The sequence below is a fragment of the Ranitomeya imitator genome, chromosome 1 (genome assembly GCF_032444005.1).
Source record: "Ranitomeya imitator isolate aRanImi1 chromosome 1, aRanImi1.pri, whole genome shotgun sequence".
Classification (NCBI taxonomy): Eukaryota; Metazoa; Chordata; class Amphibia; order Anura; family Dendrobatidae; genus Ranitomeya; species Ranitomeya imitator.
Window position 1 is genome coordinate 54,059,034 of NC_091282.1, and position 576,716 is coordinate 54,635,749.

Sequence of the window (576,716 nt, forward strand, 5' to 3'; positions counted from 1 at the left end):
GAATACCCGATGCGTTACAATCGGGCCACCATCTAGTAGTAGTTATATTCTTGTACATACAGTAGGAGTAGTATTATAGTCATATTCTTGTATATTGGGGCAGTATTATATTACTTAGATTCTTGTACATGAGGATGGAATTATAATAATTATATTTTTGCACATAGGGGGCAGTATTATAGTAGTTATGTTCTTGTACATAGGGGCAGTATTATAGTAGTTATATTCTTGTACATAGGAGTAGTATTATAGTCATATTTTGTATATTGGGGCAGTATTATATTACTTATATTTTTGTACATGAGGATGGAATTAGAATAATTATATTTTTGCACATAGGGTGATAATATTATAGTAGCTATAAGATAGAAGTGTCAAAAACAGTGTACAGTAAGTATAGTCATGATGGGGTCTATCATAAAGAGCGGGAACAATCTTACCATGGCTGAATAATGCAGAATATAGAGAAGTGACCAGTTCATACATTAAGTTAGCAGAGACTTGCTGCTGCAGTATGGGCCCTTCAGGTTAGAAGTGACCGTTTACAGCTTCTCCCTTACACTGAAGTACACGCTGGTGTCGTATTCATTCATAAATAATAAGCATTCCTGTGCTGAGAATTCCCATGCTATATGTGTTTGGGTATTTAGGGGGGTTCATTATATTATTGCAATTCTTAATATTACTTTAAATGGGAAAGTAATTGTTTCCTTAGTGGTTATTATGAAATATTCTCGTCAGGTGCTTTATACTAAGGTGAGATGAGCAAACCAGGAGTCCTTGAAATAATGTATCAGACATTGCAATCACTGTGCAAAGAAGGGCTTTCCCTTTTTTAATATTTTCCTCCATTGCACAGGGAACTGCACACTCCAAGAGAAAACTTACTGAAACGCCCTCTTGGACCAAAAACATACTTAGCAGCGCCAAAATAGAAAGATGGTCAAGTCTCTGCAAAGGAGGGACAAAATGAGAAACTGAACCTGGGGGCAGATATGGGGCATCACGTGTCGGGTGGGAGAGTGGACAACCCCTGTAATTACCTGTTTGTTGTTTTTTTATTCTGCAGCTGCTCATTCACAGGACTCAAACTCAGTACTTCTAGCATGGAAGGCAGAAACTCTAACAGTGAGCCAAAAGCTGAACTGTCATGTAATGTAGAATTTTTTTCTTCTAAATAGCTACAACTTTTTCTTCTTCTGTTTGGCTATACACATAAAACAAATCTCTATATACCAGTTTAATATGGATAAAGAAAAAAGAAAGATGAATATTTTTCCCATACAATTATAAATGATTCACGGTTATTGCTAGAAATGTTGGGAGATGAAAAAAAAAAAACTTCTTTCATCATAAGTGCATCACCAAACTTCCCATTAGTAAAAAGATGAAATGACAAACTGCGGTATACAGCTGCCTCTCCTTTGTCAGGAGGTTTTGGTGTTTTTTTTGGTTTTTAATGTGTAATGAATATTCGTGTATGCTTGTTCATATGTATACTCCGGTGGGGCATGATGGAGGAGTGCTGACACAAGTCCTACAAGAGGACATTGGGAACTAATACATGGATGGCATTATGGAGACTAATATAAAAATGGTACTGTGGGAATTAATATGAGGCTGGTACTATATAGATTAATCCATCTGAGAGTAGAACTACCGGGAATGTGGTAAAGACATCGTGGGAAAACTGTAAGAAGAGCTACAGAATATGGAGAAGTCATCGGCTCGTACAATGAGTCAGCGGGGATTTTCTGCTGTTATATGGGCCTTGTTTTACAGATAGAGAAGTGATAGGCTACAACTTCTCCGATAGAGCGGATTACACGGCACTATGATTGGTAGTGAAATATTAATTCATAAATAAGGGGGTTGAATAAACAGTTGGAGTAGGGTTTGTAAAAGAATTGTGTTCCTTGACCTGGTGGAAGTCGGGGTGACTCCTTTATAAAAACTGTTGTGGCGGTACCCAATTTAATAGCGTGGATACAATAGCCCTTGGTGGTAGAGCGGATCCGCTCTTAGTTATGGCAGTTTCGTCTGTCACTGGGAGGCAGCGAACTTAATGGTTTCAACAGTCTTTCGTTAGGCAACAGGTTATGTTCAACCGAGATTCATAGTTGCTATAAAAGGCATCAGTGGATGCTTCAATTTTGCTTGTGGCTTTCTGCAAGAGACCTGTGGTTCTCTTCTCTGCGGCTCCCCCTCTGCCCCGGAGCAGACTCTGTAGCACCAGCACCTCTGTACTCAGTGACAGTCTCTGTGCATTGAACAATGCAGCACAGCACACCTCCTCCGTGCCACTCAGGGCCCTCCTTACAGTTACCTTTCTCAGTGGCCGGGCGCTGCAATGCATTTTATATTAAAATTCTGCATACCAGTTTCTGACTGTCCTTGTGTCATGGGGTCCTTCTCCGATATCACACAATCAACAGAGCAAGTAAATAGTGAACAATCCCAAGACCTTTATTTAGGCAAAAATATGAAAGGTCCATGTACAATCCACCACACAAAGTATAAGATAGTCCAGAAGCCAAATGCAGTTCAGTAACAGGATAAAAGCCCTGGGAAATGAGAGTCCAACAATCCAGCAGACAGAGGATAACATAGTCCATATACTCTCTTTCTCTCTGAGGTGCTGTTTTCACATCATCTTTACACACAGGTACTGATTTTGTGTCTTTCCTCCCTGATATTTTAAAAGTCCCCCTCCTCATTCACAGGTTTTTGGGGTGGGGGGGTGGGGGGTGGAGTAGAGGAGGTCTCAGGGGCTCATTGTTTCAACAAGCTAGGTCAGTATGTCATTAGCATATTAGCAAACATTACAGCACTGTGGGGGCTGATATCAGATGGCAACAACAGCCATTCATCAATCAGCAAATAAGTCATCCTACAAGAGAACACCATGATCATCAGTAAAAGATTAATACCAACAAAATGATCCCCACTTACCATATCCCACCATCACAACCTCTCCCCCTGCTAATAAGTGAGGACGCCATGAGGTCTACACAGACCTCTGGCCTGCTCCCGTTAGTCCACTTTGCTTCACTGTTTATAGTTCCTTGTAAAATGGCAGGGGTTGCAATAATCATGAGCACTTGTTGTCCTTCCATAAATCCCCGGGTCCTGGCTTTACGGTCATACCAGGTTTTTTGACTGGACGGGGCTATTCGCCAATGTTCATTAGCCAAGGCAGCTAGCTGGGCGAGACAGTCTCTGAACTCTAGAACGTAGGGAATGGTGGGTGTTCCGATGTACCATCAGTACAAGAATACGTCACCAGAACCACTATCCATATAGAAATATGGCATCAGAATCACCATCAGTTTTGTGGCAAACTGTATTAGTTGCATGACGGATATAAAAACCATCATACGTATCCCTTTATTATTATGCATTGCTTATATAGTGCGATCATATTCCTCAGGGCTTTACATACATCATCGTCACTGTCCCCGATGGGGCTCACAATCTAAATTCCCTATCAGTATGTCTTTGGAGTGTGGGACTGGAGAACCTGGAGGAAACCCACGCAAACATGGGGAGAACATACAAACTCTAAAGTACAATACTTTTTACTTTTTTTGGTATTTCTTGGTGAAACAGGTAACAATTCTAGTAGAAGTGGCCGTCAGAGCTTGTTATCTGACCCATCAGAAGGGGAGTGGGGTGCATTAGAAGTCCGGTTACATTTGGCTCTGATCTATTTCTTTATATGGGGGTTGAGGGTTCATGTGGAGGGGCTTCATCTGCCTAAGGGCTTTAAAATACCTTGTCCCGGCCCTGGAAATAAGAGGATTAATGAGGATCGTACTATGAGGAGTCATTTGGGCATTGTACTATGAGGACGGTACGATGAGGACTAATATGATAATGGTACTATGAGGTCTAATATGGGGCTGGTACTATGAGGACTAATATGGGGATGGTACTATGAGGAATTATATGAAAATTGTACTATGAGGACTAATATAGGGATGGTACTATGAGGACTAATATGGGGATGGTACCATGAGGACTAATAAGAGAATGGTACTATGAGGACTAATAAAGGGATGGTACCATGAGGACTAGTGATGAGCGAGTATACTCGTTGCTTGGGTTTTCCAGAGCTCGCTCGGGTGGTCCCCGAGTATCTGTAACTGCTCGGAGATTTAGTTTTTTATTGCGGCAGGTGAATGATTTACAGCTACTAGCCAGCTTGAACACATGTGGGGATTCCCTAGCAACCAGGCAACCCCCACATGTACTTAGGCTGGCTAGTAGCTGTAAATCATTCAGCTGTGGTGATGAAAATTAAATCTCCGAGCACTAATAAATACCCGGAGACCATCCGAGCCTGCTCTGGAAAACCCGAGCAACGAGTATATTCGCTCATCACTAATGATGACTAATAAGAGAATGGTACTATGAGGACTAATGAAGGGACGGTACTATGAGGACTAATAAAGGGACGGTACTATGAGGACTAATAAAGGGACAGTACTATGAGGAATTATATGAGAATTGTACTATGAGGACTAATATAGGGATGGTAATATGAAGACTAATATGAGGAACTATAGGAACTAATATAGGTATTGTACTAAGAGGATTAATATGGAGATAGTACTATGAGGACTAATATGGGGATGGTACTATGAGGACTAATATGGGGATGGTACTATGAGGACTAATATGGGGATAGTGCTATAAGGACTAATATGGGGATGGTTCTATGAGGACTAATATGGGGATGGTACTATGAGGACTAATATGGGGATGGTACTATGAGGATTAATATGGGGATGGTATTATGAGGACTAATATGGGGATGGTATTATGAGGACTAATATGGGGATGGTACTATGAGGATTAATATGGGGATGGTACTATGAGGATTAATATGAGGATGGTACTATGAGGACTAATATGGGGATGGTACTATAAGGACTAATATGGGGATGGTACTATGAGGACTAATATGGGGATGGTACTATGAGGATTAATATGGGGATGGTACTATGAGGATTAATATGGGGATGGTACTATGAGGACTAATATGGGGATGGTACTATGAGGACTAATATGGGGATGGTACTATGAGGATTAATATGGGGATGGTACTATGAGGATTAATATGGTGATGGTACTATGAGGATTAATATGGGGATGGTACTACAAGGACTAACATGAGGGGTACTACGAGGACTAATATGAGAATGAAACTATGAATATTAATATATTTGTGGCTCTATGCAAACCAATTTGAGCTTGGTACTGTGAAGACTAATATGGTGGTACTATGGAAAACAGTATGAGAAAAGTAGAGTAATATGTGGATGGTACTACAGGGACTATTACAAAAAATGTCGCTTTGGGGACTAATGGAAGAATAATACTATAACTAGTAATAGGAGGATGGTACAATGTACAGTAATGTAGTGGGGGCTCTGTGTAAATTAATATCGGGGTGGTCATATATAGACAAATATACTGATGGTACTATAGGGACCAATACAAGGATGGTACTGTAGGAACCAATATGAAGGTGCCATTACATTGACTGATTTCGACATAGAAATATGGCGGCTGATATGGGTATGGTATTATACATTGACAAATTAAAAGGTGTGCTCACTTTTACAATTATTTTCTTTTAGTTCCAATACATCTAACAAAAAAAAAACAAGCAACTAAATCTGTAAGGAGTCCTTAGTAAGAAACTCCTACCGTTTTGTGTATACAGCTCCTATGTATATATGTGGTGCCCCAGGGTCCTGGTCGTCACAGTAACGTCGCTTTCCTCACGGGGAGAGCGATGCTACATTTGGAGGCAAGAAAGGATAACTGTAACCAGGTATCACAAACATGCAACACATTCACACTCCAGGCCACCAGGGGGAGCTTTTGATCCTATTCACTACGCGACTCCACATATATATATATATATATAACTGGTAGTCTGTAGGGAAAGTTAGTCAGTTCCAGACATCAGTCTGAGGAGGACAGAGGGTTTACGGAGCTGTGCATGCCACAGAGCTGCAGCTTCTGGAAAGAGACATTTAGAAAGCAGAATTGATTGCAGTGAGCATGGTGGTTTTCCAATGGGACAATCCGAGAGCAGAACCAATCGGGTCCCCTGGGGAGGCCCAATCAGATGGGTCCCATATTGAAGCCCTCACCTGGGAGGAATATAACCAACGTCTGGTGCTAAAATGGAAGGAGGAAAAAGGGAGTGAGGCCCAATGCAAAGCGCAGGCCCATAAAACCAAATGATGTAACAAAAGCCCAGCAAAACGGGTTGTGGTAGTGGCCTTCCACCCAAAAAGGGGCTGGGGTTTCATTAACCTGCTGGCGGAGGTCTATGTCACCCACTGTGACATGGAATCTCATCTCCGGGAGGGACATCCTGACCAGGTTTACACTTAAAGGGGTCCCACGTTAAAGGGATCCTATGTTTTACATTAAAGAACTGTGAATCCTGAACTGTGCATGATCAAAAAAACTTTCCGTTGTAAATAGTTTGCACCTTCTTAAAGGTGCTTCCTACTGGTTTTACAAAGACGCTTGTAAAAAGACTGCATCTAATATTGCTTTGAAAGTTGTTTTGTTTTCCAGAGACCTGAAGAAAAACCCGTGGCAGGATTCCAGGTCTGGATACACGCCTTGTAGCCCGCTCAAGACCAACGTTGGGGGTTAATGACGGGTCCATAGCTTCGTTGCTGCTGTTCTAAAGTTTTGATTGACTTGAATATTCATTGCACTACCTCAGTATTAAAAAGAAAAAGGACTTGAATACTGTTTGCACCCTTAAAGGGAATGTTTATTTGTTTTCTATTCTTATCAAAATGGGCCCATAATGTAAATATGTTTTGCAACAATCAACTGTCCTTACCTCCCATAAAGGGAAGCATGAGTTTGTATTAACTTGTTTATTTATTTTATAGCATTTTAAAAATTGTACGTCTTCTTGCATTAACATGTATTGTTGTTCTTCTTTTCCCAGTCTGGGAGTACTGGACTTAACAGGAGGGAGTGTGGTGCCCCAGGGTCCTGGTCATCACAGTAATGTCGCTTTCCTCATGGGGAGAGTGATGCTATGTTTGTAGGCAAGAAAGGATAACTGTAACCAGGTACCACAAACATGCAACACATTCACACTCCAGGCCACGAGGGGGAGCTTTTGATCCTATTTACTACGTGACTCTCCATATATATATAACTGGTAGTCTGTAGGGAAAATTAGTCAGTTCCAGACATCCGTCTGAGGAGGACAGAGGGTTTACGGAGCTGTGCATGCCACAGAGCTGCAGCTCCCGGAAATAGACATTTAGAAAGCAGAATTGATTGCAGTGAGCGTGCAGGAGAGAAAGCACAGGAGAGGATACCAGAAGGGGACCAGACCCCGAGCAGGCTGCGTCCTTCTGAGGCGCAGAAATCCGGTAGCCGAAACACCGAGGTTGTAAGGACCTCCACACCTTACATCAGAGACCGGCAGGACAGCTGAACTTCAATTTCCATGTCTGCCCCAACACCCGGGAGGCACAGTGACACCCCACAAAGCCGGATCATCTAAGACACCCTATAAACAAGCTCAAGTCACCAGTCATGCAGGTTTTGTCCTATCCTATCCGGGGGGACAGAGAGAAAGAAATAACATCTGCAAGGACCTTAGAGTTGTGGCCAAAAGTATTGACACCCCTGCATTTCTGTCAGATAATACTCAGTTTCTTCCTGAAAATGATTGCAGACACAAATTATTTGTTATTATTATCTTCATTTCATTTGTCTTAACCCCTTAATGACCGCCAATACGTCTTTTAACTGACCTGAGATATAAGAGAATAGCCTCCCCATACAGGTGACAATCCAGCAGCTGTCGGCTGTACACTATAGCTGACAACTTGCTGTATCAGCCACGATCAGTGTTTGCACCGTACATATCTGTTTAACCCCTTAGATGCTGCTGTCAATAGTAACTACATCATTATAAATGGTTAACAGAGTGTGGGGGCTTCCTCTTTATCCCAATTGGTGCCCTCAGATCATGATTGTGTGGTCCTGATGTTTGCCATGGCAATTCATGACCAAATAGCGGCCTTAGAGTCTGACGGCTGTTGTAACCTGTTCAGAAGTTACTGGCATTTAGGTGGTAAAAATACACATTTTCATTTCTGTCATACCACTTTACATTAAATCCTGTAGAGCACCTGAAGGGTTAATAAACTACCTGACTGCAGTTTTCAATATGTCAGGGGGTGCTGTTTTTAAAATGGTATTACGTTTGGGAGTTTCCCAATATATGAGACCCCTAAAGTCACTTCAAACATGGATAGTTCCCTAAAAAAAAAAATGTAAATTTCCTTGAAAAAAATGAAAAATTGCTGCTACATTATTAAACCTCCTAAAATGCTAACAAAATAACAGAACATTTTACAAATGGTGCTGATGTAAAGCAGTCATGTGGGAAATGTTATTTATTAATGGTTTGCTGTGGTATGACCATATGTATTAAAGGGATAATCAAACTTTGAAAATTGCTAATTTTTTTTACATTTTTCTCAAATTTTTGATATTTTCTATAAATAAACACAAAACATATTGACCTAAATTTACCATTATCATAAAGTATAATGTGTCACTAAAAAACAGAGCAGAGTTATTACCACATAAAGTGGCACTGGTCAGATTTCAAAAATTTGGCTCCGTCACTAAGGAGTTAAATGAAAAAAACACAAAAAGAATTGTCCTAAAGCCAAATTGGATATAATTCCACACCAAAAATCATGTGATGCTTCTCTAATTTGTGTAATTAACAGCACCTGTAACTTACCTGTGGCACCTAACAGGTGTTGGCAATAACTAAATCACACTTGCAGCCAGTTGACATGGATTAAAGTTGACCCAACCTCTGTCCTGTGTCCTTGTGTGTACCACATTGAGCATGGAGAAAAGAAAGAAGACCAAAGAACTGTCTGAGGACTTGAGAAACCAAATTGTGAGGAAGCATGAGCAATCTCAAGGCTCACTCCCGACTCCAAGACTTCTCCCGTGCTGCACCAATCCTCTGGAATGCTCTACCCCAAGATATTAGGACCATCCACAATTTGCATAGTTTTAGGCGCTCGCTCAAAACACATTTGTTCAGAGTGGCCTACCACGGTCACTAATCAAACTCATTTTATGTTTGTGTGTGTGTGTAGCCCATTCACTATCCCCATCTATCCCCCACCCTCTGAAGATGGCTGGACCATCATTGTAAATACATCATTTTAAATACATTATTGTAAATACACACCTGTGCTTTGTATCTCCCCCACCTCATTGTAGATTGTAAGCTCTCACGAGCAGGGTCGTTTTATTTTGCTTTAATTATTGTATTGTTAACGTTGTTACTTATGTCTGTTGTGTTTGATACTGTTAAACTGTAAAGTGCTGCGGAATATGTTGGCGCTATATAAATAAAGATTATTAAGGCTACAAGTCCATCTCCGAAGACCTGAATGTTCCTGTGTCTACTGTGCGCAGTGTCATCAAGAAGTGTAAAGCCCATGGCACTGTGGCTAACCTCCCTAGATGTGGACGGAAAAGAAAAATTGACAAGAGATTTCAACGCAAGATTGTGCGGATGTTGGATAAAGAACCTTGACTAACATCCAAACAAGTTCAAGCTGCCCTGCAGTCCGAGGGTACAACAGTGTCAACCCGTACTATCCGTCGGCGTCTGAATGAAAAGGGACTGTATGGTAGGAGACCCAAGAAGACCCCACTTCTTACCCCGAGACATAAAAAAGCCAGGCTGGAGTTTGCCAAAACTTACCTGAAAAAGCCTAAAATGTTTTGGAAGAATGTTCTCTGGTCAGATGAGACAAAAGTAGAGCTTTTTGGGCAAAGGCATCAACATAGAGTTTATAGGAGAAAAAAAGAGGCATTCAAAGAAAATAACACGGTCCCTACAGTCAAACATGGCGGAGGTTCCCTGATTTGGGGTTGCTTTGCTGCCTCTGGCACTGGACTGCTTGACCGTGTACATGGCATTATGAAGTCTGAAGACTACCAACAAATTTTGCAGCATAATGTAGGGCCCAGAGTGAGAAAGCTGGGTGTCCCTCAGAGGTCATGGGTCTTCCAGCAGGACAAAGACCCAAAACACACTTCAAAAAGCACTAGAAAATGGTTTGAGAGAAAGCACTGGAGACTTCTAAGGTGGCCAGCAATGAGTCCAGACCTGAATCCCATAGAACACCTGTGGAGAGATCGAAGAATGACAGTTTGGAGAAGGCACCGTTCAAATATCAGGGACCTGGAGCAGTTTGCCAAAGAAGAATGGTCTAAAATTCCAGCAGAGCATTGTAAGAAACTCATTGATGGTTACCGGAAGCGGTTGGTCGCAGTTATTTTGGCTAAAGGTTGTGCAACCAAGTATTAGGCTGAGGGTGCCAATACTTTTGTCTGGCTCATTTTTGGAGTTTCGTGTGAAATGATGAATGTTTTGCTTTTTGCTTCATTCTCTTTTGTGTTTTTTCATTTAAGACAAATTAAATGAAGATAATAATACCAAAGAATTTGTGTTTGCAATCATTTTCAGGAAGAAACTGAGTATTATCTGACAGAATTGCAGGGGTGTCAATACTTTTGGCCACAACTGTATGTGAAGCTTCTAGCAGTGAGGGACTACACCACTACAGTGCAAAGGAAGGCTTTTATTCTCCACCTGGATAAGGGGACTCTGGACTTGCCCCCAAACCGGCCGGACCCTGCCTGCCCTGTGATCCGGTGCCCTGGACTGTGGCTGCTGAAGTCTTCAGTAAATGAGGTAGAGTCTGCAAACCTGTGTCCTCGTTCCTTACTGCGCCTCTCACCATTCTCCAATCTACACACTGGGAAGCCGTGGGGATACACTTCACCTGTGGGAAGGTATACCATCTAGCTGCCATAACATCACCCCAGCGGACCCCTTAAAGCAGCGTCGGTCACCCTGACCGAATACCACAGGTGGCGTCACGAACATAAACTTTATTCTCTTTAAAGACCTTTCCCTTTTGCATGGGCGCCCAGGGCCACGGACTGGGTCGCAGCCACCGTGACATCCCCCTGTGAACATCGGACCCGGTACCGAGTACCTCACGGCCCTGGCGGGCGACTCATATACATGTGTCCCCATGGTTCCGGACTAAAAGCAAAAGCCACCAGTCATGTTTTACTCCATTGCTTCTTCTGGATAATTTTTAGACAGTAGAAATGGGGGTAGATAAAAAAGAGCAACATGTGACAGCAGGATCTGACTACACATCAGCTATGATTGTAGTCTGTAACCATGGAGACCTGCAAATCTGCAGAGGGGCTGTATACAAAACCATACTAGATTTCTAGTGAAGGCTTTTTGGAAAATTTCTTCATTTTCTTTTTTTTTTGTAAGTTGCCAAAAAAAAGTTGAAAAAGTTTACATACCTAACAAAGATAACAATAAATTAATGTCAGAGCATTTTTTTCTGGTTTGGGCTAAATTCTTGTGTCTGTGGCCGCTATCAGGAGTGATAATGATGGAAGAGGAGGATTCACAAGTAAGAAAAGCTCTCAGTCTTTGCACGGTGCCAGATTCACATTGCCTCCTGCTTTTTTCCTCTTAGCATTAATACAGCGATGTATTTTGGCAGATCTTCTCTGTTTGGCCCGGGATCGGGCAGCCTCTGCTCCAGCCAGCTTCCATTAATTCATGATATAGTTCCTGATCAATAGACACAAAGTATTTATTAAATCCAATAACATTTGTCAGTATTGATCTGACTGTCTGACGCCAAACAAGAAGCTCAGATTCTATTTTATATATTATCTCTGCAGACCTGGAGCAGCTGATAAAATGTGGATAATATTAGACTTGTATCAAGGAACAGCCGCCACTCAGCCGCTTCATTGTGAACATATATTATTCTAGACTGACTCCTGAATAATGACTCTAGGCTTAACTCTTCATGTGAGCCGACATGAGGCCACTAACCAGATACAACCAAGAACTGCTTTATATGCATTTGTATGCAAAGGAGCAGTATTATAGTAGTTACATAGGGGCAGTATTATAGTAGTTATATTCTTGTACATAGGGGCAGTATTATAGTAGTTATATTCTTGTACATAGGGGGCAGTATTATAGTAGTTATATTATTGTACATAGGGGGCAGTATTATAGTAGTTATGTTCTTGTACATAGGAGCAGTATTATAGTAGTTATATTCTTGTACATAGGAGCAGTATTATAGTAGTTATATTCTTGTACATAGGGGCAGTATTATAGTAGTTATATTCTTGTACATAGGGGCAGTATTATAGTAGTTATATTCTTGTACATAGGGCCAGTATTATAGTAGTTATATTCTTGTACATAGGGGCAGTATTATAGTAGTTATATTCTTGTACATATGAGCAGTATTATAGTAGTTATATTCTTGTACATAGGGGCAGTATTATAGTAGTTATATTCTTGTACATAGGAGCAGTATTATAGTAGTTATATTCTTGTACATAGGAGCAGTATTATAGTAGTTATATTCTTGTACATAGGGGCAGTATTATAGTAGTTATATTCTTGTACATAGGGGCAGTATTATAGTAGTTATATTCTTGTACATAGGGGGCAGTATTATAGTAGTTATATTCTTGTACATAGGGGGCAGTATTATAGTAGTTATATTCTTGCACATAGGGGCAGTATTATATTAGTTATATTCTTGCACATAGGGGCAGTATTATAGTAGTTATATTCTTGTACATAGGGGCAGTATTATAGTAGTTATATTCTTGTACATAGGGGGCAGTATTATAGTAGTTATATTCTTGCACATAGGGGCAGTATTATAGTAGTTATATTCTTGCACATAGGGGCAGTATTATAGTAGTTATATTCTTGCACATAGGGGCAGTAGTATAGTAGCTATATTCTTGCACATAGGGGCAGTATTATAGTAGTTATATTCTTGCACATAGGGGCAGTATTATAGTAGTTATATTCTTGTACATAGGGGCAGTATTATAGTAGTTATATTTTTGTACATAGGGAGCAGTATTATAGCAGCTATATTCTTGTACATAGGGGGCAGTATTATAGTATTTATATTCTTGTACATAAGAGCAGTATTATAGTAGTTATATTCTTGTACATAAGGGCAGTATTATAGTAGTTATATTCTTGTACATAGGGAGCAGTATTATAGCAGCTATATTCTTGTACATAGGGGCAGCATTATAGTAGTTATATTCTTGTACATAGAGGCAGTATTATGGTAGTTATATTCTTGTACATAGGAGCAGTATTATAGTAGTTATATTCTTGTACATAGGGGCAGTATTATAGTAGTTATATTCTTGTACATAGAAGCGGTATTATAGTAGTTATATTCTTGTACATAGGAGCAGTATTATAGTAGTTATATTCTTGTACATAGGGGGAGTATTATAGCAGCTATATTCTTGTACATAGGGGCAGTATTATAGTAGTTATATTCTTGTACATAGAAGCGGTATTATAGTAGTTATATTCTTGTACATAGGAGCAGTATTATAGTAGTTATATTCTTGTACATAGGGGCAGTATTATAGTAGTTATATTCTTGTACATAGGGGCAGTATTAAGTAGTTATATTCTTGTACATAGGGGCAGTATTATAGTAGTTATATTCTTGTACATGGGGCAGTATTGTAGTAGTTATATTCTTGTACATAGGAGCAGTATTATAGTAGTTATATTCTTGTACATAGGAGCAGTATTATAGTAGTTATATTCTTGTACATAGGAGCAGTATTATAGTAGTTATATTCTTGTACATAGGGGCGGTATTATAGTAGTTATATTCTTGTACATAGGGGGCAGTATTATAGTAGTTATATTCTTGCACATAGGGGCAGTATTATAGTAGTTATATTCTTGCACATAGGGGCAGTATTATAGTAGTTATATTCTTGCACATAGGGGCAGTATTATAGTAGTTATATTCTTGCACATAGGGGCAGTATTATAGTAGTTATATTCTTGCACATAGGGGCAGTATTATAGTAGTTATATTCTTGTACATAGGGGCAGTATTATAGTAGTTATATTTTTGTACATAGGGAGCAGTATTATAGCAGCTATATTCTTGTACATAGGGGGCAGTATTATAGTATTTATATTCTTGTACATAAGAGCAGTATTATAGTAGTTATATTCTTGTACATAAGGGCAGTATTATAGTAGTTATATTCTTGTACATAGGGAGCAGTATTATAGCAGCTATATTCTTGTACATATGGGCAGTATTATAGTAGTTATATTCTTGTACATAGAGGCAGTATTATGGTAGTTATATTCTTGTACATAGGAGCAGTATTATAGTAGTTATATTCTTGTACATAGGGGCAGTATTATAGTAGTTATATTCTTGTACATAGAAGCGGTATTATAGTAGTTATATTCTTGTACATAGGAGCAGTATTATAGTAGTTATATTCTTGTTCATAGGGGCAGTATTATAGCAGCTATATTCTTGTACATAGGGGCAGTATTATAGTAGTTATATTCTTGTACATAGAAGCGGTATTATAGTAGTTATATTTTTGTACATGGGAGCAGTATTATAGTAGTTATATTCTTGTACATAGGGGCAGTATTATAGTAGTTATATTCTTGTACATAGGGGCAGTATTATAGTAGTTATATTCTTGTACATAGGGGCAGTATTATAGTAGTTATATTCTTGTACATAGGGGCAGTATTATAGTAGTTATATTCTTGTACATAGGAGCAGTATTATAGTAGTTATATTCTTGTACATAGGGGCAGTATTATAGTAGTTATATTCTTGTACATAGGGGCAGTATTATAGTAGTTATATTCTTGTACATAGAGGCAGTATTATGATAGTTATGTTCTTGTACATAGGGGCAGTATTATAGTAGCTATATTCTTGTACATAGAGGCAGTATTATAATAGTTATATTCTTGTACATAGGGGCAGTATTATAGTAGTTATATTCTTGTACATAGGAGCAGTATTATAGTAGTTATATTCTTGTACATAGGGGCAGTATTATAGTAGTCATATTCTTGTACATAGAGGCAGTATTATAGTGGATATATTCTTGCAAATAGGGGCAGCAATATTGTAATTTTATTACTTCAGATAGGGGGCAGTATATGAGTAGCAATGTCTGTATGGGTCAGTATTAGTCAGGATATTCTTCTTTTATTCTAGCGTTTCATTAGACTTCTGCATTCTGGACACCTGTAATCTTAGATGATAATTTTGCTACGTGCCACATGTCAGGCAGATAAACCTTCATGCATCCTTTCTCAATAAGCACATTCTGTCCCAAAAATGCAGAAGTTGTTTTCCAGGGGTGGATCCAAAACTACTGAAGAAACAGATCTCCTAGCGTTCCCATCTTGCAAAACTATTTTTCTTGAACATTCAGGTTTGAACACTGCCAAGCTTTGCATCATAAAAAGAGTCTTGGCCCAAATAAAACGTGTCAAAATAGACAGCGTTCCAGCAATGGGAGACATCCTGCAAGGAGCAGGAATTTCCTATGGCCAGGGTAAGTGTGGTTGTGCCAAGTTGAGCTCACGGCTATGCGGATTACAAAGCAATAGCAGAACGGCATCCAGGCAACGGTCCTCGCGATACATCAACAAGGCCAGCAATATTCTTATTTATAAGGAGTCGGTATTTTTATCATCATTTCCTGTTCCAATCCTTGCGTTAATAGAACAATTTCTCCATCTTATATTTTCCCCTATATAGCCGAGCTATAGCATTTTGCAAATACCTGACGTCATGTGTCTCTGCCCATTGGCATCGGCAGCGTTATTTATGTGCCAGTTATTTATTTATTTTATTTATTTTTTTTGTTTTTTATTTGAGTTGAGACCCGGCCATTTCCTCTTTCACAAGAGAAACAAATTAGGACATTGCAATTATAGGCCTCAATTAATTACTATTAAAAAAAAAAAGTCTATTCCTCTGCAAATCAGAAAATTCAGATGTTATAGCAGGAAACTCCACCCAGGTCAGAAGCACCAGGTCCAAGAAGAAGAGATATGTGAGGCTGTTTGATGGAATCCACTTTAGAATAGCACTTGATTGTGATATAGAAGGAAGAGGAAGGAAGCGGAAGAAAGAGGAAGGAAGGATGACGAAGGAAGAGGAAGGAAAAAGAATGAAGAGGAAGGAAGAAAAAGGAAGAGGAAAGAAGGAAGAGAAAGGAAGAAGAAGGAAGAGGAAAGAAGAAGGAAGAGAAAGGAAGAAGAAAGAAGAGGAAGGAAGAACAACAAAGAGGAAGGAAGAAGAACGAAGAGGAAGGAAGAAGAAGGTCACCAGAGATGTGATACAAGGCAATGAAGGTCCAAGGAGTCATTCTTTGAGGTCCCAATCCATAGACCTAGATCAAGACCTTCCTTTACTTGGCCTTGTATCTACCTACCCTGGAAAAGCCAATGAGGCTTCTTGGCGAATGCCCCAGTAGCCCCCCAGCCACAGTTATGGCATTATCTACACATCAGAATGGAGAATTGGGAATAGTAGCGCTCGCTACTCAAGGAATGAAAAATATCTACTGTTTAAATCAGGTTTTATGTTAAATAAAAAAAAATTGCAATTTGCCTTTGAAATAAAAATAGAAATCTTGTAAATATCTCACTAGACTCCCCCTTCTTGTTCTTTATAGAAGACTCATTATCATCACAGGCAGGATTGCACTAACTGGCAACACCTGTTGATCCCCCATTCACTATAGGTGATGTCACAGCTCACCTCCATCCCCTTCTCTCACAGCGACCTTTGCATACGCTCATTAGATGCTTCCAGACAGAAGATAATGAGTTGAGTCTACTGATGCTAAAGGTATATGTGGATACCCTGAAAGATCAGGAAGTTAGATTATAGAATAACTCCAGGAGCCAGTCTGAAAACTGGAAGATTTCTATTTGTTTTAATTTGTTTTTTTTTTGTTTTTTAATAAATCTTGATATATACAGTTCTGGCAAAAATTAAGAGACCACTGCACAGTTTTATACAAATCACCATCTCTACATGTCTGACAGCCATTCCATTCCAGTGTCAGATGAATTCCAACCAGAGGACACCTCATTCTACTTAATGTGCTTCTGATTAGGTGATCACCTGAACCAAATCTTAGTTAACTGGGGAAAGTATAAAAAACCCTGCTGTGGTCTTTACAATGCTCTTGCAATAGGACAGGCTGGATGGTAAAACAAGTGCTAGTAATATCCCAAAAGTAATAGGAATGAAAAAATAACTTTTATCGATGCCAAAGGAGTTGAAAAGAAAAGTCTTGAGTGAGGAAAAGAAGGGCTCAATTCTGGCTTTACTAGCAGAGGAACACAGTGAGCGTCATGTTGCCTCCAGCCTTAAAATTTCTAATACGGCAGTTCATTACAACAAGGTCAAGCAGCAGACATTGAGGACAACAAAGTTACAGACTGGCAGAGGGTGAAAACAACTTTCCACTGACCGGGATGACTGTCATCTTATTCGAACGTCACTCAGCAACCGCAGGATGACATCAAGTGACCTACAAAAGGAATGGCAAATGGCAGCTGGGGTGAAGTGCGCAGCAAGAACAGTTCGTAACAGGCTCCTAGAGGCAGGGCTCAAGTCATGTAAAGCTAGAAAAAAGCCTTTCATCAATGAATCAATGAGAAGCAAAGGAGAGCCAGGCTGAAGCTTGCCAAAGACCATAAGGATTGGACCATAGAGGACTGGAGTAAGGTAATCTTCTCTGAACAGTCTAATTTTCAGCTTTGTCCAACACCTGGTCATCTAATGGTTAGACGGAGACCTGGAGAGGCGTGCAAGCCACGGTGTCCTCTGCACCCACTGTGAAATTTGGTGGAGGATCGGTGATGATCTGGGGATGCTTCAGCAAGGCTGGAATTGGGCAGGTTTTTCTTTGCGAAGGACGTATGAATCAAGCCGCATACAAGGTTATCCTGGAAAAAACAGTTGATTCCTTCTGCTCAGGCAATGTTCCCCAACTATGAGGACTGTTTTTTCCAGCAAGACAACGTGCCATGCCACACACCAAGGTCAATCAATGTGTGGATGAAGGACCACCACATCATATTCTGTCATGGGCAGCCCAATCTCCAGACCTGAACCCCATTGAAAACCTCTGGAATGTAATCAAGAGAAACACGGATAGTCACAAGCCGTCAAACAAAGAAGAACTGCTTAAATGTTTGTACCAGGAGTGGCATAAGTTTGCCCAAAAGCACTGTAAAAGACTGGTGGAAAGCATGCCAAAACGCATGAAAGCTGTGATTAAAAATCATGGTTATTCCACAAAATATTGATTTCTGAACTCTTCCTGAGTTAAAACATTAGTAGTGTTGTTTCTAAAGGTAAAGGATTATGAACTTGTTTTCTTTGCATTATTTAAGGTCTGCAAGCAATGCTCTTTTTTTGCTATTTTGTCCATTTCTCATTTTCAGAAAAAAAAAAATGTATTACTTGATATTTCGGAGACGTTGTCAGTAGGGTTGAGCGAAACGGGTCGAAATTGTTCAAAAGTCGCCGACTTTTGGCAAGGTCGGGTTTCATGAAACCCGACCCGACCCCAGTGGGGGGTCGGCCATGAAGTCGGCGATCTTTTGAATCTGGAATCGGAATTCCGATCCCGATTCCCGATATGTTTAAGATATCGGGAATTGGTATCGGAATTCAGATTAAAGTGTAAAATATAGAATTAAAATAAAAAATATTGCAATACTTACCCTCTGACGCGCCCTGGTACTAACCGGCAGCCTTCCTCCTTCGAATCCGCGCTTCTAGGACCTTGCCGTGACGTCGCGGTGACGTCGCGGCTTGTGATTGGCCGCTCGGCCGCCCATGTGACCGCTCGCGCGGCCAATCACAAGAGAAAAATCAGACAAACTGAACATTTTGCAGTGGTCTCTTAATTTTTGCCAGAGCGGTATATATATATATATATATATATATATATATATATATATACATACAATGCATACAAGTAGTATTCAACCCCCTGCAGATTTAGCAGGTTTAATAAGATGCAAATAAGTTAGAGACTTCAAACAAGAGCAGGATTTATTAACAGATGCATAAATCTTACAAACCAAAAAGTTTTGTTGCTCAGTTAAATTTTTATAAATTTTAAACATAAAAGTGTGGGTCAATTATTATTCAACCCCTAGGTTTAATATTTTGTGGAATAACCTTTGTTTGCAATTACAGCTAATAATCGTCTTTTATAATTCCTGATCAGGCCGGCACAGGTCTCTGGAGTTATCTTGGCCCACTCCTCCATGCAGATCTTCTCCAAGTTATCTAGGTTCTTTGGGTGTCTCATGTGGACTTTAATCTTGAGCTCCTTCCACAAGTTTTCAATTGGGTTAAGGTCAGGAGACTGACTAGGCCACTGCAACACCTTGATTTTTTGCCTCTTGAACCAGGCCTTGGTTTTCTTGGCTGTGTGCTTTGGGTTGTTGTCTTGTTGGAAGATGAAATGACGACCCATCTTAAGATCCTTGATGGAGGAGCGGAGGTTCTTGGCCAAAATCTCCAGGTAGGCCGTGCTATCCATCTTCCCATGGATGCGGACCAGATGGCCAGGCCCCTTGGCTGAGAAACAGCCCCACAGCATGATGCTGCCACCACCATGCTTGACTGTAGGGATGGTATTCTTGGGGTCGTATGCAGTGCCATCCAGTCTCCAAACGTCACGTGTGTGGTTGGCACCAAAGATCTTGATTTTGGTCTCATCAGACCAGAGAACCTTGAACCAGTCAGTCTCAGAGTCCTCCAAGTGATCATGGGCAAACTGTAGACGAGCCTTGACATGACGTTTTGAAAGTAAAGGAACCTTACGGGCTCGTCTGGAACGGAGACCATTGCGGTGGAGTACGTTATTTATGGTATTGACTGAAACCAATGTCCCCACTGCCATGAGATCTTCCCGGAGCTCCTTCCTTGTTGTCCTTGGGTTAGCCTTGACTCTTCGGACAAGCCTGGCCTCGGCACGGGAGGAAACTTTCAAAGGCTGTCCAGGCCGTGGAAGGCTAACAGTAGTTCCAAAAGCCTTCCACTTCCGGATGATGCTCCCAACAGTGGAGACAGGTAGGCCCAACTCCTTGGAAAGGGTTTTGTACCCCTTGCCAGCCTTGTGACCCTCCACGATCTTGTCTCTGATGGCCTTGGAATGCTCCTTTGTCTTTCCCATGCTGACCATGTATGAGTGCTGTTCGCAAGTTTGGGGAGGGTCTTAAATAGTCAGAAAAGGCTGGAAAAAGAGATAATTAATCCAAACATGTGAAGCTCATTGTTCTTTGTGCCCGAACTACTTCTTAATACTTTAGGGGAACCAAACAGAATTCTGGTGGGTTGAGGGGTTGAATAATAAATGACCCTCTGAAAAGACTTTTCACAATTTAAAAAAAAAAATAAACAAAGAAATAACATTCTTTTTTGCTGCAGTGCATTTCACACTTCCAGGCTGATCTACAGTACAAATGTCACAATGCCAAGTTAATTCCAAATGTGTAAACCTGCTAAATCTGCAGGGGGTTGAATACTACTTGTAGGCACTGTACATACACATATACAGTGGGGCAAAAAAGTATTTAGTCAGTCAGCAATAGTGCAAGTTCCACCACTTAAAAAGATGAGAGGCGTCTGTAATTTACATCATAGGTAGACCTCAACTATGGGAGACAAACTGAAAAAAAAAAAATCCAGAAAATCACATTGTCTGTTTTTTTAACATTTTATTTGCATATTATGGTGGAAAATAAGTATTTGGTCAGAAACAAAATTTCATCTCAATACTTTGTAATATATCCTTTGTTGGCAATGACAGAGGTCAAACGTTTTCTGTAAGTCTTCACAAGGTTGCCACACACTGTTGTTGGTATGTTGGCTCAATCCTCCATGCAGAGCTCCTCTAGAGCAGTGATGTTTTTGGCTTTTCGCTTGGCAACACGGACTTTCAACTCCCTCCAAAGGTTTTCTATAGGGTTGAGATCTGGAGACTGGCTAGGCCACTCCAGGACCTTGAAATGCTTCTTACGAAGCCACTCCTTCGTTGCCCTGGCGGTGTGCTTTGGATCATTGTCATGTTGAAAGACCCAGCCACGTTTCATCTTCAATGCCCTTGCTGATGGAAGGAGGTTTGCACTCAAAATCTCAAGATACATGGCCCCATTCATTCTTTCATGTACCCGGATCAGTCGTCCTGGCCCCTTTGCAGAGAAACAGCCCCAAAGCATGATGTTTCCACCACCATGCTTTACAGTAGATATGGTGTTTGATGGATGCAATTCAGTATTCTTTTTCCTCCAAACACGACAAGTTGTGTTTCTACCAAACAATTCCAGTTTGGTTTCATCAGACCATAGAACATTCTCCCAAAACTCCTCTGGATCATCCAAATGCTCTCTAGCAAACTTCAGACGGGCCCGGACATGTACTGGCTTAAGCAGTGGGACACGTCTGGCACTGCAGGATCCGAGTCCATGGTGGCGTAGTGTGTTTCTTATGGTAGGCCTTGTTACATTGGTCCCAGCTCTCTGCAGTTCATTCACTAGGTCCCCCCGCGTGGTTCTGGGATTTTTGCTCACCGTTCTTGTGATCATTCTGACCCCACGGGGTGGGATTTTGCGTGGAGCCCCAGATCGAGGGAGATTATCAGTGGTCTTGTATGTCTTCCATTTTCTAATTATTGCTCCCACTGTTGATTTCTTCACTCCAAGCTGGTTGGCTATTGCAGATTCAGTCTTCCCAGCCTGGTGCAGGGCTACAATTTTGTTTCTGGTGTCCTTTGACAGCTCTTTGGTCTTCACCATAGTGGAGTTTGGAGTCAGACTGTTTGAGGGTGTGCACAGGTGTCTTTTTATACTGATAACAAGTTTAAACAGGTGCCATTACTACAGGTAATGAGTGGAGGAAAGAGGAGACTCTTAAAGAAGATGTTACAGGTCTGTGAGAGCCAGAAATCTTGATTGTTTGTTTCTGACCAAATACTTATTTTCCACCATAATATGCAAATAAATTGTTAAATAAACAGACAATGTGATTTTCTGGATTTTTATTTCTCAGTTTGTCTCCCATAGTTGAGGTCTACCTATGATGTAAATTACAGACGCCTCTCATCTTTTTAAGTGGTGGAACTTGCACTATTGCTGACTGACTAAATACTTTTTTTGCCCCACTGTATATAGTGATCAAAAATGTTAAAAAAAAGAGTAAATGTAACATAAATGATTATATAAACAGTAGGTCGTTTTCACATGGCATTATCCCTCTAATAGAAATGCTCTAATGTAATACTACTTGTCACCTGTATTGGCTGCTGCAGGGAAATATGTGCAATGGTTCTTGAAGCCAGACCCTCATCGATCAGCTGATCACCGAAGCATCAATCATTAGAAAAGAAATCAGGAAGAGACAACCCCCTTAAATAGACCTTTTCTTAGTAAAAAAAAAAAAAAAACAACAACCAAACAAACAGACAACTTTAATAAAGTGTGAATTTCCTTGCTAGCAGTGAAGGCTGCCGTAGAAGTAATTCCAATGTCTTTTTCTATTAACGTTTTTGTTGTAGATCCCAAATCGAGAGTGCAGATCCCGTCACACCTAATAGTCAGGGGGCTCCAGAAGGATCAGAAGCAGGTCACCAGGCTGGTGGAGATACCCAGTCATTTTATCAAAGAGGGCAGTAAATATGGAGGAAAACTCAGGCTGTAGAAAGCGCTTGAACCTTTATGGACTCTAGATAGGGAAATCAATCCAGGAATGAAGCTGTGCTGGTACATGAGAGCTAGTCAAGACCGCATATCATAGACACACACCTCACATCCAGCTGTATTACATAGAGGGAGACCATCATAAGTCTGAAATTAGGAGCAGGATGATAATTCATACCAGGTGGTCCGTAATTCAACTTAGGTTATAGACTAAATTTCACTGCAACTTTTTCTCACTCAAGAAAACCATGTTAAAGGTGTCCATCGTCTTGAAGGATGAGCATGCTTGTCCTTACAGATTTTTTTCAATTACCATAGGTGGAATTGCCTATTTCATACTGACTGTGTCCCCTCCAATTAGCACACTGTGTCCTATTAGGGCATATAGAGGGTGACAGACAGCGCCTTTACTAAAGAAGACCCACAAAACATACAGTTGTCTTTCGTGCTTTGTCCATAATCCAGCCATGGATCATCGAGAAGAGGATCATCATTGAAGCGTAAGCGTCATATTGTTTTATTTCTTCAATATATCAATAGTACACATGAAAATAAGAAACTCCGTAAGGGTAGCCCTTTACGTCAAGGGCAAAGTCTATTGTCCCCCATCAGTCCGTAAAACAGGGACACAGTCCTTTCACTCCACATCCGTCTATGAGACAGGAACACACATAGTCCCCATTGGACCTTTTTCTATGCACTCTGGTATTACATTAAGAGGGCTCCAAAGTTACCCCTTCCTCATCTATAAAAATATCATCGTAAATCACGACTAGTAAAGAACAAGCATAAACATTGGGGCCCCAGGCCGGTGTAATAAAGATGACTATCTCGGGCCAATTTTATATTCTTTTCTTAGGGCTTACAATATCAAATGCTTCCATATCACAAGCAGGAACAAGGACTAATATTATCCCTGGACCCCCTCCAAATACATGTTACTGGGTGATATATGCTACTGGCCATAGTTCAAGAGCAAGTCATAAATAATAAGAATTAACCCAAGTTCTTTGATGATCAGAGACAACATTGTGTTTTCTCATTTTCAAGATCAATCCGGCGGCTTGGTGAGACATTTTGTTTCCTGGAAAAACGAGCGCAGTTTATATTTGTGGTGTCAGATAGTGTCACCATATTGAGGAATTTACTTGATGCCGGGATGATGAAACAGGACTTTTCAGCCCCGGAGATGTCACAGTGCCAAAAACCATCCATAAAGTAAGGATAGAAAGAACATGCTCTGATCCCAGCCACTGTTATCTGGTCCTAATGCTGTACAATGTTTAGGTGTTGGGGTGCACCCATCATGGTCACCCATCTATTCGGATCCACTAGCCGGGTCACTGTCCACACCAGAAACAATTGGTCTGACCTGTAAATCTGTCTTTAGAAGGTACTAGATGGTACTATTCATAGCAGCACTGTTTATCTGGGTTTTATATGGCATACTGCAATGCCTGTATGGCACTATTTATCTGGGCACTACGTGACACTATTCAAGTACTGTAGTTAGTATCTATCTTGCCATTCTATCATAGTATCTAGGCACTGTGTGATTCTATTGACTCAATGAATGCTGTACTTATAATAATAATGATCTTTATTTTTATGTAGCGCTAACATATTCCGCAGCACTTTACAGTTTGAACACATTATTTATCTGGGTACTTTATCAGATTACCTGTACCTGCATTACTTATCTGGGCACTATGTGGTACTATTCAAGCCCTATACATACTATCTATCTTAGTACTATATCATAGTATCTAGGCACTGTGTGATTCTATTGAGTCAATGAATGCTGTATTTATCTGGGTACCGTATCAGATTACCTATGCCTGCATTACTTATCTGGGCACAGATTACCTGTGCCTGCATGGCACTACTTATCTGGGCACAGATTACCTGTGCCTGCATGGCATTACTTATCTGGGCACAGATTACCTATGCCTGCATGGCATTACTTATCTGTGCACAGATTACATGTGCCTGCATGGCATTACTTATCTGGGCACAGATTACCTGTGCCTGCATGGCATTTCTTATCTGGGCACAGATTACCTATGCCTGCATGGCATTACTTATCTGGGCACAGATTACCTGTGCCTGCATGGCATTACTTATCTGGGCACAGGTTACATGTGCCTGCATGGCATTACTTATCTGGGTACAGATTACCTGTGCCTGCATGGCTTTACTTATCTGGGCATAGATTAACTGTGCCTGCGTGGCATTACTTTTCTGGGCACTATGTGGTACTATTCAAGCCCTAAACATACTAGCTATCTTAGTACTCCATCATAGTATCTAGGCACTGTGTTATACAATAGAGACACTGAATGCTGAATTATTTGGGAACTATCAGAATACTGGGAACTGTATGACACTAGTTATCTGGACATAATGTGGAACTATTCAAGCACTGTAGATACTATCTTGCTACTTTATCATTGTATCAAGGCACTATATTACACTATACAGACACTGAATGCTGTATTTATCTAGGTACTCCACCAGTATATCTGGGAACTCCATGTCACTACATATTTGTGTACTATTTAGTACTATTCAAGCCTTTTATATACTAGCTATTTTGGTAATCTATTATAGTATCTGTGCACTGTGTGAAACTATAGACATATTGAATGCTTTACTTTTTTAGGCACTTTATCAAAATATATGGGCACTATTTGGCACTACTTATCTGGGCACTATTCAAGCACTGTAGTTAGTATCTATCATGTTATTCTATCATAGTATCTAGGCACTGTGTGATTCTACAGAGTAAGTGAATGCAGTATTTATCTGTGCACAGTATCAGAATATCTGTGCCAGTATGGCATTACTTATCTGGGCACCATGTGGCACTATTCAAGTTTATACACAATATCTATCTTGGTACTCTATCATAGTATCTAGGCACTGTGTGATACAATAGAGACATTGAATGCAGTATTGTTTGGGCACTCTGTTAGAATACTGTGCACTGTATAATAGCATTACTTACAGTGGGGCAAAAAAGTATTTAGTCAGTCAGCAATAGTGCAAGTTCCACCACTTAAAAAGATGAGAGGCGTCTGTAATTTACATCATAGGTAGACCTCAACTATGGGAGACAAACTGAGAAAAAAAAATCCAGAAAATCACATTGTCTGTTTTTTTAACATTTTATTTGCATATTATGGTGGAAAATAAGTATTTGGTCAGAAACAAAATTTCATCTCAATACTTTGTAATATATCCTTTGTTGGCAATGACAGAGGTCAAACGTTTTCTGTAAGTCTTCACAAGGTTGCCACACACTGTTGTTGGTATGTTGGCCCATTCCTCCCTGCAGATCTCCTCTAGAGCAGTGATGTTTTTGGCTTTTTGCTTGGCAACACGGACTTTCAACTCCCTCCAAAGGTTTTCTATAGGGTTGAGATCTGGAGACTGGCTAGGCCACTCCAGGACCTTGAAATGCTTCTTACGAAGCCACTCCTTCGTTGCCCTGGCGGTGTGCTTTGGATCATTGTCATGTTGAAAGACCCAGCCACGTTTCATCTTCAATGCCCTTGCTGATGGAAGGAGGTTTGCACTCAAAATCTCACGATACATGGCCCCATTCATTCTTTCATGTACCCGGATCAGTTGTCCTGGCCCCTTTGCAGAGAAACAGCCCCAAAGCATGATGTTTCCACCACCATGCTTTACAGTAGGTATGGTGTTTGATGGATGCAACTCAGTATTCTTTTTCCTCCAAACACGACAAGTTGTGTTTCTACCAAACAGTTCCAGTTTGGTTTCATCAGACCATAGGACATTCTCCCAAAACTCCTCTGGATCATCCAAATGCTCTCTAGCAAACTTCAGACGGGCCCGGACATGTACTGGCTTAAGCAGTGGGACACGTCTGGCACTGCAGGATCTGAGTCCTTGGTGGCGTAGTGTGTTACTTATGGTAGGCCTTGTTACATTGGTCCCAGCTCTCTGCAGTTCATTCACTAGGTCCCCCCGTGTGGTTCTGGGATTTTTGCTCACCGTTCTTGTGATCATTCTGACCCCACGGGGTGGGATTTTGCGTGGAGCCCCAGATCGAGGGAGATTATCAGTGGTCTTGTATGTCTTCCATTTTCTAATTATTGCTCCCACTGTTGATTTCTTCACTCCAAGCTGGTTGGCTATTGCAGATTCAGTCTTCCCAGCCTGGTGCAGGGCTACAATTTTGTTTCTGGTGTCCTTTGACAGCTATTTGGTCTTCACCATAGTGGAGTTTGGAGTCAGACTGTTTGATGGTGTGCACAGGTGTCTTTTTATACTGATAACAAGTTTAAACAGGTGCCATTACTACAGGTAATGAGTGGAGGAAAGAGGAGACTCTGAAAGAAGAAGTTACAGGTCTGTGAGAGACAGAAATCTTGATTGTTTGTTTCTGACCAAATACTTATTTTCCACCATAAAATGCAAAAAAAATGATAAAAAAACAGACAATGTGATTTTCTGGATTTTTTTTTCTCAGTTTGTCTCCCATAGTTGAGGTCTACCTATGATGTAAATTACAGACGCCTCTCATCTTTTTAAGTGGTGGAACTTGCACTATTGCTGACTGACTAAATACTTTTTTGCCCCACTGTATCTGGGCATTATGTGGCACTAGTTTAGTGATGGAGCCAAATTTTTGAAATCTGACCAGTGTCACTTTATGTGGTAATATCTCTGGAATGCTTCAACAAATCCCAGTGATTTTGAGATTGTTTTTTTCATGACACATTATACTTTATGATAATGGTAAGTTTAGGTCAATATGTTTTGTGTTTATTTATAAAAAATATCAGAAATTTGAGAAAAATTTGTAAAAATGTGCGACTTTCAAACTTTGAATGCTTATCCCTTTAATCCAGATAGTCATACCACAGCAAAACATTAATAAATAACATTTCCCACATGTCTGCTTTACATCAGCACCATTTGTAAAATATTATTTTATTTTGTTAGCATTTAGGAGGTTTAAAAGTGTAGCAGTAATTTTTAAACTTTTCATGGAAATTTACAAAATGTATTTTTTAGGGACCTATCCTGGTTTGAAGTAACTTTAGGGGTCCCATATATTGGGAAACCCCCAAAGTGATACCATTTTAAAAACAGCAACCCCTGACATATTGAAAACTGCAGTCAGGTAGTTTATTAACCCTTCAGGTGATTTTCAGGAATTAATGCAAAGTGGCATGACAGAAATGAAAAGGTGCATTTTTCCCACCTAAATGTCGCTAACTTCTGAACAGGTTACAACAGCCGTCAGACTCTAAGGGCACTATTCGGCCAAGAATTGTCATGGCAAACATCAGGACCACACAATCATGATCTGAGGGCACCAATTGGGATAAAGAGGAAGCCCCCCCCCACTCTTAACCATTTATATGATTCTAGATGGTGGCCCGATTCTAACGCATCGAGTATTCTAGAATATGTATTTATGTATATAGCAGCCACATAGTATATAGCACAGGCCACGTAGTATATAGGAGCCATGTAGTATATAGCAGACAAATACTACGTGGCCTGTGCTATATACTATGTGACTGCTATATACATACATATTGTAGAATACCCGATGCGTTAATACAGGCCACGCAATATATAACAGTGGCCACGCAGTATATAACACAGCCCAAACAGTATATAACACAGCCCATGTACTATATAACACAGCCCACGCAGTATATAACAGCCACGCAGTATATAACACAGGTCTCGCGAGACCGCTAAGTCTTCCGGGTAATTTCGCAATGCATCTCTGGGAACGGAAGCTGGCGGATTAAACAGATATGGACAGTGACAACACTGATCGTGGCTGATGCAGCAAGTTGTCAGCTATTGTGGACAGCCGACAGCTGCTGGATTGTCACCTGTATGGGGAGGATATTCTCTTATATCGCAGGTCAGTTAAAAGACGTATTGGCGGTCATTAAAGGTTAAAGCTCTGCAGATAATATCTTTGTATTTTATCACACTATGTAGGCAATGTGTATTACTATACAGACACTGAATGCTGTGTTTATCTGGGCACTGTATCAGTATATTTGGGCACCGCATGTCACTACATATTTGTGTATTATTTGGCACTATTCAAGATCTAAAGATATTATCTCAGTACTTTATCTTATCTAGGCACTGTGTGATTGTATAGAGACACTGAATACTGAATTTTCGTATTTTATCATTATATCTGGGCACTGTATAATGCTAATTATCTGGGCATCATGTGGCACTATTCAAGCAAAGTAGGTAATGTCTGTGTGATTATATAGAAATAGTGAATGCTGTATGTTTCTGGCACTGTATGCCACTGTTTCAAAGGTTGTATTAAATTTGTAAAATATCACCGATCCTTAGTATAGGAAATAACTTGCTGATCACTGAGGGTCCCATGCATAGGGCCCCTCAAATCCCAAGAATGGATCACTGCAGAGACCTGTCCAGATGGAGCAATAGTCAAGTCTGCACACACACCACTACTCAACACATTATCCACTGGTCTGACAGAAATAGCAGAATATATTTTATAGATAAAAATGTAAGACAAACCCTTTAACCACTTCAGGACTGGACAATTTAACATTTTTGCTCTGTAATTTTTTTTGCCCATTTTTTCAAGAGCCATGTTTTTTTTTCTGCCATTATAGCTGTATGAGGGCTTGTGTTTTTGTGGAACGGGTTGCAGATTTGAATGACACCATTCACTTCATATAAAGTACTAAAAAATGGAGAAAAAATCCAAGTGAGGTGAAATGGCAAAAGAAAGCAATTCTGCTATTGTTTTTTTGTTTCCTTTCTACCAAGGTCACTGTGCAATAAAAAATGACTTGGTGCCACAATTCTCCAGCTCAGTACGATTACGGCGATTGTACATTTTTATTATTATAATATTTTTTTATTATTATTTAGCTAAAAAAAAAATAGAACTTTGTAAAAAAAAAATAAATAAATTGGTTTGTGTCACATTTTCTAAGATACATAACATTTCTATTTTGTCATAGAAGGGCCTGCATGAGGGCTTATCTTTTTTTTTTGTGTGCCAAGCTGAAATTTTTATTGGTACAATTTTGGGGTACATTCAATATTTTGATGACTTTTTATTGCATTTTGTAGGGGAAGGCATACTGACCAAGAATAGATACATTTTTAAAAATTAAATAGGCTTCATAGGAGGACCAAGATAGCGACAAGGTCCTTCCCTAGACACCTGGATGACAAACAGCATCTAAATGGGTAAACAGCAGCAATCGGAGCTAGCTGTTAGAGGGAGATGACGGCTGTATAACGCAGCTGACACCTGTCTGTTATGGCTCGGGCTCAGCTCCTGAGCCTGCTCCATACACTTGATCACCAATGGTGACATAAAATTGCATCAAGGTGTCCCAAAGGATTAAAGGATTTCTATTATTTTGTTAAGATACCACCTACTCATAAGAGAGCTGATATCTTCACTGGGGGTTTTGAGCATCCCTCAAATGGAGGTCCGGAGAGAGACACTGCTGCTTTACCAGTACTGTACGTATCACCTTCTATATCTCACCACAGTTGCCAAGAGTGCCAATTTTTCAGATACAATCCCGGAGAATTTGAGGCTGTCTCATGTTGAAAAGCATGGTCTCACTAGGGTCGGGGGCATTTTTTTTCAGAAGAGTTTGATGTTTTTTTTCCGGTAAGGACTTTTATTTCCCTCTTCTGTCATCAACAATGTTGGTAATTTCATATCACTAAGCTTAATGTCCCAAATAAGATGCATGGAAAATCTCTAAAAATACCAAACGCCATCAAATCTACGCGAATGGCTGCGTTTCTGGTTGCGACTGTGTTTCCTCGTATTGGAATCACGTTCTTCTACAATTAACAGTCAAATTGTTAATAAAAACTAATCCACATACGGAGCAGATGGCCGGGAATTTCCTGCCCCTCAGCCGCAGTCGCATGTAATTACTGTGCGTGACATGTCTGTTCATGGAGCAGGGCTGAGCCAGGATCCGAAGGGAAATTCTGCTGAGGAATTTATAGAAGTGAAGCGATTACATAATTTGCATTTTATTAGGCCATTTAATCACGTTTTTTTTGTTTGAAAAATATTAAGAACATTTCCTCTTAAAAAAACTCCAAAACAATAACAATTTTTTCTAAATGGTTTCACTGCGTAATAAACCATCTGGAGGCAATGTCCATGCTAGACTGAGAAATGGGGAGATGCAAAGGAGGTCAAAAGATATGCTTTATATTCTGAACTGATCTCCATCCTTCGAGATGGGAACTAGAAGATATCTGTGACGGAGACCGTATTAATTGGATCTAGTGGATACAACAAACAGAGGTAAAACTTTTCCAAGATACCTTGACCTAAAGAAAACTTGCCAACTTTCTCAGGATGGCATACCCCTTCTGAGAGGCCACACTCCTCTAATGTCTGTTTTGGCTCTCTAGAGGCCCTATTTTGCCAACCCTGAATGCGCGATTGGATGTAAGGCCTCTGGATGTCAGGGAGGTCCCTCTTGTTTATATAAGAGCTTTCTTGACATTTCCGAGAGTTGACAAGTATGCTCTACAGTCAGGAGAGAGTATTACCCTAGAATTGCTCAATTCAATAGTCATAGAAATCAGAAGGGGTCAGTGATGAAAGACTTGTAGGAATTGGTTGATGGAATTGGGTGGGTTATCTACTGGAGCTTAGTTACACCAAGAATCAAGAGGCAACAGTACCAGAGAAAGGACTAGTATAGGTTTGGTGGGTAGGTTCTTAATTTGGATAACGGCAAATCGAAATCTAATGGATTCCGCAACCTCCCTTAGACGGGGGCATGAACTTGGTGCTGGGAATACCTTTCGGTATCTAGCATTGGCCTGCTCCCCCTTACTGCCATATGTACTGCTGTGCCAATGCATGTGTATGTAGTAGAGTTGAGCAAATGATTCACTACACCCTGATCTAGCATCTACGTCAATGCTCAATCGCAGTTGGACTAGAAGAGTGCAAACTTCCTCATCCAGAATGCAAATTCTGGCATCCTAAATGACTGTTATGGTTACTAGGCCCTCGTGATGACATGATGTTGCGGTACACGTCATGAAGTTGCACAAGGCTTTTCACTAGGACTCACGCAATGTCATGATGTCATGGGTGTCGTCTAGAAATAAAAAGAGGCATCCAGGATGCAAAGAAATCCTAAGAGGCACCCAGGATGCAAATTATGCACAAGAGGCACCAAGGATGCAAAGTAATCACAAGAGGCACCCAGGTTGCAAAGTAATCCCAAGAGGCACCCAGGATGCAAATTATGCACAAGAGGCACCAAGGATGCAAAGTAATCACAAGAGGCACCCAGGTTGCAAAGTAATCCCAAGAGGGACCCAGGATGCAAATTATACACAGGAGGCGCCAAGGATGCAAAGTAATCCCAAGAGGATCCCAGGATACAAAGTAATCCCCAGAGGCACCAAGGATGCAAAGTAATCCCAAGAGGCACCCGGGATGCAAATTATACACAAGAGGCGCCAAGGATGCAAAGTATTCAAAAGAGGATCCCAGGATACAAAGTAATCCCCAGAGGCACCAAGGATGCAAAGTAATCCCAAGAGGATCCCAGGATGCAAAGTAATCCCCAGAGGCACCAAGAATGCAAAGTAATCCCAAGAGGATCCCAGGATGCAAAGTAATCACAATAGGTGCCCAGGATGCAAAGTAATCCCTAGAGGGAACCAGGATGCAAAGTAATCCCCAGAGGATCACAAGATGCAAAGTAATCCCTAGAGCAGGGGTGGGGAACCTCAGACCCTAGGGCCATTTACGGCCCTCAATGACTTTTATCAGGCCCCCCCGAGCAGATTCTCAGGGACCGCATTCTTGGGCAAGGAGATGTATTTTGATTGCCACAAGCTCATTAATTTCTTCTTGCTCTGTTAGCAGACACATGCACTACTAAATAATGAAGGGCAGAGTCAGGATGTACTTTGTGCGTGGAGTTTGTATGGCCCCTGAAGGATGGTATCAATATCCAAATGGCCCTTCGCAGAAAAAAAAAAGATTCCCCAACCCTGCCCTAGAGGATCCCAGGATGCAAAGTAATCCCCAGAGGCACCAAAGATGCAAAGTAATCCCAAGAGGATCCCAGGATGCCACATTCTCTCTAATGCATAGGGCCACCTTCTGACTCTTCCCCCAGTTCTACTTTGCAATCTAGTTGTGGACACCCAGGGTCTAATATCTAAATAATGAGGAAAACATGAAAAATGAAGTTTTTGGTGATGAAAATTCCCTCACAAGCACAATCTGTACCTTATATTTAATATATTTGTGTGTATGAAGCCAAATTGTGTTATAAAAAATAGCGACATTGACAGGATGAGAGAGAGATATATGTGAACCTCCCTACCAATTTCACATATGCAGAGGCATCCATCCACCAAGTTGCTCTCATTGACCGCTGGCAGCCCCCGGAGTCTCATCTTCGCCTGATTTTCCAATTTCATCATTAGCTTAAATCAATGATTAAATCGGTAATTCTCATTCCAGAGGAGACATAAAATGTCCTGGACATCGACAAGAAGTAAACCAAGAACATGAATTACACTCGGACATAATTCTCCTCCGCTTATAGGGGACATCTGTCTGGATGTAAAGTAGGAAGTCGTCAAGGTCAAGAATTCACACCATTCTTAGTTCTTAAAGGGAAACTCATGTTTAATTTGGCAGCTAATATAGGTAAGGATTATAAAAGAACCCAGAGGTGAAAAATAAAGTGATCAAGATTTTTGTGGATCAGTTTTAGTGGGAATCCCCACATTAAAATAGGAAAATCGAATGATCTGAACGACTATGAGCAAGGCCTGGTCATTGATCCTTCAATACCTGGGGCCAGTATTTGAAAAATCATTGTGGTGTTTTCTTTGTTCAGTAGTATTAAGAATATATGTGATAGAGTAAAAACATCCAAAGAAAGGGCATCCTGGGAAGAGGAGGATACGAAGAATCGTTCTGATGAATAGGATCATAGGAGGATGTGAAAAATTGTTCTAATGAAAGCGAAGGAACTATAGAATCATTCTTATGAAAGGGATAAGAGCACATGATGTGAAGAATGGTTCTGATGATAGGGATCAGAGGAATATGTGAAAAATTAATCTAGATGAAAGGGATCAGAAGTGAATGTGAAGAATTATTCTGCTGAAAGGGATCAAAGGAGGATTTGAAGAAATGTTCTGCTGAAAAGGATCAGAAGAGGATTTGAAAAATCAATCCCGATGAAAGGATTGAAATAGGATTGGAAGAATCAGTCATTTGAAAAGAATCAGAGGAGGAAGAAATGATTAATATAGATAAAAGTGAAAACGGAGTGATGTAAAGAATTATTCTTATAAGAGGGACCAGAAGAGGATGTGAATGATCATTTTCACGAAAGGGATCAGAGGAACATGTGGACAATCGTTCTGATGAAATGGATCAGAGGCGGATATGAATCCGAGAAAAAGGATCAGAGTATGATGTGATGAATCATTCCAATTAAATGGATCAGAAGATGAGGTGGAGAATCTGCTAATAAAACTGCAACCGAATGTAACACAGATGTCCAACTAACGTGTTCGAACATATACCTCACTGGGATAGGAGAAACAAAAAGGCAAAAAAAGAGGGTAAAGAAAGGCAAAATTTTATCACTGTGCAGCGAAAAACATTAGCTGATCAGATTTCTGTTGCTTCATGCTGAAGGGTGAGGGAGAACAGAATTTGGCACAAGCAGTAGGATTTATTACTGTCAGGTATCAGATGTTCAGGCTCCTGGAGGTGGAGGAATAGTTTGAGGAATATTTGCCTATTTCACCTTGACTCCTCTGATACCTGTGGATGGACGTTTGGACAGTAGGGCTTACCAAGGTATTGGGGCTGACCAAGTTTATTCCTTCATGGCAGCTGTTTACTCTAAGGAAGGAGAATGCACCATGCCACAAGGGTCGTATAACCATGGATTGCAAATAGAGATAAGCCTGATTTTAGGGGTACTGTTCCTTTAACTGATTGCACTCCACTTATCTTTGATATATGACTGGGAATAGACCCAGCAAAATGAAATCATCTCTACACGAGATTCCTTTCTAGACTATAAGGAACCATGGAGTCTGATCGATGAGCCAGGATTGCAAAATGTTTCGCGGCGACCAGTCTGGGTACACAAATTGTGCAATTCTAGTGAATTTTTAGGGAAATATCTGATGAAACTGGAATGTGAACGGAGAAATTAGGCAAATACATTCCAAGAGAATGTGTCAAAACCAGTGATGTCTGCAGACAAGAGTCCCACAGCACCTGGGGAACTACAAGCCCCAGAACAATCTGCAGAGTAGAACAGTTATGTTTATATTTTTTATTGGAATGATCTCTATTGTGAAGAATTGGAAAAATATAGATGGCAGAACATTTTATAAGGAGGAATGTAGTGCTGTTTGGCTGGTTGGAGTAATATATATGATACACGCCTCTTTTTGGCGAGTTGTCCCTCTGACCTGGGTTGTAGGGGGGATTGCGGAGGGTATCATTGTGTGGAGGCATCATTCGTGTGTGGGGCATTGGGGAGAGCATAATTGTGTGGGGAGGACTGAAGAGGGCATCATTGTGTCAGGGACATGATAGGGGCATCAAGGTGTGGTATGCACTGTGGAGGGCATCATTGTATGGGAAACAGTGTGGAGGGTATCGTGTGGGGCATGGTGGAGGGCATCAATGTATGGGGGGCAGAGGAGGGCATCATTGTGTCAGGGACATTAAAGAGGCATCAAGGTGTGGTATGCATTGTGGAGGGCATCATTGTATGGGAAACAGTGTGGAGGGTATCGTGTGGGGCATGGTGAAGGGTATCAATGTATGGGGGGCAGAGGAGGGCATCATTGTGTCAGGGACATTAAAGAGGCATCAAGGTGTGGTATGCATTGTGGAGGGCATCATTGTATGGGAAACAGTGTGGAGGGCATCGTGAGGGGCATGGTGGAGGGCATCAATGTATGGGGGGACAGAGGAGGGCATCATTGTGTCAGGGATATCATAGGGGCATCAAGGTGTGGTATGCATTGTGGAGGGCATCATTGTATGGGAAACTGTTGTGGGTTCTGTGGCAGGGCTCCCTCCTGTGGTCACGGGTGGTACTTCGGCTGATTCTCTCTGTGAGCTTCCGTTGGTGGAGGAAAGTGGTACTGCGGCTTCTGAGTTTCCTTCCTCAGGTGATGTGGTGAAGTCGTTAAGTGCTGCTCTATTTAACTCCACCTAGTGCTTTGATCCTGGCCTCCAGTCAATGTTCTAGTATTGGACCTGTTTCCTCCTGGATCGTTCCTGTGGCCTGCAGCTCTGCATAGCTAAGTTCTGCTTTGCTATTTTGTTTGCTGTTTTTTCAGTCCAGCTTGTCTATTTGTTTTTTTCCTGCTTGCTGGAAGCTCTGGGACGCAGAGGGTGTACCTCCGTGCCGTTAGTTCGGTACGGAGGGTCTTTTTGCCCCCTTTGCGTGGTTTTTGTAGGGTTTTGTGTTGACCGCAAAGTTACCTTTCCTATCCTCGCTCTGTTCAGAAAGTCGGGCCTCACTTTGCTAAATCTATTTCATCTCTACGTTTGTCTTTTCATCTTAACTCACAGTCATTATATGTGGGGGCTGCCTTTTCCTTTGGGGTATTTGTCTGTGGCAAGGTAGGCTTATTTTCTATCTTCAGGCTAGCTAGTTTCTCAGGCTGTGCCGAGTTGCATAGGGAGCGTTAGGCGCAATCCACGGCTGCCTCTAGTGTGGTTGGAGAGGATTAGGGATTGCGGTCAGCAGAGTTCCCACGTCTCAGAGCTCGTTCAATGTTTTTGGGTTATAGTCAGGTCACTGTATGTGCTCTGACCTCTATGTCCATTGTGGTACTGAATTACCTTATCATAACAGTACTGGAGGCCAAAAGTACTAATGATTCTCAATAGAGGGAAAAAAGAAGTTCTGAGACCATTTTTTTTTCTCTGCACTGTGTTTTGCCTTTTTTTTCCCCTAGACATTTGGGTGGTTCAGGACATACAGGTCCTTCTCAAAAAATTAGCATATAGTGTTAAATTTCATTATTTACCATAATGTAATGATTACAATTAAACTTTCATATATTATAGATTCATTATCCACCAACTGAAATTTGTCAGGTCTTTTATTGTTTTAATACTGATGATTTTGGCATACAACTCCTGATAACCCAAAAAACCTGTCTCAATAAATTAGCATATCAAGAAAAGGTTCTCTAAACGACCTATTACCCTAATCTTCTGAATCAACTAATTAACTCTAAACACATGCAAAAGATACCTGAGGCTTTTATAAACTCCCTGCCTGGTTCATTACTCAAAACCCCCATCATGGGTAAGACTAGCGACCTGACAGATGTCAAGAAGGCCATCATTGACACCCTCAAGCAAGAGGGTAAGACCCAGAAAGAAATTTCTCAACAAATAGGCTGTTCCCAGAGTGCTGTATCAAGGCACCTCAATGGTAAGTCTGTTGGAAGGAAACAATGTGGCAGAAAACGCTGTACAACGAGAAGAGGAGACCGGACCCTGAGGAAGATTGTGGAGAAGGACCGATTCCAGACCTTGGGGAACCTGAGGGAGCAGTGGACTGAGTCTGGTGTGGAAACATCCAGAGCCACCGTGCACAGGCGTGTGCAGGAAATGGGCTACAGGTGCCGCATTCCCCAGGTAAAGCCACTTTTGAACCATAAACAGCGGCAGAGGCGCCTGACCTGGGCTACAGAGAAGCAGCACTGGACTGTTGCTAAGTGGTCCCAAGTACTTTTTTCTGATGAAAGCAAATTTTGCATGTCATTCGGAAATCAAGGTGCCAGAGTCTGGAGGAAGACTGGGGAGAAGGAAATGCCAAAATGCCTGAAGTCCAGTGTCAAGTACCCACAGTCAGTGATGGTGTGGGGTGCCATGTCAGCTGCTGGTGTTGGTCCACTGTGTTTCATCAAGGGCAGGGTCAATGCAGCTAGCTATCAAGAGATTTTGGAGCACTTCATGCTTCCATCGGCTGAAATGCTTTATGGAGCTGAAGATTTCATTTTTCAGCACGACCTGGCACCTGCTCACAGTGCCAAAGCCACTGGTAAATGGTTTACTGACCATGGTATTACTGTGCTCAATTGGCCTGCCAACTCTCCTGACCTGAACCCCATAGAGAATCTGTGGGATATTGTGAAGAGAAAGTTGAGAGACGCAAGACCCAACACTCTGGATGAGCTTAAGGCCGCTATTGAAGCATCCTGGGCCTCCATAACATCTCAGCAGTGTCACAGGCTGATTGCCTCCATGCCACGCCGCATTGAAGCAGTCATTTCTGCCAAAGGATTCCCGACCAAGTATTGAGTGCATAACTGAACATTATTATTTGTTGGTTTTTTTGTTTGTTATTAAAAAACACTTTTATTTGATTGGATGGGTGAAATATGCTAATTTATTGAGACAGGTTTTTTGGGTTATCAGGAGTTGTATGCCAAAATCATCAGTATTAAAACAATAAAAGACCTGACAAATTTCAGTTGGTGGATAATGAATCTATAATATATGAAAGTTTAATTGTAATCATTACATTATGGTAAATAATGAAATTTAACACTATATGCTAATTTTTTGAGAAGGACCTGTAGGTGTAGCGATGGACATTAAAGGTCTGTCTTCATGTGTGGATCAGCTCACGGCAAGAGTTGTTATGAGAGGCAATTCAGTATCACAATGGACATGGAGGTCAGAGCACATACAGTGATCTGACAATAACCCAAAATAATAGAACGAGCTCTGAGACGTGGGAACTCTGCAGACCGCAATCCCTGATCCTCTCCAAACACAACTAGAGGCAGCCGTGGATTGCGCCTAACGCTACCTATGCAACTCGGCACAGCCTGAGAAACTAACTAGCCTCAAGATAGAAAAAATAAGCCTACCTTGCCTCAGAGAAATACCCCAAAGGAAAAGGCAGCCCCCCACATATAATGACTGTGAGTAAGATGAAAAGACAAACGTAGGGATGAAATAGATTCAGCAAAGTGAAGCCCGATATTCTAGACAGAACGAGGATAGGAAAGATAACTTTGCGGTCTACACAAAACCCTAAAGAAAACCACGCAAAGGGGCAAAAAGACCCTCCGTACCGAACTAACGGCACGGAGGTACACCCTTTGCGTCCCAGAGCTTCCAGCAAAACAAATAGACAAGCTGGACAGAAAAAATAGCAACAAATAGCAAAGAAGCACTTAGCTATGCAGAGCAGCAGGCCACAGGAATGATCCAGAGAAACACAAGTCCAACACTGGAACATTGACAGGAAGCATGAATCAAAGCATTAGGTGGGGTTAAGTAGAGAAGCACCTAACGACCTCACCAGATCACCTGAGGAAGGAAACTCAGAAGCAGCAGTACCAGTTTCCTCCACAAACGGAAGCTCCCAGAGAGAATCAGCCGAAGTACCACTTGTGACCACAGGAGGGAGCTCTGCCACAGAATTCACAACAGTACCCCCCCCTTGAGGAGGGGTCACCGAACCCTCACCAGAGCCCCCAGGACGACCAGGATGAGCCACATGAAAGGCACGAACAAGATCGGGAGCATGGACATCAGAGGCAAAAACCCAGGAATTATCCTCCTGAGCATAACCCTTCCATTTAACCAGATACTGGAGTTTCCGTCTTGAAACACGAGAATCCAAAATCTTCTCCACAATATACTCCAATTCCCCCTCCACCAAAACCGGGGCAGGAGGGTCAACAGATGGAACCATAGGTGCCACGTATCTCCGCAACAATGACCTATGGAAGACGTTATGTATGAAAAAAGAATCTGGGAGGGTCAGACGAAAAGACACAGGATTAATAACCTCAGAAATCCTATGAGGACCAATGAAACGAGGTTTAAACTTCGGAGAGGAAACCTTCATAGGAATATGACGAGAAGATAACCAAACCAGATCCCCAACACGAAGTCGGGGACCCACACGGCGTCTGCGATTAGCGAAACGTTGAGCCTTCTCCTGGGACAAGGTCAAATTGTCCACTACATGAGTCCAAATCTGCTGCAACCTGTCCACCACAGTATCCACACCAGGACAGTCCGAAGACTCAACCTGTCCTGAAGAGAAACGAGGATGGAACCCAGAATTGCAGAAAAATGGCGAAACCAAGGTAGCCGAGCTGGCCCGATTATTAAGGCCGAACTCAGCCAAAGGCAAAAAGGACACCCAGTCATCCTGATCGGCAGAAACAAAGCATCTCAGATAGGTTTCCAAGGTCTGATTGGTTCGTTCGGTCTGGCCATTAGTCTGAGGATGAAAAGCCGAGGAAAAAGACAAGTCAATGCCCATCCTACCACAAAAGGCTCGCCAAAACCTCGAAACAAACTGGGAACCTCTGTCAGAAACGATATTCTCTGGAATGCCATGCAAACGAACCACATGCTGGAAGAACAATGGCACCAAATCAGAGGAGGAAGGCAACTTGGACAAGGGTACCAGATGGACCATCTTAGAAAAGCGATCACAGACCACCCAAATGACTGACATCTTTTGAGAGACGAGAAGATCTGAAATAAAATCCATAGAGATATGTGTCCAAGGTCTCTTCGGGACCGGCAAGGGCAAAAGCAACCCACTGGCACGAGAACAGCAGGGCTTAGCCCGAGCACAAATCCCACAGGACTGCACAAAAGAACGCACATCCCGCGACAGAGACGGCCACCAAAAGGATCTAGCCACTAACTCTCTGGTACCAAAGATTCCAGGATGACCAGCCAACACCGAACAATGAACCTCAGAGATCACTTTATTTGTCCACCTATCCGGGACAAACAGTTTCTCCGCTGGACAACGATCAGGTTTATTAGCCTGAAATTTTTGCAGCACCCGCCGCAAATCAGGGGAGATGGCAGACACAATTACTCCTTCCTTGAGGATACCCGCCGGCTCAGATAAACCCGGAGAGTCGGGCACAAAACTCCTAGACAGAGCATCCGTCTTCACATTTTTAGAGCCCGGAAGGTACGAAATCACAAAGTCAAAACGGGCAAAAAACAGCGACCAACGAGCCTGTCTAGGATTCAAACGCTTAGCAGACTCGAGATAAGTCAGGTTCTTATGATCAGTCAATACCACCACGCGATGCTTAGCTCCTTCAAGCCAATGACGCCACTCCACGAATGCCCACTTCATGGCCAGCATCTCTCGGTTGCCCACATCATAATTCCGCTCAGCAGGCGAAAACTTCCTGGAAAAAAAAGCGCATGGTTTCATCACCGAACAATCAGAACCTCTCTGCGACAAAACAGCCCCTGCTCCAATCTCAGAAGCATCAACCTCGACCTGGAACGGAAGAGAAACATCAGGTTGACACAACACAGGGGCAGAAGAAAAACGACGCTTCAACTCTTGAAAAGCTTCCACAGCAGCAGAAGACCAATTGACCAAATCAGCACCCTTCTTGGTCAAATCGGTCAATGGTTTGGCAATACTAGAAAAATTGCAGATGAAGCGACGATAAAAATTAGCAAAGCCCAGGAACTTTTGCAGACTTTTCAGAGATGTCGGCTGAGTCCAATCATGGATGGCTTGGACCTTAACAGGATCCATCTCGATAGTAGAAGGGGAAAAGATGAACCCCAAAAATGAAACCTTCTGCACACCAAAGAGACACTTTGATCCCTTCACAAACAAAGAGTTAGCACGCAGGACCTGAAAAACCGTTCTGACCTGTTTCACATGAGACTCCCAATCATCCGAGAAGATCAAAATGTCATCCAAGTACACAATCAGGAATTTATCCAGGTACTCTCGGAAGATGTCATGCATAAAGGACTGAAACACTGATAGAGCATTGGCAAGTCCGAATGGCATCACTAGATACTCAAAATGACCCTCGGGCGTATTAAATGCAGTTTTCCATTCATCACCTTGCCTGATTCGCACCAGATTATACGCACCACGAAGATCAATCTTGGTGAACCAACTAGCCCCCTTAATCCGAGCAAACAAATCAGATAACAAAGGCAAGGGGTACTGAAATTTAACAGTGATCTTATTAAGAAGGCGATAATCTATACAAGGTCTCAGCGAACCATCCTTTTTGGCTACAAAAAAGAACCCTGCTCCTAATGGCGACGATGACGGGCGAATATGCCCCTTCTCCAGGGATTCCCTCACATAACTGCGCATAGCGGTGTGCTCAGGCACGGATAAATTAAACAGTCGACCTTTTGGGAATTTACCACCAGGAATCAAATTGATAGCACAATCACAATCCCTATGCGGAGGTAGGGAATCGGACTTGGGCTCATCAAATACATCCCGGTAATCAGACAAGAACTCTGGAACCTCAGAAGGGGTGGATGACGAAATTGACAAAAATGGAACGTCACCATGTACCCCCTGACAACCCCAGCTGGACACCGACATGGATTTCCAATCCAATACTGGATTATGGGCTTGTAGCCATGGCAACCCCAACACGACCACATCATGCAGATTATGCAACACCAGAAAGCGAATATCCTCCTGATGTGCAGGAGCCATGCACATGGTCAGCTGGGTCCAGTATTGAGGCTTATTCTTGGCCAAAGGCGTAGCATCAATACCTCTCAATGGAATAGGACACTGCAAGGGCTCCAAGAAAAACCCACAACGCTTAGCATATTCCAAGTCCATCAAATTCAGAGCAGCGCCTGAATCCACAAACGCAATGACAGAATACGATGACAAAGAGCAGATCAAGGTAACGGACAGAAGAAATTTTGACTGTACCGTACCAATGGTGGCAGACCTAGCGAACCGCTTAGTGCGCTTAGGACAATCAGAGATGGTATGAGTGGAATCACCACAGTAGAAACACAGCCCATTCAGACGTCTGTGTTCTTGCCGTTCAACTCTGGTCAAAGTCCTATCGCACTGCATAGGCTCAGGTTTAAGCTCAGGTAATACCGCCAAATGGTGCACAGATTTACGCTCACGCAAGCGTCGACCGATCTGAATAGCCAAAGACATAGACTCATTCAAACCAGCAGGCATAGGAAATCCCACCATGACATCCTTAAGGGCTTCAGAGAGACCCTTTCTGAACATAGCTGCCAGCGCAGATTCATTCCATTGAGTGAGCACTGACCATTTTCTAAATTTCTGGCAATATACCTCTATCTCATACTGACCCTGACAAAGAGCAAGCAAATTCTTTTCTGCCTGATCCACTGAATTAGGCTCATCGTACAGCAATCCGAGCGCCAGGAAAAACGCATTGATATTTGTCATGATTCCAATGGCAGGGAATCACAAAAGGACAAGCACCAACGAGCTCTAGGGTGATGGAACCTGAGCTGACCGCGACCCTAAACCTGAACACACAAATAACAATAGCCGGGGAACGTGCCTACGTTGATCCTAGACGTCTCGCACCAGCCGAAGATCTAACTTCCCCTATTAGAAGAAACACAGACCTCTCTTGCCTCCAGAGAAATCCCCCACAGAAATAGCAGCCCCCCACATATAATGACGGTGAAATGAGAGGAAGGCACATACACAGTATGAAATCAGATTCAGCAAAATGAGGCCCGCTAAAACTAGATAGCAGAGGATACAAAAGTAAACTGCGCGGTCAGCAAAAAAACCCTTCAAAAAACCATCCTGTAATTACTTGAACTCATGTTCCAACTCATGGAACATGAGGAGCAATTACAGCCCGCTAGAGCAACCAGCAGCAAAGAAACAATTATATGCAAGCTGGACAAGACAAAAATAAATCAAAACGTGGAACAAGAAAATCAAAAACTTAGCTTGTCCTGAAGATTACTGAAGCCAGAAGCTGAGGTAACAAAACACTCTGATAACCTTGATAGCCGGCGGGGAAATGACAAGAAAGCCCGGTTAAATAGGAAACTCCCAAATCCTAATAGAACAGGTGGACACCAGAGACAGCAGAACACAAATCACCCAGTACCATCAGTAACCACCAGAGGGAGCCCAAAAACAGAACTCACAACAGTACCCCCCCCTTGAGGAGGGGTCACCGAACCCTCACGAGAACCACCAGGGCGACCAGGATGAGCCCTATGAAAAGCGCGGACCAAATCATCAGCATGAACATCAGAGGCAACCACCCAAGAATTATCCTCCTGACCATAACCCTTCCACTTGACCAAATATTGGAGTTTCCGTCTGGAAACACGAGAATCCAAGATCTTCTCCACAACACACTCCAATTCTCCCTCCACCAGCACCGGAGCAGGAGGCTCAGGCGAAGGAACAACAGGTACCTCATACCTCCGCAACAACGACCGATGGAACACATTATGAATAGCAAACGATGCCGGGAGATCCAAATGAAACGACACAGGGTTAAGAATTTCCAAGATCCTATAAGGACCGATGAACCGAGGCTTGAACTTAGGAGAAGAGACCTTCATAGGAACAAAACGAGAAGACAACCACACCAAGTCCCCAACACGAAGTCGAGGACCCACGCGGCGACGGCGATTAGCAAACTGCTGAGCCTTCTCCTGGGACAACTTCAAATTGTCCACCACATGACTCCAAATCTGATGCAACCTATCCACCACCATGTCCACTCCAGGACAATCAGAAGGCTCCACCTGACCAGAGGAAAAACGAGGATGAAACCCCGAATTACAAAAGAAAGGAGAAACCAAGGTAGCAGAACTAGCCCGATTATTAAGGGCAAACTCGGCCAGCGGCAAAAAGGTAACCCAGTCATCCTGATCAGCAGAAACAAAACACCTCAAATAAGTTTCCAAGGTCTGATTAGTTCGCTCCGTCTGGCCATTCGTCTGAGGGTGGAATGCAGACGAAAAGGACAAATCAATGCCCATCTTAGCACAGAACGTCCGCCAAAATCTAGACACAAACTGGGATCCCCTGTCAGAAACGATGTTCTCCGGAATCCCATGCAAACGAACCACGTTCTGGAAAAACAGAGGGACCAACTCAGAGGAGGAAGGCAACTTAGGCAAGGGTACAAGATGAACCATTTTAGAAAAGCGGTCACACACAACCCAGATGACGGACATTTTTTGAGAGACAGGGAGATCCGAAATAAAGTCCATGGAAATGTGCGTCCAAGGCCTCTTCGGGATAGGCAAAGGTGACAACAATCCACTGGCTCGAGAACAGCAAGGCTTAGCCCGAGCACAAACCTCACAAGACTGCACAAAAGAACGCACATCCCTAGACAAGGAAGGCCACCAAAAAGACCTGGCCACCAAGTCTCTAGTACCAAATATTCCAGGATGACCTGCCAACGCAGAAGAATGGACCTCAGAGATGACTCTACTGGTCCAGCTATCCGGAACAAACAGTCTCTCAGGCGGACAACGATCAGGTTTACCCGCCTGAAACTCCTGCAAAGCACGTCGCAAGTCTGGGAATACGGCCGACAAAATCACCCCATCCCTAAGGATACCAGTGGGCTCAGAATTTCCAGGGGAGTCAGGCACAAAACTCCTAGAAAGAGCATCCGCCTTCACATTCTTTGAACCTGGCAGGTATGAAACCACAAAATTGAAACGAGAGAAAAACAGTGACCAACGAGCCTGTCTAGGATTCAGACGCCTGGCAGACTCAAGGTAAATCAGATTTTTGTGATCAGTCAAGAACACCACACGATGTCTAGCACCCTCCAGCCAATGACGCCACTCCTCAAATGCCCACTTCATGGCCAAAAGTTCCCGATTACCCACATCATAATTCCGCTCAGCGGGCGAAAATTTTCTAGAAAAGAACGCACATGGCTTCATCACCGAGCAATCGGAGCTTCTCTGTGACAAAACCGCCCCCGCTCCAATCTCGGAAGCATCAACCTCAACTTGGAAAGGAAGCGAAACATCAGGCTGACGCAACACAGGAGCAGAAGAAAACCGGCGTTTAAGTTCCTGAAAGGCCTCCACAGCCGCAGGAGACCAATCAGCAACATCATGTAAATTATACAACACCAGGAAGCGAATCACCTCCTGATGAACGGGAGTCATACGCATGGTCACTTGTGTCCAGTACTGAGGTTTATTCATAGCTAAAGTCAATTCCCTTCAAAGGAATAAGGACTTCCAGAGGCTCAAGACTAAACCCACATCGCTTGGCAAATGACCAATCCATAAGACTCAGGGCAGCGCCTGAATCTACATAGGCATCGACGGAAATGGATGATAATGAGCAAATCAGAGTCACAGACAGAATGAACTTACACTGTAACGTACTAATGGCAACAGACTTATCAACCTTTTTTGTGCGTTTAGAGCATGGTGATATAACATGAGCTGAATCACCACAATAAAAGCACAACCCATTTTTACGCCTATAGTTTTGCCGTTCACTTCTAGACTGAACTCTATCACATTGCATTGTCTCAAGTGCCTGTTCAGAAGACACCGCCAAATGGTGCACAGGTTTGCGCTCCCGTAAACGCCGATCAATCTGAATAGCCATAGTCATAGACTCATTCAGACCCGTAGGCGCAGGGAACCCCACCATAACATCTTTAATGGCCTCAGAAAGGCCATCTCTGAACTTTGCAGCCAGGGCGTACTCATTCCACTGAGTAAGCACTGACCATTTCCGAAATTTTTGACAATATATTTCTGCTTCATCTTGCCCCTGAGAGAGAGCTAATAAAGCTTTTTCAGCCTGAATCTCTTGGTTAGGTTCCTCATAGAGCAAACCCAATGCCAGAAAAAAACGCATCCACATTAAGCAACGCAGGATCCCCTGGTGCCAATGCAAATGCCCAATTTTGAGGGTCACCCCGCAGGAAAGATATAATAATCTTAACCTGCTGAGCAGGGTCTCCAGAAGAGCGAGATTTCAAAGAAAGGAACAGCTTGCAATTGTTCCTAAAATTCAAAAAACTAGATCTATCTCCAGCAAAGAACTCTGGAATAGGAATTCTAGGTTCAGACATAGGAGCATGTACAACAAAATCTTGTATATTTTGAACCTTAGCGGCAAGATTATTCAAGCTGGAAGCTAAACTCTGGACGTCCATGATAAACAGCTAAGGTCAGAGCCATTCAAGGATTAAGATGAGGAAAAAAAAAAAAAAAAAAAAAAATCAGCCAGGCTGCAATTAGGGCTAGGCAGCAACCTCAGAGGAGAAAAAAAAAAAAAACCTTCCTCAGACTACTTTTCCTCCTACTTCAGCCCAAACATTTTGGGCCGGCTATACTGTCATGATTCCAATGGCAGGGAATCACAAAAGGACAAGCACCAACGAGCTCTAGGGTGATGGAACCTGAGCTGACCGCGACCCTAAACCTGAACACACAAATAACAATAGCCGGGGAACGTGCTTACGTTGATCCTAGACGTCTCGCACCAGCCGAAGATCTAACTTCCCCTATTAGAAGAAACACAGACCTCTCTTGCCTCCAGAGAAATCCCCCACAGAAATAGCAGCCCCCCACATATAATGACGGTGAAATGAGAGGAAGGCACATACACAGTATGAAATCAGATTCAGCAAAATGAGGCCCGCTAAAACTAGATAGCAGAGGATACAAAAGTAAACTGCGCGGTCAGCAAAAAACCCTTCAAAAAACCATCCTGTAATTACTTGAACTCATGTTCCAACTCATGGAACATGAGGAGCAATTACAGCCCGCTAGAGCAACCAGCAGCAAAGAAACAATTATATGCAAGCTGGACAAGACAAAAATAAATCAAAACGTGGAACAAGAAAATCAAAAACTTAGCTTGTCCTGAAGATTACTGAAGCCAGAAGCTGAGGTAACAAAACACTCTGATAACCTTGATAGCCGGCGGGGAAATGACAAGAAAGCCCGGTTAAATAGGAAACTCCCAAATCCTAATAGAACAGGTGGACACCAGAGACAGCAGAACACAAATCACCCAGTACCATCAGTAACCACCAGAGGGAGCCCAAAAACAGAACTCACAACAGATATTACTCAATGCAGGATCTCCTGGCGCAAGAGAAAATGCCCAGTCCTGAGGGTCGCCGCGCAAAAAAGAAATAATAATCAAAACCTGTTGAACTGGATCACCAGAGGAACGAGGTTTCAAGGCCAGAAATAACTTACAATTATTTTTGAAACTCAGAAACTTAGTTCTATCTCCAAAAAAACAAATCAGGAATAGGAATTCTTGGTTCTAACATAGATTTCTGATCAATAGTGTCTTGAATCTTTTGTACTCTTGCCGAGAGCTGATCCACAGATGAAGACAGACTTCTAATGTCCATCGCTACACCTGTGTACTGAACCACCCAAATGTCTAAGGGAAAAAAAAGACAAAACACAAAGCCAAGAAAAAAAAATGGTCTCAGAACTTCATTTTTCCCTCTATTGAGAATCATTAGTACTTTTGGCTTCCTGTACTGTTATGAGAGGCAATTCAGTATCACAATGGACATGGAGGTCAGAGCACATACAGTGATCTGACAATAACCCAAAATAATAGAACGAGCTCTGAGACGTGGGAACTCTGCAGACCGCAATCCCTGATCCTCTCCAAACACAACTAGAGGCAGCCGTGGATTGCGCCTAACGCTACCTATGCAACTCGGCACAGCCTGAGAAACTAACTAGCCTGAAGATAGAAAAATAAGCCTACCTTGCCTCAGAGAAATACCCCAAAGGAAAAGGCAGCCCCCCACATATAATGACTGTGAGTAAGATGAAAAGACAAACGTAGGGATGAAATAGATTCAGCAAAGTGAGGCCCGATATTCTAGACAGAATGAGGATAGGAAAGATAACTTTGCGGTCTACACAAAACCCTAAAGAAAACCACGCAAAGGGGCAAAAAGACCCTCCGTACCGAACTAACGGCACGGAGGTACACCCTTTGCGTCCCAGAGCTTCCAGCAAAACAAATAGACAAGCTGGACAGAAAAAATAGCAACAAATAGCAAAGAAGCACTTAGCTATGCAGAGCAGCAGGCCACAGGAATGATCCAGAGAAACACAAGTCCAACACTGGAACATTGACAGGAAGCATGAATCAAAGCATTAGGTGGGGTTAAGTAGAGAAGCACCTAACGACCTCACCAGATCACCTGAGGAAGGAAACTCAGAAGCAGCAGTACCAGTTTCCTCCACAATCGGAAGCTCCCAGAGAGAATCAGCCGAAGTACCACTTGTGACCACAGGAGGGAGCTCTGCCACAGAATTCACAACAAAGAGTACAAAATATTCAAGACTTTGTGGCTCAGAATTCTATGTTAGAACCGAGAATTCCTATTCCTGATTTGTTTTTTTGGAGATAGAACTAAATTTCTGAGTTTCAAAAATAATTGTAAACTATTTCTAGCTTTGAAACCTCGCTCCTCTGGTGACCCAGTTCAACAAGTTAGGATCATTATTTCATTTTTACGTGGCGACCCTCAGGACTGGGCATTTTCTCTTGCGTCAGGAGATCCTGCATTAAGTAATATCGATGCGTTTTTCCTGGCTCTCGGATTGCTGTACGATGAACCTAATTCAGTGGATCAGGCAGAGAAAAATTTGCTGGCTCTGTGTCAGGGTCAGGATGAGATAGAGGTATATTGTCAGAAATTTAGAAAGTGGTCCGTACTCACTCAATGGAATGAAGGTGCGCTCGCAGCTATTTTCAGAAAGGGTCTCTCTGAAGCCCTTAAGGATGTCATGGTGGGATTTCCTATGCCTGCTGGTCTGAATGAGTCTATGTCTTTGGCCATTCAGATCGGTCGACGCTTGCGTGAGCGTAAATCTGTGCACCATTTGGCGGTATTACCTGAGCTTAAACCTGAGCCTATGCAGTGCGATAGGACTTTGACCAGAGTTGAACGGCAGGAACACAGACGTCTGAATGGGCTGTGTTTCTACTGTGGTGATTCCACTCATGCTATCTCTGATTGTCCTAAGCGCACTAAGCGGTTCGCTAGGTCTGCCACCATTGGTACGGTACAGTTAAAATTTCTTCTGTCCGTTACCTTGATCTGCTCTTTGTCATCGTATTCTGTCATGGCATTTGTGGATTCAGGCGCTGCCCTGAATTTGATGGACTTGGAGTATGCTAGGCGTTGTGGGTTTTTCTTGGAGCCCTTGCAGTGTCCTATTCCATTGAGAGGAATTGATGCTACGCCTTTGGCCAAGAATAAGCCTCAGTACTGGACCCAGCTGACCATGTGCATGGCTCCTGCACACCAGGAGGTTATTCACTTTCTGGTGTTGCATAATCTGCATGATGTGGTCGTGTTGGGGTTGCCATGGCTACAAGTCCATAATCCAGTATTAGATTGGAAATCCATGTCTGTGTCCAGCTGGGGTTGTCAGGGGGTACATGGTGATGTCCCATTTCTGACTATTTCGTCATCCACCCCTTCTGAGGTTCCAGAGTTCTTGTCTGATTACCGGGATGTATTTGATGAGCCCAAGTCCGATACCCTACCTCCGCATCGGGATTGTGATTGTGCTATCGATTTGATTCCTGGTAGTAAATTCCCAAAAGGTCGACTGTTTAATTTATCTGTGCCTGAGCACGCCGCTATGCGGAGTTATGTGAAGGAGTCCTTGGAGAAGGGGCATATTCGCCAGTCATCGTCGCCATTAGGAGCAGGGTTCTTTTTTGTAGCCAAGAAGGATGGTTCGCTGAGACCTTGTATAGATTACCGCCTTCTAAATAAGATCACGGTTAAATTTCAGTACCCCTTGCCGTTGTTATCTGATTTGTTTGCTCGGATTAAGGGGGCTAGTTGGTTCACCAAGATAGATCTTCGTGGTGCTTATAATCTTGTGCGTATTAAGCGAGGCGATGAATGGAAAACTGCATTTAATACGCCCGAGGGCCATTTTGAGTATCTAGTAATGCCATTCGGACTTGCCAATGCTCCATCAGTGTTTCAGTCCTTTATGCATGACATCTTCCGAGAGTACCTGGATAAATTCCTGATTGTGTACTTGGATGACATTTTGATCTTCTCAGATGATTAGGAATCTCATGTGAAGCAGGTCAGAACGGTGTTTCAGGTCCTGTGTGCTAATTCTTTGTTTGTGAAGGGATCAAAGTGTCTCTTTGGTGTTCAGATGGTTTCATTTTTGGGGTTCATCTTTTCCCCTTCTACTATCGAGATGGACCCTGTTAATGTCCAAGCCATCCATGATTGGACTCAGCCGACATCTCTGAAAAGTCTGCAAAAGTTCCTGGGCTTTGCTAATTTTTATCGTTGCTTCATCTGCAATTTTTCTAGTATTGCTAAACCATTGACCGATTTGACCAAGAAGGGTGCTGATGTGGTCAATTGGTCTTCTGCTGCTGTGGAAGCTTTTCAAGAGTTGAAGCGTCGTTTTTCTTCTGCCCCTGTGTTGTGTCAACCAGATGTTTCGCTTCCATTCCAGGTCGAGGTTGATGCTTCTGAGATTGGAGCAGGGGCTGTTTTGTCGCAGAGAAGTTCTGATTGCTCGGTGATGAAACCATGCGCCTTCTTTTCCAGGAAGTTTTCGCCTGCTGAGCGAAATTATGATGTGGGCAATCGAGAGTTGCTGGCCATGAAGTAGGCATTCGAGGAGTGGCGTCATTGGCTTGAAGGAGCTAAGCATCGCGTGGTGGTATTGACTGATCATAAGAACTTGACTTATCTCGAGTCTGCCAAGTGGTTGAATCCTAGACAGGCTCGTTGGTCGCTGTTTTTTGCCCGTTTTGACTTTGCGATTTCGTACCTTCCGGGCTCTAAAAATGTGAAGGCGGATGCTCTGTCTAGGAGTTTTGTGCCCAACTCTCCGGGTTTATCTGAGCCGGCGGGTATCCTCAAAGAGGGAGTAATTGTGTCTGCCATCTCCCCTGATTTGCGGCGGGTGCTGCAAAAATTTCAGGCTAATAAACCTGATCGTTGCCCAGCGGAGAAACTGTTTGTCCTTGATAGGTGGACGAATAAAGTTATCTCTGAGGTTCATTGTTCGGTGTTGGCTGGTCATCCTGGAATCTTTGGTACCAGAGAGTTAGTGGCTAGATCCTTTTGGTGGCCATCTCTGTCGCGGGATGTGCGTTCTTTTGTGCAGTCCTGTGGGATTTGTGCTCGGGCTAAGCCCTGCTGTTCTCGTGCCAGTGGGTTGCTTTTGCCCTTGCCGGTCCCAAAGAGGCCTTGGACACATATCTCTATGGATTTTATTTCAGATCTTCCCATCTTTCAAAAGATGTCAGTCATTTGGGTGGTCTGTGATCGCTTCTCTAAGATGGTCCATTTGGTACCCTTGTCTAAATTACCTTCCTCCTCTGATTTGGTGCCATTGTTCTTCCAGCATGTGGTTCGTTTACATGGCATTCCAGAGAATATCGTTTCTGACAGAGGTTCCCAGTTTGTTTCGAGGTTTTGGCGAGCCTTTTGTGGTAGGATGGGCATTGACTTGTCTTTTTCCTCGGCTTTCCATCCTCAGACTAATGGCCAGACCGAACGAACCAATCAGACCTTGGAAACATATCTGAGATGCTTTGTTTCTGCTGATAAGGATGTCTGGGTGTCCTTTTTGCCTTTGGCTGAGTTCGCCCTTAATAATCGGGCCAGCTCGGCTACCTTGGTTTCGCCGTTTTTCTGCAACTCTGGGTTCCATCCTCGTTTCTCTTCAGGGCAGGTTGAGTCTTCGGACTGTCCTGGTGTGGATACTGTGGTGGACAGGTTGCAGCAGATTTGGACTCATGCAGTGGACAATTTGACCTTGTCCCAGGAGAAGGCTCAACGTTTCGCTAATCGCAGACGCTGTGTGGGTCCCCGACTTCGTGTTGGAGATTTGGTTTGGTTATCTTCTCGTCATATTCCTATGAAGGTTTCCTCTCCTAAGTTTAAACCTCGTTTCATTGGTCCGTATAGGATTTCTGAGGTTCTTAATCCTGTGTCTTTTCGTTTGACCCTTCCAGATTCTTTTTCCATACATAACGCATTCCATAGGTCATTGTTGCGGAGATACGTGGCACCTATGGTTCCATCTGTTGATCCTCCTGCCCCGGTTTTGGTGGAGGGGGAGTTGGAGTATATTGTGGAGAAGATTTTGGATTCTCGTGTTTCAAGACGGAAACTCCAGTATCTGGTTAAGTGGAAGGGTTATGCTCAGGAAGATAATTCCTGGGTCTTTGCCTCTGATGTCCATGCTCCCGATCTTGTTTGTGCCTTTCATGTGGCTCATCCTGGTCGTCCTGGGGGCTCTGGTGAGGGTTCGGTGACCCCTCCTCAAAGGGGGGTACTGTTGTGGGTTCTGTGGCAGGGCTCCCTCCTGTGGTCACGGGTGGTACTTCGGCTGATTCTCTCTGTGAGCTTCCGTTGGTGGAGGAATGTGGTACTGCGGCTTCTGAGTTTCCTTCCTCAGGTGATGTGGTGAAGTCGTTAAGTGCTGCTCTATTTAACTCCACCTAGTGCTTTGATCCTGGCCTCCAGTCAATGTTCTAGTATTGGACCTGTTTCCTCCTGGATCGTTCCTGTGGCCTGCTGCTCTGCATAGCTAAGTTCTGCTTTGCTATTTTGTTTGCGCTTTTTTCTGTCCAGCTTGTCTATTTGTTTTTTCCTGCTTGCTGGAAGCTCTGGGACGCAGAGGGTGTACCTCCGTGCCGTTAGTTCGGTACGGAGGGTCTTTTTGCCCCCTTTGCGTGGTTTTTGTAGGGTTTTGTGTTGACCGCAAAGTTACCTTTCCTATCCTCGCTCTGTTCAGAAAGTCGGGCCTCACTTTGCTAAATCTATTTCATCTCTATGTTTGTCTTTTCATCTTAACTCACAGTCATTATATGTGGGGGCTGCCTTTTCCTTTGGGGTATTTCTCTGAGGCAAGGTAGGCTTATTTTCTATCTTCAGGCTAGCTAGTTTCTCAGGCTGTGCCGAGTTGCATAGGGAGCGTTAGGCGCAATCCACGGCTGCCTTTAGTGTGGTTGGAGAGGATTAGGGATTGCGGTCAGCAGAGTTCCCACGTCTCAGAGCTCGTTCAATGTTTTTGGGTTATAGTCAGGTCACTGTATGTGCTCTGACCTCTATGTCCATTGTGGTACTGAATTACCTTATCATAACAGGAAACAATGTGGAGGGTATCGTGTGGGTCATGGTGGAGGGCATCAATGTATGGGGGGGCAGAGGAGGGCATCATTGTGTCAGGGACATTATAGGAGCATCAAGGTGTGGTATGCATTGTGGAGGGCATCATTGTATGGGAAACAGTGTGGAGGGTATCGTGTGGGGCATGGTGGAGGGCATCAATGCATGGGGGGCAGAGGAGGGCATCATTGTGTCAGGGACATTATAGGGGTATCAAGGTGTGGTATGCATTATGGAGGGCATCATTGTATGGGAAACAGTGTGGTGGGTATCGTGTGGGGCATGGTGGAGGGCATCAATGCATGGGGCAGAGGAGGGCATCATTGTGTCAGGGACATTATAGGGGTATCAAGTTGTGGGATTCATTGTGGAGGGCATCATTGTATGGGAAACAGTGTGGAGGGTATCGTGAGGGACATGGTGGAGGGCATCAATGTATGGGGGACAGAGGAGGGCATCATTGGGTCAGGGACATGATAGGGGCATCAAGGTGTGGTATTAATTGTAGAGGGCATGATTCTATGGGAAACAGTGTGGAGGGCATCGTGTGTGGGGCATGGTGGAGGGCATCAATGTATGGAGGGACAGAGGAGGGCATCATTGTGTCAGGGACATAATAGGGGCATCAAGGTGTGGGATTCATTGTGGAGGGAATCATTGTGTGGGAAACAATGTTGAAGGCATCGTGTGTGGGGCATGGTGGAAGGCATCAATGTATGGGGGAAAGAGGAGGGCATCATTGGGTCAGGGACATGATAAGGGCATCAAGGTGGGGGATTCATTGTGGAGGGTATAATTGTATGGGTCATCATTGTATGGGCTCCATAATGTGTAAGAGATGCACTAGGGGGTCATCATACAGCATGAGAGAAATAAAAGGGGTATAGTACTGCAGGAGAACACCAAAGGGCTTCACTAGGGACGCTATTTGTATGTCGGTGCTCAAAAAGAATTAGAGAAGTTAGATGAGTGACTTTGCTAAGAAGAACAAAAATAATAATTGCAGCTCCTATCTCCCTTTTCCCTGCCCATTAGAAATTGGAGGGGTGCACATAGTATTAGATACACAAGATAGAAATAAACACAGAAGCTAAGCAGACAGTATCACACATTGTAGGTTTAGATACATCTGTCCAGCAAACAGTGCCACAGATGATAGGGATGGGAACGTTTTTTTCTGCCATTGGCTATTTGGATATTCATAACTTCAATTTCGAGCTAGAGAAAATTATCAATTTAAAAATGACCCTGCTATATTTGGTCAAAAATCTACATAACTCCCCGTAATGTGATGGCTGGAGCTGCTTCTTTTTGGTGAGATGTGTGATGTTTGGTGGTATGGATGATGTTGCTACTCACAACTGCTTTTCCGGATTTTTATCGGTCTGGAGCACAGGCGACTCTTTGCCTTGTTAAGTTTTGTAAAGAATTTGCAGCAGTTGTACCAAGCATGAATGTATATTACACTGCAGGTCTCCTCACAAGGGGAAATCCATCACTGCTCATGTTATAGTTAAAGAACTCAAGCAGTGGAAGGTCTGCCAGATATAGATCACATGGATACACTGAGGCTGCTGTATACATCATATAGAATACCCTGAAGATGTCATATATACATCGCGTAGGATACACCGAGACTGCTATCTATACATCACATAGAATAAACTATGACTGCTGTATACATCACACAGGAGACAAAAACTGCTGAATACATCACATAGTAGACATTGGGACTGCTGTACATACGTCACGTAGGAGTTTATGTGACTGGTGTATATAGATCACATAGCAGACACTGAGATGGCTGTATATACATCATATAGGAAATATTGGGGAGGCCGTATATATACATCACATAAGAGACACTGCAGCTGGTATATATACATCACAGAGGAAACACTATGACTAGTATATATACATTACATAGGAGACACTGTAAATGCTTCATCAAAAGAATGGGACGGGAGCACAGAGTGCACTATCACTACCCACAAAGAAAGTCTTTACTAGCCGGTGTCAGGACATAATCCTTCGCTGAATTCAAGGGGCAGAAGCTGGGAAACTGGGCCTCGGCAATCTGTCCTGGGGCTGGAGGAAATGTAATCACAGGCTGTATACTGTCCAAGGGACCGAGGTTCCCCCTTGGGTTAGATACACAGCTCAGCAGATAATATTAAGCATGATAGTGTGAGATACATTGCTTGGCAGACACTATATTACATGATTATAATACATGGATTACATATGCAGACAATATCACAGATGTTTGTATTAGATACCTCAGATCAGCAGACAGTATCACACATGATAGGGTTAGATATATCAGCTCACCAGATAGTATCACACATGATAGGGTTAGATACATCAGTTCAGCAGACAGTACATGATAAGGTTAGATACCTCAGATCAGCAGACTGTATCACACATGATAGGGTTAGATATATCAGCTCAGCAGATAGTATCACACATGATAGGGTTAGATACATCAGCTCAGCAGACAGTATCACACATGACAGTATTAGATACACCCGAGGTTTGCACCCCGGACGAGGCCTACTCCTCTACCCAAAGCCTTCAGAGGGTTTAATGATGTAGCTTTAGAAGCTGAGACAGGCGTGGGGGCAGCATGGGAATACACTTTGTTTTCTTATCCGAATCATCTTCTTTTATGTTAGCAACTTAGCAAACATTGAAGAACAAACACAAATGCAGTATTCAGAGCTGTATGATATCCTCAGACAAAGCCAGGATTATCAGAACAATGTCTGAAGAGAAGAACAGAACAAGATGAATCAAGTGATGTCTGAGAGCGCCGCTGAGTGTCATGGACGCCGCTGTGACGTGAGCGACCATGACACCAAAGTAACCCTACATCTGGGACACATAACTACCCACACATAAAAGGTGGCATTGTATCCTATACTAATACACACTATATGGAGAAAAGGACACACATCTTAATCACTGAAGTTAGGTTTCTCATTCAGTCCCATTGTACCCGGTGTATAACACCTCCACGACGTCTGCTTTTACTAAGATGCGTGACAGATTGGTAGCTGGTAAAGAGCTCACGAATACCAGTGTGGTCCTGAAAAGGTATGTGTAGAATTACTGTGGAGGTATTTTGTAGCAGGTCCTCATTAAAAAAAGTGCTTTAAAAATTGACTGTAAACCGCTTGAAAGACTCTACCTGTGATGGTGTGTGAGTTATCCTGTCTATGTTCATATTTTTACTGATTTTAGGAGTGTTGTCTTGTTAGCTCAGTTACCATATGCAACCTGAATGTGTCCATGCCTCTTGATGAACCCCTGCTGACTATTCCTGACTGTCCATTCATTCCCTCTGCTCTCCAAATGCGCAAATCACCCCCTGTAGTGCCTTAACATCTGAGGCTCCGTTCCCATGTCCGTGGGGCATGAAAAATATCCAACTTGTCTGCCTACCATGGATATAAGGAGGGTGCCTGAGGACATTAAGATCAGTAAAATAGATCCTTTGTGGGATGCTGATGTTAAAGGTACCTTCACACATAACGATATTGTTAACGATATCGTTGCTATTTGTGACGTAGCAACGATATCGTTAATGAAATCGTTCTGTGTGACAGCGACCAACGATCAGGCCCCTGCTGGGAGATCGTTGGTCGCTGAACAAAGTCCAGAACTTTATTTGGTCGCTGGATCTCCCGTGGACATCGCTGGATCGGCGTGTGTGACACCGATCCAGCGATGTCTTCACTGGTAACCAGGGTAAACATCGGGTAACTAAGCGCAGGGCCGCGCTTAGTAACCCGATGTTTACCCTGGTTACCATGCTAAAAGTAAAAAAAAACAAACACTAGATACTTACCTACCGCTGTCTGTCCTCCAGCGCTGTGCTCTGCTTCTCTGCACTCCTCCTGTACTGGCTGTGAGCACAGCGGCCGGAAAGCAGAGCGGTGACGTCACCGCTCTGCTTTCCGACTCACAGCCAGTACAGGAGGAGAGCAGAGAAGCAGAGCGCAGCGCTGGAGGACAGACGGCTGTAGGTAAGTATCTAGTGTTTGTTTTTTTTTACTTTTAGGATGGTATCCAGGGTAAACATCGGGTTACTAAGCGCGGCCCTGCGCTTAGTTACCCGATGTTTACCCTGGTTACCGGCATCGTTGGTCGCTGGAGAGCGGTCTGTGTGACAGCTCTCCAGCGACCAAACAGCGACGCTGCAGCGATCCGGATCGTTGTCGGTATCGCTGCAGCGTCGCTTAATGTGAAGGGGCCTTAAGACCACCACTCCAGAGAGACTGGGAGAAATTGTGATTACCCTGGAATATACTGCTGGAGGAGCCCTATAAGTAGAACTATCTGGAGCCGAATTGCCATATCGATCTCTAAGCTGAGGATTGTGACTCTCATCTCCAGGGTCATTTATCCTGTTACTGGACTGTATCCATGTTCCTGGATTATTTTATCCTCTGTGTGATACTTTTATGGACCTTTCAGTTTGCATGTAATAAAGGTTCTTGGGATTGTTCACTCTTCTCTTGCTCTGTTGATTGTGTGATACTGTTGTAAGACCCTGTGACACTACCTATTCATTTCTATTATAAAACCTTTTTGCTACTCATGTTCAAGTTAGATCCTGATGGAAAATTCTCCATATGATGTATTGTCCAACCCAAAAAATTGCAATTTGATTGCAAAATCTGTGCAAAAACAAAACTAACAGTTCCATAACCATCATCAGTACATGACCATCATCAGTATATGAATACATAACCATCATCAGTACATGACCATCATCAGTACATATATACAACAGCAGAACCATCAATACATGAGTTCATCACCACAAACATCATTAGTACATTACTACATAACCATCATTAGTACATTAATACATCACCAGAAAGAGTGACGTCAGCAGTGTGATGAGTTGACCTCATCTCACTGCTGCACAGTGGGATATGGAGCAGAATAATGCATCTTCGCTCCTGCAGCTTCAGCACTCATATCTTAAAGGAGTTGTCTGTTATTCTCATGAAAGTCTGCAGTCAAAGTCTGTAGAGGTCGCAACCGCAACTGGGCCTTCGTGGGTGAGGGGCCTGCCGGCGCCAGCACAAGCTTCGACTGGATATGTATCCTCAGTTGAAGTGGACTTTTTCAGTTGAAGTGTATTCTTCTGTCTACTAAAAATTACTGAAAGAGAATGTCCGAACATCCGTTTGTGACCTCAAGCTGAAGCGCACTTGGATTATGCAGCAGGACAATGATCCAAAACACACCAGCAGGTCCACCTCTGAATGGCTTAAGAAAAACAAAATTAAGACTTTGGAGTGGCCTAGTCAAAGTCCTGACCTTAATTCGATTGAGATGCTGTGGCATGACCTTAAAAAGGCAGTTCATGCTCGGAAACTCTCCAATGTGGCTGAATTACAACAATTGGGCAAAGGTGAGTGGCCTAAATTCCTCCAGAGCGTTGGAAAAGACTCATTGCCAGCTATCGCTTGATTGCAGTAGTTGCTGCTAACGGTGGCCCAACCAGTTATTATAATGGTTTAGGGGGCAATCATATTTTACACTTTGGCCTAAAGGTTTGGATTTCTTTTTCCATTAATAAAGATCTTCATTTAAAAACTGCATTCTGTGATTACTGTGTGCAATCTTTAATATTTACATTTGTTTGTAGGTATGAAACATTTAAGTGTGACATATATGCAAAATTATATGAAATCAGGAAGGGGGCAAACCCTTTTTCATACAATGTATGCCCCTTATTCTGTACCCCATCCTGGTATATATATCCCTCATTTGGTATACAGAGTGGGGAAAATAAGTATTTGATACACTGCTGATTTTGCAAGTTTTCCCACCTACAAAGAATGGAGAGGTCTGTAATTTTTATCATAGGTACACTTCACCTGTGAAAGACAGAATCTTAATAAGATCCAGAAAATCACACTGTATGATTTTTACATAATTAAATTGCATTTTATTACATGAAATAAGCATTTGATCACCGACCAACAAGCAAGAATTCTGGCTCTCACAGACCTGTTTGTTTTCTTTAAGAAGCCTCCTACTCTGCATTCATTACCTGTATTACCATCTGGATGCCGAAACAGTTGAAAGCAATGATGGAGGAGAGAGTGTCAGATGATGCTCCCTCTCCCATCACCCCCCATCTGCCTGGAGCGTGATGACATTACTTTATCGCGCACCATGCTGTGTTGGCAGTGGAGCTGTTGCATTATATTATGTGAAGGACTATGGGGTGTATTATACTAAACGAGCAAAATGCCTATTCATCGAGTGATTTGTTTAAGCTGGAATAAAAATCATTGTTCTCAGCAGTCCTTTTCATGTACCAACACAGAGAGGATGACTTTGGCCTTCACCCCAGACCTACAGGAACTGCAACTCCAATACTTTGGGGACCTGCTCTGCGTGAACTGTACTGCATGGTGCTCCATGTTAATTGCCCTGTAGTGAAAACTAGAGGGCTGCACGTGTTATAGAGAATATTTGCATTCTTTGTTGTAACCACCAAGCTCATTTCCCATATCTAGTGGTTTAACCACCAAGAGCCAAGCTTCAGTATGATAAATGTAAATATAAGTGCGAGACCTTTCATCTCCGTGCCACCATCATTGGCCCTCTGTTCAGTATCTAACCCTCCTATAAGGTAAGCGAGAAGTCTTGGGTTAGTCTTGATTCCAAATCCTGCTGTACTTAGAAGTGTTGTCTCGAGGAAAGTATAACACTTTTTTTGGTCCATTTTGGACAATGACTGTTCTCCTGGTTTGATTACTTTTAACCTGTGGTTTTGGCTGACATTCCGGTTGATAATATTACTAGGGGCAGAACAAGTAGGTCCATTCTCACACACCACACAAGATTCATTCACAGTTATAATGGTCTCTTAAAAACACCTGGACGAGCCAAACCCCAAATATAGTGTCTGTTTACCGCCTTATTTAAACCCTTCTCATATTAAGCCTGATATAGAAGAAGCTGAGGAGTCGCCAGGTCACTCAACTCTCTTCAGACAAGAGGTCCAGTGTTTTTACAAGGGTGCCATATTCCTAGTTTTATTTTTAGTCATCCTCAATTTTAGTTTCCATTGTTGCTTCTATACCTACAACATATTCCATAGTCCTGTATACAGACTGTAATCGCTCACAATAGTCCCTGTCCCAAGGAGCTCACAATCTAATCTCTAACCTTGCAAGAAGAACCCAGAGGAGACTGAGAAGAACGTAAGAGAGCATGCAAAAAATCTTCTTGCAGATGTGGCCCCTGGATGAATTTGAACTTAGGACCCCAGTATGGTAAGACAACAGTGGGGCACTTGGATGCACAGTGGATCTCCTGCCACATTGGAAAACTAAGAATTCAGGTCAAAACATAGATGTATCATAAAAGATACGCAATCAGAGCCACCTCTGGGACCACCACCGAAGAGGAGCACTGGTATAATTTAGCACCCCTTTATATTTCACTATAAAAAGGGCCAGCTACAGTTTACTATCAAAGGGGATGCTGCATTAGACCAGTGCTAAGGTCCCTTTTTTCAGATAGGCTATTAAAAGGGGTTTTTATATCTTTAGGATTGTCAATCAATGCCTGAGGTACCAATTTCTGGAGAACTCCATGCATCAGTACAATGAAGGGGCAGTGGCACGCTTTACACCGGCACACCTGCAAGAAGACTGTGCGTGGTACTGCAGCTCATCCCTTTCAGCGCCGTTCTAGTGGGACTATTATTATTATTATTATTTATTATTATAGCGCCATTTATTCCATGGCGTTTTACATGTGAGGAGGGGTATACATAATAAAACAAGTACAATAATCTTGAACAATACAAGTCACAAATGGTACAGGAGGAGAGCGGACCCTGCCCGCGAGGGCTCACAATCTACAAGGGATGGATGAGGATACAGTAGGCGAGGATAGAGCTGGTCGTGCAGCGGTTTGGTCGATCGGTGGTTACTGCAGGTTGTAGACTTGTCGGAAGAGGTAGGTCTTCAGGTTCTTTTTGAAGGTTTCGATGGTAGGCGAGAGTCTGATATGTTGTGGTAGAGCGTTCCAGAGTAGGGGGGATGCACAAGAGAAATCTTCGTGAGAAATCACGAGAGACTATCTATAGGACCAGACAACACCAAGGTCCAAATGGAAGCTGTACATGTGCAATCAGAACCAATGCCGCCGCCCGCAACATGCAGAAGACATCCTACTGCCAGGGCTACATTTGGAGTTTGATTTCACCTCTTAGATCGCAAAGTCAATGGCCAACGAGGCATCTAGGCAGTTTTAAAAACATAGGAGGCTTCCTCTGTCAACCTATCAATCAGCCCCCGATGCATTATGGGATGTCAGTGATGAAATGACGACAGGTTCTAGTCATTTCAAAATATTAAACAACATTAAAAAAACAAAAAAAATATATAATTAATTAGCAAAAGAAGTGAAGTGTTGGTGCACTTGCCAGTCCTCTTGCTAGTTGTATCTTCTTACCTGACCACCAAGTAAAATGTTCCCTCTCTATGGGTATGGATACCAATTTCATCCTCCCCAAAAAATAAAATAAAAATAAAATAAAAAGTTCGCTTTTTTTTCAGCATCCATGTGAACGGCTCTGTGTCCAGACCCTGAATAAAGTGACTCCTTCTTACCTCCTTCCCAGCAGGAAATCCCAGAAAAAATCTCAAGACCATGCCTTGGCAAAGCCACCGCAGGAGCTGAGAATACTCAGTCTATCCACTGGTATTGAGGCCTCAAGAGGTGGAGAGGTCCAGAGTCGAAAAGAGTCGCCCCCAAGTATCGCTTGTACCGCAAAACCTTTCCACATTCTGTTCTGCCATGCAGCAGAGGCGCGGGCACAGAAGGGAGCCATCCCCATATTTACATGACTTTAGAGCGTTGTGTTTGAGTTCAGTTCCATCTTCATCCTGGATAATGATCACTGTGTTTCCGCTGAGAAGAAACGAGAACTGAACTGGGGACTAAAATATGCAATTTTTCCTTCAAATTTGGTTTATTAGACCCAAAGGGTCACTTATCCTAAAAAATGTCCCTGTTCAACAAACATCCCCCGCTCCTCAAAGAAAGGACGATTGTCAGCAGTCTCCAGCCTTGCGTGATCTGCCTAATGTCTGTGGTTGGGAATTTCTAGCATGAAGAAGAGTCCACATTGGGAATATAATTGATAGCAGCATCTAAGGCTCATTCCCATATCTGGAACAGAGAGGACAATGTAGGAAAACTTCCCTTACACGTGTCCTCAGAGCATTACAATAGATTCTTCATGTTCTGTTCTCATGTTGTAAATTATAATTCAACCCATTATAAGGTACTATATATATACTGTATATACGGCCATGAACATCAGTTAGGAAGAGGACAGTTATATTCCTGCACATAGAATGCAGCATTATAGTAGTTACTAGATGGTGGCCCGATTCTAACGCATCGGGTATTCTAGAATATGCATATCCACGTAGTATATTGCCCAGCCACGTAGTATATTTCCCAGCCACGTAGTATATTGCCCGGCCACGTAGTATATTGACCAGTTACGTAGTATATTGCCCAGCCACGTAGTATATTGCCCAGCCACGTATTATATTGCCCCGCCACGTAGTATATTGCCCAGCGACGTAGTATATTGCCCCGCCACGTAGTATATTGACCAGTTACGTAGTATATTGCCCAGCGACGTAGTATATTGCCCAGCCACGTAGTATATTGACCAGTTACGTAGTATATTGCCCAGCCACGTAGTATATTGCCCAGCCACGTATTATATTGCCCCGCCACGTAGTATATTGCCCAGCGACGTAGTATATTGCCCCGCCACGTAGTATATTGACCAGTTACGTAGTATATTGCCCAGCGACGTAGTATATTGCCCTGCCACGTAGTATATTGACCAGTTACGTAGTATATTGCCCAGCCACGTAGTACATTGCCCAGCCATGCAGTATATTGCCCAGTTACGTAGTATATTGCCCCGCCACGTAGTATACAGCACAGAGCCACGTACTATATTGCACAGGCCACGTAGTATATTGCCCAGTCACATAGTATATTGCCCAGTCACATAGTATATTGCCCAGTGACGTAGTATATTGCCCAGTCACATAGTATATTGCCCAGTCACGTAGTATATTGCCCAGCCACGTAGTATATTGCCCAGCCATGTAGTATATTGCCCAGCGACGTAGTATATTGCCCAGCCACGTAGTATATTGCCCAGCCACGTAGTATATTGCCCAGTCACATAGTATATTGCCCAGCGACGTAGTATACAGCACAGAGCCACGTAGTATATTGCACAGGCCACGTAGTATATTGCCCAGCCACGTATGTCACAGGTTAAAAAATAAAAAATAAACATATACTCACCTTCCGATCCGAGGGCCCCTTGTAGTTCTGTCGCCAGCTTCTGGTCCCAGGGTGTGATGGCAGGTCCTTCTCGCGTAGGCGCGCAGGACCTGTGATAACGTCGCGGTCACAGGACATATGATGACGTCGCGGTCACATGACCGTGACGCTATGGAAGGTCCTTGTCGCATACCATCCTTAGCACCGGAACGTCGCGAAGAGCGGGAAAGGCGCCGGAGGGTGAGTATATAATGATTTTTTATTTTTTTAAATTATTTTTAACATTAGATCTTTTTACTATTGACGCTGCATAGGCATGAATAGTAAAAAAAAAGTCACACAGGGTTAATAGCGGCGGTAACGGAGTGAGTTACCCGCGGCATAACGCGGTCCGTTACCGCTGGCATTAACCCTGTGTGAGCGGTGACTGCAGGGGAGTAGGGAGGGACTAATCGGACTGTGGCCGTCGCTGATTGGTCGCGGCAGCCATGACAGGCAGCTGGCGAGACCAATCAGCGACTTGGATTCCATGACAGACAGAGGCCGCGACCAATGAATATCTGTGACAGAAGGACAGACAGAAAGACTGAAGTGACCCTTAGACAATTATATAGTAAATATTCCTGTACATAGGGGGCAGTATTATAGCAGTTATATTCTTGTACATAGGGGCAGTATTATAGTAGTTATATTCTTGTACATAGGGGCAGTATTATAGTAGTTATATTCTTGTACATAGGGGCAGTATTATAGTAGTTATATTCTTCTACATAGGAGCAGTATTATAGTAGTTATATTTCTGTACATAGGAGCAGTATTATAGTAGTTATATTCTTGTACATAGGAGCAGTATTATAGTAGTTATATTCTTGTACATAGGGGCAGTATTATAGTAGTTATATTCTTGTACATAGGGGCAGTATTATAGTAGTTATATTCTTGTACATAGGGGCAGTATTATAGTAGTTATATTCTTGTACATAGGGGCAGTATTATAGTAGTTATATTCTTGTACATAGAAGCAGTATTATAGTAGTTATATTCTTGTACATAGGGGCAGTATTATAGTAGTTATATTCTTGTACATAGGGGCAGTAATATAGTAGTTATATTCTTGTACATAGAGGCAGTATTATAGTAGTTATATTCTTGTACATAGGGGCAGTATTATAGAAGTTATATTCTTGTACATAGGGGCAGTATTATAGTAGTTATATTCTTGTACATAGAAGCAGTATTATAGTAGTTATATTCTTGTACATAGGGGCAGTAATATAGTAGTTATATTCTTGTACATAGGGGCAGTAATATAGTAGTTATATTATTGTACATAGAGGCAGTATTATAGTAGTTATATTCTTGTACATAGGGGCAGTATTATAGTAGATATATTCTTGTACATAGGAGCAGTATTATAGTAGATATATTCTTGTACATAGGGGCAGTATTATAGTAGTTATATTTTTGTGCAAAGAAGCAGAATTATAGTAGTTATATTCTTGTATATAGGGGCAGTAATATAGTAGTTATATTCTTGTACATAGAGGCAGTATTATAGTAGTTATATTCTTGTACATAGGAGCAGTATTATAGTAGTTATATTCTTGTACATAGGGGCAGTATCATAGTAGTTATATTCTTGTACATAGGGGCAGTATTATAGTAGTTATATTCTTGTACATAGGGGCAGTATTATAGTAGTTATATTCTTGTACATAGGGGCAGTATTATAGTAGTTATATTCTTGTACATAGGAGCAGTATTATAGTAGTTATATTCTTTGTTATACCAATAAATAACCACTTGTATGTAAAATATATGTCATGCACCACTAAAATTGAATCATCCGAAAACAGAAAAGTGCAATACACAGACACAGTATTAAAATAATTTTTATTAATAGTAATAATAATATTTAAAAATAGTACAGTACATAATAAAGCTGATCAATATCAAAACACAAAAATAGTATGATGGAACACCTCAACAATTATCAAATGTAGATTATAGACTCTTTATTCATATAATTCATTTATATGGCTCAAAAAAAAGTTCATTGAATACAAAAACTGAAAACAAAAACAAGTGTAAAATAAAAAATTCGTAAAAAGTGAAAAATAGTGTATTATGGTAAATATAACAAATAATGTGCAATGTATATTTATTGTATTGTAGTAAATATTGCAAATAATGTGCAATATATATATATGATAAAATTTATATGTGACATTAAATAAAAAAGAAAATATATATATAGCGCTAAATATACCCCATAAATATATAAAGAAAAATTATATAAAGGAAAAAAATAATATAAATATTGCAAGATGTTGACCAGGAAAATATTTAACGTGTATAATAACTAAGGAGGGATAAAAACCGCTACATATATCTTATATATTACACTACCCAAAATACAAAAAATAAAAAAATAAGAAATATAAATATATATATATATGTGCACTGTGATGCTATAAAGTGCTGAATAAATAACAAAGACAAAATATGTATTCAATAAAGCAATCCCTGCATATAAATGAGGTATACCGCTAAAAAAGTGCACATGTGCAAATGCTAATGACTAGTACTGAGTCTCTATATTGCACCAATACCACACTGGGCCATAGAACAAGTAATGCAGCACAAAATAGAGCAACCGTGAACTGCTAAGGTAAAGTGCAATAGTGGCTGACTGGGTCCGCTGCTATAAAGGCAGCATAGATATAATAAAAACAAATTATTAACAGAGGCTCCACATACCTATAGGTGATCTGTCCCTACGTACGTTTCGGCTAATGCCTTCTTCCGGGGGCGTGAAGGCATTAGCCGAAACGTACGTAGGGACAGATCACCTATAGGTATGTGGAGCCTCTGTTAATAATTTGTTTTTATTATATCTATGCTGCCTTTATAGCAGCGGACCCAGTCAGCCACTATTGCACTTTACCTTAGCAGTTCACGGTTGCTCTATTTTGTGCTGCATTACTTGTTCTATGGCCCAGTGTGGTATTGGTGCAATATAGAGACTCAGTACTAGTCATTAGCATTTGCACATGTGCACTTTTTTAGCGGTATACCTCATTTATATGCAGGGATTGCTTTATTGAATACATATTTTGTCTTTGTTATTTATTCAGCACTTTATAGCATCACAGTGCACATATATATATATATATATTTTTATATTTCTTATTTTTTTATTTTTTGTATTTTGGGTAGTGTAATATATAAGATATATGTAGCGGTTTTTATCCCTCCTTAGTTATTATACACGTTAAATATTTTCCTGGTCAACATCTTGCAATATTTATATTATTTTTTTCCTTTATATAATTTTTCTTTATATATTTATGGGGTATATTTAGCGCTATATATATATTTTCTTTTTTATTTAATGTCACATATAAATTTTATCATATATATATATTGCACATTATTTGCAATATTTACTACAATACAATAAATATACATTGCACATTATTTGTTATATTTACCATAATACACTATTTTTCACTTTTTACGAATTTTTTATTTTACACTTGTTTTTGTTTTCAGTTTTTGTATTCAATGAACTTTTTTTTGAGCCATATAAATGAATTATATGAATAAAGGGTCTATAATCTACATTTGATAATTGTTGAGGTGTTCCATCATACTATTTTTGTGTTTTGATATTGATCAGCTTTATTATGTACTGTACTATTTTTAAATATTATTATTACTATTAATAAAAATTATTTTAATACTGTGTCTGTGTATTGCAATATTCTTTGTTATGTTTGCTAATGACAGGTGTTATGAAGGCAATCCAGAAACACAGTGTGCTTAGCGATCAGAGCGCACACAGTGATCTGACAAATACCCAAAAATACAAGAACGAGCTCTGAGACGTGGAAACTCTGTAGACTGCACACCTGATCCTATCCTAAACACAACTAAAAGCGGCTGTGGATTGCGCCTAACAACTACCTAGGCAACTCAGCACAGCCTAAGAAACTAGCTAGCCTGAAGATAGAAAAATAGGCCTGACTTGCCCCAGAGAAATTCCCCAAAGGAAAAGGCAGCCCCCCACATATAATGACTGTGAGTAAGATGAAAAGACAAAACGTAGGGATGAAATAGATTCAGCAAAGTGGGGCCCGATATTCTAGGACAGAGCGAGGACAGTAAAGCGAACTTTGCAGTCTACAAAAAACCCTAAAGCAAAACCACGCAAAGGGGGCAAAAAAACCCCACCGTGCCGAACTAACGGCACGGCGGTACACCCTTTGCGTCTCAGAGCTTCCAGCAAAACAAAAGACAAGCTGGACAGAAAAAAAGCAACAAAAAAAGCAAAAGGCACTTAGCTATACAGAGCAGCAGGTCACAGGAACAATCAGGAGAAGCTCAGATCCAACACTGAAACATTGACAAGGAGCAAGGATAGCAGCATCAGGCGGAGTTAAGTAATGAAGCAGTTAACGAGCTCACCAGAACACCTGAGGGAGGAAGCTCAGAAGCTGCAGTACCACTTGTGACCACAGGAGTGAATTCAGCCACAGAATTCACAACAGTACCCCCCCCTTGAGGAGGGGTCACCGAACCCTCACCAGAGCCCCCAGGCCGACCAGGATGAGCCGCATGAAAGGCACGAACAAGATCGGAAGCATGAACATCAGAGGCAAAAACCCAGGAATTATCTTCCTGAGCATAACCCTTCCATTTAACCAGATACTGGAGTTTCCGTCTAGAAACACGAGAATCCAAAATCTTCTCCACAATATACTCCAATTCCCCCTCCACCAAAACCGGGGCAGGAGGCTCAACAGATGGAACCATAGGTGCCACGTATCTCCGCAACAACGACCTATGGAATACATTATGTATGGAAAAGGAGTCTGGGAGGGTCAAACGAAAAGACACAGGATTGAGAACCTCAGAAATCCTATACGGACCAATAAAACGAGGTTTAAATTTAGGAGAGGAAACCTTCATAGGAATATGACGAGAAGATAACCAAACCAGATCCCCAACACGAAGTCGGGGACCCACACGGCGTCTGCGATTAGCGAAAAGTTGAGCTTCCTCCTGGGACAAGATCAAATTGTCCACTACCTGAGTCCAGATCTGCTGCAACCTATCCACCACAGAATCCACACCAGGACAGTCCGAAGACTCAACCTGTCCTGAAGAGAAACGAGGATGGAACCCAGAATTGCAAAAAAATGGAGAAACCAAGGTAGCCGAGCTGGCCCGATTATTAAGGGCGAACTCAGCCAACGGCAAAAAGGACACCCAATCATCCTGGTCTGCAGAAACAAAACATCTCAGATATGTTTCCAAGGTCTGATTGGTTCGTTCGGTCTGGCCATTAGTCTGAGGATGGAAAGCCGAGGAAAAGGATAGGTCAATGCCCATCCTACCACAAAAGGCTCGCCAAAACCTTGAAACAAACTGGGAACCTCTGTCAGAAACAATATTCTCAGGAATGCCATGCAACCGAACCACATGCTGAAAGAACAAAGGTACCAAATCAGAGGAGGAAGGCAATTTAGCCAAGGGCACCAGATGGACCATTTTAGAAAAGCGATCACAGACCACCCAAATGACTGACATCTTTTGAGAAACGGGAAGGTCAGAAATTAAATCCATCGAAATATGTGTCCAAGGCCTCTTTGGGACCGGCAAGGGCAAAAGCAAGCCACTGGCACGAGAACAGCAGGGCTTAGCCCTAGCACAAATCCCACAGGACTGCACAAAAGTACGTACATCCCGCGACAGAGATGGCCACCAGAAGGATCTAGCCACTAACTCTCTGGTACCAAAGATTCCAGGATGACCAGCCAACACCGAACAATGAAGTTCAGAGATAAGTTTATTAGTCCACCTATCAGGGACGAACAGTCTCTCTGCTGGACAACGATCAGGTTTATTCGCCTGAAATTTTTGCAGCACCCGCCGCAAATCAGGGGAGATGGCAGACACAATGACTCCTTCCTTGAGGATACCCGCTGGCTCAGATAAACCCGGAGAGTCGGGCACAAAACTCCTAGACAGAGCATCCGCCTTCACATTTTTAGAGCCCGGAAGGTACGAAATCACAAAGTCGAAGCGGGCAAAAAATAACGACCAACGGGCCTGTCTAGGATTCAAGCGCTTGGCAGACTCGAGATAAGTCAAGTTCTTATGATCAGTCAATACCACCACGCGATGCTTAGCTCCTTCAAGCCAATGACGCCACTCCTCGAATGCCCACTTCATGGCCAGCAACTCTCGATTGCCCACATCATAATTACGCTCAGCGGGCGAAAACTTCCTGGAAAAGAAAGCACATGGTTTCATCACTGAGCAATCAGAACCTCTCTGTGACAAAACCGCCCCAGCTCCAATCTCAGAAGCATCAACCTCGACCTGGAACGGAAGAGAAACATCTGGCTGACACAACACAGGGGCAGAACAAAAACGACGCTTCAACTCCTGAAAAGCTTCCACAGCAGCAGAAGACCAATTAACCAAATCAGCACCCTTCTTGGTCAAATCGGTCAATGGTTTGGCAATGCTAGAAAAATTACAGATGAAGCGACGATAAAAATTAGCAAAGCCCAGGAACTTTTGCAGACTTTTCAGAGATGTCGGCTGAATCCAATCCTGGATGGCTTGGACCTTAACTGGATCCATCTCGATAGTAGAAGGGGTAAAGATGAACCCTAAAAATGAAACTTTCTGCACACCGAAGAGACACTTTGATCCCTTCACAAACAAAGAGTTAGCACGCAGGACCTGAAAAACCATTCTGACCTGCTTCACATGAGACTCCCAATCATCTGAGAAGATCAAAATGTCATCCAAGTAAACAATCAGGAATTTATCCAGATACTCACGGAAGATGTCATGCATAAAAGACTGAAACACAGATGGAGCATTGGCAAGTCCGAACGGCATCACTAGATACTCAAAATGACCCTCGGGCGTATTGAATGCAGTTTTCCATTCATCTCCTTGCCTGATTCTCACCAGATTATACGCACCACGAAGATCTATCTTAGTGAACCAACTAGCCCCCTTAATCCGAGCAAACAAGTCAGATAACAATGGCAAGGGATACTGAAACTTAACAGTGATCTTATTAAGAAGGCGGTAATCAATACACGGTCTCAGCGAACCATCCTTCTTGGCTACAAAGAAGAACCCTGCTCCCAGTGGTGATGACGATGGGTGAATATGTCCCTTCTCCAGGGATTCCTTCACATAACTGCGCATAGCGGCGTGTTCGGGCACGGATAAATTAAATAATCGACCTTTAGGGAATTTACTACCAGGAATCAAATTGATAGCACAATCACAATTCCTATGCGGAGGTAGAGCATCGGACTTGGGCTCTTCAAATACATCCTGATAATCAGACAAGAACTCTGGGACCTCAGAAGGGGTGGATGACGAAATCGACAAAAATGGAACATCACCATGTACCCCCTGACAACCCCAGCTGGATACCGACATGGAATTCCAATCCAATACTGGATTATGGGTTTGTAGCCATGGCAACCCCAACACGACCACATCATGCAGATTATGCAACACCAGAAAGCGAATAACTTCCTGATGTGCAGGAGCCATGCACATGGTCAGCTGGGCCCAGTATTGAGGTTTATTCTTGGCCAAAGGTGTAGCATCAATTCCTCTCAATGGAATAGGACACCGCAAAGGCTCCAAGAAAAACCCACAACGTTTAGCATAATCCAAATCCATCAGATTCAGGGCAGCGCCCGAATCCACAAACGCCATGACAGAAAACGACGACAAAGAGCATATCAAGGTAATGGACAGAAGGAATTTGGACTGTACAGTACCAATGACGGCAGACCTAGCGGACCGCTTAGTGCGCTTAGGACAATCAGAAATAGCATGAGTGGAATCACCACAGTAGAAACACAGACCATTCAGACGTCTGTATTCCTGCCGTTCAACTCTTGTCATAGTCCTATCGCACTGCATAGGCTCAGGTTTAACCTCAGGCAGTACCGCCAAATGGTGCACAGATTTACGCTCGCGCAAGCGTCGACCGATCTGAATGGCCAAAGACAAAGACTCATTCAAACCAGCAGGCATAGGAAATCCCACCATGACATCCTTAAGAGCCTCAGAGAGCGCACCTTCATTCCATTGAGTGAGTACTGACCATTTCCTAAATTTCTGACAATATACTTCTATATTATCCTGACCCTGGCACAAAGCCAGCAAATTTTTCTCAGCCTGATCCACTGAATTAGGCTCATCGTACAGCAATCCGAGCGCCAGGAAAAACGCATCGACACTACTCAATGCAGGGTCTCCTGGCGCAAGAGAAAATGCCCAGTCCTGAGGGTCGCCGCGCAAAAAAGAAATAATAATCAAAACCTGTTGAATAGGATTACCAGAAGAATGAGGTTTCAAGGCCAGAAATAGCTTACAATTATTTTTGAAACTTAGAAACTTAGTTCTATCTCCAAAAAACAAATCAGGAATAGGAATTCTTGGTTCTAACATAGATTTCTGATCAATAGTATCTTGAATTTTTTGTACATTTATAACGAGATTATCCATTGAAGAGCATAGACCCTGAATATCCATGTCCACACCTGTGTCCAGAATCACCCAAATGTCTAGGGGAGCAAAAAAAAAGTGAACACAGAGCAGAAAAAAAATAAAAATGATGTCAGAACTTTTTCTTTCCCTCTATTGAGAATCATTAGTTTGGCTCCTTGTACTGTTATGTTTGCTAATGACAGGTGTTATGAAGGCAATCCAGAAACACAGTGTGCTTAGCGATCAGAGCGCACACAGTGATCTGACAAATACCCAAAAATACAAGAACGAGCTCTGAGACGTGGAAACTCTGTAGACTGCACACCTGATCCTATCCTAAACACAACTAAAAGCGGCTGTGGATTGCACCTAACAACTACCTAGGCAACTCGGCACAGCCTAAGAAACTAGCTAGCCTGAAGATAGAAAAATAGGCCTGACTTGCCCCAGAGAAATTCCCCAAAGGAAAAGGCAGCCCCCCACATATAATGACTGTGAGTAAGATGAAAAGACAAAACGTAGGGATGAAATAGATTCAGTAAAGTGGGGCCCGATATTCTAGGACAGAGCGAGGACAGTAAAGCGAACTTTGCAGTCTACAAAAAACCCTAAAGCAAAACCACGCAAAGGGGGCAAAAAAACCCCACCGTGCCGAACTAACGGCACGGCGGTACACCCTTTGCGTCTCAGAGCTTCCAGCAAAACAAAAGACAAGCTGGACAGAAAAAAAGCAACAAAAAAGCAAAAGGTACTTAGCTATACAGAGCAGCAGGTCACAGGAACAATCAGGAGAAGCTCAGATCCAACACTGAAACATTGACAAGGAGCAAGGATAGCAGCATCAGGCGGAGTTAAGTAATGAAGCAGTTAACGAGCTCACCAGAACACCTGAGGGAGGAAGCTCAGAAGCTGCAGTACCACTTGTGACCACAGGAGTGAATTCAGCCACAGAATTCACAACAATTCTTGTACATAGGGGCAGTATTATAGTAGTTATATTCTTGTACATAGGGGCAGTATTATAGTAGTTATATTCTTGTACATAGGAGCAGTATTATAGTAGTTATATTCTTGTACATAGGGGCAGTATTATAGTAGTTATGTTCTTGTACATAGGGGCAGTATTATAGTAGTTATATTCTTGTACATAGGGAGCAGTATTATAGTAGTTATATTCTTGTATATAGAGGGCAGTATTATAGTAGTTATATTCTTGTACATAGGAGTATTATAGTAGTTATATTCTTGTATATAGAGGGCAGTATTATAGTAGTTATATTCTTGTAGGTAGGCGCTACCCTCTGTATCAGTCTGTCATTGTTAGTTTTGTTTACTGTAAGTGATATTTGTATTTTGATGTAACTGCTGCTCATGGAATTAATGGTGCTATATAAATAATAATAATAATAATAGGCGTTATATTCTTTTACACAGGGAACATTTCACGATAGGACCTTTTGTTACAGCACACATTACATATAACATGTCTGGTCTTTCAGCTGTAGCTCGTCTACATCGTTCCCTCCCTTCACCCTCTATCTCATCACGTCCCACTAGAAGACTTTCCTTTTTTTCCCTACTTTGATTACATAGACTGAGATTTGTCTTATCTAATCGCTCTGGGGATGGCTGCAGGAGCCTCATCATTAGGACCAGCACATTAACGGTTTTTAATGTAGTCTCATACTTGGGTGAACTGATAATCCTGAAGAGGTTCTCCAGCTTTGTGACGTCACTGATAAAAGTCGTTCTCCCAGTTGGGTCTTATCAGGGGTGTCTGTAATGAGCTGCCAGTGGAATGGACAGCCACTTTGGAAATAGTTTCCCAGCTGGCCCACCACATATGAACTACAGTCATCGACTCAACCTCTAATTGCTTTATGTTCACTGGTAATTAAATGTTTACAGGATGAAAGTATAAAATTTATGAGATGGGAATTACGGACTGGAATTCAGGTCCAATCTGCTCAAGCATGCACTATGACCAAGCCATTTTTTTAAATTAAATTTTATTTTTTTAACGAACTTGACAGGAGAGCCATGATCAGGGGTAGATGGAGAAAGGGGAAACTTAAGGTGTACGAGTACGAGGATGGACAATTTATGCATTTAATTAAAAAAACTTCACCTTTTAAATTTTTTGGATGCTGCATCCACACAGATGATATGTCTGGGTGCAACGCCCAGAAATTAGAATTAAAATGCAGATATAGAGCAGTGAAGAGAGTCAGTGTCAGATGCAATGAATGGAGTATTGTAGTACTACATTTGCTCACTAGTGGGCGCTGCAGAAAATGTGAGTGGCTGCATGAAGAAAAGAAGATTCTCCTCATGGAAAAAAAACTTTAAAAGGTACATTATAAGGAGAAAAGTATTGGGACACCGCCATATTACATCTGCAGAAGATTTTCTGACTTCCCATTTCACATGCATAGACATTAATATGGAGTCTTCCGCTCTGCAGATATAATGGCTCCTGCTCTTCTGGGGAGGATTTATACAAGATTTTTGAGGAGTTTTTGGCAATTTTTGCCCTTTCATTCAGAAGAGCATTTCTGAGGTCAGAACTGGATGTTGAGAAGAGGCCAGGATCACAATGTCCAGTTTAGGACATCCCAAAAGGTGATGGATGGGGCTGAGATCTGGACTCTGTGCGGCCCCTCATGTCCGTCCCCGTCCATGTATATACAGACCTTGTGCACTGGGCACAGTCATGGGGAACATAAAAGGGTCTTCCCCTAACTGTTCCCACAAAGCTGGAGGCTACAGTTGTCCACAATGTCTTGTGCTGAAGAATTACGATTTCACTGGAAGGATGAGGGTGAACCCTGAAAATCAAGGCCATGATATTATCCCTCCTCCACAAAAACTGTACGGTGGGCACAATGCAGTCAGGAGGTAACGTTCTCCTGGCATTCACGTCTCCTCCAGAGTCCAGTGGTGGTGGCTTTACACCACTCCATCCAACGCTCAGGTGATGTAAGGCTGCATGCAGCTACTCGGCCATGAAGCTCCCGGCGGGGGTGCAGTGTTTGTGCTGATGTTATACCAGAGGAGGTCTGGACTCTGCAGTTATGGGGTCAGCAGAACGGTGGTGATTTTTTTCTGCCCTCTACTCTGTAATGTTAAGGGGTCTCTACTTCGTGGCTGAGTCGCTGCGGTTCCTTCCACTTCTCAACAATATCACTCACAGGTGAAGGCGGAAGATTTAGGAGACGAAATGTCAGAAAATGACTTGTTACCCCGGTGGCTCCAATTACAGGACCGCACTGGCATCAGGGAGGCCTTTTGAGTGAGCCATTCTTTCTGATAAGGTCATAAATGTCTGATAGATGTGGGTCCCACTTATGGAGACATGGGGGTCCACCACCTGGCTGTTTCCATAAAGGTACCGTCACACATAACGATATCGTTAACGATATCGTTGCTTTTTGTGACGTAGCAACGATATCGTTAACGAAATCGTTATGCGTGACAGCGACCAACGATCAGGCCCCTGCTGGGAGATCGTTGGTCGCTGGGGAATGATCAGGACTTTATTTCGTCGCTGGCTCTCCCGCTGACATCGATGGATCGGCGTGTGTGACGCCGATTCAGCGATGTCTTCACTGGTAACCAGGGTAAACATCGGGTAACTAAGCGCAGGGCCGCGCTTAGTAACCCGATGTTTTCCACTCGTTACCATTGTAAAAGTAAAAAAACCCCCAAACACTACATACTTACATTCCTGTCACGTCCTTCAGTGTCTGCTTCCCTGCGTCCCCTAGTGTCAGCGCCGGCCGGCCGTAAAGCAGAGCACAGCGGTGACATCACCGCTCTGCTTTCCGGCCAGCGCTTACACAGTGCAGGGAAGCTGACGCTGGGGGACGCGACAGTAATGTAAGTATGTACTGTTTTTTTTTTTACTTTTACAATGGTAACCAGGGTAAACATCGGGTTACTAAGCGCGGCCCTGCGCTTAGTATTAGTAACCCGATGTTTACCCTGGTTACCCGGGGACTTCGGCATCGTTGGTCGCTGGAGAGCTGTCTGTGTGACAGCTCTCCAGCGACCACACAACGACTTACCAACGATCACGGCCAGGTCATATCGCAGGTCGTGATCGTTGGTAAATCGTTAAGTGTAACGGTACTTTAATTCCCTTAGAAGTGAATAGACATGTGTGACCACTTCTCCGCTAGTTGTCCACCAGGATGTGGTGGCTGTTTCACCTGGTAGGTTGGAGGATCCTTATTCTCCACATGGATGGACAGTTAGATGATGTCCTATCCATCAGTCAAAAAGAGGTGGCAGCATATGAACAAATATTATTAAATATGTCAGTACAATAATAACATAAAAATAATGAGATATAAAAAATAAAACCTTGGTAAAACAGCACAAATGGAGAACACAAACGTCTTCTAGCGAGTGATGGGTAAATGGGATGCGGCACAGAGTCAGAATTCCAGGCTCCTCGCTGAAATCTTTTACATTACGAGCCGTTATGGGGCAGAGGAAGAAAATCCATAAGCAGTGTTAATGTCGGCAGAGTATTGATTGCATAATGTGCAAGTGTAAAGGTTACATATTCTCCTACAAGTGGAGCCAGCGAGATTCATTTAAGGAAGAGACAGATTTAATTTGATAGAAATTTTCCTGGAGTAAGCTTTTTCCAAAGAGCAAAGGATATAGAGTCCGGATTCATGAGCGGCTTATAAATATTCCCCCGTCATTATCAATGTTTCTGCTTGGACACGGTAAATACCACAAAGAACAGGAAAGATCGCGGTGACCATCTCATGTTATTATACATATTATATGATGCAGAAACAGGTAAATGTCAGTAATCCCTGAAGGACCTGACTAAGATTGGCACTAAGGAATTAAAAATTTACTTTTTACCCTCCAGTATCACTTTACTTTTACATTTTTTTTTTACGATTATTACTATACATTATTTGTTGAATTAGCTTTTTCTATACTTTATTTGCTGCTATGTTTATTACCTTTATATTTTCTGAAAAACATTTAAGGACAATGAAAAGGTTCCAAATTAGTAATCTGGGGGGTTATTTTCTCCAACTTGATCTAAATGAAGACACTTGCCTTAGCAGTAAACCTCCAATTATTCATGGTCCTCATGGGTTGCATAGCCATAAAATGTGGACCTAATCCTTCTTGTAAGGTCCACCTGTCTGTGGGTGCAATGTCAGGAGACTCGGCTGCACATAAAGGTCTGTGGGGCAGTTTTGTCGCTAGTTAACAGCGTCAGAAACTCCTCTACCCATCTTGAACAGGAAGACTTGGTGCTTACTTGCCGCACATCTTTTTTTCATTATGCTTCGGTTAATTAATCACACCCATTTTTTTTATAGGATATTGACATTTTTCAGGGACTTTTTGTTTTTTACTGGAATGTTTGTATTTTGGATTAAAAAATGATTTTGCTGTTGGGTTTCATAAAAAAATTGCCACCATTTGGCTTCAAAGGCTCTTTGTTTTCCAGGACACATTGCAGCCTTTTAGAACGAACTCACTGATTAGTTAACTAATTCTTCAGCCAGGACAGTCAGTGAAACACAGAGGCTGCAGAAGTGAGAAAACTATTTTGAACCCCAAATACATATATTATTTTTTTTTCAATGGAGAGTGGGGAATAAGATGCCAGTAAATACCAGGAGCGTATGTCCGATGAAAATATTGTGCATGTTGAAGTCCAGCATCTTCATCCTTTTTTTCTTTACTTCTGTTGTCGGGTGATAGATTATACATCCCATATTTTTATACATTGAAGTTGTAGGTGTTATGAACGTGACACACTCACACACGGGTAAGAGGAATAAGGAAGACCACACCCTACTGGTTCTTGTACAAACTAGACAATCCCCACAACTAAAAACACCACCTCTGACCTGACTCCCTAAAAGGCCATCGAGAGGTGTCTCGTATCTAAGGAAGCAGAGGGAAGGCCGCAACACACTGCTAACAAGGGGAGAGGAAAGCATGCAGGTGGACACTTAGATCCAGGGTGAGAAAACTTAAAGCACGTTCATAAAGGAGAAAGAGAGAAAGTTAAGGAAAAGTAAAAATAAATGAAACAAGTGCTCAAAGGAAAAGGTGCTGGGAAGGTAGACAAACAGACACTCAGCAGGAATACAAACAATGTTTGTCTATCAGGAAAAGACGATTAACTGAAAGGCTGGAAATCCTTAACACAAATCCATACAGAAGTATAGGCAGCAAGGAAGTACAGTGAAGGGTCAACTTTTAAAACCCAACCCAGAATGTGATAGGGCAGACCAAAATGGGAAAATGGAAAACACCTGGAGAGGAATAAACCAAGAATGGAGAATAAACACAATAGGAACAATCAGCACTTGGACAGGGAAGAAAAGGGCAATAACCAAGCAGACAGAAGAACTGACCATAAAGCAACAGGTCACCGGATTGAATCACTAAACCGAGGCATGACACTAGGATTCAATCAACATTATACCTTAGGATGTTTGGAGAGGTTTTCTGTTATGACCTGGTGGTTAGGAGCACCCGGAATGACCTGATAGTTAAAACTCACACAGGACAAGCTCTGGGATGTGGGAGCTCTGCTGACCGCAATCCCTAATCCTATCACACACACTAGAAATAGCCGTGGAGCGCTCCCGACTCTACCTAGGCACCTCGTCACAGCCCAAGAGCTAGCTAGCCCCAGAGATAGAAAATAAAGCCTACCTTGCCTCATAGAAATTCCCCAAAGGAAAAGGCAGCCCCCCACATACATTGACTGTGAGTAAAGATGAAAGTCACAAACGCAGAAATGAAACAGGTTTCAGCAAAGGGAGGCCAGACTTACTAAATAGACAGAGGATAGGAAAGGTAGCTTTGCGATCAGCACAAAAAACTACAAAAGACCACGCAGAGTGTGCAAAAAGACCTCCGCACCGACTAACGGTGCGGAGATGCCACTCTGCATCCCAGAGCTTCCAGCTAGCAAGACAAAATCATGATATCTAGCTGGACAAGAAAACAATGAACGAATTAGATACTATCAGGAACTTAGCTTCTGCTGGAGTAGACAGGTCACCAGAAAGATCCAAGAGCGAACTGAACCAATGCAGAAACATTGACAGCTGGCATGGAGTAACGATCTAAGTGGAGTTAAATAGAGCAGCCAGCCAAAGGATAAACCACGTCACCTGTGTAAGGAACCTCAGAAGCAGCAGCTCCACTCACAGCCACCAGAGGGAGTCCATGGACAGAACTCACCGAAGTACCATTCACGACCACAGGAGGGAGTTAGACAACAGAATTCACAACAGTTTTCACCACCTACTAAAATGAGTTAGCTCTCAATTCTCATTGTGCCCGGTCACAGCCACTTGGTGCAACCTTTCGATAGCTATCCGGCATCGTTTGAGGGTAATCAGCTTTTACTGATATGGTCTTGTGATCCGGACATGGAAATGGCTATAGTCAACTCAAACAATGTATGGTATAGGCAAACATACGCAGTGTCCAGGTTATCCAAGTTCAGTTACAAATCGCCTTCCTCCTAATGTAAGAGATTTCCTATCTGGCTGACACCCAGGTATCTGTTATTCTCTAGAAAAAAAATCTCCACAATTTACATCACAATAGGAAATGTTTGCTAAAGGGCATTTCTTGTTGATGTAGAAGGATATTTTGCCTCTAATTTCACCTCTAAGAACTAGTTATTTAAAGGGGTTTCCTGTTCTATGATTTAGAGAAGCATCAAGGACCATCACTGCCCACCGAAGTCAATAAGCCTCGTGTAAAGCACCATTACCATTGATTGAGGTTCCATCATCAACAAGAGGTGTCAACAGAGATGTCCTAAGGATCAACGTGACGTCAGATTGCCAAGAGAAAAATTGCCCACCCTAGGTTACCACTATATCTATAAGAATAAAGTGATGAAACGTCGATCATATATCCTTAATGATAAGGGAGAAAGAAGGAAGGCACAAGACATTAGTAATGGCAGAATTATTCAATGAGAACTGAAAGTACAAAGTACAGTAAGCTTCCTGGAAAAGAAAATGTGAGAAGGAACCTTAAGAAGAGAAAAGGACTCTGATGAGAAATATGGGAAAAAATGGACTCAAAGTGAAGCAATACAAAATATAACATGGAAGCAATATGGACCACTGAAGGTAAGAGAGGTGGAACATAACTTGGAGTGTGGCCCACAGAAGGATGAGCAAGTGGCATATCACAAGAGGACCACAAAAGAAATAGGAGGAAACTATAACATGGAACTAATGTGAACCAATGAATGAAAAAGAGGGAGAACATCCTATGGAAGCAATATGGACCATAGAAGAAAGAAGATGATGTGGAATATCACCTGGGAGTATTGTGGACCATAGAAGGAGGAAGAGGTAGAACATCACTAGGAAGTAAAGTGGACCATAGAAGGATCGAGAAGTGGGACACAACTTGGAATGTGGACTGTAAGAGTAAGCGGTGCATCACATGGAAGTAATGGAGACCACAAGAAGATTAAAACCAATCGTAGAATATGGAACTAATGTGAACCAAAGGAGGAAAAAGAGAGAGAACATCCCATGGAAGCAATATGGACCATAGAAGGAAGAAGAAGAGGTGTAGCATCACTTGAGAGTATTGTGGACCATAGAAGGAGGAAGAGGCAGAACATTACTTGGAAGTAATGTGGACCATAAAAGGAATGAGAAGTGAGACATAACTTGGAATGTGGACTATAAAAGGAAGAATAAGTGGTGCATATCATGGAAGTAATGGAGACCACAACTGGAATAGAAAGAAGAGTATAACATGGAACTAATGGAAACCAAAGAAGGAAAGAGAAGGAAAACATATCATGAAAGCAATATGGACCATAGAGGGAAGAAGGGGAACCTCACTTGGAAGTAATGTGGACTATAGACGAAAAGAGAGGTGTAACATAAATGGGAATGTGGACCACAAAACGAGCAATAGGAACAACATCATATGGAAGTAATGTGGACCACAAAAGAAGGAGTAAGTGGTCCATCACATGGAAGTAATGTGGACCTCAAAAGAAGGAGTAAGTGGTCCATCACATGGAAGTAATGTGGACCACAAAAGAAATAGCAGGAACAACATCATATTGAAGTAATGTGGACCACAGAAGGAAAAAGAGATTGAACATCACATGGAAGTAATGTGGACCATAGAAGGATGAAGAAGTGGAACATTGGAAAGAAAGAAAAATCATGTAGGAGATATGCATGATAATATCTTCTTAAAGTGATCATTCGCTAGTATACAGTCATGGCCAAAATTTTTGAGAATGACACCAAAATTATATTTTCACATGATCTGCTGCCCTCTGGTTTTTATTAGTGTTTGTCTGATGTCTATATCACATACAGAAATGTAATTGCAATCATATTATGTGTACCAATAGGTTATATTGACAGTTAGAATGAGTTAATGCAGCAAGTCAATATTTGCAGTGTTGACCATTCTTCTTCAAGACCTCTGCAATTCTCCCTGGCATGCTCTCAATCAACTTCTGGACCAAATCCTGACTGATAGCAGTCCATTCTTGCATAATCAATGCTTGCATTTTGCCAGAATTTGTTGGTTTTTGTTTGTCCACCCGTCTCTTGATGATTGACCACAAGTTCTCAATGGGATTAAGATCTGGGGAGTTTCCAGGCCATGGACCCAAAATCTCTATGTTTTGTCCCATGAGCCATTTAGTTATCACCTTTGCTTTATGGCAAGGTGCTCCATCATGCTGGAAAAGGCATTGTTGGGCGCCAAACTGCTCTTGGACGGTTGAGAGAAGTTGCTCTTGGAGGACATTCTGGTACCATTCTTTATTCATGGCTGTGTTTTTAGGCAAGAATGTGAGTGAGCCGATTCCCTTGGCTGAGAGGCAACCCCACACATGAATGGTTTCAGGATGCTTTACAGTTGGCATGAGACAAGACTGGTGGTAGTGCTCACCTCTTCTTCTCCGAATAAGCTGTTTTCCAGATGTCCCAAACAATCGAAAAGGGGATTCATCAGAGAAAATGACTTTGCCCCAGTCCTCAGCAGTCCACTCCCTGTACCTTTTGCAGAATATCAGTCGGTACCTCATGTTTTTTTCTGGAGAGAAGTGGCTTCTTTGCTGCCCTCCTTGAAACCAGCCCTTGCTCAAAGAGTCTCCGCCTCACAGTGCGTGCAGAAGCACTCACACCAGCCTGCTGCCATTCCTGAGCAAGCTCGGCACTGCTGGTAGTCTGATCCCGCAGCTGAAACAGTTTTAAGATACGGTCCTGGCGCTTGCTGGTCTTTCTTGGGCGCCCTGGAGCCTTTTTGACAACAATGGAAGCTCTCTCCTTGAAGTTCTTGATGATGCGATAGATTGTTGACTGAGGTGCAATCTTTGTAGCTGCGATACTCTTCCCTGTTAAGGGACCGTCACACATAGCGACGCTGCAGCGATACCGACAACGATCCGGATCGCTGCAGCGTCGCTGTTTGGTCGCTGGAGAGCTGTCACACAGACAGCTCTCCAGCGACCAACGATCCCGAGGTCCCCGGTAACCAGGGTAAACATCGGGTAACTAAGCGCAGGGCCGCGCTTAGTAACCCGATGTTTACCCTGGTTACCATCCTAAAAAGTAAAAAAACAAACGCTACATACTTACCTTCCGCTGTCTGTCCTCGGCACTCTGCTTCTCTGGTCTGGCTGTGAGCGCCGGGCAGCCAGAAAGCAGAGCGGTGACGTCACCGCTCTGCTTTCCGGCTGACCGACGCTCACAGCCAGAGCAGGAGGAGAGCAGAGCACAGCGCTGGAGGACAGACAGCGGTAGGTAAGTATGTAGTGTTTGTTTTTTTACTTTTAGGATGGTAACCAGGGTAAACATCGGGTTACTAAGCGCGGCCCTGCGCTTAGTTACACGATGTTTACCCTGGTTACCAGTGAAGACATCGCTGAATCGGTGTCACACACGCCGATTCAGCGATGTCTACGGGGAGTCCAGCGACTAAATAAAGTTCTGGCCTTTCTTCCCCGACCAGCGATCTCCCAGCAGGGGCCTGATCGCTGCTGCCTGTCACACTGGACGATATCGCTAGCGAGGACGCTGCAACGTCACGGATCGCTAGCGATATCGTCTAGTGTGACAGTACCTTTAGGCCATTTTTGTGCAGTGCAATGATGGCTGCATGTGTTTTTTAGAGATAACCATGGTTAACTGAAGAGAAACAATGATACCAAGCACCAGCCTCCTTTTAAAGTGTCCAGTGATGTAATTCTTACTTAATCATGACTGATTGATCGCCAGCCCTGTCCTCATCAACACCCACACCTGTGTTAATGGATCAAATCACTAAAACGATGTTAGCTGCTCCTTTTAAGGCAGGACTGCAATGATGTTGAAATGTGTTTTGGGGGTTAAAGTTCTTTTTCTGGGCAAATATTGACTTTGCAAGTACAGTAACTGCTGTTAAGCTGATCACTCTGACATTCAGGAGTATATGCAAATTGCCATTAGAAAAAATGAAGAAGTAGACTTTGGACAATTTGATATTTGTCTCATTCTCAAAATTTTTGTCCATGACTGTAGATGACCTTCAGTTTAGGACATCACTGTAAAAGCCTAAGCTGAATTAAGAGGCGTACTGTTGTCCAACTAAGTAGTCTATTCAAATATCTAAAATTAAGCAGAAAACAATCTCCTCCTTCATTCCATCCTTCTTCTCAGAAGACATAGGTATGGGAACAATGTGTTGTGGTCCTTCTGAACTACGCTGACTGTCAGAAAGGGTTCTCAGATGGGAGAAGGTGTAATGTTAAGCTGACTGATCGATCAGGATGCCCCTAAGAGCGGACCACTGGACCCTCTAATTTGGAATTATTAGGATATTTCTAAGGAGCTCTAGTATAAAGGAGGTAATTCCTTTAAGTCCAAATAAAAAAATATTGGTAAGAGACAAACATGAATACATTTTATTATTGCATGGGCTAAAAGGATGTGGTAAAGGAAAAGTCTATAAAAAAAATGCGAGGGAATTATGACACGGATCACAACCAAATTTATCTAGAACAAATATAGCTCCAGACAGTGCATTATACAGAAAGCGAAACATAAATCAGTCAGTCTGGAAGGTTTCCTGCTCGGAGTTTTATTAGAAGTGAAGTTTGAATCATCCTAAATAACACAGCGGCTTCTGCTTTATATTATTAGTAAGCATGTGGAGCAATTCAAGTCTTCTCTGCTCCAAGAAAGCGGACGACGGTTTCATAAGGACACAGGCCCAGAATGAAAACCTAGAGCACCCTCCCACTTTAATCTGTAATTAATCCCTTAAACTGTTTCTTGACTATTTAACACAATTTTCTTTAATTAAATCAAAATTCTCTACTGACTCCTTTGACAATATAATTTTACAGAAGTTGGAGTTTAGTTTTTCTATTACACTGCTCCAAATTCCCCCGCATAAAATAGAGTGAAAATATAAAACTCTGCCTGCAGCCACCACAAGGGGGAGCTCAGGAGCTTACTGCATACTGTGACTACATTCAACTCCATATTAGTCCAGTATGCAGTGAGCTCTAATGGAGATTGTAGCCAGCTGGAATATTAATATTTTACTCTGTCTATGCACAGGATTTAGAGGTCTACATCAGAAATCTGGAACTACAATCACTGCAAAAATATACAATGCTTTGAAAATGTATTTATACCCCATGAACTTTTCAACATTTTGTCACATTATACAAACTTAAATGTATCATATTGGGATTTTAGATTTTATGTCATATACAACCACTAAGTAGCAAGTATAGGACATATACATGGTTTTCAGAATATTTTGAAAATATATATTTGAAAATTCTGAATTGCATTTTTATACAGCCCCCCTGGATAAGTACTTTGTAGGACCACCTTTCGCTGCTATTACTGCTGCAGTCTTTTGGGGTCTGCCTCTTACAGCTCTGCACATCTAGAGGTGACATTTTGCCCTTTCTTCTTTGCACACTCGCTCTCGCTCAGTGAGATTGGATGGAGACGTCTGAACAGCAATTTTCACATCTTGTCACAGATTCTCAATGGGATTTGGGTCTGGACTGTGACTGGGCCATTCACACACACATGAATGTGCTTTGATCTAAACCATGCATTGTAGGCAGGATGTTTAGGGCTGTTGTCCCGCTTGAAGGACAACCTACACCCAAGTCTCACATTTATTGTATCTTCTAACAAATTTTCCTCTAGGATTGCCCTGTATTTAACTCCATCTTCAAATCAACTCTGATCATCTTCCTGGTCGCTGCTGAAGAAAAGCCTTCCCACAATATGATGCTGCCACCATCATGTGTCATGGTGGGGATGGTGTTTTCATGGTGTTATGCAGAGTTAGTTTTCCACCACACACAGTGTTTTGCATTTAGACCAAAAAAATTCTCCTTTATTCTCATCAGACCAGGGCACTTTCTTCCACATGCTCGCTGTGTCCCATTACATGGCATTTTACAAACCGCACATGGGACTTCTTATGACTTGGCTTTCAAAAATGGCTTTCATGTTGTCACTCTTCCATAATTACCAGATTTGTCGAGTATACCACTAATGGTTATCCTGCAGATAGATTGTCCCACCTAACGTGATCTCTGCAGCGGCCATAGGCCTCTTGGCTGCTTCTCTAATTAGTGCTCTCCTTGCTTGGGATGTCAGTTTAGGTGGACGGCCATGTCTTGGTAGTTTAATTGTGCCATACTCCTTCCAATTTTTGATACTGCACCGAAAAGTACTTTGCGAGATGTTCAGAGCTTGGGCTATATTTTTTTTTTTATAACCCAGCTTCACTCTGCTCCACAACTTTATCCCTGACCTATCTGTTGTGTTCCTTTGTTTTCATAATGTTGTTTGATCCCTAATGTTCCCAAACAAATCTCTGAGGCCTTCACAGAACATCTGTAGTTATACGGAGGATAAATTACACAGGTGGACTCAATTTATTAATTATATGACTTCTGGTCACTCCGGATTTTATTTAGGGGGGATCAGACTACAGGAGGATTAATACAAATGCATAGCACAATTTTCAGATTCATACTTTTTAAAAAGTTAGAAAACCATGTATCATTTCCTTTACACTTCACAAATACTTGCTACTTTGTGTTGGGATGTCACATAAAATCCCAATAAAATACATTTGAAGGGGTTTTACCACGAACAAAAGTTCATTTTGATCAAAAGATCTTGGACCAATAATAAGTTTGTGGGTCTAACTTTAAAAAATGTGTAAAGTTCAGGGTGGAATTTTAAACCTTAAAAGACAGACTTAAAGTCACTTTTAGACTGTTCTACACACTAAAGAATTTGAGAGAGCAATCTTACTGACTCCGTGAAATGTTACAGAACATACATACAGCACTAAAATATAGAAGTCATGTCATAAGGCATATGCTGATTGGGATTTTTTTTATATCCAAGTGGCTGAGGTAAAATGGATGTCTGGTAGTACACAGCCAGGGCTGCATCTGCCATAAAGCAAGTAAAGTGTCTCACCTCCAGCAGCAGAATGCAGCATCTCAGCGGGTCGGTAGGACAGCTAGCAGCTGAGACTGAAGGTTCTTACACAACTACAGAGAAAAATATACTGCTGCCAGCACTTTCTTAAAAACTCACCGAACCACCCTTATTTACTGCTGGTATATATTTGTGTTCAGTTTATTCAATGATGGTACAGTATGGAAAATAAGAATTTGATACACTGACAATTTTACACATTTTCCCACCTACAAAGAATGGAGAGGTCTGTAATATTTATCGTAGGTATACTTCAACTGTGAGAGAATCTAAAAAAAAAAAAATCCGGAAAATCACATTGTATGATTTTTACATAATTAAATTGCATTTTATTGCATGAAATACCATATATACTCGTGTATAAGTCGACCCAAGGCACCTAATTTTGCCACGAAAAACTGGGACTCGAGTATAAGTCGGGTATGCATTGTCCCCTCATCCCTATCCTGGTATGCATTGTCCCCTCATCCATATCCTGGTATGCATTGCTCCCCATCGCTATCCTTCTATGCATGGTTCCTATAAAAAAAACAAACAAAAAACCATCCTGCTTACCTTCCCAGCGCACCCCCGCTGCATCTTGTTCCGGTGCCAGCAGCTCCTGCGGCCGAGCGATCATGTGTCACCCGCTCATTAAGGTAATGAATATTTATTTAATTCCACAACTATGGGAGTGGACAGGGGTGAATATTCATTACCTTAATGAGCGGTTGACACGTGATTGCTTGGCTGGAAGAGCTACTGGCACCGGAACGAGATGCAGCAAGGGAACGCAGGGAAGGTACATAGGATGTGTGCCAGCGCAGTGAATATTCATTTCTCTTTAGCAGCGGGCACAGGTTTTAGCCGCAGCTGCAGGCTCCTGCCTCTATGACCCACTGCTCCCCCTCCCCCGCCGTCTTTCTGGGACAATGACTCATGTATAAGCCAAGGGGGGCATTTTTAGCACAATTAGCATGTTAAAAATTACAGACCTCTCGATTGTTTGTAGGTGGGAAAACTTGCAAAATTAGCAGTGTATCAAATACAGTATTTTTCAGACTATAAAACACACTGGACCTTAAGATGCACCCCAAATTTTCAGAAGGAAAATAGGGGAAAAAAGTAATGCTTTATATGGGGGGGTCTGTCTTACAGTCCGTATTCAGCTTATTGTGGGGGGGTGGGGGTGGTCGGCAGCGCTGGTGGAGCGGGGTCACGGGGTGTTCGGTGGTCTGGCGATAATCTGACTTCCATCCCAGGCCACAGCATTGCAGCAATGGATGTGCGAGAGCTCCTGGCTTTCACAAAATGTCGGCGGAGCCCTCGCACCGCCAACTGTTACCGCACCAGTCTGGGATGGGAGTCATATCACCCTGCAGTGCCGGACCACCAAGGGCTGGCAGAATTGCCCAACTCCTGCTGCTGCCACTGTCCTGGTAAGTACATTCCAACTATAAGACGCATCTTATAGTCCAAAAAATACAGTACTTATTTTGCCCACTGTATATACTGTATTTGCGTGTTCAGTTTATTCACTGCTGGTTACTATTTTTGTGTGCAGCTTATTAACTGATGGTATTAAACAGCCCGTAGAGAGGAGAATTCATAAAAAAGAAGGTAACTTCCCATAGAATGTGCAATATAAACAGAATTACCATTATACTGGGCTTGGAACGCCTGTTTTCTCATACTTTTTCCAAACACCTGTAACTAAACAAAAGTATTTTTTTTTAGACCTTTAAAGTCTTTAGGACAATCCCTATGCAGTGACAACAGCCGCCATATTGGTTTTCAGGTAAAAAAAAAACTATTACTAAGACACTAAGATGTTACATAAATATCCAACTGTATTCACACAACAGAAGAATAGAGAAATTTACTTTTAAAATATTTTTTAACTACAAAGAAAATTAGCTTTTTTGGTATTTTTCCCTTTTTACTTGTTAAATAAATTTTTTGTGCATTTTTAATTATTTTTCCCCCCACTGACGGATCTTCTGACAGTTATACAACATTTTGTTCACATTGAGATCAGATGTTTGGAATCCTCGGGGCACTTTAATGTAATTGACTTTCCCAACGTGGTGAAAGACGAATCCGTGGGTCACGCCAAACTCAACTGGTAGAGAAGAGGGCGACCATCAAACACGTTCAGATGTTACCGGCTTCCGACCATTCGTGGTTTTGTTAGTGTTGTCAGACCTGCAGGTTCTTCTGTATGAAAAGAAAGAATAAGTCTCAGAAGAACCAGGCGAGGAAGTGAGTTTTTGTTCTTCTCAAGCTGTGCTCAGTGTCGAAAGTAAGAGGTGAATTTCTACATTCCAGCACCAATTCGGAGACCATGGCGCCACATGGGCTACACGTTTGCTTGACCTCACGCCAGAAACGTTGACATGTCGTGCTATTTACGGAGGGGCCTGTGTGTTTGCGGTGGAAACCACGATTTTATTCATCCCTAACCTAAATGATCGAAGATATTTATTCCTGTAAAGAAACATTTTTATAATTCGGAGAATTTGAAAATAAGACCGGAGCTGGTTCTTGCTCCAAGAGCTTTATAAATATCACGATCCACAAGGAACCGCAATTACTGTTTTATGGCCGATGAAAATAGAGTTCGAGTTCATGGATAATAAATAATGTGAAAAATAAATATCTCCCCTCGCATTGCCTCCTCCATCTCACTCCTGAAATCTGATAGGGCAACATCAGCAAAAAGACAAATGAAATGGAGGCTATGTCCAGAGCAGAAACTACCTGCACATCATTAACTGCTTATATACTGTGTTTATTGCTCTTTTTCCCACACTCCCTAGGGAAATTTTAAAGTGAACCTGTCACCATATCTAAAGTGGACATTTTTTGCTCTTATTTTATCCCCACTGCTTTCTTGAGTAGTCTGGTTTTTGTTTTTTTAAAATGTGGCATACGGTTCCAGAGACATGGACTTTTTTTTATTTAATGTTAACTTATACGATCTTTACAAAGGGGTGGGGCTTACAGGAGTCCGTGGGGGTGGGTCTTTAGGCTGCTCTGCATAATTGCCCTATGAGTCATGCCCCCTTGATAAAGACTATAAAAATTTGCACTAAATAAATAGGCTCATATCTACAGAACTGTATTGTTGATTTAAAAAAACCAAAAAAAAAAACCCTGAATACTAAGGAGAACAACGGGAATAAAATAAGAGCAAAATCTAACTTAATTTTGATCTTGTGACATGTCCTCCTTAAAGGTGGTGGTACTTTAGGTTGCCTACATATCACCTGACCCTACCTAGTTGATCACTTTTCGAGAACATAGAGCAGTATGTGCGAACAAGTTCTGAGAAGTTCTCTAAAGGAAGGTGATTTCTGATGAGAACTGAACTCTGTCATTCCTGCATCCCTTACTGTAAGGGTATGTGCACACGTTGCGGATTCTCTGCGGATCCACAGCGTTTTTTGCGGTGCAGAAATGCTGCAGATCCGCAATTGATTTACAGTACAATGTAAATCAATGAGAAAAAAAATGCTGTGCAGACTTTGCGGAAAATCAGCTGCGGAAACGCTGCGGTTTAAAAGAAGTAGCATGTCACTTCTTTTTTGTGAATCTGCAGCGTTTTTGTACCCATTCCATTATAGAAAACTGCGGGGGTAAAAAACGCAGCAAATCCACAAGAAAACCGCAGCAAAAACGCACAAAAAAACGCTGCTGAACCGCACAAAAAATGTGACAAATCTGCAGGTGTGTTTTCTGTCAGGAGAGGCAGAATCCGCACCAGAAATTCCTAAGCCTAGTCCGCAACGTGTGCACATAACCTAAAGACTACCATAGACATAAGATGAAAGTTGTCCAGACCCACCCATTTCAGCAGGACCAGCAGACCATCGGATGTCTATGATGGCCTCATGACTCTTCCCCGACAGATGATATCGAGTGAGAGTAGGATTGGGTCGTTGGAACTTCAATGACAGATCCATTTATTTTTTAGTTATCTCGCAGGAGTTTTCCCCATTCTTAACGCTTGACTGAGCCCAAGGACTCATGTGTATAGGGAAGTTGGAAAAGATAGCCGTCTACTAGTGATGAGCAAGTGTTTTCCCGAGCACACTCGGGTGACCTCCAAGTATTTATGACTGCTCAGAGATTTAGTTTTCCTTGCTGCAGCTGGATGATTTACAGCTGCTAGCCAGGCTGAGTACATGTGGGGGTTGCCTGGTTGCTAGGGAATCGGGGAAAACCCAAGCAACGAGTACACTCGCTCTTCACTACCATCTACCGAATGGCTATCTCGTGTGTCGCCAGTTTTAGTAACGCTGTGCATTCAGAAAAGTTGGCCAACCATCCAGTTCCTCGACAGAAATCAGAGGAAAAAAGGATCTTCCATGTTGATGGTTTCCAACTTGCATGGTATTTATTTTAGTCAATATTAAATAACGATAGGTAGAAAGTAATAAACTTATCTGGCTTAAAGGGACTCCATCAGCATAAACCAAGTACAGTTGCTCGGTGCACCATTGGCATGGCCAAACAGTTGAGCGCACCTTCCCACCTACTTGTTTTCCATCTATCTCCACCTTTCTCTGGCTCTATAAAGACAAAGTGGCCAACCAAGATAGAAGTAGAGATAGAGGGAAAGCAAGTAGGTGGGAGGGTTCACTGAACTGTTTGGCCACACCAAGAGTGCACTGAATGCTAATACTTGGCTTGAGCAGTCATTCTGTGCCGACATTCACACCCTTATCGGAATGCCAGGATAAGTAATCTTTTCTTTCAGGTTCCCAACAATGATCACCAATTCTCTTAGTTGTTTTCTCCATAGCTAGAAGACGCATCTTCCAAACCGTAAACTCCACTTTTAAGAAAACATAGTAATCTGCCTGACTCAGAGTTTTGCCTCTTGGCTTCATCTGGTGCATGATGCTGAATATATTAGATTGTATCTGCCAACTATTGAGCTATGGTTATTTAATAGTGTCTCCTTAAATGCTATTTATGTCAATTATTTGACAAAATTTGTCATTTTCTATTGTTCGCTAATAAGACCTGGGCGATCAGGTGATCTGCTTCTGTGCAATTCTCATTATTCCACAGCCAGGCTTACATTGTATGAGGATCTGTGTGGTACATTATGAGCACCTGCCCGATAATATGGTGTAATACAGGGTACAAATAATTGTACCATTATACAGCATGGTACCTAAATACAGTGCCATAATAACAGTATACAATGCAAAGTCCACATCATGCACTGCAAAATAATATACACTGCTCAAAAAAATAAAGGGAACACTTAAACGACAGAATATAACTCCAAGTAAATCAAACTTCTGTGAAATCAAACTGTCCACTTAGGAAGCAACACTGATTGACAAACAATTTCACATGCTGTTGTGCAAATTGAATAGACAATAGATGGAAATTATTGGCAATTATCAAGACACCCTCAATAAAGGAGTGGTTCTGCAGGTGGGGACCACAGATCACATCTCAGTACCAATGCTTTCTGGCTGATATTTTGGTCACTTTTGAATGTTGGTTGTGATTTCACACTCGTGGTAGCTTGAGACGGACAACCCACACAAGTGGCTCAGGTAGTGCAGCTCATCCAGGATGGCACATCAATGCAAGCTGTGGCAAGAAGGTTTGCTGTGTCTGTAAGCGTAGTGTCCAGAGGCTGGAGGCACTATCAAGAGACAGACCAGTACACCAGGAGACGTGGAGGAGGCCGTAGGAGGGCAACAACCCAGCAGCAAGACCGTTACCTCCGCCTTTGTGTAAGGAGGAACAGGAGGAGCATTGCCAGAGCCCTGCAAAATGACCTCCAGCAGGCCACAAATGTGCCGTATCTGCACAAACTGTTAGAAACCAACTCCATGAGGATGGTCTGAGTGCCCGATGTCCGCAGATGGGGTTTGTGCTCAGAGCCCAACACCGTGCAGGACGCTCGGCATTTGCCTCAGAACAAATTCGCCACTGGCGCCCTGTGCTCTTCACAGATAAAAGCAGGTTCACACTGAGCACATGTGACAGAGTTTGGAGATGCCGTGGAGAGCGATCTGCTGCCTGCAACATCCTTCAGCATGGCCGATTTGGCCGTGGGTCAGTAATGGTGTGGGGAGGCATTTCTTTGGAGGGCCGCATAGCCTTCCATATGTTCGCCAGAGGTAGCCTGACTGTCATTAGGTACCAAGATCCTCAGGACCCTTGTGAGACCATATGCTGGTGCGGTTGGCTCTGGGTTCCTACTAATGCAGGACAATGCCAGACCTCATGTGGCTGGAGTATGTCAGCAGTTTCTGCAAGATGAAGGCATTGAAGCTATGGACTGGCCCACCAATTCCCAAGACCTGAATCCTGATTGAGCACATCTGGGACATCATGTCTCACACCATCTACCAATGTCACTTTGCACCACAGACTGTCCAGGAGTTGGCGAATGCTTTAGTCCAGGTCTGGGAGGAAATCCCTCAGGAGATCATCCACCGCCTCATCAGGAGCATGCCAAGGCGTTGTACAGTTGGGAGGTCATACAGGCACGTGGAGGCCACATACAATAATGAGCATCTTTTCCTTGTCATGAGGCATTTCCACGGAAGTTGGATCAGCCTCTAATCTGATTTTCCACTTTGATTTTGAGTATCATTCCAAATCCAGACCTCCATGGGATATTCATTTTGATTTACATTGATAATTGTTATGTTTTATTGTTCCGAACACATTCCACTATGCAATGAATACAAATTTGCAACTGGAATATTTCATTCAGAGATATCTAGGATGTGGGATTTTAGTATTCCTTTTATTTTTTTGAGCAGTGTATTATACATTACCTAAGTGGTAGTGGAACTAAAAGCCGTAGCAAAATATTAAATATCCAATATACAGATGCCAAATAACTCCATGAATAAAGTAATATTTTTGGGCACAATGTTGGTGGGCCGGGCGGTCTATGTCCCCCAGATCTTGCGCACCACTATTGCCCGCCCTCTGTCATCCTTGCCCGTGCTGCTATTAATGATCTTTTCTTCCTTGTTTACCCCATTTAGTGTCCTCAGTCATAGTGAATTTGCTCCTATGTACCATTAATATTCTATGGAGTGGATGTAAGGTGACACACACAGCACCTTTCAGGAGATGGGTCCCTGGGTGCAGCATTAATTATAGAGCAGAGGCTCCATAGGTTTCTATACAAGGCGGCAGTGTTATTAGACATTCGGCTGCTGGCAATAAGTCCTCGCTCTGCAGCTCAGGCCACTGTCTGTGCCCAAGTGCCAATTTCTCTGTGTTTTGCAAAAAAAAAAAATCATGCTGAATGCCAAGTACTGCACAACGGGCCGACTCAAGTCAGCAATCACAAGGCAAATATTAAGCATAGAGGATGGCGGTGAAGTCACCGGATGACAGTTGTGCTTGTGATTCATTTGTACTGACGCTGGAGAATCAAGGGACAGGCGTCTGAATATATTAGTGATAACAATGTGTTCCTATGATGCCGGGGCGTCCAGACTTAATGTACATGCATGTTTACAGGCACCACAAAGTCCTGGCTAACTTCAATCTTATTATTGTTGTCTGAGGGATGGGGAGGCGAAATGTTACGGTCACATGAGAGGGAGACAGAAAAGGTTATTATATGCAGCTCATGGATTTATCTGTGATCTGTAATTAGCATATAGATGAGTAGGAGTGCGGTCCCATGAAGTCTGCGGGGTGTAGACGCATGAAATCCCTTATTACTGCATAAAAAAAAACAAAGTTTGCTAATTTTCTGTGCAACTTTGTGTCAGTGGTTTGTTGGAAATGTAAGTGCAAAACTTTCTTTGAGAAAAGGTACCAAAACGCGTTGGCTGAAAAAAACTCCTCGCTTATACTCTCCGGATCTCATCCTTTCCATGAGCGCAGTCTCACATCATGATAATCTCCACTTTGCCAAATTGCAACACTCTCCTCCAGCCATGTGGCTGTAGCTACAGCACATCAGGTCCTTACACAAACCTTGCAGCTGAATGCGACCATCACCCTCACCCCCATCTTGTTTCTTTCGGTACTGCCCTATCTGTGCGCATTTGTTCCATTGAGATTTTCTCAATGTTCAAATTGGATCAGAGCATCTCCAAAATGGCTGGTATTGTGGGGTGTTTTCAACATACAGGGGTTGATCTACCAAGAGTGGCCCAAGGAAGGACAGATGGTGACCCGGTCTTGGGTGACCGTGGAGAAGGAAGGCTTTCCGGTCTGACCCTGTAGTATAAATTGCTGAAAAAGGCACGGCTGGACGTAATAGAAAGGTACCAGAACATGCGGAGCAGCAGCAGACTAGTCAAGAGACTACAGTGGGCACATACGCCTCCAAATGCACCATGCTGTAATGGAAGAAGGCAGCCTGGTCATTACTTATCTAGAAAAGATATTACACCAGAATGCACTACGGGAAGAAGACAATGGAGGCAATGATGGGGCAATGTCTTGCTGGAAACCTCGGGCATCATGTGGATATGACACGTGCCACATATCCAACCATTGCAGAGACCAAGTCCCCCACTTCTGGGCAGCGGGATTCACTAACGGCGAAGTCCTCAATAAACATTGAGCATTTAACAATCTATAAGTCGATTTCAACAACTGATTTTTGGCCGTAGATGAACCTCAGGCCACACACGTTGGATAAGCAACAAAAGAATTGTTGGCAACAATTGTCATAGGAAGAAAACAGATTTTTATGAGTTGGGCCTGACTAGAGATTACTACAGGAGAGTTGTAGGCGGAGGTCCAAGAATAAAATGCTGCGGAGAAGCAGCAGTATTTCAGTACACAAATCTCTTCTTCTGTACATCGGTTTCAGCCTGTATCTTGTGTTCAGCACAGCTCATTAATCAGCAGTGATAACTTGTAGATTTGGAAAAGAAATTCGATAAGAAACCAGAAAACCCACAAAACCTTTGAAATTGCTGATTCTGTCCCCGACAGATCCTATGAGCCTTCCCGTTGTGCAATATGTCACTGCTCCAATTTCAAGTGCCCAAATTCCCCTCCAGTTCCTACATTTAGAGTAGCGGGGAAGTGACTGTGATGGGATAACACCTCATATTTTGCATTTTACAAAGTCGGATTTATTCCCTGACAGATTTCCAGGAGTCCGAACAGACTGAATACAGAACAGTCTCCAAGTGTCTCCCGGTGGACACTCGCTCAGTACCTAGCGGGCGGCTGTAAGCCTTATTACCATAAGCTATAAAAATAACATGTCTGACAAGATAAAAATCCTTTAAGGCTTGTGCAGACAGATCTAAAGAAGAGCAGATATTCACAAATGATCCCTCCCCCAAAAAAGGCAAAGAGTTTTCAGCAGGAATTTTTAATAAGAGGCTGCAGTGAACGTCGTCCGCAACCGGCAATTGAAAGAAAATCTTTAATGAAGGCCTTGGGTGAAAAGGCGAAAGAAGGCAGAGAGGGGCTGTCACATCACAGACAAAGGTGGAGGAAGAATGAGCGTCGGAGTTACCAGGGGTGCGTCACTACCACCAACACCACGTCTGCAAATTGTATCACCTGGGATTATCGCTCCGCTCGCCACAAGCCATCGTCTAGCAGCTCGGAAATGAGGGCTACAAATCTCTAATACGCACGGAGATCATGAGCTCTTTCCCCTTTCTCTTTATATTTCAGCATCCCCCAGGTTGTTTGCCATGAAAGCAGACATTGCAGCTAATATTGGGCCCCTGGAGAGAGGGGCCCCGAGTGCAAGTAGGCAGCATTTGTTGTAAGTGATGACTTGAACAAAAGGTTCCTTTGTATTTCACATCTATCTTCATATCTACGTCTATCCATCCTGGTCTGCCAATCTAATTCATATGATTTTACTTATGTATCTGTACATGTGCCTATCAAATATGTAATCGGCAGGAAAAAGTAAGTGAAACTACATTTCTGAATTGATTAGTAATAAAATGTAGTTTATCAGATCAAAATAAGCAGAAAGTTACTCAACTAACGACACAGTTGCATCGTTCATGTCTTTCATTGATCAGACATCCACGGTGAAGAAAGAAAAAGTAAGCGAACCCTTACATTGAATGGCTCCTTTAACAGCAATCACATCCGACAAACATTTTCTGTAACTTGAAGACATTTTTTAGCCTCATCCATATCTCTGGAACATGCCACGTTCACAAGTCTCTACATGGCAAGGCACAACATCTGGACAGACGTAAGGTCAGGACTGTGACTTGGTCATTCATCCTACTCCAAGCCTTCTTTATTTGGTGTAATTGCGTGATTTGGGTTCTTGTTTTGCTGGATCACCAGACTCTTCGCATTCTTCTGTAAAATGGTTTGTTACACCTGTGAAGTCACCGTCCCCATAACGGGGTTGTCCGGCCTTGGGTCACAAGTCTGCAGTCACTCTGAGGGATGAGTTTTTTGTCTTGTTGAACAGTCAGGTAATCTCATGCAAACTTGAGACTGGCCACAATGCTTTCCCTGGACAGTGGCAGCTTCCTTTGTAGTGTCCTCATTAGGGAATGTATCCATTGAGCCCACCAGGTCGTTAGCAATGTTTTTGTAGCCTTTTCCATTTGTGTCTCCATCCATCTTGTGTTTGCCTCCAGGCTTGGTTCACACTCACCAATCTTTCATGGACAGGACATCGTTGTCAGTAACCAAGACTTTGTGTGCCTTTATTTACTGGATAAAACATTTATGGAACCCACACTTCCACAATTATCTCTCGAATCGAAACATCTTTCACCAATCATCGCTTGGAATCGATACCAAGGTTTACTTAATGGGCTCAATAAAAGATGTAGATGGTAGAACGGTGTAAAGCTGCTTAGCTACATTGTGTTTGTCTAGAATTGTGACTTAGAAAGTGTGTAATCAGACCACAATTTATCAAAATGGCAGAAGTTCCAAAAGTATCACCGTACTTTACTTTTTCTCGCAACAATTTGATTTGAATCAATCTATTTATCGATCAATCGCATACAAAGACTCCAAAGAATGGGGCAGAGCTCCAAAGTCAGATGATGAAAAAAAAAAAAAAAAAAAGATCTTAAGCAGCCCATGCGGATATCGAATGATACGAGACAGACACATAGATATGAGATACATAGCTAATAAACATAGATAGATAATATAGATAGATATAAATAATAGATATAGATAACAGATCGATAGATATATAGATAGATAATAGACAATAGATAGACAGATAATAGATGGATCGATAGAGATAGATAATATATCTATAATATAACGCTGGGAGCGTCACTCTGTCCGAAGCCTTTATAGACTGCGCAAGCGTCGGCGCAGTCTGGCCCCCACAAAGTGACGCTCCCAGGAGATCGCGGTATGCGTAAACACTGAACGCACACCGCGATCTCCACCGGAGAGGCAGGGACCGCCAGGAGGGTAAGTATATTCACCTGTCCCCCGTTCCAGCGCTGCATGCGGCTCCGTGTCCCGGTCCTCTGCCTGTGACGTTCACAGTTCAGAGGGCGCGATGACGCGCTTAATGCGCGCCGGCGCCGCCCTCTGACTGAACAGTCACAGCCAGAGGAGCCGGAAGATGGCGGCGCGCAGCGCTGGAAAGGGACAGACAGGTGAGTATAGCAAGTGCTGGGGGCCTGAGCTAGCGGTGATACCGGCACCTGACCCCCACAGCGCGCCAGTGTCCCCGCCTGCTCAGGCCCCCAGCACTCGGCGCCCAGCGACCATAGGTGAGTATGGCATTTTTTTTTTATATATGGCAGCAGCATACGGGGCATACACTATGGAGCATCTTATGGGGGGCATATAATACAATGGAGCATCTTATGGGGGGCATATAATACAATGGAGCATCTTATGGGGAGCATATAATACAATGGAGCATCTTATGGGGGGCATATAATACAATGGAGCATCTTATGGGGGGCATATAATACAATGGAGCATCTTATGGGGCCATCAACCATAATGGAGCAGTGTACGGGGGCATATATTATGGAGCATCTTATGGGGGCCATAAACCTTTATGGAGTAGTGTACGGGGGCATACACACTGGAGCGTCTTATGGGGGCCATAAACCTTTATGGAGCAGTGTACGGGGGCATACACACTGGAGCGTCTTATGGGGGCCATAAACCTTTATGGAGCAGTGTACGGGGGGCATTCACTATGGAGCATCTTATGGGGGCCATCAACCTTTATGGAGCAGTGTACGGGGGGCATACACTATGGAGCATCTTATGGGGGCCATAAACCTTTATGGAGCAGTGTACGGGGGGCATACACTATGGAGCATCTTATGGGGGCCATGAACCATAATGGAGCAGTGTACGGGGCATATACTATGGAGCATCTTATGGGGGCCATCAACCATAATGGAGCAGCTTATGGGGCATATGGATGGGAGAAGCAAATTAAAGAATGGTGGCGCAGGATGGGAGCAGCACATGACAGAACGGGGGCGCAGGATGGGAGCAGCACATGACAGGATGGGGATGCAGGATGGAGCAGCACATGACAGAACGGGGGCGCAGGATGGGAGCAGCAAATGACAGAATGGAGGCGCAGGATGGGTGTAGAACATGTCAGAATGGAGGCGCAGGATGGGAGCAGCACATGTCACAATGGGGGCGCAGGATGGGAGCAGCATATGTCACAATGGGGGCGCAGGATGGGTGCAACACATGACAGAATGGGGGCGCAAGACGGGTGCAACACATGGCAGGATGGGGGCGCAGGATGGGTGCAGCACATGACAGGATGGGGACGCAGGATGGAGCAGCACATGTCAGAATGGGGGTGCAGGATTGGAGCAGCACAGGTCAGAATAGGGGTGCAGGATGGGTGCAGCACATGACAGGATGGGGACGCAGGATGGAGCAGCTCATGACAGGATGGGGACGCAGGATGGAGCAGCACATACCAGGACGGAGACCATATACCAATATAGATGCTCGCCACCCGGGCGTAGAACGAGTTCAATAGCTAGTATATATATATTTATATATACTGTATATATTGTAGATTGTGAGCCTTCGCGAGCAGAGTCCTCTCTCCTCCTGTACCAGTTATGACTTGTATTGTTCAAGATTATTGTACCTGTTTTTATTATGTATACCCCTCCTCACATGTAAAGCGCCATGGAATAAATGGCTCTATAATAATAAATAATAATAATATAATAGATACATAACAGAGATAGATATAGATAGATAATAGAATAGATAATAAATAGATAGACAATAGATAGAGCATTTGCCATTAATGTTTCCTTCTAGCAAGATTGAATTTTTGCCCTCCTTTGACTTATAAGTAAGAATTGAGTAACATCTTAATTGTGCGATGACTGTTCACGACCCTATCTCCTGAAGAGCAAGAGCAGACATGCACATTAGGCTCTGAACTTTTTTGAAGATGACGTGGGTGAATTCAGACGTCACCGCGCATGCGCAATTGTATTCTATACATAGACATGCACAGTGATTTAATTAGGATGCAGAGTATGGCCATTTTTAAAGGGGTATTCCCATTTCCAAGATCCTATTCCAATATGTAATAGATGTAATAATAATATTAGCAAATATCTCCAATTCGAAATGTAGTATAGTTCTTCTGATTCGCTATGTCACTTTCTCCATGTGTAGGGCATTGCAGTAGCTTAGGTATCCATGTAGGAGGATCTGATGAAAACCTTGGAGAGCCGTCTCCAGATTTTCATAGGCTTAAGGCGAAAGTTTTAGTGGGACCTTTGAAAACATACCACGATGCACAGATATGGCAGAGAAACATAGGTATAGTACAATACATATGGCATAATGCATCCCCATAGTCCTCCTTAGGCTAGGTTCACATTGCGTTAGCTCATTTTGTTAGCGTATGCGCTAAACGGATTGCACTAACGCAATGTTCAAAAAGGGATTGCGTTTAGCGATCCCGCTAGCGCAGATGCCCGATCTGCGCTACCGAGAAACGGACCTCGAACGCTGCAAGCAGCGTTCGAGGTCCGTCTGAAAATAACGGGACATCGCTAGCGCATGCCAAAAATGGCATACGTTAGCGATGCGTTCGATACATTGCGCTCAATGGGTGCGCTAACGGATCCGTTACATAGGGTTAATTGCGCCATGTAACGGATTCCGTCAGCGGACACCCACTAACGCAATGTGAACCCAGCCTTATAGTATAATACACCTCCATATATAATGCATAGCTCATAGTCCTCCATAATGCACAGCCCATAGTAATCCATATAATAACAGGTGTTCTATGGGATTCAGGTCTGGACTCATTGCTGGCCACCTTAGAAGTCTCCAGTGCTTTCTCTCAAACCATTTTGTAGTGCTTTTTGAAGTGCGTTTTGGGTCATTGTCCTGCTGGAAGACCCATGACCTCTGAGGGAGACCCAGCTTGCTCACAATGGGCCCTACATTATGCTATAAAATTTGTTGGTAGTCTTCAGACTTCATAATGCCATGCACACGGTCAAGCAGTCCAGTGCCAGAGGCAGCAAAGCAACCCCAAAACATCAGGGAACCTCCGCCATGTTTGACTGTAGGGACAGTGTTCTTTTCTTTGAATGCCTCTTTTTTTCTCCTGCAATCTCTATGTTGATGCCTTTGCCCAAAAAGCTCTACTTTTGTCTCATCTGACCAGAGAACATTCTTCCAAAACATTTTAGGCTTTTTCAGATAAGTTTTGGAAAACTCCAGCCATGCTTTTTTTTGTGTCTCGGGTAAGAAGTGGGGTCTTCCTGGGTCTCCTACCATACAGTCCCTTTTAATTCAGACGGCGACGGATAGTACGGGTTGACACTTCTGTACCCTCGAACTGCAGGGCAGCTTGAACTTGTTTGCATGTTAGTCGAGGTTCTTTATCCAACATCCGCACAATCTTGCGTTGAAAACTCTTGTAAATTTTTCTTTTCCGTCCACATCTAGGGAGGTTAGCCACAGTGCCATGGGCTTTAAACTTCTTGATGACACTGCGCACGATAGACACAGGAACATTCAGGTCTTTGGAGATGGACTTGTAGCCTTGAGATTGCTCATGCTTCCTCACAATTTGGTTTCTCAAGTCCTGAGACAGTTCTTTGGTCTTCTTTCTTTTCTCCATGCTCAATGTGGTACACACAAGGACACAGGACAGAGGTTGAGTCAACTTTAATCCATGTCAACTGGCTGCAAGTGTGATTTAGTTATTGCCAACACCTGTTACGTGCCACAGGTAAGTTACAGATGCTGTTAATTACACAAATTAGAGAAGCATCACATGATTTTTCGAACAGTGCCAATACTTTTGTCCACCCCCTTTTTTATGTTTGGTGTGGAATTATATCCAATTTGGCTTTAGGACAATTATTTTTGTGTTTTTTCATTTAAGACAAATTAAATGAAGATAATAATAACAAAGAATTTGTGTTTGCAATCATTTTCAGTTAGAAACTGATTATTATCTGACAGAATTTCAAGGGTGTCAATACTTTTGGCCATGACTGTAAATGCACAGCCCATAGTCCGCCATATTCGTATAATGCACAGCCTATAGTCATCCATATAGTATAATGCACAGCTTATTGTCATCCATGTAGTATAATGCACAGCCTATAGTCATCCATATAGTATAATGCACAGCTTATTGTCATCCATGTAGTATAATGCACAGCCAAGTCATCCATGCAGTAGTATGGCCACCATGTACTCTCTGATTGGAAAAAAAAAAATACTCACGTCCCATCAGCTCCCCCGCCACGTGGCGTCCTCTTCTGAAGCCGGCAGCTGACTTCTGCGTCCAAGCAGCGGGGGCGCATGACATTACTGACATGCACTCCTGTTCTCGTGAACGCCGACATCAGCTGCTGACTAGTGATGAGCGAGTATACTCATTGCTCGGGTTTTCCCGAGCATACTCAGGTGGTCTCCGAGTATTTGTGACTGCTTGGAGATTAATTTTTTCTTGCCATAGCTGCATGATTTGCGGCTGCTAGACAGCTTGAATACATATGGGGATTCCCTAGCAACCAGGCAACCCCCACATGTACTCAGGCTGGCTAGTAGTGGTAAATCATGCAGTTGCGTTGACAAAAATTAAATCTCCGAGCACTCACAAATACTCGGAGACCACCAGAGCAACAAGTACACTCGCTCATCACTACTGCTGACCTCTGATTGGCCGGCAGCGTGTATTGCCGTGCATGGACCTAATGGGTCTGTGCGCTGCAATAGATTTCACCTATATGTGCGTCCGAGGACACACATTCAGCTGAACTATTTGCTGGTGTTGGCTGGCCCCTAACCACCTGGCCAGGGCGTGCGGAGTGGTCACTGCTGCAAACGCGGTAGTTATGCTCCTGCCGATGGTGAGTGGATCTCCAGTTTGTCCAGGGCCCCAACACTTGCCCAGGTGCACCAGGTGGTGATAAGATGGGTATAAGATAGTATATAATGGTGATTAGATGGGTATCTTAGCACGGAAAAGACTTAATTTCTCTCTCTCATGGACTTTTGATACAACTATCTGCATAATTCAGTGACTAACACAATAACCACAGGACAGACTAAAAATACTGTTACAGTTTGTTACATAAGAGTCTTCCACGTGTGACTTACTTACATCTGTTCCATGGATATGAAAGTCCTCAGAAAGCACAAATGCTTTTAGACTTCATGCTTGCACCTTACATGCCTTCCAGATGTGATTCATGGGTCCCTTACAATTGTGCATTAACATTTTTTAAATTTCTTTTTTTTTTTTTACTGTAAAATTTTCGTTCTGTTTTCTGTACGTTTATGGAGGCAGTCATCTTGCTTGAGCTGCTGCTCTGAGCTGTTAAAAAGATTCAGAGATTTGCTTTACGGGAGCCTTGAAAACTAGTGTAGAAGATGACCTATTGACTTCTATTGGGAGAGTTTCATGAGCATGTTTCGTGAAGTCACTATGACCAGAGGAGAAGGATTTGGTGAGTGGCGACATCAACAATTGTGAATGGTGGATCCTGAGATTTCTATACATTGGCAATATCTATCACTATAATCCAGTTTGAGCGGATAATAAAATTACTATTGAGGCGTATTCTGTGGAGAATATATTCTTTTAACTGCCTTCAGCTCGATCTCGAGCCATGGCAACTTGATGGATGAACGATTTGTAGGAAGATTGAATTTGTACAACCTTACATAGATCCACCAGGGTCTTCTCCGCCGTTATCTTGATAGTTTCAAGCCATTGGGTTGCTGGTCTTCCTCTTTGCCTTGTTCCTTCTATTCTTCTGACCCAAGATGTCCTTTTTCAGATGTCCTTTATATGATGTGTCCAAAGTAGGCACGTCGTAGCTTGGTGATCCTTGCTTCCAGTGACATGTCTGGCTTGATTTGTTTCAAGATTGATTTGTTTGTCCTTATTGCCATCCATGATATTAATAACATCCTTCTCCAGAACCACATTTTGAAGGCTTCAAGTCTTCTTCTGTCTTGTTTCTGAATCATCTACGTTTCGCACTTGTATCTTACCACAGAAAAGACCAAACTATGTACGAGCGGTTTCTTCATCGCCAGTGAAAAGTTTCTCGATTTGAAGACATTGTCAATATAGGTTTTACAATATAGTAGAAGTGAAAATTAGAAAAAAAAATCTATAAAACAAATAGGTGCAACATAGGAACATGATTTAAACAACAGGTCATGTACTGTTAAAACGTTCCATTTTACACTAAGTAGATTGAATTTCTATTATTACATACACATTTAGGTAAAATCTAATCTACCAGCACTTTTGTAATCATGCAGGAGGTGAGACCAGGTGATCAGCTATGTATTCTAACAGATATGCTCTCATGTACAGCACCATGGAATCAATGGTGCTATATAAATAAATAATAATAATAATAATCTTTATTTTATTTTTATATAGCGCTAACATATTCCGCAGCGCTTTACAGTTTTTTACAGCATAATAATATGCTGGGGTGGGCGTGTTCTTTTTCTGCTATGTTGTTGCATGCTTATGATTGGGCAACTAACACAGGGAGAAGTACACGCCCCTCTATGAAAAATCTGGAAACACCCACTTGGATTTAAAAAAAAAATAAAAAAAATCCATGGGAGGTCCTCTCTAACCCACTACCTTGAGTAACTGGCCAGTGAGTGGTCAATCCAAGGAAGTTATGATCCCTGCTCTACATGTGTTTTATGTGCTTTTTGCAGTTCAGTCCATTCTTGAGGATATAGTAAAAGGAAAAACTTAAGAGATTATTGAGCTAAAAAAAAACCACCACGTCATGAAAGTTGTTGAAGCACTCTGGCCCGGTAGCTAGTCGCACGAAATGCTTCTGCTAGAACTCTGAGAACTGCAATGATGTGGTGTAGGGTCACTTTTTCAATAATGCAATGGTTGAGTAACGCTACTTTTCTGTTTGAATATCAGCTTAATGTCTATAAACAACTATGGAACTAGCAAGAAAAAAAAAGGTGTAAAATGCCCTCCTCCTCCAAAAAAAAAACTCCCAAAAGGAAACCTATTTATAGTTCTCAGTTGGAGGAAAACAAAAAATATGGACAAACATCCTGATTGCAGCATTTCCCTTTATCTGCTGCAGCTCTGCTAGTCCTTTCAATGATGAACTATATACATAGCTATCCACACCATCGCTTGACAACTTTCTTCCTACACTGTGCGTAGGCAGAAAGTTGTTAAAGATTAGGGCGAGGATTGCCAGAACTTTCAATTTTAAAATCTAGGACTACTGTACATATCAAAACTACAGCAAGAAGCCCAAAAAGTGATCCATGGCTGGAATCCGTATTTTTGCCCCTACCTTATGGTGCTTTCAGTTGAGGCAGCAAAAATCTGCTGAATTTTTATATACATTACCTAACCGGATTGTTAAACCCTATTTACAAGCATCTTCACAAGGATTTATTGACGACGTTTCCTTGATCAGAAATGCTGCAGAAATTAGATTAGGACAAGATCATGCAGAAAAATGGCAGGCTTTGCTCAAGGATGATTATGATTTCTCCTCTTCCGATAGCGGGAGATGCATCTGGCTCACTGGACACTTGCTGAGAAACGGTCCAACAGCTAAAGCCGGTCCAGCATGGCGGCTTTATATTAGAATTTTGTTAATGACTTTCCATATCCTTCCATCAGTGCAAAGACCCAGCATACAGCAGCCCAGTTCTCGGATTCCAAGACCCCGATGGATAAAAGATTGTGCATCACTCCAGACACTGCTCCCCTTTATTTCTCAGTCTCATTATCAAGTAATTCTAGGCAGATTGTTGGCATTGTATTATATAGTGAGGAATGAGGGCAGAGTGGCCCCAGACAGATCCAATAAGGACACATGTTCATAATTTCAGAGCCTCTCCTTCCTTTTCATCGTGTTAACACATTTGATATGAAATCTGTTTTGAGTAAATGCTGATGGGAGGTTGTAGAAGTTTTTGGGAACTTTACCATAGCTGTCAGCGCTGGAGCCTGGAGCGGCAGGAACACCCAAAGAGATCCAGAGAATGTAACATGGGGGGCATTCAGCTTTCATGAACTTATAATGTAGTATTAGGAAGTGCCCCCAAATAATATTATCAGAACCACTGTGGATCCATAAGCTGGAGGCTGGTATTCTGCATATTGCACAATACAACCGGGGATCATTTCTTCAATCCACGACTCGCTCTGGTTCTGATGTCACAGATTTGCGCGCTCTGAGCTGATTAACTGAGCTAATAGAGGAAAAACTGCAGCTGCATACCCCACTTTATTCTCTTTTTCTGGTTTCACATAGATTGATTTCTTTGATGGCTTAGGAGCCTGCAGATGTCAGGTGATGCTGGGATCTGTAGTTTTTATGCTGTAGGACAAGGCAATGATAAATTATTTCCCTACTTTCAATAAGGTGGGAAATATCGTTTCTGAAAGTGGATCATACCCAATAGGTAAGGGCTTGTCTGCACGACTCTTGGAGCAGGTTTACAGATGGCCATGCCACAAATCCTCAAGGGTTGAGCCCAACTCAATGGGTCTAATCCCCATGTCGTTAGCCAAAGTAGTTTTCATATGGAATCCACATTAAGAAGCCGGCCGCTCATTTTGTTCACGTTCTCTGGTTGCTATTGAATTGAATAGAAGGTGGGAATCTGCATGAAATTTACTGTGTGTCACATGACCCACCAATTCCATCTCCACGATTTTCCACTAGTAATTACTTCTATAATGAGTGCCGATTAGTCATTCGGAAAGTCGATCTGCACTTTTGTCACTGGTTTAGTGGCATCCCAATTTACATGAGTAGATTCGCTGACGACAATCTATGGCCGGGTTCACATCAAGTCTGTGTCCTTGTTAACGACTCCGTCTGAGGCTTCTGTCTAAATCCCTGGAAAGTGTGATTGGGATGCACACCCTGCGGAGCCACTGACTTCAATGAGGCAAACGGAGTCCAAAACATGAAACTTATGGACTCAAGAAAGTCAAGAAGAACTGAAAGTTGCCTATTTTGGAGTCCTAAAATGGGGACACGTGATATGAACTCAAGGTAAAGGACCCCCCTTACGCATTAGACTAAAGACAGCCAAACCCGCTAATACACTACTTACAAAAAGTTGAGGATAGGGGATATTTGGCTTTAGGGTGAAATTTCAGGATGATCCTAGAACGCACTGTAACCTTTTCAGGAGAACTTAATATGACATCTCTAAACCTTTGAATGCTCATGGCCAACTGTTCAATGTTTCAGCACTTTCTGCAAAACTTGCTGTTCTCCAACAAGGAGCTTAATGACAAACTTCACAACATGTATATGATCCATAAATCGCCCAATAATTGTTGGGGCTCAGTTAGAATTAGTATTAAACTGTCCTCCTCATCATGCTGTTCACATTTTGACATCATGAGGCCAAGACGACGCCTATCAATTGACCAACAGTGGCTCTCAATTGCGAGGTTTCAAGCAGGATGTTCTCAGATGGAAGAGACAACTGAGCTTAGATTGTCACAGAGCTTCATCAGCAGGTTGCAACAGAGATGAAGACAGACAGGAAGAGTCACAGAAAAGCAGAGAAGTGGACATCCCTTGGCCACATCCCACACCGATGACCGCTTCATTGTGAACAATGTCTAGATGATGAATGCCACACAACTCCAGGCACTCATGAAAAATCCGGAGGTGGTTCCATTTGAAGGTTTGATCCCAGTGTGTGGTCCAATTTGGTCTCCAGCTGAATAACTTGACTGGTGGGGAAACTTGGCTATTTCAAAAGGTTTGGTTTATTCACAAGGGTTACAAGTAAAAAATCTACATGTGCACTAAAAAGGGATTGCTAAAAATGACAAATGTCATAAAAAGTGGGAACATGTAGCATAGGTACACTACACTCGTGCAACTCCAGGCACGAATAGGGAGGTGAGAAGCACCCAAGTGTCACATCAGACCATTCAAGACCATTTACATCAATGTGGTCTGAGTGCTAGACGACCTGCGAAGGTACCTGACACTCCACCATGGGCTAGGGAGCATCTACACTGGATGAGGGACCATGGGACCTCAGTGCTGTTCACTGATGAGAGTTGATTCACGCTGAGCAGAAACTATGGCTACCAATGATGTTGCAGACATCAAGGGGATCGCTATGCATCCACTACTGTCATCAAACAAGCCCATGGTGGAGGTGTTAGTGAGGACTGGTGTGTCTACTCATTATAGAACTGCCCTACACTTTGTGAATGGTACCGTGATAAGCTCCTATTACTTGAATAACATCATTAATCCAGTCATTGAGCTTCTACATGAACACAGGCCTAATTTCATCTTCATGGACAACAATGCTCCAGCTCTTTGAGGTTGCATCATTAGGGAACAGTTGTTCGGGACTGGGTGACCTCAAATGGCATGACCTGCACTTTCTCCAGACCTGAAAATTCTGGCTGTGTTCCCCAGCTCACTTCAGTATGAGCCAGGCTGATGAACTGCGGTGATCTCACCGAGATCACTGCTAGCACCGTGAGAAAAAGTCTCACAGTGCAGTGCTGGGCTTAGTGAGTTCACCGCGGTTCACCATAAGAAACTTCTCATGGTCAACTCACTGAGCTCAGCGCTGCACCGTGAGACTTTTTCTCACGGTGATCTCACTGTAGTTGAACGGCCTGGCTCACACTGAAGTGAGGTGGGAAAGCAGCCTCAGTGACCTGCGGTAACCTCGATGACATCACTGCTAGTCACCGACGCTGTGCTCGAAGCAGCTCATTCTCCCGTGGTTATCAGCCTGGACAGTTGCATCTTGGCACCGTTGAAGTTGAAAATCAATTATCGCAGACATAGATCACAGTGTGGGACAGTATATTTGACAGGTGAGGAATATTATTGTTTTTTTAATTTTTTTTTGCATGAGACCAGGGCTTCAATGGAATGGGCGTTATACTCATTTGTGTCTGATATTTTTAAATACATTTGTAAAATGGTGTTTATTTTTATTTCAAATAAAAGGACTTTATTCTGGGTGTTTTATTTATTTTTTTTACACACAATATGACTATGGGTTTAGTAATGGATAGACGCTCTCTTCCCATCTCACAGGGCAAGTTGGTAAAGCCAGGCAAAGCGCCAGAATTGGCGCATCTAATAGCTGGCTGATATTTTTAGGCTGGGGGGGGGATCGGGGGGGTGGGAAATATCTATAGCCCTTACCAGCCTGTGAATACCAGACCCCAACTGTCTGCTTTAGCTTGACTGGTTGCCAAAAAAGGAGGGGGGACCTTACGCCAGTATTTTTAATTATTTATTTAAATAATTAAAAAAAAAAAAAAAAAACAGTGTGCGGAACCCTCTATCTATATAATCGTCTAAGGGGTACTTCCGTCTGTCTATCTGTAACGGAAATCCCGTGTCGCTGATCCCGGACCAACTTTTTACTATTGATGCTGCCTATGCAGCATCAATAGTAAAAAGAAATGTTAAAAATAATAATAATAAAAATCATTATATTCTCACCTTCCGTCGCCTCCGCAGCTTTCCCGCTCCTCCCGATGCTCTTGTGAGACTACTATGTCATCTGGGTAATTTCGCAATGCATCACTGGGAATGGAAGCTGGCAGCATCGCGAGGGGCGGGAAAGCTGGAGGCGACGGAAGGTGAGTATATAACTTTTTTATTTTAATTCTTTTTTTCACAGGGATATGGTGCCCACACTGCTGTATACTACATGGGCTGTTATATACTACGTGGCTGCTATATACTACGTAGCTGCTATATATTACGTGGCTGTTATATACTATGTGACTGCTATATACTATGTGGCTGTACTATATACTAAGTGGGTTGTGCTATATACTGTGTGGGCTGTGCTATATACTATGTGGGCTGTTTTATATACTACATGGGCTGTTATATACTACGTGGCTGTGCTATATACTACGTGGCTGCTATATACTACGTGGCTGTGTTATATACTACGTGGCTGCTATATATTATGTCGTTGTGCTATATACTACGTGGCTGCTATATACTACATCACTGTGCTATATACTACGTGGCTGTGCTATCTACTGCGTGGGCTGTGTTATATACTACGTGGGCTGTGTTATATACTACGTGGGCTGTGTTATATACTACGTGGGCTGTTTTATATACTACATGGGCTGTTCTATACTACGTGGCTGTGCTATATACTATGTGGCTGCTATATATTACGTGACTGCTATATACTACGTGGCTGCTATATACTACGTGGCTGCTATATATTATGTTGTTGTGCTATATACTACGTGGCTGCTATATATTACATCACTGTGCTATATACTACGTGGCTGTGCTATCTACTGCGTGGGCTGTGTAATATACTACATTGCTGTGCTATATACTATGTGGCTGTGCTATTTACTACGTGGGCTGTGTTATATACTACGTGGGCTGTGTTATATACTACGTGGGCTGTGTTATATACTACGTGGGCTGTGTTATATAATACGTGACTGCTATATATTACGCGGCTACTATATATTACGTGACTGCTATATACTACGTGGCTGCTATATATTACGTGGCTGCTATATAACATGTCACTGTGCTATATACTACGTGGCTGTGCAATATACTATGTGGCTGTGCTATCTACTGTGTGGGCTGTGCTACATACTATGTGGCTGTGCTATTTACTACGTGGCTGCTATATACTACATGGCTGTGCTATATACTACGTGGCTGGCCGTGACCAATCAGCGATATTGCCGCGGGATTTAAACCCCGCTTCGGTGATTAGTCGTGCCCGGCCAACCGCGACCAATCAGCGAAACGCAGTCTGGCCGCGAATTGGTACGGGATTTCAACCACGCTTTGCTGATTTGCCGCGTCCAGGTGGCCGTGACCAATCAGCGATATTGGCGCGGGATTTAACCCCCACTCAGCGCGACATACATACATATTCTAGAATACCCGATGCTTTAGAATCGGACCACCATCTACTTCTTGATAACTAGCCATGATAAAGCCGACAGTTGAGGGTTGCAGCCCGCAGCTGTCAGTTTTGCCACGCAGGTTATCAAAAATAATGTAGGGGTTTATTTATAGTCCAGGCGTTGGCTGATGAATACTCCCATCAGGTGCGCCTGCTCTGGCTATTATTGACAGCAGCAGGCACAGGCTGATGGGAGTAATACTCACTTATCAGCCGACGCCTCTGTGACCAGAGGTAATGAAATGATTGACAATCAGAGGCAGTGTTTGCCACGCTGTCATGCATAGGACAGCGTGGGAAACAACGGCTCTTCATGCCCCCAATTCATCTGAATGAGGCCTGGGTTTGGGTACTGTTCTGGTACCCGAACCAAACTTTTTTTTTTTTAAAACTTCAAGGGGTTCGCCCATCACTAGATGCAATTGATCAAGAGATTACAACTGATAAAGTTGCAATAAATATTTTAGATTTTAAGTGTGGGGGTTTCAGTATATATATATATATATATATATATATATATATATATATATATATATATATATAGGGGCTTGCCGACAAATATGGTGGTGAAGAGAAGGATCCAATTACCGGTAGTTGAATTTCATTGGTGGATCCATTTGTTTTCTGAGAGGTGCTGCCGCCGGGTAGAATCTGGTAGAGCTGAGCATTCCCTGTCTATGGAGGAGGCGGGAGAGATTTGGCTAGCAGTTATCTAATGTGATGGGCTCGTTAAAACTTTAAGGCCCACATAACAGATTAATTAAAGTGATAATGGGCAAGTATGGATTGGCCTTTGGACAGTTCGTCAAATTGGTGAAGAATTATTATGCTTATGGCCAGCTTCAGCTACTACGTCTAGACTTGTCATGTAGTCTAAAGTCATAATGGCCAACAGTTTAATGTATGTGGGGTGCTTCCAGCTTTTCCCCATAATATGATGTTGTGGTAGAAAAGCATCTAATATGTCCAATTTCAGACTTCTGAACTTTTTGTTCTTGGCCATATAAACAGCTGCCAGACAGGTGTAGCTGGGGCTTTCTTGTAAAGAACACTGTATATGGAGCAGTCAGGCAAGATTGGACAAAACATCCATTTATTGTGTATGGAGCCCCTAAAGCCGGCCAACTCTCCCATACACAGGAGTGCTCCTGTGCCCTCTGTGATAAAGACATCGACTGACCCAATAGCCGGTGGCTTATCTCTGGATGAACAACGTGATTGGCAGTCCGAAATCTGACATGCATCACACCATCATTTGGCCGAGAAGGTTGCCCGAACTTGTCGATATTGGCCAGTTTGGCTGACATAAATCCAATGTATATGGCCAGTTTTAGGATTCACCATTTTCTTCTCCTTTGGATCGCCAAGAGGAAAAGAAGCTGTACTGTTGTGAGATGAGGTTGTGGATGAGACGTGGGCGTGAAGGTGTTTCTAGGAACATGGCTGAGATCTCATCTCATTAGAGAGTTTGCAACAAGGGACTAATAAAAGGAGAAGATGCCAGGGATGAGTCACTGTGTTAATGAAGTGTTAACTCCACAGAATAATCAGGACATCCATCTGTTAATACAGACATCAGACGGGGAACTTGACACAGTTCTACCTGATGACTTGTGTGGGTGTGGAGCGTGGATCCATGCACATGTATTACATATACACTGACAGGAAGACTCCTGTATCTGACAATTCCAGTTTGGTGTCTTTTCTGATCAAGGGATTGTCAGTCCAAAATGTTGGAAGATAGGAAGCAGAAAGTGGAGTGCAGATCCGATTATCAGACTACCGTAATAGTCAAGGTCACATATATCTGATTTTATGATAACTCATTCTCTAGGTCTAATGCGATAATCAGGCACCTGCTACAATCGGTGATATCTCTGCTACTGACCCAGACTTGCCCTATATATTTGACCCCAGCCGTTATCAGCACTTCTTCTGACCATCTACTTTGGACTGTCCCCGAGAAGCAATCAGGACATCTCTGTGTATGTGGGCATCACCCAACTTATTGTATGGGATAAAGATGAAGAACATTGAAGACCATCGACTCTGGTTCTGAACCGTAGGTTGGCGTGACTAATGTAAGGCGGTCTCGTAAACTGATGCCCTTAAACTCCCTTACGTCTGCCATGGTATTCCCTCTGTCTGCTACCAGCTGGCTGGGAACCTCCATCCAGGTACGTTCATGGACTTCAATCAGTAGGGAACAAAGTAGGGAAATTGTACAAGTCCAAGCAGATCTCTCTAGTAATGTTGAGCCCAGGACTCAGGTCATCACTAGTATGAACAAGGTTATAACCTCTGAACATGGACATGGTGACCCCGCAGTATCCCACAGTGTTTACCACTGGGCTCTAAAAGAAGAGTAGTTTTGCATTGTCTTCAGTTTTTCTAAAAACATAAATGATGCCACACAGACAGGTAGTTTTGGAAAGGTGATTTTATTTCATTGCACAGAGTAGATATGACCCAGATTGTAACATGAATGCAGATGGCAGTGTTCACAACCTTTCTGTACTAGGGGGCGCTACTTGTCAACCATTTGTTATCGCTCAACAACAAAACAGCCAACACGTCAACCCAAAAAAAAAGGCAAGCAGAGCATGGCACTCTCCTAGGAGGCAGGGAAGAAAATGGGCGAGGGCTGAAAACATGAATGTGTCACAAACCCCTCTGACTGAGGGTCAAACTCCCAAAAACAGAACACTAAGAGCCCACAATAAGCTCATCCGGACAGGGGACCTGTAAAGTTTAGGACCATGTGCCCATTGCATTCTTTTAAGACTCTTCAGCCTCCCCCACCATGCCCCCTAAGGGCATTTTAAAGGGGTGTCTATATCTGCATGGGTTTAGTTGGCAGGTAAGAGAAGCATTATCCTTAAATTATCTTAATTCAGCCATTAAATCAAAACATTTTTTGCGAAAATCGACTAGCTGTCAGACAAGCTCAACACTTCTGCCATATTGGATTTTTCTGGCCCATGGACAGGTGTAACCTGAAGTCTATAGTATGATCGGTGATCACCATGACCCTTACCCATCTTTATTGCCTATGGCCAAGACACAGGCAGATAAGTGTTTCTCCATTTAATGGAAAGACACAAATCTGTTCATCTTTGCCCTCCACTTACCCAAAACTGTTACAAAAATTAAAAAATTAAGAATTTTGATAAAGAAACAAAGAAAACCCCCACAATATCCCCATCCAGTTGCGTGTATTTTAGAAGGAGATTTTCTCAAAACAAATATGGGAAGAATATTGGGATTTCTATTAAACTAATCCTGGCTTGGCACCACATCCCAGCAGCTATTGAAGGCCTATAAATAAGTGACTGCGCAAATGAGAATTTTCACATTTTTTTTCTTAATATTTAAAAAATAAACTAAATGTCAAATTCTTAGAAGGGAAAGTGACAGAATAATCAGGCTGCCCGAACCATGGGCAAGAATCAGGCCATACTTTGAAAAGTCGGCCAATGACTATGTATTTTGGATGATTAGTCCAAGAGGCAGGTCCCAGGGGGCTTCTCCCTGCTGCCCCACTTTACTGACCGGTCTCTCCTTAAAACACACGCATGGGGAAAGACCTGTCAAAGTTTGGGCAGCAGGGAGTGGAGTAGCCACGGGGAAACGTCTCCCTGGACTAGTAAGCCAAGATGTACATGGCCCAAATTATCAGAGATTTTATTCCAGTAGTCTGGGTTAAAAGCTTTGAAAAGTTGTGTAATTTTGCAACAACTGTCTGCTGTGCTAAAATTACGCGACTTTTGTCATTCTTATGTCGTTTCGACCCAGCTCTGACAACGTAGAGGCGGACCCGGGGCGCTGCGAACGGTGGCATTTGCTACAACACAAATCTTGGAGTAGAATTTGTGGCAAGGCGCACACCGGTGCTCATGATTCATGAAGATGCATACACCTCTTCATGAATAAGGAGCAACCGTCTTCAGCACATCTCATCATCAAAAAACCAGTGTGAACAACGCCAGTCTTTATAAATTGGATTGATGGTTCCTGGGCATTTTTTCAAAGTGTATTTTTCTCCGCATTGCTGCAGCATTTTCCTAATAAAACATACATGGCTAGAAAAGATGAGCCAGTTTCTGATTTTTGCTGATATAGGTTCGGACAGTATGAGCTTCTTGTAAGGTTTCCTTTAAAGAGAATGTGTTATCTGAGAATGACCTACTGGTTAAATAAGGTTTTTATGTTAAATTTAAAATTTTTCATTTAAAATAAAAATCATCAACAAATACACAAAGCAATCTTGCCATTTTCACAATAACCATTGAGCCCAATACCAGACTAGAATATCAGACTTCCTGTTCTAAACAATTGACTTTTCAGGAGTCTCATTATCATCAGAGTCAGGATTACAATTAGAAATCAATAAATAAAAATGTAAAAATACAGAAAAAAAAAACAAACAAAAAAAATTAAACATAAGATTTTGATTTCAGATAACACATTCAATTTAAAATGGAAGAATTTATATTTTGGCAACATGAATGCAATTTCTGAAAGAGAGAATATCACATGTGTATATGAATCATAAGTGGATTTTATTCCCCTGCCCCAGGGATGTCTTTGGTGGTTTTAGAACACATCTGTACTAGTGATGAGCGAGTGTACTCGTTGCTTGAGTTTTCCCGAGCACGCTCGGGTGGTCTCCGAGTATTTGTTAGTGTTCGGAGATTTAGTTTTCATCACCTCAGCTTAATGATTTACAGCTACTAGCCAGCCTGATTACATGTGGGGATTCCCCAGCAACCAGGCAACCCCCACATGTACTCAGCATGGCTAGTAGCTGTAAATCATTCAGCTGCGGTGATGAAAACTAAATTGCCGAGCAGTCATAAAATACTCGGAGACTAGTGGAGCGTGCTCGGGAAAACCCAAGCAACGAGTACATTCGCTCATCGCTAGTCTGTACTCCTCAAGCGGATGATTGAATGGTGACCATGTCTTAATGTGGCAGAAGCAAGAGGAAAGTGACAATGCAGAAAGGAAAGGTGTAGAAAACTATGCACTTAAAAAAAAAAAATCAATACCAGATTATATAGTCTCAGTATCAAAATAAATATGGTTTATATACAGAATGGACTTCGTATTAATGTCTCCACCAGTGTGAACATAGTGGAAAAATAGTACCATTATGGTAATATCAGGGGTCTAGTAACTGAAAAACAAAGTACCTAGAGCAGTAATCTGTAATCTGTGGTGCTCCAGCTTTTAAAAAACTACAACTCTCACTATGTATTAATAGCCTTTGTCTATAAAGGCTTGTTGAGAGTTGCAGTTTTGTAACAGCTTGAGCATCACATGGCGGTAATCACTTACAGAAGGCTTGTGAATATATTTTGTATGGTGCATATCTACAGGGTAAAATCGGCTGAAAAATAGGTCACTGGTGAAAAACCACCATTCCTCACAAATCACTGATAAAAAAACCCACCATTCCTCACCTATCACTGATGAAAAACCACCATTCCTCACCTATCACTGATGAAAAACCACCATTCTTCACCTGTCACTGATGAAAAACCACCATTCTTCACCTGTCACTGATAAAAAACCACCATTCTTTACCTGTCACTGGTGAAAAACCACCATTCTTCACCTGTCACTGGTGAAAAACCACCATTCTTTACCTGTCACTGGTGAAAAACCACCATTCTTCACCTGTCACTGGTGAAAAACCACCATTCTTCACCTGTCACTGATGAAAAACCACCATTCTTCACCTATCACTGGTGAAAAACCACCATTCTTTACCTGTCACTGATGAAAAACCACCATTCTTCACCTGTCACTGATGAAAAACCACCATTCTTTACCTGTCACTGGTGAAAAACCACCATTCTTTACCTGTCACTGATGAAAAACCACCATTCTTCACCTGTCACTGGTGAAAAACCACCATTCTTCACCTGTCACTGGTGAAAAACCACCATTCTTTACCTGTCACTGGTGAAAAACCACCATTCTTTACCTGTCACTGGTGAAAAACCACCATTCTTCACCTGTCACTGGTGAAAAACCACCATTCTTCACCTGTCACTGATGAAAAACCACCATTCTTTACCTGTCACTGGTGAAAAACCACCATTCTTTACCTGTCACTGGTGAAAAACCACCATTCTTCACCTGTCACTGGTGAAAAACCACCATTCTTCACCTGTCACTGATGAAAAACCACCATTCTTCACCTATCACTGGTGAAAAACCACCATTCTTTACCTGTCACTGATGAAAAACCACCATTCTTCACCTGTCACTGATGAAAAACCACCATTCTTTACCTGTCACTGGTGAAAAACCACCATTCTTTACCTGTCACTGGTGAAAAACCACCATTCTTCACCTGTCACTGATGAAAAACCACCATTCTTTACCTGTCACTGGTGAAAAACCACCATTCTTCACCTGTCACTGGTGAAAAACCACCATTCTTCACCTGTCACTGGTGAAAAACCACCATTCCTCACCTATCACTGATGAAAAACCACCATTCTTCACCTGTCACTGGTGAAAAACCACCATTCTTCACCTGTCACTGGTGAAAAACCACCATTCCTCACCTATCACTGATGAAAAACCACCATTCTTCACCTGTCACTGATGAAAAACCACCATTCCTCACCCGTCACTGGTGAAAAACCACCATTCCTCACCCGTCACTGATGAAAAACCACCATTCTTTACCTGTCACTGGTGAAAAACCACCATTCTTCACCTGTCACTGGTGAAAAACCACCATTCTTTACCTGTCACTGGTGAAAAACCACCATTCTTCACCTGTCACTGGTGAAAAACCACCATTCTTCACCTGTCACTGATGAAAAACCACCATTCTTTACCTGTCACTGGTGAAAAACCACCATTCTTTACCTGTCACTGGTGAAAAACCACCATTCTTCACCTGTCACTGGTGAAAAACCACCATTCTTCACCTGTCACTGATGAAAAACCACCATTCTTCACCTATCACTGGTGAAAAACCACCATTCTTTACCTGTCACTGATGAAAAACCACCATTCTTCACCTGTCACTGATGAAAAACCACCATTCTTTACCTGTCACTGGTGAAAAACCACCATTCTTTACCTGTCACTGGTGAAAAACCACCATTCTTCACCTGTCACTGATGAAAAACCACCATTCTTTACCTGTCACTGGTGAAAAACCACCATTCTTCACCTGTCACTGGTGAAAAACCACCATTCTTCACCTGTCACTGGTGAAAAACCACCATTCCTCACCTATCACTGATGAAAAACCATCATTCTTCACCTGTCACTGGTGAAAAACCACCATTCTTCACCTGTCACTGGTGAAAAACCACCATTCCTCACCTATCACTGATGAAAAACCACCATTCTTCACCTGTCACTGATGAAAAACCACCATTCCTCACCCGTCACTGGTGAAAAACCACCATTCCTCACCCGTCACTGGTGAAAAACCACCATTCTTTACCTGTCACTGGTGAAAAACCACCATTCTTCACCCGTCACTGGTGAAAAACCACCATTCCTCACCCGTCACTGGTGAAAAACCACCATTCTTCACCTATCACTGATGAAAAACCACCATTCTTCACCCGTCACTGATGAAAAACCACCATTCCTCACCCGTCACTGGTGAAAAACCACCATTCCTCACCCGTCACTGGTGAAAAACCACCATTCTTTACCTGTCACTGGTGAAAAACCACCATTCTTCACCTGTCACTGGTGAAAAACCACCATTCCTCACCCGTCACTGGTGAAAAACCACCATTCCTCACCTATCACTGATGAAAAACCACCATTCTTCACCTGTCACTGGTGAAAAACCACCATTCTTCACCTGTCACTGGTGAAAAACCACCATTCCTCACCCGTCACTGGTGAAAAACCACCATTCTTCACCCGTCACTGATGAAAAACCACCATTCTTCACCCGTCACTGGTGAAAAACCACCATTCTTCACCCGTCACTGATGAAAAACCACCATTCTTCACCCGTCACTGGTGAAAAACCACCATTCTTCACCCGTCACTGATGAAAAACCACCATTCTTCACCTGTCACTGGTGAAAAACGACCATTCTTCACCCGTCACTGGTGAAAAACCACCATTCTTCACCCGTCACTGATGAAAAACCACCATTCCTCACCTATCACTGGTGAAAAACCATCATTCTTCACCTGTCACTGGTGAAAAACGACCATTCTTCACCCGTCACTGGTGAAAAACCACCATTCTTCACCCGTCACTGATGAAAAACCACCATTCCTCACCTATCACTGGTGAAAAACCATCATTCTTCACCTGTCACTGGTGAAAAACGACCATTCTTCACATGTCACTGGTGAAAAAAAAATCAGCATTCGATATTCTTCATTTATGTAAACTCAAAAATTAAGTATGTTTTTTAAGGGACTAGGATGCTTCATATTTTTCTGCGTCCAAAAGTGAATGTTTAGGAGGAAGAGGGGAGAGAATGAGATGTCAGACCATCTCATGGGTGGTTCTCATGTATGGACAAGCTAAAATCCAACCCGTTGTACAGATCCCATTAACCAAAATGAAGTCCAATCCTTGGAATAAATTAACATAATCGGACCTGATCCCTTCAGCACTGCAGACAAAACGATTGTGGTTTCCGATTGTCACATCATTATAAATAGTAGCAAGTCCATGGACGAAATATCCTGTCCCGGAAGTGCGACACCTATCATAGGGACTATACGATGGGCAGTACCTCGTACTGCGAGATATGTAGGATACGTCGACGACGTTCATGCCGCTACTTTTACAGCTTTATTCAAACGCAAACATATATATATTTATAAATGTAAAACTGCCCTTACCGTGCCAAAATAAAAATATAGGTTACAATTATTATTACTTTTTTTGTGCAACGTTGGACTAATTAGAATACAAAAAAAATATAGAGAAACACCTAAAAATGAAAACGCGAGGTTGTTTGTGGTGCAAGAGTCAGACATCGTGTAGAACCTTAGGATATGACTCCTCGTATTGGGGGAGGGGGGGAAGGTAGGATCCGAAGACAACCATACTTCACAGAGAGCAAGGTCGCGCGGTCCCGCCATGCAGCAGAGATATCCCACAAAGCTACATTTTGTACCGGGGAGCTTCCATCAACCGGAGTCCATCGTGAAGAGCTGAATGTCCTGCGGGTTCCAGTACAGGCCAACACCTGCGTTGTAAACTAAAGACCAGACGTACGGGATGAAGAATTCCTCCGGCTGCTCCTCTTCTACGTACTTGAACTTCAGCTCAGGGAATTTCTATGGGGGAAAACAAGGGAGGTTATTAGATTTTTTTTTTTGTATGGTCAATACTATTATGATTTGTACATTTTTTAATTTAAATGGATTTTGCCCCATAAGGTCCCCTAAGTATAGGTATAGGAAACATCCTAATTTTTGGTATAGGAGGTGGGCTTGGCACATAAAAGGCACTGAGGTTGCTTCTGAACCCCAAATTTGCTGACTGTATTCTTCACCATCACCCTGTCCATGCCTGATTATAGGGGAGGGCAAAAATATTTGGATCTTCGCTCTGCTCAATGTGCGGCATATAATAACCCGGCTGCTGGGTTCATTGACACACGCAGGTCTGTACACTGTTTTCGTTGGGCACTTCTCGTTTCTGAGAGGCGGGTGGCTCCGATATGAACCCTCTCCAACAGTCTCGACTGCACTCCTGTAGTCCCGCTGCAGAACGTACAGCACTCCGCTCTAATATTACTGCAACAATGGGGAAAAAGTCATTGAAGTCTGCGAGCCGGGAAATGCTGGAGGAAAAAGGAAAGCTTTGTGCGATATGAAAGCCACTGAATGAATGGGAGAGCGGCGGCAGAACTGGTTAATGTCTGCTCTCATAGATGCCATATACATGTTTACCACCTACTATACAAACACTACAAGTCACTGAATAGACGGATAATGAAAACTCCCTGTGCAGACAATGGCTCTATCATACAAGTGCTGAGTGATTAGTCTCTGTAGAGCGCGCCATTGTCTCTTATGGTGCAGCAGACATGAGACCCTCCATTCAGCGCAGCGTCACAATGCCATTTCCTCGGGAATCAAACATAATGGAGGGTTTTTTTTCCTTCTTCTTTGGACATTTAAGTTTTAATAATACACAAGACTTTCAGCTGGAATTCAATGTATCGCCATTAGCCTGAGAAAAGACAATTTACCACTGATTTTCTCTGCGCAGGAAATGGATATTATCTGTCCCTCCATCTCCCAAGTGTATTCTGACACTAAGATTACAGAATTCTCATAACTGTCTGGGTCACTGCTGTCCGGGTGTCTGCTATACTGCGTACGCGTGTCACATCACGGCACCAGTCATATATTATATATATACACATGCCAGGTCCTTATTATTGCACATATAGGCAGTATTATAGGAGTTATATTCCACTACATAGGAGGCAGTATTTTAGTAGCTATATATTTGTACATGAGGGCAGTATTACAGTAGTTATATTCTTGTACATAGGGGCAGTATTATAGTAGTTATATTCTTGTACATAGGAGCAGTATTATAGTAGTTATATTCTTGTACATAGGGGCAGTATTTTAGTAGTTATATTCTTGTACATAGGGGGCAGTATTATAGGAGTTATATTCCACTACATAGGAGCAGTATTATAGTAGTTATGTTCTTGTACATAGGAGCAGTATTATAGTAGTTATATTCTTGTACATAGGGGCAGTATATTAGTAGTTATATTCTTGTACATAGGGGGCAGTATTATAGGAGTTATATTCCACTACATAGGGGCAGTATTACAGTAGTTATATTCTTGTACATAGGGGCAGTATTATAGTAGTTATATTCTTGTACATAGGGGCAGTATTATAGTAGTTATATTCTTGTACATAGGGGCAGTATTATAGTAGTTATATTCTTGTACATAGGAGCAGTATTATAGTGGTTATATTCTTGTATATAGGGGCAGTATTATAGTAGTTATATTCTTGTACATAGGGGCAGTATTATAGTAGTTATATTCTTGCACATAGGGGCAGTATTTTAGTAGTTATATTCTTGTACATAGGGGCAGTATTATAGTAGTTATATTCTTGTACATAGGGGGCAGTATTATAGGAGTTATATTCCACTACATAGGGGCAGTATTATAGTAGTTATATTCTTGTACATGGGGCAGTATTATAGTAGTTATATTCCACTACATAGGAGCAGTATTATAGTAGTTATATTCTTGTACATAGGAGCAGCATTATAGTAGTTATATTCTTGTACATTGGAGCAGTATTATAGTAGTTATATTCTTGTACATAGGAGCAGTATTATAGTAGTTATATTCTTGTACATAGGAGCAGCATTATAGTAGTTATATTCTTGTACATAGGAGGCAGTATTATAGTAGTTATATTCTTGTACATAGGGGCAGTATTATAGTAGTTATATTCTTGTACATAGGAGCAGTATTATAGTAGTTATATTCTTGTACATAGGAGCAGCATTATAGTAGTTATATTCTTGTACATAGGAGGCAGTATTATAGTAGTTATATTCTTGTACATAGGGGCAGTGTTATAGTAGTTATATTATTGTACATATGAACAGTACTTTAGTAGTTATATTCTTTTCTAAAGGGAGCAGTATTCTACATTTATTTTTGTCTTTGGCACAGGTCAAGCCGGTGTTGATAAAGTGTGAAATATTTATCAACCTATTGCACCATTTTGCCAGATCTTGGCTGCAGTGGTCAAGTTTAGTCGAATTACACTGAAGTGGCGAGGGAATTTAGTAATTCGTAATGAATATTTCTTTATGTTCTACCATTCCCTGCCTTTATGCAACTTTGTGAAAATCCTCGATAAATCCTTTAAAAACAGTTACCGTAAGTCTGAACAGTCGCCTATTGCTATTCTTAACAGGTATGAAGGGAGAGAGAACATGCATTTCTAAAAAATAAAGAAAGGTAAAAGACTCAAACACTAGGCTTGGCCTATACAACATGTAACGTACATTTACAACATTTTATTTTTTATTCATTTTTTTTTTTTAACAAAAGTTACAATGGATTTGTACATCTTCACATCTCTTTCTTTTGTATTGTTCATTTGCTTCCTAAATACACAGATAAGAGCTTTTCCACAATACTGAAGATCTGACACCGGGCACCGCCACCGATTAAGGTACCTTCACACTGAACGATATCGCTAGCGATCCGTGACGTTGCAGCGTCCTGGCTAGCGATATCGTTCAGTTTGACAGGCAGCAGCGATCAGGATCCTGCTGTGACATCGTTGGTCGGAGCAGAAAGTCCAGAACTTTATATCGTCGCTGGACTCCCTGCAGACATCGCTGAATCGGCGTGTGTGACGCCGATTCAGCGATGTCTTCACTGGTAAACAGGGTAAACATAGGGTTACTAAGCGCAGGGCCACGCTTAGTAACCCGATGTTTACCCTGGTTACCAGCGTAAACGTAAAAAACAAACAAACACTACATACTTACATTCCGGTGTCTGTCCCCCGGCGCTGTGCTTTCCTGCACTGGCTGTGAGGGCCGGCTGGCCGTAAAGCACAGCGGTGACGTCACCGCTGTGCTTTACGGCTGGCGCTGACAGTGCAGGAAAGCACAGCGCCGGGGGACAGACACCGGAATGTAAGGGGACTTCGGCATCGTTGGTCGCTGGAGAGCTGTCTGTGTGACAGCTCTCCAGCGACGCTGCAGCGATCGGCATCGTTGTCTAGATCGCTGCAGCGTCGCTTAATGTGACGGTACCTTTAGGTGCAAGTAGCAGTGGCAAGTGGTGAATGCAAGTTGTCTGATGGAGCGTAAACACCACTGTTCTGTTACACCATTTGATGACTGCTCTCCGATACTGCAGAAAACAGATTCACTCATTTCAATCCTTACATCTGGTCGCAGCTGGAGCCGATAGGAGCTATGAGGGGTTGTCAGGTATCAGCCCTCCACCGATCTGATAGTTATGACATATTTTGGATGGGTCATCAATGCAGGGAAATCCCCTTTAAGAAAATTTGCAGACTGCGCCTGTGCGGCCACCCAGCTGGTGAATCCCAGTCCCGCACTGTGCATAATGCATAACACACTGCGGGGCTGGGAATCACAAGGTGGGCGGCCGCACACGCGCAGTCTGCAAGACTGCATGTGAGGTCAGACGGCCAGAGCTCACTGTGCCTGCCCCAGCCAGTACTAAACAGCGCAGGCGACAGATTTCATTGGAAAACAGCGCGGAGGGGGTGGCGCCCGGCGCCGAAGAAGATTTGAGCGACGGCAGTGTGGCGTTTGCAGCAGGGGGTTAAGACCTGCCTCCAGGACTAAAGAAAGGTATTTTGGCAAAATTATAAAACGCTTTATTTTGGCAATAACTGCACCAAAAACTAAAAGAGCCACCTTGTTAGAATGCTGCATTACTGCTGCACAACGTGGCTCTTTTAGTTTCTAACGGCTGGAGGGGGTGACACAGGCCCTTTAATCAGGCTACAAACTGCATCTTGGGAGGGTCTGAAAAAAGAGTGAAGATTGCAGACAACAACTTGATGCAGTTAATTGAATGTCACCACTAAAGAATAAAAACTTTTTTTTTTACACGTAAAAGGTGTTCATAGCCTGGCAGCAAGGTTAGAATCACAATATCGAGAAAATGTCAATAATGAACATGAACTGTACATTTCAACCCAAAACAGGTGGAGGAAGCCTGCAAAATTGATCTAAAAATAATGAAAATTAGTAAAAAAAAAAAAAAAAAAAAAAAAAAGGGGTTCAACTTCAAATTACGTCCGGATTTTGTCACTTCCAGATAGAACAAACAACCCTTCTAAATCCGCCTCTCATCACGATGTATGTAACCCCCCGTCCGCCTTCATCCATGACCCGGAACATCAGAACAGTTCTGTACGTCTATCATATAGTATCCACATTGTAGAGAAGTTTTGGATTTCTCCTAGCAGAAGGCCTCAGGATGTCACCGGCCATGAAATGAAAGACAGAGTCAGACTGACAGCGCGGCCTGGAAACCGTTTGTCAACTCGATGACGGCCTGTGATGTTGATGTAGCCCAGTTAAGAGGTATGGTTACACAGCCCTACTGATGTGGACTCGCTCGTGGCCAAGATTTAAGCTCACCTCATGCTCGCTGTCAAACGGTAAAACTTAATCACTTCTGATCACAGGCAGATTTGGAAGCGTAGTTACGGAGTGAAAGGCTCTTTTAACCCCGTGCCAATCCACTAAGCTGGACCCCGTAACCTGCAGCTCTGAAACCTCACGAGGCTCCTCCAGAAGCTTGAAGTGGTGAGTGAAGGGCGGCTCTGTCCATCTCCTCTATATAAAAGACGACAATTGAGGTGATGAGGGGCTGGAGGTAGGGCTCGCACGGCTATGAAGACTGATGGCGGTCACTATGAATGTGCAATTCATTTCTGATCGTCGTCTCTTAGTGGGGCCAGTAACATCTCACCCTATTGGTGGTGGCTCAGATAGTCATTGTTGCCTTTGCAATTATTTATGTCTTATTTCTATATTCTGAAGCACTGGACAGTGATCAGGATTACTCATTTCAGTCCCTGTACTCATTAGGGCTCACAATATAGATTCCAAATTAAGATATTAACCCGTGCAAAAATGTGGAGAACATACACGCTACTAGCCCTTTGTTAGCTCCAAACCCACGCCCCAGTGCTGAAGGGCAACTTTGCGAAACAACAATCTCCCAAATATTGAAGTCGTCCAAGTAAAATCTAAATGTAATGGAAACCGCCGATCATCCATTCGAGGTAGGGGGGCTTTTCAGCTACAAATGGGGTCATGTTAAAAATTCACCGCAATTGGTAAGGAGTATTGCTGCCCAGGAGAAATGCCAAAGTGACGTCCAGACTCCCAATTATAATGTCATGACACCCATTCTATGATGGAACCCCAGAATCTTGCCTTGAAAATAAATAGAAGACGGGACAGAAAAGGCGTTTACAAAACGGTGAGACAAGAGGAGGCAGTGTGGTGGACAAGGTGACCTCTCTGTGATCCTGGCTCCGATCACTCGGGATGGCTACCATTCATGTCAGGCACAGAGCGAGCCATGAGAACCGGCCTGGTGTCTGCTCCTAATTGTTGCTTAAGTCAACAGGGCTTGAGATAAAAAAGCCTCATCGCTGTAATTGCCGGGGGAGATAATACATGACCGAGTTCATTATTTATAAGGATGTGGCTAGGACTAATAATAAACTGCCACTCTGCAACATGATTACAACAAGGATGACAATGTTTGTGAAGCTGACCGTGGCATTAAAAATGGAGGGAAACCTTATCTTGCGGGAGCTCAGTGTCACTTAGCCGGCTGTCTGTTGCGCTTGGAATTTAGGACTGAGGTCTCCTGTTCCCCCCTGACTTGCTATCACAACTCTTGGCTTTCATTTGTTTGTTTTCTTCCCCAAGATCTACCTATGTTACGATTACCTCTTTTTGAAGTTCCATTCACTACGGTCTTAACATTTTCAATTTTCGAACACAGTATGTGGAGTTAATTTTTCATTTATTCCACCATAGCAAGTTAAACATGTTAAATTGTACTCCGTACACGGCCATCATTTGCAGCGATTCTAATTAATCTCATATTAAGTTTTGTTGTTCTAGTAGGATTTTTCTGACTTTCTCTTAGTAGCGTTTTACAGCAAAATTCATGGTCCGGAAACAGCTTACAACACAGCAAAGGGATCTCATTGCTGAAAGTTATCAGTCAGAAGGGTAGAATTTTTTTTAAGGCATTAGATATACCATGCAACGCTGTGAAGACGTCATCAAAAGGAAGATTACATTTGCACAACAGTGACATTACCTAGAAGTGGACATCCCTCAAAAAATAATGAAAAGAGGAATAAAATTGGTCCAGGAAGCTGCCAAGAGGCCTAGAGTAACATTAAAGGAGCTGCAAGAATTTCTGCCAAGTACTGGTTTTGTACTGAATGTGACAAAAATCTCCTAAATTCTTTGTATGTTTTGTCTGTGTCAGAAGCATTGTCTTACAAAGCAAAACATTCAAACATAACTATGTTTTGACAAAATCTACATCAAGCCGGCAAAAAGCACATGGGGAAATGTGTTGTGGTCTGATGAGAACAAGGTTGAACTTTTTGGCCATAATTCCATAACCTATGTTTGACGTAAAGCCAACACTGCGAATCACCAGCAAAACACCATACCCACAGTGAAGCATGGTAGAGGCAGTATTGTGCTTTCAGGTTGGTTTTTACCAGTTGGTACTGAGGCTTTAGTCAAGGCGGAGGGAATTATGAACCGTTCCAAACATCAGTTAATTTTGCAACAAAACTTTCAGTCCTCTGCTAAAAAAGATGAAGGTAAAAAAAGAAATTTCACTTTTAAAGCATGACAATGACCCTAAGTGACCTCAAAATCAGCAAAAGAACAGCATCGCTAGAAGAAAATCAAAGTTTATATTTATGCAACCACATTATTTGAAGTTTTTTTTTATTTTTTATTTTTCCCACCTGAAAAGATTTCATTTTTTCCACTCAAAGGATTTGTGCAGATTATAAGTGACATTTAAGGTTAAAAAAAGTTCTGAAATATTTCTTCTTGGTATGATTATTTTCCACAACACAAAAACCTGGCACTTTAATAGGGGTGTGTAAACTTTTTATATCCATTGTAAGCTAGTCACTCCCCCACGGTTCCTAACCGAAAGAAGTTGTCATTAATGTGGTTACTGGGAAGAAAGGAGCGGCTGTCCGACATCTCTTGCAGCAGCTTATCTTCCTGAGAACTGAGGGTCTTTGCATGAAAATTCAACATGTCTGATCTTATTTTACCCATCATTATCTGTCGGGGACAATTCGGAAGGTCCCCCGTACAAATAAGATAGTTATGTCCCCACCAAAGTGTAATTTATGTGCACCCCAAGCAGTGTCGAACTTGGGTGCCAAGAGCCCCGCTTTCCAGCTACATGCAAATGTGACATTATGCTCAACCCCAAAGGTATATGGGAAGATGAACTGGGAAGATTGCTAAATGAATAAGATGCCGCCTCTGTCTGTACATAGTGATTCCAGTATATAGTGCCAAGTACTGCTATGAGAGGGTGCTGGCCCACTCCTGCATAGCGGCCCACCGGAGGATTCTCCTGTCCTCCGCTGGGCCAGTCCAAGCCTGATCCCAAATCTTGGAAAGCCTTTACCGGTATATCCACAGCAAGCATAGCCCTTTCCTGATGAGCCTGCATGATACATTGTGAGGATGACCGGCTTTAATATTAGGCACGAGAACAGCCCGCCTGCATTACACGGCTCAGGTTTTGATGGCGTCTTTCTTTTCCTGCGTTGGATCGCTATGTGCATTTTGCTTTTACAACCCAGAGACTGTGAGAAAAAAAAAAAAGACATTACACAGTATGCCGACGGGAGAACATTGCGTGAGCTAAAAGCAGAAGTGCTCGTCAGTGGTTTGGATAGAGGTGCAAAAACGAGACAGTCCAAATACATTGCAGACTGTCTGCCGTTCCAATCACGTGACTTTATCAAAAGCCACAGGAAGTCCTTGGAACAGATGTAAGACTAGAGATGTAAGAATGAACCTACCGCAAACACTTCTGTCGGCTTATGTCTCTCTGCAACGACTAGATTGCTAAATCTCAAAAATAAATACAGATTTTCTAGCAGATTTCCCACCCTGGGGGGCATCATGGCAGCAGTAAGAATAATGCAATGCTTTCCTGCACTGGGCGATGGAACCCATGCAAGAACCCGATCTGCCATATCTGCTCTTCCAGCTGTTATGGACTACTCCTAACAAGACCTGGTAGGCTGAGAACAGCCCTTCTGTGCTGCGCTATACATAGCTTCACCTCTAGCGGTTATCCGGTGCCAAGGGACTGCATACAGGAGCCCAGCACCGGCGACATGAAGGCTCTCGGGGGGGTTTAGCTGAAACCTCACATTACCAGAGTGCATATTTTCTCTATTACTGTCCTGCGTCTGGCTCCAGTGCACCTACTCACCGTGACTGTCCGCTCTTCCTGTTCCATTTCTCATCTGTCTTATTCCTGTATCATGCTACAAAAACAAGAGTCACCGGCTGCACAAGGGGAGGCCAAAGGGGCACTTTAAGGGTTCGCGACACTTTATATCAGTGACATACAAGGATGTGTTGTGACCCAGGCTCGAACTCGAGGAGGTCCACCCGTGTCCATAACATCGAAAAACAGATTGTAAAAAGCAGTTGTACCTTACACTGCTGAACAGACCTAATTGTGATATATATCTGTGGGACAGCGATGCAGACCAGGCAGGAGAACACATATGGCATACCACTACCCATTACAGAATTTAGCAACTGTAAAAAAAATGTGGAGTCAATAAAAAAACTCCAGCGGAGGAGTGGTATCAATACAATCCCTTTGCTGAGGAGTGGCGTCAATGCAATCTTCCTGCTGAGGAGTGGCGTCAATACAATCCTGCTGCTGAGGGGTGGCATCAATTCAATCCTCCTGCTGAGGAGTGGCGTCAATACAATCCTCCTACTGCTGAAGAGTGGCATCAATACAATCCTCAATCCTCCTACTCCTACTGAGGAGTGGCATCAATACAATCCTCCTACTCCTACTGAGGAGTGGCGTCAATACAATCTTCCTGCTGAGGAGTGGCGTCCATACAATCCTCCTGCTGAGGAGTGGCGTCAATACAATCCTCCTGCTGAGGAGTGGCGTCAATACAATCCTCCTGCTGAGGAGTGGCGTCAATACAATCCTCCTGCTGAGGAGTGGCGTCAATACAATCCTCCAGATGAGGAGTGGTGTGAAAATCCTGCAACTGAGGAATGCGGTCAATAAAATCCTACAGCTGTAGTGTCAACAAAATCCTGCAGCTGTAGAAGCAGTGTCAATAAAATATTGCAGCTGCAGGAGGGGCATCAAAATCTTTCCAGGTGAGGAGTGGTGTCAATAAAATGCTCCAGCTCAGGAGTGGTGTCAATAAAATGCTCCAGCTCAGGAGTGGTGTCAATAAAATGCTCCAGCTCAGGAGTGGTGTCAATAAAATGCTCCAGCTCAGGAGTGGTGTCAATAAAATGCTCCAGCTCAGGAGTGGTGTCAATAAAATGCTCCAGCTCAGGAGTGGTGTCAATAAAATGCTCCAGCTCAGGAGTGGTGTCAATAAAATGCTCCAGCTGAGGAGTGGTGTCAATAAAATACTTCAGCTGAGGAGTGGTGTCAATAAAATGCTCCAGCTGAGGAGTGGTGTCAATAAAATGCTCCAGCTGAGTGGTGTCAATAAAAAGCTCCAGCTGAGGAGTGGTGTCAACACAATACTCCTGCTGAGGAGTGGCGTCAATACAATCCTCCTGCTGAGGAGTGGCGTCAATACAATCCACCTGCTGAGGAGTCGCGTCAATACAATCCTCCTGCTGAGGAGTGGTGTCAATACAATCCTCCTGCTGAGGAGTGGTGTCAATACAATCCAGCTGCTGAGGAGTGGCATCAATACAATCATCCAGCTGAGGAGTGGTGTCAATACAATCCTCCTGCTGAGGAGTAGTGTCAATACAATCCACCTGCTGAGGAGTGGTGTCAATACAATCCTCCTGCTGAGGAATGGTGTCAATACAATCCTCCTGCTGAGGAGTGGCGTCAATACAACCCTGCTGCTGAGGAGTGGTGTCAAAATCCTGCAACTGAGGAGTGCAGTCAGTAAAATGCTACAGCTGTAGTGTCAATAAAATATTACAGCTGCAGAAGGGGCATCAAAATCTTTCCAGGTGAGGAGTGGTGCCAATAAAATTCTGCAGAGACCATGACAATTTTGCAGCTACAGAATTGGAGTCAATTAAATCTTGCAACTGCAGAAGGGTCGTCAATAAAATCCTGCAGCTGCAGTCTTACTCTCTGCTTCATATAGTGGGACCAGGAGACCAGAAAGCTCTGCTGAACGTGTCAGGAAGAGGAGAACCATGCCTGACGTATGCACAAATGACTGGTCCATTGACACGGTCAGAAGAAAGGGCTGAGCACGAGTAGTGGATGTATACGAAAATGGGGACGTCATGGAAAACCCCTTTAAACATACTATACATATCCAGTGTCACTATAACTGGCCTCACATATTGGCTGAACTGCTCCACTTTGGACACCAGTTATCTTCTCTTACATATGTTAGGAGATATAAATGGGCAGCACGGTGGCTCAGTGTCAGAACAGCAGCGCTGGGGTCCTGGGTTCAAATCCCACCAAGGACAACTTCTGCAAGGAGATTGTATGTTCTCCCTGTGTTTCCGTGGGTTTCCTCGCACACTCCATAGACATACTGATAGGGAACGTAGATTGTGAGCCCCAATGGAGGCACTGATGATGATGTACAAGTACCATAAATGATCTGGTGATGACACCGCTGGTACTGCTGTCTCTGCATTACAGCCCAAACAATCCCATCCTTGTGTCCCTCCATCTGGACCCTTAGACCTTACATTATTGTTGAACTTTAAAAATGGTGGAAAGAAAAATCTATTTTCCGACAACGAGCTGCTGCTTTGTGTAAAGCTAATGATGGCGCAACTGGAGAGAAGCCGTGAAAGAACAAAACTAATTCTGGGAAAGAAAGAATTATGCAACTGGGCTAAATGGAGACAGACACCAGGTCCTGCAACAACAAAAAATATGTCTGAGTGTAATGTGTCTCTGGGCTGCAGGACTGTGCGACGCGGTATAGAACGTGGTGATTACATCTTAGGTATTGCATCATCATGGAACCGAAAGAGGAGCCTGTCCTGACAGTGACCCGCAGCCACGGCGCACTCTACAAGTTCCCTATATCTGTATATGTCCATGATGTATCACAGCACAAACCAGTATATCAGCACGACTACCCATGAGTAATGTATGTACACAGTGACTGCACCAGCAGGATAGTGAGTGCAGCTCTGGGGTATAATACAGGATGTAACTCAGGATCAGTAATGTAATGTATGTACACAGTGACTGCACCAGCAGAATAGTGAGTGCAGCTCTGGAGTATAATACAGGATGTAACTCAGGATCAGTAATGTAATGTATGTACACAGTGACTGCACCAGCAGAATAGTGAGTGCAGCTCTGGAGTATAATACAGGATGTAACTCAGGATCAGTAATGTAATGTATGTACACAGTGACTGCACCAGCAGAATAGTGAGTGCAGCTCTGGGGTATAATACAGGATGTAACTCAGGATCAGTAATGTAATGTATGTACACAGTGACTGCACCAGCAGAATAGTGAGTGCAGCTCTGGGGTATAATACAGGATGTAACTCAGGATCAGTAATGTAATGTATGTACACAGTGACTGCACCAGCAGAATAGTGAGTGCAGCTCTGGGGTATAATACAGGATGTAACTCAGGGTCAGTAATGTAATGTATGTACACAGTGACTGCACCAGCAGGATAGTGAGTGCAGCTCTGGGATATAATACAGGATGTAACTCCGGATCAGTAATGTAATGTATGTACACAGTGACTGCACCAGCAGAATAGTGAGTGCAGCTCTGGGGTATAATACAGGATATAACTCAGGATCAGTACAGGAGCAGTAATGTAATGTATGTACACAGTGATTGCACCAGCAGAATAGTGAGTGCAGCTCTGGAGTATAATACAGGATGTAACTCAGGATCAGTAATGTAATGTATGTACACAGTGACTGCACCAGCAGAATAGTGAGTGCAGCTCTGGAGTATAATACAGGATGTAACTCAGGATCAGTAATGTTATGTATGTACACAGTGACTGCACCAGCAGGATAGTGAGTGCAGCTCTGGAGTATAATACAGGATGTAACTCAGGATCAGTAATGTTATGTATGTACACAGTGACTGCACCAGCAGAATAGTAAGTGCAGCACAGGGGTATAATACAGGATGTAACTCAGGATCAGTAATGTAATGTATGTACACAGTGACTGCACCAGCAGAATAGTGAGTGCAGCTCTGGAGTATAATACAGGATGCAACTCAGGATCAGTAATGTAATGTATGTACACAGTGACTGCATGAGCAGAATAGTGAGTGCAGCTCCGGAGTATAATACAGGATCTAAATCAGGATCAGTAATGTAATGTATGTACACAGTGACTGCACCAGCAGAATAGTGAGTGCAGCTCTGGAGTATAATACAGGATGTAACTCAGGATCAGTAATGTTATGTATGTACACAGTGACTGCACCAGCAGAATAGTGAGTGCAGCTCTGGAGTATAATACAGGATGTAACTCAGGATCAGTAATGTTATGTATGTACACAGTGACTGCACCATCAGAATAGAAAGTGCAGCACAGGGGTATAATACAGGATGTAACTCAGGATAAGTAATGTATGTACACAGTGACTGCACCAGCAGAATAGTGAGTGCAGCTCTGGAGTATAATACAGGATGCAACTCAGGATCAGTAATGTATGTACACAGTGACTGCACCAGCAGAATAGTGAGTGCAGCTCTGGAGTATACAGGTCCTTCTCAAAAAATTAGCATATAGTGTTAAATTTCATTATTTACCATAATGTAATGATTACAATTAAACTTTCATATATTATAGATTCATTATCCACCAACTGAAATTTGTCAGGTCTTTTATTGTTTTAATACTGCTGATTTTGGCATACAACTCCTGATAACCCAAAAAACCTGTCTCAATAAATTAGCATATCAAGAAAAGGTTCTCTAAACGACCTATTACCCTAATCTTCTGAATCAACTAATTAACTCTAAACACATGCAAAAGATACCTGAGGCTTTTATAAACTCCCTGCCTGGTTCATTACTCAAAACCCCCATCATGGGTAAGACTAGCGACCTGACAGATGTCAAGAAGGCCATCATTGACACCCTCAAGCAAGAGGGTAAGACCCAGAAAGAAATTTCTCAACAAATAGGCTGTTCCCAGAGTGCTGTATCAAGGCACCTCAATGGTAAGTCTGTTGGAAGGAAACAATGTGGCAGAAAACGCTGTACAACGAGAAGAGGAGACCGGACCCTGAGGAAGATTGTGGAGAAGGACCGATTCCAGACCTTGGGGAACCTGAGGAAGCAGTGGACTGAGTCTGGTGTGGAAACATCCAGAGCCACCGTGCACAGGCGTGTGCAGGAAATGGGCTACAGGTGCCGCATTCCCCAGGTAAAGCCACTTTTGAGCTACAGAGAAGCAGCACTGGACTGTTGCTAAGTGGTCCCAAGTACTTTTTTCTGATGAAAGCAAATTTTGCATGTCATTCGGAAATCAAGGTGCCAGAGTCTGGAGGAAGACTGGGGAGAAGGAAATGCCAAAATGCCTGAAGTCCAGTGTCAAGTACCCACAGTCAGTGATGGTGTGGGGTGCCATGTCAGCTGCTGGTGTTGGTCCACTGTGTTTCATCAAGGGCAGGGTCAATGCAGCTAGCTATCAGGAGATTTTGGAGCACTTCATGCTTCCATCGGCTGATATGCTTTATGGAGATGAAGATTTCATTTTTCAGCACGACCTGGCACCTGCTCACAGTGCCAAAACCACTGGTAAATGGTTTACTGACCATGGTATTACTGTGCTCAATTGGCCTGCCAACTCTCCTGACCTGAACCCCATAGAGAATCTGTGGGATATTGTGAAGAGGAAGTTGAGAGACGCAAGACCCAACACTCTGGATGAGCTTAAGGCCGCTATTGAAGCATCCTGGGCCTCCATAACATCTCAGCAGTGTCACAGGCTGATTGCCTCCATGCCACGCCGCATTGAAGCAGTCATTTCTGCCAAAGGATTCCCGACCAAGTATTGAGTGCATAACTGAACATTATTATTTGTTGGTTTTTTTGTTTGTTATTAAAAAACACTTTTATTTGATTGGATGGGTGAAATATGCTAATTTATTGAGACAGGTTTTTTGGGTTATCAGGAGTTGTATGCCAAAATCATCAGTATTAAAGCAATAAAAGACCTGACAAATTTCAGTAGGTGGATAATGAATCTATAATATATGAAAGTTTAATTGTAATCATTACATTATGGTAAATAATGAAATTTAACACTATATGCTAATTTTTTGAGAAGGACCTGTAATACAGGATCTAACTCAGGATCAGTATAGGATCAGTAATGTAATGTATGTACACAGTGACTGCACCAGCAGAATAGTGAGTGCAGCTCTGGGGTATAATACAGGATGTATCTCACGATCAGTAATGTAATGTATGTACACAGTGACTGCACCAGCAGAATAGTGAGTGCAGCTCTGGAGTATAATACAGGATGTAACTCAGGATCAGTAATGTAATGTATGTACACAGTGACTGCACCCGCAGAATAGTGAGTGCAGCTCTGGAGTATAATACAGGATGTAACTCAGGGTGAATATAATTTAACTCCTTCTGCCACCCCAGCTGAAAACTCATTGCTGACAGTTTGGCTTTCTAATACCCGGAGAGATAGGCACTGACTATACCGCTGACACGTAGACATAATCTTTAGGTATTTCGTTCCCAAATTCAATAGTGAAATTTTTTTTTTGAGGAATCTGGAAATATTAAGAATCTGGAGAGAATTACAGCAGAAAAACTCTGCGAGTTCTGTAGCCGGATTGTTCTTTGCGATGTAATTATTGTACATTTAAATATTAATTATTTTTAGCGAATGTCTGAGGAATTATTAATCTGCTGCTTGGGGCCAGTTTTGATACAAATATAATGAGGCAGAGGATGGAGAGATACTATGGGGACGTGGCTTTATGTTATTAATGGACCATCAGACCTGGAAACTCTGTTCTTGGCTTTACTTGTACATTTATAACCCGGTCAGGCTTGTAAATAAAAAAAAAGGAGAAAAAAAATGATAACAATTGCTTAAAAACAGAGACAGACTTTCTGTCACCAGACTTTAACTGTGTGATCAGAGCAGGCCGGGAAGCGGACCCTTATCTGTCTGAGCTCAGGACATGCTGACTAATACCCCTATTCAGGCTGCAGACCTCTGGCTCCACAATCTATATGCCCTGGAAAGGCTGCGTGATAACTTACAAGCTCCCAGTGGGTCTTACTGCGGGCCAGCATACACAGCACTTCTGCCTGCAGGACGGAGACCGGCCACAGTACCGTCAGGCACATAGCCATGCGGACAGGGTTATAGACAGTTAATATTTTCTTTTTCCATTGTGTGTGGCGCCCTGGATATTGCCAAAGGTTATATGACATACTCTGCTACCCCGACATGGGCCTCTCGGAGATGGCGGTGCCACCAGCCCAGCGAGGGTCAAAGACAGGCTACAGATGTTCTTGTAGAGCAAGCCACTTTGTCAGGTGGAAATTTTGGTGGCCTACTCACTTACTTATGGTAAAGTGCATTGCTATTCTTACTCTCAAAGCAACAGGAAATCTCCAATGGATCCTATGATGATAAGTTAATGGTGTATATCAGGTACTCCTGCGTTGCATGACCGATCATGTAACACCACCAAGGCTTCCGTAAAAGTAAGCCAGGGCAAAATTGGGAAGACCGTATTAACACGGCATTGTTGAAAAAATTCTCTAAAGAATGACTGCTGAAACCCCCACTGATCCTGAGAATGGAGGGCCCAATGCTGACTCTGTGAAGAGAGCAGTTGTGAGCATGTGCAACCATCACTTCTATACACAGTGACCGGAGCTGCGGACGCCATCTCCTGTTGAAGTGCTCCATTTATGTGTCTTCTTGTAGCCCAAATCTCCTGTGCTCTATTCCATCAGCCACAATTAGTGGCTCCAGGCTATCTGCAATGTCTGTTGGGGTCTGAGGTAGTCTGAAAACCACCCCATCTCCTTCAAGGTTGATAATTCTGCTCTGGCTTTGAACTGAAGTCCAACATTTTTAGATTAGCTGCTGCGCACAATCACATGATCTTTGTAACTTCACCAGCCCTATATACACTGCTCAAAAAATACCACATCCTTGATATCTCTGAATGAAATATTCCAGTTGCAAATTTTTATTCATTGCATAGTGGAATGTGTTCAGAACAATAAAACATAATTATCAATGTAAATCAAAATTAATATCCCATAGAGGTCTGGATTTGGAATGATACTCAAAATCCATGTGCTCAATCGGATTCAGGTCTGGGGAACGGGCGGGCGAGTCCATAGCTTCAATGCCTTCATCTTGTAGAAAATGCTGACACACTCCAGCCACATGAGGTCTGGTTAGGCAGGTTGCAAAGAGAGGGAATGGAAGATTCTTAGAATGGCAGAGAAGTTTGGTCATACCCAACACTGATGACCGCTTCATTGTGAACAATACCCATGGGAACCAGATGATGAGTGCCACACAACTCCAGGCACATTTTGGGAGTTGAGAGGCAACCACGTGTCACGACAGACCATTCAAGACCGTTTACATCAATGTGGTCTGAGTGCTAGACGACCTGCCAGGGAGCATCTACACAAGTGACCAGGGGGGCCTCAGGGCTGTTCACTGATGAAAGACGATTCACTGTGAGCAGAAATGTTGGCCGACAACACTGCTGGAGACATCAAGGAGGGAACTATGCATCAGCCACTGTTGTCACCAGACGAGCCTTTGGTGGTGGTCATGTTCGTGTGGGCAGGTGTCTCGTCAATACAGGACTTGCATACACTGTCAGTGGTACCGTGACAAGCCCCTACTACCAGAATAACATCATTAATCCAGTCATTGAGACTCTGCACCAAGAACACAGGCCGAATTTCATCTTAATGGACGACAATGCCCCAGCTCATCGAGGTCGCATCATTAGGGAACGTCTTCTGGAGACTGGGTGACATCAAATGGCGTGACCACACTTTCTCCAGACCTGAATCCCATAGATAACCTATGAGAACAGCTGAGTCGCCGTGTAGAGACTCGTAACTCTGTATCCCAGAACCTCAATGACCTGAGGGCCGCCCTTCAAGAAGAGTGAGACGCCATTCCTCAGGAGACAATAACTCCACTTGTGAGGAGCAGGAGACGTCATTGTCAGCTGTAATTGGTGCTCGATGCCACATGACAAGTTATTGAGATATTAATATTTTTTGTTGGGGCATATCCACCACTGTTGTTGGCTTTTGTTTCCATAAATTGTATGAGATGAGGAAATCACCATCGCATGGATCTACTTAAAAGCCCTACTGTCATGAGAAAAAAAAAATCACTTTAGCGTGAACGATTTAAGTTTTCCATAAATTGCACCTCAAAGCCAAATATCCCTAACTTTTTATGAGTGGTGTGTGTATATGTGTATGTACATAGAGTATATATACACACACAGGAGATCTGAGCTGCACTAATCTGTAAGATGTGTGGCTCCCAGGTGTCTTATTGTGCCGTGCTCGGGGTGGCTCGCGCCTGCACTTGACCTGTGTCGTATGATACATGTCGGTGAAAACAGGAAAGAACTTGTACAGTAAGTGGACTAGAAAGTTTAGAAGAGTAAAAGAAAAAAAAAGAATCAGCAGCAGCCATTTGCTGGGGATGTATTCCTGGTAACCATTACTCCACTTAGTATACAGGACCTTCATAACCTTTACGGTTGCAGATGTAACGAGAACTTGTTATGTCTTCATTAGGAGACAGACAATCTGTCTTGTGCAAGGCCCTGAGAGTTCACTCCACACGCAAAGTGTAGCGTACGGCTGAATTCGCCTCGGCACTCAAGCCGGGCAGATTGCTGTCCGAAAACGGAAAAATCAGGAGGACCAGATGAGTCTGGGATTTTGCTCTAATGAACTGCTACTAGAACAATTGGTTTGACTGAATACACCAGCACTTATCACCTGCCCCTGTGGATCATTGCAAAGATGCTGATCACTGGGGGTCCCACCGATTCTGAGAATGGGGCTTTAGAGTGCCGAATGGAGCAATCGTCACGCAGAAGCTCCACTGCTCAACTCATGGTATATGGGCCAGAGGGATCGCCGACGGTCCAAGAGATCTCCCATGGAACAGCAGTACACATGAAAATGGAGAACTACAACACCCTGCTCTATGGATCAGTGGGGGTTCCAGGGATTAGACTTTTCAACCTATTCTATCAATAGGTGATGAATTATTATGGTGGGTTGACGTTCCTTTAAACATTAAAATGTCGACCGCTTACAGTCACCAAAAGGGGAAGCTTACTGTAGAAAGATTTTTACAGCCACCATGAAATTCGGCCTAAACCTCGTCCTAAATTACATAATTTATCTATATGGGCGTGTGATGGGATTAAGAAGAAGTCTGAAATATATCATTGAAGCGTTGAGAATCGAAATTTGAAATTCAGGAGATACAACGTAATAAAGGGGACAAATTACATGGATGCCTCAGTAAGTATACTGTCTTGTCTAACACGATCTTCCCAAGATGATTGGAAATTAATGCCAAAGGTGCAATAAAATCAAGAAAAAACATTTCAAAAAGCATTAACTGGCTTGTTTTAGCTGGTCATTTGTTCTTTTAGGACTCATGAATGGTGGAGAGAGACATTCCCCTCTTCAAGGCTGTCACTCGGGGCTTGTAATACCACATATTTCCTGTAGGGAATATGAGCAGGCAACAAGAATTTCTCCTGCCTAAGACTGATCGCCCGTGATCTTGGGGTCATAAGACATTAAAATGTATTTGCTACAAATGATGAAATTGGCATTGTGAAATACTGATTAATACAGCACAAGGGTTCGCCTCACAACCAGCCCTGTATGATAACTGGGACTCAGGTGCTGGGAATCTGGTCACTGGGCTAAAACCTCCTTAAATATGAAAACAACAACAAAAATTCAAACATGTTATTTAACCGCTCCTTAAACTCTAGTCTTCACATTATTCCTCAGGTTTTCCATGCTATAACTTCAAACAGTAAATGGAGCGTGCCAGCGGGCAGACGAGAAGTATGTGAGAGTCGCAATGTTTGGATGAACTTTCAAAAATAGCAAGAAAATAAAAATCTCTAGATTCTGGGAGCCAAGAACAACTAAAACTAAATAAGTAGTGATATCTATCCTCCTCCTTCTATAACATCATTTATATAACCCTACTCACCACTAGACAAAAAAAAGTTTCCCATGAGCAATTTTCTTTTCCGACATGGACCAGATTTGTCACTGTGATTGGATCAGCACCAGAAGCGCGGCTTATGATGGGAATCTTGAATGGGATGGCAAGAAGTTCAAAGACTCCCAACCGCCATGATCAGTACTTTACATCACATCCCTCGAATACGGAGAAAATACACTCTGGAGATGATCTCACCACCCCAAAAGGGTCGGGAAATGCCTGCTCAGCCATCAACGGGCTGAGATGGGTCACACGAGCAGCTAGTTTTCGGCCATTTAAGGGGTGTTGTGGAGGCATGGTAAGCATCAGAATAGGACCTGCGGGAATCAAGGAGGGCAAGTATCGATATCAGTGCTTAATTTATATGAGACTAAGTCCACTGAAAAGAAAGATGTGCGTGTTGTGTGTGTATACACACATATATATATATATATACACATATATATATATACATATACACACACACACACATATCCATATATATGGGTGTGTATTGGAACAAAACAAAAAAAATAAAAAAGGGAAGAAATGGCAAATAGGACTTAATTTCTCACAAAATCAAAAAAATGAATCCTGGCAAAATTGTTGGCACCCTCAACTGAACATATGGTTGCACCCCCTTTGGAATAAATAACTGCGATCAGTCGATTCCTTTAACCATCAACAAGCTTCTTTCACCTCTCAACTGGACTTCTGGACCACTCTTCTTTTGCAAACTGCTCCAGATCTCTCATATATGAAGGCGTCTTCTCCTAACTGCAATGTTAAGATCTCTACATAGGCATTAACTGTGATTTTGATCTGGACTCATTGCTGTAACTTCAGAACTCTCCAGCGCATTGTATCCATACATTTCCGGGTGCTTCTTGAAGTATGTTTGGGGTCACTGTTCTGCTGGAAGACCTAGGATGCAAACCCAGCTTTCTGACCCTGGACACTACATTGCAACCCAAAATCCATTCATAATGTTCAGGTGTCATGATGCCTTGCACACAGTCAAGGCATACAGTGCCAGAGGTACTGTGTTCTTTTCTTTGTAGGCCTCATTCTATTTTCAGTAAACAGTAGAATGATGTGGTTTACCAAAAAGCTCCATCTCGGTCTCATCTGTCCACAAGACGCTTTCCCAGAAGGATTTTGGCTTATTTACATTTTGAAAAACTGCAGCCTAACCTTTTTATGTTTCTGAGTCACGGTTGGGGTCTTTCTGGGTCTCCTGGCATAGCGATTCATTTCAAATGTTGATGGATAGTTCGCGCTGACACTGATGCACCCTAAGACTGCAGTAAAGTTTTAATTTGTTTGGAATTTGACTGGGGTTGTTTATCCACCAAGCGGACTATCCTGCATTGCAACCTTTCATCAATTTTTCTCACGTCCACTGAGATTATCTACAGTGCCATGGGTTGTAAACTTCATGATTATGTTGCGCCCCATGGACCAAGGAACATCAAGATCTCTGGAGATGGTATGCCCCGCCAATATTAGAGCAGCTGGGTGAGACTGGTGTGTAATTTCCAAATGTCGCAATATTTTTTGCACAGTTTCCAAGTTGATCAAAATATTGCAACTTATTTGGGTGTTATAGGCCACAAATTTGACGCACACACCTTAATGAATCGGTTACCTAGTCTTCTTACTAAGTGGACGTGATCCTAAAAACACAAACAATAAAGAGTTGAGGACTATGCCCATTTGACTAAATAGACTAGATTTGCAAAGTGGATAGAGTTGGCCAAATCTCAGGAGTGGCATAGAGCAGGAATAATAGAAACACTAAGTCAGATTCAGGAGAACAGCAGCATTTACACCAAGTAACATCTCCAAATGAAGTGTACATTATCAAAATATAATATGTAAAGAGTTTCTAACAGATTTTTTGGGCATAGCCACAACAGGCTATTCAAGTTTAATAGGTACGTTCTCACACCCATTTAAAAAATGGATGTCCTCCAAGTCTGGTCCCATGCGGTAAGGAGGTTGTCAACCGTTGCATTCAAGTAAAAAATGGGTGGAGAGGCAACTTTCTATGTTCAAAACGACCGGACACCTTATTAGGCAAGATGGGACCATTTTTCTTGGCAAAAGGTGTAGGCTTCATACGTGGAGTAGGTTTAGCTGGATGGTTAGACTATGCCATGTCTCTTCCCGCTCAATAAGGAATGTAGGTGATGAATCTTCTTTAACGTATTATTTTGTATCCAGCTAAAAAGCAGGGTTTAAAAAAACAACAACATACGATACATACTGTAATAAAAATTTCCTTCTCTAAAAAGCTAATTTTTCTCTCTCGAAATTTTCATAAGGAGGGTCCCTACAATTCAAGTCAGCAATCCTACTAGGGTTAAAAAGAGAACCTGCTGCTCCGGCAAGTAGGAACAATTCTGATTTCGTCAGTGAGGTTTGGCAATGTGAGTAACCCTGTAACCAATTTCATTTCCTGATAAATGAACAGTCCACAGGGGAAAGTCAGCCAGAGGGTTTCCGAACTGCCGAGTGCTCAGACATTACTGAGAGACTCCTTGAAGGAGCCAGACTGTCTATTGCTTATCAGTGCCGAGCCAAATAGCACCATGCAAACAGCAGAACTGCCAGCTCCATTTTGCAGCTCACGGAGGCGCAGCGTGATAGCACTTAATAAACATGTGAGATCTCTTTTGGCCTCGACTCTTCAGTAAAAAAATAAATAAAAATAAAATAAGAACTAGCTCCCATCTTCCTTTAATATCGCTTTCTTAGGGGGGAAAAAAAGGAAAACAGGAAGTTTTACAATGTTAACATAAAAACTACGGATAAATTAAGGACTGCAAACAACAAAACTCATGGCTGGGAAATGCCAAGTGCACACATCCGGTGGAACTGGGAATCACCTCTAAGCATTTCCTAAATATCACCGGGGGAGAGTATGTCAAACTGTCCTCGTTATAGTCAACTCACGAGGCACCTTAGAAACATTTCTCATAGCACCTAATGGTTGTAGTATACAGTGAGTGAAAAATATTGAACATGTCACCAATTTTTAAGTAAATATATAAAGGTGCTATTGGCATGAAATTCTCACCAGATGTTGGTAACAACCCTTCCAATCCACCCAGGCAAATAAATCAAACCAGAGATGTCCATAAATTAAGCTATGTGTAATAATGAAAAATAACACAGGGAAAATGTATTGAACACAGGAAGAGGTGCAAAAAGCCCTGGAAAGTCCTTACACCAGCTGAAATCTATCAGTGATTAGAAAGCAATCCTGCCACATAGTGACAAATCATATCAGCTACTGGAACTGATAGCCTATAAAAATGTGTCTCATTACCAAGTTGTCAGACAAGAAATATCTCATGATGGGTAAAATCAGTGAGTTGTCTCAAGACCTTCACAACATTATTGTCGAAAAACATACAGATGGCATTGGCTACAGAAGAATTTCTAAAATACTGAAGGTTCCAGTGAGCACTGATGGGGCCCATAATCCAGACGTGGAAAGGACATCATTTCACCATAAACCGGCTATGACCAGGTCATCCCCGCAAGACAGAGGAGCGAAAAGAATCAGAAGAGTTGCTGAAGATCCAAGAACCACCGATGAAGAGTTACAGTAAGACCTGGTATCAGCAGGCACAATTGTTTAAGCGAAAACTAAGTAATGCCCTCAACCTCCATGGCCTGTATGCACGCTCACCATGCAAGACTCCATTGCTTAACAAAAAGCATGCTCAAGTTAAAGTTTGCTCGACATTAGAAAAGCCTGCAAAATACTGGGAGAATACAGTCTTGTCAGATGAGACCAACATTAAAATATTTGGATGCCATCATACACATGTTTGGAGGTCAAAAGGCACTGCCTATCATCACCAAAACACCATAGAAGCAGTGAAGTATGGAGTTGGGAACATCATGGTGTGGGGCTGTTTTTCAGCATACGGAGCCGGCAAAAATTCATATGATTGAAGAAAGGATGATTGGACAAATGTACTGAGACATTATCGATAAAAATCTGCTGTCATCTACCAGGATGATGAAGATGAAAGGAGGGTGGACATTTCAGCAAGACAATTATACCAAACAGAGAAAACTGATTTCAATTAGAAAACTGGAGACGTGTTCAATACTTATTTCACCCGCTGTATATGGCAAACATTTGGCAGCCTATCAATAAACAAAGAAGCCAATGACATCACTGCGAATACAACCTATTAATACACAGAAGATAATGACATCATTAATATGAATCAACCCTCTTAAGTGGTCTATATGGGTACGCAGGTCATAGAAAGTTGAGTAACAGAATATTTTGAGATCTTTTATCCGATGTCTTATTCCAGAGAAATCCAGTTTCTTAAAATGTAATTGAGCTGTTATGATCTATGGGCTGGACATAGATCTCCCTGAGAATCTGCCTCCAGAGCCTATAGTGCTCAGTTTTTCATCAGTCACTGATCGACATCACCCGTACAAGTCTATAGGTGCGTGAAAATCACACGCCGCCATCTGTGTGCTCTCTGCTTTTAACACCGAGATATGCAGGAGAATCTTCGAAAATCTAATGGTAGAAACTGAGACAAGGACCAATCACTGAGGAAACTGATCCAAAACACGGATTAAAATTGCCCAAATGTGTGTGTAAAGAGTCACTGATCTCTGAATGAGCTCTAATACAGCACTGGGGGCAGTTTAGGGGGCCACAGTTACGTGACAGGTTCCCTTTAAACACGTCCGTCAATCCCGAGCTTTCATTTCTGCACTGCTGTAGACGTTGCACCTGGGATATTGTTATGATGTCCAAATCCATAATCCTCATGTGTCATGAGCACGGCAAGGAGCAAATAGCCCCAATATTTGTACGGTGTCACGGTCTCCCCGTCTGCATGGCTCCTCTTATCAATGCATGGTCATAAGCACCTGGGTAACCACATATCAGCCGACAGATTATCAGGAACCACAGCTGCTTCTACATAGAAGGGCAGAAATCTACTGGGGTCACAACATCTGCTGAGTGATGGGTCCAGCCGGATCTACACCTCTCGTATCAGGACTGTGTATACATCGGGTGACATGGATGGAGTAACTGGAGTGATAGGTGGATCACACTTGTAGCTATGGATCTGGCTTTTTGGACAGAGTGTCACACTAGAGCCAAAACCAGACTAAAAATCTCATTACAGAAGGCCCAATAATTTTATCTTTATTTATAGTCTAGATGCATTTATTCCCAGCAACAAGGTACAACTGCTTTTGGTGCACAAACCAATCTGATATGTCTATTAATTGCCCCGATTCTCAGTCTGTATATTGCCATGTACTCTTTCACTGAACAGTTCATCTTCATCAGCATTTTGCCAGCACTCTAGGAGGTGTAACTTCATTTCATTTCGGGCAGCACGGTGGCGCAGTGGATAGCACAGCAGCCTTGCAGCGCTGGAGTCCTGGGTTCAAGCCCCACTAAGGACAACATTTGCAAAGAGTTTGTATGTTCTCTCCGTGTTTGCGTGGGTTTCCCCGGGTACTCAGGTTTCCTCCCACAAAGACATACTGATAGGGAATTTAGATTGTGAGCCCCATCGGGGACAGCAACGATAATGTATGCAAACTGTAAAGGGCTGCGGAATATGTTAGCGCTATATAAAAATAAAGATTATTATTATTATTATTTCCCTCACTTCACAGCATGCATTGTGTCCGACATAGTTCACCAGCATACCGTCCTCAAATTTAAAGTTTGTCTCTCCGTTATGCTTGCATGAAGTTTGCAGACAAGAGATCAAAATCAGAGACAAAGTTCCGCCTCCACTTCCAGTATAGGGAAAAAAAACCCTCCTCCACTTCCTTCCAGTTCCTGTATAAGAACAAAGACCCTCCTCTACTTCCTGTATAGGGACAAAGACCCTCCTCCACTTCCTGTATAGGGACAAAGACCCTCCTTCACTTCCTGTATAGGGACAAAGACCCTCCTTCACTTCCTGTATAGGGACAAAGACCCTCCTCCACTTCCTGTATAGGGACAAAGACCCTTTTCCACTTCCTGTATAGGGACAAAGACCCTCCTCCACTTCCTGTATAGGGACAAAGACCCTTTTCCACTTCCTGTATAGGGACAAAAACCCTCCCCCACTTCCTGTATAGGGACAAAGACACTGCCCCTCCTCCACTTCCTGTATAGGGACAAAGACCCTCCTCCACTTTCTGTATAGGGACAAAGACCCTCCTTCACTTCCTGTATAGGGACAAAAACCCTCCTCCACTTCCTGTATAGGGACAAAGACCCTCCTTCACTTCCTGTATAGGGACAAAGACCCTCCTCCACTTCCTGTATAGGGACAAAGACCCTTTTCCACTTCCTGTATAGGGACAAAAACCCTCCCCCACTTCCTGTATAGGGACAAAGACACTGCCCCTCCTCCACTTCCTGTATAGGGACAAAGACCCTCCTCCACTTTCTGTATAGGGACAAAGACCCTCCTTCACTTCCTGTATAGGGACAAAGACCCTCCTCCACTTCCTGTATAGGGACAAAGACCCTCCTTCACTTCCTGTATAGGGACAAAGACCCTCCTCCACTTCCTGTATAGGGACAAAGACCCTTTTCCACTTCCTGTATAGGGACAAACACCCTCCCCCACTTCCTGTATAGGGACTAAGACACTCCTCCACTTCCTGTATAGGGACAAAGACCCTGCTCCATGTCCTGTATAAATACAAATACCCTCCCCCCACTACTGAATAGAGACAAAGACCCTCCCCCACTTCCTGTATAGGGACATCAGAGACCCACCCAACTTCCTGTCGAAAGGCAGCAGAGACCCACCCCCACTTCGAGCAGAGGGACAACAGAAACCCACCCTCACTTCTAGAAGAGGGACAAAAGACCCACCACCACTTCCAGCAGAGGGACAACAGAAACCCTCCCCCATTTTATTTAGAAGGACCACAGAGAACCACTCCTACTTCCTGCAGACGGACAGCAGAGACCCACCCCTGCTTCCTGGAAAGGGAAGCAGAAACACCCCCATTTCCCCTAGAGGGACAGCAGAGACTCACCCCCACTTCCTGTAGAAGAACAGAGACCTGACCCCACTTCCCGAAGAGAATATATGTTAAACTATGGCCCACAGGGCCAGTATATCTGCACTTTCATCTATATTGCCATTCTAGTTTCCAATATAGTTGAAAGCAATGATAGAGGGAGCGTCATCTGAAGCTCCCTCTCCTGCTATTACCCCCGTGTCTGACATCTCAGTGCAGAGAGCGTGATGAAATCATTACTGTACCGGCATGTGCAGACGCTCTGAAGACACCAAAAAGAAAAGGGTAAAGAGGAGTATTTTTTAAACACAGGGTCTATTATACTGCATGAAACACTGTGTGACCTTCATACAGGATGGAGCACTATATGGGGTCATTAAACTGTGGTGAGCAGTAGGTGGATGCCATTATACTATATGGAGTACTACGTGCAGCCAATATAATGTATGGAGCACTATGTGCGGCCAATATACTGTATGGAGCACTATGTGGAGCAATTATACTGCAATCAGCACTATGTGAGGCCATTATACTGTACGGAGCATTATGTGGGGCCATTATACTGTATGGAGCACTATGTGGGGCCATTATACAGAATGGAGCAATATATGGGGATTGTATACTGTATGGAGCACAATTACAGTTGAAGAATCACACTGATGGAGTCACTATTCTTCGTCGGGGGATTGAAGGAGGGGAGTACAGTAGGTTCATCATACCGTGTGGAGGGTACTGTGGAGGAATTCACTGTGGGGGTATTATACTGTGCTTGGGGGAACTTTTGTTTGCATCATACTTTATTATTCAAGGTTTTTTTTATCCTTTGCTAATATTTAAATTTTGCTATATGCTTTTTACTGTTCTTACAAAACATATTATTCCAATATTTTACTCTATGATCTATTAATTAAAATGTACTTTGTTAATGGGACAACCCCTTTATATTTGTTTCCATATGAAACAAGTTCATTGTTATATTTGATAAGCAATTGTACACATTTTTTTGATAAATATCAAAGTCGACTTTATCCAAGCTTTTAATTTTGTTCCTCTGTGTATTTGAGTTCGATACCCTTGCTGTAGAGGGACGGAAACCTGCCCCCACTTCCTGTAGAAGGGAATCAGAGACACCCCCCCACTTCCTATTCAGTGACCTAGACCTGCCTCCACTTCCTGTAGGGAGACAGCAGACACGCCCCCTACTTTCACTAAATACACAGCAGAGGCCCGCCACCTACTTTCAGTAGAGGGACAGCAGAGACCCACCCCCTACTTTCAGTAGAGGGACAGCAGAGACCCACCCCCTACTTTCAGTAGAGGGACAGCAGAGACCCACCCCCTATTTTCAGTAGAGGGACAGCAGAGACCCACCCCCCACTTTCACTGGGACAGCAGAGACCCACCCCGTACTTTCAGTAGAGGGACAGCAGAGACCCACCCCCTACTTTCACTAAATGGACAGCAGAGACCCACCCCCTACTTTCAGTAGAGGGACAGCAGAGACCCACCCCCTACTTTCAGTAGAGACAGCAGAGACCCACCCCCTACTTTCAGTAGAGGGACAGCAGAGACCCACCCCCTACTTTCAGTAGAGGGACAGCAGAGACCCACCCCCTACTTTCAGTAGAGGGACAGCAGAGACCCACCCCCTACTTTCAGTAGAGGGACAGCAGAGACCCACCCCCTACTTTCAGTAGAGGGACAGCAGAGACCCGCCCCCTACTTTCACTAAATGGACAGCAGAGACCCGCCCACTACTTTCAGTAGAGGGACAGCAGAGACCCACCCCCTACTTTCACTAAATGGACAGCAGAGACCCGCCCCCTACTTTCAGTAGAGTGACAGCAGAGACCCACCCCCTACTTTCAGTAGAGACAGCAGAGACCCACCCCCTACTTTCAGTAGAGGGACAGCAGAGACCCACCCCCTACTTTCAGTAGAGGGACATCAGAGACCCACCCCCTACTTTCAGTAGAGGGACAGCAGAGACCCGCCCCCTACTTTCACTAAATGGACAGCAGAGACCCGCCCCCTACTTTCAGTAGAGGGACAGCAGAGACCCACCCCCTACTTTCACTAAATGGACAGCAGAGACCCGCCCCATACTTTCAGTAAATGGACAGCAGAGACCCGCCCCCTACTTTCAGTAAATGGATAGCAGAGACACGCCCCCTACTTTCAGTAGAGGGACAGCAGAGACCCGCCCCCTACTTTCAGTAGAGGGACAGCAGAGACCCACCCGCTACTTTCAGTAGAGGGACAGCAGAGACCCACCCCCTACTTTCAGTAGAGGGACAGCAGAGACCCACCCCCTACTTTCACTAAATGGACAGCAGAGACCCACCCCATACTTTCAGTAAATGGACAGCAGAGACCCGCCCCATACTTTCAGTAACTGGACAGCAGAGACCCGCCCACTACTTTCAGTAAATGGATAGCAGAGACATGCCCCTACTTTCAGTAAATGGACAGCAGAGACCCACCCCCTACTTTCACTAAATGGACAGCAGAGACCCACCCGCTACTTTCACTAAATGGACAGCAGAGACCCGCCCCCTACTTTCAGTAGAGGGACAGCAGAGACCCGCCCCCTACTTTCAGCAGAGGGACAGCAGAGACCCACCCCCTACTTTCACTAAATGGACAGCAGAGACCCACCCGCTACTTTCACTAAATGGACAGCAGAGACCCGCCCCCTACTTTCAGTAGAGGGACAGCAGAGACCCACCCCCTACTTTCAGTAGAGAGACAGCAGAGACCCACCCCCTACTTTCACTAAATGGACAGCAGAGACCTACCCCCTACTTTCACTAAATGGACAGCAGAGACCCGCCCCCTACTTTCAGTAAATGGAGAGCAGAGACCCGCCCCCTACTTTCAGTAAATGGATAGCAGAGACACGCCCCCTACTTTCAGTAGAGGGACAGCAGAGACCCGCCCCCTACTTTCAGTAGAGGGACAGCAGAGACCCACCCCCTACTTTCAGTAGAGGGACAGCAGAGACCCACCCCCTACTTTCAGTAGAGGGACAGCAGAGACCCGCCCCCTACTTTCAGTAGAGGGACAGCAGAGACCCACCCCCTACTTTCACTAAATGGACAGCAGAGACCCGCCCCCTACTTTCAGTAAATGGATAGCAGAGACCCGCCCCCTACTTTCAGTAGAGGGACAGCAGAGACCCACCCCCTACTTTCAGTAAATGGATAGCAGAGACCCGCCCCCTACTTTCAGTAGAGGGACAGAAGAGACCCACCCCCTACTTTCACTAAATGGACAGCAGAGACCCGCCCCATACTTTCAGTAGAGGGACAGCAGAGACCCGCCCCCTACTTTCAGTAGAGGGACAGCAGAGACCTGCCCCCTACTTTCAGTAGAGGGACAGCAGAGACCTGCCACACTTCCTGTAGAGAGACAGAGACCCACCCCCTTTTCCTGTAGAGGGACACAACAGTACCATTTCCTCTAAAGGGACAGAGACCTGACCCACTTCCTGTAGAGAGACAGAGACCCCCCCACTTCCTGTAGAGAGGCAGAGACATGCCCCCCAACTTCTATAACCTGTCTAGATTTCTTTGCTGATAGAGATGTATTACACCAACAACAGTAGACTGCAATTTCAATAGAAAAAAGATACCATGTGGCCGGCACTTTAGAGAGATTTTCAGGGGAAAACAATAGTTTATAAAAAAATATTTGAAGATAAAGTGACAACTGAAATGTTTTTTCCATCTACATAAAAAAGCAACTAAAAATTAAGGGTTGATAATGCTATAAAAAAAAAAACACAACAAGAAAAATATTTAATGTATCCTCTTTCGCCGAGCCCCTGGATGAGAAGTAAAAAGACACAGTGGGTCAGATAAGCAGTGTATTTATGCTTTGCCCAACCATTCATTTTCACGAAGGCCACATTAGCCTCATTGCTCACTCGTGTATGGTCACTAAAGGATGTACCATTGTCCCCGCCGGTCTCTGCTTCCCTCCTGAAGTAATGACATCTTCTGCCTATCACTGGTCTTAGCAGTGATGCTGAAATACACGGATAAGACCGCTGAGGTCAATGATTGATTGCAATGGTCAGTATGAGTGATGTACAGCACATGATCCCTACAGGTAGTAAGCGGAGACCAGCAGGGACCACAGGAGCAGTGGTGCCGGAGCAGCAGAGAATTGGAGTGGCGAGTAGAGTTTTTTCAGAATCCACGATGTTACGTCAATCAGTGAAGGTGGTGCGGCTCGTCCTGAGCCCCCTGCTCACAGTAACATAATGTATACAAAGGTGCCCAAGAGAAGCAGGTTTACTCAAAACATCTGTGATCCTTCGGGAGACTGACACCTGGGCTTTTACAGAAGATTACTGTCCCCCAGATAGAACTGTGCAGCCAGAAGTACAGGGGTTAAACTTAATGTCTGTGTGCGGGAACCTACCATAATGCACGACATGCAGACGCTTTGACCGGAGAGGTTCTGGGCTACTTTCTTCCTATCACCGTGAATGGAGAGCTCCCTCATGAACAGCAAACCTCTCTTTTGAAAGCAGCAATATGGCCAGAGAGGACGGGCACCTACATCCAATATGCGGATGCCCCATCAATGATGGGACGGGGTCGGATCCACCAGAGTTGGGTGCTCTCTCCATTCACTTTTATGAGACTTCCAAAATTAGCCAAGCACCTGTCCAATAACAATGACACCATCATCAGATGGTGCTCATATCGGAGCCTCACCATCCATGAAATAGGCAAGGGTTTTGTTCTCTAGAACTGAAGTCCCCAGACACGTCCATCCTGGCCACATGTCCTCCCAAGAGACGCAGCTTCTATTAATGGAGAAGTGGTCGTGCATGTGCGTCCCCATCAGTTTACGCAATGGAAGTTCTGAAAATAGCCAAGCACCTATTCATTCACCGTGACCACATCAACGGGATCCTTTGAGTATGCCATAAATGTCTACCCCATCAATGCAAATAATTCCAAGATACATACATGGTCACTGCTGACATCAGTCCCTCTCCATAAAGGACCCACCTTAGATTTCCCCCATCCCAGACACTCAATAGGGCCAATTTCATAACATATCAGAAGGTTTTTGGATCGCCGTTGGAAATTGGGAGAACCCAAAGAAAACCCTTGAGAACATCGACAACCTATAAACTCTATGAACAAACTTATCCTTGGCCACAATCGAGTTCAGGACCCCAGCACGGTGCAGCGATGCTAAACACTGAGCCACCATCTTGCAAATTAGATACCCGAATGATAAAGTTATGGTAGGGGTCCTGCACATTGGAGTTCAAAATCTAATTAGGGTGTTGTCCTCTTACCGGGAACATATAGACACCGGTGAAATCCTCATACCCAGGGCCATTAATTGCTCCATCCAGGAATCTGAACTCCACATTACCTTGTAAATAGACACTAGAATAAAACACAGAAGGCTTCTCCACCCAGCAGATGAAATAGCATGTGTGGGCGCCAGAGGCTTTGAACGTTTGTGATGGCATTGTTATAAAGACTTGTAGACTATTATACCACATTACAGGAGGGGCACGATCAGCAAGAGACCTTTCATTACACATCTCTGTGCAGCGGAGCTTATGGGTGTTGGAAATGGATCCTAATCATTTGGACGCCTTAGTAATGTCCTACCTGAGAGCCGTGTCCCTATATACAGGTCTAGGGCAAATAAAGCCACGAACCAGCCGACTGCCGTAATAAACTATAAAAGACGCACATCCACCATTTACTTTCCACAGCGTCCTCCCACTTGGAGGTCAAAGAGCTTGAGAAATGAAAGTCGGGAGGCAAATTGCAAAGATTTTCTTAGTTGAGTATTACATGGTGAAAATCCATCCAGGGATTGTGTGTCTTGGATCACTAGCTCGAGGCAAGTACTTGGCGACATCTCCCCACCCTCTACCACATACCTTTATGTATAGGCAAAAGTCTGCGAGTCCATGGGAGCGGGGAGAAGGCACCGGGGACCTGTCCTACACTCATCATCCAAAACACATAGTCCCCGGACAAAAAAACGAAAACATACGTGGCTGCAAAAACGCTGCCAATATGGAGCCTGCCTGCAGAAGGGGATTTTTTCCCCCAAGATATAAAATATTCATTATGTAAACTAGGGGGCAGATCAGTGAGGGATCAGTGACCTGTCAGAGGCCATACTGGTGGATACCTAATCAAAGCACCACATGAAGACCCCCACAGGCCGCCCTGGAGCACGAGCCTATCATTAACTCACAGGAAAAAAAAAGATTACACAACAACCACAAGACGGATCTCATCAACCCTCCAGAAAACAGTGAAATTCCAGGTTGTGAAACATCAAAAACAGGAACAATGCTATTGGGGGTGAATACTTTTGCTAGTCACTGTATATACTGTACATGGCTGGGTAAAAGCATGAATTATATCCAACCCTACACAGTCATTGCTGGAGACCAGGGCAGCTGTATCCATGCCAGGGATGGGGCTTTTTTTCATCCATTTGCCTTTGAGGCTTTTGTTTGTATCTCATTTCGTTTTCTGCTTCTGGGATTTGTCTGTATGGAAACCTGGAAGGAAAATCCACAGCAATTTTGGAAAGTGGTCAATCCACGGCAGCCCCAGATCTACATGGGGGGTGTTGCTGGAGTTGACGCCATTGTTTTCACCATCTAAGGACCATTTAGGTTATATCCTATAAACTACATTTTTGCACTCCACCCTGACTGACATGAAATACTATAGCATCCACAGGTGACCCATGCCCATTACCGCAGTGACCTACGTTTAGCTTGTGGCCAGAAGGACTGGTCAGCAAATTTTCTCCAGATGCCAGAGGACCACTGACTCCTGTAGACTACCCCACCATCTATCCCTCACCATGCAACCTGCAGGGAACGCTCTTCATGCTGCACTTTGGGGGTCACCATTACTGACCATCTTGTGTCCATGAATTTAACCCATTATTAAACGTGGCATTATTGCAGTCCATCTAACCGTGTCTATGGGTTTTCATGAAAGAGATGGTCATTGACGAGGATTTTGGAGCAGTTTGTGCTCTACAATCCTCATCCTAAACTCTGTGAATAAGTTTGCCGATGATCTCAATGGTGCCTATAGCACACATGGTGCTGATATTTACCACTCCCCAATTTTTCGGGTGATTTCGCTCCAAATAGAATGAATTAAGCTGCCGAAACACTTTGGATTGTGGGGTCAGCTGATTGATGGCTCAGCCGGCAGCCGTCTCGCCCAACTCTTGTACACATTAATAAAAGTGGGCTCACGAGTTCCAAAAAGGGTAAAATGTGCTCGAAATTGGCAGCAAAATTCAGCAAGTTTAGACTGTGCTGCGGAGTCATGGTGGAAAAACTGTGCCGTACTTGGACCCCCCCTATTGCCAGGATAGAAGGACGGTGCGGCTGCTTCCCCAGCACGGCCTGCAGAGTGCAGGCGCTGCTTATGGCAGCCTGTATTCCTTGCATTCAGCAATGGAGCTGATTTTTCACTTTCGCATCCACCAAAAAGAGCAGACTGACCGGCTATGAGCAGCACCGGGGAAATGCCTGAAGCTCGGCGTCATACCTTGGCGGCGGCGGACGCTCGTCTCCATGTACACACAAAGTCACAACGCTTGTGAAAGCGAGACCGTGTCCCAAATCCGGAAATGATTTCCAGAGAAATGATGCTGACACACAATTTTCCTCCAGATCTGGAATGTGGAATTTTTTTTTTAACGACGTGCCGTTTCCATCTGAAGGCCTTATTACTTTCTGCTGGCGGCTTTCTAGACAGAACCTGATATTACATGGGAAAAGGGTAAGAAAAGCCGAAATCCAAGACATGGCTGCTGCATACTTTCCAGTGTTGACGCTGTCGCTGCTCTGTTTATCCACCATTCTGTATTTTTATCCGAGGTGTCAGAAACCCATTCAAAATGTTCTTTAAGCTCGTGCCAAGAAAACATGTAAGAAATGAAGCAAGCGTTCCTCCAGGAGTCGCCTAGCAAATCACTCAGCTGGGAAAAGCTTTACTGTGACATCACCAAATTCTCACCCCGTCATTAGGAAAAAAAACACGAGACTCTCAAAGTGTCTCCCGTGATGGTCACCAACGTGCCTGTCCTACAAGAAAGGGTACAGACCAAGGGTGGTTGGGTTTTATCTGTCCGTATGTATGTAGGTGTGGAAAAGTAGGGTGAGACTTGCTTATAAAATGTTCACTACAAGTGAATAGAAGAAACTTTGTTATATATCTTATCAGAGAAATATGCTTCTTTCTCCACTTAGTAGCCACTATTCCTTGAATTATCTCCTGAACTCATTATCCACTCTGAAAAAAGAGCCAGCTGTTTGTTTGAGGGATCAAATTACAGCTGCCCACTAAAGTCTAAGAGGGTAGGAACAGAGAGAGATAAGCAGAGAGACCGCGCAGCTGCCTTCTGTTCTCCCACCCCAGAGATAGATTCACAGCTACACTGCTCAGTACTGCTGTAAAATGTTCTCCATGTTGTTTTTCGAACATGTGCTACATAGAGACAGGAGAGCAGCAATCTCTCATGTCTGTCTGTGATGCGTATGGGAGACTTCACTGGCTCAGAGACAACTGCAGGAGGGAAAACTGGTTAAAAATGCAGGCTACATGTCATATAATGGTCAGAAATGTTATTTATTGGAAGTATACTCACTTTCTTAAACAGTGGAGAAAACTACTGTAGAGAAATTAGTGAGAAGCTTATTTCAGTGGGTGACAATGTAAGACTTCCTTTACAATGCTGTCTTGGATTATAGTTTTTTTTTTTTTTTTTTAGCATAGCCTATGAACGTATGATTGGTCGGGGTTCCATCCCGTGGACAATCGCGATCAGCAGGCGGATGCACTCACTGGAGCAGTGTCTGTGTATGCAAGTTTCAAAATATCTTCCTAGTAAGTGTTTTATCTCACTCCATTGCAGGATTCACAGCTAAACTGCTCAGTACTGATGTAATATAATGCATCTGTGAAAGTGTGTGTAGAAAAATCGATACATAGAAATATAGTGTGTGGGTACGTGTGTGTTTATACAGGGCATACACAAGAAGTTTACTCTTTGACATAAGATATCTTGCATTTTAGGGTGGTCCATAACAGCATAGTTATTGCACCCCTGGGTGGCCGGGGGAAATGTTCTCCTCTGTTCCTCTCTAAACCCTTCTTTGAGTACATAGGGCTTTACTCCGGGCTCTGTCTAAAGTCTTCAATCCTACAACACACATATCTGAGCCAAGCAGAAATTTTCCAGTGTCCCAGTTTGCACAGAGCTGGCAGCCCTCGCTGTAAAGTGTTACTGAGCAGGATCAGCTCTTTCTCAGGATGAATTCATTGCACCATAAATATAAGGCAATTGCTGCCCACGGATGAGCAGTTCGTTCAAAAATCTGGATTAATAAGGGTCAAGAGTTCTGGTTTTATGGAAAACACACACACACACACACATATAATATCTATATCCTAAACTTACGAAACAAAAATATTTACAACTTTCAATTATAATTTGTGTCTCTATTCATTGCCAGTTTCAAGATCGGCTATGTATGACAATGGGAACATTCCCACTAAGAGGAGAGGAGGCAAAAAAAATAATTCTTTTTCTGATAAGATATAATAAAAAGTTTCTTATTTTCATTGATACTATTGATAAATGGAAAAAATAAATAAATTAAAGTGACAGTTACCCAGCAAAATGTGCATTAAGGAATCAGCATTTTCTGTTCCCTTAAAGAGGCTGACCACTATATGACTGCAGACCTGTGAATCCTTACATTGCGCAGTGTGCGCTGTCAGGATTCTCCGATCCGAAGATTTGCATAATTCCAGCCACATTCTAACTAGACGTACCCAGCCTTGCTCAATTCACTTGTATTGAATGAGGTTGTGCACGTCTAGTCGACATGTGACCGCATGTATGCAAATCACGCGCTCGCCCACAGCTGGAGAATCCTGACAGTGCGCAGGACCCCAAATCTGGACAGCACCATTAATATAGTAATAGCGCTCACTTATAAGGATGGCATAGAAGGGGCAGGGCAGAGCAGTGGCGGATGGTTACACATATATGGTCAGCATTATTACAGTCCCTTATGGGATAGTTTGCAGCTACAATGTATTTCTTACCGCTGCTCTATAAATTCAGCATCATTTGGGAATAATTTCCTGACCCTGCGAGATGAAAGCCGCCTATAAACCAAATATGCTTAGTGTAAATATTTGTCAAGAACAAAAAAAGACCCTTTCGTCAGAAGCCATCCCCATGCACGGCCATATACCCCGAGAAGGCCCAATGTGCTGTTATTTATAATGGCGTGCTTTGAAATGTGCCGCACACATCCTGCAGACATAAAGAACCAGCCCCGATACGCAACAGGCACTGAAACATTAAAGAAAACACCAGAAGCTTCCACGTTCTCGGGCCTGGGGTTCTTCATGCATCTAGTAAATCTAAAAATGTATGAAGAATGGTGGGGGCTACAGTAAAACCAAGAAAAAAAAACAAACATAAAACTCTACATTCTTTGTTTTCAGTTTTTTGGAACCCATGTTGGTGTTTCTCTATTCACATCCAAAGCAAAAAATCAGATGGAATCAAGTCTATGGTTTTCAGATACTAATTAATGGTGGGGGTTTGGGTGACAGATTCCTGGTAACGACGTTAAGTCACATGTCTGACTGCGGGAAGGTGCAATAACGTAGTCTGTTTCCAAGGGCAACCAGCAGAATTTTAAAAGTAGCTCTGGTGTGACCTCGTGTAAAGGGGTATTCATCGAAGACATGCCATGAAAACCCCTCCTAAAGGTTATGCAAGCTCTCGTAATTAGCCAACTCTCACTCTACTGCAGATGTGGGGGTAGAGAAAGATAGTCCGGATGAATTTCAACATGCCTGACCCTTTTGTTTTTGGGGGTGAGATATCTGGCAGGGTCATCTGCCCATACAGAGGACATGTACAGTCGGCTAATCACAAGGGGTCACTGTAGGCTGGAGGGACAGGTATCTAATGTAAATGGTGTCCAAATTAATGACAAACACCACTATTAAATCTGGCTTCCTTTGGAATAAACAGCTGATTGTTATGGGTGCTGGGTTTGGACCCCCACTGGTCTGATATTGATGACTTTTTCTGAGAAAACCCCTTCAATACACAAGTTAATAAAAAAAAAACAAAGAAAAAAACAAAACAAAAAAACTTCATCCATGTGAACTGTGCTGAAGGTTTCTTACATCAGCAATATTAACATGTACATGTTCACATCAAGGATCTTTATGGAGTGTGAACAAACCCATCGGCTCCGGCTGATACCTGATGTCCAGCTCTAACAGAGGAGTGTTGGCGCTCTCCGCACTAATGGCGGATACAACACTGCGGTAGGACCTGGCTCTTCCGTCACACTGTACATCTACAAATTGTAGACCGCAGACCATGGGAACAGCCTAAAGGCACACATAGGGGTCTGAGTATTTTGGGGGTGGTACACTAATTAACAAAATAACAGGGGTTACTTTAATAAAGGAGGTTTCTGTGACAGAACATTAATGGTCTAGGATCAAGTATGGTCCACTCCACCATCGGCATCACCACCGATCTGCAGGACTGAAGACACATTTACATGGGTAGATTTCTGCCCATAATGTCGGTATAACCAGTTGATAGGCGGCTACTTTACAGCCCTTTTACCTGGGTCAACGACGCGGTACGTGGACCAATTAGCATCAACATAATGGTTCTAGCTCCAAAGTTTGCATATTGTCAGAGCTCCTACCCGGTATTTATTGCAGCAATAATTGTTTTTTAGGCCACATATAAGATATACTTTACTTAGAACCAATGAAGGCACATGAAGTGTATGTAAAACAATCAATAAAGTTTATTTCAGATAAATATACATAAAATCTTAACAACAGTATGTAATGGATGCCTCAAAAAACTACTAAAGACCAACAGTAGAATGACACTAACTCACATAAAGTATATACCCTAGTAGGTGGTGTGATCATATGGCAACTGCAAAAACAGGATATATCAATCTAATCTAATATGGGGCAAAGTGTCATTTATCCAAATCAAATAGTTCAACGTATTGAAAACCTGTTTACCATAGTTACCATCCATGGATAAATATCAATCAAGTGTCTATGTGCATAGTACTGCTCTTTTCTCATGAAATAAGGTGCATGGAATCACATAATACCTGTGTGGTGTGCCAATACTGCTGCGTCTCACCCCGACGCGCGTTTCACCTATTCTTCAGCCTATTCTTCACATGCCCCCGGAAGAAGAATAGGTGAAACGTGTGTCGGGGTGAGACGCAGCAGTATTGGCACACCACACAGGTATTATGTGATTCCATGCACCTTATTTCATGAGAAAAGAGCAGTACTATGCACATAGACACTTGATTGATATTTATCCATGGATGGTAACTATGGTAAACAGGTTTTCAATACTTTGAACTATTTGATTTGGATAAATGACACTTTGCCCCATATTAGATTAGATTGATATATCCTGTTTTTGCAGTTGCCATATGATCACACCTACTAGGGTATATACTTTATGTCAGAGTGTCATCCTACTGTTGGTCTTTAGTCGTTTTTTGAGGCATCCATTACATACCGTTAAGATTTTATGTATATTTATCTGAAATAAACTTTATTGATTGTTTTACATAAACTTCATGCACCTGTAGGGTTTCGGTATCAATCTGGAAGAAGCTTCGTGGAGGTCAGTCTCCTGAGGGAGTGTCAATCTGCTGGATGTTAAACAGAGTTGAGTGTGCTACTGGTGAGTGACCAGCCAAAATGTGAGCTGTAGCTGAGAGAGAGACATGCCTGGGTCTGTCTCTGAATGGAGACTGCTCTAAGCAATTTAAGAGAGCTACAGGGAACCGTGTGGAAGCTGCAGCCTGTACAATGTGAACTGTGTCTGGAGTTGAACACTTGTGTTTGGCACTGACGCTGCTAGAGCTGGAGCTGAAGGGGATACCACAACTGGTGGGAACAGCCTCTTCTGTGTATGAAGTCTGCTCAGGGAGAAAGCACTGTAATCTGTTTGGGTGAGCCCACACTGACATATGTGATCATGATTAAATGCATATGAGGTGAGCTGTGATATCACCTGTGTTAATGCCTCTATATACAGTAGATAACACAGGACCCACCATTCACAATAGGTGATGTCACAGCTCACCTCCTCCTCCTGTACAATGACTGATTGCTATCTACTGTATATAGAGGTGTAATCAGTCATTGCACAGGAGGTGGTGAGCTGTGACATCACCTATTGTGAATGGTGCATCCTGTGTTATCTGCTGTATATAGAGGTGTTATCAGTCATTGTACAGGAGGAGGAGGAGGTGAGCTGTGACATCGCCTATTGTGATTGCTGGATCCGGTTTTGTCTACTGTATATAGAGGTGTTATCAGTCATTGTACAGGAGGAGGAGGTGAGCTGTGACATCGCCTATTGTGAATGCTGGATCCTGTTTTGTCTACTGTATATAGAGGGGTTATCAGTCATTGTACAGGAGGAGGAGGAGGTGAGCTGTGACATCACCTATTGTGAATGCTGGATCCTGTTTTGTCTACTGTATATAGAGGTGTTATCAGTCATTGTACAGGAGGAGGAGAAGGTGAGCTGTGACATCACCTATTGTGAATGCTGGATCCTGTTTTGTCTACTGTATATAGAGGTGTTATCAGTCATTGTACAGGAGGAGGTGAGCTGTGACATCACCTATTGTGAATGGTGCATCCTGTGTTATCTACTGTATATAGAGGTGTTATCAGTCATTGTACAGGAGAAGGAGGTGAGCTGTGACATCGCTTATTGTGAATGGTGCATCCTGTGTTATCTACTGTATATAGAGGTGTTATCAGTTATTGAACAGGAGGAGGAGGAGGTGTGCTGTGACCACCTATTGTGAATGGTGCATCCTGTGTTAGCTACTGTATATAGAGGTGTTATCAGTCATTGTACAGGAGAAGGTGAGCTGTGACATCGCTTATTGTGAATGGTGGATCCTGTGTTATCTACTGTATATATAGGTGTTATCAGTCATTGTACAGGAGGAGGAGGAGGTGAAATGTGATATCATCTAGTGTGAATGGTGGATCCTGTGTTATCTACTGTATATAGAGGTGTTATCAGTCATTGTACAGGAGGAGGAGGTGAGCTGTGACTTCACGTATGGTGAATGGTGGATCCTGTGTTATCTACTGTATATAGAGGTGTTATCAGTCATTGTACAGGAGGAGGAGGAAGAGGTGAGCTGTGGTATCATCTATTGTGAATGATGGATCCTGTGTTATCAGTCATTGTACAGGAGGAGGAGGAGGAGGTGAGCTGTGACTTCATCTATCGTGAATGGTGGATCCTGTGTTGTCTACTCTATATAGAGGTGTTATCAGTCATTGTACAGGAGGAGGAGGTGAGCTGTGACATTCACTGCCCCCTGACGAAGCTGACGCGAAACGCGCGTTGGGGCGTCAGTGGTGACCCCTGGTAATCTGCAGGATGGGTAAGGTCTATGGAACCGGGATTGGCTTTTAGGGTGTTATACTCTGACTTTAACCCCACTGTGGGATCTATGATATGTAGTCAATGACTACCCGGTCCAAAAACCCTTACTGTGATATGCACGGTTGCCACTTTATGATGTAATTTATGCAGATTTTTATAGGGGCTGCCACCGTGTGACTTCAGTGTTTTTTCCAGTCTCCCTTGCTGTGTTTACTTGTTATCTATCAATTGACTGTTTCAATACTTTGTATATGACTTTTCTATGGAATAAAAATGTATTTATATACTTTTTGAAATTGGACGTATACTCCGAGTGTTTTTCTCAGGTATATTCATCTATATAGAGGTGTTATCTACAGTGTTACGGCCATTTCTCCAAAGTGTCCCAGGAGTGGTTTCTCAACACCACAACACTGGGCCGCATGCTTGTGCTAGTGTGCGCAGCCTGTGTAGTCTAAATGTGCCAACAAGGCTTACAGTGTCTCCAGACTGGTCCCCATAGAGCACATCTGGGACGTCATTTGGTGGCATTTCCAGCAGAGGATGTTGATGATCTGACTTATACATGGCAGAACCTTCCACAGACGACCAGTATTAGCCTCATTGATTGCAACCAGGGCTGTAAGTGCCAGGATTTATGCACGTGGCTCATACTCCAGACTTTATTATATCTCGATGTATACAAATTATCTTCGTTTTTCTATCATTTGATCAGTAACATGTCTCTCCACCCTGGGGTCTCCATCCTGCGAGTTCCATCATTTCACCAGTTTTCCTTCTTGGTGTTGCGATTACAGTGTTGAGGAGCGTGTTCACCCGACAAGTTGCTAGTGACAATGTCTTTAGTAGATAACATTGGAAGGCTTCCCGTCCCACTGATGGTAGAATCAAGAGTGAATGGAGCCACCGTTTAACTGAAGCACCTAAGACTCCACAAACTAGTAAAAGAAAGGTGTGCCCCCCATTAAAGGCTTGTGCGCACGATGGAAAGTCTCCACTTCACACCCACACAGACAGCTGTCACAATGGAGGCCAATTAACAAGCTGGTCCTTTAAATCCTTTACAAATCCATATACAGAATGTAAAAAAAATAACGAGATGAAAGCCGAAGAAGTTCAGGAGAAAGTCAGCAGAGGATACAGATGTGGGGAGCAAATAAAGAGTTAATAGATAGAGGGCCAACATGGATAAACCAGTACTGGTGCCGAAGAAGCCCAATGTCTCTCTACAATCTCCAGTAAATACCATTCCTTTATTAGACTCTGCAGTATGGAAGGGTCCCGTGACACTAAACATGTTCCCAATGCTGGGTCTTACAGAGATAGGGTGTAAGCGGGTGGCAGTAAGTGCGCAATTTGCCAGCAGTGCCTCCACAGGAGAAATGAAGTATTACACAGTGGCTCCTGAGTCGTCCTCCAGGGAAGAGGAGCCACTTTCAACTCTCGGAAACACAGGAGGATCCTAAATAGAGAAGCTCCTTCTATGAAAGGGGTTGTCTAGGACCTAAGTATGAGATCAGAGGGATTCCCACAATTGGCAAGGTATAAGGGGTGGTACACACACTGCACTTGGAACAAAGAAGGATTCCCTGACAAAATGCAATGTCGCTGCCACTACAAAATTCATGAAAAAATATAGTAAAATGAATATCCACGTCAACTTATAGCCATTGCAGAAACACTAGTTCCTTCTTGAAGTTGCACGGGAATTGTGGCGCTGCTGTAATGTTCGGACGGACTCTTGATTTGTACATTGATCCATTCACTGTGCGTGGTGTGAACTGGGCTCATACAATGAGTAGAGCAGGATTTTTTTTTTCTCTTTTCGTGGGAACGTGGTTGGTAGCGATGGACGGGGTGGTTTCTGGCTATGTGACACATTACGTGACTTTCCTAGCAGAGCGGCTGGATGTATTGCTGGTAATTAGTGAGAAGCGTGACTTATTACCGGTGCGGCGCACGCTGCTGAATGGCATGAAAAAAAGAATCTATTCTTGCTGTTACATTGTCGGGCCGCAGTAAAACTCCAGTTATGTGCTGCCTCCATTAACAACAAAGACATACTCACACAAATACCGCCGTGGCCTCTTAAACGCTCCCCATTAAACAAACTGCAGCACGCAGGTCTGCGACTGAAATATCTGCAGTTGTCGTCGCTGACTTGGGATCTAAGCCACTCTGGGCGCATCGTAGTGAGCGAAGAACGGCGGCACGCACAGGATGTGTTATACGACATGAGACCGTGGTTACAAAGGAATAATGGCCCCCAAAACGGATTCATCCTCCTCCCATCATCATGCAGTATACTCCAGAGCTGCATTCACAACTCTGCCGATTTTCATAAAAGGCTAATAGCTTAGAGTCCTATAATACATCAGATCAATGTAGGGTGAATGATGTAGGAAGAACACTTCCCAGAAAGGAACCACCGAACCAACAAGGGAGGCTGAAGGATTTCAGCTCTGAAGCTTGCAGAAATGTGAATACATCTCTGGGATGTAGCGATTCAAGATTTTTTAAATTCTATTTTATATCTTTTCACCTGTATTTTTATTTATTTTTTTTTAGTTCACCACTGTGAACATGGTTTAGGGTTTCCAGAGGTTTAAGTGATTCAGCATTTGAGACTTTTCTAAAAGTGGGCATATGCCTGAAATTTTGCCACAACTTTGGGAAAATTATAATAATTTTTTATTTCTATAGCGCCAACATATTCTGCAGCATTTTATATTTTAGAGCGGACTTTTACAGACAATTGGTTTTCTTTTTAGGCTATGTGCACACGTTGCGGATTTTGCTGCGGATCTGCAGCAGCTTTGCATGCGTTTACAGTACAATGGAAAACTATGGAAAATGCAATCCGCAGTGCCCATGCTGCGGAATAAACCGCGCGGAAACGCTCCGGGTTACATTCAGCAGCATGTCAATTCTTTGCGCAGATTCCGCAGCGGTTTACACCTGCTCCATAATAAGAATCCGCAGGTGGAATCTGCACAAAATCCGCAGGTAAAATGCAGTAAAAAATCACTGCGTTTTACCTGCGGATTTCTCAAATCCGCTGCGGAAAAATCAGCAGAGCTCAAAACTAGGTGTGCACATACCCTTATTCTGAAACAAACAACAAATAGGACAAAATAACTGAAAACTTCAGCATGCATAACTATTCACCCCCTAAAGTCAGTACTTTGTAGATCCTCGTTTTGCAGTAATTACGGCTGTAAGTCATTGTGGACAAGTCTCTCTGAGCTTTCCACATCTTGCCGCTGGGATTTTTGCCCATTCCTCAAGGCAAAACTGCTCCAGCTCCTTCAGGTTAGATGGTTTCCTCAGGTGAACAGCAATCTTCACATCTGACCACAGATTCTCACTTGGATTACGGTCTGGGCTGTGACTAGGCCACTCCAAAACATTTACACGGCTCCCCTTCAACCACTCGAGTGTTGCTTTAGCAGTATGCTTTGGGTCATTGTCTTGTTGGAAAATGAACCTCTGTCGCAGTCTCACATCACTGACAAACATGTGATGTCCGGCCTACAAGATGGGTGGGCTTCATGTGATGTCCGGCCTACAAGATGGGTGGGATTCATGTGATGTCCGGCCTACAAGATGGGTGGGATTCATGTTATGTCCGGCCTACAAGATGGGTGGGATTCATGTGATGTCCGGCCTACAAGATGGGTGGGATTCATGTGATGTCCGGCCTACAAGATGGGTGGGATTCGGGTGATGTTCGGCCTACAAGATGGGTGGGATTCGGGTGATGTTCGGCCTACAAGATGGGTGGGATTCGGGTGATGTTCGGCCTACAAGATGGGGTGGATTAGTAATGTGAAGGACTATAGTTCTGCATTTCCTGCTCCCCAGCATGTGAAACACAATCCTTTCAGAGAACAGGGGATAAGGAGAGAATTTATAGAGCAATGGATGGAAGACGCATGTGACGTGTGATGTTCAGTGGTGTGGATAACTACGTATCCAGAGGACAGATAGTGTTTTTACCTTGAATCTGTGACTAAGTGCTAAGCTGGTTCACAGAGGCATTGCCGCCACAGTGACAAAATAGCAGGAATACCATATGCAAACAATATTTGAAGATTTGGATAGATTCATGTTTTTTACCCTATTTTTACTTTACGGTCATGAATACTTGATTCCACCATATTAACTCTGCATTAGGAGCAATAGTTTTTTACTCCGGAGCTGGATTTTTTTTCTTACTTACTCAGCAGAGGACGTTGGGCGGTGGCGTTTTCCTTGCTCGGATGTTCCTGTGGACTCTCATGGATTTGCTGATGGGGGTGAGCTGAAAATCAACTTTTTCACTATTAGGAACAATAGCCCTGACAAGCACACCTCACATTTTTGTTTCCCCCTCCTCTCCAAGGCGGCAGGGGATCTCGCCCCTCTCAGTACCTCCTATCTTAAGGTGCTGCATCAAACCCCCCACTCAGTTTTGCTGCCATTCTATCGGAGAGCAGGTGTGACCTCAGCGGCCTCTCAGGCTCATTGCGCCTGAAGGTTCTCACTTTTGAAGGTTTGTACTTTCTGGATTTCTGTAATCACAATTGCTTATTTTGCTCATTTTATGAATGACTAGAGCAAGGTTTGTGGATATTTCGTAGAAATAAGTAGGGTTTTCTTACAAATAAAAGGATTTTGGCGGTAGTTGTGAAATTTGGGTACTTTTTGTTTTATTAAGTTTATGGATATTAATTTTTTTTCTGCCTCTGATTTTGTGTACTCTCTTTTAATACATCCCTATGAAGGTCACTGATTACTTTTAGAGCCCAGATATTGAGATAATTAGATATTATAGGCGGTTTTCTAAACTGTGGCTGTCGGGAGTGCCAGAAACGTGCCTGACCCAGGGTTAAAAGACACAGCCCAATTACCCAACATGAGCGCCATATAGGACACCATCGATATGGAGCAAACACTTCTGTTGGCTGCCATGGAAGGGGGGCTTTATACACTGTCTAATTCCTGTAATAATTGGGCACGCATGCTGTGCACCCCTCTCACACCCCACGTTCTCGGTAACTTACCCTGAGCCTGTCTTTGGGCAGCGCAACTGCGCCTTGTTTAATGACCTCCAGGACCCGTTCCACTGAGAGGTCGGATCCGGCCTGCTCCAGGCGAGAACTGAAGAAGCCAATGACCTGGAAAACAAAGACGAAATAGGTAAAGTTATTAATGTATAATATAAGACATTGGGATGCATTCTGTGGATATGGAGCAACAGTTTGACACTTAATTGCATGAATCAGGATTAAGTATGAATTCTACAGACAGAATATCAGCACTCCGGGCCCCAGAAGTTAAGATTCACCTAATGTAGGATGGAAAGCACACAATCTTGTAAGAAATTGATAGTGATATTGGTGCGTTTTGCAAATACCTGTGTTTTTAGATTAGAGTGTATGTTTCCATCAATGTGCTAGTGACACTCTCTGGTGACCACGGATATGTCCGCACGCTGTCCTCACAGCCAGAGAACACGGATATGTCCGCCCGCTGTCTTCACAGCCAGAGACCACGGATATGTCCGCACACTGTCCGAACAGCCGGCGACCACGGATATGTCCGCACGCTGTCCTCACAGCCAGAGACCACGGATATGTCCGCACGCTGTCCTCACAGCCAGAGACCACGGATATGTCCGCACGCTGTCTTCACAGCCAGAGACCACGGATATGTCCGCACGCTGTCCTAACAGCCGGCGACTACGGATATGTCCACACGCTGTCTTCAAAGCCAGAGACCACGGATATGTCCGCACGCTGTCTTCACAGCCAGAGACCACGGATATGTCTGCACGCTGTCCTAACAGCCGGCAACCACGGATATGTCCGCATGCTGTCCTCACAGCCAGAGTCTACGGATATGTCCACACGCTGTCTTCACAGCCAGAGACCACGGATATGTTCGCACACTGTCCTAACAGCCGGCGACCACGGATATGTCCGCACGCTGTCCTAACAGCCGGCAACCACGGATATGTCCGCACACTGTCCTCACAGCCGGCGACCACGGATATGTCCGCATGCTGTCCAAACAGCCGGCAACCACGGATATGTCCGCACACTGTCCTCACAGCCAGCGACCATGGATATGTCTGCACGCTGTCTTCACAGCCAGAGACCACGGATATGTCCGCATGCTGTCCTAACAGCCGGCGACCACGGATATGTCCGCATGCTGTCCTAACAGCCAGAGACCACGGATATGTCCGCACATTGTCCTAACAGCCGGCGACCACGGATATGTCCGCACGCTGTCCTCACAGCCAGAGACCACGGATATGTCTGCACGCTGTCCTAACAGCCGGCAACCACGGATATGTCCGCATGCTGTCCTCACAGCCAGAGTCTACGGATATGTCCACACGCTGTCTTCACAGCCAGAGACCACGGATATGTCCGCACACTGTCCTAACAGCCGGCAACCACGGATATGTCCGCACACTGTCCTCACAGCCGGCGACCACGGATATGTCCGCATGCTGTCCAAACAGCCGGCAACCACGGATATGTCCGCACACTGTCCTCACAGCCAGCGACCATGGATATGTCTGCACGCTGTCTTCACAGCCAGAGACCACGGATATGTCCGCATGCTGTCCTAACAGCCGGCGACCACGGATATGTCCGCATGCTGTCCTAACAGCCAGAGACCACGGATATGTCCGCACATTGTCCTAACAGCCGGCGACCACGGATATGTCCGCACGCTGTCCTCACAGCCAGAGACCACGGATATGTCTGCACGCTGTTCCCACAGCCGGTGACCACGGATATGTCCGCAAACTACCCTAACAGCTGGTGACCACGGATATATCTGCAAGCTATCCTAACAGCCAGTGACCACGGATATGTTTTCACACTGTCCTCACAGCCGGTGACCACGGATATGTCCGCAAGCTACCCTAATAGCTGGTGACCACGGATATGTCTGCACGCTGCCCTAACAGCCGGTGACGACGGATATGTCCGAACGCTGCAATAATAGCCGGTGACCACGGATATGTCCGCACACTATCCTCACAGCCGGTGACCACAGATATGTCCGCACGCTGTTCTTACAGCCGGTGACCATGTATACGTCCACTTTACAGCTGTTGCTCAGACCCCGTCCAAATTATTAAAATATCATCAATGTAGCGGTAGTACGCCAGAGGCCTGATGGGACATGAGGACAAAAAGTCGCTTCAAAGCTTGGCCATGAAAAGATATGCATACTGTGGAGAATAACCGGGTACCTCTAGTAGTTACCTACAGTCCAAATCTGGAGGTGCTAAGAGGAGCTGCATGGAAATTACAACCTTTACTGCAAAAAGATGCCCGATTACAATGCATTTTTCCAGACCCCCCACTACTGTGTTTTAGGCAGCCCCTAAATCTAAGAAGCATCATTGTCAGAAGCTCTCTGTTCTCCCCAACAGCTGCAGGTACCTTTCCTTGCAATCAGAAAAAATGTGAAACCTGTCCATTTATAATGACCACGGACAAGATAAAGATCCCCAACTCACATCAGGACTACAAGATCCCAGATACCTTCAGCTGCATCACTTCTAATGTGGTGAACCTAATTATATGTACTAAATGTCCAACTGGGGGTCTGTATGTAGGGGAGACAGGGCAGAAACTGAGAACAAGGATAAATTCTCACCGCCATGCAATAAAAGAAAAAAGAATGGATCTACCTGTGGCCAAACATTTTTGTGTGCCTGATCATAGCACCATGGACCTGAAATTACTTGTATTGAAAGGTAACTTCAAATCTCAGAGAGACAGGAGAATCTGGGAGTATAAATTTATGACGACCTTTGACACACTTAGTGCAGGGATGAATGTGTCGCATGGATTTATGTCTTTTTACATCAATTAAGGAAATTGCACTTCAGACCTTATGGGGCATCATAACAGAACCAGACCCCAATCAGAGGACAACAAAACATTCACTCCTTATCTAGGAACTGTTCCAATATTTATGGACACAAATGTTTATCACTCTCCCATAATGACAGTTCTGTGCTATGTTGTGTATGAATATGTGATTCTTCAGATGTTGTATTAGTCTTTGCCTGATGAAGAGAACTGTGTAGTCTCGAAAGTTTGCAATTTGTTACCATCTTTTCAGTTAGCCATTAAAAGGTATCAACCACTGAGGACTCTCAATTCTAAATATTTTTCTATCTCCTGGCTAACACGGTACTAAGATATATATCTTTCCTGTATCATAATGACTTACTCAGAGAGCCAAAGCTAACAGACAGTTCTCCATCCTCCTTCTCGACCTGTCCTCTGCCTTCGACACAGTCGACCACTGCCTACTGCTACAGATTTTTTCTTCCCTTGGCATCAAAGGCCTTGCCCTGTCCTGGATTGCCCCATACCTTTCCGACCGCACATTTAGCGTTTCCCACTCCCATACTACCTCCTCATCCCACCCTCTCTCTGTTGGAGTCCCTCAAGGCTCTGTCCTAGGGCCCCTACTTTTTTTTTTCCATCTATACCCTTGGCCTAGGACAACTCAAAGTCTCATGGCTTCCATTACCACCTATATGCGGACGACACTCCGATCTACCTCTCTGGCCCAGACGTCACCTCTCTGTTGCCCAGAATACCGGAGTGTCTGTCAGCCATATCCTCCTCCTTCTCCTCTCGCTTCCTAAAACTCAATGTAGACAAAAGCGAACTCAACATCTTTCCTGCATCTTGCGTATCCGCCCTACCTGATCTATCTATTCTGGTAAACGGCATCACGCGCTCTCCCGCACCTGAAATCTGCTGCCGCGGGGTAACTCGCGATTCTGCCCTGTCCTTCAAACCTCAAGTCCAAGCTCTTGCCATCTCCTGTCGCCTCCAACTCAAAAATATTGCCAGAATCCGTCCCTTCCTCAGCCCACAATCTACCAAAACTCTTGTGCATGCCCTCATCATCTCCCGCCTCAATTACTGCAACACCCTCCTCTGTGGCCTCCCCGCTAACTCTCTCGCACCGCTCCAGTCTGTCCTCAACTCTGCTGCCCGGCTAATCCACCTCTCTCCTCGCTTCTCCCCTCTGCAAATCCCTCCACTGGCTCCCAATTCCCCAACGAATCCAGTTCAAACTACTAACACTGATCTACAGTACAAAGCCATCCACAACCTGTCCCCTCCCTATATCTCTGAACTAATCTCCCAATATCTTCCCACATGTAATCTCCGATCCTCCCAAGACCTCCTACTCTCCTCCACACTTATTCGTTCTTCACACAACCGCCTACAAGATTTCTCCCGAATATCCCCCATCCTCTGGAATTCCATGCCTCAACACGTCCGATTATCCACCATCCTCGGATCCTTCACACGGAACCTGAAAAGCCATCTCTTCAGGAAAGCCTACAGCCTGCAATAATCATTCTGCCGCCTCACCAACCACCCGAGCTGCCGCACCCCCGACCTTCCGTCTCTTCCCCATTATCAAATAGAATGTAAGTCTGCAAGGACAGGGTCCTCTCCCCTCTGTACCAGTCTGTCACTGTAAATTTGTTTACTGTAAATCTATATTATTTATAATGAATAATAATAATTGTGAGCCCTCATGGGCAGGATCCTCTCTTCTCCTGTACCAGTCGTCACTTGTATTGTTTAAGATTATTGTACTTGTTTTTTATTATGCGTTCCCCTCCTCACATGTAAAGCGCCATGGAATAAATGGCATAATAATAATAAAAAAATAAATAATCCTCAAAAATCTCCAAAAGTCTACAGAGTAGAAACAATATAATCCACTCCATACAATAGTTTCTCCCCTCCTCTAGGTCTCTGTTATATCTTTTACAAATGAGACAATAACATTGGCTTCTCCGTATATGTAATAGAAGTATTTTATTAAACCGTATTACACCAACCAGTTGCTTATATTTTTCTCTGTATCTTACAGTGCCTTGCGAAAGTATTCGGCCCCTTGGAACTTTTCAACCTTTTCCCACATATCATACTTCAAACAAAGATACCAAATGAAAATTTTTGGTGAAGAATCAACAACAAGTGGAACACAATTGTGAAGCTGAACGAAATTTATTGGTTATTTTACATTTTCGTGGAAATTCAAAAATTGAAAAGTGGGGCGTGCAATATTATTCGGCCCCTTTAACTTAATACTTTGTTGCGCCACCTTTTGCTGCGATTACAGCTGCCAGTCTCTTGGGGTATGTCTCTATCAGTTTTGTACATTGAGAGACTGAAATTCTTGCCCGTTCTTCCTTGGCAAACAGCTCGGGCTCAGTGAGGTTTGATGGAGATCGTTTGTGAACAGCAGTTTTCAGCTCTTTCCACAGATTCTCAGTTGGATTGAGGTCTGGACTCTGACTTGGCCATTCTAACACCTGGATATGTTTATTTGTGAACCATTCCATTGTAGATTTTGCTTTATGTTTGGGATCATTGTCTTGTTGGAAGACAAATCTCCGTCCCAGCCTCAGAATCATTTTGTATCCAAATCCGGCTTTAAACTTCTCCATAACGGTATCACGGACCTGCCTGTTGTGTTCCTTGGTCTTCACACAGAACCCTGAGACTATCAGAGCAGGTGCATTTATACGGAGACTTGATTACACACAGGTGGATTATATTTATCATCATTAGGCATTTAGGACAACATTGGATCATTCAGAGATCCACAATGAACTTCTGGTGTGAGTTTGCTGCACTGAAAGTAAAGGGGCCGAATAATATTGCACGCCCCACTTTTCAGTTTTTGATTTTTCACAAAAATTTAAAATAACCAATACATTTCGTTCAACTTCACAATTGTGTTCCACTTGTTGTTGATTCTTCACCAAAAATTTACATTTGGTATCTTTATGTTTGAAGCATGATATGTGGGAAAAGGTTGAAAAGCTCCAGGGAGTCGAATACTTTTGCAAGGCGCTGTATATAAATTAAGGGTTATTTCTGTGACTCGGAGTACCAGCGTTTTTTTAATGAGTAATTTTTATTTTACTTTCTAAGCAAATTAAAGTTATTTCTTATAGAATCCAAAGTTAGGAAGTTTTCGGTATCATTTCCTTGTGATGACCAAGGTCTTTGCTCGCTGTCTTACTTTCCGTGAACGCAAACAATGTGTCCTATGAAATGACGACATGCAGAGAGCTTACAGAAGACATGTTGCAGAATTGTTTTACTTTTGGAGGTTTATTCCCATCTAATTAGTTCGGGGCATATCGTTTACATTATGATCGGCGGGGGTCCGACCCCTTGCTGGTTCTGACCACGCTTGATACATCAGCTACGGGCGCATCGTATACGGGGAGCACCTGGTACAATTTAGGGTTTTGGTGTATAAGAGGCATTTCACAAACCAGCTCCAAAGGTTCCTGTAGGTTCGGCTGTAATGCAATGTGTACAGATCTCCTGCCGACAGGTCATGGGCAGAGTGTAACATTTCAAAGCATAGCCAAGAGGCGCTCCAGACGGGCAGGGTTTCCTCTGCTGCCCCCATGAAAAGCGGACATGGCAGACACAGGGATTCTACAGCAACATCCTCACCCGTGGTCTCCGCAGAACTCCACATGAAAAGGTTACTGAAACATTTCCCAGATTCGTGTGTCTGCTGCGGTTTCCAGCTAAATTACAGGGAGATTAACCCAGTAACTGCTGGCGAGGAATGCAATAGGCCTCATGTGTTCTGGTTTATGCAACATTACTGCGAGGTCTGCTGGGATTATTCTCATCCAAATATCATCCGAAGAAAGTCTTGGGAGAAAATAATGGGGCACAGCTCTCCTGTAACATCTTCTGGTCCTGGAGTCGAGAATCCATCGCCAGCACATCGCAAATACTGGATCAGTCATTGTATACAGGATGATCAGCTGACGGCTCTGTACTGAGCTGTACCTATACCCTAAGCAAGCGAGAATAACCTACTAAGGACCCCACTGATCCCAACAACTGGGCTCTGCACATACCAGTGTCAATGGGGTGGAGGGTAAGCATGTGCACCTTATTCATCGTCTATAGGACTGATGACAGTACAGTGTAGTGGTGAGAATGCTGACTCGGTACCATTCATTCACTATAGGACTGATGACAGTACAGTGTAGTGGTGAGCATGCTGACTCTCGTTACCATTCATTCTCTATAGGACTGCTGACAGTACAGTGTAGTGGTGCGCTTGTTCAGTCTTGGCACCATTCATTCTCTATAGGACTGCTGACCGTACAGTGTAGCGGTGTGCTTGCTCAGTCTCGGTACCATTCATTTTCTATAGGACTGCGGACAGTATAGTGTAGAGGTAGACTATCAGTCTCAGTACCATTCATTCTCTATACAGTGTAGTGGTGCGCTTGCTCAGTCTCGGCACCACTCATTCCCTATAGGACTGCTGACAGTACAGTGTAGTGCACTTGCTCAGTCTCAGTACCATTCATTCCCTATAGGACTGCTGACAGTACAGTGTAGTGCACTTGTTCAGTCTCGGCACCATTCATTCCCTATAGGACTGCTGACAGTACAGTGTAGTGCACTTGTTCAGTCTCGGCACCACTCATTCCCTATAGGACTGCTGACAGTACAGTGTAGTGCACTTGCTCAGTCTCAGTACCATTCATTCTCTATAGGACTGCTGACAGTACAGTGTAGTGCACTTGTTCAGTCTCGGTACCATTCATTCTCTATAGGACTGCTGACAGTACAGTGTAGTGCACTTGTTCATTCTCGGCACCATTCATTCCCTATAGGACTGCTGACAGTACAGTGTAGTGCACTTGCTCAGTCTCAGTACCATTCATTCCCTATAAGACTGCTGACAGTACAGTGTAGTGCACTTGTTCAGTCTCGGCACCATTCATTCTCTATAGGACTGCTGACAGTACAGTGTAGTGCACTTGTTCAGTCTCGGCACCATTCATTCCCTATAGGACTGCTGACAGTACAGTGTAGTGCACTTGTTCAGTCTCGGTACCATTCATTCTCTATAGGACTGCTGACAGTACAGTGTAGTGCACTTGCTCAGTCTCAGTACCATTCATTCCCTATAGGACTGCTGACAGTACAGTGTACTGCACTTGTTCAGTCTCGGTACCATTCATTCTCTATGGGACTGCTGACAGTACAGTGTAGTGCACTTGTTCAGTCTCGGCACCATTCATTCCCTATAGGACTGTTGACAGTACAGTGTAGTGCACTTGTTCAGTCTCGGTACCATTCATTCTCTATGGGACTGCTGACAGTACAGTGTAGTGCACTTGTTCAGTCTCAGTACCATTCATTCCCTATAAGACTGCTGACAGTACAGTGTAGTGCACTTGTTCAGTCTCGGCACCATTCATTCCCTATAGGACTGCTGACAGTACAGTGTAGCGCACTTGTTCAGTCTCGGCACCACTCATTCCCTATAGGACTGCTGACAGTACAGTGTAGTGCACTTGTTCAGTCTCGGCACCACTCATTCCCTATAGGACTGCTGACAGTACAGTGTAGTGCAGTTGCTCAGTCTCGGCACCACTCATTCCCTATAGGACTGCTGACAGTACAGTGTAGTGCACTTGCTCAGTCTCAGTACCATTCATTCTCTATAGGACTGCTGACAGTACAGTGTAGTGCACTTGTTCAGTCTCGGCACCACTCATTCCCTATAGGACTGCTGACAGTACAGTGTAGTGCACTTGTTCAGTCTCGGCACCATTTATTCCCTATAGGACTGCTGACAGTACAGTGTAGTGCACTTGTTCAGTCTCGGCACCACTCATTCCCTATAGGACTGCTGACAGTACAGTGTAGTGTACTTGTTCAGTCTCGGCACCATTTATTCCCTATAGGACTGCTGACAGTACAGTGTAGTGCACTTGTTCAGTCTCGGCACCATTTATTCCCTATAGGACTGCTGACAGTACAGTGTAGTGCACTTGTTCAGTCTCGGCACCATTTATTCCCTATAGGACTGCTGACAGTACAGTGTAGTGCACTTGTTCAGTCTCCGTACCATTCATTCCCTATAGGACTGCTGACAGTACAGTGTAGTGCACTTGTTCAGTCTCGGCACCATTTATTCCCTATAGGACTGCTGACAGTACAGTGTAGTGCACTTGTTCAGTCTCCGTACCATTCATTCCCTATAGGACTGCTGACAGTACAGTGTAGTGCACTTGTTCAGTCTCGGCACCATTTATTCCCTATAGGACTGCTGACAGTACAGTGTAGTGCACTTATTCAGTCTCGGCACCATTCATTCCCTATAGGACTGCTGACAGTACAGTGAAGACACAAAAGAGTACAGTGAGGTCAAAAATACTCTGTTGTAAAAAAAAAATCACAGTAATAAGCAAGTGCTAGTCAAAAGATGGAAAAAACAGGGTATTTAGTTGATACGTTTTTTTGCAAAAAAATGTATACTAAGCTGCTCCACCAATCGTCAAGATATACCCATATAGAGCAGTCCTAACTGATGTATATAATCCATATCTGATGTATTTAAAAACCTGATCATCTGTATAGTACCTGTATAAGCAGGGCTCAGAGAGGGAATTTTCATGTGGATATGCTGGATGGACAGACTTGTTCATTGTGCAAGTACAGTGTAGTGCACTTGCTCAGTCTCGGTACCATTCATTCTCTATAGGACTATATGGCAGTTCCATAGGCAATGGATGGATTAGTGGTGCACATGCTGACCTTAATTCCAATCTATAAGGGGTCTGCAAATCCTAGTCTTGACATTATGGTTGGCCTCATCAAAACCTCAATTATCCACTGTGAAAAGCATCTGCAGAATGTCAATTTATGCATTTTGACCTTCGCATGTCCACAATGCTCCAGTTTTTGCTGCTGCAGAACATCCTGTGTGCACCGGTAAAGGCGCGATGCTACACTACAGTCTATGTGAGGAACGCTTTATTAACAGTCACTTAATAATGTGATGCAGAACATTGAGCACAATTTCCTTTCTGAGAGGAAAACAAGGGCAGGAAGAGGCCGGCGGAGGAGCCAGAAAACACGAAACAATGTCAATATTTAGAGTCGGACGAATCACAATAAATATATTGACTGTCCCAAGTTTTGTTTGTCTTCCTGCGCTTGCCTGTCAGACGGCCCAAAGCAGATCCAGTTCAAAGGACGGCGCGCCAAGAGGAGTCACAGAGGCTCGCACGAGAGGACGCCGTCACACGGCCAGCGCCATGCATTAATGGCAAACGCAAAAACCAGAGCAGCCGACATCTCAATAACAAGTGCACAGCCCGGCCTCACAGCTCGGGCACCCATTATCCCATCCTTCTAATAACAATTAGCCATGGTGCCCACACTGTATACACGGGCACCACCTGCAGAACCACAGAGGAGAACCTGGCACTAAAGCGCTTGGTTCAGATCTTTCCTGAAAAACAGATGTACAGGACTTAAAAAATATATTTCTCAAGGTCTGAGGACAAATTCCAAGAAAGCAATGATGGGCCAAGCCGCTGCTGAGCATCGGAAACATCTGCCTGCGGTGCGGGCAGTGACTAACAGGGGGGACGATGGGTTCTGCAGATATTGGCAATGGTTTATAGTGATGCTGCCAAGATGAGCTCCTAAATGGCACAGCAATAAGCCATGGGTGAGTATGCTCACAGCTCGACTATGCTCACCACTCATGTGCGCTCACCACTCATGTATGCTCACTATTCGTGTGTGCTCACCGCTTGTGTATGCTCACCATTCGTGTGTGCTTACCGCTTGTATATGCTCACCATTCGCGTGTGCTCACAACTCGTACACGCTCAGTATTCGTGTGTGCTCACCGCTCGTGTATGCTCACCACTCATGTATCCTCACCATTTGTGTGTGCTCACCACTCGTGTATGCTCACCACTCGTGTATGCTCACCACTCATGAATGCTCACTATTCGTGTATGCTCACCACTCGTGTATGCTCACCACTCATGAATGCTCACTATTCGTGTATGCTCACCAATCGCGTGTGCTCACAACTCGTGCGCGCTCAGTATTCGTGTGTGCTCACCGCTCGTATATGCTCATCACTTGTGTATGCTTACTATTCGTGTGTGCTCAACCACTCGTATGCTTATATGGAACGTACAAAAAGAAGAAAAATAAAAATTCTCTCTGCGTTTAGGTTTCTGGTTGCATATGATGCCGTGGCTGCAGGATTTTCGTGTACCAGTCCTACACGAATACAGTCTCTTTTACAGAACTCTGTGTTATGTCCTTCAGTCTTTTTCACTTTATTGGGTTCTTCAAGCTACGTGTATATGAATGCATGAGAATGTGTCCCCTCTCCAGGCTCCCCGGCTTTCTCCTGCCACGGTTGGCTTTCTCATGTTCTTCTGTGCATCGGGTTATTATAGGAATCCAGTGTGCTCCAGTCACATATCGCTCCCTGGCCTTATAGGATTATTCTTGCAGCCAGACAGCGCCTGAGTATTCAGGTAGTTGGCATTTTTGCCATTATTCAACGCAATGGTTCTGCTACATCCTAATATTTAATCTTCTGACCAATTCATGCCAACGCAGCACGCGGGGCTCTGCTGCGTCCCAATTGTGAGACTCCTGAGAAAATCAACTCTGCCACATTACTGGCCTCTGCAATTTGTCCTAATCTGCCGATCTTCTCTCCATTCAGCCTCCGGTCTCAGGCAGTTCTGCTACACTGGTTAGTTTACTCGGCTGTGCCACTATCTCAGTCTTCCTGAAAACTCTCCGGCTTTCTAGCAGACTACTACCCAACTCGTTCAGTTGCCGTCTAGTCTTTTCAGCCTCCGTCATACCACTCGGGCCGCCCTGTTGCACCAACGTCATCTGTCTGTGCTGCACTCCAAGTGCTCACCAGGTGAAACACTACACATAGTTGTCCTCTGACCATTCTTAGTTCAATGAGGGAGTAGTAAAATCAGAAAAACTGTCTGAAAGCACTGCTCATCCAAATCCTCCTGGTTCATGAGAAGAATAGCAGAACCATCATTGTTACTAGCAGGAAATAGAAGACTGATGTCAAGCAACTGGTGAGTCTTTGCCATACCTGGTTCTCTGCACGATTAGTGGTCACTATGGTTTGCAGGAATAGTACCGCCATCTCTCTCTACTTACCATGTCTATATTTTGCATGATATCCTGGAAGGATGGATGACTCCGAAATTGCTCGAAGAGCTCTCGCTTGTACAGCAGGGCGTACACCAAGTTGGGGTTATGGTGGAGGGAATTGCTCAGGCAGGAGTTGATGATCTCCAGCATCATTCGGATGACTTCTTCAATCACATTCAGGTCTTGTGCCTGCGTCAGGAACACAAAACATCATTATAGAATATGCAGGCACAAAAAAAAACAAACATAAAAAAAAGACACCCCCCCCAAAAACAACAAAACAAAAAAAAAAAACAACCAAATAGAGCACAATTGTTGAGGGGCACAATGTGAAGCTATGATGAATGAGAGACTGGTATGGCAGATTAGCCCCTCTCTGCTGTCGTTCATCGGGTAACCACTCACAATCGAGATATTATACTACAGGAGAACACCGGGTGGTAACTTCCAGCAATGCTGGCAACATGGGTTTTAACCAAAATTAAAAATAAATAAATTAAATAATATTCTATAGATGACGTATTACAAGCACTTCCAATCCTTATTTGTCACCTAAACTTTCTTATACTAATGAATGTTAAGACTATGGATCTGGTCATTCTGAACACACATTCCCATGTGCTGGCAGTGTGTTATATAGCAGGAAAAGCAGAGCAGATTGATATACAATTCTCCCTTTTGATTGTATATATGCTGACATGAAGAAACCTGTCAAAGATGGCTTTCAATCACTGACCACCTGTATTATAAATAAGTCGTAATCCCAATTATACTGGGGATGGTCTGCTGCATTTGCTGCATCGGGGGACGGTCGATGGAATTTACTACATGGGGGACGGACGATGGAATTTACTGCATGAGGGACGGTCGATGGAATTTACTACATGGGGGACGGACGATGGAATTTACTGCATGGGGGACGGACGATGGAATTTACTGCATGGGGGACGGACGATGGAATTTACTGCATGGGGGACGGACGATGGAATTTACTGCATGGGGACGCTCGATGGAACTTACTACATGGGGAACGGACGATGGAATTTACTGCATGGGGGACGGACGATGGAATTTACTGCATGGGGATGCTCGATGGAATTTACTACATGGGGGACGGTCAATGGAATTTACTGCATGGGGACGCTCGATGGAATTTACTGCACGGGGGACAGACGATGGAATTTACTGCATGGGGACGCTCGATGGAATTTACTACATGGGGGACGGTCAATGGAATTTACTGCATGGGGACGCTCGATGGAATTTACTGCATGGGGGACGGTCGATGGAATTTACTGCATGGGGGACGGTCGATGGAATTTACTGCATGGGGGACGGTCGATGGAATTTACTGCACGGGGGACGGTCGATGGAATTTACTGCATGGGGGACGGTCGATGGATTTTACTGCATGGGGACGGTCGATGGCATTTACTGCACGAGGGACGGTCGATGGAATTTATTGCATGGGGGACGGTCGATGGATTTTACTGCATGGGGGACGCTCGATGGAATTTACTGTATGGGGGACGGTCGATGGATTTTACTGCATGGGGACGGTCGATGGATTTTACTGCATGGGGACGGTCGATGGCATTTACTGCATGAGGGACGGTCGATGGAATTTACTGCATGGTGACGGTCGATGGAATTTACTGCATGGGGGACGGTCGATGGAATTTACTGCATGGGGGACGGTCGATGGAATTTACTGCATGGGGGACGGACGATGGAATTTATTGCATCAGTGACGGTCGATGGAATTTACTGCATGGGGACGGTCGATGGAATTTATTGCATCGGGGACGATCGATGGAATTTATTGCATGGGGGACGATCGATGGAATTTATTGCATCGGGGACGGTCGATAGAATTTACCGCATCGGGGACGTTCCATGGAATTTATTGCATCGTGGACAGTCGATGGAATTTATTGCATCGGGGAAGGTCGATGGAATTTATTGCATCGGGGACGGTCCATCGGGTGGATGGAATGTAATGAATCGGGGATGGTCGACTGAATTTATTGCATCGGGGATGGTTGATGGAATTTATTGTAACGGGGTAGTCGGCAGCATTAATTGTACTATAGATGGTTGGTGGCATTATTTGTATAGGAGGTGGTTGGCGGCATTATTTCTACCGGGGATGGTTGGAAAATTCACTGACTGCTAAATGTTCACATTAATTGTACAGGTGATAGCCAGCAGAATTGTACCGATGGTGGTCGGCATTAACGGTGCTGCTAAATGTCTACATTTATTGTCAGGTGCATAATAGCAATCCATAATTAACAATCAGACATTGATTAGCCAAATTAATGCACTGATAATCGCATTGGACATTTTTGAGCACTGTATTGAGGCACTAAATAGTCTTTATATGGCGGCATACACCGGAGGAAAACTTTGCATGTGATTAACTTTTCCTTTCTTGCTCTTTAGGTGTACCTCAGTATTTGTATATTTTCGGGATTTCATCACACATATGCACTAAATGTAACACTAGTCCAGTGTATGTTCCTACCTAGTGATTGACAGGTCACCTCCTATGAGCTTGTATACAAAGACATCTGTCCATCACTAAGGAGCAGATATACAGGGGAATTCATTACAACTTCTAATTCATATTCTCCCAAAAATCCATGTATCTATCAGTTCCTTCCTGCAGATCTGACCCCATGATGGAGGCGATAAATCTGGCTCATACATCCTTAAACATCTCTGCCGGATGTCCCATCACACTATAGTGATATCGGTTGAGTGACTAAGAATCAAATATTTTACGAAGAAGGCGACTCGAGGATTTTTCCCAGTTACTGGTGACTTCCTTCAATTTACGGAGGAAACTCTCCTTGTTCTGCGTTATCGGACTGGGTATATCGCCCTACCGGTATCACATGTCTGCCGGCGAGGTGGCGCTGGTGTTAATGGCCACGGAGCCGGCGGACACGTTTGTTTGGACGCGCTGACATAGTACAGTGAGGGAGGAAACAATCAGACCTCTCACAATGAGATAAAGGCAATTTTCTCTCGCAGAATAATGGGCTCCGCTAAGCGAGAGCCAAGTGCAACACAAGACTCCAAACAAATAGCAATCAGGGTTTGAGTGCGTGGCACCAGCTCCGCTCCGCGCTGGTCTGGCAGAACGGTCACAGCTGCACTAAATGAATGGGTGTCTCTCTGGTGGAATTCCTGCCATTCTTATGGCTTTTCTCTGTTTGTGTAAGCCGGCCTTGTGTACATTACAGCAGGAACCTGGCAGGCTGCGGTTTTCAGCACATTTACTAGTTGACTGGCACTGATCGGAAGTGCAGCTTTACATGTCGGGGCGCCACATTCCGGGACCCTGCGGGTCATTGGGTTGTGATGCTCGGCACAGAGATCTGACTCAGAGCGCCATGGTGTGCCCACGTCGCTTTATGCAACTTCCATTGAAAAGTTTTATAAGTAGAGATGCACTTTAATAAAGGCAGGTGGACTTTTTTTTTTTCCCTGGGCTGCGTTCACACATTGTGGGTTAACTCAATCCCATTGACTCGTGTAGGCGCGATCTGCAGTCTTGGGGGAAATGTGCTTGTCCCACCTTGTGATTGAGATTTCCTGATGTTGGATGCCCAATGATTAATCAAGTGACGATGCATACATGTAAAAGGCCAATATTCACTGAGCCAAACGTAGCTAAAAATTATATCATATATATATATATATATAAATAAATATATATATATATATATATATATATACACACACACAGTCCAGAACAAAAGCTTGAACACACCTTCTCATTTAAAGATTTTTCTGTATTTTCATGACTGTGAAAATTGTACATTCACGCTGAAGGCATCAAAACTATGAATTAACACATGTGGAATTAAATACTTAACAAAAAATTGTGAAACAACTTAAATTATGTCTTATATTCCAGGTTCTTCAAAGTAGCCACCTTTTGCTTTGATGACTGCTTTGCACAGTCTTGGCATTCTCTTGATGAGCTTCAAGAGGTAGTCACCGGGAATGGTTTTCACTTCACAGGTGTGCCCTGTCAGGTTTAATAAGTGGTATTTCTTGCCTTATAAATGGTGTTGTGACCATCAGTTGTGTTGAGCAGAAGTCTGGTGGATACACCGCTGATAGTCCTTCTGAATAGACTGTTAGAATTTGTATTATGGCAAGAAAAAAGCAGCTAAGTAAAGAAAAATGAGTGGCCATCATTACTTTAAGAAATGAAGGTCACTCAGTCCGAAAAATTGGGAAAACTTTGAAAGTGTCCCCAAGTGCAGTGGCAAAAACCATCAAGCGCTACAAAGAAACTGGCTCACATGAGGACCGCCCCAGGAAAGGAAGATCAAGAGTCACCTCTGCTTCTGAGGATAAGTTTAACCGAGTCACCAGCCTCAGAAATCGCATGTTAACAGCAGCTCAGATTAGAAACCAGGTCAATGCCACACAGAGTTCTAGCAGCAGACACATCTCTACAACAACTGTTAGGGCTTGTTTCCACTTGCGAGAAACACGTCCGTGTCTCACATGTGAAAACGAAGCTATGGCGCCGGCACTCCAGAGCGGAGCGTGCAGCCGCATAGCAACACATGGAGCCGCACGCTCCTCTCCTAAGTGCCGGCGCCAGAGCTTGGTTTTCACATGCGAGACACGGACGTGTTTCTCGCAAATGGAAAAGAGCCCTTAAGAGAAGCGTGATTTAAATCCTGCACCAATGTCACTGATTGTTCACGCCGGCTGGACACGACAAATCAGCGAAGCGTGATTTAAATCCCGCGCCAATGTCGCTGATTGGTTGCGCCAGCTGACCGCGAGCAATCAGCGAAGCGTGATTTAAATCCTGCGCCAATGTCGCTGATTGGTCGCGCCGGCTGACCGCGAGCATTCAGCGAAGCGGTGGGACCGGAGCATCGCGAGCTGCAGGAAAAGCTACTGCGGAGGCGACAGAAGGTGAGAATATCACAATTTTTTTTTAATTATTATTTTTAACATTATATCTTTGACTGCGGAGACCTGGGTGTCGTAACCAGTGCCTTCCCCCCCTCCCAACACTCCCGTAATGAAACACATACAGTCCTAGGTGGGTTGAACAGGTCGGTCACAGTTTATTAATTAGCAGAGAAAGGCAATGTAATAGTAAAAAGTTTGTCACACAGGGTTAATAGCAGCGCTAACAGACTGCGTTACACCGCGGTGTAACGCAGTCGGTTTAACGGACTGCTACAACGCTATGTGGGTGGCAGGCGCGGACTGGGGGGGTAGTATAGAGGGGGCACTGACTGCAGGGGAGTAAGGAGCGGCCATTTCGCGTCCGGACTGTGCCCGATGCTCCCAAGAGTGCATTGCGATCTCGCGAGATCATGACATAGCGGTGTCGCGAGGAGCGGGAAAGGCCTGGGCTGGATCCGGGGGGCCGACAGAAGGTGACTATATAATGATTTTTTATTATTTTTAACATTATATCTTTTTACTATTGATACTGCATAGGCAGCATCAATAGTAAAGCGTTGGTCACACAGGGTTAATAGCAGCGTTAACGGTGTGTGTTACCCGTAGGCATAACGCGGTCCGTTAACGCTGCCATTAACCCTGTGTCAGCTCTGACTGGAGGGGAGTATGCGGGCGCCGGGCACTGACTGGACGGAGGTAGGGAGGGACTAATTCTCGGCCGGACTGTGCCCGTCGCTGATTGGTCGTGCCTTGCGGCCGCGACCGCTCATCGACACGTGATATCCGTGACAGACAGACAGACGTGACCCATAGACAACTATATAGTAGATGTAGATTATATACATATCAATATATATAATTGTCTAAGGGGTACTTCCGTCTTTCTGTCGGCAACTTCCGTAACGGAAAACCCGCGTCACTGATTGGTCTCGCCAGCTGCCTGTCATGGCTGCCGCGACCAATCAGCGACGGGCACAGTCCGATTAGTCCCTCCCTACTCCCCTGCAGTCAGTGCCCGGCGCCCGCTCCGTAATCCCCTCCAGTCACCGCTAACACAGGGTTAATGCCAACGGTAACGGGCCTCGGGTACCGCACTCCGTTACTGCTGCTATTAACCCTGTGTGTCCCCAACTTTTTTACTATTGATGCTGCCTATGCAGCATCAATAGTAGAAAGATGTAATGTTAAAAATAATAAAAAAAACAAAAAACCTGCTATTTTCACCTTCCTTCGTCTGACGATGCGCTCGCCCCGGCCGCCATCTTCTGTTCCCGGAGATGCATTGCGAAATTACCCAGAAGACTTAGTGGTCTCGCAAGACCGCTAAGTCATCTGGGTAATTTCGCAATGCATCCTGGGAACGGAAGATGGCAGTCGCATCGCGCACGCGTCGGGACAGCATCGCCAGAGTTTCGCTGGATCCCAGGGGGTGAGTATATAACTATTTCTTATTTTAAATTTTTTTTTTTTTTTTTTTTTAACAGGGATATGGTACCAACACTGCTAAATACTGCGTGGGCTGTTATATACTACATGGCTGCTATATACTACATGGGCAGTGTTATATACTGCGTGGGCTGTTATATACTGCGTGGCTGCTATATACTGCGTGGGCTGTGTGATATACTGCGTGTGCTGTGATATACTGCGTGGGCTGTGTGATATACTGCATGGGCTGTGTGATATACTATGTGCCCTGTGTTATATACTGCGTGGCCTGTGTTATATACTACGTCGCCTGTGTTATATACTGCATGGCCTGTGTTATATACTACGTCGCCTGTGTTATATACTGCGTGGCTGCTATATACTGTGTGGGCTGTGTTAAATACTGTTTGGGCTGTGCTATATACTGCGTGGCCACTGTTATATACTGAGTGGCCTGTATTAACGCATCGGGTATTCTACAATATGTATGTATGTATGTATGTACGTACGTACATAGCAGCCACATAGTATATAGCACAGGCCACGTAGTATTTGCTATATACTACATGGCTCCTATATACTACGTGGCCTGTGCTATATACTATGTGGCTGCTATATACATACAGACATACATATTCTAAAATACCTGATGCGTTCGAATCGGGCCACCATTTAGTGTGTGTGTGTGTGTGTGTGTGTATATGTATATATATATATATATATATATCTCTATCTATCTATCTATCTATATATATATAGATATATTTTTTTATATTTTTTTTATAAATGCATGAATTTTTGGCTAAAAATCATTTTCGCAATTGGGTTTCATTAATAATTTGGCACCGTTTGCCCTCACCAGCCTCTGTGCTGCACTGTTTATTGCTGGCTGCAGAATGAGTTAACGGTGAATCTGTTAGTGAGCTTATCTGACCATCCAATTTGGAGTTTGTATCTAGTTTCTGTCTTTTACTAATAATTTATAAGCAGAAACCACATCCAGGTTGAATATGCCGGGAAACAAATAGTGTACTGTAAAAGCCAAATGGTGCAACATTTGTAATTAAATCAAATAGCAAAAATGATCTTAAGCCCCAAATGCAAACAAGAAGTTTAGTTGATTATAAACTCCAGACGCCCCTTCATAACTTGTTTTCTGCTGTCTAAGGCTAGGTTCACATTGTGCTAGGTGTGTCCGTCTAACAGACACGTTTTTAAGTACTGAAAACGCAATATAACGCACATACTAACGCGCCCATAGACTTGCATTGTGTGACGCATCGTGACGCATGCCAAAATTGGAATGCGTTTGTCACATAACGTTTTTTTCTGACGGACCTTGGAACGCGGCTTGCAGCGTTTTCGGGTCCGGCCAAGCTAACGCAATACTAACGGAAGCGTTCATTCTGCCATAGAAGGCTATGGCAAACGCAGACAGACGCAAATCATGAAAAATTTCCAAATAGAACCACACGTTTTAATAGCGTTTGAGGGTGGTCCATGTGGTCATGTGACAGGAAATGTGAAGAAATTCACATTCGTGGATCCAATATCTCCTTTGCGAACTACGCTTTCTCTGCCGAAGTCGCAACCGCATCAAGCGAAATCTAACGAGCTCAGACACAAACATCTTGCTAGCAGAATTTCACTCAATGCTTTCAAAATGGAGAATGAGTCTGCACCCACACCCGACGATGACAAAAGGGGGAAAAGAAAAAAAAACAACTTTATTGACAGTGACAAACGCAGACAAACGGATACTTCGGTAACGGACATCCAAATGAAAAAACGCGATCACATGCGTTAACACAAGCGTTACCGTGACGACGATTTTACACAAATTTTGGCTCCTTTTCTGTACATGCGTTTAACGGATCCGTTTAACGCCATGTACTCGACGCAATGTGAACCTAGCCTAAACAATTTTCCAAGTCTCTATGTTAGACAGCTTCTGCCAATGAGGATTGTTTCATTCATTGATTTAGGGTATAAGACACGAGATACAGAAGTGAGGAAGGTTCTATGAAGGCATTACCGTATATTTCCTCTGGATTCTTTTTTTAACTTCTATACAAGATTATATGGGCAGAGCTGCTAGTCCATGATATCTACTGTGAATGGTGGGTCCTGTGTTATCTACTGTATATAGAGGTGTTATCAGTCATTGTACAGGAGGAGGAGGTGAGCTGTGACATCACCTATTGTGAATGGTGGATCCTGTGTTATCTACTGTATATAGAGGTGCTATCAGTCATTGTACAGGAGGAGGAGGTGAGCTGTGATATCACCTATTGTGAATGGTGGATCCTGTGTTATCTACTGTATATAGAGGTGTTATCAGTCATTGTACAGGAGGAGGAGGTGAGCTGTGACATCACCTATTGTGAATGGTGGATCCTGTGTTATTACTGTATATAGAGGTGGTATCAGTCATTGTACAGGAGGAGGAGGTGAGCTGTGGCATCAGCTATTGTGAATAGTGGATCATGTGTTATCTACTGTATATTGAGGTGTTATCAGTCATTGTACAGGAGGAGGAGGAGGTGAGCTGTGATATCACCTATTGTGAATGGTGGATCCTGTGTTATCTACTGTATATAGAGGTGTAATCAGTCATTGTACAGGAGGAGGAGGTGAGCTGTGATATCACCTATTGTGAATGGTGGATCCTGTGTTATTACTGTATATAGAGGTGTTATCAGTCATTGTACAGGAGGAGGAGGTGAGCTGTGGCATCAGCTATTGTGAATAGTGGATCATGTGTTATCTACTGTATATTGAGGTGTTATCAGTCATTGTACAGGAGGAGGAGGAGGTGAGCTGTGATATCACCTATTGTGAATGGTGGATCCTGTGTTATCTACTGTATATAGAGGTGTAATCAGTCATTGTACAGGAGGAGGAGGTGAGCTGTGATATCACCTATTGTGAATGGTGGATCCTGTGTTATCTACTGTATATAGAGGTGTTAGTCATTGTACACGAGGAGGAGGTGAGCTGTGACATCACCTATTGTGTATGGTGGATCCTGTGTCATCTACTGTATATAGAGGTGTTATCAGTCATTGTACAGGAGGAGGAGGTGAGCTGTGACATCACCTATTATGAATGGTGATCCTATGTTATCCATACGTAAATTAAACTAGTGGGAACAATTACATCTAATAAATATTAAACATCCCTCCACAGGTGTAGCTGGAATTCATAGTTCCCCATAGCAGAATAACATGGACCCCCACTAAATGACAGTATGTAATAAAAGGTATAGCTATTAACCCCAAATATCAGTCTCCACACAGTACTGGTACATTTCAGAAATCTACCAACATGGTTGCGGGTGCAAAAAGGTAAGAAGTGGTGCCTCCTTCATCCCTGGCCCGACAGACTACTATGGTTATACCCATGACCTCTACTTCTCCCAGACCTCTTGTTAAGTGAAGTCATCGGATAAACCACAAATCCCTAGAAGCAGTAACTGGTTTTCAGCCCCATTTTGGCACTTTTGGGGAAAGGGGCTTTTTAGTGGAAGCAGTCAGACTCCTCACCCTGATGCTGTAATATGCCGGGGCCCATTATCTCTGCGGCAGGTCACCTCTCCTGTGTGTGCTCTAGACATGACAGTTCCTTCGCTCATGTACTCTCACGCCGACAATATAAATCATCCGCCTGTGGGCACTTTCTTAGAAATCCCTCGCACAAGTAGCTAAATATAAAACCGACCTCGCCCTATCTTCTGGAGACAAGTATTGGCCAGAGCCCGGTTACGTTAGACATGGAGGACGGGACATCCCGGCATCCCTTGTGTTTGGCCACTAATGCTGCTCCAAATAAATTATCGGAAACCTGGCCGAAATGGCAAAGGATTTTCCGCAAAGACCCGAGGATGCCGTGATGTAGTGGTGAAGTATTCATCTTTGTGAATGGACATGTTGGCATCACTTTTCTCTTTCTTTGGGGCCTTTTGCCAACACAATGTGGGGGTCCGAGACCACGCTGGGATAAGTCATGGTGGAAGCCAATGGTAACTTGTTTGATGGTTGAGGTCAGGAGGGCGCTGCTACATAGATTTACTGGAAACCTCAGCTACCCAGGTGACATCATAAATCCTGAGGGCAGGCGCAGAGATCATCCAAGATCCACAATGCGTCTTGTGATGGATGATTCCATATTGGAAAAACGTTCCAAACCCTGCCTCAATTACTCCATGGCACCGGCAGGAAATCCCAGAGAGCATGGACACCGAGAAACGCCAGGTGGAGGGAGGAGGTAGACGTAGTGCCAGCGCCCTTTGGCTGACGCCCCTTCCATACTTCCCGATGCCATGGATCTGACACCTAGTAATAGAATCACCAATAAAGCGCACAGGTAGGAGACTTGCACAGAATTCCTTAAAGGAAACATGTCTCTCTGAAATCGCACGACATTTTCAGACAGGGGTGGAAAAGATTTGTGACAGTGCATCCATTTAAACCTCTGCTCATTCTGGACTTAGGAGTCCAGTAGGCGGTCCTATACAGGGAAGGTGGCCAATCACAGTGTAGCACCGCCCACTGGACTCCTAAACCCATAATAAGCAAAGGTTTAAATGGACAAATTACAAGTTAAAATGAGTATTTTCTCCCAAAAACAATATATTAATCTGGTTTCTCTGGCTCCTCCGTTTTACTGCTTGAGTCCAGGCTTCCTCTCTTTGGTTGATGCATTTGCCCCATAAGACTTATTTCTAGGGGTGTCTGATAAATGACATCAATAAGCAGAAGGAACATGTGAAGCAGAATATAAACACAATAAAACCTTCTGCAGGCAATTAACACCGACGTGATCTCTTCCCAGGAAATCTCTCCCCAAACAACGGTGAAAATAAGAAAAAAAAAAAAAAAAAAGTGCAAGACGGATTAGTGCAAATCCGAGGAGATGTGCGGCATTGTACGCAGGTTGTTCTTTTCTCTCCAGCCAGTGGGATAGAACGTCCCAGCGCATCCCCGGAGAGATTGCGTTACGTATTTAACAATCGTAGCTCTCATTTTCCACAATGCTTTACATTCTGGGGTTAAACCTCTTTTCAGGGCACAGTTGATATTGGCGGGCTGTACGGGAGGTCCGCCTGGCTGGATGAATGGAAGAGCAGCTCTGTCAGAAACCCGACACTAACCCCTGAGTGCAGGGGACTAAATGAATACTTCAGCTGAATGACATTTGAAGAACGCTGCAATTACACAATGGCATGTGAGTTAAGCACCAGGGATGGGCACCAAACATGGAGCAGGAAAAACTGCCTACAGGTACAGAGCCCGACCATAGTCTCCACCGCCCAAGATCCAGAAAACAGGCCCAGCTCGCTCCACAACTTATCAGGACCAGACCATAGTGCAACAATAGCCTCCACCACCTGGGATCCAGAATACAAGCCCAGCTCTGCTCCGCAACTTACCAGGACCAGACCCTACTCCGACCATAGTCTCCACCGCCCGGAATCCAGAATACAGGCCCAGCTCGCTCCACAACTTACCAGGACCAGACCATAGTCCAACCATAGTCTCCACCACCCGGGATCCAGAATACAGGCCCAGCTCTGCTCCGCAATTTACCAGGACCAGACCCTACTCCGACCATAGTCTCCACCACCCGGGATCCAGAATACAGGCCCAGCTCTGCTCCGCAATTTACCAGGACCAGACCCTACTCCAACCATAGTCTCCAGCATCCGGGATCCAGAATACAGGCCCAGCTCTGCTCGGCAACTTACCAGGACCAGACCATAGTCCAACCATAGTCTCCACCACCCGGGATCCAGAATACAGGCCCAACACTGCTCCACAACTTATCAGGACCAGACCATAGTGCAACAATAGCCTCCACCACCTGGGATCCAGAATACAAGCCCAGCTCTGCTCCGCAACTTACCAGGACCAGACCCTACTCCGACCATAGTCTCCACCGCCCGGAATCCAGAATACAGGCCCAGCTCGCTCCACAACTTACCAGGACCAGACCATAGTCCAACCATAGTCTCCACCACCCGGGATCCAGAATACAGGCCCAGCTCTGCTCCGCAATTTACCAGGACCAGACCCTACTCCGACCATAGTCTCCACCACCCGGGATCCAGAATACAGGCCCAGCTCTGCTCCGCAATTTACCAGGACCAGACCCTACTCCAACCATAGTCTCCAGCATCCGGGATCCAGAATACAGGCCCAGCTCTGCTCGGCAACTTACCAGGACCAGACCATAGTCCAACCATAGTCTCCACCACCCGGGATCCAGAATACAGGCCCAACACTGCTCCACAACTTATCAGGACCAGACCATAGCCAACCATAGTCTCCACCACCCGGGATCCAGAATACAGGCCCAGCACTGCTCCACAACTTACCAGGGCCAGACCATAGTCCAACCATAGTCTCCACCACCCAGGATCAAGAATACAGGCCCAGCAACTCACCAGGACCAGACCATAGTCCAACCATAGTCTCCACCACCCGGGATCCAGGATACAGGCCCAGCACTGCCCCACAACTTACCAGGGCCAGACCATAGTCCAACCATAGTCTCCACCACCCAGGATCAAGAATACAGGCCCAGCAACTCACCAGGACCAGACCATAGTCCAACCATAGTCTCCACCACCTGGGATCCAGAATACAGGCCCAGCTCTGCTCGCAACTTACCAGGACCAGACCACAGTCCAACCATAGTCTCCACCAACCGGGATCCAGAATACAGGCCCAGCTATGGTCTGCAACTCACCAGGACCAGAGCTCAACGAAAACTGTGGGGCATACTGTGATTTTTTTCCCCCAGTAAAAATGACAGACACCATGATGCAAATCAGTCAGACCCCTATTATCCACCCCTGCCACCAATTTTTATTTTTTTAGCTTAATAATAATAATTAATAATCTTCTGTATTTTTTTTTTTTTTGCTCTTCTTCGAAGAACCTTAACATTTAAATTTTTTTGTCCACTGACAAGGGGTGTTGTACTTTTGAATGACAGAATTCACTTTACCATATAAGGTGAGGTTAAGGACCATATATATTTTTTATATTTTAGTGGTTAAAAAACAAACAAACAGAATTTTGCATAAAAAAATCTGTTGGCTTGTATTGACAATTTTTGGGTACATATGACATTTTGATTGCTTTTTTGGGGGAAGGCGTGGTGAACAAAAAACAGAAATTATTTTTAGTTTTTCGTTTATTGTTCTCTTTACGCTGTGCACTGTAGGGGTTAATGGCAATTTATTATTTTTATAGATCGTTCTTTTATGGACGCGCTGACACCCAATAGGTTTTATAATTGTTATCATAATCTAATATACAAAGCTGTGTGTGTGTGTGTGTCTGTGTATGTCCGGGATTGGCATCTGCACCGTCGCAGCTACAGCCACAAAATTTTGCACAGTCACACGTCTGGACCCCGAGAGCGTCATAGGCTATGTTGTGAGGCGAAATTTTAACTCCGCGCTTTCCAATTCACCAAACAATTTTGCCTCTATCTACATAATGGGGAAAAAGTGAACGGAAAAGTGTTGAAGGCAAATTGACAGCTGCCAGATGTGAACAAGGGGGACTTAAAGAGTGAGAGCGATGGCGCCAAAGAGTATATACCGTACAGTTCCTAAGGTGGGGCCCCGACATGGGATACTCACCACACACGGGGATGTGAACACACACACAAAATGCGCCACACACTACCACGTGCTTGAACACATATACCACCCTCAGCACACATTTCACCATACATACACCAACCTTGCCACATAAAACTGGAAACACAAATGTCACGGCTCAAAACTTGCCATGCGCAAAATTTGCCACATGCAAAACTAGGCGCATGCAAAACTCGCCACACGCAAAACTTGCACACGCAGAAAAATTGTCACATGCAAAAGTTGCCTCACACAAAACTTGCACATACTCATAGTAACATAGTAACATAGTAACATAGTTAGTAAGGCCGAAAAAAGACATTTGTCCATCCAGTTCAGCCTATATTCCATCATAATAAATACCCAGATCTACGTCCTTCTACAGAACCTAATAATTGTATGATACAATATTGTTCTGCTCCAGGAAGACATCCAGGCCTCTCTTGAACCCCTCGACTGAGTTCGCCATCACCACCTCCTCAGGCAAGCAATTCCAGATTCTCACTGCCCTAACAGTAAAGAATCCTCTTCTATGTTGGTGGAAAAACCTTCTCTCCTCCAGACGCAAAGAATGCCCCCTTGTGCCCGTCACCTTCCTTGGTATAAACAGATCCTCAGCGAGATATTTGTATTGTCCCCTTATATACTTATACATGGTTATTAGATCGCCCCTCAGTCGTCTTTTTTCTAGACTAAATAATCCTAATTTCGCTAATCTATCTGGGTATTGTAGTTCTCCCATCCCCTTTATTAATTTTGTTGCCCTCCTTTGTACTCTCTCTAGTTCCATTATATCCTTCCTGAGCACCGGTGCCCAAAACTGGACACAGTACTCCATGTGCGGTCTAACTAGGGATTTGTACAGAGGCAGTATAATGCTCTCATCATGTGTATCCAGACCTCTTTTAATGCACCCCATGATCCTGTTTGCCTTGGCAGCTGCTGCCTGGCACTGGCTGCTCCAGGTAAGTTTATCATTAACTAGGATCCCCAAGTCCTTCTCCCTGTCAGATTTACCCAGTGGTTTCCCATTCAGTGTGTAATGGTGATATTGATTCCTTCTTCCCATGTGTATAACCTTACATTTATCATTGTTAAACCTCATCTGCCACCTTTCAGCCCAAGTTTCCAACTTATCCAGATCCATCTGTAGCAGAATACTATCTTCTCTTGTATTAACTGCTTTACATAGTTTTGTATCATCTGCAAATATCGATATTTTACTGTGTAAACCTTCTACCAGATCATTAATGAATATGTTGAAGAGAACAGGTCCCAATACTGACCCCTGCGGTACCCCACTGGTCACAGCGACCCAGTTAGAGACTATACCATTTATAACCACCCTCTGCTTTCTATCACTAAGCCAGTTACTAACCCATTTACACACATTTTCCCCCAGACCAAGCATTCTCATTTTGTGTACCAACCTCTTGTGCGGCACGGTATCAAACGCTTTGGAAAAATCGAGATATACCACGTCCAATGACTCACCGTGGTCCAGCCTATAGCTTACCTCTTCATAAAAACTGATTAGATTGGTGACAGGAGCGATTTCTCATAAACCCATGCTGATATGGAGTTAAACAGTTATTCTCATTGAGATAATCCAGAATAACATCCCTCAGAAACCCTTCAAATATTTTACCAACAATAGAAATTAGACTTACTGGCCTATAATTTCCAGGTTCACTTTTCGAGCCGTTTTTGAATATTGGCACCACATTTGCTATGCGCCAGTCCTGCGGAACAGACCCTGTCGCTATAGAGTCACTAAAAATAAGAAATAATGGTTTATCTATTACATTACTTAGTTCTGTAATACTCAAAACTCACCACGCGCAAAATTCGCCATGCGCAAAACCTGCTGCACACAACTTGTTACACTAACCTGTCACATGCAACTCGACACACACACAAAGTTGCTACACGCATGTCGCCACACAAAACTCATCTCATAAAAGTTGGTACATGCATGTAGTCACACGCAACTCAACACACACAACTTGACACATGAAACTCGCCCTAAAACACACACAAGTCTGGTATTATCCTTCAAAAATAAAAATTTGATTAATAAGCAGACAAACTACAAGAGCAACAAATGTACCATATAGGAAACACGGCAGCTGTCAGTCACATGACCCGACTATTATGTGTATGTGTGAGCTAATATATACTGCCAGGAGGAGGGCTTCCTGTTGGCTGGAGATTTATCAGGCTGCCAATTTAGCTGACAAATACTGAGGTAAAAATACTGACCAAATAACGTGTGAACGCGGTCTAATACAGGAGGAGATGACATACAGATATATACTATATACAGGGGAGATGACACACAGATATATACTATATACTGGGGAGATGACACACAGGTATATACTATATACAGGAGATGACATATGGTTATATACTCTGTTATGACCTGGTGGTCAGGACAATAATGGACCTGGTGGTTAAGAGCACACGGAATGACCTGATAGTTACTGATAATAAAGGACGAGCTCTGGGACGTGGGAACTCTGCTGACCGCAATCCCTAATCCTATCAAACACACTAGAAATAGCCGTGGATTGCGCCTAACGCTCCCTATGCAACTCGGCACAGCCTAAGAAACTAGCTAGCCCTGAAGATAGAAAAATAAAGCCTACCTTGCCTCAGAGAAATTCCCCAAAGGAAAAGGCAGCCCCCCACATATAATGACTGAGTAAAGATGAAAATACAAACACAGAGATGAAATAGATTTAGCAAAGTGAGGCCCGACTAACTGAACAGACCGAGGATAGGAAAGGTTACTTTGCGGTCAGCACAAAAACCTACAAAAAGACCACGCAGAGGGCGCAAAAAGACCCTCCGCACCGACTCACGGTGCGGAGGCGCTCCCTCTGCGTCCCAGAGCTTCCAGCAAGCAAGAGAACAATAAAAATAGCAAGCTGGTCAGAAAAATAGCAAACAAAAGAAATACAAGCTGGAACTTAGCTTCTGCTGGGAAGACAGGTCACAAGAACGATCCAGGAGAGAACAAGACCAATACTGGAACATTGACAGGTGGCATGGAGCAAAGATCTAAGTGGAGTTAAATAGAGCAGCAGCTAACGAATTAACCTAGTCACCTGTGGAAGGAAACTCAGAAACACCCACCAGAGGAAGTCCATGGACAGAACCAGCCGAAGTACCATTCATGACCACAGGAGGGAGCCCGACAACAGAATTCACAACAGTACCCCCCCCTTGAGGAGGGGTAACCGAACCCTCGCCAGAGCCCCCAGGCCGACCAGGATGAGCCAAATGAAAGGCACGAACCAGATCGGCAGCATGAACATCAGAGGCAAAAACCCAGGAATTATCTTCCTGACCATAACCCTTCCACTTGACCAGGTACTGGAGTTTCCGTCTCGAAACACGAGAATCCAAAATCTTCTCCACCACATACTCCAACTCCCCCTCAACCAACACCGGGGCAGGAGGATCAACGGATGGAACCACAGGCGCCACGTATCTCCGCAATAACGACCTATGGAACACATTATGGATGGCAAAAGAAGCAGGAAGGGCCAAACGAAATGACACAGGATTGATAACCTCAGAAATCTTATACGGACCAATGAAACGAGGCTTAAACTTAGGAGAGGAAACCTTCATAGGAACATAACGAGACGACAACCAAACCAAATCCCCAACACGAAGTCGGGGACCCACACAGCGCCGGCGGTTAGCGAAACGTTGAGCCTTCTCCTGGGACAATGTCAAATTGTCCACCACATGAGTCCAAATCTGCTGCAACCTATCCACCACAGTATCTACATTAGGACAGTCCGAAGACTCAACCTGCCCTGAAGAGAAACGAGGATGGAAACCAGAATTGCAGAAAAACGGCGAAACCAAAGTAGCCGAGCTGGCCTGATTATTAAGGGCGAACTCAGCCAACGGCAAAAAGGACACCCAATCATCCTGATCAGCAGAAACAAAGCATCTCAGATATGTTTCCAAAGTTTGATTAGTTCGTTCGGTTTGGCCATTTGTCTGAGGATGAAAAGCCGAGGAAAAAGACAAATCAATGCCCATCCTAGCACAAAAGGATCGACAAAACCTCGAAATAAACTGGGAACCTCTGTCAGAAACGATGTTCTCCGGGATACCATGTAAACGAACCACATGCTGGAAAAATAATGGCACCAAATCAGAGGAGGAAGGCAATTTAGACAAAGGTACCAAATGGACCATCTTAGAAAAGCGATCACAAACCACCCAAATGTCCGACATCTTTTGAGAGACGGGGAGATCCGAAATAAAATCCATAGAAATATGCGTCCAGGGCCTCTTCGGGACCGGCAAGGGCAAAAGCAACCCACTGGCACGAGAACAGCAGGGCTTAGCCCGAGCACAAGTCCCACAGGACTGCACAAAAGAACGCACATCCCGTGACAAAGACGGCCACCAAAAGGATCTAGCCACCAAATCTCTGGTACCAAAGATTCCAGGATGCCCAGCCAACACTGAACAATGAATCTCAGAGATAACTCTACTAGTCCATCTATCAGGGACAAACAGTTTCTCCGCTGGGCAACGGTCAGGTCTATCAGCCTGAAATTTTTGCAGCACCCGCTGCAAATCAGGGGAGATGGCAGACAAAATTACCCCCTCTTTGAGAATACCCGCCGGCTCAGGAACACCCGGAGAGTCAGGCACAAAACTCCTTGACAGGGCATCAGACTTCACATTCTTAGAGCCCGGAAGGTACGAAACCACAAAATCAAAACGGGAGAAAAATAACGACCATCGAGCCTGTCTCGGATTCAACCGTTTGGCAGACTCAAGTCAAATTCCTGTGATCTGTCAAGACCACCACGCGATGCTTGGCTCCTTCAAGCCAATGACGCCACTCCTCGAATGCCCACTTCATGGCCAACAACTCACGATTACCAACATCATAATTACGCTCAGCAGGCGAAAACTTTCTAGAAAAGAAAGCACATGGCTTCATCACCGAGCCATCAGAACTTATTTGCGACAAAACAGCCCCTGCTCCAATCTCAGAAGCCTCAACCTCAACCTGAAACGGGAGCGAAACATCTGGCTGGCACAACACAGGGGCAGAAGAAAAACGACGCTTCAACTCCTGAAAAGCCTCTACAGCTGCAGAAGACCAATTGACCACATCAGCACCCTTCTTGGTCAAATCAGTCAATGGTTTAGCAACAGTAGAAAAATTAGCGATGAAGCGCCGATAAAAATTAGCAAAGCCCAGGAACTTTTGCAGGCTTTTCACAGATGTCGGCTGAGTCCAATCGTAAATGGCCTGGACTTTAACAGGGTCCATCTCGATAGTAGAAGGGGAAAAAATGAACCCCAAAAATGAAACCTTCTGAACTCCAAAGAGACACTTTGACCCCTTCACAAACAAGGAATTCGCACGAAGGAACTGGAACACCATTCTGACCTGCTTCACATGAGACTCCCAATCATCCGAAAAGACCAAAATATCATCCAAATACACAATTAGGAATTTATCCAGGTACTCTCGGAAGATGTCATGCATAAAGGACTGAAATACTGATGGAGCATTGGAAAGCCCGAATGGCATAACAGAAAAAGCAATAGTGTGCAAAAAACACACCATATATATACCCCCTGGCTCAAGACAGAATCAGCTGTGGAGGATATCCACTAATAAAACATAACTTTTAATATTAAATGCTAAAAACTGCACATCCAACAGGACACAAATGAAAAAAACATACAAAGTGCTCAGGTGAACCAGTGCTCAATAAAAAAGAATGGTTGGATCTCACCCAAGCTGCCGGACACTGTATACTTCCGTACGACACAGTAGAGATCCAATTAGATGAGGAGGGGCAGGGCTGAAGTAGTATGTCTACCCTGTAACCCCTCTGTAACTCCTGTCCTGACAAGGACAGGCCCCAAATGGACCTTGCTCTAAGGGACCAGCCCACCCAATATGTGTAAAGGCAGAGTCCCAAAACCTCTTGAAACGTAGAATCTTCCTCCCTACGCGTTTCAACTCCGGTCATGGAGAATCATCAGGGGAGTCATATGAATTCTACCAGAGACTGTGGACACAGACGGTCATCTCCAGCGTGGGTTACCTAGCCACTGCAGGCCCCACAATTTAGACGGACTTACATCTCTGTGCCCGTTGGCACTTTTTTCCATATGACTCCCCTGATGATTCTCCATGACCGGAGTTGAAACGCGCAGGGAGGAAGATTCTACGTTTCAAGAGGTTTTGGGACTCTGCCTTTACACATATTGGGTGGGCTGGTCCCTTAGAGCAAGGTCCATTTGGGGCCTGTCCTTGTCAGGACAGGAGTTACAGAGGGGTTACAGGGTAGACATACTACTTCAGCCCTGCCCCTCCTCATCTAATTGGATCTCTACTGTGTCGTACGGAAGTATACAGTGTCCGGCAGCTTGGGTGAGATCCAACCATTCTTTTTTATTGAGCACTGGTTCACCTGAGCACTTTGTTTTTTTCATTTGTGTCCTGTTGGATGTGCAGTTTTTAGCATTTAATATTAAAAGTTATGTTTTATTAGTGGATATCCTCCACAGCTGATTCTGTCCCGAATGGCATAACCAGGTACTCAAAATGGCCCTCAGGCGTATTAAATGCTGTTTTCCACTCATCGCCTTGTTTAATACGCACAAGATTATACGCCCCTCGAAGATCTATCTTGGTGAACCAACTAGCCCCTTTAATACGAGCAAATAAATCAGACAGCAACGGCAAAGGATACTGAAATTTGACTGTAATTTTATTAAGAAGGCGGTAATCAATACAAGGTCTCAAAGAACCATCCTTCTTGGCCACAAAAAAGAACCCTGCTCCTAACGGTGATGACGACGGGCGAATATGGCCTTTCTCCAAGGATTCCTTTATATAACTCCGCATAGCGGCGTGTTCTGGCACAGATAAATTGAACAATCGGCCCTTAGGAAACTTACTACCAGGAATCAAATTAATTGCACAATCGCAATCCCTATGAGGAGGTAGGGCACTGGCTTTGGGCTCATCAAATACATCCCGATAATCCGACAAAAACTCTGGAACTTCAGAAGGAGTGGAAGACGAAATAGACAAAAATGGAACATCACCATGTACCCCCTGGCAACCCCAGCTGGACACATAGATTTCCAGTCCAATACTGGATTATGAACCTGTAGCCATGGCAACCCCAAAACGACCACATCATGCAGATTATGCAACACCAGAAAGCGGATATCCTCCTGATGTGCAGGAGCCATGCACATGGTCAATTGGGTCCAGTACTGAGGCTTATTCTTGGCCAAAGGCGTAGCATCAATTCCTCTCAATGGAATAGGATACTGCAAGGGCTCCAAGAAAAAACCACAGCGCCTAGCATACTCCAAGTCCATCAAATTCAGGGCAGCGCCTGAATCCACAAATGCCATAACAGAATAGGATGACAAAGAGCAAATCAGAGTAACAGACAATAGAAATTTAGACTGTACCGTACCAATGGAGGCAGACCTAGCGAACCGCTTAGTGCGTTTAGGACAATCGGAGATAGCATGAGTGGAATCACCACAGTAAAAACATAGCCCATTCCGACGTCTGTGTTCTTGCCGTTCAGCTCTGGTCAAAGTCCTATCACATTGCATAGGCTCAGGCCCATGCTCAGATAGTACCGCCAAATGGTGCACAGCTTTACGCTCACGCAAGCGTCGATCGATCTGAATGGCCAAGGACATAGACTCAATTCAGACCAGCAGGCATGGGAAATCCCACCATGACATCCTTAAGGGCTTCAGAGAGACCCTTTCTGAAGATTGCTGCCAGGGCACATTCATTCCACTGAGTGAGCACAGACCACTTTCTAAACTTCTGACAATATATCTCCGCTTCATCCTGACCCTGACACAGAGCCAGCAAGATTTTCTCTGCCTGATCCACTGAATTAGGTTCGTCATAAAGCAATCTGAGTGCCAGGAAAAACGCATCAACATCACGCAATGCCGGATCTCCTGGCGCAAGGGAAAATGCCCAGTCTTGAGGGTCACCACGTAACAAAGAAATAATGATCTTTACTTGTTGAACAGGGTCACCTGAGGAGCGAGGTTTCAAGGCAAGAAACAATTTACAATTATTTTTGAAATTCAAGAACTTAGATCTATCACCAAAAAACAAATCAGGAATTGGAATCCTAGGCTGTGACATCAGATTCTGAACCACAAAATCTTGAATGTTTTGTACCCTTGTAGTGAGATTATCCATCCAAGAGGACATACCTTGAATGTCCATGTTTACACCAGTGTCCTGAACCACCCAGAGGTAAAGAGGAAAAGAGAGACAAAACACACTGCAAAGAAAAAAAAATGGTCTCAGAACTTCTCTTATCCCTCTATTGAGATGCATTAGTACTTTGGGCCACCTGTACTGTTATGACCTGGTGGTCAGGACAATAATGGACCTGGTGGTTAAGAGCACACGGAATGACCTGATAGTTACTGATAATAAAGGACGAGCTCTGGGACGTGGGAACTCTGCTGACCGCAATCCCTAATCCTATCAAACACACTAGAAATAGCCGTGGATTGCGCCTAACGCTCCCTATGCAACTCGGCACAGCCTAAGAAACTAGCTAGCCCTGAAGATAGAAAAATAAAGCCTACCTTGCCTCAGAGAAATTCCCCAGAGGAAAAGGCAGCCCCCCACATATAATGACTGTGAGTAAAGATGAAAATACAAACACAGAGATGAAATAGATTTAGCAAAGTGAGGCCAGACTAACTGAACAGACCGAGGATAGGAAAGGTTACTTTGCGGTCAGCACAAAAACCTACAAAAAGACCACGCAGAGGGCGCAAAAAGACCCTCCGCACCGACTCACGGTGCGGAGGCGCTCCCTCTGCGTCCCAGAGCTTCCAGCAAGCAAGAGAACAATAAAAATAGCAAACAAAAGAAATACGAACTGGAACTTAGATTCTGTTGGGAAGACAGGTCACAAGAACGATCCAGGAGAGAACAAGACCAATACTGGAACATTGACAGGTGGCATGGAGCAAAGATCTAAGTGGAGTTAAATAGAGCAGCAGCTAACGAATTAACCTCGTCACCTGTGGAAGGAAACTCAGAAACACCCACCAGAGGAAGTCCATGGACAGAACCAGCCGAAGTACCATTCATGACCACAGGAGGGAGCCCGACAACAGAATTCACAACAATACTCTATATAGGAGCAGATGACATACAGTTATATACTATATACAGGAGGAGATGACACAGGTATAAACTATATACAGGAGGAGATGACACACGTATATACTATATAGAGGAGATGACATACAGGTACATACTATATACAGGGGAGATGACACGTATATACTATATACAGGGGAGATGACACACGTACATACTCTACACAGGGGAGATGACATACAGGTATATACTATATACAGGAGGAGATGACACGTATATTCTATATACAGGGGAGATGACAGGTACATACTATACACAGGGGAGATGACACACGTATATACTATATACAAGAGCAAATGACACAGGTATATACTATATACAGGAGCAGATGACACAGGTATATACTATATACAGGGGAGATGACACAGGTAAATACTATATACAGGGGAGATGACATGTATATACTATATACAGGAGCAGATGACAGGTATATACTATATACAGGAGGAGATGACACACATATACTTTATACAGGAGGAGATGACATACAGGTACATACTATATACAGGGGAGATGACACACAAGTATATACTATAAACAGGAGCAGATGACACAGGTATATACTTTATACAGGAGGAGATGACACACAGGTATATACTATATACAGGAGGAGATGACATACAGGTATATCCTATATAAAGGAGATAACATACAGGTATATACTATATACAGAAGAGATGACATACAGGTATATACTTAATACAGGAGGAGATGACAGGTATATACTATATACAGGAGGAGATGACATACAGGTATATACTATATACAGGAGGAGATGACACAGGTATATACTATATACAGGAGAGGTATATACTATATACAGGAGCAGATGACTTACAGGTATATACTATACACGGGGGAGAGGACACAAAGGTATATACTATATACAAGAGCAGATGACACACAGGTATATACTATATACAGGAGATGACTTACAGGTATATACTATATACAGGAGGAGATGACATACAGGTATATATTATATACAGGAGGAGATGACACGCATATACTATATACAGGAGGAGATGACACGCATATACTATATACAGGAGGAGATGACATACAGGTATATACTATATAAAAGAGGAGATGACACAGGTATATAGAGGAGGAGATGACAAACAGCAGGTATATACTATATACAGGGGACATGACATACAGGTATATACTATTTACAGGAGATGACATACAGGTATATACTATATATAGGAAGAGATGACATACAGGTATCTATATATATATAATTGTCTAAGGGTTTTTCTGTCTGTCTGTCTGTCCTGGAAATCCCACGAGCCTCGACCAGCGACGGGCACAGCATGGTGACGATGATGTCATAAAGGTTGCCTTGACCAATCAGCGACGGGCAGTCTGCCGCGAATTCGCCTCAACCAATCAGCGACGGGCACAGTATCGACGTAGATGTCATAATGGTTGCCATGGCGACGATGTCATAAAGGTTGCCTCGACCAATCAGCGACGGGCACAGTCCGCCGCGAATTCTGGAATCATCATTGTCCATATACTACGGGGACATGCATATTCTAGAATACCCGATGCGTTAGAATCGGGCCGCACACCAGGCCTCGACCAATCAGCAACGGGCACAGCATGGCGACGATGATGTCATAAAGGTTGCCTCGACCAATCAGCGACGGGCACAGTCTGGCGCGAATTCGCCTCGACCAATCAGCGACGGGCACAGTATCGATGCAGATGTCATAATGGTTGCCATGGCGACGATGATGTCATAAAGGTTGCCTCGACCAATCAGCGACGGGCACAGTCCGCCGTGAATTCTGGAATCATCATTGTCCATATACTACGGGGACATGCATATTCTAGAATACCCGATGCGTTAGAATCGGGCCACAATCTAGTATACTATATACAGGAGATGACATACAGGTGTATACTATATATAAGGGATATGACAAACATGTATATACTGAGGGGAAAATGATAGGTGTGAGGTGAAAATGAGAGGTGTGAGGTGAAAATGAAAACGTGTGAGTGCAAAATGGGAGGAGTGAGGGAAAATAGTGGAGTGATCGGAAAATGACAAATGTGAGGTCGAAATGACAAGTGTTAGGGGGGAATGAGAGGAGTGAGGGGGAAAATGAGAGATGTGAGGGGGAAAATGAGAGGCGTGATGGGAAAATAAGAGAAGTGCTATAACTAACCACAGATATTTACTATGCCCAGGGAACGCGGGGCTCTTCAGCTAGTATATTATCTACTATATAAAGCTGAATGTGTGTATGTGTGTGTGTGTGTGTGTGTGTGTGTGTGTGTGTGTGTGTGTGTGTGTATGTGTGTGTGTATGTCCGGGATTGGCATCTGCACCGTCGCAGCTACAGCCACAAAATTTTGCACAGTCACACGTCTGGACCCCGAGAGCGTCATAGGCTATGTTGTGAGGCGAAATTTTAACCCCGCGCTTTCCAATTCACCAAACAATTTTGCCCCTATCTACATAATGGGGAAAAAAGTGAAAGGAAAAGTGTTGGAGGCGTCGCAGCTACAGAAACAAAATTTTGCACAGTCACACGTCTGGACCCTGAGAGCGTCATAGGCTACGTTGTGAGGTGAAATTTTAACCCCGTGCTTTCCAATTCACCAAACTATTTTTCCCCTATCTACATAATGGGGAAAAGTGAAAGGAAAAGTGTTGGAGGCAAATTGACAGCTGCCAGATGTGAACAAGAGGGACTTAAAGAATGAGAGTGATGGCGCAAAAGAGTATATACCGTACAGTTGCTAAGGTGGGGCTCCGACATGAGATACTCACCACACATGGGGATATGAACACACACACAAAATGCGCCACACACTACCACGTGCTTGAAACACATATACCACCCTCAGCACACATTTCACCACACATACACCAACCTCGCCACATAAAAGTCGAAACACAAAAGTCGCCGCTCAAAACTCGCCACGCGCAAAACTCGCCACATACAAAAACTAGGCTCATGCAAAACTCGCCACAAGTGCAAAACTCACCTCATGGAAAACTCGCCACACGCAAAACTTGAACACGCGGAAAAATTGCCACATGCACAAAATTTGCAACACATGCAAAAGTTGCCTCACACAAAACTTGCACATACTCAAAAGGCACCAGACATAAAACTCACCACGCGCAAAACTCGCCATGCGCAAAACTTGCTGCACACAACTTGCTACACTAACCTGTCACATGCAACTCGACACACAAAAAGTTGCTACACGCATGTCGCCACACAAAACTCATCTCACAAAAGTCGCTACATGCATGTCGCCACACACACAACTCAACACAAACAACTTGACAGACGAAACTCGCCCTAAAACACACACAAGTCTGGTATTACCCTTCAAAAATAAAAATCTGATTAATAAGCAGACAAACTACAAGAGCAACAAAAGTACCATATAGGAAATACAGCAGCTGTCAGTCACATGACCTGTCTATTATGTGTATGTGTGAGCTAATATATACTGCCAGGGGGAGGGCTTCCTGTTGGCTGGGGATTTATCAGGCTGCCAATTTATCTTACAAATACTGAGGTAAAAATACTGAGCAAATAACGTGTTAACGAGGTCTAATACAGGAGATCACACAGGTATATACTATATACAGGGGAGATGAGACACAGATATATACTATATACAGGAGAGATGACACACATGTATATACTATATAGAGGAGATGACATACAGGTACATACTATATACAGGAGGAGATGACATACAGGTATATACTATATACAGGAGGAGATGACATACAGGTATATACTATATACAGGAGGAGATGACATACAGGTATATGCTATATATAGAAGATGACATACAGGTATATACTATATACAGGAGGAGATGACACACAGATATATACTATATACAGGGGAGATGACACACAGGTATATACTATATATAGGAGGAGATGACACAGGTATATACTATATATAGGAGGAGATGACATACAGGTATATACTATATATAGGAGGAGATGACATACAGGTATATACTATATATAGGAGGAGATGACATACAGGTATATACTATATACAGGGGAGATGACACACAGCAGGTATATACTATATACAGGGGAGATGACATACAGGTATATACTATATACAGGAGATGACATACAGGTGTATACTATATATAAGGGAGATGACAAACATGTACTGTATATACAGAGGTGAAAATGAGAGGTGTGAGGTGAAAATGAAAAGGTGTGAGTGCAAAATGAGAGGAGTGAGGGAAAATAGTGTAGTGATCGGAAAATGACAGATGTGAGGTCGAAATGACAAGTGTTAGGGGGGAATGAGAGGTGTGAGGGAGAAAATGAGAGATGTGAGGGGGAAAATTAAAGATGTGATTGGGAAAATGAGAGGCGTGATGGGAAAATAAGAGAAGTGATGTGCTATAACTAACCACAGATATTTACTATGCCCAGGCAACGCCGGGCTCTTCAGCTAGTATATACATATTTTTTCACTCTATTTTTGAGTTGAGAGGACAGGGATGATTTCAATAAAACAAAAAAAGGCTGTATTTTCTATATAAAAAAAATACATTTTTTTTTCCATGGGAGTCAAAGAAAATATGCAGCTCTGTAGTAGGCTGAGGTATCCATCATATGCCACAATTTCCATTTTCAGTCAGGAGAGGAACAATGCCAGGCCTGTGTGTAACTGATGGGCAGAAGCCACGGGACGTTATCGGCCTATGATTAATCCTGCCCTTCCCTCTTTATAATCCAGGCTGCGGTGGCGGCTGGGGTTGGCACCTATTTTTTTTTTTTTATTTTGCACACTTAACCTCCTAAATTACAGAGGCGAATGAGGTAAGCTTCCTCCTCATTTATGAAGAATTTACAGTAAAGCCACTTTCAGATAATTAAGTGCATTTGTAGCTGCTTGAAGAAATGGCCCTGATCTTGGTTTTATTAGATTTGGGGAGTTTCCAAAAAAGATCTGTCTGTTCCCGAGCGGGCGAGGAAACCACAGGAAGAGAGAAAATCTTCTAATAGGACGTCACAATCTAGAGGTCCTATCATCCCTCTGCAGGACATTGAGCTCTCACTGGAGAATAGGATCCTCCTGTCTTCTGTGCTTCGATCCCTCACCATTTAAGATCTCTGCTTGATTTATTCAAGAATATATTCCACTTTATACCCAGAGACTGAAAATCTGTATAGATCTTTACATTAGGTCTTAGTCTTCTGCAGGAAACAAGCCAGACTCAACCAGAGCTGTAGTTCATGGTGTAAGTCATTGTGTAGCCCAGGGTTAAGCTGCCCATAGACAGTAGTTATCAGATCCTCCATAGCTTTCATGTCATCTGCTGATACATTATATGGACAAAAATATTGTCACTTTCCGTTCCAGGAGCTTTCCGACCTCCAATTCTACATCCAAAAACATCCCCTCTGCCGATATAACGGCTCCCGCTCTTCTGGGGAGGAATTCTACAAGATTTTGGAGGAGTTTGTGGGAATTTTTGAGCATTAGTGAGGTCAGCCCGATATTAGTGGAGGTCGGGCTCACAATCTCCATTATAGGTGTTGGATGGGTCGAAGGTCCGGACTCTGTGCGGCCGCTCATGATCTCCCCTTCATGTCTGTATGGAGCATTGGGTCATGGGGAACAGAAAAGAGTCTTTCCCAAACTTTTCCCACAAAGCTGGAAGTTAAAATTTTCCAAAATGTCTGATGGTAAAGAATTAAGATTTCCCTTCACTGGAACTAAGAGGCCGAGGCCACCACCTGATAACAGCCCATAGCTGGGCCAGACTGGCCATCTGGCAAATGCTAGAAGGGCTGGTCCCTGATAACAGCCCATAGTGTTATCCTCCTCCACCATCTGTACAGCGGGCACCATGTAGTCAGACTTTACCTATTATATCCCTCTTCACAACTCCCCCAATTCTCCCACCTCCTTGTCCCCCTGTATATTCCTCCAAGGGGCTAAAGAGATTGTCAGATTTAGGAAATTGCCCAGAGTTTTGGAGCAGGGTGCAGCAGTACTGTCTAGTGATGAGTGAGGGTACTCGTTGCTTGGGTTTTCCTGAGCACGCTCGGGTGGTCTCCGAGTATTTGTTATTGCTCGGAGACTAAGTTTTCATACCCTCAGCATGATTTGCGGCTACTAGACAGCTTGAACACAAGGGGGGATTCCCTAGCAACCAGTCAACCCCCACATGTACTCAGCCTGGCTAATAGCTGTAAATCATTCAGCTGCCGTGATGAAAACTAAATCTCCGAACACTAGCAAATACTCGGAGGTCACCCGAGCGTGCTCCGGAAAACCCAAGGAACGGGAGCACTGCAGCCAATCAGCGGTCAAAAATGGGCTGCTTTACCAACACTTCCCTCCGAACTCGTGTGTCAGAGGGGAGTGGGAGAGTTCCAATCCAATAGAGACTACTGATTGTTATTCCATGTGAGCGCTGCAGCCAATGTCACACAAGCCCTGGGAGACCCGGCGCCAACATCTGTGGCACAGAACCGGTGCGGAAGGTATCTTATTTTTATTTTTCACTGGCGCATATATTATTCTCGAAGCGGTTGTGGACGACCCTAGGAGCAAGGGCGTTATGAGGCCAGACGTATCATAGTAAAAGTAGTCAGCACTAGATGAGCCGTAGCAAAATGGGAAAAGGAATCAAAATGGTAGGCAATCTGCAGGTGGCATCCACAAGAACATCTAGACTAGTCTGCACTGCAGGCAAAAAAATAAAATGTCTGGTGTGCCACCTCCAGGACAACTCTGTGGTATTGGGCTGCAAGCTGCCGTATGTGCAGGCACTGCTAAGACCTACGGAGAGTGACACTATACTATATACTGCAGTCAGTGCATCACAGAATACGAAAGGAGACATTCAGATGATTCATCTTCATAGGAAGCAGACAGGTCGCACAAGGCTTCAGTGATTAGTAATAATTAACTCCGGGCACAAGTCGCTCTGTTCTCCAGGAACATGGGGCAGAAAGGAAAATGTGACCGGTTTTCTCTACGAGGCACAAAACTAGTAGCAATATGGTAGGGGTATGTGCACTGGCTTAAAGGGCAGGCCCAGGGAACAGTATGTATTACATAAGGCTCTTCTGAGGTCCAAGCGCGCTCCGGGCTAGCCCTGAAGAATGTAGACAGCCCAGAAGGAGTCTATGGCCGGCGTCCCATGAGCGTGACAGGCTACTTCCCAAACTGCTGACCCGTTGTGCAGCCCGATCAGGAGGAGATATGTCAGTGTGATGAATGAGATAAAGCAGAGATTCTGGGATGTAAAACAGGGCATAGCTACATAGTATCCCATTCACACATTTAAGGTGGTCACAAAGATCATGTCCAATGGAGTCCAACCAGTGGGACAAAAATTGTCGGATGGTGTTTAACCCACGGCACAAAATAAATGGACGGACTCCAAACAGTTGGAAAATGCTTATGCCCAGTGAGGCTCACCAGTGACAAAGCTAATGCCCGATGAGGCCTGCTGGAAACACGCAGCTAATGCCCGATGAGGCCTGCTGGAAACACACAGCTAATGCCCGATGAGGCCTGCTGGAAACACACAGCTAATGCCCGATGAGGTCCACCTGAGACACAAAGCTAATGCCCGATGAGGTCCACCTGAGACACAAAGCTAATGCCCGATGAGGTCCACCTGAGACACAAAGCTAATGCCCAATGAGGCCCACCTGAGACACAAAGCTAATGCCGATGAGGCCTGCTGGAAACACAAAGCTAATGCTGATGAGGCTGGCCGGAGACACACAGCTAATGCCCGATGAGGTCCACCTGAGACACAAAGCTAATGCCCGATGAGGCCCACCGGAGACACAAAGCTAATGCCCGATGAAGCGCACCTGAGACACAAAGCTAATTCCCGATGAGGCCCACCTGAGACACAAAGCTAATGCCGATGAGGCCTGCCGGAGACACAAAGCTAATGCCGATGAGGCTGGCCGGAGACACACAGCTAATGCCCGATGAGGTCCACCTGAGACACAAAGCTAATGCCCGATGAGGCCCACCTGAGACACATAGCTAATGTTGATGAGATTGACCTGGAACACAAAAGCTAATGCCGATGAGGCCTGCCGGAGACACAAAGCTAATGCCAATGAAACTGACCCAAGACACAAAGCTAATGCCTTGCAAGGCTGACCTGAAACATAAAGCTAACGCCCGATGAGGCCCACCTGAGACACAAAGCTAATGCTGATGAGATTGACCTGGAACACAAAGCTAATGCCTATGAAACCGACGGGAGACACAGAGCCAATGCCAATGAGGCCGACCTGACACACAAAACTAATAACCAATGGGACCGACCTGAGGCACAAAGCTAAAACTGATGAGGACGACCTGAGACACAAAGCTAAAGCCCGATGAGGCCCATCTGTGACACAAAGCTAATGCACAATGAGGCCCACCAGTGAAAAAAAAGTTAATGCCTGATGAGACCCACCAACAACGCAAAGCTAATGTCCGATGAGGCCCACCTGCAACAAAAATCTAATGCACGATGAGGACAAGCCGTGACAAAAAGCTAATGCCTGAGGAGGCCCATTTGTGACACAGATAACACCAGGTGAATTCCACCCTGTGACACAAAGACATGGCCAATGGAGACTGACATGTGGCCAAATGATTTGGCACCAACATGATTATGCTATTTGACTCCTGGTACAGCAATGGCCTATGTCAGAAGGAATCTGAGCGTTGTGTCTGCAGTAAAGCCTCGACCAAACCACTGCACGACCAGCTCTATGCTCGCCTACTGTATCCTCACCCATGCCTTGTAGATTGTGAGCCTTCGCGGGCAGGGTCCTCTCTCCTCCTGTACCAGTTGTGACTTGTATTGTTCAAGATTATTGTACCTGTTTTTATTATGTATACCCCTCCTCACATGTAAAGCGCCATGGAATAATTGGCGCTATAATAATAAATAATAATAATAATGGTCCCCGAATCAGAACTTTTCAATAATACCGTTCTTTATTCTACAGCACGGACCGGCCCACTGACCATGAGAAAGCAATCAGTCCCTGAGATCACTATCTGGGAGATGCATTGCTCAGGAGCAGCTGAACGAGCCGCGGAGCCAGTCGGTTTATTAACTTGTAATGTTCAGGTGAGGCCTGAGCCGTGCTCTTTGAAGTGAGTATATATACCTGCTTCTGGCATGGAGCTTATTAGTGCACCATGCTGAGCGGCGGGCGGAAAATAGCCGACTTTTAAGTGGTTGGGAGATTCGGGAGGCACTGAGCGGCTTTTGTGCGGGGCACTGAAGAGTTTATTAATCCGGCAGCCTCCTCCCCGGGCCGCTGCTTTATTACAGCCAGTGCCATCGTGTCATCTATCAAGCCGCCGGGCCGATCTGTAACCCGCCTTCACAGCACAGTAATAGCACAAACAGGAAAGCGGGCCGAGACAGAGGCCGGAGACTTGATAGCGCTCACCCCGACGGACCGTGCAGCAGGACACAACAGGCAGATTACATCGCTCTCTGACGTCCTCATCCTATTTCCCTCAGATTATGGGATTGTGTGTGAGAAGAATTTCATGACGCTGCTTCACTTCCTTACAGGACGAACCAATCTGAGCGTTAAAAGACAAACGAGCCTGGCGCTCTGGTAACGAGCCTAAAGGGGCGCTCCGCTCCGGAGTGCAGGGGGGACCTGGAAAATGGCCGATACCTGGACGTTCCGGATTCTCCCATCTGCTGATCGATTACTCATGTGAAATTCTCCACCGACTTTAACGCATCGTGTCTGCAAGAAAATCCTCACCATGCAAAACACTTGGGGATTTCTGCAAACTTCTTCATTGCGTGTGCAGGGGCCCGAACGCTTCCTGCAGCCTCCGGTTTCTGCCGTCTGGACTCGTGGGAGGAAAGCTCCCGGCATACGACAGTAGCAGCACACCCTCATTCACACTTTGCAGAAAAATGAGAGAAATCGATGCAAAATCAGCAACCAAAAACGCTATTAAAACAGGAGAATTTTGCTGCTAATTTGTAACCAAATCTGAACAGGAAATTTTCAGTACAAAGTGTGAACATAGGGCGAAAATGCTTCCCAGAGGACCCCAAAAATAAAAAATAATTCAAATATATTGCACAACGAGGGTCCTATCTGGCGAACTTGGAAAAGTTACATAGAAGCAAATGAGGAGCATCACATTCTATATATACATTAAAGTAAAAGAAAAGTGGAAAATAAAGAAAAGCGCCCCCTGTTGACCTAACTGACAGCACTGATTTTTACTACAATCACATTCTTTTCGGTCGTTCCATCTCTCTCCCAAATATCCATCTCCATATATAAATTTCATATTTCCGGAAAATCAAGTCTACATGTAAACTATTGCGCCATGCCTTTTTGCATATGTCTGACTTGCCCATCTCCTCCGGCTCAGCAGGGATCCCGCTCCCTGGAGGCACAGGGCACTGGGAATCTTACAGCAGAGTGCTCTCTTGCCCCCTGGTGGAGACTCTGGGTATTACCTCAACGACTGCATTGGAATGTGAAGCATGAAGTGGCAGCACCGGATTGTGGAACTAGGAATGCCAGCATGCCCGGCCAGCCATGATAGTCCTTAATTCGTGATTCCGCAGACTGGCGAGACATAGTTTGTTATCTCAGAGTTATTAGGGGACTTGGATGGAGTTATGCGCTCCCTGCCCCCCACCTCTCACCAGACTGTCATGTTGACATTGAGGATGTCAACTAATCTTCCCCCTAGGACAAAAATGTTATTCCCTGTTCTGTTAGTCTGAACAATGAGCCTTCAGAGGAGGGAAGGTGTTGGGATTTGGCGCAGAGGCCATGCTCCCATATTAGGAAGGGAATGTGCAGACATTTCGCGGGTGTCACACCTATGGCGTACTCTTGTCATGACCGTCATCGTCCTTACGCCGGTGTTGGTGTGGCCGTCATCTCATGATAGCATCGGATCTTAGCAGAACACATCGAGCTGCTCATTCTGAGCTTCCAGGTTTTTGTTTCATGTCATCTATTGTTCCCTGGTATCAACCAGGGTGCTGTGCGGATGACGGGACCGTTTAATGGCACATCAGAGAAGGTGCAGAAAAGTCGGTGATGACTGCTCCACCTCCAGCGCCGATAACCTCCCGCTATATCACTAGAATATGACAAATGGGGGTGCAATCTCTGGAACCCTCTCCGAGGAGGGGCCGCATCACTGCTTTTCCCAGCTTCAGTGCTTCCAGGAGCGCTGCTCTGCAGGAAAAAGGGGTGCAGTTAAAAAAATCTGCAGTGGAACAGCCCAGCGCGGACTCAATGGGGACGGAGCAGCTATCAGCGCTGCAGCCCCTGTATTCTCAGGAAGATTAGGTTACTACTGAGTTACCAAGACCTCATAGGCCCATGGCCATAGAAGAGCCCACCGCCGTATTCCCAGGGTAGGGACACACGAGGCTCCGAGGTATGACAGCGGCCTGCAGTGAGCGCGGTGCGGAGACGCAGCACACAACGGATAAACACGCTATGCAAGACCGGCGAGGAAGTCTGCACGGCCCCGGTCCAGCTCCTGCGATGTACCAAAGTGGTAGATGGACCAGGGTAGCAGGAATCTTCATTTCTTAACAAATGTCTGATTGTATAAGACGACCAGGAGACAACACTGATCATTGCTCCATCCTCACAACTACAGGGACATATCCTGGAGGAGAGGGCAGGAGGGGGCACCGGGGTCGGGGGTACCGAACCCTTGATAATAATTAGCTGAGAGTAGTGCCAAAATAGCTGTACCCTAAAATGTAAAGAACAGAAACCCAATATCAGCAAGAGAAAGAGCAGCCCCCATAAACCTCACAGTCTGCCAATAACAGCAACAGGAAGAACCGCTATAACCCTACTGATCACCAATAGTAATGGAAAGAACCGCTATAACCCTACTGATCACCAATAGTAATGGGAAGAACCCCTATAACCCTACTGATCACCAATAGTAATGGGAAGAACCCCTATAACCCTACTGATCACCAATAGTAATGGGAAGAACCCCTATAACCCTACTGATCACCAATAGTAATGGGAAGAACCCCTATAACCCTACTGATCACCAATAGTAATGGGAAGAACCCCTATAACCCTACTGATCACCAATAGTAATGGAAAGAACCCCTATAACCCTACTGATCACCAATAGTAATGGGAAGAACCCCTATAACCCTACTGATCACCAATAGTAATGGGAAGAACCCCTATAACCCTACTGATCACCAATAGTAATGGGAAGAACCCCTATAACCCTACTGATCACCAATAGTAATGGAAAGAACCCCTATAACCCTACTGATCACCAATAGTAATGGGAAGAACCCCTATAACCCTACTGATCACCAATAGTAATGGGAAGAACCCCTATAACCCTACTGATCACCAATAGTAATGGGAAGAACCCCTATAACCCTACTGATCATCAATAGTAATGGGAAGAACCCCTATAACCCTACTGATCACCAATAGTAATGGGAAGAACCCCTATAACCCTACTGATCACCAATAGTAATGGGAAGAACCCCTATAACCCTACTGATCACCAATCGTAATGGGAAGAACCCCTATAACCTTACTGACCACCAGTAGTATCGGAAAGAACCCCTATAACCCTACTGATCACCAATAGTAATGGGAAGAACCCCTATAACCCTACTGATCACCAATAGTAATGGGAAGAACCCCTATAACCCTACTGATCACCAATCGTAATGGGAAGAACCCCTATAACCTTACTGACCACCAGTAGTATCGGAAAGAACCCCTATAACCCTACTGATCACCAATAGTAATGGGAAGAACCCCTATAACCCTACTGATCACCAATAGTAATGGGAAGAACCCCTATAACCCTACTGATCACCAATAGTAATGGGAAGAACCCCTATAACCCTACTGATCATCAATAGTAATGGGAAGAACCCCTATAACCCTACTGATCACCAATAGTAATGGGAAGAACCCCTATAACCCTACTGATCACCAATAGTAATGGGAAGAACACCTATAACCCTACTGATCACCAATAGTAATGGGAAGAACCCCTATAACCCTACTGATCACCAATCGTAATGGGAAGAACCCCTATAACCTTACTGACCACCAATAGTATCGGAAAGAACCCCTATAACCCTACTGATCACCAATAGTAATGGTAAGAACCCCTATTACCCTACTGATCACCAATAGTAATTGAAAGAACCCCTATAACCCTACTGATCACCAATAGTAATGGGAAGAACCCCTATAACCCTACTGATCACCAATAGTAATGGGAAGAACCCCTATAACCCTACTGATCACCAATAACAGTAATAAGAACCCTGTGGATGAACACAGAACTTAATCAGTTGTTAAAAAGGAAAAAAAAAAAGAATGTATATCAAATGGATAGAGGGGCATATCTAAAGAAGATCATTATAATGTCTGCAGGGAAAGCGGAGCAATAGTTAGAAGAGCTAAGGGCAGTAATGAAGAGAGGCTTGCAAGGGAGACCAAAAGCAGCAAAAAAGGATTTGGGGGTATGTCAAAAGCAAAAGAAAAGTCAAAGATGCTGTAGGAATTTTACAGGATGAAAAGGATGAAGTGGTCAAAAATGATGTTCAGAAGGCCAAACTTTTAAATTCCTATTTTGCATCTGTTTTCTCTAAGAAAGCAATTGTAACATCAACTGATCTTCTCGGTGCCATAGAAGGAATAAAAGAATCCACACTATCCATAAAGAGAGAGATGGTGCAGGAATACTTAGCTAATTTCCATGAATTTAAATCTCCTGGTCCAGATGAATTACATACTAGAGTACTGAAAGAGCTAGCAAAGGAAATCGCAGAACCACTAGCCAGAATCTTTGAAAAGTCTTGGAGAACAGAAGTCCCAGAAGATTGGAGAAGGGCAAATGTTGTCCCTATCCTCAAAAAAGGAAAGAAGTTGGAGCCAGGAAATTACAGGCAAGTGAGCGTTACTTCAATACAAGGAAAGATCACAGAACAAATTGTTAAACAGTTTGTAACTAAAGTACTTGGATAAGAAAACCGTATTTAACCAGAGCCAGCATGGGTTTGTAGCACACAAGTCATGCCAGACTAATCTAATTTCCTTCTATGATGGAATCACTGACTGGGTGGATCAGGGAAATGCGACAGATATAGCATATCTCGACTTCAGCAAAGCATTTGATAAAGTATCTCATACTATCCTTATTGAAAAATGACCAAGTATGGGATTGACAAGGCTACGGGTTAGGTTGATTCAGTGATCGTACTCAAAGAGTGGTAATAAATGGTTGCACATTAAATTGGAAGAGTGTTGCAATTGGGGAACCACAAAGCTCTGTCATGGGCCCCAGTGTTGTTCAACATTTTTATAAATAATCTAGATGAGGGAACTGAAGGTAAACAGATCAAATTTGTAGGCGATGCAAAGCTAGGAGGGATAGCTAACACTAGAATAGAGAAAGGAATCAGAAGGATCTACAAAAGCTTGTACAATTATCAGCGACTAATAGAATGGTATTTAACAGGAAGAAATGAAAGATTCTACATCTGGGCAAGAAAAACGAAAATTACATCTACAGAATGGGAGCAATAGAACTAAGTAAAAGCCGATGTGGAAAAAACTTGGGTATACTAATAGATCACAGACTACACATGAGTCAACAGAGTGATGCAGCAGCAAAAAGGCAAACACAGTTCTAGGATGTATTAAGAGAAGCAGAGAATCTAGATCACAAAGTAATTATCCCCCTCTACTCGTCCTTGGTCAGGTATTATCTGGAATACTGTGTCCAGTTCTGCGCGCCACATTTTAAAAAAGACATTGAAAAACTGGAGCAAATTCAGAGAAGAGCTACCAGGATGGAGAGGAGACTGCAAAGAATGTCCGAACGGGAACGATTAAAGGATCTGGGAATGTTTAGCTTGCAAATAAGCAGGCTAACAAGAGATTTAATAGGTGTCCACAAATATCAGAAGGGATGTTACAATGTAGAGGGATCATCAGTCTCATTTTGACATGGAAACACAAGCAGCAATGGAATGAAACTGAAAGGGAGAAGATAGAGGTTAGATATGAGAAAAAACGTTTAGACAGTGAGAGTGATCAATAAGTGGAGCAGGCTGCCATGGGAGGTGGCGAGTTCTTCCTCAATGGAAGTCTTCAAACAGAGACTAGACAGACAAATCACCTACCGACCAGCAAAAATTCTGGCTCTAATGGACCTGTTGGTTTTTCTTTAAGAAGCCTCCTACTCTGCATTCATTACCTGTATTAATTGCACCTGTTTGAACTTGTTACTTGTATAAAAGACATCTGTCCACACACAATCACACTCCAACCTCTCCACCATGGCGAAGACCAAAGACCTGCACAAGGCTGGGATGGGCTAGAGGACAGTAGGCAAGCAGCTTGGTGAAAAGGCAACACGAAAGAAACACAAGATGACTTAAATAATCTTCCACGGCCTGGGGCTCCATGCAAGATCTCATCTCCTGGGGTAAGGATGATTCTGAGAAGGCTCAGGAATCGGCCCAGAACTACACGGAAGGACTTGATCAATGATCCGAAGAGAGCTGGGAACACAGTCTCAAACATTACCATTAGTAACACACTAAGTCATCATTGATTAAAATCCTGCAACGTACACAAGGTCCCCCTGCTCACGCCAGCACATGTCCAGGCCGGTTTGAAGTTCACCAATGACCATCTGGATGATCCAGAGGAGGCATGGGAGAAGGTAATGTGGTCTGATGACAAGAAAATAGAACTTTTTGGTATCAACTCCACTCGCCGTATTTGAAGGAAGAAGAAGGATAAGTACCACGCCAAGAGCACTGTCCCAACCATGAAACATGGTGGGGGAGACATCATACTTTGGGGGTGCTTTTCTGCAAAGGGGACAGGACAACTGAACTGTATTGAAAGGAGGATGGATGGGGTCATGTATCATGAGGTTTTGGCTAACAACCTCTTCCCCCAGAAAAAGCATTGAAGATGAGTTGTGGCTGGGTCTTCCAGAGGAGTGGCTCTGTAAGAAGCATTTCAAGGTCCTGCAGTGGTCTAGCCCAGAGGTCCCCAACTCCAGTCCTCAAGGCCCACCAACAGGTCATGTTTTCAGGATTTCCTTTGCATTGCACAGGTGATGCAATTATTACCTGGGCAAGACTAAGGAAATCCTGAAAACATGACCTGTTGGTGGGCCTTGAGGACTGGAGTTGGGGACCTCTGGTCTAGCCAGTCTCCAGACCTGAACCTAACAGAAAATCTTTTCAAGGAGCTGAAACTCAATGTTTTCCAGCGACATCCCCAAAACATGAAAGATCTGGGAGAAGATCTGTATGGAGGAGTGGGCCAAAATCCCTGCTGCAGTGTGTGTAAACTTGGTCAAGAACTACAGGAAATGTGAAACCTTGACATTGCAAACAAACGTTCCTGTAACAAATATGTTCTGTTTTTCTATTGTATCAAATACTTATTTCATGCAACAAAATGAACATTAATTATGTAAAAATCATACAAGGTAATTTTCTGGATTTTCTTTTTTAACATTCTGTCTCTCACAGGTGAAGTGCACCTACCATAAAAACTACAGACATCTATATTCCTTGTAGGTGGGAAAACGTGCAAAATCGGCAGTGTGTGAAATACTTAATTTCCCCACTGTACATACGCACACACAGATGAAGTGTAGATATTACATACAATGGAAGATGTGTAGGTTGTAATCTTGCTGTAAATGGATCAGAATGATGATGGTGCGGCAGGCCCATGTGGAGTAACAGAGGGATTCCATCTGATCTGCAACTCCTTTGCTTGTGGAGTGTTCCATTTCTTTTTCTTTCCTAGGAATGGTTTCCATTTACTGCATCCAGAAGCCACAAGTCTTCCCACCCATCAACACAGACCATACATCTTGTGAGTTACAGTTTTATGACCTGTAAAGCCGCTCATTACAGTGACCTCTGACCTCCCCCTGTTTTTAGACATTTGATCTTTTGGACAACCCCATAACGAGCTTGTTAACATTTCTTTTGGAGGCTGACGTGTTCTCCTATAGGGGAAATGTTCACAGCTCAGACTGAAGAGCTGAGAACCAACAAATGCACCTACAACAATGCGACCATGAATTTCCTGATCCTATTTCATATTTGCACTGTTTTATTGATGATGTTATAGAATATGTCATTAAATGCATAAAACCAAAAAAACTATATTTTAAATACCAAATTTGTAAACAAATATATTTTCACTTAATAAATAATTCCCACTGCTTAATCATTAAAAAAACACAAATTATATATATATATATATATATATATATATATATATATATATATATATATATATATATATATATATATATATATATATATATATATATATATATATCTACTATATAAAGCTGAATGTGTGTATGTGTGTATGTGTATCTACTATATAAAGCTAAATGTGTGTATGTGTGTGTGTATGTCCGGGATTGGCATCTGCACCGTCGCAGCTACAGCCACAAAATTTTGCACAGTCACACGTCTGAACCCCGAGAGCGTCATAGGCTATGTTGTGAGGCGAAATTTTAACCCCACGCGTTCCAATTCACCAAACAATTTTGCCCCTATCTACATAATGGGGAAAAAAGTGAAAGGAAAAGTGTTGGAAGCGTCGCAGCTACAGAAACAAAATTTTGCAGTCACACGTCTGGACCCTGAGAGCGTCATAGGCTATGTTGTGAGGTGAAATTTTAACTCCGCGCTTTCCAATTCACCATTTTTCCCCTATCTACATAATGGGGAAAAGTGAAAGGAAAAGTGTTGGAGGCAAATTGACAGCTGCCAGATGTGAACAAGGGGGACTTAAAGAATGAGAGCGATAGCACCAAAGAGTATACACCGTACAGTTGCTAAGGTGGGACCCCGACATGGGATACTCACCACATACGGGGATATGAACACACACACAATTGGTGCCAATATTCAAAAAGGGGACAAAAACTGAACTCGGAAATTATAGGCCAGTAAGCTTAACCTCTACTGTGGGTAAAATACTGGAGGGCATTCTAAGGGATGCTATACTGGAGTATCTGAAGAGGAATAACCTCATGACCCAGTATCAGCACGGGTTTACTAGGGACCGTTCATGTCAGACTAATTTGATCAGTTTCTATGAAGAGGTAAGTTCCAGATTGGACCAAGGGAACCCAGTGGATGTAGTGTATATGGACTTTTCAAAAGCTTTTGATACGGTGCCACACAAAAGGTTGATACATAAAATGAGAATAATGGGGATAGGGGAAAATATGTGCAAGTGGGTTGAGAGCTGGCTCAGGGATAGGAAACAAAGGGTGGTTATTAATGGAGCACACTCGGACTGGGTAGCGGTTAGCAGTGGGGTACCACAGGGGTCAGTATTGGGCCCTCTTCTTTTTAACATATTTATTAATGACCTTGTAGGGGGCATTCAGAGTAGAATTTCAATATTTGCAGATGACACTAAACTCTGCAGGGTAATCAATACAGAGGAGGACAATTTTATATTACAGGATGATTTATGTAAACTAGAAGCTTGGGCTGATAAATGGCAAATGAGCTTTAATGGGGATAAATGTAAGGTCATGCACTTGGGTAGAAGTAATAAGATGTATAATTATGTGCTTAATTCTAAAACTCTGGGCAAAACCGTCAATGAAAAAGACCTGGGTGTATGGGTGGATGACAAACTTAAATTCAGTGGCCAGTGTCAGGCAGCTGCTACAAAGGCAAATAAAATAATGGGATGCATTAAAAGAGGCATAGATGCTCATGAGGAGAACATAATTTTACCTCTATACAAGTCACTAGTTCGACCACACTTAGAATACTGTGCACAGTTCTGGTCTCCGGTGTTTAAGAAAGACATAGCTGAACTGGAGCGGGTGCAGAGAAGAGCGACCAAGGTTATTAGAGGACTGGGGGGTCTGCAATACCAAGATAGGTTATTACACTTGGGGCTATTTAGTTTGGAAAAACGAAGACTAAGGGGTGATCTTATTTTAATGTATAAATATATGAGGGGACAGTACAAAGACCTTTCTGATGATCTTTTTAATCATAGACCTGAAACAGGGACAAGGGGGCATCCTCTGCGGTTGGAGGAAAAAAGGTTTAAGCATATTAACAGACGCGGATTCTTTACTGTAAGAGCAGTGAGACTATGGAACTCTCTGCCGTATGATGTTGTAATGAGTGATTCATTACTTAAATTTAAGAGGGGACTGGATACCTTTCTGGAAAAGTATAATGTTACAGGGTATATACACTAGATTCCTTGATAGGGCGTTGATCCAGGGAACTAGTCTGATTGCCGTATGTGGAGTCGGGAAGGAATTTTTTTCCCCAATGTGGAGCTTACTCTTTGCACATGGGTTTTTTTTGCCTTCCTCTGGATCAACATGTTAGGTTAGGCTATGGGTTGAACTAGATGGACATATAGTCTTCCTTCAACCTTAATAACTATGTAACTATGTAACAAAATGCGCCACACACTACCACGTGCTTGAACACATATACCACCCTCAGCACACATTTCACCACACATACACCAACCTCGCCACATAAAAGTCGAAACACAAAAGTCGCCGCTCAAAACTCACCACGCGCAAAACTCGCCACATGCAAAAAATAGGCTCACGCAAAACTCGCCACAAGTGCAAAACTCACCTCATGGAAAACTCGCCACACGCAAAACTTGCACATGCGGAAAAATTGCCACATGCACAAAATTTGCAACACATGCAAAAGTTGCCTCATACAAAACTTGCACATACTCAAAAGGCACCAGACATAAAACTCACCACGCGCAAAACTCGCCATGCGCAAAACTTGCTGCACACAACTTGCTACACTAACCTGTCACATGCAACTCGACACACAAAAAGTTGCTACACGCATGTTGCCACACAAAACTCATCTCACAAAAGTCGCTACATGCATGTCGCCACACACAACTCAACACACACAACTTGACAAACGAAACTCGCCCTAAAACACACACAAGTCTGGTAGCCTTCAAAAATAAAAATCTGATTAATAAGCAGACAAACTACAAGAGCAACAAATGTACCATATAGGAAATACGGCAGCTGTCAGTCACATGACCTGTCTATTATGTGTATGTGTGAGCTAATATATACTGCCAGGGGGAGGGCTTCCTGTTGGCTGGGGATTTATCAGGCTGCCAATTTAGCTTACAAATACTGAGGTAAAAATACTGAGCAAATAACGTGTTAACGAGGTCTAATACAGGAGATCACACAGGTATATACTATATACAGGGGAGATGACACACGGATATATACTATATACAGGAGAGATGACACACAGGTATATACTATATAAAGGAGGAGATGACATACAGGTATAAACTATATACAGGAGCAGATTACCTACAGGTATATACTATATACAGGAGGAGATGACATACAGGTATATGCTATATATACAAGATGACATACAGGTATATACTATATACAGGAGGAGATGACACACAGATATATACTATATACAGGGGAGATGACACACAGGTATATACTATATACAGGAGATGACATATAGGTATATACTATATATAGAAGGAGATGACATACAGGTATATACTATATATAGGAGGAGATGACATACAGGTATATACTATATATAGGAGGAGATGACATACAGGTATATACTATATATAGGAGGAGATGACATACAGGTATATACTATATACAGGGGAGATGACACACAGCAAGTATATACTATATACAGGGGAGATGACATACAGGTATATACTATATACAGGAGATGACATACAGGTGTATACTATATATAAGAGAGATGACAAACATGTATATACTGAGGTGAAAATGAGAGGTGTGAGGTGAAAATGAAAAGGTGTGAGTGCAAAATGAGAGGAGTGAGGGAAAATAGTGTAGTGATCGGAAAATGACAGATGTGAGGTCGAAATGACAAGTGTTAGGCGGGAATGAGAGGAGTGAGGGAGAAAATGAGAGGTGTGAGGGAGAAAATGAGAGATGTGAGTGGGAAAATTAAAGATGTGATTGGGAAAATGAGAGGCGTGATGGGAAAATAAGAGAAGTGACGTGCTATAACTAACCACAGATATTTACTATGCCCAGGCAACGCCGGACTCTTCAGCTAGTCTAATATATAAAGCTGAATGTGTGTGTGTGTGTGTATGTGTGTGTGTGTGTATGTATGTCCGGGATTGGCATCTGCACCATCGCAGCTACAGCCACAAAATTTTGCACAGTCACACGTCTGGACCCCGAGAGCGTCATAGGCTATGTTGTGAGGTGAAATTTTAACCCCGCGCTTTCCAATTCACCAAACAATTTTGCCCCTGTCTACATAATGGGGAAAAGTGAAAGGAAAAGTGTTGGAGGCAAATTGACAGCTGCCAGATGTGAACAAGGGGGACTTAAAGAATGAGAGCGATGGCGCCAAAGATTATATACCGTACAGTTGCTAAGGTGGGCCCCCGACATGGGATACTCACCACACACGGGGATATGAACACACACAAAATGCGCCACAAACTACCACGTGCTTGAACACATATACCACCCTCAGCACACATTTCACCACACATACACCAACCTCGCCACATAAAAGTGGAAACACAAAAGTCGCCGCTCAAAACTCGCCACGCGCAAAACTCGCCACATGCAAAAACTAGGCTCACGCAAAACTCGCCACAAGTGCAAAACTCACCTCATGGAAAACTCGCCACATGCAAAACTTGCACACGTGGAAAAATTGCCACATGCACAAAAGTTGCAACACATGCAAAAGTTGCCTCATACAAAACTTGCACATACTCAAAAGGCACCGCACATAAAACTCGCCACGCTCAAAACTCATCATGCGCAAAACTTGCTGCACACAACTTGCTACACTAACCTGTCACATGCAACTCGACACAAAAAGTTGCTACACGCATGTTGCCACACAAAACTCATCTCACAAAAGTCGCTACATGCATGTCGCCACACGCAACTCAACACACAACTTGACAAACGAAACTCGCCCTAAAACACACACAAGTTTGGTATTATCCTTCAAAAATAAAAATCTGATTAATAAGCAGACAAACTACAAGAGCAACAAATGTACCATATAGGAAATACGGCAGCTGTCAGTCACATGACCTGTCTATTATGTGTATGTGTGAGCTAATATATACTCCCAGGGGGGAGGGCTTCCTGTTGGCTGGGGATTTATCAGGCTGCCAATTTAGCTTACAAATACTGAGGTAAAAATACTGAGCAAATAACGTGTGAACGAGGTCTAATACAGGAGGAGATGACACACAGGTATATACTATATAGAGGAGGAGATGACATACAGGTATATACTATATACAGGAGCAGATGACCTACAGGTATATACTATATACAGGAGGAGATGACATACAGGTATATACTAGATATAGGAGGAGATGACATACAGGTATATACTATATACAGGGGAGATGACATCCAGGTATATACTATATACAGGAGATGACATACAGGTGTATACTATATATAAGGGAGATGACAAACATGTATATACTGAGGTGAAAAAGAGGTGTGAGGTGAAAATGAAAAGGTGTGAGTGCAAAATGAGAGGAGTGAGGGAAAATAGTGGAGTGATCGGAAAATGACAGATGTGAGGTCGAAATGACAAGGGTTAGGGGGGAATGGGAGGAGTCAGGGAGAAAATGAGAGATGTGAGGGAGAAAATGAGGGACCACAGGTTCTCTATGGGGTTCAGATCAGGTGAACAAGGGGGCCATGTCATTATTTTTTCTTCTTTGAGACCTTTACTGGCCAGCCACGCTGTGGAGTAGTTGGAGGCATGTGATGGAGCATTGTCCGGCATGAAAATCAGGTTTTTCTTGAACGATACCGACTTCCTCCTGTACCACTGCTTGAAGAAGTTGTCTTCCAGAAACTGGCAGTAGGTCTGGGAGTTGAGCTTCACTCCATCCTCAACCCGAGAAGGTCCCACAAGTTCATCTTTGATGATCCCAGCCCATACCAGTACCCCACCTCCACCTTGCTGGCGTCTGAGTCGGAGTGGAGCTCTCTGCCCTTTACTGATCCAGCCTCTGTCCATCCATCTGGCCCATCAAGGGTCACTCACATTTCATCAGTCCATAAAACCTTTGAAAAGTCAGTATTAAGATATTTCTTCGCCCAGCCTTGACATTTTACCTTATGTTTCTTGTTCAGAGGTGGTTGTTTTTCAGCCTTCCTTACCTTGGCCATGTCCCTGAGTATCGCACATCTTGTGCTTTTTGTTACTCCAGTAACGTTGCGGCTCTGAAATATGGCAAAACTGGTGGCAAATGGCATCTTGGCAGCTTCACGCTTGATCTTCCTCAATTCATGGGCAGTTATTTTGCGTCCTTTTTCCCCAACACGCTTCTTGCGACCCTGTTGGCTATTTGCCATAAAACGCTTGATTGTTCGGTGATCACGCTTCAAAAGTTTGGCAATTTCAAGACTGCTGCATCCCTCTGCAAGACATCTCACAATTTTGGACTTTTCAGAGCCATCAAATCTCTCTTCTGACCCATTTTGCCAAAGGAAAAGAAGTTGCCTAATAATTAAGCACACCTTATATAGAGGATTGATGTCAGTAGACAGCACCCCTCCTCATTACAGAGATGCTCATCACATGATTTACTTAATTGGTAGTTGGCTCTCAAGCCTGAACAGCTTGGAGTAGGACAACAAGTATAAGAAGTGTCATGTGATCAAAATACACCTTGCCTAATAATTCTGCACACAGTGTGTGTGCGTGTGTGTATATATACATTATATATATATATATATATATATATATATATATATATATATATATATATATATATATATATATATATATATATATATATATATATATACACATATATACACACACATACACACACTACTGTTCAAACGTTTATACAGACAATTTTGTGTTTTCCATGAACACTCATACTTTTATTAATCAAATCAGTTGCCAAATGAATTGAAAATCTACTCCAGACATTGACAAGGTTCGAAAATATGATTCTTGTTTGAAATAATAATTTTCTCCTTCAAACTTTGCTTTCGTCACAGAATGCTTCCTTTGCAGCAATTCCAGCATTGCAGACCTTTTGCATTCTAGCAGTTAATTTGCTAAGGCAATCTGAAGAAATTTCCCCCCATGCTTCCAGAAGCCCCTCCCACAAGTTTGGCTTGATGGGCACTTTTTGCGCACCATACGGTCAAGCTGCTCCCACAACAGCTCAATGGGGCTGAGATCTGGTGACTGCGCTGGCCGCTCCATTACAGATAGAATACCAGCTGCCGGCTTCTTCCATAAATAGTTGTTGTATAATTTGGAGGTGTGCTTTGGGTCATTGTCCTGTTGTAGGATGAAATTGGCTCCAATCAAGCGCTGTCCACAAGGTATGGCATGTCGTTGCAAATGGAGTGATAGCCTTCCTTATTCAATATCCCTTTAACCTTGTACAAATCTCCCACTTAACCAGCACCAAAGCAACCCCAGACCATCACATTACCTCCACCATGCTTGACAGATGGCGTCAGACACTCTTCCAGCATCTTTTCAGTTGTTCTGCGTCTCACAAATGTTCTTCTGTGGGATCCAAACACCTCAAACTTGGATCCGTCTGTTCATAACAAATTTTTCCAATCTTCCTCTGTCCAATGTCTGTGTTCTTTTGCCCATATTAATCTTTTCCTTTTATTAGCCAGTCTAAGATATGGATTTTTCTTTGCCATTCTGCCCTGAAGGCCAGCATCCCGGAGTCGCCTCTTCACTGTAGATGTTGACACTGGCGTTTTGCTTGTACTATTTAATGAAGCTGCCAGTTGACGACCTGTGAGGCGTCGATTTCACAAACTACAGACTCTAATGTACTTGTCTTGTTGCTCAGTTGTGCAGCGGGGCCTCCCACTTCTCTTTCTACTCTGGTTAGAGCCTGTTTGTGCTCTCCTCTGAAGGGAGTAGTACACACCGTTGTAGGAAATCTTCAGTTGGCAATTTTTCACATGGAATAGCCTTCATTTCTAAGAACAAGAATAGACTGTCGAGTTTCACATGAAAGTTCTTTTTTTCTAGCCATTTTGAGAGTTTAATGGAACCAACAAATGTAATGTTCCAAATTCTTAACTAGCTCAAAGGAAGCTCAGGTTTATATGTTCTGTAATCAGCCAAACTGTTTTCAGCTGTGCTAACATACTTGCACAAGGGTTTTCAAGGGTATTCTAACCATCCATTAGCCTTCTTACAGTTTGCAAATACAAAGTACCATAAGAACACTGGAGTGATGGTTGTTGGAAATGGGCCGCTATACACCTATGAAGATATTTCACTACAAACCAGATATTTGCAGATAGAATAGTCATTTACCACATTCACAATGTACAGAGTGTATTTCTGAATCATTTAATGTTAGCTTCATTGGAAAAAACTAGGCTTTTCTTTCAAAAATAAGGAAATTTCTAAGTGACCCTAAACTTTTGAACGGTAGTGTATAGTATAGTATATTCTTGTACATAGGGAGCAGTGTTATAGTAGATATATTCTTGTATATAGGAGCAGTATTATAGTAGTTATATTCTTGTGCATACAGGGCAGTAATATAGTAGTTATATTCTTGTACATAGGGGCAGCATTATAATAGTTATATTCTTGTATATAGGGAGTATTCTTGTACATAAGGAGCAGTATTATAGTAGTTTTATTCTTATACATGGGGCAGTATTATACTAGTTATATTCTTGTACAATCGGAGCAGTATTATAGTAGTTATATTCTTGTACATAGGGACAGTATTATAGCAGTTATACTCTTGTACATAGGGGACATTATTATAGTAGATATAGTCTTGTATATAGGGGCAGTATTATAGTAGTTATATTCTTGTACATAGGGACAGTATTATAGTAGTTATATTCTTGTATATAGGAGCAGCATTATAGTAGTTATATTCTTGTACATAGGAGCAGTATTATAGTAGTTATATTCTTGTACATAGGGACAGTATTCTAGTAGCTATATTCTTGTACATAGGGGCAGTATTATAGTAGTTATATTCTTGTATATAGGGGCAGTATTATAGTAAATGAAGACAGAAAGAGAAATGATCCAGCTCGAGGTGGAGGCAGTTCAGACTTTGTGAGACTTTATTAGACGACTAAAGCGATAAAAAGTTCTTCAACAAGAAAAATCTTTACATAGCAAACACCTGGCACACCAGTGAGGAGGATCAACGCGTTTCAACTATGAAGTCTTACTCATGATGATGGGTAGATCATGAGTAAGACTTCATAGTTGAAACGCGTTGATCCTCCTCACTGGTGTGCCAGGTGTTTGCTATGTAAAGATTTTTCTTGTTGAAGAACTTTTTATCGCTTTAGTCGTCTAATAAAGTCTCACAAAGTCTGAACTGCCTCCACCTCCAGCTGGATCATTTCTCTTTCTGTCTTCATTTGCTGTGGGCGCTCACCCCGAACCGTGCTGGGCGTTGGCAGGTCTGGGGATTTCGTCTAAGACCGGTAAGCTGACTACATTCCTTTTTTCTTCAGTATTATAGTAGTTATATTCTTGTACATAGGATCAGTATTATAGTAGTTATATTCTTGTACATAGGGGCAGAATTATAGTAGTTATATTGTTGTACATAGGTAGATGGATACAATGCTACCAATTTTTGTGCTCACTGGATGTGGACAACAGTTAAGGAGTCCTAAATGGGCAGCTCAGGATGCCTGGAATGTCTGTCAGCTGCTCTTGTGGGGAAACACAGCAAAGGTTGCTGGGAATAATAAAGAGGGCTTATGGTATCCAACAGAATTCCTGCTGGAAAGATTGAAATAACAAAAGGCCCCGATTGTAAATATTACTTAAATCTAAGCTGTTAAGAATGTGGATGATGTTGAGCACAGTTTTAAGCGTGGCCTAAAAATGCATTTGTTAAGACTGGCCTACCGCCGCACTTCACTTATCTAACTATCCTGGTTTGGCTCATACAAAATTCTCTTCAAAATCATGACACCCCCCCCGCAAGCATCTATTCACACCCTTCATGCACTTAGTAGCCCTCTGTGTGTGTACACATACTGGCTGGTGACCGGTTCATGCCGCATTATGTGCATACTCTACTTAAGGTACCTTCACACTGAGCGACTTTAGAACGATAACGATCCGTGACGTTGCAGCGTCCTGGAAAGCGATATCGTTGTGTTTGACACGCAGCAGCGATCAGGATCCTGCTGTGAGATCGCTGGTCGGAGCTAGAAGGCCAGAACTTTATTTCGTCGCTGTATCACCCACTGACATCGCTGAATCGGCGTGTGTGACGCCGATCCAGCGATGTCTTCACTTGTAACCAGGGTAAACATTGGGTTACTAAGCGCAGGGCCGCACTTAGTAGCCCGATATTTACCCTGGTTACCATTGTAAATGTAAAAAAAACCAAACACTACATAATTACATTCTGGTGTCTGTCGCGTCCCCTGGCGTCAGCTTCCCTGCACTGTGTCAGCCCCAGTCGGCCGTAAAGCAGAGCACAGCGGTGACGTCACCGCTCTGCTTTACGGCCGGTGCTTACACAGTGCAGGGAAGCTGAACGCCGGGGGACGCGACAGACACCGGAATGCAAGTATGTAGTGTTTTTTTTTTTTTTACATTTACAATGGTAACCAGGGTAAACATCGGGTTACTAAGCGCGGCCCTGCGCTTAGTAACCCGATGTTTACCCTGGTTACCCGGGGACTTAGGCATCGTTGGTCGCTGGAGAGCTGTCTGTGTGACAGCTCCCCAGCGACCACACAATGACTAAACAGCGACGCTGCAGCGATCGGCATCGTTGTCTATATCGCTGCAGCGTTGCTTAATGTGACGGTACCTTTACTGTAATATATTATGGATGTATTGTACAACATAACCACATTTTACCATTTACCTTTCCTGTCTCCCTTATTTCTTCATAGATTGTAAGCTTGTGAGCAGCAGGGCTCTCACTCTTTTTGGTATCGGAGTTAAGTTTATTCTGTAATGTCTTAATTGTTTGTATCAGTCACATCTAAAACTATAAAGTAATGCAGAATATGTTGGCGCTTTAATTATTATTACTATTAATGGAAGACAACATCTCATGGAAGCAGCACTGCCTTCTTTCAAACATGTTACATCTTTTTAACTGGATAATGATCGGAACATTAACAATTAAAAAAAAAAAAAATATATATATATATATAAAAATTAAATTTGATAAAATTTGATATATGCACAATACTACTCACCATATACAAAAACTACTATAATACTTCCCCTTATGTACAAGACTATAACTACTATAATACTGCTCCTATGTACAAGAATATAACTACTATAATACTTCCCCTTATGTACAAGACTATAACTACTATAATACTGCTCCTATGTACAAGAATATAACTACTATAATACTTCCCCTTATGTACAAGACTATAACTACTATAATACTGCTCCTATGTACAAAAATATAACTACTATAATACTGCCCCTATGAACAAGAATATAACTACTATAATACTGCCCCCTATGTACAATATAACTACTATAATAATGCTCCTATGTACAAGAATATAACTATTATAATACTGCCCTATTAGCAAGAATATAACTACTATAATACTTTCCCTATATACAAGAATATAACTACAATAATACTGGCCGCTATGTACAAGAATATAACTACTATAATACTGCCACTATGTACAAGAATATAACTATTATAATACTGCCCCATTAGCAAGAATATAACTACTATAATACTGCTCTTATGTACAAGAATACAACTGCTATAATACTGCCCCTATGTACAAGAATATAACTACTATAATACTGCTCCTATGTACAAGAATACAACTGCTATAATACTGCCCCTATGTACAAGAATATAACTACTATAATACTGCTCCTATGTACAAGAATACAACTGCTATAATACTGCCCCTATGTACAAGAATATAACTACTATAATACTGCTCATATGTACAAGAATACAACTGCTATAATACTGCTCCCTATGTACAAGAATACAACTGCTATAATACTGCCCCTATGTACAAGAATATAACTACTATAATACTGCCCCTATGTACAAGAATATAACTACTATAATACTGCTCCTATGTACAAGAATACAACTGCTATAATACTGCTCCCTATGTACAAGAATACAACTGCTATAATACTGCCCCTATGTACAAGAATATAACTACTATAATACTGCCACTATGTACAAGAATATAACTACTATAATACTGCTCCTATGTACAATATAACTACTATAATAATGCTCCTATGTACAATAATATAACTATTATAATACTGCCCCATTAGCAGGAATATAACTACTATAATACTGCTCTTATGTACAAGAATACAACTGCTATAATACAGCTCCTATGTACAAGAATACAACTACTATAATACTACTCCTATATACAAGACTATAAATACTACAATACTGCCCCTATGTACAAGAATACAACTGCTATAATACTGCTCCTATGTACAAAAATATAACTACTATAATACTGCTCCTATGTACAAGAATACAACTGCTATAATACTGCTCCTATGTACAAGAATATAACTACTATAATACTGCTCTTATGTACAAGAATACAACTGCTATAATACTGCTCCTATGTACAAAAATATAACTACTATAATACTGCCCCTATGTACAAGAATATATCTACTATAATACTGCTCCCTATGTACACGAATACAACTGCTATAATACTGCCCCTATGTACAAGAATATAACTACTATAATACTGCCACTATGTACAGGAATATAACTACTATAATACTGCTATGCTACTAATATAACTACAATAACCTGGTTTCCACATGGACTGTGATATTACAGTAATAATTTTTATTATATGAGACAGTCTGACAATCTGTACATTTAGGGAGATATGACGAGTAATCCCACTAGCCAACAAATGATGTGTGTGTGTATAAATATACACAAGATACATATGTAAACATATATACATAAAATGACCATTGAGACAAGAATTTGAGTGTTTACAATAAAGAGCATTTTTTATGTGAGCAGAATTTCTCTTCAAGATACTGACTTATGGCGTGCTGTAAAGAGCTGGGACTGTCTCTGCATGTGATATAAGTGCATATCCTCTGAACTCCCCACTCATAAGATAACCAACACACTGGACCTCATCTTCATCCGCCTCTTAACTAACCTCTCAAACTCACTTTTCCCTCTATCTGACCACAACCTACTTACATTCACTTCCCTTTCATCTCTAGGTGCACAATCCGCACTCCACAAACTTGCACACCCTTGCAGAAATCTCAAACATCTTGATTTACGCACACTTTTTGAGCCCCTCCCCCGGCTTAAGTTCCTTACACAGTGAAGATGCTGCTGCAGCTTTAAATACCACAACAGCTGTAGCTCTTGTATCGTTCGCCCCCTGTACACATTTAAAGCTTGCAAAATCAACAGGCAACCCTGGAACACCAGCCTGACCAAACAACTGAGTTGGGCTTCCAGGGTTGCTGAGCTGAGATCTAAAAGATCCCACTGCAACGAGCACTTCATCGCATTCAAACAGTCCCTCATTACGTTCAAGGCCACACTCACTGCAGCAAAACATACCTACTTCGCATCTCTCATATCCTCCCTGTCTCTTAGCACTAAACAGCTATTGAACACTTTCAATTCTCTCTTCTGTTCCCCAGCACCTCCTTCCTCTCCTCTCAGTTGAAGACTTTTGCCTCATTCTTCAAGCAGAGGATCGATATCAGAGAAATCTTTGGCCAACAGCCTCTCCTTATAACTGCTCAGCCCTCCTTCTCCAAAACCAGTTTTTCCCACATTACAAAATATCAAGTTTCCTCTCTACTCTCAAGATCACATCTCACCACCTGTGCACTCCCCCCAATCCAGTCCCATCTCATCCCAAACCTCACCACAGTCTTCATTCAAACAACATCAACAATAACCGGCATTTTCCCATCATATTTCAAACATGACTCGATCACACCCATCCTCTGTGACTAGCTATCGCCCCATGTCACTTCTCCCCTATGCCTCAAAACTACTGGAACAACATTTCCATCTTGAACTTTCCTCCCACCTTTCCGCTCTGGACCAGATATCACCTCCTTACTAACCAGAATCCCACAATGTCTGGCACTTATTTAATCATTCTTCCCTGCTAGATTTCTAAAACTTAACACGGACAAAACAAAATTTATTATCTTCCCCCATCTCACTCAACCTCCTCAACAGACCTACCATTAATATCAATGCCTGCCTCGGGTAACCCTGGACTCTAATCTCTCCTTCAAGCCACATATCCAAGCCCTTTCCACCTCCTGCCAACTCCAACTGAAAAATATTTCCCGGACCCGTACATTCCTCAGGCAAGAATATGCAAAAACCTTAGTGCATGCTCTCATCATCTCCCGCCTCGACTACTGCAACCTCCTACTCTGTGGCTTCCCTCACTCTAGAACCCCTGCAATCTATCCTAAACTATGCTGCCTGACTAATTCACCTGTCCCCCTCTCTCTTCTCTGGCCTCTCCTCTCTGTCATTCCCTTCACTGGCTCCCCACTGCCCAAAGACTCCAGTTCAAAACCCAAACCATGGCATACAAAGCCATCCACAACCTGTCTCCTCCATACATCTGTGACCTCGTGTCCCAGTACTTCTCTGCAAACAACCTCCAATCCTCACAAGATCTCCTGCTTTACTCCTCCTCTTCCCACAATCGCATACAAAATTTCTCCCATCCATTCCCACTACTCTGGAACACTCTACCCCAACATATCAGACTCTCGCCTACTATGGGAACCTTCAAAAGGAACCTGAAGACCTACCTCTTCCGACAAGCCTACAACCTGCAGTAACCCTTGTTCCACCATACTGCTGCATGACCAGCTCTGTCCTCTCTTGTCAGTGACTTGTATTGTTCAAGATTATGGTACTTATTTTTATTATGTGTACCCCTCCTCACATGTAAAGCGCCATGGAACAAATGGCGCTATAATAATAATAATAAAAAACTATGAAACCATTATGGACTCCAGGACAGTCCTCGCTGCTCTATAAAGTCTATTATAGCCCTGCGTACATTGCACGGAGAGTGGTGGTGTGTGGTGTATCGCACCAGTGAGGGGCTCATGTCACATCTGTGTGCACAGTAAACCACATGTGAGACGTGAAGTCATACCAAGAGTCTCGAGGTTGAATCTTGGTGTCAGCTCATCAGACTGTGGCAGCCTAGAGTGTCAGTGTCCTGATCAGCCGGCTGAGAAGCCGTCTCGCAGACACTCGCTTGCAGTTTGATACTCACGTAGTCAGGAAATGGAGAGTCGTCAGAGCCAAGGGACCCTCGCAGGGACTGTGTGGCTTGCTCCAGGACTTTGTTGTGTTTTTTAGACAGCAAAGAAAACAAACTAAAAGAGGAAAAAAGAAAAAAAGAATAATGTTAATAAAGAGATATTGTGATCCAGCTTCATGGGAGCCAGCGCTATTGTGAGATCCCACAGACAGAATGGAGCATAATATGGAAGAGGCTCAACATCAGGCGGCCAGGAGTGGAAACCGGCTGGAACACATATCACATACTAAAAAAGGCACAAAATGCAACGTGCACAGCGAAAACAGCAAAAGCCCCACAGCGTGCCACCACCAACATACACTCAAAACAAAGGGAACACTTAAACAACAGAATATAACTCAAAGTAACTCAAACTTCTGTGAAATCAAACTGTCCACTTAGGAAGCAACACTGATTGACAATCAATTTCACATGCTGTTGTGCAAATGGAATAGACAACAGATGGAAATTATTGGCAATTATCAAGCCACCCTCAATAAAGGAGTGGTTCTGCAGGTGGGGACCACAGACCACATCTCAGTACCAATGCTTTCTGGTTGATGTTTTGGTCACTTTTGAATGTTGGTTGTGCTTTCACACTCGTGGTAGCATGAGACGGACTCTACAACCCACACAAGTGGCTCAGGTAGTGCAGCTCATCTAGGATGGCACATCAATGCGAGCTGTGGCAAGAAGGTTTTCTGTGTCTGTCAGGGTACTGTCCAGAGGCTGGAGGCGCTACCAGGAAACAGGCCAGTATACCAGGAGGCATGGAGGGGGCCGTAGGAGGGCAACAACCCAGCAGCAGGACCGCTACCTCAGCCTTTGTGCAAGGAGGAACACTGCCAGAGCCCTGGAAAATGACCTCCAGCAGGCCACAAATGTGCATGTGTCTGCACAAACTGTTAGAAACCGACTCCATGAGGATGGTCTGCATGCCCGAGGTCCACAGATGGGGTTGTATTCACAGCCCAACACCGTCCAGGACGCTTGGCATCTGCCACAGAAAACCAGGATTGGCAAATTCGCCACTGGCGCCCTGTGCTCTTCACAGATGAAAGCAGGTTCACACAGAGAACATGTGACAGACGTGAAAGAGTCTGGAGATGCCGTGGAGAGCGATCTGCTGCCTGCAACATCCTTCAGAATGACTGGTTTGGCAGTGGGTCAGTAATGGTGTGGGGTGGCATTTCTTTGGAAGGCCGCACAGCCCTCCATGTGCTCACCAGAGGTAGCCTGACTGCCATTAGGTACCGAGATGAGATCCTCAGACTCCTTGTGAGACCATATGCTGGTGCGGTTGGCCCTGGATTCCTCCAAATGCAGGACAATGCCAGACCTCATGTGGCTGGAGTGTGTCAGCAGTTCCTGCAAGATGAAGGCAGTGAAGCTATGGACTGACCCGCCCGTTCCCCAGACCTGAATCCGATTGAACACATCTGGGACATCATGTCTCGCACCATCCAACGAGGTCACGTTGCACCACAGACTGTCCAGGGGTTGGTGGATGCTTTAGTCCAGGTCTGGGAGGAGATCCCTCAGGAGACCATCCGCCGCCTCATCAGGAGTATGCCCAGGCATTGTAGGGAGATCATACAGGCACGTGGAGGCCACACACACTACTGAGCATCATTTCCTTGTTTTGAGGCATTTCCACTGAAGTTGGATCAGCCTGTAATTAGATTCTCCACTTTCATTTTGAGCATCATTCCAACTCCAGACCTCTGTGGGATATTAATTGTGATTGTTGATCATTTTTAGGTTTTATTGTTCTCAACGCATTCCACTATGTAATGAATAAAGATTTACAACTGGAATATTTCATTCAGTGATATTTAGGATGTGGGATTTTAGTGTTCCCTTTATTTTTTTGAGCAGAGTACAACAAGAGAGAACTCCATCTGAAGATAGGAACAGTCAGGAGAAAGTACAGAAATGGATGTACAGAGCAGGTGATGGCGGTGCTCGCACCACCGCACATAGCGCAATTGTTTCTTCTGCAGATGTGGGATCTCTCCAGTCTCTAGTCATGTATTTTATGGAGAGAGGGGAGAAACAAGTCACAAGACGTCTCCAGCAGTGACCAGCAAAAGTATCAGGGGCTCAACTTATAACTGCACGACATCACCTGCTCCTCATACCCATCACATGGTCCGACAAGCTGGACAACCTCAGGGGGCCTGCCAACGTATCAATGTGGGGGGCACTACCTACAGGACAAGTAATGTATGTACACAGTGACTGCACCAGCAGAATAGTGAGTGCAGCTCTATAGTATAATATAGGATGTAACTCAGGATCAGTAATGTAATGTATGTTCACAGTGACTGCATCAGCAGAATAGTGAGTGCAGCTCTGGGGTGTAATACAGGATGTAACTCAGGATCAGTAATGTAATGTATGTACACAGTGACTGCACCAGTAGAATAGTGAGTGCAGCTCTGGAGTATAATACAGGATGTAACTAAGGATCAGTAATTTAATGTACGTACACAGTGACTGCACCAGCAGAATAGTGTGTGCAGCTCTGGGGTATAATACAGGATGTAACTCAGGATCAGTACAGAATCAGTAATGTATGTACACAGTGACTGCACCAGCAGAATAGTGAGTGCAGCTCTGGAGTATAATATAGGATGTAACTCAGGATCAGTAATGTAATGTATGTACACAGTGACTGCACCAGCAGAATAGTGAGTGCCGCTCTGGAGTATAATACAGGATGTAACTCAGGATCAGAAATGTAATGTATGTACACAGTGACTGCACCAGCAGAATAGCGAGTGCAGCTCTGGGGTATAATACAGGATGTAACTCAGGATCAGTAATGTATGTATACAGTGACTGCACCAGCAGAATAGTGAGTGCAGCTCTGGAGTATAATACAGGATGTAACTCCGGATAAGTAATGTAGTGAATCTACATGGTAACTGAACTGTTTATGTAGGAGGATAAAATTAAAAACATTTCAAGACAAATTCTGAGACAATTGTAAGGCTATGTGCACACGTTCAGGATTTCTTGCAGAAAATTCCTGAGAATTCCGGACATTTTCTGCAAGAAATCCGCAAGAAAACCGCATGCGTTTTTGCCGCGATTTTGCAGCGGTTTTGACGCGTTTTTGCCGCGGTTTTTTCCGGACACTTCCCAATGCATTTTGGAGTGGGAAATCCGCAAAAAAAACGGAAAATTAATGAACATGCTGCATTTTTTGCCGCGATGCGTTTTTTTCGTGGAAAAAAACGCATCATGTGCACAAAACATGCGGAATTCATTCTAAATGATGGGATGCTTATTGTATGCGTTTTTTTTGCGGTTTTATAGCGTTTTTATCAGGAAAAACCGTGAAAAAACCGCGAAAAAAACGCAACGTGTGAACACAGCCTAATACTGTAATTGGAGCAGGTTTTTTTTTTTTTTTTTACATGATTTAAACAAATTTTTGACAGTGACGCTTTTATGAAGACTTTAGCCGGATTTTGAGCATTTAGTATTTCTTATCGTTACTTGTGCCCATTTGCCAATATAGGCACGGTTTAAAGACTTGTCACCGGGTCCATGGTGGTCAGTTTTTGCCCTTATTTCATTGCTGCGGCTCCGCTGTATATTCCTTGTTTTGACGGCCCCCTTGGTAAAGATAATAAAAATTTGAACCAAACATTAAAAAAAATAAAAAATTTTGGGAACCGTATGTCTCCATTTAAGCATCTTGAGTTTTTATGACCCGCTTATGATTTGTGACTGTGAAGCCGCGCGGTGGCCCTCCACTCCCCGGCTGGTGGGTAAGAAGCCGCAGAGCAGGCCCACGTCTGCAGACTGGCCTAGACACCACAACGGTCAAATACAAGAAAATCAACCATCAGCACTCAGCTTAGGGGATGCACGCTCCAAAGTCCAAGGATCCAATCGGACCAAAAGTCACAAATAGAAAAGAAGAGCAGCATCCATGCCAGGTGATAGAGATCCAAAAAACGATTTATTCTGCCATCAAAGGTTACAACGTTTTGGCCAAGGTGGCCTTTGTCAAGTATACAGAGTCTCAGAAGTGGCCATCTTAAATAGTGTGGAGCCCACATGGGCACCAATCACCATCAAGGGGCGGCCTTTATTAAATATACATAAAAATAAGAAATTTGTGCTTGAATCACTTTCGACATATAATCACAAAACCAATAACACCCAAATCTCATAACCCATAACACATAACATATACAGAAACAGAACATAACATCAATTCACAGCCCAATAGCTGTGTTTGTTGCTCCGTTGTCATGGTGAGGCTTCATCCAATCACATGCATTTGATAGGGCAATCCCCTTACTTGTCCAATCACTAAGTGTTAAAGAAAAGGGCGCAAAGTACATCACCCTCCAATCGTGACTAACCTGCAGGAAAGAATCCACATGGCCATAGAATGCCGGCGCATGCGCACAGAGCACACCACACGGCCGATCATGTGACCGCCCCATGGTGCCGCCCAGCGCGCACGCGCCAGACATCGCAGGCCAGGCGCCGGAGAGAGAAGGCACAGAGAACGCCGCATGGCCGACCCGGAGACACCACAGCGTATCAACGCCAGGGTCTCCAACCCGCCCACACGCGATACTGCGCCTGCGCTCCCAGGACAACCGCGGACATAGCCAAATCCATCGCAACTACACTCCCTACATAAAAAGCAATGGTTACATAATGATTTGACAGACAAGGACCACAGGGAGGGAAAAAAAGGGCCAAACATAACAGAGTGACACCCAAAAAGGAGGGAAAATTTACAAAAAAACAATATAATAATTAGCCTCCGTCTGTTCCTAGGATGCCAAATCTCGGACTTATCTGTAAAAAAGAGGGAAAAATGAAAAAAAGAAAAAAGAAAAAGGAAAAGAAGAATTATAAAAATTATTACAAAAGACTAGTAAAATTTGCAAAAAATAGCACACAATTAAAAATACACAGAGGGGAAAACGCAAACTCTAAATGAGTAGGGGGGACACAATATTATCGATTGTTGAGACTAAATCTATAACCCACCTAACATACCAGATATCTATCTTGCTACAACTATGTTATGCAAATCTGTAGGTTATAATCTACATTAAGTCCTTTGGGTTGTAACGTCTCTAATACTGAGATCCACCTCAACTCCTTTTGTTTCAATTTAAGTGTCCTATCACCCCCTCTCCTTAGAGCAGGAACCCCATCAATGACTCTAAAACGCAGCTGATTAATGGAATGTCTACATTCACTAAAATGCTTAGGAATTGGTAAGTCCTGTAAATTTGTACGTATTGTGCTCTTGTGCTTACTTATCCTTGTTCTTATTTCTCTCGTTGTTTCACCGTGAAACGAGAGAAATAAGAACAAGGATAAGTAAGCACAAGAGCACAATACGTACAAATTTACAGGGCTTACCAATTCCTAAGCATTTTAGTGAATGTAGACATTCCATTAATCAGCTGCGTTTTAGAGTCATTGATGGGGTTCCTGCTCTAAGGAGAGGGGGTGATAGGACACTTAAATTGAAACAAAAGGAGTTGAGGTGGATCTCAGTATTAGAGACGTTACAACCCAAAGGACTTAATGTAGATTATAACCTACAGATTTGCATAACATAGTTGTAGCAAGATAGATATCTGGTATGTTAGGTGGGTTATAGATTTAGTCTCAACAATCGATAATATTGTGTCCCCCCTACTCATTTAGAGTTTGCGTTTTCCCCTCTGTGTATTTTTAATTGTGTGCTATTTTTTGCAATTTTTGCAAATTTTACTAGTCTTTTGTAATAATTTTTATAATTTTTCTTTTCCTTTTTTCTTTTTTTCATTTTTCCCTCTTTTTTACAGATAAGTCCGAGATTTGGCATCCTAGGAACAGACGGAGGCTAATTATTATATTGTTTTTTTGTAAATTTTCCCTCCTTTTTGGGTGTCACTCTGTTATGTTTGGCCCTTTTTTTCCCTCCCTGTGGTCCTTGTCTGTCAAATCATTATGTAACCATTGCTTTTTATGTAGGGAGTGTAGTTGCCATGGATTTGGCTATGTCCGCGGTTGTCCTGGGAGCGCAGGCGCAGTGTCGCGTGTCGGCGGGTTGGAGACCCTGGCGTTGATACGCTGTGATGTCTCCGGGTCGGCCATGCGGCGTTCGCTGTGCCTTCTCTCTCCGGCGCCTGGCCTGCGATGTCTGGCGCGTGCGCGCTGGGCGGCACCATGGGGCGGTCACATGATCGGCCGTGTGGTGTGCTCTGTGCGCATGCGCCGGCGTTCTATGGCCATGTGGATTCTTTCCTGCAGGTTAGTCATGATTGGAGGGTGATGTACTTTGCGCCCTTTTCTTTAACACTTAGTGATTGGACAAGTAAGGGGATTGCCCTATCAAATGCATGTGATTGGATGAAGCCTCACCATGACAACGGAGCAACAAACACAGCTATTGGGCTGTGAATTGATGTTATGTTCTCTGTTTTGTTTCTGTATATGTTATCTGTTATGGGTTATGAGATTTGGGTGTTATTGGTTTTGTGATTATATGTCGAAAGTGATTCAAGCACAAATTTCTTATTTTTATGTATATTTAATAAAGGCCGCTCCTTGATGGTGATTGGTGCCCATGTGGGCTCCACACTATTTAAGATGGCCACTTCTGAGACTCTGTGTACTTGACAAAGGCCACCTTGGCCAAAACGTTGTAACCTTTGATGGCAGAATAAATCGTTTTTTGGATCTCTATCACCTGGTATGGATGCTGCTCTTCTTTTCTATTTGTGGCCTAGACACCAGGCAATGAAGGAAAACGGAGAAAATAAAGGATTTATGTCCAAACTTCATCTTCCTCAAATAAAGCCGATTGTCTGAGCGCAGGACTGTAAACAGGATTTCCTAATAAAACCAGAGATTCAAAAAACTTAGTGCGGAAAATTCCTGACACTAAATCCTCATGGCCGCACAGACAAAATATTTACAAGGCTGGCGTACACACCGAGCCGGGAGACAAGTATTATTATACCCCTATCACTTTGCATGTACTCGGAGCTGAGCGGGCACTGCTGGCGCGAGGTCCCCGGGTGATGGCCGTTGCTCTGGCACCATCCCAGGACCACGTTCCTCCGTTCTGAATGTTCCTGACGTCTCGCTCGTTTTTCCCAGGCAGACAATGGTCTGCGGTCTGGACGCTTCCTTAACATTATTAGATAAAGATTAGTCTGCTCACCAGGAAAAGCAGATTAATATGGTGTGCGGGGAGGAAAAAGAGGAATAATAGACATAACGTCTGCAGAACTCTTCACGGTCCATCCTACGGGTTGTGTTCAGTGGCCCATAGATGGTAGGACATCGGCATGTCTTTAAGGAATCTGTCACTCCCCCACTTTCCCCCCGGGACCTATATGACCTAATAATATGGGCATACAGGTAATAGAAATGTTACACTAGTCCTACCTGTATGCCCATATTAGCGGTCATATAAGTCCCGGGAGTGATAGATTCCCTTTAAAGAAATTCTGGAGGCTTTTACATAAGGAAGTACCGGTGTGGCTGTACAGGTTCTCATCCACCAATGAAAATGATACCTTTTTTTTTTAGAGATCCGATATGCCAGTCATGAGAAATCCAGTGTAGAAGACGTATGCAAATCAGGCTGGAAGTGCATTAGGGGCGTGGCAACGCACTTATGTTCCAGTGCACTTCCCACCTGATTTGCATACGGATTTCTCATGACTGGAACATCAGATCTTTACAAAAAAAAGGTATAGTTTTTATTGGTGTATGAGCCCCTATACACCACACCACTACTTCCTTATAATGACAGGTTCTCTTTAACATAAAAGCCCCTGAGTATATGGAACGCGCGTCGGGGGATGACAGGAGACATAGAACATTTACAAACACTATATCAGTGATTAATGATTAGGCTTCATCACTACATCATGACTAACTACACAATATTCATTTTTCACTCCTTACAAGATCTCCGCTTGCTTTCTGTGAATAAAAACCATGTTCACAACCAAAGGTTGAAATTCTACCAGGACCAAAAACCTGAACTGTGCAACGAGATACATGGCAAGCAGAAACCTAACAATTCTCAAACTTTTTTTTTTTTTACTCTTGCAGCCCCCTCCCATAAATATTTAAGTCCTCTTACATATATGGAGTAGTGATGAGCAAACTAGCTCAGATAAGGTGTCATCTGAGCATGCTCAGGTGCCAACAGAGTGTCTTCGGCGTGCTTGAAAGATATGCGAGTCCTCGCGGCTGCATGTCTCGTGGTTCCTCGACAGTTGCAACACATTGCCTAAAAACAGGCAATCCCTGCACCCGAGCATGCTTAGATAACACCTTATCCGACCATGTTCGCTCATCACTACTAAGGACATGATTAGGAAAGGAACGGTAGGTGCAAAGGCTGAATGCGGCCAAATCTGCACCCACCGTGATGGCCAATCACAGCACTATCCTCACACTTGTGTAGCCACTGACCCGCCATGGGGCCGCACCCTTAACTGGCTCCTCACATTGCCATTTCCGTTTGCAGCTTTTCGGTTGGAAGTAATAAAGACCAGTTTTCGGATTCTGGATGTTACATTTATTAACAGAAGATAGTAAAGGACTGAGCCACAAAGGGGGAATTCATCAGGAATGGCGCTTTATATTCCAGTCTGCTGGAGTAAGATGTGCACCTCTTACCGACGCTGGCACATCTTCAGGCTGAACGAGGGGTTCTCTCCCGAGCTCGAGGGCATTGCTGCTTAATTTACTGCACATTCAGAATTACTGTCTATCTGTCAGGCTGTGCCAAACCCTACTGCTCCCGCCAACCTATGGCGCTGTAGAAAAAAAACGCCTACGGGTATGTACACGCGACATCTTTATCAGATGGATTCCGCCCGATAAAGTGCCAAAAGGAATGGACATATCGCCGCGCACATGTTCTGTCCTTCCAAGCCTCTTTAAATGACCTGACCTTTCTCCAGGCAACTTCACTAGTTTACAATGCCGGAGTTCTCCTGAAGAGTCTTCTACGTGAACTCGGCGGGTACTTCGTGTGCACATACAAAAAATATGGGAAAAATGCTACAAAAAAAAAAAAAAATTGGCAACTTTTACATGTCTGTTTTATTGCAAAGTGTTAATGCATTCCAAAGAAACTATATTAGAGAAGTTATTAGAATGTTACTCAACTTTCCGCCGTGGGATGATTATAAGGGTTGTAGATGGGGCGAGATGCTGAATGCACAGGGGTCCACATGGCTGCTACTGCAAATCTGGAGAGAAAAACATGTGACGTATGTCTGCCATGTGTGAACATACCCTGAGATTGCAGCAGCATCCACTACGTCCTGCACACCATGGCGGATAGGTAACGCACCCTGGCCGAGTACGATCCACAACACGCGATAGGAGCCGTACAGGAGTGATGGTGGGCTATCACACAGGCCCAGACACACCGTATTGGGACAGAACGATCCTGGGGGGCAGGTACACCGCATGGATGATTGTAGAAAATCCGCTGCATATCACAGCGCCAGCATTGTGAATGTGATGGAACTCCATTGGCAGGACCCTGGTAATCCGTGGCCGATGGCGGGAACCCTGAGAACGGCTCCTGCATGCTGGCATTACCGGCTGGTCCAGTATGACATGGTGTTTACCCCACTGCAATCATGTTGTGCCTGGCCGGCTAATCAAAAGTGCCGCAAGAGATGGCAGCAGGTAGACGGCGGCTTGTACAGCTGCCACGGAATACAGACCTGGCCGATGCACCAGGGACCACCGGACCACCCTTTTAGCGAAATCTCATTCTCCTGCTGTGAAAAACATCTGCGCATATACAGATGACACCGATCACTTCAGAAGCCACACGAGTGGTCAGGTGGTCTCAGGTCATTAGATAGGTGCAGGAGATGCACAGGGCCGTCATGTGTAACCAAAGGCACGGAATACTCCAGGTAATGGCATCTGACCGCAGCAGCCCCACTTCCACCTCTGCGATCCCGATCACCCCTGACCCTCGCTCACCTATCACATTTCATTATAGTAACTGCCACTGCGTAGTATGAAGAGTCTGAGGTTACCCCATGCTGGGAACCTAGCAGATATCTTACCAGGAATTCTAGGGAATATATTTCCTATATACATGACACATACTCAAGGTGGAGAAGAACAAACATGCTCCTAGAAGGTCTGAAGGAGATGGATTCTCCTGCGAGACATATCCCAGCTCTGATCTCTGCAGCTACTGTGTTGAGTACAGCACAGCAGAGCGATTATAAACACTTTCAGGTTTCATCTCACAGCAGTCAGTGTGGGGGGAGAGGTATAAATCAACGCTGAAGGGACTGTCGGAGGAAAGCTGCAGCTGCAGAAGTGTTTGTAGTGAGAAAGCTCAGTTCGGCTGTTTTCACCTAAAAGCTGGATGTGTTTATAATTACTCAGCTCAGCTTTATTCTACAGAAGTTGCAGAGACAGGGGCTGTATCATTGCATCTCACAGAAGGTATGTTCTCCTGACCTTCCGGGGTGCGTATTCTTTCACCCCGTGCATGTCACCTCTTGCTAATGACTGGTCAACATAATGCAGAGAAAAAAATAGCACCCCCCACAGAGGAACGCTGGAAAAAATGGGGGGAAAAATGCTGAATATGGGGAGGAAAAAAAAATGTGTGTGCATGAGATTTCCGAAATCTTAGAGATTTTGCCGGTACTGTAAAACAGCTTAAAATTGGCATACAAAATGCAGCAAAAAAAAAAAGCTGCTAAAGTGGAACGTGTGAATATAGCCTTAGACAGATATGAGAGAATTATTATTTATCAAGTATTGGTGTGGTGTGATCTGGATTAAAAGGGATAATCAAAGTTCGAAAATTGCTAATTTTTGTGAATGTGTCAAATTTCTGCCATTTTTATGAATACAGGTCCTTCTCAAAAAATTAGCATATAGTGTTAAATTTCATTATTTACCATAATGTAATGATTACAATTAAACTTTCAGATATTATAGATTCATTATCCACCAACTGAAATTTGTCAGGTCTTTTATTGTTTTAATACTGATGATTTTGGCATACAACTCCTGATAACCCAAAAAACCTGTCTCAATAAATTAGCATATTTCACCCATCCAATCAAATAAAAGTGTTTTTTAATAACAAACAACAAAACCATCAAATAATAATGTTCAGTTATGCACTCAATACTTGGTCGGAAATCCTTTGGCAGAAATGACTGCTTCAATGCGGCGTGGCATGGAGGCAATCAGCCTGTGACACTGCTGAGATGTTATGGAGGCCCAGGATGCTTCAATAGCGGCCTTAAGCTCATCCAGAGTGTTGGGTCTTGCGTCTCTCAACTTTCTCTTCACAATATCCCACAGATTCTCTATGGGGTTCAGGTCAGGAGAGTTGGCAGGCCAATTGAGCACAGTAATACCATGGTCAGTAAACCAATTACCAGTGGTTTTGGCACTGTGAGCAGGTGCCAGGTCGTGCTGAAAAATGAAATCTTCATCTCCATAAAGCATTTCAGCCGATGGAAGCATGAAGTGCTCCAAAATCTCCTGATAGCTAGCTGCATTGACCCTGCCCTTGATGAAACACAGTGGACCAACACCAGCAGCTGACATGGCACCCCACACCATCACTGACTGTGGGTACTTGACACTGGACTTCAGGCATTTTGGCATTTCCTTCTCCCCAGTCTTCCTCCAGACTCTGGCACCTTGATTTCCGAATGACATGCAAAATTTGCTTTCATCAGAAAAAAGTACTTGGGACCACTTAGCAACAGTCCAGTGCTGCTTCTCTGTAGCCCAGGTCAGGCGCCTCTGCCGCTGTTTATGGTTCAAAAGTGGCTTTACCTGGGGAATGCGGCACCTGTAGCCCATTTCCTGCACACGCCTGTGCACGGTGGCTCTGGATGTTTCCACACCAGACTCAGTCCACTGCTTCCTCAGGTTCCCCAAGGTCTGGAATCGGTCCTTCTCCACAATCTTCCTCAGGGTCCGGTCTCCTCTTCTCGTTGTACAGCGTTTTCTGCCACATTGTTTCCTTCCAACAGACTTACCATTGAGGTGCCTTGATACAGCACTCTGGGAACAGCATATTTGTTGAGAAATTTCTTTCTGGGTCTTACCCTCTTGCTTGAGGGTGTCAATGATGGCCTTCTTGACATCTGTCAGGTCGCTAGTCTTACCCATGATGGGGGTTTTGAGTAATGAACCAGGCAGGGAGTTTATAAAAGCCTCAGGTATCTTTTGCATGTGTTTAGAGTTAATTAGTTGATTCAGAAGATTAGGGTAATAGGTCGTTTAGAGAACCTTTTCTTGATATGCTAATTTATTGAGACAGGTTTTTTGGGTTATCAGGAGTTGTATGCCAAAATCATCAGTATTAAAACAATAATAGACCTGACAAATTTCAGTTGGTGGATAATGAATCTATAATATATGAAAGTTTAATTGTAATCATTACATTATGGTAAATAATGAAATTTAACACTATATGCTAATTTTTTGAGAAGGACCTGTAAATGCAAAAGATATTGGCATAGATTTAGCTCTAACAAAGTACAATGTGTCACGAAATAACCTCAGAAAGGTTCCAGAGTTATTACCACAAAGCGACACGGGTTAGTTTTGAAAAATTTGGCCTGGACACAAAAGGGTTAAAACTCCATTATTTTCCGATGTTTACATTCCCATTAATGAGACAAATTACGACAATCTTCTACGAACCAATAATAAAATTCAATAAAAATCACATGATAATAAAAAATAAAACAAAAATAAAACCCCGGTGAGGAGGAGAAAGACTGTGGAGGAAGATCCATTCCTAAATATCTGTTCGGCAATGGGAAACTCTCAGCCCAAACCCCGGCTCTCCAGCTGGACACGATCTGGGCCAGAGAACACACGGGCCGCCTCGTCCTCCGGTATATGGACACATTTTAGTGCTCATCTTCCTAGAGCTGCGTTCACATTTTCTTGCTTTTGCACGGCGCTGTGATTTGTATGCTTTTCCAATGTAACTCACACAAACCACGTCTTCTGTATACAGTACGTGTGGAAATTACTGGCACGTGTATATACATTGCACAGAAAAGTGGGGAATTACATAATGCAGACTCAGGACTGCTAGAAACAATAAAGATTTTCCGGGGAAGAACAGAACACATTCATCAAACTGACAAAGACTGTAAGAACATGCATACTGGAAAGAGCAAGAATCAGAGGGGCATATCCCAAAGCACAGGATTAGCTCTGAACATCAACTACATGAAAAGCCAAGAGCTGCACTCACTATTCTGCTGGTGCAGTCACTGTGTACATTCATTACATTACTGATCCTGAGTTACATCCTGTATTATATCCCAGAGCTGCACTCACTATTCTGCTGGTGCAGTCACTGTGTACATACATTACATTACTGATCCTAAGTTACATCCTGTATTATACCCCAGAGCTGCACTCACTATTCTGCTGGTGCAGTCACTGTGTACATTCATTACATTACTGATCCTGAGTTACATCCTGTATTATACCCCAGAGCTGCACTCACTATTCTGCTGGTGCAGTCACTGTGTACATACATTACATTACTGATCATGTACTGATCCTGAGTTACATCCTGTATTATACTCCAGAGCTGCACTCACTATTCTGCTGGTGCAGTCACTGTGTACATACATTACTGATCCTGAGTTACATCCTGTATTATACTCCAGAGCTGCACTCACTATTCTGCTGGTGCAGTCACTGTGTATATACATTACATTACTGATCCTGTACTGATCCTGAGTTACATCCTGTATTATACTACAGAGCTGCACTCACTATTCTGCTGGTGCAGTCACTGTGTACATACATTACTGATCCTGTACTGATCCTGGGTTACATCCTGTATTATACTTCAGAGCTGCACTCACTATTCTGCTGGTGCAGTCACTGTGTACATACATTACATTACTGATCCTGTACTGATCCTGGGTTACATCCTGTATTATACTCCAGAGCTGCACTCACTATTCTGCTGGTGCAGTCACTGTGTACATACATTACTGATCCTGAGTTACATCCTGTATTATACTCCATAGCTGCACTCACTATTCTGCTGGTGCAGTCACTGTGTACATACATTACATTACTGATCCTGAGTTACATTCTGTATTATACTCCAGAGCTGCACTCACTATTCTGCTGATGCAGTCACTGTGTACATACATTACTGATAATGTACTGATCCTGAGTTACATCCTGTGTTATGATCCAGACCTGCACTCACTATTCTGCTGGTGCAGTCACTGTGTACATACATTACATTACTGATCCTGAGTTACATCCTGTATTATACTCCAGAGCAGCACTCACTATTCTGCTGGTGCAGTCACTGTGTACATACATTACATTACTGATCCTGAGTTACATCCTGTATTATACCCCAGAGCTGCACTCACTATTCTGCTGGTGCAGTCACTGTGTACATACATTAGACTACTGATCCTGAGTTACATCCTGTATTATACCCCAGAGCTGCACTCACTATTCTGCTGGTGCAGTCACTGTGTACATACATTACATTACTGATCCTGAGTTATATCCTGTATTATACTCCAGAGCTGCACTCACTATTCTGCTCGTGCAGTCACTGTGTACATACATTACATTACTGATCCCGAGTTACATCCTGTATTATATCCCAGAGCTGCACTCACTATTCTGCTGGTGCAGTCACTGTGTACATAGATTACATTACTGATCCTGAGTTACATCCTGTATTATATCCCAGAGCTGCACTCACTATTCTGCTGGTGCAGTCACTGTGTACATACATTACTGATCCTGAGTTACATCCTGTATTATACTCCAGAGCTGCACTCACTATTCTGCTGGTGCAGTCACTGTGTACACACATTGCGGATAGTTATATAACCCGCTGTATGTGCGGCCAGCTCTCCATTCATGCTCAGTCTGAGGTCTCGCAGTGGCTGGGGGTCTCGGTGCTCAGTAATCGTGCGTGCTGTCTGCACACTTTGGTAATACACCAGTCTTTTCACAGAATTAGGATGTGACGCCTGAATGATTAGAATATTAACTAGGTCAGACACTGAGATTAGAGCTGGCAGTGAGCAGACGAGGTTACATCAGAATCCGTCTCCGGAGCAGCTTTCACCTTCACAGATGTTCACAGTCTACAGACGGAATGATGCCCGGCTGGCACCTAACCCCAGGGGACTCCGGGTGACCGCGGTATTGGGAGATGTGGGCTACGACCTGGCATTTTTTAGGCCACGAAGGGCCCTGTCCATGTAATGAGGACGGCGTGAGCAATGGGGAAAAGCAGAAAGGTGAAAATTATGGTGGAAATGCATCAAAACTGATGCCCAGACATTTTCTAATTCTCCCTTTTGGGCTTTAATCCATAATCCATGGATCTCCGCTTGCTGTCACTGAATAGTAACATTCTTGTGTCTGCAAAAGCTGAAAATCTCATACATGTGACTGCTGACAGTCTAGAAACAGCTACATGGATGAGGTCTCTACTTGCCTGATTTTTCACTACAATGTATCAGTGCATGAAAACACACACACTCACAGAGGAGTGACTACACTGGATGCAACTGTAACAAACCCTCAGCTGTGAGAATCAGCAGGCCTTTGGGAAAACCTAAACTGAATCATTTGATTGAATGTTGGGGAAAGAACAAGAAAACTCCAGAGACCTCCTTACAAAGTGATAAAGGTTTGCTTACATTAAAATGGAAACCGTTGTCCACTTGCTGATGAAAACTGTAAACTGGTGTGCACGGCCCCCCATAGATAGACGTCTACTTTTCCCCTACAACCTATGGCATCAGTGCTGCTGCGGTGGTTGGGGGCACAAGAGGCCACCATCTTAAAGGGGTTGTCCATTTATTCTCTCTGAGCTCGGGTATGAATGGAGCGCAGGTCACGTCCACATTGCAGCTCCATTTTAAAAGTGACAGAAGTGCCCAGGCTCCTGATCAGTGCAGGACCCGGAGGTCAGACCCCACCACTCAACAAGTTATCACTTTTAGAGAGCAGGTAAAGGGGTTGTTTGCGGAAAAAAAGTTAAACAAGCCCTCCTCTGCCTCATCCCAGATCCATTTTCATCCTCTTAATATATTGCAGTCATCATATTATACAGCACTGTTTACTTACAATTGCTAATTTTGCCTTTCTACCCAAACAATTCTTCTCTTTTCTATTAGGTCTATCGCATCACAGGATTGAAAACTGACAAGCCGACTCCTAAGCTCTATGTAGAAACAGGAGGTCAATTTTCCCAGTATGAATCACTGCAAAAGACCCTGGCAGGGGGACGAGGGAACGCTGGGTCAGAAGATAAAGAAGGGAATGATAAAAGCAGGGACGAGAGACTTCCTGTTTCTACATCAAGCAGTGAAAAGAGAAGAACCAGCTGGGTAGAAAGGCGAAACGAGCGATGGTAAGTACACAATGCTATATAATATGAGTTCAATATAAGAAGAGGATAAAAACTTTGATGGGAGGAGGAGGAAGAATTATTGGACGAAGAGGAGGAAGAAGAAGAATTGGAGGAGGAAGAGGATGAGGAGGAAGAAGTGGAGAAGGAAGAGGAGGAGGAGGAGGAAGAGGTTGAGGAAGAAGAAATGGAGGAGGAGGCAGAAGAAGGAAGAAGAAAAAGGAAGAAGAAGAAAGAAGGAAGAAGGAAGAAGAAAGAAGAAGAAGGAAGAAGGAGGAAGAAGAAGAATGAAGAAAGTAGAAGGAGAAAGAAGAAGAAGGAAAAAGAAAAAGAAAAAGAAAAAAGAAAGAAGAAGAAGGAAAAAGAAGAAGGAAAAAGAGGAGGAGAAAGAAGAAAAGGAGTAGGAAGAGGAGGTGGAGAAAGAGAAGGAAGAGGAGTGCTATAAACAGAGGAAATGATTCTTCCACACTCCAGTTTGTGCAATTTTAGAGATTTTATTATAAAATTACAAAACCCCTTTAAATAAGGATTGCATGAAGTCTTGAATTACTCAGTTTTAGACCCATGGAGCCTGTGCTGAGTTACACAGAGCTATTACAGCTCCCTACAATGGGAAGAATCCCTTTATAAGGTGCAACTGGTTAGAACATGCCACGAGGTACTGATTCTCCTTATCGAGACACATTTCGCATGGGCAATGCACCATGGGAAGTAATATGTAAATTAGGTAAAGAAGCCTAGAATCTGAGATGGATGTGGATGCACAGTGTAGGCTTCCCGATCTCTAGGAGGGCCACACTATAGCTTGTGTAGGGCCACACTGTAGCTTGTGTAGGGCCATACTATAGGTTGTGTAGGGCCACACTATAGGTTGTGTAGGGCCACACTGTAGCTTGTGTAGGGCCACACTGTAGCTTGTGTAGGGCCACACTGTAGCTTGTGTAGGGCCACACTGTAGCTTGTGTAGGGCCACACTGTAGCTTGTGTAGGGCCATACTATAGCTTGTGTAGGGCCACACTGTAGCTTGTGTAGGGCCACACTGTAGCTTGTGTAGGGCCACACTGTAGCTTGTGTAGGGCCACACTATAGCTTGTGTACGGCCACACTGTAGATTGTGTAGGGCCACACTACAGGTTGTGTAGGGCCACAATGTAGCTTGTGTAGGGCCACACTATACGTTGTGTAGGGCCACACTGTAGCTTGTCTAGGGCCACACTGTAGCTTGTGTAGGGCCACACTGTAGCTTGTGTAGGGCCACACTGTAGCTTGTGTAGGGCCACACTGTAGCTTGTGTAGGGCCACACTGTAGCTTGTGTAGGGCCACACTGTAGCTTGTGTAGGGCCACACTACATGTTGTGTAGGGCCACAATGTAGCTTGTGTAGGGCCACACTATAGGTTGTGTAGGGCCACACTGTAGCTTGTGTAGGGCCACACTGTAGCTTGTGTAGGGCCACACTGTAGCTTGTGTAGGGCCACACTGTAGCTTGTGTAGGGCCACACTACAGGTTGTGTAGGGCCACAATGTAGCTTGTGTAGGGCCACACTACAGGTTGTGTAGGGCCACAATGTAGCTTGTGTAGGGCCACACTATAGGTTGTGTAGGGCCACACTGTAGCTTGTGTAGGGCCACACTGTAGCTTGTGTAGGGCCACACTGTAGCTTGTGTAAGGCCACACTATAGGTTGTGTAGGGCCACACTGTAGCTTGTGTAGGGCCACACTGTAGCTTGTGTAGGGCCACACTACATGTTGTGTAGGGCCACAATGTAGCTTGTGTAGGGCCACACTATAGGTTGTGTAGGGCCACACTGTAGCTTGTGTAGGGCCACACTGTAGCTTGTGTAAGGCCACACTATAGGTTGTGTAGGGCCACACTGTAGCTTGTGTAGGGCCACACTGTAGCTTGTGTAGGGCCACACTACAGGTTGTGTAGGGCCACAATGTAGCTTGTGTAGGGCCACACTATAGGTTGTGTAGGGCCACACTGTAGCTTGTGTAGGGCCACACTACAGGTTGTGTAGGGCCACAATGTAGCTTGTGTAAGGCCACACTATAGGTTGTGTAGGGCCACACTGTAGCTTGTGTAGGGCCACACTGTAGCTTGTGTAGGGCCACACTGTAGCTCGTGTAGGGCCACACTGTAGCTCGTGTAGGGCCACACTGTAGCTCGTGTAGGGCCACACTGTAGCTCGTGTAGGGCCACACTGTAGCTCGTGTAGGGCCACACTGTAGCTCGTGTAGGGCCACACTGTAGCTCGTGTAGGGCCACACTGTAGCTCGTGTAGGGCCACACTGTAGCTCGTGTAGGGCCACACTGTAGCTCGTGTAGGGCCACACTGTAGCTCGTGTAGGGCCACACTGTAGCTCGTGTAGGGCCACACTGTAGCTCGTGTAGGGCCACACTGTAGCTCGTGTAGGGCCACACTGTAGCTCGTGTAGGGCCACACTGTAGCTCGTGTACGGCCACACTGTAGCTCGTGTACGGCCACACTGTAGCTCGTGTACGGCCACACTGTAGCTCGTGTAGGGCCACACTATAGCTTGTGTACGGCCACACTATAGCTTGTGTAGGGCCACACTACAGGTTGTGCAGGGCCACACTGTAGCTTGTGTAGGGCCACATTATAGGTTGTGTAGGGCCACACTGTAGCTTGTGTAGGGCCACACTGTAGCTTGTGTAGGGCCACACTACAGGTTGTGTAGGGCCACACTGTAGGTTGTGTAGGGCCACACTATAGGTTGTGTAGGGCCACACTATAGCTTGTGTAGGGCCACACTGTAGCTTGTGTAGGGCCACACTATAGCTTGTGTAGGGCCACACTATAGCTTGTGTAGGGCCACACTACAGGTTGTGTAGGGCCACACTGTAGGTTGTGTAGGGCCACACTATAGGTTGTGTAGGGCCACACTATAGCTTGTGTAGGGCCACACTGTAGCTTGTGTAGGGCCACACTATAGGTTGTGTAGGGCCACACTATAGCTTGTGTAGGTCCACACTGTAGCTTGTGTAGGGCCACACTATAGGTTGTGTAGGGCCACACTATAGCTTGTGTAGGGCCACACTGTAGCTTGTGTAGGGCCACACTATAGGTTGTGTAGGGCCACACTATAGCTTGTGTAGGGCCACACTGTAGCTTGTGTAGGGCCACACTATAGGTTGTGTAGGGCCACACTATAGTTTGTGTAGGTCCACACTGTAGCTTGTGTAGGGCCACACTATAGGTTGTGTAGGGCCACACTATAGCTTGTGTAGGGCCACACTGTAGGTTGTGTAGGGCCACACTATAGCTTGTGTAGGGCCACACTATAGGTTGTGTAGGGCCACACTATAGGTTCTGTAGGGCCACACTATAGGTTGTGTAGGGCCACACTGTAGCTTGTGTAGGGCTATAGGATGCCCAGACCTCCCCTGATGGACAGAAGCTCTAGAACAAGCCTCAATGCTGCGAAACTTCCCACAGCCCGTTCATTCCTGGGGTCGTGTGATCCTGCATCATAATGAAGTGTTTGCAGGATCGTCGGCATGGCTGGCATGGTTTTCACCCTTCCCATGCAGGAGCCGGACGCTTTATCCCAGGTTCTAACATATTATTCCAAGTCAAACCTTTTTTTGGACACGGATGAGATAAAACCCAGCAGCAAAGCTGGCAGGTCTGGTGTCTACAGTGTGCCGCTATACAGCATGTGGCTAATGTAAGGACAGAACAGCAAAGGCGGAGGAATCAGAGGAAAGAACGAGAGAATACACCGGCCCGCGGCGCACTGTCAGGACGTGCAGCATGGTTAATGTCAGACATGGGGGGAACAGTTGGGTCATCAGCAGATGCAATCTCCTGGGTTATCAGCTGATAAGCGCTCCATCATTCCTACATGTTTATATCTCCCAGAGCAGAAATGGATCTAAACTATTTCCTAGAAATATATCATTAGCCATCACGTGAGTGGACCGGGGTGGTGTTTGTGTTACCGCCAGGCCTGCAGAAACTTCTCTCCATCTCTGTTATGACATAGACTTCATAGCACCGATGCTTTAACAAATGGCCAGAGATGTGGAGAGATGCAAACACGAATGGAACCAGTCAAAAAAAAGACATTACCTAGTAAAGAGCAGCTCCATCCTGTAGGAACATCTGCAGATACATGGGGAACAGCAGACTGCAGCCACTGAGCAAGCAGCAATCCAACAGCTGCCAACAACCTACAGCAAACAGCACAAGAGTCTGTGACGGCCATCATCAGCGCTCTCTAGTCTGGAGGACGGTGGCAGCACTGGGGATACAGTAACTGCACCAGCAGAATAGTGAGTGCAGCTCTGGGGTATAACACAGGATGTAACTCAGGATCAGTAATGGAATGTATGTACACAGTGACTGCACCAGCAGAATAGTGAGTGCAGCTCTGGGGTATAACACAGGATGTAACTCAGGATCAGTAATGTAATGAATGTACACAGTGACTGCACCAGCAGAATAGTGAGTGCAGCTCTGGGGTATAATACAGGATGTAACTCAGGATCAGTAATGTAATGAATGTACACAGTGACTGCACCAGCAGAATAGTGAGTGCAGCTCTGGGGTATAATACAGGATGTAACTCAGGATCAGTAATGTAATGAATGTACACAGTGACTGCACCAGCAGAATAGTGAGTGCAGCTCTGGGGTATAATACAGGATGTAACTCAGGATCAGTAATGTACTGTATGTACACAGTGACTGCACCAGCAGAATAGTGAGTGCAGCTCTGGAGTATAATACAGGATGTAACTTAGGATCAGTAATGTAATGTATGTACACAGTGACTGCACCAGCAGAATTGTGAGTGCAGCTCTGGAGTATAATACAGGATGTAACTCAGGATCAGTAATGTAATGTATGTACACAGTGACTGCACCAGCAGAATAGTGAGTGCAGCTCTGGGGTATAACACAGGATGTAACTCAGGAACAGTAATGTAATGTATGTACACAGTGACTGCACCAGCAGAATAGTGAGTGCAGCTCTGGGGTATAATACAGGGTATAACTCAGGAACAGTAATGTAATGTATGTACACAGTGACTGCACCAGCGGAATAGTGAGTGCAGCTCTGGAGTATAATACAGAATGTAACTCAGGATCAGTAATGTAATGTATGTACACAGTGACTGCACCAGCAGAAAAGTAAGTGCAGCTCTGGGGTATAATACAGGATGTAACTCAGGATCAGTAATGTAATGTATGTACACAGTGACTGCACCAGCAGAATAGTGAGTGCAGCTCTGGGGTATAATACAGGATGTAACTCAGGAACAGTACAGGATCAGTAATGTAATGTATGTACACAGTGACTGCACCAGCAGAATAGTGAGTGCAGCTCTGCAGTATAATACAGGATGTAATTCAGAATCAGTAATCTATGTACACAGAGACGTAAATGACATTTACAGTGAAGGAAATATTTATTTGATCCCTTGCTGATTTTGTAAGTTTGCCCACTGACAAAGACATGAACAGTCTATAATTTTAATGATAGGTTAATTTCACATTGAGAGATAGAATATCAAAAATAAAATCCTGTAAATCATATTATATAAAGTACATACTTTTATATTTTGCAGTGAGAAATAAGTATTTGATCCCTCTGGTAAACAAGACTTAATACTTGGTGGCAAAACCCTTGTTGGCAAGCACAGCAGTGAGACGTTTTTTGTAGTTGATGATGAGGTTTGCGCACATGTCAGGAGGAATTTTGGTCCACTCCTCTTTGCAGATCATCTCTAAATCATTAAGATTTGAGGCTGTCGCTTGGCAACTCGGAGCTTCAACTCCATCCATAAGTCTGTAGACTGGTTAGGCCACGCCATGACCTTAATGTGTTTTTTTTAGCCACTCCTTTGTTGCCTTGGCTGTATGTGTTGGGTCATTGTCTAGCTGGAAGAACCAGCCACAACCCATTTTTAATGTCCTGGCGGAGGGAAGGAGATTGTCACTCAGATTTTACGGTACATGGCTCCATCCATTCTCCCATTGATACGGTGAAGTAGTCCTGTGCCCTTAGAGAAACACCCCCAAAACATAATGTTTCCACCTCCATGCCTGACATTGGGGATGGTGTTCTTTTGGTCACAGGCAGAATTTATCTTCCTCCAAACACGGCGAGTTAATATTTTTGTCTCATCTGACCACAGCACCTTCTCCCAATCACTCACAGAATCATCTAGGTGTTCATTGGCAAACGTCAGACGGGCCTGCACATGTGCCATCTTGAGCAGGGGGACTTTGCGGGCACTGCAGGATTATAAATCTTTATGGTGTAATGCGTTACCAATGGTTTTCTTGGTGACTGTGGGCTCAGCTGCATTGAGATCATTAACAAGTTCCCCCCGTGTCATTTTAGGCTGATCTTTCACCTTCCTCATGATCAAGTATACCCCACGAGGGGAGATTTTGCATGGTGCCCCAGATTGATGTTGATTACCAGTCATTTTGTATTTCTTCCATATTCTTACTATTGCACCAACAGTTGTCTCCTTCTCACCCAGCGTCTTACTTACGCTTTTGTAGCCCATTCCAGCTTTGTGCAGGTCTATGATCTTGTCCCTGACATCTTTATAAAGCTTTTTGGTCTTGCCCATGTTGTAGAGGTTAGAGTCTGACTGATTGAGTCTGTGGACCGGAGTCTTTTATAAAGGTAACTATGTAAGGCAGCTGTCTTTAATGCAGGTAACGAGTTGATTAGGAGCATCTAACTGGTCTGTAGGAGCCAGGACTCTTAATGGTTGGTAGGGGACCAAATACTTATTTCTCACTGCAAAATGCAAATAAATTTATGGAATTTATACAACGTGATTTTATGGAATTTATTTTTCATATTCTATCTCTCAATGTTAAAACTAACCTACCCTTAAAATTATCGATTGTTCATGTCTTTGTCAGTGGGCGAACTTACAAAATCAGCAAGGGATCAAATACTTATTTCCGTCACTGTATACATGTGTAGTGAGTCCAGGGGTGGACATACGGTGTAAGTGTGGATTAGCCACTTTGTGGCGTGAAGCTCGCTTCCCTCTACCGGCTGCATTATCCAGCTTTTCCTTCCGTGACAGTAAACTACAATGGTTAGTACACAAGCTGCTTTCAGAGTCTTGTCAGGAAACCTGTAATTACACATGTCACAATGTGGCGCTTACAGTTCTGCAGCAACATAAATGGTCTTATTTCTTGCAGCCTTTTATGGCTCTCACATCCTAATGAAATGCAGATGGCGGGGAGCGCCGAGGACCACACATACCCTCATCTGCCGCTCGAGTCTTTGCACAATGACGTTCCATGTTCTCAGGGAGAGACTCCGCTACCGGTCAGTGTCACCGGGATATCAGAGTGCTGCTCTCCGATAGCCGTCATATGTTTGGTCAGTCTTTACTGCCGGACACGTGTTCCCATGTGAACATGACACTAAACATATGAACCGCGCTTCGAGAAGACGCTCTCCACATCAGACGCTCGCGTGGTTTGTTTCTTCCAGACTATTTATAACAGTTTACAAGTCTATGGACAATAAACATGTCAGCCGCCTGCAGAGCATTGGATCTCCGCCCTTCCAGACCACGACCAGCACTCAGGATGGTTTTGGTTAATTACCAAGGGTCATGTAAGACTTATCCTGTAAGGGTATGTGCACACGTATTCTGGAGGACTGCGGATTTTTCCGCAGCGGATTTGGAAAAACCAAAGTGCAAAACCGCTGCGTTTTTTCCCGCGGATTTATCGCGGTTTCTACTGCGGATTCCGCTGCAGCTTTACACCTGCAGTTTTTTATTGGAGCAGGTGTAAAACCGCAGCGGAATCCGCACAAAGAATTGACATGCTGCGGAATGTAAACCACTGCGTTTCCGCGCGTTTTTTTCCGCCGCATGTGCACTGCGAAATTCGTTTCCCATAGGTTAACATGGTACTGTAAACACATGGAAAACCGCTGCGGATCCGCAGCTGCGTGTGCACATACCCTTAGGGGCGGAGGAGCACTAGGAAAACCAATTAGCACTCTGCAGATTGGACAAGATCTGACAGAGACAACACAGACCAAAAAATGTCCTGGAGATATGAGATTTATGATCAGAACATGGAGTTCATGCTTCATCACCAAGGCAACTAATAAGACCAAAGGAACAAGAGAACAATATAGGGTTAAGGGAATCTTTTTACTATACCCAGTGAGGGAATGCTGAGTTAATAACGTGGGGGGCAGCCATCTGATCAAAAGAGCTAAAGGACATGGTTCTAATCAGACCTCTCAGACTACAAGCAAGGTGCCTTCCAAACATATGGCAACCCAGAGAACCCACAGAGAGAGCAGAAGTACACGAGCCCACCTGCCTCAATGGCAACATACAGCAACAGGGGTCAGCAACGTGTCCACAGCAAGACACAAGGTAAAATATTTGACTTGAAGAAGACCTTTGACGCAATGTGACACCCCGGCCTATTCCTGAAACTACTGGACAGAGGAATCGGCGGCAGAACCTATGACGTCATCAAGAGCTCATACACTGAGAACCATTGCCGCGTGAAGGTGAACAGGAAAAGCACATCTTTCTTTAGGCAGGGCCGTGGGGTCAGACAGGGATACAGCCTGAGCCCAAAACTATTCAACAGCTACATAACCGGACTGGCTGCAGCTCTGCAATCCTCCTCCACCCCAGGCATCAGTATGCACGACCAAGAGGTCTGCTTTAGCTTGGCTGGTTGTCAAAAATGGGGGGGAACTCCACGCCATTTTTTTAAATTATTTATTTAAATAATTAAAATTTACGGCATGGGCACCCCTCTATTCTTGCTAGCCAGCCTTGCTGAAGCTGACAGCTGAGAGTTATAGCCCCCAGCTATGACTTTTGTCTGGCTGGTTATCAAAAATACAGGGGAACCCATGCAGTTTTTTTATTTATTTATTTATTTACAGCCCATGATCTAGCTGATGAATACTTCCATCAGCTGCTCTCACTGTTATTAGTTGCAGCAGGCATCGACTGATGGGAGCAGTAGTCCCATCAGCTGACACCAGTGACCGGAGGTAAACGTTATACCTCCAATCACAGCTGCGCGCTCACGCTGTCTTTAGCGTAGGAATGATTTTACCGCCGATCAGAAGCGGTAAACACTGGATGTTCGGGCCGCCCCCCCCCCCCCCCCCCATTCAAATGAACGGCATCCAGGTTCAGGTACTGTTCTGGTACCCGAACTTTTTGTAACTCTACGGCCGAACCCGCCAGACCCGAACATCCAGGTGTCCGCCCATCTCCGATGAGCTATCTAAGAGCATTTAATCCACATCATCTGGAAGCTCTGCAGCACTGCCTGAGCAAAGTGGCAACAGGCTGTGCTGAAGCTAATTTGTCTAGGAGACAAATCGCACATTGTGGCAGTATCTTAAAGTAATAAAAGATCAGATAGATCTGTGGTTTTTGTCCCTGAACCTCTAACCAGGCATGGCCGTGTGTTATAATGGGCTTAACTTGGTGGCGGCTGTGAAGCTTGGCAAGCTTACACATGTACCATGCTTGGCACATGTGCTCAACTTGGTAGTTCAAGGGTTTCTGAAAACCTACCTAGATTTGCCAGAGCTTCTGGTCAAGGTAACCAGCATCAGTGCCAATTTCCACAAGTCGGCTACAGCTGCCGCCTCTCTTGCAGTGCTGCAGCATTGCAAGCAAGTGCCAGCTCACCGACTGGTGTGTGACGTCACCATGCACTGGAACTCCACACTGCACATGCTGGCAAGGCTTTGTGTACAGAAGAGGCTAGTGGTTGAGTACCAGCTCCAACTCACCTGTCGGTATTCTGGTCAGCCTCCACACAACTGAAGAGTGTGCATGGATGTCTGACATCTGTGCAGTTCTCCAAAACTTTGAGGACTCCACAAAGATGGTGAGCGGAGATGATGCCATAGTTAGAGAAACTATCCCGCTTCTGTGCCTATTTAAAAAGTCACTGCTCCCAAATAAACATGAAGCTTTGAATGCGGAGCAGCTGGGGATGGAGGACGACATAACACAGAATTTGTAGCCAGACCAGCCTCATCTCATCTGCTCAGAGCAGATTCAATATCAAGAGGTGGACGCTGAGGAGGAGGAAGAGCAGGAATAGGAAATAGGAGCTGGTGGCTAGCGCAACAGAGGCTAGTAGCCACACAACCTACGTCCAGTCTCTCCTACGTGGATGGACTGAGGATGGGAGTGAAGAGGTAGAGAGGGAGGAGTAGATGATGGCGAGTTGTCATCATGGTGGAGACAGGAAAGTGTTGGCTGTATGGAGCTTGGCACATATGGCCGACTTTATGTACTGCTGCCTTTCCCGTGACCCTCACGTTTCATTCATGCAGGCCAAAAAAAAAAAAAAAAAAAAAAAAAGAGTACTGGTTGTTCACCCTTCTAGACCCACGCTGCAAAGGAGAACTTTACATTTCTTGTTCCTGAGGTTGAGAGGCCTTTTAAAATGATGCTATACCAGAAGGCCATTGTGGGAGACATGTTTAAAAAATAAATTTTTGTGATATATAAGACTAAAAAAAAGGTTAATTTTGCAGGGTTACATTCCTCAGCCATACAGTATTACACGTTCTTGGGTACAATTCATTGGTATATAACTGTCAAAAAAATTGTTCAAAAACTTAGGCTGTGTGCACACATTGCATATTTAGTTTGCTTTTTTTCTGTGCGAATTTGTGACAAAACCTGATGACAGCAAAGTAAATGTGAAATCTGAAGTGTCATAAAGACGTTGAGTGTTTTTGACATGCAGATTTGGTGCAGAAAATAATTTATGTAAATTCTATGTGCGTTTTTCACCATTGACTTCACTCCAAATCAATCAAAAAGATGCCGAAATCGTTCAGAAATCCTACTCAAAGTGTGCACATAGCCTTAGCTGTATTATATTGCTCACACAGACTAATCCATGGTCTGGAGGACATTTCCATGGTTTATAACCCTCAAAAGTGCATAGCCATTAGGAGTCTAGGACCAATACACACTGTATTATATATATATATATATATATATATATATATATATATATATATATATATATATATATATATATATATATATATATATATATATGTATGTATGTATGTATGTATGTATGTATATATATATATTTTTATTTATATATATATATATATATATATATATATATATATATATATATATATATATATATATATATATATATATATATACATACACAGCGCCCCAGAGTCCTGGTCGTTGCAGTAATGTCGTTCTTCCACCAGGGGGAGCGATGTTACGTCAGATGGCACCAAAGGAGTTCACCCTGCCAGGTATCACAGACACACACACACTTCACACGCCGGTCCACCAGGGGGAGCTAAAGGTTCTATGTACTAGGCCACTCCTCACAAAGGGTAAAACTGGTGGGTTGGTTAGGAAGTCAGTCAGAGTCGAGAGTCGAAAGGAGAAGGAGAGGGAGAGAAGCAGACTGGGATCGGCCCAGGGAATTCCTGTCAGGCAGACAGAGGAAAAAGGAAAGAACATCAGCGGCTCAGTGGGAAAGGACACGGAGCTGTGACTGTCTCCTAAGAAAGGACACGAAAGGAAGTGTGCTGTAGTGAGTGAGCACAGAAGTCGTAGCAACAGGAGTGAAACATCAGTGGGAGACCAGCTAGAAGCAGGCTGCCTCCACCTGAAGCGCAGATCCGGTGGACAGAACACCGAGGGAGTAATAGACTATACGCTTTACTTCAGAGACCGGCAGGGCAGTCGATTCCAAGTTGGCTGTCCGACCTAGACACCTAAGCAGACAAGGTGGCAACGCGGAGGAGGGGCGACACTAGGGTCCCTATAAAATAGCCTCAGGCCACCACCGTCATACGGGTATGTCCAATCCATCTGGGGGACAGAGAGAGAGAAGTAACAACAGTGAGGACCTTAACAATGATATCGCTAGCGATCCGTGACGCAGCGTCCTGGATAGCGATATCGTTGTGTTTGACACACAGCAGCAATCTGGATCCTGCTGTGACATCGTTGGTCGGAGCAGAAAGCCGAGAACTTTATTTCGTCGCTGGATCTCCCGCAGACATCGCTGAATCGGCGTGTGTGATGCCGATTCAGCGATGTCTTCACTGGTAACCAGGGTAAACATCGGGTTACTAAGCGCAGGGCCGCGTTGTCTAGATCGCTGCAGCGTCGCTAAATGTGACGGTACCTTTATGGTAGCTAATGCAAGTAGGGACCTACAACGTTACTGTGCGCAAGGGGAAGGCTACTTATTTCCACCTGGATAAGGGGACTCTGGAATTGCCATCAGACCGGCCGGACTCTGCCTACCCTGCCATCCGGCACCCTGGACTGTGGATGCTGAAGTCTTCAGTAAAGGTAAAGAGACTGCACCCATTGTGTCCACGTTATTTACCGCACCTTGCACCATCCACCATCAACATCTACATTTCTGGGAAGCCATGGGGATATACTTCACCTGTGGGAAGGTATACCATCTAGCTGCCATTCCATCACCCCAGCGGCCCCCTAAGCAGCGTCGGTCACCCTGACCGAATACCACAGGTGGCGTCACGAACACTACCGTTATCTACGAACTCTGCCTTTTATTGGGCGCCCCTCATAGGGCCACGGTCTGGGTCGGGCCACCGTGACATCCTCGCTGAGGGAACTGAAGGACCCGGTACAGAGTACCCCATTGCCCTTATGTGGGGGCGATCCATATATATTTAAATTATTTTTATTTTTGCCTTATATACAAGTCATTATACAGGAAAAAAGGTTTAAATATTTTTTTCCCCTGTTAACTGCAATTTCTCGTTGGTAACAGATGCTTCCAGGGATCTTCCCCATGCTGTTCTCCTTCCATTCAGCACTTTTCTTATCCATCTGAACATCTTTCACTGCCCCCCAAACCGCTTTGTAGGGTCTAACTGAAAAAAGCTTGGCTTCCCATTCACTCCCATTATACCATTTACTTGAAAAGAGCATGCGAGTATTAGGAATTGCTCAGTTCGAGCATTGAGCACCTGGGAATTTTAGTGCTCGCTCAACTCTAGTTGTCAAAAATAAGTAGGGGTGATCAGTGGGGGAATGACTGCTGGGACCCTCATTGATCGGCAGCATGGGGAATTTTTATCCCCATTACAAAATGAAGCAGGTCAGGTGACCAAGCATCGCTCCATTCATTCTCTAAGGCAGGGGTGGGGAACGTACGGTATATGGCCCACGATATCTGCTGCGGCCCGCAGCCACTTTGCCCGTTATTGGCCGAGGGCCCTTTAATTCGGCAGAGGTGCGTGCGGACGGCCGCTCTGTGGCCCGGCACCGTCCCCATCACTCATTCAACTTTTTGGCATCATAGACGCAGATGCAGTTGAAAGCAGTGATGGAAGAGATAGCGTCAGACGTTCCCTCTTCCATCACTCCCCCTCTGCTTGTGACTCAGCAGGCGCGCGATGACATTACTTCATCGTGCGCCACGCTGTACCAGCAGTGGAGCCGATGAGAGAGGAGCAGCAGAGCCTGGAGCAGCGCGGGGAACAAGGAGAAGGGGTGAGTATTGTGCGAGTGTGTGTGTATACATTAGTGTGTGTGAGTGCAGGGGCTTCACTATACTGTGTGTGTGTCTGCACTGTACTGTGTGTTGGGGGAGAGCTGCACTGTACTGTGTGTTGGTGGAGAGCTGCACTGCACTGTGCGTTGGTGGGGAGCTGCACTGTACTGTGTGTTGGTGGGGAGCTGCACTGTACTGTGTTGGAGAGAGCTGCACTGTACTGTGTGTTGGTGGGGAGCTGCACTGTACTGTGTTGGAGAGAGCTGCACTGTACTGTGTTAGTGGAGGGTTGAACTGTTGGGGGAGCTGCACTGTACTGTGTATTGGTGGGGAGCTGCACTGTACTGTATGTTGGTGGGGAGTTGCACTATACTGTGTGTTGGGGGAGAGCTGCGCTATACTGTGTGAGAGTGTGTCTGCATTATAATGTGCATTGGGGGAGCTGTGCCTGCACTATACTGAGTGTTGGGGGAGCTGCACTGTACTGTATGTTGGGGGAGCTGCACTGTACTGTGTGTTGGGGGAGGGAGTTGCACTGTACTGTATGTTGGTGGGGAGCTGCACTGTACTGTGTGTTGGGGAGCTGCACTGTACTGTGTGTTGGGAGAGCTGCACTATACTGGGTGTTGGGGGAGAGCTGCACTATACTGTGTGTGGGGGGAGCTGCACTATACTGTGTTTGGGGAGGAGCTGCACTATACTGTGTGTGGTGGAGCTGCACTATATTGTGTGTGGGGCGGAGCTGCACTATACTGTGTGTGGGGCGGAGCTGCACTATACTGTGTGAGGGGGAGCTGCACTGTACTGTGTGAGGGGGAGCTGCACTGTGCTTTGGAGGAGCTGCACTGTACTGTGTGTTGGGGAGAGCTGCACTGTACTGTGTGTTGGGGAGAGCTGCACTATACTGTGTGTGGGGGAGAGCTGCACTGTACTGTGTGTGGGGGAGAGCTGCACTGTACTGTGTGTTGGGGGAGAGCTGCACTATACTGTGTGTGGGGGAGAGCTGCACTATACTGTGTGTGTGGGGGAGAGCTGCACTATACTGTGGGTGGGGGAGAGCTGCACTGCACTGCGTGTTTGAATAAGGCCATAAACGAGAGCTGAAAAATTGGGCCTTAATAGGCATGGTGAGGAAGCGGGAAGGTGAGTATTACACAGTTTGTCACTTTCCACCATTCTAACAAAGATGTCCATCAATAAGCGCGGCCCCGACCTGCACAGTGGGATTGTGTGTAAGGGGTCTGGATACAGGCAGCGCTGCATGTAGACATATCCCTATGGAGTACAGTTAAGTCTAAGGCTACATAAGAGACACTGAATAACCTCAGCATGGGATTAACCTGTCCAAGTGACATGAGGTAGCTGCCAGGCACGGCTCAAGCTGTAGGAGCAGCACAGATGGCCTCCTACCAGATGTCAGCTCATGGCGGCTATACAATAAGCGGCGTTGTAACCCTGCGCTCCACAGATTGACATGGGCACGTCTCCCCCTCCCACTTAATCATCGGCTAACAGTCACACTTATGGAGGGGGAATCCTTCATCCTTCGGTCATATCAGTTTGTGTGACACAATAATGACTGTAAGAAGGCAGGAGCCATGTTCAAACAGGTCGCCCGGCACTTTGCTTCATATCACTCCTCCTATAATTTAGTTTTCGAGTTACAACAGGTCCGTTGTTAACACACTCCATGCTGTCAGAGGCAGAGATCAGCAACCTGCTCCAAAATAAAGCCACAAACACTAAAATGGGCTGCCTGAAGCAATACCTACCTATAAGTCCTGGGCCTCTCTGGTGCTTCCAGCCAGTCTTTACGGTGTTGCAGTGATGATGTCACGTCAACACAAGTGACCACTGCAACCAATCTCGGTCATTATGAAAGGCTGCAGTGGTCTGCTACGTAAAATACTTAATTCTGCGATTTTTGACCACATACTACATAGACACAGGAGAGCAGGAATCCCTGTGTGCAGTGTATGGAGACATCACACCAGTGAGTCTCTGCCCAGTAGCTCAGAGATGACTGAAAACAAGACATAGAACTTACAGAGTGAAAAACTAGTGAAAAATGCAGCATCCAAGTCATAAAATGGCCTGAAAAAGTGTTATTCTTCATGTACAAACATATACATCACCTTTGTATGCCAATTGTCCCGCTCTGCTGACTGCATGTGGAATTTCTCTTGGGTCTATTTTTTTTTTTTTTTTTTTAATCAGGTCACCAGCAATGGGCAGTTTCACTGGTCTGGTGACCCCATTAGGCTGTGTTTCCATGCTTGGGGTGGACGGCTCTTAGTAGGCGTCCTTGAGGCTTTGGCTCATCCTTAATTGGCTGCAAGGATGGTCTTGGCCCCATACAGTACTTGTGCCACGACGTGGGATGCCTCCCGCGGGATTTCCCTGCGGTTCTCTACTCACTGAGTCGCCTTTAGCTTTCATGGATGACTTGAAGCATAAAAATGCTCCTCCTCGCCCCGTTTCCTGCGCATTGTGAATCCCACCTACGGGGGTAATTTTCAAGGTCTTCACATAATAAAAGCTACCACCCAAATGAAGCGCGACGCTCTGCCCGTGACTACACCCTCTGCTGGTTCTCTCTCAGATGATGAAGATGGTTTCACTTATGTTGTCTGTGTGGTCCGCTCCTGCCGCGTCCCCCGCTAAGCAGCACTTCCCCTCCATTCATTTGGACTCGCTCCATTCTTTTTGTCATGCGATTTTCCCTCCTGTAGAACTGGCGGTACGCAGATTAACCCTTCACCAATCATAAAAACCTGAAATGCCCATTAGGGGGTGTAGGATGGTTTGCGGCATAATACTACTATCCAGCAGCTGAAGAACTACAAGTACAAGCCTGACCTCATAATTTGGCTGGTAAACATGCTGGCACTTGCAGTTTCCCAGCCAGAATGTCGCTGCCCTGTCAGGTTGGATGAAGAATACAGTATTTTACCTCCAGCTGTTATATAAAAATAGCTCCACTATGATGAGGTTTCTATTAATTATAACCAGAGGCGCCTCGTTATTACCCACAAGAGAACAAGCAGGCACAGGAAAAGCCGGTCCGGGACCCGGAGACGGACCCTGTGCCTCACTGCAGCATCACTCGGGGACGTCTGCATCTCTGGATGGAAGATCAATGGGAAGAGCACAATCCGCAGATCCCCAATGTACTGCTCATTAGGTCAACCTTCAGTTATATAAACGGTAGAAATTCAAAGTTGTGGCAGGGGCTCCTACTGCTGCCGCGGAGAGACCCCGAACACGCCTACTCACGCCTCCACAGGGAGACACTTCTCACGCCGCCACAGGGAGACACTTCTCACGCCGCCACAGGGAGACACTTCTCACGCCGCCACAGGGAGACACTTCTCACGCCGCCACAGGGAGACACTTCTCACGCCGCCACAGGGAGACACTACTCACGCCGCCACAGGGAGACACTACTCACGCCGCCACAGGGAAACACCACTCATGCCGCCACAGGGAGACACCACTCGCGCCGCCACAGGGAGACACCACTCGCGCCGCCACAGGGAGACACTATTCACGCCAGCACAGGGAGACACTACTCACGCCACCACAGGGAGACCCTACTCACACCACCACAGGGAGACCCTACTCGCGTTGCCGCAGGGAGACCCTACTCAAGCCTCGCCGCAGGGAGCGCCTACTCACCCCGCTGCGGGGAGACCCTACTCACGCCACCGCAGGGAGACACTACTCATGCCGCCACAGGGAGACACTACTCACATCGCCGCAGGGAGACACTACTCACGTCGCCGCAGGGAGACACTACTCACGTCGCCACAGGGAGACACTACTCACGCTGCAGCAGGGAGACCCTACTCACACCGCCGCAAGGAGCCCCTACTCACCACCAAAGGGAGCCCCTACTCACACTGCTGCAGGGAGACTCCAACTCACACCGCCGCAGGGAGCCCCTACTCACACCGCCACAGAGAGCCCCTACTCACACCACTGCAGGGAGTGCCTCCTCACACTACCACAGAGAGCACCTACTCACGTCGCCACAGAGCCCCTACTCACACCGCCGCAGGGAGACCCCACTTATGCTGCCACCCTCCTGTGCCCGTTTAACAAGCTAAAGACTGAACTACAGAACAAAATTATACGTAAGGAGATATTCTGGTAAAAAAAAAAAAAAAAGGCCTATCCAAACTGGTCATGTGCCTACATAGAAAACACTCATGTCCAGAACAGGACTGGAAGCGATTGCCTCTGCTTTAGATAGGCGATACTCATACACTTGTGGCTTTCCCACTGCTCGGACCCCGCACAGATCAGCAGAACGGGTCACTTTTACCCCCATTAAAATAGTGCAGAAATGTGCATGCTCATCTGCCGGCCATGTGTTCTCTGCTTTCCCCTGCAGCCTCATAGGGAATGAATAAAGTGAAGGGCAAGTGTGCACTGCGGCTCCGTCCTAAAGGGGATAAAACTGCCCTACTCTGGTGATTGGTGGGGGTCCCGGCAGCCAGCTCCCCACCGATCTACAAGTTATTACCTATCCTATGGACAGATGAGCACTTCTACCTACTAAAAAATATCTTAGATTTTATGTAAAAAAAAAAAAATAGAAAGTTTATAGAAAAAAAAAAACACTTATTTTCACCTATTAACACAGGTATGAGGATTTGCACATGTCCTCTCCCTTACTGAGTTTGGCTGCTCCACTTCTGATCTAGTTCTCGATCTCTGAGTTTCCTGTATTGGCAAGTGACCAATGCTGTGCCTGGTGAACTCATTGCATTAGCTAAGCCAGTCCCCTTGTCTGTTTGGGCATCTGATGCGAGAAGGGGGCTGGCTGGCTTATTCCAATAGCTAAGGCAGCACCCTTCTCTGTTTGGGCATTTGCTGTAGTAAGGGGGGTGGCTGGCTTATTACAATTGCTAATGCAGCCCCCTTCTGGGTTTGGGCATTTGCTGTAATAAGGGGGCTTCACTCCTGAAATCAGCAGTTTGCCGACCCAGAAAACATTTAGAACAAGAAATGGAGCTTCTGAACCCAGGACCTGTGGGGATAAACTAGACTTTATAATTATAGTTTTCAGGCTAAAAAAAAAAAAGCAGAAACGAAAACTTTCATAAATATTGGGGCAGACGTTTTTGGCTGAATTTTTTTTTTTTTTTTAATAAAGTGGTGCACCCCCATGACCCAGCAATCACTAAAGAAAAAGTGACAAGTATTTGGGATGAGCCGGTGATGTTTAAGCTTTTCAGCAGCCCTCCGGAGGTTGAGCGCTCCGGTCATTGCATTCACAGGTCACTGCAATGTTCGTGCACACAGATGTACGGAGCCGCTCACTGCCATGTGTCTATGAGCGTGATGTATGAATACCATGGAGGCAGATCCAGAGCTTGCTCCTGGCTGACTACTCTATCCTGCTCATGTGACGGGCGCTCGGTGCAGGTATCAGAGATGAGCGCGGGACAAGCCGAGCACCTAACATTACAGCAGCCAGGGAGCAGAGATCCCGAATCCCACGAGGACGGGATGGAGAAAGCAGAATGGTCCAATATATCCAGCAAGTAACTGTGTGTCCGTACCATAACATGATCATCAAAAAATGGCGGGTATACAGGAACAGCAACGATCGTGTGACAACGTGGGAACAAATATCACCAAATTTAAAAGGTCCTTAAAGGAAATGTGTGGTCACAGAGAATGGGCAAATGTTTAAAGAGTAACTTATTTTTACAAAAATGTGCAATTTTCACGCTGGTCATCAGGTCTGACATTAGCTGCCATACACAGACACAGGACATACTGGTATTTATAGGAGACATACCTGAGCATGCTTTATTCCTGCGATGTACGGTATATAGAGGTGATATCAGTCATTGTACAGGAGGAGGAGGGGAGCTGTGACATCACCTATTGTGAATGGTGGATCCTGTGTTATCTACTGTATATAGAGGGGTTATCAGTCATTGTACAGGAGGAGGTGAGCTGTGACATCACCTATTGTGAATGGTGGATCCTGTGTTATCTACTGTATATAGAGGTGTTATCAGTCATTGTACAGGAGGAGGAGGGGAGCTGTGACATCACCTATTGTGAATGGTGGATCCTGTGTTATCTATTGTATATAGAGGTGATATCAGTCATTGTACAGGAGGAGGAGGGGAGCTGTGACATCACCTATTGTGAATGGTGGATCCTGTGTTATCTACTGTATATAGAGGGGTTATCAGTCATTGTACAGGAGGAGGTGAGCTGTGACATCACCTATTGTGAATGGTGGATCCTGTGTTATCTACTGTATATAGAGGTGTTATCAGTCATTGTACAGGAGGAGGAGGGGAGCTGTGACATCACCTATTGTGAATGGTGGATCCTTTGTTATCTACTGTATATAGAGGTGTTATCAGTCATTGTACAGGAGGAGGCGGTGAACTGTGACATCACCTATGGTGAATAGTGGATCCTGTGTTATCTACTGTATATAGAGGTGTAATCAGTCATTGTACAGGAGGAGGAGGAGGTGAGCTGTGACATCAGCTATTGTGAATGGTGGATCCTGTGTTATCTACTGTATATAGAGGTATTATCACTCATTGTACAGGAGGAGGAGGTGATCTGTGATATCACCTATTGTGAATGGTGGATCCTATGCTATCTACTGTATATAGAGGTGCTATCAGTCATTGTACAGGAGGAGGAGGTGAGCTGTGACATCGCCTTTTGTGAATGGTGGATCCTATGCTATCTACTGTATATAGAGGTGTTATCAGTCATTGTACAGGAGGAGGAGGTGAGCTGTGACATCACCTATTGTGAATGGTGGATCCTATGCCATCTACTGTATATAGAGGAGTTATCAGTCATTGTGAAGTCCACCAGCTTTGTCAGGTCTATTATATGCAACGTGAAATATGAGATCAGGTAACAGATCGCTTTAATGCTATAGGCACACAGAATTTTTTGAGTTTTTGGAGCAGAGATTGAACGGAGACTCTCCAAATATCAAAACCCCTCAAACACAGTTTTCACTCAGATTCTGTTTTAAAAACTAAGCAAATAGTCTCAGTGTGCACATGGCCCAACACTGATCTCGGCACAGCCTTTTGGATGCTCCGTGCCATATGCGTGTGATAATTCTTTCTACAGAAGAGACTATGAAGCCTGGCATGCGGCTGCTACTCGCAGGATCACAGGATCTCAGACGCTTTGATGTCCAGAGCTGTTAATGTAAAACAGTAGGACCACATTGGTCACATCTGTAGCGCCATAGTGCGGATCTGTCCTGCCCTGGGCTAAGTCACAAGTCGGAGTCTAACGAATGTTGTTCTTAATTTCCTACAAATCCTGCAGTTTAAAGGGATCATCAACCTAAAGGGAAGGTGTAATTAAAAAATTATTTTTTAAATCCATTTTGTTTTTATTACGTTAAATGTAAGTCTAAATATTTTTTTTTTATATAAAAAAAAAAAACATAAAACAAACTAAAACCATACAGTTGTCAATAAGCCTAATACTACACTTAATTCCTGATCTGATGACTTTCCAGCAGTCTCATCACAGACAAAACAGTGTGCAGAGTGCAGCTCTGGAGTATAATACAGGATGTAACTCAGGATCAGTAATGTTATGTATGTACACAGTGACTCCACCAGCAGAATAGTGAGTGCAGCTCTGGAGTATAATACAGGATGTAACTCAGGATCAGTACAGGATCAGTAATGTAATGTATGTACACAGTGACTGCACCAGCAGAATAGTAAGTGCAGCTCTGGAGTATAATACAGGATGTAACTCACGATCAGTAATGTATGTACACAGTGACTGCACCAGCAGAATAGTGAGTGCAGCTCTGGGGTATAATACAGGATGTAACTCAGGATCAGTAATGTAATGTATGTACACAGTGACTGCACCAGCAGAATAGTGAGTGCAGCTCTGGGGTATAATACAGGATGTAACTCAGGATCAGTAACGTAATGTATGTACACAGTGACTGCACCAGCAGAATAGTGAGTGCAGCTCTGGAGTGTAATACAGGATGTAACTCACGATCAGTAATGTATGTACACAGTGACTGCACCAGCAGAATAGTGAGTGCAGCTCTGGAGTGTAATACAGGATGTAACTCACGATCAGTAATGTAATGTATGCACACAGTGACTGCACCAGCAGAATAGTGAGTGCAGCTCTGGAGTATAATACAGGATGTAACTCAGGATCAGTAATGTAATGTATGTACACAGTGACTGCACCAGCAGAATAGTGAGTGCAGCTCTGGAGTATAATACAGGAGGTAACTCAGGATCAGTAATGTAATGTATGTACACAGTGACTGCACCAGCAGAATAGTGAGTGCAGCTCTGGGGTATAATACAGGATGTAACTCAGGATCAGTAATGTAATGTATGTACACAGTGACTGCACCAGCAGAATAGTGAGTGCAGCTCTGGAGTATAATACAGGATATAACTCAGGATCAGTATTGTAATGTATGTACACAGTGACTGCACCAGCAGAATAGTGAGTGCAGCTCTGGGGTATAATACAGGATGTAACTCACGATCAGTAATGTAATGTATGTACACAGTGACTGCACCAGCAGAATAGTGAGTGCAGCTCTGGGCTATAATACAGGATGTAACTCAGGATCAGTAATGTGATGTATGTACACAGTGACTGCACCAGCAGAATAGTGAGTGCAGCTCTGGAGTATAATACAGGATATAACTCAGGATCAGTATTGTAATGTATGTACACAGTGACTGCACCAGCAGAATAGTGAGTGCAGCTCTGGGGTATAATACAGGATGTAACTCAGGATCAGTAATGTGATGTATGTACACAGTGACTCCACCAGCAGAATAGTGAGTGCAGCTCTGGGGTATAATACAGGCTATAACTCAGGATCAGTAATGTAATGTATGTACACAGTGACTGCACCAGCAGAATAGTAAGTGCAGCTCTGGGGTATAATACATGATGTAACTCAGGATCAGTACAGGATCAGTAATGTAATGTATGTACACAGTGACTCCACCAGCAGAATAGTGAGTGCAGCTCTGGAGTATAATACAGGATGTAACTCAGGATCAGTAATGTAATGTATGTACACAGTGACTGCACCAGCAGAATAGTAAGTGCAGCTCTGGGGTATAATACAGGATGTAACTCACGATCAGTAATGTAATGTATTTACACAGTGACTCCACCAGCAGAATAGTGAGTGCAGCTCTGGAGTATAATACAGGATGTAACTCAGGATCAGTAATGTATGTACACAGTGATTCCACCAGCAGAATAGTGAGTGCAGCTCTGGGGTATAATACAGGATGTAACTCAGGATCAGTAATGTAATGTATGTACACAGTGACTGCACCAGCAGAATAGTGAGTGCAGCTCTGGAGTATAACACAGGAGGTAACTCAGGTTCACATGATATAAGCAGACACATTATAAGTTGCCATGCACCCACGACACAGGTAACGGACACGGACTGTACACAGGAGCATGCAGCATGCAGATAGCGAGCAGAGATTAATAACCTGGAGGCATAGGATCGGAGTATATGAGAACAAGTTATAGACAAGAGCTCCTCTCCATTGTCACTGAGACTGGTGAAGCAATGCTGCAGCGTGGAGCAGTGAGAGGGAGGAAAATACATTTTGTCCAGTACATGTAAGTATCTCCGCAAGTGGCGGCAGGCAGAACTGAAAGACAAGGGGGAAACGAGAGAAAGAGAGAGGGAGGGGAAAAAAGGGAAATTTTCCTTTGAGAAATCTGATCACGTTATTTTTAACAATGAAAGAGGTTCTTGTGCCTGAAACCCTCAGATGCTGGTAATTGGCGCAGGCAGAACATTAAAGCGGCATTTCATGTGAGCAGGAGACATTGTCAATTCAATGCGTTTGAGAATGAGCATGCACTACCATGCAATTACCTGCAGGATTCAGTTCCAGGCCGTACCAGCCCGAGCAACTGTCTGCGATGGCCGGCCTGTGCACGTACAAGGCAAGCAATGTACCAGATTTGAAAAATAAACTAGTCTGCTTTTCTTTTTACTGCCATACAGCGCCACTCTAGTGTATAGGAAGATCTGCCATACTGGGCCTACTCTATGGACTGGAAAAAAAAACAAACAGATTTTTTTCTTCATGTTTCCTACAATCCTTTTTAAAAGGAATCAGTCATGTCATTTTTACAATCTAAAAACTGTCCCCAGTGTGTTTTTTCTGTTAAAAATGGCGCTGTCATTATGTGCCAAAAGCACTTTATATCGTTAGATCGGACCTGCTCATTTAGTCATAGGGATGGGCTTCACTTTATTCAGTCACGGCTGTCGTCATCCACACAATCTGAATGATGTTCCTGGGGTTACTCAGACGCCACTCGAATCCGCTGTGAAAAATCCCGCGCTTGCGCAATTAATATCGGGGAGCCGCGCTTCGGCAGAGTCAATTAGGGAACCGCACATGCGCCATGACGAGTGGCTCGGGCCGCAAACAGTCAGTGACGCTGGGTACTACACACAACTTCAGTGCGCACGCGGAGGGGAGCCGCTTGTCAAGACGCAAGCGCGGGGAGCCGCTCGTCGAGACGCAAGCGCGGGGAGCCGCTCGTCAAGACGCAAGCGCGGGGAGCCGCTCGTCAAGACGCAACCGCGGGGAGCCGCTCGTCAAGACGCAAGCGGGGGGGTGCCGCTCGTCAAGACGCAAGCGCGGGGAGCCGCTCGTCAAGACGCAAGCGCGGGGAGCCGCTCGTCAAGACGCAAGTGCGGGGAGCCGCTCGTCAAGATGTAATCGCGGGGAGCCGTGTCAAGACCCAAGTTCGGGGAGCCGCTCGTCAAGACCCAAGTGCCGGGAGCCGCTCGTCAAGACACATCCAGGGGAAGCCGCTAGTCAAGACTCAAGCGGGGGAGCCGCTCGTCAAGACGCTTGTCAAGACGCAAGCGGTGGAGTCGCTCGTCAAGACCCAAGAGCGGAGAGCCGCTCATCAAGACGCTAGCGCGGGGAGCCGCTCGTCAAGACCCAAGAGCGGAGAGCCACTCGCCAAGACCCAAGCGCGGAGCCGCTCATCAAGATGCAAGCATGGGGAGCTGCTTGGTATGATCTAACATTATAAAGTGCTTTTTGCACATGATTGCAATACAATTTTTAATAATAAAAACACATTAGTGGTGCACATTGCATCACTAGCAACGCACTGGGGACCGTTTAAATGCTAAAAATGACATGACAGGTTCCCTTTAAGAATTGTGCCGCGTTTGGACGTTATCCGCTATTCATTAGTCAGGGGATAACTTTCTGATTTCTAATGGGCCGACAGGTGGGATTGCAGCAATCCAGAGAACCTGGACTCTGAAGAGCCCCGGGTAAATGGATGAGGATTATTCCAAACTTGGCACAACCCCTTTAAGATTGGAGCTCTAAGACAAATTTTCCTTTTCAAAGGGCTGTGAAACAAAATATGTTGGGATCTTTATTATGGGAAAAAAAAGAAGCCTCATTCCTAGCGGCAAACATGCAAAAAGCAGCCAAAAACACAATGGTGGGTTAAAGCTGAAATGATGCTTAGGAGTTTAGGACAACATAGCAAAAATCAAAGATTAGTCTCAGCTTTAAGTCCGGCTTTACATGTATTTTATACTTTTAATTCCCATGAAATGTTAAGGGGGATCTGTCATCACAAAGTAAATACATTAAATAGATCTTTTATACCTGAGTAGACTGGTGCACTTACTTTGAAAATTCCAAGTCTATTCCGTCTCCGCACACTAAGCCTGCCCGCTGTGTGTTCTCCACCCACCCAGCCTGATTGACAGCTGTTTCATCTCCGCCCCCCGACAAGCTGCTCTAAGAAAAAAATCCTTTCAATATTTATATAACATTTAAAAAAAGATTATACACCCATAATAACGTGGATTTTCAAAGTAAATACACCAGCGTCATCAAATCTAAGATATTTTTAAATAAAGTTTGCAGGTTGTATTGTAGAATTTGGGGACACAGCCTCTTATTCTTATTTTGGATGTATTAAAGAGTCAAGATTTAAGTTGGCTGCAAATGTTTACACACTGTATAACAAAACTACGGCAGCCAATGAGAAACGAAAACCTAAAATATTAACACAAACATATCCTGAGCGTCCAAGTATTGAATTTACACTCTGTGAACTGTAAAAATAAAAATGGAAATTGATCCCGATTATTGGAAAGTACAGAGATTTTAAAATTGTGAAGGGTTAAAAGGACAGCGGAAGAACCGACAAAATGTGCTGAGCGCTATGCAGCAGTGATGGGCAGAGCGGTCACAGAGCCCGGCTGGCAGCGAGCGCTGACCATTCTCCAGGGAACGGGATGAGTGTGGTTTGGAGGAGTCCCATCCCAAACAGCTAGTCATGAAGAGTCACATTTCAGATGAAAAAGCAAAAAGGAGAACTTGGTAACCTCAGAAGTCTTAAATACTCTGCGCACTCTTTCCATGATCATCCGTAATCAGCAGCACAATAAAATAAGTCCTATAACATTGTATGGAAGTAAAGCACTGTGCGCCCTGTGATCGTCTAACACTTATCTCACGGGCAAGTGACACAAATGTACAGCGAGACTGCCATCTGCCCGTAATGTGATAAAGTGCGTGAGAAGGAAAAGAGCGTAAAAGAGAGCGAGCGTAAAAGAGAGGCAGACGGAGAGAAAGCAAGCGAGGCAGACAGAGAAAGCAAGCGAGCGAGGCAGACAGAGAGCGCAAGCGAGAAAGCAAGCGAGCGAGGCAGACAGAGAGCGAGCGAGGCAGACAGAGAGCGCAAGCGAGAAAGCAAGCGAGCGAGGCAGACAGAGAGCGAGCGAGGCAGACGGAGAGCGAGCAAGCGAGGCAGACGGAGAGCGAGTAAGCGAGGCAGACGGAGAGCGAGCAAGCGAGGCAGACGGAGAGCGAGCAAGCGAGGCAGACGGAGAGCGAGCAAGCGAGGCAGACGGAGAGCGAGCAAGCGAGGCAGACGGAGAGCGAGCAAGCGAGACAGACGGAGAGCGAGCAAGCGAGACAGACGGAGAGCAAGCGAGACAGACGGAGAGCAAGCGAGACAGACGGAGAGCAAGCGCGAAACAGCACCCCTACTAGAGAGACATGGACCAGTGTTATACATGTAACAGTGGTGTTTAGAAAGGTAAGTATACTTCATTCATTTTTTGAATAAAAACTCCTTAAGTTGGAAAACCCACCATGAAATATATTAGAATGGGTTTCTGGTTAACAGATGACGAGTCTGATACTCTGTACAATCATCTAATAGCCAGAATGGCTACAAACACCCAGCGTCTCCTCCTCTGGACGACCGGACGAGGCCAGGCGTTACAAGGAGACCGCTGGTGGTGCCGATTAACCCTGACCACTATGGCCTTCATTGATGAACCCTTCAAGAGGGCTTTATATGTGGGGAAGGTCTTTAGAGTCACACGGCCAGCAGTATATGGCAGCCAGCAGGCGTCAGACTAGAGACCGGACAATGTATGGGGCCGGGCTCTCGGGTTTCCTACTCTCGTTTCTTGGACATATAGAATGAGGTATGCGCCAGGTAGAAGCCATGGGCTTAACCCATTGAAAATGGGACGTTAACCCTTCCTACACCACGGCTGTCACTTATTATTGGGTATAATGGTCTTCAGAAGATCCCAGCCATGAGAAATCAGTTCAAGCTCTTTTCCAGAGCTGAAATCTGGCCTAAGAAGCGATGGATTTGGAGATGCCTGAAAACAATGGCCTAAAACTTTGGGAAAGGTCTTGCCAAACCGCAAGAATCCCTTAAACAACAAATAGTTTATTGCAGAAATATTAAAAACATGGCCACCAACAATGGCCCAGGAATTCCCCAAAGTGGAGCTGCTCTGTCCTCGGGAACAATGAGTCACTGTGCCGCGCCACCATGGCTCCTGATGAGACAGTGAATTAGCAGAAGGATTTACTATGAGGCAGATCTGCTTTCCCATCAGATCACAGACGGGGAGAGGCTCAGTGGATACATTTTGGGGGAAGCAGAATGTGGCTTCTGACTAGGTGAGCCCTATTTCTACTTGTCCAAAAGAAAGAAACAATATCCCACACCTTCCTACCTATTATCAGTGCCATCCTCCCATCGTAACCAGTAGCACAACATTATTTTGCCACTTCCCATGTGTCCCCAATGGGATAACTACTAGTGTCCCCAGGTTTGTGCGCAGCTGGGGAGATAGAAAGGAATTCACACATCCAGCTGAACAGGACAGCAGGGCAGAGCATTCCGCCATCTCCCCTCAGCCAATCAACATGGCAAGAAGCCTTTCTGAACATGCTGATTGGCAGAGAGCTGATGCCATACATACAGGAACTCTCAATAGTTTCCTTTTCAGTTGGATGCCAAGATCTTTTATGAGAACCGTTTAGCGCAGCCTCTCGGCACAGACTAGATTAACCCTTCATGGGCGTCTTATAGGCCATTTAAGTGCTTAATGAGAGAGACATTATTACTAAAGGATGAAAACAGAAGCTGGTAACTGTAGTTCTACAAGTTCATCAATCTAAATCTTCACCGTTTGAGGCAGGAAACATGGCAGTAGCGAAGAGGAAGCAGTGCAGTAAATGGTTAAACCGGCTCATGCCGCAGACAACATGTGACACAATTGAGAAATGTTTAACGAATGTGTCTCACCACTGAATTACCTCCTATTAAAAATCTGCAGACAAGTGGGTAGAATCACTGCGGCCTCCTTCCTGTTTTCTAGTCGTGTAACCGTATCTGCAGTCTTCTCATGAAACCCAGAAAAACCTGATGACCGCGCCATTTCCCCAACGGTTACAAAACAAGAACCGTCACACTGGTTCAGAGAAACGAGGCGCACCCGGAGAGAGGGTGACGGCCGAGACTGTGCCTCTGCACAATGACAGCTCAGACAGCAGATGGAATATGGGGCTGGATTCACACACTGTGTTTTTTCTGCATTTTGCAACTTTTTTTTTTTTTTTTTGCTTGTCCAATTTTTTCTTTTACGTCTTTAGCAAATTATTGAAAAGTCTACCTGCAAAATCTTAAGTGTTTTTTTTTTTTTTTTTTTTTTTACAGGTCTTCCTCCTAAAATGCTACTATAAAACCCCCCCTCACGTAAAAAGTGCGCCAACTGGAGCTTTCATGATATCTCATTATCTCTGCTAGATGTGGGTCTCACTGCACGTCATCAGGAAATGCTCTCCATTTCTTAGTATGAGAGCTCCGAACATTGCAGATCACACTTTAAGGGATATCCCAATGACATGCCGTAAATTTCCCCGATGAACATCGCGGGTTGTCACATTGTCATCACAGATCGCGTGCATGGCTCAGGAGCTGAACTCGCTCCATACCGGCCGACCTTGGCTGTATCATACAGCCGGCACCAGCCTGTAGCAGACGTGACAGTACAAACAGTACAAAAAGCGCTGAAAAGAAAAAGACAAAGTAGAAGATCCATAATTGTTCTTTTGTCTCCACATATCCCCCCTCTATTCAATAAAAGCCATTAAATCATCCTATATATCCTTAAATCGTATCAATTTGAAGAAAAAAAAAAAAAACAAGACCTCATTCAGATCCATTAACTAAAAAAATTAAAAAAAGTTATATATTTTTTTTGCACCCTGTAAAAACAAAAGCAAAAAAACAATGGTAGAATTATGCGTTGAGAAAAGAGGAGAAAACAGAAATGCAAAAAATGAAAAATTGCCTATTGCTGAAAGGGTTTATGCATTTTTCACAAGAAACTATTTAAAAGAAGACCCCATCCTAAGAGCCAACCTCAAAAAAGAAAAAAAAAAAAGTTCACCTGGGTCCCATTCCCAGAAAAGAGCTGATTTTTTTTTAGGGCGGCCGGGAGGGAAAGTTGCAGCCAGCGACTGTCAGGGTAAAACGTAGTATTGTAAGTCGCTCTATAATACAGGGACCACACCTTCCCCAAACTACCATAAGTCCTAATGTGGCCCTTTAAACCATGGTTTGAAAAACTTAAAAAAAATAAAGTTTTAAAAGTTTTTCTGGGTAGACACAACTGATACAATTAGCTTTGTACACAGCCTCGTCTATCTTACCCCGCCAACCTGCTATGACACGTGGACAGGCAGGACCCTCATCTCTGATGCCACGGTGGAGGGCTGCATTCCTCTACCCTCATCATGATTGTTCACCATGTGAAGGTGCCACCACCTGATTGCTTTGTGGTTCCTCGACCCCATACACTCCCCTTCCCTCACCACCATGGCATGGGGTGCATTACCACCTTTATTTGGGAACGTCTCCTGCTCCCTTTGTGTTATCTCGCTACTTGCTGACTCCTGTTATGGTGCTTTGTGTAGGACCTCCTTGCACAACTCTTGCCAGATGCCTCGGCCAGTTCCGCACATGGCAATTTTGCCTTCACCCAGTGCCGGACACAGGCGAGCACAGTGCAGCAGTAACTGAAGACGACGGCTCCACTACGACAACTGCAGCAAGTTCTAACAGGACACACCAGCCTCAGATCAAAGCGAGGAGAATGGCACAAGTTTGTAGACGTTCCAGTTTTCCATGCAAGACTGACTAATTTTTCGGAACAAGCCCTCTAAAACCGCGTGTTTACCAAGGGAGGGGAGCGGCTTGATGCAGAAACTCCGGATCATCTCCTCTGCTGGCACAGATCGGTCCGGCACAGCAGGCAGACAGTGCCACCTTACCGAAGGCAGGAAGCTGATCAGCTTAGAAGATTTGAGGGCACAACTGGGTCATCGGGCGTCTAATGCTGCCAACAGACGTCTGTCTTTTTTCATATTTATAAGGACGCCAAGTCCTGGGATAAATCTGCTGCTACAGAAGCGGCTCATGACAATGGATACGCTGTGCTGTGCAATGATCCCTAAGCTTTCACTTCCAAAAAAATAAATACATTTTTTACATCCTAATCAAGCAGAACATTTACAAGTCAGCCATGCTGTCTCTGCCCTTTACAGACGGCCAATTGTCCTCCGTAATGCCATGTCGTACTCCGTTCATCCGAAGAGAATTCAGACACCGAATCCTTTATCTGAAGCACTCGGGCTGTACAGAATGTGTAAGAAACACAAGTCTCTGTGCCAGCTTGGTACGGCCCTACAACGTGCTGTCTTACATGGGAGACGAGCAGGCAGAGCCAGCACAAAAAAAGCACAGCCGGAGAAGACGGGAAAAAAAAAATATATAAAAAAGTTCCCTAAATTTCAGTGTTTCTGACCCGCATGATATTGGGTTAATTTAAATTCTCTATTTTGGTCTACCGGCACCAGTGTCCCTTGGCTGTTCCTGCATAAAATGGGAGGAAGAACTATGCCCCTCGCTTCCTGACATCTAATGGCCCAAAGTAGGGAATCTATAAAGTCCTACTACACTGACACCTAGTTTCTGCCATTATCCATGACACTAGCTCCTCTACTTTGTATGAAATCTGCTCTTTAAAGCTAAGGCCCTTGGGTTGTGTCCACGGAGTAGCTGCTGGCTGGAGGAGCGAGTTGACTGAAGATGTGTCGACGTGCCAGTTCAGAGAGAGGGACGATGACAGAATTGGATCCAGAAGCATACTCCAAGAATAGCTGGCTTCAGCTCCAGGCAGTCTGACAAAGATCTTCACCAGGGAGAGTAATCAGGCAGTTAAAGGGTTAGAAAGGAAGTTCGTGTAAAAAGGGAATCTACTACAGGCGTTATTTTAATAAAGCAGTTAAAGGGTTAGAAAGGAAGGTTGTGTAAATAGTAAATCCACTACAGGCGTTATTTGTAATGGCTGGGCGACACCACCAAACCTCAAAGAAATTACATGCAGAAACAGGTTGGTGGTGAACGTCAGGATCCATCGCCCCCTCGCCATAGTCAGCATGGACATCAGGAAACGAAAGGAGGTGCCTAAAAGTGACGGAGAGGGTAGTAGGTGCCGAGAGGAGAGTTCATGTGATGCGCCTCAAAAAGTAAAAACTTTTAGATTCTCCTTGCCATGCTACTTAGACAACAGCGAGGAAACAGCAAAGTCGGTAGGTCCAAATCTGATGAAAAGCCTAGTCGTTAGGGCACTCAACTCCGCTCAGATAATGTGGTAGCCCATGGGTGTCATGATCCCAATGGCAGGGGATCACAAAAGGACAAGCACAAAAACAAAACAAGCTCTAGGGTGATGGAACCTGAGCTGACCGCGATCCTGAACCTAAACACACAACTAGCAGTAGCCGGGGAACGTGCCTACGATGATTCCTAGACGTCTCGCACCAGCCGAAGGATTAACTTCCCCTATAAGAAGAAACACAGACCTCACTTGCCTCCAGAGAAACACCCCACAGAAATAGCAGCCCCCCACATGTAATAACGGTGAAATGAGAGGAAAGCACATACGTAGTTATGAAAATAGAATCAGCAAAAATGAGGCCCGCTAAAGCTAGATAGCAGAGGATACAAAAGTGAACTGCGCGGTCAGCGAAAAACCCTTCAAAAAAACCATCCTGAAATTACTTGAACTCATGTGCCAACTCATGGAACATGAGGAGTAATTTCAGCCCACTAGAGCAACCAGCAGCAAGGAATCACATCTCTGCAAGCTGGACTAAGACAAAAAATTAAGCAAAACGTGGAACAGGAAAATCAAAACTTAGCTTGTCCTGAAGATAACAGACGCAGGGAGCAGAGGTAAAAAGACACTCTGATTACATTGATAGCCGGCGAGGAAAGGACAAAAAAGCCAGGTTAAATAGGAAACCCCCGTAACCTGATGGAACAGGTGGACACCAGAGACCGCAGAGAACACAAGTCACCCAGTACCATCAGTAACCACCAGAGGGAGCCCAAAAACAGAACTCACAACAGTACCCCCCCCTTGAGGAGGGGTCACCGAACCCTCACGAGAACCACCAGGGCGACCAGGATGAGCCCTATGAAAAGCACGGACCAAATCGGCAGCATGAACATCAGAGGCAATCACCCAAGAATTATCCTCCTGACCATAACCCTTCCACTTGACCAAATACTGGAGTTTGCGTCTGGAAACACGAGAATCCAAGATCTTCTCCACAACATACTCCAATTCACCCTCCACCAGCACCGGAGCAGGAGGCTCAAGCGAAGGAACGACAGGTACCTCATACTTCCGCAACAACGACCGATGGAACACATTATGAATAGCAAACGATGCCGGGAGATCCAAACGAAACGACACAGGGTTAAGAATTTCCAAGATCCTATAGGGACCGATGAACCGAGGCTTGAACTTAGGAGAAGAGACCTTCATGGGAACAAAACGAGAAGACAACCACACCAAGTCCCCAACAAGAAGTCGAGGACCCAAGCGGCGACGGCTATTAGCAAACTGCTGAGCCCTCTCCTGGGACAACTTCAAATTGTCCACCACATGACTCCAAATCCGATGCAACCTATCCACCACCATGTCCACTCCAGGACAATCAGAAGGCTCCACCTGACCAGAGGAAAAACGAGGATGAAACCCCGAATTACAAAAGAAAGGAGACACCAAGGTAGCAGAACTAGCCCGATTATTAAGGGCAAACTCGGCAAGCGGCAAAAAGGAAACCCAGTCATCTTGATCAGCAGAAACAAAACACCTTAAATAAGTTTCTAAAGTCTGATTAGTTCGTTCCGTCTGGCCATTCGTCTGAGGATGGAATGCAGACGAAAAGGACAAATCAATGCCCATCTTAGCACAGAACGTCTGCCAAAATCTAGACACAAACTGGGATCCCCTGTCAGAAACGATGTTCTCCGGAATGCCATGCAGACGGACCACGTTTTGAAAAAACAGAGGGACCAACTCAGAGGAGGAAGGTAACTTAGGCAAGGGTACCAGATGAACCATCTTAGAAAAGCGGTCACACACAACCCATATGACGGACATTTTTTGAGAGACAGGGAGATCCGAAATAAAGTCCATGGAAATGTGCGTCCAAGGCCTCTTCGGGATAGGCAAAGGTAACAACAATCCACTGGCCCGAGAACAGCAAGGCTTAGCCCGAGCGCAAACTCCACAAGACTGCACGAAAGAACGCACATCCCTCGACAGGGAAGGCCACCAAAAAGACCTGGCCACCAAGTCTCTAGTACCAAATATTCCAGGATGACCTGCCAACACAGAAGAATGGACCTCGGAGATGACTCTACTGGTCCAATTATCCGGAACAAACAGTCTTTCCGGCGGACAACGATCAGGTTTATCCGCCTGAAACTCCTGCAAAGCACGTCGCAAGTCTGGGGAGACAGCCGACAAAATCACCCCATCCCTAAGGATACCAGTGGGCTCAGAATTTCCAGGGGAGTCAGGCACAAAACTCCTAGAAAGAGCATCCGCCTTCACATTCTTTGAACCTGGCAGGTATGAAACCACAAAATTGAAACGGGAGAAAAACAGTGACCAACGAGCCTGTCTAGGATTCAGACGCTTGGCAGACTCAAGGTACATCAGATTTTTGTGATCAGTCAAGACCACCACACGATGTCTAGCACCCTCAAGCCAATGACGCCACTCCTCAAATGCCCACTTCATGGCCAAAAGCTCCCGATTACCAACATCATAATTCTGTTCAGCGGGCGAAAATTTTCTAGAAAAGAACGCACATGGCTTCATCACTAAGCCATCGGAGCTTCTCTGTGACAAAACCGCCCCCGCTCCGATCTCGGAAGCATCGACCTCAACCTGAAAAGGAAGCGACGTATCTGGCTGACGCAACACAGGAGCAGAAGAAAACCGGCGCTTAAGTTCCTGAAAGGCCTCCACAGCCGCAGGAGACCAATCAGTAACATCAGCACCTTTTTAGTCAAATCCGTCAAAGGCTTAACAACACTAGAAAAATTAGTTATGAAGCGACGATAAAAATTAGCAAAGCCCAAGAACTTCTGTAGACTCTTAAGAGATGTAGGCTGCGTCCAGTCACAAATAGCCTGAACCTTGACGGGATCCATCTCAATAGTAGAAGGGGAAAAAATATACCCCAAAAAAGAAATCTTCTGGACTCCAAAGAGACATTTAGAACCCTTTACAAACAAAGAATTGGCCCGCAGGACCTGAAACACCTTCCTGACCTGCTGAACATGAGACTCCCAGTCATCAGAAAAAACCAAAACATCATCCAAATACACGATAATAAATTTATCCAGATATTCACGGAAAATATCGTGCATAAAAGACTGGAAGACAGAAGGAGCATTAGAAAGTCCAAAAGGCATCACCAAATACTCGAAATGGCCCTCAGGCGTATTAAATGCGGTTTTCCACTCATCACCCTGCCTTATCCGCACAAGATTATACGCACCCCGAAGATCAATCTTAGTGAACCATTTAGCCCCCTTAATGCGAGCGAACAAATCAGTCAACAATGGCAAAGGATACTGATATTTGACTGTAATCTTATTCAAAAGACGATAATCTATGCAAGGCCTCAAGGAACCATCTTTTTTGGCCACAAAAAAAAAACCTGCTCCCAAAGGGGACGAAGATGGACGGATATGTCCCTTTTCCAAGGACTCCTTAACATAATTCCGCATAGCAGTATGCTCTGGCACTGACAGATTGAACAAACGACCTTTAGGGAATTTACTGCCGGGAATCAAATCTATAGCACAATCGCAATCCCTGTGAGGAGGAAGCGAACTGAGCTTAGGCTCCTCAAAAACCTCCCGATAATCAGACAAAAATACCGGAACCTCAGAAGGAGTAGATGAAGCGATAGAAATCGGAGATGCATCATCATGAACCCCCTGACATCCCCAGCTTAACACAGACATTGTTTTCCAGTCCAGGACTGGGTTAGGAGTTTGTAACCATGGCAGACCAAGCACTAAGACATCATGTAAATTATACAGTACCAGGAAGCGAATCACCTCCTGATGAACGGGAGTCATACGCATGGTCACTTGTGTCCAGTACTGAGGCTTATTCATAGCCAAAGGTGTAGAGTCAATTCCTTTCAAAGGAATAGGAACTTCCAGAGGCTCCAGACTAAACCCACAGCGATTGGCAAATGACCAATCCATAAGACTCAGGGCAGCGCCTGAATCCACATAGGCATCGACGGAAATGGATGATAATGAACAAATCAGCGTCACAGACAGAATGAACTTAGACTGTAAAGTACCAATGGCAACAGACTTATCAACCTTTTTTGTGCATTTAGAGCATGCTGATATAACATGAGCTGAATCACCACAATAAAAACACAATCCATTTTTCCGCCTATAATTTTGCCGTTCACTTCTGGACTGAATTCGATCACATTGCATTATCTCAGGTGCCTGTTCAGAAGACACCGCCAAATGGTGCACAGGTTTGCGCTCCCGTAAACGCCGATCAACCTGAATAGCCATAGTCATAGACTCATTCAGACCTGTAGGCGCCGGGAACCCCACCATAACATCTTTAATGGCCTCAGAAAGGCCATCTCAGAATTTTGCAGCCAGAGCGCACTCATTCCACTGAGTAAGCACCGACCACTTCCGAAATTTCTGACAATATATTTCTGCTTCATCTTGCCCCTGAGAGAGAGCCAATAAAGCTTTTTCAGCCTGAATCTCTAGGTTAGGTTCCTCATAGAGCAAACCCAATGCCAGAAAAAACGCATCCACATTAAGCAACGCAGGATCCCCTGGTGCCAATGCAAATGCCCAATTCTGAGGGTCATCCCGCAGGAAAGATATAACAATCTTGACCTGCTGAGCAGGGTCTCCAGAGGAGCGAGATTTCAAAGAAAGAAACAACTTGCAATTGTTCCTAAAATTCAGAAAACTAGATCTATCTCCAGAAAAAAACTCTGGGACAGGAATTCTAGGTTCAGACATAGGCGTATGTACAACAAAATCTTGTATATTTTGAACCTTAGCAGCAAGATTATTCAGGCTGGAAGCCAAACTCTGGACGTCCATGATAAACAGCTGAGGTCAGAGCCATTCAAGGATTAAGAGGAGGAAAGAAGCAGTCAAGCTGCAATTAAGGCTAGGCAGCAAACACTGAGGAGGAGAAAAAAAAAAAACTTCCTCAGACTACTTTTCCTCCTACTTCAGCCAAAACGATAACCAATACTGTCATGATCCCAATGGCAGGGGATCACAAAAGGACAAGCACAAAAACAAAACAAGCTCTAGGGTGATGGAACCTGAGCTGACCGCGATCCTGAACCTAAACACACAACTAGCAGTAGCCGGGGAACGTGCCTACGATGATTCTTAGACATCTCGCGCCAGCCGAAGGATTAACTTCCCCTATTAGAAGAAACACAGACCTCACTTGCCTCCAGAGAAACACCCCACAGAAATAGCAGCCCCCCACATGTAATAACGGTGAAATGAGAGGAAAGCACATACGTAGTTATGAAAATAGAATCAGCAAAAATGAGGCCCGCTAAAGCTAGATAGCAGAGGATACAAAAGTGAACTGCGCGGTCAGCGAAAAACCCTTCAAAAAAACCATCCTGAAATTACTTGAACTCATGTGCCAACTCATGGAACATGAGGAGTAATTTCAGCCCACTAGAGCAACCAGCAGCAAGGAATCACATCTCTGCAAGCTGGACTAAGACAAAAAATTAAGCAAAACGTGGAACAGGAAAATCAAAACTTAGCTTGTCCTGAAGATAACAGACGCAGGGAGCAGAGGTAAAAAGACACGCTGATTACATTGATAGCCGGCGAGGAAATGACAAAAAAGCCAGGTTAAATAGGAAACTCCCATAACCTGATGGAACAGGTGGACACCAGAGACCGCAGAGAACACAAGTCACCCAGTACCATCAGTAACCACCAGAGGGAGCCCAAAAACAGAACTCACAACACATGGGCTTTTGACTTTACAGCGACGTGAACATTTGGTTGCCAGTGTTAGCTACTTTGTGGGCACAGCTGGATGAGCACAATCCAACCCAATCAATTTTTTCCTGTCTGACTCTTAATTCTGGGTCAACACCAGTTTTGTGCATATTCCCTATACAATGGCTGAAGGTCTAGGGCAAATGCTGAATGGAGCAGCCAGACACTAAAATGGGACATGCACTTCAGCTGCTACAAAATTCAGGATTATTGACGACTTGAGGATATTTGTGTCTCTTCAACTTATTCAAAACACAGAGGCGGCCATGCAAAGCATAGTAGTACAAGAAGTGCCGCTATGGAAGCCATCTAATTGCCTTGTAATGTTTTCATTTCCTGTCCTGTCCAGATGTCACATATCCCAGAATTCAAGCGGAGGAAGTTCACCGACCGCCATATTGGGACACCCAAGAGATGGGTGTCTCAATATGGAAACTGCTGCTGGTACCAACCCATTGCGCGGTACCACCATCGCACCACACACACACTATATACGCCGTACGCACCACTCACACACACTCTCACACAGCCTCTTGCGCAGTACTACCAGCGGAACACTGTCACCGTGATCAGCTGAATGATACACTGACTTCATCTTTGTACACCAGGAGCGCATGCGCAGTTTTAATGTGACCACCGCTATCTGTCTGCACAAAGATGGTGGCGGTCTGATTTACTGCGCCTGTGCGAATTACGCACTGGTGCAGTGAATCATTCGGCTGATCCCAGCGGCGGATGCGTGATGTGTCTACAGGCAGAGGAAGCCGGTCACATTAAAGGGGTTTTCCCCACAAACAAATGCTCATTTTAAAAATTGTCTGTGTCTACCTGTGTATGGAGCATATCACAACTCCTGGGCAGGGGAGGAAGCAAAAGACAATACTGACATTACAGGAGGGGATCACAGTGGATTCATTTTGTGAGGTAAAATATTTCACTGACTGTTTTTAAAAAATATTTTACCTCACAAAATGTATCCTCTGCGATCTCTTGCTGTAATGTCAGTATTGTGTAGACCTTGGTGGCCATTCTACTGGCCCACGTCGACCAATCCACTTTCCAGGAAACTGTTCATGTAGGAATGCTCGGACCTGACACCCATAATGTGGTGGTGCACAATCTTGCCGGAAAAACTCAGGGAATGTGCCATCTTCAGTACATAAAGAGGGCAACACATCATCATGATGGGCCAGTTGAATGGCCACCAAGGTCTCCCGATCTGACCCCCTTAGACTTTTGTCTTTGGGGTCATCTTAAGGCAGTGTCTATGCTGTTTAGATAGGAGATGTGCAGCATCTGAAACAACAGATACTGGAAGCTTGTGCTACCAGTTCTTCTGCGGTGTTGCCATCAGTGTGTCAAGAGTGGGAGAAGAGGTTTGCATTGATAATCCAACACAATGGGCAGCACTTTGAACACATTTTATAAGTGGTCATAAACTTGTAAATAGCTCATGAAAGAATAAATATGTTAAAACCAAGCACACCATTGTTTTCTTGTGAAATTCTCTATAAGTCTGATGTGTCACATGACCCTCTTCCCATTGGAAAAAATAAAGTTGGATCCAAAAAGGCCGACTTCAAAATCGCCGCCATGGTCCCCACCCATCTTGAAAAGTTTTCCTCCTCCCACATACTAATGTGCCACAAACAGGAAGTTAATATCACCAACCATTCCCATTTTGTTTAGGTGTATCCATATAAATGGCCCACCATGTATGTATGTACAGTTAGGTCCATATATATTTCGACAGAGACAACATTTTTCTAATTTTGGTTATAGACATTACCACAATGAATTTTAAACAATACAATTCAGATGCAGTTGAAGTTCAGACTTTCAGCTTTCATTTGAGGGTATCCACATTAAAATTGGATGAAGGGTTTAGGAGTTTCAGCTCCTTAACATGTGCCACCCTGTTTTTAAAGGGACCAAAAGTAATTGGACAATTGACTCCAAGGCTATTTCATGGACAGATGTGGGCAATCCCTTCGTTATGTCATTCTCAATTAAGCAGATAAAAGGCCTGTAGTTGATTTGAGGTGTGGTGCTTGCATTTGGAAGGTTTTGCTGTGAAGTAAACATGCGGTAAAGGAGCTCTCCATGCAGGTGAAACACGCCATCCTTAAGCTGCGAAAACAGAAAAAACCCATCCGAGAAATTGCTACAATATTAGGAGTGGTAAAATCTACAGTTTGGTACATCCTGAGAAAGAAAGCACTGGTGAACTCATCAATGCAGAAAGACCTGGGCGCCCACGGAAGACAACAGTGGTGGATGATCGCAGAATAATCTCCATGGTGAAGAGAAACCCCTTCACAACAGCCGACCAAGTGAACAACACTCTCCAGGAGGTCGGCGTAGCAATATCCAAATCTACCATAAAGAGAAGACTGCATGAAAGTAAATGCTGAGGGTTCACTGCAAGGTGCAGCCACTCATAAGCATCAAGAATAAAAAGGCTAAAAAACATCTAAAAAAGCCGCACAGTTCTGGAAGAACATTTTTGGACAGATGAAACCAAGATCAACCTCTACCAGAATGATGGAAAGAGAAAAGCATGGCGAAGGCGTGGTACAGCTCATGATCCAAAGCATACCACATCATCTGTAACACACGGCGGAGGCAGTGTGATGGCTTGGGCATGCATGGCTGCCAGTGGCACTGGGTCACTAGTGTTTATTGATGGCGGGACACAGGACAGAAGCAGCCGAATGAATTCTGAGGTCTTCAGAGACGCCATACTGTGTGCTCAGATCCAGCCAAACTGATTGGTCATCGTTTCATACTACAGATGGACAATGACCCAAAACATAAAGCCAAAGCAACCCAGGAGTTTATTAAAGCAAAGAAGTGGAATATTCTTGAATGGCCAAGTCACCTGACCTCAGCCCAATTGAGAAGCATTTCACTTGTTAAAGACTAAACTTCAGACAAAGGCCCACGAACAAACAGCAACTGAAAACCACCGCAGTGAAGGCCTGGCCGAGCATCAAAAAGGAGGAAACACAGCGTCTGGTGATGTCCATAAGTTCAAGACTTCAGGCAGTCATTGCCAACAAAAGGTTTTCAACCAAGTACTAGAAATGAACATTTTATTTAAAATTATTTGATGTGTCCAATTACTTTTGGTCCCTTTAAAAACAGGGTGGCACATGTAAAGGAGCTGAAACTCCCAAACCCTTCATCCAATTTCAATGTGGATACCTTCAAATGAAAGCTGAAAGTTTGAACTTCAACTTCATCTGAATTGTTTTGTTTAAAATTCATTGTGGTAATGTCTATAACCAAAATTAGAAAAATGTTGCCTCTGTCCAAATATATGTGGCCCTAACTGTATATCTATCTATATAGATTTTTTGCAGAGGACCCCCAACTAGGAGCATGTGGAAAGCCAATGCAGAAGCAGAAGATGGCTTCCATAGCGGCACTTCTCGTACTACTATGCTTTGTGTAATATATATATATATATATATATATATATATATATATATATATATATATATATATATATATATATATATATATATATATATATATATACACATATATATATATATATATATATACTAGATGGCAGCCCGATTCTAAAGAATCGGGAGTCTAGAATCCATATATACTTTATTTATTCAAATGTAAGAATAATACAATAAATAATAGTAAGAAAGAACAAAAATAATAGGCAGTATATGGAGAAAACACCAAACAAAAGTTCAAAATTGGTGTGAAAATGTCACTGAACCACTTCACAACTAAATATATATAGTTTTGGTAAATGGTATTATCATTTTTTTGACGAAATTCGTCAGGAGCTTGAAGAGCAACGTCACTGGGCCCGCCTCCACGCAGTAGAAACTTGCTGTGAGGTAAAAATTCAAAAATCACACCAAAATGGCGGGCGGAGTGTGTCACAGTACGGCACGTTACTGATTGGTCGCTCGCAGCAGGCGGCAACCAATCAGACACTGGACACTGTTGACGTCACGTATCTCCGGACATTAGCTCCGGACATTAGCTCCGGACATTAGCTCCGGACATTAGCTCCGGACAAAGCCACGGAAGTTGGCACAAATTGCAGGAAGTAGTATTCTAGGCAATTATATATTAGATATATAAAGCCCACAAACCCCCAAAACATGGTCACCACTCAACCCTCCGCTGTAGGTTATTGCAATGATGGCACGGACATGTGCTCGGCTCCGACGATAGTCTCCCTCATCTCTATCTCCAGCTTATTTGAGCCATGGGAAAGCAGTAAAACTATTGGAAGAAAATGTAGGCTGCTCAGCACATTTCAGATATATTGCTTTTTTGTCAGCAACCTGCGTGGGAGATGTATGAAGTCGTCCTCGCCAGTATCTGGACTCGCCAAACCCACTTTCCCCAGTTTTTCTGAGAATAAGGACTTAGCACATTTTTCCGATGCACACTGCTGGGCACGCTATGGCGGCACACAGACTGTCAGGCGAGAAGCTGGCTTACTCAGAAAGCCCACAAGCCTTTTAGCATCTGAGGAAAAAGACAAAAAAGATCTAAGGACATTATTCATCAATTCTTTTTGTTTCGTCATGTCACAGGTTAGAGGAGGATCCGCGAGTGCAGCAACCACTAGTGCAGCATCCGCGAGTGCAAAAAAAAAAAACCCTTAACACCAAGTATTACTGGTATGGTTAGAGTGCATGTCACCGATCCCGTGGTTGGATGGCGAAGACCACTGCTGCCTGTTGTCCGGGTACAGGAACCGTTCTGTTAGGCCACCATCAGCCAGTAGAGATATAAAAACGAGACATTTCTCATGCGCCTGCCCAATGGTGAATGAAACTGTGAACCAAAGCTTTAAATGTTACCAAGGAAGTTTCATCCATCAATCAGGACTGATCGCACCTTCTCCTTGCACTCCTGGCGGTCAAAAGGAGCCTAACCGACGATCAAAAGGAGTCAGGCAACAACATAAGAAAAAAAAAAAAAACAACACCATAAGTAAAGAAAAAAAAAACACCATCTATATATATATATAATTGTCTAAGGGTCACTTCCGTCTTTCTGTCTGTCACGGATATTCATTGGTCGCGGCCTCTGTCTGTCATGGAAATCCAAGTCGCTGATTGGTCGCGGCAAAACAGCCATGATTAATCAGTGACGCGCACAGTACGGAAGAAAATGGCCGCTCCTTACTCCCCGCAGTCAGTGCCTGTCGCCCGCATACTCCCCTCCAGTCACCGCTCACACAGGGTTAATGCCGGCGGTAACGGCCCGCGTTATGCCGCGGGTAACGCACTCCGTAACCGCTGCTATTAACCCTGTGTGTCCCCAAATTTTTACTATTGATGCTGTCTATACGGCATCAATAGTAAAAAAAATGTAATGTTCAAAATAATCAAAAACCTGCTATACTCACCCTCCGTAGTCCGCCGAGCCGCACGCGCCTGCCGCCATCTTCCGCTCCCAGCGATGCATTGAGAAATTACCCAGAAGACTTAGCGGTCTCGCGAGACCGCTAAGTCATCTGGGTAATTTCGCAATGCATCGCCGGGAACGGAAGATGGCGGCAGCCAGGCGCCTATCGCCGGAGCTTCGGTGGATCCCAGGGGTGAGTATAACTATTTTTTTTATTTTAATTATTTTTTTTTTTAACAGGGATATGTGCCCACACTGCTGTTTACTACGTGGGCTGTTAGATACCGCGTGGCTGCTATATACTACATAGGCAGTGTTATATACTGCGTGGCTGCTATATACTGCGTGGGCAGTGTTATATACTACGTGGCTGCTATATACTGTGTGGGCTGTGCTATATATTACGTGGCCAGTGTTATATACTGCGTGGCCTGTGTTATATACTATGTCGCCTGTGTTATATACTGCATGGCTGCTATATACTGCGTGGGCTGTGTTATATAGTACGTGGCTGTGTTATATAGTACGTGGCTGTGTTATATACTGCGTGGCCACTGTTATATACTGCGTGGCCTGTATTAACGCATCGGGTATTCTACAATATGTATGTATATAGCAGCCACATAGTATATAGGACAGGCCACGTAGTATTTGTCTGCTATATACTACATGGCTCCTATATACTACGTGGCCTGTGCTATATGCTATGTGGCTGCTATATACATACATACATATTCTAGAATACCCGATGCGTTAGAATCGGGCCACCATCTAGTAAGTATATAAAAAAGAAAAAAAAAACAAAACACAAACGCTATCCATTGTGCTACAGCATTATGGCACATGGTCCTTTCCATCACTACAAGAGGAGGTTTGGCACAGTCGCCATGCTCCCACAATGGATTTGGACAGGGATTAGCAAATGTTAAAGGGGGCTTCTGATTTTCTACAGTAATGACATGTAGCCAGGATGTGCAATCACTGTGTGATCAGCGGTGGTCTGATCTCTGGGACTGGATGCAGTCAGGTGGCCCAGCGCTGTGAATTTCACACATGAATGAGAGGGTGGTCTGGAGCTGTGGTGGTCCCAGTGATCAGTAATCACTTTATAGAGCTTTTACAGTCACCCCATTCTCTCTGGAGCTTTTGCAGAAGTGCGGCTGCCCACCCTAGACGTCGCCCATGTCACATCTCTTCCCACTGTGCGTGTCAACGAGCCCAACAACTTCCTACAACGCCCCCATAAGTCCATATTTACCTGCTAAAAAAAGACAAAATAAAGTGTAAATCCATAGAAAATAAGTGGGATGACCCCGTGCAACAAACCTCTGAACTCGGCAGACGTGAAAGGACTTAAATGAGGCCTGGAAAAGCTTCCGGCAGTGCCCCCCCACCCCCCAAACAATGAGCGCGACAGGAACAGCGAGTCACGGCGTAAAGCCATTATTAATGCAGCGGCAGACGAGGGGGTGAGCGGATCTTACACGCACAATTCGGGGCGACATTTAGGCGTAAGAGGGCGTAAAAAATACAAGGGGGGGGAAAGTGGCCGAAGAATGAAAACCCGCTGATGGATGTGTGTGCACAGCCAGGATTAGGCTGCGGCCTCGGCTGCCGGGGACATAAATCGCGGCGGGGTTCACGTCTGGCTGCTTTTGTGAGAACTGTTTATTCTTGAATTGGGGCTGCGGACATAGTGTCATTCCTGGGGGGCTTCAGAAGTGACTGCACAAGACTAAGGGGCGTAGAACTGCACCAGGACCAACCATTTTCCCCTTGTGTCTCTGGAGAGTCTGGACCTGTCGGCAGTGTCAGTGCGCACACTAACCGGTAACACCCAAATGGCTCGTACATTTCCAGGAGGAACAGAGGAATGGCACAGAAACCTGAAGCTGAAATTCGGCGTGTTTTTGGATGTGGTTTTTGGTTGCTAAACCTTAATGATCTCAAATGGAAAAATAAATAAACTAACAAGAAAAGGCACTACAGACCCAAAAACCCAAGGTAAAAAAAAGCACCATGTGAATGAGATTTTGGAAATGTAATTTTTCAGTTAGTGCAAAATGTTGCAATATTTCCACATCCAAAGAAAAAGAAGACAGAAACCATGCATAAGAAAACCACGATGTGTGACCAAGCCCTTAAAGAATGTTCATATGGAACATTTGCAGTTGGCTTTTCTATTTCTTGCAGGAAAGACTTAAGAAACTGCTGGAAAATTGCAGTAAATCGTGCGGTATTTGTGCATATTTTTAGATGGAATCTCGTGCTGAAACCAGTTTTTATTCTGAAAAAATAATGAAAGAATTGACAGGCTGCAAAAAAACCCCCACAAAAATGAATTTACCCAAGAAATAAAAGACTTCAGAAAAGCACTGTGTGCACGAGCCCTTAACCCTGCTGTTGTCTTCGGTCTGGGGAGACAGATTTTGAACTTTGGTATTTTTTGGGGTGTTTAAGATGCGGTTCTGAAACTTGTGGTTGATTGACTTAAATGAGGATGGGTCGGTCGGCCACGGGTTTCAGAGCCGCATCTTGAATATTTTAAAGAATATTGAAGTTCAAGGTCGGTCGTTTTTGACCGAAGACAACAGCAGGGTTAAAGCAGTAAATTAGCTTAACTTGCAGTCCTATGTAAGCAGAGGGAAAAAGATTGTAGCAAATAAACTTGGCTCTACTACTTCTCTTTAAAAAAAAATAAAAAATCCAAACTCGAGGATGCACAAAGATGACCCCCCCGGGGGTGAGCGCGCGCTCGCTGGTAGTCTCTGGGTGGACTCGATATCTGGGGCATGAATTCAGACTTCGATACATGGTTTGTGCTTTCTTGGGGTTGGGAAAAAAATGAAAACTCCCCAAAAATCTGGTTGTGCTTGGAGTAGCCGTCACCAAGGCAGAAATGTAAGTACAGTACATAAGATATCAATTTGTTGGCGTGAGCACCGCAGGGAGACAAAACGACTCTCTTTTCAAAGGAAAAGCCCCTTCCCGAGTAATGAGATCAGCATGTTGGCACGCTCAGCCACAATCTCTAATCTAAATTGAGCAGAAAGAATACAAGTAATGACAGGCTGTAATCCAGTCAAACCATTACACTTAAGAGTGAAGCGAGTCAGGCCCGGACTGGCCCAGTAAGACGCTGCCGAGACACCAGGTAGGAGCCTTCCAGGGAGCTCAGCAGCTTCCGACTCTGTGCTGTGGCGCCCTCTGCTGGAAAATCGGGGCGTAGTGCACGTACAGCGGACGACTGGCAACAATCGTCAGAAACTGCTCCATAAGGCTACTTTCACACTGGCGTTTTTTGCCAGACGTAGCAATGCGTCGTTTATGGCAAAAAATGCATCCTGCAAAGTTGTCTGCAGGATGCGTTTTTGCCCCATAGATTAACATTAGCGACGCATTGCGCCGTGTTCTGGCGGACCGCCGGGAGCAAAAAAGTTACATGTAACGTTTTTTGCTCCTGACGGGCCGCTTTTTCTGACCGCGCATGCGCGGCCGGAACTCCGCCCCCACCTCCCCGAACCTCACAATGGGGCAGCGGATGCGCCGGAGAAATGCATCCGCTGCACCCGTTGTGCAGTGCGTCAAACGCTAGCGTCGGAATCTCTGCCCGACGCATTGCGACGGGGAGATTCCGACGCTAGTGTGAAAGTAGCCTAAGATGTGACCATACCAATTTTCACTTAGGTGAAAATAATTTGCATTTAATGGATTACTATGTAAAAAAAAATTAAGATTATTATTATTATTCTCATAATAGGCTCTTGATACAAATCAAGTAAAAGGGGACAAACGCCAAAAAAAAAAAAAAACTTATTCGCATCTTCATAAATTGTTATAGTGTTTGAAAAAACAAGCACTTTTGCAATTTACTGCTTATTAAAATTTTCATCCGTTCTTCAGATATTAACACTTATTTACAGCTCGTTGCCTTGGAGACCGACCACCGCTGCTCAACCTCAGAACATGTGCAGTGCTTACAAGCTCTTTTCTATGGAGCTTGTAATCACTGTTTTCAAGCTGTCAGGTATCGCTGGTTATCACGGTTACCTCCAAATCCCGGCCAGCTTCTGCGCAGTGCTTATGAAGTAGACAACAGCGGTGGTCTGTTCCCGAAGCAACGGGCTGTACACAAAAGAAAAATGTGAATATCTCAAGAATGGCTGCAAATATTAATAAAGAGTAAATTGCAAAAGTGCTTGTGCTTGCAAGAACTATCCGGCAATATCCATCTATGGGGATGAAAATGACCCTTTGATAAAAGCTGATCCCGATCAGGAAATATTCGACAATGGCCACTCAGTGCACTTAAGGAGCGTACAGCTAATAAAGCTCAAGCAAAAACTTACAGCATATACTCCCTGTACGAAAGGTATCCACCAAGGTGGGAAGTTATTACCTAGTCAGGCCCCGTCGGATGGCTATATCTAGTGGGAAAGAGACTACCACCCCCACCAGATGGATGAGGCAGGATCAATGAGAACTACTCTGGTGGTCTACGGAACACAAGAAGGGGCCAAAACTAGGACCACTTTTTATCTATTAAAACCCCTTTAAATTGGGTTGTCCTAGTCCTACCACCTATTCATGGTGCTCATGCTCAACCATTCAGTCGCAGCTCCGTGGACCCAAGTTCTCAGGACTGATGGAAGTCCGAGCGGTCAGACCCCAAGGAATCAGCGAGTGGGATGATAATTTACCTGCCTGTTCCTCATTCCACCCGGACTCCCACCGATTAGCAGTGTATCGGGGAAGTGGACCTGGCTGCTGCTCTCTGCTGTTCATTCGCTCACCCCCATGCTTTACACTGCAGCTCTAAGCTGAAAAGGAAGTCAGTGCTTGCTGAGCGACGGTACAGCCAACAGTAAGAAAGTTACAACAGCAAATATATTAAGGGTGGGGGAGCCAGGGGGTCCATTAAATCTGCATGATAGAAGGACTCAACGTGTTAAAGGAATTATCCGCTTCTGACCACAGGTCCAGTGCATTCACCTTCACCTTCCCAGGTCCAGTGCTGTGCCTATATTGCGGCCCTATTCTCAGCTTGGCTGCAGCAAATCGCTGAGATCAGCAGTCACGACCCATTTTTAATGTCCTGGCGAAGGGAAGGAGGTTGTCACTCAGGATTCTACGGTACATGGCTTCATCCATTCTCCCATTGATGTGGTGAAATAGTCCTGTGCCCTTAGCAGAGAAACACCCCCAAAACATAATGTTTCCACCTCCATGCTTGACAGTGGGGATGGTGTTCTTTCGGTCATAGGCAGCATTTATCTTCCTCCAAACACGGCGAGTCGAGTTAATGCCAAAGACCTCAATTTTTGTCTCATCTGACCACAGCACCTTCTCCCAATCACTCACAGAATCATCCAAGTGTTCATTGGCAAACGTCAGACGGGCCTGCACATGTGCCTTCTTGAGCAGGGGGGGCCTTGCGGGCAATGCAGGATTTTTAACCCTTTAATGTGTTACCAATGGTTTTCTTGGTGACTGTGGTCTCAGCTGCATTGAGATCATTAACAAGTTCCCCCCGTGTAGTTTTAGGCTGATCACTCACCTTCCTCATGATCAAATATACCCCACGAGGGGAGATTTTGCATGGTGCCCCAGATTGATGTTGATTGACAGTCATTTTGTATTTCTTCCATTTTCTTACTATTGCACCAACAGTTGTCTCCTCACCCAGTGTCTTATTTACGGTTTTGTAGCCCATTTCAGCTTTGTGCAGGTCTATGATCTTGTCCCTGACATCCTTATAAAGCTCTTTGGTCTTGCCCATGTTGTAGAGGTTAGAGTCTGACTGATTAATTGAGTCTGTGGACAGGAGTCTTTTATAAAGGTGACTATGTAAGGCAGCGGTCTTTAATGCAGGTAATGAGTTGATTAGGAGCGTCTAACTGGTCTGTAGGAGCCAGAACTCTTAATGGCTGGTAGGGGATCAAATACTTATTTCTCACTGCAAAAAGCTAATAAATGTATATCATTTATACAATGTGATTTTCTGGATTTTATTTTTGATATTCTATCTCTCAATGTTAAAATTAACCTACCCTTAAAATTATAGACTGTACATATCTTTGTCAGTGGGCGAACCTACAAAATCAGTAAGGGATCAAATACTTATTTCCTTTAGCTGGTTGTCATAGATCTGACACCAAACTGCTCCTGATTTTGAGCAGTTCTCTCTGCTCTCCATGTTAGAGATAGTAGGAGGAAGAAGGGGGTAGGTGGTAACATGGCGGATTCATTGGTGCTGGTGGGGTGAACATCCAAATCTTAAAGGAGGGCAGATCACACAAGCTGTAGTGTATCAGGGTGGAGAACAGGAAAAGAGTGAGAGCAGGGGAGGAAGCGTCCATAAAGAAGAGAGCATGAGTAGATGCAGGGAATGGTAAACCCCCCCATACCCGGCAGATGGAGAAGAGCTGGAAATCAGTCTAGAAAAGAAGCTGTGCCGATACATGGGAGCTAGTGAAGACAGCAGTATCCTGGATGTACACACCTCACCATCCAGCCTGCATTACTGGGAGGGACACTGGAGAGATATCCAGCCTGCATTACTGGGAGGGGCACTCGAGAGATGTCTGAAACTAGGAATAGGCTGTAAATCAGGTGGACCACGAAGAAAGAAAAACAGGAAGATGGCATTCTGCATCTTTGGGCAATTTGTTTTCAATTAAAGTGTTTGCCAGCGTGTAAAATGTCCACAGCGCTTAACACTGTGTATACCCGCTTGTGTATGTCATCAAACAGCCCCTCGACATCACAGACTGCGCAGCTCCTTCACATAGCTGGTTGTCATGCTGCTCCTGACACAGACTGCACAGGGACCACACTGGTGAGGTGCAGCCATTGCAGCCATGGTCTCAGCCGGAGGTTGTGTCGGCCGTGGACAATCCCCAGGACTTTTCTTCTCCACGTATATAACAAAATGTTATCCTGTCCCCATTAGCTGCGCTTCCTAGAAAACATGCCAAGTATGCAGACAGCCCGCATCCACAGATAACGCTGCCGAGTATCGCCCTATTCATTACACGGCCAGACAGTCGTCTCATGGGAAGCAGCCCTCCCAGGGGGGCCGCCACCCGCACATTAACCCTTCACATCCACCTCTCTATGGGAGGAACCATCTGTACCAACCCTAATTATGCCTTTATGGAGGAAAAAAACAGAATGGCGGAAGAGGAAAAATTAGGAAATCCGTCCGACACAGACGCTCATAAATGGGGTGTCACTAGGCAGGATTCAAGTGTTTGGGATAGGTCGGATAATTACTCTAAGGGACGCTACCTATAGGTGGCACTAGGGGGAGACACTTCTGGAGAGCTCCTTTGCATACTTTTTCCAGGAGGTCTCCAATCCAAAACCAGAACTTCCCTTTCCTCTCCTCACAGGGGTAGTCAGAGATTTTTAAGGGCCCCATACAACAGATAAACCTACAGTTACACCCTGGCTACCTTTTCTTCATCGATCAGAACGGATAACGTTACAACTCCTGACTGTGGCATCCTAAGCTCCATGAATCCGGTAGCTCAGGATGAACATTATCACATTATCATTATCAGTGGTGTGAGCATTAAAGGATATCATCATCAAAATGCAACACTTATGCAGAGGATAGGTGATAACTTACAGATTGGTGGGTGTCGCACCTCTGGGGCCCCCACTGAACCCAGGTACGGGGCTGTGACCTGCACCTGGTACCATGGAGCAGTACAATGACACCACTCCATCTATTCACTATGGGACTGCTGGAAAAAGCAGCATAGGGCTCGACTATCCAGCAGTCCCACAGGTAACGTAGGGAGCAGAGGCGTGCGTCTGCTCCGCCGTAACCAGGGAATTTCAGAGCCCCGTTCTCGGGATCGGTGGGGACCCCCAGAGTCTGGACTCCCACTGTTCTGAAAGTTACCACCTATTCTTTTGTACCGGCATTCAACAGCCCAGTTCTTGGGAGTAATGGAGGTCTCAGTGGTTGGGGCCCCAGAGATAAATTTTAATCTTTTAATGCTGGAAAAAAAACCTTTAAATGAGACAGAAACTTATTTTAATAAACAAAAAGTTACAAGAAATCTCCAATTTGTGCCAGGATAGTCTCGTGAGCTTGGGCCGGGTATAGAAACAGTAATGACTTTTTGGGGCGAGGTTTAAATACTGCTGGTCAGTATGTAATGTATGCAAGTTATTTTTCGGAGGATTGGGCAGCATCTTCCCTTTAGAAAAGCAGAGATTGGACAGCTCGGATTATTAGTTTTACTAAATAGGTTACAGAAAGAAAGTAATTTTAGAGGATAATGCTCAAAGGGACTGTCCGGTGACAACAAGTCCTCACCTATGAATGAGAGTTTACTGATCGGTGGGATCTGACCGCACTGATCGGTAGAACGGGAAATCACTATCCCCAACGGTGGAATTTCATCTCCAATACAACATGGAGTAGCAGGTTGGATGCCGGACCGCCGCTCCAGTCATTCTCTATGTGGCTGCTGGAAAGAGCGGAGCGCTCACAGCCCTAAAGGGGGAGGATGAAGCGGTGGTCGGACATACGCACTGGCGCTCAATCCCGATGGGGATAGAAGTTCCCCATTGTGGTGATCGGTGCAGGTCCCAGCGGTCGGACCCCACTGACCTGAGTCATTACCTACACTGAGGATAGGGATAACTTGCTTTCACCAGAAAACCCATTTAAAGCACAGGGTTATCATAAAATAAGGTGCTGGGAGGTGGAGCGCGGAGTAAAGTGTCTGCACTCAAAGTCTGTAACGCTGTGTGGTGGTTCCAGCTAGATCTTGGTTGTAGGGTTAATATTTTGCACTAACTTCAGCGCCAATCTCCCTTTTATTTCTCTGGGGCCAGCGCCCTCGTTCCTCAGTCTAATAATGGCAATTGCACAAAATACATTGAGGGCCCGCCGCCGCCCCGCTGCAGACACACCATTGCCGCTTGCACATCTGCAGCTGTTTATTAGCTTGTTTAGCTCGCTGACTTCTGAAGAGGCTGCAGATCTGGAGTGATGAGCGGCGGCGACAGCGCAGAGGTATTTCAGGCGTCACCAATGCGCCTACTCCCCCTCTCTGTGGCGGTCTATCCTCCGGGACCTGCAACGATCGACAGAACGAGCCACTCCTGACTGCCGATTGGTCCAGGTCCCAGCGATCGGACACCCAATGATCAGTAAGCTATTCGTGGGATCGTTGTGGGTCCCAGCTCTTGGATCCCTACGACTTATGGATAAGGAATATTTTCAATTGTGGTTATAACCCCTTAAAGTCTCTCGTACGGAGCAGTTCTCAGGAGGACCCCTTTATGATGTCCATAACATTGACAAATACTTTAAAGGGGTATTTTGGTTTCCGAAATGTATCACCTATCCAGCTAATAGTTAGATACATCCAAAGTCATACGGCATGCCACTACGTATACCATCTATGGCACGGACGTTCCACTCGGCTTGAAAGAACCGAGGAAGAATAAATGACTGACACCCCACTCAGGAAATCTTAAAAAGAAAATGTATGAAGCCTCTGACGGCAGAGACCATGGCGGATAAAGCCGAGCTGCCCCCGTCCGCATTACTATGTGCACAGTAAAGGACCCTCCAGACCTGCCGGTGTTTGCACCGTGCCCGGCCGGTCCGCCTTCTGCGCAGATACAGACTGAATCCTTTTTCCGTTGTGTAAATGCCACCCCTTACAGCTGCGCTCGTCCGGCAGTAAACCCCGGCAGACGCGCTCATAAATACAGGACTATTTCCAGAGCTTGATAGAATGACGCCGTTTGATGTTTTAAACTGTGGGGCATATGACCTTAAACAGAGGGGATGGAAAACTTTGGTTCCCACATGCCAAGATTGAGCACACGTGGTCCGTCTCGGTGGGCGTACAGTTCCCAAGAAAGGAAAACTTCAGCCATGCCAAATTAAACACTGGGAAAAAAAAAAACTCGTTTAGAAAATTCGCCTTTTCAACACTGGATTTTGTTGGTAAACCAATTAGCACTATAGAGGTAAACGAATCGGGGTCTGGAGGGGAGACAATCAGGAGCGAGCTGTGGATGACGGCTTCAGTAATCCACGTTCCCAGAAGAAGACTCTGATCCCACAAAGGATTTAGGTGCACGAATTATGGTGCCGGGCAGCGGACATGGGATAACAACAGGGCGGGTTTACAACGAGGCCGGTTACCGCTATCTACAAGCAATGGTTAACGGATCGGACATGGGCAGGACTTCAGATATTCCAGATGAGACATTCTATTCATGGTGTTCTGATCTAGCATCCAGTCTGGTCACCCATGGCACCAGGTCTTCATCTTTGCCCCCCGGCATCCTCAGCACCTTTTGCGCTTATCAGGCCTTGCAATGTCATGGCGCACATTATAATCACGAGGCCTCATGCAACATGATACTGTAGGGGCCTAGTATGCAGCAAAGGCACTCAGGATGCAAGGCGCGAAAGTGAAGACCAGCTGCCATGGAAGACAGGACACGGGGCCAATAAAATTGCTCATATCTTTCAGAAATCCATTATTTCTTTAAGATTTCACCGTAAAAAAATGAAGAGTTAAACTAATAATTGTCACAAGCTTTCAGAAGATTCCTACCAGAACTGGAGCATGGACTGGATTATATCATGTGCCTGGCATCCAGCTGAAAAGAAGTCTTGTAAAATGCATTGTGAGGAGGAGTCTGTCAGCTCTTTTCAGCCAATCAGATTCTTTGTAATAATGATTGGCTGAGACAAGATGCAATAGCGCCTCCCAAGTGTCTAGTTCAGCTGGATGACAGGTACAGTATGAGGAAAAACCTGTCCACAGGCTGTCTCTCCCCAGAAGAGATACCAAATCTGTCCATAGGCCGTGTCTCCCCAGAAAAGCTACCAAATCTGTCCACAGGCCGTGTCTCCCCAGAAAAGATACCAAACCTGTCCACAGGCCGTGTCTCCCCAGAAAAGATACCAAACCTGTCCACAGGCTGCGTATCCCCAGAAAAGATACCAAATCTGTCCATAGGCCGTGTCTCCCCAGAAAAGCTACCAAATCTGTCCATAGGCCGTGTCTCCCCAGAAAAGCTACCAAATCTGTCCATAGGCCGTGTCTCCCCAGAAAAGATACCAAACCTGTCCACAGGCCGTGTCTCCACAGAAAAGATACCAAACCTGTCCGCAGGCCCCGTCTCCCCAGAAAAGATACCAAATCTGTCCACAGGCCGTGTCTCCCCAGAAAAGCTACCAAACCTGTCCATAGGCCGTTTCTCCCCAGAAAAGATACAAAACCTGCCCATAGGCTGTGTCTCCACAGAAAAGATACCAAACCTGTCTATAGGCCTGGTCTCTCCAGAAAAGATACCAAACCTGTCCACAGGCCGTGCCTCCCAAGAAAAGATATCAAACCTGTCCAAAGGCCGGGTTTCCCCAGAAAAGATACCAAATCTGTCCACAGGCTGTGTCCCCCCAGAAAAGATACCAAGTCTGTCCACAGGCCGTGCCTCCCAAGAAAATATACCAAACCTGTCCACAGGCCATGTCTCCCCCAAAAAGATAACAAACCTGTCCATAGGCCGTATCTCCCCAGAAAAGACATCAAACCTCCCATCCATAGGCCATGTCTCCCCAGAAAAGATACTAAACTTGCCATGAGGTAGTGTCTCCCCAGAAAAGATACCAAACCTGTCCATAGGCCTGGTCTCCCCAGAAAAGATACCAAACCTGTCCACAGGACTTGTCTCTCCAGAAAAGATACCAAACCTGTCCATAGACCGTGTCTCCCCAGAAAAGATACCAAACCTGTCCACAGGCCGTATCTCTCCAGAAAAGATCCCAAACCTGCCATGAGGTCATGTCTCCCCAGAAAAGATACCAAACCTGCCCATATGCCGTGTCTCTCCAGAAAAGATACCAAACCTATGCCTGGTTTTTGAACTTATGGAGTCGTCCTTTATTTCTTAGCCGTAATCACTACTACGCATCATCAGCATAAGCTCAGGAAACGGCACAACATTTGTTGTGCGAGTATCAGACTGTTATAGGGACCTATAAACAATACATTTCCAGGAGGAGTAATAAAAGGAACAATGCACAATTCCAATGAAAGAAACTATAGAATTGCATCTTCACACAAAGTTACCAGCTCCACTATACAGGTTACTTTAAAGGGGCAGTTGAGCACCTGGATATTAACCAGTAGCCCCAGTAATGAGTAGAGTAACTCTTGTGGCGGGCGGATGTACACAGAACAGTGCTGGAGCCGCACACCTACTTGGGTACTGTAGCTCTGCTCTCACTACATAAAGAGTAGCTACGCTGCAGTACCCAAGAACGGCCACTATACTGTGTAAGGAGTGGCGCTGCTGCGGCTCTGTACACTGTGCTGATCGTGGGGGTGCCGAGTGTCAGACCGCACTGATCTGATACTGATGACGTACCCTATGTATAAACCATCAATATCAGTCTACTGGAGAACCACTTTATTTTCTTTCCATAAACAGCGCCACTCTGGTCTACAGGCTGAGTCTGGTATTACAGCTCAAATCTAACTGATAAGGCAGAGCTCCGATAATATCAAGTTTGTGAAAAGTGAGGTCTCCCCTAAGCACGCGGCCATTGCTGCAAACCATTTCTCTGTTTCCAGAGCTTTTTTCCCTTATTTGTTTTCTAAAGGGAGATCACAAATCTTTATTCTGTTCTACAAACAAGACATTGCGTTTCGCCTAAACACCATAAATCCCCTTTACGCGCACTTTCCTAGTGTAGCTTCACGGCAGGGCTGAGTAAACACTGTAAAACCTCGAGGCTGGAGATTTAAGAGGTCTCCGGAACGCTAACCGTCCCGTTACTGCAATGGGCCATATTCGGTCCGGGACCAAAGTGTCAGTTCTGTGGAGTGACCGGAGAGCGGCAGGGTCAGATCATTATTGTTCTAGTGATGGATGTGTGGGATCATTTTCCTTGCAGACAATGAATCTGCTGTTTGTACGAATCGTCCTATGGTACCAAGATAAAAGGGTGTTCTCGGATTTGGGGTGCAATAGTCCCCTTCCTAAACAGGACTTCGATAAGTCACCAATATTAGATCGGCTGGGGTCCGACAACTGGCACCTCCACCGATCAGGAGGTCCTGAGACCAGAACATCACAGAACCATACACCGAATAGTGGCCGTTCTTGGGTACTGCAGCTCAGCTCTTATTGAAGTGAGTGTGATCTGAGCTGCAGTACCCAAGAACGGCCACTACACAGTGTACGGAGCAGAGCTATTCTGCCAACGCAAACTGTTTACTCAGCAATCACTGATCGTGGGGGTGTCGGACCCCACCAATGTGATATTAATGACCTATCCTGTGGACAGGTCATCAATATCAGCTCAGGACAAACCCCTTTAAGCTTAATTATTGGGCTTCAGGACATACAATATTTGGGTTGCTCCCACATTAACAGAAGGGGTCCCCTACTGATGTCAAAAATTGGGCAGTCTCCATATTGTTACCAGCCGTTGCGCTCCTCTCGCTGGGGCTTGTGATAAGGGGGTCCTGCCTTGTGTAGAGCCGCAGTCAGGCAAGATGGCGGCACTGAGACTGTTAACGGTCAGGATCACAGCTTTTGGCTGTGTAAGCGGCTTGCTATGGCAATGTCAGGGGTCCTCCACTTGTGACCACCCGATAAGTAAGCTACGAGACTTCGCCTGTCTATGCATTACATGAGGGTCAATTCTTTGCAGGGTGAAGGGTCTCTGACCAGATCTGATCGCTGGGGGTAGAAGGGCCGCACCGCCGACTTTCCTTCGATAAGGTGTTGGCGTCACTAAGTGCACAGTGCAGTGAAGTGGCAGTGAGAAGGCAGCGCGCCGGGTACAATACCTGATGATCCTCTGCGCTGCGTACTGATGGAGGGAGCGGAACTGTGCGGACATGTTAGCCAGAGCCGCCAAACAATTCGTGTGAAGGTATTTGTCCTGCAAGAAAAAAAAAAATCTCCTCATTACTCAGGCGGTCATTTTTCAGCATAAAACAATAATTCGGGGGGGAGGGAAGCGTTTTATAATGGGTGACAAAAGCCAGTGTGCGCAGGTGAAAGAGCCGACCCAGGAAGGGCCTAAAAGCAAGTCTGTGCAGCCCGCGAGGCAGTGACCTCTATAGCAGATAGACCTTTCTGTGACTGCATGTGTAGTGATTCAATGATGCCAAGCCGGAATGATGTAGACCCCGGCGTACGTCTGCTGCCATAAGACCAGTGAGGACACCGGATCTCACCGCAAGGATCGGCCGCTAAAAACGGCACGGAACAGCTGACAGCAAGGGGGAAAATTACCGAGATGTCCGAGCAACTGGGGCTTCAAGGTCAGATAATACAAGTGTATTTTGGCTTTAATGAAAAGTTACTTTTAGGTTTTCCTGGTTTTCATCATCTCTGTTTGCTGTCAGTCAATTGTAAAATAAAAATGCGGGATTACAGTTAAAGGGGATGTCCACTCCCCGGCTGCAGCGAACCAGTGACAACACAATCGCAGCGCGGACAATGCTGCTGCCGCCCCTGCCCGGGAGGGAAGCGTTTTATATTATTTATGTGGTTCTCCCATAGTTGTAGTATTCTAGTCTTCATATACCTGTATTTCTGAATGCAAGCACTTTCTCCAATTAACTGCTTATTAAAATTTTCAGCCGTTCTTGAGATAGTAACACTTCTCTTATGTTTACAGCTCGTTGCCTTGGACACCGACCACCGCTGCTAAACCTCACAGCATGCACAGCTTTTACAAGATCTTTTCTGATGACCTTGTGTCATCACAATTTTGAAGATGGACTCTGCTGTTACATCCCATTTCCCCCTGCAATGCTTAAAACCATGACAGCAGCGGTGGTCGGTCTCCAAGGCAACGAGCTACAAACTAAAGAAAAAAATATTAATATCTCAAGAACGGCTGGAAATTTTAAGATGGAGTAAATTGCAAAAGTGATTGTTTTTACAAGAACTATTCAGCGATCCTCATCTATGAAGATGCCGATATACCCACATATATGAGCTCTTGGACCACCTCTGCTGAGGATTATCTCCCTCACAGTAAATGGGGTCTTGAAAGCGCCAAATTTACATTCAATCCCCATCAAAATTCGGCAACATGTCTGCCCTGTCTCAAAAGTGGTCGTAGAGTGGTGCGACAAGACCAAAAGGATTTGCATCCTTCTGGAAGAAACCCATGAAAGTTCCTGCTGCCTGACAGCAAGCGGAGATCCTGAAAAGTATCACGGAGACGGTATTGTATGTACTGATACAAAGAAACATTTATTTGGTAAAGATTAAATTCTCCTTTATTAATATGAAGCTGCATTGTGTTTACTGTGCAGTCAGAGCAGACCCCCGGATGACCCTTTTGGGCAAGGCCTGATCGAGGATTAGGTAATGTGGTCACGCCGTAATCTGAGCCATTACAACTCATGTTCATACGCAGAAATGAATCTGAGATTTGGAGCCGGGCACAGAAGAGGGCTTGGAGTTTTAATTAAATACGTGAAGAGCGTTGATGTCACTACAAATACAGATTCCAAATATTTGCTGGCTGCCATCGCTCGCGGCCTCTCCTGGATTCAGAGCCGTGCAGCCAGCGTCAGTCAGCGGAGGGCTCAGCACCACGACACAGGAACGTGACGTCATGTGTACAACCGCGTGATCCGCTCGCTAAATTCATTTCCACCATGACGGTGATTAATGGGATTAAAGGACAAAAGAGTCCGACACACACCTGGGACAAATCAGCCAAGCCCCAGGATTATACGGGAGCCCGGCCCAAAGCAAGCAATGGCCGACAGCTACAATCAGGGGCAGGAATCACTGTGCCAGGGCAATACCCACCCTGCACTGTGGGACAATGGCCGACTGGCAACAGCACCGCCGCGTCCCAATCTGAATACATCCATGATGGCATCGGTCACTGTGCCGCCCCCACACTCACCCGCGTGCGAGTCATATTATACTGGATGGTCCGGATCACCACCAGGATCAGCAGACTGCCCAGAGAGATCTCCGTCAGCACCCGCTCCGAATACCACGTGATGTTCTTCAGGATCTGCAGAGACAAAGCAGCATCGTTACTCACCGAAAACTACACTAGATAATTCCTGTACCTGCACACCGGCTGAATAGTGAGTGCAGCTCTGGAGTATAATAAAGGAGGTCTCAGGATCAGTAACGTAATGTGTGTACACAGTGACTGCACCAGCAGAATAGCGAGTGCAGCTCTGGAGTATAATACAGGATGTAACTCAGGATCAGTAATGTAATGTATGTACACAGTGACTGCACCAGTAGAATAGTGAGTGCAGCTCTGGAGTATAATACAGGATGTAACTCAGGATCAGTAATGTAATGTATGTACACAGTGACTGCACCAGCAGAATAGTGAGTGCAGCTCTGGGGTATAATACAGGAGGTAACTCAGGATCAGTAATGTAATGTATGTACACAGTGACTGCACCAGCAGAATAGTGAGTGCAGCTCTGGGGTATAATACAGCATCAGTACAGGATCAGTAATGTAATGTATGTACACAGTGACTGCACCAGCAGAATAGTGAGTGCAGCTCTGGAGTATAATACAGGATGTAACTCAGGATCAGTAATGTAATGTATGTACACAGTGACTGCACCAGCAGAATAGTGAGTGCAGCTCTGGGGTATAATACAGCATCAGTACAGGATCAGTAATGTAATGTATGTACACAGTGACTGCACCAGCAGGATAGTGAGTGCAGCTCTGGAGTATAATACAGGATGTAACTCAGGATCAGTAATGTAATGTATGTACACAGTGACTGCACCAGCAGAATAGTGAGTGCAGCTCTGGAGTATACAGGTCCTTCTCAAAAAATTAGCATATAGTGTTAAATTTCATTATTTACCATAATGTAATGATTACAATTAAACTTTCATATATTATAGATTCATTATCCACCAACAGAAATTTGTCAGGTCTTTTATTGTTTTAAAGGGAACCTGTCACCCCGTTTTTTGAGATTGAGCAATAAATACTGTTAAATAGGGCCTGCGCTGTGTGTTCCTATAGTGTATGTAGTGTACCCCGATTCCCCATGTATGCTGAGAAATAACTTACCAAAGTCGCCGTTTTCGCCTGTCAATCAGGCTGGTCAGGTCGGGAGGGCGTGGTGACATCGCTGGTTCTTCCTCAGCTTTACGTTGGTGGCGTAGTGGTGAAGACACAGCGCGCGATCTGCGCTGTCATCCCTTTCGTCGGTGGGGGCGGCCATCTTCCTGGGGCCGCGCGTGCGCAGATCGAGTGCTCTGCTGCACGGGGCTTCAGGAAAATGGCCGCGGGATGCCGCGCGTGCGCATTAGAGATCGCGGCGGCCATTTTCCCAAAGCCGAGTTTGCATCTCGGCTTTGGGAAAATGGCCGCCGCGATCTCTAATGCGCACGCGCGGCATCCCGCGGCCATTTTCCTGAAGCCCCGTGCAGCAGAGCACTCGATCTGCGCACGCGCGGCCCCAGGAAGATGGCCGCCCCCACCGATGCAAGGGATTACAGCGCAGATCGCGCGCTGCTTGTTCACCACTACGCCACCAACGTAAAGCTGAGGAAGAACCACCGATGTCACCACGCCCTCCCGACCTGACCAGCCTGATTGACAGGCGAAAACGGCGACTTTGGTAAGTTATTTCTCAGCATACATGGGGAATCGGGGTACACTACATACACTATAGGAACACACAGCGCAGGCCCTATTTAACAGTATTTATAGCTCAATCTCAAAAAACGGGGTGACAGGTTCCCTTTAATACTGATGATTTTAGCATACAACTCCTGATAACCCAAAAAACCTGTCTCAATAAATTAGCATATTTCACCCATCCAATCAAATAAAAGTGTTTTTTAATAACAAACAAAAAAACCATCAAATAATAATGTTCAGTTATGCACTCAATACTTGGTCGGGAATCCTTTGGCAGAAATGACTGCTTCAATGCGGCGTGGCATGGAGGCAATCAGCCTGTGACACTGCTGAGATGTTATGGAGGCCCAGGATGCTTCAATAGCGGCCTTAAGCTCATCCAGAGTGTTGGGTCTTGCGTCTCTCAACTTTCTCTTCACAATATCCCACAGATTCTCTATGGGGTTCAGGTCAGGAGAGTTGGCAGGCCAATTGAGCACAGTAATACCATGGTCAGTAAACCATTTACCAGTGGTTTTGGCACTGTGAGCAGGTGCCAGGTCGTGCTGAAAAATGAAATCTTCATCTCCATAAAGCATTTCAGCCGATGGAAGCATGAAGTGCTCCAAAATCTCCTGATAGCTAGCTGCATTGACCCTGCCCTTGATGAAACACAGTGGACCAACACCAGCAGCTGACATGGCACCCCACACCATCACTGACTGTGGGTACTTGACACTGGACTTCAGGCATTTTGGCATTTCCTTCTCCCCAGTCTTCCTCCAGACTCTGGCACCTTGATTTCCGAAAGACATGCAAAATTTGCTTTCATCAGAAAAAAGTACTTGGGACCACTTAGCAACAGTCCAGTGCTGCTTCTCTGTAGCCCAGGTCAGGCGCCTCTGCCGCTGTTTATGGTTCAAAAGTGGCTTTACCTGGGGAATGCGGCACCGGTAGCCCATTTCCTGCACACGCCTGTGCACGGTGGCTCTGGATGTTTCCACACCAGACTCAGTCCACTGCTTCCTCAGGTTCCCCAAGGTCTGGAATCGGTCCTTCTCCACAATCTTCCTCAGGGTCCGGTCTCCTCTTCTCGTTGTACAGCGTTTTCTGCCACATTGTTTCCTTCCAACAGACTTACCATTGAGGTGCCTTGATACAGCACTCTGGGAACAGCCTATTTGTTGAGAAATTTCTTTCTGGGTCTTACCCTCTTGCTTGAGGGTGTCAATGATGGCCTTCTTGACATCTGTCAGGTCGCTAGTCTTACCCATGATGGGGGTTTTGAGTAATGAACCAGGCAGGGAGTTTATAAAAGCCTCAGGTATCTTTTGCATGTGTTTAGAGTTAATTAGTTGATTCAGAAGATTAGGGTAATAGGTCGTTTAGAGAACCTTTTCTTGATATGCTAATTTATTGAGACAGGTTTTTTGGGTTATCAGGAGTTGTATGCCAAAATCATCAGTATTAAAACAATAAAAGACCTGACAAATTTCAGTTGGTGGATAATGATTCTATAATATATGAAAGTTTAATTGTAATCATTACATTATGGTAAATAATGAAATTTAACACTATATGCTAATTTTTTGAGAAGGACCTGTAATACAGGATGCAACTCAGGATCAGTAATGTAATGTATGTACACAGTGACTGCACCAGCAGAATACTGAGTGCAGCTCTGGGGTATAATACAGGATGTAACTCAGGATCAGTAATGTAATGTATATACACAGTGACTGCACCAGCAGAATAGTGAGTGCAGCTCTGGGGTATAATACAGGATGTAACTCGGGATCAGTAATATAATGTATGTACACAGTGACTGCACCAGCAGAATAGTGAGTGCAGCTCTGGGGTATAATACAGGATGTAACTCGGGATCAGTAATATAATGTATGTACACAGTGACTGCACCAGCAGAATAGTGAGTGCAGCTCTGGGGTATAATACAGGATGTAACTCAGGATCAGTAATGTAATGTATGTACAAAGTGACTGCACCAGCAGAATAGTGAGTGCAGCTCTGGGGTATAATACAGGATGTAACTCAGGATCAGTAATGTAATATATGTACACAGTGACTGCACCAGCAGAATAGTGAGTGCAGCTCTGGGGTATAATACAGGATGTAACTCAGGATCAGTAACGTAATGTATGTACACAGTGACTGCACCAGCAGAATAGTGAGTGCAGCTCTGGATTATAATACAGGATGTAACTCAGGATCAGTAATGTAATGTATGTACACAGTGACTGCACCAGCAGAATAGTGAGTGCAGCTCTGGGGTATAATACAGGATGTAACTCAGGATCAGTAATGTAATATATGTACACAGTGACTGCACCAGCAGAATATTGAGTGCAGCTCTGGGGTATAATACAGGATGTAACTCAGGATCAGTAATGTAATGTATGTACACAGTGACTGAACCAGCAGAATAGTGAGTGCAGCTCTTGGGTATAATACAGGATGTAACTCAGGATCAGTAATATAATGTATGTACACAGTGACTGCACCAGCAGAATAGTGAGTGCAGCTCTGGAGTATAATACAGGATATAACTCAGGATCAGTAATGTAATGTATGTACACAGTGACTGAACCAGCAGAATAGTGAGTGCAGCTCTGGGGTATAATACAGGATGTAACTCAGGATCAGTAATGTAATGTATGTACACAGTGACTGAACCAGCAGAATAGTGAGTGCAGCTCTGGGGTATAATACAGAATATAACTCAGGATCAGTAATGTAATGTATGTACACAGTGACTGCACCAGCAGATTAGTGAGTGCAGCTCTGGGGTATAATACAGGATGTAACTCAGGATCAGTAATGTAATGTATGTACACAGTGACTGAACCAGCAGAATAGTGAGTGCAGCTCTGGGGTATAATACAGAATATAACTCAGGATCAGTAATGTAATGTATGTACACAGTGACTGCACCAGCAGAATAGTGAGTGCAGCTCTGGAGTATAATACAAGATGTAACTCAGGATCAGTAATGTATGTGCACAGTGACTCCATTGTCAGGTAGATCGGACCGTCTCGTTGCATACGCCCGCCTTTCACATGACATAAGTAGACAGATTTGCCCCTCTCAGTGAAGGTGAGTGATGACGTCAATGGGGGCTGCAGAAATATATTTGTTGTTACTGCTTTTCTAAAAAATCCTGATAATAAACATCTGAAAAGATGATTTATAGGACGAAAAATATAACTAGCGCTCTGCAGTACTTAACGCTCCACACGCAGGGGCTTAGGACTTGATAATCAGCCATTTTTACCATTGAGAGTAATAGAGAACAGATTCTGTCAGCTAGAAACTAGCACAGAAAGCGAACACGGCCAAATCTGCTGTCCAACATTACATGTCAAATAAGCCGGGATCAATAATATGAGAAACAGATGGGAGATCAATAGATTCGCATGTGGTAATTCCCTTCTCCTGCCGCTCAGTCAGTAGACATCTCTCCCTGTAAATCCCAACATAAAGGCCGGGGCTGCCTGAGAAACTAGTTTTATTGTTGTGAAACAGGACTGAAAAAGATCCAGCGGTAAATGCTGGGAAGCCCCCCGCCGACACCAGCACAGAGAGGCGGTGTGGTGCGGTGCAGACCTGGGGCAATTGCGGCACCGGCACAGAGAGGAGGCGGCACAGCGCAGACCTCGGGCGATCGCGGCAGCGGCCCAGAGAGGAGGCGGCACAGCGCAGACCTGGGTGATCGCGGCATCGGCACAGAGAGGAGGCGGCACAGCGCAGACCTGGGGCGATTGTGGTAGCAGCACAGAGAGGAGGCGGCGCAGTGCAGACCTGGGGCGATCACAGCACTTGCACAGAGGAGGCGGCGCAGTGCAGACCTGGGGTGATCACAGCACTTGCACAGAGGAGGCGGCGCAGTGCAGACCTGGGGCAATCGCGGCGCAGCACAGAGAGGAGGCGGCGCAGTGCAGACCTGGGGCGATCACAGCACTGGCACAGAGAGGAGGCGGTGCAGTGCAGACCTGGGGCAATCGCAGCAGTGGCACAGAGAGGAGGCGGCACAGCGCAGACCTGGGGCAATTGCGGCAGTGGCACAGAGAGGAGGCGGTGCAGTCCAGACCTGGGGCGATCGCAGCACCGGCACAGAGAGGAGGCGGCACAGCGCAGACCTGGGGCGATTGCGGCAGTGGCACAGAGAGGAGGCGGTGCAGTGCAGACCTGGGGCGATCGCGGCACCGTCACTTACTGATCCCAGTACTCTCAGAACAAGAAATCGCTCTTCTCCTTATCTGTCTTGTAATTTCAGATCAGCATGCTGTAGGTGCAGATAGCCAGATTCCAGCCATGTGTCATTTACTGGGCTTTTTACTGTTTCAATACAATCAGTGTTTTATCAGCAGGAGATTATCACTACAGGACTAGGTGTCCTGTGCCTCCTAGCCCAACCACACTGCCACCACTATTTAGCAGCTTTAATCAGCCAATCGATGCTGTGGGGGGTTATACAGAGCTCAGCATTCTGAGCTCCGCAGCAGAGAAAACTGTGATTGTATCACAAATGCTGCACCCAGTAAACTAAGTGATACATCGCTGGAATCGGGGTTTCTGTCCCTACATCATGCTGTTGTCAAATTACATAGCAAAAACCTGCTGACACATTATCTTCAATTTTAGTAGTAAATAAGAAAATGTCCATAGATATTAGTCTTATAAGTGATGAGAAGCGGCCCCTTCCCCGGAGACGAGGGGGTGACACAGCAGTTGTATAGGGTCTAGCCTGCATTTTGGCGGTATAATGTTACAACTCTGCATTATCTGGACCTCTAAAAGCACAACATACAAATGAGGCGACTGTTTATTATGTCCCAGTCTACATAATGAAGCTGACAAGTGAGCTACAGTCTTTAACAAGGAATTCAGTGCAGACTCAGAGCCAAAATCTGTGCTAAAAATGGCTAAAAAGCCACATCGCATCACATGCATGAGAATAGGGTTTCTGCAACAAACTCAGGGCAGATTTTTGGCACGAAGGGTGAAAGAAGATGCACACGGCTCCTTACGTTTGCAGATGAAGACACAGACATATGCTCACCCAGGCGTATGCTCACCCAGGTTAGAAGACGCCCAGCGGATTCTCCATCCAGACTTTTATAAACTCACATCATAAAAGGGAGAAGAACTTCGGCATCTTGCCAATTTCCGTAGCCGATTTGTACGCCGAATTTCACGTAGGGGATAAAATCTTTCCAAAAAGACATTTTTGCCCATTGCTTCTCACACCACTCCCTACACAGGGCGGGATGCTTAGAAGATGTAGAACATTGGAAGGACCCTCGTAAAGCCACCAGACAGCTGGGACACAGTTTATGGCGTTAATAAAGGGGGAATGCTTCTGTCGGCAGGGTTCACACTGCACATTCTGGGGTCTCGGGGTTATTTACAGTGTTTATCTTGTGCTTGTCAAATACATGTGAGCTTGTCCCCATGGACGAGAGCCGGACATCATCGCATTAACATGAATTCCTGCCCCAGCACTTGGGAGTACAAAAAAACAGGAAAAAATGGAAAAAAGGGTAAACTGTAGAAATAAAAGCGGGAGACTTCAGCAATTCTCTCATATACTTGGTGTTACAGTTCACCCATTCTCAATATCTCGGCTTGCAGTCAGTGAATGGAAACACTGCACCTCTACAGCCCAGTACACACTGAACGCTTCCTACTGCTAGGAGGGTCATAGATTTGGTGGTGGCACATTTACAACTTATCACTTATCCAGAGGATATCATGGTATTGGTTTGGTCACTGGGGGTCTCACGTCTGGAATCCCCACTGATCATGAGAGCGAGGGTCTTGTGTCCCACGTCTGAATGGAGTGCTGGACATGCCGACTCATTCCAAGTCTGTGTGACTGCGGTGTGACTGCGGCGTGCACCACCGATCCATTCAAGCTGGGGCTCTGTAGAGTTCTGATCTCAGGGCTGGACTCCCAGCGATCAGTAATCCTCCATCCTGTGCAAGAAGGAGGGGAATAACTTTCTGGGATTACCCCCTTTAAAAAGGCTTGCCGTAGGACAACATTTGCCCATAAATTCTATAAGAACATATGATCGTCACTCTTTGGGATCCCCAGCCCAGAAGCCTTGTTCTATGAGCTGGAGCTGAAAGCTGCTCCCTGTTTGGAGGACTAAAGCCGTCTCGAGTCATGACCACTCGATGGATGAACACTCTGTAGGAAAATTGATCTGGTGTAAGCCTAGATAGGTCCACCAGGGTCTTCTCTGCCATTATCGATTCTTGTGTAAGCCTAGATAGGTCCACCAGGGTCTTCTTTGCCATTATCGATCTGGTGTAAGCCTAGATAGGTCCACCAGGGTCTTCTCTGCCATTATCGATTCTTGTGAATGCCTAGATAGGTCCACCAGGGTCTTCTCTGCCATTATCGATTCTTGTGTAAGCCTAGATAGGTCCACCAGGGTCTTCTCTGCCATTATCGATCTTGTGTAAGCCTAGATAGGTCCACCAGGGTCTTCTCTGCCATTATCGATCTTGTGTAAGCCTAGATAGGTCCACCAGGGTCTTCTCTGCCATTACCGATCTTGTGTAAGCCTAGATAGGTCTACCAGTATAGTATTAAGACATCGGGTTGCTGATCTTCCTCTTCGCCATGTTCCTTCTGTTCTTCCCACCATGATGTCCTTCTCCAGTGATCGCTCTCTTCGAATGTTGAGCCCAAAGAAGGTAAGTCTTGGCTTGGTGATCCTTGCTTCCAGTGACATGACATGACATTATTGATTTGCCTATAGCTGTTCTCCTATTGACGTCCGGTGTTGTCGCTGCATCGAGTGATCATTGATCTGAGTAGGTTGAAGCCTTTAGAACTTCCAGTTTGTCGTCGTCCATCTTAAATGAATCCTGGTCGTATCTGTCAGTAGTCAATATCTTGGTCTTCTTGTGTTGAGCAGAAGTCCTATGATCGAGCTTTCCATCTTGACGCTCCGTAATAAGTTCTTCATTCCATCTACATCTCTTGCTATTAATGTTGTATTGTCTGCGTCTACGATTGTTGATCATTCGTCCAGAAATTTTGATTCCTTTGTGGCTGCCATGTAATACCACATTTCTCCAGCATTGGCCACTGCAGCAGAAATTAGCAGCCGGCTCCATCATCATCTTTTCAAAATCAGCTGATCGCTGCAGTTGATCTCAGAATAAAGGGATATGGCTCTGATTAATGAAGACAGACTTGATGAAGAGCGCTACAGAATAAGAAGAGCCAAACTCATTAAAGGGGTTGTCCGCTTTAATGCAGCAGTCGCCCTGACCTCCTGATAATGCTTCATTTGTCCTAAGGCAGGGACAGTGAATTCGGCATTCACTGGGCGCATGGCTGGTGTGATGCAATAACCTCACGTGAGCCCCGGGAACGCAAGTACAGACACCACGGGAACGGCGAGTATACGCGCTTTTATTTTAACTTCAGATTAAGACTAGGACAACTTAAAGAGGGTACACCTTTTAATGATTTTGTCATGTCTTTTAGTTGCTGTATACCACCGCAAGAAATGTGCAGTCATGTTGCAATTTACCCCACTTATTTGTGGTCTAAGTGATGAGACCGTTGATCCCAGTCGATCATCACCCTATCCCAGATCAGATCTGTCCACCTTTCGAAAAATTAGCGGAGCCAAATTTTTTTTTAAAATTATGCAAAACAAAGTCAACATTTCAAACAGTTTTATGTAAAGAGAGATTCCGATTTACGGGCACATGAATACGTACGTAACCACATAAGACCGGACAATCCCGTTAAGTCCTAGAGAAGGTCCTCGCGTTGTTAGCACTCATGTCTCGGTCGGCAGCATGTGATCCTCAGCTCAGGCCACCGCTGATGGAAATTTCCAACCAAACTTTCAGCTATTTTCAGTAAAGATCTTTTAATCCGTCATCACCGCTTTCCATCCAACTTACAGAAAAAAATTTTTTTAAATCGAGCGACACAACTTGTAATGTCAAGTAACAACCGGGCGTCCCTGGGAAAGAGCATTCGAGAAGCCTCGGCAGTAAATTATACAACACCGCACAAGCCAAGACGTCTCCAAATAAAAAGCTGACGAGTCTCCGGCCAAGCACCGAACATGGTGAGAAGGAGCTCAGCAAGAAGTGGCCGTCCCAGAACTGTACAGAGAAAAGAAGCCAAATGTTTGTGACGAAGGTGATATTAAAGGGCTTTTCTAATCTCTTGAAAACCACTAAAATATAGCAAAATCGCCCCATCTGTCTACACAACCCATCCGCACCCCATGATGGAAGCAATGGGGTGACTGGGCTCAGCTCCTGAGCCGTCTCCATACAACTGCCGTAAGGTAGAATAGAAAGGGGTTAAAGTAGAGTCCCATTCTTACTGGTCAGAACAACTGGTTTGAAGGCCATTCCTTAATGATCCAGGGAAATGTCCCCTCTTCCTAGAGGATCTAGGGAAGGACAGGGATTTCACATTAAATTCCCTGGTGGTCTCGGAAAACACAGAGGTTATTTTATTTCCTGGTGGTCTACTGAGTAAGAAAGGGATAAATTCCTTATGGCCCGTGGTATAAAAGGGGTTATTTTATTCTCTGATGTCCTAAAGGAAGAAAAAGAGACAGATGCCTTGTTGTATGTCATATGAAAGAGGCTATAAGTTAGTGTCTAGTCCTCTACATAAAAGAAGGAGATAAATATCTAGAGTATAAAAGGGCTAGGCTTTTTCCCCAGGTTCCTCAAGATAAAAGAAAAGGCACTTTGTTGCAATAGGCTTAGGTAGCACTCCTTTTTTAAAAATTATTATTTCACCACACTTTGCTGCAGGCATCACCGAGCCCCCGCCGTGCTTCACTGCAGGCATCACCGAGCCCCCGCCATGCTTCACTGCAGGCATCACCGAGCCCCCACCGTGCTTCACTGCAAGCATCATCGAGCCCCCACCGTGCTTCACTGCAGGCATCATCGAGCCCCCACCGTGCTTCACTGCAGGCATCACGGAGCCCCCACCGTGCTTCACTGCAGGCATCACCGAGCCCCCACCGTGCTTCACTGCAGGCATCAGGAGCCCCCACCGTGCTTCACTGCAAGCATCATCGAGCCCCCACCGTGCTTCACTGCAGGCATCATCGAGCCCCCACCGTGCTTCACTGCAGGCATCACGGAGCCCCCACCGTGCTTCACTGCAGGCATCACCGAGCCCCCACCGTGCTTCACTGCAGGCATCAGGAGCCCCCACCATGCTTCACTGCAGGCATCACCGAGCCCCCATCGTGCTTCACTGCAGGCATCACCGAGCCCCCGCCATGCTTCACTGCAGGCATCAGGAGCCCCCGCCGTGCTTCACTGCAGGCATCACCGAGCCCCAGCCGTGCTTCGCTGCAGGCATCACCGAGCCCCTGCCATGCTTCACTGCAGGCATCAGGAGCCCCCACCATGCTTCACTGCAGGCATCACCGAGCCCCCACCGTGCTTCACTGCAGGCATCACCGAGCCCCCGCCGTGCTTCACTGCAGGCATCAGGAGCCCCCACCGTGCTTCACTGCAGGCATCAGGAGCCCCCGCCATGCTTCGCTGCAGGCATCACCGAGCCCCTGCCGTGCTTCACTGCAGGTATCAGGAGCCCCCACCGTGTTTCACTGCAGGCATCACCGAGCCCCCACCGTGCTTCACTACAGGCATCAGGAGCCCCGACCGTGCTTCACTGCAGGCATCAGGAGCCCCCACCTTGCTTCACTGCAGGCATGCCCGCTGTCTTGGGGTGATATTCGACACCAAACTTTCCTTTACTCCCTATATCCGATCACTCACTCGCTCCTGTCACCTGCATCTTAAAAACATCTCCAGAATCCGACCTTTTCTCACCTTTGAAACTGCTAAGATTCTTACTGTCGCTCTTATTCATTCTCGTCTGGACTGCTGCAACTCTCTTCTGATCGGTCTCTCTCTTTCCAAACTTTCTCCTCTCCAATCCATCTTAAATGTGGCAGCCAGGGTCATATTTCTGTCCAGCCGCTTCACCGATGCCTCCATCTTGTGCCAGTCATTACACTGGCTACCCATTCGCTACAGGGTCCAGTATAAACTCATCTCTCTCACCCACAAAGCTCTCCACAGTTCTGCACCGCCTTATATCTCCCCTCTCATCTCCGTCTATCGCCCTACACGTGCCCTCCGTTCTACAAATGACCTAGGACTAACATCCCCCATAATAATCCGAACCTCGCACCTCCGTCTCCAAGACTTCTCTCGTGCTGCGCCAGCTCTCTGGAATGCACTTCCCCAGACGATCAGACTGATACCTAGCCCCGACCTATTCAAGCGCACTTTAAAAACCCATCTCTTCAAACAAGCCTACCACATCAACTACTCAGTAAACTAACTTTGTCCTGTTCCCTCCTTCCAAATATTATTCTGAATCTGCACCCTACTATTCATCTGTCTCCACACCCTCCATGCACACGATAACTGCACTTGATACTTGACTATTGCACTTAAACACACGGGCTGATGACCGGATCATGCAGCTTTATATGAAAATCCCTATTTATTATAATTGCCAGACCTGAAATAACAAGCACTTTTCACCTATTGTGTCCGCCCATTTCCTTGTAGATTGTAAGCTTGCGAGCAGGGACCTCACTCCTAATGTCACTGTTTAAATTGTCTTAACTTGTACTGAATTTATTGTCTGTACATGTCCCCGCTTATTGTAAAGTGCTCCGGAATTTGTTGGCGCGATATAAATAAAAATTATTATTATTATGATCACCGAGCTCCCGCCGTGCTTCGCTGCAGGCATCACCGAGCCCCCACCATGTTTCACTGCAGGCATCACTGAGCCCCCGCTGTGCTCCACTGCAGTCATCAGAAGCCCCCGCCGTGCTTCGCTGCAGGCATCACCGAGCCCCCGCCGTGCTTCTCTGCAGGCATCACTGAGCCCCCGCCGTGCTCCACTGCAGTCATCAGAAGCCCCCACCGTACTTCACTGCAGGCATCACAGAGACCCGTCGTGCTTCACTGCAGGCATCACCGAGCCACTGCCATGCTTCATTGGAGGCACCAGCAAGCCACGGCCATTCTCCACTGCAAGCACCAGCATTCACCGCTATGCTTCCATGTAGGCACCAGCAAACCATCACCATCTGTTACTGCGGTGATCACCGAGCCAGCCCCATGCTTTACTGTATGCTAGGTGGTCTTTTCAGCATATGCTTCAAGCTCCAGATATACCGCTGATCCATAGACAAAGTTCCAGTTTTGTTTCTTCCCACAGAACAGAATCCCAGAACTTATGTGGCTTATTTATATGGCTTTGAGTATACTAGAGACTTTTCTTTTGGGTTAGTAAAGGTTATTGTCATGGGCACGGAGACCTTAAAGGGGTTGTCCACTACTAGGACAACCCCTACTTGACCTAAATGTTTTGGCCCGTGACAATAAGATAAAATAAAAAAGCCCATACTCAACTCCCATGCTGGCGCCGTTTCAGTGCGAGGCCCACGTGTCCTAACAGCACGAGACCACGAGTGTCGACACCGCTGGAACGGCACCGGCACAGGAGCAGGGTATAGGATTTTTTATTTTATTGGGGCCAAACTTTTAGATCAAGGAGTTGTCCTAGTAGTGGACAATCCCTTTCAATGCTTGGTTGGCGGCTAATGCGCAAACTGAAACCTCAGAAACCAGAAGCTGGGGTCTGACTATATATCACATTTGTAGCAGGTCATAACAGCCAGCGGGTCTGTACTAAGTACTAAAGACGCTTGTCGTCATGAAGGGGTGAATAGTCAGACTGCAGGAATCAGGAACACTGACATTTCAGGGTGAATTTGCAGAAACCTCGTCAGATTCATTGTGTTCCGCTATTTACATTGGTTTATTGCAAAAAGCAGCAAGAATGTAAATGGTACTAAGAAACAAATTTTACAATGGAGGAGGGGGAATAATTCGGATTAAACTGCAGATGTGTGACCGTATCGATCTTACCACTTCATGGATGGATCGGTTGAAGCCATCATCCTCTGTCAGGATGAGAAGGATGATGAGGGACATGTAAACATGGTGGGAGTTGCGCTCTTCTACGTGGTACAAAATCTCCAAAATGGGCAGAACCTGAGAAGGAGACAGAAGGGGAAAGGTTCTCGTCACAGTCTCGGCAGCGCAGCCTCGGGCTTTGGATCTTTCATCTTAACTTGTATGTCAGCATAGGAGACACTGGAACGAGTGGAGACATTTATAAGGAAAACATTAGGGACCCTTTCCCTACGTCTGGTCAGTCTCCTTTAAGGACACACAAACGTGCTGGATAAAACTGCTGACGCATTTGGAATCAGATTAGTGACGCTGACTCACAGCAGACCAGGAATAATATCCTTAATCCGACTCCCGGAACGTCAGCACTTTTATTACGGGCTTTTTGGTGTCTTCACTCACATCTTATTCCTTTTAGACCAGGATTTACACTGAATAATGCAATACTGCAGTAATAAAGCATGTAGAATAATTAAGCATCAAATTCCCCAAGGAGACAAAAATATTAAGTTAATAAAAATTCTATATTATATTCACACACCAGCATAAAAGTTTGAAAATTACCCACTAGACAAAAAAAAAAAAAAATTAAAGAAAATACACGAGGTATTGCCACATGCTTAAAGAGGTTGTCCACTACTTTTTCATTGATGACCGCGCCATAGGATATCCATAGGATAGGTCATCAATGTCTGATCGGCCGGGGTCCGACACCCAGGACCCCCACCCATCAGCTGTTATGGCTGTCGTCAGCACCGGTCAGAAATATTCAGTTGCGGAGCTGCTCCGTCTACTTGTACCGCAAGTGACAGTACTGGACACCCACCTCCTATCGGTAGACGGAGCAGCTCTGCAAGTGAGTATTTCTGGACGCCCACAGTGATATCAGCTGACCGATGGGGGTCCTGGGTGTCGGACCCCAGTCGATCAGACATTGATGACCTATCCTATGGAGAGGTCATCAATGAAAAAGTAGTGGACAACCTCTAAGTCAGATCTAGCAAAATATATACATTTTATTAACTATCGGTAAATGCCGTAACGAGAGAAAATTGCAGCTTTTGGGTTACCACTGCAACCTCAAAAAAAAATAAAAAATCAAATCATCGCCCATTCTCCAAAATAGTGAACATGTCCGCTCACCACACAAAACAAAACCTCACACAGGTCCTCTCACTGAAAAAAAAAAATGTTGGGGGTGCAGGATCTCCCCTTTAAATTACTTTAAACTGTCCCTATTCAGCCCCTTTATTAGCACACATACCCGTACAGAGGGAAAATGATAGAAGGACATGTCCTGCATTATTGCCCAGAATACGCAGGAGCACGTACCAGGCTCTCGATGTCGGTGCGGGCCAGGACGTAGGTGCGGACGTTGCTGTTCTGGTGCAGCAGTGTGTACAGGAGCAGCGTGGCCTGGTCGGACTTCTGCTGGTCGCACAGGGCAGTGTACAGACTATTGAAGTTTATCTGGAAGGAGTGCGGACTTGGGCTGAGCGGCACTGAGCTGTCTGAAATTAAAGACCAACAGGTCACACGGGCAAAGCTTCAAAATGGTGAAATGTTCACACTGCTGTCCTGAAACACTCTGTGCTGCTAAGGACCCCGCTGCTCGCACTATGTTATTTTTAGTGTATGGTTTCACACTCCTCCTGTCATCGCTGTCCTTCCTATCATCACATGAGCGGACAGTTCCCTGCTTCCTAGAAGTCTGGCTCTGTCACATCCTGAAATACTCTCTGCTGCTGAGGGCCTGCTCCATCCAATCACTCTGCAATCTTCCACCTGTCCACCACACTCCTCACATCAGGACACTACTCCTCTCATATCCATCACCGGCACTGCCTCCATGAACCAGCACCCGCCTCTCCTGAAATACTCTGTGCTGCTGGGGGCCTGCTCCATCCAATACCTCTCAGTCTGTAATCTCCCACCTGTCCACCACACTCCTCACATCAGGACACTGCCCCTTCTCATATCCATCACCAGCACTGCCTCCCTGAATCCAGCACCCGCCTCTCCTGAAATACTCTGTGTTGCTGAGGGCCTGCTCCATCCTATAACTCTCAATCTGTAATCTCCCACCTGTCCACCACACGACTTACATCAGGACACTGCCCCTCTCATATCCATCAGCGGCACTGCCTCCCTGAACCCAGCACCCGCCTCTCCTGAAATACTCTGTGCTGCTGTGGGCACTGCTCTTTCCAAATGTTCTCCAATCTCCCACATGTGCACTCCCCTCCTTCCATCAGGACGCTGCGCTGCTCACATCCATCCCTATCCTCACCATCAATACCGTCTCCTTAATTACTCTGTGCTGCTGAAAACCCCAAATCTTTCTCCCATGCCTTGAATATCTGATACATTTACCTTGGGTGTTTCTGAAAGACGTAATGGACTGTCGGAAAGGATTGGGGCAGTCTGGAGCGTCAGTGATGTTAGCGAGTACCAGCAGCAGGAGCAGGCTTTGGTTGGCCAGAGGCGAAGACTGTTCCTGTGCGGGGGTCGGTTTGCTCCCCACTCCACCCAAGGTTAATACCGTCCACAGACCACCTGGAAAAGAGAACACAGATTGGGTAAAGCCAGATATGTATTGGGAAAGCTCCGGCAAACATCAGAGGTGGCCATTACACCCAACAGTGTGTTCCGGGCGTAAAGCGTCCGCGTATCTTTTACTGTACAGCAAAGTGCTGCAGCAGCACAGCCTGTACACCGACTCCTGCCGAGAATACCCTGCACTCACTATAAGGCTGATCTGGGGGGTACACTGGCGGTATATATATGCTGTGATCGCACGCAGATCACCCCACTGCAAAGTGAACAGAAACAAAATGTTATGTTACCAATGTTTTGCGCTGTACAAGTTATTAGATTGGTAGCCAGACGTTCAGTATCCTTGGGTCCAAACACTTAACACATACTCATCCTTTCACATAAAACCTGTCTCTCTCTCCTCATCCCTCATAAGTGATCTGTCTTGATTCTTAAGATCTATAAACGTGCCATCTACACATTTATTTGTTTAGTTGGCAGTTCCTATTCATCAGCATTCTGCCAGCACTAGAAGTCCTGGAACTTTACTTTCCAAACCTCCCAACATGCAGTGCACCTGCCATCGTCCAATGACTTGTCTGCCCTGAAGTCTGCCTTTTTATTAATGTAGGATGCAGTACTACAAACAGGGGAGATGGAAGAAAGCCATATAAGCACACACCTGTATCCTGCAGATCAACAAAAACCTGTTCCCGCTTACTGTACATATAACTCGCCTCCGCTTACTGTACAGATACAATAACCCCGCCCCCGCTAGCTGTACAGATACAATAACCCCGCCCCCGCTAGCTGTACAGATACAATAACCCCGCCCCGCTTACTGTACAGATACAATAACCCCGCCCCGCTTGCTGTACAGATACAATAACCCCGCCCCCGCTTACTGTACAGATACAATAACCCCGCCCCCGCTAGCTGTACAGATACAATAACCCCGCCCCGCTTACTGTACAGATACAATAACCCCGCCCCCGCTAGCTGTACAGATACAATAACCCCGCCCCCGCTAGCTGTACAGATACAATAACCCCGCCCCCGCTAGCTGTATAGATACAATAACCCCGCCCCGCTTACTGTACAGATACAATAACCCCGCCCCGCTTGCTGTACAGATACAATAACCCCGCCCCCGCTTACTGTACAGATACAATAACCCCGCCCCCGCTAGCTGTACAGATACAATAACCCCGCCCCGCTTACTGTACAGATACAATAACCCCGCCCCCGCTAGCTGTACAGATACAATAACCCCGCCCCGCTTACTGTACAGATACAATAACCCCGCCCCGCTTGCTGTACAGATACAATAACCCCGCCCCCGCTTACTGTACAGATACAATAACCCCGCCCCCGCTAGCTGTACAGATACAATAACCCCGCCCCGCTTACTGTACAGATACAATAACCCCGCCCCCGCTAGCTGTACAGATACAATAACCCCGCCCCGCTTACTGTACAGATATAATAACCCCGCCCCCGCTAGCTGTACAGATACAATAACCCCGCCCCCGCTAGCTGTACAGATACAATAACCCCGCCCCGCTTACTGTACAGATACAATAACCCCGCCCCGCTTACTGTACAGATACAATAGCCCCGCCCCCGCTAGCTGTACAGATACAATAACCCCGCCCCGCTTTCGGTGCCCATGTTCCGGGTGTGTGCGGAGGCCGGTGTGTGCGTCTCCTCTGCCGCCGTGCACTGTGCGGAGCTCCGCCTGCGCTCTATGTAGCGCGACTGCGGCGGCACAATGACTGGGCAGCCGTCCAGCTCTGTGTGAGAAGTGCTGTGTAACCGTCAACCGTCAGGCCAGGACCCTGCTGGACGGAGCGGCCACCCTGCACCTGCACACGGGCAACCCCGCCCCGCTTACTGTACAGATACAATAACCCCGCCCCGCTTACTGTACAGATACAATAGCCCCGCCCCCGCTAGCTGTACAGATACAATAACCCCGCCCCGCTTACTGTACAGATACAATAACCCCGCCCCGCTTACTGTACAGATACAATAACCCCGCCCCCGCTTACTGTACAGATACAATAACCCACCCCTGCTTACTGTAAATACAAGAACCCACCCCTGCTTACTGTAAATACAAGAACCCGCCCCTGCTTACTGTAGACACAACCCGCCCCTAACTTAAATATAGAAAAAATAACCGCCCACCACTTACTGCAGAGATAAAGACACGCCCCCACTTACTATACAAAGACACGCCCCCACTTACTATACAAAGACACGCCCCCACTTACTATACAAAGACACGCCCCCACTTACTATACAGATAAAGACACGCCCCCACTTACTATACAGATAAAGACACGCCCCCACTTACTATACAGATAAAGACACGCCCCCACTTACTATACAGATAAAGACACGCCCCCACTTACTATACAGATAAAGACACGCCCCCACTTACTATACAGATAAAGACACGCCCCCACTTACTATACAGATAAAGACACGCCCACACTTACTATACAGATAAAGACACGCCCCCACTTACTATACAGCTAAAGTCCCATCCCCACTAATGGTAGAGACAATAACCAGCCCCCACTATCTCGGTGTTTCTGCTGCTACAGATGGATTACATTCGACAACAGTCAGTCATAATATTTAGTTGACTTCCAAACATTGGCCCAGATCTATCAATAATGACGTTTTTCATGCCAATCTTGATGCAGGGGGTTGAGTGGAGGCTCCAGATTCATTAAGATAAAAACACAGATACACAGAACGCCTCTGGCTCGTCACAGATTTGGAAAGCTGCGGTCCCCACGCCCTGGATCGGGCTCACCCCACTTTGTCAGACCTCGGCAAAAATATTGGCGCAGCCTCGTGTGCAGCAGAAGTTTTTTTACTCTATCACATTAATTATCAGCTGATATCAAGGTGTGTGTCAGTCCAGAGCATATTTGGGGATATTAGGACTAGACTACTGGATTGCCCCCAGCACCCCGAGAACACTGCCGATCATACTCTGATGTACCAACCGACCACTGCTGTACATGGAGAGGACTCTGCTCCCCACATATTATATCACTAAGGGGTTAATAGGGACACCACATGAGACTGGACGTCTGCAAAGGTGGCGGCAGAGTCTGAGCAGAAACATTCCAATATCTGTAGACTTTAGTGGAATCCGACCAGCGATCCGAGCTCAGCGTTCCCAATACCGGACGCTGACCAGCTCTTGGCTGTACATCTGATAGGTGGGTATTACACATTGTCGCCCGCTGCTCCTCTGCAGACCTCTTGGGTTGCCCTGCACAATGGCTGACACCCGCAGAGCCGAGGCACGATGCACCGAGGCTTGCAGGATTAGCATCTCATTTCTTCATAGATGATGCACAGAGATGATTATTCCCTTTAGGTCAATGTTTCTGACAATTACTACAGGCACCAGGCCGAGGCCAAAGGGTCCCCACCCAAAATCAGCTGTAGAGCAAACAAGAGCGGATGAGGTCATGCAGGATTCTCGAGAGCTGCCCTTATGGCTTGTAAAATGTGCCATGCAAGGAAAAACATTCCACAGCCCTGATGTATAGCGAGCGCCTGCTACCAAGACGGACGGCGTTACCGAGTCAGGTCACCATCAACAGAGCCAAGCAGCCCAAGCACCAAAAACTGGCCCACGTTCGTGTGTGACCAGGCCATCCTGAAGCTTCTCTGTCTCCTCCTGCACAGGACCACCTTTCCCATCACTCCCATCATCTGTATACACCATGCCATGCGGCAATGTAACCATACAGAGGGAAGAGCAGATCTTGATATCGCTTCTGCAGGAGGATCCTTAAACATACAGTCCCATGTAAGAAAGAATTAAGAGGAGAAAATGACTATAACGGAGCATCTTTCATTTTTCGGGGAACATCAGAAGGCAAGAATGTTCCGCTCCAATTTTGCACCCAACATACATTGAATGTGGTCAGTTCCACGGTGACGAAACGTGCCGTGGATCGGAGAATCCGAATGGAAAAGTTCTGACACATCCGGATGAGATTTGTAAGACAATTGTCATTTAACGGGATTCTCCATAAGAAAAATGATAACATAGATCAGTGGCGGTCTGACCAATGGGACCAGCACCGATCCACAATGTGCATGCTCACCCATTCACTATGGGGTTGTGGAAAGAAGCCGTGCGCAGTGCCTGGAAACCTTATAGGGTCTTAATGGCGCTTAATTGGGTTGTCAAGTGAAAACAAGCCGTCACCGATCCACAGGAGAAGGGATCTCTTACTGATCGTGGGGGTCTGATCATTCCATCCCTCAAAGATCGGCAGAATGGAGAACTTCTATCCCCAGTTGCAAAATTCTAGCGGACATAAAAGTACCCGTCCTGCCAATCGGTGCAGGACCCCACCGATCTACCATTCTTTTTTTACACACTGGTGAACCTGGTGGGCAGAGCTTCGGGGCCCTTAGATTGTTCTGCTTGCCATGTATGAAGGTCGGCTTGCACAGGCAGACATGTGGCAATAAGGAGAGGTGATCAGTAATGTAACAAGATGATTGGTGCTCGTGTAGAAGACGACACTCGGTCCTTGAACTGCCGGTGGAACGTTAAGTGTTTAGATGCGATCAGTTCATTGACCGTGTGATCGCCACCATGATCCAGCGGAGCAATCACCAGGAAGGAGCGTTCTTACGACGGTCTGCCTTTAGCTAATGCGATCTGACAGCATTTTTGCATTGGAGAATTAATGATAGATCCTGGAGCTGAAATCTTCATTCCGCCCCCTCCTCCATTCATCGCTCTCCGCTTCCTCCAGCGCCGGCCGCTGCCAGTTCACAGTGAAATAGGAGCTCTTGTTTACATGAATTAAAGTAAGCTCTTTTCATGTTAAAAAAAAAAAGTCAGATATTTCTCGACTTGACCCGGATCCAAGAGCTGGAGCTCGGAGGACGCCAATGTTTCATATTGCTAAAATAACAGAACAATATTTACTTCTATCTGGCAGGGATACGACGTGAGATTGCTGAAGGTAGAAAAGCCGCAACACAAAGCATGAAAGGAAGAACAGCCCCGAGATGGGGGAACGCCGAGCAAACGTCAGCATCAGCCGCTACACGGACCATAGAGGATTCTGGAGACAAAAGAGGGAAAAGATCAACATCTGCTCCTCACCGCCGAGAAATAAGGCTGAGCCGCAGTACCAGACACAGCCAGACACAGAAGTGGTGCTGTTTATGGATAGATAAGCAGATGTTTAAAAACAAAACTGTGATATCATCTAATAAGAATGGTGGATCCGGTGTTATCTACTGTATATAGAGGTGTTATCAGTCATTGTACAGGAGGAGGAGGAGGTGAGCTGTGACATCACCTATTGTGAATGGTGGATCCTGCGTTATCTATTGTATATAGAGGTGTTATCAGTCATTGTACAGGAGGAGGAGGTGATCTGTGACATCACCTATTGTGAATGGTGGATCCTGTGTTATCTATTGTATATAGAGGTGTTATCAGTCATTGTACAGGAGGAGGAGGAGGTGAGCTGTGACATCACCTATTGTGAATGGTGGATCCTGTGTTATCTATTGTATATAGAGGTGTTATCAGTTATTGTACAGGAGGAGGAGGTGATCTGTGACATCACCTATTGTGAATGGTGGATCCTGTGTTATCTATTGTATATAGAGGTGTTATCAGTCATTGTACAGGAGGAGGAGGTGATCTGTGACATCACCTATTGTGAATGGTGGATCCTGTGTTATCTACTGTATATAGAGGTGTTATCAGTCATTGTACAGGAGGAGGAGGTGAGCTGTGACATCACCTATTGTGAATGGTGGCTTCTGTGTTATCTACTGTATATAGAGGTGTTATCAGTCATTGTACAGGAGGAGGAGGAGGTGAGCTGTGACATCACCTATTGTGAATGGTGGATCCTGTGTTATCTATTGTATATAGAGGTGTTATCAGTTATTGTACAGGAGGAGGAGGTGAGCTGTGACATCACCTATTCTTCCTTGCAGATCCTCTCCAGTTCCATCAGGTTGGATGGTGAACGTTGGTGGACGCCATTTGCAGGTCTCTCCAGAGATGCTCAATTGGGTTTAGGTCAGGACTCTGGCCGGGCCAGTAAAGAATGGTCACAGAGTTGTTCTGCAGCCGCTCCTTTGTTATTTTAGCTGTGTGCTTAGGGTCATTGTCTTGTTGGAAGGTGAACCTTTGGCCAAGTCTGAGGCCCAGAGCACTCTGGAAGAGGTTTTCATCCAGGATATCTCTGTACTTGGCCGCATTCATGTTTCCTTCAATGACAACTAGTTGCCCTGTCCCTGCAGCTGAAAAACACCCCAAATAGCATGATGCTGCCACCACCATGTTTCACTGTTGGGATTGTATTGGGCAGGTGATGAGCAGTGCCTGGTTTTCTCCACACATACCGCTTAGAAATATCACCAAATAGTTCTATCTTCGTCTCATCAGACCAGAGGATCTTATTTCTCATAGTCAGGGAGTCCTTCATGTGTTTTTTTTTTTAGCAAACTATAGGGCTTTCATATGTCTTGCAATGAGGAGAGGCTTCTGTCGGGCCACTCTGCCATAAAGGCCCGACTGGTGGAGGCTGCAGTGATAGTTGACTTTGTGGAACTTTCTTCCATCTCCCTACTGCATCTCGGGAGCTCAGCCACAGTGATCTTGGCGATCTTCTTTATCTCTCTCACCAAGGCTCTTCTCCCACGATTGCTCAGTTTGGCAGGACGGCCAGGTCTAGGAAGACTTCTGGTGGTCCCAAGCTTCTTCCATTTAAGGATTATGGAGGCAACTCTGCTCTTAGGAACCTTGAGTACTGCAGAAATCCTTTTGTAACCTTGGCCAGATCTGTGCCTTGCCACAATTCTGTCTCTGAGCTCCTTTGCCATTTCCTTTGACCTCATGATTCTCATTTGATCTGACATGCACTGTGAGCTGTGAGGTCTTATATAGACAGGTGTGCGCCTTTCCAAATCAAGTCTTATCAGTTTAGTTAAACACAACTGGTCTCCAATGAAAGAGTAGAAACATTTCAAGGAGGATCATAAGGAAATGGACAGCATGTGACTTAGGCCTCTTTCACACTGTCGTCGTTTGGCATCCGTCGCAATCCGTCGTTTTGGGCAAAAAACGGATCCGGCAAATGCGCTCGCAGGATGAGTTTTTTGGCCATAGACTTGTATTAGGCTACGTTCACATTTGCGTTGCGTCGGGCGCAACCGCGTCATGAGCCCCTATATTTAACATGGGGGGCGCATGGACATGCGTTGCACTTGCGTTTTGTGACGCATGCGTCACTGCAGTGCATGCGTCAGGGCGCAGAGGACGCTGCATGATGCAGTTTTTTCTGCGCCAAAGAACCATGAAAAAGTGAACGCATGCGTCACAAAACGCTGCGTTGTGCATGCGTTTACATTTGCGTTGCGTCGCCGACGCAGCACCGCACAACGCAAATGTGAACGTAGCTTTAGCGACGGATGGCCACACGTTGCGTCAGTCGTGCGACGGATCCGTCGTGTTTTGGCGGACCGTCGTCACAAAAAAAGTTCAAGTGAACTTTTTTTGTCTGTTGCGTCCGCCATTTTCGACCGCGCATGCGCGGCCGAAACTCCACCCCCTCCTCCCAGACTTCAGAATGGGCAGCGGATGCATCGAAAAACTGCATCTGCTGCCCACGTCGTGCAAAACTTTCACATCTCTGTACACTGTATAGTGGCCATGCTGGGACCACAGTCACTTCAATAGGAGCAGAGCTGCAGTACCAAGGACCGCCACTACAGAGTGTATGGCGCCATGCTGATTGGGATCGGCGTACTGTGACGCTTCATTGACCATGGCTCCAGGTATCAGCAGAGCGGCTGTCGGACCCTCACCGATCCAGTATTCAGAGGACAGCCCACCAATATACAGGCCCTGGACAGCCCCTTTAATATAACTTTACTGCACTACAGTCAGCAATGTGAAATGGGATCAAACCAAGAATCAGAATTTTTGGAAAAGATCAGAAGGAGAAGATGGAGGCTGTGCTAATAGTATAAGGGGGATACACACATCACAGGGGATAATGAGGGGAAAGAGGAAAGAGCAGAGCCCTGAAAGTGGCGAAGCGGAGGCTGCGGCGTCCTAAGTGGGTCTGTGGGCAGAGGCTTTACCATTACCAGGCAGGAGAGGGATCAAAGACACCGTCCGGAGAGTTTTGTAATGAAAGCAGTTTCTGTTTGACAGGAAAAGGGGGATATTTCCAAAGACACAAGGAGAGGAATGCCAAAATAAAGTGAGAAGTTGGGAAAGCGTTTATTCGCTTGTGGTAGGAAAAAGTTAATGCCGCTCTTGAATGGGAACCATGAGCTGCAGTCAGAGCATTTTCCATAATGTTACAACACAGCCATGTCTCCGGGGACCGAGCGCCTGTGATGTGGGATATTCCCCGGGCTGGAGCCATTTACGCTGCTCCACTGCAAGGCCGAGTGCGGGGGTCACCATAATAAGGCCGGCAGCTCCACCGTGCCAGGCGCTAATACAGGAACAATGGAGGTAACCAGACACCAGACGCCCCCGCAGATCACCAGACGCCCCCGCGGATCACCAGACGCCCCCGCGGATCAACAAACAACCCCGCGGATCAACAAACAACCCAGCGGATCAACAAACAACCCCGCGGATCAACAAACACCCCCGCGGATCAACAAACACCCCCGCGTCCCCCAGCAGTGTGAATGGTGCAGTAATAACCTGCAGAACAATCCCAGCCCATGTCGTTTGCTGCACAGTTTTTGGTTACCTACCCAAATGGAGATGATTCACAATTCTGGGACCCCCTAATCCGTGCAGATGTCTGCAGGTGATCAGCCTGGTGCTCCCACTGATGGACTGAGCATTGACATTTGCAATCCATTAACTCATTATTTTACCAGGCTCTAAAAGCAGATATGTGGCATTCACGGTTTGGTTGTATTATCCAAGAGGTCGGACTCTGGGACGGAAATTTGTGGCTCTCCTGTTCCTATTGTTATCTGCCGCTAGAAAACTGGAGGTTAATTCATGCCATGTTTCTTAGGATGACATAAAAAAAATGTACCCGGCAGGTATCTTGTGTATGTGAACACGGCCTTAAAGGGTTATTCTGACATAGGATATGACATTAAAGGGACTCTGTCACCTGAATTTGGAGGGAGCAATTTTCAGCCATGGAGGCGGGGTTTTCGGGTGTTTGATTCACCCTTTCCTTACCCGCTGGCTGCATGCTGGATGCAATATTGGATTGAAGTTCATTCTCTGTCCTCCATAGTACACGCCTGTGCAAGGCAAGATTGTTGTTTTTTATTGTTTTATTACAGGAGATGTTGGATTCAATGGAATGGCCGTTAAACAGTGAGCATAACTATGTTCGTTATTTTTAAATAAAAAAAAGGAACAGGGTGTTTTGTTTTATTTCTAATAAAGGACTTTATTCTGGCTGTGTCTTTATTTCCCATATAACTATAGGATTAGTAGTGGATGGGTGTCTTACTAAGCCGTGGGCTTGATGTCACCCAGTGGCCTAGAGTGGAGCCCACCCGGTGGCCTAGAGTGGAGCCCACCCACTGGCCTAGAGTGGAGCCCACCCACTGGCCTAGAGTGGAGCCCACCCACTGGCCTAGAGTGGAGCCCACCCGGTGGCCTAGAGTGGAGCCCACCCGGTGGCCTAGAGTGGAGCCCACCCGGTGGCCTAGAGTGGAGCCCACCCGGTGGCCTAGAGTGGAGCCCACCCACTGGCCTAGAGTGGAGCCCACCCACTGGCCTAGAGTGGAGCCCACCCACTGGCCTAGAGTGGAGCCCACCCACTGGCCTAGAGTGGAGCCCACCCACTGGCCTAGAGTGGAGCCCACCCACTGGCCTAGAGTGGAGCCCACCCAATGGACTCGAAAGTCCACAGTGAATGGAGATAATAAGTAAAACATCCCATCTTTTCCCCCATCGCTTTATATGGCTTTGCACCGCATATTTCGTAAAACCACTGCAAAAATTGGGGTGTTTGACAAGAACACAGTTCCTCTAGTAGAGGCGACTGGAGCTTTGGAGATGAAGGCTATACTGAAATATACAGCACACTTGTGTTTCTAGCCTTTCCATTCATTGATAGAAAGAACAGATCATAAAATGATGAAGGACTAAAATTGAGGAATTTGTAGAAGATCCTATAATTTGGTAATCCCTGAAGGTCCAACCCTGGGAGACCCCAACGATCCTAAGGATGAAGGGGCTGCAGTGCAGTTATCACCTTTTGCCATCATCTATAGGCCTACATACACTACATTAGATAAAAGCGGGCAGAACCCATCGATGTTGGCAGGATCGGACGCCCATCTAATGTGTATGGGGCAGCCACTGTCTCCAACATATTATATCAGTACAAATAAGGCTAATGCCGTTCTAATGACATTGCTTGATCCTGCCAGAGGAGTGTGGCAGCGGCTTACTCTGCCCTGCCCACAGAGAGCACATGGATAGCATTCACATGGGGGAGATAGGTGACACCACTGTCAGTGAAACACAACAGTCTACGCCTTTAGGCTAAGTTCACACATTGGCAGTAATTCGGTTTGGCACTCCCATGGCAGAACCATATCCCAGGTTAGGCATCGGATGGGCAACTGATGTGACGCAGATCAACAACTGTCATTCAATTGGGCTAATCCTCAACTTTTCGGAGCAAAATCTGCAGAAAAACACAGACTCATCTTTTCGGCATGGATGTCGGCGAAACCTGCAGATATCGACAACAGTTTAGAGTGCGTGTGTATGCGCGTGTGTATGCGCGTGTGTATGCGCGTGTGTATGCGCGTGTGTATGCGCGTGTGTATGCGCGTGTGTATGCGCGTGTGTATGCGCGTGTGTATGCGCGTGTGTATGCGCGTGTGTATGCGCGTGTGTTCTCACAAATGATGTCGGAAGGGAAAAAGGATCGGTATATCAGATGTTCTCTGCCGGAAGAGGAGTCTGGCAAAGGTGGTCTCTAAAAACAAAGAATCGTTTCGCCGTGCTGAGCCTTCTCGTCTATGGGGGACTCAGGAGGGAGCACTGTATGGCGAAACATTGGCCGAACAATCGCTTGGCTGATGCCTATCTGTTGCTTTAGAAGCAGGACCTGTGCATAAATCCTCATCAAACCCATGATACATGATCATTTTTTTTCTGCCCAGTGGTGCCATAAGACCACAGAGGGTACAAGACCCCATCATTACAGGAGACGTGGCGCTACATCAGCGCTTTCGCCCCTCCATTCTCCGGATCCCAGAATGTCTTTAGTGAGAATACGGCGTGTCCGGTGCTGCACACACATTTTTCCTTTCGCCGTCTCCAGGATTCTTGCGCTGTTATTTCCCATACAGACAAGCAGCCATATAATTAGCCGGACTAATCTGAGTAAAGCGGCTCTGCTCAGAGCGCTGACAGCCCAGGAACAATGTAATCTGCTGGAGGATACGTGCCGCTATCGGCCCCTCTGGATAAAGCCCGGTCACAGTACGGGCCGCGTGGCGCTGTGCACACATGACAGGCTGAGCTAAGATATCAGGGTCTTGTGACCGACCTCTGGACATCACTGGCACCACAGTGACTAGACCGAGTCTCCAGGCTCTCAGCCCTTGGCATGACGGCTTCCTGACTGGACACATTCCCAAATCTCCCTGCACCCCCTCGGCTGCGATTGTCCCCTCGGCCTCCTCCTCTAATCACTTTTTCCCCCCTGGATGTTTAGTTAGCAGTTTCCAAATACATAATAAGTCCGCTTCTCCAAAGTAAATACTCTCAGCCAGAGATAAAAAAGCAAATACCGCCGGTTAACTCCTGACAGGCGGAACGGCAGCTACCACGCGGGATCAAAAATAGAAAGAAAAACGGTAAAAACAGAGAATTGCACTTATAATGGGGCCTCTTATGGGATCCAAAATCATTTCAGGGTCTAATCTGGGGGATCTGTACAGATTTAGGGAGGACTGGTCTGAGATTATATTGTCGGAAGTCTAAATTTATCTTCCGCGCTCGTTTGGGGTCTGAATAAATTTAGGGTCATGGTCTTGGGTAAGAATTGATTTAGGGTCATGCTCTGGGGTAAGAATTGATTTAGGGAGAACAGGTCTTGGCTCTGAGATCATTCTGTAGTCTAGTCTATCTTTTCCGTGTTCGTCGGGGGTCGGAATTGATTTAGGGGCATGGTCTGGGGTCTAAATTAATTTGGCAGTCTAGAGTGAATTAGTTTAGGGCTTTGAATACATTTCTGTTTTTGGTCTAAGGGTTTGTTTTTGTTCAGGGGCATGGTCTGGGGTCTGAATTTATTCTGAGATCTCGTCTAGGAATTTTCATTTTTTTTTTTTTTTTTAGGGTCATGGTCTAGGGTCTGAATTAATTTTGAAGTCTCGATTTATTGTTGGGTAACCGCTTATCCAGGTCCTTCTCTCCCTAGGACAGTGTCGGATGGTCAGGCCGGTACGCTCGCCTTGTGCTGTCCCTATGACCCGAGGACTCTCGCCTCTTCCCCGAGATATATATGTTACCAGTGATATCACCGCTTTGGTCAGGATGGCGGGATGTGACAACTCCTGGTCAGTGAGTATCTCACAGCTTTGACCCAATAAATAGCAGTAGCGCTAGGAATAGTCTCCAGGTGTAAAATGCTACCGCTGAGGCGTCCCTTAACCGACCTTTAGGGGATTCTGGCTTTCCATTAACAGTATTTTGGAATGAGTATTTACAAAGCAGAAGAAGGTGAAAAGATTTCCATATAGTTTTCTGGGGAAAAAAAAAAGTTTTAGTATAACTTCATTTACATCCTGGTTCTTTTCTGCCTTTGGAGTCCAGTGGGCGGTCCTACGTAGTGAGTGACAGCTTATCAGGTAGTCAAGATTCTAAAAGGAAGCGAGTCAATCACTGATTAGGACCGCCCACTGGACTACTAAGCATAGAAACAAATGACGGAGCCCCCTGCAGATCTGACGTCACATCCTACATGACAGGGCCCCATTAAATGGGGGGTGCGGGGACTAAATGAGGTGACGGAGCCCCAGCGAGTCTCTCCCGACCGGCCCTCCACACTGACACTTGCAGCGCCTGTGATCTGCCCTTACTGGTATCTTTGCATTCTACATCTGGGGCCATTTAGGACGAGTCGAGCTGCTTGGCGATCTTTACACGCGACGCTGCCAGATCAGGCGGTTTTTATTTCTCCATGGCACAACATTATTCAGAAATGACAAGTGCTGAATCCTCGCTCCTGCTAGAAAACCCAGAGCCGCGGCGTTCCTCACTCCCGTCTCACCGGTGAGGTTTGGAGGAACGTCTGGAGCGGGAGTGATCAGGGTGATCCACTATGGATTCAGCGGTGGGAAAACAAAGTTACCTTCTTACAAGGGGTTACCCATTAAACTCCTCAATGCCCTAACAAAATCATATGTCTGATGGAACTTTAAGCACTACAGCCGATCAGCTGCCGCAGATGGTCTGCAGTGGTCACGTTACCGCTGGGAATTGGGATGCAAGTACGGTATATGGTTTTTTTAAATGTGATATGGACCACTTAAGCAGTTAAGAAGTGGCTGACCAGTGAGGGGTTTGCCACTTACAGGAGGACATGAGCAGTGTAGGAGAGTTAGTGCTGGGCCGGGGAAGGGCGAGCAACTGCAATGTTTAGGTATTTTAGAGTATATCAAGCCTACTTTCCTGAAAGTGGAAAATCCCTTTAAGGACCAGATGTTAGAGGGATCCTTTGACAAAAAACAGATAGTAAAGTGTCTAAACTGCTGGGATATATGGAGACATCAAGAAAAGAAAGCTGGCTAGACATAGGAGATAGATGCCGGCCTTCCGTGTGACTGACAGCCAACTATCCCGACCTGCTGATACACAAGTGCTAGGCACCGAGTTTGTGTGTTTTCAACAGGGAGGGAGGAGAAAGCCGCTGTCAGATACCTCCGACACCCTGCAAAACAAAAGGATCGGCCATTGAAATCCTGACTGCCCAATTCCTCTAGCAGATGGTTGGCCGGGCCTGCCGAAATCGTACGGCTCCATCCAATGTACATGGAGTTAGTGTTCATATTCTCTGCAGCGCCACCACAGGGATACAAAAGCATTACACAACGTCCATTCACATCTATAGATTGTCTGAGTAACGCAGGACAGGACGGGTCCTCCCAGGCGAGAGACGCTCTTACTCTCTCACCTGCACTCTACTCTGGCCAGGAGAAGAGGACCCCCGAGCAGAAGAGGACCCCCCGAGCAGAAGAGGACCCCGAGCAGAAGAGGACCCCGAGCAGAAGAGGACCCCGACCAGAAGAAGACAGCGACCAGAAGAGGACCGCGGCCAGAAGAGGACCACGGCCAGAAGAGGACCGCGGCCAGAAGAGGACCCCGAGCAGAAGAGGACCCCGAGCAGAAGAGGACCCCGAGCAGAAGAGGACCCCGAGCAGAAGAGGACCCCGAGCAGAAGAGGACCCCGAGCAGAAGAGGACCCCGAGCAGAAGAGGACCCCGAGCAGAAGAGGCCCACGAGCAGAAGAGGCCCCCGAGCAGAAGAGGACCCCGAGCAGAAGAGGACCCCCCGAGCAGAAGAGGACCCCGAGCAGAAGAGGACCCCGACCAGAAGAGGACCCCGAGCAGAAGAAGACAGCGACCAGAAGAGGACCGCGGCCAGAAGAGGACCGCGGCCAGAAGAGGACCGCGGCCAGAAGAGGACCGCGGCCAGAAGAGGACCGCGGCCAGAAGAGGACCGCGGCCAGAAGAGGACCCCGAGCAGAAGAGGCCCCCGAGCAGAAGAGGCCCCCGAGCAGAAGAGGCCCCCGAGCAGAAGAGGACCCCGAGCAGAAGAGGACCCCGAGCAGAAGAGGACCCCGAGCAGAAGAGGCCCCCGAGCAGAAGAGGCCCCCGAGTAGAAGAGGCCCCCGAGTAGAAGAGGCCCCCGAGTAGAAGAGGCCCACGAGCAGAAGAGGACCCCGGCCAGAGGAGTACCCCGACCAAGGTGCCCCCTCTGATAACACAGGATTCCCTAGTATCTTTTGTAGGGCTGTTCCTCTATTTTTACTATCATTTTAGATACCGTACATATAATTTTATACTTATTTGTTTTTTGGGAGGAATTGGTCAAAATATTTTTTTCTATGGGTTAATACATACCGAATATGGTTTTTTTTTTTTTCATTTTTAAGAGATTCAAATTTTAAAAACTAAATAAAGAGGTTCATTTTGGGAGCACATTTTGCTCTTGGATTTCTTTTAAACTTAAATTATCTTTTTTGCTTTTTCATAAAACTGCTGCCAATGTTATGCCCACAGAGTAGAGGCACGAGTACAATCCGCCCTGCCGTAACGCCCTCCTCCACGGGCGCAGACGCCGTGTCCAGCGATCGTTCTCGGATATCTGGAAGTCATCTGGATGAAGGCGGGCGTCGCTGCAGGCCCTGACATGTAACCACCATCTGACCGCCATGGCGACTTTCCACGACTTATAAATAACAGGATCGCATTGATCACGGGGTATTGTGCGCTAACGAGCTCCGCTCCGATAACTGGAAACACCCATCTGACACTTGGAGTAAGAACAATTTGGAGGAATGAGCCGCACGTGTCTGACGTCAGGGGGTAAGGTTAGTCCGATGCAGAAGCACCAGAGAGGCGCGAGGCACGGCCAGACCTCGGACTGTTCTCAGGGGGTCCTCCAGAAAAGAATCAACGCTCGGCGACATATGATGAACCATATCAATTCATCTTTGGGGTCTTCAACTTAAAGGGGGTTTTTGGGGGGTGTTTAGGGAATGGCTAAAATATTACTTTAAAAAGGCCTCGGCAGGATTAAAGAAATCTTCAAAATCAGTTAAAACCTCATTTCATTAACCATGGAGGTCGGGATTATCAATATTTTGTCCTATGGCAGAAGAGACAAAAAGGGGAGAGGCTCCTGCTGCAGCCAGTTCTCTTCTCTTGAGACCCTCATAGAAGATTTCTTTCTATATTTTTCGGTTTTAAATGTAATAAGGGACAAAATAAAATTTAAAAATATAGAACAGTAAGGGAGGGAATGCTGGGATATGTTCTCTTTTTTTTGCATTTTCAGTCGTTACTGTTCCGTTAAAATTAGTTTCACACGACTGTATTCTCAGCATCTCAAAAGTAGTCCAATGAGCGTGGTCAGGGGCGACCTCAGGGCAGGTACGGGAGCTATTTGTGAAAACATTGGATAGTATGAGAAATTCGGTGGTGTGCACGAGCCCTAAAGTATTTGCCTTATTAGCGGATCCGCATTGTTCAGGTCCCGTCTCGTTGTCGTTGTCCCGCAGTCGGTGCACCGCAGGTACCCGACGATCTTTATGCGGCTTCACTTTCTTGTGGTCTATAATAATAATATATAATAGTGAGATCTTGCTGCAATGTAATTCAGATCCACTTCTCGCGGCTTCCTGCTGAGCCTGAACATCTAGGCTGCAGGAAACCTGAGCAAGCAGAGCTGCAGTGTAAAGTATGAGGGATGGGACAGCAGCTGGATTTCAGGCTCCAATGCAGATCAGCAGGCCTCACTGATCATGTGAGTAAATGGAGCTAAAAAAAAAAACAGCAAATGGTAAAAAAATAACCAAGTTAAAGACCTACATATAATCCTAAGATCTCCCGATTCTGTCCAGTTGCAGCGATGTGAAAGCCCGGCGAATGTCAGATGTCCGGGGTAACCCTGTGGGTAGATTTTATTTATCAGCCTGGGTACAGTGGGGGACGCCATCCAGACATCTATATCGGGGGTCACCCAGCTTTCCCTAGAATAATAGTCTGAACCATCTCTCGCCGGCTGTCTAGATATTGGCATCCCACTCCCTCCTATCTGCCAGCTCCGAAAGTAAAGCGACCACTGCGGATCCATTTCTCATCAAAGTCGCCCGTCTCTAGAACCGGAACTATGGATGAAATACCCCAGAACGCCCTCAGGGGGCGCCACCCAGCAGAGGAATGCAGCCGAATACAGATGCCATGGAAAACACATTTTTTTTTTTTAAAAGGGACAGCGTTTGAAATGTGAAACAGCTGGCAGAGAAACAATGGGGAGAGCGAGGACAGAGCTAATTGTGTGCGGCACACGGAGGAGGCTCCGAGATCAGGCTCGTCTGGCTCGTCCTCCACGCTCAAAAATAAATTCCGTATGCGGGAAATTCTCAGCACACAGAGACAAAAAGACAAGAAAGTCCTTAATGAGTTTTCCGTCAGCACATAAATATAAGGGTACCGTCACACAGTGGCATTTTGATCGCTACGACGGCACGATTTGTGACGTTCCAGCGATATATCCGTGACGTTCCAGCGATCTCGCTGTGTCTGACACGCTCCTGCGATCAGGGACCCCGCTGAGAATCGTACGTCGTAGCAGATCGTTTGAAACTTTCTTTCGTCTAGTGTCCCGCTGTGGCGGCATGATCGCATGGTGTAACAAAGGTGTGCACGATATTGTATACGATGTGCGCATAGTAACCAACGGCTTCTACATCGCACATACGTCATGAAATTATCGCTCCAGCGTCGTACATTGCAAAGTGTGACAGCAGTCTACGACGCTGGAGCGATATTGTTACGATGCTGGAGCGTCACGGATCGTGCCGTCGTAGCAATCAAAATGCCACTGTGTGACGGTACCCTAAGAAACTAGATGGTGGCCCGATTGTAACGCATTGGGTATTCTACAATATGTATGTATATATGTATGTATGTATATAGCAGCCACATAGTATATAGCATAGGCCACGTAGTATATAGGAGTACTACGTGGCCTGTGGTATATACCATGTGGCTGCTATATACATACATATATACATACATATATACATACATATTGTAGAATACCCGATGCGTTAATATAAGCCATGCAGTAAATAACACAGCCCACGTAGTATATAACAGCCCACACAGTATATAGCAGCCACGCAGTATATAACACTGCCCACGTAGTATATAGCAGCCACGTAGTATATAACACTGCCCACGTAGTATATAACACTGCCCACGTAGTATATAGCAGCCACGTAGTATATAACACAGCCCACGTAGTATATAACAGCCCACACAGCATATAGCAGCCACGCAGTATATAACACTGCCCACGTAGTATATAGCAGCCACGTAGTATATAACACTGCCCACGTAGTATATAACACTGCCCACGTAGTATATAACACTTCCCACGTAGTATATAGCAGCCACGTAGTATATAACACTGCCCACACAGTATATAGCAGCCACGCAGCATATAACACTGCCCACGTAGTATATAGCAGCCACGTAGTATATAACACTGCCCACGTAGTATATAACACTGCCCACGTAGTATATAACACTGCCCACGTAGTATATAGCAGCCACGTAGTATATAACACTGCCCACACAGTATATAGCAGCCACGCAGTATATAACACTGCCCACGTAGTATATAACACTGCCCACGTAGTATATAGCAGCCACGTAGTATATAACACTGCCCACGTAGTATATAACACTGCCCACGTAGTATATAGCAGCCACGTAGTATATAACACTGCCCACGTAGTATATAACACTGTCCACGTAGTATATAACACTGCCCACGTAGTATATAGCAGCCACGTACTATATAACACTGCCCACGTAGTATATAACACTGCCCACGTAGTATATAACACTGCCTACGTAGTATATAACACTGCCCACGTAGTATATAACACTGCCCACGTAGTATATAGCAGCCACGTAGTATATAACACAGCCCACACAGTATATAGCAGCCACGCAGTATATAACACTGCCCACGTAGTATATAGCAGCCACGTAGTATATAACACTGCCCACGTAGTATATAACACTGCCCACGTAGTATATAGCAGCCACGTAGTATATAACACTGCCCACGTAGTATATAACACTGTCCACGTAGTATATAACACTGCCCACGTAGTATATAGCAGCCACGTACTATATAACACTGCCCACGTAGTATATAACACTGCCCACGTAGTATATAACACTGCCCACGTAGTATATAACACTGCCCACGTAGTATATAACACTGCCCACGTAGTATATAACACTGCCCACGTAGTATATAACGCAGCCCACGTAGTATATAACGCAGCCCACGTAGTATATAACACTGCCCACGTAGTATATAGCACTGCCCACGTAGTATATAGCAGCCACGTAGTATATAACACTGCCCACGTAGTATATAACAGCCACGTAGTATATAGCAGCCACGTAGTATATAACACTGCCCACGTAGTATATAGCAGCCACGTAGTATATAACACTGCCCACGTAGTATATAGCAGCCACGTAGTATATAACACTGCCCACGTAGTATATAACACTGCCCACGTAGTATATAACACTGCCCACGTAGTATATAGCAGCCACGTAATATATAACACTGCCCACGTAGTATATAACGCAGCCCACATAGTATCTAACACTGGCCAGGTAGTATATAGCAGCCACGCAGTATATTACACAGCCCACGTAGTATTTAGCAGTGTGGGCACCATATCCCCTCTTAAAAAAATGATTAAAATAAAAAATAGTTATATACTCACCCGCCGGGATCCAGCGAACCAATGGCGATGCGCGTGCGGCTACCGACATCTTTCATTCCAAGGATGCATTGCGAAATTACCCAGATCACTTAGCATCTCTGGGAATGGAAGCTGGCAGCAGGCGTGAGCGCATCGTCGGACTACGGAAGGTGAGAATAGCAGGTTTTTAAATTTTTTTATTATTTTTAACATTACATCTTTTTACTATTGATGCTGCTTAGGCAGCATCAATAGTAAAAACTTGGTCACACAGGGTTAATAGCGGCGGTAACGGAATGAGTTACCCGCGGTATAACGCGGTCCGTTACCACTGGCATTAACCCTGTGTGAGCGGTAACTGCGATGAGTATGGAGCGGGCGCTGACTGCGGGGAGTATGGAGCGGGCGCTGACTGCGCGGAGTATGGAGCGGGCGCTGACTGCGGGGAGTATGGAGCGGGCGCTGACTGCGGGGAGTATGGAGCGGGCGCTGACTGCGGGGAGTATGGCGCGGGCGCTGACTGCGGGGAGTATGGCGCGGGCGCTGACTGCGGGGAGTATGGAGCGGGCGCCGGGCACGGACTGCAGGGGAGTAGGGAGGGACTAATCGGACTGTGGCCGTCGCTGATTGGTCGTGGCAGCCATGACAGTCAGCTGGCGAGACCAATCAGCGACTTGCATTTCCATGACAGACAGAGGCCGCGATCAATGAATATCAGTGACAGACAGACAGAAGGACAGACAGACGGAAGTGACCCTTAGACAATTATATAGTAGAGGAGCTAGTGGTGGTGCAGCCTCGTCCAACAAAGGGCAGCTGGGCCCATACCAGGCACGCCGGGGCCCATACCAGGCACGCCGGGGCCCATACCAGGCACCTCGGGGCCCATACAAGGCACGCCGGGGCCCATACAAGGCACACCGGGGCCCATACCAGGCACACCGGGGCCCATACCAGGCACACCGGGGCCCATACCAGGCACACCGGGGCCCATACCAGGCACACCGGGGCCCATACAAGGCACGCCGAGGCCCATACCAGGCACACCAGGGCCCATACCAGGCACACCGGGGCCCATACCAGGCACGCCGGGGCCCATACCAGGCACGCCGGGGCCCATACCAGGCACACCGGGGCCCATACCAGGCACACCGGGGCCCATACAAGGCACGCCGAGGCCCATACCAGGCACGCCGGGGCCCATACCAGGCACACCGGGGCCCATACCAGGCACACCGGGGCCCATACCAGGCACGCCGGGGCCCATACCAGGCACCTCGGGGCCCATACAAGGCACGCCGGGGCCCATACAAGGCACACCGGGGCCCATACCAGGCACACCGGGGCCCATACCAGGCACACCGGGGCCCATACCAGGCACACCGGGGCCCATACAAGGCACACCGGGGCCCATACAAGGCACGCCGAGGCCCATACCAGGCACACCAGGGCCCATACCAGGCACACCGGGGCCCATACCAGGCACGCCGGGGCCCATACCAGGCACGCCGGGGCCCATACCAGGCACACCGGGGCCCATACAAGGCACGCCGAGGCCCATACCAGGCACACCGGGGCCCATACCAGGCACGCCGGGGCCCATACAAGGCACGCCGGGGCCCATACCAGGCACGCCAGGGCCCATACCAGGCACACCGGGGCCAATCTGTCTGTGAAAGAAAACTGTAAGGAGGTAAACGATGGATAATGATCACTCAATCAGTTTTCACATTGCCGGCGGCAAATCCCCTGTGCTGCTTACGGCAATATTATTCCATAGGGCCACATAAAGGATGGGATCAGCTGAAGAACAAGCGCTAATGATCAGGAGCGCGGGCTCTTACGCTTGCTCGTTGGGCAAAAAAATCCCCAAACTATCAATGTATCAGACTATGTTCACACACAGCGGCCTCTGACCCTAGCAGCCCTTGTGCCGCTGCGGTCTCTCCACTGCTCCCTTACAAGACTGTCCATGGGCTCACGCAGAGGTCCATGCAGGGACCACAATGCACGGACTGGCTGCGGACTCCAGACCTGAGCGGGACGGCTTCTTATAGTTCTATAAGGCGGGCATGCAGCAGTAAGTAACTGGCGGTCCGTGCTCAATGATGCCTGGACATCTCTGTGACCTCTAATATTGCAATGAAGCAGCCTTTCCACCTGTAAGACCATGAGTCCGATCATAAGGGAGGCGCAGTTTTGCATGGCTCATAATGGCACGCATTATTTTATGCACGTAGCACTGCCATATTCCGCAGTGGTGTACCACGAGGTCATCGCCCACATTGGTGCTGTCCCCATTGTAGCTCACAGTCTAAAATTCCCAAATGACCATGCATGTAAAGTTTCTGGGAGAACACGGGTAGAGAACATGCAAACTCCGTGCAGATACGCTGCCCCTGGTCATACTCGCACGCCGGACCCCTGATAATCAATGGGAGGAAACGATCCAGACCAGAAGGGGTTACATGGCGGCCGGAGGATCGCTCCCCGAGAGAGAAGAAGTCCTACAAAGTGTCGCCAGGACGCTATCAGTGAGAGGGTGTGAGCGCAGGAATAGATCGGCTCTGCCCATGATGTCTCCGAGCAATGGAGGAAAATGTGGGATCGCACTCGCTATTACGTGATTACACGAATAAAAAAAGGATAAAAGGTCTAAGAAATAAATCACAGAGGCGGCGCGGGGACATTTCATGAGATTCTCTAAGCAGGAGGCCAAAATAAACTGTGCGAGGCGATAAACACCGGCACATAATAGACATGGCAGGAACGCTGCGACACAGGCCGGGGGTGCAGAGACTGCCGTGTGCAGCCAGCGCCCCCTACCAGTCACCAACGAGTATAACATCCAGACAACATCATCCTGACATTGAGGAAAGTGGAAAATGATCTTCTATAAATCTTCAATGCCAAGATCTGGTCGCTGGACGTTGTAAGCAGGGCGCCCGATCGGGAGGAGCGAGGGATCCTCATCACATGTCTGCTCACATTTCTTCTGCTTCGCTTTCATGGAGATTTTGTGTGGGCACCTCCTGACTTCATGGTGGCCAAATACTGGTCAGAATGGGAGATCGGTGCCTCCTGCGCCTCGCAGACATTTAAAGCATAAGCTATGGAGATGCCATAAAAGACTCTTGTACGTTATCCCTTTAAGCCACATTCAACACTTAAAAAGTTTTGAAATGCTCGTTAATCACCCAGGGGATTTTGCAATTTTTTTTTCCCGTCAAGCGAAATCCCTATAACAAGAAAATCCCCACCCGCAGAGCACACGGCCTCCATAATTCTGATCTCACTACACCCTATGAAGTAAATTCCGTCCGCACTGGTACCCATTTCATTCCAGTACTGGCCCCCAATCAATAATTTGTTCCATCAATGGGGGTAAAACTCAAAGATAAGATGGCGCGTTACTAGGATTATGGGCCTCCGCCCGCTCATACCCCACTGATCTTTAGAAGAAGTTGTCCAATACTGGGATATCCCCTTCTCATACCCCACGCTCAGCCTTGATAAAATAAAAAAAGCATTTTCTCACCTCCTGTGCTGGCGCCGTTCTGTGGTGTCGGCACTCGCGGTCCCGGGACTCTCATGCGGTCATTGTGACACGTGACCCCGGCACCCAATCAGCGCAGGCGTCACTGGCCCCATCAGTGCGGAGAAAGTGACGCCAGGGCTGAATGGGCACCGGGGGTCACATGTCACACCACCACACGGGAGTTCCGTGACTGTGAGTGCTGACATCACTAACGGCGCCGACACAGGAGGGGAGTATAAGCTTTTTTATTTTATCGGGCCAAATATTTAGATCAAGAAGTCTTCCTAGTAGTGGACAATCCCTTTAAAATGTAGTTTTCATTATTAGTTTACCAGAGTAGACTGCTCCCCTACCTCCCAGCTTCGCTTGTCGGAGGGGGGTAGTGTGCTCCTGATTGCTAGTTTGGATCAGCACCGCCGGCAGAATCTGCTCGCCCCGTTGTGCTGTGAGCATCGGCAGCTTTGGCTTTGCAGCATATAGGAGTGCAGAGGAATAAAAGCAGCATGGAGAAATGTTCATCAGCCCTATTGAAAGGAGCTTGTAAGCGCAAACTCGTCAACTAGAAGACACGGATACTTTTACGCAATGAGCAGTGAAAAATGTTTTACTGGGAAACGATGCAGAGCAAGGAAGACTAAACCTTAAACGCCAGACGGGTGACAAGTCCAAGCGGCCAGTCCCTGGTGACTTCTCCCTGCTTCCCAAGAGTGACAGTTCTCTTCCTATTTGTGTGTATTGAGAGCGAACTGTCAATCAAGGAAAGCATATAGATACAATCCATGGGGGACCTGTCACCCATCAGGCATAGTCCACAAAAAGCTTTCAAACTCCACAACGTTTTACAGTAAAACATACTTGGCTGCGATGATACAGCCAGTGTCTGACACCCGCGCCTGTGGATGAGGAATCATGGATCAGCAGAGCTGTAACGCCAGGCACAGCACAGTCATATGAAGGCACTGGGTGGCCACTTCTCCCTAGACCTGTCGGGCAGGTCCTCATCGTAAGCAATCACTGTCAAAATAATCTTATGTCAGATCCAAAAACCAGCAGCGCCCCCTACAGTGTCTGGCGGACACGTTGCCCTGGTGCACTTCTCATGGCTTTTCCAAATATCATTGCTTGGTCACCAGGACTGTCCGGCGGGCGCGCTCATCACCGGCCCTAATATAAAGGCACATTAACAACACTCACTTGCCACACCGGAGGCCAAGCCATAGAGTAGACCAGCCCCCTCCGCCTGGTGCTGGAAGATGTGGGACCCCGGTGGGGGGCTCTTCTCTTGTCTGATGAAGTTATACAGCAATGTTTTCACCAGTCGGCTCGTGTAAGGAAGACTGCAGGGAGGAAGAAGAGACACAAGTAAGAGGAAGACGACAGCCGGAGCATTGCTCGGGGGAGCACAGAGGGGATTCTGGCATTATTCTATCCAGGCCTATCACAGAAATGCTGAGGAGATGGGAGCCATAATGAGCTGTGCAATCACATCAGGAGCCGAGAGGGGGCAGACAGGCGGTCAGCGACGGATGGGCCGAGGGCACGGCTGCTGTCCTGGAAGGGACACGTTATATTTACTGTATATTAATCTATTAAGTAAAAATTAGTTTTACACTATTCTCCCAAATTATCCACAGGAACAGCAACTGTACTGCTCTACAGGTCACTAAAAAGATGAATAAAGCAAGCTTATACTCCAGAGCTGCGCTCATTCATCTGATGGAGTCACTGTATAATTACATTACTTACCCTGTACTAATCCTTATACATGCAGCTCTGGAGTATAATACAGGATGTAACTCAGGATCAGTACAGGATCAGTAATGTAATGTATGTACACAGTGACTGCACCAGCAGAATAGTGAGTGCAGCTCTGGGGTATAATACAGGATGTAACGCAGGATCAGTAATGTATGTACACAGTGATTCCACCAGCAGAATAGTGAGTGCAGCTCTGGAGTATAATACAGGATGTAACTCAGGATCAGTAATGTAATGTATGTACACAGTGACTGCACCAGCAGAATAGTGAGTGCAGCTCTGGAGTATAATACAGGATGTAACTCAGGATTAGTAATATAATGTATGTACACAGTGACTGCACCAGCAGAATAGTGAGTGCAGCTCTGGGGTATAATACAGGATGTAACTCAGGATCAGTAATGTAATGTATGTACACAGTGACTGCACCAGCAGAATAGTGAGTGCAGCTCTGGAGTATAATACAGGATGTAACTCGGGATCAGTAATGTAATGTATGTACACAGTGACTGCACCAGCAGAATAGTGAGTGCAGCTCTGGAGTATAATACAGGATGTAACTCAGGATTAGTAATATAATGTATGTACACAGTGAGTGCACCAGTAGAATAGTGAGTGCAGCTCTGGGGTATAATACAGGATGTAACTCAGGATCAGTAATGTAATGTATGTACACAGTGACTGCACCAGCAGAATAGTGAGTGCAGCTCTGGAGTATAATACAGGATGTAACTCAGGATCAGTAATGTAATGTATGTACACAGTGAGTGCACCAGCAGAATAGTGAGTGCAGCTCTGGGGTATAATACAGGATGTAACTCAGGATCAGTAATGTAATGTATGTACACAGTGAGTGCACCAGTAGAATAGTGAGTGCAGCTCTGGAGTATAATACAGGATGTAACTCAGGATCAGTAATGTAATGTATGTACACAGTGACTGCACCAGCAGAATAGTGAGTGCAGCTCTGGAGTATAATACAGGATATAACTCAGGATCAGTAACGTAATGTATGTACAAAGTGACTGCACCAGCAGAATAGTGAGTGCAGCTCTGGAGTATAATACAGGATGTATGTACACAGTGGCTCAACTATTACATAGATTAGTTAAAAATGTGAATTGTGAAATGGGATTCAGAGGTGCACATACAGTGCCGGCAAAAATAATCTTTACAAGTTCAATGAAACCACAAAATCTTAATATTCAAGTGGATTCAAGTGTTTCATTGTGGATATTTTATTACAATTAGTATTTTGTCATGTCACCCTTACATTTTATCACCACCTGCAGTCGTTTAGGCATGGATTCAGAAAGGCTGGCTAAGTATGTGGAGTCCATGTTTACCCACAGTGTCTTCAGCACCTCCTTTAGTCCTGTATATTTTGGGTCATACCGTGACACGGTACTCGGACGACGCACGACCTTTGAGCCTCCCCTGACCAGCCTGAGAGTGTTCTCATCACTAAACATCACTTTCCTCCTCTCTTCAGATGTCCAATCTTGATATTTCTTACAAGCCTTTTCTCCTTCATTGCTGCTGTGAGCAGGGGCTTCTTTGTGGCACGGCAGCTTGGTAGCCCCAGGTCCTTCTGCAGGCAGTGACGAATTGTCCTAGTTGTGATGTTCTGGAGGAGCACAGGGTACTTATAGAAGGATGTGACATCACTTCATGCTTCAGAAGCTTATCAGTCCTTGGTGAAGTCTTCTTAGGTGCTCCAGAGCCTCACTTCCTCTGCGGTACCATCCCAGGAGGCAATGATGCCCCCCGACCGCTTCAGCTGATAAATTGCTTCTCTTGACACTCCCAGATCTCTTAGCTACAGCAATCACCGAATCCCCCTTCTCGAGCAGAGACAAGGCACGGGATTTCTCTTCCATTTTAAGCTTCTTTCGACCCATTGTGGGAGATAATAAAAAACTGAGGGAGATAATAAAAGACTGCCTAATAGCAAAACTGGCTGAGCTGCACATAACAACCAATCAGAGTGCAGCTTTCGCTTTACCAGAGAAGTGAAAACTGAGCGTTGATTGGTTGATATATACAACAAAGCCAGCTTTAATATTAGACAGATTTTTATTATGTCCCCCATTGTGTACACTTTTAAAAAGTGAAATTATGATGTGGATTTTATATGTAAAGTTATTTTTTTGCTGCGCAAGTGTAAAGATTTTTTTTGCCGGCACTGTAAGCTTCAGCACCAGGCTACATGATGATATCTGGGAAAAATTGCATTATTACATTCACTTCCACAAAGTTACACATTGCAGCAACACAACGACTTTTATGCAACCAAATTCCACAATGTATATAAATGGCGACGTACCATCGGCCCTGCAGCAAGTATTTCTGGATGACACCTTCATGGATAATCTCCTTCCGGAAGAGCTGGTAGGAGAGGAGCACAACGAGGGCAGTGACGGCTTCCAGTAGGATGCTGTATGTGATATCACTGAAAGAGAAAAAAGGTCAGATTAGCGCACCCTGTACAGGTGAGCCGTGTCCAAAACGGATTCTAACATTTAGATTTTCACCCTCGGTATAGTCAGTGGCAGAAACTACAGCAAAACAAGTGATATGGCCAAGACAGTTTCCTGGAACTGCTATTATATTTACCCTCTAGCTGTAAAGAGCTAAAAACTTGCCCCCACTTGCCATATAGAGGCATAGACCCGCCCCCCACTTTCCATAGAGAGGCAGACCAGCCCCCACTTTCCATAGAGAGGCAGACCCGCCCCCCACTTTCCATAGAGAGGCAGACCAGCCCCCACTTGCCGTAGAGAGGCATAGACCCGCTCCCACTTTCCATAGAGAGGCAGACCCGCTCCCACTTTCCATAGAGAGGCAGACCAGCCCCCACTTTCCATAGAGAGGCAGACCCGCCCCCCCTTTCCATAGAGAGGCAGACCAGCCCCCACTTTCCATAGAGAGGCAGACCCGCTCCCACTTGCCGTAGAGAGGCATAGACCCGCCCCCCCTTTCCATAGAGAGGCAGACCCGCCCCCCCTTTCCATAGAGAGGCATAGACCCGCCCCCCCTTTCCATAAAGAGGCAGACCCGCCCCCCACTTTCCATAGAGAGGCAGACCCGCTCCCACTTGCCGTAGAGAGGCATAGACCCGCTCCCACTTTCCATAGAGAGGCATAGACCCGCCCCCACTTGCCGTAGAGAGGCATAGACCCGCCCCCCACTTTCCATAAAGAGGCAGACCCGCTCCCACTTGCCGTAGAGAGGCAGACCCGCTCCCACTTTCCATAGAGAGGCAGACCCGCTCCCACTTTCCATAGAGAGGCATAGACCCGCTCCCACTTTCCATAGAGAGGCAGACCAGCTCCCACTTTCCATAGAGAGGCAGACCAGCCCCCACTTGCCATAGAGAGGCAGACCAGCCCCCACTTGCCATAGAGAGGCAGACCAGCCCCCACTTGCCATAGAGAGGCAGACCCGCTCCCACTTTCCATAGAGAGGCAGACCCTCCCCCACTTGCCATAGAGAGGCAGACCAGCCCCCACTTGCCATAGAGAGGCAGACCCGCCCCCACTTGCCATAGAGAGGCAGACCCTCCCCCACTTGCCATAGAGAGGCAGACCCGCCCCCACTTGCCATAGAGAGGCAGACCCTCCCCCACTTGCCATAGAGAGGCAGACCAGCCCCCACTTGCCATATAGAGGCATAGACCCGCCCCCACTTTCCATAGAGAGGCAGACCAGCCCCCACTTGCCATAGAGGCAGACCTGCCCCCACTTGCCATATAGAGGCATAAACCCGCCCCCACTTTCCATAGAGAGGCAGACCAGCCCCCACTTGCCATAGAGAGGCAGACCAGCCCCCACTTGCCATAGAGAGGCAGACCAGCCCCCACTTGCCATAGAGAGGCAGACCCGCCCCCACTTGCCATAGAGAGGCAGACCAGCCCCCACTTGCCATAGAGAGGCATATACCCTCCCCCACTTTCCATAGAGAGGCAGACCCTCCCCCACTTGCCATAGAGAGGCAGACCAGCCCCCACTTGCCATAGAGAGGCAGACCCGCCCCCACTTGCCATAGAGAGGCAGACCCTCCCCCACTTGCCATAGAGAGGCAGACCCGCCCCCACTTGCCATAGAGAGGCAGACCAGCCCCCACTTGCCATATAGAGGCATAGACCCGCCCCCACTTTCCATAGAGAGGCAGACCAGCCCCCACTTGCCATAGAGAGGCAGACCAGCCCCCACTTGCCATAGAGGCAGACCTGCCCCCACTTGCCATATAGAGGCATAAACCCGCCCCCACTTTCCATAGAGAGGCAGACCAGCCCCCACTTGCCATAGAGAGGCAGACCAGCCCCCACTTGCCATAGAGAGGCAGACCAGCCCCCACTTGCCATAGAGAGGCAGACCCGCCCCCACTTGCCATAGAGAGGCAGACCAGCCCCCACTTGCCATAGAGAGGCAGACCAGCCCCCACTTGCCATATAGAGGCATAGACCCGCCCCCACTTTCCATAGAGAGGCAGACCAGCCCCCACTTGCCATAGAGAGGCAGACCAGCCCCCACTTGCCATAGAGAGGCAGACCAGCCCCCACTTGCCATAGAGAGGCATATACCCTCCCCCACTTTCCATAGAGAGGCAGACCCTCCCCCACTTGCCATAGAGAGGCAGACCAGCCCCCACTTGCCATAGAGAGGCAGACCCGCCCCCACTTGCCATAGAGAGGCAGACCCTCCCCCACTTGCCATAGAGAGGCAGACCCGCCCCCACTTGCCATAGAGAGGCAGACCAGCCCCCACTTGCCATATAGAGGCATAGACCCGCCCCCACTTTCCATAGAGAGGCAGACCAGCCCCCACTTGCCATAGAGAGGCAGACCAGCCCCCACTTGCCATAGAGGCAGACCTGCCCCCACTTGCCATATAGAGGCATAAACCCGCCCCCACTTTCCATAGAGAGGCAGACCAGCCCCCACTTGCCATAGAGAGGCAGACCAGCCCCCACTTGCCATAGAGAGGCAGACCAGCCCCCACTTGCCATAGAGAGGCAGACCCGCCCCCACTTGCCATAGAGAGGCAGACCAGCCCCCACTTGCCATAGAGAGGCAGACCAGCCCCCACTTGCCATATAGAGGCATAGACCCGCCCCCACTTTCCATAGAGAGGCAGACCAGCCCCCACTTGCCATAGAGAGGCAGACCAGCCCCCACTTGCCATAGAGAGGCAGACCCGCCCCCACTTGCCATAGAGAGGCAGACCAGCCCCCACTTGCCATAGAGAGGCAGACCCGCCCCCACTTGCCATAGAGAGGCAGACCAGCCCCCACTTGCCATAGAGAGGCAGACCAGCCCCCACTTGCCATAGAGAGGCAGACCAGCCCCCACTTGCCATAGAGAGGCAGACCAGCCCCCACTTGCCATAGAGAGGCAGACCAGCCCCCACTTGCCATACAGAGGTATAAACCCGCCCCCACTTGCCATAGAGAGGCAAACCAGCCCCCACTTGCCATAGAGAGGCAGACCAGCCCCCACTTGCCATAGAGAGGCAGACCAGCCCCCACTTGCCATACAGAGGTATAGACCCGCCCCCACTTGCCATAGAGAGGCAGACCAGCCCCCACTTGCCATAGAGAGGCAGACCCGGCCCCCACTTGCCATAGAGAGTCAGACCCGCCCCCGACTTGCCATAGAGTCAGACCCGCCCTCACTTGCCGTAGAGAGTCAGACCCACACCCCAACTGGCCATAAAGAGTCAGACCCGCCCCCACTTGCCATAGAGAGGCAGACCAGCCCCCACTTGCCATAGAGAGGCAGACCAGCCCCCACTTGCCATAGAGAGGCAGACCAGCCCCCACTTGCCATAGAGAGGCATAGACCCGCCCCCACTTGCCATAGAGAGGCAGACCAGCCCCCACTTGCCATACAGAGGCATAGACCCGCCCCCACTTGCCATAGAGAGGCAGACCAGCCCCCACTTGCCATATAGAGGCATAGACCCGCCGCCACTTTCCATAGAGAGGCAGACCAGCCCCCACTTGCCATACAGAGGCATAGACCCGCCCCCACTTGCCATAGAGAGGCAGACCAGCCCCCACTTGCCATAGAGAGGCAGACCAGCCCCCACTTGCCATAGAGGCAGACCAGCCCCCACTTGCCATACAGAGGTATAGACCCGCCCCCACTTGCCATAGAGAGGCAGACCAGCCCCCACTTGCCATAGAGAGGCAGACCAGCCCCCACTTGCCATAGAGAGGCAGACCCGCCCCCACTTGCCATAGAGAGGCAGACCCGCCCCCACTTGCCATAGAGAGGCAGACCCGCCCCCACTTGCCATAGAGAGGCAGACCAGCCCCCACTTGCCATAGAGGCAGACCAGCCCCCACTTGCCATAGAGGCAGACCAGCCCCCACTTGCCATATAGAGACATAGACCCGCCCCCACTTGCCATAGAGAGGCAGACCCGGCCCCCACTTGCCATAGAGAGGCAGACCCGCCCCCATTTGCCATAGAGAGGCAGACCCGCCCCCACTTGCCATAGAGAGGCAGACCCGCCCCCACTTGCCATAGAGAGGCAGACCCGCCCCCCACTTGCCATAGAGAGGCAGACCCGCCCACACTTGCTGAAAAGAGACAGACCCATCTTTACTTGATGTAAAAAAAGACAGATCTGCTCCACTTGCCGTAAACGGATAGATTCGCCCCCACTTACTGTAAAGAGACAAAGGCCTGCTCCCCAAATGCTGCAAAGAGCAAAGGCCCAGCCCATTTGCCACAAATAGACAACCGCCCCCACTTGCCGTAAAGCGACAAAAGCCTGCCCAACTTGCCGTAAAATGAAAAAAGCCAGCCTCCACTTGCTGTAAAGAGACAGACCCATCCCCACATGCCGTAAAAAGACAGACCTACTCCCACTGGCTGTAAAGAGACAAAAGCTCACCCCACTTGCCATAAAGACAGACCTGCCCCCATTTGCGGTAAAGAGACAAAGGCTCACCCCCACTTTTTTTTTTTTTAATTGTTTAGCATTACAGGCCCATAATGAGCAGATTACGGTGGGTCAATCTCTTCTTTACAAAACAGATTTTGCAAAGACTCAACTACTAGATTAATGTACGAAAAAGGGCAAAAATGTGAACAATTTTAAAAAAATGTTTTGGTTCTTGCAGAAAAACAAGATTTAATATCACTTTTCCAAAGACAGAAATTAAGTTAAATTATTATTACCCAGGACTAGGTGTTCTGTTCCTGAGCAGCTCGGGTCAGAGCATCGATGATGGTCCCAGAGCTATCATCAAACTTCTAGAGGGGGAGGAATGAAGGAAGTGGTGTTTGGCCCCAAAGTCTTGCTGGCTCCCTCCAAAGAAAACATTCTCCTGAAACCATCCCAGCTTCATGTTCTATCTCTCCAATGTCTTGTAATTATATCTTAATGTGCTGTTTATATGGTAGGACGTGCGGGCTCGGCAGCGGGAAGAAGCAAGCGTCTGTTCTTTTATGGGAGAGAAACGGACACCGAGGAGAAGGGTCTCCATCACCTTATAGAAGGGGGCACGGAATACTCAACATAGTAACATAGTAACATAGTTAGTAAGGCCGAAAAAAGACATTTGTCCATCCAGTTCAGCCTATATTCCATCATAATAAATCCCCAGATCTACGTCCTTCTTCAGAACCTAATAATTGTATGATACAATATTGTTCTGCTCCAGGAAGACATCCAGGCCTCTCTTGAACCCCTCGACTGAGTTCGCCATCACCACCTCCTCAGGCAAGCAATTCCAGATTCTCACTGCCCTAACTGTAAAGAATCCTCTTCTATGTTGGTGGAAAAACCTTCTCTCCTCCAGACGCAAAGAATGCCCCCTTGTGCCCGTCACCTTCCTTGGTATAAACAGATCCTCAGCGAGATATTTGTATTGTCCCCTTATATACTTATACATGGTTATTAGATCGCCCCTCAGTCGTCTTTTTTCTAGACTAAATAATCCTAATTTCGCTAATCTATCTGGGTATTGTAGTTCTCCCATCCCCTTTATTAATTTTGTTGCCCTCCTTTGTACTCTCTCTAGTTCCATTATATCCTTCATGAGCACCGGTGCCCAAAACTGGACACAGTACTCCATGTGCGGTCTAACTAGGGATTTGTACAGAGGCAGTATAATGCTCTCATCATGTGTATCCAGACCTCTTTTAATGCACCCCATGATCCTGTTTGCCTTGGCAGCTGCTGCCTGGCACTGGCTGCTCCAGGTAAGTTTATCATTAACTAGGATCCCCAAGTCCTTCTCCCTGTCAGATTTACCCAGTGGTTTCCCATTCAGTGTGTAATGGTGATATTGATTCCTTCTTCCCATGTGTATAACCTTACATTTATCATTGTTAAACCTCATCTGCCACCTTTCAGCCCAAGTTTCCAACTTATCCAGATCCATCTGTAGCAGAATACTATCTTCTCTTGTATTAACTGCTTTACATAGTTTTGTATCATCTGCAAATATCGATATTTTACTGTGTAAACCTTCTACCAGATCATTAATGAATATGTTGAAGAGAATAGGTCCCAATACCGACCCCTGCGGTACCCCACTGGACACAGCGACCCAGTTAGAGACTATACCATTTATAACCACCCTCTGCTTTCTATCACTAAGCCAGTTACTAACCCATTTACACACATTTTCCCCCAGACCAAGCATTCTCATTTTGTGTACCAACCTCTTGTGCGGCACGGTATCAAACGCTTTGGAAAAATCGAGATATACCACGTCCAATGACTCACCGTGGTCCAGTCTATAGCTTACCTCTTCATAAAAACTGATTAGATTGGTTTGACAGGAGCGATTTCTCATAAAGCCATGCTGATATGGAGTTAAACAGTTATTCTCATTGAGATAATCCAGAATAACATCCCTCAGAAACCCTTCAAATATTTTACCAACAATAGAGGTTAGACTTACTGGCCTATAATTTCCAGGTTCACTTTTAGAGCCCTTTTTGAATATTGGCACCACATTGCTATGCGCCAGTCCTGCGGAACAGACCCTGTCGCTATAGAGTCCCTAAAAATAAGAAATAATGGTTTATCTATTACATTACTTAGTTCTCTTAGTACTCGTGGGTGTATGCCATCCGGACCCGGAGATTTATCTATTTTAATCTTATTTAGCCGGTTTCGCACCTCTTCTTGGGTTAGATTGGTGACCCTTAATATAGGGTTTTCATTGTTTCTTGGGATTTCACCTAGCATTTCATTTTCCACCGTGAATACCGTGGAGAAGAAGGTGTTTAATATGTTAGCTTTTTCCTCGTCATCCACAACCATTCTTTCCTCACTATTTTTTAAGGGGCCTACATTTTCAGTTTTTATTCTTTTACTATTGATATAGTTGAACAGTTTGGGATTAGTTTTACTCTCCTTAGCAATGTGCTTCTCTGTTTCCTTTTTGGCAGCTTTAATTAATTTTTTAGATAAAGTATTTTTCTCCCTATAGTTTTTTAGAGCTTCAATGGTGCCATCCTGCTTTAGTAGTGCAAATGCTTTCTTTTTACTGTTAATTGCCTGTCTTACTTCTTTGTTTAGCCACATTGGGTTTTTCCTATTTCTAGTCCTTTTATTCCCACAAGGTATAAACCGCTTACACTGCCTATTTAGGATGTTCTTAAACATTTCCCATTTATTATCTGTATTCTTATTTCTGAGGATATTGTCCCAGTCTACCAGATTAAGGGCATCTCTAAGCTGGTCAAACTTTGCCTTCCTAAAGTTCAGTGTTTTTGTGACTCCCTGACAAGTCCCCCTAGTGAAAGACAGGTGAAACTGTACAATATTGTGGTCACTATTTCCTAGATGCCCAACCACCTGCAGATTTGTTATTCTGTCAGGTCTATTGGATAGTATTAGGTCTAAAAGTGCTGCTCCTCTGGTTGGATTCTGCACCAATTGTGAAAGAATTGTGGCAGAACATTACGCTGCCAATCTGAGACATTGTCCTCATGTTATAGGTGATGGCGCCAACCCTGCATCAATCATTCCTGGTTCCTCTAGGGTCTCAACAAGAGCCTAACGTTGCACCCCCACCGATATTACATGGTCGATAAACCATGAATTTTGCACAACCCCTTTAAACGCAGTCAATAGAATGGGGAGACCCCCCAATATATGCCCACCGTGCAATGCATGACAGATAAGGGTCAGCCAAAGTCACATGCCTGCAAAATCGGCTGAACTCTCCCTCGATAACAGACGTTCGCGGGACGAAGGGGGCCTGCAAAATTGTAACAAAATTAAAATAGCTGAGGGTCCCACTGCCGGAGACCCCGCCGCAAAAGAGAAATGGGGAGCCTAGTCTGTACATGGCCGGCAATATGGAAATGGCTCGCCCAGGGTGAATTATCTCTCACTGGAAACAGGGCCCCCCCAAAAGTAAGACCCCACACAAGCCCACTTACAGTGCTGAGGTAATACAACATCACACGGACTAATCGCAGGCCTCAGATTCTGCTTCTGTACCTCATATACAGGGAGAATGGAGACTGAAAACACGGAGGTCCATTCATACAGCTCTGGGGGCCACATTGGGAGTGAACCACTGCCAAAGGGGGCAAGAAACCAGGTATAAAGGCAACCCCAGCCTCCATACTTATGGCACCTCACACGTCTGACCAGAGCTCCTTCCTCTACTGGGACAGACACCTGTCAGGAGAACAGGGACCAAGAGAGGAGACAGGGGCAGATCTATATGGAAGGTATCAGGGGGTCTCACAACCTGCACAGTACAATGGCGAGAGCAGCACTCACACAACCTGCTCTGCACGGAGCACTGAGCGAGGGACACAAATCTCCCTGATCAAGGCCGATTACAGATGGATCTGGATAAGTTGGAAACTTGGGCTGAAAGGTGGCAGATGAGGTTTAACAATGATAAATGTAAGGTTATACACATGGGAAGAGGGAATCAATATCACCATTACACACTGAACGGGAAACCACTGGGTAAATCTGACAGTGAGAAGGACTTGGGGATCCTAGTTAATGATAAACTTACCTGGAGCAGCCAGTGCCAGGCAGCAGCTGCCAAGGCAAACAGGATCATGGGGTGCATTAAAAGAGGTCTGGATACACATGATGAGAGCATTATACTGCCTCTGTACAAATCCCTAGTTAGACCGCACATGGAGTACTGTGTCCAGTTTTGGGCACCGGTGCTCAGGAAGGATATAATGGAACTAGAGAGAGTACAAAGGAGGGCAACAAAATTAATAAAGGGGATGGGAGAACTACAATACCCAGATAGATTAGCGAAATTAGGATTATTTAGTCTAGAAAAAAGACGACTGAGGGGCGATCTAATAACCATGTATAAGTATATAAGGGGACAATACAAATATCTCGCTGAGGATCTGTTTATACCAAGGAAGGTGACGGGCACAAGGGGGCATTCTTTGCGTCTGGAGGAGAGAAGGTTTTTCCACCAACATAGAAGAGGATTCTTTACTGTTAGGGCAGTGAGAATCTGGAATTGCTTGCCTGAGGAGGTGGTGATGGCGAACTCAGTTGAGGGGTTCAAGAGAGGCCTGGATGTCTTCCTGGAGCAGAACAATATTGTATCATACAATTATTAGGTTCTGTAGAAGGACGTAGATCTGGGTATTTATTATGATGGAATATAGGCTGAACTGGATGGACAAATGTCTTTTTTCGGCCTTACTAACTATGTTACTATGTTACTATGTTACAGCATATAAACGTGGTAGATGAAAATGGCTCAAATACAACTCCAAAGATACCGATTGTGAGTTACATCCTGTATTATACCCCAGAGCTGCACTCACTATTCTGCTGGTGCAGTCACTGTGTACATACATTACTAATCCTGTACTGATCCTGAGTTACATCCTGTATTATACCCCAGAGCTGCACTCACTATTCTGCTGGTGCAGTCACTGTGTACATACATTACATTACTGATCCTGAGTTACATCCTGTATTATACCCCAGAGCTGCACTCACTATTCTGCTGGTGCAGTCACTGTGTACATACATTACATTACTGATCCTGAGTTACATCCTGTATTATACTCCAGAGCTGCACTCACTATTCTGCTGGTGCAGTCACTGAGTAAATACATTACTGATCCGGAGTTACATCCTGTATTGAGCTATATTCACATTATTGTCGCATTTTTTTGGGGTGAATAAAACTAACTTCACTAACTATATACTGTAGACAAAGCTCGAATGTATTCTGCACTCTATAAATGCTGCAACAAAAAGTAAAAAATGCTGCAAAAATTGGACGTTTTGAATACAGTGTTTTACTGCCAAGAGAGATGGTTTTTGGCTGCATAGAAAAATTCAACAAAAACGCTATGTCCGAACATAGCCTTAGAGTATGTGCACGTGTTGAATATTAGCAGCAGATTTTTCTACAGCAAAATCCAGATTGCTGGCTAAAAAAAAAAAGCTGCTTAAAATGTGTGTATTTGATGAGGTTTTCCATCTGCATTTTTGACAACCAGCCAAGTTAAAGCAGAGCTTTGAGGGTTGGTATTCTCAGACTGGTAAGGGGCCATTGATATTGCCCACCCCGGAGCATAAAAACAGGAGCTTGCAGCTGCCCAGAAAAGGAGCATCTATTAGATGCAAAATTCTAGCGCTTTGTGGGGTTAATATTTGTGGGGTTGATGTCACCTTTGTATCGACAGATGATATCAAGCCCATGGCTCAGTCATGGAGAGATGTCTATAAGACACTTATCCATTACTAATCCTATAGTTACATGGTTAATAAATACACAGCAAGAATAAAGTCCTTTATTTGAAATAATGACAGACTCATTTAATGATCCTAAATTAAACCATACTCGCGTCATCACCCATTCCACTGAATCCCTCGTCTCCTGTAATAAAACAAAAAATTACCATATCCCTCACCTCTGAGTCGTTCTGTCCCACACCGTAATCCATATCTGGGGATAAACAGTTTTCAAACTGGACAGTGCCAAGAAGTGACCATCCAGACTGAGAACCACTGGGAGAATGTGCTGCTGTGAGCGCAGCATCAGTGACGAGCGGTGACATCATCGAGGTTACCGCCATAAAGGAGTAGGCAACCAGTGGTCAGGCACACCTGGACCCCCAATAAAGGTGGTTTATTACCATCTGTGCCTTCCTGATCGATGTAAAGACAGAGCTGAGCACACTAGGTCTATACAGTTTACGACGCACTGACAGTGCTTCCTCCTCCGAACCCAGCGATCACATGATTGCCAGGTGCCGATTGGAGCTGCTGGGTCATATCCATGTGAGCAACGCAGATAGGAGGCAGAATTTTCTGTTGCTGTGTCTAATATATCAGCTTCAATAAGATGTGAAATCAACAAATAAAAAATTGCTTAAAATGATGAAACGCCCCCAAAAAGGTCTGATAAGACCTTATGGGGGAACATTTAGTTAAAGGAAAGCAAAGTAATGGAAAGGAAAAAAAAAAAAAAAGAAAGGAGAGAAGAAAAAAAAAATGCAAAAAAAAAAAAAAAGAAAAAAAGAAGGGTACAGGAAAAATTCTAATTGACGGGAACAATTTAAAACTTAATAAAAAATATATATAGGAACATGTGGGAAAAAAAAAAATCACTTCTTGTTTTAGTTTACCTTTTCCATCAATATTGACAAAATAAAAAGTGGCATAAGAATTAGGCTACAAAAAGAAAACAAAAACAAAAAAAACAAAAAGACAATCACTATTTGAATAATAAAGAGGCAAAAAAAAAAAAAACGCAGATCCGAAAAACTAAATGTGTCTGGTGAAAGTTTAGGTTTGATCCTGGATTATTTCCCCGCTCAGCGACATCACCTGCCTGTGCGGGGGAACTGCAGCCAGTCCCAGAAACTTGTCCGGGAGAACGTAACATTCACCACCATCCCAAAATAGAGTAAAAGGGAAAGCTGGAATTCTCTGATATTAAAATAGAAGCGATTCACAATAATGAGGCACGATCTGAGGAAAGAGTGACTAGAATGGGAAGGAAGCGGCGGTCTGACGACAGGATGGCCGTGGTATAGCTGGCACTGTGCCAATGACGGAGCGCACAATATACTGCAATCAGATGCAGGATATATAGCGCTGACTGCTTCCTAGTATTTTGACCTCACATTTATGAAACAATTGGCATGTGGGGGAAGAGGGCAAGAACTCGGCGGTGAATGTCACTGGGGCCGCTGATGCCAGCAACAAAGAGTAATACAGTGAAAATCAAGAAGGAATAGAAGGGTCCATCTGCTTCATTTGTACACATTGTCCCGTGGAGATGGACGTTCTACTGGATGCCACAGATGAGATCAATCGACTGGTCATTTTCCCCATCATCAAGAACAGCGAGAAGCGACAAAGTCTCCGACAAAATTAATGATACCTCCAGTACATGAGATCAGACAGTGCTGGCCATGACGAAAGGACATTTACTCCTGCAAGTGGCCTGCCCAATATAAGATCTTCACCGTGAGACATCGCTGCCACCGGATACGACGTTACTATAATTACCGGCCTCAGTTCTGGGTGATTGACGCCGTGTGATACCGGCCATCCCTGGACACATCTATCCCAGCTCATTATAACATTCTGGATCAGACACAGCAGAAGTACAGCTGTCCGTCCATTAGCATTGACCGAAAATTACACCGGGAGAAAAGAAACATCAGTAACGGGCACACAGGCAAGACCCTCTTCTTTGGCCCCCCAAAAAATCTGTCGTTTAAGGAAATTTTTCACACCACACAAAGGACATCAGGGATTCCTGTTCTCTTGTCTCTATGCATATCATGATCATGCAGCAGCAGCATGGAGTACATTATACAGCAGAACTGAGTAGTGCAGCTGTGAATCCAGCTCCAAAATTAGCTAGAACACTTAGAAAGCAGTAGCGCTCCCACTCGCCTTCTCCATAGACTTCAAAAGGCAGCTGTGATCTGATCTCTCAGTGAGCTGTCGGCTCATTTTGTTTTGACCACGATGGGTTATAAGAGTTTGTCAAAGAGCACGAGAAGTTCAGGAGACAGCGAGGAAGAGAAGTCCAGGAGACAGCGAGGAAGAGAAGTCCAGTGGCTCAATAAAACAAACAGGCCATAAAAAAAGACAAACGGGGGTAAAAAAGTACGTGTTTCTGGCGTCCAGGACGCCCTTAATCATAGTATGGCAAGAATAAGAATGTCTCTTTTTAAACTAGCCAGGAACAAACACTATAAGTATTTCCTGGAGCGGCGGCTCTAGTATTAAATAAAATCTCATCTCTAGTTTTCGTTTTCACTTTATTTAACGCACCCCGAATTCCACGATTACCATAATCTCTTTCACCCGAACATATGTGTCTGGCATGAAGAAGTTCCCCATAGGGGATATCTCTAGTAATAGGTTTTGGTTGACAACTCGCAGATTACAGTGCCGTGTCACCAGAGATGCTTTCTATATAGGGATGTATGTACGTTACCACTGATGTGATCACCAACAAGACAAAGGTCCAAAAGTGCAACATGATTTGATGGCGGACTAGCCGTAAATCTCAAGTTAAAGGTGTGGTCGTTTAGACAAAAACAAATCTGGAAAAATCCAATGTATTTCCCGCCCACACCAGAAGGAGGTCGTCGATGTAGCGACCATACCAACTGATGTGGGTGGAAAAAGGATTAGCGGGATGGTAGATTAACTACTCCCACCAGGCCGCATGTAACATGGCCGGGGAGGAGGACACTAGCGTCCATTGGCGCACCACCTGTCTGCAAGACGCCACACAGCGAGCGGCCGCGTACAGACGCCACGCAGCGATAGGCCCCGTACAGACCCCACGCAGAGAGCGGCACCGTACAGACATCACGCAACGAGCGGCACCATACAGACGCCACACAGCGAGCGGCCCCGTACAAACGCCACACAGAGAGCAGTACTGTACAGAGACCACGCAACGAGCGGCCCCGTACAGAAGCCATGCAGAGAGCAGCACCATACAGACGCCAGGCAGAGAGCGGCACCGTACAGACGCCACGAAGCGAGCAGCCCCGTACAGACGCCACGAAGCGAGCGGCCCCATACAGACGCCACGAAGCGAGCAGCCCCGTACAGACGCCACGAAGCGAGCAGCCCCGTACAGACGCCACGAAGCGAGCAGCCCCGTACAGACACCACGTAGCGAGCGGCCCCGTACAGACGCCACGAAGCGAGCAGCCCCGTACAGACGCCACGAAGCGAGCAGCCCCGTACAGACGCCACGAAGCGAGCAGCCCCGTACAGACACCACGTAGCGAGCGGCCCCGTACAGACACCACGCAGCGAGCGGCCCCGTACAGACACCACGCAGCGAGCGGCCCCATACAGACACCACGCAGCGAGCGGCCCCGTACAGATGCCACGCAGCGAGCGGCACCGTACAGACGCCCCACGCAGCGAGCGGCCCCGTACAGACGCCACACAGCGAGCGGCAACATACAGAGGCCACGCAGCGAGCGGCCCCATAACCAAACTGCTTGGCAGCATTCAGGGCGCACTTTGTGGTTGGTGGTGCTATAATGGCTCGGGCAGCATTCCTGCTGGAACGTGTAGTGCCGTCATCCATCTCCTGTATCTGCGGTCCGTAGATCTGGAGCACATGCATGCGGGACATGTTGTCAGAGTAATGGTGTTTATACCTTTTGCTTTTGGTATGTTTAGTGTAACGTAATCCTAGTTTGGGCTCCGGCTCTGCGTTCTTGGAGATCTCGTGGTCTCTTATCTGCTGGCGGACAGGAGGCTGTCAGCAGAGCCGGACAGGAGGCTGTCAGCAGAGCCGGACAGTCTGTCTCCTGCTCCCACCGCTGAGACTTCAGTCTATCAGGAGGAGCGGCGGAGCCTCTGTTACTGCAGCCGCTGACGTTATTAATGGACTCTTCGCACATTGCACTTTCAGCGCTCAGTAAATCTGACTTATCAGGAGATACATTCATTACAGCCACACAGGAGATCCAGGGCGGCTGCTCGTATTCGGGGCACATAAATTGAAGGGAACACAGATTGCAGTGTGAAGACACGTAGGAGCGGATTTATGGGCCGTGGAGGCAGGATGTCTGCAGACAAAGCCAGTTCTACAGTGCTCTCTGGGGGTGACATTTATGGGGGGATCCCCTTCCCTAATGCTACACATGGGGGTCCACACTTGTACATATGACACATCAGGAACAAGTGCAGACTGACAAGACCACAAACATGCTTCTACTATCAGGGAACGCTGGGAGTTGTAGTGCCTGCAGCTGATGACCACTGGTCTACAGAAGTAACTCCACTATGAATATACAATAGAGGTCCCCACCACTGGAATTAAGGTAAAATGGTCTATCCTCTATACAAGGGTAAAGATGTTAAAGGGAGTGTGTCGGCCCAAACCGACAGTGTAAACTAAGCATACAGCATTGTACGGGATGAAGTCTCTATAATAATGTCACCTTGATCCTAATCGCTGCCTCCGTTCTGAAAAACCTGCAGGATATTCTAATATGCTAATTAGGGTGAAGAGCGCACCCCAGATGTGACCAAGACACCCACTGTACTGTTCAGCCCAACCGCCCTGAATGCTCCACCCCCCTCGCTGGTGATTGACAGGGCAGGTTTGCAGACAGAGGACACTCCATGTAACACAGTGCTGTCAATCAACAGTGAGGGAGGTGGGGCATGTAAAACCAATGGGTGGAGCAATGTCCTGTGCCTCTTGGCCACACCCAGGGTGCTCTGAAAAACCTAATTAGCATCTTTGATTATTAAAGGTCAGTTTCTGCTGAACAAAGGCAGCCATCAGAGAACTAAAAGTGCGATCGTTATACAGGGCTGAATCCACTACAAGGATATATGCTTACTTTATATTGTCAGTTCGAGCACACACACACTCCCTTCTCCGGGCTGAACAAGAATATCTGTAGTGGGGCTATGTGACTGCTGAATCTTGACACTACACTTAGTGTACACTATATTGTACAGTTTCACCTGTCTTTCACTAGGGGGACTTGTCAGGGAGTCACAAAAACACTGAACTTTAGGAAGGCAAAGTTTGACCAGCTTAGAGATGCCCTTAATCTGGTAGACTGGGACAATATCCTCAGAAATAAGAATACAGATAATAAATGGGAAATGTTTAAGAACATCCTAAATAGGCACTGTAAGCGGTTTATACCTTGTGGGAATAAAAGGACTAGAAATAGGAAAAACCCAATGTGGCTAAACAAAGAAGTAAGACAGGCAATTAACAGTAAAAAGAAAGCATTTGCACTACTAAAGCAGGATGGCACCATTGAAGCTCTAAAAAACTATAGGGAGAAAAATACTTTATCTAAAAAACTAATTAAAGCTGCCAAAAAGGAAACAGAGAAGCACATTGCAAAGGAGAGTAAAGGTACCGTCACACTTAGCGACGCTGCAGCGATACCGACAACGATCCGGATCGCTGCAGCGTCGCTGTTTGGTCGCTGGAGAGCTGTCACACAGACCGCTCTCCAGCGACCAACGATCCCGAGGTCCCCGGTAACCAGGGTAAACATCGGGTAACTAAGCGCAGGGCCGCGCTTAGTAACCCGATGTTTACCCTGGTTACCAGCGTAAAAAAACAAACAGTACATACTTACATTCAGCTGTCTGTCCCTTGCCGTCTGTTCCTGCACTGACTGCTGGCCGCAAAGTGAAAGCACAGCACAGCCACAGCGGTGAGTCACCGCTGTGTGACTCACCGCTGTGCTGTGCTTTCACTTTCACTTTGCGGCCAGCAGTCAGTGCAGGAACCAGATGGCAAGGGACAGACAGCTGAATGTAAGTATGTACTGTTTGTTTTTTTACGCTGGTAACCAGGGTAAACATCGGGTTACTAAGCGCGGCCCTGCGCTTAGTTACCCGATGTTTACCCTGGTTACCAGCGAAGACATTGCTGAATCGGTGTCACACACGCCGATTCAGCGATGTCTGCGGGGAGTCCAGCGACCAAATAAAGTTCTGGACTTTCTTCCCCGACCAGCGACAGCACAGCAGGGGCCTGATCGCTGCTGCCTGTCACACTGGACGATATCGCTAGCGAGGACGCTGCAACGTCACGGATCGCTAGCGATATCGTCTAGTGTGACGGTACCTTTAAACTAATCCCAAACTGTTCTTCAACTATATCAATAGTAAAAGAATAAAAACTGAAAATGTAGGCCCCTTAAAAAATAGTGAGGAAAGAATGGTTGTAGATGACGAGGAAAAAGCTAACATATTAAACACCTTCTTCTCCACGGTATTCACGGTGGAAAATGAAATGCTAGGTGAAATCCCAAGAAACAATGAAAACCCTATATTAAGGGTCACCAATCTAACCCAAGAAGAGGTGCGAAATCGGCTAAATAAGATTAAAATAGATAAATCTCCGGGTCCGGATGGCATACACCCACGAGTACTAAGGGAACTAAGTAATGTAATAGATAAACCATTATTTCTTATTTTTAGGGACTCTATAGCGACAGGGTCTGTTCCGCAGGATTGGCGCATAGCAAATGTGGTGCCAATATTCAAAAAGGGCTCTAAAAGTGAACCTGGAAATTATAGGCCAGTAAGTCTAACCTCTATTGTTGGTAAAATATTGGAAGGGTTTCTGAGGGATGTTATTCTGGAGTATCTCAATGAGAATAACTGTTTAACTCCATATCAGCATGGGTTTATGAGAAATCACTCCTGTCAAACCAATCTAATCAGTTTTTATGAAGAGGTAAGCTATAGGCTGGACCACGGTGAGTCATTGGACGTGGTATACAAGAGAAGATAGTATTCTGCTACAGATGGATCTGGATAAGTTGGAAACTTGGGCTGAAAGGTGGCAGATGAGGTTTAACAATGATAAATGTAAGGTTATACACATGGGAAGAGGGAATCAATATCACCATTACACACTGAACGGGAAACCACTGGGTAAATCTGACAGGGAGAAGGACTTGGGGATCCTAGTTAATGATAAACTTACCTGGAGCAGCCAGTGCCAGGCAGCAGCTGCCAAGGCAAACAGGATCATGGGGTGCATTAAAAGAGGTCTGGATACACATGATGAGAGCATTATACTGCCTCTGTACAAATCCCTAGTTAGACCGCACATGGAGTACTGTGTCCAGTTTTGGGCACCGGTGCTCAGGAAGGATATAATGGAACTAGAGAGAGTACAAAGGAGGGCAACAAAATTAATAAAGGGGATGGGAGAACTACAATACCCAGATAGATTAGCGAAATTAGGATTATTTAGTCTAGAAAAAAGACGACTGAGGGGCGATCTAATAACCATGTATAAGTATATAAGGGGACAATACAAATATCTCGCTGAGGATCTGTTTATACCAAGGAAGGTGACGGGCACAAGGGGGCATTCTTTGCGTCTGGAGGAGAGAAGGTTTTTCCACCAACATAGAAGAGGATTCTTTACTGTTAGGGCAGTGAGAATCTGGAATTGCTTGCCTGAGGAGGTGGTGATGGCGAACTCAGTCGAGGGGTTCAAGAGAGGCCTGGATGTCTTCCTGGAGCAGAACAATATTGTATCATACAATTATTAGGTTCTGTAGAAGGACGTAGATCTGGGTATTTATTATGATGGAATATAGGCTGAACTGGATGGACAAATGTCTTTTTTCGGCCTTACTAACTATGTTACTATGTATATCTCGATTTTTCCAAAGCGTCTGATACCGTGCCGCACAAGAGGTTGGTACACAAAATGAGAATGCTTGGTCTGGGGGAAAATGTGTGTAAATGGGTTAGTAACTGGCTTAGTGATAGAAAGCAGAGGGTGGTTATAAATGGTATAGTCTCTAACTGGGTCGCTGTGACCAGTGGGGTAACGCAGGGGTCAGTATTGGGACCTGTTCTCTTCAACATATTCATTAATGATCTGGTAGAAGGTTTACACAGTAAAATATCGATATTTGCAGATGATACAAAACTATGTAAAGCAGTTAATAAAAAGAGAAGATAGTATTCTGCTACAGATGGATCTGGATAAGTTGGAAACTTGGGCTGAAAGGTGGCAGATGAGGTTTAACAATGATAAATGTAAGGTTATACACATGGGAAGAAGGAATCAATGTCACCATTACACACTGAATGGGAAACCACTGGGTAAATCTGACAGGGAGAAGGACTTGGGGATCCTAGTTAATGATAAACTTACCTGGAGCAGCCAGTGCCAGGCAGCAGCTGCCAAGGCAAACAGGATCATGGGGTGCATTAAAAGAGGTCTGGATACACATGATGAGAGCATTATACTGCCTCTGTACAAATCCCTAGTTAGACCGCACATGGAGTACTGTGTCCAGTTTTGGGCACCGGTGCTCATGAAGGATATAATGGAACTAGAGAGAGTACAAAGGAGGGCAACAAAATTAATAAAGGGGATGGGAGAACTACAATACCCAGATAGATTAGCGAAATTAGGATTATTTAGTCTAGAAAAAAGACGACTGAGGGGCGATCTAATAACCATGTATAAGTATATAAGGGGACAATACAAATATCTCGCTGAGGATCTGTTTATACCAAGGAAGGTGACGGGCACAAGGGGACATTCTTTGCGTCTGGAGGAGAGAAGGTTTTTCCACCAACATAGAAGAGGATTCTTTACTGTTAGGGCAGTGAGAATCTGGAATTGCTTGCCTGAGGAGGTGGTGATGGCGAACTCAGTCGAGGGGTTCAAGAGAGGCCTGGATGTCTTCCTGGAGCAGAACAATATTGTATCATACAATTAGGTTCTGTAGAAGGACGTAGATCTGGGGATTTATTATGATGGAATATAGGCTGAACTGGATGGACAAATGTCTTTTTTCGGCCTTACTAACTATGTTACTATGTTACTATGTTACACTGTCAGCGTTGCCTAGAATGGCTGCAGAAATCCATGTTCTGTCCGGAAAACCTGGAAAAATTGGCCACACACATTGGAGTGGAGCAAATCATTCATATCCCTGTAATCATACAGCTTCTGTGTCAATCGATCCCGAGCGGTCATTCCCCCAGCATTGGCAGAGAAGCAAGAATCGATCAGTGGTGTCAGCCGTGATCATCACTCAGATCCAGAAGAACCAGCATCACATCTGACCGTGGACAGTACACCATGACCATCACTCAGATCCAGAGAACCTGCATCACATCTGACCGTGGACAGTACGCCGTGACCATCACTCAGATACAGAGAACCCGCATCAGATCTGACCGTGAACAGTACGCCGTGACCATCACTCAGATACAGAGAACCCGCGTCAGATCTGACCGTGAACAGTACGCCGTGACCATCACTCAGATCCAGAGAACCAGCGTCCCATCTGACCATGGACAGTACACCATGACCATCACTCAGATCCAGAGAACCAGCATCACATCTGACCGTGGACAGTACGCCGTGACTATCACTCAGATCCAGAGAACCAGCGTCACATCTGACCGTGGACAGTACGCCGTGACCATCGCTCAGATCCAGAGAACCTGCATCACATCTGACCATGTACAGTACGCCGTGACCATCGCTCAGATCTAGAGAGCCTGCATCACATCTGACCGTGGACAGTACGCCGTGACCATCACTCAGATCCAGAGAACCAGCGTCACATCTGACCATGGACATTATGCCGTGATCATCACTCAGATCCAGAGAACCAGCGTCACATCTGACCGTGAACAGTACGCCGTAACCATCACTCAGATCCAGAGTACCAGCGTCACATCTGACCGTGAACAGTACACTGTGACCATCACTCAGATCCAGAGAACCTGCGTCACATCTGTTAGTGAGCAGAACGCCGTGACCATCACTGAGATCCAGAAGAACCAGCATCACATCTGACCGTGGACAGTACACTGTGACCATCACTCAGATCCAGAAGAACCAGCATCACAGAAGAACCAGCATCACATCTGACCGTGGACAGTACCCCGTGACCATCACTCAGATCCAGAAGAACCAGCATCACATCTGACCGTGGACAGTACCCCGTGACCATCACTCAGATCCAAAAGAACCAGCCTCACATCTGACCGTGGACAGTACCCCGTGACCATCACTCAGATCCAGAAGAACCAGCGTCACATCTGACCATGACCAGTACACCATGACCATCACTCAGATCCAGAAGTCCCTTCATCACATCTGACCGTGGACAGTACGCCATGACCATCACTCAGACCCAGAGAACCTGCGTCACACTGACAGTGGACAGTACACCGTGACCATCACACATCTAGAAGAACCAGCATCACATCTGACCGTGGCCAGTACACCGTGACCATCACTCAGACCCAGAAGACCCTGCGTCACATCTGACAGTGGACAGTACGCCATGATCATTACTTACAGAAGAGGAACCTCTACAATCAGATGAATGAGACACAACAGCAGCTCTTCCAGAAGGTCTTCTATGTCCGACTCTGCAAAAGAAACAGAAGGGACAAAATGACAATTTACTAGCGTCAGTAATTTTTGGAACCATAGAAATAGAGGAGCTGCCCCCCACGTGTCACAGCTATATTGGGGCATATACCCCTCAAGGGGCTCCGGAAATAATTTTTACGATTCACAGTTCTCTCCACGCACCGGAGTACAGCCACAATGTCCATAGCCATAAGGAGTACAGGCGATTTGGAATCAAACTCATCATTGTTGGGGTCCAGCTCAGCGATCACATCCACCACTCGGGACTCTACTTACAGGGATTACGAGAATTTACGAGGACCCCGAGAGACATGTAATATGCAAATGTATACATAGGAATAAAACTACCATCAGGCTATGTTCACACCTTGCATTTTTGTTCCATTTTGTTCTGCAAGCAAAACCTTCTCTATTGGCAGTGAAGAAGCGGCTAACAAAAAGCGGGTTTTGTTACGTTTTCCAGGATCCCAAACTTCAGCTTTGCTTCCACTACAGAAGCATGAACACTGGTCACCAATGAAAGACATATGTGAAACCATCAATTTTTGGAAGGGAAAAAAAAAAAAAAAAAAGTGGGAATCTGATCAAATTATTAAGTGGAAAAAAAAATGTTATCTGAAAAAATAGTGACTAATCAAAACAAAAAAGTTCACATGAGTTCATTAAAAAATACAGAGTTACAAATGTAACAGCGGGGGAGGTGAATTGGTCGGGAATAGTTGGAGTCTGTAGGACGCTGTTTACTTTTATACTTTGGTCGGCCCTTGAGTTGATCAGGTATTGTTCAATCTCACCCCTTGGTCGGCCAATGTTTACTTTAATTGCTACGCTCATGTGAGGAGACAAATACGTTATGGTTGAAACCTGGGAAAAAAATCACAAATGGTTTTCACATACTGGGGTAGATGCTTTTTTTTAATTTAAAAACACATTAAAACCTAATACCTGCGCTCTTTTGATGCGTTTTTGCACTTCTTGCTTACTATGGTTGAAAAAAATGCTGCAAAACCGCTAACAGAAATGACATGCTGTAGTTTTTCAAAAACGCAGTTTTGAAATTCAGTCAGAAAAAAACCCAAGATTTCTGAAATCTCACAGTTTTTGCAAGTACAGTACTGCAAAACGCAACTTTTAATTAGAAGACATTTGCATAGAAAGCGCAGCAAAAATGCATTGTGTGAACATAGCCTTATAGTAGTTATATTCTTGTACATGGGGGGCATTATTAATCTATGTTCACACGTTGCGCTTTTGCTGCATTTTTTTTTTCTGCAAGCTGTACATGCTGATAAAGCTTGGTGCCCCCAAAAAACCATGATGCAACTTCCTTAAGGTTTAGGGTATGTGCACACGTTGCGGAATGGTGTGGGGATTTTTCCGCACTGAATTTAGTAAATCCGCAGGAAATCCGCACTGCGGAATTATCGCGGTTTTTCAGTAGTTTTTGTGCGGATTCCACCTGCGGCAGGCATAAACCGCTGCGGAATCCGCACAAAGATTGGACATGCTGCGGAATAAACGCTTTTTTTCCGCAGCATGTGCACTGCGGATTTTGTTTTCCATAGGTTTACATGGTACTGTAAACTCAAGGAAAACTGCTGCAAATCCGCTGCAGATCCGCAGCAAAATCCGCAGAGTGTGCATATACCCTTATGCACAAAAAAAGCAGCAAAAACTGATACCTGCATTGTTTGCTGCATTTTTGCACTTACCCACTATTTCCTATGGATTAGAAAATGCTGCAAATACGCAAAAATAAAAGCTGAAAGAAGGGATATGCTGCAGTATTAAAGACGCAGCATTTTTCCAATTCAGTCAGGAAAAAAAAACTGCATGAGATTTCTGGAATATCAGACGACTTTCCTACTACTACAAAACGAAGCTTAAAATTTGGATAATAATCTTTATTTACATAGCGCCAACATATTCCACAGTGCTTTAAAATGCAGATGCACAAAAACTGCAGCAAGAAAAGCTGCAAAAACACGTGAGAACATAGCCTAATACTGCCCCTATGTACAAGAATATAACTACTATAATACTGCCCCTATGTACAAGAATATAACTACTATAATACTGCTCCTATGTACAAGAATATAACTACTATAATACTGCCACTATGTACAAGAATATAACTACTATAATACTGCCACTATGTACAAGAATATAACTACTATAATACTGCTCCTATGTACAAGAATATAACTGCTATAATACTGCTCCTATGTACAAGAATATAACTACTATAATACTGCTCCTATGTACAAGAATATAACTACTATAATACTGCTCCTATGTACAAGAATATAACTACTATAATACTGCCCCTATGTACAAGAATATAACTACTATAATACTGCCCCTATGTACAAGAATATAACTACTATAATACTGCTCCTATGCACAAGAATATAACTACTATAATACTGCCCCTATGTACAAGAATATAACTACTATAATACTGCCCCTATGTACAAGAATATAACTAATATAATACTGCTCCTATGTACAAGAATATAACTACTATAATAGTGCTCCTATGCACAAGAATATAACTACTATAATACTGCTCCTATGTACAAGAATATGACTGCTATAATACTGCTCCTATGTACAAGAATATAACTACTATAATACTGCTCCTATGTACAAGAATATAACTACTATAATACTGCTCCTATGTACAAGAATATAACTACTATAATACTGCCCCTATGTACAAGAATATAACTACTATAATACTGCCCCTATGTACAAGAATATAACTACTATAATACTGCTCCTATGTACAAGAATATAACTACTATAATACTGCCCCTATGTACAAGAATATAACTACTATAATACTGCCTCCTATGTACAAGAATATAACTACTATAATACTGCTCCTATGTACAAGAATATAACTACTATAATACTGCTCCTATGTATAAGAATACAACTACTATAATACTGCTCCTATATACAAGAATATAACTACTATAATACTGCTCCCCACAGATAGAAATATGGATAATGAGGCAGATGAAGCAGCATTAGTTTTTCCTCTGGGTTATTGGCAGGTAAGCCCGGGTTATTCCGTCATATGGTGCGGTGCTCGGTGCCAGGATCCCCGGCGTCAGTACAATTACAAGTGCTTCTATTTAATATCTACATTTCCATTAGTGGATGGGACTGGTGTCAGCTACTTAGCAGGAGATCAATGTGTGCCGTGGACACAGATGGAGCATTGAGCGGCGGCCGCTCCTGACACATCTCTGTGTCTTACGATGTAATCCAGTCACACTTTCTGTAGGATTCAGCTGCAGCCGGAGAGTTTTCCATTCTCCGCTCATCGTCCCCTGACCTCGAGTGCCATCTTCCTCTCCTTCTGCCAGGCATTTTTGTGGCAGGGAGCTGGCAGGGCCTCTGTGCTCTGCAGCCGCCTGTGTACCTGGGGCAGCCTCTGCTGCTGTCAAGACTGAGGAGGAATTAGGAGAGAGGATTCTCCCTGGGGAGTGAGAGGGAGGTAAGGAAAACACCAGCACTGCAGGGAGAGGGCTTTCCGAATGCTCGTAATTCTTCAATGGCTTAAGGAACAAAAAAAAACAAAAAAACACAGGGAAAAATTTTTTCCCAAGTTTTGATATTAGCAATGCAGAACATGGAGAAGATAGGTGCCCGTGATCACTGCCACAGTGACTGCATGGCCTGGAGTCACTGGTCAGAGGCCACACAACCCAGGGGTGAGACGACGAGCAGCAAAGCCCACGACATCCCCAACAATCTGACACCGGGCCGACATAACCAGCAACACAAAAAACTAAAATAAATAAATATCTCACAAATTTTCACACCGGCCACTAGGCCCAATATCGGATTTCTTTTTTCAGCAGCCACATAGCCTGGCTCAGATGTCAGTGTACAGGAGGAGGAGGAGGTGAGCTGTGACATCACCTATTGTGAATGGTGGATTATGTGTTATCTACTGTATATAGAGGTGTTATCAGTCATTGTACAGGAGGAGGAGGTGAGCTGTGATATCACCTATTGTGAATGGTGGATCCTGTGTTATCTACTGTATATAGAGAAGCTATCAGTCATTGTACAGGAGGAGGTGAGCTGTGACATCACCTATTGTGAATGGTGGATCCTGTGTTATCTACTGTATATAGAGGTGTTATCAGTCATTGTACAGGAGGAGGTGGTGAGCTGTGATATCACCTATTGTGAATGGTGGATCCTGTGTTACCTACTGTATATAGAGGTGTTATCAGTCATTGTACAGGAGGAGGAGGTGAGCTGTGACATCACCTATTGTGAATGGTGGATCCTGTGTTATCTACTGTATATAGAGGTGTTATCAGTCATTGTACAGGAGGAGGAGGTGGTGAGTTGTGACATCACCTATTGTGAATGGTGGATCCTGTGTTATCTACTGTATATAGAGGTGTTATCAGTCATTGTACAGGAGGGGGAGAAGGTGAGCTGTGACATCACCTATTGTGAATGGTGGATCCTGTGTTATCTACTGTATATAGAGGTGATATCAGTCATTGTACAGGAGGAGGAGGTGGTGAGTTGTGACATCACCTATTGTGAATGGTGGATCCTGTGTTATCTACTGTATATAGAGGTGTTATCAGTCATTGTACAGGAGGGGGAGAAGGTGAGCTGTGACATCACCTATTGTGAATGGTGGATCCTGTGTTATCTACTGTATATAGAGGTGATATCAGTCATTGTACAGGAGGAGGAGGTGAGCTGTGACATCACCTATTGTGAATGGTGGATCCTGTGTTATCTACTGTATATAGAGGTGTTATCAGTCATTGTACAGGAGGAGAAGGTGGTGAGCTGTGACCACCTATTGTGAATGGTGGATCCTGTGTTATCTACTGTATATAGAGGAGCTATCAGTCATTGTACAGGAGGAGGAAGTGAGCTGTGATATCACATATTGTGAATGGTGGATCCTGTGTTATCTACTGTATATAGAGGTGATATCAGTCATTGTACAGGAGGAGAAGGTGGTGAGTTGTGACATCACCTATTGTGAATGGTGGATCCTGTGTTATCTACTGTATATAGAGGTGTTATCAGTCATTGTACAGGAGGGGGAGAAGGTGAGCTGTGACATCACCTATTGTGAATGGTGGATCCTGTGTTATCTACTGTATATAGAGGTGATATCAGTCATTGTACAGGAGGAGGAGGTGAGCTGTGACATCACCTATTGTGAATGGTGGATCCTGTGTTATCTACTGTATATAGAGGTGATATCAGTCATTGTACAGGAGGAGAAGGTGGTGAGTTGTGACATCACCTATTGTGAATGGTGGATCCTGTGTTATCTACTGTATATAGAGGTGTTATCAGTCATTGTACAGGAGGGGGAGAAGGTGAGCTGTGACATCACCTATTGTGAATGGTGGATCCTGTGTTATCTACTGTATATAGAGGTGATATCAGTCATTGTACAGGAGGAGGAGGTGAGCTGTGACATCACCTATTGTGAATGGTGGATCCTGTGTTATCTACTGTATATAGGAGGTGTTATCAGTCATTGTACAGGAGGAGAAGGTGGTGAGCTGTGACCACCTATTGTGAATGGTGGATCCTGTGTTATCTACTGTATATAGAGGAGCTATCAGTCATTGTACAGGAGGAGGAAGTGAGCTGTGATATCACATATTGTGAATGGTGGATCCTGTGTTATCTACTGTATATAGAGGTGTTATCAGTCATTGTTTTTTATGTTTGGTGTGGAATTATATCCAATTTGTGTTTTTTCATTTAAGACAAATTAAATGTAGATAATACAAAATAATTTGTGTTTGCAATCATTTTCAGGAAGAAACTGAGCATTAGCTGACAGAATTGCAGGGGCATCAATACTTTTGGCCATGAGAGAGTGAGAGTGTGTGTGTGTGTGTGTGTGTGTGTGTGTGTGTGTGTGTGTGTGTGTGTGTGTGTATGTGTATGTATATGTGTGTGCGTATATATATATATATATATATATATATATATATATATATATATATATTATCTGCCTTTGACATTTTATTTATTCTCGGCCCTAATCACTAACACTTTCTTATTTATATCTAGTAGTTGGTTTCACTTTTCCCTAGCTTCACCGCCTATAGTGCGATGGGATTTTATTCATATGCCTCTTGTATATGCTCCACTGTATTATTTTAGTATTTATGACCATTTGTATTTTTCTATTAACCCCTTAGCGACCGCCGATACGCCTTTTAACGGCGGCCGCTAAGGGTACTTAAACCACAGCGCCGTTAATTAACGGCGCTGTGGAAAAAGTAAATAGCGCCCCCCAGAGTCGGATTTTCTCCGGGGTCTCGGCTGCCGGGGGTAGCCGAGACCCCAGAGAACATGATTCGGGGGGGTTTTAATCCACCCCGCATTTGCGATCGCCGGTAATTTACCGTTTACCGGCGATTGCAAAAAAAACAAAAAAACGCGATCTCTTTTTAATTTCTCTGTCCTCCGATGTGATCGCACATCGGAGGACAGAGAAAAGGGGTCCCAGGTAGCCCCCCAATACTCACCTATCTTCCCCGATGCTCGTGTCTCCCGGTGGGCGCCGCCATCTTCAAAATGGCGGGCGCATGCGCAGTGCGCCCGCCGGCCGGCCCCGCGAGAATCTTTGGGGTCTCGGCTGCCGGGGGTAGCCGAGACCCCAATGAGCATGATCGGGGTCGGTTTTACCGACCCCTGTTTTGCGATTGCCGGTAATTAACTGTTTACTGGCGACCGCAAAAAAAAAAAAAATACAGTGTAATTTTCTGTCCTCTGATGTGATCGCACATCAGAGGACAGAGAAATAGGGGGATTCGGGGACCCTACAATACTCACCTGTGTCCCTGGATCCTCTTGCTGCTCCTCCTGGCCGCCGGCAGAAGAAAATGGCGGGCGCATGCGCAGTGCGCCCGCCATCTGTCTCCATCTGCCGGCCGGCAGGAGAACAGCAGTTGGGGCTAAAATTAGGGTTAGGGGTAGGGTTAGGGGTAGGGCTAGGGTTAGGGTTAGGGGTAGGGCTAGGGTTAGGGGTAGGGCTAGGGTTAGGGCTAGGGTTAGGGCTAGGGTTAGGGCTAGGTTTAGGGCTAGGGTTAGGGCTAGGGTTAGGGCTAGGGTTAGGGCTAGGGTTAGGGCTAGGGTTAGGGCTAGGGGTAGGGCTAGGGTTAGGGGTAGGGCTAGGGCTAAATTTAGGGTTAGGGCTAAATTTAGGGTTAGGCTTCTTTCACACTTACGTCGGTACGGGGCCGTCGCAATGTGTCGGCCCGACATACCAACGCACGTTGTGAAAATTGTGCACAACGTGGGCAGCAGCTGTAGTTTTTCAACGCATCCGCTGCCCAATCTATGTCCTGGGGAGGAGGGGGCGGAGTTACGGCCACGCATGCGCGGTCAGAAATGGCCGACGGTCCGCCAAAACACAACTGATCCAGTGCACGACGGACGTGACGTGTGGCCATCCGTCACGATCCGTCGGCAATACAAGTCTATGGGCAAAAAACGCATCCTGCGGGCACATTTGCAGGATCCGTTTCTTGTCCAAAACGACGGATTGCGACGGAATGCCAAACGACGCAAGTGTGAAAGTAGCCTTAGGGCTAGGGTTAGGGTTGGGGCTAAAGTTAGGGCTAGGGTTGGGGCTAAAGTTAGGGTTAGAGCTGGGATTAGGGTTAGGGTTTGGATTAGGGTTGGTATTAGGGTTAGGGTTGGCATTAGGGTTACGCTTGGGATTAGGGTTAGATTTGGGATTAGGGTTAAGGTTAGGGTTGTGATTAGGGGTGTATTGGGATTAGGGTTAGGTTTGAGGTTAGGGTTGAGATTAGGATTAGGGGTGTGTTGGATTTAGGGTTTTGATTAGGGTTATGGTTAGGGTTGACATTAGGGTTGTTTTGGGGTAAGGGTTGTGATTATGGTTAGGGTTAGTGATTAGGATTATGGATCAGGTTGGGATTAGGGTTAGGGGTGTGTTGGGGTTAGGGTTGGAGCTAGAATTGGGGGGTTTCCACTGTTTAGGTACATCAGGGGGTCTTTAAACACGACAGCCAATTTTGCGCTCAAAAAGTCAAATGGTGCTCCCTCCCTTCTGAGCTCTGCCGTGCGCCCAAACAGTGGGTTACCCCCACATATGGGGCATCAGCGTACTCGGGATAAATTGGACAACAACTTCTGGGGTCCAATTTCTCCTGTTACCCTTGTGAAAATAAAAACTTGGGGGCTACAATATCTTTTTTGTGAAAAAAAAAATATTTTTTATTTTCACGACTCTGCATTCTAAACTTCTGTGAAGCACTTGAGCATTCAAAGTTCTCACCACACATCTAGATAAGTTCCTTGGGGGGTCTAGTTTCCAAAATGGGGTCACTTGTGGGGGGTTTCTACTGTTTAGGCACATCAGGGGCTCTCTAAACGCGACATGGCGTCCAATCTCAATTCCAGCCAATTCTACATTGAAAAAGTAAAACGGCGCTCCTTCACTTCCAAGCTCTGCGGTGCGCCCAAAAAGTGGTTTACCCTCACATATGGGGTATCGACGTATTCAGGAGAAATCGCACAACAACTTTTGTGGTCTAATTTCTCCTGTTACCCTTTGTGAAAATAAGAATTTGTGGGCGAAAAGATCATTTTTGTGTAAACAAAAGCGATTTTTTATTTTCACGGCTCTACGTTATAAGCTTCTGTAAAGCACTTGGGGGTTCAAATTGCTCACCACACATCTAGATAAGTTCCTTAAGGGGTCTAGTTTCCAAAATGGGGTCAGTTGTGGGGAGTTTCCACTGTTTAGGCACATCAGGGGCTCTCTAAACGTGACATGGCGTCCGATCTCAATTCCAGCCAATTCTGCATTGAAAAAGTCAAACGGCGTTCCTTCACTTCTAAGTTCTGCGGTGCGCCCAAAAAGTGGTTTACCCCCACATATGGGGTATTGGCGTATTCAGGAGAAATTGCATAACAAAATTTATGGTTACATTTCTGTTTTTACACTTGTGAAAATAAAAAAAATGGTTCTGAATTAAGATGTTTGCAAAAAAAAGTTAAATGTTCATTTTTTCCTTCCACATTGTTTCAGTTCCTGTGAAGCACGTAAAGGGTTAATAAACTTCTTGAATGTGGTTTTGAGAACCTTGAGGGGTGTAGTTTTTAGAATGGTGTCACACTTCATTATTTTCTATCATATAGACCCCTCAAAATGACTTCAAATGTGATGTGGTCCCTAAAAAAAAAAATGGTGTTGTAAAAATGAGAAATTGCTGGTCAACTTTTAACCCTTATAACTCCCTAACAAAAAAAAATTTTGTTTCCAAAATTGTGCTGATGTAAAGTAGACATGTGGGAAATGTTATTTATTAACTATTTTTCGTGACATATCTCTCTGATTTAAGCGCATAAAAATACAAAGTTTAAAAATTGCAAATATTTAAAAATTTTCGCCATATTTCCGTTTTTTTTCATAAATAATCGCAAGTAATATCGAAGAAATGTTACCACTAACATGAAGTACAATATGTCACGAAAAAACAATCTCAGAATCACTGGGATCCGTTGAAGCGTTCCAGAGTTATAACCTCATAAAGTGACAGTGGTCAGAATTTCAAAAATTGGCCCGGTCATTAAGTACCAAATTGGCTCTGTCACTAAGGGGTTAAGGTACTTACCTACTGCACTAGCAAATGTCTACGCATTGGGGCTATATTACTTCTTATATTTTAGCACTTTGCACTTTAGTGTGATTTGATTTATTGATTTCTTTCTGTCTGTCCTCCTGTCTGTCACGGATATTCATTGGTCGTGGCCTCTGTCTGTCATGGAACTCCAAGTCGCTGACTGGTCGCAGCAAAACAGCCACGACCAATCAGCGACGGGCGCAGTCCGGAAGAAAATGGCCGCTCCTTCCTCCCTGCTGTCAGTGCCCGTCGTCCGCATACTCCCCTCCGGTCAGCGCTCACACAGGGTTAATGGCAGCGTTGACCGCGGTGTAACGCACTTAGTTAACGCTGCTATTAACCCTGTGTGACCAACTTTTTACTATTCATGCGGCCTATGCAGCATCAATAGTAAAAAGATCTAATGTTAAAAATAATTAAAAAATCGTTATATACTCACCCTCCGTCGGCCCCTCGGATCCACAACAGGCCTTTCCCGCTCCTCGCGATGCTCCGGTAACCTGTCCATGCTGCGATCTCGCAAGATGATGATGTAGCGATCTCGCGAGACCGCTACGTCATCATCTCGCGAGACAGCAATGCACTCTTGGGACCGGAGCGCGCGAGGACTGGTAACCGGCCGCTTCGATCGGGAGGCTCCAGAAGGTGAGTATGTAACTGTTTATTTTATTTTTTTTTTTACAGGGATATGGTGCATACTACGTGGCTGGGCAATATACTACGTGGCTGGGCAATATACTATGTGGCTCTGTGCTGTGTACTACGTGGACATGCTTATTCTAGAATACCCGATGCGTTAGAATCGGGCCACCATCTAGTATATATATAGATTGTAGATCTATGTAGATTGTGAGCCCTCGCGGGCAGGGTCCTCTCTCCTCCTGTACCAGTTGTGACTTGTATTTTTCAAGATTATTGTACTTGTTTTATTATGTATACCCCTCCTCACATGTAAAGCGCCATGGAATAAATGGCGCTATAATAATAAATAATAATAATAATAATAATAATAAATATATATATATATATATATATATATATATATATATATATATATATACAATGGCTATTTTTTGATCATTTCTGCAATACTGTGTTCTTGTACGTGGTACTAGGATATTCCTCTGTGACCTTTTGTGTCTTTCTATATATATCTATGATTGCAGTTTCATTATGGCTTTTTAAAGAAAAATTTTGTTCTAATAAAAAAATATAGTATTTTACTCAGCTCTAGTGTCCAATCTCTTTGGGTTTCTTCACTAGTTACAGTAGTAATGTCGTTCTTACCGGTTCCCCCCGTTTTCTATATCTGGGGGTCTGCTCATCATATCCCCTCTACTCCTATCCTGCAAATCTATGAGGCTTCTACAACTGCAGATCAGAAGTCCCTGTGATGATGGCAACCACCCAGCTTTCCCCAGAGTCAGAACGGCTGCATTCCCAGGTCAGCCCCCACCAGCCGGCCTCGGGCCGCTATAGACAGGGCGTCCTTCCTGATAAGCCCCGCGCTGAGACGTCTTATGGTGATATCATTCCTGGGCGCCAAGTAGGAAAGAAACACTTGATCGGGATGTAGGGAAATGAATAAAAGCAAAACAGAACAATCCGCGGCCGGACAGGAAAGCAAACATATCCCGAGTCCCGAAATGAGATCGGGGACGGAGAGTCCTTACTGCCCGGTGTGTATTGTGCTCCGCACAATGGGGGCGCCCCCCGCGCTCCACGTACTTCCTCCACAATACCAGCGGCTGGAGCCGGGGCGGCCGAGCGGGGCCAGCACCACCAGAGATTAGCTCATTCCCTGCAGGTTCGGACACAGGGCTCGACTCCCCCTCTGTCTGGAGACCGGCCGTGAAGATGAAGTCACAAGACCAGGCCGACCAGAATCATCATCACAAGGTTCTCCGGGATCAGCAGCTAGGTGCTAAATAAAGGGTTAATACCAACAGTAAAAGTTATTGGCTATCCACAGCAAAGGTGACAAGTTTGTAACCGGTCAGGACCCCCACAACCTCTAGGACCCCCAGAAACCTATCAACAGATCTGTTAAATGCTCAGTAGTTGTAGCCGCACCAGTACTGCCAAAAAGCCAAGCACAGCGCTCCGCTGTCTCCAGCAGTCACACGTATGGCCCGGAGAACAGGTCACCTTTAATACTGGTAAAAGCCCTTTAAGAGTTAACCTCATAAGTACCAAGAGTCGTTAGTTTATGGGGACAGCTCCTGGTCTTAGATCTGACGCCATTGTAAACATAATGAAGGGGGAGGAATGTGAGTATCTGTCTATGAGGATCTACTGTGATGGCGGACATAGCCTTAAGGTACCTTCACACTAAACGACGCTGCAGCGATCCAGACAACGATCCGGATCGCTGCAGCATCGCTGTTTGGTCGCTGGAGAGCTGTCACACAGACCGCTCTCCAGCGACCAACGATGCCGGTAACCAGGGTAAACATCGGGTTACTAAGCGCAGGGCCGCGCTTAGTAACCCGATGTTTACCCTGGTTACCATCCTAAAAGTAAAAAAAACAAACGCTTCATACTTACCTTCCCCTGTCTGTCCCCGGCGCCAGGGACAGACAGCGGAAGGTAAGTATGAAGCGTTTGTTTTTTTTTCTTTTAGGATGGTAACCAGGGTAAACATCGGGTTACTAAGCGCGGCCCTGCGCTTAGTAACCCGATGTTTACCCTGGTTACCAGCGAAGACATCGCTGAATCGGCGTCACACACGCCGATTCAGCGATGTCAGCGGGAGAGCCAGCGACCAAATAAAGTTCTGGCCTTCTAGCCCCGACCAGCGACATCACAGCAGGATTCTGATCGCTGCTGCCTGTCACACTGAACGATATCGCTAGCCAGGACGCTGCAACGTCACGGATCGCTAGCGATATCGTTTAGTGTGAAGGTACCTTTACATTGTGTTATGTACCTGCCCCCGCAGTGCATGGCTGCACATTTACCCTGGTTGTAACCCTGTCTATCCAGATCTGTGTATTTTCACCAATAAAGTTGTTTTGCATTTATATATTTGGACTTTGAGATTGCATTTTGTTGGTTTTCCTCCTCCTTGATTTTGGTAATGAGCACTCCGTCCATATTTTAGTCCATGATCTATATGTCTTGGGTTATGTACATGTGTATACGCGGACATGTTACTCTGATTATTTGGCCACTACATCTCTTGATGTAGTAACGCCAGTCATTTATTTCTATCATTATGCCATTGTAAGCACACAGCGTGGGAACTAAAGCCCTCACAATCCAGCAGGAGCAGGTCGGGGAGAAGACAGGAGCAGGATATTATCGCCTGGGGCTTCACTATTGCTGTATACAACGTCTGCCGGACCCACACACCAAAGGACCGCCGGGGGATCGCCCGACAAAACGGAGCCTAGCAGACCCCCCAATCAGCTCTGCAGGGAAAACTAGCAGACCCCCCCCCCCTACTCAGCTCTACTGGGGAAACTAGCAGACCCCCCCCCTAATCAGCTCTACTGGGGAAACTAGCAGACCCCCCCCTAATCAGCTCTACTGGGAGGCTAGCAGACCCCCCCCCTAATCAGCTCTACTGGGGAAACTAGCAGACCCCCCCCCCCTACTCAGCTCTACTGGGGAAACTAGCAGACCCCCCCCTAATCAGCTCTACTGGGAGGCTAGCAGACCCCCCCCCTAATCAGCTCTACTGGGGAAACTAGCAGACCCCCCCCCCCCTAATCAGCTCTACTGGGGAAACTAGCAGACCCCCCCCTAATCAGCTCTACTGGGAGGCTAGCAGACCCCCCCTAATCAGCTCTACTGGGGAAACTAGCAGACCCCCCCCCTAATCAGCTCTACTGGGGAAACTAGCAGACCCCCCCCCTAATCAGCTCTACTGGGGAAACTAGCAGACCCCCCCCCCCCCTAATCAGCTCTACTGGGGAAACTCGCAGACCCCCCCCTAATCAGCTCTACTGGGGAAACTAGCAGACCCCCCCTAATCAGCTCTACTGGGAGGCTAGCAGACCCCCCCCTAATCAGCTCTACTGGGGAAACTAGCAGACCCCCCCTAATCAGCTCTACTGGGGAAACTAGCAGACCCCCCCCCCCCTACTCAGCTCTACTGGGGAAACTAGCAGACCCCCCCTAATCAGCTCTACTGGGGAAACTAGCAGACCCCCCCCCCCCCCCCCCCTAATCAGCTCTACTGGGAGGCTAGCAGACCCCCCCTAATCAGCTCTACTGGGGAAAATAGCAGACGACCCCCCCCCTAATCAGCTCTACTGGGGAAACTAGCAGACCCCTCCCTAATCAGCTCTACTGGGAGGCTAGCAGACCCCCCCTAATCAGCTCTACTGTGGAAACTAGCAGACCCCCCTAATCAGCTCTACTGGGGAAACTAGCAGACCCCCCCCCTAATCAGCTCTACTGGGGAAACTAGCAGACCCCCCCTAATCAGCTCTACTGGGGAAACTAGCAGACCCCCCCCCCCCCTACTCAGCTCTACTGGGGAAACTAGCAGACCCCCCCTAATCAGCTCTACTGGGGAAACTAGCAGACCCCCCCCCCCCCCCCCTAATCAGCTCTACTGGGAGGCTAGCAGACCCCCCCTAATCAGCTCTACTGGGGAAAATAGCAGACCCCCCCCCCTAATCAGCTCTACTGGGGAAACTAGCAGACCCCTCCCTAATCAGCTCTACTGGGAGGCTAGCAGACCCCCCCTAATCTGCTCTACTGGGAGGCTAGCAGACCCCCCCTAATCAGCTCTACTGTGGAAACTAGCAGACCCCCCCTAATCAGCTCTACTGGGGAAACTCCCCCCCCCCCCCCCCCTAATCAGCTCTACTGGGGAAACTCGCAGACCCCCCTAATCAGCTCTACTGGGGAAACTAGCAGACCCCCCCCCCCTAATCAGCTCTACTGGGGAAACTAGCAGACCCCCCCCTAATCAGCTCTGCTGGGGAAACTAGCAGACCCCCCCTAATCAGCTCTACTGGGGAAACTAGCAGACCCCCCCTAATCAGCTCTACTGGGAGGCTAGCAGACCCCCCCTAATCAGCTCTACTGGGGAAACTAGCAGACCCCCCCCCCCCCCCCCTAATCAGCTATACTGGGGAAACTAGCAGACCCCTCCCTAATCAGCTCTACTGGGGAAACTAGCAGACCCCCCCCCCTAATCAGCTCTACTGGGGAAACTCGCAGACCCCCCTAATCAGCTCTACTGGGGAAACTAGCAGACCCCCCCCCCTAATCAGCTCTACTGGGGAAACTAGCAGACCCCCCCTAATCAGCTCTACTGGGGAAACTAGCAGACCCCCCCTAATCAGCTCTACTGGGGAAACTAGCAGACCCCCCCCTAATCAGCTCTACTGGGGAAACTAGCAGACCCCCCCTAATCAGCTCTACTGGGGAAGCTAGCAGACCCCCCCTACTCAGCTCTACTGGGGAAACTAGCAGACCCCCCCTAATCAGCTCTACTGGGGAAACTAGCAGACCCCCCCCCCCCCTAATCAGCTCTACTGGGAGGCTAGCAGACCCCTCCCTAATCAGCTCTACTGGGGAAACTAGCAGACCCCTCCCTAATCAGCTCTACTGGGGAAACTAGCAGACCCCCCCCCCCCCCAATAAGCTCTACTGGGAGGCTAGCAGACCCCCCTAATCAGCTCTACTGGGGAAACTAGCAGACCCCCCCCCCCCCCCCCCTACTCAGCTCTACTGGGGAAACTAGCAGACCCCCCCTAATCAGCTCTACTGGGGAAACTAGCAGACCCCCCCCCCCTAATCAGCTCTACTGGGAGGCTAGCAGACCCCTCCCTAATCAGCTCTACTGGGGAAACTAGCAGACCCCCCCCCCCAATAAGCTCTACTGGGAGGCTAGCAGACCCCCCTAATCAGCTCTACTGGGGAAACTAGCAGACCCCCCCCTAATCAGCTCTACTGGGGAGACTAGCAGACCCCCCCTAATCAGCTCTACTGGGAGGCTAGCAGACCCCCCCTAATCAGCTCTACTGGGGAAACTAGCAGACCCCCCCTAATCAGCTCTACTGGGAGGCTAGCAGACCCCCCCTAATCAGCTCTACTGGGGAAACTAGTAGACCCCCCCTAATCAGTTCTACTGGGGAAACTAGCAGACCCCCCCTAATCAGCTCTACTGGGGAAACTAGCAGACCCCCCCTAATCAGCTCTACTGGGGAAACTAGCAGACCCCCCCCCCCCTAATCAGCTCTACTGGGGAAACTCGCAGACCCCCCCCTAATCAGCTCTACTGGGGAAACTAGCAGACCCCCCCCCCTAATCAGCTCTACTGGGGAAACTAGCAGACCCCCCCTAATCAGCTCTACTGGGGAAACTAGCAGACCCCCCCTAATCAGCTCTACTGGGGAAACTAGCAGACCCCCCCTAATCAGCTCTACTGGGGAAACTAGCAGACCCCCCCTAATCAGCTCTACTGGGGAAACTAGCAGACCCCCCCCCCCCCCAATAAGCTCTACTGGGAGGCTAGCAGACCCCCCTAATCAGCTCTACTGGGGAAACTAGCAGACCCACCCCCCCCCCCCCCTACTCAGCTCTACTGGGGAAACTAGCAGACCCCCCCTAATCAGCTCTACTGGGGAAACTAGCAGACCCCCCCCCCCCCCCTAATCAGCTCTACTGGGAGGCTAGCAGACCCCTCCCTAATCAGCTCTACTGGGGAAACTAGCAGACCCCCCCCCCCCCCCCAATAAGCTCTACTGGGAGGCTAGCAGACCCCCCTAATCAGCTCTACTGGGGAAACTAGCAGACCCCCCCCTAATCAGCTCTACTGGGGAAACTAGCAGACCCCCCCTAATCAGCTCTACTGGGAGGCTAGCAGACCCCCCCTAATCAGCTCTACTGGGGAAACTAGCAGACCCCCCCTAATCAGCTCTACTGGGAGGCTAGCAGACCCCCCCTAATCAGCTCTACTGGGGAAACTAGTAGACCCCCCCTAATCAGCTCTACTGGGGAAACTAGTAGACCCCCCCCCTAATCAGCTCTACTGGGGAAACTAGTAGACCCCCCCTAATCAGCTCTACTGGGGAAACTAGCAGACCCCCCCTAATCAGCTCTACTGGGGAAACTAGCAGACCCCCCCTAATCAGCTCTACTGGGAGGCTAGCAGACCCCCCCTAATCAGCTCTACTGGGGAAACTAGCAGACCCCCCCTAATCAGCTCTACTGGGGAAACTCGCAGACCCCCCCCTAATCAGCTCTACTGGGGAAACTCGCAGACCCCTCCCTAATCAGCTCTACTGGGGAAACTAGCAGACCCCCCCCCCCCCCCAATAAGCTCTACTGGGAGGCTAGCAGACCCCCCTAATCAGCTCTACTGGGGAAACTAGCAGACCCCCCCCTAATCAGCTCTACTGGGGAAACTAGCAGACCCCCCCTAATCAGCTCTACTGGGAGGCTAGCAGACCCCCCCTAATCAGCTCTACTGGGGAAACTAGCAGACCCCCCCTAATCAGCTCTACTGGGAGGCTAGCAGACCCCCCCTAATCAGCTCTACTGGGGAAACTAGCAGACCCCCCCTAATCAGCTCTACTGGGGAAACTAGCAGACCCCCCCTAATCAGCTCTACTGGGGAAACTAGCAGACCCCCCCCCCCCCCTAATCAGCTCTACTGGGGAAACTAGCAGACCCCCCTAATCAGCTCTACTGGGGAAACTAGCAGACCCCCCCTAATCAGCTCTACTGGGGAAACTAGCAGACCCCCCCTAATCAGCTCTACTGGGGAAACTAGCAGACCCCCCCTAATCAGCTCTACTGGGAGGCTAGCAGACCCCCCCTAATCAGCTCTACTGGGGAAACTAGCAGACCCCCCCCTAATCAGCTCTACTGGGAGGCTAGCAGACCCCCCCTAATCAGCTCTACTGGGGAAACTAGCAGACCCCCCCTAATCAGCTCTACTGGGGAAGCTAGCAGACCCCCCCCCGATCAGCTCTACTGGGAGGCTAGCAGACATCCCACCCGATCAGCTCTACTGGGAAGCTAGCAGACCCCCCCCACCCCCCGTTCAGCTCTACTGGGTGGCTAGCAGACCCCCCCCCCCCCCCGATCAGCTCTACTGGGAGGCTGGCAGAACCCCCCCCCCCCCCCCCGATCAGCTCTACTGGGAGGCTAGCAGACCCCCCCCCCCGATCAGCTCTACTGGGAGGCTAGCAGACCCCCCCCCCCCCCCCCCGATCGGCTCTACTGGAAAAGCTAGCAGACCCCCCCCCACGATCAGCTCTACTGGGAGGCTAGCAGACCACCCCCCCACCCCCCCGATCGGCTCTACTGGAAAAGCTAGCAGACCCCCCCCCCCCCCCCCCCCCAATAAGCTCTACTGGGAGGCTAGCAGACCCCCCTAATCAGCTCTACTGGGGAAACTAGCAGACCCCCCCCTAATCAGCTCTACTGGGGAGACTAGCAGACCCCCCCTAATCAGCTCTACTGGGAGGCTAGCAGACCCCCCCTAATCAGCTCTACTGGGGAAACTAGCAGACCCCCCCTAATCAGCTCTACTGGGAGGCTAGCAGACCCCCCCTAATCAGCTCTACTGGGGAAACTAGTAGACCCCCCCTAATCAGCTCTACTGGGGAAACTAGCAGACCCCCCCTAATCAGCTCTACTGGGGAAACTAGCAGACCCCCCCTAATCAGCTCTACTGGGGAAACTAGCAGACCCCCCCCCCCCTAATCAGCTCTACTGGGGAAACTCGCAGACCCCCCCCTAATCAGCTCTACTGGGGAAACTAGCAGACCCCCCCCCCTAATCAGCTCTACTGGGGAAACTAGCAGACCCCCCCTAATCAGCTCTACTGGGGAAACTAGCAGACCCCCCCTAATCAGCTCTACTGGGGAAACTAGCAGACCCCCCCTAATCAGCTCTACTGGGGAAACTAGCAGACCCCCCCTAATCAGCTCTACTGGGGAAACTAGCAGACCCCCCCCCCCCCCCCCCAATAAGCTCTACTGGGAGGCTAGCAGACCCCCCTAATCAGCTCTACTGGGGAAACTAGCAGACCCCCCCCCCCCCCCCCCCTACTCAGCTCTACTGGGGAAACTAGCAGACCCCCCCTAATCAGCTCTACTGGGGAAACTAGCAGACCCCCCCCCCCCCCTAATCAGCTCTACTGGGAGGCTAGCAGACCCCTCCCTAATCAGCTCTACTGGGGAAACTAGCAGACCCCCCCCCCCCCCCCCCAATAAGCTCTACTGGGAGGCTAGCAGACCCCCCTAATCAGCTCTACTGGGGAAACTAGCAGACCCCCCCCTAATCAGCTCTACTGGGGAAACTAGCAGACCCCCCCTAATCAGCTCTACTGGGAGGCTAGCAGACCCCCCCTAATCAGCTCTACTGGGGAAACTAGTAGACCCCCCCTAATCAGCTCTACTGGGGAAACTAGCAGACCCCCCCTAATCAGCTCTACTGGGGAAACTAGCAGACCCCCCCTAATCAGCCCTACTGGGAGGCTAGCAGACCCCCCCTAATCAGCTCTACTGGGGAAACTAGCAGACCCCCCCTAATCAGCTCTACTGGGGAAACTCGCAGACCCCCCTAATCAGCTCTACTGGGGAAACTCGCAGACCCCTCCCTAATCAGCTCTACTGGGGAAACTAGCAGACCCCCCCCCCCCCCCAATAAGCTCTACTGGGAGGCTAGCAGACCCCCCTAATCAGCTCTACTGGGGAAACTAGCAGACCCCCCCCTAATCAGCTCTACTGGGGAAACTAGCAGACCCCCCCTAATCAGCTCTACTGGGAGGCTAGCAGACCCCCCCTAATCAGCTCTACTGGGGAAACTAGCAGACCCCCCCTAATCAGCTCTACTGGGAGGCTAGCAGACCCCCCCTAATCAGCTCTACTGGGGAAACTAGCAGACCCCCCCTAATCAGCTCTACTGGGGAAACTAGCAGACCCCCCCTAATCAGCTCTACTGGGGAAACTAGCAGACCCCCCCCCCCCCCTAATCAGCTCTACTGGGGAAACTAGCAGACCCCCCTAATCAGCTCTACTGGGGAAACTAGCAGACCCCCCCTAATCAGCTCTACTGGGGAAACTAGCAGACCCCCCCTAATCAGCTCTACTGGGGAAACTAGCAGACCCCCCCTAATCAGCTCTACTGGGGAAACTAGCAGACCCCCCCTAATCAGCTCTACTGGGAGGCTAGCAGACCCCCCCTAATCAGCTCTACTGGGGAAACTAGCAGACCCCCCCCTAATCAGCTCTACTGGGAGGCTAGCAGACCCCCCCTAATCAGCTCTACTGGGGAAACTAGCAGACCCCCCCTAATCAGCTCTACTGGGGAAGCTAGCAGACCCCCCCCCGATCAGCTCTACTGGGAGGCTAGCAGACATCCCACCCGATCAGCTCTACTGGGAAGCTAGCAGACCCCCCCCACCCCCCGTTCAGCTCTACTGGGTGGCTAGCAGACCCCCCCCCCCCCCCCGATCAGCTCTACTGGGAGGCTGGCAGAACCCCCCCCCCCCCCCCGATCAGCTCTACTGGGAGGCTAGCAGACCCCCCCCCCCGATCAGCTCTACTGGGAGGCTAGCAGACCCCCCCCCCCCCCCCCCGATCGGCTCTACTGGAAAAGCTAGCAGACCCCCCCCCACGATCAGCTCTACTGGGAGGCTAGCAGACCACCCCCCCACCCCCCCGATCGGCTCTACTGGAAAAGCTAGCAGACCCCCCCCCCCCCCCCCCCGATCAGCTCTACTGGAAAAGCTAGCAGACCCCCCCCCCCCCCCCGATCAGCTCTACTGGAAAAGCTCTGCTGGGGAAGCTGACAGAACCCCCCCCCCCCCCCCCTCCCCTGATTAGCTCTGCTGGGGAGGCTAGCAGACCCCCCGATTAGCTCTGCTGAGAATATTAAGGTAAAACATTTACTTTAACACAACCTGAATGAAGAATTACTTATTTTGAGCGAAAAGTGAACGGTAAAATAAAATTTACCAAAATTATTTTTTTTAAATATTCGCTTTGCAAAACCTAAGACATAGATCACAAGATAATTAATGTCCCCCATAAAATAATAATTTCTCCTGTTGGCAGCTGAAATGTCGAGAAGAAAAATAAAAAAAATAATATGTCATAATCAAGGCCCTTTCAGGCCTGTTCCCCTAAAAGATTTTCTGAACCCCCAATATTATCCTACAGAGGAAAGAGGAGAAGGAGGGGAGATGAGAGGACAATCTATGGTAAGTTTTCACTTGTTTAAGACTGGTCTTCTCCTGCCACCTACTGGTCACTTATGGAACTACGGCATCCTATCTTACCCTCTTCATGTTGCAGACTACGGCTTTTGTGTTGCAATTGTTGGGCACATGGCGATTACTCGGGGGATTTTCTGATACATACAGGTCGCTAACAGCATACGCTGACCATTAAAGGAATCTTTTGAGTTCAACTAACTGCTGGAAACTGCCATAATGGATTACTTTCACACCTTGGCAGATAATAATAATAATAATAATAATTTTATTTATATAGCGCCAACATATTCCGCAGCGCTTTACAAATTATAGAGGGGACTTGTACAGACAATAAACATTACAGCATAACAGAAATACAGTTCAAAACAGATACCAGGAGGATGAGGTCTGTCTTGTGGTTGTTGTTTAATCTTTATTTTTGAGTTAATGATATGCTTATGGTCCGCGCAGCTTGTGGGGGTCTTCATGTGGTGCTCTGATTAGGTATCACTGACCTGCTCCCTAGTTTACATGTTATATATCTTATTGTTAGAAAAACAAATTGCATCCATCTTGATGGCGCCTGCACAGTAGTATCTATTGTGTTCCGAATTATGCCACAGCGCTGGCGCCATATTGATTAAGATTTTTTTTCCCTTCATGTATATATGGATATTATAAATCCGATCATGGTGCAGCGCCGGCTCCTGCCTGATCAATGGGATTTTTTTTTCTTCAAACAATAAGATATGTGGTATGTAAACTAGAGGGCCGGTCAGTGAGGGATCAGTGACCTGTCAGAGGCCATACTGATGACTACCTAAGCAGAGCTCCACATGGCATATCATTAACCCACTGAACATAAAGATTAAACAACCACATGACTGATTTCATCACGAGGTATCCGTGTAATCAGTATATCAGCGCCAACCTGACACTGTCTGTAGGTTACTGAGCACAATAATGCTGACAGGTTCCCTTTAAATTCCAATTTGACATTTCTTCTATTATGCAGTTTGTCATATGCAAATGAGGCAGGACTAGCCCAGAGGGCCGTCGCTTTCCCCAGACTAACCCAGAGGGTCGTCGCTTTCCCCAGACTAACCCAGAGGGCCGTCGCTTTCCCCAGACTAGACTAGAAGGCCGTCGCTTTCCCCCAGAGTAGCCCAGAGGGCTGTCGCTTTCCCCAGACAAGCCCAGAGGGCTGTCGCTTTCCCCAGACTAGCCCAGAGGGCCGTCGCTTTCCTCCAGACTAGCCCAGAGGGCCACTTTCCCCCAGACTAGCCCAGAGGGCTGTCGCTTTCCCCCAGAGTAGCCCAGAGGGCCGCTTTCCCCCAGACTAGCCCAGAGGGCCATCGCTTTCCCCAGACTAGTCCAGAGGGCCGTCGCTTTCCCCAGGCTAGCCCAGAGGGCCATCGCTTTCCCCTAGACTAGCCCAGAGGGTCGTCGCTTTCCCCAGACTAGACTAGAGGGCCGTCGCTTTCCCCAGACTAACCCAGAGGGTCGTCGCTTTCCCCAGACTAACCCAGAGGGCCGTCGCTTTCCCCAGACTAGACTAGAAGGCCGTCGCTTTCCCCCAGAGTGGCCCAGAGGGCTGTCGCTTTCCCCAGACAAGCCCAGAGGGCCGTCGCTTTCCCCCCAGACTAGCCCAGAGGGCCGTCGCTTTCCTCCAGACTAGCCCAGAGGGCCACTTTCCCCCAGACTAGCCCAGAGGGCTGTCGCTTTCCCCCAGAGTAGCCCAGAGGGCCGCTTTCCCCCAGACTAGCCCAGAGGGCCGTCGCTTTCCCCAGACTAGTCCAGAGGGCCGTCGCTTTCCCCAGACTAGCCCAGAGGGCTGTCGCTTTCCCCCAGACAAGCCCAGAGGGCTGTCGCTTTCCCCCAGACTAGCCCAGAGGGCTGATTTCCCCCAGACTAGCCCAGAGGGCCGTCGCTTTCCCCAGACTAGCCCAGAGGGCCGTCGCTTTCCTCCAGACTAGCCCAGAGGGCCGCTTTCCCCCAGACTAGCCCAGAGGGCCGTCGCTTTCCCCAGACTAGCCAAGAGGGCCGTCGCTTTCCCCCAGACTAGCCCAGAGGGCTGTCGCTTTCCCCCAGAGTAGCCCAGAGGGCCGCTTTCCCCCAGACTAGCCCAGAGGGCCATCGCTTTCCCCAGACTAGTCCAGAGGGCCGTCGCTTTCCCCAGGCTAGCCCAGAGGGCCATCGCTTTCCCCTAGACTAGCCCAGAGGGTCGTCGCTTTCCCCAGACTAGACTAGAGGGCCGTCGCTTTCCCCAGACTAACCCAGAGGGTCGTCGCTTTCCCCAGACTAACCCAGAGGGCCGTCGCTTTCCCCAGACTAGACTAGAAGGCCGTCGCTTTCCCCCAGAGTGGCCCAGAGGGCTGTCGCTTTCCCCAGACAAGCCCAGAGGGCCGTCGCTTTCCCCCCAGACTAGCCCAGAGGGCCGTCGCTTTCCTCCAGACTAGCCCAGAGGGCCACTTTCCCCCAGACTAGCCCAGAGGGCTGTCGCTTTCCCCCAGAGTAGCCCAGAGGGCCGCTTTCCCCCAGACTAGCCCAGAGGGCCGTCGCTTTCCCCAGACTAGTCCAGAGGGCCGTCGCTTTCCCCAGACTAGCCCAGAGGGCTGTCGCTTTCCCCCAGACAAGCCCAGAGGGCTGTCGCTTTCCCCCAGACTAGCCCAGAGGGCCGTCGCTTTCCCCAGACTAGCCCAGAGGGCCGTCGCTTTCCTCCAGACTAGCCCAGAGGGCCGCTTTCCCCCAGACTAGCCCAGAGGGCCGTCGCTTTCCCCAGACTAGCCAAGAGGGCCGTCGCTTTCCCCCAGACTAGCCCAGAGGGCTGTCGCTTTCCCCCAGACTAGCCCAGAGGGCTGTCGCTTTCCCCCAGACTAGCCCAGAGGGCCGCTTTCCCCCAGACTAGCCCAGAAGGCCGTCGCTTTCCCCAGACTAGTCCAGAGGGCCGTCGCTTTTCCCAGGCTAGCCCAGAGGGCCATTGCTTTTCCCCAGACTAGCCCAGAGGGCCGCGCTTTCCCCAGACTAACCCAGAGGGTCGTCGCTTTCCCCAGACTAACCCAGAGGGCCGTCGCTTTCCCCAGACTAGCCCAGAGGGCTGTCGCTTTCCCCCAGACTAGCCCAGAGGGCTGATTTCCCCCAGACTAGCCCAGAGGGCCGTCGCTTTCCCCAGACTAGCCCAGAGGGCCGTCGCTTTCCTCCAGACTAGCCCAGAGGGCCGCTTTCCCCCAGACTAGCCCAGAGGGCCGTCGCTTTCCCCAGACTAGCCAAGAGGGCCGTCGCTTTCCCCCAGACTAGCCCAGAGGGCTGTCGCTTTCCCCCAGACTAGCCCAGAGGGCTGTCGCTTTCCCCCAGACTAGCCCAGAGGGCCGCTTTCCCCCAGACTAGCCCAGAAGGCCGTCGCTTTCCCCAGACTAGTCCAGAGGGCCGTCGCTTTTCCCAGGCTAGCCCAGAGGGCCGTCGCTTTTCCCCAGACTAGCCCAGAGGGTCGTCGCTTTCCCCAGACTAGACTAGAGGGCCGTCGCTTTCCCCAGACTAGCCAAGAGGGCCGTCGCTTTCCCCCAGACTAGCCCAGAGGGCTGTCGCTTTCCCCCAGAGTAGCCCAGAGGGCCGCTTTCCCCCAGACTAGCCCAGAGGGCCATCGCTTTCCCCAGACTAGTCCAGAGGGCCGTCGCTTTCCCCAGGCTAGCCCAGAGGGCCATCGCTTTTCCCCAGACTAGCCAAGAGGGCCGTCGCTTTCCCCCAGACTAGCCCAGAGGGCTGTCGCTTTCCCCCAGAGTAGCCCAGAGGGCCGCTTTCCCCCAGACTAGCCCAGAGGGCCATCGCTTTCCCCAGACTAGTCCAGAGGGCCGTCGCTTTCCCCAGGCTAGCCCAGAGGGCCATCGCTTTTCCCCAGACTAGCCCAGAGGGTCGTCGCTTTCCCCAGACTAGCCCAGAGGGTCGTCGCTTTCCCCAGACTAGACTAGAGGGCCGTCGCTTTCCCCAGACTAGCCAAGAGGGCCGTCGCTTTCCCCCAGACTAGCCCAGAGGGCTGTCGCTTTCCCCCAGAGTAGCCCAGAGGGCCGCTTTCCCCCAGACTAGCCCAGAGGGCCGTCGCTTTCCCCAGACTAGTCCAGAGGGCCGTCGCTTTCCCCAGGCTAGCCCAGAGGGCCGTCGCTTTCCCCTAGACTAGCCCAGAGGGTCGTCGCTTTCCCCAGACTAGACTAGAGGGCCGTCGCTTTCCCCAGACTAACCCAGAGGGTCGTCGCTTTCCCCAGACTAACCCAGAGGGCCGTCGCTTTCCCCAGACTAGACTAGAAGGCCGTCGCTTTCCCCCAGAGTGGCCCAGAGGGCTGTCGCTTTCCCCAGACAAGCCCAGAGGGCCGTCGCTTTCCCCCCAGACTAGCCCAGAGGGCCGTCGCTTTCCTCCAGACTAGCCCAGAGGGCCACTTTCCCCCAGACTAGCCCAGAGGGCTGTCGCTTTCCCCCAGAGTAGCCCAGAGGGCCGCTTTCCCCCAGACTAGCCCAGAGGGCCGTCGCTTTCCCCAGACTAGTCCAGAGGGCCGTCGCTTTCCCCCAGACAAGCCCAGAGGGCTGTCGCTTTCCCCCAGACTAGCCCAGAGGGCTGATTTCCCCCAGACTAGCCCAGAGGGCCGTCGCTTTCCCCAGACTAGCCCAGAGGGCCGTCGCTTTCCTCCAGACTAGCCCAGAGGGCCGCTTTCCCCCAGACTAGCCCAGAGGGCCGCTTTCCCCCAGACTAGCCCAGAGGGCCGTCGCTTTCCCCAGACTAGCCAAGAGGGCCGTCGCTTTCCCCCAGACTAGCCAAGAGGGCCGTCGCTTTCCCCCAGACTAGCCCAGAGGGCTGTCGCTTTCCCCCAGACTAGCCCAGAGGGCTGTCGCTTTCCCCCAGACTAGCCCAGAGGGCCGCTTTCCCCCAGACTAGCCCAGAAGGCCGTCGCTTTCCCCAGACTAGTCCAGAGGGCCGTCGCTTTTCCCAGGCTAGCCCAGAGGGCCATTGCTTTTCCCCAGACTAGCCCAGAGGGCCGCGCTTTCCCCAGACTAACCCAGAGGGTCGTCGCTTTCCCCAGACTAACCCAGAGGGCCGTCGCTTTCCCCAGACTAGCCCAGAGGGCTGTCGCTTTCCCCCAGACTAGCCCAGAGGGCTGATTTCCCCCAGACTAGCCCAGAGGGCCGTCGCTTTCCCCAGACTAGCCCAGAGGGCCGTCGCTTTCCTCCAGACTAGCCCAGAGGGCCGCTTTCCCCCAGACTAGCCCAGAGGGCCGTCGCTTTCCCCAGACTAGCCAAGAGGGCCGTCGCTTTCCCCCAGACTAGCCCAGAGGGCTGTCGCTTTCCCCCAGACTAGCTCAGAGGGCTGTCGCTTTCCCCCAGACTAGCCCAGAGGGCCGCTTTCCCCCAGACTAGCCCAGAAGGCCGTCGCTTTCCCCAGACTAGCCCAGAGGGCCGTCGCTTTTCCCAGGCTAGCCCAGAGGGCCATCGCTTTTCCCCAGACTAGCCCAGAGGGCCGCGCTTTCCCCAGACTAACCCAGAGGGCCGTCGCTTTCCCCAGACTAACCCAGAGGGCCGTCGCTTTCCCCAGACTAACCCAGAGGGCCGTCGCTTTCCCCAGACTAACCCAGAGGGCCGTCGCTTTCCCCAGACTAACCCAGAGGGCCGTCGCTTTCCCCAGACTAACCCAGAGGGCCGTCGCTTTCCCCAGACTAACCCAGAGGGCCGTCGCTTTCCCCAGACTAACCCAGAGGGCCGTCGCTTTCCCCAGACTAACCCAGAGGGCCGTCGCTTTCCCCAGACTAACCCAGAGGGCCGTCGCTTTCCCCAGACTAACCCAGAGGGCCGTCGCTTTCCCCAGACTAACCCAGAGGGCCGTCGCTTTCCCCAGACTAACCCAGAGGGCCGTCGCTTTCCCCAGACTAACCCAGAGGGCCGTCGCTTTCCCCAGACTAACCCAGAGGGCCGTCGCTTTCCCCAGACTAACCCAGAGGGCCGTCGCTTTCCCCAGACTAACCCAGAGGGCCGTCGCTTTCCCCAGACTAACCCAGAGGGCCGTCGCTTTCCCCAGACTAACCCAGAGGGCCGTCGCTTTCCCCAGACTAACCCAGAGGGCCGTCGCTTTCCCCAGACTAACCCAGAGGGCCGTCGCTTTCCCCAGACTAACCCAGAGGGCCGTCGCTTTCCCCAGACTAACCCAGAGGGCCGTCGCTTTCCCCAGACTAACCCAGAGGGCCGTCGCTTTCCCCAGACTAACCCAGAGGGCCGTCGCTTTCCCCAGACTAGTGCTGGCCCGGATCCTCTATTCTCGCCTCCCTGCGTGTGACGGACATCTTCTATGCAATCTCCTTTACAGCAGAGCTCCTGGAAACCTTGTGCATGAGTGAAGTTTGCTGGCGGTACTGGATTGTCACACCCAACTACATGGCAGGACGGCTGGTACATTACACTCAAGCATAAGGTGTCCAGCACTGATGTCATTCACAGCCAGGCAGGCGCGATTACAGGACCCCAGGAAGTGCTGCCCCCACAGCACAGGTCCTGCCACAATGGCAGAATAAAAGATCTTCTCTGGAACACAAATGTTAGATTGGAACGGATCTGACAGGTTCCCTTTAAAGGGTCCTCCAGTCAGGAGTCACACCATCCAAAACATCCAAAATTTCGGAGCAGCTTGATGTCATCCAAGCTGAAGCTGCATATTCAGCACAAATTGCCGCATTTCAGCTCAGACAGGAGTCTTCATCGGGCCAATGTCAGAGCTGCGTCTGAGCTGCAGATTTTCTGTCCGGAGCTGAAGGAGCAAAATCCAAAGTATCGCAGCAGCGCAGGCTCCCTGATCTCACCCGGTAGAGTTAGGTTTTAATATAATCTTGCAGCATTAGGGCAAAAATGGGGGAACAGACTGTTTTTAGGATGGTCAGAGACATAGGATGGTGCTATGCCCACTATCTTCTATGCGGTCCTCTGAATTTCATCAATGGTTAATCTGACACCAAACCCCCCTCCACCAACCTGCCAGTCCGGCCATTGCTACTGTGGAGGGAGATAAGGGGCACAACTGGCACCGCTCATCACCCTCCATAGTAGTTTCATCATTTTTTATCTATAACCCCATAGAGATAAGATGACATTTACTGCTCTAATGAACGCTTCCTCTACGCTAATAAGAGCTGACCCGCCTAACAATGTGCAGCGATGGGCTTTAAAAAGGCATAGGCAAGTGAACATTTTTATTTGGGGGGGTGAAAGTTTCCATCCCAGGTAAGGAAATGACCTGATGAATGTTATTAAAAGAGAAATAGGAGCTCGCCAGGCGCTGCTGGCGTCCGTTGTCTGATTTATGCAGTGCTGCACTTGGCTTCAATGAAGGCAATGTGAACAGAGCCTAAAAACTGGACCTTCTCCTTTTGTCTGCAAGGTCACTTTGCACTGATAAAATTCCTGCTGCGACCACTAGGGGGAGCAGATTTATTAGAGAGCAGCATTAATCCATAGGCAATGAGCTCCCTCTAGTGGCGGCTGAAGGATGGTGAAATTCTATGGTATGCCTATGATGGATTAGTGGGGATGTTGGGGGGGGGGGGGGGGATGTGTCAGATCCGACCTCTATCCAGATAGATCATGAAATCCAGCAGGATGGAATATGCGGAACAAAGCTAAATTCTCTCCTAACAGCAGACGGATGCTGGGAGCATGAATATATTACAGGAGGGGGCTTCTCACTCACCATATGACCCGGGGTCCGTCTTCTGATATGAGAAGTGGAGCAGCAGCTCCTCCTCGGAGACGTGGGAGATGAAGACTTTCAGGAGGCAGCAGATGATGAACAGGGCGTTGTGGGCTTGCCAGATGAAGAGTTGGCTGCAAGGAAAAAATACTGATAATAGATGGCATGCTTAGGGCCCTGGTCACACCTGGTGCCCGACAATGGCGGATTCAGATGCCACATGGCTCGAGGGTATAGCGCTCTCGAAGTGGCTTCTCTCGCATGAAAAGAAAGGATCAGGCATGTTGAAAACCAACATGTCGCACCTTTCCTTCCCCAACATCAGGGTGTGATGATGGGGACCCCCGATAGGAGACTAAGGTTTCATGTCCTATGGATAGCAGATTGTATATTAACCCGTTCCCTCCTTAAATCAGAGGTTAGGTGGGCTTTGCTCGGCTGCCCATGGGCACCTATTCCGAGACCCCACGTGGCGTAAATGCTCTTTGCGACAGTTCACACAAACTGGATAAGATTTGATGAAAACTGATGTTTGATGTGAGCTTAGAGGGGCTGTCCAGGGGCACATGTGTGCAATCACTGTGTGACAAGTGCACAATTTGTATATAGGCCGACTAGACGTGCTCAGCCTCAGAGAAGCGGGCCGCCTGCCCCCCGTGGTCAGCCATGTGCAGTGCTGCTCATTGTGAGACGGCCGATGATAGCCAAGCGCTGTACTCTGGATTCAGTCCAATAGCGCAGCACTGAGCTTGTCAGACCAGAGCTCCATTAAGAAAAGGGAGGTGGGGCAATAGACCCTTGTGTTTGTGATGATGGGGACCCCCGATAGGAGAGCAGATTGTATATGATCTCTGTAATGGTCAGACCTTCTTCATTCATACCCCCAGTAATTATACTCCCTGCTTGCTGTCAATGACTGGAACCTGCACTGACACCCGAGGACTACAAGTCCCAACTCTCCAGTTTCGGAGTCTTCCTGACCTTGGGACCAGTCACAGACGGGAGAGATTTCTTTTCTTCCCGCACACAACGCTGGGAGGTTTCGGATGGGGATTATTAATGATTTTAGGATTTTAATGAACGGACATATATCTACGAAGCGCTATCTGCCGGCGGGGAGGGTTCACTTACTTCTGACATTCTGCCGATATCTTCAGTTCTTTCGTCCTTGACAAGAAAACTCTAATTAGAGCGCCGAGATTTCCGGTTCTTGGGTTGTTCTCAACTAAAAAAAAAAAAAATGCACAGATTAGACAGTGGACTGCCGGGATACGGACGGGGGTGCAGACTATTAACCCCGTCAGGGTAGACGGGACACAATCGTCTCTTCCACCATCATCCGGGCTCCATAACACAAACCCCTACGCTCCTCTCCTAAGACGTCAGCTGTTTCTCTGTAAGTCGGTGGCTCTTTATACGTCAAGAGTGGGAACACAAGGCCCCTTACTGGGTACTTTAATGTGAGGGTCCCGTGGATGTGCCCTACATGCTCCTCGCCCATCTGCTTTCCTGATCAGACCATTAGAAGCATCTCTGCCGACATCCCGGATTAGTAATCTCCTTCATTCCCTAAGACATCACCCTTAGGAGAATTTTTTTGTAAGTCGTTCCCTTATTTTTCCTCTGGAAATAGGTAAATTATTAGGATTATTATTACAAGGAGTCTTTGCACACTCGGACGCGGTCTGCACGGCGTGCAAGCAGAATGCAGACACACTTATGTGTACAGGCACGCATTTCCAGGAGGAACAATAGAGGGAGATTGCATTCTGAGGATTCGGTCTAGTACATCTTAATTAAGGCTGCATTCACACTGCGTCCGTCAGACACATCGGGAGGAATGGAGCCCTCTGACGGATGAGACGAAAACGTACACAGGGATGACCCTGCGAATGGAGAAGTTAAAGGGGACCTGTCATTTTAATTTTTGGGGGGCTATAGATGAGTGGGAGCTTGAGACCCTCATCAATCGCTCAAACAACAGACAGACTGACGAACGGACCCAGTGGTCTACGGGCACAATAGAAAACCTATGGGCCGCACACTGCTCTGTCCCTGCGCTCCTGGAGTGGCTGCAGTCTATTGTCGGGAGTCACTCGACCCCGGACCCCCGCTGCCCACAGCTTCCCAGTGGATTAATGTCCATTCAGCTCCTCCATGTGACACCTTTGTCGGACACTTTCCAGTTAGCTATGTACCCCCCGTCCATCGCACACAGGAGACACTTACTTAATGACTTGCAAATGGAAATGGTGGCTTCTTCCAGAAGTTTGGAGTCGGTACTGAAACGAGAGAGATAAAGAGGTTAAAAGCCTGAATGTACACAATAAATAAGTGCACCCTGCACAATGGCTTACATATGGCGCTGAGCAGTAAGATCCTTTGTGGCTGCCAGATCCGAGTTCTGCCAACATCGCCAGTACGTCTTCTGATCATGCGTCCCGATGAAACGTCGTGCCGGTACAATAACGTCGCAGCAGAGCGAGTGATCCAAAGAGGCGCTGCGGATGTTGGCAGCACAGCGCTCCGCTCCAATGACTACTGGCAAGGCTGCTGGCCCAGGGACAAAGCTTTAGGATCGACTTTATTTACAGAGTAATGAAAAAACAAAAAGCATTTACCAGGATTATTTTTTACCCCTTTTCTATGGGATGCGTCCATTATTAGATCAACCCCCAATCACCAGATCCTTCCCTAATAAATGGGGGTCATGTGAAAGCTGTGTCTCCTGCACAGTCGCTGGCTGCGAGGGACCACTCTCAGGATCAGTGAAGGGGGCTTCAAGATCTCTGCTTGCTGCCTATCAGGAGCCTTCACTGCACCCTCTGTTCTGCTCATGTCATGGACACACAGGTACGGGGCTTGCTCCACTTACGGCAAAGTTATCGGAGCCAAGATCTTCAAACCCATAAGAATCAGATACAGAAACTATTTTGAAAAATTATATAACCTTTATTTCTGTACAGCAGAATATCCCTTTAACTCAACTTATTTAACCCCTTCATGACCGGGGGATTTTTCGTTTTTCCGTGTTCGTTTTTCGCTCCCCTCCTTCCCAGAGCCATAACTTTTTTATTTTTCCGTCAATTTGGCCATGTGAGGGCTTATTTTTTGCGGGACGAGTTGTACTTTTGAACGACATCATTGGTTTTAGCATGTCGTGTACTAGAAAACGAGAAAAAAAATCCAAGTGCGGTGAAATTGCAAAAAAAGTGCAATCCCACATTGGTTTTTTGTTTGGCTTTTTTGCTAGGTTCACTAAATGCTAAAAATGACCTGCCATTATGATTCTCCAGGTCATTACGAGTTCATAGACACCAAACATGACTAGGTTATTTTTTATCTAAGTGGTGAAAAAAAATTCCAAACTTTGCTAAAAAAAAAAAAAATTGCGCCATTTTCCGATACTCGTAGCGTCTCCATTTTTCGTGATCTGGGGTCGGTTGAGGGCTTATTTTTTGCGTGCCGAGATGACGTTTTTAATGATAGCATTTCGGTGCAGATACGTTCTTTTGATCGCCCGTTATTGCATTTTAATGCAATGTCGCGGCGACCAAAAAAACGTAATTCTGGCGTTTCGAGTTTTTTTCCCGCTACGCTGTTTAGCGATCAGGTTAATACTTTTTTTTATTTGATAGATCGGGCAATTCTGAGCGCGGCGATACCAAATATGCGTAGATTTGATATTTTTTTTATTGATTTATTTTGATTGGGGCGAAAGGGGGGTGATTTAAACTTTTATGTTTTTTTTATTTTTTTCACATTTTTTTAAACTTTTTTTTTTTAACTTTTGCCATGCTTCAATAGCCTCCATGGGAGGCTAGAAGCAGGCACAGCACGATCGGCTCTGCTACATAGCAGCGATCTGCTGATCGCTGCTATGTAGCAGAATTGCACGTGTGCTGTGAGCGCCGACCACAGGGTGGCGCTCACAGCAACGGGCAATCAGTAACCATAGAGGTCTCAAGGACCTCTATGGCTACAATGGAGACGCATCGCCGACCCCCGGACATGTGACGGGGGTCGGCGATGACGTCATTTCCGGCCGCCCGGCCGGAAGCGGTAGTTAAATGCCGCTGTCTGCGTTTGACAGCGGCATTTAACTAGTTAATAGGTGCGGGCAGATCGCGATTCTGCCCGCGCCTATTACGGGCACATGTCAGCTGTTCAAAACAGCTGACATGTCCCGGCTTTGGTGCGGGCTCACCGCGGAGCCCTGAATCAAAGCAGGGGAGCCGGCATCGGACGGTATAGTACGTCCGATGCCGGTAAGGGGTTAAAGGGAACGACTTGGCAGAATTGCTGTCAAGTTGCTATCCTATTCCCCATTGTAAGCAGAGGGCTGATCACAATTAATAAGCAATGGGGGGTGGGCAAAGCTCAATTCAGGCTTTTCTCCATTTCATAAATTATATATACACCGTATTTTCCGTTGTATAAGACGACTTTTTAACCCCTGAAAATCATCTCTAAAGTCGGGGGTCGTCTTATACGCCGGGTACGGCGTGTGCAGGGAGCGGTTCTGTATGGTTCCCAGGGTCTGGAGGAGAGGAGACTTTCCTTCAGGCCCTGGGATCCATATTCATGTAAAAAAGAATAAAAATAAAAAATATTGATATACTTACCCTCCAACGGCCCGCGGCTCTCAGCGGTGCAAGCTGCGGCCTCCGTTCCTAAGGATGCATTGAGCGAAGGACCTGCGATGACGTCACGGTCACAAGACCTGTCACACGACCGCGACGTCATCGCTGGTCCTACGCTCAATGCATCCTTTGGAATGGAGGCCGCCGCTTGCACCGCTGAGAGCCGCGGACCGTCGGAGGGTAAGTATATCCATATTTTTTTTTTTTTTTTTACATGAATATGGATCCCAGGGCCTGAAGGAGAGTCTCCTCCTCCTCCAGACCCTGGGAACCACCCACACCACACACGCCGTATAAGATGACTGGGCGTATAAGACGACCCCCGTCTTCTATGGCAAATATATCCCAAACTCCAGATTTTATATGGAAAAGTTGGGGGTCGTCTTATACGCCCAGTCGTCTTATACACCAGAAAATATGGTACATTTTATTACAACTTAACAGTTTTAATTTTTTTCATATAGCAATAGTACAGATGAAAATAAGCAACTTTGTAATATATCTTATGAGAGAAATCTGCCTCTTTCTCCTCCAGGACTGGTCAGTCAGTCTGAAAATTCACAGGTAGAATCTGTCTCAAGCGAAGACAAAGTCTAATTACGGAGATAAGAGGTGACAGCTGGTGCTTATAAAGTTCTCTGGAGAACAGTAACTTATTTCAGGAGAATGTCCACATCTAGCTCCCTCCTCCGCAAACTTGCAGCAGAATATCCGAGCCTGCCTCCCTCCCCCTCAAACTTGCAGCAGAATGTCTGTCTGCCTCCCCCTCAAACTTACAGCAGAATGTCTGACTGCCTCCCTCCCCCTCAAACTTGCAGCAGAACGTCTGACTGCCTCCCTCCCCCTCAAACTTGCAGCAGAATGTCTGACTGCCTCCCTCCCCCTCAAACTTGCAGCAGAATGTCTGACTGCCTCCCTCCCCCTCAAACTTGCAGTAGAATGTCTGACTGCCTCCCTCCCCCTCAAACTTGCAGCAGAATGTCTGACTGCCTCCCTCCCCCTCAAACTTGCAGTAGAATGTCTGACTGCCTCCCTCCCCCTCAAACTTGCAGTAGAATGTCTGACTGCCTCCCTCCTCCTCACACTTGCAGTAGAATGTCCGAGCCTGCCTCCCTCCTCCTCACACTTGCAGTAGAATGTCTGAGCCTGCCTCCGTCCTCCTCAAACTTGCAGTAGAATGTCTGACTGCCTCCCTCCTCCGTAAACTTGCAGTAGAATGTCTGACTGCCTCCCTCCTCCTCAAACTTGCAGTAGAATGTCCGAGCCTGCCTCCCTCCTCCTCACACTTGCAGTAGAATGTCCGAGCCTGCCTCCGTCCTCCTCAAACTTGCAGTAGAATGTCTGACTGCCTCCCTCCTCCTCAAACTTGCAGCAGAATGTCTGACTGCCTCCCTCCTCCTCAAACTTGCAGCAGAACGTCTGACTGCCTCCCTCCTCCTCAAACTTGCAGTAGAATGTCTGACTGCCTCCCTCCTCCTCAAACTTGCAGTAGAACGTCTGACTGCCTCCCTCCTCCTCAAACTTGCAGTAGAATGTCCGAGCCTGCCTCCCTCCTCCTCAAACTTGCAGCAGAATGTCCGAGCCTGCCTCCCTCCTCCTCAAACTTGCAGTAGAATGTCCGAGCCTGCCTCCCTCCTCCTCAAACTTGCAGTAGAATGTCTGACTGCCTCCCTCCTCCTCAAACTTGCAGTAGAATGTCTGACTGCCTCCCTCCTCCTCAAATTTGCAGTAGAATGTCAGTCTGCCTCCCACCTAAAACTTGCAGCAGAATGTCCATCTGCCTCTCTCCTCCTCAAACGTTTAGTAGAATGTCCGCGTCTGCCTCCCTCCTCCTCAAACTTGCAGCAGAATGTCACATCTGCCTCCCACCTAAAACTTGCAGCAGAATGTCACATCTGCCTCCCACCTAAAACTTGCAGCAGAATGTCACATCTGCCTCCCACCTAAAACTTGCAGCAGAATGTCACATCTGCCTCCCACCTAAAACTTGCAGCAGATTGTCCATCTGCCTCCCACCTAAAACTTGCAGCAGAATGTCACATGTGCCTCCCACCTAAAACTTGCAGCAGATTGTCCATCTGCCTCCCTCCTCCTCAAACTTTTAGTAGAATGTCCGCGTCTGCCTCCCACCTCCTCAAACTTACAGTTAGGCGTCATTTCCATCCAACAGCCTGTGCGCTGCACTATTGCATTACATAAATTTATCACTAGTCCAAAGAACAGGAGGTAAAGAATTAAACTTTGTGGCTTTGACCACTGGGATCCCATGATCATGAAAGCAGGGGCCCCAAAGTCCTCTTTGTGAATGCAGCGGTAGTGCCCATGCATGACTCCCTTCTAATGGCCTGATGAAGTAAACACAGCGGTGGTCACACATGCAATCCCAGTGGACAGACCCGTTAATATAACATGTACGGAGAAGTACAACTGGGTGGATGATCCCTTTTAGAACCAGGTGACACAGCAGCACCATTCTCTCATCACTTACGAGGTGGTCCAGTGAAAAAAGCTTAACTGAAAATGTATTGATCAGTGGGGGAGGATATGACCATCAGAGCAGGGTACTACCGTATTATGAAGACACAAAAGAGAATAGTAAAACCAAAAACACTCAGTTTGAAAAAATGTTGCAGTAATCCGCAAGTGCTAGTAAAAGATGTAAAAAACAGGGTATTTGGTTGATACGTTTTTTGCAAAAAATGTATACTAAGCTGCTCTACCAATCTTCACGGTATACCCTTATCAGAGCAGTCCTAACTAATGTATGCAATCCCTATCTGATGTATTTAAAAACCTGATCATCTGTATATAACCTGTGTGAACAGGGTTCAGAGAGGAAAAATCCATATGTGCATACAGGGTAGAACAGCTTTTGTGCAGATAGCCCAAGAGGAGTGGTGGAACTCCCCAGTCTTGTAGACACAAGAGAACAATTATGGAAACAGGAACACATGGGCTACTTGCACAGTGAACAAGTCTGTATGATCATGTTCACACACCACCAAGAAACCTGAAGACACAAAAGAGAATAGTAAAACCAAAAACACTCAGTTTGAAAAAATGTTGCAGTAATCCGCAAGTGCTAGTAAAAGATGTAAAAAACAGGGTATTTGGTTGATACGTTTTTTGCAAAAAATGTATACTAAGCTGCTCTACCAATCTTCACGGTATACCCTTATCAGAGCAGTCCTAACTAATGTATGCAATCCCTATCTGATGTATTTAAAAACAGGTTATATACAGATGATCAGGTTTTTAAATACATCAGATAGGGATTGCATACATTAGTTAGGACTGCTCTGATAAGGGTATACCGTGAAGATTGGTAGAGCAGCTTAGTATACATTTTTTGCAAAAAACGTATCAACCAAATACCCTGTTTTTTACATCTTTTACTAGCACTTGCGGATTACTGCAACATTTTTTCAAACTGAGTGTTTTTGGTTTTACTATTCTCTTTTGTGTCTTCAGGTTTCTTGGTGGTGTGTGAACATGATCATACAGACTTGTTCACTGTGCAAGTAGCCCATGTGTTCCTGTTTCCATAATTGTTCTCTTGTGTCTACAAGACTGGGGAGTTCCACCACTCCTCTTGGGCTATCTGCACAAAAGCTGTTCTACCCTGTATGCACATATGGATTTTTCCTCTCTGAACCCTGTTCACACAGGTTATATACATATATATGTTTCCCTACTACCGTATTATCCCCATTAAAAGGGAGACAGCACGTATGCTCGACCGCTGAGTGTGGCAGTCAGGCATGCACACTGCCGCACCATTGTAATGGTATTAGGAGTGTCAAGTCAGGGATGAAAACTCCCCGTTTTGCCAATTGCTGTGATTCCCAATAGTTGAACTCCCACCGATCAAGAAGTAGAAAGAGGATAAATTGTTTTCATTGGGTATCTCCCCCCCTTTAAGGCTTGCACCCTTGGTAAACCATAGTGTATGTTCTTATAAGTCACCTACTGACCAAGAAAGAACCTGGAAAATAAATCTTTCCATCAGGTAGGAAAGAATCCATTTTCCGAGCACACAAACTGAATGTGATGGAGCCATCATCCAGCCAAAGGATTACCGCAAGGAGCTGTGCAGCTGGACATCATTTACTGGGCCATCGGATCTAGAGAAAAGAAAAAAAAATAAGTCATCGAGCCTAGTGAGCATGGGAGATTAAAGTTCAAGGTCAACCAAAGTCAACGAGTCGGGGGCCAAGTGAGCTTGGACCTACGTGCCGGAATTGAGCAGCTGAGGAACATCTCTGGACAGAAGAAAAATAAATGCGGGTCAGTCGTCCGACTGCCAACCGGCTTCTAAAACAAAGGAGCATCTTTAACGAAGACGGCCCAAGCCACCGTGAAGGCAAGGAGTGTCCAGTGCCGGGGAGCGGGGGAAGGAAGGCATATATCAAAACTGATGTGTGGTAGACACGAGGTCTAGGCAGAAACATCTTCCACCAGCTTATCATGCAATCTGAGCTCGCGGAGATCATAATCCCCCATTCTTGGAGCGGACTGTGTTTCTTACAGTTCAGTCTCTTCATTTCCGATCGTCTAAACTCGGCTCTCTGGTATGTTTCTTGGAAATCTCAATTTTATCTCTAAGGTGGTCTTCGGTCCTGGCTGACTGTTCTTCTCTAATTGAAAGCAAATGTGGAGCAGCAAAAACAAAGAGCAAAAGCATTGGAGTTGTCACACGTTGGGAACTGGGAAATGGACTGTGAATGATCATCGGAAACGCGGCATAAATCAGGCACAGGAACCGAGCGAATGTCAGCGGCCGGCGGTGCCCGGGGAGCCATCACAGCGGAGGAACCACCGTGGACCATGGCAGCATTATTCCAGGGCTGCAGCTGGATGGATTTTTGGGGTATGAAAATAGAAAATATGAGAAAGGCGGAAATACAAGATGAATTATAGAAAGGTTGGATCATGAAACCTTTCTGCGGTGTGTCAGAGCCCGAGTGAGGTTAAGGGGGACTTGGCTGAAAAAGTCTGCCCCTCAACTAGGCTTCCGAATAAGCCATTATCTACAACAGTCTTAGAGGGTTTTCCCAGCATGGAAAATGGTTGGAAAAGACCATCTTGGTGCCCCCTACCCTTCAGTGTTGACTTATGGGCATTTGGTAAATGAGGCCCACGTTAATGGAATAGGTTGCCCCGGAAACTGAGATTTTGCACCAGCACCAACCTGCCTATCTAAAGAGGGTGCACAGTTCAGGACGATCGGGTCAAGTCCTGCTCCATAGCAGACCAATGGATCGTGATAACACCATAGGGAGCCAAGCCCGAGAACGTCAGGCCCTCGGATATGTTTGCAGAGGCTCAAACCCGGAGATTTCCCAGATTAGGACATGATCATAAAATAAAACACTAAAATCCATAAAAACAACAATGGCTTCTTGTAAGGAGGAAATTTCACGAGGAGTCGCTGGCTTTTCCGCAGGTATTCTTGAGCCGCAGATTCGGGACGATCCCCGAGGATCGGTACAAATGACCCAATGAAGCGGAGATTCTGAGACAAGTGGTGGAGCCAGGAAATGGCAGATATACGGTCCTCCGAGCAAGACGCACCTCACGGCTGGAGCCGAGCCCACCCCAACAATTAGCCTGTTGTGAGGACGTCATGAAGCGCTCGCACGGACAGCGTCCCCCCGCGTCATCAGTCAGAATTCATGAGGTGGCATCTGACCAGCTCCACATATTGGTTTAGCCTTGACCACAAAGCCGGCAGGAAAAGCCGCTTCATTAATGAAGGAAGGAAGGAAGGAGGGAATGAATGTAAAGATGGGAAACGAATATTAAAAGTGATTATGTGGATCCCTGCAAGTAACCACAGCGCGGCTCCAGAGAAGGCTCCTCACACCGGCGCCAGAAAGCAAACAGTGCAGGCTTGTCAGCTGATCGTGGGCCCGGATCCAAGAATCTGCTGCTCCATTCCCCCGACGGCCTGCCCCTGTGTCGGCTCAGGACAATACCCCCCAGCATCCAGACCACTCAATCCGAACACTCAAATATTCAGCCGTGGTATCAGATATGTTACCGACAATGTCACACGTCTTCCTCCTATTTGGCCAGGCGCACTATCAGCCAAAGTGACTGGAAATGGCTCCAATGGTGGCCAACACATTCACGCATATACTGGGCATCTGTCTCCAGAATCACACCTCAAAAGACACTGGTCACCTAAACTAGACCCACACGTCTTTGGGGCAAAAGAAATGTGTGATCAGAAAATTACCTATTGTTTACATCAGGTTTTTATGTTAAAATGTACTTTATAGATTTTTTCATATCTCGATCAATATAAAAAAAATATATCTTTCAACGGTTACACTTGTCACTAGGACTTAGACTAGACTCACAATTCATGTTCTCTAGAAGACTTCAGCAGTCTCATTATCATCACAGACAGGATTACAATGACTGATAACACCTCTATATACAGTAGATAACACAGGATCCACCATTCACAATAGGTGATGTCACAGCTCACCTCCTCCCCCTCCTGTACAATGACTGATAACACCTCTATATACAGTAGACAACACAGGATCCACCATTCACAATAGGTGATGTCACAGCTCACCTTCTCCTCCTGTACAATGACTGATAACACCTCTATATACAGAAGATAACACAGGATCCACCATTCACAATAGGTGATGTCACAGCTCACCTCCTCCTCCTGTACAATGACTGATAACACCTCTATATACAGTAGATAACACCGGATCCACCATTCACAATAGGTGATGTCACAGCTCACCTCCTCCTCCTGTACAATGACTGATAACACCTCTATATACAGTAGATAACACAGGATCCACCATTCACAAAAGGTGATGTCACAGCTCACCTTCTCCGCCTCCAATGATCTCCACACAGATCACATTGTAGAGGAGTCACCCCTGGTAACTACATCTTGGACTGTCATATGTTCTAGATTTCAGGCCTTGTAAAGCAAACAGTTCTTCCAAGACAATATTTCCACAGTGTAAGTCATTTCCCAGGGAGGTCTCTAGTCACAGACCACAGATGGAAGGTTCTGAGTTATGGGCTGCAGTAACGCTAATCAATCTGTGTTGTTCGGGCGCCATCTAGTGTACACAGTGTGCAATGCAGAATAGGAATTCACTGGTACAAGATCGATAATGATAACTGAAAAAAAAAAAAACATGAAATAATTCAGGCAGTTTTCACATGTAACTTTACGGCGCTTTTATTCTATTACAGCCTAATCAGATTTCGCTGTCAGGGCTTTAAAGCTGCAAGTCATAAAAAGATAAGCGCAGTCATGTGTAGATAAGCAGTAAGCCTTTGATACATGGATCATTCCAGACTCGCTCATCAGCAGAGTGGGTGCCAACGCTCTACAGATGGCTTCCTTTAGTTATGATCCAGCTATTTGCCCACCTATGTTACCATGTCTGCCGCCTTCCCTGACCATCCGCTCGGAAACCATTGTGCAAGCCCCCTGCTGCCCACCCCGACCTCCTGACCGCGTCTACTGCTTCCGTGCGGTGAACTGAAACCACCGATCACATCAGTCATCACTAATGGAGATTGCATTAGGGGTCACCTATATAGGGGGCACAGACCATTATATAGGGGGGGGCAGACCTACGGTCTATAGGACTGGGGAGGATGACGAGCAAACAGCAAAGTAAAGGGATTCTCTGCTTTGGAAAACCCCATTTGGATATTTGAGTAAATAGAGCAGGGCCAATATCCGCACCCCCCAATCTGAGACATCAGGATTTAGAGCTGCTCTTTGTGGACCTGGTATGTCTACTGTATACATAGACGGCCCACTGATTCCAATAGGTAATGCTAATGCTCACCTGTGGAGGCGCTGAAGAGACATTACTCACTAACAGTCGGACTTCCCTGCAGATTACAGCTCCTTGGCGGGGTTCGGGAAACATAGGAGCCTGCAATCAGCCTGGTTTTGTGGACAACCTCTTTAACCCCATCTGTCATTTATACACCATGATGGCCAGGGCACAAGAAATGTGTCAGTGACCGTACCCATGGGTGTCAGCTACAACCTGATCACATGGGATTATGTGTCATGTGCATACCCACTGCGGTTTTTTTGCCGCATCTTACAAAAAAAAACAAAACAAAAAAAAAAAAAAACATGTAATCTGAACCCCCCCCCCCCACTATACAGTGATCCACAGTCCTCGAACACCCTTCCCCATCCCCCCCCCCCGATATGCACTGATCCACAGTCCTCACATCCCCCGATATACACTGATCCACGGTCCTCGCATCCCCCAATATACACTGATCCACGGTCCTCACATCCCCCAATATACACTGATCCACGGTCCTCGCATCCCCCGACATACACTGATCCACGGTCCTCGCATGAGTCGCATCCCCCCCGATATACACTGATCCACGGTCATCGCATCCCCCGATATACACTGATCCATGGTCTCACATCCCCCCGATATACACTGATCCACGGTCATCGCATCCCCCCCGATATACACTGATCCATGGTCTCACATCCCCCCGATATACACTGATCCATGGTCCTCGCATGAGTCGCATCCCCCGATATACACTGATCCACGGTCCTCGCACCCCCCGATATACACTGATCCACGTTCCTCGCATGAGTCGCATCCCCCCGATATACACTGATCCATGGTCCTCGCATCCCCCTGATATACACCAATACATGGTCTCACATCCTCCCCTATATACACTGATCCATGGTCCTTGCATCCCCCCGATATACACTGATCCACAGTCCTCGCATGAGTCGCATCCCCTGATATACGAGTACACTGATCCACGGTCATCGCATCCCCCCGATATACACTGATACATGGTCTCTCATCCCCCCCGATATACACTGATACATGGTCTCACATCCCCCGATATACACTGATCCACGGTCATCGCATCCCCCCGATATACACTGATCCACGGTCATCGCATCCCCCCGATATACACTGATCCACGGTCCTTGCACCCCCCATATACACTGATCCACGGTCCTCGCACCCCCGAAATACACTGATCCACGGTCATCGCATCCCCCCGATATACACTGATCCACGGTCATCGCATCCCCCCGATATACACTGATCCACGGTCCTCGCACCCCCCGATATACACTGGTCCACGGTCCTCGCATCCACCCCCCATATATACCGAGTCAGGGTCCTCGAACCCCTTCCCCCCCCCGATAGACATTGATCCACGGTCAGTACCCCTCTAGTATTCTCCAGCGCTGTGGGACGTGCAGAATCTATACAATGGTTACCATACAGACCTCACGGGAAAACCTACAGAGCGCTGTGATCCCTAAGGAGCCACTAGCACAACACTAATGAGACTGGAAGAAAAAGAAAACAAAGCTGAAACAAAAAGAGAAGTTTCCCACAAGAAATCATTAATGGGCGACCAGCACAGGAAAGCCGGCTACCTCTCCAGATTTGGAAGATTCAGGATTTCCACAGGGAAAAAGGAAAAAGCCGCGGCCAAACACCTGACAATAGCTTAACCCCACTGAGAACAATGGATGGGGCAGTAATATATGAAGTGCGCGATCCTTCTGCCCCAATGTCGGAGGTATGGGAAGCATAGGGTGGTCCGCCAATCCAGCAGATATCGGCAGGTTCAGACATCTAATGTTTGAGGGACCCCGCTAATAAAGCTTACGAAGCTTAAAGACATGGAAGACTTGGGCATCTACTAGGCATCAGGCTGCCACAGCCACCTGCCAACCCATACCGTCACAAGTTACACGGGTGGATGGTCCTATCCATTGCCCGCTTGCTCATCTGCGGTGCCATCCCTGTGCCATACTGGCATTGTGTCACCAGATGACATCGGAAAGAGTGGCGGGTGCAAAACTAAAAAGTGCCGCCTCTGGATGCTCGTGACTTACATAGCCTCCCACATGTCCTCAATGTTACATAGTTAGTAAGGCCGAAAAAAGACATTTGTCCATCCAGTTCAGCCTATATTCCATCATAATAAATCCCCAGATCTACGTCCTTCTACAGAACCTAATAATTGTATGATACAATATTGTTCTGCTCCAGGAAGACATCCAGGCCTCTCTTGAACCCCTCAACTGAGTTCGCCATCACCACCTCCTCAGGCAAGCAATTCCAGATTCTTACCGCCCTAACAGTAAAGAATCCTCTTCTATGTTGGTGGAAAAACCTTCTCTCCTCCAGACGCAAAGAATGCCCCCTTGTGCCCGTCACCTTCCTTGTTATAAACAGATCCTCAGCGAGATATTTGTATTGTCCCCTTATATACTTATACATGGTTATTAGATTGCCCCTCAGTCGTCTTTTATCCAGACTAAATAATCCTAATTTCGCTAATCTATCTGGGTATTGTAGTTCTCCCATCCCCTTTATTAATTTTGTTGCCCTCCTTTGTACTCTCTCTAGTTCCATTATATCCTTCCTGAGCACTGGTGCCCAAAACTGGACACAGTACTCCATGTGCGGTCTAACTAGGGATTTGTACAGAGGCAGTATAATGCTCTCATCATGTGTATCCAGACCTCTTTTTTTTTTTTTTTTTTTTAAATCAGATATTTTTTATTAAACCATAAAGATTGTACATAGACAATAAAAAGGAATGCTTTGCTATCAGCAATATACAAATGTATAATACTTTTTTAGAAAACTTATTTAATCCCAAACCAAACTCCCACCCCCCTTCCCCCCACCCTCTAGAGACCTGTCAAGAGTCGCCCGTCCCTACTACATCATGCATAAAAGTACAAGAAAAGGAAGATGACTTGTCAATAATACTCCCAATGGGGCAAAAGGCCCCCAAAAAAACAGAAACAAAGTCATTTAGATCACATTGATTCAAGCCACGGATTCCACAACCTGTCAAAGAGGTCCATCTTGTTTCTCTTAGCGTAGATACTCCTCTCCAAAGCGATAATATGGTCCACTTGCTTCATAAAGTCTCTTCTTGTTGGTGGCTCTACCCTAATCCAGAACTTGGCGATCAACTTACGCGCAATAACTAACAGTCTAGCAATAACCATTTTGTACAACTTATCAGTTATAATCTCCTCCACGTAGCCCAAAACACATACCAAAGGATCCCGCGGCACAGTGCAACTGTATGCCAGTCCCACTTTATTCAGCACCACCACCCAGAAGGAGGACAACCTGGGGCACTGCCACAACATATGAAGGATGCCCCCCTTCCCCCCCCTCCAGGCCCTCACTTAATACCTTCGTCCCAATCAGTGATCTCAGGCTGCAAGGTGCCCGTGTCCCACCTGACACATCTCCCCATCCCTTGAAATGCTGACACTGTGAAGCCAAAAAATACAACCACGGATTAGGCAATGCCACCCCTCCCTCCGTCTTTGGCCTTTGTAGAGTTTCCTGTTTAAATCTGGGGCTCTTTCCACCCCAAATCAGCTCGCCAAACAAGGATCTAATCCTCCGAAATCTATTCTGCGATATCCATATAGGGGAGTTGTGCAGCACATAAAGTAGCTGCGGCATCACAATCATCTTTATAAGGTTTATCCTGCCGATTACCGATAAATGTAACTTTTTCCACGCCTGAACCTTAGTACGTATTTTACGCAGAAGAGGTGCCAAATTCAGCTCCTCAAAACTAGTCAAAGGGAGAGCGATCTGGATCCCCAAGTAATTAAATTTATCAACTAGCCTCAACCTTGTGAAAGAGTCCCCCCCTCCACCAACGCCACAATCCCCATCTATCAACATCATATTAGATTTGTCCCAATTGATCCTTAGGCCCGAGTAACTCCCGAATTCCTCAATAATGGCTTCCGCCCTAACCAGGGTCCCCTCAGAATCTTCCAAGAAAAGCAGAATATCATCAGCGTATAACGCTACTTTTTCTTCTGCATCCCCGTACATAAAACCCCTCACCTCTCGGGACCCTCTGATCTTCGCAGCAAGGGGTTCCATCGCCAAGGCAAAGAGCAACGGGGACAGAGGGCAGCCCTGTCTAGTACCCCTAGACAAAGAAAAGGTCTCGGAGAGAGCGTCATTCACTCTAATTTTGGCCACTGGAGAAGAGTACAACAGCCGCACCCAGGAAATAAATTTAGGTCCAAACCCCATTCGTTCCAGCACTGACCACAGATAGCTCCACTCCACGCAATCAAAAGCCTTATGGGCGTCCAAGGATACCACAACTCGTTTACCGACATTATCAGAAGGGATTTGCAAATTTAAAAACAACCTTCTCAGATTGAGTGCCGTTGATTTGTTGGGCATAAAGCCTGACTGATCCGGGTGAACCAGTCTGTCAATCACCCTGGACAACCTATTTGCCAAAGCTTTTGCCAATATCTTTGTCGGCCGTCAGAAGTGAGATTGGTGTATAGGATTCTGGTAGTTGTGGGTCCTTGTCAGCTTTAGGGATAACAACCACAATAGCCTCTCTCATTGACAAAGGTAGCTCCCCTCTTTCCAGTGAGCTATTATACACCTCCGACAGTTTGGCCAACAAAGTTTCTTTCAGTACCTTATAAACCTCAGCTGGAATACCATCCGCCCCCGGAGCCTTACCCCCAGCAACACCCGCCAAAGCGGCCCCCAATTCTTCCTCCCCAATCGGCTCCTCCAACACCTCACATTCCTCTCTACTCAACCTAGGCAGGTCAATCCCCTCCAAGTAACCCGTCATGTCCTCAGCCCCCCTCTCCACACTAGAAGTATATAATTTATCATAGAATTTTCTAAACACTTCCAGAATTTGCTCCCCCCGAGTAACCAATGTTCCATCCTCCGTCTTAATGGAGTAGACATGCGAGGAATCCATCTGTGCGGACGCCACTACCGAAAGTAAATGCCCCACCTTTTCCCCCTCTGAATAGAAAGATGCTCTTTGAAAAGCCCGCAATCTCTCCGCCTTTCTCAAATATAGTTGGTTGACCTCCTGTTGAGCCTTCCTCATCCGACTCTGAGACTCCCTAGTGCAATGGGCCCCCAATGCCACCTCAGCTGCCTTCAGTTCCTCCAGGACAGCTTGATCCTGTACTCTAGTCCTTGTCTTGTGTTGTGAAATGTCCCAAAACAGAATGCCCCTTAAATACGCCTTCATAGTGTCCCATACTATATGACATTCTGCATTACCATCGTTAATCTTAAAAAAACTCCTCTATCTCCGCCCCTACCCTCTCCATATCCAGGAGCTGTAGCCAGGAGGGGTGAACCTTCCATCCCATCTTCCGTGACCCAACCTGTTCTGATAACTTTAAAGAGACCTGAACTGGACTATGATCTGATAGAATCCTGGGACTATATTCCACCCCGCTTAACAATTTGTTCATCCCGTCATTGCCCAAGGCGACATCAATTCGAGACATAGAACCATACGTGGTCGAGTAACAGGAGTAAGACTATGTATTAACCCCTTTACCCCCAAGGGTGGTTTGCACGTCAATGACCAGGCCAATTTTTACAATTCTGACCACTGTCCCTTTATGAGGTTATAACTCCGAAACGCTTCAACGGATCCTGGTGATTCTGACATTGTTTTCTCGTGACATATTGTACTTCATGATAGTGGTAAAATTTCTTTGATAGTAGCTGCGTTTATTTGTGAAAAAAACGGAAATTTGGCGAAAATTTTGAAAATTTCGCAATTTTCAAACTTTGAATTTTTATGCAATTAAATCACAGAGATATGTCACACAAAATACTTAATAAGCAACATTTCCCACATGTCTCCTTTACATCAGCATAATTTTGGAACCAATTTTTTTTTTTGTTAGGGAGTTATAAGGGTTAAAAGTTGACCAGCAATTTCTCATTTTTACAACACCATTTTTTTTTAGGGACCACGTCTCATTTGAAGTCATTTTGAGGGGTCTATATGATAGAAAATGCCCAAGTGTGACACCATTCTAAAAACTGCACCCCTCAAGGTGCTCAAAACCACATTCAAGAAGTTTATTAACCCTTCAGGTGTTTAATAGGAATTTTTGGAATGTTTAAATAAAAATGAACATTTAACTTTTTTTACACAAAAAATTTACTTCAGCTCCAATTTGTTTTATTTTACCAAGGGTAACAGGAGAAATTGGACCCAAAAAGTTGTTGTCCAATTTGTCCTGAGTACGCTGATACCCCATATGTGGCAGTAAACCACTGTTTGGGCGCATGGGAGAGCTCGGAAGGGAAGGAGCGCTATTTGACTTTTCAATGCAAAATTGACAGGAATTGAGATGGGACGCCATGTTGCGTTTGGAGAGCCACTGATGTGCCTAAACATTGAAACCCCCCACAAGTGACACCATTTTGGAAAGTAGACCCCCTAAGGAACTTATCTAGAGGTGTGGTGAGCACTTTGACCCACCAAGTGCTTCACAGAAGTTTATAATGCAGAACCGTAAAAATAAAAAATCATATTTTTTCACAAAAATTATATTTTTGCCCCCAATTTTTTATTTTTCCAAGGGTAAGAGAAGAAATTGGACCTCAAAAGTTGTTGTCCAATTTGTCCCGAGTACGCTGATACCCCATATGTGGCAGTAAACCACTGTTTGGGCGCATGGGAGAGCTCGGAAGGGAAGGAGCGCCGTTTGACTTTTCAATGCAAAATTAGTAGACCCCCTAAGGAACTTATCTGGATGTGTGGTGAGCACTTTGACCCACCAAGGGCTTCACAGAAGTTTATAATGCAGAGCCATAAAAATAAAACAAATTTTTTTTCCCACAAAAATTATTTTTTAGCCCCCAGTTTTGTATTTTCCCTAGGGTAACAGGAGAAATTGGACCCCAAAAGTTGTTGTCCAATTTGTCCTGAGTACGCTGATACCCCATATGGGGGAACCACCGTTTGGGCGCATGGGAGGGTTCGGAAGGGAAGGAGCGCCATTTGGAATGCAGACTTAGATGGAATGGTCTGCAGGCGTCACATTGCGTTTGCAGAGCCCCTAATGTACCTAAACAGTAGAAACCCCCCACAAGTGACACCATTTTGGAAAGTAGACCCCCTAAGGAACTCATCTTGATGTGTTGTGAGAGCTTTGAACCCCCAAGTATTTCACTACAGTTTATAACGCAGAGCCATGCAAATAAAAAATATTTTTTTTTCCACAAAAATTATATTTTAGCCCCCAGTTTTGTATTTTTCCAAGGTTAGCAGGAGAAATTGGACCCTAAATGTTGTTGTCCAATTTGTCCTGAGTACGCTGATACCTGATATGTGGGGGGGAACCACCGTTTGGGCGCATGGGAGGGCTCGGAAGGGAAGGAGCATCATTTGGAATGCAGACTTAGATGGATTTGTCTGCAGGCGTCACATTGCGTTTGCAGAGCCCCTAATGTACCTAAACAGTAGAAACCCCCCACAAGTGACCCCATATTGGAAACTAGACCCCTCAATGAACTTATCTAGATGTGTTGTGAGAACTTTGAACCCCCAAGTGTTTCACTACTGTTTATAACGCAGAGCCGTGAAAATAAAAAATCTTTTTGTTTTCCCACAAAAATTATTTTTTAGCCCCCAGTTTTGTATTTTCCCAAGGGTAACAGGAGAAATTGGTCCACAAAAGTTGTTGTCCAATTTGTCCTGAGTACGCTGATACCCCATATGTTGGGGTAAACCCCTGTTTGGGCACACAGGAGAGCTCGGAAGGGAAGGAGCACTGTTTTACTTTTTCAACGCAGAATTGGCTGGAATTGAGATCGGACGCCATGTCGTGTTTGGAGAGCCCCTGATGTGCCGAAACAGTGGAAACCCCCCAATTATAACTGAAACCCTAATCTAAACACACCCCTAACCCTAATTCCAACGGTAACCCTAACCACACCTCTAACCCTGACACACCCCTAACCCTAATCCCAACCCTATTCCCAACTGTAAATGTAATCTAAACCCTAACCCTAACTTTAGCCCCAACCCTAACTGTAGCCCCAACCCTAGCCCTAACCCTAGCCCTAACCCTAGCCCTAACCCTAACCCTAGCCCTAACCCTAGCCCTAACCCTAGCCCTAGCCCTAACCCTAGCCCTAACCCTAGCCCTAATGGGAAAATGGAAATAAATACATTTTTTTTTTATTTTTCCCTAACTAAGGGGGTGATGAAGGGGGGTTTGATTTACTTTTATAGCGAGTTTTTTAGCGGATTTTTATGATTGGCAGCCGTCACACACTGAAAGACCCTTTTTATTGCAAAAAATATTTTTTGCAATACCACATTTTGAGAGCTATAATTTTTCCATATTTTGGTCCACAGAGTCATGTGAGGTCTTGTTTTTTGCGGGACGAGTTGACGTTTTTATTGAAAACATTTTTGGGCACGTGACATTTTTTGATCGCTTTTTATTCCGATTTTTGTGAGGAAGAATGACCAAAAGCCAGCTATTCATGAATTTCTATTGGGGGAGGCGTTTATACCGTTCCGCGTTTGGTAAAATTGATAAATCAGTTTTATTCTTCGGGTCAGTACGATTACAGCGATACCTCATTTATATCATTTTTTTATGGTTTGGCGCTTTTATACGATAAAAACTATTTTACAGAAAAAATAATTATTTTTGCATCGCTTTATTCTCAGGACTATAACTTTTTTATTTTTTTGCTGATGATGCTGTATGGCGGCTCTTTTTTTGCGGGACAATATGACGCTTTCAGCGGTACCATGGTTATTTATATCTGTCCTTTTGATCGCGTGTTATTCCACTTTTTGTTCGGCGGTATGATAATAAAGCGTTGTTTTTTGCCTCGTTTTTTTTTTTTTTTTCTTACGGTGTTTACTGAAGGGGTTAACTAGTGGGACAGTTTTATAGGTCGGGTCGTTACGGACGCGGCGATACTAAATATGTGTACTTTTATTGGTTTTTTTTTTATTTAGATGAAGAAATGTATTTATGGGAATAATATTTTTTTTTTTTTTCATTATTTTGGAATATTTTTTTTTATTTTTTTTACACATTTGGAAAAATTGTTTTTTACTTTTTTACTTTGTCCCGGGGGGGACATCACAGATCAGTGATCTGACAGTTTGCACAGCACTCTGTCAGATCACTGATCTGACATGCAGCGCTGCAGCCTTCACAGTGCCTGCTCTGAGCAGGCTCTGTGAAGCCACCTCCCTCCCTGCAGGACCCGGATCCGCGGCCATCTTGGATCCGGGGCTGGAGGGAGCAGGGAGGGAGGTGAGACCCTCGCAGCAACGCGATCACATCGCGTTGCTCCGGGGGTCTCAGGGAAGCCCGCAGGGAGCCCCCTCCCTGCGCGGTGCTTCCCTGCACCGCCGGCACATCGCGATCATCTTTGATCGCGGTGTGCCAGGGGTTAATGTGCCGGGGGCGGTCCGTGACCGCTCCTGGCACATAGTGCCGGATGTCAGCTGCGATAAGCAGCTGACACCCGGCCGCGATCGGCCGCGCTCCCCCCGTGAGCGCGGCCGATCGGCTATGACGTACTATCCCGTCCAGGGTCAGATAAGCCCAGGGCACCTCGACGTGATAGTACGTCTAAGGTCACAGAGGGGTTAACATTGCGAACCCGCCATAAGTCAATCCAACCTATTTCTCTAAGATAGTTCCCAAAAGGAGTGCCGTTACCGTCCCTGCGTAGCGGAGCGTGATTACTCTTATCCCAATGGTCGTCAGCAATGTTGTTCACATCTCCCACCACCAGAAGGGGAACCCCGACCCATCCTCTCATATGCTCCAAAATCTCCTGAATTTTCTTACCAGAATACGGCGGGGGTATATATAGTGAAACGATGCAAATCAAACGATTAAAAATTTTACACACTAAAAGGACATATTGACCATCTTTATCAGTTTTTACCTCAACTTCCTCAAATGGAGTACTTGTATGGATCAAAACAGACACTCCCTTGCATAATTAGAGAATGTCGAGTGATACGCCCTGCGCACCCATCTCTTCTGTAACATATCAACTTTTTCCTCCACTAAATGAGTTTCTTGCAGGCACCGAGGGCCTCTGTTTCAATAGGTACTGGAATATTGCCGCACGCTTAGTAGCATCCGCTAACCCCCTAACATTCCAACTTATAATATTAACATTCCCTCCCATTTCCTTAAAGGAAGATAAAAGATGAGAACCGTCTCCCCCAGGTCTCCACCAATGCCCTCCTCCCCCCACCCCCCACCCCAACAACTAAACCAACCTTCCCCATCTGAAACTCAAAATACCTCAGATACTCCGAACTTTCTTTCTCTATATGAGAACTGAGAGCACTTGATATACCCTAGAACTAAGTCCTTTACCGTCCATCTCTCCCCCTCCCACCGCGACCAATATGAACTATTCATTGCGCCGCCGAACACAATACTGTAACCATTGGGTGCATTTAGTCTAAATACATCAATCACATTCAAAAAGAACCCCTCCCCCAAAGAGAGGCAGAACGAGTAGAGTTATAGATCTTCAGAATCAGTCTCAACGGTTCCGATCAGTGCCAATTTTCTTGGCGTTAGTGTCCAGCCATTGCATCGCCTCCTCCGGACTTTGAAAAAATTGAACACGGTCCAGCGCCACCACCCTGAGCTTAGCTGGGTAGAGCATTGAGTATTTTAGGTCCAGTTCACGGAGCCGTCGCTTGACTTCACCAAACTTCATTCTGAGTTTCTGCACCGATGCCGAGTAGTCCGGATAAATGGAGATCCGATTCCCATTTATGCTCAGGCCATCACTGAGCCTAGCCTTCCTCAGTAGGGTTTCCCGATCCCGGTAGTCCAAAATTTTTGCCAGTATAGCTCGAGGGGCAGAGCCAGGCGGCAGAGGACGAGTGAGGACTCGATGAGCCCTCTCCACCGAAAAATGGTTGGTAAGGCCTGCTCCTCCCACCGAGTTTTTAAGCCATGCCTCAATATATTCAGTGGGGTTGTTTCCCTCCACCTTCTCCGGCACCCCGATTATTCTTAAGTTGTTTCTCCGAGATCGATTTTCCAAATCGTCTGTTTTGAATTCTAATTCTGCAATTCGTTGAATGTATTTCTTTTCTCTTTTTAACAGTTCGTTTGTCTGATCCTCCACACTGCCCACACGCTCCTCCACCACCTCCACTCTTTTCTCCACTTTACGCATAGCAGAGTTAAGGGACTTCATTTCAACTGTTAAATCATCCACCCTTAGATTCAGCGCGGCCAAAGCAGATTTGCAGTGTATAACGACAGAGAAAATGTCCTGCAGCATTGGTTCCCCCATACTTGGCTGCTGCACCTCATCAGAATCATTAGTCTGCACTGGGCTAGCAGCAGGTGTCACATTTTCTGCACTGTGCACTCCCTGCACCCTCCCTGGGGAACGTTGCGCCTCCACTTCACTGGGATTATCTTCCCCTCCACTCCTCTGCCTCTGCAGGGCTTCCTCCTCACCTAGCCCCTCTGGATCCAGCAGCAGGGCACCCCCCTCCTCCGTGCGGGCAAATCGCTCCAGCCGGGCGATTACCTCCAGCGGTATGAAGAGCTGGCTCTGGCCGCCTCCTCCTCTGCCACGGCGCCATCTCGGATTTTCGCGCCGGCTGCAGGCGCCGACTGCTTTCGCCGTGGCATCTCCGCTCCTCACCGCTCGCTATCTCCGGTGCTTTCTCCCTCACGCTGGGGACCTGCGGTGCCTCTCTGCCCGGTTTTCGGCGTTCGGCGGCACCTTCAAAAGGTGAGTTTTAGGAGCGGTGCGGGGAGAGAGATCCGTCGCACGTCCGCTCACATTATTCGCTAGGCCACGCCCCCATCCAGACCTCTTTTAATGCACCCCATGATCCTGTTTGCCTTGGCAGCTGCTGCCTGGCACTGGCTGCTCCAGGTAAGTTTATCATTAACTAGGATCCCCAAGTCCTTCTCCCTGTCAGATTTACCCAGTGGTTTCCCGTTCAGTGTGTAATGGTGATGTTGTGTACCATAGAACAGATAATAGAAGAGAGACTGCGTGCAGGGTCAGCAAACATAGGTCTGCAAGGAACTGTATACCCAAAACGACTATATGGGGGGGTCCCATTGATCGTGAGAACAACAGCGCCAGCAGAGCATGAGCACTACCAATCCATACAGCCTCCATGAGACTGCTGGAGGTGTCCGAGCACTGCCAATCCATACAGCCTCCGTGGGACTGCTGGAGGTGTCCGAGCACTGCCAATCCATACAGCCTCCGTGGGACTGCTGGAGGTGTCCGAGCACTGCCAATCCATACAGCCTCCGTGGGACTGCTGGAGGTGTCCGAGCACTGCCAATCCATACAGCCTACGTGGGACTGCTGGAGGTGTCCGAGCACTGCCAATCCATACAGCCTCCGTGGGACTGCTGGAGGTGTCCGAGCACTGCCAATCCATACAGCCTCCGTGGGACTGCTGGAGGTGTCCGAGCACTGCCAATCCATACAGTCTACGTGGGACTGCTGGAGGTGTCCGAGCACTGCCAATCCATACAGCCTCCATGAGACTGCTGGAGGTGTCCAAGCACTGTCAATCCATACAGTCTCCATGGGACTGCTGGAGGTGTCCGAGCACTGTCAATCCATACAGCCTCCGTGGGACTGCTGGAGGTGTCCAAGCACTGTCAATCCATACAGTCTCCATGGGACTGCTGGAGGTGTCCGAGCACTGCCAATCCATACAGCCTCCGTGGGACTGCTGGAGGTGTCCGAGCACTGCCAATCCATACAGCCTCCATGAGACTGCTGGAGGTGTCCGAGCACTGCCAATCCATACAGCCTCCGTGGGACTGCTGGAGGTGTCCGAGCACTGTCAATCCATACAGTCTCCATGGGACTGCTGGAGGTGTCCGAGCACTGCCAATCCATACAGCCTCCGTGGGACTGCTGGAGGTGTCCGAGCACTGTCAATCCATACAGTCTCCATGGGACTGCTGGAGGTGTCCGAGCACTGCCAATCCATACAGTCTCCATGGGACTGCTGGAGGTGTCCGAGCACTGCCAATCCATACAGCCTCCATGGGACTGCTGGAGGTGTCCGAGCACTGTCAATCCATACAGTCTCCATGGGACTGCTGGAGGTGTCCGAGCACTGCCAATCCATACAGCCTCCGTGAGACTGCTGGAGGTGTCCGAGCACTGCCAATCCATAGCCTCCATGGGACTGCTGGAGGTGTCCGAGCACTACCAATCCACAGCCTCCATGGGACTGCTGGAGGTGTCCGAGCACTACCAATCCATAGCCTCCATGGGACTGCTGGAGGTGTCCGAGCACTGCCAATCCATAGCCTCCATGGGACTGCTGGAGGTGTCCGAGCACTGACAATCCACACAGCCTCCATGGTACTGCTGGAGGTGTCCGAGCACTACCAATCCATAGCCTCCATGGGACTGCTGGAGGTGTCCGAGCACTACCAATCCATAGCCTCCATGGGACTGCTGGAGGTGTCCGAGCACTGACAATCCACACAGCCTCCATGGGACTGCTGGAGGTGTCCGAGCACTACCAATCCATAGCCTCCATGGGACTGCTGGAGGTGTCCGAGCACTGACAATCCACACAGCCTCCATGGGACTGCTGGAGGTGTCCGAGCACTGCCAATCCATAGCCTCCATGGGACTGCTGGAGGTGTCCGAGCACTACCAATCCATAGCCTCCGTGGGACTGCTGGAGGTGTCCGAGCACTGACAATCCACACAGCCTCCATGGGACTGCTGGAGGTGTCCGAGCACTGCCAATCCATAGCCTCCATGGGACTGCTGGAGGTGTCCGAGCACTGCCAATCCATACAAGTCTGGGTCACGGCGGTCGGACCCCCACCAATCTACAAGTTATCACCTATCCTGTAGATAGATTATAACTTCTTACTAGAAAACATGGTAAATCTTAAAAGGAACATATTTAAAACTGGAATCTTTAATTATATGCACAAAACAACGACACTGCAATATGGAGAGTCACAGAAAACATGGAAATAATGAGACAATGAAGGAGGTGATCTATGACAGTGGCTCATCGCAGGCAGAGAACGTACCTGTTAGTTGGGGTACAGAAGGTGAAGGACAGCAGCTGGTTCCAGAAGGGCTCATTCTCAGAAATGGCCTCGCTTCCCGACAGCTTCTTTAGATAGTCGTTCTCGGATAGTTCATTTATTGTGCTGCTGTTGGCACCCATGATTCTAGAAGTGCAGCGACCTGTTCATTCCTACCGCAGGCGTCTACGGAGAATAAAAGTGCAAATTGGTGAGAAGATATAGAGGAGAAAGCAACGTACCGGACACTATTCAGAATAACAATGGCTCCGTACATCAGGACACAGCGACAGGCAGAAGAGCAGAGCCTAACATGGAGTGCTCCGCACATATAGCAACAAGCCAAAACACCGCAGCCTGGGCCCCCCTATAACAGCAGTCTGCGTGTGTAGTCTGGAGCCCCCTATAACAGCAGTCTGCGTGTGTAGTCTGGAGCCCCCTATAACAGCAGTCTGGGTGTGTAGTCTGGAGCCCCCTATAACAGCAGTCTGCGTGTGTAGTCTGGAGCCCCCTATAACAGCAGTCTGGGTGTGTAGCCTGGAGCCCCCTATAACAGAAGTCTGGGTGTGTAGCCTGGAGCCCCCTATAACAGCAGTCTGGATGTGCAGTCTGGAGCCCCCTATAACAGCAGTCTAGGTGTGTAGTCTGGAGCCCCCTATAACAGAAGTCTGGGTGTGTAGCCTGGAGCCCCCTATAACAGCAGTCTGGATGTGCAGTCTGGAGCCCCCTATAACAGCAGTCTAGGTGTGTAGTCTGGAGCCCCCTATAACAGCAGTCTGGGTGTGTAGCCTGGAGCCCCCCTATAACAGCAGTCTGGATGTGTAGTCTGGAGCCCCCTATAACAGCAGTCTGGATGTGCAGTCTGGAGCCCCCTATAACAGCAGTCTAGGTGTGTAGTCTGGAGCCCCCTATAACAGAAGTCTGGGTGTGTAGCCTGGAGCCCCCTATAACAGCAGTCTGGATGTGCAGTCTGGAGCCCCCTATAACAGCAGTCTAGGTGTGTAGTCTGGAGCCCCCTATAACAGCAGTCTGGGTGTGTAGCCTGGAGCCCCCTATAACAGCAGTCTGGGTGTGCAGTCTGGAGCCCCCTATAACAGCAGTCTGGGTGTGTAGTCTGGAGCCCCCTATAACAGCAGTCTGGGTGTGTAGTCTGGAGCCCCCCTATAACAGCAGTCTGGGTGTGTAGTCTGGAGCCCCCCTATAACAGCAGTCTAGGTGTGTAGTCTGGAGCCCCCCTATAACAGCAGTCTGGGTGTGTAGTCTGGAGCCCCCCTATAACAGCAGTCTGGGTGTGCAGTCTGGAGCCCCCCTATAACAGCAGTCTGGGTGTGTAGTCTGGAGCCCCCCTATAACAGCAGTCTGGGTGTGCAGTCTGGAGCCCCCTATAACAGCAGTCTGGGTGTGTAGTCTGGAGCCCCCTATAACAGCAGTCTGGGTGTGTAGTCTGGAGCCCCCCTATAACAGCAGTCTGGGTGTGTAGTCTGGAGCCCCCCTATAACAGCAGTCTAGGTGTGTAGTCTGGAGCCCCCCTATAACAGCAGTCTGGGTGTGTAGTCTGGAGCCCCCCTATAACAGCAGTCTGGGTGTGCAGTCTGGAGCCCCCCTATAACAGCAGTCTGGGTGTGTAGTCTGGAGCCCCCCTATAACAGCAGTCTGGGTGTGTAGTCTGGAGCCCCCCTATAACAGCAGTCTGGGTGTGCAGTCTGGAGCCCCCCTATAACAGCAGTCTGGGTGTGCAGCCTGGAGCCCCCCTATAACAGCAGTCTGGGTGTGTAGCCTGGAGCCCCCCTATAACAGCAGTCTGGGTGTGTAGCCTGGAGCCCCCCTATAACAGCAGTCTGGGTGTGTAGCCTGGAGCCCCCCTATAACAGCAGTCTGGGGGGGTGGATTGGAGCCCCCCTATAACAGCAGTCTGGATGTGTAGCCTGGAGCCCCCCTATAACAGCAGTCTGGAGCCCCCTATAACAGCAGTCTGGGTGTGTAGCCTGGAGCCCCCTATAACAGCAGTCTGGGCCCCCATATACCAGCAGTCTGGGGGGGTGGATTGGAGGACTTATGTGGCGTTTGGGCCGGATCCTGAATGTGGATATAACTCCTCAGGAATCACCAGTGACAGGAGAATGGAGAACGATGTTTGCAGAGTCCGTGTGACCCGGAATGATTGAGGTTCCAGGATGCAGACGTCTCAGCCTTGTTACCTATTGCTGGAATATCTAACCTGGGGCCCGTAAGCGCTGCCCTCTGCTCTGTACCCAGGATGCCAGCAACGCAATCCAACCACATCTGCCCAGAACTCCTTAGCTGTCAAGAATGGCTGAATTACCTGGATAGACATAGGGAAAGGCTACAACTTACATGTATGACCTCTAGTTTCATACTCCTGTAGATGTGTCCATACTGGTAATACAGGCTGAACGTGTGATCACTTCCCGGCAACACTCAGAAAATACAAGAAAGCATTATACAATCCAAAAAACAATAAGTTCTACATATGCAAAAATAAAGCCACTGAAAAATACAACTCATTCTGCAAAAAAAAAAAAAAAATATTGCTTGGTCATTAGTGTCTAAACCTCTGTGGTATGATGGGGTTAAAAAAGGAACAGAGCAAAAGTGACAGTAGCCTCAAATGTCTCAGTTGTCTGCAGTCACCACTGGGGGGAGCTGGGGAGCTGGCCATATACTGCTTATAATAATGCCCCAAAATACAGCCACGTTCCCCCAGTATCAGTTGGTGGCACCATTTTATCAGCTGACCCAGTTTACAGCAGATCTGGAGACCTATAGCAGAAAAATCAGTGCTCTATAGCAAAAAAAACATGGGGTTGTAGGGCAGCTAAAAGGGAACATGGAGTTCTGGCATTTTCAGCAGACGGTAATGGAAATACTGTCACCACTTCCCTGTCACTAGCCACAGTGTGCACCCAGCTGACAGCAGATCAGCCGCCCCTGACAACTCCCTGCTTGTTAAATGATGTCACAGCCTCACGTCTGCAAGACAGCGGTATATACAGGACAGTATATATATATATATATATATATATATATATATATATATATATATATATACATATATACACATATACATACAGGATCGCGCATCAGGATCACACGTCAGGAGGACAATCTGGCCAGAGATGTGACCGCAAAACAGGAGAGAAACTCCGCAAAACAGGAGAGAAACTCCGCAAAACAGGAGAGAAACTCCGCAAAACAGGAGAGAAACTCCGCAAAACAGGAGAGAAACTCCGCAAAACAGGAGAGAAACTCCGCAAAACAGGAGAGAAACTCCGCAAAACAGGAGAGAAACTCCGCAAAACAGGAGAGAAACTCCGCAAAACAGGAGAGAAACTCCGCAAAACAGGAGAGAAACTCCGCAAAACAGGAGAGAAACTCCGCAAAACAGGAGAGAAACTCCGCAAAACAGGAGAGAAACTCCGCAAAACAGGAGAGAAACTCCGCAAAACAGGAGAGAAACTCCGCAAAACAGGAGAGAAACTCCACAAAACAGGAGAGAAACTCCACAAAACAGGAGAGAAACTCCAGACAAGGTGTGAACACAGCCGAATACACAGAGCAGAGCCGCAGAGGGCAGCACCGCCACTGCCAGGGGCACAGACACCAGAAGCCTCCTAATAGGAAGGCAAACGGCAGTGATTACAAGACTGGCACAGGGCGCCCACATCACTGCACTGCCTATAGGGCCGCACAGCACAAAAAAATCAGACTGGCACAGGGCGCCCACATCACTGCACTGCCTATAGGGCCACACAGCACAAGAGGTCAGACTGGCACAGGTCACCCATAGTATGGCCCCACTGATCAGCTGCTCTCAGTGTACGGAAACACTTAATTATATCCCATATAGGGCCATGAAGAGAAGACATATGAAAACCAACAAACAAACCTTCACATAAGGCAAAGTATTAATAAAAAATATTAAATCGTTATTGAAAAACATATAACCATTAAAAACAAGGTAATTTTTGGTATACTCTGTCTGTGTTTGTGAGCGTTGCCGTGGGGGTCCCACCTTTCATCTCCTGTACTTGTGGTTTTTGCCTTGTTTTTAATGGTTATATGTTTTTCAGTAAAGATTTAATATTTTTTATTAATACATGGCCTTATGTGAAGGTTTGTTTGTTGGTTTTCATATCAGTGTAAGGAGTCAGAAGACCACAGCTCCATGTAGTGGCTGTTCTTGGGTACTGCAGCTCAGATCTTATTCACTTCAATGGGCTCTGTACACGGTTTACATTTGGCAGCAGCCTGAGCAGATAACAGCTGATCATAGGTGTCAGAGCCGCTCCTAGCAATCTATAGGTCATGGAGCCCCCTAAACCCAATTGGTAAGTGATTTTTAGAGAAGAATACATGATGGTGTCCACAAATAAAACAATACATCCATGGAGGAGGAAGCATTGTGCACAACACTGGAGGTCGGGTGCCTGGACACCGACTGGTCAGTCAGGGCTAATACACACAGCAGTGATTTTCTCAGTACAAAAAAAAAAAATGGGCTGAATTTCATCATTGTTTTTAAACAGAGCTCCAACAGGAGCCGCCCCCAACAGGAGCCGCGCCAACAGGAGCCGCGCCAACAGGAGCCGCGCCAACAGGAGCCGCGCCAACAGGAGCCGCGCCAACAGGAGCCGCGCCAACAGGAGCCGCGCCAACAGGAGCCGCGCCAACAGGAGCCGCGCCAACAGGAGCCGCGCCAACAGGAGCCACCCCAACAGGAGCGCCAAAAGGAGCCACCCCAACAGGAGCGCCAAAAGGAGCCACCCCAACAGGAGCCGCGCCAACACAACAGGAGCCCCAACAGGAGGAGCCCCAACAGGAGCCGCCCCAACAGGAGCGCCAACAGGAGCTGCGCCAACAGGGGCACCAACAGGAGCCCCAACAGGAGGAGCCCCAACAGGAGCGCCAACAGGGGCCGCACCAACAGGGGCCTGCCCCAATAGGATTGCTCTCCAGATACGGAGTCAGACTTTCATTGCAGAACATGATCTGACACAAAGAACGATAATCGGACATTTCCACGATTTTGTACGGACCACTGTGCAGGAAGTCAGACGTGAACAGCTCCGCAATCTGTCACAGGTACGACGGCTATTCATAAACACATCAATCGTACGTGAAAAACGGAGGTGTGAATGAGGCCTAACTGATGAAGACACTACTGCCATGTATTTAGTGGGGTCTGACCTCGTCCTGCACAATGCTTTCTTGGTCTTGCCCCCTTGAGGATACAGACATTTTTTCATTTTTTCTCCTAATTGCCCTCCAAGACCTATAACTTTGTTATTTGTAGTTTTTAATGAGACCATTCATGTCACAATATAATTTATGTGAAAACGGCAAATTCTATGATGGGTGAAATTTATGAAAAACAAAACATTCTTCTGGGTTTTCGGCTTTATTTTTACCATGTTCTCTTGGCAGTAAAATGAGTAACTTCGCTTTACAGATCAGTGGCGTTGCAGCGACACAAAATTCATATTGTTTTCCTTCTAAACATTGGTCTGTGTCGTCCGTATGCGGCTTGTTTTTGAGGGATGAGCTTTAGTTTTTTATCAGTAAAACTTTGAGGTCCATAACTCTTTCTGATTACTTTCGATTACATTTTTGGGGAAAACGAAAAAAAAAAAACAGCAATTCTAACACTTTCCTTTGTGTAATTTTTACTCTGTTGTCGGTTTATTCTGGGGGACGCTTACGTTATGGTGAGGCGAGATTACACTCTTCTAGTTTTCCATATGAGGCGAGATTACACTCTTCTAGTTTTCCATATTCCAGTTTTAGAGGCAAATTGAGCAAAAACAGCAATTCTGCATTTTTTTCCTTACTCGTGCCCACCATAAGAGAAATTACAATATTGTATTAGTTTACACTAAGAATGAACACCACAATATCAAAAGTCTTATTTAGATTTCTCTTTTTGATTTTTTTTTTTTTTTGGGGGGGGGGGGGAGATTTGAAGTGATTTTGAACTTTTTGAATATATTTATTTTTAAAATATTATTAAAACTTTCTTTCCTTCTTTTCATTAGTCCCTTCATTTACGGAACACGGGGTCTTTAATATTTTGGCCTAATGTAAAATTAAAAATCATCTATGAACCCCCATCTGCCATGATCAATGACAGTGGTGATCGGTCTGATCTCAGCAGTGACAGTTGGATGAAAGATTAAAAAATTAATCCACATCAAACTCGGAGCACGCCGCAGATTTTCACATTTGCCTGCTCATTCATGTGCCGATCTCAGAGTAAAGTCAGTGGGCAAATCTGCGACAATCTCCAGCATTCACCTCAATGGAGTGGAGTTGCAATATGGGGGGGAAAGAAAGTTTGGTGGAGCCATTTTTTTTTTTTTGTTCTAAATCCTGGATAATCCCCATTTAAAGGGGACCTGTAACCATTTAAAAGGGGGAAGTTTTTGCTTTTCTATTATTTCCAAATATTTTAATTTTAGAGTTTTTGCCAATGTGGGACTTTAGCCTTAGACCAGGTCCAGATGAGCAAATTAAAAAATTGCTCATTTTTCATCCCGGAAAAAAACAAAATACAATTTTTTCCATCCAGATTCCCCCCACCCTTTTGTTGTTTTTTTTTTTTTTTTTTAAACACCGAACACGTCTCCTTGTAATCCATCTGCGGTTTTTAGCATAATTAAAAAAGCCAACGTCTGAATGAATCCAAAATTAAAACCTTTCTATCCTAACAGTGGGGTTGTCAGATACCAATTTCCACGCTACAGCCGCTTTAATGATAGCAAGCAGAGATCATGGAAATGGAATGGCGCTGAAGTACCGTATATTAGAAAGTTTTCTATCTTTTCTTTTTGGAATTTGTTAATCCCTCCCAGACAGAGAATTTTGTTTACCCCCAAAGAGTCACAACTTTTTTTTTACTTCTTTCCAGGACATTTTTTTTTTTTTCACGGGATGAGTTGTAGTTTTTCAATGTCACCACTTTACCATATAGTGTACTGATAGACAAAAAAAAAAAAATCTAAAAGAAAAAATGTCTTGGCATCATGATTCTTGATATCAGTATGATGACGGCGATAACAAATTTATAGATTTTTTTTAATTATTTTTATTTTAGGGTTTAAAAACAATTTTCTGAACTTTTTTTTGTCGCTATTTTCTGAGACCTGAAACTTTTTCTGTATAAGGCTGGAGTCACACACAACGTATAAAAAATAAAAATAAAAAAAAAAAAATCACAGAAATGTTCCGGAACAGTGATCCGTATGTTATCAGTGTACAGTGCGAGGATCGCATCTAAGCATCCGTGTGACATCCGTACGGCGAGATTTTCTCGCCACCTTGCAAAATGGACATATAATGGATCCATGGGCTCAAATATTCATGAAAACATATATATATATATATATATATATATATATATATATATATATATATAATATCTTTATATTTCATACAGCGCTAGATAGCAGGATAGCTGATAATTCAATTGCCGGCTTTTGCTAAATCATTACAGAACATGACAGGATATGAGACATGGTTACATACAGTAAACCATTTCATATCCATTAGATTTTTACATATTCCTCACTAATAATGTTAGAAGTGTCCATGTGCAAAATCTGGGAGCTGTAGGTGTTAAATTAAAGAGTTAATTCGTGGAAAAAACTGGCGTGGGCTCCCGCGCAATTTTCTCCTCCACAGTGGGAAAGCCAGTGACTGAGGGCAGATATTAATAGCCTAGAGAGGGTCCATGGATATTGCGCCCCAAACTACCCCCCCCCCCCACTAAAAACACCTGCCCCCAGCCACCCCAGAAATGGCGCATCTATAAGATGTGCCTATTCCGGCAGTTAGCCCCTATCTTCCCACTCCCGAGTAGCAGTGGGATATGGGGTAATAAAGGGTTAATGTCACCTTGCTATTGTAAGGTGACATTAAGCCTGTTTAATAATGGAGAGGTGTCAATAAGATGCCTATCCATTATTAATCCAAAAGTAGTAAAGGGTTAAAAATACACACACATTAAGAATAAAGTCTTTTAATGAAATAATGAAACACAGAGGTTTAACATCTTTATTGTACGCTCAATACAAGCGAAGCCCTCGTTCTTCTGTAAAAAATTCCAAAATAAAAAAAGCAACAATATCCCATACCTGTCCGACGTACAGTCAAGTCCCACACTGCAAGATTTTAAACCTGTGTGTTTCATTATTTCATTAAAAGACTTTATTCTTAATGTGTGTGTGTATTTTAACCCTTTTCTAATATTGGATCAATAAAGGATAGGCGTCTTATTGACGCCTCTCCATTATTAACCCGGCTTAATGTCACCTTACAATAGCAAGGTGTCAGTAACCCCTTATTACCCCATATGCAAGCTCTACAGGGGAGAGGGAAGAGAGTGGCCAAGTGCCAGAATAGGCGCATCTTACAGATGTGCCTCTTCTGGGGTGGCTGGGGGCAGATGTTTTTAGCTGGGGGGGGAGGGGAGAACAATTTACTCTGGCGGAGAAAATTGTGTGGGAGCCCACGACAATTTTTTTTTACAGGAATTAACCCTTTAATTTAAACACCTATCAAATTTCACACACAAATTACTAACACTATAAGGCCTCTTTCACACGTCAGTGTCTCCGGTACGTGTACTGACAGTTTTCTCACGTACCGGAGACACTGACACACGTAGACCCATTCAAATAAATGGGTCTATGCACATGTCTCCGTGTTTTCACGGACCGTGTGTCCATGTTGAAAACACGGAGACATGTCCGTTTTTCTCCGGCAGCACGGTCCGCAAAGTGTCCCGCACACATGCACACGGAGAACAGTGTGCACTCTCCTCCGTGTACACGTACCGCCCGCAGGAGAGACAGCGCTACAGTAAGCGCTGTCCCCCCCGTGTCTGGTGCTGAAGTCGGAATTCATCCCTTCTTCCCAGCAGCGTTCGCTGGAAAGAAGGAATGAAAAATCTTTTTTTTTTTTTTCTTTTCCCTCAAAAATAAAGTTTGTGCGTCCCCTCCTGCCTCCCATCCCCTGTGCGCCCCCCTGCTTGCCAGGAAATACTCACCGACACCCAGCTCCAGCGATGTCTCCTCTCAGCGCCGGCAGTAGGCCCTGTGTGAGCGGTCACATGGTCCCGCTCATTACAGTGAGGAATATGGGCATATTCCTCACTGTAATGAGCGGGACCACGTGACCGCTCACACAGGAGAAGCTGCCAGCGCTGAGAGGAGAGAGAAGACATCGCGGGAGCTAGGTGAGTATTTCTATGCAAGGGGCCGGGCGGTGCACGCGGGATGGGAGGCGGGAGCTCAGCAGCAAACTTTATTTTTAACAAAAAAATAACAAAAACTTGATCTTTCATCTCTTCTCTCCTGCGGGGGAGAAGAGATGAATGCCGGCTTCAGCACCACGCAGGGGGGACAGCGCTTAGTGTAGCGCTGTCTCTCCTGCACGGTCCATGTGGTCCTCAGGCAGCACACGGATGCCGCACGTGTGCCACACTGATGTGCTACGTGAGCACACGGACACTGATAATTCCGGTACCGATTTCTCTGGACGTCTGAAAGAGGCCTTAGTGAGGAATATGTAAAAATCTAATGAATATGAAATGGTTTACTGTATGTAATCATGTCTCATATCCTGTTTGGTTCAGTAATGATTTTACAGAACCCGACAATAGAATTATCAGCTATTCTGCTATCTCGCTCTGTATGAAATATAAAGATATATATAAAATTCTACTAGATGGTGGCCCGATTCTAACGCATCGGGTATTCTAGAATATGCATGTCCACGTAGTATATTGCCCAGTCACGTAGTATATTGCCCAGTCCACGTAGTATATTGCCCAGTCACGTAGTATATTGCCCAGTCCACGTAGTATATTGCCCAGTCCACGTAGTATATTGCCCAGTCCACGTAGTATATTGCCCAGTCCACGTAGTATATTGCCCAGTCACGTAGTATATTGCCTAGTCACGTAGTATATTGCCCAGTCCACGTAGTATATTGCCCAGTCACGTAGTATATTGCCCAGTCCACGTAGTATATTGCCCAGTCCAGTAGTATATTGCCCAGTCCACGTAGTATATTGCCTAGTCACGTAGTATATTGCCCAGTCCACGTAGTATATTGCCCAGTCACGTAGTATATTGCCCAGTCCAGTAGTATATTGCCCAGTCCACGTAGTATATTGCCCAGTCCAGTAGTATATTGCCCAGTCCACGTAGTATATTGCCTAGTCACGTAGTATATTGCCCAGTCCACGTAGTATATTGCCTAGTCACGTAGTATATTGCCCAGTCCACGTAGTATATTGCCCAGTCACGTAGTATATTGCCCAGTCCACGTAGTATATTGCCCAGTCCAGTAGTATATTGCCCAGTCCACGTAGTATATTGCCCAGTCACGTAGTATATTGCCTAGTGACGTAGTATATTGCCCAGTCCACGTAGTATATTGCCCAGCCACGTAGTATATTGCCCAGTGACGTAGTATATTGCCCAGTCCACGTAGTATATTGCCTAGTCACGTAGTATATTGCCCAGTCCACGTAGTATATTGCCCAGTGACGTAGTATATTGCCCAGCCACGTAGTATATTGCCCAGCCACATAGTATATTGCCCAGCCACATAGTATATTGCCCAGCCACATAGTATATTGCCCAGTTACGTAGTATATTGCCTAGTGACGTAGTATATTGCCCAGCCACGTAGTATATTGCCTAGCCACGAAGTATATTGCCCAGCCACGAAGTATATTGCCCAGCGCCATGTAGTATATTGCCCAGCCACGAAGTATATTGCCTAGCCACGAAGTATATTGCCCAGCCACGAAGTATATTGCCCAGCCACGAAGTATATTGCCCAGCGCCATGTAGTGTATTGCACAGCGCCTTGTAGTATACAGACTTAAAAAATAAACATATACTCACCTCCGTTGAAGTCCTGGCCCTGTGTGCGGTGCACGCGGCAGCTTCCGGTCCCAGGGTTGGTATGGGCGCAGGACCTGTGATGACGTCGCGGTCACATGACCGTGATGTCATGGCAGGTCCTTCTCCCATACCATTCTTGCCACTGGAACCTGCTGCTTGCATGGAGCAGTCACCGGAGCGTCGCGAGGAGCGGGAAAGGCGGCGGAATGTGAGCATATAATGATTTTTTTTTATTATTATTTTTAACATTAGATCTTTTTACTATTGACGCTGCATAGGCAGCCTCAATAGTAAAAAAGTTAGTCACACAGGGTTAATAGCAGCGTTAATGGAGTGCGTTACATTGCGGCATAACGCGGTCGGTTAGCGCTGCCATTAACTTTGTGTGAGCGCTGACTGGAGGGGATAATGGAGCGGGCAGGGACTGCAGGGAGGAAGGAGCGGCCATTTTGGCGCCGGACTGTGCCCGTCGCTGATTGGTTGTGGCTATTTTGCCGCGACTAATCAGCGAGTTGGATTTCCGTGACAGACAGAGGCCGCGACCAATGAATACCCGTGACAGAAAGAAAGACGGAAGTGACCCTTAGACAATTATATAGTAGATTCTATTCTAACCTGTCAGTGTGATGTTACTGTACACCGCACTGAATTGCCGGCTTTTCTATAGGACGCCGCTGCGTATTTCTCGCAGGTCACACGCATGGTCCGGGTGCTGTGCGAGTTTTTCTCGCCCCCATAGACTTTCCTTGGCGAGTCTCGGCCGATATACGGTGACAGTCTCGGCATGCTGCACGATGGAGCTGCCCCAGAGATTAATATTGGTCCGTATTATATTATTATTATATTATATATTATATATATCTCATTATTATACGGGGCTCGCTCTGTGGGTGTCCAGCTGATGGCCTTGTCCATACTGAAATACAGAATTTGTTTCATCTCCTTTCTATTGCATTTATTTATTTTAATTATGGGGCCGGGTGACAACCATGGAAGGGCAAGTCTGGGTTTGCATTATTTTCTCTTTAATCTGTCAAATGAAAAATAAAGTTGAACTTCTGTAGACGGGGAAATGATCAATGATTTTTTTGTACTGGGAAAATTCAGATATTTCTATTTTTTACGTTTTCTTCATGTATTCCGGCTGGCTCCCCACGATCACAGTGCGGGGGGCCCATGGACATCCACACAGACCCCGATCCTGCCACGGTCAGAGGCTGCTCAGCATAAAGCAGCAGTGACGACACTACAATTCCCAGCATTCCCTCACCGAGAGCGTGCTGGGAGTTGTAGTCGCGGACCCGTATATAGGTCTGGGCTACCCACCGAGGGAGAACTGTCCCACAGTCACCCAGGGACCACCACACACAATGCGCACTACAACTCCCAGCATGTCAGTGAGGAGCACACCCCCATCATTGCCATCAGTAAGAGCTCCTACTTACTGACCGTTTCCAAGATGATGGAGGCACCGGTACACACACAGGCGCCGCCGCCGGCCGCTCACCTCCGTCGCCCGCTCTCCGTCCAGTCAGTCGCAGCCTCTTCCTCTCCTGTCACTGGGATGCAGCCGCCATCACCCCACGTCGCCGCAGACAGCTGCGTCACCAGCGTCACGTGACCGCCTCCCGGCCGACAAAAAAAAAAGTGGGCGCGGAAACAGGCGTGCCGTAAAGTGCGGCTATGCAAAACACAGGTAATGGGCGGAGACGATAGCAGAGTGGGCGCGGCTATGTAAATGTTTAGCCGTAAAACGAACTGTGATACGAGAAAAGGGCGGCAACGTGCACCGAGGTGGGCGTGGTCATTTAAAACAAGGCTGCGTGGGTGGAGCAATATGGCAAGACTTGGGATGCTGCTTCCTGGAGTGGGCGTGTTTATGTGGGCAATCACATGTAATAGGCGGAGCTCATGAATTATTTATGCAGCACAAAAAAATTTAACCCCTTTCTGGCTGACTTTTCCTTTTATAAGTTTTCGTATTTTGTTTATTTTTTTTGCTTTTTTGTCTCCAAAAAAACGTAACTTTTCTTTTAATTTTTCAAAGCTGTATGAGGGCTTGGTTTTTTTTTTCTCTTGTTCTTTTACGGACACGGCGACATTTACTTTTTGATCTAAAAAAATTTGATTTAAAAGTTTTTTAATATATTTTTTTTTATCTCCGTTACTGACCAGGCACATTTTCAGGTTTTTTTTCGGATATTAAAAAATTACATTTTATACATTTACTTTTTTTTTTTCATTCTCTCTTTTGCATTTTTTTTTTTTTACGATATCGGAGGGAAAATTAGGGAAATTGGTGTCTGTTTTTTCCCTTTTTTTTATAACTACCTGCGACCACTGAAATCCATTTTCCATCCTGCTCCCCATATCCCACAGGTTGGCGTTTTTTTCTCAGCAGCGGCGAGGCTAGTAATGACAAGTTAGATTAGCAACGAGGTTTTTTTTTACATTTTTATATTTAGCATATATTTATATTATATTTTTTATATATTTATTTTTTTACATAATGTCATAAAAGATCTTTTCGGGGGAAAGGGGGATTTCAATATCTGATTTCTTTTTTCCACCTCCGATTTCCCCTGTAACTGGAATATTAGCCCCAGTGACAGGCGAGATTTGGGGTCCAGAAGCAGCTAAATCATTTTTGTAACTTTTTTTTTTTAATTAATCTGTACTTTATTTGTTAATCACCCACAGGCGACTTAAACCTGCGATTGATGGCTCTAATACAATATTGCAGGATATAGTAAGATTACTGATCTCCTAGGTGGCAAGATGGGGGCGATGTAGGGGCCTTCAGTACCTGCCCCGCTGCCACCAGTGGGCAATGGAACGATCATACCAGCATGTAACTGGTTATACAGCCAGCACATGACTTGTAGGGTGCACACTCAGCTCCTGAGCCCGCACCATGTTTGATTTACACACAGTGGCATAACTAGAACTGAGCCCCCACCTCCATTTTGGTCAGATGTATGGACCTTTGTAGCGTTCTTTATCCCATAAAGAATGACATGTTCACCCTCCATGTAATAATGTGCCCCGTCTTAGCCCCTTTCTTGTAATAATGTCCTCCGTCCTTGTCCCTTCCTGTAATAATGTCCCCCATCCTGGCCCTTTTTGTAATATCCTGTAATGACTCCTTTCTGTAATAATGTCCCTGTCCTGGCCCCTTTCTGTAATAATGTCCCCGTCCAGGGTGCTTTCTGTAATACTGTCCCCTTTCTGTAATAATGTCCTTATCCTGTTATAATGTCCCCCAGCCTGTCTCCTTCCTGTAATAAAGTCCCCCATCCTGTAATAATGTCCCCATCCTGTAATATCCCCATCCAGTCTCCTTCCTGTTGTCTCCCATCCTGTCTCCTTACTGAAATAATGTCCCCATCCTGTCCCCTTCTTGTAATAATGTCCCCATCCTGTCTCCTTCCTATTATAATGTCCCAATCCAGTAATAATGTCCCCATCCTGTCCCCTTCCTGTAATAATGTCCCCATCATGTCCCCTTCCTGTAATAATGTCCCCCATTATGTCCCCTTCCTGTAATAATGTCCCCATCCTGTCCCCTTCCTGTAATAATGTCCCTATCCTGTCACCTTCCTATAATAATGTCCCCATCCTGTATCCTTCCTGTTATAATGTCCCCATCCAGTAATAATGTCCCCCATCCTGTCCCCTTCCTTTAATAATGTCCCCATCCTGTCCCCTTCCTGTAATAATATCCCCATCCTGTAATAATGTCCCCCATCCTGTCCCCTTCCTGTAATAATGTCCCCCATCCTGTCCCTTTCCTGTAATAATTTCCCCCATCCTGTCCCCTTCCTGTAATGTCCCCCATCCTGTCCCCTTCCTGTAATAATGTACCCATCCTGTCCCCTTCCTGTAATGTCCCCCATCATGTCCCCTTCCTGTAATAATGTCCCCCAGCCTGTCCCCTTCCTGTAATAATTTCCCCCATTATGTCCCCTTCTTGTAATAATGTCCCCCATCATGTCCCTTTCCTGTAATAATGTCCCCCATCCTGTCCCCTTCCTGTAATAATGTCCCTATCCTGTATCCTTTCTGTTATAATGTCCCCATCCAGTTATAATGTCCCCCATCCTGTCCCCTTCCTGTAATAATGTCCCCCATCCTGTCCCCTTCCTGTAATAATGTCCCCCATCCTGTCTCCTTCCTGTAATAATGTCCCCATCATGTTTCCTTCCTGTAATAATGTCCCCCAGCCTGTCCCCTTCCTGTAAATGTCCCCAGCCTGTCCCCTTCTTGTAATAATGTCCCCCATCCAGTCTCCTTCCTGTAATGTCCCCCATCCTGTAATAATGTCCCCCATCCTGTCCCCTTCCTGTAATAATGTCCCCCATCCTGTCCCCTTTGTTACATAATGTCATAGGTCCTGGCCTCCGTCCTGTAATAGTGTCTCTCATCCTAGGTCCCTCCTTATGATTAGCCAGCATTGTGCATTGCAGTGAAGGGTTCTGGCTGGTCCCTGCGCAGCAATACAGTGCAGCAGCCAGCGAGCCGCCCTCCTCCTGCATTGGCCCGGTTGCACCCTCTGCTGCTGCGATCCTTACACCCCTTAGTACATGCAGGTCACATACTGAGAAGGAGTTCATCTAGTGAATAGTCTAGGAAGAATGGGCAAGTGTACGGAATAGAGTGACCGAACTGTGATACCTACACCACTAGGTCAGAAGATTCCCAAAGTGTCAGCTCTTGTGCGGTTCTCCTGATATGCAGTGATTAGTACCTAACAATCATGGTCACGGGGCCAAGAGTCATTGATGAAGGTTCTCCCGATTCCATGGCACAAACTGCGCACTGTGACGATAGAGAAGACGCAGAGCATCGCAGCTCCCTGTGTAATCACGAGCCGGGCCGACTGCCCACACCGAGACCTGTCCGCTGCGAAAAAAAAACACCTAAAATGGGCACGAGAACATTAGGAGCCCCCTCCCCTCGGATGAGATCTTCAGTAATGCAGTGAACTATGTCCCAATCTTATCATCTCCTTTTAAAAAGGTTAAAGGGATTGTCCACCTTTGGGAATAATGTCGGTATTTTTGCAATTGGGTTTCATTAAAAAAATTGCAACATGTGCCTGCTACAGCCTCCATGTAATTCTGTATATTTATGGCTGCAGAAGGAGGAAACTAAGAATCTATCAGTGAGCTTGTTAAGACGGTCTGACAGGATGTCTGTCTTTTTTGGAGCTCCGCTCAGCTGATTTATGACCATGGACAGCATCAAAATTGAATGTACAAGAAAACAAGGAGCCTGTAAAAGCCAAACAGAAGGACATTTTTAATAAAGCCCAACTGCAAAAAAGCCTTTTAGCTCCAAATACATGCATATATATATATATATATATATATATATATATATATATATATATATATATATATATATATATTTAAAAAAAAAAAAGTTGTCCCCAAAGGTGGACAACCCCTTTTAAAATGAGGCACACAATATTCCCTGCATGAACCGCCCTGGCTCCAAGGTGCTCAGTTTTGCTGCTATGTGTCCTGATGCTGAATCTATAGGGCTGGCACCCATTGTGATGTCACCGTCCGCCTCACCGGGCATCTGTGATGTCATCAACTCCCACTGCTGTCAGTCTTAAAGGGGTTGTCTACAGATGACCTACTGTAATATCAGATTACCCCCAGCAATCAACTGTTATCTAAACCAAATATAGCACAGCTCCGATCACTGTGTAAAGTCAGATCGCATTCACCTCAATAGGAGCTGAGCTGCAGTACCAGAGATCGGCCACTAGGAAGTGTACAGAGCTGTGCTCTTCTGGACCATACGCGGATTACATCCGGCCGCCCCAGCTGATTTGTGGGGGTCCCGGGTGTAGGAACTCTTACCAATCTGGATACACCATCAGTGTCAAAGTAGTGGACACTTAAGGGACAGCGCTATTCGAATTGACAGAGCTTCATAAAACGTGTATTCCTGTGAATGATAATTTATTATTGGGTCACTCGACTATAAAGTGTATTTTTAATATCTGATCTGGAATGCTAAAGATTATATACAGGAAGAATGTCACGTGTTTACATCATTAATAAATAAAATCATCCCTAATTAGCAGAGATTGCATATTGTCCCTAGAAAGGTGGAGGTGAAGGGCAGAGAGTTTAGTCCGGGGTCCTTTATTCCGGGTGGAGTTCAGTCTGTCTTTTTATTGGCGGTCCCATTCTGTTCCGGAGCGGCGCTCCCATTCGCTGTCCCATTACACTCCAGCTGTAGAGAGAGGCAAGAAACAATGTACATGACTCCTCATCCCCCATAGAAAATTCTCCAGACACCCAGAAACAAGACTTTTATTCACCAGTTTATCCCCTCTGCTCTCTCTCATTTCCAGTTGCCTCTGAGCTGGTGGTGGAGACTAGCTACTCTGATGTCTCTCATACACAGCACACACAGACATGACGGATTCCAGCAATCCTGACTGTATGTTGCACATGATCAGAAGTAGACATAACATGGGGCACATTATACAGCAAGTACTGAGCAGTATAGCTGTGAATCCAGTTCTGGAGTGAGATAAAACACTTACTAGAAGGTGGCAGCATGAGTCTGTGCCCCTCTTATTCTGCTCCCCCCCTCTATGGACTTCAACAGGCAGCGAGATATCAGTCCGTCATGTTTCGAACAAGAAGGATTTTAGCATTCTGTTTGTGCAGGAGGCAGCGGGGAGGAGGAGAAGTGGCTCATAAGTGGAGAAAGAAGCAGATTTCTCTGATGTGATGGCTTTTCTATATTTGCATGTACTGATTTATGAAACGTTTCTTCAAACAGCGGTGTGTGAAACTTCCAACATTCTGATTTTTTCTGAGATCTAGAATATAATGGTGAACTTTTCAGCCCCCCCACACCCAAAAGCGAGGAGGACCCCATTACACACTAGTTGACCAATGCTGGCAAAACCAGTTTAGACATTCCTCTAATATGAACAGGGGTCTGAAAAAGGTTTTCCAGGACTTTGATATTGATGGCCTAGCCAAAGGATAGCCGATCAATCAGAAGCCTCGGGCTGTGCAGCATCCGTCACCTCCATCAGTCAGTTGTTTGCAGCGATCGGATGTAAGCAGTGTACAGAACGGGTAGAACAGCTCAGATCATGGCTTATACACAGCGTGCTGCGCGGTTCTGTACGTCAGGGGGTTACGGACCTGCAGCATGCGGAGGCCTGGAAAAATCCCGTTAACTCTTCTGCTACTCTGACCATCGCTTTTAATGCTTGTCCTAACCCCCCCCCAGTTAAAGTAATGTTCCCATATTATGAAGCGGTGGCCTATTGCTAGTACAGGGTGGAGTCTGTAACAAACCCTCTGCTGTAAGCAGGACTATTAGGATGTAGTCACCTCTAGACTCATCTGTGTGTCTGACCCGACTAGCACATGTTACTGTTTACCATGAGGGGCTTTTAGGCTAACACCTGCAGGACAGGAAACCTGTTCATACTTTCCAGCAGCACGGAGGAGCTGTACCTGTGCGCTGCCGTTGCTTTCTGTCGTGCTCTTGCTCGCTGAGCCTGGGTCACTCTGCACCGCTTTCCTTGGCCATAGTCGGTTGATAAAGGGGGAGATGACGGGGTAGATGATGGGCTCCAGGAACTTCTTGTAGACCCACAGGAGGATGGGAATGACGATGCAGGGGATGCACACCATGGTCACTGGTCTGGAGGCAAGAAGAGAACACCGACTCATGTACAAGATACAGACGTAATGGGCAGAGGAGGGCGCCAGATCCTGGCAGCACAACCTGGAGCTGCGAGTGCCCAGTACTGCCACAGGCCCATCCACAGCATCATGGGGCACAGGGCAACCCCAATACGGATCTGTACTGCCCCCCTCACCTATTACACCACAGGGGGCACAGGGCAACCCCAATACGGACCTGTACTGCCCCCCTCAGCCATTACACCACAGGGGGCACAGTGCAACCCCAATACGGATCTGTACTGCCCCCCTCACCTATTACACCAGAGGGGGCACAGGGCAACCCCAATACGGATCTGTACTGCCCCCCTCAGCCATTACACCACAGGGGGCACAGGGCAACCCCAATACGGATCTGTACTGCCCCCCTCAGCCATTACACCACAGGGGGCACAGTGCAGCCCCAATACGGATCTGTACTGCCCCCCTCAGCTATTACACCACAGGGGGGCACAGGGCAACCCCAATACGGATCTGTACTGCCCCCCTCAGCTATTACACCACAGGGGGCACAGGGCAACCCCAATACGGACCTGTACTGCCCCCCTCAGCCATTACACCACAGGGGGCACAGTGCAACCCCAATACGGATCTGTACTGCCCCCCTCACCTATTACACCAGAGGGGGCACAGGGCAACCCCAATACGGATCTGTACTGCCCCCCTCAGCCATTACACCACAGGGGGCACAGGGCAACCCCCATAAAGATCTGTACTGATCCCCCTCAGCCATTACACCACAGGGGGCACAGTGCAACCCCAATACGGATCTGTACTGCCCCCCTCACCTATTACACCAGAGGGGGCACAGGGCAACCCCAATACGGATCTGTACTGCCCCCCTCAGCCATTACACCACAGGGGTCACAGTGCAACCCCAATACGGATCTGTACTGCCCCCCTCAGCCATTACACCACAGGGGGCACAGGGCAACCCCAATACGGATCTGTACTGCCCCCCTCAGCCATTACACCACAGGGGGCACAGGGCAACCCCAATACGGATCTGTACTGCCCCCCTCAGCCATTACACCACAGGGGGCACAGGGCAACCCCAATACGGATCTGTACTGCCCCCCTCAGCCATTACACCACAGGGGGCACAGTGCAGCCCCAATACGGATCTGTACTGCCCCCCTCAGCTATTACACCACAGGGGGCACAGGGCAACCCCTATACGGATCTGTACTGCCCCCCTCAGCCATTACACCACAGGGGGCACAGTGCAGCCCCAATACGGATCTGTACTGCCCCCCTCAGCTATTACACCACAGGGGGCACAGGGCAACCCCAATACGGATCTGTACTGACCCCTTCAGCCATTACACCACAGGGGGCACAGGGCAACCCCAATACGGATCTGTACTGCCCCCCTCAGCTATTACACCACAGGGGGTACAGGGCAACCCCAATACGGATCTGTACTGACCCCTTCAGCCATTACACCACAGGGGGCACAGGGCAACCCCAATACGGATCTGTACTGCCCCCTCAGCTATTACACCACAGGGGTCACAGGGCAACCCCAATACGGATCTGTACTGCCCCCCTCAGCCATTACACCACAGGGGTCACAGGGCAACCCCCATAAAGATCTGTACTTATCCCCCTCAGCCATTACACCACAGGGGTCACAGGGCAACCCCCATAAAGATCTGTACTGATCCCCCTCAGCCATTACACCACACGGGGCACAGGGCAACCCCAATACGGATCTGTACTGCCCCCCTCAGCCATTACACCAGAGGGGGCACAGGGCAACCCCAATACGGATCTGTACTGCCCCCCTCAGCCATTACACCACAGGGGGGCACAGGGCATGATAACTTACTGGTATATGGAGATGAGGGGGTTAACAGCTGGGTACATAGAGGACAGGTAGTGGTAGGTGAGAAAGAAGATTATAAAGAGTGCATGGCTGGTGTACCAACAGAACAACCAAAGCTGGAGGGCACTATTGCTAGGAATCTCCCATTACAGGCTAGGTAAATATGGCACAAACAAGCAGAAGAAAGGTAGCATGTATACAACAGGGATCACCAAAAGAGTAATTATTACAAAAAATATATAAACTTTATTGAATTGTAATAAAACAACACTGCAAAGAGTTAAAATCAATTAAAATTGCAAACAAAATTATACATTGACCCAAAATAAGGTCATGCCCCTGCCACACCTCAGTAATATAGAAAATAACCCCGGCATCAAGCCACATACATGTGTAGTAACAATATTTACCCCTAGAAGACAAGGGAGGGATACCAAGAAAAAAACCTGTGACCCTGAAGAAGCCGGGTTTTCTGGCGACACGTGTTGGGCATTTTACGCCTTTGCCTCCTTCATTGTTCGGATCCCTTGTTGCACCGATGTTCCATACAGGCATCGTTCTGCGGTGATCTCATCCACAGGCTCAGGTTGTATCCGCCTTCTCCTTTGCCTTTCTAGGTGGGGACATGTCCCATTGATACAAGCCTTTTCTTGATATGTGCAGTTTTTTTTCCCTGATTATATGCCTTAACAAATGGATTATTGTTCCTCTCTATAGCCTCCTAGGCGTCGCTCTATAGGGGCTGTTTATGCACTGGGCTTAGACGAAATTAACTTCTAGTATCTTTGTTCTGTGGGGGCTTTTTAGCAGACATTATGCAGTTAATAATATACTAAGTCTCTCAAATGAAACCTGTGAATATTGCTCATCTGAATAGTGGATTTTCCTATTGTGCGTCCATTTTACTGTTCTATTCTACAGAATCGGGCCTTTTTGCCTAGTTGCATTCTCTGGACAAGCGGGACCCTTTTTTATCTTGGTATCCCTCCCTTGTCTTCCAGGGGTTAATATTGTTACTACACATGTATGTGGCTTGATGTGGGGGTTATTCTCTATATTACTGAGGTGTGGCAGGGGCATGACCTTATTTTGGGTCGATGTATAATTTTGTTTGCAGTTTGCAATTTTAATTGATTTTAACTCTTTGCAGTGTTGTTGTATTACAATTCAATAAAGTTTAAATATTTTTTGTAATAATTACTCTTTTGGTGATCCCTGTTGTATACATGCTACCTTTCTTCTGCTTGTTTAGGCTGTACCAACAGGCACCGGACGGTACCAATGGGAGAGTGGCTGGCACCGGATGGTACCAAAGGAAGTGTGGCTGGCACCGGATGGTAACAAAGGAAGTGTGGCTGGCACCAGATAGTACCAAAGGGAGTGTGGCTGGCACCGGATGGCACCAATGGGAGTGTGGCTGGCACCGGATAGTACCAAAGGGAGTGTGGCTGGCACCGGATGGTACCAAAGGGAGCGTGGCTGGCACCGGATGGCACCAATGGGAGGGTGGCTGGCACCGGATAGTACCAAAGGGAGTGTGGCTGGCACCGGATAGTACCAAAGGGAGTGTGGCTGGCACCGGATGGCACCAATGGGAGCGTGGCTGGCACCGGATGGCACCAATGGGAGCGTGGCTGGCACCGGATGGCACCAATGGGAGCGTGGCTGGCACCGGATGGCACCAATGGGAGCGTGGCTGGCACCGGATGGCACCAATGGGAGCGTGGCTGGCACCGGATGGCACCAATGGGAGCGTGGCTGGCACCGGATGGTATTGATGGGAGCGTGGCTGGCACCGGATGGTATTGATGGGAGCGTGGCTGGCACCGGATGGTATTGATGGGAGCGTGGCTGGCACCGGATGGTATTGATGGGAGCGTGGCTGGCACCGGATGGTATTGATGGAAGCGTGGCTGGCACCGGATGGTACCGAAGAGCGCGTGGCTGGCACCAGATGGTATTGAATGGGGCATGGCCGGCGCCAGGTGGTACCAACCGATGAGTGGCTGAGGTCACCAGAGTCCAGATGGCATCCATCAGACACTCAGCACCACCGCCTGGCACCAGCCATGTTCCCTTCAGTACCGGTATCTGCGCCAGCTGTCACCTGTACCTCCATACACCCGCAGCTCTGATGCTCCGCCCTCCTATGTGGCCAATGTTAGTGACCTGCCCCCATGTGGCCGTTATAACGCACTGCACCTCCCATACACTGGTGCATAACACACTGCGCGCCATATGTTTATGTCCCTGAGCCCCCACTACACAGCAATGTCCTAAGTCGCCTCATGACCGCCTCGCCCACCGTCAGCACGCTCTACTCACATACACAACGCAGCCCACCGTCACCGACTAATAAGATCCGGACACCGGAAGTCACTGACACTTCCGTAATCACTGACGTCACAGAACCCAGAGCGCTTGTGCTCTGCGCTCGGTGTGAGCGGGCTCCCCTAGCGGCGCATTGTGGGTACTGCGCTCGGTGTGAGCGGGCTCCCCTAGCGGCGCATTATGGGTACTGCAGTGCAGTGAACTGTCATTCTGATGGAGTCAGACAAGCAACAGCCTGCATAGACTCCAAGGTAGAAGGACAGCGCTCCAGCCGGGTGTTAAGGTCCAAAAATCTTCATTTCAGCCATGATAAAGCAGCCAACAGCAACGTTTCAACCGCACAATCGGTCTTTTTCAAGCACACACCAAAATGTTTGGGGCGTCTTAAATAGTGTGGACACCACGCAGGGAGCCAGTCACTATTAAGTACCAGCCCCCTTAACCATATAATATATACAAATAATAAAAACAATCCCAAAAGGGACATCAGACATATGTGCAAGTGTGCATCACGTAAAACCAAATCATCGCCATATAGATAAATACATTTATTCACGCATAGCAGTTCAAACGCATGTTGTTCATCTTCTGATTTCGGTGCGGATATACGCTGTATACTTGTCTCCATAGTGATGAGTCGCCAATAGGAGTCTTTCACATAGCACTTCCTGTATATTTCTGACCACTCATGGTTAATGGCGCCGTGTTCCGCTTTTGGCCAATCAGGCTCACCAATACATTATGTGTGACATAGCGTCTCCAATCAAGTTACTTCTATCAGGAGCAATGTACTTACGTTTGATGGCGGCGATGTCCTATTAGGTCCCAGCACCGAGCAGCAGGCGCGGGCATCGGCCGTGGAGTGCAAACGTCAGCGCTCTACGTCATAGCCACGCCCAATCACCGGATCGGGATGGAGTCGCAGCTCAACGCGAAGCGCCTCTGCAGCTGGGGGGCGTGTACTTAATAGTGATTGGCTCCCTGCGTGGTGACCACACTATTTAAGACGGCCCCAAACATTTTGGTGTGTGCTTGAAAAAGTCCGATTGTGCGGTCGAAACGTTGCTGTTGGCTGCTTTATCATGGCTGAAATAAAGATTTTTGGACCTTAACACCCGGCTGGAGCGCTGTCCTTCTACCTTGGAGTCTATGCAATATCCGGGAAGGGTTCCCTGGACGTGGAACGAGCGCCCTGTGTGAGTGAGTGCTGTCAGCCTTCTTTTGCTTTAAGCAACAGCCTGCACTCTGCCCCCACTGATAGCATCATACCACTGTCTGCACTCTGCCTCCACTGATATCATCATACCACTGTCTGCAATCTGCCCCCACTGATAGCATCATACCACTGTCTGCACTCTGCCCCCACTGATATCATCATACCACTGTCTGCACTCTGCCCCCACTGATAGCATCATACCTCTGTCTGCACTCTGCCTCCACTGATAGCATCATACCACTATCTGCAATCTGCCCCCACTGATAGCATCATACCACTGTCTGCACTCTGCCCCCACTGATATCATCATACCACTGTCTGCACTCTGCCCCCACTGATATCATCATACCACTGTCTGCACTCTGCCCCCACTGATAGCATCATACCACTGTCTGCACTCTGCCCCCACTGATAGCATCATACCACTATCTGCAATCTGCCCCCACTGATAGCATCATACCACTGTCTGCACTCTGCCCCCACTGATATCATCATACCACTGTCTGCACTCTGCCCCCACTGATATCATCATACCACTGTCTGCACTCTGCCTCCACTGATAGCATCATACCACTGTCTGCACTCTGCCCCCACTGATAGCATCATACCACTGTCTGCAATCTGCCCCCACTGATATCATCATACCACTGTCTGCACTCTGCCCCCACTGATATCATCATACCACTGTCTGCACTCTGCCCCCACTGATAGCATCATACCACTGTCTGCACTCTGCCCCCACTGATAGCATCATACCTCTGTCTGCACTCTGCCCCCACTGATATCATCATACCTCTGTCTGCACTCTGCCCCCACTGATAGCATCATACCTCTGTCTGCACTCTGCCCCCACTGATAGCATCATACCACTGTCTGCAATCTGCCCCCACTGATATCATCATACCACTGTCTGCACTCTGCCCCCACTGATATCATCATACCACTGTCTGCACTCTGCCCCCACTGATAGCATCATACCACTGTCTGCACTCTGCCCCCACTGATATCATCATACCACTGTCTGCACTCTGCCCCCACTGATAGCATCATACCACTGTCTGCACTCTGCCCCCACTGATAGCATCATACCACTGTCTGCACTCTGCCCCCACTGATAGCATCATACCTCTGTCTGCACTCTGCCCCCACTGATAGCATCATACCTCTGTCTGCACTCTGCCCCCACTGATATCATCATACCTCTGTCTGCACTCTGCCCCCACTGATAGCATCATACCTCTGTCTGCAATCTGCCCCCACTGATAGCATCATACCTCTGTCTGCACTCTGCCCCCACTGATAGCATCATACCACTGTCTGCACTCTGCCTCCACTGATATCATCATACTACTGTCTGCACTCTGCCCCCACTGATAGCATCATACCTCTGTCTGCACTCTGCCCCCACTGATATCATCATACCTCTGTCTGCACTCTGCCCCCACTGATAGCATCATACCTCTGTCTGCACTCTGCCCCCACTGATAGCATCATACCTCTGTCTGCACTCTGCCCCCACTGATAGCATCATACCTCTGTCTGCAATCTGCCTCCACTGATAGCATCATACCTCTGTCTGCACTCTGCCCCCACTGATAGCATCATACCTCTGTCTGCAATCTGCCTCCACTGATAGCATCATACCACTGTCTGCACTCTGCCCCCACTGATAGCATCATACCTCTGTCTGCACTCTGCCCCCACTGATAGCATCATACCTCTGTCTGCACTCTGCCCCCACTGATAGCATCATACCTCTGTCTGCACTCTGCCCCCACTGATAGCATCATACCACTGTCTGCACTCTGCCCCCACTGATAGCATCATACCTCTGTCTGCACTCTGCCCCCACTGATAGCATCATACCTCTGTCTGCACTCTGCCCCCACTGATATCATCATACCACTGTCTGCACTCTGCCCCCACTGATAGCATCATACCTCTGTCTGCACTCTGCCCCCACTGATATCATCATACCTCTGTCTGCACTCTGCCCCCACTGATATCATCATACCACTGTCTGCACTCTGCCCCCACTGATATCATCATACCACTGTCTGCACTCTGCCCCCACTGATAGCATCATACCACTGTCTGCACTCTGCCCCCACTGATAGCATCATACCACTGTCTGCACTCTGCCCCCACTGATAGCATCATACCTCTGTCTGCACTCTGCCCCCACTGATAGCATCATACCTCTGTCTGCACTCTGCCCCCACTGATATCATCATACCACTGTCTGCACTCTGCCCCCACTGATAGCATCATACCTCTGTCTGCACTCTGCCCCCACTGATAGCATCATACCTCTGTCTGCACTCTGCCCCCACTGATATCATCATACCACTGTCTGCACTCTGCCCCCACTGATATCATCATACCTCTGTCTGCACTCTGCCCCCACTGATATCATCATACCACTGTCTGCACTCTGCCCCCACTGATAGCATCATACCTCTGTCTGCACTCTGCCCCCACTGATATCATCATACCTCTGTCTGCACTCTGCCCCCACTGATATCATCATACCACTGTCTGCACTCTGCCCCCACTGATATCATCATACCACTGTCTGCACTCTGCCCCCACTGATAGCATCATACCACTGTCTGCACTCTGCCCCCACTGATAGCATCATACCACTGTCTGCACTCTGCCCCCACTGATAGCATCATACCTCTGTCTGCACTCTGCCCCCACTGATAGCATCATACCTCTGTCTGCACTCTGCCCCCACTGATATCATCATACCACTGTCTGCACTCTGCCCCCACTGATAGCATCATACCTCTGTCTGCACTCTGCCCCCACTGATAGCATCATACCTCTGTCTGCACTCTGCCCCCACTGATAGCATCATACCTCTGTCTGCACTCTGCCCCCACTGATAGCATCATACCTCTGTCTGCACTCTGCCCCCACTGATATCATCATACCTCTGTCTGCAATCTGCCTCCACTGATAGCATCATACCTCTGTCTGCACTCTGCCCCCACTGATAGCATCATACCTCTGTCTGCACTCTGCCCCCACTGATATCATCATACCTCTGTCTGCACTCTGCCCCCACTGATATCATCATACCTCTGTCTGCACTCTGCCCCCACTGATAGCATCATACCTCTGTCTGCAATCTGCCCCCACTGATATCATCATACCACTGTCTGCACTCTGCCTCCACTGATATCATCATACCACTGTCTGCACTCTGCCCCCACTGATATCATCATACCACTGTCTGCACTCTGCCCCCACTGATATCATCATACCACTGTCTGCACTCTGCCCCCACTGATAGCATCATACCTCTGTCTGCACTCTGCCCCCACTGATATCATCATACCACTGTCTGCACTCTGCCCCCACTGATATCATCATACCACTGTCTGCACTCTGCCCCCACTGATATCATCATACCACTGTCTGCACTCTGCCCCCACTGATATCATCATACCTCTGTCTGCACTCTGCCCCCACTGATATCATCATACCTCTGTCTGCACTCTGCCCCCACTGATAGCATCATACCTCTGTCTGCACTCTGCCCCCACTGATATCATCATACCTCTGTCTGCACTCTGCCCCCACTGATATCATCATACCACTGTCTGCACTCTGCCCCCACTGATATCATCATACCACTGTCTGCACTCTGCCCCCACTGATATCATCATACCTCTGTCTGCACTCTGCCCCCACTGATATCATCATACCACTGTCTGCACTCTGCCCCCACTGATATCATCATACCACTGTCTGCACTCTGCCCCCACTGATATCATCATACCACTGTCTGCACTCTGCCCCCACTGATATCATCATACCACTGTCTGCACTCTGCCCCCACTGATATCATCATACCTCTGTCTGCACTCTGCCCCCACTGATATCATCATACCACTGTCTGCACTCTGCCCCCACTGATATCATCATACCTCTGTCTGCACTCTGCCCCCACTGATAGCATCATACCTCTGTCTGCACTCTGCCCCCACTGATAGCATCATACCACTGTCTGCACTCTGCCCCCACTGATAGCATCATACCTCTGTCTGCACTCTGCCCCCACTGATATCATCATACCTCTGTCTGCACTCTGCCCCCACTGATATCATCATACCACTGTCTGCACTCTGCCCCCACTGATAGCATCATACCTCTGTCTGCACTCTGCCCCCACTGATAGCATCATACCACTGTCTGCACTCTGCCACCACTGATATCATCATACCACTGTCTGCACTCTGCCCCCACTGATAGCATCATACCACTGTCTGCACTCTGCCCCCACTGATAGCATCATACCACTGTCTGCACTCTGCCCCCACTGATAGCATCATACCACTGTCTGCACTCTGCCCCCACTGATAGCATCATACCTCTGTCTGCACTCTGCCCCCACTGATAGCATCATACCACTGTCTGCACTCTGCCCCCACTGATAGCATCATACCACTGTCTGCACTCTGCCACCACTGATATCATCATACCACTGTCTGCACTCTGCCCCCACTGATAGCATCATACCACTGTCTGCACTCTGCCCCCACTGATAGCATCATACCACTGTCTGCACTCTGCCCCCACTGATAGCATCATACCACTGTCTGCACTCTGCCACCACTGATAGCATCATACCACTGTCTGCAATGTGCCACCACTGATAGCATCATACCTCTGTCTGCAATCTGCCCCCACTGATAGCATCATACCACTGTCTGCAATCTCGGGGCTGTCACCTGACCTGTGTGCGGCCTGATGTTCCCCGCAGCGACCAAACTCTCCAGAGCTTTCACTATGGTCATCTGCGCAACGCATACACCCATAGTTGTGGAAGTCGCCCATTATAGGGTTGGAACAAAGCCACGTATGGGAGACACAGCGCATACCTTCATTATTTCCTATCAGAATAGTGAGTGCAGCTCTGGAGTATAATACAGGATGTAACTCAGGATCAGTAATGTATGTACACAGTGACTGCACCAGCAGAATAGTGAGTGCAGCTCTGGAGTATAATACAGGATGTAACTCAGGATCAGTAATGTATGTACACAGTGACTGCAACAGCAGAATAGTGAGTGCAGCTCTGGGGTATAATACAGGATGTAACTCAGGATCAGTAATGTAATGTATGTACACAGTGACTGCACAAGCAGAATAGTGAGCGCAGCTCTGGGGTATAATACAGGATGTAACTCAGGATCAGTAATGTATGTATACAGTGACTGCACCAGCAGAATAGTAAGTGCAGCTCTGGGGTATAATAGAGGATGTAACTCAGAATCAGTAATGTATGTAGTACACAGTGACTGCACCAGCAGAATAGTGAGTGCAGCTCTGGAATATAATAAAGGTTGTAACTCAGGATCAGTAATGTAATGTATGTATACAGTTACTGCACCAGCAGAATATTGAGTGCAGCTCTGGAGTATAATACAGGGTGTAACTCAGGATCAGTAATGTAATGTATGTACACAGTGACTGCAGCAGGAGAATAGTGAGTGCAGCTCTGGAGTATAATACAGGATGTAACTCAGGATCAGTACAGGATCAGTAATGTAATGTATGTACACAGTGACTGCACCAGCAGAATAGTGAGTGCAGCTCTGGAGTATAATACAGGATGTAACTCAAAATCAGTAATGTATGTACACAGTGACTGCACCAGCAGAATAGTGAGTGCAGCTCTGGGGTATAATAATAGATTAGACTTACCGGTAATTCGGTATTCTAGGAACCTTCCACGGCAGCATAGGAGGATGTCTCCATTCCCTAATGGGGTACAGGAAGCACGAGAGGTTAAAAGCCCCTCCTCCCTCCAAATCGCCAGTGACTTACAACGGATACCATAGCACTAGCTACCTTAATGAACCCAGGATTAATCCAAGGAAAGGGAGGGAATTAGTGCTGTCGTGGAAGGTTCCTAGAAACCGAATTACCGGTAAGTCTAATTTTATTTTCTCTAGTCACCTTTCAGGACAGCATAGGAGGAGTACCAACCTATTCTGCACTAGGGGGGACAATAGCCTGGAGAACTTTCCAGCCAAAGACTAGATCCCTATTGGACAATAAGTCCAATCTGTAGTGTTTAGTAAAGGTACAGTATGTGGTGAAGACCAAGTTGCGGCCCTGCAGATCTGCTCGATGGAAGCTCCTGCTCTTTCTGCCCATGACACTGAAGTAGACCTTGTAGAATGGGCCTTGACCTTGATTGGAGGAGTCAAGTTCTGGGCCAGATAGGTTTCATGTATGGCTGTTTTGATCCAACTAGAAATAGTACTTTTGCCACTTTCCTTCCTTTATTCTGACCCGACAGATGGACAAACAGGTTTTAATCAACTCTGAAATAGTTTGTTCAAGATAGTATAGAATAGTCCGTCTAACATCGAGAAAATGGAACTCTTCCTCTTTGGGGTTTGGCAGAAGGAAGGAAGAATAATGTTCTGAGAACAATGAAATTAAGACCACCTTCGGCAGAAAAGATGGATCAAGCTGGAGAATTATAGAGTCATCTGTTATTATCAAGTAGGGTTCTCTAACCGATAAGGCTTGCAGCTCCCCCACACGTCTTGCTGTGGTAATCACTACCAGGAAGGCAGCCTTGTATGACAGGTGTTGAGGAGAACAGGAAGTTAAAGGCTCAAACGTTGCTTGTGTGAGCCCCCTGAGGACTAGATTCAAGTCCCATGAGGATATCATGGGTTGTTTCCTAGGCTGCGATCTTAGAGCGGATACCATGAATCTTCTGATCCAACGGTGACTGGCCAAATCCTGGTCACAAACAGCACTGATAGCGGAAACTTGAACCTTTAGAGTGCTGGGCCTAAGGCCCGACTCTAACCCACGCTGAAGGCAGTCCAATATTTAAGATATGTTCGGATGGAGTGGATCTGGTTTATTAGGTAGACAGAAAGCCGAGAAAGTCTTCTACACTTTAGCATAAATTGCATTAGTGACAGGCTTCCTGGATTTTTGCAAAGTAGAGATTACAGCATCCGACAGCCCTCTAGCACTTAGGACCTGGGCCTCAGTAACCAGGCTGCTAAGTTCAATCTTTGGGGATTCTGGTGCTGGAAGTGCCCTTGAAGGAGAAGGTCGGCATCAACCGGCAGGTGAACTAGACCGTCTATCTTCTCTTTGGCCATACTGGAGCAACTAGGATGGTTGGCACCTGTTCCTCTTGGATCTTTCGAAGGGTTTTCGCCAGTATTGGGATTGGCGGGAAGGCGTAGGCCAATCGGAAGTTCCATGCCTGGACCAGAGCGTCCACTCCTTTGGAATTGTCCCTGGGGTTCAGGGAAAAAATGGCTTTGACCTGTGAATTTTGGTCTGATGCGAATAAATCTACCTCTGGTAGACCCCATCTGTATAGCAACATCCTTAAGATTCTTCTGTTCAGGTTCCATTCTCCTGGCTGAATGACCTGGCGACTCAGGAAATCCGCTTGCAGGTTTGAAGACCCCTTCAAGTGGATGGCTGTGAGAGAGAAGGTGTTTTTCTGCCCAAAAGAATATTCGGTTTGAGATGTTTTTTAAACTGTTGAACTTTGAGCTCCTCTGATGTTGGAGGTGAGCAACAGCTGTCGTGTTGTCCGAGTAAATTTTTACGTGATTCCCCGATATTAGGCCGCTTGCGGCTAGGAGAGCCTCTTCCACTGCTTTCAACTCCCTGAAGTTGGAGGATCTGGCGCTTGTTGCTTGATTCCAGCATCCCTGGAAGGGAGTATGCGAGATTACTGCCCCCCAGCCCTGCTTGCTGGCATCAGTTGTAATCGTTACAAGGGGGATTGTGACCAGTTCACACCCCTGCGGATGTTTTTGGGGTTCAACCACTACACTAGGGATGCTTTTACATGCCCTGGAGTATGTACTCTTTTGTTCAGTGAACCTGGATTTCTGTCCCAGTTTGCAAGGATGTGGGCTTGAAGGGTTCTGGAATGGGCCTGAGCCCAGGCAACCGACTGAATACATGCTGTCATAGAGCCTAGGACCGACATGCTTTTTCGTAGAGTCGGAGATCTGCCCTCTCTGAGATCTACGATCTTCTCTATTAACACTCGAGGATGATCTTCCGGGAGAAACTATTTTTGTTTTACTGAGTGCAACAGAACCCCCAGAAACCTCCTTGATTGGGAAGGTTGTAGCTGGGACTTCCTCAGATTTGGGAGCCACCCCAAGGTTTTGAGAATGTCGAGGGTCTTAAAGCCGAGGGAGCTATAAGCAGCAGATCGTCCAGGTATGGGACAATACAGACTCCCTGACTCCGGATGTGAGACACGGCCTACGCCATTATCCTGGAGAATACTCTCGGTGCTGAAGAAATGCCGAAAGGGAGTACGTTGAACTGAAAATGATTCACTTGTTGGTTGAACTATATTGCAAACCAGAGATACTTTCTGTGCCGGGGATGGATCGGCACATGAAAGTAGGCATCCTTTAGGTCGATGGTTGCCATGAAATAATTTTGACCTATTGGGGGATAGCAGACTTCACCGATTCCATTTTGAAACGGCGGTATAGGATATGACGGTTGAGATTGTGGTACACCTAGGGGTATTTGCCACAAAAATAGTTACTGACACTAAATACAAATACTAAAATAGCAAGACTGCACTACCACCTCCGGCCAGAAGGGGGAGCTCCAGAGACTCCCCTTGATCCATTCTGGTCTGAGAGAAGAACTGGCAGTTGGGCTAAGGAGCTGAAAGTGAGAGGTCATACAGTTGAATTTCTAACAGCCCTATGACGGTTTCCAGGCCCAAATCACCGGCCTGAGGAGAAGAGGGACATTGTGAGAACCGGGTAGCATTAATCACTACCCAGAACAGGCACAAAGACGGATACCGGATCCGCGGCTGTATTCATTATATATAATACAGCAACCGGAAAAACGTGAGGTGATATCAGCTTCACTAGGGCCGGACGCAGCAACAGACACAGAGTTCAGCGGTACTCCCGGAGGGGGTAAGCCGATAAAAGGACTCGGGTTGCCCGTCGAACCAGGGCCCGGAGGGGACAGATTGGGCCGGCAGCCAGTTCACATACAGCAGCAGGGCCACACAGAAACTGCGTACAATAAGAGGAGAAGACCCCGGCAGGGTCAAAGTAACTCAGAGTTCCCATACAGACTCCGGTGTCAGGACTGGTTGTAAATCCCTTTATGTTGAAGTAAACTGGTTAAACGTTTCAGTGCCTCAGTCTTTCATTTGGACAATAGCCATCTATCCAGGATCGGGATCGTCACCGCTGGGAGAACCTGCTGCTGATCGAGTAAGTGCCTGTTCCCTCACGATACCCCTTACACTGTGCATTGCCTGAGGCCACAGCACCGGGTCAAGCCACCCGTGACATCCCCCTCAAGAGACAGACCCCATTGGTCCGGTGCTGAGTACCCCGGTCTCCTGGGCGTCACAAGATCTTTAAGGTTTATTATGACTCGCGCCTCGCCTGATGTTTTTTTTACCAGGAAGAGATGAGAGTAGCGGCCCGAACCCCATTCTTCAGGGGGGTACTGGGGAGATCGCATTTGATTTTAGGAGATCCCCAAGGCCTGTCATCATCACTGTATGTGCTCCCTGAGAGGTCAGAGAAGTAATCCTCGAATTCTATAAGAAGGCCCTCCTGAATAAAATTGAGAACCCATTGACAATTGGTAATGGCCCGCCAATGATGGATGAAGTTTGCGAGCCTCCCCCCCACCGGGACGGAGTCATTTATCTTGTTGTTGCTGCTGCTGCTGCGGAATGAGGATATTTTTCCCTTTGCCCTTAGCATAACTCCATCGCCCAGTTTTCCCTTTACCTCTTGTTTGAGGATTATTAGACTGGGGGGCACGAAAAAAACGTCTTTTGACCGGCTTCTGTTCTGGAAGGGCCTTTTTTTTCTATCTGTGGCCTTTTCCAGAATTTAATCCAGAGCAGGCCCGAAAAGATAATCACCTTTAAAAGGAATTGAGCACAGTTTAATTTTGGAGGTAACATCACCACTCCACATGTTAAGCCAGTGGGCCCTGCGGGCGGAATTAGATTGAACTAAGGATCTTGCCGCAATTCTGATAGGCCCCATAGAGGCGTCCGCTAAGAAAGCTGAGGCTTTTTGGAGCATGGGAAGAGAGTCCAATAGTTCCCATCTGGAGGTACCCTGAGCAATGTGCTTTTCCAGCTCGTCCATCCAACGAGACAGGGCTCTGGCAACAGAGGTGGCCGCAATATTAGATTTTAACCCCGAGGTGGATGTTTCCCATGACTTTTTCAACAAGCTTTCCATCTTTCTGTCTAGCGGATCTCTCAATTGTGAGGAGTCCTCAAAGGGGAGAGAGGTTTTCTTTGCTACCCTCACCACCTGAATGTCCACTTTAGGTATGTACCATGAAGGGGAATCTGCCTCTAAGGGAAACCTGTTTCATTTCAGAGGGGGTGGATAAGCGTTTCTCGGGGAGCTCCCACTCCTGAGAAATTAAACCCAGGACATTTTTATGTACCGGAAACCCTATTTGTCTCTCTGACTTCAATCCTCCAAACATTTCGTCCTGTATAGATTGTGGGACAGATTCCTCATGTAACCCCATCGTGTTGCGTACAGCCATAATCAACTCTTCAGTATAATCAGAGGAGAAAAAATATTTTCTTGCTTCCGTAAATTTAGGAGACGAAGATTCACCCTATTTTTCAGAAGATAATGAGAAAGAGTGATCGGACTCGGAGGCCGAATCCTCAAATTGTATTTTTCTTTTTTTAGGAGAAGGACCTTGAAGCTGTGGAGGAGGAGGAGGATTGAAGGTAGCAAGAGAAGTTTGTACTTCATGCTTGACTAGGGCCCGGATTTCGTCAAGGAGGAAAGGCTGTTCGGCTGTGACAACTTTATCCGTGCAGCCATGACACAGCTTCTTCTCCCATAGAGAGCGAAGCTTTACATTGCAGATTGCACATTTAGGCGTCTTTTTGGCGGGGATTTTCTGGGCAGACTTGTCTCCCTGCAAAGAGAGGGAGAGTGGTGTAAGGATCAGAAAGGTCCCACTAATCCTAGCCTCGGACCCACCCCGCAATGGACTTACTGGAGCAGGGGTAGCGCTGGGCTCTGCAGATGCAGGGCAGGAAGCACCATCCATTATGACAGGGATCAGTCTTACCTGGAGGTGTCTTCAGGCTGGTTTATATAGAAATAAATCCAGCCCCCAGCGCAGGTGAATCATGTTCCCCTCCTCCTCGGGTCCTGGAGCAGGCCTGCACGTGGAAAGGCGTGCTCTGTGCGGCGTCGGTAGTCTTGGGGGCGCTAGGAGGCCAGACCAGGAAGTCGATGCGCTCCAGCGTAGCACAGGACCGGAAGTGACCCGCGTCACTTCCGGGACGCCGAACCCCGCACAGTAGAGAATGAAGCGTTGAGCTCATGGAGGCCACCGCTGGGGATCACTGGACCGCTTTACCTTCGCAGAGGTGCAGGTGGGCCAGGAAGGTCCCGAGTCCGGGGGAGACGGGAGCAGTAAAACGAGGAGGAAGGCAGAGCCCCGACCACAACTGCCCGGCAGAGAAAATACAGGTATACCGCAGTCCCCGGCCACGCAGCATACCAGAACCTCTCCATGCCCCATGTTGGACAGGAAAGACACTGGCAATTTGGAGAGAGGAGGGGCTTTTAACCTCTCGTGCTTCCTGTCCCCCCTTAGGGAATGGAGACATCCTCCTATGCTGTCGGGGAAGGTGACTAGAGAAACAGGAGGTAACTCAGGATCAGTAATGTAATGTATGTACACAGTGACTGCACCAGCAGAATAGTGAGTGCAGCTCTAGAGTATAATACAGGATATAACTCAGGATCAGTAATGTATGTACACAGTGACTGCACCAGCAGAATAGTGAGTGCAGCTCTGGAATATAATACAGGATGTAACTCAGGATCAGTAGTGTAATGTATGTACACAGTAACTGCACCAGCAGAATAGTGAGTGCAGCTCTGGAATATAATGCAGGATGTAACTCAGGATCAGTACAGGATCAGTAATGTAATGTATGTACACAGTGACTGCACCAGCAGAATAGTGAGTGCAGCTCTGGAATATAATACAGGATGTAACTCAGGATCAGTAATGTAATGTATGTACACAGTGACTGCACCAGCAGAATAGTGAGTGCAGCTCTGGAATATAATGCAGGATGTAACTCAGGATCAGTACAGGATCAGTAATGTAATGTATGTACACAGTGACTGCACCAGCAGAATAGTGAGTGCAGCTCTGGAATATAATACAGGATGTAACTCAGGATCAGTAATGTAATGTATGTACACAGTGACTGCACCAGCAGAATAGTGAGTGCAGCTCTGGAATATAATACAGGATGTAACTCAGGATCAATAATGTAATGTATGTACACAGTGACTGCACCAGCAGAATAGTGAGTGCAGCTCTGGAATATAATGCAGGATGTAACTCAGGATCAGTAGTGTAATGTATGTACACAGTGACTGCACCAGCAGAATAGTGAGTGCAGCTCTGGGGTATAATACAGGGTGTAACTCAGGATCAGTAATGTAATGTATGTACACAGTGACTGCACCAGCAGAATAGTGAGTGCAGCTCTGGGGTATAATACAGGGTGTAACTCAGGATCAGTAATGTAATATATGTACACAGTGACTGCACCAGCAGAATAGTGAGTGCAGCTCTGGAGTATAATACAGGATGTAACTCAGGATCAGTAATGTATGTACACAGTGACTGCACCAGCAGAATAGTGAGTGCAGCTCTGGGGTATAATACAGGATGTAACTCAGGATCAGTACAGGATCAGTAATGTAATATACACTGCTCAAAAAAATAAAGGGAACGTTAAAATACCACATCCTAGATATCTCTGACTGAAATATTTCAGTTGCAAATCTTTATTCATTGCATAGTGGAATGTGTTCAGAACAATAAAACATAAGAATTATCGATGTAAATAAAAATGTCTATCCCACGGAGGTCTGGAGTTGGAATGATGCTCAAAATCAAAGTGGAAAATCAAATTACAGGCTGATCCAACTTCAGTGGAAATGCCTCATGACAAGGAAATTATCCTCAGTAGTGTGTATGGCCTCCACGTGCCTGTATGACCTCCCTAAACCACATGGGCATGCTCCTGATGAGGCGGTGGATGGTCTCCTGAGGGATCTCCTCCCAGACCTGGAGTAAAGCATCCGTCAACTCCTGTACAGTCTGTGGTGCAACGTGACATTGGTGGATGGAGCGAGACATGATGTCCCAGATGTGTTCAATCGGATTCAGGTCTGGGGAACGGGCGGGCCAGTCCATAGCTTCAAGTCCTTCATCTTGCAGGAACTTCTGACACACTCCAGCCACACGAGGTCTGGCATTGCCCTGCATTAGGAGGAACCCAGGGCCAACCGCACCAGCATATGGTCTCACAAGGGGTCTGAGGATCTCATCTCGGTACCTAATGGCAGTTAGGCTACCTCTGATGAGCACATGGAGGGCTGTGAGGCCCTCCAAAGAAATGCCACCCCACACCATTACCGACCCACTGCCAAACGGTCATGCTGAAGGATGTTGCAGGCAGCAGATTGCTCTCCACGGCGTCTCCAGACGTCTGTCACATGTGCTCAGTGTGAACCTGCTTTTATCTGTGAAGAGCACAGGGCGCCAGTGGCGAATTTGCCAATCCTGGTGTTCTGTGGCAAATGCCAAGCGTCCTGCACGGTGTTAGGCTGTGAGCACAACACCAATCTATGGACGTCGGGCACTCAGACCATCCTCATGGAGTCGGTTTCTAACCGTTTGTGCAGACACATGCACATTTCTGGCCTGCTGGAGGTCATTTTGCAGGGCCCTGGCAGTGCTCCTGCTGCTGGGTTGTTGCCCTCCTACGGCCCCCTCCACATCTCCTGGTGTACTGGCCTGTCTCCTGGTAGCGCCTCCAGCCTATGGACACTACGCTGACGGACACAGCAAACCTTCTTGCCAAAGCTCGCATTGATGTGCCATCCTGGATGAGCTGCACTACCTGAGCCACTTGTGTGGGTTGTAGAGTCCGTCTCATGCTACGAGTGTGAAAGCACAACCAACATTCAAAATTGACCAAAACATCAGCCAGAAAGCATTGGAACTGAGATGTGGTCTGTAGTCCCCACCTGCAGAATCACTCCTTTATTGAGGGTGTCTTGATAATTGCCAATAATTTCCATCTGTTGTCTATTCCATTTGCACAACAGCATGTGAAATTGTCAATCAGCGTTGCTTCCTACGTGGACAGTTTGATTTCACAGAAGTTTGATTTACTTGGAGTTATATTCTGTTGTTTTAGTGTTCCCTTTATTTTTTTGAGAAGTGCATGTACACAGTGACTGCACCAGCAGAGTAGTGAGTGCAGCTCTGGAGCACAATACAGGTATGGTATTCACAAAGTAACTGCACTTATTTTTTTTTCGTATGGCAGGAGTTTTACTTAATTGGATTCCTCAACGACGACAGATTCTTGGATTGCCGCCACTCGGCTGAGCTGTGACTTTTCATGAATAACTGAACGGTCACAAAACTTTTCACTTTAGCTTTGATTGCTAAATGGAACAGGAGGGGAACTGCGGAGGCCCTTTGGCCGGTGTCGGCTTTCCTCTGTGGCCCTCAGCTCATTAGATGAGGAACATATATAGTTAGTGCTGACAACACGCATGATAAAGCAGTTGGCCAGACGCTACTATCCTTTCAGCAATGAGGGTCTTGACCAATAAACCCTTCTGACCTGAAAACTTGTGCGTGTGATTACTATACGTCTTTACAGTAGCAGATCGAGCAGAATCGCTCTGCTGAATCCTCTGCTGTATTGTGTGAAGCAATGTATTATGCCTGTAAGTGTGTGCATGTATGCAGTCACGAATAGTGATGAGCGAATATGTTCGGCTCCCTCCTTATTCGGCAAGCTATAGCACTTACCAAAGAAGCTGCAGAGAGGGAACCCGGCTTCCTGGATCGCTAAGGCTGATCAGCTTTCCAGCTCAGCAACTGTTTCACAGTCACAACACATCCAGCTGCGGCGTCGGAGCGTTCCAGGTATCCAAGTTCCCTCTGCAGCTTCTTCGGTAAGCGCTATAGCTTGCCGAATAAGGAGGGAGCCGAACATATTCGCTCATCTCTAGTCACAAGCCCCAAGAGAACAGGGCACATTTATAAAGACACTCCGAGCCCAAGGACGGGTTCACAAGCTGCAATGAAGGAACGACGATACACTTTAGCACTTGCTTCTGATATTCAAGGAGGCACCTGAGATCTCAGCAAGTTTCAGGAATTTTATTTCTTTCATTTAAAAAAAAGGAAAAAAAAAAAAAGCTTTGGAGCCTCCGCAAATGTAGAAAATGTGACTTTATGGAAGTTTCTTATAGAAGCAGCACAAAATGTCTATGTTCAATGTAAGCCTGTCTGCGGCAGAGGCAGAAGATAGAAGCCGCAGATTAGATTTTTATTTTTTTACCTGTATAAATAGCCCTCCAAGCAATGGACACTGATGAAACCCCGACAGCCCGTCTGTTTTTCTGCCGTCATCGTACCTGGCCCTACTAGGCGGGTAGAATAAACGTCTGAGTCTCTCTCAAATTGGTTTCCTACGGGTTGCGGATAGGTTCTGCGTGTAGATTGACAACTGCACCTCAATTCTCTCAGGATTTCACTCTTCTCTAAATGTAATGGATGAAGTCAGCATAAAACCAACTATAGGAAAACTAGAACCGCAGCCCCGGTTTCCCTCCTAGGATGCCCAAACTGACTATAAGTTGGTGCAAAGTGTTGAAAGTGGCAACAAAACACAGATGCTGGATTGAGAAGGACGACACTTTATTTCTGTACATTTTATTTTCACTCCCGAGCCATGAGCTTCTGCTTCTTCAGCTTCTTTTGAGAGATCTGCAATATAAAAAAGGAAAACATATCAATAAAATTCATTAACTATTAATCCACAACATCAGTCATGTCAAACATTGTGCCCACCACCCACAGCTGATGCTCTGGATGGCTTCACAAGACATGTGTGCACCACACAGAGGTCATATATTTTGGTATCTCGAGCGTCCCCCGTCCTCTCCACGCAGGACAATTACTTGATCGTGTGAATACCGGCAGCTCAGAACAAAGATTTGTTTCATATTTGATTCCAAAGGTGTCCTAAGATGGTCATCATCGCTGCCAGTACTCACAGGAGGTGCCAGGGGTCATTTAGGACTAATTTCCCACTCATTCACTTCACAACCAGGATATCTTCCCCATCCCATGACATCCTATTACATAAGGAGTCTAAAAATGCAATAAACCATAATATGTGCCGGTGATCATGCCAGCACAGGAGCGGTGCCCACATTATGGTCACAGGGGTCCTCTTCAGCCTTTGGATGTGAATGTTGCCGTTCACTGACAGCAAGCATACATCTCAGACAGGTCACTGTGGCTTGCTTCTTTGCACCCTCAGCTGACATTTTTATTGATATTTTGGGGTACGTTTCACACCAGCAATGATATCATGTAAATGCCAATGGCAGAGTTTAAGAGCAGCATTTAAATGGTTAAACTGCAGCAATCGGAGCGAGCTCCAGTCACTGCAGATACAGGCAGATGCCAACCACGCCACACAGCCGGTATCTACGGTGTATGAAGCATGCTCAGCTCCAGAGACACTTCATACTCTCCTTTGCAACCTGCATTAAGGCCGGTTTTACAATAGCGTTTGCGTTCACAGCGTAGGGCTACGGACTTCTTACCTTCAGATCCGCATGCGCCTGCGTACCCATCTTTAACATTGTGTACGCAGGGTCATGCGTTGTATGCGGATGCGTCCCCATGCAACATTTTAATGTTGACATGTTGCGCTCAGCGGGCACGGCAAAATGTCGCACAGGGACGCATCCGCATACACGCCATGACCCTGCGTACACAATGTTAAAGATAGGTAAGCAGGATGCGTGCAGATCTGAAGTTAAGAAGTCTGCAGCCCTACGCTGCAGATGCAAACGCTAGTGTGAAATCGGCCTAAGATTGAAGAGATCGAGCAATCATTTGTGGGGTTTTCTATTTTTTACCTGTAGTTATAGCAGACCTTTTTTTGGCACCAAATTCATCAAAAGGGCACGCACAACTCATGAATTTGGCACAGAGCACAAAATTATCTTTTTTTTTTTTTTTACTGGTTGCGACTTCTTAGCAGGAAAAGTCGTATGTTTCACAAAAATGCCGCAAAAGTAATTCACTTCATGTGGATCAGAGTTGTGCCAACTTTTCCAAGTTGTTAAAAAAGATTAAAAAAATTGCATTTCATTATTGTAAAAAAAAAAAAAAAAAAAAAAAACAGCAAAAGATAACTTGAATAAGAGCGCAAATAGTTTCATGAATTTGTTGGAAATCAAATAATCACTAATTGAGAGATATTCAAGCCGAAAACTGGCAGCAATAAAATCCAGGGTGTTACCCACAGTGGAACCAATTCACGCACACAATCCTCACAGCGGCCGATGTAATATTGCACGGGTTTGTAGTTTATCCCAGGGGTGTCAAACTGCATTCCTCGAGGGCTGCAAACAGGTCTTTTTTCAGGTTTTCCTTGTACTGCACAGGTGATAATTTAATCACCTACATACATAATGATTCCAGCACCTTGTGCAATGCTAAGGAAATCTTGAAAACACGCATGGTTTGCGGCCCTCGAGGAATGCAGTTTGACACCCCTGGTTTATCCATCATATATCCCTGTGTAGAACTCGCTTTAAGACGTAGTTATTTATCCAAACTACTTTGAAATCCCAACAGCGAGCCCGAGATGCGTTGACCGGCTACCCGGCCCACATGTGACAGGCATGTATGGGGCTGTAGAGTCCGGGGACCAGAGGCCGGTCCGCGCTCACGTTTGTAAATCCAGATGAATTTAGTTGTCTAAACTGATGATCTGCTGACTGATTATCCATTCACAATTTAGTATTTTTTCCCCCTTAGATTTTCAAATAATTTTTGCAGCAGTATCTTTCTCAGCAAAAAGACTGTGTGCAGATTACTTTATGGAGCGTCAATCCAAGTCATAGTAAACAAAAAAAAAAAAAAAAAAAATCAAAAATCCAAAAACGTATCTAAGCTAAGCCACAACCCTTTTCCAGCAATCAGGTGCAAGTTAAAGGGAACCTGTAGCTTCCCCAGGCCTAGAAACAGCCCCTTGTCTTTATTCAATACTTAATACACTACCAAACAAGCTCTTTTAATATTATTGTCACCATCAACTTGTTTTTATAACCTGGCCTGTAATATGCCAATTAGCGGGTGACCAGTCTTGGATCTGTTTTTGCCCCCAGACTAAATCTACCGCTATACTAAATGTTTTATCCGATCGTTCTCGTGTTCTCTATGAGTAAGCCACCAGAGGACATGTTGGCCGGCAGCTTATCTTCAGGACTACAATGCAATCAGCTGCCTGAACTCAGCCATGTGCGAGGACATGTCTCCCGATGTCGGTGACCCCACACAATAGTTGGCTGAACCCGCCGATATTTCCAGGTTCTACCGATAATAGAATTGTGTATACGGGTCTTTAATCGTCCCACTATTCACTTGTACACATCCCTGTGGGCGTGAGTGACATGATTTCAGTCACCACTGCCTCCCTTACAAAGTCCAAAAGAAATGAAGTATAATAACTCAGAAAAAGTTACCATATAAAAATTGTATGTTTATTAGTGCTAAATCAGCAACACTAAAAAATATATATCGGAAACAACATATCCAGATATATAATAATAACACAATACAGAGACATTCGAATATTGAGAAATGGGTGCAATAAAAACAATGTTGCACCATAGATAAAGGAAAAACAATGGGTTGGGGGGGATTTTTTAGGGGGTCATGGGTATCTAATAATACACAGTAGTAGCTGCTGCCTATAGGGGAGGATAAAGTGCACAGTGCTAAAGAAATCCCCTGGCAGCTATATCAAATGGGAGCATAACGTCTAGTACCGGGCAAATGGCCCATAGCTATGGGCCATTTGCCCGGTACTAGACGAATGTCTCTGTATTGTGTTATTATTATATATCTGGATATGTTGTTTCCGATATATATTTTTTAGTGTTGCTGATTTAGCACTAATAAACATACAATTTTTATATGGTAACTTTTTCTGAGTTATTATACTTCATTTCTTTTGGTCTTTGATATTTGTAGAAGTATCTCAGGGTATTTACCCCATCAGTCCTGCGTACTCCAGACGGGACTGTGTTCTATGGCAATGGTATCTGTATCTGAGGTTTTGTTTCTCCCTTACAAAGTGCAGTGAGCTGGGTGTATGTTCCCTGGCTTCATTGGTGCATTACACATGCCCAGGGAGGCAGCAGTGACACAGAACATGGTGGAGGAGAGGAGCCGGCGGTAATGGCTGACTGCTGCGTTACCGCTGCCTCCCTGGGCATAGGCAGTGCGCAAATGAAGCCAGGGAACGTACAGTACACTCTGGTTAAGTGCGAATTGTCAGGAAGGGGACGTCACTAAGGTGAAGTAACCCCCATAGGGGCATAAAAACTTTACTAGTGAGACGATCAGTTTGAAGAAAACAGCGCACACCAATTAGAATATTGAAAGCAAAGTTATTAAAACTATTTTATGATAAAAAATGATCCGCCAAAAGGAGCTTTTTTTTTTTTAAAGTGTATTAAAAGTTGAATAAACACATGGGAGCAGTTTGGGGGTTTCTGGGGATGTAGACAAGTGCTGCTTAAAATGGTTATCTATCGCCGCTCACTTCTGCAGCCAAGGTGAATGGCGCCGATCACATCATGACCCCACACGTGCATGATCGGCAGCTATCCTGCGTGTCCGTGACCAGATTTCACAATACAAAATACATTTATTAATAAATCGATCTTTGACCTGATGAGGCTGATGTGCTGACTGAGTGCAAAATCTGGTTATTAAGCTGACCTATCAGTGAGACAACTCCATAACCTGGATTTTCAAAGTGTGTACATCAATCTCACCAGGACAAGCTACACGTGAGCCGTCATCAGGTTATTGAAACCACAACTGTATGCAAATTAATCCGCTGCCATAAAGGGAAACTATAGATTTCTGATCTGAAAGTTGAAACTTATAGGTCTTCTAGATCTGACCCATTCCAGTAATGAATTACACGGCAGCCAGGTGGCCGGATTACCCAAGTCTCACCTTTTTCTTTTGAGCGACCTCCTCCTCTGGTTTGGGGACGATCTGCTCCTTTTCGGTGAGAATCATCTCGATGTGGCAGGGAGAGCTCATGTAAGGGTTGATGCGGCCGTGAGCGCGGTAGGTTCGCCTGCGCATTTTGGGGGCTTTGTTCACCTGAATGTGCTCGATGACCAGAGAATCAACATCCAACCCCTAGGAACCAGAAGAAAAGGGATTACACAACAAATACTATACCTGCACCTACAGTATGAGGAAAGGTAAGACCAGAACGGAACATAACATGTAGACACTGGGGCTCAGAACAAAGGTTTGTTTCATGTTTAATTCCAAAGGTGTCCTAAGATGGTCATCATGGCCGCCAGTACTCACACACTGTCCAAAATTTGGTTCTGGTAACATGGACAAAGGATGGAAAAAAAAAAAAAAAAAAAAGACGACCTGATGCGGTAAAGGTACGTTCACACGGGGCCAAAAAGTGTCTAGGATTGCCTGCAGATTTCATTCTTTGCATTGTAAGAGGTGAACATTTGCAATAAAAGGCAGCGGACGTCATACACTGAGACGCAAAGAGAAATCATGCAGGAAACTATTCACATGGCGGACACAGCTCCCAACGGACCCAACTAACTATAATAGGGTCGACTGGATTTTTTGTTAATATTTTCCATCAAAATTAAAACCCCAACGCAGTCTCTGCCTGTAAAAATTGGAAACTAAAGCAGCACCTCCGCGATACTAGTGTGAACGAAACCTTACGCTGCAGATTGACAATTTTAAGCGCGGCTCACCTTCAGTTCTGCATTGCTCTCTGCGTTCTTCAGCATGTGCAGGAGAAATTCTGCGCTTTTCTTGGGCCAACGTCCCTGTGTCCAGCCCCACTGCTTGGCCTGGAAGAGGCATAAGAAAAAAAGGTAATGAATCTGCAATTAGTAAATCGTTATCGGCAGCTCCCTGCTGACAACTGACTGTTTGTAACTTTTGAGGTTCAAGTGTCTCCACCAATAATTTGAGGAGACACAGGAGGATGCACTCACCAACAACACCACTGCTTCGAGTACAGACACTATATGTATTAATAATGTAAAACCCTTATAATGGATGTTAATAGATCTGCTTCAGACCTCTGGTTGTCATGCCGACCCATCTGTGACTCGTGATAATGTGATGGGGTCACCGATGGGCGGGATTTACGACATGCTTCAGGTAAGCGTGAGCTAAATGCGCCTGTCAATTTCATTTAACTAGTTAACAGCCGCGAGTGGATCGCGATTCCACCCACCGCTGTTGCGGGCACATGTCAGCTGTATAGATCAGCTGTCATGTAATTGGAAAGGTGCGGGCTAAGCGCCAAAGCCCACACAAATCAGGGGGGAGTCCGACATCGGCGTACTATTATGCCTATCGGAAAGGGGTTAACTCTTCCTCTTTTTTAATTGCCACAAAAAGTGAATAGCCCCTCTAAATCTGCAGTACATCCACCACATTTCCCCACTATGATGGATGCCACTTTGTGCAGGTTTCACAGCTGTGGAAACTTCACATCAGATAAGTAACTTTTGGAGTTGCTCAGAACATCAGTTATTTTCATGGTTATTCCAAAGGTGTCCTAAGATAGTCATCACTGCAACTCCTAAACAAATCCACCACAGGGCGATCCTACTGCAAAACCTGTACTATGGGATTGGGAGTGCCATAGTACACCCCTGGTTATACCGACCTGAGCACAACGGCCAACACCTCCATTGTAACGACGGAAGGGAACGCACTGCTTCTTCACAGTTACATCCTTTAAGTATTTGGTGGCCTTGCGGATGTGCATGCCCTTAATGGCCTGAGCCGTCTCACGAGTGTTCTGCAAAGAGAAAATATATGTATCACATCCAATCTATTACATCAATACAGAACTACGCAAATGCAACATGCCACGATGGCCATCAGAAAAACTAAATGTCAGACGGGTTTAAGCCAATGAGAGTGCCAGCTATATAACCAAACATATCAGCATTGAGGACTCATGTGTAAGCCAGCCATTAATTCCCGGTCCAGACATGTAAACCGTGTCCATTTGGCTCTGCAATACATCAGGAGGAGGAGAAAGCCATATTTGTGTCTTGTAGGCCCACACTGTATGCTGTAATAAACCTTCACTTCCAGTCTACAAAAGCCCCAAACAAACCCATACATGTAGAATGGTCTGCTTTGTAGGAGGTACATGTCATGAGTATTCCCCAAAAATATAGCTTAGGCTATGTTCACATTAGCGTCTTGCGGTGGTGCGTCGGGCGCCACTGCGGCGACGCATGCGTCATGCGCCCCTATATTTAACATGGGGGCGCATGGACATGCGTTTGCATGCGTTTTGTGATGCATGCTTTTTTTTTTTTGCTGCAAGCGTTAGGGCGCAGAGGACGCAGCAAGATGCATTTTTTTTGCGTCCAAAATCCGGCAAAAAAAGGATGCATGCGTCGCAAAACTATGCGTTTTGCATGCGTTCTTGTTTGCGTTGTGCGTTGCGTCGCCGACGCAGCAGCGCACAACGCAAATGTGAACGTAGCCTTTGAAAGAAGCCTCCGATTTATGCCATTGTATGGGCACACAGTGGCATATGTTACAATTTTTTATTTTTCTATAAGGTTAGAAAATAATGAAAAGTAAACCGACCCTGTGTGTGACAGCAAGGACACAATGGAGAAGATGTACTAAAACTGGTGCACCCCTAACCCTGGACAAACACATAGGCCTTCAGAACCAGACAATTTTGGTATCAGCCACCAATCTGTGTGTATGGGCTGCTCCTGACCAAATGGATATTAACAAAAGGAACCTTTTGTTTACATGCCATGTAAGTCGCCACCAGGAGTTTAACAGCGACTTATCCCCCCATTAAAATAAACTTAAACGCCGAGGCTTAAAGCCCCAGTACATATAGAGTAAGTGCACACGGTCAGTAAACGCTCCATACTTGTGCAGCGTCCAATTCACAGCATCCAGCTGTTACAGTGTAGTGGATGGGATTTCAAGAAATCCCATGCCCACTATTTGTCCACATACACCTGCAGCTCACCCGCAGAGACAGATATGCAACGCGTATTTCCAGACAGCATGTCTATTCATCTTGTGGAGACGCGAGTCTCCGCAAGATAAATTTTACCCGTACAACGTACTGGATGCGGCGAATCCGCACGGTTCAGTGAACACAGGCAGATTCACCTGCGCCTAAAGCACTGCCAATTACTCAACGTGTGCACCTACCCTTAGACTAATGTCGGCTGAGCCTGCCAATATCGACGGCCTAATGTATATGAGTGTGCTGGGCGACTGATAGAGATGTCGATGGGACATGTCCGATCTCAGACTGCCAATTGCATTGTTCACCCAGAGAAGATGCCGGGCGACGTGTTAGTCGATGGCTTTATCATAGAGGACACAGCATCGTCCGGCCGACAGCCATGTAATGGGTATGGCCGCTGTAAATGTTTAGATCCCATACAAGTCCTGCAAATGTCTGATAAGTGGCAGTAATTAAACACAGAACGCAAGTTTGCTGCTCAGAATTCTTATTGGTTTCATGGTTAATCCAAAGGTGTCCTAAGAAAACATCACTGCAGCAAAGAAGCATGAACCGAAGATGCCGTGTACTTACCTTGAAGTGCACTCGCAGGTTGGAGCCCCGGGCCTTGCATGCTGCAGGTAAACAAGAAGTCACTGTTACTCTACTAACCTCCAACATGAGAAACTACAACTCCCAGCACATTGGTAGTGGTACTTCCAAAACACCCCGGGAGCAATGATCTATATGCCGCTGAATAAATCATCACTTACATTTTGTGGGGTTTTCCGGGTCGAGTGAGTAGCGGACCATTTTGAGATTTTACCTGGAGGAAAAGAAAAAACAACAACAACATACATTTAGATTTTGTAAAGCAGCGTGGTACAACCAGATGGCACAGCGCGTATCACAGCCGCTCAGATCTGAGAGTTATTTTCATTTATATTTCCAAAGGTGTCCTAAGAAGTCATCACGGCAGCTGTGAGTCCTAAATGGTACCCACGACACCCCACCACAGCAGGAACACCCCGATATTTGTCAGGGAACGACCATACAAGCTCAGGGGCAAGCAGAGCTCACAACACAGGGGTGTCCGCAGCTACAACAAGGGCGAGTACATCCAGTTAATGCTGGTTAATAGGGGGCTCCAATACAGCAGACCCCCACTTATTAACTCCTTATACATGAGGTTTATCCGGGTGCAGCGGCTGCAGGTTTATGTGGGCCCTTGGTTGACTGAGCCCCCTTTCCTATTTTTAAGCATTTTCATCAATTTCTGGAGGACTTGACCCTGAGATCACTTGTACAAAACACCAATACTTTATGGCTCGTAGTGTAATATATTGATCTGCCCTGAAGCCCAGCCACACGCAGATGTACAAACATAGCCGACACAGGGGGGCGTTCAGCAGAGTTCCCCCACATGGTGACAACGCCATAGACCCCCCAACATCACTGAGCACAGGTGCATCAGAAATGAGAACAGTCCCCAATTCACAACCTGTTAGCTACGGCATCTAGGCAATCTGCCTGCTGTGATTGGAGCAAGCATAAGTTATACTCGGGTGCCCCGGCTGTACATGCACACACCTACCCCACATGTACAGAGGACGCCGCCAAAGGATCCCTGGGCAGAGAGGTGCCAGCACTGCAGATCCAGCACCAGACATGAAGACATTAGTCCTGAGACGGGTGCACAGACCACAATCATGGCAGTGCCAGCAGCGTACAGGACCCAGGCAGGGGGCACACAGTGGCGGTCAGTCCGGGGCACACAGCGGTGATCAGTCGGGGGCACAGGCCACAATAATGGCAGTGTGAGCACCGTACAGGACCTAGGCAGGGGGCACACAGCGGCGGTCAGTCCGGGGCACAGACCACAATCATGGCAGGGCCAGCACCGTACAGGACCCGGGCAGGGGGCACACAGCAGCGGTCAGTCCGGGGTACAGGCCACAATCATGGCAGTGCCAGCACCGTACAGGACCCGGGCAGGGGGCACACAGCAGCGCTCAGTCCGGGGTACAGGTCACAATCATGGCAGTGCCAGCACCGTACAGGACCCGGGCAGGGGGCACACAGCAGCGCTCAGTCCAGGGCAGAGACCACAATCATGGCAGTGCCAGCACCGTACAGGACCAGGGCAGGGGGCACACAGCAGCGCTCAGTCCAGGGCAGAGACCACAATCATGGCAGTGCCAGCACCGTACAGGACCCGGGCAGGGGGCACACAGCAGCGCTCAGTCCAGGGCAGAGACCACAATCATGGCAGTGCCAGCACCGTACAGGACCCGGGCAGGGGGCACACAGCGGCGGTCAGTCCGGGGTACACATCATGGCAGTGCCAGCACCGTACAGGACCCGGGCAGGGGGCACACAGCGGCGGTCAGTCCGGGGTACACGACACAATCATGGCAGTGCCAGCACCGTACAGGACCCGGGCAGGGGGCACACAGCGGCGGTCAGTCCGGGGTACAGGCCACAATCATGGCAGTGCCAGCACCGTACAGGACCCGGGCAGGGGGCACACAGCGGCGGTCAGTCCGGGGTACAGGACACAATCATGGCAGTGCCAGCACCGTACAGGACCCGGGCAGGGGGCACACAGCGGCGGTCAGTCCGGGGTACAGGACACAATCATGGCAGTGCCAGCACCGTACAGGACCCGGGCAGGGGGCACACAGCGGCGGTCAGTCCGGGGTACAGGACACAATCATGGCAGTGCCAGCACCGTACAGGACCCGGGCAGGGGGCACGCAGCGGCGGTCAGTCCGGGGTACAGGACACAATCATGGCAGTGCCAGCACCGTACAGGACCCGGGCAGGGGGCACACAGCAGCGCTCAGTCCGGGGTACAGGACACAATCATGGCAGTGCCAGCACCGTACAGGACCCGGGCAGGGGGCACACAGCGGCGGTCAGTCCGGGGTACAGGACACAATCATGGCAGTGCCAGCACCGTACAGGACCCGGGCAGGGGGCACACAGCGGCCTCCACATGCCGGGCACATACCAGTCCTTACATTACACCAGTCTTCTGTGCAGACACCATATATAAACACACAATGCTGGGAGCAGTAGTCCTCTCCCGCCACAGAGCACCACTACCCGCACTACACCCGGTCTACAGGCCGCAGCCCCGGCCTCTCCACAGGCCCCTGCCCGGGAGAAGCCTCCATCCCGCCGGCCTCCCCTAATACCGCCGCGCCCCGCACCTGAGAACGTTCCTCTCACACCCCAGCACCGCGCAGCCGCCCTCAGGTCAGGATGGCGGAGATAGAGGCCGGATCCCGGAGCCGCTCACAGCAGCCATGTCTCACTCACCTCAGGCCGCGCAGGAAGAGGACTCGCAAAGGATTCTGGGAGCGGTAGTGCGCCACCAAATCTCGCGAGAAGAGCACTGAGACGTGAGAAGCGGCGGCCATTTTGCCAACCATTGCGCCAACCAAGCCTCATTTCTAGTTGTTTAGTACCACGCAACAAATAATCCCAGACGTCTATAACTATCGCAGCTGAGCTCCTTGTTCACACCGGGACATTTCTTTATTATCGCTCTTGTACGTTTTTCTTCTTTTCTTCCAAGAGCCATCATTTTTCTTGTTTTTCCATCCACATAAACGCTTGAGGCTTATTATTGGGGCAGGATGACTTGTAGTTTGGAATGACGCCGTTCATTGTAACATAGTAACATAGTAACATAGTAAGGCCGAAAAAAGACATTTGTCCATCCAGTTCAGCCTATATTCCATCATAATAAATCCCCAGATCTACGTCCTTCTACAGAACCTAATAATTGTATGATACAATATTGTTCTGCTCCAGGAAGACATCCAGGCCTCTCTTGAACCCCTCGACTGAGTTCGCCATCACCACCTCCTCAGGCAAGCAATTCCAGATTCTCACTGCCCTAACAGTAAAGAATCCTCTTCTATGTTGGTGGAAAAACCTTCTCTCCTCCAGACGCAAAGAATGCCCCCTTGTGCCCGTCACCTTCCTTGGTATAAACAGATCCTCAGCGAGATATTTGTATTGTCCCCTTATATACTTATACATGGTTATTAGATCGCCCCTCAGTCGTCTTTTTTCTAGACTAAATAATCCTAATTTCGCTAATCTATCTGGGTATTGTAGTTCTGCCATCCCCTTTATTAATTTTGTTGCCCTCCTTTGTACTCTCTCTAGTTCCATTATATCCTTCCTGAGCACCGGTGCCCAAAACTGGACACAGTACTCCATGTGCGGTCTAACTAGGGATTTGTACAGAGGCAGTATAATGCTCTCATCATGTGTATCCAGACCTCTTTTAATGCACCCCATGATCCTATTTGCCTTGGCAGCTGCTGCCTGGCACTGGCTGCTCCAGGTAAGTTTATCATTAACTAGGATCCCCAAGTCCTTCTCCCTGTCAGATTTACCCAGTGGTTTCCCGTTCAGTGTGTAATGATGATATTGATTCCTTCTTCCCATGTGTATAACCTTACATTTATCATTGTTAAACCTCATCTGCCACCTTTCAGCCCAAGTTTCCAACTTATCCAGATCCATCTGTAGCAGAATACTATCTTCTCTTGTATTAACTGCTTTACATAGTTTTGTATCATCTGCAAATATCGATATTTTACTGTGTAAACCTTCTACCAGATCATTAATGAATATGTTGAAGAGAACAGGTCCCAATACCGACCCCTGCGGTACCCCACTGGTCACAGCGACCCAGTTAGAGACTATACCATTTATAACCACCCTCTGCTTTCTATCACTAAGCCAGTTACTAACCCATTTACACACATTTTCCCCCAGACCAAGCATTCTCATTTTGTGTACCAACCTCTTGTGCGGCACGGTATCAAACGCTTTGGAAAAATCGAGATATACCACGTCCAATGACTCACCGTGGTCCAGTCTATAGCTTACCTCTTCATAAAAAATGATTAGATTGGTTTGACAGGAGCGATTTCTCATAAACCCATGCTGATATGGAGTTAAACAGTTATTCTCATTGAGATAATCCAGAATAACATCCCTCAGAAACCCTTCAAATATTTTACCAACAATAGAGGTTAGACTTACTGGCCTATAATTTCCAGGTTCACTTTTAGAGCCCTTTTTGAATATTGGCACCACATTTGCTATGCACCAATCCTGCGGAACAGACCCTGTCGCTATAGAGTCCCTAAAAATAAGAAATAATGGTTTATCTATTACATTACTTAGTTCTCTTAGTACTCGTGGGTGTATGCCATCCGGACCCGGAGATTTATCTATTTTAATCTTATTTAGCCGGTTTCGCACCTCTTCTTGGGTTAGATTGGTGACCCTTAATATAGGGTTTTCATTGTTTCTTGGGATTTCACCTAGCATTTCATTTTCCACCGTGAATACCGTGGAGAAGAAGGTGTTTAATATGTTAGCTTTTTCCTCGTCATCTACAACCATTCTTTCCTCACTATTTTTTAAGGGGCCTACATTTTCAGTTTTTATTCTTTTACTATTGATATAGTTGAAGAACAGTTTGGGATTAGTTTTACTCTCCTTAGCAATGTGCTTCTCTGTTTCCTTTTTGGCAGCTTTAATTAGTTTTTTAGATAAAGTATTTTTCTCCCTATAGTTTTTTAGAGCTTCAATGGTGCCATCCTGCTTTAGTAGTGCAAATGCTTTCTTTTTACTGTTAATTGCCTGTCTTACTTCTTTGTTTAGCCACATTGGGTTTTTCCTATTTCTAGTCCTTTTATTCCCACAAGGTATAAACCGCTTACACTGCCTATTTAGGATGTTCTTAAACATTTCCCATTTATTATCTGTATTCTCATTTCTGAGGATATTGTCCCAGTCTACCAGATTAAGGGCATCTCTAAGCTGGTCAAACTTTGCCTTCCTAAAGTTCAGTGTTTTTGTGACTCCCTGACAAGTCCCCCTAGTGAAAGACAGGTGAAACTGTACAATATTGTGGTCGCTATTTCCTAGATGCCCGACCACCTGCAGATTTGTTATTCTGTCAGGTCTATTAGATAGTATTAGGTCTAAAAGTGCTGCTCCTCTGGTTGGATTCTGCACCAATTGTGAAAGATAATTTTTCTTGGTTATTAGCAGAAACCTGTTGCCTTTATGGGTTTCACAGGTTTCTGTTTCCCAGTTAATATCCGGGTAGTTAAAGTCCCCCATAACCAGGACCTCATTATGGGTTGCAGCTTCATCTATCTGCTTTAGAAGTAGACTTTCCATGGTTTCTGTTATATTTGGGGGTTTGTAACAGACCCCAATGAGAATTTTGTTACCATTTTTCCCTCCATGAATTTCAACCCATATGGACTCGACATCCTCATTCCCTTCGCTAATATCCTCCCTTAAAGTGGACTTTAGACAAGACTTTACATAGAGACAAACCCCTCCTCCTCTCCGATTTTTACGATCCTTTCTAAACAGACTGTAACCCTGTAAGTTAACTGCCCAGTCATAGCTTTCATCTAACCATGTCTTGTACCGTATAATTTACTGAAAAACGTCATTTCATAGATCGGACGTTTACGGACGCAGAGATCTGCATTGTAGTATTTATTTTTGGGATGAGAAATGGAGGGAGATTCAGTTTTATGCTTTTACTATTATTTTTGTATATTTACAAATGTGTTTGTAATACAGTTCAATTTATTTTTCAATCCTACGAGGACTTAAATCTTAAAATTGCAGTATATACTATATATATATTATATTTATGGAAAATACTAAAACCCTATGTGTCATATTTGTCTATACCTATGCCTATGGTAGATTTTGCCTATGGTAGATTTTGCCTATGGTAGATTTTGCCTATGGTAGATTTTGCCTATGGTAGATTTTTTTAGTCATATTTGTCTATACCTATGGTAGATTTTTTTAGTCATATTTGTCTATACCTATGGTAGATTTTTTACAGTGTGCGGGAAATCAGCGATTCCGCAGAATTAATGAACATGTTGCTTTTTTTTCCGCGATTTGTTTTTTTTTCGCGGAAAAAAATCGCAACATTTGCACGAGAAAAAAATCGCAACATTTGCACAAGTTTTGCGGATTACATTGAAATGATTGGGAACCATATGTAAGCGTTTTTTTCACGTTTTTACTGAACGTGCGCACATACCCTTACAACTCCCTTCTCTGTGTACCTGAACTGAGAGAGGGAGGGGGATGTTTTGAGTGAGATAATATTAAGGCTAGGTTCTCATTTCGTTTTCGGGTGAGCGCTAACAGACAGCGTTGCACGGCGAAATTAACGCCGTGCAACGTGTCCGTTAGCGCTTCCATTGCCAGCAATGATAAAGCGCATTGCTAGTGCGTGCCATTTTCGGCACGCGCTAGCGAAGTGCCGTTCTTTTGAGGCGCGCCTCGGACGCTGCTTGCAGCTAGCGCTAGCGGGGATATTTAACGCGACCCCTAAAAAGACATTGCGTTAGCGCAATCCACTAGCGCTTAGCGCTAAGGCTACGTTCACATTAGCGTTCCGCTAATGTGCGTCGCTGTTGCGTCGGCGACGCAGCGGCGACGCGCCCCTATGTTTAACATGGGGGACGTGTGCGTTTTTTTGTTGCGTTTTCCGACACGTGCGTCGTTTCCGACGCTAGCGTCGGACGCAAGAAAATGCAACAAGTTGCATTTTTCGTGCGTCCGATTTTCGTCAAAAAACGACGCACGCGTCGCAAAACGCAGCGTTTTTGCGTGCGTTTGCGCGCGTTTTTTTGTGCGTCGTGCGTTGCGTCGCCGACGCAGCGGCGCGCAACGCTAATGTGAACATAGCCTAAACGGATTGCCCTAACGCAATGAGAACCTAGCCTAATATTGTCTACCTTGAGATAGTTTATAAACCCTCCTCTCACACATCCAGTAACCTAGCAACCACAGAATGCAGAGTAAGTGGACATGCTGGCTGGGGCATATCTTAAGGTACCGTCACACTCAGCAACTTTGCAACGAGAACGACAACAATCTGTGACGTTGCAGCGTCCTGGATAGCGATCTCGTTGTGTTTGACACGCAGCAGCGATCTGGATCCCGCTGTGACATCGCTGGTCGGAGCTAGAAGTCCAGAACTTTATTTGGTCGCTAGATCGGCGTGTATCGTCATGTTTGACATCAAAAACAACTACGCCAGCAATGTTTTACATGGAGCGAGAACAATAAGCGAGTCGCCGTTACGTCACTGGATCGCTCCTGCATCGTTCTGTTTGACGTCTCTACAGCGACATAAACAGCGACGCTCCAGTGATCGGCTCGTTGTCTATATCGCTGCAGCGTCGCTATGTGTGACTGTACCTTACTGAAGTCAAGCTGCAACACCAGGCTCTCCCATCATCACTTTGGTAAGAATTACGAATAACGGTTTTAAGCTCCGTTTTTTTTATTGGAATATGTTCATATTAGTACAACAACGTTATCTTCCAAGTTTCATTAGGATCTTTTTAGGGATTCAGTCTTTATGCGCCATATTCTTCCATACCTATGCCTAGTGTGTTATCACGGTTGGAAACGAAAAAACGTTTTTGAGCTCCGTTTTTTTTATTGGAATATGTTCATATTAGTACAACAACGTTATCTTCCAAGTTTCATTAGGATCTTTTTAGGGATTCAGTCGTTATGCGCCATTTTCTGCCATACCTATGCCTACAGTGTTATCATGGTTGGAAACGGAAAAACGGTTTTGAGCTCCGTTTTTTTTATTGGAATATGTTCATATTAGTACAACGACGTTATCTTCCAAGTTTCATTAGGATCTTTTTAGGGATTCAGTCGTTATGCGCCATTTTCTGCCATACCTATGCCTACAGTGTTATCATGGTTGGAAACGGAAAAACGGTTTTGAGCTCCATTTTTTTTATTGGAATAAGTTCATATTAGTACAACAACGTTATCTTCCAAGTTTCATTAAGATCTTTTTAGGGATTCAGTCGTTATGCGCCATTTTCTGCCATACCTATGCCTAGTGTGTTATCATGGTTGGAAACGGAAAAACGGTTTTGAGCTCCGTTTTTTTTATTGGAATTAGTTCATATTAGTACAACAACGTTATCTTCCAAGTTTCATTAGGATCTTTTTAGGGATTCAGTCTTTATGCGCCATATTCTGCCATACCTATGTCTATGGTAGTTTTTTTCTAAAGTTGAATGTTTTTAATCTATTTTTTCTTTCCACTTCACTCTATTTAAAAATAAATTAGCGGAGGTTAAACTTTAATTGCGTTTTCAACAAGGCAAACCCATACATTTCTATATAGTAACTTTACATTTGAAATAAACACTGAATCCCTAAGTATATCTTTATCGAAAATTTTTGCCTTAGGCCGACCTCACACTAGCGAGTTTTACGGACGTATGAGCGGTTCATAAAATACGGATTGCATACGGTACAATGCTTCTCTATGGCCAAGCTCCTATCAGCCGTATTTTACTGATCCGTATTATACGGTCTTCTGCGGCCATAGAAAATCGCAGCATGCTGCGTTTGTCACCGTATTGCGCAAAAAATACGCCAATGAAAGTCTATGGGGGCCAGAAAAATACGGATCACACACGGACCAGCAGTGTGACTTGCGAGAAATACGCAGCGGTGTTAGAGAGAAAAGCCGGAAATTCAGTGCGGTGTACAGTAAAATCACACTGACAGCTTACAGAAGAATAGGTAGAATAAATGTGTACACATAGAATAGATATATATAGATGTAGATATACTAGATGGTGGCCCCAGTGGCGTAGGAAGGGGGGTGCGGGGGGGGGGGCGGTCCGCCCCGGGCGGCACAATGCGGGGGGCGGCCGGCGCTGCAGAAGAAAAAAAAAAAAAAAAAAGACGCCCCTTTAAATCTTCGGGCGGCGCCGTCCGCCGCCACGACCAGGGCCAGCTCCCCCCACCACCGGACCCCGCCCCCCGCTCTATACTCACCTCTCCTGGTTCCTGCGGCGCCGGCAGCTGCAGCGTCCTCTGACTCTGCGACGTCTCAGAGCAGAGGGCGCGATGACGTCACTACTGTGCGCGCCGCTCTGCCTCTCTGTCCTGAGCGTCGCAGAGCCGGAGAGACGCTGACTGCACCGGACCTACGCTAGGAACGGGAGAGGTGAGGATTTTACTTTTTTTTTTTTTTCTTTATGTCTCACTGTCTGGGGCTGGGGCAATGCTGGACACACTGGGGCAATACTGGAGACCATGGGGCAGATTGCTGGACACACTGGGGCAATACATGAGACCATGGGGCAGATTGCTGGACACACTGGGGCAATACATGAGACCATGGGGCAGATTGCTGGACACACTGGGGCAATACAGGAGACTATGGGGCAGAATGCTGGACACACTGGGGCAATACTGGAGACCATGGGGCAGATTGCTGGACACACTGGGGCAATACAGGAGACCATGTGGCAGAATGCTGGACACACTGGGGCAATACAGGAGACCATGGGGCAGAATGCTGGACACACTGGGGCAATACAGGAGACCATGTGGCAGAATGCTGGACACACTGGGGCAATACAGGAGACCATGGGGCAGATTGCTGGACACACTGGGGCAATACAGGAGACCATGTGGCAGAATGCTGGACACACTGGGGCAATACAGGAGACCATGGGGCAGATTGCTGGACACACTGGGGCAATACAGGAGACCATGGGGCAGATTGCTGGACACACTGGGGCAATACTGGAGACCATGGGGCAGAATGCTGGACACACTGGGGCAATACAGGAGACCATGTGGCAGAATGCTGGACACACTGGGGCAATACAGGAGACCATGGGGCAGATTGCTGGACACACTGGGGCAATACTGGAGACCATGGGGCAGAATGCTGGACACACTGGGGAAATACTGGAGACCATGGGGCAGAATGCTGGACACACTGGGGCAATACAGGAGACTATGGGGCAGAATGCTGGACACACTGAATACTGGAGACCATGGGGCAGATTTCAGGACACATTCAGGCAATGCTGGAGACCCTGGGCAGACTTCTGGACATACTGGGGCAATACTGGAGACCATGGGGCAGATTGCTGGACACACCGGGGCAATACTGGAGACCATGGGGCAGAATGCTGGACACACTGGGGCAATACAGGAGACCATGGGGCAGATTGCTGGATACACCGGGGCAATACTGGAGACCATGGGGCAGAATGCTGGACACACTGGGGCAATACAGGAGACCATGGGGCAGATTGCTGGACACACTGGGGCAATACTGGAGACCCTGGGGCAGATTTCTGGACACATTGAGGCAATGCTGGAGACCCTGGGGCAGACTTCTGGACACACTGGGGCAATGCTGGACACTGGGGCAGATTGCTGGACACACTGGGGGTAATATGCTGGACACACTGGGGCAATGCTGGACACTGGGGGTAATATGCTGGACACACTGGGGCAGACTGCTGGACACACTGGGGAAAGGCTGGACACTGGGGCAGATTGCTGGACACACTGGGGGCAGTGCTGGACATACTGGTGCAGATTGCTGGACACACTGGGGGTAATATGCTGGACACACTGGGGCAGATTGCTGGACAACATGGGGGTAATATGCTGGACACACTGGGGGCAGGACTTGAGGCATGGGCAGAATGTAGATACGGGGCATGATTGGAGACACGGGGCAGGATTGGATCATGGGGCAGGACGGATACGATGGAGGCTGGTGGGGCAGGATGGGGAGATCATATGGGGTAGAATGGATACTCCTGAGGGCAGGATGCGAGAACATATGGCTGGAGCCAGGAATGAGAAACGGGGCCAGGGTGGGGAATATTATTACCATAGGGGCTAATTAAGGGATATTATTACTGCAGTGATGTATTTATTTTATTTTTTGAGTGTACTGTTTTAAATGGGGGGGCGGTCCTGTTACTGTGCAGAGTGACACTATATCACCTTTTTTTCTTCATGTGATGTAATGTAGAAGTTGTGAAAAATTAAGTAATGTGTTCTGCAAGCGGAGCTCGAGATAACTGTGTTATTTCCTGCAGAAACGAGTCCTGGCTGGAAGGAATGATGGCGGTCTGTGCTGGATGAAAGATGAAGGACTTCACCTAGAGACGTCACTGGTGAGTCAGTGTTACCTATACACTGACACTATACACTGTATACTATATAGAGGTCCTGTGTATAATGTCACCAGTGATCTCTGTATTACCTCTACACAGACACTGCATACTAAGTACAGATCTCCTGTGAATACTGGCACTTATGGTGATAGTATTGTGGTTTTTTTTTATTACTGATCAGTATTGTAGTATTCAGTCACTATGTGGTGGTAATATGTGGTCTGGAAATGGTGTTGTGGTATTTGTCCCTTGTATGTAGTATTATTCGGTCACTATGTGGCCTGGTCATGGTGTGGTGGTATTAAGTCACAGGTGTGGCATGTGGGGGTGACACCATTAGGCCCAGTTTAAGTTCTACAAAACAGGAAAACCGTTTTTGGTAACCTTTGTGTGCATTGAGCCGGGGGGGGGGGGCGCCAAACTCGGGAACAGCCCCGGGCGGCAAAAGCTCTAGCTACGCCTCTGGGTGGCCCGATTCTAACGCATCGGGTATTCTAGAATATGCATGTCCACGTAGTATATTGCCCAGCCCACGTAGTATATTGCCCAGCTCACGTAGTATACTGCCCAGCCGCGTAGTATATTGCCCAGCCGCGTAGAATATTGCCCAGCCCACGTAGTATATTGCCCAGTCACGTAGTATATTGCCCAGCCACGTAGTATTTTGCCCAGCCACGTAGTATTTTGCCCAGCCACGTAGTATTTTGCCCAGCCACGTAGTATATTGCCCAGCCACGTAGTATATTGCCCAGTCACGTAGTATATTGCCCAGTCACGTAGTATATTGCCCAGGCACATAGTATATTGCCCAGCCACGTAGTATTTTGCCCAGCCACGTAGTATATTGCCCAGCCACGTAGTATATTGCCCAGGCACGCAGTATATTGCCCAGCCACGTAGTATTTTGCCCAGCCACGTAGTATATTGCCCAGCCACGTAGTATATTGCCCAGCCACGTAGTATATTGCCCAGCCCACGTACTATATTACCCAGCCACGTACTATATTGCCCAGCCCACGTAGTATATTGCCTGTGACCGCAACGTCATCACAGGTCCTGCGCTCATACCAACCCTGGGACCGGAAGCTGCCGTGGACTACAAGGGGCCCTCAGAAAGGTGAGTATATTTTTATTTTTTAAAATGTGACAAACCTGGCGGGGCAATATACTACGTGGCTGGGCAATATACTACGTGACTGGCCAATATACTACGTGGCTGGGCAATATACTACGTGACTGGGCAATATACTACGTGGCTCTGTGCTGTATACTACGTCGCTGTGCAATATACTACGTGACTGGCCAATATACTACGTGGCTGGGCAATATACTACGTGGCCGGGCAATATACTACGTGGGCTGGGCAATATAGTACGTGGCTAGGCAATATACTACGTGACTGGGCAATATAGTACATGGCTGGCCAATATAGTACATGGCTGGCCAATATAGTACATGGCTGTGCAATATCCTACGTGGCTGGGCAATATACTACGTGGCTGGCCAATATACTACGTGGCTGGGCAATATACTACGTGGCCGGGCAATATACTACGTGGGCTGGGCAATATAGTACGTGGCTAGGCAATATACTACGTGACTGGGCAATATAGTACATGGCTGGCCAATATAGTACATGGCTGGCCAATATAGTACATGGCTGTGCAATATCCTACGTGGCTGGGCAATATACTACGTGGCTCTGTGCTGTATACTACATCGCTGTGCAATATACTACGTGACTGGGCAATATACTACGTGACTGGGCAATATACTACATCGCTGTGCAATATACTACGTGACTGGGCAATATACTATGTGGCTGGGCAATATACTATGTGGCTGGGCAATATACTATGTGGCTGGGCAATATACTACGTGGCTGGGCAATATAGTACGTGGCTGGGCAATATAGTACGTGACTGGGCAATATACTACGTGGGCTGGGCAATATAGTTCGTGGCTGGGCAATATACTACGTGGGCTGGGCAATATACTACGTGACTGGGCAATATACTACGTGACTGGGCAATATACTACGTGGCTGGGCAATATACTATGTGGCTGGGCAATATACTACGTGGCTGGGCAATATACTACGTGGCTGGGCAATATAGTACGTGGCTGGGCAATATAGTACGTGGCTGGGCAATATAGTACGTGGCTGGGCAATATAGTACGTGGCTGGGCAATATAATACGTGGCTGGGCAATATACTACGTGGACATGCATATTCTAGAATACCCGATGCGTTAGAATCGGGCCACTATCTAGTGTGTGTGTGTGTGTATATATATATATATATATATACATATATATATATATATACACACACATACTATGTGTAGACATTTATCTTAGCTATTCTATTCTAACCTGTCACTGTGATTTTACTGTACACCGCACTGAATTGCCGGCTTTTCTATAGAACACCGCTGCGTATTTCTCGCAAGTCACACTGCTGGTCCGTGTGTAATCCGTATTTTTCTGGCCCCCATAGCGGCCCTGCGCTTAGTAACCCGATATTTACCCTGGTTACCAGTGAACACATCGCTAGATCGGCGTCACACACGCCGATCCAGCGATGACAGTGGGTGATCAGCGACCAAAAAAAGGTCCTGATCATTCCCCAACGACCAACAATCCCCCAGCAGGGGCCTGATCGTTGGTCGCTGTCACACATAACGAGATCGTTAGCGGGATCGTTGTTACGTCACAAAAAGCGTGACGTTGCAACGATATCCTTAACGATATCGTTGTGTGTGAAGGTACCTTAAGGCAAACATTTTCGATAAAGATATACTTAGGGATTCACTGTTTATTTGAAATGTAAAGTTATTATATAGGAATGTATGAATTAACATTGTTGAAAACAGAATTACATTTTTAAGCTCTGTTTTTCTTGCTGGAAAAAGTTCATATTAATGACAAACTTATTTTCAAAGTTTCATCAAGATCTTCTTAGGGATTCAGTGTTTTTTTCAAATTTTAAGTTACTGTATAGAAATGTATGGGTTTGCCTTGTTGAAAACGCAATTAAAGTTTAACCTCCGCTAATTTATTTTAAAATAGAGTGAAGTGGAAAGGAAAAAAGATTCAAAAAATTCAACTTTAGAAAAAAACTACCATAGGCATAGGTATGGCAGAATATGGCGCATAAAGACTGAATCTCTAAAAAGATCCTAATGAAACTTGGAAGATAACGTCGTTGTACTAATATGAACATATTCCAATAAAAAAAACGGAGCTCAAAACCGTTTTTCCGTTTCCAACCGTGATAACACTCTAGGCATAGGTATGGCAGAAAATGGCGCATAAAGACTGAATCCCTAAAAAGATCTTAATGAAACTTGGAAGATAACGTCGTTGTACTAATATGAACTAATTCCCATAAAAAAAACGGAGCTCAAAACCGTTTTTCCGTTTCCAACCGTGATAACACACTAGGCATAGGTATGGCAGAAAATGGCGCATAAAGACTGAATCCCTAAAAAGATCCTAATGAAACTTGGAAGATAACGTTGTTGTACTAATATGAACATATTCCAATAAAAAAAACGGAGCTCAAAACCGTTTTTCCGTTTCCAACCATGATAACACACTAGGCATAGGTATGGCAGAAAATGGCGCATAACGTCTGAATCCCTAAAAAGATCTTAATGAAACTTGGAAGATAACGGTACTAATATGAACTAATTCCAATAAAAAAAACGGAGCTCAAAACCGTTTTTCCGTTTCCAACCGTGATAACACACTAGGCATAGGTATGGCAGAAAATGGCGCATAACGACTGAATCCCTAAAAAGATCCTAATGAAACTTGGAAGATAACGTTGTTGTACTAATATGAACATATTCCAATTAAAAAAACGGAGCTCAAAACCGTTATTCCGTTTCCAAAAAATTTGACCCCTACATTCATGTATTGCAACTTTATGTCAAATAAATACATATGTAAATAAATTGGTTACTCTGCTTCAAATGGAGTGAAGTGGAAAGGAAAACTAAATTAAGAAAATGAAACGGTAAAAAAAAATCTAAAATAGGCAGAGGTGTAGATGAATACGACTAAAATATCTACCATAGGCATAGGTAAATTTGCCACATAGGGTTTTAGTATGCACCTATATTTATAAAGGAATAGCACAGTTCTACTTATCTTCGGGTGCAGAGCCCCCAGGATATCCGTCCTATATATCCCAGCTTCACAATACTTTTCAAAAAACGAGGCAGCACTCATCATTCCTGAAATGATGGAGTGCTGCCTTGTTTTTTGAAAAGTGAATATATATATATATATATATATATATATATATATATATATACATATATATATACAGATAGGTCCAGAAATATTTGGACAGTGAGCGAAGCTTTGTGATTTCAGCTCTGCAGGCTGCTAGTTCTGATTTAAAACTGAACACGTGAGATGTAATTGGAGACAAGTGGAGACTTGCAGGTTTAATTAAAGAATATCTTATGAAACATTTAGGAATAGCGACCATTTTTCTACAAAGCCTCCTCATTTCAGGCAATGACGGCCTGAAGTCTGGAAGCCATGGACTGGTTTCTTCCTTTGTGAAGCTTTGCTGCCTTCACTGCAGCCGACTTCCGTTGTTGTTTCTGCCTTAATTTTTGTCTTAACCCCTTAGCGACCGCCGATACGCCTTTTAACGGCGGCCGCTAAGGGTACTTAAACCACAGCGCCGTTAATTAACGGCGCTGTGGAAAAAGTAAATAGCGCCCCCCAGAGTCGGATTTTCTCCGGGGTCTCGGCTGCCGGGGGTAGCTGAGACCCCAGAGAACATGATTCGGGGGGTTTTTAACCCACCCCGCATTTGCGATCGCCAGTAATTAACCGTTAACCGGCGATCGCAAAAAAAAAACGCGATCTCTTTTTAATTTCTCTGTCCTCCAATTTGATCGCACATCGGAAGACAGAGAAAAGGGGTCCCAGGTAGCCCCCCAATACTTACCTATCTCCCACGATGCTCCTCGTGGCTCCCGGTGGGCGCCGCCATCTTCAAAATGGCGGGCGCATGCGCAGTGCGCCGGCCGGCCCCGCGAGAATCTTTGGGGTCTCAGCTGCCGGGGGTAGCCGAGACCCCAAAGAGCATGATCGGGGTCGGTTTTACTGACCCCTGTTTTGCGATCGCCGGTAATTGACTGTTTACCGGCGACCGCAAAAAAAAAAAAAAGTCAAAGTGTAATTCTCTGTCCTCTGATGTGATCGCACATCAGAGGACAGAGAAATAGGGGGATTCGGGGACCCTGCCATACTCACCTGGGTCCTCCTGCTGCTCCTCCTGGCCGCCGGCAAAAGAAAATGGCGGGCGCATGCGCAGTGCGCCCGCCATCTGTCTCCATCTGCCGGCCGGCAGGAGAAGAGCAGTTGGGGCTAAAATTAGGAGTAGGATTAGGGTTAGGGTCAGGGGTAGGGTTAGGGGTAGGTTTAGGGGTAGGGTTAGGGCTAGGATTAGGGTTAGGGCTAAATTTAGGGTTGGGGCTAAATTTAGAGTTAGGGTTGGGGCTAAATTTAGGGTTAGGCTTCTTTCACACTTACGTCGGTACGGGGCCGTCGCAATGCGTCGGCCCGACATACCGACGCACGTTGTGAAAATTGTGCACAACGTGGGCAGCGGATGTAGTTTTTCAACGCATCCGCTGCCCAATCTATGTCCTGGGGAGGAGGGGGCGGAGTTACGGCCACGCATGCGCGGTCAGAAATGGCGGATGCGACGTACAAAAAAACGTTACATTGAACGTTTTTTTGTGCTGACGGTCCGCCAAAACACTGATCCAGTGCACGACAGACGCGACGTGTGGCCATCCGTCACGATCCGTCGGCAATACAAGTCTATGGGCAAAAAACGCATCCTGCGGGCACATTTGCAGGATCCGTTTCTTGTCCAAAACGACGGATTGCGACGGATGCCAAACAACGCAAGTGTGAAAGTAGCCTTAGGGTTAGGGTTGGGGCTAAAGTTAGGGCTAGGGTTGGGGCTAAAGTTAGGGTTAGAGTTGGGATTAGGGTTAGGGTTTGGATTAGGGTTGGTATTAGGGTTAGGGTTGGCATTAGGGTTACGCTTGGGATTAGGGTTAGGTTTGGGATTAGGGATAAGGTTAGGGTTGTGATTAGGGGTGTATTGGGATTAGGGTTAGGTTTGAGGTTAGGGTTGAGATTAGGATTAGGGGTGTGTTGGATTTAGGGTTTTGATTAGGGTTATGGTTAGGGTTGACATTAGGGTTGTTTTGGGGTAAGGGTTGTGATTATCGTTAGGGTTAGTGATTAGGATTATGGATCAGGTTGGGATTAGGGTTAGGGGTGTGTTGGGGTTAGGGTTGGAGCTAGAATTGGGGGGTTTCCACTGTTTAGGTACATCAGGGGGTCTCCAAACACGATAGCCAATTTTGCGCTCAAAAAGTCAAATGGTGCTCCCTCCCTTCTGAGCTCTGCCGTGCGCCCAAACAGTGGGTTACCCCCACATATGGCACATCAGCGTACTCGGGATAAATTGGACAACAACTTCTGGGGTCCAATTTCTCTTGTTACCCTTGTGAAAATAAAAACTTGGGGGCTACAAAATCCTTTTTGTGGAAAAATATATATATTTTTTTATGACTCTGCATTATAAACTTCTGTGAAGCACTTGGGCATTCAAAGTTCTCACCACACATCTATATAAGTTCCTTGGGGGGTCTAGTTTCCAAAACGGGGTCACTTGTGGGGGGTTACTACTGTTTAGGTACATCAGGGGCTCTGCAAACGCAACATAACGCCCACAGACCATTCTATCTAAGTCTGCATTCGAAAACGGCGCTCCTTCCCTTCCGAGCTCTGCCGTGCGCCCAAACAGTGGTTTACCCCCACATATGGGGCATCAGCATACTCAGGATAAATTGGACAACAACTTTAGTGGTCCAATTTCTCCTGTTACCCTTGTGAAAATAAAAACTTGGGGGCTACAATATCTTTTTTGTGAAAAAAAAAAATATTTTTTATTTTCACGACTCTGCATTCTAAACTTCTGTGAAGCACTTGGGCATTCAAAGTTCTCACCACACATCTAGATAAGTTCCTTGGGGGGTCTAGTTTCCAAAATGGGGTCACTTGTGGGGGGTTACTACAGTTTAGGTACATCAGGGGCTCTGCAATCGCAACATAATGCCCACAGACCATTCTATCAAAGTCTCCATTCCAAAAAGGCACTCCTTCCCTTCCGAGCTCTGCCGTGCGCCCAAACAGTGGTTTACCCCCACATATGGCGCATCAGCGTACTCGGGATAAATTGGACAACAACTATTGCAGTCCAATTTCTCCTGTTACCCTTGTGAAAATAAAAACTTGGGGGCTACAATATCTTTTTTGTGGAAAAAAAAATATTTTTTATTTTCACGACTCTGTATTCTAAACTTCTGTGAAGCACTTGGGCATTCAAAGTTCTCACCACACATCTAGATAAGTTCCTTGGGGGGTCTAGTTTCCAAAATGGGGTCACTTGTGGAGGGTTTCTACTGGTTAGGTACATCAGGGGCTCTGCAAACGCAACATAATGCCCGCAGACCATTCTATCAAAGTCTGCATTCCAAAACGGCGCTCCTTCCTTCCGAGCTCTGCCGTGCGCCCAAACAGTGGTTTACCCCCACATATGGGGCATCAGCATACTCAGAATAAATTGGACAACAACTTTAGTGGTCCAATTTCTCTTGTTACCCTTGTGAAAATAAAAACTTGGGGGCTACAATATCTTTTTTGTGGAAAAAATTTTTTTTTTATTTTCACGACTCTGCATTCTAAACTTCTGTGAAGCACTTGGGCATTCAAAGTTCCCACCACACATCTAGATAAGTTCCTTAGGGGGTCAAGTTTCCAAAATGGGGTCACTTGTGGAGGGTTTCTACTGGTTAGGTACATCAGGGGCTCTGCAAACGCAACATAATGCCCGCAGACCATTCTATCAAAGTCTGCATTCCAAAACGGCGCTCCTTCCTTCCGAGCTCTGCCGTGCGCCCAAACAGTGGTTTACCCCCACATATGGGGTACCAGCATACTCAGGACAAATTGGACAACAACTTTTGGGGTCCAATTTCTCTTGTTACCCTTGTGAAAATAAAAACTTGGGGGCTAAAAAATCTTTTTTGTGGAAAAAAAAAATATTTTTTATTTTCACGACTCTGCATTATAAACTTCTGTGAAGCACTTTGGCATTCAAAGTTCTCACCACACATCTAGATATGTTCCATGGGGGGTCTAGTTTCCAAAATGGGGTCACTTGTGGGGGATTTCTACTGTTTAGGCACATCAGGGGCTCTCCAAACGCGACATGGCGTCCGATCTCAATTCCAGCCAATTCTACATTGAAAAAGTAAAACAGCACTCTTTCTCTTCCAAGCTCTGCGGTGCGCCCAAACAGTGGTTTACCCCCACATATGGGGTATCGACGTACTCAGGAGAAATTGCACAACAACTTTAGTGGTCTAATTTCTCCTGTTACCCTTGTGAAAATAAAAATTTGTGGGCAAAAAGATCATTTTTGTAGAAAAAATGCGATTTTTTTTTTCACGGCTCTACGTTATAAACTTCTGTGAAGCACATGGGGGTTTAAAGTGCTCACCACACATCTAGATAAGTTCCTTAAGGGGTCTAGTTTCCAAAATGGTGTCACTTGTGGGGGGTTTCCACTGTTTAGGTACATCAGGGGCTCTCCAAACGCGACATGGCGTCCAATCTCAATCCCAGCCAATTCTACATTGAAAAAGTAAAACGGCACTCCTTCTCTTCCAAGCTCTGCGGTGCGCCCAAACAGTGGTTTACCCTCACATATGGGGTATCGACGTATTCAGGAGAAATCGCACAACAACTTTTGTAGTCTAATTTCTCCTGTTACCCTTGTGAAAATAAGAATTTGTGGGCGAAAAGATCATTTTTGTGTAAACAAAAGCGATTTTTTTATTTTCACGGCTCTACGTTATAAACTTCTGTGAAGCACTTGGGGGTTCAAAGTGCTCACCACACATCTAGATAAGTTCCTTAAGGGGTCTAGTTTCCAAAATGGTGTCACTTGTGGGGGGTTTCCACTGTTTAGGCACATCAGGGGCTCTCTAAACGTGACATGGCGTCCGATCTCAATTCCAGCCAATTCTGCATTGAAAAAGTCAAACGGCGTTCCTTCACTTCTAAGTTCTGCGGTGCGCCCAAAAAGTGGTTTACCCCCACATATGGGGTATTGGCGTATTCAGGAGAAATTGCATAACAAAATTTATGGTTACATTTCTGTTTTTACACTTGTGAAAATAAAAAAAATGGTTCGGAATTAAGATGTTTGCAAAAAAAAGTTAAATGTTCATTTTTTCCTTCCACATTGTTTCAGTTCCTGTGAAGCACGTAAAGGGTTAATAAACTTCTTGAATGTGGTTTTGAGAACCTTGAGGGGTGTAGTTTTTAGAATGGTGTCACACTTCATTATTTTCTATCATATAGACCCCTCAAAATGACTTCAAATGTGATGCGGTCCCTAAAAAAAAATGGTGTTGTAAAAATGAGAAATTGCTGGTCAACTTTTAACCCTTATAACTCCCTAACAAAAAAAAATTTTGTTTCCAAAATTGTGCTGATGTAAAGTAGACATGTGGGAAATGTTAATTATTAACTATTTTTCATGACATATCTCTCTGATTTAAGGGCATAAAAATACAAAGTTTGAAAATTGCAAAATTTTAAAAATTTTCGCCATATTTCCATTTTTTTCATAAATAATCGCAAGTAATATTGAAGAAATGTTACCACTAACATGAAGTACAATATGTCACGAAAAAACAATCTCAGAATCAGCGGGATCCGTTGAAGCGTTCCAGAGTTATAACCTCATAAAGTGACAGTGGTCAGAATTGCAAAAATTGGCCTGGTCATTAAGTACCAAATTGGCTCTGTCACTAAGGGGTTAAAGCACCACTCCAGGGTTTGTTTGTTTTTCAGCACTGGATTGGTGCTTTAACCCCTTAATGACCGCCAATACGTCTTTTAACTGACCTGAGATATAAGAGAATAGCCTCCCCATACAGATGACAATCCAGCATCTGTCGGTTGTACACTATAGCTGACAACTTGCTGTACCAGCCACGATCAGTATTTGCACCATCTAAATCTGTTTAACCCCTTAGATGCTGCTGTCAATAGTGACTACATCATTATAAATGGTTAACAGAGTGTGGGGGCTTCTTCTTTGTCACAATTGGTGCCCTCAGATCATGATTTTGTTGTCCTGATGTTTGCCATGGCAATTCATGACCAAATAGCGGCCTTAGATTCTGACGGCTGTAGTAATCTGTTTAGAAGTTAGCAACACTTAGGTGGTAAAAATACACATTTTCATTTCTGTCATGCCACTTTGCATTAATTCCTGTAAAGCACCTGAAGGGTTAATAAACTACCTGACAGCAGTTTTCAATATGTTTAGGGGTGCTGTTTTTAAAATGGTATCACATTTGGGGGTTTCCCAATATATGGGACCCCTAAAGTCAGTTCAAACATGGATAAGTCCCTAAAAAAATAAATTTTGTAAATTTCTTTGAAAAAATGAAAAATTGCTGCTACATTTTTAAACCTCCTAAAATGCTAACAAAATAAAATAACATTTTACAAATGGTGCTGATGTAAAGCAGACATGTGGGAAATGTTATTTATTAATGGTTTGCTGTTGCATGACTATCTGGATTAAAGGGATAATCATTCAAATTTAGAAAATTGCTAATTTTTTAACATTTTTCTCAAATTTTTGATGTTTTTTATAAATAAACACAAAAAATGTTGAACAAAATTTACTATTATCATAAAGTATAATGTGTCACGAAAAAACAGTCTCAAAATCACTGGGATTTGTTGAAGCGTTGCAGAGTTATTACCACATAAAGTGACACTGGTCAGATTTCAAAAATTTGGCTCGGTCACTAAGGGGTTAAAGAGACTCTGTCACCTGAATTTGGAAGGAACAATCTTCAGCCATAGGGGCGGGGTTTTCGGGTGCTTCATTCACCCTTTCCTTACCCACTGGCTGCAATATTGGATTGAAGTTCATTCTCTGTCCTCCGTAGTACACGCCTGCGCAAGGCAATCTATCTATCTGCCTGAACTCTGTCTGTGCTCAGTTTCAGTCACAAATCTCTTCATAGTATGATGATCACTCTTAAATTTTTGTGAAATATCTAATGTTTTCATACCTTGTCCAAAGCATTGCACTATTTAACGCTTTTCAGCAGCAGAGAGATCCTTTTTATTTCCCACTGCTTAATAATGTGGAACATCATTTTTAAGTAGTTTTCCTTTAATTAGAATCACCTGGAAAACTAATTATCACATGTTTAAGATTGATTTCAGTGATCCATTGATCCCTGAGACACAATACCATCCACGAGTTTATTTGAAAAACAAAACAATTAAATCTTTATGACACAAATCCAATTTGCATAATAATTTGGAACACGGTGTATAGGGAGCTGTGGGCTATCATACTGTATATAGGGAGCTGTGGGCTATCATACTGTATATAGGGAGCTGTGGGCTATCATACTGTATATAGGGAGCTGTGGGCTATCATACTGTATATAGGGAGCTGTGGGCTATCATACTGTATATAGGGAGCTGTGGGCTATCATACTGTATATAGGGAGCTGTGGGCTATCATACGGTATATAGGGAGCTGTGGGCTATCATACTGTATATAGGGAGCTGTGGGCTATCATACTGTATATAGGGAGCTGTGGGCTATCATACGGTATATAGGGAGCTGTGGGCTATCATACTGTATATAGGGAGCTGTGGGCTATCATACTGTTTATAGGGAGCTGTGGGCTATCATACTGTATATAGGGAGCTGTGGGCTATCATACTGTATATAGGGAGCTGTGGGCTATCATACTGTATATAGGGAGCTGTGGGCTATCATACTGTATATAGGGAGCTGTGGGCTATCATACTGTATATAGGGAGCTGTGGGCTATCATACTGTATATAGGGAGCTGTGGGCTATCATACTGTATATAGGGAGCTGTGGGCTATCATACGGTATATAGGGAGCTGTGGGCTATCATACTGTATATAGGGAGCTGTGGGCTATCATACTGTTTATAGGGAGCTGTGGGCTATCATACTGTATATAGGGAGCTGTGGGCTATCATACTGTATATAGGGAGCTGTGGGCTATCATACTGTATATAGGGAGCTGTGGGCTATCATACTGTATATAGGGAGCTGTGGGCTATCATACTGTATATAGGGAGCTGTGGGCTATCATACTGTATATAGGGAGCTGTGGGCTATCATACTGTATATAGGGAGCTGTGGGCTATCATACTGTATATAGGGAGCTGTGGGCTATCATACTGTATATAGGGAGCTGTGGGCTATCATACTGTATATAGGGAGCTGTGGGCTATCATACTGTATATAGGGAGCTGTGGGCTATCATACTGTATATAGGGAGCTGTGGGCTATCATACAGTATATAGGGAGCTGTGGGCTATCATACTGTTTATAGGGAGCTGTGGGCTATCATACTGTATATAGGGAGCTGTGGGCTATCATACTGTATATAGGGAGCTGTGGGCTATCATACTGTATATAGGGAGCTGTGGGCTATCATACTGTATATAGGGAGCTGTGGGCTATCATACTGTATATAGGGAGCTGTGGGCTATCATACTGTATATAGGGAGCTGTGGGCTATCATACTGTATATAGGGAGCTGTGGGCTATCATACAGTATATAGGGAGCTGTGGGCTATCATACTGTATATAGGGAGCTGTGGGCCATCATACTGTATATAGGGAGCTGTGGGCCATCATACTGTATATAGGGAGCTGTGGGCCATCATACTGTATATAGGGAGCTGTGGGCCATCATACTGTATATAGGGAGCTGTGGCTCTCATACTGTATATAGGGAGCTGTGGGCTATCATACTGTATATAGGGAGCTGTGGGCTATCATACTGTATATAGGGAGCTGTGGGCTATCATACTGTATATAGGGAGCTGTGGGCTATCATACTGTATATAGGGAGCTGTGGGCTATCATACTGTATATAGGGAGCTGTGGGCTATCATACTGTATATAGGGAGCTGTGGGCTATCATACTGTATATAGGGAGCTGTGGGCTATCATACTGTATATAGGGAGCTGTGGGCTATCATACTGTATATAGGGAGCTGTGGGCTATCATACTGTATATAGGGAGCTGTGGGCTATCATACTGTATATAGGGAGCTGTGGGCTATCATACTGTATATAGGGAGCTGTGGGCTATCATACGGTATATAGGGAGCTGTGGGCTATCATACTGTATATAGGGAGCTGTGGGCTATCATACTGTTTATAGGGAGCTGTGGGCTATCATACTGTATATAGGGAGCTGTGGGCTATCATACTGTATATAGGGAGCTGTGGGCTATCATACTGTATATAGGGAGCTGTGGGCTATCATACTGTATATAGGGAGCTGTGGGCTATCATACTGTATATAGGGAGCTGTGGGCTATCATACTGTATATAGGGAGCTGTGGGCTATCATACTGTATATAGGGAGCTGTGGGCTATCATACTGTATATAGGGAGCTGTGGGCTATCATACTGTATATAGGGAGCTGTGGGCTATCATACTGTATATAGGGAGCTGTGGGCTATCATACTGTATATAGGGAGCTGTGGGCTATCATACTGTATATAGGGAGCTGTGGGCTATCATACAGTATATAGGGAGCTGTGGGCTATCATACTGTTTATAGGGAGCTGTGGGCTATCATACTGTATATAGGGAGCTGTGGGCTATCATACTGTATATAGGGAGCTGTGGGCTATCATACTGTATATAGGGAGCTGTGGGCTATCATACTGTATATAGGGAGCTGTGGGCTATCATACTGTATATAGGGAGCTGTGGGCTATCATACTGTATATAGGGAGCTGTGGGCTATCATACTGTATATAGGGAGCTGTGGGCTATCATACAGTATATAGGGAGCTGTGGGCTATCATACTGTATATAGGGAGCTGTGGGCCATCATACTGTATATAGGGAGCTGTGGGCCATCATACTGTATATAGGGAGCTGTGGGCCATCATACTGTATATAGGGAGCTGTGGGCCATCATACTGTATATAGGGAGCTGTGGCTCTCATACTGTATATAGGGAGCTGTGGGCTATCATACTGTATATAGGGAGCTGTGGGCTATCATACTGTATATAGGGAGCTGTGGGCTATCATACTGTATATAGGGAGCTGTGGGCTATCATACTGTATATAGGGAGCTGTGGGCTATCATACTGTATATAGGGAGCTGTGGGCTATCATACTGTATATAGGGAGCTGTGGGCTATCATACTGTATATAGGGAGCTGTGGCTATCATACTGTATATAGGGAGCTGTGGGCTATCATACTGTATATAGGGAGCTGTGGGCTATCATACTGTATATAGGGAGCTGTGGGCTATCATACTGTATATAGGGAGCTGTGGGCTATCATACTGTATATAGGGAGCTGTGGGCTATCATACTGTATATAGGGAGCTGTGGGCTATCATACTGTATATAGGGAGCTGTGGGCTATCATACTGTATATAGGGAGCTGTGGGCTATCATACTGTATATAGGGAGCTGTGGCTATCATACTGTATATAGGGAGCTGTGGGCTATCATACTGTATATAGGGAGCTGTGGGCTATCATACTGTATATAGGGAGCTGTGGGCTATCATACAGTATATAGGGAGCTGTGGGCTATCATACTGTTTATAGGGAGCTGTGGGCTATCATACTGTATATAGGGAGCTGTGGGCTATCATACTGTATATAGGGAGCTGTGGGCTATCATACTGTATATAGGGAGCTGTGGGCTATCATACTGTATATAGGGAGCTGTGGGCTATCATACTGTATATAGGGAGCTGTGGGCTATCATACTGTATATAGGGAGCTGTGGGCTATCATACTGTATATAGGGAGCTGTGGGCTATCATACAGTATATAGGGAGCTGTGGGCTATCATACTGTATATAGGGAGCTGTGGGCCATCATACTGTATATAGGGAGCTGTGGGCCATCATACTGTATATAGGGAGCTGTGGGCCATCATACTGTATATAGGGAGCTGTGGGCTATCATACTGTATATAGGGAGCTGTGGCTCTCATACTGTATATAGGGAGCTGTGGGCTATCATACTGTATATAGGGAGCTGTGGGCTATCATACTGTATATAGGGAGCTGTGGGCTATCATACTGTATATAGGGAGCTGTGGGCTATCATACTGTATATAGGGAGCTGTGGGCTATCATACTGTATATAGGGAGCTGTGGGCTATCATACTGTATATAGGGAGCTGTGGGCTATCATACTGTATATAGGGAGCTGTGGGCTATCATACTGTATATAGGGAGCTGTGGGCTATCATACTGTATATAGGGAGCTGTGGGCTATCATACTGTATATAGGGAGCTGTGGGCTATCATACTGTATATAGGGAGCTGTGGGCTATCATACTGTATATAGGGAGCTGTGGGCTATCATACTGTATATAGGGAGCTGTGGGCTATCATACGGTATATAGGGAGCTGTGGGCTATCATACTGTATATAGGGAGCTGTGGGCTATCATACTGTTTATAGGGAGCTGTGGGCTATCATACTGTATATAGGGAGCTGTGGGCTATCATACTGTATATAGGGAGCTGTGGGCTATCATACTGTATATAGGGAGCTGTGGGCTATCATACTGTATATAGGGAGCTGTGGGCTATCATACTGTATATAGGGAGCTGTGGGCTATCATACTGTATATAGGGAGCTGTGGGCTATCATACTGTATATAGGGAGCTGTGGGCTATCATACTGTATATAGGGAGCTGTGGGCTATCATACTGTATATAGGGAGCTGTGGGCTATCATACTGTATATAGGGAGCTGTGGGCTATCATACTGTATATAGGGAGCTGTGGGCTATCATACTGTTTATAGGGAGCTGTGGGCTATCATACTGTATATAGGGAGCTGTGGGCTATCATACTGTATATAGGGAGCTGTGGGCTATCATACTGTATATAGGGAGCTGTGGGCTATCATACTGTATATAGGGAGCTGTGGGCTATCATACTGTATATAGGGAGCTGTGGGCTATCATACTGTATATAGGGAGCTGTGGGCTATCATACTGTATATAGGGAGCTGTGGGCTATTATACAGTATATAGGGAGCTGTGGGCCATCATACTGTATATAGGGAGCTGTGGGCCATCATACTGTATATAGGGAGCTGTGGGCCATCATACTGTATATAGGGAGCTGTGGGCTATCATACTGTATATAGGGAGCTGTGGGCTATCATACTGTATATAGGGAGCTGTGGCTCTCATACTGTATATAGGGAGCTGTGGGCTATCATACTGTATATAGGGAGCTGTGGGCTATCATACTGTATATAGGGAGCTGTGGGCTATCATACTGTATATAGGGAGCTGTGGGCTATCATACTGTATATAGGGAGCTGTGGGCTATCATACTGTATATAGGGAGCTGTGGGCTATCATACTGTATATAGGGAGCTGTGGGCTATCATACTGTATATAGGGAGCTGTGGCTATCATACTGTATATAGGGAGCTGTGGGCTATCATACTGTATATAGGGAGCTGTGGGCTATCATACTGTATATAGGGAGCTGTGGGCTATCATACTGTATATAGGGAGCTGTGGGCTATCATACTGTATATAGGGAGCTGTGGGCTATCATACTGTATATAGGGAGCTGTGGGCTATCATACTGTATATAGGGAGCTGTGGGCTATCATACTGTATATAGGGAGCTGTGGGCTATCATACTGTATATAGGGAGCTGTGGCTATCATACTGTATATAGGGAGCTGTGGCTATCATACTGTATATAGGGAGCTGTGGGCTATCATACTGTATATAGGGAGCTGTGGGCTATCATACTGTATATAGGGAGCTGTGGGCTATCATACGGTATATAAGGAGCTGTGGGCTATCATACTGTATATAGGGAGCTGTGGGCTATCATACTGTATATAGGGAGCTGTGGGCTATCATACTGTTTATAGGGAGCTGTGGGCTATCATACTGTATATAGGGAGCTGTGGGCTATCATACTGTATATAGGGAGCTGTGGGCTATCATACTGTATATAGGGAGCTGTGGGCTATCATACTGTATATAGGGAGCTGTGGGCTATCATACTGTATATAGGGAGCTGTGGGCTATCATACTGTATATAGGGAGCTGTGGGCTATCATACTGTATATAGGGAGCTGTGGGCTATCATACTGTATATAGGGAGCTGTGGGCTATCATACTGTATGTAGGGAGCTGTGGCTATCATACTGTATATAGGGAGCTGTGGGCTATCATACTGTATATAGGGAGCTGTGGGCTATCATACTGTATATAGGGAGCTGTGGGCTATCATACTGTATATAGGGAGCTGTGGGCTATCATACTGTATATAGGGAGCTGTGGCTATCATACTGTATATAGGGAGCTGTGGGCTATCATACTGTATATAGGGAGCTGTGGGCTATCATACTGTATATAGGGAGCTGTGGGCTATCATACTGTATATAGGGAGCTGTGGGCTATCATACTGTATATAGGGAGCTGTGGGCTATCATACTGTTTATAGGGAGCTGTGGGCTATCATACTGTATATAGAGAGCTGTGGGCTATCATACTGTATATAGGGAGCTGTGGGCTATCATACTGTATATAGGGAGCTGTGGGCTATCATACTGTATATAGGGAGCTGTGGGCTATCATACGGTATATAGGGAGCTGTGGGCTATCATACTGTATATAGGGAGCTGTGGGCTATCATACTGTATATAGGGAGCTGTGGGCTATCATACTGTATATAGGGAGCTGTGGGCTATCATACTGTTTATAGGGAGCTGTGGGCTATCATACTGTATATAGAGGGAGCTGTGGGCTATCATACTGTATATAGGGAGCTGTGGGCTATCATACTGTATATAGGGAGCTGTGGGCTATCATACTGTATATAGGGAGCTGTTGCTATCATACTGTATATAGGGAGCTGTGGGCTATCATACTGTGTATAGGGAGCTGTGGGCTATCATACTGTATATAGGGAGCTGTGGGCTATCATACTGTATATAGGGAGCTGTTGGCTATCATACTGTATATAGAGAGCTGTGGGCTATCATACTGTATATAGGGAGCTGTGGGCTATCATACTGTATATAGGGAGCTGTGGGCTATCATACTGTATATAGGGAGCTGTGGGCTATCATACTGTATATAGGGAGCTGTTGCTATCATACAGTATACAGAGAGCTGTGGGCTATCATACTGTATATAGGGAGCTGTGGGCTATCATACTGTATATAGGGAGCTGTGGCTATCATACTGTATATAGGGAGCTGTGGGCTATCATACTGTATATAGGGAGCTGTGGGCTATCATACTGTATATAGGGAGCTGTGGCTATCATACTGTATATAGGGAGCTGTGGGCTATCATACTGTATATAGGGAGCTGTGGGCTATCATACTGTATATAGGGAGCTGTGGGCTATCATACTGTATATAGGGAGCTGTGGGCTATCATACTGTATATAGGGAGCTGTGGGCTATCATACTGTATATAGGGAGCTGTGGGCTATCATACTGTTTATAGGGAGCTGTGGGCTATCATACTGTATATAGAGAGCTGTGGGCTATCATACTGTATATAGGGAGCTGTGGGCTTTCATACTGTATATAGGGAGCTGTGGGCTATCATACTGTATATAGGGAGCTGTGGGCTATCATACGGTATATAGGGAGCTGTGGGCTATCATACTGTATATAGGGAGCTGTGGGCTATCATACTGTATATAGGGAGCTGTGGGCTATCATACTGTATATAGGGAGCTGTGGGCTATCATACTGTTTATAGGGAGCTGTGGGCTATCATACTGTATATAGAGGGAGCTGTGGGCTATCATACTGTATATAGGGAGCTGTGGGCTATCATACTGTATATAGGGAGCTGTGGGCTATCATACTGTATATAGGGAGCTGTTGCTATCATACTGTATATAGGGAGCTGTGGGCTATCATACTGTGTATAGGGAGCTGTGGGCTATCATACTGTATATAGGGAGCTGTGGGCTATCATACTGTATATAGGGAGCTGTTGGCTATCATACTGTATATAGAGAGCTGTGGGCTATCATACTGTATATAGGGAGCTGTGGGCTATCATACTGTATATAGGGAGCTGTGGGCTATCATACTGTATATAGGGAGCTGTGGGCTATCATACTGTATATAGGGAGCTGTTGGCTATCATACTGTATATAGGGAGCTGTTGCTATCATACAGTATACAGAGAGCTGTGGGCTATCATACTGTTTATAGGGAGCTGTGGGCTATCATACTGTATATAGGGAGCTGTGGGCTATCATACTGTATATAGGGAGCTGTGGGCTATCATACTGTATATAGGGAGCTGTGGGCTATCATACGGTATATAGGGAGCTGTGGGCTATCATACTGTATATAGGGAGCTGTGGGCTATCATACTGTATATAGGGAGCTGTGGGCTATCATACTGTATATAGGGAGCTGTTGGCTATCATACTGTATATAGGGAGCTGTTGCTATCATACAGTATACAGAGAGCTGTGGGCTATCATACTGTTTATAGGGAGCTGTGGGCTATCATACTGTATATAGGGAGCTGTGGGCTATCATACTGTATATAGGGAGCTGTGGGCTATCATACTGTATATAGGGAGCTGTGGGCTATCATACTGTATATAGGGAGCTGTGGGCTATCATACTGTATATAGGGAGCTGTTGGCTATCATACTGTATATAGGGAGCTGTGGGCTATCATACTGTATATAGGGAGCTGTTGGCTATCATACTGTATATAGGGAGCTGTGGGCTATCATACTGTATGCAGAGAGCTGTGGGCTATTATACTGTATAAAGGGAGCTGTGGGCTATCATACTGTATATAGGGAGCTGTGGGCTATCATACTGTATATAGGGAGCTGTGGGCTATCATACTGTATATAGGGAGCTGTGGGCTATCATACTGTATATAGGGAGCTGTGGGCTATCATACTGTATATAGGGAGCTGTTGCTATCATACAGTATACAGAGAGCTGAGGGCTATCATACTGTTTATAGGGAGCTGTGGGCTATCATACTGTATATAGGGAGCTGTGGGCTATCATACTGTATATAGGGAGCTGTGGGCTATCATACTGTATATAGGGAGCTGTTGGCTATCATACAGTATACAGAGAGCTGTGGGCTATCATACGGTATATAGGGAGCTGTGGGCTATCATACTGTATATAGGGAGCTGTTGGCTTTCATACTGTATATAGGGAGCTGTGGGCTATCATACAGTATACAGAGAGCTGTGGGCTATCATACTGTATATAGGGAGCTGTGGGCTATCATACTGTATATAGGGAGCTGTGGGCTATCATACTGTATATAAGGAGCTGTGGGCTATCATACTGTATATAGGGAGCTGTGGGCTATCATACTGTATATAGGGAGCTGTGGGCTATCATACAGTATACAGAGAGCTGTGGGCTATCATACTGTATATAGGGAGCTGTGGGTTATCATACTGTATATAGGGAGCTGTTGGCTATCATACGGTATACAGAGAGCTGTGGGCTATCATACGGTATATAGGGAGCTGTGGGGTATCATACTGTATATAGGGAGCTGTTGGCTATCATACAGTATACAGAGAGCTGTGGGCTATCATACTGTATATAGGGAGCTGTGGGCTATCATACTGTATATAGGGAGCTGTGGGCTATCATACTGTATATAGGGAGCTGTGGGCTATCATACTGTATATAGGGAGCTGTGGGCTATCATACTGTATATAGGGAGCTGTGGGCTATTATACTGTATATAGGGAGCTGTGGGCTATCATACTGTATATAGGGAGCTGTGGGCTATCATACGGTATACAGAGAGTTGTGGGCTATTATACTGTATATAGGAAGCTGTGGGCTATCATACTGTATATAGGGAGCTGTGGGCTATCATACTGTATATAGGGAGCTGTGGGTTATTATACTGTATATGGGGAGCTGTGGGCTATCATACTGTATATAGGGAGCTGTGGGCTATCATACTGTATATAGGGAGCTGTGGGCTATCATACTGTATATAGGGAGCTGTGGGCTATCATACTGTATATAGGGAGCTGTGGGCTATCATACGGTATACAGAGAGTTGTGGGCTATTATACTGTATATAGGGAACTGTGGGCTATCATACTGTATATAGGGAGCTGTGGGCTATCATACTGTATATAGGGAGCTGTTGGCTATCATACAATATACAGAGAGCTGTGGGCTATTATACTGTATATAGGAAGCTGTGGGTTATCATACTGTATATAGGGAGCTGTGGGCTATCATACTGTTTATAGGGAGCTGTGGCTATCATACTGTATATAGGGAGCTGTGGGCTATCATACGGTATACAGAGAGCTGTGGGCTATCATACTGTATATAGGGAGCTGTGGGCTATCATACTGTATATAGGAAGCTGTTGGCTATCATACTGTATATAGGGAGCTGTGGGCTATCATACTGTATACAGAGAGCTGTGGGCTATCATACTGTATATAGGGAGCTGTGGGCTATCATACCGTATATAGGGAGCTGTGGGCTATCATACTGTATATAGGGAGCTGTGGGCTATCATACAATATACAGAGAGCTGTGGGCTATTATACTGTATATAGGAAGCTGTGGGTTATCATACTGTATATAGGGAGCTGTGGGCTATCATACTGTTTATAGGGAGCTGTGGCTATCATACTGTATATAGGGAGCTGTGGGCTATCATACGGTATACAGAGAGCTGTGGGCTATCATACTGTATATAGGGAGCTGTGGGCTATCATACTGTATATAGGAAGCTGTTGGCTATCATACTGTATATAGGGAGCTGTGGGCTATCATACTGTATACAGAGAGCTGTGGGCTATCATACTGTATATAGGGAGCTGTGGGCTATCATACTGTATATAGGGAGCTGTGGGCTATCATACTGTATATAGGGAGCTGTGGGCTATCATACTGTATATAGGGAGCTGTGGGCTATCATACTGTATATAGGGAGCTGTGGGCTATCATACTGTTTATAGGGAGCTGTGGGCTATCATACTGTATATAGGGAGCTGTGGGCTATCATACTGTATACAGGGAGCTGTGGGCTATCATACTGTATATAGGGAGCTGTGGGCTATCATACTGTATATAGGAGCTGTGGGCTATCATACTGTATATAGGGAGCTGTGGGCTATCATACTGTATATAGGGAGCTGTGGGCTATCATACTGTATACAGGGAGCTGTGGGCTATCATACTGTATATAGGGAGCTGTGGGCTATCATACTGTATATAGGGAGCTGTGGGCTATTATACTGTATATAGGGAGCTGTGGGCTATCATACTGTATATAGGGAGCTGTGGGCTATCATACGGTATACAGAGAGTTGTGGGCTATTATACTGTATATAGGGAGCTGTGGGCTATCATACTGTATATAGGGAGATGTGGGCTATTATACTGTATATAGGGAGCTGTGGGCTATCATACTGTATATAGGGAGCTGTGGGCTATCATACGGTATACAGAGAGTTGTGGGCTATTATACTGTATATAGGGAGCTGTGGGCTATCATACTGTATATAGGGAGCTGTGGGCTATCATACTGTATATAGGGAGCTGTGGGCTATCATACTGTATATAGGGAGCTGTGGGCTATCATACTGTATATAGGGAGCTGTGGGCTATCATACTGTATATAGGGAGCTGTGGGCTATCATACTGTATATAGAGGGAGCTGTGAAGACATTATCCAGTATATAGGGAGCTATGGGGATATCATACTATTAGTGATGAGCGAACGTGCTTGGATAAGATGTTATCTGAGCATGCTCGGGTGTTATCCAAGTGTCTACAACATGCTTAAGTAAAATGTTATAGTCACCGCAGCTGCATATTTCATGGCTGTTAGACGGTTGCAACACATGCAGGTATTTCCTTTTTGCTAGGCAATCCCCACATGTGTAGCGGCTGTTAGACATGCAGTAGCGGAGACACAAACATATTACTCTAGCACACTGAAGATACCGGGATAACACCCGAGCATGCTATCCAAGCATGTTCGCTCATCACTACATACTACAGTGTATATAGTGGGTTGTGAGGATGTAAGGAGATGGACAAGTGAGAAGACGCATCCAGTGAATGCCTAACAGAGTGGTTGCAAGTGAACACCACCATCTGTTAGTCAAAGACTACAGAGAAAGTGAAAGAAAAAAAGAATTGCAGTAGAAATGAACCCAAGACTAAAGTGCACGTTCCCTCAGGGAAGAGATTAGAGAAGACGCCAGGTCAGGTGGTAGCTGTGGTACAGTTAATAGTTAGAAAAGGCCTAGGAGGGCAGTGAAGGGGAAGAGTTAGTGCCTGAACCTGTAGCAGGACTGATGCAAGCTTACTTATAGCCGTAATTATGATCGATCAGATGCAAATGAAGAGACCAGATAAGGGAGATCAGATACCAGATCCGGGAGAACCGAGTCGACTGGGCCAAATTAAGGCTAGAGACAAGAGACCAGATCCGGGAGATCCAAGACCAGATCCAGGAGACCCGAGCCCAAATGGGCTGAGACAAAGGACTGATACGAGAGACCACATCCAGGAGACTAGAGCCAAGAGGGCAGAGCCAAGACCAGAGACCAGATCTAGGAGATCCAAGCCGAGTGGGCCGAACCACGGCCAGAGACGAGAGACCAGATCCGGAAGATCCGAGCCAAGAGGGCCAAGACCAGAGACCAGATCCAAGAGATCCCAGACGAGTGGGCCAAACCAAGGCCAGAGACAAGAAACCAGATCTGGAAGATCCAATACAAGATCTGGGAGATCCAAGCCGAGTGAGCTGAGCTAAGACCAGAGATCAGATCTAGGAGATCCGAGCTGAGTGAGCTGAACCAAGGCCTGATCTGGGAGATCTGAGCCGAAATGGCCGAGCCAAGGTCAGAGATGAGAGACTAGATCCCAGAGATCCAAGTATGTTCGAGCCATGACCAGAGACAAGATACCAGATCCATGATATCTGAGGCCTGATCTGGGAGATCCAAGCCAAGTGGGCCGAGCCCAGGGCAGAGACCAGATTCAGGAGATTCGAGCCGAGTGGGCTAAACCAAGCAAGGCCAGAGACGAGAAACCAGATCCAGGAGATCCAAGCCCAAATGGGCCGAGCCAAGTTCAGAGACCAGATCCAGGAGATCTGAGCCGAGTGGGCTGAACCAAGGCCAGAGACGATAAACCAGATCCAGGAGATCCGAGCTGAGTGGGCTGAACCAAGGCAAGAGACAAGAAACCAGATCCAGGAGATCCGAGCCAAGTGGGCCGAGCCAAGGCCAGAGACGATAAACCAGATCCAGGAGATCCGAGCTGAGTGGGCTGAACCAAGGCAAGAGACAAGAAACCAGATCCAGGAGATCCGAGCCGAGTGGGCCGAGCCAAGGCCAGAGAGCAGATCCAGGAGATCTGAGCCAAGTGGGCTGAACCATGGGGAGAGGAGAAATCAGATCAAGGAGATCCGAGCCCGAATGGGCTGAGCCAAGGTCAGAGACCAAATCTGGGAGATCCGAGCTGAGAGAACCAAGCCAAGGCCAGAGATCAGATCCAGGAGATGCGAGCCAAGTGGGCCGAACCAAGGCCAGAGACGAGAGACCAGATCTGGGAGATCCGAGCCAAGACCAGAGATGAGATCCAGGAGATCCCAGCCAAGTGGGACATACCAAGGACAGAGACGTGAAACCAGATCTGGGAGATCCAAAACCAGATCTAGGAGATCCAAGCCCAATGGGACAAGCCAAGGCCAGAGACAAGAAACCAGTTCTGGGATATCCGAGACCAGATTTGGTAGATCCAAGCAAGTGGGACGAGCCCAGGCCAGAGACCAGATCCATGAGATGTGAGCCGAGTGGGCAGAACCAAGCCCAGAGAAGAGAAACCAGATCTTTAAGATCCAAGACCATATATGGGAGATCTGAGTCAAAATGGGCCGAGCCGAGGTAAGAGATTAAAGACCAGATCCAGGAGATCCGAGCTGAGTGGGCTGAGCCAGAGACCAAATCTGGGAGATCCGAGCTGAGAGAACCGAGCCAAGGCCAGAGGTCAGATCCAGGAGATGCGAGCCAAGTGGGCCGAACCAAGGCCAGAGACGAGAGACCAGATCTGGGAGATCTGAGCCAAGACCAGAGACGAGATCCAGGAGATCCCAGCCAAGTGGGACATACCAAGGACAGAGACGAGAAACCAGATCTGGATGATCCAAAACCAGATCCGGGCGATCCAAGCCCAATGGGCTGAGCCAAGGCCAGAGACAAGAAACCAGTTCTGGGATATCCGAGACCAGATTCGGGAGATCCAAGCTAAGTGGGCCGAGTCAAGACCAGAGATCAGATCCAGGAGATCCGAGCCAAGTGAGCCAAGCTAAGGCCAGAGACCAGATCCAAAAGATCCGATCTGAGTCTTACACTGTATATAAAGAGCTGTGGGGCATCCTACTGTATATAAGGAAATTGTGGTAATATCAAACTATATACCTACTCTCACCTACTGTATCCTCACCCATCCCTTGTAGATTGTGAGCCCTCGCGGGCAGGGTCCTCTCGCCTCATGTACCAGTTGTGACTTGTATTGTTCAAGATTATTGTACCTGTTTTTATTATGTATACCCAGGGCCGGCGTCAGCACCCGGCGTACCGGGGCAAATGCCTGGGCCCTGAACAAATGGGGGGGCCCACTCGTGGCCAGGATACCAGGGGGCCCGGGCCGCTCCCACAGCAGCTTCGCCACTACTTGAGCTGAGCCGTCACTTAAATAAACATGGCCGCGCACAGTGCACGCTGCTGCTGCAGCGATGTCTCTGCTTCTGCTAGTAATGACGCGGCTGGGCGGACACACAAGCAAAGTTAAAGGCACAGTGTCTGACTGACCGCATCATTAGTAACAGACACAGCTGCAGCGTGCACTGTGGGTGGCCATGTATGTTTAAGTGATGGCCATCCATCAAGCAGCACTCCCTCCACAGCCACATGCCAGAGGAGGGGGGAGTCTGGAGAGATACGGGAGCAGTCTGCTGAACGATCATTTTCCTGGTGTGTCTGGATGGATAAAACACTGACTGGAGATTTGGCCCATAATCAATAAATTAAGGTAGAGAACTGTGAATGTTCCCAGATAAGAAACGCTTCCATAGCAAAAGTCAAAAATGGAGCAAGAGGGTCGACCATCCCACAAGCTTTGGCAATATGTGTATGTCTGCGTATTGTGTGTGTGTGCATGTCTGCGTATTGTGTGTGTGTGCGCATGTCTGCGTATTGTGTGTGTGTGCGCATGTCTGCGTATTGTGTGTGTGTGCATGTCTGAGTGCTGTGTGTGTGTGTGCATGTCTGAGTACTGTATGTGTGTGCAGCATGTCTGCGTACTGTATGTGTATGTTATTATTATTATTATTATACATTTTTATAGCGCCATTTATTCCATGGCGCTTTACATGTGAATACGAGGCAAATATAGACAAATACATTAAACATGAGCAGATAACAGGCACACGGGTACATAAGGAGGGAGGACCCTGCCCGCGAGGGCTCACAGTCTGCAGGGGATGGGTGAGGATACACTAGGAGAGGGAAGAGCTGGCTGTGCGGCGGTTCAGTAACTTCAGGATCACTGCAGGCTGTAGGCTTGTCGGAAGAGGTGGGTCTTCAGGTTCTTTTTGAAGGTTTCTATGGTAGGCGAGAGTATGTCTGCGTATTGTGTGTGTGTGCATGTCTGCGTATTGTGTGTGTGTGCGCATGTCTGCGTATTGTGTGTGTGTGCATGTCTGAGTGCTGTGTGTGTGTGCATGTCTGAGTACTGTATGTGTGTGCAGCATGTCTGCGTACTGTATGTGTATGTTATTATTATTATTATACATTTTTATAGCGCCATTTATTCCATGGCGCTTTACATGTGAATACGAGGCAAATATAGACAAATACATTAAACATGAGCAGATAACAGGCACACGGGTACATAAGGAGGGAGGACCCTGCCCGCGAGGGCTCACAGTCTGCAGGGGATGGGTGATGAAACACTAGGAGAGGGAAGAGCTGGCTGTGCGGCGGTTCAGTAACTTCAGGATCACTGCAGGCTGTAGGCTTGTCGGAAGAGGTGGGTTTTCAGGTTCTTTTTGAAGGTTTCTATGGTAGGCGAGAGTATGTCTGCGTATTGTGTGTGTGTATGTCTACGTATTGTCTGTGTGTGTGCGCGCATGTCTGCGTATTGTGTGTGTGCATGTCTGAGTGCTGCGTGTGTGCATGTCTGAGTACTGTATGTGTGTGCAGCATGCCTGCGTACTGTATGTGTATGCGTATTGTGTGTGTGTGTATGTCTGCGTATTGTGTGTGTGCATATCTGCCTATGTGAAGGATGAGGGGGAAGGCTAGGCCCTATGTAGTATATCTATAATTCTCCTCCGTATCTGTGCATCATGAATCATGGTATGTGGGCCCACTGAGACTCTTTTGCCCGGGCCCACAAAATCCTGGAGCCGGCCCTGTGTATACCCCTCCTCACATGTAAAGCGCCATGGAATAAATGGTGCCATAATAATAAATAATAATAATAATAATATACAGTATAAAGAGTTGTGTTCGCCATCATACTGAAATAAGGTGCTGTGGGATACAATACTACGTTTAGGGAGCAGTGGGAACATCATACACTGAGTACGCTATTATTAGGCAAATTAGTATTTTGACCGTATCATCATTTTTAAGGCAGATTTCCTGTCTCCACGTTGTATAATTGTGAATGCTGATTGAATGAAGCAGATGAGGTGATGTGTAATGAGGGGTGTGTGACCTCATGATACAGCGCCCTTTATCAGGCTTACAGAATTATTAGGTAACTTATTTTCCTGGGGAAAATGGGCCTAAAAAGTTACTAAATGTTTACTAGTCTCATACAGTGCTCCTGAAGTTACACAAAATATATCACACCAAATTGTCTCTGGGATGAGACAAGAGACAACCGATCAGGATGATGAAGTCAAATCCAACTGTACTGCTTTTTGCATTCTAGCCATCTACCGAACAGCCATAAAGTCCTGATATTGGACCATGAGCCATATTGTAGAAATGTTACAGGACTTCATGCACCAGTGGGTTTGGGAAGGTGTGAACTGGCAGCAGGAAAAACTGTTTTTGTACATGGGAACATGACCTTAAAAGAGGTTGACCATTCATTTTATTAATGGTCTTTCCTTAGGATAGGCCATCAATATCTGATCATTGGGGGTGTCACACTCGGTTCCCTGAAAAATGCCCACAGGAAAAATGTCCACAGGAAAATTGCCCACAGGAAAAATGCCCACAGGAAAATTCCCCACACGGAAAATTCCCCACATGGAAAATTCCCCACATATAAAATTCCCCACATGGAAAATTCCCCACACAGAAAATTGCCAATTACAGCATCACAAAACTTTCAGATCTATGATATGACACCTCATACACACACGGCTCCTATCCATACATCTCGTACACACGGCACTACTCCGTACACCTCGTACACACACCGCTCCGCTCCATACACATTGCACACGCTGCTCCGCTCTGTATACCTTGCACAGACGGCTCCGCTGCGTACACCTCATACACATACGGCTCCTCTCCATACACCTCGTACACACACGGCTCCGCTCTATACACATTGCACATGCTGCTCCGCTCCGTATACCTTGTACACGCATGGCTCTGCTCTGCACACCTCATACACACGTGGCTCTGCTCTGTACACCTCGTACACACGTGGCTCCGCTCCGTACACCTCATACACACACGACTCTGCTCCATACACCTTTCACACTCTGCTCTGATCCGCACACCTATTACACACATGGCTCCGCTCCATACACCTTTCACACGCTGCTCCGCTCCGTACACCTCGTACACACGCGGCTGCGCTCCGTACACCTCATGCACACGGCTCCGCTCCGTACACGTCTTACACACACGGCTGCGCTCCGTACACCTCATGCACACGGCTCTGTACACCTCTTACACACATGGCTCCGCTCCGTACACCTCGTACACACACGGCTGCGCTCCGTACACCTCATGCACACGGCTCCGTACACCTCTTACACACACGGCTCCGCTCCGTACACGTCTTACACACACGACTCCGCTCCGTACACCTCGTACACCCACGGCTGCGCTCTGTACACCTCATGCACATGGCTCCATACACCTCTTACACACATGGCTCCGCTCCGTACACGTCTTACACACACGACTCCGCTCTATACACCTCGTACACACACGGCTCTGCTACATCCACACTGTAAACACCTCCTGGCCTCATACATACACTTACCTTCCTCTGGTGCCATGGCAACCAGCAGAGTCCTGTACATGGAGGTCCTCCCTGTGATCCCTGACTCCTCCCATCCTGTGACCTCATCACAAGTCCTGTTTGCACAGAGCAGCCATTATGTGGTATGCTGCTCTGCGGGTGCAGCCTGTACAGGGACTCAGGGAGCTCTCAGCTGACCGGGTGATATCACATACCTCCCAACCAGTGTGGGACAATTAATGTCCCGCCTGGGATCGCGGGGCTGACTGTCAAAATCAGGAGAGTCCCGCTGGATCCGGGATGGTTGGGAGGTATGCTAGTGTATGTGTCCCCGTTCTGACCCTAATGCATAATTAAAAACAATAACATTCTACTCACCTTTCCTCTGCTCCCACGTCGCCCAGTGTCTTTTGTAGCCACCGCACAGCCCAGCAGCTGACATCGGAGTGTGCACCATTTCATGCACTGCTCCCTGTGGCTGCTGTTGTGAATTCTGTGGCCAAGCTCCCTCCTGTGGTCGTGAGTGGTACTGCGGCTGGTTCTGTCTATAAGCTTCCTTTGGTGGATGAGAGTGGTACTGCGGCTTCTGAGTTTCCTTCCTCAGGTGATGATGTTAAGTCGTTAGGTGCTGCTCTATTTAACTCTACCTGGTGCTTTGATCCTGGCCTCCAGTCAATGTTCTAGTATTGGTCTTGCTTCCTCCTGGATCGTTCCTGTGGCCTCTCTATCCTGCATAAGCTAAGTTCTGCTTGTGTTATTTTTGTTTGCTATATTTTCTGTCCAGCTTGCTATATTGGTTTTTTCTTGCTTGCTGGAAGCTCTGAGACGCAGAGGGAGCACCTCCGTACCGTTAGTTGGTGCGGAGGGTCTTTTTGCCCCTCTGCGTGGTTGTTTGTAGGTTTTTGTGTTGATCGCAAAGCTATCTTTCCTATCCTCAGTCTATTCAGTAAGTCGGGCCTCACTTTGCTAAATCTATTTCATCTCTGTGTTTGTATTTCATCTTTACTCACAGTCATTATATGTGGGGGGCTGCCTTTTCCTTTGGGGAATTTCTCTGAGGCAAGGTAGGCTTATTTTTCTATCTTCAGGGCTAGTTAGTTTCTCAGGCTGTGCCGAGTTGCATAGGGAGCGTTAGGCGCAATCCACGGCTACCTCTAGTGTTGTGTGTTAGGATTAGGGATTGCGGTCAGCAGAGTTTCCACGTCTCAGAGCTTGTCCTATGTTTTTGGTAAATATCAGGTCACCTTGTGTGCTCTGAACTTCAAGGTCCATTGTGGTTCTGAATTACCAGTTCATAACAGGCTGCACCTCTGATGTCAGCTCACAGCCAATGCGCCGGCCGCATGTATCGCAGTGCAGGGACCCCACGGGTCTCTGCAACATGATGCATGTCATCTGGATCTGCATCTTCAGTGAAGACGCAGATCCAGCAGAAGCAGGCACATGTACCCCCTGTAATAATTATATATTGTTCTCCTGCCCTGCAGAGCATCTCACCTATAATTCTATATTATTCTCCTGCCCTGCAGAGCATCTCACATATACCTGCATACTATCCCTCTGTCCTGCAGAGCATTTAGCCTATAGCTCTATGCTATTATCTGTTCTGCAGAGCATCTCACTTATAACTCTCTACTGTTTTCCTGTGGGTATTCATGTCTGTGGGCACTTTTCACATATCATGTGAACACCTTGCACCTGAAATATCATAGATCTGAAACTTTGTAATGATGCAATTGGCAATTTTCCATGTGGGGAATTTTCCGTGTGGGGAATTTTCCTGTGGGCATTTTTCATGTGGGCAATTTTCCTGTGGGCAATTTTCCTGTGGGCATTTTTCTGGTCACCGTCACACTCGGCACCCCGCTGTTAGCTGTGCACTGGCCAGAAGTTCTCAGATGCTTCGGGAGCACAGCAGCCTCATCATCACACCTTGGCCACTATAGTTCTGATGAAGCTACTGTGTTCCGGCAGCATCTGAGCTGTTAGAACTGATCGATGGAGGTACCTGGTGTTGCAACTCCACTGATTAGATATTGATGGCCTTTCCTAAGGAGAGGCCATCAGTCAAAAAGTAGTGTCCAACTCCTTTATTGTAAGCAGTAGAGGAATGTTAAAGTGTGCACTGGGAGGACTGGGAAAATAGGCATGTCTAGAAATGTGAAGTTGTGCACTGCTAGTCCACCAGTAGGACTGTTGTGTGCAGTGGTAGGACCATGATGTGGTTTACCAGTAATCCTTTAAAGGTCTGTGTGTCACAAGGTGGCAAGGAGTGATCGTCATGGGCGAGTCCACTAGGTCACAGTCAGCGAGCACCCCGGCCCCTTGCACATGAAAAGACAGTTCTAGTCCCAGCCCTAGGTCACAGTTGGTTACCTCTGTCACACGGCTGCTCTCGATGCTGGAACGGCGTTCCCTGGATGCACCACACATCACACTTGTTAGAGCCCAACAATGGCAACTTGTTTAATGAAGGTATAGTGGAGAAGAAGATACAGTAATAATCACTGGTGGACACAGACAGAACAGGGCCCCTGTGCAAGAAAAATATTTGGACCCTTTTGCAGCTCAAGAGCTACTAAAAATGCAAAATTACACCTGTTCGGAGGTATAAATGGGCCCCCTTACCTCTTGGGCCCCTGTGCGGCCACACAGGTTGCACCAATGATATGTCCGCCCCTGGTAATAATTCCTAAGTTGTCCCTATTCAAAGATGCTGTTCCATCGGCAACAGCAGCAGCTCCCATTCGGCTCCTGGGAGCTAACAGTCTCTTGGAGGGCACCTCGTTAGTCCTAGTGCCTGTTCTTATTGCCCAACAGTCCTGTGGCAATCCTTTCCCCAGCCAGGGTTCCTTTCTGTCCCAGACGGGGACACACGTCCTGCCATGGGCAGACCTGCCCGAGCTCTGCTGCAGAAGCAGGAAATTGCAGCTCCATACAAGCTGCTAACCCAGCCCCTTTTTGTTAACCACTTCTGTCCCTAATCTACACATAGACACAGCATATGGCATCACACTACATAGACATAGAGTTAAAGGAACTTCACATTACAATATCAGACATACAGACACAGCACATTAATAAAACAGCAATACAGACATACAGACACAGCACATTAATAAAACAGCAATACTATAATTAATACATTTATAGCCAAATTATCAGAGCACTGCATGGGGGACACGTGCCCAACATGAAGGAGACAGTGAGCACTGAGGGTTCCTGCCATCTCCTTACACCCCTCCTTCCTAAAATATGGTCGTCCCCGACCATAACGGCTCCTGAAACAAAAGTTGACATAGTCCATGAAACATAAGAATACAACACAGTCTATAAGAACATTCTTAGTTTCTTAAAGGGGTCTGGCTGACCCAGGTCCCTTTGCTCCGGGGACCAATAAAACAGATACCTTGGCCCGATGGCCACGTAACACAGTTCCATAGTTCTGACCCGGCTCGCACCTTGGGTTCTCCTGATCGGCTTCCCTCCTCCCTCCTTTGACCAGATCACGGGCCTACCAACATTTGTGCGCTGCGCTTAACAGGGGCTAGTCCAGGGTTAAAATTTGGGCAAAGTTCCGGGTTAAACAGTTCAGTCTTTGCAGCAGCCGAGCACACAGTTTATGACAATCAACCCTCAGGGGGTTCCTGCACCGTGATCCAGCAGGGAATGTGCAACGGGTCCAACTAAAACTTGAGGGAGGGGAAAAACAACACTGTTCCTCTGTGACCATGCTGGGCATCACTGGCACCTAGTTCGTGGTGACATACAGGGCCCACTTCCTTCTTAGAGACGTGGAACAGTCTCTGTTATCCAGCAGGTGCAACAGGCACAACATTTTCAAAGGGACCGCCTCATTTAATGCAAGGCAGCTGGGCGACATAGTGGGCTGCATTCTGGCCCTGATTGAAAACAAACGTATGGCCCAAAGACACGCTGGAGGACGACTCATCACTAGAGTTGAGCGACCTTGACCTTTTTAGAGTCGAGCCGGGTTTCGCGAAACCCGACTATCTCAAAAGTCGGGTCGAGTGAAATCGGCCGATTATGACGTAAAGTCGGGATCGACCGAAACACGAAACCCAATGCAAGTCAATGGGGCAGCATAGTCGGCAGTGAGTGGGGGCCAGGAAAACACCTAGAGTGCCCATTTTAATGTCAAAACCATCCATTCTTCTTAATGAAGCTTGTCAAGCGTAATTTACCTTATAATAATTGGAAGGCATTTGAAATTGTGGGTCATTTGGCTAAAGTTGTGTGGGGTAGGGCTGGTTCAAGTAATTAGTGGGCCCAGGAAATCTGGACCACGTCACGGCAGTGGAGCAGGGAGAGGTAAGTATTTCAACTTTGCAAGTGCTGTGATCCTGAGCAAGCAGGGGGGGCCCACTTGTTGGCATTGGCACTGGCACAGGGCCCCTCAAAGTACAGCGGTGTGTTTGCACGGCGGGGGCGCCTCCCACCGGCAGCAACACTTTTGCGTACTATGAGAGGCCCTGTGCCAGTGACGTCGCCAACTAGTATCCCTCCCTTCACCTGATGAAGGAACCTGCACTTTCATCTGCACCTTCCTTTTTGTCCCCGTGTAAGGTGGTATGGTATGCGGGAAGAGCAACCTGACTTTCAGCAGGGTCACAATGTTGTTGTGTAGCATGCACGGGGAATGTTGCGTTATGGGTCAATGTACCAGCAGACTCATCTATCACTGGCTGGGCAATGAGCACGATGAAGTGGAAACACAGATATAGGCCCAAAGAATAAAGTGGGCTAAATGCAGTTCAAAATTGGTAACACAGGAATAACCAGGGGGCATTGCAGTGGAGGACAACTGAAATGAGAGGCTGACACAGAGAGTAGGGCCAAATCAGTAAGTAGTCGAAATGCAGTTCAAAATTGGCAACCGTAGTAAACAGGCGGCACAGCTTTGTTCAGTGGAGGAGAACAGCAAGGAGTGGCAGACACCGATAGTAGGCCCCAACCCAACTAGTAGGCCAAATGCAGTCTAACATTAACAACTACTTAACGAGAGCCTGAAAATGGAATTTCAGGACAGGAAACCAGGAGAACAGCAAGGAGTGGCAGACACCGATAGTAGGCCCCAAACCAACTAGTACGCCAAATGCAGTTGTTCCATTTAACCACAATTTAATGAGAGCCTGAAGATAGAAGCTCAGGAAAGGCAACCTGGGGAACACCTTGGATTGTAACACACCATCTCTCTCCACCCCATACCCATTTTGTAGGCCTAATGCAGTGTACTTTTCTACAACTACTAAACGAGAGTCGGAAGACCGAAGCAATGGCAAGGAAACCTGGGGAACACCTTGGAGTGTAACACACCATCTCTCTCCACCCCATACCCAATTTGTAGGCCTAATGCAGTGTAGTTTCCAAGAACTACTAAACGAGAGCCGGAAGATCGAAGCTCAGGAAAGGCAACCTGGGGAACACCTTGGAGTGTAACACACCCTCTCTCTACACCCTATACCCAATTTGAAGGCCTAATGCAGTGTAGTTTCCAAGAACTACTAAACGAGAGCCGGAAGATCGAAGCTCAGGAAAGCCAACCTGGGAAACACCTTGGAGTGTAACACACCCTCTCTCTACACCCCATACCCAATTTGAAGGCCTAATGCAGCGTAGTTTCCAACAACTACTAAACGAGAGCCGGAAGATCGAAGCTCAGGAAAGGCAACCTGGGGAACACCTTGGAGTGTAACAAACCCTCTCTCTACACCCCATACCCAATTTGTAGGCCTAATGCAGCGTAGTTTCCAACAACTACTAAACGAGAGCATGAAGATCGAAGCTCAGGAAAGGCAACCTGGGGAACACCTTGGAGTGTAACACACCCTCTCTCTACACCCCATACCCAATTTGAAGGCCTAATGCAGTGTAGTTTCCAAGAACTACTAAACGAGAGCCGGAAGATCGAAGCTCAGGAAAGGCAACCTGGGGAACACCTTGGAGTGGAACACACCATCTCTCTACACCCCATACCCAATTTGAAGGCCTAATGCAGCGTAGTTTCCAACAACTACTAAACGAGAGCCGGAAGATCGAAGCTCAGGAAAGGCAACCTGGGGAACACCTTGGAGTGTAACACACCATCTCTCTCCACCCCATACCCAATTTGTAGGCCTAATGCAGTGTAGTTTCCAAGAACTACTAAACGAGAGCCGGAAGATCGAAGCTCAGGAAAGGCAACCTGGGGAACACCTTGGAGTGTAACACACCCTCTCTCTACACCCCATACCCAATTTGAAGGCCTAATGCAGTGTAGTTTCCAAGAACTACTAAACGAGAGCCGGAAGATCGAAGCTCAGGAAAGGCAACCTGGGGAACACCTTGGAGTGTAACACACCCTCTCTCTACACCCCATACCCAATTTGAAGGCCTAATGCAGCGTAGTTTCCAACAACTACTAAATGAGAGCCGGAAGATCGAAGCTCAGGAAAGGCAACCTGGGGAACACCTTGGAGTGTAACAAACCCTCTCTCTACACCCCATACCCAATTTGTAGGCCTAATGCAGCGTAGTTTCCGACAACTACTAAACGAGAGCATGAAGATCGAAGCTCAGGAAAGGCAACCTGGGGAACACCTTGGAGTGTAACACACCCTCTCTCTACACCCCATACCCAATTTGAAGGCCTAATGCAGCGTAGTTTCCAACAACTACTAAACGAGAGCCGGAAGATCGAAGCTCAGGAAAGGCAACCTGGGGAACACCTTGGAGTGTAACACACCCTCTCTCTACACCCCATACCCAATTAGAAGGCCTAATGCAGTGTAGTTTCCAAGAACTACTAAACGAGAGCCGGAAGATCGAAGCTCAGGAAAGGCAACCTGGGGAACACCTTGGAGTGTAACACACCCTCTCTCTACACCCCATACCCAATTTGAAGGCCTAATGCAGCGTAGTTTCCAACAACTACTAAACGAGAGCCGGAAGATCGAAGCTCAGGAAAGGCAACCTGGGGAACACCTTGGAGTGTAACAAACCCTCTCTCTACACCCCATACCCAATTTGTAGGCCTAATGCAGCGTAGTTTCCAACAACTACTAAACGAGAGCATGAAGATCGAAGCTCAGGAAAGGCAACCTGGGGAACACCTTGGAGTGTAACACACCCTCTCTCTACACCCCATACCCAATTTGAAGGCCTAATGCAGTGTAGTTTCCAAGAACTACTAAACGAGAGCCGGAAGATCGAAGCTCAGGAAAGGCAACCTGGGGAACACCTTGGAGTGGAACACACCATCTCTCTACACCCCATACCCAATTTGAAGGCCTAATGCAGCGTAGTTTCCAACAACTACTAAACGAGAGCCGGAAGATCGAAGCTCAGGAAAGGCAACCTGGGGAACACCTTGGAGTGTAACACAACGTCTCTCTACACCACGGAAGGGCTGATTCTTAGGAAGGAAGGCTGTTGGAAATAAGCATTGCGCGTCCGAGGGTGATTATATTCTTATTAGGTATATACTCACCCTCGGACGCGCCCTGCTTCTTTATTTGGAATGAATGTTTATTTGCAATGTGGTGTTGACTTTCTCTATTATTTTGGTAATTAATGATTTTATTATTTTCATTGTTTTGCATCTTCTCGGCAATAATATAAAGAAGACGCGACAGGACAACACTCGGTGGATGCCAATCTGTGTTTTCAATTTAAAAAACCTTTCAGTTAACTACTTGCAGGAGAAAGTAATTGTAGCTGGTGGCCATTTTTAGTACTGTACCAGATTTTAGTTGTGTGTTTGTTTTTAATGTTAAAATGTCTGCATTTGATATCTCTCCAGTATTTTCTTTTTTGTAAGCAAAATACTTATTTTTATATTTTCTGATGTTGGTTCCAGGGGTACACGGGCAGCAGTGCCCTGGTCAGTGTAGTAGTAGTTGAAAGAATGGACCGCAGACAGGCATCGAAGGCCTAAAATAAAAAAATTGGGCTGGCTGTAGGCAATTTTAAATTGGTTCCAGGGGTACACGGGCAGCAGTGGTGTGGTCAGTGGAGGCCTAGTGGAAGGAGTGACCGCAGACAGGCATCGAAGGCCTAAAATAATAACACATGGCTGTAGGCAATTTTAAATTGGTTCCAGGGGTACACGGGCAGCAGTGCCCTGGTCAGTGTAGTAGTAGTTGAAAGAATGGACCGCAGACAGGCATCGAAGGCCTAAAATAAAAAAATTGGGCTGGCTGTAGGCAATTTTAAATTGGTTCCAGGGGTACACGGGCAGCAGTGGTGTGGTCAGTGGAGGCCTAGTGGAAGGAGTGACCGCAGACAGGCATCGAAGGCCTAAAATAATAACACATGGCTGTAGGCAATTTTAAATTGGTTCCAGGGGTACACGGGCAGCAGTGGTGTCGTCAGTGGAGGCCTAGTGGAAGGAGTGACCACAGACAGGCATCGAAGGCCTAACATAACAAAAATGTCAATACAATGGTATTGTCAGTGGCAGGCATTGAAGGATGTCAGCGCATAGACTAAACATTGGTGGAGCTGTGAGATAATTTTGCAAGTGGTAGAGCACTGTTTGAGCTGGGGTGGGGGGAAACTGTCTTGTGGCCGGCGGTACAGGCCCAGGGCCCCTCATATTACAACGGTGTGTCTGACGTTGGGTGCGCACCACCACCGCCAGAGACACTTTATTGTACTAGGAGGGACCCAGTGGCAGTGCCGTCGACCAAAAGCGGGCTCACCCACCTCTTCAGACAAACTGCACTCTCACGGGTGCTGTCGCCAAGTGTCGATACCACGGCCCCGTGTGGGGAGTTTGGCCATTTAGTGAGGTGTAAACATGTCGTATGCTGGACAATCAGGTGCTGAAAATTACGAGATTGGAAAAGGCATTCAGAATAGTCCACAGGCAAGACCTTTTCATAGGAAAGCTAGGTGTCAGCCGGGCAAGGTGGGGCAAAAGATTTCGAAATCCAGTTGTGGTTCATTTTATTGAAGGTTAGATCATCTACATTTTGGGTAGCCAGACGAGTCCTTTTTTCTGTTAGTATTGAACCTGCAGCACTGAATACTCTTTCTGATAGGACACTAGCTGCCGGGCAAGCAAGCTCCTGCAATGCATATTCTGCCAATTCTGGCCAGGTGTCTAATTTTGATGCCCAGTAATCAAATGGGAATGACGGTTGAGGGAGAACATCGATAAGGGATGAAAAATAGTTTGTAACCATACTGGACAAATGTTGTCTCCTGTCACTTTGAATTGATGCTGCAGTACCTGTCCTGTCTGCGGTCATAGCAAAATCACTCCACAACCTGGTCAGAAAACCCCTCTGGCCAACGCCACTTCTGATTTCTGCCCCTCTAACTCCTCTGGTCTGCTGGCCCCTGCAGCTCGTGTGAGAACGATCACGGGCGCTGTGTGCAGGGAATGCCAGAAGCAAACGGTCAACAAGAGTTGATTGTTTGGTTGCTAATATTAGTTCCAAGTTCTCATGTGGCATTATATTTTGCAATTTGCCTTTATAGCGAGGATCAAGGAGGCAGGCCAACCAGTAATCGTCATCATTCATCATTTTAGTTATGCGTGTGTCCCTTTTGAGGATACGTAAGGCATAATCCGCCATGTGGGCCAAAGTTCCAGTTCTCAAATCTGCGGTTGTGCTTGGTTGAGGGGCAGTTTCAGGCAAATCCACGTCACTTGTGTCCCTCAAAAAACCAGAACCCGGCCTTGCCGCGCCACCAATTTCCAGTGGCCCCGGAAAAGCTTCCTCATTAAAAATATAATCATCCCCATCATCCTCCTCGTCCTCCTCCTCCTCTTCGCCCGCTACCTCGTCCTGTACACTGCCCTGGCCAGACAATGGCTGACTGTCATCAAGGCTTTCCTCTTCCTCAGCTGCAGACGCCTGATCCTTTATGTGCGTCAAACTTTGCATCAGCAGACGCATTAGGGGGATGCTCATGCTTATTATGGCGTTGTCTGCACTAACCAGCCGTGTGCATTCCTCAAAACACTGAAGGACTTGACACATGTCTTGAATCTTCGACCACTGCACACCTGACAACTCCATGTCTGCCATCCTACTGCCTGCCCGTGTATGTGTATCCTCCCACAAAAACATAACAGCCCGCCTCTGTTCACACAGTCTCTGAAGCATGTGCAGTGTTGAGTTCCACCTTGTTGCAACGTCTATGATTAGGCGATGCTGGGGAAGGTTCAAAGAACGCTGATATGTCTGCATACGGCTGGAGTGTACGGGCGAACGGCGGATATGTGAGCAAAGTCCACGCACTTTGAGGAGCAGGTCGGATAACCCCGGATAACTTTTCAGGAAGCACTGCACCACCAGGTTTAAGGTGTGAGCCAGGCAAGGAATGTGTTTCAGTTGGGAAAGGGAGATGGCAGCCATGAAATTCCTTCCGTTATCACTCACTACCTTGCCTGCCTCAAGATCTACAGTGCCCAGCCACGACTGCGTTTCTTTCTGCAAGAACTCGGACAGAACTTCCGCGGTGTGTCTGTTGTCGCCCAAACACTTCATAGCCAATACAGCCTGCTGACGTTTGCCAGTAGCTGCCCCATAATGGGAGACCTGGTGTGCAACAGTGGCAGCTGCGGATGGAGTGGTTGTGCGACTGCGGTCTGTGGACGAGCTCTCGCTTCTGCAGGAGGACGAAGAGGAGGAGGAGGGGGTGCGAACGGCTACAGCCAATTGTTTCCTAGACCGTGGGCTAGGCAGAACTGTCCCAAACTTGCTGTCCCCTGTGGACCCTGCATCCACCACATTTACCCAGTGTGCCGTGATGGACACGTAACGTCCCTGGCCATGCCTACTGGTCCATGCATCTGTTGTCAGGTGCACCTTTGTGCTCACAGATTGCCTGAGTGCATGGACGATGCGCTCTTTAACATGCTGGTGGAGGGCTGGGATGGCTTTTCTGGAAAAAAAGTGTCGACTGGGTAGCTCGTAGCGTGGTACAGCGTAGTCCATCAGGGCTTTGAAAGCTTCGCTTTCAACTAACCGGTAGGGCATCATCTCTAACGAGATAAGTCTAGCTATGTGTGCGTTCAAACCCTGTGTACGCGGATGCGAGGCTAAGTACTTCCTTTTTCTAACCATAGTCTCATGTAGGGTGAGCTGGACTGGAGAGCTGGAGATCGTGGAACTAGCGGGGGTGCCGGTGGACATGGCAGACTGAGAGACGGTGGGAGATGGTATTGTTGCCACCGGTGCCCTAGATGCAGTGTTTCCTACTACGAAACTGGTGATTCCCTGACCCTGACGGCTTTGGCCTGGCAAAGAAACCTGCACAGATACTGCAGGTGGTGCGAAAAATGGTGGCCCTACACTGCCGGAAGGGATGTTGCGTTGCTGACTAGCTTCATTGGCCGAGGGTGCTACAACCTTAAGGGACGTTTGGTAGTTAGTCCAGGCTTGCAAATGCATGGTGGTTAAATGTCTATGCATGCAACTTGTATTGAGACTTTTCAGATTCTGTCCTCTGCTTAAGGTAGTTGAACATTTTTGACAGATGACTTTGCGCTGATCAATTGGATGTTGTTTAAAAAAATGCCAGACTGCACTCTTTCTAGCATCGGATACCTTTTCAGGCATTGCAGACTGAGCTTTAACCGGATGGCCACGCTGGCTTCCAACAGGTTTTAGCTTTGCCACGCGTTTTGGGCAAGATACGGGCCCGGCAGATGGAACCTGTTGCGATGTTGATGCCTGCTGCGGCCCCTCCTCCTCTGCTTCAGAACTGTTGCCGCCTGCACCCTGTTCCCCCAATGGCTGCCAATCGGGGTCAAGAACTGGGTCATCTATTACCTCTTCTTGTAGCTCGTGTGCAACTTCGTCTGTGTCACCGTGTCGGTCGGTGGTATAGCGTTCGTGATGGGGCAACATAGTCTCATCAGGGTCTGATTCTTGATCAGAACCCTGCGAGGGCAATGTTGTGGTCTGAGTCAAAGGACCAGCATAGTAGTCTGGCTGTGGCTGTGCATCAGTGCACTCCATGTCAGATTCAACTTGTAATGGGCATGGACTGTTAACTGCTTCACTTTCTAAGCCAGGGACGGTATGTGTAAAGAGCTCCATGGAGTAACCCGTTGTGTCGCCTGCTGCATTCTTCTCTGTTGTTGTTTTTGCTGAAGAGGACAAGGAAGCGACTTGTCCCTGACCGTGAACATCCACTAACGACGCGCTGCTTTTACATTTACCAGTTTCACGAGAGGAGGCAAAAGAGCTAGAGGCTGAGTCAGCAAGATAAGCCAAAACTTGCTCTTGCTGCTCCGGCTTTAAAAGCGGTTTTCCTACTCCCAGAAAAGGGAGCGTTCGAGGCCTTGTGTAGCCAGACGACGAACCTGGCTCCACAGCTCCAGACTTAGGTGCAATATTTTTTTTCCCACGACCAGCTGATGCTCCACCACTACCACTACCCTCATTACCAGCTGACAATGAACACCCCCGGCCACGACCTCTTCCACCAGACTTCCTCATTGTTTTAAAAACGTTACCAAACGAACGGTATTTGTTGCTGTCACACAACTTACACGGTGAGCTATAACTTCAGTATGATTTAGCTACCCCTTTACAGGTGGGTGAGACCACAACGAAAATCAGCCACAATGTTACACACTCGGTTGTTGTTGGCAACAAATGAGATGGCACACACGCAGGACTGTCACTGAAGCGCAAATGTAAATATTTATCTCCCACTGATTTGTGTTTGTTTTTTTTAAAAGGGAGACTTCAGAAAAAAAAAAATTTAAAAAAAATTATTTTTTACAGAAGAATTTATAAAACAAATAAAATGAAATGATTGTTTCAGGGAGAATTTAGGAAAAAAAAAAAAAAAAAGGCTTTGTAGGGCCCACTGAGTGAGAGAGGACGCACACAGGAGTCAGGAGTGGCACACAAGCCCAGAGGCCAATATTAATCTCCCACCGATTGATTTAGTTATTTTTTTTGGTAGATTTTGGAACCCAAATCAAGCAAAAAAATTTATAGGCTTTCTATGGCCCACAATTGGGGAGAGAGAGAGAGATGGCACACCCAGGAGTCAAGACTGGCACACAAGCAGAAGGGGCAATATGAATCACCCACAGATTTTTTTTTTTTTTTTTTTTCAGGGAGACTTGAGAGAAAAAAAAATACAAAAAAAATGATTTTTTTCAGGAATAAGTTAGAAACCAAAGAAAATAAAATGATTGTTTCAGGGAGAATTTAGAAAACAAATAAAACAAAAATTAGGCTTTCTAGGGCCCACTGAGTGACAGATGACGCACACAGGAGTCAGGAGTGGCACACAAGCCCAGAGGCCAATATTAATCTCCCACTGATTGATTTAGTGATTTTTTTTGGTAGATTTTGGAACCCAAATCAAGCAAAAAAATTAATAGGCTTTCTATGGCCCACAATTGGGGAGAGAGAGAGAAATGGCACACCCAGGAGTCAAGACTGGCACACAAGCAGAAGGGGCAATATGAATCTCCCACAGATTTTTTTTTTTTTTTTTTTTTTTTCAGGGAGACTTGAGAGAAAAAAAAATACAAAAAAAATGATTTTTTTCAGGAATAATTTAGAAACCAAAGAAAATAAAATGATTGTTTCAGGGAGAATTTAGAAAACAAATAAAACAAAAAATAGGCTTTCTAGGGCCCACTGAGTGACAGATGACGCACACAGGAGTCAGGAGTGGCACACAAGCCCAGAGGCCAATATTAATCTCCCACTGATTGATTTAGTGATTTTTTTTGGTAGATTTTGGAACCCAAATCAAGCAAAAAAATTTATAGGCTTTCTATGGCCCACAATTGGGGAGAGAGAGAGAGATGGCACACCCAGGAGTCAAGACTGGCACACAAGCAGAAGGGGCAATATGAATCTCCCACAGATTTTTTTTTTTTTTTTTTTTCAGGGAGACTTGAGAGAAAAAAAAATACAAAAAAAATGATTTTTTTCAGGAATAATTTAGAAACCAAAGAAAATAAAATGATTGTTTCAGGGAGAATTTAGAAAACAAATAAAACAAAAAATAGGCTTTCTAGGGCCCACTGAGTGACAGATGACGCACACAGGAGTCAGGAGTGGCACACAAGCCCAGAGGCCAATATTAATCTCCCACTGATTGATTTAGTGATTTTTTTTGGTAGATTTTGGAACCCAAATCAAGCAAAAAAATGTATAGGCTTTCTATGGCCCACTATTTGTGAGAGAGATGGCACGCTCAGGACTGGCACACAAGCCCAGAGGCCAATATTAATCTCCCATATTTTTTTTTTCCAGGGAAAATTTATAAACCCAATAAAAAAAATAATAATAAATAGGCTTTCTATGGCCCACTATCTGAGAGAGAGAGATGGCACGCTTAGGACTGGCACACAAGCCCAAAGCCCAATATTTATCTCCCACTGATTGATTGATTGATTTTTTCAGGTAGAATTATGAACCCAAATCAACCAAAAAAATAAATAGGCTTTCTATGGCCCACTATTTGTGAGAGAGATGGCACGCTCAGGACTGGCACACAAGCCCAGAGGCCAATATTAATCTCCCACTTTTTTTTTTTTTCCAGGGAAAATTTATAAACCCAATAAAATAATAAAAAAATAGGCTTTCTATGGCCCACTATCTGAGAGAGAGAGAGATGGCACGCTTAGGACTGGCACACAAGCCCAAAGGCCAATATTAATCTCCCACTGATTGATTTATTGATTTTTTCAGGTAGAATTTAGAACCCAAATCAAGCAAAAAAATTAATAGGCTTTCTATGGCCCACTGAGTGAGAGATGGCACACACAGGAGTAAGGAGTGGCACACAAGCCCTGAGGCCAATATTTTTCTCCCACTGATTGATGTTGTGATTTTTTCTGGTAGATTTTGGAACCCAAATCAAGCAAAAAAATAAATAGGCTTTCTATGGCCCACTGAGTGATAGATGACACAGACAGAGATGGCACTCTAGCAGAAATGTCAATCTTAATCTCCCACAAAAAAAAAAAAAAAAAAAAAAGGAACTGTCCTTCAATTACTATCTCCCTGCAGTAATCTCAGCCAGGTATGGCAGGCAGCAATAAGGAGTGGACTGATGCACAAATTAAATAAAAAGTGTGTACAAACCAAAAAGATAGCTGTGCAGAAAGGAAGGAACAAGAGGATTTGTGCTTTGAAAAAAGCAGTTGGTTTGCACAGCGGCGTACACACAGCAATGCAGCTATCAGGGAGCCTTCTAGGGCAGCCCAATGAGCTACAGCGCTGAGGAAAAAAAAAAAAAAGGAGCTTCCACTGTCCCTGCACACCGAAGGTGGTGTTGGGCAGTGGAAATCGCTACAGCACAAGCGGTTTTGTGGTTAATGGACCCTGCCTAACGCTATCCCTGCTTCTGACGAAGCGGCAGCAACCTCTCCCTAAGCTCAGATCAGCAGCAGTAACATGGCGGTCGGCGGGAACTCCCCTTTATAGCCCCTGTGACGCCGCAGACAGCAAGCCAATCACTGCAATGCCCTTCTCTAAGATGGTGGGGACCAGGACCTATGTCATCACGCTGCCCACACTCTGCGTTTACCTTCATTGGCTGAGAAATGGCGCTTTTCGCGTCATTGAAACGCGACTTTGGCGCGAAAGTCGCGTACCGCATGGCCGACCACGCACAGGGGTCGGATCGGGTTTCATGAAACTCGACTTCGCCAAAAGTCGGCGACTTTTGAAAATGTTCGACCCGTTTCGCTCAACCCTACTCATCACTACTCCTCTGGCTTCTTTCCTCCGGCAACGGCGGGCTCAGAAAACTCGGAGCCTCCTGCTCCCGTGGCCCGACTGTGGCCACTGCTTCCCTTAAGGCTTTCTGTAGGAGCATCATCCTCAATCCCTGATGAAGCCAGTACAGCTGGTGAAACATGTTGGGGGGCTTTAGGAGCCATTTTAATAGCATTGTCAGTGTATGTGTAGGGGGATTAGAGGGGTTATATGTAGCGGCCGCACCTGATCCCTTACCCCTGAATACTGCCAGTGGTTAGGGCTATGAACAAATTTATGAGACATGAGTTCTGTTACTAGTACGCTCTTGTCCCAGCATAAGACACTGATAATGCAGTATTTTAAGTCTTATTTCCATTTTAAATTGATTAATAAAAGTTATTTTTTAGGGTCCTTAGGGATTTATTTGCCTTTGGCAATCTGTGAATCAATATTGTTAGAAATGACCAAATATCTATTGTAATGTTCTGTATTTCCTGGCTAGCAATTTTACCATCTATATCCATAAACTATATAGATTGTCTTATTGCTGCAGCAGATGGGTAATCTCAATCTGGTCAATGTACCTCTGATTTTTTTCACTCTCTTTCTCCATAGAAGATTACTCAGGGTAGCTCCTCCACTCACCGCTAGAATATATTAGGGAGGGCGCCATTTTTCTATAAACACAGATAATGAAGAGTGCACTGATAATACAAGCTCTGCGTTATCAGTGCAGTCTCCATGGGTGGAAGGGTGGAAGTACCTGTGAGACATATTAGGCCGGATTTGCTAACCTGTTAATAACCGTGGGTTAATAACCTTAGATTTTTTAAATGTCCAGTTTGGGTTGTTGCTGTGGGAGCGGTCCATCCGGGGGTCTAGGTAGCCATGAAACGCAGACTTACTCCATGATATCGGTGAAAAAGCAGAACAACGGGCGTCTGATGATTCTGCAGGAGTTAGACAAAGTTGGAAGAGAAGAGAATGGACAGGTCTGGTGGTGATAATGAGGTCTGTAGAAAAGGGTCTAGACTGGGAGGAGAGGGGGATCACTGCGGGGATCATGTCTCTACAGTGTTGTACGGGTACTGTAGACACAGATGATTTGGGGAGTCCTGTATAAAGTGCGCAAGAGAGCGGTAGTCATGTCCGAGCTGCTGGCTACACTCTGGTACGCTACAGGAAAACTGTCCGAGTCCCACTGTGTGTTTTCAGGTGTGGGGTGCATCACACTCACTTGTAGGCCGCAGGCCTCCGCTGTCTCCAGGTCTCCATCCACAGGAGTCGCCGCACACAATTCAAGGGACACCAACTTCATGGCAACAAGCAAACATGTACTGGTCAGACGAAGTTCATCAAGTGGTAACACATGTAATATGGCACAGCACTTCATATTCCTTACTTTCTTAGCCCAATACATTTTCAGCCCTACCATTCGTTCCTCCTTCAGCAATCCTTCGCCCACTGACTCTGTTAGCCCCAGGGATCTTTCTTCCCGTTTGGCAGTTCACCTGAGATCCATTACCTTCCATCGTGGCGTGCCCTGTCCATGTTCCTTTGTGCGCCAAAAGACACAATGTGCCCGACAGCCCCAGACCTTGGACTCTTGGGATTCCAGTATGGCGTCCCACTGCCTCGAATGGTAGACACATGCTGACCCAAGCAACCAACTGGACTTGAACTTGGACTTGTCACTGCACTTCTCTATCTCCTTCACTACCAGCAAGTGCCCACCTTTTATTAAAACTAGTTCCCACCCACTGGGCTAGTTCTTGTATTAAATATGTCCTATCCTACCGACTAAACCTATTGTTCTTATCCTATGTCCTATACCTTTGCTAAGCCACTTACCATATAAACCATACTTATCTTAACCCTAATCTAATCCCGTGCTTACCCTGAACTATGCACTACTCACATTATACATTAACACTTTATGTTACTTATGGAGCGCCCCCAAGGGCTAGGGGTACTCGGTACCGGGTCTTTCGGTTTTCAAGAGGGATGTCACGGTGACTGACCCGGTCCTGGGCCCTCGGGACGTCTGTGTAAAAGGGAAAGGTCTTTAAAGGGAATGTTCGTGACGCCACCTGTGGTATTCGGTCAGGGCGACCGACGCTGCTTTAAGGGGTCCGCTGGGGTGATGTTATGGCAGCTAGATGGTATACCTTCCCACAGGTGAAGTGTGTCCCCAGGGCTTCCCAGTGTGTAGATGGTGAATGAAGTAAGGCGCAGTGAAGAACGAGGACACAAGGTTGCAGTCTCTTTACCTTTACTGAAGGCTTCAGCATCCACAGTCCAGAGTGCCAGATCACAGGGTAGGCAGAGTCCGGCCGGTTTGAAGGCAAATCCAGAGTCCCCTTATCTAGGTAGAAATCAGTAGCCTTCCTCTAGCTCCCAGTACAGATCCCTTTAATCCTCACTGCTCCCAGTGCAGATCCCTTTAATCCCCACTGCTCCCAGTACAGATCCCTGCAGTCCCCACTGCTCCAAGTACAGATCCCTTTAATCCTCACTGCTCCCAGTGCAGATCCCTTTAATCCCCACTGCCCCCAGAACAGATCCCTTCAGTCCCCACTGCTCCCAGTACAGATCCCTGCAGTCCCCACTGCTCCTAGTACAGATCCATTTAATCCTCACTGCTTCCAGTACAGATCCCTACGGTCCCCACTGCTCTTAGTGCAAATCCCTTTAATCCCCACTGCTTCTGTGGTGCCCCAGGGTCCTGGTCGTCACAGTGGCATTGCTTTCCTCACGGGGAGAGTGATGTTACGCTTGAAGGCAAGAAAGGATAACTGTAACCAGGTAACACAATCATGTAACACATTCATACTCCAAGGCCACCAGGGGGAGCTTCTGCTCCTATTTACTAGGTGACTCCCCATATATAAGGTAGTTTTGGAGGGAATTAAAGTTAGTCAGTCAGAGGCAGAGCTGGAGAACAGTTCTTGCCAGGAAACAGACTGGATCTGTCTGAGGCAGAGGAAGGTGTTACGGAGGTGTGCTGCAGCTCCCGGAAAGAGACATTCAGAAAGCCGAATTGATTGCAGTGAACGTGCAGGAGAGCAAAGCACAGGAGAGAATATCAGGGGGAGACCAGCCCCGAGCAGGCTGCCTCCTTCTGAGGCGCAGAGACCGGTAGCCGGAACACCCAGGATCGTAAGGACCTCTATGACTTACATCAGAGACCGGCAGGACAGCTGAACTCCACGTAACCTGTCTGACCTAATACCCAGGAGGCACAGTGGCACCCTCAGAGCCCAGGGCATGCTAGAGTGCCTATAAACAGCCTCCTGTCAGCAGTCATACAGGTTATGTCCTATCCTACCCGGGGACAGAGAGAGAGGGATAACATCTGTGAGGACCTTATCTGAAGCCCTAGGCAGTAAGGGACTACAACACTACAGCGCTAGAGGAAAGGCTTTGATTTCCACCTGGATAAGGGCGGTGGCGTATCCGGGGGGGGGGGGGGGGGAGGGGCAGGCAGGGCATGTGCCCCGGGCGCAGCCGACAGAGGGCGCCAGCGGGCCACCTGATGATGCGGCGGTCCAAGGAGGCTCCTCGTTGGCGGCATTCTGCCTTCCCACACTGAGATAGTCCCTTTCTCTGAGCCGGCAGTCAAATTGACAGCCGGCTCAGAGAAAGTGCTGCACGTCGAATCACAGCGGCGTAACTATCCCACAGCAGAGAGCCGCACACCACAGCTGTTGCTGCCGCTGCTCTGTGCACACAGGACCTGTGATGAGGTCACAGGAGGGGAGGAGTCAGGAGTCACATGATCAAGGGCCTCCGTGTTTTGCAGGACTCTGCTGGTTGTCATGTTGCTGGATGAGGGTAAGCTTTTGTGTGGAGTCAGGAGGGGTTTGTGTGGATGTAGCAGAGCCGTGTGTGCACGAGGTGTACAGAGCGGAATCCGTGTGTGCAGGGTGTATGGAGCGGAGTTGGGTGTGTACTAGGTGTACAGAGCGGAGCCGTGTGTGTACGAGGTGTACAGAGCAGAACTGGGTGTGTGCAAGGTGTATGGAGCGGAGCCATGTGTGTACGAGGTGTACGGAGTGGAGCCGTGTGTGTATGAGGTGTACGGAGCAGAGCTGGGTGTGTATGAGGTGTACGGAGTGGAGCCGTGTGTGCAAGGTGTATGGAGCAGAGTCATGTGTGTCTATGAGGTGTATGGAGCGGAGCTGGGTGTGTGCAAGGTGCATGGAGCGGAGCCGTGTGTGTACGAGGTGTACAGACTGGAACTGGGTGTGTGCAAGGTGTATGGAGCGGATGTGTACGGAGCGGAGCCATGTGTATGAGGTGTACGGCGCAGAGCTGGGTGTGTACGAGGTGTACGGAGTGGAGCCGTGTGTGCAAGGTGTATGGAGCGGAGTCATGTGTGTCTATGAGGTGTATGGAGCAGAGCTGGGTGTGTGCAAAGTGCATGGAGAGGAGCCGTGTATGTGCGAGGTGTACAGAGTGGAGCCGTGTGTGTACGAGGTGTACAGAGCGGAGCCGTGTGTGTGCGAGGTGTACAGAGCGGAGCCGTGTGTGTGCGAGCTGTACAGAGCGGAGCCGTGTGTGTGCGAGGTGTACAGAGCGGAGCCTTGTGTGTGCGAGGTGTAGAGAGTGGAGCCGTGTGTGTACGAGGTGTACAGAGCGGAACTGGGTGTGTACGAGGTGTACGGAGTGGAGCCGTGTGTGCAAGGTGTATGGAGCGGAGTCGTGTGTGTCTATGAGGTGTATGAAGCGGAGCTGCGTGTGTACGTGGTGTACGGAGCAGAGCTGCGTGTGTACAAGTTGTATGGAGCAGAGCCGCGTGTGTACAAGGTGTATGGAGTGGAGCCACATGTGTACGAGGTGTACGGAGCGGAGCCTTGTGTGCAAAGTGTATGGAGCTCAGCTGCGTGTGTAGGAGTAACTAGGTGTGGCCATTATACTGTACCTAATATGTGTGTGTGTGTTTGTGCGTGCATGTGTAACGCTGCAGGTGAATGTGCAGAAACATAAATGGTTTTGTGTGTGTACGGGGAGGAGAGGCGAGGGCAATGATGGGGCTGACAGGGAGAGTGCAATAATTGGGATGGAGGGGGAGGAGGAAATGATGGATGTGGTGGAATGGGCAATGATGGGGTGGGGGGAGGAAATGATGGAGGTGGTGGAATGGGCAATGATGGAAGCGGAAATTGGAATGAGCAATGATGGTGGTGGGGGGAGAATGCAGTGATGGTGGGGAGGAGAAAATCATGGAGGTGGTGGAAAGGGCAATAATGAAGGGGGGAATAAATGATGGAGGTGGTAGAATGGACAAGGACGGTGGTGGTGGAAAGCACACTGATGATATTGGAGGGGGAGAAAATGATGGAGGTGGTGGAAGGGGCAAGTATGGTGGCGGAAAGGACAATGATGATGGTGGTGGAAAGGGCAATGATGGGGATGGTGGGGGAAGAGAAAATGATGTATATGGTGGAAAAGGCAAAGGAGGAAATGATGGAGGTGGTGGAATGGGAAATTAAGGGGTGGTGGGGGAGAAAGCAATGATAGTGGTGGTGGAGAAGGCAAAGATGGAGGTGGTGAAAAGAGCAATGATGGGGTGGGGTAGAGGAAAATAATGGGCATATATGAGGAGACAGTACAGGAGAATGGGGGGCATATCTGAGGAAACAGTATGGAGGGTGGGTGCAGACAGTATGAGGAGCGAATGGGGGAATGTATGTGGACACAGTATGAGTAGCGATGTGAAAAATGTATGTAGACAGAGTGCGGGAAGTGAGGGTGATGGGATGTGTGCAGACACAGTATGGGGAGTCAGGTGAGCAGGCAGTATAGAAAGTCAGGGGGTAAATATATAAGGAGACAGTATGGTGAACAGGAGGGATGTGAGAGGAGACAGTATGAGGAGGGAGGGGAATAGTGTGAGGAGACAGTATGGGGAGAAAAGTGAGTGGGCACAGAATAGAAACTGAGTAGTGGGGGCGTAGCATGGGGGGACAGTGTAAGGGCACATACAGGAGGGGACAGTATACCAAGGAGGGGGAGTATGATGAGAGAGTACAGTATAAATACTGGGCCCTATAGGGGGGACACAGTGTGAGAGGACAGTGTGAAGAGGGGGCCGGTATGGAAAGGAGAGGTCAGTGTGAAGAGCATGTACCATAAGAGGGACAGTGTGGGGGTCATATTTTGTGCAGACAATATAGTGAGGGGCAATTTTTTATTCAGGAGCATTATAATGACACTTGTATCTTTAAGGGCGTCATGTGGAGATTTTCTGCAAAAGAGCGGAGAAGATGTAAGTCTGCATAGACGGCTGTGGATGAGAAAACTCATCATGGAGTCTGGACAAGATGAAGAAAAGGAGAACGACCCCAGAGACGACGTCATCTATAAGGTTCCTGGATGTAAATGTTATATGTGATACTGACTAACTCATGTTTTTATTTATGTCAGGAGCATTAAAGGGGATGTCCAGGTTTGTGATGAGTCTGTAGTCATTCTTTGTGACTGCAGACTTCTGACTTCTCACAGTGCACACTGCACACTGTCAGGATTCTCTCGTGCTGGCGATTTACATTAATGTGGTCACGTGCTGACTAGACATGTGTGGCCTCACTCAATGAAAATGAATTGAGAGAGTCTAGTCGGAATGTGGTCAGAAGTATACAAATCACATGCTTGTGCTGACATAACTGTCCACCGGCAAGGGAGAATCCTAAAAGTGTGCAGTCAGTTAGTTGTGAGAATTCAGAAGCTGCAATGTCAGGATTCAGCTCTGCAGGTTCCAGTAGTCGTCACATGGACACTTCACTCATATGCGATTTTCATACTTATGGTCCTGTGACATCGAGATTCTCTTCTGCTTCTCTCGGTTTTTCACTGAATATTGAGAGCATTAGGGAGAGGAGCTCGTGGGTACATGACTAAGTGTGCAAATCGCATATGTCCTGGGGGGGGGGGGGGGCACCAAAATGTATTCTTGCCCCTGGTGCCAGAAACCCTAGATACCCCTCTGGATAAGGGAACTCCTAACTTGCCTCCAAGCCGGCTGAACCCTGCCTGCCCTGTGATCCGGTGCCCTGGACTGTGGATGCTGTAGACTTCAGTAAACCAGGTAAAGAGTCTGCAAACCTGTGTCCTCATTCTTTACTGCACCATTCACCATCTTCCATCTACACACCGGAAGCCCTGGGGACACACTTCACCTGTGGGAAGGTATACCATCTAGCTGCCATAACATCACCCCAGCGGACCTCTTAAAGCAGCGTCGGTCACCCTGACCGAATACTACAGGTGGCGTCACGAACATAAACTTTATTCCCTTTAAAGACCTTTCCCTTTTACATGGGCGCTCAGGGCCACGGACCGGGTCGCCACAGTGACATCCCCCTGTGAACACCGGACCCAGTACTGAGTACCCCACGGCCCAGGCGGGCGACTCATAAGAATATGAGACACAGCGGTCTGTCATCACTGAGCTCCGCTCCCTCACTGTCAGGGGCACTTTGGTAGTAGCACTATTATTGGGGGGCACCATCTATAGAGCAATATTATTTTGTGGGGGCTATAGTTACATCACTATCAGTTCTGCAGTGCAATATTTGGGCCACGGGCCGCACGGCAGGCAGAGTACTGAGGACGCTACAAGGAAACCAAAGATAGGGGGAGGATGATGGAAACGTGAAGACTGTAAAATGTCTGGACAGCAAACTCTGCAGAGATAAATCATGGCTGAAAGAAGGGTTCATGGCGGTCTGGGCCAAATGCAGAATGACTCCGGACAGAAGAAGTCTCCTGTAATTCAAAGGAAGCCATTGTTGTGTATTTTGCCTTTGACATGTCTGATTGGTCAGGAGTGGATTTTAAGACCCTGGCAGAACTCCCAACACCCAGGTACACAGTAGATCTCAAGACCCTTTGAAGTTTCCCCTGTAGATCTCGCCTCATTAAAGTTTCCCTCCTGATCACTACATTGACCTATGGTTACAGTACTGATATTTGGCCACTAGGTGGTGCTGGTGTCATTGTGAGAAATGATGCATTGTAGCTGCATGTCTTCTATGGCGCATTGTGCACATTACAGAATCTCTCCTCCTCTGTTCTGGGGGAACTGGGACATCCGCCGGGTATCACTGCCCTGTATTTGGGGTGGGTCACCCCATATGGGCCTCCACCAATGAGGACTTCTGACAACTTTTATATTACTCAATATAGTTTTACATTGAGGGACCTGATAGTAATCCCCCTGGGCTGTCTGGAACTTTCTCATAGACCTGGCAATAGGCACTGGCTATTTTATGACAATTTGTAGTTTGGTGGTCTCTAACCTGTGGCTTTCCAACTGCTGCAAAACTACTGCTCCCAGCATGCTGCTGTCAGGGTATAGAGGGACTACTGCTCCCAGCATGCTGCCGTCTGGGTATAGAGGGACTACTACTGCTCCCAGCATGCTACTGTCAGGTTATACAGAGACTACTGTTCCCAGCATGCTGCTGCCAGGGTATAGAGGGACTACTGCTCCCATCATACTGCTGTCTGGATATAAAGGGACTACTGCTCCCATCACACTGCTGCTGTCAGGTTATACAGGGACTACTGTTCTCAGCATGCTGCTGCCAGGGTATAGAGGGACTACTGCTCCCAGCATGCTGCTGTCTGGGTATAAAGGGACTACTGCTCCCATCATACTGCTGCTGTCAGGTTATACAGAGACTACTGTTCTCAGCATGCTGCTGCCAGCGTATAGAGGGACTACTGTTCCCAGCATGCTGCTGCCAGGGTATAGAGGGACTACTGCTCCCAGCATGCTGCTGTCTGGGTATAAAGGGACTACTGCTCCCATCATACTGCTGCTGTCAGGTTATACAGGGACTACTGTTCCCAGCATGCTGCTGCCAGGGTATAGAGGGACTACTGCTCCCAGCATGCTGCTGTCTGGGTATAAAGGGACTACTGCTCCCATCATACTGCTGCTGTCAGGTTATACAGAGACTACTGTTCCCAGCATGCTGCTGCCAGGGTAAAGAGGGACTACTGCTCCCAGCATGCTGCTGCTATATTATACAGGGACTACTGCTCCCAGCATGCTGCTGTCAGGGTATAGAGGGACTACTGCTCCCATCATACTGCTGCTAGATTATAGAGGGACTACTGCTCCCAGCATGCTGCTGTCAGGGTATAGAGGGAGACTACTGCTCCCATCATACTGCTGCTAGATTATAGAGGGACTACTGCTCCCAGCATGCTGCTGTCAGGGTATAGAGGGAGACTACTGCTCCCATCATACTGCTGCTAGATTATAGAGGGACTACTGCTCCCAGCATGCTGCTGTCAGGGTATAGAGGGAGACTACTGCTCCCATCATACTGCTGCTAGATTATAGAGGGACTACTGCTCCCAGCATGCTGCTGTCAGGGTATAGAGGGAGAATACTGCTCCCATCATACTGCTGCTAGATTATAGAGGGACTACTGCTCCCAGCATGCTGCTGCCAGGTTATAGAGGGACTACTGCTCCCAGCATGCTGCTGCTATATTATACAGGGACTACTGCTCCCAGCATGCTGCTGCTAGATTATACAGGGACTACTGCTCCCAGCATGCTGCTGCCAGGGTACACAGGGAGCTTGAAACCATTGTCCCCTAAGTTGCTGATCTTGTGATGAATGGCTTTCATATTTGTTCCCGGCGATCTGCCATGTTCTGCGTTTCCTCCTGTATCCCCGTAGTAGACAGAGCAGGTTTAAGGCTCCATTCATGACACCTCAGCAGTTTCCTCCTCTACAATCTCTAGACTCACATAATTCAGATTTCTGTAAATTAAAAACCCACAATTGCTGAGCGCAGAGACGAGAGGACAAGGTATCAGTGTGGTGTCTGCAATGGCGTCCTGTGCACGATACGTCAGCGGCCAACGTCCAGGATATACCAGGAAAGAAAGCACAAGTGATTGCAGATGTCAGGCAGCAGTCCCAAGCAAAGACTCCATTGAGGAACTGGAATATAGGAAAGATACTATGTCCTCCTCCAGAAAAGAGGCGACTGGTACATTACCCTGTCCTCAAGTGTCTAAGTGATTACTGGAAACGTTATCTGACCACTGAGGGATGAGCGGACCCTGGTACCCGACCCTAACCCTACCAGAACCTGACCTCACTGAAAACAATGGAGACCCAAACTTTGGATCTGGAAAACAAAATCTCTCTTTCTCTGCAACGGACTTCCGGGAAAAGTCTGTGTTCAGTGTTTAGCACCGGACAGTAATTGTCTTTTATGAACCCTAAACTTTTAAGTTCGAGGTCTCTCAGCTCTACTGACAATCCATAAACAGTGCTCTCCCTAACATAAAGGCCAAGCAGGGACCAATGGTGGGTCAGAAACCCTGAAAATCTGCATCCTCTGCTTTCCCTGACAAAATGATGGCAGCTTACAGCAATCGCCACTAGGGGGAGCTAACTGCATACAAATTTATACAGCTCTCACCACTAGAGGGAGCTCACTGCATACAGATTTACACAGCTTACAGCTCTCACCACTAGAGGGAGCTCAATGCATACAGTTTACAGCATGTGCCTCTGTGAGATCGCTGCATACAGATTAAGGCCAGTTTCACACGTCCAGATAATTCCAGTACGGAAAAAAAAAAAAAAAAAAAAAATCGGTACCGGAATTATCCGTATCTGTGTGCCCCTACGTTTCTGTGGCACATCAGTGTGGCACACGTTTGCCGCCCGTGTGCCCACTGGGTACCACACGCACCGTGCTGGGTACTACACGTACCAGCATCTGGTGCTGAAGCCGCGATTCATATCTTCCCTGCAGCAGCGTTTGCTGCAAGGAACATATGAATATTAGTGTTTAAAATAAAGATCTATCTTCCCCCCGCCCTCCCACCCCCTGTGCCGATTACAGTCATGAATATGCGGCTCCACACCTATGGGAGGTGGAGTCGCATATTCATTACTGTAAATGAGCGGCCCCACGTGACCGCATACAGGAGAAGATGCGGTCAGAACAGGAAGCAGCGCCGGCGAGGGAACGAGCCGGGTGAGTATTTTCACAACAGCGGGGGGCGCACAGGGGGTGGAAGGGCGGGGGTTCACATAGATCTTTATTTTAAACACTATTATTCATATCTTCTCTACAGCAAACGCTGCTGCAGGGAAGATATGAATCACAGCTTCAGCACCAGTGGGGGGGACAGCGCTTAATGTAGCGCTGTCTCCTGCACGGCACACGGACTGCACACGGACAACGTCCGTGTGCGGTACGTGTTTTGCACGGACCCATTGACTTTAATGGGTCCGTGTAATCCGTGCGCTCCCACGAACACTGACATGTCTCCGTGTTTGGCACACGGAGACACGGTCCGCAAAAAATCAATGACATCTGCACAGATGCACTGATTTTTATGTCTCTACGTGTGTCAGTGGCTCCGGTACGTGAGGAAACTGTCACCTCACGTACCGGAGCCACTGACGTGTGAAACCGGCCTAACAGAGTTTACAGCAGACACCACAAGGGGGAGCAGACTGAATTCAGATTTATACAGCTCTGACAAAAATTAAGAGACCACTGCAAAAATTTAAGTTTTGTCTGCTTTTTTACTTTATAGGTATATTTTTGAGTAAAATGTAAATTATTCTATAAACTTCTGACAACATGTCTCCGAATGGAATGTCCAAGCAATAATTTTTTTTTCTGAAAAGGAGAAATGGTCAAAATTAAAAAAAAAAAAACCCCAGTGCTTTCAGACCTCAAATAATGCAAAGAAAACAAGTTCATAATCATTTCGAAACAACAATACTAATGTTTTATCTCAGGAAGAGTTCAGAAATCAATATTTTGTGGAATAACCATGATTTTTAATCCCAGCTTTCATGCGTCTTGGCAGCTTTCCACCAGTCTTTCACACTGCTTCTGGAGCAAAAATTTAAGCAGTTCTTCTTTGTTTGATGGCTTGTGACTATTCCTCATCCTCTTGATTACATTCCAGAGGTTTTCAATGGGGTTCAGGTCTGGAGATTGGGCTGGGCATGACAGAGTATTGATGTGGTGCTCCTTCATCCACACATTGATTGACCTTGCTGTGTGGCACGGCGCATTGTCCTGCTGGAAAAAACAGTCCTCAGAGTTGGGGAACATTGCCTGAGCCGAAGGAATCAACTGTTTTTCCAGAATAACCTTGTGTGCGGCTTGGTTCATACGTCCTTCGCAAAGAACAACCTGCCCAATTCCAGCCTTGCTGAAGCATCCCCAGATCATCACCGATCCTCCACCAAATTTCACACTGGGTGTAAGACACTGTGGCTTGTACGCCTCTCCAGGTCTCCGTCCAACCATTAGGCTACGTTCAGACTAGCGTTGTGCGCCGCTGCGTCGGCACAACGCATGCAAAAATGCGGCAAAACGCACGCAAAAACGCTGCGTTTTTGCGACGCGTGCGTCGTTTTTTGCCGAAAATCGGACGCAAGAAAAATGCAACTTGTTGCGTTTTCTTGGTCCGACGCTTGCGGCAAAAAAGACGCATGAGTCGCAAAACGCAACAAACAAAAACGCATGCGTCCCCCATGTTAAACATAGGGGCGCATGACGCGTGCGTCGCCGCTGCGTAGCCCGACGCTAACCCGACGCACACTAGCACAACGCTAGTCTGAACGTAGCCTTAGATGACCAGGTGTTGATCTGGGGATGCTTTGAGAAAATCACAAAAATAATTGGGTTTCCCGTCCTGCTGTACCTTACTAGAAACGCAGCAAAAACTGATGGCAATGTTTTTTTGCTGCGTTTTTGCACTTAGTCACTGATTTCTATGGGTGAAAAAACGCTGAAATAAGTGACTTGCTGCAGTTTTCAAAAAAACACAGCACTTTTCCAATTCAATCAGGAAAAAAAATTCCATGGGTGTGCATGAGGTTTCTGAAATCTCAGCTTTTGCTGGCACTATAAAAAGTGGCTTTTAATTTGCATTAAAAAAAGCAGCAACAAAAAAATTAAAAATAAAAATAAGCAGCAAAACCGCAACATGTGAAGATAGTCTTAGGCTATGTGCACACGTTGCAGATTAGCCGCTGGATTTTTTTGTGCGGATTCTGCATCTCTTGGCAGAAAACGCAGATGCGGATTTGATGCGTTTTTCTTGCGGATGTTGTGCGGATTTGCTGCGGGTTTCATGCGTTTTTACCCCGGCGGATTCTATAATGGAATGGGTACAAAACACTGCAGATCTGCACAAAAGAGATGACATGCTACTTCTTTTAATCCGCAGCTTTTCCACACGGAATTTTCCGCACCATTAGCACAGCATTTTTTTTTTATTGAATTACATTGTACTGTAAATCACTTGCGGATCTGCAGCATTTCTGCACGGTAAAAAACGCTGCGGATCTGCAGGAAATCCGCAACGTGTGTGCACATAGCCTTAAAGTAAACAATTGACTGAGCAATTCAATGGCCCTGACCAATGTGTGAAAGTAAACAGTTTCCGCCCTAGAAACATGCCAATGTATCAAGTAAACTATTTCCAACCAATTCACTTCCCCCTTGGTTACAGTTGTAATTATGTATTTTTCATGAACGTTTTTGTTCAGAAGAGTCCCTATTTTTCCAGCCATAAAAATCTTTTTCCACTAAATAATTTGATCAATTTGCCCTTTTTTCCCCAGATTCTGTGGTATCACATACGTTTTGCATTGGTGCCCCAACACCTTGCGTTGTTCATGCTTGTACGGTGGAAGCAAAGCCAAACTTTGGGATCCTGAACACCACAACAAAAAATGCATGAAAAAAAAGCAGCAAAAATCCAGAAAAACCTGCTTTCTTGTCAGCAGCTTTTTACTGTCAAGATATCAGGTTTTGGCTGCAGAAAAAAGGTAATAAAGAAAGCAACGTGTGAACATAGCCTTAGTCTTCCTTCTCAGTCCTCAGCACAGACACAGTTGCCCAATGCTGGAAACCGTAGGTAAGCAAGCGAGAAACATCCAGGAGACTGCAGACGGAGGAATGCTGGAAACCGCTGGCAGGTGGGTGATGTCCAGGAGACCAAAAGCAAGCAGGCAGGATGCTGGAAACTGCTGTCAGGCAGGAGACGTCCAGGAGGCCAAAGGCAAGCAGGCAGGATGCTGGAAACTGCTGTCAGGCAGGAGACGTCCAGGAGACCAAAGGCAAGCAGGCAGGATGCTGGAATCTGCTGTCAGGCAGGAGACGTCCAGGAGACCAAAGGCAAGCAGGCGGGATGCTGGAAACTGCTGTCAGGCAGGAGACATCCAGGAGACCAAAGGCAAGCAGGCGGGATGCTGGAAACTGCTGTCAGGCAAGAGACGTCCAGGAGACCACAGACAGGAACTATGCACAGGCAAACTAAAAGTTGTACTAGACAGACTTAATTCCAAGTCCCAGATGTGTGTCTTGGGAGGCCTTATATAGACATTGGAAGTTCAACACATGGGAGCACGCTGGGCTTCCTGCAAAGCCTGACGTGGAGCACGAGAAAGTCTAACAGACTGGGGTGAGGGAAGGAAAGGATGAATCTGTGAGGGAGCACAATTCAGATCAGCAACAATGCCCGTAGTCTGAACTGTCACTGCCCGTATTATCAGTAACCCTGAGAGGAAGAGGAGCGATGCGCTCCTGAAGATGTAATATAAAAAAAAATAAAGGATTCCACTCCACACCCTAAAGCAGTATAGATGTTTCCATAAAGGTTGAGGCTTCATGGTGACTTGTTGCCCGGCAGCAAAAATCTGTAAAATCCAAAAAACTTTGACTTGTAAACAACTTGCTGTTGTGGAAGTAATTTAGAAATGCAAATGTGCTGTAAAAAAATGACCAAATTGCAGATAAGTTGCACCCAAGTGGAAGCCGCATGCGACTGGCATTGAAGCCTTTGGTGAGTCTCATATGCGACTCGGTATCACAATCGCATGAGGTCACCAGTCGCATTGTGACACCATAGGAAACCATTAGATGTAATGTTGCAGTGGGAAACTGCAATTTCTGGGTCACGCATCACGTCTTCACCTTAGGTACATGTGTCGCACAACACTGATAGTGCAGCCATGCGGTGCAACATCGGTTGTGATGATCCCTTATACTGTTGCGTTGCGACCGTGTTGGATTTTCTGTCGCTGGTTGCAGAAGATTTCAATACAAGTTGCCTTCCACATGCGACTTGTCTACGTCACCGTGTAGCCCCAACCCTTTACTGCCCCGGGGGTAAGATTAGATACTGACGTGTATATATTGCATAAAAATCCATATAATAAAACACAACAAGTCCTGCAACACACAAGACCACGAATTGCTACAATGTTGCAAAATGCTAAAATAAAAGAACAAAGAGTTTTTGTGGTTTCCTAGACAGCAAAGGGGTTTTATGAAAACTTTCACGGTTGCAACAAAGTAGTAAAATAAATAAATAAATAACTAAATTTCTGAAATATTCAGAGCCCTGGAATGAAGCAGCGAAGGCTGAGTCATCATTACAGGTTCTCACAGTTTGTGGTTACACTCCAGACACAATGCACTTTTACTATGGGGAGTAAGGAGGAAACATTTTGGTAAGAGCATATGAGGATTGCCCTCCTCCCAAAGTGGCCTGATGGCGAGGGGAGGGCGCAGCAGGGTGTGAGCCCGGCCTACGGGTTACTATCGGTCATGAAGTCTTGTATAGTCAGCCAAACCGCTGCATTAAACCCCCTGGAGCCCTTTAATGTTCCAGTTAATGTACAAAAGAGGTAGAGCCGTATCTGTGTTGGTGTTTGCATGGCGCGCTCGCTAAATCATCTCCATCATCATCATCAATTAAGTTTATTGAGTTACTTTCCTGCTTTTAGTATTAATTCTGCTGGGAGTTGTAGTTCTACAACAGCAGCTGGAGTAGCAAAATCACCTATTGAGCGAAACTACGAGTGTAGACAGGTTGTGATTGGTCGCGTAAAGCTGCATTTGACGACCATATATAATAATCCTATAAGAATTGTATTCCCGGACAGTGATTATAATCCTAACACCGGCCAATCGATCGCCGCTGATGGGAAGATTCGTTTTAATGACATTTCATTCATTTCTATATATTTTTTTGCATTGCTTGTCTTTTATCCGGCTGCAGGACTTTGAAGAGTCAGCAGAATTTGACCCCCACCTGGAGATCGACATGAAACCTACCGGCGGCTTACAGCGAGTGTTTGTCACTATGGTGCAACAACGATGGCTTTGATCTCCCACAACGAGAGCGAGAAACGTCAGAAAGCCGATTAGAAGGCGACGGATTCCACTGACGATTTATTTCATGCTGATGATGGGAAAATACGGAATATTTTCATAGTTACATTTTTCTTTTTTTTTTTTAGGGCAGTTTGAGCGATAAACAGACGCCGTGGCGTAGCCGGTATAAGGGGCAATGCGGACCTGGGTGGTCAAACCCTATAGATGTCAATTCATCGGGGAAGGTCAAGGACCATGATCAGCGGTACGTCTATGATGGGGAACGCTTCTTTATTATTGGCCCCTGTAAACGGACTCTTATCTCAAAGATGTAACGTATAGCTGACTTTTATTAAGATTATTGTACTTGTTTTTATTATGTACACCCCTCCTCACATGTAAATCACATGGAATAAATGGTGCTATAATAAATAATAATAATAACTCCCGGACCCCAATGCAGAGCCCTCCGTCCACCATGCATACCACTGATGTCTCCTTATGCCATGAGGGTCTGATTGCCACCTCTGCACCACCTATTACTGTGCCACCTGCAGACCTGGCACCAATGCTCATCTTTATGGCACAAAGCAGGGGCGCAACCCAGGGGCCCGAGAGGTCAGGGGGCCACATCCACCTCCAAAGCAGCGAGCGGCTTCTGTTCAAGGCACATAATAAATAGGTGCAATGTGATGAACTGCAAATGGTCCTTCCACAGGGGTCCTCTTATGTATCTGCCCACCCATGGCACAAGACCCTAACCATGTAATTAAAGGGGCTTCTAAGACTTAGGAAGTGGTGTCAAGTGATCCCCGGGGAGAAGATGGGGACATTTGAGCGATCCCAAACTCTGCACTTGATCCATTGCATTGTCAGGGGGGCTGCCACTTGTTTACCTTCTGTATATAAATATTTATCATATCTATAAATAAATGGATCTATCATACACACACATATATATATATATATATATATATATATATATATATACACCGGCAGATAAGGGGTTGTGAGTCCGTAAGTGCGGCACGGTGCCTGGCACTCCGCCTCTGGGTACTGTACATCTGGAGAAGATATTAAATGTCAGGGTTACCATAAATGTGCGGCATGTATGGCGGAGTCTGGGCTGAATGACATACAGCGGCAGGAGGAGGACTGCTGAGGTCAGGGATACGGGATTCTCCGCGCTCGCAGTTTACACACACAGTGATTTCTATTTGCATGCTCCAGCTATCATACCAGCGCTGAACAGCGGAGGAAAAGTTCTACGCCGAGCAGATAACTTTTCTGGACAGTCATTGTAATTTACAGCAATCTGTGAAAATCAGAGGAAAATGTATTCATTATACAGCAATTTTGGATAATCATTTGATCGCTCAGACAGAACCTTTGTCTTTATTTTCAGCAGCACATTCTGTACACACAGAGGATTAGGAGGTTTTGGAGAGCGTCCACTTCAGATAGAGCCTGAAAAAAGGTCTAAAACTCAGGAAATTCATTTCAAAAAACCTGATCTGCACATCCAAACATAGACACAGTGTGAACAGGTGCTGAACCCAGAGTCGCCAACTCGTATATATTAAAGTAAATAGGGCAGCACACTGCAGCGCCAAAACATGCAAACTTGAAAACACAAAATTTGAACTGCATTACTGCACTAGAAATATGAAAAATGAGAGCTTTTAGCGCACAAAAATGGCCAATTTTATGTGTACCTCGTAGCCACGATAAGGCATCTCTCTTATACGAGGCCCTACGCTTGACCTACCTCTCTGAGAATAAACGTCTCCATCTGAATGGGTACATGTGAAACCTCTCCTTGGACTCAAATTCTCTCTCACTGTGGAGGGGTATTGGACCTATTATAATTAAAACACCTGAAGCTAGGAGGCGGGGACTGCACTGCAGTAATGCAGTTCAAATTTTGTGTTTTCAAGTTTGCATGTTTTGGCGCTGCAGTGTGCTGCCCTATTTACTTTAAAACTCAGGAAAGACTTTATTCCTTTCTATTGCAGATACTGAGCCCCAATGGGGACAGTGATGGGAGATAGTGTCTGTAAAGTGCTGCGGAAAGAAGAGTGACATACAGCCACGTTGCTGCTCACAGGTTCTGTCTTTGGAGCATTTCTTTTTCTCGCTTCAGGTTTTGAAAAACACCTGGAAGCAAAAATAAAAGATTCATTACGTGATCCTGGTGGGATCTGCTGTAGGGTTTAATCAACTGCTGTTCAAGTCTACTACATTCCCAAAGGGTAACAAAAACAAACCCTGCTCTGCTACACTGCTGGGCTCTACTGTAACTCTGCTACATCACTGGACTCTACTACATTTCCAAAGGGTAACAAAAACAAACCCTGCTCTGCTCTGCTACACTGCTGGGCTCTACTGTAACTCTGCTACATCACTGGACTCTACTACATTTCCAAAGGGTAACAAAAACAAACCCCGCTCTGCTCTGCTACACTGCTGGGCTCTACTGTAACTCTGCTACATCACTGGACTCTACTACATTCCCAAAGGGTAACAAAAACAAACCCTGCTCTGCTCTGCTACACTGCTGGGCTCTACTGTAACTCTGCTACATCACTAGACTCTACTACATTCGCAAAGGGTAACAAAAACAAACCCTGCTCTGCTACACTGCTGGGCTCTACTGTAACTCTGCTAGATCACTGGACTCTGCTACATTCCCAAAGGGTAACAATAGCAAATCCTGCTCTGCTACACTGCTGGGCTCTGCTGTAACTCTGCTACATCACTGGACTCTACTACATTCCCAAAGTGTGTCAAAAGCAACTCGTGCTCTGCTGTGTCTCTGGGCTTTGCTACATTGCTTCTACTGAGTCACCTGACATACACAGCTCTGCTACACTGCTGGGCTCTACTGTAACTCTGCTACATCACTGGACTCTACTACATTTATAAAGTGTGTCAAAAGCAAATCCTGCTCTGCTGAACCTGTGCCTCTGGGCTTTACTACGTTGCTACCGGTGAGTCACTTTACATACTCAGCTCTGCTACGTTGCTGGACTCTGCTACAGCTCTCAACTCTGCTACATCACTGGACTCTACTACATTTAAGCAAACCCTGCTCTGCTGCACCTGTGCCTCTGGGCTTTGCTAGATTTCTACTAAGGAGTCACTTGACATACCCAGCTCTGCTATGATGCTGGGCTCTGTTACAACTCAATTCTGCTTCATCGCTGGACTCTTAATACAGTGCAAAGATCCTGCACAGCTCTGCTACATGGATGAGTGCTGATCTGTGCCATTCTGGTGACTGTGCTTCCCTCTGGGGGGTCTCCAGCTTCCCTGCTCCTCTAGCTGCCATCATTGCCCCATTGTCTGGGTGATCAGTTTTCCTGTCTGGGGGGCCGGTGCACACACTGAACAAGCAGCAGATGCAGGGGGAGTTCCGCTCTGAAGGCTGCAGACTAGGCTGCTTCCATGAGGACCCCCCTGTGCCGCTCATCTGATGGCTGCTGCCGTGTAGCCTCACACTGCAGACACCGCCATGCTGCAGCCCGCACACAGGGGCCCCCTTGTGGCCGGAGGTGGGAGCCCAGCGCCATTCTTCCCCATTCATTTTGTGATCTTCTGGGCGTGTGAGGGGTGTGACCAATCAGAGCGCGGCACCGGGAGCCTATGTGAGCCGGCTGCGATCTGCCGATGGGTCACGTGACCAGCGCTGGAGTATTAACAGCCGGCGGCTTGTTACAGTGTGTCAGTGCAGATTGTATCAGCGAGGAGCAGGAGGGAGCTGCAGAGCTGAAATCCGAATCAAGACCTCAATCAGCCAATCTCCCGGTGCCAGGCAGACAGCAGTGATGCCCCAGCTCTATAAGTTAGCGTGGATGTGCCTGGTGCTGGCAGTGCCACTTGTACAAGCCTCTGTGCTCGCTGAGGAAGGGCTGCTGAAAGGTGAGTGGCCCCAGTACTGCCTCCTACTGGGGGTGTAGGGACCCCAATGGGGAATGAATGGGGTGACCCGGCACACGTGTCTGTAGGGGCCATTCTGAGGCTTCCTGCTGCTCCTGATCACACAGGGTCAGGCTCACTGCTGGGAGAGGGGACTAGATGGATCCTGTGTATTCCGCTCACAGCTGCTGACATGGAGGAGACAATGTCTGGATAGAAGCTGCACTCACTTGGGGCACAGTGGGACTTTTTTTTTTTTTTTTTTGTGTGTGTATTTCAATTGTTGCATGTATAAAATGGCTTACAACAGACTTGCAGTGGAGGTGGCTTTTTTTTTTTGCCAATGCTAGGAGCCCCCTCCCCCCCCCCCAAATAATAATAATAAAAAAACAAAACAAAAAAAAACAAACCTAGGATTGGGGAGTAACAGGTTATACATATAATAACAAATGGGGAGAAAATAAGCAACAATGCATATTATTGTTTTTAATAAATGACCATTACTGGCTTTAAATAAATTTTAAATGTTCCTTTTAATTTGGTTCCACCCTTTTTGCTTTGGCATGGCAATAATGAAAGCCTCCTAATCTGCTTTACATAGCTTGTTCATTAGATCAGATGCAAATTTTTTTTTTTTTTTTGCCTCTTTAATAGAAAGTGAGCCAATGTGATTAACATTGGCTCACTTTCTATTAACCCTCTCCTGCCCTCCTCAGTTTCCCTTCTCCTAGCTATATAATGGCACTGTAGGCTAGCTGTGTTACTTCTACTCAGAAGGGACTTAATAGGGAACAATGGGATTTAGAGACCATTAAACCACATGGTGTGGCGGCCCCCCGACATGAGACTGATCTGGCGTGGAGTAACGCTCTGGAGGATTGGAGCTTCCACTGTCTTCTTGGCCGCACACTGCATTTTACATAATAAGACATCTGCCTGACACATTGTAACAAAAGAGCGACTTGCTCGGTGCACCTGTAATCCACCACACACAAAAAGACCCTGACAGATAATGATGGGGGGCTTGACTGTTGGGGGCAATTACTGTTTAGAAGTGGTGTAACTATTTGGTTGCCAAGTGCAAGTTCTAATTAACTGCTGGATGGGGGGAAATGACAAAAGCAGAAGTCATCTAAATGTGTGTTTTTTTTTTTGTTTTTTTTTGTTTGTTTTTTTTTGTTTGTTTTTTTTTATTTCTGTGGTTGCATTGAAACTTCTGTAACTTTGTAATTATTCAATATGTTTTAATGATTACATTGGTTAAGTCACCTGGTTATTAAAACAAGTGGGTCATTCCATTCTCTCACGGGGTTGGCTTCTGTAATTACCGGTTGTAATGTTTCTGTCTGGGTGTGTTAGTCATGTAATATGCCTGCAGCTAAATGAATGGGCTCTGAATACCGGCGTGCATGTGCAGTATCTATATTCTACCTGTGGGGGCAGCAGAGGTGCTCCTGTCGCTTGTTCCTTCTGGACATCTTACAATGCATTGTTGTTACCATAGACGTCAGCTGGTTCTATTGTCCGCAGGGTCCATATGACCTGATCTAGGTACATGACAAGGTCAACCAGCTATTGTAGGAGGAAGCTTGGATGGGCATCCACTGGGGTGGCGATAATGGTTCCTAACGTCTATATTTATGTCCATTGCTTGCAGATGACACAATTGCTAATTTATTGGAAGAAGCTGATGGAGACTTGGCCCCTAAGAAACCTAATATACTGTTCAATGCTCACTTCTCTGCCAATCCTGATGAGGGTTGCTACCTGGACCCAGAAAACGATGACTGCCTGCAGCACTGTCACTACAACTCGTCGGCAAAGACTTTCATTGTCATCCATGGTTGGACGGTACGTGTTCTAGACCTTCTTCTCTACTGCAAGGTTCCATGCAATATATGCTTAAATCAAGAACATTCTTGGGTAAATACTGACGTGGGGTAAAGTCACGGTGTACTGTGTAGTCACGGTGCACTTGTAAAGTTGCCAGTCTTTCCTCTGGAGAGAAATGCTTTGGAAGACTTCACACGTGACTTGGCCAATGTCCGCCTTGTCTTGCTAAGGCTTCTTTCACACTAGCGTCGGAATCTCCCCGTCGCAATGCGTCGGGGAGAGATTCCGACGCTAGCGTTTAGCGCATTGCACAATGGAGGCAGCGGATGCATTTCTCCGGCGCATCCGCTGCCCCATTGTAAGGTGCGGGGAGGTGGGGGCGGAGTTCCGGCCGCGCATGCGCGGTCGGAAAAAGCGGTCCGTCAGGAGCAAAAAACGTTACATGTAGCGTTTTTTTGCTCCCGACGGTCCGCAGAAGCACGACGCATCCGTCACTTGACGGATGCGACGTGTGGCAATCCGTAGCAAATGCGTCGTCAATACAAGTCTATGGGGGAAAAAACGCATCCTGCAAGCACTTTTGCAGGATGCGTTTTTTCTGCAAAACAACGCATTGTGACGGATTGCAGAAAACGCTAGTGTGAAAGTAGCCTAACCCTCTATTCTTTTTCTCCAGATGTCTGGACTGTTCGAGAACTGGTTGCACAAGCTGGTGGGCGCTCTGCAGCTGAGGGAGCAGCACGCCAACGTCATAGTGGTCGACTGGATGTCCCTGGCTCATCAACTCTACCCTGATGCTGTCAATCACACGAAGCTGGTCGGGAAGGAGACTGCCATTCTGATAGACTGGTTACAGGTGAGAAGGCTTCAAAATTAGAATAAAACAATGGACCTGTAGCATCATGGTTGTCTATCAATGGTAGAGGAGCTTAATATGGTGTTCTTTACTGTCTATCATGCAGGAAAAAGGAAACCTGTCCCTTCAGAACGTCCATCTTATCGGATACAGTCTCGGTGCCCACGTTGCAGGCTTTGCTGGCAATTATGTCACAGGGACACTTGGGCGCATTACAGGTATGTAACATTGTGTCCCAGCATTTGTCTCTTACCTCCGAGACCGACTGTTCTTGTATGCCCGGTAATCGCAGTCTTGGTCGGAACAGATTATCCCGTAATAGAGGGATTTCAGCTGCTAATTATCAGGGGAAAGTAATTGTCACAAGACCTTGAGTCTTTGTTGATCAAAGATATTAAAAGAATTGACCAATAGATGTATAATGGCGATGCCCTGGCGTATGTCCGTGTATTTTGTGCGTAAAGTACATGGGGTTTCATGAATTCAGAAAATGTAGTTATCATGTATACATATCCTTATCGGGAATGTCAATCTCTTGTTTCAGGTTTGGATCCAGCAGGACCAATGTTTGAAGATGTAGAAGCCCATAAACGTCTCTCACCGGATGATGCTGAATTTGTGGATGTTCTTCATACTTACACCAGAGCGGCACTAGGAGTCAGCATTGGCATAAAGATGCCCATTGGACACATTGACATCTATCCCAATGGTGGCGACTATCAACCAGGTTGTGGCTTGACAGATGTTATTGGTGCAATAGCCTATGGAAGTAAGTATAGTAATGTCCCCTATGTACAAGAATATAACTACTATAATACTGCCTCCTATGTACAAGAATATAACTACTATAATACTGCCCCTATGTACAAGAATATAACTACTATAATACTGCCTCCTATGTACAAGAATATAACTGCTATAATACTGCCCCCTATGTACAAGAATATAACCACTATAATACTGGTGTGACTTTTTTGCTGGCTTTTGTGACACTGTATTCTTTCACCCTCAGATATTGGAGACGCTGTAAAGTGTGAACACGAGCGATCTGTGCACCTGTTTGTGGATTCTCTCATTAATAAAGACAAGGAGAGCTTTGCTTTCCAATGCACGGACTCCAACCGGTTCAAGAAGGGAATCTGCCTGAGCTGCCGCAAGAACAGATGTAACGCCATTGGTTATAATGCCAAGAAAAGCACCAGTAAAAGAAACAGCAAAATGTACTTGAAGACCCGGGCACACATGCCATACAAAGGTAAGACTGAAACCTAAATGTATAGGTGAAAAATTTAGATTAGTAGGACAAGGAATCATACCCGCATGTATATCCCACAAGGCTGACACCGTAGTAAACCTGCCCGCAGTCCAAAAATGTTCTTTGTTGCAACAAAGTTCCACATTTGCACCATTATTTGCTCTGTTGCTGACTTCTTCTCCTGTATCTGCCTCTTACAGTTTATCATTATCAGCTCAAAATGCACATCTTCAACTACTTGAAGGAACAGGAGACTTCTGAACCCACGTTCTCCATCATCCTGGCTGGAACGATGAATGATTCCATCCCTCTGTCCTTAACTGTGTAAGTGTTGCCCAGATGTGCAGAATATATGGTGTCCATCATACTTGAGCTCCATCCTCTAACTATAAAAACTTCTTGCTTGTAGACCTGAACAGATCGGATACAACTTCACCAACACTTTCCTGGTGTACAGTGAGGATGATGTAGGCGATCTCCTGGCCATTAAGCTGAAATGGGAAGGGACCAAACAATCGTGGTTCAGTATCTGGAGCTCCAGTTATTGGTTTCAGTCAAAGGGCGAAAAAAAGGAATTGCACATCCGTCGTATCCGGGTGAAGTCTGGAGAAACCCAGCAGAAGTGAGTATCTTGGTTCTGTATTGGTCTGGGATTGGTAGAGCTAGTCTCTAGTACAATGGTTGCTAATATCTGGTGGTTCTGAAGATGGACTCGTCCATCAGTTGATCACTGGCTCATCATCAACTTGGTCTTCTCGTTTTTAATAGCATCTAAGGTCATGTAAAGCCTCATGGAGGATTGTCTATTTGCATCCTGAAATATTGATGAACCAAATTAGTTAAGTCAACTTTGACCTTTTGTCCTGCCCACCTCATGTTTTCGGGACAGCTCTCTAAATGGTCTATCAACAGATTAGATCAGGGGTGTCAAACTGCATTCCTCGAGGGCTGCAAACAGGTCATGTTTTCAGGATTTCCTTGTACTGCACAGGTGATAATTTAATCACCTACACAAATGAGTTGGTGATTAAATTATCACCTGTGCAGTACAAGGAAATCCTGAAAACATGACCTGTTTGCAGCCCTCGAGGAATGCAGTTTGACACCCCTGGATTAGATCATACAAGAATTATTGGTGGGGGTCCACTGCGCTGTACCTCCCCTAGAATAGTCGACTACTGGATAATTTTAAAAGGGTTTGCCCATCTCCTATCCTAATGATGTCATCAATTTTCATGGGAGTGACTCATGGCACTTATCCGAATCCTTAAAATATTCCCTCCTAACTAACCCTGCCAACTGTCTGTGTAGGAGACAGGTCCAATTATCAGCTGGATGAGAAGGAACCTCCTATGTAGGAAAAATCAGTGAAGGTGGAACAGAGCTTGATCCTCTTGTCCAAATCATTGGAGGTCCCAAAAAGTTGACCCCATTTTCCCCCCCCCCCTTTCTATCAATTGTAGAACAATGGCATATATCTTACTTGATATGGGATAAAACTCCTTTTAACTTCTGTAGATATTACTAGATTAAGATCTACTATTGTACATGGTGGTTACCTCCGTGATAAGAGATGGTCAAAAATCACCAGCAGATCAACCCTCGCCTTAGTGGTTTCCGATAGGATAAACTTTGCCCATCTTGGACTATATGGTAACTTGATTTTGACTTCTTGAACTTTTTATTTTATAGGTTTACATTCTGTCTGAAGGATATGCATGAAAGCCGTATATCTCCTGGTGGTGAACTGGTGTTCGAAAAATGTAAAGATGGCTGGGAAGTAAAGAGCCGGAAACGGTAAGAGCTATGGCAGAGAATATGAGGCCTACCTGGTCTACTCACTGTAAATGTGGCCACTTTGGGACGTAGGTTTCTTAAAGTTCCTAGAGCGTGAATTAAGTGTCTAAAACTTATAGTTGGACCAAACATCTAACCTGGATCCATTCATTGACTTATTCACTTTCTTTCCGATAGGGTGAACTTATAACAGCCTGGATCAGTCATGCGAGTTCCGCAATCCTTGTTCCTTACCGTGTGAAGACGTTGTAACCAGGCGGAGCTCTACATGGAGACTTCTACAAAGCACTGAAAACTATGCTGCTTATTAATACCTTGTAACGATGCAGTCGTGGACCTTTTTATGGGGCCAATGTCTTCCACTCTAATCCTTTCATGGAGACTTTGCAAAAAGTTTACATTCCCTCCCCTCATACAAACTGTTACGAAGAAGGAAGTTTTTCATGAAAGGACCACTGGGATTAATGAGATGATGATGATCTGCTGCTGTTACTGTATGTTACAAACCTGCTACTAATGGGCCCCTCACCTTAACGCTTTATTCTACACTTTACCCCTTGATTTTTGTACACCTCACTCTTGAAATTTCGGTGTTTATACTTTTTATACAGTGTGGGCTGTGGCAAGGACTATATGACCGGCGTAGTCCCATTTTATTTATAATGGTTCAGATATTAACATTGTAAATGAAGATCCAGTTGTCAGTATTTTATTCTGAGCTGTGGGAATCCAGTCGCATGGCGTTCCTTAAAGGGTCGTTTCCATTCTCCTAGACTGACGTTGGATAGTGCTTGTGAAAGTGAGCACTTTTTTGCAATTTGCCGTTTGATAAAATTTTTAGCCGTTCTTGAAATATTTAACTCATTTGTAGCTCGTTCCAGACAACGACCTGTATGAAAATTAAACCTAATGTCTCATGAATGGCTAAGGATCTTAAACAGCTATTGCAAAAGTGATTTCTTAACAAGCACGGACCAACAATACCCATGTAGGAGATGGGAATAACCCCTTAATTTTCTACCCCCCCCCCCCCCCCAATATGTTAATGTTCCATGTCAATTATTTGAATGTTTCAAGATGGACTCCAAAAAGCCTTTACTTCCCTATGCATTTTCGTAATCTTCCATGTTGCATCCATTTGCTCTAACCATCGTAACGTTCATAATGGACACAGGCCAGATGATATGGTGCTTCGGCTTGACTGGTATTCCGATCAGAATATAGTGTAAGCCTTAATATCTCTAAAATGAGTTGTCATCTTGGTCTTTTGCAAACAGCTTGAGAATTTGATCCAATTCTGAAGCTGGAGGTCAGACACGTCGTAAATGGGGTCTCTAAGCTCCACAGGTCTTGGTAGTCTGTGGTCTTGGTGGGAAGTTCCAGGTCTTATGAATGTCGATGATCAAGGTGGCGTGAACCTTGGGATGATACATGAGCAGAGGGTTTCTTGCCGTCCATCTTGCTGTAAGTACATGTATATACTTTGTATATAGATCTTGCTGTCTTGAGAATTTTTCTTGAAGGTTAAAAGCAGCCATTCCACTAAAGTTTAATGTATAGTCATCTACAGCCTCAATCGTGGAAACATTAATTTATGAAAAATGTACATAATGAACTTGTGTCCGATTTTATTTATTCTGAACTTGTATGTGTAATAACACGGCTTGTTTTTTATGAAATTATTTAAAAATAAATAAATGAGTTTAGTTAGAAGGTCTCGTGTCTGGATTTTATGATTGTCCATGGTACCTGACCATAAATGGTGTCTCTGGCTTCTGCAAGTAATGACCAACATAGGAGTTGAGGAGCAAAGACTCCAAATAGAAACCTCCCTACAAGACCCCAAAATATTGGCAAACATAACAAGGGGTCCTATATCTATATAGGAAACTTTTGACCACAGTCCACCAGGGCTGGCAACTATCTTAAGTGGGTTCATGATATGAAAAGATCTTTGAAACGATCAACATTTGGTTGTCAACTGTCTATTCTTGACCATTAACTTCCACTACTTCACTTCTGAGTATGAGACTTTATTGGACCTGCTACAGCCATTACCATGTTGATTACGTTTAGGTTCATGGGTATTCTTATTGGGCATTGTGACAAGACACAACCAGACCTCTCAGACAAGATGTATGTAGTGAAAAATGGTTCAGTAAATTACAATGATGGCCTCCATAGATGTGAATTGCTTTGATGTAGTCATTGTGCGTTTTTCCAGGAGAAGGGACAGGTTTGATCTCTGATTATTCACATTACAACCGTTGTTTGTCAGCTGTAAAGTGGGCCCCAAACACATTTTAGGGAGGCAGCAGGACCTGGCCTGTTCCAGTTAAAAGCTACCCAAATTGTCTACTAGTTTGTCACTTCACCCATGACGGTGTAAGGAGAAAGACCAGGCTGTGGGTACATGCGTCAGGCCGGGTCCAGAACTGTCGAGGCTGCGTCCACTGTTACTGTGGGGAAAGAATGGTGGACCGGACAGGTCCCATGACCTGGGTAGAGGAGTGTAGCTAAGCTGGGCAGTGTGCAGGAAAGAGCAGTCAGTTTCTTTCCAGCGGAGGAAGGTGCGTGGCGTGTTCCGCAGAACTTGCGTGGATGCTCCGTGAGCCAGGGTGTGTGCAGTGCTCCTGGCTAGACAGAATCCAGTTCTCGCAGAGGAGCGGGTGCCAGGTGCAAGACCCGGAGGTGTTCTCCAGCACCAACAGACGTGCAGCAGCACACATGGTAGACCACTCCTGCAGCGTTCCACACTTCTTTTGCACAGATTTATGGACTAGGAGCTCAGCCCATTGCTACTAGAAGCTGCACAGTGATTTGCTAGACTTCGTTTGAGAACATCACGCTTGCCAGTTCCGCATTAATTTTTCAAATCTCTAGTGCAATAATGCAATTCAATTTCCATGTTTGCAAGTTTTGGCACTACAGTGTGCTGCCTTTTTAGTTTGAGTATATACGAGTTGGTGACTCTAGGTTCACACTTAGTCTATTGTATTCATTAGCCTTCTGACTGAGCACTCCGCCTTTTAGCCACATGTGTCTTTAATCACAGCAGGACCACTACCCCTCCACAGAGATATAGAATTTAGTCTAAAGGTACCGTCACATTAAGCGACGCTGCAGCGATATAGACAACGATGCCGATCGCTGCAGCGTCGCTGTTTAGGTCGCTAGGAGACGTCAAACACTGTAACAGCAGAGCGATCCAGTGACGTACTTATCGTTCTCGCTGGTTGTTCGCTCCATGGAAAAACATTGCAGGCATCGTTGCTTTTGCTGTCAAACAGGACGAATCACGCCGACCTGACGACCAAATAAAGTTCCGGACTTTCAGCGACGACCAGCGATGTCACAGCGGGGTCCTGATCGCTGCTGCGTGTCAAACACAACGAGATTGCTATCCAGGACGCTGCAACGTCACGGATCGTTGTCGTTCTCGTTGGTAAGTTGCTTAATGTGACGGTACCTTAACAGAGGATTCATATTCCCATACAGATGAAGACTTTATTCTAAGTAATGAAAGGCATTGTTAGGTCCTGGTATATGAGAAATACCTTATCGTGGCTACCAGGTACACATGAATTGGCCAATTCATGTGCTAAACTTTCTCAATTTTTCACATTTCTAGTGCAGTAATGCAATTCATTTTTCATGTTTGCAAGTTTTGGCACTACAGTCTTTTGCCTTTGTTGTTTGGGTACCACAACTCCCATCAGACTGTATGTGGATGAGGACCAGAGAATACTATAAATGCTATTTAAGTATCACTGTCGCATTAACCCTTTACCCCCTCCTGATTGATTGTTTACTGTTCACTAACTCACTGGGAGGAGGTCATTGATAACCTTTTGCTAACCAATTAAATATTGTTCTGCAATCCCTGCGCTACTGCATTCCCGCACCTGCATATAACAGCACACCTGAGAGGGATCTGCCCAGCTAGGACAGGAAACCTATGGAAATAAGAGGACGGTACCTCTCTCCGGCTTCTGTTGGTTTCCTGTTCTAGATGGGAACCCTCGTGCTGAAACTATGCAGTTGAAGAAGAGTTTTTCGGACTCATCCACTCCTGTCCCGATGCTGGCGGAGCAGGCTGTGGGCTGACCTTCAAGAAATGGAGGCACCGTCCACGGGTCCAGGTGGGGCCTTAGTCTATGTGCAGGTGGCACGGACTATTATGCTGAGCATGTCTGGATCTGCCGCGTGACTCTTCCTCCTCCATCTTTCAGACTCTGTGGTAAGTCGTGCATCTGGGGGCATGCTTCTCTGGCATCACAGGTAAGACACGCTGGGAATGGGTGTGCCCAGGTGACATCGGAGGGGGCACGTCAGAAGCAAGATGGTGCCCTGGGCAAGAATGCCGGCCGTGACGCGTGGGGATTCAGCGTGTCCTGGCTGGTGGAGGGGGAGGGGAATTTTTTATGATTGGATGAGGAGGAACCGAGGAGAAGCGCTGTGGATCCTCCATAAAAGGAAGGGATAACCAGAAAAAGGCACTTATGTCTAAGCTCACACCATCATGGAGGATTTGAGAAGGCCGCAGCATTCACCACTACCTGTGCCCATTCATCAGCATGGACATACTAAAGGGAGCAGCCGCTCAAGTGGCAAGAGTGGCAGCCATCCAGACAAAGGATTGGATGGTTGCAGGACTCCTCTGTATCAAGGAGGGATGTTGTATCTACTCCTGATCAGCCTCCAAATCCGGTACCCTTGATGTGACAGCAGGCGGTGAGGGATCTACCTGAATGTCGCCTTTTTTTTTCTTAATAGGGCCATTTTCTTGCTTAAATCACTAGGGGCCTAGGAAGGCTAGCACAAAGGGCACACGCTCTATTTTTCTCATGTAGGACCACGCTAGCACTGCACTGGCAGAAGAGTCTCTGCTCAGACTGCATCCAGAAAACTATCATGACTTTGCCGCAAGCTTTAGGTCCTTGATCAAGGCTAAGGTTGAAAGTTCCCTAAAGACCCTGTTAAAGAAGGGGAAGAAAAGAGCTAAGGAGGTCACCACAGAGTCTGATGCTCTATGGTTGGAGGGAGAATATTAGTGAATCCACGTCCTCATCCTCGGACAGCGATATAGGGGGCAGGCCATGCTCTCCTACTGAGGATAGGGATAGGCTAGTCAGAGCTGTTAGGTCCACAATGGGCCTGAAGAAGGAGAGAACGTCTAAGTCCATGGAGGCTATAATGTTCGGAGGGTTGGAGGAGAGAAAAAAATGGCACCTTTATGCTTAATAGCAAGATGCAAGTGCTCCTATATAGAGTGGAAAAAAAGTGAAAGGTCTGGTACCTTTTCCTCATCCTCATAGAGGAGATACCCCTTTGAGGAAAATAACTCTGTGCTCTGCGATGAAGTCTCTAAAATTGAAAGAGCAGTGGCTAAATCTTCAAAGAAGTCAGCTCTGCCCTTTGAGGACTCCGGGGTGCTTAGGAATCCGCTGGGCAAAAAAGAGGATAGGTTTCTTAAGCACACCTGGGAGGCAGCCGCTGGGGGTCTGTAGCCGGCAATAGCTGGAACCTGTACTGCCCGCTCTCTTATGATCTGGCTGCAAGAAATCGAGGGGCAGCTTAAGGAAAAGACCCCATGAGAAAAAATTCTGACCAAAATGCCTCTGTTACACGGAGCGGCATCTTTTCTTTCAGACACTTCTGCAGACTCGGTGAGACTAGCTGCTAGGTTAGAGGGCTGATCAAATGTGGCCAGATGGGCTGTCCTGGGGATCTGCAGTCGAAAAATAGACTTTGCTCCATTCCATGTGATGACCAATTTCTTTTTGGGCAGAAATTAGAGAACATTTTAGAAAAAGCAGGTAATAAAAATAAGGGCTTTCCAGATTCCCTACTGAGGCCACTGTTTGGGCGCACGTCTGGGCTCGGAAGGGAGGGAGCACAGTTTGACTTTTTGAACGCAAAATTGGCTGGAATCAATGGTGGCGCCATGTTGCGTTTGGAGACCCCCTGATTTACCTAAACAGTGGAACCCCCAATTCTAACTCCAACCCTAATAGAAACACACCCCTAACCCTAACTACAACCCTAACCCCCAACACACCTCTAATTCTAATCCCAACACTAACCACAACCCTAACCCTAACACACCCCTAACCCTAATCCCAACCCTAAACGTAATCTCAACCATAACTGCAACCCTAACTTTAGCCCAACCTTAACTTTAGCCCAACCTTAACTTTAGCATAACCCTAACTTTAGCCCAACCCTAACCCTAACTTTAGCCCAACCCTAACTTTAGCCCAACTCTAAGCCTAATGGAAAAATGGAAATAAATAAATGTGTTTATGTTATTATTTTTCCTTTACTAAGGGAGTGCTAAATGGAGTTTTATTTACTATTTTTTATTTTGATCACTGTGATAAGGTCTATCACAGTAATCAAAATTAACCAATTGGAAAAATTTCCTATTTTTGCTGGGTGCCAACCAGCAGATCTCAGCGGGCGCACTGCACATGTGCCCACCATTTTCTTCCCGGAAGAAGACGCTGGCGGCCCGGGGTGGCATAATAGAAATTAAATGGGAAATCAGACTTTTATTTTTATTTTTGCAGTCACCGTTAGTCCGTTAATAACGGCGATCGCAGCACTGGAGTCTGTAAAAACCTACTTAAATCATGATCTCTGGGGTCTCTGGTACCCCCCGGTAGCCGAGACCCTGGAGAAATTGCGACTCTGGGTGGACGCTATACACTCATTTCTCAGCGCCATTAAAAAGCAGTGCCACACACAGGTGATGATCAGATCACCTGTGTGTAGCAGAAGTGCTCACTTGCTATCAGTGTCAACCACCAGGCGGCGCTCGTAGCAATCCGGCTATGACAACCATAGAGGTGTGCTGGAGACCTCTGGTTGTCATGCCAACCCATCAGTGACCCGCGATCTTGTGACGGGGTCATCGATGGGCGGGATTTTCAGAGCGCTTCTGGTAAGCGTGAGTTAAATGCCACTGTCAGAGATTGACAGCGGCATTTAACAGGTTAAAAGGCACATGTCAGCTGTTGAAAACGTGTCGGGAAAGATGTGGGCTCAGCACCAGAGCCAACATCAAAGGGAGGGATTCTTACATGGGCGTATTATTACTCTCAACGTCGGAAAGGGGTTAGCCTGGAGAAACTCTCATGCTTTGTAACCCAACTGATGCAGGGGAGAGATACCACCCTTTTATTTCAGTAGGTTTCCTGTCCTAGCTGGGTGGATCCCTCTCTCAGGTGTGCTGTCATGGGTTCTGGAAAAAGGAGGAGACAGGAGGTGGCAAGAGTTTGGACGTGGGGTTTGAAGGAAAGGGCAGAGTCGAGAGTTACCCCGAGGCAGTGGATTTCAGGTGCGGGAGAGAGCGTGATGCCGTTTACTATAATATATAGATCAGGTAGGGGGATACGCGAGATGGAGGAAAGATGATGAGTTCGGTTTTGTTTACATACATTGAGTTTTAGGAAGCGAGAGTTGAAGAAGGAGGATATGGCTGACAGACACTCCGGGATTCTGGACAGCAGAGAGGCGACATCTGAGCCAGAGAGATAGATCTGGGAGATTTAGGAGAAAGTAATATCACGCTTCCATCCAAGAGTGAAGTAGCACAAATTCTGGGCATGCCGAAGAACTGATACCACCCCAGGCTGTACAATTGATGGTGAAACAAGGAGATCCCTGGACCGCGGCTGTAAATATCTTGTCAGTTCCAGAACCTCAGCACCTGAGGGAGGGGCGTCATATACTAGAACAAATGCGTGCCGAATTGACAGAACTTACACCACAACAGGTCCAGCAGCTAGAAGCCTTACTAGGGCGATATCAGGATGTGTTCGCACACAAGGAGGATGATTTCGGCTGCATTACAGCAATCACACATGAGATTCAGAATGGAAATGCGTAAGAGAACAGTACCATCAAATTCCACCGCAAATGTACCAAGAGGTAAAAGGGATGCTGACCCAGATGCCACAAAATGGTGCTATCCGAGAGAGTCAGGGCCCGTGGGCTGCTCAGATTGTGCTGGTGCGGAAAAAAGATGGTACTTTGCTTTTTTGTGTGGACTATCATAAACTCAATGCTTGCACTGTGCAAGATTCCTACCCGTTACCAAGGATTGAGGATTCTTTGTCTACCCTAGGAAGTGCAAGATACTTCTCATCATTAGATCTAGCCAGCGGCTATTGGCAGGTACCGATGACCGAGCAGAATTGAGCAAAGACGGCTTTTAGACTCTCCATGGGTCTATGCGAATTCAATCGGATGCCAGTTGGCCTGGCTAATGCTCCTGGTACATTCCAGTGATTAATAGGGAGGTGTTTAGATGATTTGAACTTTGAGGCCACTCTCATGTATTTAGACGATATCATCATGTATGCTGCCTCATTTGATGAACATCTCCAAAGACTGGAACAGGTATTGAGCCGCCTACAAAGACACAGTTTGAAAGTGAAGCCTCAGAAGTGTCATCTGTTTCGCACCCAAATTGAGTACTTGGTACATGTCGTCTCTACTGAATGGGTGAGACCGTCCCTTGAGAAAATTGCTGCAGTACAGGATTGGCCTATCCCGAAGATGGTGAAGGATGCACGGGCTTTCCTAGGGCTGACTGGGTATTATCAACAGTTCGTGAAGAACTCTACACTCATAGTGAACCCACTGTTAGAGCTTTTGAAGGGGGTGCTGTCTGGTGCGAAAAGCAACTTTTCCATGGGGAATGCTAGGAGAAAGCATTTTGAGCTCTGAAGGTGGCTTTGACTGAAGCGCCGGTGTTAGCCTATGCCGATTTCTCCCAACCGTTTATTCTCCACACTGATGGGAGCCTGCATGGACTCGGAGCTGTGCTGTCCCAGATACAAGTAATCACCTACGTGAGTCGGTCTCTCCATGACTCCGAAAGGAATCCAGACAATTACAGTTCATTCAAACTAGAGCTTTTGGCAGTAGTGTGGGCCATGGCGGAGAAGTTTGCCGAATACTTGTCTGGCTCCAAAGTTCTGGTACGCACTGACAATAACCAATTAGCCCATCTTGAAAATGCAAAACTAGGGGCCCTGGAGCAGCTCTGGGTGGCTCAGATGGCGAAGTTTCGATATAAAATCGCCTACAAGAGAGAAGCTGAGAATACTCATGCATACGCCTTATCCAGAGTGACACACGTGAAACCTGGTCCCAACTGAGATGAAGAGCTGGAGGCTGAAGAGGTCCCTGAGTTCCGAGATTCTGCCAGAACGGTGGCAGCAACGCAGGAGGAAGTGCATGTAGTGTCTCAAGAGTGCATACTGGGACGGTCCCGTGATGAGTGAGTCCGGTTACAGCAAAAAGATGGGGAACTCACTCAACTGAGACAGTGGGTAACACTCAAGCAACTTCCCAATCAGAGAGAGATGCCCTGTCCCCGGGGACTCCGCAGATCCTTTGGCAGTGGGAAAGTCTCCAACTGAGGAATGGGCTAATGTATCGGAAGATCCAACTACAGCTGGAGCTGGGTGTCACCTGGTAGGTGTTGATCCCTGAGGCACTGCAAACCAAGGTGACAGTAGAAGTGCACGAAAGAGGAGCTCACTTCGATCAAGAGAAGACCTTTCAGTGGCTGCAAAGATTAGTTTATCATCCTCGGCTGAGGGCAGTGGTGGAAGAAAACTGTAGGAAGCTAGCAGGTGCGTAGGATGCAGTGACACACAGGAGGAAGAGCAAGGGTTAACAGTGATTTTATATAACACAGCAATAGATCAAGCGGGGGGTATTAAATCAGTTCAACTTATCTGTCTCTGGGCCTTGTATGAGGTGGCTGGAAGATCCCTCAGTGGCGCTGAAGGCGGAGCGAGAAGTCTCCAATTCGGTCCAGCAGAAAGGCAATGCACTGTCTCCTTGCGGTGGTGAATCCTCCTGGTGAGAAGGCACGGATAGCTGGCATGGGTGAGTTGAGGGGGAGTCAACCATCTCTGTGCTCTCACGCTGGTTCCCCGGCAAAAGCCCCGTCTTCCCGCGCACACCGCTATTTAAGTTGGACCCACCCCTGTTGGGAATTCTGTTGTCGGGCTCCCTCCTGTGGTCATGAATGGTACTTCGGCTGGTTCTGTCCATGGACTTCCTCTGGTGGGTGTTTCTGAGTTTCCTTCCACAGGTGACGAGGTTAATTCGTTAGCTGCTGCTCTATTTAACTCCACTTAGATCTTTGCTCCATGCCACCTGTCAATGTTCCAGTATTGGTCTAGTTCTCTCCTGGATCGTTCTTGTGACCTGTCTTCCCATCAGAAGCTAAGTTCCAGCTTGTATTTCTTTGGTTTGCTATTTTTCTGTCCAGCTTGCTATTTAATTTGTTGTCTTGCTTGCTGGAAGCTCTGGGACGCAGAGGGAGCGCCTCCGCACCGTGAGTTGGTGCGGAGGGTCTTTTTGCGCCCTTTGTGTGGTCTTTTTGTAGGTTTTTGTGCTGACCGCAAAGTAACCTTTCCTATCCTTGGTCTGTTCAGTAAGTCGGGCCTCACTTTGCTAAATCTATTTCATCTCTGTGTTTGTATTTTCATCTTTACTCACAGTCATTATATGTGGGGGGCTGCCTTTTCCTTTGGGGAATTTCTCTGAGGCAAGGTAGGCTTTATTTTTCTATCTTCGGGGCTAGCTAGTTTCTTAGGCTGTGCCGAGTTGCATAGGGAGCATTAGGCGCAATCCACGGCTATTTCTAGTGTGTTTGATAGGTTTAGGGATTGCGGTCAACAGAGTTCCCACATCCCAGAGCTCGTCCTTATTATCAGTAACTATCAGGTCATTCCGTGTGCTCTTAACCACCAGGTCCATTATTGTCCTGACCACCAGGTCATAACAGTACAGGTGGCCCAGAGTACTAATGCATCTCAATAGAGGGATAAGAGAAGTTCTGAGACCATTTTTTTCTCTTTGCACTGTGTTTTGCCTTTCTTTTCCCCTAGACCTCTGGGTGGTTCAGGACACTGGTGTAAACATGGACATTCAAGGTATGTCCTCTTGGATGGATAATCTCACTACAAGGATACAAAACATTCAAGATTTAGTGGTTCAGAATCCGATGTCAGAGCCTAGGATTCCAATTCCTGATTTGTTTTTTGGTGATAGATCTAAGTTCTTGAATTTCAAAAATAATTGTAAATTGTTTCTTGCCTTGAAACCTCGCTCCTCAGGTGACCCTGTTCAACAAGTAAAGATCATTATTTCTTTGTTACGTGGTGACCCTCAAGACTGGGCATTTTCCCTTGCGCCAGGAGATCCGACATTGCGTGATGTTGATGCGTTTTTCCTGGCGCTTGGATTGCTTTATGACGAACCTAATTCAGTGGATCAGGCAGAGAAAATCTTGCTGGCTCTGTGTCAGGGTCAGGATGAAGCGGAGATATATTGTCAGAAGTTTAGAAAGTGGTCTGTGCTCACTCAGTGGAATGAATGTGCCCTGGTAGCAATCTTCAGAAAGGGTCTCTCTGAAGCCCTTAAGGATGTCATGGTGGGATTTCCGATGCCTGCTGGTCTGAATGAGTCTATGTCCTTGGCCATTCAGATCGATCGACGCTTGCGTGAGCGTAAAGCTGTGCACCATTTGGCGGTACTATCTGAGCATGGGCCTGAGCCTATGCAATGTGATAGGACTTTGACCAGAGCTGAACGGCAAGAACACAGACGTCGGAATGGGCTATGTTTTTACTGTGGTGATTCCACTCATGCTATCTCCGATTGTCCTAAGCGCACTAAGCGGTTCGCTAGGTCTGCCACCATTGGTACGGTACAGTCTAAATTTCTATTATCTGTTACTCTGATTTGCTCTTTGTCATCCTATTCTGTTATGGCATTTGTGGATTCAGGCGCTGCCCTGAATTTGATGGACTTGGAGTTTGCTAGGCGCTGTGGTTTTTTCTTGGAGCCCTTGCAGTATCCTATTCCATTGAGAGGAATTGATGCTACGCCTTTGGCCAAGAATAAGCCTCAGTATTGGACCCAATTGACCATGTGCATGGCTCCTGCACATCAGAAGGATATCCGCTTTCTGGTGTTGCATAATCTGCATGATGTGGTCGTTTTGGGGTTGCCATGGCTACAGGTTCATAATCCAGTATTGGACTGGAAATCTATGTCTGTGTCCAGCTGGGGTTGCCAGGGGGTACATGGTGATGTTCCATTTTTGTCTATTTCGTCTTCCACTTCTTCTGAAGTTCCAGAGTTTTTGTCGGATTATCGGGATGTATTTGATGAGCCCCAAGCCAGTGCCCTACCTCCTCATAGGGACTGCGATTGTGCAATTAATTTGATTCCTGGTAGTAAGTTTCCTAAGGGCCGATTGTTCAATTTATCTGTGCCAGAACACGCCGCTATGCGGAGTTATATAAAGGAATCCTTGGAGAAAGGCCATATTCGCCCGTCGTCATCACTGTTAGGAGCAGGGTTCTTTTTTGTGGCCAAGAAGGATGGTTCTTTGAGACCTTGTATTGATTACCGCCTTCTTAATAAAATTACAGTCAAATTTCAGTATCCTTTGCCGTTGCTGTCTGATTTGTTTGCTCGTATTAAAGGGGCTAGTTGGTTCACCAAGATAGATCTTCGAGGGGCGTATAATCTTGTGCGTATTAAACAAGGCAATGAATGGAAAACAGCATTTAATACGCACGAGGGCCATTTTGAGTACCTGGTTATGCCATTCGGGCTTTCCAATGCTCCATCAGTATTTCAGTCCTTTATGCATGACATCTTCCGAGAGTACCTGGATATATTCCTGATTGTGTATTTGGATGATATTTTGGTCTTTTCGGATGATTGGGAGTCTCATGTGAAGCAGGTCAGAATGGTGTTCCAGGTCCTTCGTGCGAATTCCTTGTTTGTGAAGGGGTCAAAGTGTCTCTTTGGAGTTCAGAAGGTTTCATTTTTGGGGTTCATTTTTTCCCCCTCTACTATCGAGATGGACCCTGTTAAAGTCCAGGCCATTTACGATTGGACTCAGCCGACATCTGTGAAGAGCCTGCAAAAGTTCCTGGGCTTTGCTAATTTTTATCGGCGCTTCATCGCTAATTTTTCTACTGTTGCTAAACCGTTGACTGATTTGACCAAGAAGGGTGCTGATGTGGTCAATTGGTCTTCTGCGGCTGTAGAGGCTTTTCAGGAGTTGAAGCGTCGTTTTTCTTCTGCCCCTGTGTTGTGCCAGCCAGATGTTTCACTTCCGTTTCAGGTTGAGGTTGATGCTTCTGAGATTGGAGCAGGGGCTGTTTTGTCGCAAAGAAGTTCTGATGGCTCGGTGATGAAGCCATGTGCATTCTTTTATAGAAAGTTTTCGCCTGCTGAGCGTAACTATGATGTTGGTAATCGTGAATTGTTGGCCATGAAGTGGGCATTCGAGGAGTGGCGTCATTGGCTGGAAGGAGCCAAGCATCGCGTGGTGGTCTTGACAGATCACAAGAATTTGACTTATCTTGAGTCTGCCAAATGGTTGAATCCGAGACAGGCTCGATGGTCGTTATTTTTCTCCCGTTTTGATTTTGTGGTTTCGTACCTTCTGGGCTCTAAGAATATGAAGGCTGATGCCCTGTCAAGGAGTTTTGTACTTGACTCTCTGGGTGTTCCTGAGCCGGCGGGTATTCTCAAAGAGGGGGTAATTTTGTCTGCCATCTCCCCTGATTTGCGGCGGGTGCTGCAAAAATTTCAGGCTGATAGACCTGACCGTTGCCCAGCGGAGAAACTGTTTGTCCCTGATAGATGGACTAGTAGAGTTATCTCTGAGATTCATTGTTCAGTGTTGGCTGGGCATCCTGGAATCTTTGGTACCAGAGATTTGGTGGCTAGATCCTTCTGGTGGCCGTCTTTGTCGCGGGATGTGCGTTCTTTTGTGCAGTCCTGTGGGACTTGTGCTCGGGCTAAGCCCTGCTGTTCTCGTGCCAGTGGGTTGCTTTTGCCCTTGCCGGTCCCGAAGAGGCCCTGGACGCATATTTCTATGGATTTTATTTCGGATCTCCCCGTCTCTCAAAAGATGTCGGTCATTTGGGTGGTTTGTGATCGCTTTTCTAAGATGGTCCATTTGGTACCTTTGTCTAAATTGCCTTCCTCCTCTGATTTGGTGCCATTATTTTTCCAGCATGTGGTTCGTTTACATGGTATCCCAGAGAACATCGTTTCTGACAGAGGTTCCCAGTTTGTTTCGAGGTTTTGGCGATCCTTTTGTGCTAGGATGGGCATTGATTTGTCTTTTTCCTCGGCTTTCCATCCTCAGACAAATGGCCAAACCGAACGAACTAATCAAACTTTGGAAACATATCTGAGATGCTTTGTTTCTGCTGATCAGGATGATTGGGTGTCCTTTTTGCCGTTGGCTGAGTTCGCCCTTAATAATCGGGCCAGCTCGGCTACTTTGGTTTCGCCGTTTTTCTGCAATTCTGGTTTCCATCCTCGTTTCTCTTCAGGGCAGGTTGAGTCTTCAGACTGTCCTGGTGTAGATACTGTGGTGGATAGGTTGTAGCAGATTTGGACTCATGTGGTGGACAATTTCACATTGTCCCAGGAGAAGGCTCAATGTTTCGCTAACCGCCGGCGCTGTGTGGGTCCCCGACTTCGTGTTGGTGATTTGGTTTGGTTGTCGTCTCGTTATGTTCCTATGAAGGTTTCCTCTGCTAAGTTTAAGCCTCGTTTCATTGGTCCGTATAAGATTTCTGAGGTTATCAATCCTGTGTCATTTCGTTTGGCCCTTCCTGCTTCTTTTGCCATCCATAATGTGTTCCATAGGTCGTTATTGCGGAGATATGTGGCGCCTGTGGTTCCATCCGTTGATCCTCCTGCCCCGGTGTTAGTTGAGGGGGAGTTGGAGTATGTGGTGGAGAAGATTTTGGATTCTCGTGTTTCGAGACGGAAACTCCAGTACCTGGTCAAGTGGAAGGGTTATGGTCAGGAAGATAATTCCTGGGTTTTTGCCTCTGATGTTCATGCTGCCGATCTGGTTCGTGCCTTTCATTTGGCTCATCCTGGTCGGCCTGGGGGCTCTGGTGAGGGTTCGGTGAAATCAGTTCAACTTATCCATCTCTGGGCCTTGTATGAGGTGGCTGGAAGATCCCTCAGTGGCGCTGAAGGCGGAGCGAGAAGTCTCCAATTCGGTCCAGCAGAAAGGCAATGCACTGTCTCCTTGCGGTGGTGAATCCTCCTGGTGAGAAGGCACGGATAGCTGGCATGGGTGAGTTGAGGGGGAGTCAACCATCTCTGTGCTCTCACGCTGGTTCCCCGGCAAAAGCCCCGTCTTCCCGCGCACACCGCTATTTAAGTTGGACCCACCCCTGTTGGGAATTCTGTTGTCGGGCTCCCTCCTGTGGTCATGAATGGTACTTCGGCTGGTTCTGTCCATGGACTTCCTCTGGTGGGTGTTTCTGAGTTTCCTTCCACAGGTGACGAGGTTAATTCGTTAGCTGCTGCTCTATTTAACTCCACTTAGATCTTTGCTCCATGCCACCTGTCAATGTTCCAGTATTGGTCTAGTTCTCTCCTGGATCGTTCTTGTGACCTGTCTTCCCATCAAAAGCTAAGTTCCAGCTTGTATTTCTTTGGTTTGCTATTTTTCTGTCCAGCTTGCTATTTAATTTGTTGTCTTGCTTGCTGGAAGCTCTGGGACGCAGAGGGAGCGCCTCCGCACCGTGAGTTGGTGCGGAGGGTCTTTTTGCACCCTTTGCGTGGTCTTTTTGTAGGTTTTTGTGCTGACCGCAAAGTAACCTTTCCTATCCTCGGTCTGTTCAGTAAGTCGGGCCTCACTTTGCTAACTCTATTTCATCTCTGTGTTTGTATTTTCATCTTTACTCACTGTCATTATATGTGGGGGGCTGCCTTTTCCTTTGGGGAATTTCTCTGAGGCAAGGTAGGCTTTATTTTTCTATCTTCAGGGCTAGCTAGTTTCTTAGGCTGTGCCGAGTTGCACAGGGAGCGTTAGGCGCAATCCACGGCTATTTCTAGTGTGTTTGATAGGTTTAGGGATTGCGGTCAGCAGAGTTCCCACGTCCCAGAGCTCGTCCTTATTATCAGTAACTATCAGGTCATTCCGTGTGCTCTTAACCACCAGGTCCATTATTGTCCTGACCATCAGGTCATAACACACCCCCATCAGTCAGGTGTCCTGAACTGCTCCTATCAGAAATCTCTTCCCCCCGGAATAATGGTGACAGCACCAACAGTTCCAGCCCAGACACTGAAGAGAGACCGTTAGACTGGCTCTCCTCCCTACACTCCGTACTCTGAACATTGTGTTAGTGCAGGCCCGCGCTGTAGATTCCATGTGTCCAGATACACAGACATCTGCCATGTGCCCGTTGTCTCCTGTGACTGTAAGTTACACACGCTCCGGGCTGGCGGTTACTGTGCGTGTGCCACCTAAGACAGACTGGATGACTCAACTAGAACTGTGTAATTCCTCACCCGCATACTACTGCTGAGCTGAGTCACGCTTCGGCGGTGTTATAGACTTTGTTGCACCCTGTACGACGAGCTATGGATCC

The 576,716-nt window shown here is 45.8% G+C and overlaps 4 protein-coding genes and 5 non-coding genes across 15 annotated transcripts; 1 reads left to right on the top strand and 8 right to left on the bottom strand.

Moving 5' to 3' along the window:
• Positions 1 to 114,049: 114,049 nt before the first annotated feature.
• Positions 114,050 to 442,450, bottom strand: DYM (dymeclin). 6 transcript variants are annotated; one of them, XM_069746678.1, is made up of 18 exons: positions 442,291 to 442,450; positions 429,911 to 430,093; positions 405,560 to 405,612; positions 404,462 to 404,555; positions 403,331 to 403,464; positions 374,687 to 374,759; positions 353,687 to 353,812; positions 350,797 to 350,939; positions 326,338 to 326,520; positions 325,297 to 325,475; positions 323,920 to 324,045; positions 310,216 to 310,329; positions 308,126 to 308,220; positions 274,574 to 274,738; positions 235,014 to 235,116; positions 179,321 to 179,503; positions 167,297 to 167,410; positions 114,050 to 120,927 (listed from the first exon to the last, which is right to left on the bottom strand). In XM_069746678.1, exons 2-18 carry the CDS (start codon positions 430,048 to 430,050, stop codon positions 120,778 to 120,780), a joined length of 2,175 nt encoding a protein of 724 aa, XP_069602779.1. In that variant the 5' UTR covers positions 430,051 to 430,093; positions 442,291 to 442,450; the 3' UTR covers positions 114,050 to 120,777. The 6 variants fall into 6 exon arrangements, with proteins under 6 accessions (XP_069602779.1, XP_069602805.1, XP_069602814.1 ...); XM_069746687.1 differs by having other exon boundaries at positions 120,418 to 120,927; positions 442,349 to 442,449; XM_069746696.1 differs by having other exon boundaries at positions 120,644 to 120,927; positions 442,287 to 442,419.
• A 4,349-nt stretch (positions 442,451 to 446,799) lies between these two features.
• On the bottom strand, positions 446,800 to 452,824 carry C1H18orf32 (chromosome 1 C18orf32 homolog). Its single transcript, XM_069746732.1, has 3 exons — positions 452,728 to 452,824; positions 448,344 to 448,533; positions 446,800 to 447,093 (listed from the first exon to the last, which is right to left on the bottom strand). Exons 2-3 carry the CDS (start codon positions 448,521 to 448,523, stop codon positions 447,019 to 447,021), a joined length of 255 nt encoding a protein of 84 aa, XP_069602833.1. The 5' UTR covers positions 448,524 to 448,533; positions 452,728 to 452,824; the 3' UTR covers positions 446,800 to 447,018.
• Positions 452,825 to 469,751: 16,927 nt separating this feature from the next.
• RPL17 (ribosomal protein L17) lies at positions 469,752 to 480,519 on the bottom strand. Of its 2 annotated transcripts, none has more exons than XM_069746752.1 (7): positions 480,498 to 480,519; positions 477,947 to 477,999; positions 477,768 to 477,808; positions 475,842 to 475,976; positions 474,913 to 475,011; positions 474,125 to 474,316; positions 469,752 to 469,837 (listed from the first exon to the last, which is right to left on the bottom strand). In XM_069746752.1, the coding sequence occupies exons 2-7, from the start codon at positions 477,984 to 477,986 to the stop codon at positions 469,790 to 469,792; spliced, it is 555 nt and encodes a 184-aa protein (XP_069602853.1). In that variant the 5' UTR covers positions 477,987 to 477,999; positions 480,498 to 480,519; the 3' UTR covers positions 469,752 to 469,789. The 2 variants fall into 2 exon arrangements, with proteins under 2 accessions (XP_069602853.1, XP_069602846.1); XM_069746745.1 differs by having other exon boundaries at positions 480,389 to 480,506.
• Positions 470,050 to 470,116, bottom strand: LOC138660488 (small nucleolar RNA SNORD58). Its single transcript, XR_011317881.1, has one exon. It is a non-coding gene; the product is annotated as a small nucleolar RNA SNORD58 (small nucleolar RNA).
• LOC138660489 (small nucleolar RNA SNORD58) lies at positions 474,416 to 474,482 on the bottom strand. The gene has a single exon (XR_011317882.1). It is a non-coding gene; the product is annotated as a small nucleolar RNA SNORD58 (small nucleolar RNA).
• On the bottom strand, positions 475,686 to 475,751 carry LOC138660486 (small nucleolar RNA SNORD58). Its single transcript, XR_011317879.1, has one exon. It is a non-coding gene; the product is annotated as a small nucleolar RNA SNORD58 (small nucleolar RNA).
• On the bottom strand, positions 477,668 to 477,732 carry LOC138660487 (small nucleolar RNA SNORD58). The gene has a single exon (XR_011317880.1). It is a non-coding gene; the product is annotated as a small nucleolar RNA SNORD58 (small nucleolar RNA).
• LOC138660490 (small nucleolar RNA SNORD58) lies at positions 478,086 to 478,152 on the bottom strand. The gene has a single exon (XR_011317883.1). It is a non-coding gene; the product is annotated as a small nucleolar RNA SNORD58 (small nucleolar RNA).
• Positions 480,520 to 554,304: 73,785 nt separating the features above from the next.
• On the top strand, positions 554,305 to 561,963 carry LIPG (lipase G, endothelial type). The gene is made up of 10 exons (XM_069746764.1): positions 554,305 to 554,512; positions 556,167 to 556,360; positions 557,019 to 557,198; positions 557,305 to 557,416; positions 557,743 to 557,967; positions 558,211 to 558,453; positions 558,654 to 558,777; positions 558,863 to 559,075; positions 560,146 to 560,250; positions 560,428 to 561,963. Exons 1-10 carry the CDS (start codon positions 554,419 to 554,421, stop codon positions 560,438 to 560,440), a joined length of 1,503 nt encoding a protein of 500 aa, XP_069602865.1. The 5' UTR covers positions 554,305 to 554,418; the 3' UTR covers positions 560,441 to 561,963.
• Positions 561,964 to 576,716: the final 14,753 nt, after the last annotated feature.

Excerpts from the sequence above, each read along its gene's own strand:
- RPL17 (XM_069746752.1), bottom strand. The coding sequence starts at position 477,986 with ATGGTCCGCTACTCACTCGACCCGGAAAACCCCACAAAAT. Across the intron at positions 475,977-477,767 it reads ACCTGCGAGTGCACTTCAAG|AACACTCGTGAGACGGCTCA; the intron begins GTAAGTACACGG and ends TTCTCTTTGCAG. Across the intron at positions 469,838-474,124 it reads AGGTCGCTCAAAAGAAAAAG|ATCTCTCAAAAGAAGCTGAA; the intron begins GTGAGACTTGGG and ends TTTATATTGCAG.
- C1H18orf32 (XM_069746732.1), bottom strand. The coding sequence starts at position 448,523 with ATGGTGTGCATCCCCTGCATCGTCATTCCCATCCTCCTGTGGGTCTAC. Across the intron at positions 447,094-448,343 it reads AAAGCAACGGCAGCGCACAG|CTGGAGTGTAATGGGACAGC; the intron begins GTACAGCTCCTC and ends CTCTCTCTACAG.
- LIPG (XM_069746764.1), top strand. The coding sequence starts at position 554,419 with ATGCCCCAGCTCTATAAGTTAGCGTGGATGTGCCTGGTGCTGGCAGTG. Across the intron at positions 554,513-556,166 it reads TGAGGAAGGGCTGCTGAAAG|ATGACACAATTGCTAATTTA; the intron begins GTGAGTGGCCCC and ends CATTGCTTGCAG. Across the intron at positions 558,778-558,862 it reads ATCCCTCTGTCCTTAACTGT|ACCTGAACAGATCGGATACA; the intron begins GTAAGTGTTGCC and ends TCTTGCTTGTAG.
- DYM (XM_069746678.1), bottom strand. The coding sequence starts at position 430,050 with ATGGGTGCCAACAGCAGCACAATAAATGAACTATCCGAGAACGACTAT. Across the intron at positions 404,556-405,559 it reads TTCCATTTGCAAGTCATTAA|TTGAGAACAACCCAAGAACC; the intron begins GTAAGTGTCTCC and ends TTTTTTTTTTAG. Across the intron at positions 350,940-353,686 it reads TACTTGCTGCAGGGCCGATG|TCTTCCTTACACGAGCCGAC; the intron begins GTACGTCGCCAT and ends TCCTCCCTGCAG.